Source organism: Bos indicus x Bos taurus, chromosome 10 (genome assembly GCF_003369695.1).
Source record: "Bos indicus x Bos taurus breed Angus x Brahman F1 hybrid chromosome 10, Bos_hybrid_MaternalHap_v2.0, whole genome shotgun sequence".
Lineage (NCBI taxonomy): Eukaryota > Metazoa > Chordata > Mammalia > Artiodactyla > Bovidae > Bos > Bos indicus x Bos taurus.
In genome coordinates this window covers 1,352,705-1,929,420 of record NC_040085.1, presented here as the reverse complement: position 1 = coordinate 1,929,420, position 576,716 = coordinate 1,352,705, and the positions used below count along the sequence as shown (strand labels likewise).

General features: G+C 43.2%; 6 protein-coding genes, 2 long non-coding RNA genes and 2 pseudogenes across 11 annotated transcripts; 2 read left to right on the top strand and 8 right to left on the bottom strand.

The window, feature by feature from the left end:
• Positions 1 to 43,348: 43,348 nt before the first annotated feature.
• On the bottom strand, positions 43,349 to 58,014 carry CRHBP (corticotropin releasing hormone binding protein). Its single transcript, XM_027552917.1, has 7 exons — positions 57,672 to 58,014; positions 57,204 to 57,303; positions 56,805 to 56,962; positions 55,241 to 55,451; positions 53,355 to 53,503; positions 49,558 to 49,675; positions 43,349 to 44,484 (listed from the first exon to the last, which is right to left on the bottom strand). Exons 1-7 carry the CDS (start codon positions 57,750 to 57,752, stop codon positions 44,327 to 44,329), a joined length of 975 nt encoding a protein of 324 aa, XP_027408718.1. The 5' UTR covers positions 57,753 to 58,014; the 3' UTR covers positions 43,349 to 44,326.
• Positions 58,015 to 83,466: 25,452 nt separating this feature from the next.
• Positions 83,467 to 86,679, top strand: LOC113899293 (annotated as a pseudogene).
• Positions 86,680 to 100,200: 13,521 nt separating this feature from the next.
• S100Z (S100 calcium binding protein Z) lies at positions 100,201 to 105,006 on the bottom strand. 2 transcript variants are annotated; one of them, XM_027552750.1, is made up of 3 exons: positions 104,483 to 105,006; positions 103,037 to 103,232; positions 100,201 to 100,643 (listed from the first exon to the last, which is right to left on the bottom strand). In XM_027552750.1, the coding sequence occupies exons 2-3, from the start codon at positions 103,175 to 103,177 to the stop codon at positions 100,485 to 100,487; spliced, it is 300 nt and encodes a 99-aa protein (XP_027408551.1). In that variant the 5' UTR covers positions 103,178 to 103,232; positions 104,483 to 105,006; the 3' UTR covers positions 100,201 to 100,484. The 2 variants fall into 2 exon arrangements, with proteins under 2 accessions (XP_027408551.1, XP_027408552.1); XM_027552751.1 differs by lacking the exon at positions 104,483 to 105,006 and having other exon boundaries at positions 103,037 to 104,475.
• Positions 105,007 to 129,987: 24,981 nt separating this feature from the next.
• On the bottom strand, positions 129,988 to 140,131 carry F2RL1 (F2R like trypsin receptor 1). The gene is made up of 2 exons (XM_027552916.1): positions 139,817 to 140,131; positions 129,988 to 132,293 (listed from the first exon to the last, which is right to left on the bottom strand). Exons 1-2 carry the CDS (start codon positions 139,896 to 139,898, stop codon positions 131,188 to 131,190), a joined length of 1,188 nt encoding a protein of 395 aa, XP_027408717.1. The 5' UTR covers positions 139,899 to 140,131; the 3' UTR covers positions 129,988 to 131,187.
• On the bottom strand, positions 140,065 to 187,612 carry LOC113899292 (annotated as a pseudogene).
• An 11,219-nt stretch (positions 187,613 to 198,831) lies between these two features.
• On the bottom strand, positions 198,832 to 216,562 carry F2R (coagulation factor II thrombin receptor). The gene is made up of 2 exons (XM_027552915.1): positions 216,267 to 216,562; positions 198,832 to 202,114 (listed from the first exon to the last, which is right to left on the bottom strand). The coding sequence occupies exons 1-2, from the start codon at positions 216,352 to 216,354 to the stop codon at positions 200,919 to 200,921; spliced, it is 1,284 nt and encodes a 427-aa protein (XP_027408716.1). The 5' UTR covers positions 216,355 to 216,562; the 3' UTR covers positions 198,832 to 200,918.
• Positions 216,563 to 227,954: 11,392 nt separating this feature from the next.
• On the bottom strand, positions 227,955 to 535,073 carry IQGAP2 (IQ motif containing GTPase activating protein 2). 3 transcript variants are annotated; one of them, XM_027552911.1, is made up of 36 exons: positions 534,753 to 535,073; positions 486,713 to 486,812; positions 373,438 to 373,594; positions 364,970 to 365,047; positions 361,315 to 361,391; positions 347,041 to 347,108; positions 346,585 to 346,698; positions 345,571 to 345,749; positions 343,404 to 343,491; positions 338,830 to 338,993; positions 336,042 to 336,202; positions 327,385 to 327,509; positions 319,247 to 319,410; positions 303,470 to 303,560; positions 298,735 to 298,902; positions 294,250 to 294,392; positions 292,257 to 292,427; positions 285,757 to 285,840; positions 283,092 to 283,163; positions 282,367 to 282,436; positions 277,835 to 278,043; positions 269,554 to 269,703; positions 265,500 to 265,663; positions 262,959 to 263,183; positions 261,461 to 261,601; positions 261,030 to 261,114; positions 260,237 to 260,469; positions 257,574 to 257,706; positions 250,650 to 250,752; positions 249,980 to 250,121; positions 240,789 to 240,876; positions 238,654 to 238,866; positions 236,146 to 236,306; positions 234,459 to 234,596; positions 232,626 to 232,734; positions 227,955 to 228,906 (listed from the first exon to the last, which is right to left on the bottom strand). In XM_027552911.1, the coding sequence occupies exons 1-36, from the start codon at positions 534,796 to 534,798 to the stop codon at positions 228,793 to 228,795; spliced, it is 4,728 nt and encodes a 1,575-aa protein (XP_027408712.1). In that variant the 5' UTR covers positions 534,799 to 535,073; the 3' UTR covers positions 227,955 to 228,792. The 3 variants fall into 3 exon arrangements, with proteins under 3 accessions (XP_027408712.1, XP_027408713.1, XP_027408714.1); XM_027552912.1 differs by lacking the exons at positions 486,713 to 486,812; positions 534,753 to 535,073 and adding an exon at positions 441,430 to 441,450; XM_027552913.1 differs by lacking the exons at positions 486,713 to 486,812; positions 534,753 to 535,073 and adding an exon at positions 373,687 to 373,708.
• F2RL2 (coagulation factor II thrombin receptor like 2) lies at positions 307,580 to 315,548 on the top strand. The gene is made up of 2 exons (XM_027552914.1): positions 307,580 to 307,995; positions 312,909 to 315,548. The coding sequence occupies exons 1-2, from the start codon at positions 307,932 to 307,934 to the stop codon at positions 313,976 to 313,978; spliced, it is 1,134 nt and encodes a 377-aa protein (XP_027408715.1). The 5' UTR covers positions 307,580 to 307,931; the 3' UTR covers positions 313,979 to 315,548.
• Positions 535,074 to 537,917: 2,844 nt separating the features above from the next.
• On the bottom strand, positions 537,918 to 541,851 carry LOC113899305. Its single transcript, XR_003512893.1, has 3 exons — positions 541,608 to 541,851; positions 538,900 to 538,981; positions 537,918 to 538,103 (listed from the first exon to the last, which is right to left on the bottom strand). It is a non-coding gene; the product is annotated as an uncharacterized LOC113899305 (long non-coding RNA).
• Positions 541,852 to 546,157: 4,306 nt separating this feature from the next.
• LOC113899691 lies at positions 546,158 to 557,934 on the bottom strand. Its single transcript, XR_003512960.1, has 5 exons — positions 556,773 to 557,934; positions 555,321 to 555,497; positions 547,723 to 547,872; positions 546,605 to 546,755; positions 546,158 to 546,441 (listed from the first exon to the last, which is right to left on the bottom strand). It is a non-coding gene; the product is annotated as an uncharacterized LOC113899691 (long non-coding RNA).
• Between the last annotated feature and the right edge of the window lie 18,782 nt (positions 557,935 to 576,716).

Genomic DNA, 576,716 nt, shown 5'->3' with positions numbered 1-576,716 from the left:
TCTGATAACTGTCCTCCCTTGAGATCCATGAGGACTTCATTTCTCTAGCATCCTCCCCTCCGACTGTCTAGGAAGACTGGCTGACAACCCCCTCTCCCCTATTTGCTGCCAATGCATACAAGAATCCCAAGACACCCTTGAACTCACGAACCCATAGAAAGAGGAGAGGACTGCTGGGGTCTAGACTGGACCCAACCTGTAGAATAGATATGAGAAACATCTCATGCTTGGGTGGGGGCTCTGAAGGAACCCATCTTGGTGCTGGAGGAGCTTTCACCTTCCCTCCCTGCCTTTTTTCTCTGAAATAGAGTAATAGTTTTTGACAATTCTCTTGTAATAATTAAAAATATATGAGTAAGGGAAGGAAATTAAAGTTAACCAAAGGAAACATTAGAATGCCAGAAATACATATGTGCCTTCTTGCTCAGCCATGATCCTATCGTTAATTGAAATATATCTACTTCTCACCTTGCTTTGTTCATGAGGATTTAATGTGAGACCACAAGGAATGAATATTTAATCACCAAAGTAATGGCTTTAATTTGTTGAAACAGTCTCCTGAACACAAAAGATAGAATGTTTGTGAGCCTAAAGATGTTGTTCTTATTATCAATGTTTATTAAGCATAGCCACGGTATTCTGTTTGACAGTAAATGTATCTAGATATAAAAGTTATAAACAAATTAAGGCTCATCTGAATATATGCCAAAAACTCGGAAGAGAAAGACAAAATTGGTTGTTTATGAGCTATAATTAGGGTTCCAGAAGACAAATAGTATAGAATTAATTAGATAAATCAGTGAAATGGTTTAAATGCAATGGGGACATATGTGGCATAGTTAAATAACAATGCTTAGATGGAGGTAGGTTAGCTGACTCTCAGCTCTGCCACATATTAGCCGTGTGACTTGGAGCAGGTTGCTTAAGCACATTGCGTTTTTTCAGTTTCCTCTTCTCTAAAATGGAGGCTAAAGAATAGGATCATTCACATAGGATGGTGGAAGGTGAAAAGCCAGAAGGGGTGGAAAGTGCCAAATTCAGAACCTTGCATATGATAAGTCTGGAGCGAAAAATAATCATTTCTATTACTGTTTTATTTAATGACTACTTACACAGTGTACCAGACACTATTCATCTATGTGCTAAGCACTCTTTTAAGCACTGTACGGATATTAAGCAGTTAAGTTCTCATCGCAATCTGTGGGGTAGGTACATTACCTACATTTGATGGATAAGGACACTGAAGGCCAGAAATTAAGCAACTTGCTTAAAGATAATAGCCAGTAAGAATCAGAGCCAGGATTCAAATTCAGACCATCTGCTTCCAGAGGCAGTGCTCTTAACCACGTGCCACCTGTTCTCCACGTGTTAGCATCATTATCAATTGAGGGTGATACATGAGACATCAATGTATATGTGTTTGGTAGCTGATTATTAAAGTTTTTTCTGTTTTGTATTTTTGTTTTGATAAAATTTTCATAAATGTTATGTTTTCATAGAATTTTCATAAATGTTATGTTTTCATAAAATTTTCATAAATGTTATGTTTTCATAAAATTTATATGTCACTTTAATAAATAGAATTATATTTTAAGTACCAAAGGAAGCTTGGTAATAAAAAAAATATACATGGAATCATTCTAGAAAGGTTAAAAAGATTTATAAGACAAACATTTGTAAGGAAATTTAAGGACTCATCAATAATTTCCTATCTTCTTATGGGATAAAAATAACTCCATTCCTACTTGCTTCTTAAGTTAATAGAATGACCAAATGTGAGAGCACCTGGGAAACTTAAAAAAAAAAAAACCACTATAATTATCTGCCTTTATATTTGTACATATACAGAAGAGTATTCATTTGTGTGCGTGATATAAATAAACATATAATATATATGGACATTCTTGAAAAGTTTCTCAAGAGTTACATGATATTCTGTCCATGTTGGTTGCCACTGGAAAAGTGAGCTGATTGGGACTTAACTTCTGTCAAACCCTTTCTGCTGAAACCTAACGACTTGCAGAAATAACATCGAGCACATTTTGACCAGAAGGTGGCAATACAGCATCAATCCTTTCAAAAGGTTCCTGGAGTAAGGACTACTGGCAGGTTTTGTATATCCTTGTACATCCAAGGAACCAGAATATTGTCTACAGCTTTTGATCATCCAGATTCTATGGGCTACTCCTCACCCTCACTCGTCCCTGCCCTGGAGGACCCCCAGGCTCAGATAAGACGTGGTGGGAGCACAGTGCTCTCAGTGTTGCCTTGGAAAAGTACAGGGCTCGGGGCAAGGTCATTTATCAAAAGGTATGACCCATCTTAGAATTCTCATTTAATTTTATTATATTAGTGAAATGATTATTGGGGTATTGTGGTCATTATTTTTAACTCTTTGATGAAGTTTTCCATGTACCAATTTTACTGCATCTAAGAATGTACTTTCTTTTCTTCTTCATTTAAGCAATGGCAATGATATACTGGGAGACATTGGATACCCTTTAATTTGGTCCCCTCATTGTTCAAACAATCATGAAGACACTGACAAGGCTCCCTTTATTCTGGGAAGTACACATTAGCATTGCCTAGAATAGTCTAGAGAGCCTGGGATTTGTTTTCTAATTATTCTGTCACTTGTAAGGAAGACTTTATTCAGGACCACTGCCACAGGTATAGCTGCCAAGACTATTGCAAACAGGGAAAGAGATTGGACTCAACTCCAAATACAAAAACAAGTGGGGATTTATAGCCAAGGAATAGGTGTGGGGGTGGGGTGGGGGTAGAGGGACTGGATGGAAAATTATTTGAGGAGTCTGATGAAAAGCGGCAGATGGGTGCATGGCTTGCATACCAAGAACAACCTCACAGGCAAGTTGTTTGTTATCTTTAGGAATTTCCTTACCCTGGGAAAACCAGCCCATTCCTAGGTCTGTGAGCTTTTAAAATACCATTTATGGCTTACTTCACTCTGTATAATAGGCTCCAGTTTCATCCACCAGAAGTAAGCCAGAAGGAAAAACACCAATACAGTATACTAACACATATATATGGAATTTAGAAAGATGATAACAATAACCCTGTGTACGAGACAGCAAAAGAGACACTGATGTATGGAACAGTCTTATGGACTCTCTGGGAGAGGGAGAGGGTGGGAAGATTTGGGAGAATGGCATTAAAACATGTAAAATATCATGTATGAAACGAGATGCCAGTCCAGGTTCAATGCACGATACTGGATGCTTGGGGCTAGTGCACTGGGACGACCCAGAGGGATGGTATGGGGAGGGAGGAGGGAGGAGGGTTCAGGATGGGGAGCACATGTATACCTGTGATGGATTCATTTTGATATTTGGCAAAACTAATACAATTATGTAAAGTTTAAAAATAAAAAAAGTAACCCACATTTAAAAAAATAAATAAATAAATAAAATACCATTTATGTCAACCAACCAATCACCTTATCAAATGAGAAAGCACTGAATTGACAAGATTATCTGATTTCCATTAACTAACAATTGCCATAAGATAATATTTAATTAGTTTCTTCTATATGCTACCCCTTGAGCTAAGTATTTTAAATGTGTAATTCTATCTAAGTCACATATTTGTCTCTTGATTATAGTGGTGATTATACACAGATCTGTACATGCGATAAAATACCATAGAATTATACACAAAGTCCTAACCAAATAATAATAATGCATGCAAAAGTTCGTGAAATTTGAATAAGAATGTCTAGTTAATTGTATTGCGGCAGTCAATTTCCTGGTTTTGATAATGCAGTATTTATCTAAGATGCCACCACTAGGGTAAAAGCTAAGTGATAGATATAAAGGACCTCACAGTACTATTCCTATAACTTCTTGTCAATATACAATTATTTCAATTAAAAAGTTAAAAGTCTTTGAGGCTAATACTGTTATTACTCCTATTTTATACATGAGGAAACTGAGGCTTGGAAAGGCTAAGTAACCTGCCTAAGGTCATTCAGTTAGTAAGTGACAGAGTGTGGAATTCTGACCCGGAGCTGATGCATTATCAACTCCCCTTCAATAGAGATAATCTTCATATAAAATAGTAATTCCTGCTACTCACAGAATGTTCTAGGTTCCAATAGGGTCTGAAAATATGTAAATAAATTCAATTACATTACAGTGCTTGAGAGTTCAACTTCACACATGTAAAAGTACAGGCGTTGGGATGGGTCCATGCCAAGAAACAATGAAGTGATGACATATTTTATGGGCTTCTTTCAGCAAGAAACTGTAAAATGTCAACACTCATTTTTCTTTTTTTTTAGTATTGTAAAACACCAGACACTAAACTAACAGCTATACAAAGATTTTCTTCATCTACCGAGAGAAATTTTAGACCTGAGTCACAAATAACAGATAATACATTTATTTTATACAGCTCAGTCCTCTCTAATGGCAAAGAAATTGTCAACATGTTTCCAGAATTCTAATTCCATCGTCGGTAGATGAATCATAGCATTTTCCATGACACACTTGTTAGACGCCTTTTCACTTCATTTAGTCTTAATTACAGAGGCAGCATAGAGCACAGGATCAATTGAGTGCTCATATCTGATCTCAATGTTTGGAAAATGTCAGAAATACAAGGTAATCATAGACCCAGTGCTTTTCTTTAATATATTATGTGCCTATAGAATTAAATTCATAAAGTATAAGTCAGTGACCTCCACAGTTTTACTAAATGCTTTGTGTCATTTCCTAAACGTTTTCAATTACGTTTTACCTTTGGCTATTTCTTGTATTTGGTTTAGTGTGACCTGGTCTTATGGGACTCAATAATTGGATATCAAAATCCAGAAGGCCCGGGGCCAGCCATGTTTCAGCGTGATGCGACGCTGTGAGCTGACTAGGTCAACACACAGGAGGAGAGGGTGACGTGCCCAGCTCAGTACAAGAATTGCCATAACCCTCAATTCCTGACCCTAAACAGTCTCTAGGGGGCAGATGGTCTGTAATAGGGAGGCGGGGGGCAGAGGGGGAGGTCTCACTGTGAGTGAGGGCTTGTTGATGATGACCATCGCCAGCTCCACCCTGGCCTGGCCACCTACCTGCAGCGAGGAAAACCAGAGTTCTATTTCATCAACCAATGGCTTCAAATAAGATTTTGAGAATTTTGCTGTATGGTTTTCTATGTAAAGTGCTACATGGGTTAACTGAATATCACTTTCAAAGTAGGGGGAAAAGGAAAGAAAAGCTAGTATGGAGCCACTAACATTCTTTGAGCATTCTACAGAACTCCCAGGTAACAGGATTATCTTCATTTTTTGTCTTATTCATTGGGACTGATTTCAGTTTCATCAGTGTTTCTTTACTGGTGTTCATCATTTAGTGTTTCTTTACAATTAACCTAGACTTTAATTCTACTCAAATACCAAATGTGCTTGTTCATTTTAAAGTTTCGAATATTTTCTCAGACACATTTCCATCTGTATGTCAAAAGAATGAAGCAGGTTGAATAAGTAGAGTTTTCTTTATTGTATCGCACACATTTTGTTAAGAATACAAAAAAGGTCCCGTGCAACCAGCCACCAGGCAATGCTCCCAGCTCACGATGGAGTTAAGGGTTGCTGCACACACACAAGACATTGTGGGTCCCTTTGATACGTGGACCCCAATCTAACAAGACAGTGAGCAGAAGCCAGGAAACACGATCTTAGCTGGCTTTGTGAAGACAAAAATCAGGAAGTAATACAGATGTAAAACTACAAAGTACATCTACACCATGAAATGCTCAGTTCAGTTCAGTTCAGTCGCTCAGTCGTGTCTGACTCTTTGCGACCCCATGAATCGCAACACGCCAGGCCTCCCTGTCTGTCACCAACTCCCGGAGTTCACCTAGACTCACGTCCATTGAGTCAGTGATGCCATCCAGCCATCTCATCCTCTGTCGTCTCCTTCTCCTCTTGCCCTCAATCCCTCCCAGCCTCAGAGTCTTTTCCAATGAGTCAACTCTTCACATGAGGTGGCCAAAGTACTGGAGTTTCAGCTTTAGCATCAGTCCTTCCAAAGAAATCCCAGGGCTGATCTCCTTCAGAATGGACTGATTGGATCTCCTTGCAGTCCAAGGGACTCTCAAGAGTCTTCTCCAACACTACAGTTCAAAAGCATCAATTCCTCGGCGCCCAGCTTTCTTCACAGTCCAACTCTCACATCCATACATGACCACTGGAAAAACCATAGCCTTGACTAGATGGACCTTTGTTGGCAAAGTAATGTCTCTGCTTTTCAATATGCTGTCTAGGTTGGTCATAACTTTTCTTCCAAGGAGTAAGCAGTTGTCAAATGGAAAAACAGGGGGTAGAGTGATTGTATTTAAATGCATATAGACTATATATTTTTAGTTTGAAATATAGTTTTTAGTTAAAAAAACTATGTAGTATGATCCCATTTCTATATCTGTTTACATATGTATAGAAAATAGCCTGGATAGATAAACAGCATCATTTATATAGGTGTTCTATATGGTTGAGAGATGATGGATAATTTTCCTTTTTATTTTCACTTGAGTATATTTCCTAGGTTTTTAAATTAGCTTATATTAGTTAATAAAACTTTCAGGAGATAAATGAGAAGAACAAGTAGCTGGTAGTATAGGAATCTGAAAACTAACATTTAATTCAGTTACCATTACTAACTCAAAAGACACTTAGCAGGTATTGATAATCTTTCTACTATATGCTCAAATCATTGCTATGTCCTGAGGGAAATTTAAATATGTACAACTGCTTCTCCACCACTGAAGACAATTTTAGTATTGGTAGAGGCGCACACACAAGCAACTAAAATTAACATAGAGGCAGAATGGAAGATACAGAAAAAGAAGAGACACAGTGCTGTGCGAAGAGAGGAGAGAGGAGTGAGCGCTGACGAGACACTCACAGCCACGACCCAGAGCACCAGAATGAGAGCCTTACTTGTTAGGAGATGCTTTGGAGCCGGGTTTCAGTACTGCTTGCAAGCCAGGCTGAGGATCTCCAATAACAGAGCTAAGTCCTGTCTTCTACTTAAATCTACCACTTTATGCTCCAACTTAACAGTTTTAGATGTAAATTTATCACTCAAGCAAGAGCTCTTGCATTGCAGATGTCTGGTATTATGCATTCACCAGGAAATATATGGATGTATTTTCATGTGAGGGATGAAATCTATTTCTCATCACTTCAACCAATATGCCCAACTTTTCACAAACAGAGGGACGATGGCTAGTAAACAAGCGACATAGATGCAGGGAAGACTAATTCAGGGACGAGATAGGGTGGAGGGGAGATAAATGTTTTCATTCTGGGGACTCCATCTGGGATGAAGTGCTTAGGTGCCCAGTAGACTGAGAGAAAGCGGCAGCGACAATAAAGGACCAGAGGCTGCGGGTGAGACGCGGATCCAGCCACCAAATCATACCCCAGACATCCCGTTAGTGGACTAGTTGTGACTGGGTGACATACACAGTGCCTGCTTTCCCCTGCTTATCCGAGTTTCATATGGAGATAAACCTTTTCTACTCAATTCCACACTCTGCTACAAACTTTCCTCTGTCCTGGAGCTCAACTATATGGTTAAAAAGAAGATGCAAATGGAATAGATAATTACCAAAATCATCAGAGTCCAAAGCATTGTGATAATATTCTCTTACAAATAAACAGCTATAGGGATTAGTAGACGAGTGTGTTAGAACAGCCACAGTGCTGTAAGAACATCCGGTAATGCAAGCTTGTCTCACCCCATGCTTGCTTCATTGCTCATCCTGCTCTCCTTGACTGAGGTTCAGTAACCCTCTTTTCCATTTGCCAGGGCTAAAGGTGTATGTATTTTGTGGCAAAACCTCAGGATTGGTATCATTTTCTGATACATGTAATCCTGAGTAGGATGGCAACTGTATTGACGGCAATTTATTAAAGGTTGAATTTTCCTTTTCAAAGGAATGAAACTCAATAGAATGAAGGTATGAACAAAAAAGCAGCTTAGCATTGTGAATGCAGCACACCTAGGGATTATTCCATGGTGTCGAGTCCTTTTCAGTCACTAACAATAAACCTGTCCATTCAACTTAGCAAGCAAGCTGATCTCTTTCCCAAGTTGGTGAGAAAGTGCTATATTGCTATCCACCTGTAGTTAATATAACTCTTAAAACTGGAGCTAGCTCATCCATTTCTGTTACAGCTTAACCTACCTAAGCTGTAAGATATGCACAGACATGGCTTCCTTTAGATAGGGTATTTTCTAGAGAAAAGTTATTTGACAATTGGATTGTTTCCTCACTGAACTGAATTATAATATTATCAATGAGTTTAATGACTATTTTTCAATTGAAAACAACTTGGTTTTTAGAATTTTAACTTTGAATTTTTTCTAACAACTATTTATTAAGGGCTAAATCACTGCAGATGGTGACTGCAGCCATGAAATTAAAAGACACTTACTCCTTGGAAGGAAAGTTATGACCAACATAGATAGCATATTCAAAAGCAGAGACATTACTTTGCCACCAAAGGTTCATCTAGTCAAGGCTATGGTTTTTCCAGTGGTCATGTACAGATGTGAGAGTTGGACTGTGAAGAAGGCTGGGCGCCGAAGAATTGATGCTTTTGAACTGTGGTATTGGAGAAGACTCTTGAGAGTCCCTTGGACTGCAAGGAGATCCAATCAGTCCATTCTGAAGGAGATCAGCCCTGGGATTTCTTTGGAAGGAATGATGCTAAAGCTGAAACTCCAGTACTTTGGCCACCTCATGTGAAGAGTTGACTCATTGGAAAAGACTCTGATGCTGGGAAGGATTGGGGGCAAGAGGAGAAGGGGACGAAAGAGGATGTGATGGCTGGATGGCATCACTGAGTCGATGGACGTGAGTCTGAGTGAACTCCGGGAGTTGGTGATGGACAGGGAGGCCTGTGTGCTGCAATTCATGGGGTCGCAAAGAGTTGGACACAACTGAGCAACTGATCTGATCTGATCTGATCTGATGTGTGTATATGGAGCTTTCCCATTACTGGGAAGGACACAGAAAATGTAAAGTATAGTCCCTGTCCTTCAATAGCCTAAAATATAATCATGGAAGGCATAGAGAATTCAAACAATTAATAGACAAGTTAATAAAGTAATGATTAAGGCAGACAGTACTTTAAAAAGAAGAGATTTGGGTGATCTGAAAGAAATAGGTCTCCAAGTGGACCTATTTAAATAAATGAAATGGACCAGGAAGGGCATTTTAGGCAGTGAGCTAGCCTGGGAAAATATCTGGTGTCACTACTGAACCTGACTTATACTGAGATGGTAGGAGTGTTTAACAAATAGAAATACCTTGTAATGTAACTATTATATACAGAATGGATAAACAACAAGATTATTCTGTATAGCACAGAAAACAATTAATATATTCAATATCCTATGATAAACCATAATGGAAAAGAATACAAAAAAGAATGTGTGTGTGTGTGTGTGTGTATGAAAGTGAAAGTGAAGTCGCTCAGTCGTGTCCGACTCTTAGTGACCCCATGGACTGCAGCCTACCAGGCTCCTCCATCCATGGGGTTTTCCAGGCAAGAGTATTGGAGTGGGGTGCCATTGCCTTCTCCGGATTATTTCACAGTATATACAAATATGGAATCATTATGTTATATACCTGAAATGAATATAATGTTGCATGTCAATTATACCTCAATTTAAAAAACATACAGTTGTACTGTCTTACAGTTCTGTAGAAGTCCAGTGCAGGTCTTATTAAAATCAAGGGGTCGACAGGGTAGTTCCTTTCCAGAGTACCACCCCTGCAGCCTGTTTCCTCGACATTTTCAGCTTCATTCTTTGGCTTGTAGCCCCCTTACTCCATCTTCAAAGCCTGTAAGATTGCAAGATTGCATCTCTCTGACCATTCAGCCATATTTGTGTCTTCCTCACTGTACAGCCAGGAAAGCATCTCTGTTTTTTAAGAACTTGTTAACTACATCGGGCCCACCAGGACAACCCAGGATATTCTCCCATCTCCAAGTCCTTAACCTTAATCACATCTGCAAAGTCTCTCTTGTCGCATAAAGCACCAGTTTATTTTCTGTAATCACTTTCTTTCCACCCCCATAGTGTTAGTCTACGTTCTTATCCTTGGACTTGGGTTTGCAGCATAACATGCTAACTGCTCTCCTTGCAGGAGTTTCTCCTTCACTTCAATCCATCCATGCTTCAATTTCATACAGATCCTCTTAACACACTGTTAAAAAGAAAAATTCAACTGAGGACATTTTAAAGATCTTACGGGCTTTATTCAATAATCCATGAATTGGGCAGCATCCAATTCAGCAGCTAGAAAGGAGCTCCCAGGAGCTGTAGAAAATGAAAGACTGACGGGCAGGAGCAGGAATAAGGAAGTGATACTAGGCAAAAAACAAGTCTTGTTGTTGCAAGGATAGTATCTTAGGGGATGGTAGAGGTCTATCAAGCTGATGGCCTAACTAGTATTGATTGGACAATTCCAGATTGACCGGATAACGTTCCATTTCTGGGAGAGCAGAACTTGTAATTTTTGCACCTATTAATATATATTCTGAATACATGTAAAACATTTCTGAAAGGATGCCCAAGAAACTGTCAAGGGATGAAAAGGAAATCTTAACTATTTACATTTTATGCTTTTCAATATTGAGCTCTAACCATATCAATGCATTCTTTTAAAATTAAAAAAACTAGCATAATAACTTTGATTTAAAAGGACTGGATGGGAGGGGATATTAGGGGAGAATGGATATGTGTTTATGTATGGCTGAGTCTCATCGCCGTTCACCTGAAGCTATCACAACATTGCTAGTCAGCTGGACTCTAATACAAAATAAAATGTTTTTACAAAATGAGAAAAAGTCACTGATGAACCAGTTACAGTACTTTTATTTTGTATAATCTCTATTTTCAAGTACAATGTGGTTGAAAACAACTAACAGTAAATGGTGCCAATGATAAAAATTCAAAAATAAAAGAAAACATATTTTTGAAGGAAATTTTAGATTTGCAGGGGAAAATCACTATTATTTTTCTCCATCCAAACACAACTACTATTCAGAGTGAGTAAAATGTTATTTAAAAAAAAAAAGTCACACCACCAGCCTTCCAAAAAATCTTGGGAAAGTGAAGATGGCTAGACGCCCCCACGACATTGTCCTCTAAAGTGCTCCAAGTGCTGGACAAACAGGTCCCACTGTGGGGCAGCAGGGAGATGAATACTTCTGGGTAATCAACAGGAAAGAGACCATGTCACCCTTGAAGTGCCTGTCCTGCCAGGTGCTGGCTGAGACGAAGCAGAAGCAAAGAGTAAGTCAATCCCCAACCCACGGAATTTACACACTGCTTATGTTTGAAATTAAGCAAATTTAATGATCGTGGGAAGAATGCTATATTTATAACCTAGCTAATATTTAGAAATTAGAGTCATAATGAATTAGCACTTGTTTTCTCCTGGAAAAACCAGTGGAGAAAAAGTACTGTAAGATCTTAACTAACATTTATTAAATCACAGGATCTTACTCTGGAGTCAGATAACTAGGATTTAAACTTGAATTCTTCTATCTTCCAGATGCATGGAGAAGTCTGGATGAGTTATTTGACTTCTCCTAGGCCTCAGTTTTCTCATCTGAAAAATGGAGAGATATGAAGTACCTACTGCCTAAGGTGGTTGCAGGGACAGAAGAAAATAAATGAATGAAGTATATTTGATGGGGTCTTTCAGGGACCCTGTTAATCTGGCTCCCCAGGAATACCCCGGACAGTGCCTGCCATGGGAAGACCTCATTCAGCAGCAAATGAACTGGACAACTGATACAACCTAAAACTATTATGAAACATGTTTCAAGAAGGAGCAGATAATTACGAAAGTCTGGGAACAACCCAAATGTTAACTGTTATGGCTAAACAAAGTATAGAATACCCATAAATACGGATGCTCTGCAACTGAAGTAATAATGGGGAAGTTTTCTAATCTTATATGAAAGGAGCCCTATGATGTATTATTAAAATATAAAATGGAGAAAAACAAAAACATATACATACTTGTACTGCCACTGAAAAATTCTACAATGATCTACTAGAAACTAATAAAAGTGGTTATCCATGAAGATGGAGAATATGAATTCAGTCCAAAGGGTAGTGGGAGGGACTTTTTTTTTTTTTTACTGTATTTGTTTTTATATTATTTTAAAAATGTTGAACCATGGGAATGGATTCCATATTCAAAAAATAAATGAAAAATTTAAAGAAAAACAAGGAGCTATGCTACTGTTGTTTATGCCCGTCAGGGCTCCGGTGCAATGTTGGAGGGAGGTTTTTGTTTCTGTTGTTTTTTGTGAGATGTTATTTTCTTAAGAGTTCACTCAAGGTCAGAATTCAAATGGTAAAAAAAGAGTATATCATGACAAATGTCCGCCTCGCCTTAGCTACAGAGTTCCCCTTCAATCAGCCAACCAATGTTTAAAAGATTCTCGAACACAATGGGAGGTTTTGGATATGTAGAATTTTAAAATGTATTTATTGATGTGATTTCAAGCAGGATGATGCAACTGTGGTTTTAGCAAGTCAGGACTCTCTTATGAAAAGCTAACTCTTTCATTAAACCATCTTTTCTTATTTTGCAAATGATACGCTGTTGCGAGCTCCTGACAACTGCTGCTGCTGCTGCTAAGTCACTTCAGTCGTGTCCGACTCTGTGCGACCCCATAGACAGCAGCCCACTAGGCTCCCCCGTCCCTGGGATTCTCCAGGCAAGAACACTGCAGTGGGTTACCATTTCCTTCTCCAATGCATAAAAGTGAAAGTGAAGTCGCTCAGTCATGTCCAACTCTTAATGACCCCATTGGGGACTGCAGCCTACCAGGCTCCTCCATCCATGGGATTTTCCAGGCAAGAGTACTGGAGCCTGACAACTGCAGGCAACACAAATGTAATGACGTTGGTAACAGGTGGCAAAGAGTGCCCCTCATGGATGTCAGTGGAGTAAAGAAAATACTCAGAAATAGTAAATGCTCAGCCCACTTGGCCTTGCTTGGTTCACGGTCTTCAGGGGAGGAGGCTGTGGCAAGGGGGCCATGAAGACCAGAAATTGTTGCCGAGTGCATCTTTGGACTACAACACAACTCCTGACCTCCTGGGCCACCAACCCCAACTCCAGCCTCTTCCCACCCCAATCTAAAAGGGTTTCCAATGCAAAGGATCTGCACAGAGAAAACAGGTTGTTTACAACAGTGCTTCCGAAGTGGGGTCCCTGGATCAGCAGCATCAACATTACCTGGGAACTCGTTGGAAGTACAGATTCTCAGGCCCCTCCAGACCTCCCAAATCAGAAACCTTGGGGGTTGGAGTGTTTTCTAACAAGCCCTTCGCGTCCTTCTGGTGCAGGCTACAGTTTGGGAACCACTCATTTAACTCACCATTTTCTCTTGGACCTAGAGATGATCATACTAAGCGAACTTAGTCAGAAAGAAAAAGACAGATGCCATATGATGTCACTTATATGTAGGATCTAAAATAAGACACAAATGAACTTGTCTACAAAACAGGAACAGACTCACAGACACAGAGAACAGACTTCATGATTGCCAACACAAAGGGAGATTGGGTTGGGAGTTGGGGACTACCAGATGCAAGCTATTACGTCCAGATGGATAAACAGCATGTCCTGTCCTACAGCACAGGGAACCATGTTCAATATCTTATGGTAAACTATAATGGAAAAGAATATGAAAAGAATATATACATGGATAACTGAATCACTTAGCTGTTCAGCAGAAATCAACACAATGTTGTAAGTCAACTCTACTTGAATAAACAAATATACAAAAAAAAAAAAGAACTTTTTCTCCACTTTTCTGGAGTCAGGGGGCAAGGAGGTGGGGAACTCATGAAAAATGCATACTCCCAGTGCCACTTCAGACTCACTGAATCCAAATATTCCATGGAGAAGCCTTGGAATCTACTTCCAGGGACAACTGAGATCCTGACTTAAAGGGAGGGCTTTAAGCTGCTTTACCAGCTGCATGATGTTAGCAAAACAAATCCGCCTTCCTCCCTGAATATATTAGATGTTTCTTTCTCTTAAGAGCAAACATCCAGGCTGACTCTACAGCTCAAACAAGATTCTTTCAAACTCTAATAAATAGCAACCTCTTCCGGAACATATTTGGCATTTCTGACCCCCAGCTGCACAGTGGTCTACATCTCCCAATTCTAATTCGCCAGTAATCAGGATAAGGAAGCACAGATCCTGTATTTTGCTCTTACCCACTCCCATAAATAAACTCAGAGGTGAACTCAGTGTGTTCCCCACTGTCGTCTCACAGAGAGGGGCCTAAGAAATGAGACCCGAGGCAATGAATTTACACAAAGGCAGGATTTAAGAACAAGGTGTTGCCTGTTGCCCTGGATAACTGCAGACAGCTCTGAGGAGAGAAGCATGTCAAGAGTCTCAATTTCCTGCATTGAGTCATATCCTGCAGGTGGTTGAGTGGTTGCATCACTCTTCAGCTGCTTTAAAAGGAAGAGAACTTTCTCATGCCCAGTCCTCCATCCCAAACTCCTCATCCCCTGCTCTATGATGGGGGACAGGCAAGGGGAGGTGCTGCTGGGTGCATATTTTCTACATCTTGCTGCTGCTAAGTCCCTTCGGTCGTGTCCGACTCTGTGCGACCCCATAGACGACAGCCCACCAGGCTCCCCTGTCCCTGGGATTCTCCAGGCAAGGACACTGGAGTGGGTTGCCATTTCCTTCTCCAATGCATGAAAGTGAAAAGTGAAAGTGAAGTCGCTCAGTCGTGTCCGACTCTTTGCGACCCCATGGACTCCAGCCTACCAGGCTCCTCCATCCATGGGATTTTCCAGGCAAGAGTACTGGAGTGGGGTGGCATCGCCTTCTCCATTTCTACATTTTAGAACTGGGTAAAGTGTTAGTCGCTCAGTCATGTCCAACTCTGCGACCCCATGGACTATAGCCTGCCAGACTCCTCTGTCCATTGGATTTCCCAGGCAAGAATACTGGAGTGCCATTTCCTTCTCCAGGGGTTCTTCCCAACCCAGGGATCTAACCCAGGTCTCCTGCAACGCAGGCAGATTCTTTACCATCTGAGCCACTGGGGAAGCCCTAGAACTGGGTAAGCACCATACATTGGAGTTCTTTCCCTGGCAAAGCTCTAAGGGCTGGCGCTTCCATAGGAAAGCAGCGGGGAGAGGATGACGAAGCCCCCAGGGAGTCAAACTCATCCAAGGGGTGGGTGCAGTGAGTGGGCTCAGCCACAAGCTCAGAGGTAGACCTCCCCAGTGGCTCACTGGGTAAAGAGTGTGCCTGCAGTGCAGGAGAAGGAGACACAGGAGATGGAGATTCAATCCTCTGGGTTGGGAAGATCCCTTGGAGGAGGCAATAGCAACCCACTCCAGTACTCTTGCCTGGAGAATCCCATGGACAGAGAAGCCTGGCGGGCTACAGTCCACGGGGTCACACAGAGTCATACACGACTGAGCACAAGCAGTGCTCAACCAGTACCAACCCAGTCCGAATGGTTAGAAAATAGCATATTCAGGAAAATGGAGACAGTAATCATTTACAGAATACTTTGATGCCTCCTATCCATTCTATAACAATCAAAGTCCGCAGCAGTTTTGTCCCAAGGTCAACTACACTGAAGAAATCAGACCACAGCTTGCTGGTCTGGAGTATGTGACGAGAGACTGTCCAAGAACAACAATATAGTCCTTGACAAACACAGGCACTTAGGAGCATCGCTGTAGCAGGAGAAAGATCCACAGTTGTTAAAATCAGCCAATGTTTCTGAACAGCAATTGTCACCAGCTTTTTTTTTTTTTGCACCGCTGACCACCACTCTGTAGCTGAAAGTCTGGAGGCCTATTTATTCTCTGCACATTCTAGTACAGTCAGCTCCATTTAAGAACAGAAAGGGAGAAAAAAGACATACTGTGGAAGGCAGGACAGGGCAAGAATGTAATGGCTCTGAGGATCCCTGGTGGGGAGGAGGCAGCTGATGTATGATCACTTCAGGAGGAGAAAAACCAAGGGGCATCTCAGCCTCCATCTGCTGCGATGAGCTGGTGTTTTGGACTTCAGATACCTTAGACTATCGTTTTGTTTTGTTTTGTTTTTAATTCATTATTTCTAGGCCAGTTTGCTGTAGGAGGAAAAAAGCTCCCCAGCTGAACATGGAGCCACACCATTGTGGAGGTTCACTTGTGAGATGCCTCAAGGCCTCAGCTCAGGCTCATTCCATCCCAGGTTTCTCCAGCGCTGTCAGATGGTCAGGGAATTGGGGCCATTTTTTTCTTTTTTTTGGTAATGCTTTTGTTGCCTCATTCCATGAGGCTTCCCACATTTTACCCGCAAGAGGATTGAGAATATGAAAAAGCATCTGAACAAAAAGAACCAAGGGTGGCTCTTTCTAAAATGAACATTAGCTCCTTGAGGACTAGGATCTTAGTTTTGTTTCTTACACTGCAGTGGACTGAATGTTTGTGCCCCACAAATTCATATATGGAAATCCTACCCACTAAGGTGATAGAAGGTGGGGCCTTTGGGAGGTAAGTAGGTTGAGAGGGCAGACTTCCTCATAATCAGAATTAGTGCCCTTAGACAGGAGAGCTAGCTCACCCTTTCTGCCATGTCAGGTTTTTCTGACAAATAAGGTTATCTGTGAACAAGGAAGGAGGATCTATCTCATCAGACACAGAATCTGCCAATGTTACATCTTGGACTTCCAGCTTCCACAACTGTGAGAAATAGACTGCTATTGTTTCTAAGCATATAAGCTTATGATATTTTTGTGCTAGGAGCCCAAATGAACTCACACCCACACCATCCTCAGTGCCTAGAACAGTTCCTGATACACAGTAGGTGCTCTATAGGCATTTATTATATAGAAAAGGAGGATACCCTGGTAAGGAGTAGAAGCCAGCACTCCTCAAGGTCATTGACACAGGGCTACAGTGGATTTGTCCTACCATATTTATACCCATTTCATTTTTCCCACCAAGGAGGACCAACACTCACATCGTTCACCCATATGCTTGAGTTTCATGAGATTTCTTTGCATTATTTTCGATTGTGTCATGCTTTTGTCACTACATATACCTGCTTTATTTACTAGCATGTTTACTCTTCATAGTCACTGCAAAAGCTGCTCAGAACTGCAGATGAGTGTCATGGAGTGCTGGAGAGTCAGGTGCCCCACTCACATGCCAGGAGACGGTGATACGCTGAGGTAGGTGGTATAGGTCTGAAGGAACGCTGACCAACACATAGTCCAAAATCCTTGTTATGCAAAAAGGGACGCTGAGATCCAGAAAAGAAAAATCATCTGCCTGGGCGCTAGGCAGCCACTCACTTGTTCAGAAACACCTTGGCCCACCAATATCATGGCGATTTAGCATTACCCTTTGGCCTTCCAGAGTCCCAGCTAAAACAAAAATGTGCTATTTGGGAAAACTAATTGCTACTGGAATCCCTTAAGCTCTTTGATTTTCATGATAACTTTATGGTGGGGTTTTCATGATAGGTTTTATGAATAACTTTACTCATAAACTTATTGGGATGCAGGACAAATCGGTTTGAAGTGGGGGGTGGAAAAGGTCTTAATTCACTGAATAAAAATAGGAAAGGTGAACCACCATTTCTCAGAGGCAGCGCAGCATAGAGAGTGATGACTTTGGAGCCGGCTAGCCTGAGCTCATGTCCCGGCCCTGCCGCTCCCTAGCTTCGGAGAGCTACTCAGTAGTTCCTTGTCAGTCTCCCCATCTGTCCTTATCTGTAAATGGGAGGCAGTAATAGTAGAGCTAGTTAAGTACAAAGAATTCAGGATAGCACCTTATGGCTACAAGTTCTCAGGATATAGAAACCATTGTTTTTTTCCTCTCCAGGTCTCTTCAGGTAAAACTTTGCTTACATTTGCTACTTATTTCTAGCATAAAACACATCCAGATCTGTGGTGCATGACCTACTCACCATGTACAAATATACTGTCTTTCTACTTGGGCCAAGAGGGGAAAAGATGAGGAAAACTCCAGAGAGGAAACGGGGCTGGGATGCTACATACGCTGTTTACTTCAAGGGCAGACTTTGCAGACATCAAATTTACTGTTCCATAATGCTCCCGTTTTAATCTATTTGAGGATCATTTAAAGAATCTGGGTTCAGTTTAGTGTTTAACGTGATTGCTTTGGGTTTTCTGGGGAAAGTCTTCATCGCGAGAATGTAAACGTGGGGTCTCACAATACACATGAGTAATTCAATTCAACAACTATTTTTGGAACCGATATCAAATGCAAAGCATCATGTACAGAGTTCTGAAGGATGTAAAGATAACTATGAAACAGTTCTCACTCCTGTTGAACAGAGTAGCTGAATGCATCTAATGACATTCCTGTCTAAAAACAGGTGAGGAAGGGATCATTTATAAGAGTTTATCGCACTGTCCTTAATTCCCTCCAAACGCCTCTTTTCAACTTCACCTCTAACGTCATAACATTATCCTAAACATCCATCTCTGAGGTTTGCTTTGCTGCAAATATCCTCCGGTGAACTGAGAAGTAAATTACATGATCAGAGATTATTCTGAATGCCACCTAAGAGAAATGAAGGTTTATTTTCTGATGCAAAAGAGTAAAGTGACAGCTCCATAAAATAGAATACTTTCTCCTTCCAAGATCACAAAGATATAGAACTGTAAAAGGAAGAGCATTTTCCCGTTAGCTCTCTGATGAATACCAAGTAAGATTTTATTTTCAATTTTATCTCAAGAAATCTTTAAAGGTCTGAATTGTCAATATTCACTTGGGAGTTTTACTGTATTAGTTAACTGAAAATTAGCTGAATTAGTTAACTGAAAACCAAAAGTAGCAATGTATAAAACTAGGGGAAATGCCTTTAAATGAAAAAGTTGTATTACCTAGCATTATAATTTTGTTCATTTTCATCCTGCAGTATTAGTATTACATGATACTGAATTGTAAATACAAGCCTTCAGTGGTTAGCCAGTAGTCTAGAAAGCTGGGGGTTTTGGGTATAAATTCTAGTTTGGTATTCACTCACTATCAGCACTTCTATAAACCTCTCAATATTGTGTTTGCTCATATACTAAGTGGAGATATCCATATTCCCCTGATTCATAGAGCCGAGTCCTCATACACTGCAGAGATTAAGTGAAATAAGATACACGAGAGCCCTTGATGAAGTGTTAGGAAAAATACAAATAGTAGTAATAAATTACTATATCTATTAGAGCACAGAATGCATGCCAAGCAACCTAAATCACACTAATACAACATGTGTAAATATCGTGCTACATTAAACAAAATATATCCAGAATATGATTCTACTTGTCATAATAGCACCCAAAGAAAGCCCTGCTGACCCATATTATATGACTCCTATAACATGTTTAACTTCCTTTAATAATCAAGTCCATAATTCAACATATATTACTACAAGTCTTTCTGGTGACAAAATAGACAAAGTCCTTCTCCTTCTGGAGCTTACACCCAAGTGGACAATTGCTCATCTTTCTCAGGCTTGAATGTACATACAAGTCATCTGAGAGTTTGATACAAATACAAATTCTAATTCACTGGGCCTGGGGGGAGGCCTGCTAGTCCTAGAAAGGAATTAGGAAGCCAACTTTCCAAGCCACATGACAATAAAAATGCTCTACTTCTTAAGAGAAGAGCCCTTTAGGACTTACAGTAATATTCAGAATTTAAGGCAGCTGATGGTGGCAGAGGAGGAGAAGACATGTATAAACAAATGGACCTTTTATAACCTTTCAATAAGAGGGTTGGCTCAGAAAAAACCCAGGAAGGGCAAGGCCCACATGCACTGCTCTGCTCCAATTTTTCTAGGAGGGAATCAGTACCCGCAGGAAGTCTCCCTTGATCAACAGGGTGGATCATATACATCAAAGGTTTCCAACCCTGGTTGCAGCATCTCCAAAGCAAACTTTCAAAGTGGGGGCAGGACCCAGATATCAGCACTTTTGAAAGCTCTCCCAGATGATTCTAATGCGCATCCAGGATTGAGAACCATCATCTCACAGGTAGGGGTTTTCAGACCAGTTCCTTCAGGAATTTTAATTATTTTCTTTAAAGACACATTATTATAAGTAATTGTAAGTTATTTTTCTAGATTTCAGTAAACCTTTTTATATACATACATTTGTAAATCGGGTGAACATCGTTTTACATAGCATCTATCCTAGTTTTTAGTTTGGAAAATATGACAACTATTTGGAGGAATAATATTTGCAATGTAGATGACAAACATTTAGTGTCACTGGAATATAAAGCTTCCTTTAAAACCTTAGAAAAATACCATCTCTGCATAGAAAATGGGCAAAAGAAATGAACAGGCTAAAAAGGAAAAAAAAATGCACGTGACCAACAAGCAGCTTTTAAAGGTTGACCTTATTAATAATGAAATAGAAGCAAATTAAAACAATGAGACTTATGAAAGAGAACAAACAAAAAATCTGAAGGAAAACAAACTATGGAAGGTGTGGGGAACTACAAGTAAACTCGGGACTTGAAGCTGCACCTTATTCTCTAGGCTCCTTGTTAAAGCCTTCAGCCACAATAGAATGGTCTCACCGCCCTGAGGACACCATGCTGTGAGGGGGCCACACAGACAGACCACGGCTAGAGGCCCTGGGACAAGTGGAGAGAGACATGCCCAGACAGCCCCCAGCCACTGCTTTCCTCTGCTGTTCTAGCACCAGCCATTATCTGCAACCACAGAAAGATAATGAGCTACAAGCTGGGAGTTGAGTCCTCCCCAAATCTCTTAGACACAGAAGCTGTGGGAAATAATAAAATGATTATTATTTTGATTATTATTATAATGTGTGTTAGTCACTCGGTCATGTCCAACTCTTTGCAACCCCGTGGATTGTAGCCTTCCTGGTTCCTCTCTCCAAGGAATTCTCCAGGCAAGAATGCTGGAGTGGGTAGCCATGGTAATAAATGATTATTAGTATTGCATGGGGTGATTTTTAAGCCTGTGATAGAGAATTCAGTGCCTGGAAATTGAGTGCTGCCATAACAAAACCCTAAAGCAAGTGTCACCGGCTTTGGGAGAGGGTGGTGTATGGAACCAGAAGGGCCTTGAGGAAACCATTAGCAGAGATCTGAAAGCGAGAACCAAACCAGAACCACTCCACTGAGTGCTTCCTAAATGTCCAACCCACAGCCAAGAGAGTTAACAATGAGATTATTATTACTATTTTAAGCTAGTAAACATTGGGGTGTTTTGTTACACAGAAATAGGTAACAAAGACACCCCATTTCTGGTACCAAATTCTAGACTGACTGCTGTTCAGTAGGAGAAGCAGAACCACCATAGGGATTAGACACAAGGCAATTGTGGCAGGTGGTTAGGCAGTCTACATAAGGCTGCAGCTTCCGCTTCTGGTGTTGGGCTTGAAACTGGCAGACCCAGCACCTGAGAAAGGAGGATAGACAAACTAGAACCTGTGAAAATAACCCCAGATTCAAAGATGACAAACTGAACCCCACATCTGTGTCTCAACCTTAAAGATGCAGAGAACCTACAGGGTAAGTTTCTGCCCTTCAACACAGCACTGCATGTACAACTGCCTCGGGATTCGGTCGATAATGGAGCCAAAGTTGCTAGAGACTGTGGTCGCTCCACCCTAACCAGAGACCCAGGTGACGGTGTGGGAAGCTGCAGCAGCACCTGGTCCCAGGTCCCAGTGAAACACAACGGCCACAGCTGCTTCTCCACCATCCATCCATCTCCACTCACATACATTTCTCCTGTGACCAACTCTAACCAGTGCCATATGGGGAAGGGAATTCTGGGAAATACAGTTTCAGCTCACTTGACTGAATTAATATGGAAGCACACTTATTGACAAGGAAGATATTTACAAAATACAGTTCAGGAGCAAAAGCAGATGAAAAAAACAAAAAATATGGTATGATCTCATCTTTAACATATTAATAATATTTTTAAATAGAGAAAAAGTCTGGGAGAATATTAGCAATATCAGCAAAAATATTCAGTTATTCCTGCATTGATGCTGTTATATGCTTTTTATTTTCCTTTATTTTGCTCACTGATTTTTCTTATCTCCATAATCAACTTGCATTATTTATGCTAATAAAGAAAAAGTTTTTTAAGTGGCTTAAGATTAGCACAGTGAAAAGACACACTCAAAATTGTTTTTCTGAATCACTTGAATCATCTGAAAACCCTGAAAGTCTATTTAAATGAATTTTGAGCTCAGACAACACACACAAAAAATCCTGATTATAAATTAGGAGAATCAGTCTTCCTCAAAACCAACAGTCGGTCTGTCTTCCAAAAACTGCTCTTGTCAGAAGCCATTCATTTTTTCTGGAAGCAAGGAAACCCAGCTACAGTGTCAGAGTTCCAAAGAGAGAGAGGAGAGAGAGTGAGCAAGTAGGCGTTCTTTATAGTTTAGATTCAATTTCTGCAGCTCACAGCTCAGATATCGACTTTTTCTTTCCTTTATATTCTTTTCTGTTCCATTCAATTCCTTTTTCTCTTATTTTATGATCAGCCAAAATTGGTGCTGGCTTCATTCTTGGTGCCAGAAATCTCTTCTGTTACTGTTGTCGCTTCAATTACAAGAAAATGTAAATGTTATGATTTTTTGAGACAGAGAATGGCCACAGGGATTTTTTTGTCTCTTTTTCAGTGTCAACAATGCCCAGTGAGATCATATTTTCATCCTCTGCCTGCTCCATTATCTCCATCTACACAGTAATGGTAATGGTTCCATCACATAAAGGTCTAAGCCCACTAGAGACAAGGGTGGTCTTGCTAAACAGGAAGCCCTTATAAATCTCTCTTCCATTGGATTGGATTGGATCTGAGAATAGGTGTTTGTCCCTGAGATGGGTGTGTTTGTGTGTGTGTGTGTGTGCGCGTGCGCGTGTGTGTTTGTGCCTGCACACATTTGCAATCCTAGAGTTACCCAATGAACACTCGAAAGAATGCAGGGGCAGGTCCACAGCTTCCATGAAGGAGCACTTGAATAAATTTAATGTACTGTGGCTCATTCTAGATGACCCTGCTAGAAGCCCTTCATCTGGAGGATACTTCTGGGCTGGATAATTCAGAGTTAGGAAAAAACATAGCTAGGGCTATTATCATAAACTGTGGGGGAAGGGAAATCAGTCCTAGAAGGAAACCAATCCCTAATGTAGTGAATGAGATTTCCCAAGATCTGGGTGGGGATCTGAATTTGAGTAAGGTGGGGAAGTGCTGGAGCCCCGTGAAGGGCTTACTTCTCAGAGAGTTTTCTTTAGAGTATAAGAGAAGTCATACTTTCCAAAGTTTTGAATTCTTTCCAGCACACTTTCAAATTCCTTTCATTTCCCTCACTCACTGTGCTAGTTGGCTAGGGCAGCCATAATGAAGGACAACAAACTGGACGGCTTCAAACAATAGACATTTATTTTCTCAGGGTTCTGGAGGCCAGAACTCTGAAATTGAGGTATTGGCAAGGCCATACTCTTTTGGAAGGCTCTAGGAGGGGAATGAAAATGTTGCCTTAAAAAGAAAGAGAAGAGTGAAAAAGTTGGCTTAAAGCTCAACATTCAGAAAACAAAGGTCATGGCATCCGGTCCCATCACTTCATGGCAAATAGATGGAAAAACAGTGGAAACAGTGACAGACTTTATTTTGGGGGCTCCAAAATCACTGCAGATGGTGACTGCAGCCATGAAATTAAAAGACACTTGCTCCTTGGAAGAAAAGCTATGACCAACCTAGACAGCATATTAGAAAGCAGAGACATTACTTTGCCAACAAAGGTCCATCTAGTCAAAGTTATGGTTTTTCCAGTAGTCAAGTACAGATGTGAGACTTGGACCATAAAGAAAGCTGAGTGATGAAGAATTGATGCTTTTGAACTGTGGTGTTGGAGAAGACTCTTGAGAGTCTCTTGTACTACCAGGAGATCCAACCAGTCCATCCTAAAGGAAATCAGTCCTGAACAGTCATTTGAAGGGCTAATGCTGAAGCTGAAACTCCAATATTTGGCCACCTGATGCAAAGAACTGACTCATTGGAAAAGACCCTGATTCTGGGAAGGATTGAAGGCGGGAGGAGAAGGGACTGACAGAGAATGAGATGGTTGGATGGCATCACCAATGGACATGAGTTTGAGTAGGCTCGGGGAGTTGGTGATGGACAGGGAAGCCTGGCGTGCTGCAGCCCATGGGGTTGCAAAGAGCTGGACAAGACTGAGCGACTAAACTCATTGAGGAGGGGAATCCTTCCTTATCTTTTCCCAGCTTCCGGTGATCGCCGGCCATCTTTGGAAATCTTTGGCTTGTGACGGCATCACTCCTGTCTCTGCCTCCTTTGTCATGTGGTCTTCTCCTATGTGTGCCTCCTCTTAGCATCTGTGTGTCCTTGGCTCTTATAAGGACACTGACGACTGGATTTAGGGTTCAGCCTAACCCAGTTCGACCTTGTCTTAACTAATTACATCTGCAAAGACTCTATTCCCAAGTAAGATCCCGTTCTGCAGTTCCTAGTAGACATGACCACGGGGGACACTATTCAACCCACACTACCCACTACACTACACTGAGGCTGAAGCTCCAATGCTTTGGCCACCTGATGCAGAGAGCCGACTCATTGGAAAAGACTTTGGTGCTGGGGAAGATTGAGGGCAGGAGGAGAAGGGAGCGGCAGAGGATGAGATGGTTGGATGGCGTCACTGACTCAATGTACATGAGTTTGGGCAAACTCCAGGAGTTGGTGATGGACAGGAAAGCCTGGCGTCCTGCAGGCCATGGGGTCACAAAGAGTCGGACATGACCGAGTGACTAACAACAACACTCAGGAAAATGTTTGGCTCAGTGTGGTGATGTTATGGAGGGAAGTAAAAGAGAGAACCAAGAGGGGAAGTGAGAGCTGCATGGCCCTCCTCACCCACAGTCCCTCAGGTGGCAGATGGGACAGCAGGCCATTAGTCCCCTGGGCTGCAGCCAAAAGTGAAGTGAGCAGGCATGCAACGAGGGGAGAGGCGGCAGCCAAGGTCAGGAAGATGCCTCAGAGAGGCCCTGAGACAACCCGCCTCCCTTCCCCCACAGCGGGGCTGTACCCACAAGCATAAGACAAGCTGCTGAAAGGGAAGTTATGGGCCCTTCTTATTTTTCCTTCAATAGTCAAAACTCACAGAAGCATAACGAATAATGAGGAGTTTCAAACAGTTGGGAAGAACTAAATGTAGACACCTTGGTGTACCATCTGGGTTGGGGCTGCTGATGACCTGAGATAACTGAGAAGGTGGTTCTCCCTTTCAGGGAAAGTATATCAGATGTTTGGTTATAAATGGTCAGAAAGCATCCTTAAACAAGACAGGGGTATTGATCAGAAAATAATTGTTTGCTGGAAGCAGGGTAGTCTTTTCCATGAGTAATTAAGATGGTGTCACTTGATACCGACTCCAGGGAGCATCACTTTTCCTGTGCAGTGTTATTAACCCGATGTCATGGCAACAAGCCAGCCAGGGATTCTCTCTCTGGGGTTTTCTTTTATTAATGTGTCTGCTCTTCACAAGTTACAGCTTGCCCTTTCTGTTGTGTTTCTCTAAACACAACTGACAAGCTGGAAGAAAAGGGAGGTAGACTTTATTATTTAGAACAAGCCTTCAAGAAAAGCAAAAACAATAAACCAACTGCTGGCTAGCTATATTGAAAGGTAATCTCCTTCCCCCATACAGGTCCCTATACGTTCATAAGTTATGGACCAGTAGCATCAGCATCTCTCAGTTCAATTCAGTCGCTCAGTCACATCCGACTCTCTGCGGCCCCACAGGCTGCAGCACACCAGGCTTCCCTGTCCATCACCAATTCCTGGAGCTTGCTCAAACTCAGGTCCGTTGAGTCAGTGATGCCACCCAACCATCTCATCCTCTGTTGTCCCATTCTCCTCCCACCTTCAATCTTTCCCAGCATCAGGGTCTTTTCCAATGAGTCAGCTCTTTGCATCAGGTGGCTGTGGGAAATGCAGATTCTCAGGTCCAACCTTGGAATCAGAATTTGATCTTTGATCCCCACAAGTTTCATATTATGGTTCGAGAAGCGCTGCCAAATTTAACTTCCTTTTAAATAGTAACACAGCCAGCAGCTGTGTGCAAGGCATTTCTCTTTTAAGGCAATATGTTTTTTTGTTTTTTGTTTTTTTCATTAGCCTTGCTGGTCTGATAAGATTTCACAAAAACAAGTGGAAAAGACTCACTGTTTTCTCAGTAAGAATAAGGCTTGGCAATTTAGGCTAAGTTGATCATAAGAAAATGATTGCAGGCTGAACCGTGTATTTTGTCGCTGGGCTTCTCTGGTGCCCTGTCTTAATTAGGAGACCTGCCCCACAGACTCTGAGCTCACCTAGTCAGATCAGAGACTGCAGTCTGTGAGTCAGGAGCCATGTTGCAGAAGCTGCAAATACAGGAGGCTTCTGGTCTAGAAACAGTGCCAAAGAAAAGCTCAAAAGCAAGTTTTGTCTCTTCTTACCAGGACACAAGACTGTGCTGTTGTTTCCTATTCATCACAGCAATGAATTCGTTGTCTAAACCTTGACCCAAGGATCATTACGAAAATGTTTGGATAGCTAGAACACCAGGTGTGAAGGGCTTTCCTTCATTCCTGAGATATGAAATACAAGTCAGATCTTATGCATAATGAAATGAAAATGAAGAAATGACCCAGTACTTCCATCAAAAAGCAAACAATAAATCCATTGAATTATCTATATATTGTCCCCTAGACTTTGGACGTTCCTATCTGGGAGGGGCGGAGGGGATAGAAGAGGAAGGGTAGTAATAGAAGAGTGAGATGAGACTGTAAAACAGATGGTACTCTTAAAAAATGATCAATAATTAAGAACGAGATGAGTCATTGTAACCAAGAATTAATCTTGACCAAGGAATGTGAAATGCTTTCCATTATGGATGAGTAGCTGTATGACCTTGGGTGAATGTCTTAACCTCTTGCCTCCTCAGTTCCTTAATTTGTGAAATAAAGATAATACTACCTACCTCTTTAGATTGTTGTAAGGTTAAATTAGGTAATAAGTGTAAACCATTTCACAATCGTTAGTAGCAGGTAATAAACACTGAATAAATGTTAGATTTACTATCGTAGAGAGATCAATTCTGGGACTAAATTCTGAGACTGAGAATTTAGTCTGAGGTAAATTCTGGGACTAAAAGAATGCATTATTACAAAAATTGGAGTATCAGTTAAATTAATATCTATATACACAAAGAAGTAAAATGAGGAATTGAGGTACTTCACCAGATTACTTAAGAAAAAAACAAAACAAAATGACTACAACGGGAGTTAGCAGATGAATCAGGACCTGGAGAGTGACTCAGTCTGTTTGGGTCACCATAACAGAAGTATCAGAGAGGATGTGGCTTAGAAACAGCGAGCATTTATCTCTCACTGTTCTGTAGTCTGGGAAGTCCAGTGGACTCGGTGCTTGTTGAGGTGCCACTTCCCAGATGGCCATCCTTTCTTTGTAACCTCAGATGGCAGAAAGGGCGGGGGGGGGGGGTTAGCTCTCTTCTATGAAGGCACTAATTCCAGTCATCACCCAAAGGCCTGGCCTCAAAGGACCATCACAGAGGGGATTCATATTTCAACATACAAATTTGGGGCAGCACAAGCATTCAATCCATAGCAGATGAGTTGCTGTAAATCACTAATTTTGTTCTTCTACATTCATTTATTCAGTTCAGTTCAGTTCAGTCACTCAGTCATGTCCGATTCTTTGTGACCCCATGAATCTCAGCATGCCAGGCCTCCCTGTCTATCACCAACTCCCGGAGTTCACTCAAACTCATGTCCATCAAGTCAGTGATGCCATCCAGCCATCTCATCCTCTGTTGTCCCCTTCTCCTCTTGCTCCCAATCCCACCCAGCATCACAGTCTTTTCCAATGAGGCAACTCTTCGCATGAGGTGGCCAAAGTATTGGAGTTTCAGCTTTAGCATCAGTCCTTCCAATGAACATTCATTTACTAGAAGTGATCAGTTATTCATAGCATCTTTATGAAACAGTAATATTTGAGAGAATTATTTTAAAAACCTGTGAAGTTGACATGATACTATATATAGAAACCCCTAAAGATTCCACACAAAAAACTACTAGAACTGATAAATGAATTTAGCAAGGTACAAGATTTATAGAAATTGGTTGCATTTCTTTACACTCTTAATGAATAGGAAGGGAGTGTGAAAAAAATCTCACCAAAAAAAAAAGAAAAGCTACTTAGAAATAAATCTGACCAAGGTGATCAAAGACTTATATGAAAGTGAAAGCTTTTGTGACTCAGTTGTGTCCTGCTCCTTGCAACCCCATGGACCACAGCCCATCAGGCTCCTCTGTCCATGCAGTTCTCCAGGCAAGAACACTGGAGTGGGTAGCCATTCCCTTCTCCAGGGGATCTTCCTGACCCAGGGATCAAACCTGGGTCTCCTGCATTGCAGACAGAACTATAAACATGAATAAAGGAAAGTAAAGATGATTCAAAGAAATGGAAACATATCCCACGCTCTTGGATTAGAAGAATTAATATTGTTAAAATGGCAATATACCCAAACCAATCTACAGATTTAACGCAATTCTTAAAGAGATGGGAATACCTGACCTGCCTCCTGAGAAATCTGTATGCAGGTCAAGAAGGAACAGTTAGAACTGGACATGCAACGATAGACTGTTTCTAAATTGGGAAATGGGTAGGTCAAAGCTATATATTGTCACCCTGCTTATTTAACTTATATGCAGAATACATCATGAGAAATGCTGGGCTGGATGAAGCACAAGCGGGAATCAAGATTACCAGGAGAATAACCTCAGATACACAGATGACACCACCCTTATGGCAGAAAGCAAAGAAGAACTAAAGAGCCTCTTGATAAAAGTGAAAGAGGAGAGTGAAAAAGTTGGCTTAAAGCTCAACATTCAGAAAACTAAGATCATGGCATCCGGTCATGGCAAATAGATGGGGAAACAATGGAAACTGACAAGACTTTATTTGGGGGGGGGGCTCCAAAATCACTGCAGATGGTGACTGCAGTCATGAAATTAAAAGACACCTGCTCCTTGGAAGAAAAGCTATGACCAACGTAGAGAGCATATTAAAAAGCCGAGCCATTACTTTGCCAACAAAGGTCCATCTAGTCAAAGCTATGGTTTTTCCAGTAGTCATGTATGGATGTGAGAGTTGGACTGTGAAGAAAGCTGAGTGCTGAAGAATTGATGCTGTTGAACTGTGGTGTTGGAGAAGACTCTTGAGAGTCCCCTGGACTGCAAGATCTAACCAGTCCATCCTAAAGGAAATCAGTCCTGAATATTCATTGGAAGGACTTATGCTGAAGCTGAAGCTCCAATACTTTGGCCACCTGATGCAAAGAACTGCCTCATTTGAAAGACCCTGATGCTGGGAAAGATTGAAGGCGGGAGGAGAAGGGGACGACAGAGGATGAGATGGTTGGATGGCATCATTGATGGACATGAATTTGAGTAGGCTCTGGGAGTTGGTGATGGACAGGGAGGCCTGGTGTGCTGCAGTCCATGGGGTCACAAAGAGTCAGACATGACTGAGTAACTGAACTGAACTGATCAAATTACCCACAGCATTTTTCACAGAAGCAGAACAAATAATCTTCAAATTTATATGAAACTATAAAAAACACCAGAATTGCCAAAGCAATCTTAAGGAAAAAGAACAAAGCAGGAGGCATAATCCTCCCAGACTTCAGACAATTCTAGAAAACTACGGTAATCAAAGGAGGATGCGGACTTCTCTGGGGTCCAGTTTTTAAGAATCTGCACCAGACCATGCGGGGACACTGAGATCCCACATGCTGCGAGATGATGACGCCCATGCACTGCAACCAGAGATGTCCACAGGCTGCAAGGAAGATCCCACAGGCCACAACCAACATCTGCCATGTGTTAGTCGCTCAGCTGTGTCTGACTCTCCGCAGTTCCACAGACTGCAGCCTGCTAGGTCCTCTGTCCATGGATTCTCCAGGCAAGAATACTGGAGTGGGTAGTCATTTCCTTCTCCAGAGGATCTTTCCAACCCCGGGATGGAATCCAGGTCTCCTACACTGTAGGCAGATTCTTTACCGTCTGAGCCACCAGGGAAGCCCTAACACCTGACACAGCCAAATAAATAAATAAATATATTTATAAAGGAGCAATCCTCCATTAAAAAAAAAAAAACAGCATGGTATCGGCACAAAAACAGACATATGAATCAATGAAACAGAGAGCCCAGAAATAAACCCACAAACCTATGGTCAATTAATCTTCAACACAGGAAGCAAAAATATACAATGGGGAAAAGATAGTCTTTTTAGCAAGTGGTTCTGGAAAAGTTGGACAGCTACATGTAAATCAATGAAGTCAGAACACATCTTCTCACCACACACAAAAATAAACTCAAAATGGCTTAAAGACTTAAATATAAGACAAGATACCATAAACTTCTTAGAAGAAATCATAGACAAAACATTCTCTGACATAAATTGTACCACTGTTTTCTTAAGTCAATATCCCAAGGAAATAGAAATAAAAGCAAAAATAAACAAATGGAAACAAACCAAACCTACAGGCTTTTTGCATAGCAGAGGAGATTAAGCCAAAAGAAAAGACAACCTGAGAAATGGGAGAAAATATTTGCAAACGATGTGACCAACGTGGCTTAACTTCCAAAATATACAAATAGCTCATACAACTCAACAGCAAAATAAACAAACGACTCAATCAAAAGTGGGCAAAAGACCTAGACAGACATCTCTCCAAAGAAGACACAGATTTAATAGGCACAAGAAAAGATGCTCGACATTGCTAATCATTAGAGAAATGCAAATCAAAACTACAATGAAGTACCATATCACACTGGTTAGAATGCCCATGATTAAAGTCTCCAAATAGCAAATGCTGCAGAAGGTGTGGAGAAAAGGGAACCCTCTTAAACTACTGGTGGGAAAGGAACTTGGAGCAGCCACTATGGGAAACACTGTGGAGGCTCCTCAGCAAAGTAAAGGTAGAATTACCGTAAAATCCAGCAATCCCACTTGCCAGCATATATCTGACAAAATTACAATTCAAAAAGATACATGCACCCCCTATCTTCATAGCAGCACTATTGACAATAGCCCAAACATGGAAATAACCTAAATGTCTATCTACAGATGAATGGATAAAAAAGATACATGTCTCTTCTTACATATACACAGAGGACTACTACTTAGCCATATAAAAGAATGAAATAATGCCATTTGCAACAACATGGATGGACCTAGAAATTATCATGCTAAGCAAGGTGAGTCAGGAAGAAAAAGATAAATATCATATGATATCACTTATATGTGGAATCTAAAACATGAACCTATCTATGAAGCAGAAACAGACTTACGGATACAGAGAACAGACTTGTGGTCCCCGAGGGGGATTGGGGGAGGGGCGGAGTGGGAGGGCGGGGTCAGCAGATGTAAGCTTTTGTATATAGAATGGATAAACAGCAAAGTCCTACTTTATAGTACAGAGAACTGTGTCCAATATCTTATGAGAAACCATGATGGAAGAAAATATAAAAAAGAATGTGTACACACGTATAACTGAATCACTTTGCTGTACAGCAGAAATTAACACAACATTGTAAATCAACTGTACGTCAATTAAAAGTGATTTTTAAAAACCCCCCAAAATCTGCAAAGTCTATGAGAAGCTGAATCATTTATAATGAGGAGAAGCAAAAGGCCTACGTATCATGCAGTGATCCCATCATGTGTTCATCAGTGCCTCTCATTCTGTCCTTCATGCTTCGTAACTTCTTTGAGAACTGATTTTCTCAGCTTGTCCCATCTTTTGAACCCATCCATTGCGCTTTATATTTCACTGACTTTTCTTCATTCCTTAAATTTATTATATTTTTAAAAAACGGAATCTTCTGAGGTTTTCCCCATAATGTTCTGCTCTCGTCACACGGTTGCATTCCAGATGTTTCTGCAGCCTTGGGTAGAGCACACGTTATCAGTGATCTGAGGAAACACATTATTCAGCCCTGCACAATGGAGCACTTTCCAATTAAAGATATCACTTTGAAAGAGTCTTCCAAATTGGTTTCATTGAGGAAAAAAAAAAAAAGGAGGCTAAAAGCCTTTCACTCGCAATTTGACAATATCTGGAAAACCTTTGCTAATCATGAAGGTTAGGTGATAACATTTAATTAGCACTGGTTATAAATAGAATATAGGGCTTCCCACAGGGCTCAGTGGTAAAGAATCTGCCTGCCAATGCAGGGGAGACAGATTCAGTCACTGCATCGGAAAGATCCCCTGCAGAAGGGAATGGCAACCCACTCCAGTTGTTCTTGCCTGGGAAATCCCATGGACAGGGGAGCCTGGAGGGCTAAAGCCCATGGGGTTGCAAAGAGTCAGACACAACTGAGCATACACACACATAAACAGAATATAGCTTGGAATTTACGTAGGCACAATCTTAAAGTTTCTGTTGACTGTTCTTTCTACAGTTCCTTCTAAAAATGGGACAGTGACATCTAGCAGCCTTTCTTATTTTGGACTTTCAGAGATAGTTTATTTGGGCGAGAGCTGGGTTTTATTTTGGCCCTTACCACCTTCAACACCTGGTTCTCAGGTAAATAGACCAGGGTGAAGTGGAGAAGGAGCTGATGAATCTGCGAGCATCCACTCCTCTGCCTTTGTGTTCCTGTATATGAAGTCAGTGTGTTTGCGATCACGAGGCCACAGAGGACTATGCAGAGAGAGAAAATACAGAAGCACCTCAGATCCTTCATTAGCAAATAGGGATTTAGCTACAGCTTTGTTTATAGTACATTAAGTTTGGATAGAAGGAAAAGATTTTCAGGGAAAAAAAAGTAGTATTTAGAGGAAAGCACAATTTGAAAACATACATGCACCCCAGGGTTCACTGCAGCACTGTACTCAATAGAGAAGACATGGAAGTGATCAAAGTGTCCATCCAGATAAAGAAGATACGTTCTATGGACTTCCAGTAGTGGTATGGTGGTCCAGTAGTTAAGAATCCGCCTGCCACTGCAGGGGACGTGGGTTCAGATCCCTGGTCTGGGAAGAGCCCACACAACGCAACTACTGAAGCCTGCAGGCCCCGGGGCCCTGCTCTGCAAACAGAGAAGCCACAGTGAGAAGCTCTCACACTTTCTCACACAGGAGAGCAGCTCCTGCTCATAGCAACGAGAGAAAGCCCGTGCACAGCAACAAAGACCCCGCACAGCCAAAAATAATTATATAAATAAACATTAAAAGAAAGAAGATATAGTATGTATATGTGTGTGTATGTACATATATGGGCTTCTCTGGTGGCTCAGTGGTAAAGAACCCGCCTGCCAATGCAGGAGACAAAGGTTCAATCCCTGGGTTGGGAATATTCCTGGAGAAGGAAGTGGCAACCCACTCCAGTATTCTTGCCTGGAAAATCCCATGAACAGAAGATCCTGGTGGGCTACAGTCCATGGGGTCACAAAGACTCAGACACAACTTGGCAACTCCGCACACATGCACGCATGTATACACACACACACTGGAATACTACTCAGCCATAAAAAAGAATGAAATAATGTTGTGTGCAGCAACATGGAACAACCTAGAGATTATCAAGCTAAGTAAAGTCGGCCAGAGAAAGACAAACATCATATGACATCACTTATGTGTGGAATCTAAATAAATAAATAAATAAATAAACTTATTTACAACACAGAAACAAGACTCACAGACTTAGAAGACAAACTTATGGTTACCAAACGGGAAAAGAAAGGGGAAGGGATAAATTAGGAGCTTGGGATTAACATATATACACTGTTACACATAAAATAATCACTGAAGAACTACTATATAGAACAGGGAGTTCTACTCAACATTCTGTAATGACCTAAATGGGAAAAGAATCTGAAAAAAAAGGCTAGGTATATGTATAACTGAATCACTTTTCTGTATACCTGAAACTAACAGAACATTGTAAATCAATATACTCAATAAAAATTTTTTTTTAATTTTTTTTAATTTAAATAAAATAAATGAAAAAAAAGAGTATTTAACTTGTTAGTCAGGGATCTCCAGAAAAATAGAACCAACAGGATGTTCCACCTCCCTCAGGGGTCCCCCATCTGTTTTCTCTTAAGAAATAGTGAAGTGAAAGTTGCTCAGTCATGTCCGACTCTTTGCAGCCCCATGGACTATAGCCTGCCAGGCTCCTCTGTCCATAGAATTCTCCAGGGCAGAATACTGGAGTGGGTAGCTGTTCTCTTCTCCAGGGGATCTTTTCAACCTAGGGATGAAACCCAGTTCTCCCGTACTGCAGGAGGATTCTTTAACATCTGAGCCACCAGGGAAGCAACTTCAGCTGATTGGATGAGGTCCATCTGTATTACAGAAGATAATCTACTTTCTTCACTGATTTAACAGTTAATCTCATCTAAAAAACACCTCCACCAGCTACATCCTGACATGCATTTAACCAAATATCATGCATTTAACCAAATGGCCTAGCCAAGTTGACACATGAAATTAGCCATCACATTTAGCTATTCTGAGACTTGGAATTGGGATTGATTTGTTACCATATCCTCAGACAAATGCCGTCAAATCACTTTGAATGATGTGTTTTGATAGAGGAATAAGGGCCAAGAAGCTTTCAATGTCACTGCTGTGCTGGCGGAAACTGTGAAAGCAGCACTTCATACTTTACTTCAGTACGGGCTCCCGCAGGGTGGAGCCATAATCAAGTGGGCAGGCTCTGGTGTCAGATCACTGGAGACTGCTTTCTGTGCGGTTTGACAGCACTCCCTTTTATTCCTCTCTCCTTCAGCTTCTCCCTTCATCAGTGAAACAGAGATGGGTTTGAACGTACTAAATCACAGGAAATGTGCAGAACAGTGCAAGGAACGTGTTAACTCTTCAATAAATCTTAGCTTTTATTACGACCTGTATTAAAAAGAAACTCAAACATTTTCTTAACATTTGCCCATCTTAGAGACAGGCTTTTTTTTTTTGGTTTTGGCTTACTTGTTTTGTTTTTCAACCTGGGGCCTTACAGAAAGTTACACCAGCTTCGCCCCTTCCTACCTTTACCTGGGGCTGGCATTTCAGTGTCCCACAAGGAGCACTCAATGTGAGCATGTTGTTTTTCACCAGGAAAGCCAGGGAAGAACTGTAGAGGCTCTTGTTAATAAGCCTGGACACGATGGGTAGAAGATTGGTTCTTCAGTGAGCAGATGGCAAGAAGGTGCTATGATTCTATGAAACTTGCAAGTGGACCACCTACTGCAATAAATTGATTAGTAAATACTACAGCAGTAAGACTAGCCTAAGGAAAAAATATGTAAGAATTTGATGTTACAAAAACAACCAGCAAATTCACATCACTTAAGAGAACCATCTCTTAGTTCCTTTAAATAGCTCTTCTTCACAGCATTTAAGATGGAATTTTATTACCAAAGCCTTGACTAATAAACAACTTGTCCAGGAAATGGATGCTCATATTTATAACATCTTCCATGTACCGATATTGCTACTTGGCATTTCATGGGCTATCACATTGAAGAGGTAGGTGCTCCTGTTTATGGTGCTTCCCAGGTGGCACAGAGGTAAAGAACCTGCCTGCCAATGCGGGGAGATGCAAGAGATGCAGTTTCTATCCCTAGATCAGGAAGATTCCTTGGAGTAGGAAATGGCAACCCACTCCAGTATTCTTGCCTGGAAAAATTCCGTAGACAGAGGAGGCCGGTGGGCTACAGTCCATGGTGTCGCAAAGAGTCAGACACAACTGAGCATGCGTGCTCCTGTTTACATTTTGCATGTGAAGAAGATAATTCTCAAAGAGGTGTGCTGACTTGCTCAAGGGTTCACAGAAGGTATTGGTTGATAAACAAATTCAACAAAGTAGCAGGATACAATATTAAGTGAAATTCACTCAGTTGTGTCTGACCCTCTGCCACCCCACGGACTATACAGTCCAGGGAATTCTCCAGGCCAGAATATTGGAGTGGGTAGTTTTTCCCTTTTCCAGTGGATCTTCCCAACCCAGGAATCGAACCGGGGCCTCCTGCATTGCAGGGGGATTCTTTACCATCTGAGCTATCAGAGATACAAGATTAACATACAGAAATTGATGGCATTTCTTTATACCAACAATGAAATAGCAGGAGGAAGGAGTTAAAAAAGTAACTTTTAAAATTGTATCCCCTAAAATAAAATACTTAGGAATAAACTTGACCAAGGAGGTGAAAGATTTATATGCTGAGAACTATGAGACATGAACAAAGGAAATTCAGTATGATTCAAAGAAATGGAAAGATATCCCATGCTCTTGGATTGGAAGAATTAATATCATTTAAATGGTCATTGCAGAGTACACCATGCAAAATGCTGGGCTGGATGAATCACAAACTGAAATCAAGATTGCCAGGAGAAATATCAACAACCTCAGTTATGCAGATGATACCACTCTAATGGCAGAAAGCAAAGAGGAACTAAAGAGCATCTTGATGAGGGTGAGAGAGGAGAGTGAAAAAAATGGTTTAAAACTCAACATTCAAAAAACTAAGATCATAGCATCCAGTCCCATCACTTCATGACAAATAGATGAGGACAAAGTAGAAACAGTGACAGATTTTATTTTCTTGGGCTCCAATATCACTGCAGTCAGTGACTGCAGCCATGAAATTAAAAGACGCTTGCTCCTTGGAAGGAAAACTGTGACAAACCTAAGAGTGTATTAAACTATGACATCGCTTTGCTGACAAAGATTGCATAGTTAAGGCTATGGTTTATCCAGGAGTCATGGACGAATGTGAGAGTTGGACCATACAGAAGACTGAGCACCGAAGAATAGATGCTTTTGAATTATGGTGCTGGAGAAGACTCTTGAGAGTCCCTTTGACAGCAATGAGATCAAACCAGTCAGTTCTAAAGGAAATCAATCCTGAATATTCACTGGAAGGACTGAAGCTGAAGCTGAAGCTCCAGTACTTTGGCCACCTGATGTGAAGAGTCAACTCGTTGGAAAAGACCCTGATGCTGGAAAAGATTGAGGGCAAGAGGAAAAGAGGATGACAGAGGATGAGATGGTTGGATGGCATCACCAACTCAATGGACATGAGTTTGAGCAAACTCCAGGAGAGAGTGAAGGACAGGGAAGCATGGTGTGCTGTAGTCCATGGAGTCTCAAAGAATCAGACATAAGTAAGTGACTGAACAACAACAACAAATGGTCATACTACCCAAAGCAGACTACAGATTTGCTGCCGAGTCACTTCAGTCGTGTCCGATTCTGTGCGACCCCATAGATGGCAGCCCACAGGCTTCCCCGTCCCTGGGATTCTCCAGGCAAGAACACTGGAGTGGGTTGCCATTTCCTTCTCCGAGACTACAGATTTAATCCCTATCAAATTATCCATGACATTTTTCACAGAACTAGAACAAATAATCCTAAAATTCATTTAGAACCATAAAAGACCCAGAATTGCCAAAGCAATCCTGGAGGAAAAGAACAAAGCAGGAGGCATAACCTTCACAGACTCCAGACAATACTGCAAAGCTACAGTAATCAAAACAGCATGGTATTGGCACAAAGACAGACACATGGATCAATGGAACTGAATAGAGAGCCCAGAAATAAATCCACACACCAACTGTCAAAAAGCTTCTCTGTCCATGAATTTTTCAAGCAACAATACTGGATCAGGTTGCCATTTCCTCTCCCAGGGGATCTTACCCACCCAGGGATTGAACCTGAGTCTCCTGTGTCTCCTGCATTATAGACAGATTCTTAACCATTGAGCCATAGGGGAAGCCCTAATAATGATTAGCAAAACCTTGAATGATGCTAAAGCTGAAACTTCGGTACTTTGGCCACCTCATGCAAAGAGTTGACTCATTGGAAAAGACTCTGATGCTGGGAGGGATTGGGGGCAAGAGGAGAAGGGGACGACAGAGGATGAGATGGCTGGATGGCATCACCGACTCGATGGACGTGAGTCTGAGTGAACTCTGGGAGTTGGTGATGGACAGGGAGGCCTGGTGTGTTGCGATTCATGGGGTTGCAAAGAGTCGGACATGACTAAGCAACTGAACTGAATACAGTTAAATTAATTACTGATGAGATCACTTCACTAACTAGTTACCTCTGTGTTTTGAGTGTTTTAATACAATTAAGTACTCACAAACTACTTGCATAATTATTATAAAAATACATCTTAAGGGGAAAAAAAGAACAAGGATTATGAAGGTGTGAATTTTGGTGATGTTTTCCATAAAGTAGGTCTTTCACTGTCCCTCAAATCACACCACATGGGTAGCCACCTACTTTGCTTAGCTTGACTGGGTTGATTCCCTCAGAATCACTAATAGAACAGGATCCATTTTTTATACTTCAGAAAACTGGAGAGAGGAGGGGAGTTGGGGAGCAGGGAGTCCTTCTTCTTACTGCTGCTGCTGCTGCTGCTAAGTCGCTTCAGTCGTGTCCAATTCTGTGCGACCCCGTAGACAGCAGCCCACCAGGCTCCCCTGTCCCTGGGATTCTCCAGGCAAGAACACTGGAGTGGGTTGCCATTTCCTTCTCCAATGCATGAAAGTGAAAAGTGAAAGTGTATTTGCTCAGTCGTGTCCGACTCCTAGCGACCCCATGGACTGCAGCCTACCAGGCTCCTCCGTCCATGGGATTTGCCAGGCAAGAGTACTGGAGTGAGGTGCCATTGCCTTCTCCGTTCTTCTTACTAGGAAACCCAAATGTCTGATAACTCATCTAGTTACAAAGATCATGGTTCTGTTCAACTCACACAGCTGTATGACCTAGTATTGATAATGTCTTCTCCATCAAGCACAAAACACTTCACATTTTCAATTTTTCAATACAGAGGGATTGAGTCAACTGTTGTAACCAAGAGCAAAACCTTGAGTCCAATTTGGAGACCTTGATTTTCATAATATTTTCAAATCCTCTAATCAAGCCTTCTTTCTCTTACCCATATGTTCCCCCTTGCTTCTCTGCTTCTTTCTCTACATAATTTGTCTTAACACATGAAGAAAGCACTTTTAAATACAAAGAGGAAAATGGACGGTGGTCATTACAAATGACTTATTAGAACTGAGGCCATTAAGTTCACTTATTTCAGAATACAAAAGTGTTTCTTCTGAAATACCCCCACGGCACTGAGATAAGTGTTTTCAGATATAATTTCATGTGATTACCCCATAATAAGAGCCCTTATCCACAACTCTCTATCAGGTCTGGTAAGCACATATGCAAACTACCTTCAAGTAAATCCTATGCACCAAATTTTTATTTTTGTTCCATGAAGATTCTACTTTGCCAGCCAACTTTCATAATATTGCTGTTGTTTAGTCACTAAATCATATCCAACTCTTCTGCAATCCCATGAACAGTAGCCCGTCAGGCTCCTCTGTCCATGAGATTTTCCAGGCAAGAATACTGGAATGGGTTGCCATTTCCTTCTCCAAGGATATTTCTGACCCAGGGATTGAACCCAAGTCCCCTGCATTGGCAGGCAGATTCTTTACCACTGAACCAAGAGGGAAGGCCCTGATAATGTTGTCACTCTATTAAAACAGCAAGAAAGGAAAGTTTGAAGTTGGGAGAGATCTGGAACAATCTTTGTCACAAAAATTTATCCCATGTAAAATATATTTCCACCCTGAGAAAAAAACTAGAAAGCAGGGCAGAAAAACCAATGGAGTAAAAGGCAAAGTTAAATATTTAAATATAAAACCAGAAACATGAAGTTGCTATCATGGACTTACTTTGCTGCCAAATGAAGCAAAGAATGTTTTAAACTAATATTTAAGAGATGGCAGTGCAGTTTCAGAAGACTGGTATAGAATTTATTTTTACCCATTATTTTCTCCTAGAGCAGGGATTTTTATTTTGAAACTTTTATGGGCTTCAGGGATTTGTGAATTCTTAGAAATTTGGAACTGTTCTTGTGTATACAGGCTTTCCTTTTTTTTTTTTTTCTGGGAGATGATCTGTAGTTACTGGCCAATTTTCAAAGGAGTCTAATCCAAGAATCACTGTTCTTAGAAGATTTTTTAAGACAGATGGGAAAGTTGAATGCAATGATATCAGCTCAAGTCCAGAGTTCATGAGATCAAAGACTTGCATTTGAGGTATGTTTCTTTGGAAGACAATCAGATCAGTACTGTCTGGACAGTTGCAGCAAAACCAGACAGAAATTAGAGAACAGCTGAGAACTCGATTTAGACAGGCCCACGGTAACATTCAATGCTATACCAAAGTCATCATTATCACCATTTCAGTAGCTGAACCAGAAAAATATTTTTTTACTTCTTGTTGTTGTTCAGTGGCTCAGTCATGTCAGACTCTTCAAGACCCCATGGACTGCAGAACACCAGGCTTCCCTGTCCATCGCCATCTCTGGGAGCTTGCTCAAACTCAGGTCCATTGAGTCAGTGATGCTATCCAACCATCTTATCCTCTGTCATCCCCTTCTCCTCCTCTCTTCAATCTTTCCCAGCATCAGGGTCTTTTCTAATGAGTCCGCTCTTCGCATCAGGTGATCAAACTATTGAAGCTTCAGCTTCAGCATCAGTCCTTTCAATGAATATTCAGGATTTATTTCCTTTAGGATTGACTGGTTTGATCTCCCTGCAGTCCAAGAGACTCTTAAGAGTCTTCTCCAACACCACAATTCAAAAGCATCAATTCTTTGGCACTCAGCCTTCTTTATGGTCCAACTCTCACATCCATACATGACTACTGGAAAAATCACAGCTTTGACTATACAGATTTTTGTTGCAAAGTGAAGTGAAGTGAAGTCGCTCAGTTGTGTCCGACTCTTTGTGACCCCATGGACTGTAGCCTACCAGGCTCCTCTGTCCATGGGATTTTCCAGGCAATAGTACTGGAGTGGATTGCCATTTCCTTCTCCAAGGGATCTTCCCAACCCAGGGACCAAACCCAGGTCTCCTGCCTTGTAGACAGACGCTTTACCATCTGAGCCACCAGGGAAGTCCAGGGAAGTTGCAAAGATCCACGTAAAATCCAATTCCTGGTCAACAGGCAGCCTTCCATGAGATCATTCAAGGATCCATGCTCCTTGCATCTTATGACTCTGTCTTCTTGTATGGCCTTGGAGTCCTCTCTTATAACTTAAATATCTTGCCAATAGATAAGGGAAGAGAAAGAAGGTATGGAGGATCACATGAGGGTTGGACATCATTTGACCCGTACGTCTTCAGTCAAAATTCAGTCACAGAACCAAACCTAACTATAAGGGAGGTTAGAAAATATAGTCTAGCTGCATACTCAGGAGGTAGAAATATAACTTGGTGAACAAAACACATTTCTGCCCTACTCTCGTAAGTGAAAATAGCAGTTCCAGGAAGAGTTTGGAGAAGAAGAAGACATAATCCTTCAGATACTGGGAACAAGTCCAGTGTCATAGCCAGACCAATGTATCCCACACGTAATAGCTGGAAGACAGAAGCAGAGGAGGCAGAGGAGGCAGAGAAGGGTCTAGAGGGTCGGGTGGGCACAGTGACACAAAACCTACGAGCAAACCATTCAGAATTTCAGACACAGAGGCAGCAGGAATTGGGAATTTCCTTAGTCAGTAGTAGAGCCAGAGTGACTCATTTAGTATTTAGATGTGCAGTTTGGAGTGGAGGATAAGATTAGAGTCAGACAAGAGCTAGGATGAAATAACTGAGGGCTAGGAAGATTATAGAGATGTGGCCCGGGCACAATGGTAGGGAGTCAAGGCAGACCACATGTGACTTGACTCCTTCTTAACCAGTGTGGTGGACAAGAGCTATGCAGAGTCCTTCTGTTTGAGGTCAGCATTGGTGCTACAGCCGTGCAGGGCCTACAGACAGGGTCAGCTGGGAGGGGAGGCACAGGGGAACTGATAAGACCTTCCATCATCTACCCTCAAATGGTATCAGTAACCTTACTCTGCTTCTTGGTCCCGGAAAACAGCCCTAACTCATCCTAACCTCCTGACAAGTGTCCTGGGATGAAACAAGACAACTGAATCAGTACATGCCCTTCAGAGCATAAAGCAAATGCCCCACTGAGAATATGGAGGACCTGGGACAGCATATTTGCTTACAAGTGAAAATTAATAATAAAAATGACAGTTAACATGTACAAGATACAGCGCTTACCCAATTTTACAGATTTAAAATTGAGCAATAGAGACTTACGAATGACTTGCTCAAGTAAGTGGCAGGGCTGGGATTCAAAGAGATCTGGCTCTCGAGTTGACAACCTTAGCCACTATGCATACGGCCTTTTTTATTTAGAAAGTCAGATTTGGCCAGAATCTCACGTAACATATGACTTTCTTAACGGCAATGCGGGTGAACATTTGCACGTTCCCCCTCCCCTGAGAGCTCATCTGCCATTTTGTTTCTAGAAAGCCATCCCGTCCTTTTGGAATGAAGACTAAATCATGGTTATCCAAAGAGTAAGTCACAGACAGTTCACTGAAGTGACTGCCCTCTCAAAGAGCGTACTGTAATATGCAGTGACAAGCTCTGAAGTCACATGTCACAACTAAATGACTGCAGAGTGTCAAGATTCGAAGAGACCTCAGGGACCACAGTTCCACCCACTAAAGTGCAGAGAGGCTAAGTAGTTTTCAAGATGTCCCTCAGGGACAAAAGCAACCTGTCCCACTTCCATGATAAAAACACTTGCCTCCTGACAGCGGACCATTCATTTTCCCTACTGAGTCTAAGGGCATCCTGAGTGTTAACAGCCAGAAACTTCTGATGGTGATATAAGTGACTGCATTAATTCTTTGGCCGCTAGAGGGACTGTGAAAAAGATAAACGGGTTCAACTTCATGGAATTTATTTTCTATAAAATAAGAAACCCAGCATCTTACATAACTAATCAGGAATTATATAGCCATCTGTTTAGACATTTATTCATTCATCCCAGCATTTATCCATCTATCCATTTAGGCATTTATTCATCCATTTGCTATTTCCAGAATATCTACTGAGATAAAATTTAGGCTCAAACCTGGGTATTTTTAGTATTTTCAGTCACTATTTTTCTTTCTGCCGGGTTGCCAGATTTCGTTAACAATCCCAGAATATGGGATTCCAGTACACTCTATTATAAAATTAACTTTATATTAAATATGTTTGGGGACCCAGAATCAAGCCATTAGTTATGACACAGTTTTCAATGTTCATTCATTAATCCAAAGAAGACTTGTTCACTCTGGAGTATTTCCTTTGTTTCTCAAGTCTTTATTTCTGACCTCAAGATGTCTTTTTACAGGCCCACACGCTTGATCTCAAGCTGATTATAGACAAGTTTCAGTCAACGATAAACCATCTTTGGTACCAAAAAAGTACTCAGATTTCTGCTTAAGGCCTCTGTTGACCTTGAAAAGTACACTCTTCACTGTGGCAAAGACATGTGCTCTCAGTTTTCTTGGAGAAGAGTGGGAAAGTGATCCCCACATCCTGCTTCCCTATCACGACCAATCACTTAGTGTTGTTTGTACAAACGCTGAAAGTTTACCTTTTGCACCTAATAATTCTACTTACCAACCCAGAGTTCTCTGAGCTCCAAGAAGTCTAAAATGATTTAGTTCAGCATTTGGTTCTCACCTGAGAACATTATTTTCTGATGGTAGTAAGGTAAGTAACTACTCAGGTAAACAAAGCAGGTTGCTGAGGTGCCAACATTCTGAATATGTTTATTCATGCTTGTATTTACGATTGCGAAATGTTTTCCATACTACAAATGTTTGTTACAAACAAGCTGTTACAAATCGATAAATAATACTAGCTACAACTACTCTCTACTATAAACAGAATAAGCAGAAACTAAACAAAAGCTACTACTTTGGTTACACAGACATGCATTTTCTGTTATAGAACTGACAACACCATCATTTTTATTTCTTTGTAGTATCTTCCCTTGTGATACAAGTTTTTATTGCACATTACTTTGCACTTGTCTTACCAGTTTAGGTTGAAAGCATATAAAAGAGAGAGGGGCTTATTTTCTGCCATGTGGTCATTTATATAACAAACGAAAAAGAAGCAAGTTACAAAAATTAGTGTGTGTGATATGTGTTCAACGTTGGGAATACTGACTGGTATGAAAGGTTCTTAACTAGCTGCTCATCAAAATCATATATAATAGCCATTAAAAACTCCCTTAGCTAGCAGCATGGAAATCATTGACTTGTTTATTCAAAGAGTAGACAGACAGAATTCCTGGATACTGTTTCCGTTCGGGTTTTCCAGCTCATATGGTTCCAGCTGACGATACTCAAAAGTCACGCGATTTATATGTTTTCCACTGGAGACCATGCGCAGCACCGTGTGGTCACAGCCAACTTTCATCTGGGCTATAATTCACGGAAAAAGTAAGTTTCCCAGCAGGTTAGAAACCACAGAGCCAAGCCATTTCTATCCACAAGATCATTCAAACAGGGCGAAAGCAAGATGTAGCTTCCTCTCACGAACTCAAACCAAGCCATCTACCATCAGGTGAAACGGCTTTGTTTTCATTTTCATTATAATATACAGCTGACCCATGAACAACCTGCACGCTAGGGCCAAGGACCCTCCCCACAGGTGAAAATCTGCATATAATTTATCATCTCTCCTCCACATCCACAGTTCCTCCAGATCGGAGGTTCCACATCCTCGGGTTCAATCAACCCAGGGTGGTGTGGCTCTGCAGTATCTACTACTGAAAACAACCCTTGTGTAAGGGACCTGAGAAGTTCGAACCCGTGCTGTTCAAGAGCCAACTGTGTCATTAGTTGTTGAGTAGTGAAACTGAACTCAGCCCTTCGCCTCGTGTGCAAGAACACTGTCAAATAAAACTAACTATAAAGAAGTAAGAAGATGTCTCCTCGTGCTTTTTATGTTCTCCTGCCTCCAAGGCTTGGTGGTGAAGGCGGACGAAGGCAAGCGTCTGTCCCTGCCACGCCTTTCCTCTCGCTGGATTCTCAGTGAGGGTAGTGCTGCCCCCTTGGGACAGGTTAGAAATTTGCAGGGCCTGTTTTTTTTTTCCCTTCTGTTTGGGGGCGCACGTGGCATGTAGTGGGTAGGGCTAAAGGATGGACTGTACTGCCAGACGGTTATGTAGACCAAAAAAATCACCTGTTTATTGTTTTCTAGCCTGGATAATGATTCTGTTTTACATATAAATAAAAATAGCATTTGCATGGTTTAGACATACACTGAATGTACTAATTTTCATTCTGTTGTTCACCTGTACTTTTTCTAATGTTTTCCTGTATTTCTTACATGGAATGACTTTTTGATCCTTGCCTGGCTCCTCTGTCCATGGGGTTTTCCAGGCAAGAATAATGGAGGGGGTTAAATTTCTTTTCAGCTTTGTTGAGGTATAGCTGACTGAAATTGTATGTGTTCGGGGTGTACAACATGATGCTTTTATATAAATACACATTGTGAAATGATCATTACAATCAAGCTAATTAACATTCATTACCTCACAGAATTACCTTTTTTTCTTTTCATTTCCCACTCCCTTCCCTTCTGGCAACCAACTATTTGTACCTACATGAGTTTCTGTTCTGTGAAACTCAGTAATTATTAAATAATTATTAAAAATTATTTTTAGTTTATTTCTTCAACCTCAAGCTGGTTCCTGAGGCAAGATTTATCTACCCTACAATAATCCTTCCTGCTATTTTAACTTTCTCAATCTTTTCCCCCCTCTTTGTCTCTATAAGGACTAAATTCTGAGAAACATTATTATCCTTGTATAACAGCTACTTCAAAAACATGCACCTGGGTTTCAATGAAGTGAAACAGCCAGATAGACTTATTTAGGTAAAAGTCAATTTGGAGAGATAATAAAATATAAATCCTGTAATTATTTTAATATAAGCGCCAGGGAGTCTAGGCTAAGCTTCTATGACGAGGTCCAAAGTTAATTTTATTTAAATGATTGGGAAGGTCATTCTTTTCTGATCTTACTCTGAACTTTAATCTACATAATGCACCTTATTTCCTTTAGTTAATGTGTATACCATTTATTTATTATTTGACATATTCCTAATTCGATCTAATCTAAAGGGCAGGATATCTAAGAGTTCATTGTATGAACAATTTAGGAGGGGCTCATGGAAACATGATGAATGAAAGAAAAAAGTGAAGTCTAAAATGAACCAATGGGTCAGATAAGTCAAGCCTTCAAATTATTGTAAGACTGGTTTCAATCATTTAGATAAAACAGGCAAAATATTTGGCCTTGATCATATCCTTTTGGAGAAGGAAATGGCAACCCACTCCAGTATTCTTGCCTGGAGAATTTCATGGACAGAGGAGCTTGGCAGGCTACAGTTCATGGGGTCGCACAGAGTTGGACTAACACACACACACACGTTTACCTAAACCAAGTTATATAATTCATGCACCAAAATTACTATAGCTTCAATTATCTAAATTTTAAGGGATGAGTGTTAGATCAGTTCTTAATCCAATCTTTTTATCCAGCTCAAACACATCTCCTCACGGGTGCCCTCCATCAGCATGGAAGGATCCAGTGCCTTTGAGAACGCAAATGGAGAGAAGCCACTGGTTTAAACCAGGGCTCAAGTGTAAATTAGCATAAACTAGCCCCAAATTTTTAGCAAAGTGGGTTTTTAGAAATATTGGCAAGAATACACAGAAGAACTGTACAAAAAAGATCTTCAAGACCAAGATAATTACGATGGTGTGATCACTCACCTAGAGCCGGACATCCTGGAATGTCAAGTCAAGTGGGCCTTAGAAAGCATCACTACGAACAAAGCTAGTAGAGGTGATGGAATCCCAGTTGAGCTATTTCAAATCCTGAAAGATGACTGTGAAAGTGCTGCACTCAATATGCCAGCAAATTTGGAAAACTCAGCAGTGGCCACAGGACTGGAAAAGGTCAGTTTTCATTCCAATCCCAAAGAAAAGCAATGCCAAAGAATGCTCAAACTACTGCACAATTGCACTCATCTCACACACTAGTAAAGTAATGCTCAAAATTCTCCAAGCCAGGCTTCAGCAATATGTGAACCATGAACTTCCTGATGTTCAAGCTGGTTTTAGAAAAGGCAGAGGAACCAGAGATCAAATTGCCAACATCTGCTGGATCACTGAAAAAGCAAGAGAGTTCCAGAAAAACATCTATTTCTGCTTTATTGACTATGCCAAAGCCTTTGACTGTGTGGATCACAATCAACTGTGGAAAATTCTGAAGGAGATGGGAATACCAGACCACCTGACCTGTCTCTTGAGAAACCTGTATGCAGGTCAGGAAGCAACAGTTAGAACTGGACATGGAACAACAGACTGGTTCCAAACAGGAAAAGGAGTACGTCAAGGCTGTATATTGTCACCCTGCTTATTTAACTTCTATGCAGAGTACATCATGAGAAACACTGGGCTGGAAGAAACACAAGCTGGAATCAAGATTGCCAGGAGAAATATCAATAACCTCAGATATGCAGATGACACCACCCTTATGGCAGAAAGTGAAGAGGAACTAAAAAGCGTCTTGATGAAAATGAAAGGGGAGAGTGAAAAAGTTGGCTTAAAGCTCAACATTCAGAAAATGAAGATCATGGCATCCGGTCCCATCACTTCATGGCAAATAGATGGGGAAACAGTGGAAACAGTGTCAGACTTCATTTTTTTGGGCTCCAAAATCACTGCAGATGGTGACTGCAGCCATGAAATGAAAAGATGCTTACTCTTTGTAAGGAAAGTTATGACCAACCTAGATAGCATATTCAAAAGCAGAGACATTACTTTGCCAACAAAGGTCCATCTAGTCAAGGCTATGGTTTTTCCTGTGGTCATGTATGGATGTGAGAGTTGGACTGTGAAGAAGGCTGAGTGCCGAAGAATTGATGCTTTTGAACTGTGGTGTTGGAGAAGACTCTTGAGAGTCCCTTGGACTGCAAGGAGATCCAATCAGTGCATTCTGAAGGAGATCAGCCCTGGGATTTCTTTGGAGGGAATGATGCTAAAGCTGAAACTCCAGTACTTTGGCCACCTCATGTGAAGAGTTGACTCATTAGAAAAGACTCTGATGCTGGGAGGGATTGGGGGCAGGAGGAGTAGGGGACAACAGAGGATGAGATGGCTGGATGGCATCACTGAGTTGATGGATGTGAGTCTGAGTGAACTCGAGAGTTGGTGATGGACAGGGAGGCCTGGCGTGTTGAGATTCATGGGGTCACAAAGAGTCGGACACGACTGAGTGACTGAACTGAACTGAACTTCCCTTTATCTATGTATATTAATTCTATTCCAGAGTTTTGGCTTAAGATCCCAGCATTAGCTCAGAGAGTGAAAGTACTGGTGGGCAGATCTGGGTTTAATTAAAACAGGTAACAGCTGATCAAAAGGAGGTCTGATTTGCAGTTTCATTATTTAGTTGGTGTGTGATGTGTGCTTATGAGAGAGGAAGGGGGCTATGATAAGGGATGAAAGATTGCTCTTCTGTTTGACTTTCGTCTCGTAATCAATAATCCCCGGTTCCTGCATCAGAAGGACAGAAATGGGAGACCTTTATAGAAAGGTTTCACATAACCCTCTCTCTCCCCACTTGGACTTCATTAATTAATGTGGTCATGAGTCAGCAATTCCACCTTTGCCCCACCCCACCTGAGCCTGACCAAATGGAAACTCCTCACTGATTCGTAATAAAGAAGACCTGATTCTATTTGGTGTTGCACCATGAGCTAACCTGGTCTTTTATTACCAGGGACCACTTTTAGATTTCAGAATTTACTTCTCTTTTGGCAGTAGTCTTTCAGAGGCTGGTTTTGCTGTTAGAATCTGGGGACATTCTAGCAGTTCTGGGAATTTCTAATAAAGTGAATCACCTTTTAATGTATTTACTACGAGTAATACACACACACATATACATATATATGGTAAAATGACTTAGATATTACTTTATCATTACATTATTACTAATTGATGATACATACACTATATGAACCATGGTTTTCAGTCGGCAAACTCTTTAGTCTCAAGAGGATGAAAGCAGGGACTTTCAAAAAGGTAGAACAAGCACAGTTCTATGCCATTTTCATAGTTTTACCTAGGGCCAACCTTAAACATGCAAGTTTGTTACTTCATAAGTTTCTCTCCCAATGTCAGATATTGTGGTCATGCATTCTTGATACTGTGTATAGGCTCAAATGCAAAATCCTCACATTAGTTCAACGTGCAAAATCAAACTTTTTTTGGTGGAACTTGCCCTTTCACGTATAAATAATTTGAAGTGTTTTATTTAAGGACAAAGTCTTATTGTTGTTCAGTCACTCAGTCGTGTCTGACTCTCTGCAACCCCACCAGACTGCAATACCCCAGGCTTCCCTGTGCTTCACTGTCTTTCCCAGCATCAGGGTAAAACAATCTTAATAGGCACATAAATAATAATCAAAGAACCATCTTACCTGGGCCACGTAAAGGGTAGCAGAGATCAGCTAAAAGCAGCATCTTGGAAGGGTCCAAACCAGTTCCTCCCAGCAGCTCCACAAAGTCCCCTATTCCCCCACAGCCTGCAGAGGACTTCTAAGAGAACAAAGCAGGAGAGGAAGACATATTTAAATCACCTAGCAAAGTCAAACCAATGGCAAATTGGTGAATTCACTCCTTTAGGCCCAGAAATCCTGGAAGTGCCCTTTAATTTAACATCCAAGACTCCAGAAATTAAGACTTTTTAAAGAAAAAAAAAAAGGAATTGCTTTTCTAAATTGGTTAAGTAATCATTTTTTAAAATGTGTGTGCATTTAAAAAACATTTTTTTACAAGTGCAAGGACTACAATGATGAAATCAGAATCTTTAAACTCCATATACGGTATATAAAAATTGCATCTAAAAGTGGTTTGATTTTTAAATCATTTGGACACACATATTGAATTATTTGAATTTCTTAATGCATGCAGTCAGTGTTTTTATAAATAGGACTTCCATATCAGTTTTTTCCTTTAACTTACCTCTTTTCCTCTTCTTTATAAGACTTTTTTTTTTTTGCTAGGGAGACAATTCTTACCCTTTCTATTGATAAGGATTTAGATTAGTTATAAGAATATTAAAGAAAAAACCAAAACCCTCATTTGGGCTCAAATTAGCTAGAGTTACCATCAACTTTCTCCATCCAATGAAAGTAAATTTATTTCAAACTATTCAAAATAATTATCTAGTCTAAAACTCTATGTGATCCACCGTAACCACTTTTTCTGCTTCCCTTCAATCCTTTCCACATGTCTCGTCTACAGAACTTCCTGGGCTTCAGTTTCCCAGGCAAAAAAAAAGCCGCCCCTCTCCGCCCTCTCCTGTGATCAGGGCTGGCCTCGTGATCCCATGGCCCACATCCACAGGGCTCACACTTATGAGGCCTAGAGCTTGGCTTAATGCTCTGTTGTCACTATCTTGAAATTCTTAATAATTTTAAAATAAAGTCCTCGTGTTTTCATTTTGTGCTGTCCCCCACAAATTATACCACCAGTTTTGCCTGTGATCCTCTTCTTCATTGAGGTACACTCAAGAGACCTAGCTGAGTGTGGCAAGATGCGTAGAAGTTAACCAGATAGACCATACGACATAGGAACCAAAGTCTAAAACAGAGAGTGCTGAATACACACGTACATAAACACACACAGTCCAACATTAGGAAGATACTGAAATGTAACTGGAACAAAGCAACAGATAGAAAATACTATTACAGCATCCATTTGTCCAGTGAAAGGAAGCAAGTGGTGGGGGTCGGTATGCATATTTAAAGCACCTATTATGTGCTCTGTTCTAAGCATTTTACACAGTTCATCAAACCATAAAATACAGGATTAGTCAGCCCCACTGTGTACAGGGCTCATGTTCTTGTACGAAGAGTTGAATAAGCCATTTAGAAGTAAAGGGGAAAAAAATGTAATTGCCTTTCCCTTGAGTAGAGGGTGTCCAGGGAGAACATGACTTAAGATTAAACATTCCAGCTGGTTCTATAGGTTCCAAATTTCACAGGAGGAGGTGAAGGGCAAAAGGCAGACTCAGGAGAGAGAAATGGGAAATAGGAAGTTGGGGAGAAATAGAAACTAAAATGAGGGCAATAGGGATTTCCCTGGTGACCCAGTGGTTAAGACTCCATGCTTCCAAAGCAAGGGGCGTGGATTCAATCCCTGGTCAGGGAGCTAGGACCCCAAATGCTGTGCAGGGAAGCCAACAACAATAACAAAAAACAAAAATGAGGGGAACAAAACCCAGAAACAAAGAGGTGGGGAGCACACACTCCTCGCATTCGGTGACTTCACTGTCCTCTTCCTGAACCTCTCAGCTATCCTCAGTAAACAACGGCAGGAGCTGGGTTGTGTAGGGACCTCTACATTTCTTTGTGGAGGTTCCACCTCCCTGGACTAAGTTACTCTCACCTCTTGCCTAGACTATGACGATGGCCTTTTAGGTGCACTCCTGCACCACTCGGGCCACTACAGCTCATTCATCATCATTCATGGAAGCCAGAACGGCATTTGGGCAATCCTCTCCTTCCCATCATGGACTCCGTTATTTAATTTGGTCACGAAGCCAGCAATCCCAGCCCCCTCACCCACCAGATCACGATCAGATGGATTATGCCCGAACCCCTCAGTGGTTTGCCACTGCACTCAGAGCAGGCTCTTAACTCTTAACCATGACCCGCTGGGCTCTCCACCCCGGCCCTGCCTGTCTCCCTGGTGCCGTACCATACCACAGGCCCCTACCTTCTTTGCTTCTTTCTGTTTCTGGAACTCAGGAAGCCCATCCTGCCTCCGAGCCTCTGCACTACTGTCGTCCTGTTCCCGGCTCTCCTGGGGCTGCCGGCTCCTTCTTACCTACCACTGAAATCTCACTTTAAATGTCTCCTTTTCAAAAGCTTTCTTTCCTGACCATCTTACCTCAAGTAGTTGCCTGCCTTCTCTCCCACGTTTTCCCCAGCCACCACTCTGCTTCATTTTCTGTAGGGTACTCATCACTATTTGAAACATATTATTCTTTTGCCTGTCTCATCCCCTAGCATGTAAGGTCCATGTGAGCAGGACCTGTTTTGTTCATTGCTAATTTCCAGCATTTAGAATAAGGCCTTGCACATAGTAAGCACCCTAAAAAAATTCTTTTTGTAAAGCAACAAGTACTTAGAACACTGCAGACTTCACACTGTTTTAAATGGTAAGCACCAAGATTACTCCTCACAGCCAAAAGTAGCTAAAATGCAGATCTCTCAATCTACCATACATGCTATCTTCTATATTAAACATCAAGAATGACATACAATCTCAGGACAGTAAGGTTATGCCAGAGACATCCACTTATCCCGGTCTTTATCAAAGGATTATTCTTCCACAAAGGTTCAATTTAAAAAAAATATAAGCACTGGCCTATGAGTTTAGGACTTAAAGGAAGTTGTACATACTGCTTTTCTCAGCCCGGAAACCAAATAAATCTGTCTGATTAGGAATTTTCTTTGATGACTTTCTTCGATGCCGATGAATATAGCAGTTATCTTAACCTATCAGTTATCTTAACCTTAACCTATATGAGAACATAAAAGGAGGTGAGGGTGACTCAGAGGAAACGAGCTGCCAGTGCAAGTAAATGTGGTCAAGGTCAGCACAACTGCAAAGTCCATACAGCAGTTCATGGGGGGAACAGTAGATGGGGAGTCTCAGCTAATGTTCTGTTGCAAAATGTATGGCATGAAATGTAATGCAAAAAAAAAAAAAAAAGCTTCAAAACTTTACTGTATTTTGCAATATAAAAATCCAATTTCATATTTTCTGCTACACTTAGCATTCCTTCATCACACAGTTCTGTCAATGAAGACACTTCCTTCATGTCAAAAGAAAATTCCAATAATCAGAAAAACAGCTGTGTAGATGACTCACACTAGGTTCTGCTAGGAGAGAATTTCTGTAAAAGAGGCAAGTACAAGAGAGTTCAATTGTAATTATATGCCACAACTTTGCCAGTTGGAAACATTTCTTACATCACGAAAAAAGTATTCAAGTAGGCAGAAGGGGCACCTGAGTATGCAGCTTGCAGCATAATGGAAATAGAAGAGGAGTGTGTTCAGGCAGCGACGGCAGGCTCGTGTGAGATGAAATGGTCAGATAGAAGGACCTGCCTCTCATTCATCCACATTCGCCCTGTATGATTACTTTTGCTCTCAAAAGTTTGCTGGGGCCTTAGGAAGTGACTGGGAAGCAATAAGCAACTCACCTTTAACTGCAGACCATTTAAGTGTCCCAGGGTGAGATCGGATATTTTGATCGCTACAGGATAAATGATGGAGAAGCTGCAGTTGCGATGCTGATGTGGCACAACCAGAGTAAACCTTCCATTTGGGGTCTGGGAGATGATATTGCAGGCTTTATAGAAAAGCAAAATCACATTTTCACTATCTTGTATGCTGGGCTTTTGTGGAAATTTATCTTATCCTATTCTAAGCTTCTGTTAATGGTCTAGGGGCTTGGGGCCTAGAAGAGAATACATATCACAAAGGTGATTTTGGAGATGGGAAGGACCTGGGGAAGAAAAACCACCAGGGATATATCCACATTGTTAGGAGGCCCTGGGCTGTAAGGGGCTTCTAATTGTAATCTCAGGGGGTCACCTTATTTATAACACTCACAAGACATAAATTAATAACCAACCAAACAATACTAGGTGGTGTAAGTTCTAGGAATACTTCATTAACTAGGGTCTTAGTTCAATCTGGAAGTCTGAAAGAATCAAGGCTTAAAGAGGAGATCAGAATTCAAACCCCGGTGGTCTGAAACCTTTATTAACTGAACTTGGAGATATATGTTACTTTTTAGATAATAAAGTAAAGAAATATTGAACCCGTTAGAAAATAGGCTGAGAAAATCAGAAACCAGGCTTATGTCTGATAAATACTGGGTGTTAAGTGGTAAGTTGACTAAAAGGTAAATCTTTAATGTTTATTTACTCCCAAAATTTTCTGAAAATTTTTTTTGTATCTCAGGTCTAGACTTACAATAAATTTATTCTCTTAGCTATGAAACTAGAAGCATCAGAGTTTGTGCTGTTTTCGGCCAATTCAGTTCAGTTCAGTTCAGTTCAGTCGCTCAGTCGTGTCCGACTCTTTGCAACACCAGACAAAAGTTTCTGACCAGACTATGTCAGAATTACCTTTTGCCTCCTTCTTATATTTTTAATCACACTTAATTTCAAAACGAACTGAAATTCCTTGATGATTCTAGAAGATTTCTGATTTCTAGCCAAACAAGATAGAGGAGAAACAGTTGTCCTCTAGTATTATTCTGTTCCAGTCCTCGGAAATAGCCCTTCTGGGTGCTTCTACCATAAAAAGTTACTTTGTTTTTTAAAAATAAAAATTGGGAGATCAGTCAGTACATTATTTTTTGGCAGATTAGGTAGGCGCCATTCTTCAATCACATGAAGTGTTAATATTAATACTATTGTATGCAACCAAAAATGATTATGTTTTCTTTACCTGATTTTTTACAAACATTTTCCTCTTAATGGGCAAAAATAATAAATAGATGAATGAACTCATTCTGATTAAGATAATGTGTTTTAGGCCTGGGCTATTTAGCTTTATAGCATCTTTTCGTGTATCCATCAGAAACGAACTAAATTAGAGCAATGGGTTCAGACTCAGAAGGCAACACTGAGGTCCTCTGGTCCAACCCTCTGCTCAGGCATGAAATCTGTCTACGCATCCCAGATACGCAGTCTTTCGGCATTTACCTAAGTATCTTAAAGACTTCATATCTGAATCCAGGTCAATGGAATGACTGCAGGGATTAAAGTTTGTCACTGAATACATTGTAGTAACTCAGGAGATCAGAAATAAGACCAGGGGAAAAATAGAATTCTAGCCACCATAAGTTAGTATCTTATCTAGACTGGTAAATAAATTAAAAACTGATTTGATTTTCATAATAATGAATCACAAATATCCTTCAGGTCATTTCTAATTACAAAAGAATTCCCATTCAAATCCTTCCTCACTTCAAATTTCTTAAGTCTGTGCAATAATACTACTTTTGAAAAGTAGAATGGATGCTCTCTCCCCCCAATTCCTGCCTTCTAACTGAGAAGACAGGAAGTCCACTTACGGAAGAGGTTAGGCTCTGTCTTCATGGTTACTGTGAATCCATTTCCTGGCTCATGGACCCGGAAGAAGATCATGGCCACGTTCTGGGAGGATCTGATGGTCCTTCTGCTCAGACCACTCTCACAGAAATCTATGTACCTCTCCGTCGTGGGGAGAGGGTGATCCTGGGAACTGGGGAATTTCTCCCCCTTGAGAATCCAACCATCAAATACCTTCCAACAAAAACACAAAGATGATCACTTCCATCAGCTCCTGAAATCATAAATGTGTTGAAAAGGGGGAAAAGCTTACCCAGCAATGGACCTCCAATTATAAGTAGGGAATAGACAGACTATACCCCCCTGTACACTTGCTTTCTATTTGTATATATTTTGACTGGATTGTTTGAAAGTCATATGATTAATTAATTAATTATTGCTTTTTCCCCCCTTTTATAAACTCCAGTGTATCTGAAGCAAATACTTTCTTATACTTCATCATTTCAGCTACCTTGGTAAATAAAACTACAGATGATGTACACTTTTGTATTGGTCATTATTTTTTCACACATCCTACCTTCAGAAGAATTCCACAGGAGCATAATCTGGGCTTCAGTTTTTCTCTTTCCTCATTAAAATATGAACAAAATATCTCAAAAATAGACAGCAAAGGGACAAATTGGAGCAAGAACTTTACCTACCTGCCGATGGTTATACATACCCATTTCCCCCATCTTTAAACTCATCACACATTAAAATATCAAGAACTACTTTAACACTTAGACAATAATGTCTGGAATGCAAGTTAGGAATTTTTTCCTTCACTTCTTGAAGTTTGTAGTTGGCTGGACAAAAGGTCAGAGTCTATTGACTTTATTCTTAAAATCACCACAGGTCTCCAATTTAATGAATTCAACCTAGTTCGAGTTAGTAACATTACCAGCTACAAATTCCTTCATCAGATCAGTTCTCTTCCACTGCATTTGACAGTTTCCACTTTAGGGTTTTAATCATGTTCACTTTAACTGGACTGGAGAAGTCCAGCAACCATCCCAAGCTGACCCCTAAGGCTCACAGGGAACTCGGAGTGGGGATGCTGTGAGACTGGAGGACTTGTCCACACCTCATCCCTGCCTCAAACTAGATTCCTTCTCAGGATTTCTCCCAGTGGCCCGTGCCTTTCTGCTCCAAAATCGGGTCACCCAGGCGTTGAAGACAGCCTTTGGGAGCCTGGAATGATTCCACAGAGAAAGGGACCTGCAGGAGCAAGGCGGGCTCAGATCTCAGAGGTGAGGTCGCCTTCTAACCAGGGCCACGGGCTCGCGGACCTGAGCGCTCCTGCTAAATGGGCTTGTACCACTTTTCATCTGCCCCAGGATGCAACAAGCGCTGGGGACCGAGAGCTCACAGAGGGGAACTTAAACCACTGCAGGAGGCACCAGCCCTTCAGGGCGTGAGAGGAGGTTCCTTTTGCATGGGGGTCCCACTCCGGCACCAGCTGAGCATCTAATTACCGGCTCTCCCTGCTGGGTAGCTGGGACCCGGTCATTGCCCGTCCCTTGCCCACCTGGTCCGGGGGTGCCTCACCTGCAGGATGTCCCCCCTCTGACAGTCGATGGAGACCAGATCGTAGCGGATGGTGATGAACTCCTCCGGCTCTGCGATGAAGAATGTGGCGCAGTGTAGCTGCGGCCGGTCGGCGGTGAAGGTGAACTGGCCCTGGAGGCTCAGCATGTCCACGCACCCTGGGGGAGGGCAGTGGGGTTGGCGGTCCAGGGCTGCAGCCCCCGCTGCGCCGCCCGGGGCAGCCCTCTCTCCGCCCCCAGCGAGTTCCAGCCTCAGCGCCTGGCTCCCGGAGCGTCACTCCATCTCGCCCAGGGGCACCTCCTCGGACCGACCCTTAGCGACGGGAATCTGGGCCTCGAGCTCCCTCCCAGGGGTCCGGCCAGCCCCCACCTCCCCACCTCCCCGGCAGCCCGCACTCACGCAGAGCGCGGCTGTACAGCGGCTCCCCCTCCAGCTCCCGCTTCGGGCTGGCGCCACCGGCGAGGTGTGGAAAAGGATCGTGGTCCACTGCTTCCCGCAGCTGGCCAGGAAAAGTTCAGGTCAGTCCGGAACAGTTCAGGGAGGGGGAGAGGGGATCAGAAGCGGGTACCCTCCCTGCCCACGACACAGAGAAGCAAGTGAGCAGATCAATGTCTCCAGGGGGATCCGGAGAAGACGGGAAGGTTTAGACCTTTTCCATCAGATCTGGGTATCCCGAGGGGCCAGAGGGAAAGGGGGAAGAAGTAGGCAGGAAGACCTATGGGATACCCGGGGAAAGAGGGAGCACAGTGAATGAGGAAGAAAGACCTAACCCCAACATAATCTGAGAGCAGAGGCAGCCTGCCCATCCCCAAGGCTGGACACTCAGGGCTGGAAGATGAGATGGGTCAGCCCCAGGGAATCGCTCACCTCCAGGTACCGGCTCTCTCCTCTTAGAGCCAGCAGGCAGATCAGAATGAAGTGACACTGAAGTTTGAAAGTGGGGGCCATGCCGGCCCTGGCTCTGCAGCTGGTGCTTCCTGCTCCGGAGGTCTCAGGCTTTGCTTCCCAGGCTCACCCAGGCTGAGAGCTAGAAGCTGGTAGGGTCCCTTTGCTGGGTCCCTTTTATAGAGCAGTGAGGAGCGGAGGCTCTCTGCCCCTTAACTGATCTGAGCTCAGTAACCATGGGTTACCTGTCTCGGCGACAAAGTGCGTGGCGATGACGAGGGTCCAGCCCTCAGCCACAAATTTTCAGAGTGGCCCAGCATTATTCACCAAGAATGATTTCAGACACTTACAACTTAGTGAACTAAAGTGTGGGAGAAAGAATGAGGCAGGAATAGAGAGTAAGGGATGGCATTTACTTGACCTGCCACATGCAGGGAATTTCTGACTTTGCAAAGCCAAGTGACAAGGTTACACACAGGCATAAAATGCCCAGCACCACACACAGCCTTATCATACAAGCCTTGTCCCATAACCTTAAATGGAATCGTGTTGGAAATTGTCAGAGAATATAGTATTCACGCAGTTGCCTCTCAGGATGAAACTTGAGGAATTTGCAGCTCCAAGGAGAAGCTGAACAGAAGCTGAAGTGTGATTTTGCAGAATATTGCAGTCATGTAATTCAAGCTTTCTTTCTTCCCTTGGTCTCTGCTGTATCCTGGTCCAGTTTCATGTAAGCATTTCCTTAAGAGAAAGCTAACTCTGGAGTCTGTGGACATCTGGATTTCAGCCAAACTATGTCATATGGCCTGAATGTATAGAGAGGATGGATGCACTCCTGGGCCAGTCAATCATGGCTAGGACCTTAACATCCATCTGAACCCCTGAGAGATGGAGTCCTTCCATTTCATGCCTTCAAATACCTGGATTACTTTCATACTCCAGTAGAAAGAACTGCTGAGAAGCTTTATTAAAACTGCTCATTAGCAAATTTTCAGGGCTAAACAAATGACTTAGAGATGCAGGAATAAGTTAAGCTTATCTTTACTGATTAGATGAGAAAATTGCTTCTCCTTATGTCCAAAATTGTGGGAAATATGAATGTCTCCACTTCTGGTCTTTCCACCCCTCTCCAATCTCTGTGATTCAGGGCAACTACAAATTCTAAAAAAACTTCACATTTTTACCTCTGCCTGACAGAAAACTTGGTTTCCACCCACAGCTTTCTTTGCTATTAAAATTATTACAGATAGACTGTCATCGTGTTTTAACTCAAGAAAATGGTTGCATATTTAGTGTATAAATACTCCGAAGCAGTAATCTGCCCAGTGGTTCAGAACTTGATATTTTCTTGTTTTTTTCTTTTTATATGTCCTTATTTAAGACAATTCTGAGCTCTGAAGGAGCCACCTCTTTGTTGTTTAACCTGGAGGCCTTCCTACCATTGTCCAATTCTGTAAACAGACCTCAGACCACAGAGAGCCTGGGAAGAAGGGGCACCCAAAGGTCATAAACACTGGCCATCATGTCCCTCTCCCCTTCCCGGGGTTGTTTAGATGTCTGAATTTTAGAGAGGGTATAAAGAAATCTGAGAGGAATTAAAAAAAATAAAAGTGAAAAACACACCGCTTAATCCCAACTTGCCTGGCCCAACATGCCAGGCTTGTCTCCCACCCTGGCTATGCCTGGAGGGAGGCTATGCCACTCACAGGCCCATCCTCCTTTCTAGTCAACCCAGCCATGGCCTTGAACCACTGAGAGATGGAGTCCTTCCATTTCTCACCTTCGAATACCTGGATTACTTTCATTCTCCAGTGTGCAGCCCAGCACTCAGCTTGGAGACCCCTGTGGGTCTGGTTTTATTAGCATTGTCACAGAGACATTCTTCTTCAAATCAGTCCTCCACACACACACATGCAAGCTGATGGACCTCCGTGATGGTCCTAGCATGCACTCGTGGGTGCTCCTCAGAAAGCACACCCAGGGGCAGCCGGGATGAATGAGGTGAAACTCGATGACAGACAGGCAACATCCTACCTTATAGAAGAATCTACGAAGTGCAGTATTATAGAAGATGGATTTCATTCCTGCCAAAGCCTGTGTGGAGAAGTTCAAGCGTAATTTTCACCAGTTTGCCAAATATCCGCTAAGTCAATGGAGATAGTGTTCTATTTTGTTTTTGTTTAAATAAGAGTAACTAAAGGATGAAGCTAGAACCTACAGGGGAATGTCAAGAAGATGGAGTTGGAGGACAAGGAGAAGCAGTTGGCCGTTCTCTATGAACAAAAGCATTAAAAATGGGTGAGAGTGACGGAGGGGGTCAGCTGGGTTAGACAGAAAAGTTTCTGGACAGTAACTAGGTCCGTGAAGAGGAATTGTTTTTGTGGACCGATTCAGTCATTCAACTAGCTTAATATTTGTTTAACCAAATTTGATTATTTTGTTGTATGTTCTAAGTAAACTCAGAGTCCCCACGCACCCTGGTTGGAAATTATGGACATGTTCACCTCCATTCTCTGCCCACATTTTAGTTTCTCTCCATGTTTTCCTAGACAACCTATCCCATGCTGATGTTAATACAATCCCTGGTCAGTGTTTTTTAGATCTTAAATTATTGTTAGGCAGGGTTAAGACATTCTTTTCATTAGATAAGAGATATTTTCTTTCACAAATCCCCAGAGCAGACTGTCACCATGTAAAGCCTGAAGGTCCAGGTGACCACATGATACAGAACCATAGTCAAATCTATGAACATGGCAGGGGTGAGGTTTTAAAATTGTGCTGAGGCTGAAGAGGCGCACATAGCCACCTTCTAAGCAGCGTAGAGAGGAACTCTGTTGTCACTCATGGGGCCTATGACATGATTGTGATAGTCAAATGCTTGCTGCTGGACACTGCCAAGGCTTATGCCCTGTGGTGTCAGAAGTAGCAAAGGGAACAACGTAACCCCAAGTCTCTCTGCTCTGGGATTGGTCCAAGATGCCCTTAAGTATTCCCTATACATAATAGTGTGCTTCCCCAGTGGCTCAGCAGTAAAGAATCCACCTGCAATGCAGGAGATGCAGGTTTGATCCCTGGGTCAGGAAGATACCCTGGAGAAGGGAATGGCAACCCATTCCAGTATTTTTTGCCTGGAGAATCTCATGGACAGAGGAGCCTAGCAGGGTACGGTTCATAGGGTTGCAAAGAGTCAGACACGACTGAAGTGACTTAGCATGCACACGTAACAGTACCCTTTTTCTTTTGTTGATCACTTGGACAACATCACGAACATCCACTCTAAAGATCTTCCTTTTCTCTTTCCTAAGTGGGACATGAAATATTGAGATTGGGAACTATGATTGACTTCTTTTTAAAAATAATTTTATTTATTTATTTATTTTGGCTGTGGTGGGCCTTTGTTGCTGCACGGGCTTTTCTCTAGTTGCCGTGAGTGGGGGCTATTCTTCACTGTGGTATGCGGGTTTCTCATTGCAGTGGCTTCTCCTATTGCAGAGCACGGGCTCTAGGGAACTCGGGCTTCAGTAGTTGCAGCTCCCAGGCTCTAAAGCACAGGCTCAGTAGGTGTGGTGCATGGGCTTAGTTGCTCCAAGGCACCCGGGATCTTCCTGGATCAGGGATCCAACCCATGTCTTTTACATTGGCAGGCAGATTCTTTACCACCGAGCCACCAGGGAAGCCCTATGATTGACTTCCTTAAGAAATAAAGATGACTGGATTAAGCTCATTGTAGTTATAGTATAGTGAAAGTCATTCAGTCGTGTCTGACTCCTTGTGACCCCACGGACTATACAGTCCATAGACTTCTCCAGGCCAGAATACTGGAGTCGGTAGCCATTCCCTTCTCCGGGGGATCTTCCAACACAGGGATCAAACCCAGGTCTCCCGCATTGCAGGAGGATTCTTTACCAGCAGAATCACCAGGGAAGCCCAGGAATACTGGAGTGGGTAGCCGTTCCCTTCTCAGGGGATCTTCCCAACCCAGGGATCAAGCACAGGTCTCCCACACTGCAGGCGGATTAACCACCACCAACGAAAACTAGCTTTCAGTTTCTTTCAAGATAATTTGCCGTTTGAATGAATTTGACTATTTTTTAATGGATATTTTTAATAGGTAAGGTTTCTTTTTCAGATGTGTTTGAAGTCAGGAAGGAAGAAACTAAACTAGTTCCTTGGGGGAACTAATGTAAATTGGCCTTTGAGTGAAACCATCATACATCAGTGATTTTCAACTCAGATCCTTGATCTCCCTTTGTTGCGGTTATGATGACCAGCTGTTAATAGAGGTTAGGGCTCTGGGAGGCTGCAAGTGACTGATAGCAAACTGGAACTGAAGGGGAAAGGGAAGTTATTATGCGAACACTGGCTTGCAGAATGGAAGGGCAGAAAACAGGAGTGGGGGGCAAATGCTGTTTCCAGTCTCTGTCTCAAACTGCCTGCGCCCAACATCTGTGGTAAGCCAGCCACCAACAGTTCCTAAGCTTTACATGTTACCATTGGACAAGTAAAATACTCTGAACCAGGGTACTCATAATTCTCAGCCCACAAACTTTGTGAGAAAAGGCTCAGAGGCCAAGGGATAGGATCTGGTCCAAACATGACTGGGCTCACAACAGCCGTATGGATGGAGAAGGGGAGGCAGTTTCCAGGGAAAATGGGGCGGGGGGGGGGGGGGGGGGGTGCAGCTATAGGACTCACAAACTAATAGATGTCTCCAAAAGAGAGAGACAAAACAAAAACAAAAACCCCGTTTCGGTGACTTCGTTCATCATAAGCTTTCTCCCCTATAAAATGGTGATCTACACTAGGCTCATTACAGGCATACCTCATTTTATTGCACTTCACAGATACTGCATCTTTTACAAAGCAAAGGTTTGTGAAAACCCCACATAGGCAGTGATTGGCCTTCTTTAGCAATAAAGGATTTTTAAACTAAGATCTGCACATTAAATTTTTAAGATACAGTACTATTGCATACTTAATAGACTACAGTATAGTATAAACATTTATATGAGTTTGAGTAGGCTCCGGGAGTTGGTGATAGACAGGGAGGCCTAGCATGCTGCAGTCCATGGGGTCCCAGTGCATATAACATTTATATGCACTGGGAAGCCAAAAAAATTTACTTGATTTACTGTAATATTCACTTTAATACAGTGGTCTGGAACCAAACCCACAACATCTTCGAGGTACGCCTGTATAGGAATTAAATTTTAATATAATATATACCCTTCAGAGAGAATGGCCTGAAATGATAGCTATTATTAAATTATACCAATAGGGATTTCCCTGGTGGTCCAGTGGTTAAGAATCCACCAGCAATGCAGGGGATGTGGGCTCAATCCCTGGTCAGGGAACTAAGATTACACATCCCCTGGAGCAACTAAGCCCATGCGACCAACTACTGAGACCAACTATAGCACTACTGAAGTCCGAGAGCTCAGGAGCGTGCTAGCTGAAACTACTGAGTCCACACACCACAGCTAGACCGTCCGTGTGCTGCAATGAAAGGTCCCGCATGACGCAACGGGGATACCTTGTGCCGCAACTAAGGCCTCAGTTCAGTTCAGTCGCTCAGTCGTGTCCAACGCTTTGCGACTCCATGGACTGCAGCATGCTAGGCCTCCCTGTCCATCACCAACTCCCAGAGCCTACTCAAACTCATGTCCATTGAGTCAGTGATGCCATCCAACCATCTCATCCTCTGTCATCCCCTTCCCCTCCTGCCTTCAATCTTTCCCAGCATCAGGGTCTTTTCCAATGAATCAGCTCTTCACATCAAGTGGCCAAAGTATTGGACTTTCAGGTTCAGCATCAGTCCTTCCAATGAATATTCAGGACTAGTTTCCTTTAGGATGGACTGGTTGGATCTCCTTGCAGTCCAAGGGACTCTCAAGAGTCTTCTCCAACACCACAGTTCAAAAGCATCAATTCTTTGGTGCTCAACTTTCTTTATAGTCCAACTCTCACATCCTTACATGACTACTGGAAAAACCATAGCTTTGACTAGATGGACCTTTGTTGGCAAAATAATGTCTCTGCTTTTTAATACGCTATCTAGGTTGGTCATAACTTTTCTTCCAAGGAATAAGCGTCTTTTAATTTTATGGCTGCAGTCACCATCTGCAGTGATTTTGGAGCCCAAAAAATAGTCTGTCACTGTTTTCACTGTTTTCCCATTGATTTTTCATGAAGTGATGGGACCAGATGCCATGATCTTAGTTTTCTGAATGTTGAATTTTAAGCCAGCTTTTTCACTCTCCTCTTTCACTTTCATCAAGAGGCTCTTTAGTTCCTCTTCACTTTCTACCATAAGGGTGGTGTCATCTGCATATCTGAGGTTATTGATATTTCTCCCGGCAATCTTGATTCCAGCTTGTGCTTCATCCAGCCCAGCGTTTCTCATGATGTACTCTGCACAGAAGTTGAATGAGCAGGGTGACAATATACAGCCTTGACGTACTCCTTTCCCTTTTTGATGCCAGTCTGTTGTTCCATGTCCAGTTCTAACTGTTGCTTCCTGACCTGCATATAGATTTCTCAAGAGGCAGGTCAGGTGGTCTGGTATTCCTAAGGTAGCCAAATAAATAAATAAAGTATACCAATAATATTATATATCTTTGTCAGTAGGTTTTTTCTTCTAAGGACAATTTTATAACAGTACATTGTAAGATATGTTTTTCATATTATTATTACATTAGAATGAATGACTGCATATCAAACCCAGGTCTCCCACATTGCAGGTGGATTCTTTACGAGTTGAGCCACCAGGGAAGCCCAAGAATACTGGAGTGGGTAGCCTATCCCTTCTCCAGGGGACCTTCTCGACCCAGGAACGGAACTGGGGTCTCCTGCACTGCAGGCAGATTCTTTACCAGCTGAGCTATCAGGGAAGCCCTATTAGAACATTAACAGTTATTAAAAGCCATAGTTAGAAAAAGAGAACTAAACTGAAACATATTACAGAACAGCATTTCAAAAGACTAGCTAAGGGGATATATGTAAAAATATAGCTGATTCACTTTGTTGTACAGTGGAAACTAACACAACCATTGTAAAACAACTATATTCCAATTAAAAAAAAATTTTTAATACTAGCTAGGAATGGGTCCCAGTAAAGATGATGCATTATAATGGATAGTGGCTTACCTGTATCAGAGAGAAAAACTGAAATGTGGGGAACAGAGAAATTAATAAGATTGAGGAAAGGGGAAAGCTAAGTTATAAAGCAGAAACAGAAAATAAGATAACTAGGAACTACCCAAACAGAATGATACTTTGATTCCATATCAGAGATTACCGAATGACATCATCTTTTAAGCCTTGGGGATAGTGGGAACAAGAAAGCAATGATTTGGCAACACGGCTCCAAACAAACAGTGATGATGTGAGGAAAGAAGAGAGATTAAATGATCTGCCCAGATTATCACAATGAGTCAGAAACAAAGTCTAGGCTAAGAAGATCTCTATCCAGCCAGGTAATCGATCCTGCTTCAAAGACAACAACCCTGGACATTCATCCCCCAAATTATATTTTAGGTTTTAAAATTACTAACAGCAAAAGAGAGATGGCACCGGCCAAAGCGAGACACCAGCAGATCGATAACTACAAAGGAGATGGGGGTGGTTTATGTTTGTGCAATAGCTTCCTTGACTTTGGTGTGACATTGTTATCTCAACTCCCTTCAGGCTTACTCTAAAATATGCCGTGACTAACATCTTGCCCATAGATCATAATGAGATGCCATTCAGTAATCCCTCACTGCCTACATCAAAGGGAAAAGTACAGCCGGGTCCAGAACTGGTGTGCTTGTCATTAGGTCGTGGTGACGTGCATGGGCACATAACATCAGCTTCTTCTCTGACGGCAGACAAATCAAGTGTACAGAGGCTCATTGCTTAGTGCCTTAGAATAGATCTAAAGGAGACAAGTCTGCCAGTTATGTGGAGCGACACCAGAGGTTCTAAATAAGGAAAGCAACGCAGAAAAATGCAAGCAAGCACAGCGGTGGTGAGCTGTCTGCGGTGCCTTCTTAGCTGACTTTCATCAGCGGGACCCCTGCCAGTGGCCAGCCTGCTCCTCTCTTCTGCCAACTCTTTCATCCCCCCTCCTCCCTCCCCTTCTCTCTTCTTTTCCTCCTTCCCCTGTGTCCTTCCTTCCACACACTCTGAGCAACAGACTTGGCTGCTCTAGACTCATAGCGTTTTAGATATATGCCTGAAAGCCTTTACCATATTTTGTCATGACTTTTAACATGTCTGTATTCAACCCTAAAGGTAGACCCGTAGAAGTCTGCCCCTGCATCTCGTTCATCACTACCCCCTCTGCATCTAGTACACACACACACACACACACACACACACACACACACACACGGCGCTCCTAGCACTCCTGCCTGGTACCTGAAAACAAATTATAAAAGGGCCTTCTGCTTTTTTCCACCTAGTTACAAATTAAAGACCTGTCACCACTCAAATATTAGCTGACAACATCCAAAGATGTGCCATCAGCCAGGTAATGAGAATCAAATGTGAAACATGGAGAAACCGGAAGGAGGAGCTGAAGTGGTTCTGGAGTCAACTCTGAAGACCACGGCCAGCTGCATGGGGTGGCAGTGAGAAGAGTTGGAGAGAATGGGGAGACGCGGCCAGGACTCGGGCAGGGCAATTAGGGCAAAGACTTATCGTGCTGAACAGTATAATGCAATATAACTCAAAGGCAAATTAGTGCAAAAAATCCAGGATGAACAAAATAGCAAAGTTTTAAATAAAGACACCAGTGCTCTCAGTGACTTCCTTTGGCCTCAGACTTAGCCCTGTGAAGCAGCTCTTTGAAGCAGCACCCTGTAGGAGCAATCAAGAATTTCCAGAGTTTTATTCTGGTTTCCATGTACACCAGCTATAGGGTGAAAACAAAAGGGCTCTGGATTAGGTGTCCCAAGCCCCAGATTACTGACCGGGAGCTTGGGCAAGCCATCACCTGATCTCTGAGAAGGAGATGGGTATAATAGCCAATGTCAGAGCAGGAAACAGATGGCGCTCTCAAGGGGGTAGCTGATGGAACATATAATACAAGGATGGTAAAAAGTGTGGGCAGTGTGCAGGGAAATCATGAGGGTGCAGAGTCCCAGGACTTATAGCAGAGAGGAGCTGTCACCCGCTTCCTGGGCCACAGGACTGAGAAGGAGGGTGAGGAGGAACAAGAGTGGTTAGTGGAAGCCATCCAGCCTTCAGGGGCTATCAGGTCTCTGAGGACCTGCGATGGCTTTAAAACTCATCTGCAATTCTTTGACACTCTTCCCCCAAAAAGAGGGAGCCCAAGTCCTTTCCCCTAGAATACTGCATGATATTAATGACAAGCTTCTAATTGACAACATGATCCTGTAATCTGAGGCTAAGTTAGAAAAAAGCAACATACCTTCAGCATGGTGTCTTCCCCCTCTCTTGGGACTCGTGCCTCTGGTGGCCTGAGCTACCATGTAAGAAGTCCAGCTCCCATGAAGCTGCCATGCTGGAGGGTTATGTGGAAAGACCACACAGAGTGGGAGAGAGCTGGGAGCCCCAGCAGTTTCAGTCCCCAGATGTTTTGATCATCCCAGCCCAGGTCCCAGACATGTGGCTGAAGAACTCCAGTTCTCAACCACCATCTGACTGCAAATCATGAGACACTCTAAGCTAGAACCATCCTCACTGAGTGTTTCCCAAATACCCAACCCATGAGAGATCATAAAGAACTGTTAAGTCACTAAGTTTGGGAGTGATGTATTATAAAGGAAACATAACCAATACTGGCCTGTCTTAGTTTGTTCTGACTGCTATAGTAGAATACCATAGATCAGGAAGCTTGTAAACAACAGGTTTACTCCTCATAGTTTGGAAGTCCAAGATGAAGGTGTTGGCAAGACTCCGTGTCTGGTGAGGACCCACTTTCTGGTTTGTAGACAGCTGTCTTCTTCCTCTGTCCTCACATAGCAGAAGAGGCAAGGGAGCTCTCTGCTGTCTCTTTTGTAAAGGCACTAATCCCACTTATAAGGGTTTCACTCCTATGACCTAATCACCTCCCAAAGGCCCCACCTCCAAATACCATCACACTGAGGATTAGGTTTCAACATACTGATTTTGTGGGGACCCTAACATTCAGTTTACAGCAAGGCCCTTTCCATATATAATGCACATTCTTTGATGTTTTAACTTAGGATCCCTAGATGCCCCAGATGACACAGCCTTTGTCTGTGGAGCCCTTGAGCTGAATCACCATCTTCAAGGCACGCCTTTGGGCCCAGACAGCTACATCAACATCTGTATAAACAAGCTGGCTGGTGCCAAGTTTAGTTTGTGGGGTACAGTTAGTGGCTGGACAGTAGATGTTAATCAGCCCTGGAGAAACTGAACCCTGTGCCTCAGCCCTGCAACCAGCTGGCTGAGGGAATGACGTGTGAAAGATCAATAAACACTGCTCCCTTTAAAATGCTGACCTTCTCCATTTTTAATCATTACAAATGTGCAAACAGAACAAGATTGCTCTAAGGCATTTAAAGGGAAGTGTTAGTCACTCAGTCATGTCCAACTCTTTGTGACCCCATACAGTGTAGCTTGCCAGGCTCCTCTGTCCATGGAATTTTCCAGGCAAGAATATTGGAGTGGGTAGCCATTATCTTCTCCAGGGGATCTTCCCCACCCAGTATTGAACTCGGGTCTCCTGCACTACAGGCAGATTCTTTATTGTTTGAGCCACCAGGGAAGCCCTAGGAGAGCATCTAATATTGAAGAAATTGGTTTTAGCCAATATATAATACTTACATTTTAGGTCTCGTTCCTGCTTTTAAATCTCATGGTATAAAAACGGAGCTGAATACTAAACAGCTTTAGGTTAGAAAGTAAACCTGCAGAGTTAACTGGAAGAGCTTTCAGTAGCCAGAACTAGAACAATCTCAGTGGCAAAACAAGGTATTATTGGATTATAACCCAGTGTATAAAGTTCCTTGAGTCCACAATGATATAAATAAATGATTGAATACATTAGTAAATGGGAAGAAGAGAAAAATCTTCCATGCAGAAGAATTCCAGATAGTTTATCTTAGTATCCAGGAGAGGAAACATAGCTCCCTACTCCACAGGTGTGGGCTGTTCACAGTAACTTCCTTCCAAAGAGCACAGTGTAGGAAGAAGATGAATGGAAAGTAACTTTAAAGCATAGACACCCAATAAACACCATCTCAGCCAGTTCAAGGTCAATATCAAGAGTCATTTCATAAATCACATTGCTAATACATACCCTTGATATGATGTGATGAAAATGGCACTTTACCTCTGTGACCTTCCTCTCATAAACCCATAACCAAGTCTAATCATGAGTAAAATATCAGACAAATTTCAATAGAAGAGCATCCTTTGATATACCTGATCAGCATTCTTCACAACTGTCAAAGTCATTATAAATAAGGAAAGTCTGAGAAACTGTCACAGCCAAGAGGAGCCTAAGGAGAAAAGACAGTTAAGTGTAATATGGTATCTTAGGTGGGATCCAGGAACAGAAAAAAGTTATTAGGCAAAAAACCAAGGAAATCTGAAAAAAATGATGGATTTCAGTTAATAACAATGTATCAAAATTGGCTCATTGATTTTAACAAAGGTATCATACCAGTATAATGTAAATATAAGAAACTATATGTGGGGTATATGGGAACTCTGTATTACCTGCTCAATTTTTCTGTAAATCCAAAAATGTTCTTAAAATATTGCACATTTATAATAAAATAGAATTTCTTTTTAGAAAGTAAGCATTCCTATATGGACTTTCTAGCATCAGAATATATTTGATATTTGCCAGGCAAGACCCAAAGAAATTTTGTCTCCACAATTTATTGGCTCTTCTCTTCTGTCTCTTAAAAAAGATAGTCTCTTAATTCTATTCATTCCTGTGAAGTCTTGTTTGTCCCTCAGCTTCCCTTGCTCCTCTTGCTTGCACCTCCAGCATCCTGCAGAACCTCCTCTCATTTTGTTGTTGTTCAGTCGCTGAGTCGTGTATGACTCTTTGTGACCCCATGGATTGCAGCACACCAGGCTTCCCGGTCCTTTACCATCTCCCAGAGCTTGCTCAAACTCATGTCCATTGAGTCGGTGATGCCATCCAGCCATCTCATCCTCTGTCGTCCCCTTCTCCCACCTTCAATCCTCTTATTTAGGTCACTCCTAATTTTTATATCTAAGGGTCACTTCCACTGATCTTTGACATCTCTGCATTATTTGACACTTTCTCCCTTTTTTCTTTTTGGAATTCTTATTCTTTTGCTTTTAGATAACCTTGATTTTTATGAGTCAGACATATACCAAATTTGAAGACATTAAAAAAATGAGTTAAGCCCCAATGTTGTTTCATAGTACTTCACCCTTTGTATGGGTTTCCCAGGTAACACTAGTGGTAAAGAGCCCACCTCCCAATAAGACTAAGAGACACAGGTTCCATCCCTGGGCCAGGAAGATCCCCTGGAGGAGGGCATGGCAACTCACTGGAGAATCCCACGGACAGAGGAGCCTGGCAGGCTATGGTCCATAGGGTCACAAAGAGTTGGACGTGACTGAAGCAACTGAGCCTACATACATGCACCCTTTATATGATAGATACAAATTTGCAGCACCAAACTCAACAGTTGATTTTCCTTGTATCTTAATCAGTAATGCAGAGTCAAAGAAAAGCTTAAAAGTTTTTTTCCTTAAAAAATCTTTTTTTCTCCCTAAACCTGAAATAGATGATCCTAAAGAAGCAAATAATTTGAAATTGTCTGGGGGACATAATATTTTGCACTTAAAGTTATTAGTTGCATGGCAGCAGGATGTAGGAGAAAAAGAAACTGTTCCTATATACCCCACATACAGTTTCTTTGTATGTAAAGAAGAAATATCACAAGATTTCAGGCTTGAATTAGAATGCTTTTTGTATGATGAACAAAGAAATGGATAAAGGCACATTCTATCAGTTTGAAGATGTGAGTTGCTGAAACAACTGGATTTTAAAAAGACCTAATTTGATTCCTACCTCATACCATACATACACAAAAATTCATTTGAGATGGATCCCAGACATAGACATGAAAGTTAAAACTCTAAAGCATATAGAAGAAAACATGAAACCTTGAGATAGACAAATAATTCTTAGGTTACAGAGAGAACTAACCATAAAAGAAAAACTGATAAAGTTGAACTTCATTAAAATTAAACATTTCTTCTCATCAAAAGATACCATGAAGAAAATGCAAAGACAAGCCACAGAATGTGATAAGTGTTATTAACTAAGATATCTGACAAACCAATAATACAAAGAAAATACAATTCTATTTTGAAACAGGTTCAAGATGATGGAGTAGAAGGAATGTACTCATCTCCTATGAGAGCACCAAACTCCCAACTAGCTGTTGACCAGTCATTGACAGGAGGAAGGATACTGGAGCCCACCAAAAAGAGACCCCACATCCAAAGACAAAGGAGAAACTGCAATGAGACAGTAGGAGGAGCCCAATCATGGTAAAATCAAATCCCATACATGCTGGATGGGCAACCCACAAAGTGGAGACCAATGATATCAAAGACGTTCTCCCACTGTTGTGAAGGTTCTGAGCCCCATATCAGGCTTCCCAGCCTAGAGATCCAACAAAGTGACTAGGAATCTCCAGGGAATCTGACCTTGAAGGCCAGTAAGCTTTGATTACAGGACTTCCACCGGCCTGGGGGAAATAGAGGCTGCACTCTTAGAGGGCACATACAAAATCTTGCATGCACCAGGACCCAGAGGAAAGAAGCAGTGACCTCACAGGAGACCGAAACAGACCTACCTGCTCGTGTTGGAGGTTCTCCTGTGGAGGGGGAGGTCTGCAGTGGCTAGCCGCGGGGCTGGGGGCACTGGCAGCAGCAGTCCCGGGAGGTGCCCCTTGGTGTGAGCCCTCTTGGAGGTCACCATTAGTCCTACCATGGAGCCTGAAAACTCCAGGGCTGGGTCTCTTCAGTCCAAAAAACTAACAGAGAGAGAGCACAGCCTCATCCATTAGTGGACAATCAGATTAAAGTTTTACTGGAGCATGGCTCTGCCCACCAGAGCAAGACCCAGTTCTACCCAGCATCAGTCCCTCCCAACAGGAAGCTTATACAAGTCTCTTAGCCTCCTCCACCAGAGGGCAGACAGAAGAAGCAAGAAGAACTACAATCCTGCAGCCACCAGAACGAAAATCACATCACAGAAAGTTAATCAAAATGAAAAGCCTATGTCCCCTAATGAAAGATTATGTCCCAGAGGAAGGGACAAGACAAAATCCCAGAAAAGCAACTAAATGAAGTGGAGATAGGCAACCTTCCAGAATTCAGAATAATGATAGTGACGATGATCCAGGATGAAGTTGCAAGAAATGTTTACCGAAGACCTAGAAGACCTAAAGAACAAATAAGCACAGATGAACCGTACACTAGAAGGAATCAATAGCAGAGTAACTGAGGCAGAAGAACAGATAAGTGACCTGGAAGACAGAATGGTGGAAATCACTGTCACAGAACAGAATATAGAAAAAAGGATGAAATACAAAAAAGAAGACAGCCTAAGATATTAACACTGTATCCTGCCATGTATTGATATAACCATGGACAGATATAACCAGGATTAACATATTGGTATTTATATTTTCAGATATATATATATAAAATTGTCCTTACAAAAATAAAATGACAAAATGATCCATTCACATCTTACATCACTAACATGTTTTTGTGTTATTAAATATACTTTTCCCACATCACTTGAATGGTTGTATACATTCTATTGGCATATTTTATTTAACCAATACTCTATTGATAAACTTTTCTATTGTTTCCAATAATTTACTATTGCAACCAAACCAATGAATCATTTTGATTCTCTAGACTTAAAGACTTAAATGTATCCTCAGCATGGATTCTCAAAGATGACATTTCTTTAAGTCTGGGACCAAGGATAAATCCACAGACCAGGGAGATGGTAGTACCATTTATGGTATTAGAGGGAAGATAAATCAATTTCTTTTCATAAAGTCATGAGCACTCACAGTCAGATGCCTCCTAAAACACTCACTCATTACCTTCTTTTCAACTTAGAAGAGACTCTGAAAAAAAGGAGCTGAAGCATGAGGCCAGACTGAGCCAAGTGGTTGCTTTATTTCTGAGGCTGGATAGTGGATTTCAGGTTACTACACATGGCAGCTCACAGCACATTATCCCTGTCTGTAAAGACCTCTGGGTATTCTGAGAGCAAGAAAGGTCAAATTAATCTCAATGATGTGTCAAATTAGTAATCATATTAATTCCATATTGTCACCTGCTCTTTGGCAGGTTTAATAAGCCACATGTTAAATTGATTATGCAAATTATCAGGTAAATTAAAACATCTGTTGCACACATCACCAGATTTCAAGGTGAAAGTCTTTCTGAAGGTGAGCTTTCAGGCCCACACTAAACATGATGTCTCTTCTGGCTACACTGTGCATTGGTTTGCCAGCCTCTCAGCTCGTCATCAGTATCTTTCCTTTCTTATGCCATTCACCAGGATGCTACATTTTCACTGCACTGATGATAAGCTGGCTGGTTTTTCATACATAATACATGTTGACATGATCCATAAAAATGGGAATGAAAAATATAGCATAAGTACAAGAGATTTATCTTTTTGCTTCATGAAAGGAGAAGTCATAAGGCCACAAAGGAGATAGGAGTGGACACTGGAAATCGTTCCAGGAGACCCCACAGAAAATATAGGCTTCAGAGCTCTAGCAGTCTTGCTCACTCATTTGTTCTTTCTAGTGAAATCACCTAGCGTTGAGTTCATTATTATGCCTTCTTTCTCTCCACCACCATCATTTCTAGGCTGTGTTTTCAATAAAAAGGAATGAAGGGATTCTCAAATTTTAGGTTTACATAAGAAGCAACTCAGGAGCTAGTTAAAAATACAAAGATTATCATTTAGTAGGACTGGGTTGCTGAAGGAGGGCATGGCACCCGCTTCAGGATTCTTGCCTGGAGAATCCCACTTACAGAAGAGCCTGGTGGGCTACAAAGAGACACAACTGAGCGACTAAGCACAGCACAGGACCGGGGGGCGCCCAGAAAGCTACACTTCTGAGGTGTGCAAGGTGACTCTGATGTAGCAGTCTATGGTCTGCATTTGGAAGAACACTTGTGTCAAGGATGGTTAAGAGCAGGAATCCCAGCATGCGACATCAGATTTGAATTCTTCCTCTGCAGCCATGAAATTAAAAGATGCTTGCTCCTTGGAAGAAAAGTTATGACCAACCTAGACAGCATACTAAAAAGCAGAGACATTACTTTGCCAATGTAATGTCTAGTCCGTCTAGTCAAAGCTATGGCTTTTCCAGTAGTCATGTATGGATGTGAGAGTTGGGCTATAAAGAAAGCTGAGGACTGAAGAATTGATGCTTTTGAACTGTGGTATTGAAGACTCTTGAGAGTCCCTTGGACTGCAAGGAGATCCAACCAGTCCATCCTAAAGGAAATCAGTCCTGAATATTCATTGGAAGGACTGATGCTGAAGCTGAAACTCCAATAACTTGATGCAAAGAGCTGACTCATTGGAAAAGATCCTGAAGCTGGGAAAGATTGAAGGCTGGAGGAAAAGGGGACAACAGAGGATGAGATGGTTGGATAGCATCACTGACTCAATGGACATGAGTTTGATTAGGCTTGGGGAGTTGGTGATGGACAGGGAAGCCTGCATGCTGCAGTCCATGGGGTCGCAAAGAGTTGGACATGACTAAGCGACTGAACTGAACTGAACTCTGCACTTATTCCCCTTATGGCCCTGGGCAAGTTATTCAATGTAAATATCAGATATCCAGTCTATAAAATGGGGATACTGTTTATCACATTGTACACTTTAGATTTATACAATGTTATATCAATGATATTGCAATAAAAAATAACAAAATTAAAAATAAAATAAGAATACCACAATATGGGTGAAACTTGAAAACATGATGCTAAGTGAAATAAGTCAGACACAAAAAGACAAGCATTGTATCATTCCACTTATATAAGAGTCCTAGAATATGGAGATGATAGAGATAGAAAGTTGAACAGTGGCTGCCAGGGGCTGGGGGGAGAGGGAGGGGAAGATTTTCTCTCATGGGTACCAGTTCAATTTGGGAGGATGGTGGTGGCATAACAATGTGAATGTATGTGATTTATTAAACTGTATACTTAAAAATGATTAAAAGTGAAAAACTTCATATGTATTTTTGCACAATGAAAAGAGAGGTACAGCCATCAGAGAATGAGATAAATAAATTGATGTTGTATTATTAAAAAATGGAGGGACTCATTTCTTCTCCTGAAGGTTGTTGTGAATCTTACATGAGAAAATGCACGAACACCTCTGACTTAATACAGGGCCTGACATGGACCAAACTGTCAGCAGAGGGTGGTTCTACCTGAGGGCTCCTTCCTGCACACAGCAGCAGGTCACAGGGCGTGCTGAGCCGGGGAGGCATTATATGCCAAGGCTCAGACTTGTGTGGCCCAGACTCAATCGTCTCAGTTCTCATGGAGTGCCTTCCAACTGTTCAGTGGCAACCCCACTTGCCCCAGTTCTTCTAGAACAGGTTGTCTCACACTCTAGGATTCTCCCTGCTCCCTGCTCTTGCCAGAGGAAACACAGCTCCACAACAGCATTGTCCCTGAGGGAGTTGAGAATGCTACCCAGCAACACAGCGGAGGACAGGAGAGAGGAACCTTGCCCTGGGGGCCCCTGCGGACATCTGGCTCCTCCCTGGCTTCTCAGTCATCCCACCCACCATGCAGGTCTTGAGCTGCTATTAAGACCTCACCTCACCTGCCTGTTCTTCCTTCCTTCCTTCTCTTCCTTTCTTCCCCTTTGAATCATCTACCTTCTATAGATAACTCAGCAAATTGTTGATATTTTACAAAATACATGCTCAGACATTCTTTTAAAAAAAAACCCCACAGCTGCAAACAGTAAGAACTAAGACCGTTACATCAAATTAAACTTAATGACAAAAGAGCCTCTTTGTTTTCCCTTGGATTTACTTTAATATTAATGAAGCAAATATAATTTTGATTTCTAATTACTTTTAGCTCCCACTAAGCCACTTTAAGCTTTAAATGTTACAAAGAGTAACTAAAGGCTTTCCTTTTCCTATTTGTTTATTTTAATCTTTGTTCCCAAACCGTATTGGCAAAAAAAAAGACTAGCTTCATTTAATGTTTATTTTTAAAATGTTCATGAATCAAAAATTGACTCTTCTTTGAAAAGGTAACAAAGTCATTCATCTGTGGGACGTGGACTGCTGGGCAGCCCAGTGGGCTCAGTTTTCCTAACTTCACCTTTTTCCATTTCATAAAAGGTCTTTAAACTGTCGTGCTGGATAAGACTCTTGAGAATCCCTTGGACAGCAAGGAGATCAAACCAGTTAATCTTAAAGGAAATCAATCCTGAATACTTATTGGAAGGACTGATGCTGAAGCTAAAGCTGCAATACTTAGGCCACCTGATGTGAAGAACTGACTCATTGGAAAAGATCCTGATGCTGGGAAAGATTGACAGCAGGAGGAGAAGGGGACAACAGAGGATGAGATGGTTGGATGGCATCACCAACTCAATGGACATGAGTTTGAGCAAGCTTCGGGAGTTGGTGAAGGACAGGGAAGCCTGGAGTGCTGTAGTCCAGGGAGTCATGAAGAGTCAGACACGACTCGGCAAATGAACAACAGCAAATGGTCTTCATTTCTGTCTCATAACTGTAAGGGCACAAAAATCTCATGCTGTTGAAAGCTTCAAGGAGAGCTCAGAAAAACACTTAATCACTTAGATTGCAGCTATAGGATATCAAAACAACTAGTCAGTCTTACACAAAAAGCAAACCACCACCACAGCAAATATATCAGTATGGTGGGAAGAAAAATAAGAATTAACACTAAATGCCTGAATTTACAACCTATTGTTTTGAAATACACAGACACAACACAAGTGACCTTTGAAAAAGAACTCAAATTGTGAAAAGATATATTGGGAGGATTCGGAATATCAATTTTATATATCAGATCAGATCAGATTAGCCGCTCAGTCGTGTCCAACTCTTTGCGACCCCATGAATCACAGCACGCCAGGCCTCCCTGTCCATCACCAACTCCCGGAGTTCACTCAGACTCACGTCCATCGACTCAGCAATGCCATCCAGCCATCTCATCCTCTGTCGTCCCCTTCTCCTCCTGCCTCCAATCCCTCCCAGCATCAGAGTCTTTTCCAATGAGTCAACTCTTCGCATGAGGTGGCCAAAGTACTGGAGTTTCAGCTTTAGCATCATTCCTTCCAAAGAAATCCCAGGGCTGATCTCCTTCAGAATGGACTAGTTGGATCTCCTTGCAGTCCAAGGGACTCTCAAGAGTCTTCTCCAGCACCACAGTTCAAAAGCATCAGTTCTTCAGCGCTCAGCCTTCTTCACAGTCCAACTGTCACATTCATACATGACCACAGGAAAAACCACAGCCTTGACTAGACGAACCTTTGTTGGCAAAGTAATGTCTCTGCTTTTGAATATGCTATCTAGGTTGGTCATAACTTTCCCTCCAAGGAGTAAGCGTCTTTTAATTTCATGGCTGCAGTCACCATCTGTAGTGATTTTGGAGCCCAGAAAAATAAAGTCTGACACTGTTTCCACTGTTTCCCCATCTATTTCCCATGAAGTGATGGTACCCAATGCCATGAGCTTCGTTTTCTGAATGTTGAGCTTTAAGCCAACTTTTTCACTCCCCACTTTCACTTTCATCAAGAGGCTTTTTAGTTCCTCTTCACTTTCTGCCATGAGGGTGGTGTCATCTGCATATCTGAGGTTATTGATATTTCTCCTGGCAATCTTGATTCCAGCTTGTGTTTCTTCCAGTCCAGCGTTTCTCATGATGTACTCTGCATATAAGTTAAATAAACAGGGTGACAATATACAGCCTTGACGAACTCCTTTTCCTATTTAGAACCAGTCTGTTGTTCCATGTCCAGTTCTAATTGTTGCTTCCTGACCTGCATACAAATTTCTCAAGAGGCAGATCAGGTGGTCTGGTATTCCCATCTCTTTCAGAATTTTCCACAGTTTATTGTGATCCACACAGTCAAAGGCTTTGGCATAGTCAATAAAGCAGAAATAGATGTTTTTCTGGAACTCCCTTGCTTTTTCTATGATCCAGTGGATATTGGCAATTTGATCTCTGGTTCCTCTGCCTTTTCTAAAACCAGCTTGAACATCAGGAAGTTCACGGTTCATGTATTGCTGAAGCCTGGCTTGGAGAATTTTGAGCATTACTTTACTAGTGTGTGAGATGAGTGCAATTGTGCAGTAGTTTGAGCATTCTTTGGAATTGCCTTTCTTTGGGATTGGAATGAAAACTGACCTTTTCCAGTCCTGTGGCTACTGCTGAGTTTTCCAAATTTGCTGGCATATTGAGTGCAGCACTTTCACAGCATCATCTTTCAGGATTTGGAATAGCTCAACTGGGATTCCATCACCTCCACTAGCTTTGTTCATAGTGATGCTTTCTAAGGCCCACTTGACTTCACATTCCAGGATGTCTGGCTCTAGGTCAGTGATCACACCATCGTGATTATCTGGGTCGTGAAGATCTTTTTTGTATAGTTCTTCTGTGTATTCTTGCCATCTCTTCTTGGTATCTTCTGCTTCTCTTAGGTCCATACCATTTCTGTCCTTTATCGAGCTCATCTTTGCATGAAATGTTCCTTTGGTATCTCTGATTTTCTTGAAGAGATCCCTAGTCTTTCCCATTCTGTTGTTTTCCTCGATTTCTTTGCATTGATCGCTGAAGAAGGCTTTCTTATCTCTTCTTGCTCTTCTTTGGAACTCTGCATTCAGATGTTTATATCTTTCCTTTTCTCCTTTGCTTTTCACTTCTCTTCTTTTCACAGCTATTTGTAAGGCCTCCCCAGACAGCCATTTTGCTTTTTTGCATTTCTTTTCCATGGGAATGGTCTTGATCCCTGTCTCCTGTACAATGTCATGAACCTCATTCCATAGTTCATCAGGCACTCTATCTATCAGATCTAGACCCTTAAATCTATTTCTCACTTCCACTGTATAATCATAAAGGATTTGATTTAGGTCATACCTGAATGGTCTAGTGGTTTTCCCTACTTTCTTTCAATTTCAGTCTGAATTTGGCAATAAGGAGTTCATGGTCTGAGCCACAGTCAGCTCCTGGTCTTGTTTTTGCTGACTATATAGAGCTTCTCCATCTTTGGCTGCAAAGAATATAATCAGTCTGATTTTGGTGTTGACCATCTGGTGATGTCCATGTGTAGAGTCTTCTCTTGTGTTGTTGAAAAAGGGTGTTTGTTATGACCAGTGCATTTTCTTGGCAAAACTCTATTAGTCTTTGCCCTGCTTCATTCTGTATTCCAAGGCCAAATTTGCCTGTTACTCCAGGTGTTTCTTGACTTCCTACTTTTGCATTCCAGTCCCCTATAATGAAAGGGACATCTTTTTTGGGTGTTAGTTCTAAAAGGTCTTGTAGGTCTTCATAGAACCGTTCAACTTCAGCTTCTTCAGTGTTACTGGTTGGGGCATAGACTTGGATTACTGTGATATTGAATGGTTTGCCTTGGAAACGAACAGAGATCATTCTGTCGTTTTTGAGATTGCATCCAAGTACTGCATTTCGGACTCTTTTGTTGACCATGATGTCCACTCCATTTCTTCTAAGGGATTCCTGCCACAGTAGTATATATAACGGTCATCTGAGTTAAATTCATCCATTCCAGTCCATTTCAGTTCGCTGATTCCTAGAATGTTGACATTCACTCTTGCCATCTCTTGTTTGACCACTTCCAATTTGCCTTGATTCATGGACCTGACATTCCAGGTTCCTATGCAATATTGCTCTTTACAGCATCGGACCTTGCTTCTAGTCACATCCACCAGTCACGTCCACAGCTGGGTATTGTTTTTGCTTTGGCTCCATCCCTTCATTCTTTCTGGAGTTATTTCTCCACTGATCTCCAGTAGCATATTGGGCACCTACTGACCTGGGGAGTTTCTCTTTCAGTATCCTATCATTTTGCCTTTTCATACTGTTCATGGGGTTCTCAAGGCAAGGATACTGAAGTGGTTTGCCATTCCCTTCTCCAGTGGACCACATTCTGTCAAATCTTTCCACCATGACCTGCCCGTCTTGGGTTGCCCCACAGGCATGGCTTAGTTTCATTGCGTTAGACAAGGCTGTGGTCCTACTGCAATTAGACTGACTAGTTTTCTGTGAGTATGGTTTCAGTGTGTTTGCCCTCTGGTGCCCTCTTGCAACACCTACCGTCTTACTTGGGTTTCTCTTACCTTGGGCATGGGGTATCTCTTCACAGCTGCTCCAGCAAGCTGCAGCCATTGCTCCTTACCTTGGATGAGGGGTGTCTCCTCACTGCTGCCCTTCCTGACCTTCAATGTGGGATAGTCCTCTAGGCCCTCCTGTGCCCGTGCAGCCACGGCTCCTTGGACGTGGGGTTGGTCCTCCCAGCCACCACCCCTGGCCTCAGTCGTGCGGTTGCTCCTCCCCGTCGCCGCCCTTGGCCTCGGGCTTAGGGGCGTGGGGTATCTCCTCCGGCCCGCCGCCCCTGGCCTCGGGCTTGGGGCATGGGCATCTCCTCCCGGCCACCACCCCTGACCTCAGACGTGGGGTAACTCCTCTAGTGGTCACCCCTGGCCTCAGGCGTGGGTTGCTCCTCCCGGCCGCCGCCCCGACCTCGGACGCGGGGTATCTCCTCTCGGCCGTTCCTGCGCCGTCGCAGCCTGGCACTCTCGGCCGCTGCCCCTGACCTCGGACGTGGGGTAACTCCTCTTGGCCGCCGCCCTTCGGGCATGGGGTCCTCCCAACTTCTGCCCCTGACCTCGCACGTGGGGTGGCTCCTCTGGGCCGCGCTATGGTGCCCGTCGCAGCCGCCTGCGCTTACACAAATAATAAACAGGTCATTTTAGAAAAGTAAACACTACAGATAAATGAAAAAAAAAGATCAAATAACTTAGAATTTCACCTCCCAGAATTAACTAATGTTATAGACTCTAATCCTATTCTACTCCTCTGTATCGCTCTCCGTAGATATATGGGTGTGAATGTATGTACTGTGAGTACGTACATACTGGCACCAAATTTATATGCTACAAGTTGGGGTTACAAAAGAAAAAGGAAAAACGAAATGCTCTTTCTTCCCTATAGATGACCTCTCATTCTCAAGGCTACATCTTGCCCCTGGGAACGTCCCCCAATATTAGTGGCCTCTTAATTGCAACACCAGTGTTCTCAGATCCCTACCCATCTGGTCCTTTTTACAGTGCTTCTTCAATCCCTGCCAAGGCTCAACAAGGGGGCAGTGAGTGAGGACATCTCCTACTGAGGACTGACTGTCTCCTTCTAAGTTTATATATTGAAGCTGTAATTCCCAATGGGTTGGCACTGGGAGGTGGGGCATTAGGGAGATAATTAAGTTTAATGAGGTAATGAGGAGGGGCCCCCATGATGGGATTAGTGTGCCTATAAGAAGAAGAGAGACCAGAACTCTCTCTCTCTCTTTCCCAAGCATGTAAGGACACAGTTGGAAGACAGATGTCTAGGAATCAGGAAGTAGGCCCACGTCAGGAACCCAAGGCCACCTTGATTTTGGGTTCCCAGACTCCAGGTCTGTGAGAAATAAATGTCTGTGGATTAAGCCACCCAGCTTGTCGTGTTTTGTTATACAACCTGGGCTAAGACAGCTCCAGATTCTACCTGTGCAACTCAGCAGTTTGTTCACGTCCCATGCCTGGGGTTAATCTGTGAAGCAGTGATAATCCTACCGAACTTTTGATTGATAGAGGATTAACTGAGATCATATGCCAGAGGCTTTATGTCTCTACCAGGAACAAAGTAGAACTGAACAAACACTACCTCCCTCCTCCACGTGTTCTCCACCTGGAGAAATAGACCCAATGTAGTTAAAATCTGTGTGTTCCCTCTCTCAGGAATTAACTGAACTGCCAAGGAGAGCCTCAGCACTTAACCATAAAGAGAACAGATCATTTTGTCTGAGTTTGAAGTGTCAGTGTGTGGGGGGCACTTTTTAAGGCCCACCCTTCCACCCCACCCAGCAAATCACTCTTTAAGAAATGCCGTTGTCCCTGTGAGAAGCTAAAGTACCGTGTAAACAGGAGGCTTGATCGGCTGTATTACTTTACTCTCTATCTACTACTAGCAGGTCCATAGGTTTCAAACCCACATGTTTTAAAACTTCGACTTCGGAACAGCCTCTTAACCCCACCTCAAAACAAATGGCATGTATCTATGTGCAAAAATACATTAATATCAGCCGAGTTTTGTAAGTTTGGAGATTTTTTTATGACTCTATTTAGGATAAATGCAAAAACCATAGGTTTAAACAACAACAACCAAAAGGAATGAGTGTCTTTACCTTAAATTAACATATGAGGCAGAAAAACATTAATAGAACTGAGTCTACAACTGTTTCTCCAACACAGCTTGCAAATAATCATTGAGTTGACCCAAAGGGGCCCCTTTAAGACGAGATCAGACTTTCTTCGCTTTTTCGCCAAGGTCAAACCCACTCATGCTGGCTCCACAACTTCAGGCAAGGGAGCTCTACATTCTAGCTCTTCCAGATTTCTCCTGAATTAAGTTAGGTGTCAATTTTCACAAAAAGTGTGATGCTGAGCTGTATTTTTAAAAATGTCTTCTCCAGTAGACTCCTAAACCATCTCCCAGATGGGTAATATGCCAGGAAATTGCAGGACCACAAACACCTTCTTCCCTCTGGATTCCCCATTTACCTGAAGTAATGGTCAATTGCTCAAAAACATCAGCAGTGAGTCAGACTCAGCGATCAATAGAACAGAGCCCCGAGGTGTTAAATAGAGATGTTAAATAGAGAGGTTAAATAGAGGTGTTAAATAGAGAGATAACCTAAAGGTAAAGTTTAAGCAGCCCCAGCTGACATGCTAATCAGGCATTTTCAGAGCTGGGTGGTGGTATTTTTCCAGGGTGTCAGGAGCTCAGTAAAGAGCTTCCTGGTACAGATCGAACAGGACAATTGATCCAAATTGCCTTCTGCTCCGAACAACCGAATCTTCAGATCTGTGGCCCTAAAGCCCACAATGCAAGATCTATGCCTACTGACAAAGGAAACGTAGCTTGATTGGGTTTTGATGTGCTTTGGAGCTGAGTTCAGTCCTGGTTCTGCTGTACCCAGAGGCTCTCGGGTCCCATCTGTGGACCTCAATTTCCTCTTCTGTAAAATGCAGATTTGCATTAGTCAGGGCCCCACATCTGCCCAAGTTCAAGACCCAGCAGAGAGACTGTTCAACAGAGAAATCCCAGCCAGTGAAGGCAGAGTCCAGATGGCTTTGCTCTGCCCAGAGTTTAGGAAACACTGGATTTGGTGCTTACTGCGTCTTCCCTAGTTCTCAGATTTCTGATTGAAAGATGTAAAACTACTCTGGGTAGGAGCAGTTTTTCTTTAACAATGTTAAGATGTCTTTACCATGTTATAGGAAGAGCAGGCCAGCAGTGGGTACCAGGAGCATCTTAGGATGCTGACGCCCAAGATGGTTTTATTACTGTTTGCCTCTTCACATGAAGGTGCACAAGTGTCTCCTTTCATCTGTCCTGATAGCTGTCATTAACACCATGCTCATCCTTCCTTCGGTGGGGAGGCATGGGGGTGGGGGTTGGCATCCTTCTCCCTGAATTAGTAATGAGGGTTCCAGGTGAGCTGGACTCACACACAGGAGAGGGTAACAGGCAGGAAGGCCAGGGGTCTCCAAACAGAAGAAACAGGCTGCAAGTGTCAGACATTTTTTTATCCCTCCCCTAAGTGGCTGCTGCTGCTGCTGCTAAGTCGCTTCAGTCGTGTCTGACTCTGTGCGACCCCATAGACGGCAGCCCACCAGGCTCCCCCATCCCTGGGATTCTCCAGGCAAGAACACTGGAGTGGGTTGCCATTTCCTTCTCCAAGGGGGTGAAAGTGAAAAGTGAAAGTGAAGTTACTCAATTGTGTCCAACTCCTAGTGACCCCATGGACTGCAGCCTACCAGGCTCCTCCGTCCATGAGATTTTCTAAGCAAGAGTACTGGAGTGGCAGGAAGAAACAAACTCTCCATGGAAATGGTTTTCTTAAGCTGTATTAATGAAACTGTATTTGCTTTGGAATCTGCCTTTCTTCAAAATGGTTCCACCTAAAACTAACTTTTTTTCTTTTCTCAAACCTTGGGCTGATAATAGCTCAAACCAGTATTCATGTCAATTGTTTTACGTCTAGGGGATGACACACTTCATGCCATCCTAGTTTTGGCAAGCTGCTTTATGTCTGTTAGAAGGCTATTGATCAGATAAGAGAGACACCTGAGGCTGAAGGAGTTTCACCAGGCCCCTCTCCCACAGTATGTGTTTTTGAGATAGGATGGCATGAAGTGTCCGCCTCCTTCTGACGTCTATGTCAGAAGTTTTCTCTGTCCCTTTTTCACTTTAATAAAACTCGGCTACACAAAAGCTCTTGACTGATCAAGCCTGGTCCCTGGTCCTGCTAAATCTTCTTCTTCGGAGATCACTGTTCACCATAAGCTCACACACACACACACACACCAAGCCTCACTTGTGAACTTTTTTCAGCAAAGAACGGTACAGTATGCACCTAAATTTTCTCTGCCACGTAAAAATCTAGGATGGATCTATCACTCAAAGACCAACTCTTTTCCTATGTGTTGGGAACATTGTTCAACCAGGAGCTTTCATTCCACAGCCAACCCCTTTTAATTTTCTCTCTGTAGCATCCATCAACAAGGTTAATGGTAAGTTCCTCCTGCTGCGGCTCGGACTCTAATAGTGAAGGAAACACAAGAGCCAGCCAAATAGTCAACCCAGTAAGTGATGTCTTACTTCCAACCCAGTAAGTAAGTCTGCAGAGGATTACAGAGCTGCATCTGGATATGAAAGGAGCCCTCTTTTGTGACGGAGCGCGGGCTGCTTTGGCCTTCAAGTCATCTTCTATCGTGTTGATGGAAGGGGAAGCTGTGTGTGGCTTTGATAGTTTACTACTCTGCAGTGCAATTTGGAAAGAAAGCAGCGGCTCTAAGTAGCTTCTCCCTCCTGGTTCATCCTTTCCCCACAGAGCTCTGTTATCACTGTGCAAAATGTGTCAGGAGGGATGATTCTCTCTCCCACCCTGAAGATGCATTATCTCATTTTTAAAATAGGCTGAGACAATGTAAGTGCAACAACACTTATATTTATTTCTGTCAAGTAAAAAGATTACTAGAGAAACAATCAAATTCTAAAATTTCAGGCATCTTTTTGCTGCATGTATGTCCACCTCGTCTACACGGGGGAGAGTCCTGATGGCCCATTGACAGTCTTTGGTTCCTTTGCAGTTGAAGGGCCAAAACACTATAATTTATAGAGGTCCCTATTGTGTAAAAATACCAGGGAAGGTGCCCTGGCGCCTCTGTCAAGCTTCCCTGAGGTGGCTTCCCGAGCCGGTGCCAGGTGGGGCCGGAGGGCAGTCACAGTGGCCAGAGCAGCCTCTGGTGCTCGGCCCCACGTGAAAATGATCAGAGATTGTTACAGACAGTTGCTGTTCTCAAGGTGCCGCGTGCACAAGCAGTTCAGGACCTTAAAAATTTGGGCAGACTTCAGAGAGAATCACTTAAAAATCCCATGGGATGTGCGGGAAAATGCCAGGGGAAGGCTGGTACAGGGCTTCCATGACCACAGAGAGTTATTCAGGTACCTCAGATTGTATGGAACCAATTAACCAATAGCCTTGGGAACTTTGAAAGAGAATTTTAAAATCATAAAAGACGTACGAGGAGACTTAAACTAGTTTTTTATAAAGTTGGTTTACCTCTAGACCAAAAAGTCCTTTAGATCCTAGGAAGGATGGGGAGTCCCTCTCATACTCTACATTGCCTTTGAGTGATGGTCCAGAAGGTTCAAACAGTCATCCTCGGATAATAAGAGGATACCTGTGTTTAACCAATTGTGGACTGATGAAGACCAGAAGAAGCTTGAATGGCTACTCCTGAAATACCCTCCTGAAGAAGTAGAGTCTCGACGCTAGCAGAAGAGATCAGATGAACTGGGTAACAGGGCAGCAAGACAGCTTGCCAGCTGAGTGCAGAAGGATTTCACAAAGCTAACTAAAGCTGGCCTTCCAGTCCCAGGCAGAACACCGAAGTACACACATTCTCCAAAGAGGCCTCCACAAGCCGACCACAGCACGCCTTGAAAAGCACCTCTTTGAGCCTTCCACCTCATGACTTCCCACGAGCCACCAGTGTATGTGGCAGAAGACGAGGACTGACCCCATCTCCACAGCCACATGAACACTGCTACTGAGGAGGCATCAGATGAAGACAACATTCCTACTATATATAGGAAGTGGGCGCTTCCAGGGTGGCTCAGCAGTAAAGAATCCACCTGCCAGTGCAGGAGACGTGGGTTTGATCCGTGGGTCAAGAAGATCCCCTGGAGGAGGAAACAGACTCACTCCAGTATTCTTCCCTGGGAAATCCCATGAACAGAGGAGCCTGGCGGGCTACAGTCCCTGGGGTCGCAAAGAGTCAGACATGACTTAACCACTAAACAACAACAACATGGAAATTTCCCTGAATATAAGGAATATTGGAGTTATTAAAGTTAAAAAACAACAACACAGAAAAACGTCAGCAAATGCAAGCTTAAACTGGATTTGTGCAACATGCGGGTTTCAAGTGTGACAACTGGAACAGAACCTATCCAGGGTGTTCGGTGGCACTGCCAGGATTGTCCTCCAGAAATGTCTTTGGATTTCTGTGATTCTTGCTCAGACTGCCTTCATGAAACAGATACTTACATGGAAGATCACCAACTAGAATCTGTTTACAGTCCAGAGACATTCTTAGAGACTACAGGGTGTCCCAGGGCACCTTGACCCAAAGTACTTTCTAGCAAACAGATAACATGGAAGAGAATATCATATAACAGTCCTCTTCAACACATAGCAATAGTACCACTGTGCCATTCACGTAACTGTGAATTATGTGCACACTTTGGAAAGATTCTCTGAAATGACACTCACGGCACAACAGCTTTCTGAGTGTTCTTGTCGAGTCCAGCTCTGCGCTGCTGAGGCTTTAGAGCACTGCTCAGCGGCTGAACATTCCCAACGAGCAAAGGGTTTCCCTGATGAAATTCTCACCACCACTTTAAAGCCTATTAGGTGGTAATCTTAAATGGGTGAGATCTAAAGAAGAGTACATGTTAAAACAGTAAATTTCAAAGGTTTCAGAGAACTTGGTCATAAATATGCTAATGAGAAGGAAAAGTACATTAAAACGCTTAGTAGCTTTCATTTTTGTGAAAATAGTTTTCAGCACAGAAACTGACTTTTTAGACAAAATTTTAACCAATGATGGTGTTTGCCTCTAGGATATATATACACTGCAAAAGAACTCACTGTCCCAGTGGTGGCCACCGACGGCCTTTAGTGAATTGGAACAACTTAACCATATTAATCTCTGATTTCTTTTAACCACAATGTACTGTCCTTATTACCAACAGCAAAGCACTACAGGAGGCAACTGCAGCATTGCCTCCTTAACCAGCTCATGGTGTGTGAATGTGATAAAATTGTCACTCAGATATATTTTTTAAATGTAATGGTATATAAGATGATCATGTGGTGTGCACAAACCATGATGAAAAGTGCCAGTGATAATACAGGGTAGTCTCTAACTCACAACATTAATTCCTTTAAAATACACAGCCTTCTGCTTCTATATTTGGAGTTGTCAGTGCAGTTCACTGAAGAAAACTGTCTAATAAAAAAATCACATATGGTAATAATTTCCCTCTTTTGTAGTCTGTACAAGACCCGTAAAAGATTGTATTTTTATTACTATTTAAATAAGTGATTGAATTTAGTCTGTGCAGTGAGCAAGAGCTCATGTGCACTCTTCTATACTGCTGGATTTTGTTGTGCGTCATTTAAAACATTTTGTTTCTTCTTATCCGTGTATACAGTGTGTTCTTAAATAATTTTCATTTATCAGGAGAATGGTGAGAAATAAACCATATGGATACTAAACCACATGTCTGTTTATATTATTTTAAAAATGACAGTGAATTAGACCCTTTGTTTCAAGACAGCAGAGCCTGTTCTGCCTCAGGTGCTTCTAAAGCATATTTGAAATCAGTATAGATGGTTAGAACACGGGAAGTGTTCTTCAATCCAGTTTTCATGGGTCTTTTAATATCTGTGTAATGTCAGCACCCACTTTGCTCCATCCCCACCCCCGCCCTTGTCTTCAGAGCAGAGATGGCAGAGGTGGGGGATAAGAAACACACACACACACACAAGCTGGAGTCAGCATGATCTTAGCTTGAACCCTGGCTTTGCCACGTATTAGCTATTTGATCCTGAAAATTTTGGTTTACCATTTTTAGCCTCAGTTTCCTCATATGTAAAACGGGAATACTAATTCTTACTTCATAAGCTTGTTGAGAAGCTTCAGGGTCACGACACGGGTTAAGACATGGGGACAAGGCCTGACCTGAATGAAGGCCAGTCCTCATCCCCCAAGCCCCCCTTTCTATGCCTGTCATTTCACATGTCGAAATTCAAATCCTTGTCTCACATCTGCAAAATGCTCTTTGGATTTTCTTTCAGTTTTCCAGCAGTTTTCTTCAAGAACCTAAGCCACCGTTGGGAGGGTCATTAACTTCCCAAGGCTTCGAGGTGAATGCTTGTGCAGGCAGCTGGCTGTGTCTGAGAGGAGTTGTGGGCGCCTAGTTTATCACCAGGAAGGACCAAAATGTAAAGGGGACAACGGGGCAGTCTGACCTTCTGAGACCTGGAACTTCTCTCCACTCACAATACATTCAGTAAGTCATGCCTGAGTATTTACTGCCTGCCAGGCATTGTTCTAGAGGCTGGAGAAATGGCAGTAAACAAGGCCTACTCGGGTCTGCTCTCCTGAATCTCATGAACTGGTGAGCACAGGCCCTTGTAGTCAGTTTGGGCTATAAGAAGTTCCATAGACTTGGGGGCCCACACAGCAAATATTTATTTCTCATAGCTCTGGAGGCTGGGAAATCTGAGGTCATGGTGCCAGTATGGTTGGGTTCTAGTGAGGGCCCTCCTTCTGGTTTATAGACAGCTGCCTTTTTGCTGTGTCCTCAGATAGCAGAGAGAAAGAGAGATGAGCTCACTCCTGTTTCTTCTAACAAGGGCACTAATCCCATTCATGAGGGCTCCACCCTCACGACCAGATTACCTCCCAAACAGCCCATCTCCAAATACCATCACATGGTATGACAGTTCAGTTCAGTTCAGTCGCTCAGTCGTGTCTGACTCTTTATGACCCCATGAATCACAGCACGCTAGGCCTCCCTGTCCATCACCAGCTCCCAGAGTTCACTTAAACTCACGTCCATTGAGTCAGTGATGCCATCCAGCCATCTCATCCTCTGTCGTCCCCTTCTCCTCCTGCCCCCAATCCCTCCCAGCATCAGAGTCTTTTCCAATGAGTCAACTCTTCGCATGAGGTGGCCAAAGTACTGCAGTTTCAGCTTTAGCATCATTCCTTCCAAAGAAATCCCAGGGCTGATCTCCTTCAGAATGGACTGGTTGGGTCTCCTTGCAGTCCAAGGGACTCTCAAGAGTCTTCTCCAACACCACAGTTCAAAAGCATCAATTCTTCAGTGCTCAGCTTTCTTCACAGTCCAACTCTCACATCCATACATAGACCTTCACAATATGAATTTTGAGAGGACACAAACATTTAATCCATAGAAGACACTTAATGATCAAACCCACAGATCAGATAACACTAGAAGTGCAATGAAGATAAAACAAGAAAAAAGAACCAAGAACGATTGGGGGAGGCGTCCTTTAGATAAAAGATCAGAGGAGCCATCCTGAGGACATGTGAACAGAGACAAGAAAGATGAGAAGGAGCCAACTCCATGAGGATCTGGGGCAGAGAGAGCGCAATGTGGTGCCTTGATTGCACACCTGAACCCCAGAAAGGGGCCAGTGGGATGGAGCTTGGGAGAACGCAGTGTGAGTTCAGGTTGGGGAGGGAGGTGGGATGCAAAAACCTGTGTTTTGCAGGCCAAGACAAGCAACTTGGGCTTTAGAATACATCTCACCCAGAACTTCAGAAAAGACCTGAAGGATTCAAACACCACTGAAAAAGGACACGTATTTGCACATTTCATTTCTTGTGGGTCAGAATCTTTACTTCGGGTCCTATTGCCTTGCATTTACTATCAGTGTAAGAAGGAAGTAGAAGTCTAAAAGCCATACACCCCTAAGAGAACGACAAATAGACTGAATGGGGCAGCTGCCTCAGCCACTAAGTGGTAAAGACACTGTCTTAACTCATACACAACAAAATCGATAATAAAACATTCAGAGGAGCCACAACAGGAAATTAAAGGCAGGAAGTGGGGAGAGACAAAACCTAACCTTCATACATACTATGAAAATTTATAAGGAAAAGCATAAACCAGATAAATGTGTAACTCTTCAGGGGGAATCTGTTCTATTTTGAAAAGATGACTCTACTGCTTTGATGCAACAAGAATGTAAATCTGGTTTCATCAGCCTCTTGTCTCTCCAGTCCCCTCATCCTATCTTTCTCTGCTTTCTCATCTTTCTCCTGTCCTAGGGCCTACTTTGTCCTTTCCCCATCTCAGACATTTAGCCTCTTCCTCAAATCCGTGCAGCAGGGACCTCCTTGGTGGGCCAGTGGTTAGGACTCTGCCTCCTAATGCAGGAGGTGCAGGTTTCGTCCCTGGTCAGGAAATGAGATCCCACACCGTGCGGCCAAAAAGAAAAAGCCATGCAGACAGTGTAGCCGGGGCTGAATTGCAGTCCTACTCACTCCCTCAGCCCTTCCTAGCTCCATCACTGAACTACTACTTTCATCTTTTCCCCCAAATCTATTACCTGAATGTCGGGGGAAGTTGAACTTCTTTTGTCTCTCCTTATTGTAAGCCTTTCCACAGTCCTACCTGAATTCCGCAGCATGGGCATAGCGGGAAAATGAGAGAGGGCTTGTTGAGGGTTAAAGGATATTCAAGAGACTTAACAATCAAATGTGATGTGTGGATCTTGTTTAGTTTCCAATTCAGACAAACCAAGGGCAAGAAGAGACTTTTGGAGACAACCACAGAACTAGATTGTGAACTTGGTATTGGATGATACCACTAAGTGATCACTGTTACTAGGTGTGTCATGGCATTTTTAAAAGAATATGTCCATATTTTCACCCAACAGTTAACGTTTGTTACTGTTATAATAAGAAGAGGTGACAGATTTTTCCCTTACTGTGGAAGTTGCAAGCTTTAGGGTAAAGCCACACCCTGGTGGCTGACGCTGCTGTGGACTCATCCTCAGTACTCTCTGCCCAAGTATCAAGTGAGTGCTTTGCCCTAAATGCTAGGTGCTGCTCAAGACAGTCAGCACTACTCCAGACAGACCCCTCCTGAGAGTAACACTTTTCAAGGACACTTTTCCACTTTCTTTAGCCCTAGACGAGCACTCAGGAACTTCCTGACATGTGCGTCCCCATGGTCGCTGGAAATCCAGCAGATGGTTGTGGAGTATATTTCTTGCTGATTATTATAATGTTGAAACCACGTGCATTTACTGTAAGTTTATGTATCACTCCGGGTAACTGTGCTCTATGTTGAAGAAGTAAATAGCATTACATTATGTTCAGAATTGATCCCTGGGTCAGGAAGATCCCCTGGAGAAGGAAATGGCAACCCACTCCAGTACTCTTTCCTAGAGAGTAACATGGACAGAGGGGCTTGGTGGACTACAGTCCATGGGGTTGCAAAAGGATCAGACATGACTTAGTGACTAAACAACAACAACATAACTTTCATGGGAGCTGGTGAGACATGTCCTTCCTAAGTTAGGCAAATTCCAATGAAAGAGAGCCCTGTGGGCATCATGACACCACGTGTGAACACCTGCATGGGAAGAAGTCTCAGCAGTGGACTCAGCTCCCAATGCCAACTGAAGTCAAATATGTGTTTCAGAAAAAGAACCACAAATGGCCAGCAAGCATACAGAAAGACACTCCAAAACATCCATAAGTCTTTAAATGCAAATTTAAAAGGCTATTATATTGGCAAAAAGTAAAGTTGGATAATATCAAGTGTTAGTGAGAATGGGGAAAAACAACTCACATAAAGATCTGGGACTATAATTGGTATAAGGCTTTTGGATGGAAATTCAACACCATAAAGTAACATTTAAAATGTGTTTACCTTTGACACAACAAGTCAATTCTAGTCTTAGGAGTTAATCCTACAGATCGACTCTACTGTGGACCTTGTGTCCCGTCAAAATCCATACGGAGAAGCCCTAGTCCCTTTGTGACCATCTTCAGAGATAGGGGCTTTAGGAGGTAACTAAGGTTCAGTGAGGTCTCAAGTAGGGCCTTAATCTTATGGGACTTCAGCCTTTTAAAAAAAGGAAGAAGGAAAAAAAGAAGAGGAAGAGAGAGAGGGGTAAGGACACAGGTAGCTGTGGACAAGACGGGGAGCGAGCCCTCACCGGAAATGGAACTGACTGGACCTTGATCCCGGGCTTCTCAGCCCTCAGGACTGTGAGAAGATAAGCTCCTACTGTTCAAGCCACCCAGTCTGTGGCATTTTGTTATGACAGCAAGAGCAGGCTGGTAGAGACTCCATAAGGTTAGCACAGATACATGCTTAAGAATGGTCACTGCAGCTCTGTTTGTAATAGCAAAAAAATGGGAAGCAACCTAAATGCCCACCAACAGGAAACTAGAATTTTATCACAACGGAAGTACTGGGTGCTGAGGTGCACTGAGTGTCGATTCTAGTCTTGCTATACAGTCAATTTCTGATTTTTTGGACCTAAAATTCCCCTTGACCTCTGGAAGACAGAATAGCCAAATGATTACTTATCTCATTCCTGACATTCCTGATTTTGTGTGATTGTGAGATTGTGCTGTCACCACCTCAAACCTAGACAGCCTGACAATGTCAATAATACCAAAGCCTGTCGGTCAGAATTATTGGGACTGTCTATGAAGAGCATATGGGACCATGCTGGATAAAAGTCAAGCTACGAATCTCAGGTGTCTTATGTTCTAAAACACTATTAGATGGGTGAAACAGGAGTTATTTTTTCTACGTAAATATAGGCATGCCTCAGATACCACAGGTTCAGTTCCAGGCCACTGCAATAAAGTGACTGTCCAATAAAGCAAGTCACACAAACGTTTCGGTTTCCCAATATACATAAAAGTGCATTATGTTTACACTATACTGTAGGCTACTGTGCAATAGCATTATGTCTTTAAAAAACCCATGTACCTAGGTTAATTTAAAAATACTTTGGGGACAAAAGCAGACATATGGATAAATGGAACAAAATAGCTCAGAAATAAATCCACACACCTACAGTCAATTAATCTTCAACAAAGGAGGCAAGAATATATAATGGAGAATAGACAGTCTCTTCAGCAAATGGTGCTGGGAAAGCATGTACATCAATGAAGTTAGAATACGTCTTCACATAATACACAAAAATAAACTCAAAATGGCTTAAAGACTTAAATGTAAGACCCGCTACCATAAAACTCTTACAAGAGAACAGGCAAAACACTCTCTGACATAAACTCTCTGACCAATGTTTTCTTAGGTCAGCCTCCCAAGGAAATAGACATAAAGACAAAAATAAATAAATGGGACCTAATCAAATTTACAAACTTTTGTACAGCAAAGGAAACCATAGGCAAAATGAAAACACAACCTACAGACTGGGAGAAAATACTTGCAAATGATGCAACCGACAAGAGCTTAATTACCAAAATATATGAACAGCTCGTACAACTCAGTAACAAAACAAATGAACAACCCAATTGAAAAGTGGACAGAAGACCTAAATAGACACTTCTCCAAAGATGACAGACAAATGGCCAATAGGCACATGAAAAGAAATTCAACGTTGCTGATATTAGAGAAATGCAAATCAAAATTATAATGAGGTACTAACTCATGACAGTCAGAATGGCCATGATTTAAAAGTCAACAAATAACAAACCCTGGCGAGGGTGTGGGGAAAAGGGAACCTCCTGCACTGTTTGTGGGAATGTAAGTTGGTGCAACCGCAATGGAGAACATTATGGAGGTTCCTCAAAAACCTAATCCCACTCCTGGAGAAAACTGTAATTTGAAACGACACATGCATCCTAATGTTCTTACAGCACTGTTTACAATAGCCAAGACATGGAAACGACCGAAATGTCCATCAACAGATGAATAAAGAAGACAGAGCATATAAACCCAATGGAATACTATTCAGCCACGAAAAGGAATGAAATCATGCCATTTGCAGCAACATGTATGGATCTAGAGGTTATCATAATAAGTGAAGCAAGTCAAAAAGACAAACACCCATATGAGACCATGTAATATGACTTATATGTGGAATCTATAACATGACACAAATGAATATGGTGAAAGGCAAGTGTGGTGACAAAGTGGTTTCAGACAAAAAGACATTTTAGTTGGTAAGAGGCGGGTAAGGAAGGAATAAAGACATGTAAAGCTAAAGTATGGGAATTCTCCAATAAAAATAAATAACATGATACTTTCTTCTGATTATTGTTCATTGCTGAAACATCAGAAGCATCAGAAATCAGATAAAAGTATAAAGTAAACATGAAAATCACCTACAAAGCTGCTATCCATGGTGAACATTTAGAGGGGTTCCCTTCCAGGCTGTTTTCTAAAATAGAATTTTGGCTGAAGCCTCAAGATAATAGACACTATATTCTAAAGGAAAGTTGGAGAAAACAACATCAAACTTGCAAAAGGCAATGGTAGAAACCCAGAGTATACCCTTAACTGATCACCAACCTCCACGTAGCAGGTGATCTACATCAAAGAAGATGGGGAGATGGGACTCGTAGAAGAGGATTCCAGGGAGAAGTCATTCAGACACTGAGGCCTGCACTCCTCTGGGGACCAGAAACCTCTCTCCTCCAAAGCTCTGGGGAAACCCTTTCTTCAGGAATAATTCCGTTTCTCTTGACACTCCTTGGACGCTTCTCACGTAATTACCTTAATGACTCTAGCTCTGGAGAACAAAAGCTAGGAAGACAAGTGGTTTTCAGGCAACTTGCACAGGCCTTCACTTTGTAAGGAAGCCTTACTTTTCTTGACTGGGATAAAGAAAGTGAAAACCTGCAAGTAGAAACAAGATAGTATCTTAAAAACTCATGTTATAGCACTTTTTAAAAACTAAATTGGGACCATATCAAACCTCCTTTGTTTAAGGTTAATATTATACAGTAGACACTTTTCACTGTAGTCGACAGTCTTTGAAAACACGTACATAATGACCTCATAGCATTCCCTTTCTTGATAAGAAACTGAGAAAGGTAGAGAAGTCAAGAGGAAAAATAGCCTCTCCAGGTGGCAGGCAGCTGGTGGCACCAACCTGAGAGAGTAGGTTGGATAAAACCCATGAGCTGTAGAATCCAGGCTGGATCAGAGGTGCTCAGGCTGTCACCATAACCACCATCTTCACCTGCACCCAGAACAATTGAATCAGTGGGAGGGGGCTCATATTCATCTCTATTTTTATGCAACACCTTGGGTGAAAGTAATGTGAAGTTGGAATTCAAAACCACTGCTTTAGGTGGTACAGAGGACAGGAATCTGCCTGCCAATGCAGAGGACTCGGGTTCGATCCCTGGTCCAGGAAAATTCCATGTTCTGTGGAGCAACTAAAGCTCGTGCACCACAACCACTGGGCCCTTGTGTGGAGCCACGGGAGCCCACGCACCTGGGGCCTGTGTCCACCTGAGCTGGGACCACAGGAGCCCATGCACCTGGGGCCTGCGTTCCACCTGAGCTGGGACCACGGGAGCCCACGCATCTGGGGCCTGTGTCCACCTGAGCTGGGACCACGGGAGCCCACGCACCTGGGGCCTGCATTCCACCTGAGCTGGGACCACGGGAGCCCATGCACCTGGGGCCTGCGTTCCACCTGAGCTGGGACCATGGGAGCCCATGCACCTGGGGCCTGCATTCCACTAGAGCTGGCACCACGGGAGCTCATGCACCTGGGGCCTGCGTTCCACCTGAGCTGGGACCACGGGAGCCCACGCACCTGGGGCCTGCGTTCCACCTGAGCTGGGACCACGGGAGCCCACACACCTGGGGCCTGTGTTCCACCTGAGCTGGGACCACGGGAGCCCACGCACCTGGGGCCTGCGTTCCACCTGAGCTGGGACCACGGGAGCCCACGCACCTGGGGCCTGCGTTCCACCTGAGCTGGGACCACGGGAGCCCACGCACCTGGGGCCTGCGTTCCACCTGAGCTGGGACCACGGGAGCCCACACACCTGGGGCCTGTGTTCCACCTGAGCTGGGACCACGGGAGCCCATGCACCTGGGGCCTGCGTTCCACCTGAGCTGGGACCACGGGAGCCCATGCACCTGGGGCCTGCATTCCACTAGAGCTGGCACCACGGGAGCTCATGCACCTAGGGCCTGTGTTCCACTAGAGAAGCCACTGTGAGGAGAAGCCCAAGTACCACAGGAAGAGTACCCCTGCTCACCACAACCAGAGGAGGCCTGCGCAGCGACGAAGACCCAGCACAGCCAAAAAGTAAAATTAATTTTTAAAACACACCAAACACTGCTTTAAAGATTCAAATATTTTAGGGGGACATTTAGAAACATAAAAACTGCTCTAAGTAATAAGAAAAAAATTGTTTCTCATTACATTCAGGATAAATTTCAAATTTCTCACATTAATACTCAAGGCCCTTTCTGATTCCGAGCCCTACCTCTCCAGCCCCATTCCCTGCTCTCCCACACTCCAGGAGACCCCAAATAACAGCATGTCCTGTGACTTCAGACCTGCACGATTTGGCCCATGTTCTAACATCCTTTCCCCATTTCTTTGCTTCCAGAAAGCTTTCTTTCAGCCCCTGATTCTTAAGCAAATACAAAATCTGTTTTTAAAATCAAAACTCAAGGTTTGGGGGCTTTGTTAATGCTTTCTAGCTGTCTGTATTATCAGTCACATATCCAGGCTAGGACCCCAAGCAAACATAGGCTGTTGCCTTCCATAAGCCTTGTCTTCCAGTAACCACATTGAGAAAATGTTGAACATCAGAATGTGCTAATTTAGAGATGACCCTTGAATGTTATTTAAAGTTGATTTAAGCTCCAGAAATGCAAGGTCAGTGCCTCTGAGCAGAAGAAATAATCAATTTTGCCTCCTGCAAACTTATTGTAAATACCTAACACACATATAAAACAAAGTCTCTACTAGAAAAGAGCTTTTGGTACATCATGTAATTCTTACTCATTTGAAATCTAATTTGACACATAAATTGCTTTTCCTCACTTTTGATCGATTTTTAGAAAACACCATGAAATGAACGTTGTTTTTCCATTTATTTCTCCCTGTTGCGAATGTCCTTCCTTGAATAAAATGTGGGAAATTTTTGGATTTACTTCTCATAAATTAGTGGCCCATTTAAGAATATGTAAACCTGGGGACCAAATTAAATGAAAAGTTTAAAGACCCCTGAGAAATAGTCAGACCTTCTCTTGCATAAGCAATATACCTTCTTGTAAGAAAAAAATCCTAAATATCCCTGAAATAAGTGTTCAATTTTTTTCTTCTCACTTTTTCTTCCAACCTTTTGAGGGATAGAAGAAATAAATACTTCTTTTCTAGAATGTTCTGACCTCTAAATTCTCTCTGTCCTATCTGTTCAGAATTGGCTTAAGGGAAATAAAAAATACTATCCTATTTAAAGAAAAAAATGACAGGCCATACTTAGCACTAGAAAATCAACAATTGGCAGATTCTTTTATTTGCTTATTAAATATTTATTAAGCACCTACTATCAGCCAGATAGGGAGATAAAAGTGTTAGTTGCTCAGTCATGTCCGACTCTTTGCATCTCCATGGACTATAGCCCACCAGGCTCTTCTGTCCATGGGATTTTCCAAGAAAGGATACTGGAGTGGGCTGCCATGCCCTCCAGGGGCTCTTTCCGACCCAGGGATTGAACCCAGGTCTCCTGCATTGCAGGCAGATCCTTTCTTGTCTGAGCCAACAGGGAAGCCTGAAATAGGGAGATAGGCGTCTCTGTAAAGAATCACTCTGGTCAGGGCCATTGTTTCACTGATGACCCCTATCTTGGCAAATGGAAAGGGCAAGTCTCTGTTCTCAACTTATTCCTCCTCTCAGTGGACTCCACCCTCTTTCCTTCTCCAGAAACTTTCTTCCCTAGGCTCCTGAAGCTCCACACTCACCTGGTTTTCCTTCTACTCCCTGACCATGACTTTGCTGTATCATTTGCTGGCTTCCCTTTTTCCTGAGAGCTAACCGTTGGACCTTTTTTCTTCTCTGTCCACATTCTCCTCCTAAATGATCTCCTCTAGTCTTGCAGCTAAACACCATCTAGATGCTACTGCTGCTGCTGCTAAGTCACTTCAGTTGTGTCTGACTGTGCGACCCCATAGATGGCAGCCCACCAGGCTCCCCTGTCCCTGGGATTCTCCAGGCAAGAACACTGGAGTGGGTTGCCATTTCCTTCTCCAATGCATGAAAGTGAAAAGTCAAAGTGAAGTCGCTCAGTCGTGCCGGACTCTTAGTGACCCCATTGACTGCAGCTTACCAGGCTTCTCTGTCCATGGGATTTTCCAGGCAAGAGTACTGGATGCTAATGACTCCCAAATCTGTATTCCCAGTCTCCTGTTTAATCTGAGATCTGGACTAGGTCCTATATCCAACCGCTCATGTGATATCCCCACTTGGATGTCCAACAGGGATTTCAAACAGAGCTATTTCCCACATGTCCCCACACAGAGCTGCTCCTACCCTAGTCTTTCCCATTCAGTAAAATGCATCATTTGCTTGAGCCAAAATCTAAATATTAGGGATCACGTTCATCTGTGTATAACGGAATCCAACTTAACCAAGGAGCAGTTTTTATTTGCTTTCACATAATGAGAGGACCAGAGGCAGACAGACCAGGGCTGTGCAGCTATTGGTTCCTCTCAGCCAACAATGTCCCGGCTCCTCCTTTTTTCTTCTCTGTCCTCATGGTCACAAAACGGCAGCCCCACCACCAGCCTCACAGCTACATGCCAATGGAAAGAAAAGGAAGGAATTAACAAGGTAAGACACAGAGCCTATATGGAAATAGCAAAAATTCCCAGAAATTCCTAGTAGATATCGGCTTATTTCTCATTGTCCAGAACGGTGTTACAAGCTCCACTTCAGATGCAAGAGAGGCTGGGGAATAAGACTTTTTAGCTCAGCATATTGCTATCCTGCACAAACCAGGGCTCTAGTATGTGGAAGAAAGGTGGAGTGGATGTCAGATAGGCAATGGCCGTGCCCACGCTATGGTCCTCGACTGGTCTCTTTTCTACACCTCATTACCAATCCCTCTGCAAACCCTATCACCCTTACCTCCAAAAGACAGCAAATTCAACTGCTTCTTTTCATCTTCCCTGCTCAGATTCCAGCCTGAGATGCCATTGTTTCTCCCTCAGAACACAGCCCACAGCCTCTTCCACACTTGCCCTCTCTCTAGCTCTTTCTTCACACCACAGCTGGGACAAGCACTTAAAAGTATAATCACACCATTCCCTTTCTTAAATTCTCCAAAGGAGCCATCACAGTTGGAGTCTCCTCCAAGTAGACCCTGAGTCAGTAGTTTATTTGAGAGGTGCAGGACAGATGGGAGGGGCTTTGCAGAGACCAGGAAGGGACGGGAGCCCAGAGCAGGTGCAGGAAGCCCTCCTCCCCACGGGCCATGGAAACCCAGGGAAATGACGCAAGATGCTTGCCTCAGAATTATGTGACCCCAGGGGCAAGTCAGTAATTCTCCACCAGCCCCCAAGGGTGGCTGAACACCTTGGCCCTGGACTTAGCCCTTCCCTGAGTTAACTCACTGCGAAAGCCAGCACTTCCTCCCACTTCTCAGTCTTTCTGCTTCCAGACCCACAGCTTCTTCCTCTTGAAGCAGAATCACAAGAGGATGCAAGAACCACCTTATTTCTTTAATAGGATAAATTCAAAGTACAACTGAAGGGTGATGAACATCTGTGAGAAATCTGCTAAGTTCTAGTCTCATTTGAAAGAGCTAATTTTTGTGATGCTCTCTCTTTAACAGACAAAAAAAAGCATATAACATTTTTAACTGAGATTAATAGATACATACTACTATATAAAAAATAGGTAAATAAAAAGGGCCTGCTGAATAGCACCAGGAACTATATTCAATATTTTGTAAAACCTTTATTGGAAAAAACTGAAAAAGATATATAAGTGTATATATATATATATCTATCTGAATATACACACACACACACACACACACACATATATATATATATATATAGAGCTGAATCACTTTGATATAGACCTCAAACTAACAACATTGAAAGCCAACTAGACTTCAATAAAAATAGGAAAATTCCATACACATAGGAAAATTCCAAGTAGGGCATACAAGATTTGGAATATTTATTCAAAATCAATTTATTAACGTATACATCACCTAATAATCCTAGCAACTGATTATAATACATGTATATTATACCTATAAATGGCATTACTGTGACTATGGCTCTGGAAGGAATAGACGAACAGTAAGTAACTGTGGATATATTTCTGCCTTTATATTAGCTTACTACTTGTCTTTACTTTCCTTTCTTCTTCAGTTGTTCTACAAAGTAGTCATTACAAGCGACCGTCAGAGCTGCCACCATGACTACGAATTCATTAAAATCCACTTCATTGTCCTTGTTGGCATCCAGGTCCTGCATAATCTTATCAACCAGCTCGGGATCCTTCTGGCACTAAAAGGAAAAAGAAAACTTCTAACTCCCAGGTTTTTAGGTTCATGACAACTGAAATCACCCCTTCCCTTTATCTACGTTAAAGTCTTCATTTCCATTTTTAGCATTGAAAGCAATTTCCAAGAGTCTATTTGCAGGTGTGTTTGAACCCGGGCACATATTCTAAGTGAGTCTGGGCCTCTGCCCCCAGTCCCTAGAGTCCTCAGACCTAAACACCAAGAGGAGCAAACAGCAACACGTCAAAGTGAGCTGCTGATGCTGAAAATGCATTTACCAGATAGCACAGGTGGAGGGCCAGAACCGGGGGAGGCACAGTTGTCGGGGGGTGTGGGGGGACATGAAAAGAAGGAAGCTTTGAAGCCAACCAGGGAGCGTGAGTGACTGCCATTTACCAACAATGAGACTTGGAGCAAATCACTTAACATGTTAATAGTTCCTTTTTCATCAAATGAGGAGAATAATATCTCCTACAAATTGAGGGGATATCTCAATACACTTTTATGAGCACTTAGCACCAGGTTAGATTTAGCAAATAAAAATTCAGGACACCCAATCAAATGTGGAATTCAGATGAACAATGAATACTTTTTTGGTACAAGTATTGTCCCCAATAAGTATGTCATATTATATATTATCCGACAGCCTGTTTTGTGTATCACAAAACAAAACAGCTGCTGCTGCTAAGTTGCTTCAGTCGTATCCGACTCTGTGGGACCCCAGAGATGGCAGCCCACCAGGCTCCCCCGTCCCTGGGATTCTCCAGGCAAGAACACTGGAGTGGGTTGCCATTTCCTTCTCCAATGCATGAAAGTGAAAAGTGAAAGTGAAGTCACTCAGTCGTGTCCGACTCTTAGCGACCCCATGGACTGCAGCCTACCAGGCTCCTCCGTTCATGGGATTTGCCAGGCAAGAGTACTGGAGCGGGGTGCCATTGCCTTCTCCAAAACAAAACAGAGGCACCCAATAAAGGGTAGATCTTATAAGAATGACTCCATTTTATTGGTGGAAAGGAAAGCAAGGAGCCCATTGAGGAAAGCAAGGTTCAGAAAGGATGGGGCTATGTGGCACCCACTTTTCCTATAATTAGAGGTTGATGAGAAATGTTTCCCAAAGTATAGTTCATTTCCTCCAAGAATTCCCCATTGTCCTCTTATTAGCTGCCAACCACTAAACGGCTGGACATTTAAATTGAACTGATCAATTCAATCAAAAACAATCACAAATTTCACTTGAATAAATCAATGTGCCAAGTTTCACTTACTGAGTCTTTTATTCTAAATATTACATGACAGTTGCCAAATTGAATTTGAAAAATAAAAATGTTCTTGGGGACTCCTAAAATTACTAAAAAGGTATTGTATGTTAAATTTTAAAAAATTTTTCCCATAGAGGGTGGGGATAAAAGATTGTCATAATTACTACTGTCTTAAAACAGCGTTTGGACAGAATAACATCATGCCAGGCTACAATGTAGAAGGCAATGGCACCCCGCTCCAGTACTCTTGCCTGGAAAACCCCATGGACGGAGGAGCCTGGTGGGCTGCAGTCCATGAGGTCGCTAAGAGTCAGACATGACTGAGCGACTTCACTTTCACTTTTCACTTTCATGCATTGGAGAAGGAAATGGCAACCGACTGCAGTGTTCTGGCCTGGAGAGTCCCAGGGACGGGGGAGCCTCGTGGGCTGCCATCTATGGGGTCGCACAGAGTCGGACACAACTGAATTGACTTAGCAGCAGCAGCAGCAGCAGGCTACAATGTGTACTAAAACTCCAAAGCTCCAAAAACACCAGAGTGAGCATTTTCCTCAGGGTAGGCGCCAGACACTCCATTGTAAGGTTTCACCTGTGGATTTAGTCCACTCCTGGCTGTTTTGAGATGTACATCTGTTTGCTGTTCAGCTGGTCACGGGCCAGACATCTCTTGCCTCAGTCCCAATCAACTTGCTCTTGGCTGACAAACTTGCTGGTCTTTATCATTCACTAGGAAATTCGCTACCGCAGCATGCAGTACCCCTGACTTCATTTCTGGCCCCAAACATCACATTTCCTCATTTACAGACAGCCGGATAGAGCCCCAGGTCATGTCACTGGTGTAACTACAGCTCCAAGTATAACTAGCTGTGCTTTTGCTGCACTAGGGCATTGAATAATTGACAAAAGCCTCAGATATAATTTCCAACACCTGGAAACCCTACACCCCGCCCCAGACACCATGGAAAGGGGTACGTGCCCACAGACACAGCAAAGGTCCTAGTGTTTGCTCCCCAGTATTTAGAATCTTGATAGGAATTACATGGTGTGGACCGAGCCCAGGAGACGGTATTCACAGAGGCTGTCCCTGGACGGGCACGGCTTCCACCCTCACCTGAACAGGGAGGACAGCCAGACTCACCGAGAGGAATTCTGTGAGCTCTCGCTGCAGGAGCATCTTCAGCTCCCCCTTGTTGAGCTTGAACCTGTCTCCTTCCCTGCAGGAGTAGCGGTGGAAGGTTCTAATCATGATGTTCATGGCAATCTCCAGCTGGGTGGGCATGCTGGCAGCAGAGGGGAGCACTCCAGGGCGGGCCACCAAAGCCGGGGAGAAAACGCTTGTGAAGGATAAGCCAGTGGAGAAACACCAACACCTTCATTAAAACGAAATATTGCCATCCCCTGCTCAGCTCACACCCCAAGGGATGGTTGTTAAAGCAGAATAATCCTCAATTAAGCAAGTGTTCTGACTCTCTAGGGAAAGCTCCAGAGATCTCTGCGGGTGAGTTTTTTCCTCCTCCCCTAATCCCCTCTCCTCCCTGATGGAGCTGGTTCAGAGTGTTTGGAAGTTAGCAATCAGACAACAAATTCAGAGCTGTGATAAAACACAGGCTAAAAAATAAACAAAAAGAGAAAGGAAACACGTAACTTCATACCTGTTCAGCCAACACAGGGCTCCATCAACAGGTGTTTATACAATTAAACTCTAACCATTTATACTCGGGGTTGGGGGGCATCCGCCTCAGCACATCTGCTTCCAAGAAGATGAAAATTGCCAGTGACAAGAGATTCAAGTGGAAATAACTCTGAGCCTGTTTTTAACCAGGAAAAGGAACAGGTGTGAGCTGCTACCCCAAGGGCCATCAAGGAAAGGCTGGCCTTCACCCTGAGCCCTGGAGGAGAAGGCGAAGAGGTAAAGAGCCTCCAGTTACCCCTCATTAAGGGGAATGTGGGTACAAACGCGGTCAGTTGCTAGGAAGTCGCTGATTGGAAAGAAATCTAAATATAGAGAAGCAGAGAAGAAACACTGGTTCAAACCTGGAGACTCCTCAGCAAGGCCAACAGCGAGGTCAAGGGAACACACTCAGAGAAGACCTGTTAAACTCATCCAATGGACAGGGACTTATTTAGCTTTAAAAAAAAAAGGGGGGGGGTGGATGAGAAAGCTCTGTGCATGCCAGTTTAGAAAGGGAAAAAACAGTGACTCTGGGTATGTAGGAAAGAAATAAAAATAAGGATATATATGTGTTCCCTGGTCAGGGAACAAAGATCTCCCACATGCGGAGAGGCACAGCCTCCCCCCAAAAAAGTGTATGTTTGTGCATATATACTTGAATATGCCTAAGCAATTACTTGAAAGTTTACAAAAGAAAGTAAACAAAAGTAGTAGCTACGAGGGTCGAGATGGAAACAGAGAGGTTGGGAGTAGGATTTCTCATTTACCCCTTTCAAACTGATTTTAACTTTTTCAGTTACAGTACTGTATTGCCTAATTAAAAAAGGAAAGAAAGAAATCCATGGAACGAAGCCCTTGAAGCCATGTATGCAGGAATCCACGGTGGGGGATTTCCAAGTGAGAGAAACTTACCAAAGAAAAAGTCACTGGAAAAACCAAAGCCAGAGACTGGCCACTGTGCTTTCAGCGCTGCTTGTGCTCAACCTGAATTATATGGAAAGCGAACCAGTTATCCCCTTTGTATCTCCTTTCACAAGCCAGTTGGGCTGTGTCCTCAGCCGGCCCACTCCCGTCCTTCTCGTCATCAGGCAGCCCACGGGACCTCCCGAGAGGTCTCCAGAGACGCTGTCACCTTGTACCTAAAGCTCAGTTCTCAAAAAAATAATTTTAAATTAGCTTTTTTTATTATGAAAGTAATAATGCATGTGGTAAAATAGTGTTCTGAATACTCAAGAGTATGAAATAAAAGTAAACTTCTCTCCACCATGTCCCACCGGAGTTCTTCCCGGTGTACACTTACCTGCGTGAGAAGCAGGATCGCGGTGGTGGAAAGCATGGATCGCCTGTCTCCAGCTCTCACCTCTGTCCCCGATTAGCTATGGGATCCTGGGCTAGTCATCTACACTCTGTCCCCACTTCCCAATCTGTTTAGACAGGATCACGGTAGTGCCTACCCAACAGAAAGGATTAAACAGGTGCCTGGAACGTACTGAGTGTTTTGTTTGTATCAGCTATTATTATCCTTATAGAAAAAAAAGATACATTTATCATTTATATAATTATATGTAATATTATGGGCTTCCCAGGTGGCACTAGTAGTAAAGAACCCACCTGCCAATGCAGGAGACATAAGAGACTCAGGTTTGATTCCTGAGCGGGGAAGATCCCCTGGAGGAGGGCATGGCAACTCACTCCTGGAGAATCCCATAGACAGAGGAACTTTGTGGGCTACAATCTGAAGAGTCACAGAGAGTCAGATACCACTGAAGCAACTTAGCAGGCACACATACAATAGCATTAACACATGTGCACTTCGTTTTTTTAATTAATATAAATCTTACTATATCAACACAGAGATCTACCCCATTCTTCACTGAGATTGTGTGTTATTCCACTGGATGCATATCCCTACATATAATCATGAAATATTTGTCAGGTACTGATGTTATGCTAGGCCCTGGGTCAATACAGGAGAAGAACCTTGCCCAGAAAATCTCATTGCTTTTTGTACTGGGGCTGTGTTAAGTAGACAGAATGCAGGAAACACTGTGCCTTTTTCATGTTGGGTCTACTAACCAAGAACTCCCCAATGGCTTTGTGACTATACTCTCCTGATCTGCTCATTTCTGAATGCAATTTCTTTGACTCCTAAACGTTGGCAATTTTAGCCACTCCTATCATTTCCCTGGTGGCTCAGATAGTAAAGAATCTGCCTGCAATGTAGGAGACCCGGGTTTGATCCCTGGGTTGGGAAGATGCCCTGGAGGAGTGAATAGTAACCCATTCCGGTATTTGTGCCTGGAGAATTCCATGGACAGCGGAGCCTGGCGGGCTGCAGTCCATGGGGTCAAAATGAGTCGGATGTGACTTAGTGACTAACACTTAAAATTTCAGTCACTCCCCAAATCGTATCTTTTGACCCAGAGTTCTCTACTAATCTCCAAAACCACTATCCAACCGCCTGCTGGACCCCATTCCTACGCATGTCACACAAGCTTCTCACACTCTGTGAGGACCAAAGCCAAACTCACACCCTCTCCCCACCCACCCGCTCCTCCTGCTCCTGTCACCCCACATCTGGCACTGTTTGTAAATATCAGTTGAATTCATCCATTTCTCCCCATCTTTCACCACCTCCAGGACTTGGTGATTTGGAGTCTCATTTCTGTGAGAGCTTCCTTACTGCTCTCTCTACTCACTATTCCCTTTCATCCTGCTGTCAAGAGTAGTTAATCTAAAACACAAATCAACAGCCACACTCCTGGGCATTCATCCATCTGAATGAATGCCTTCTCTGTCATCCATCTGACCTGCCTACAAACTGACCAAAATGCTGTGCTCTCTCCTTCCCTGCCTTAGCTGTTCTGGGCCAAGCACCTAGAAAGCTAATTCTGTCACTCCTCGAGGCTCCGTTCAAATATCTCCTCTTCGGAGAAGGCAATGGCACCCCACTCCAGTACTCTTGCCTGGAGAATCCCATGGATGGAGGAGCCTGGTGGGCTGCAGTCCATGGGGTCGCTAAAAGTCAGACACAACTGAGCGACTTCACTTTCACTTTTCACTGTCATGCATTGGAGAAGCAAATGGCAACCCACTCCAGTGTTCTTGCCTGGAGAATCCCAGGGACGGGGGAGCCTGGTGGGCTGCCCTCTATGGGGTCGCACAGAGTCGGACATGACTGAAATGACTTAGCAGCAGCAGCAGAAGTTTTCTTGCAAGCTTCCCAGTTGCTCACCTTTTCCTCTGACAGGTGCCCACCTCTGCTCTCACTTGTCCCCTAGAGCACCTCCTTTTCTTTTTTATCACTTTTTTTTTGGTCTGCCCACATACTGCTCACTCTCCAGCCTGAATGGGCAGAATTGATAGTTGGTTCATCCTTGCGTTCCACAGCGTTTAGCACAGCGTCAAGCATATGAAGGAAAAGCTTTGAAATCTGGCTGTTGACCACCAGACACCTGACTGCAAATATCTTTCCTTGTATTCCCATATTTCTAGACAGTGAATTTTGTAAGACAATAAATTTATTCATTATAGATAAAAAAAGAAATCTTTGCTGATGGATGGATTAATGAACAAATGCCTCAGAGAGGGAAACTAAGCTCCCCAAGGAGTTGAGCCTTGTCAGGTTTAATTGTCCAAAGAGTTTTTTGATTTGTATTTATTCCACATACAAAAGTTGTTTCATCGAAGAGACAGACAACAGTTATTTCCGAGAATATGAAGAGTTTGAATTTGGAACTATTTTCAGGTTAAGCTGCTGAAGTTTTCAATGTACTAAAATGGGCAAGTCTTACAGAATATGTGGGTCTCAGCAGTATTATATCTAAATCATATTCAACCAAAAATAATTTACTTGGAAAATTCAATTGACAGGGAAAATTTTTAATATTGAAAATTATAATGTTGTAATTATAATCTGATTCTAGAGATGCAAAATACATATGACCTTGGTGTGCTTTGCTCTTAGGGTTTAAAAGCAAGGTGATTTCTGCTTGGCTTTAGCAGAGCTAGATGTTTCCTTTGGTATATGGTGTCCTCTAGTGTCATACTGCAGCACTGCATCGAAGCTCTCTAATTCCCAGACGGCGTTGGCATTGCTTGTATGCTCAATCGGGTCCGGCTCTTTGTGACCCTATGGACTGTAGCCCACCAGGCTCTTCTGTTCATGAGATTTTCCCGGGAAGAACACTGGAGTGAGATGCTACTTCCTCCTCTTCCCAATTCAAGGATCTAACCCACATCTCTTGCATCTCCTGCATTGTCAAGCAAATTCGTTATCACTAGCGCCACATGGAAAGCCCCCTAATTCCCAGAGTGTGCTTGAGATTGTAAACCATGGCCCTTCTTCAGGGACCGATCTGTGGTGGTGGTGATGTTCAGTCCACTCAGTTGTGTCTGACTCTCCACGATCCCATGGACCGCAGCACGCCAAGCTTCCCTGACCTTCACCATCTCCTGGAGCTTGCTCAAACTCACGTCCATCGAATTGGTGATGCCATCCAACCATCTCATCCCCTGTTGTCCCCTTCTTCTCCTGCCTTCAATCTTTCCCAGCATCAGGGTCTTTTCAAATGAGTCAGCTCTTCACATCAGGTGGCCAAAGTATTGGAGTTTCAGCTTCAGCATCAGTTCTTTCAATGAATATTCAAGGTTGATTTCCTTTAGGATTGATTGGTTTGATCTCCTTGCAGTCCAAGGGATTCTCAAGAGTCTTCTCCAACACTACAGTTCAAAAGCATCAGTTCTTCAGCACTCAGCCTTCTTTATGGTCCATCCATACATGACTACTGGAAAAACCATAGCTTTGACTATTCGGACCTTTGTCAGTGAAATGTCTCTGCTTTTTAATATGCTTTTTAATATGCTGTCTAGATTGGTCATAGCTTTTCTTCCCAGGAGCAAGCGTCTTTTAATTTCATGGCTGCAGTCACTATCTGCAGTGAATTTGGAGCTCTTTTTTGGAGGGGCCTTTGGAGCACTTTATTTTCTTATACTTTATATTTTATATATTTATATTTATATATATATAAATATATAATATATATTTATATATACTTTATTTTCTTATACTTTATATTTTTATATATTTATATTTATATATATAATATATATATTATATATATATATTTTTATATATTTATAAAGTATATTTCTTATACTTTATATTTTCTTATACTCTGTCATTGTTTGCATTGTTTCCCCATCTATTTGCCACGAAGCAATGGCACCAGATGCCATTATCTTAGTTTTTTGAATGTTGAGTTTTAAGCCAGCTTTTTCACTCTCCTCTTTCACCTTCATCAAGAGGTTCTTTAGTTCCTCTGCAATTTCTGCCATAAGGGTGGTGTCATATGCATATCTGAGGTTATTGACATTTCTCCCAGCAATCTTGATTCCAGCTTGTGCTTCATCCAGCCACAGTCTCTGCCCTCCAGGAGACTTTTAGAAACAAAGATAATGTGAAAAGGCTCAACAAGACCCTGCCAATCTAGAGACACAAATTTACAGGTGATAGGAAACCCCAGAGTGGGCAGGGGAGACACACCTCGTTATAGCCCCGAGGAGCCCTCCAGTAGCACCTTACTTGCTCTACGAATCACTGATTATAGTTTTACTTTTCAGTTTCTGGTGTGCCTCAGTATGCTTAGGGCTAAAAATTACATCTTCACATCTAAGATAGCGTGTGAAGAGCGAGATGAGTGGAAATATCGGATTCGGGGGAATTTAGAAGCAAGGACAACTGTAGAGGAAAAAAGCTAATGCAAACCCTAAGGCAAAAAGAGCAGAGCTGTTGGGAAGTGGGGCAAGACAAGTGAAATAGTAAAATAAAATCATATATACGCTACAATGGGAAATGTGTGTACATACAGAAAAGGAACATGCAAATAGTTTCAATAGTTATTTAGTTGAAACTATATAATTTAGGACAAATATTCAAAATATTAATACATTATAGATTACTGTTAATTAGTGCAAGGAGATCTACCCAGTCCATCAGTCCTGAGTGTTCATTGGAAGGACTGGTGTTGAAGCTGAAACTCCAATACTTTGGCCACCTGATGCGAAGAACTGACTCATTGGAAAAGACCCTGATGCTGGGAGGGATTGGAGGCAAGAGGAGAAGGGGACAACAGAGGATGAGATGGTTGGATGGCATTACCAACTCAATGGACATGAGTTTGGGTAAACTCTGGGAGTTGGTGATGGACAGGGAGGCCTGGCGTGCTGCAGTCCATGGGGTCGCAAAGAGTCAGACATGACTGAGCAACTGAAATGAACTAAAACTAAATCTAAGGGACATGACCTAACTAGGTCTCCTTCTGCATTTGAAGGAAATGACAACTTTAGGCTAAATGCCTTTGAAGCTCCTTTTCCTTTTAAAACATGTTTTATTTCAAAATTTGTATGAGGATCAATGTGTACATTTGTATGTGAGGAGGCCAGTGGGAGATTTCCATCCTTCTGGAAACGTCACTATGAGGGCACAGGTCCCTAGAGACCCAGGAGGGCCCACTTCCTCTCCCTACTCTCAGTTCAGTTCAGTCGCTCAGTCGTGTCCACATCTTTGCAACCCCACGGACACACCAGGCTTCCCTGTCCATTACCAACTCCCAGAGCTCACTCAAACTCATGTCCATCGAGTTAGTGATGCTATCCAACCATCTCATCCTCTGTCGTGCCCTTCTCCTCTTGCCCCCAATCCCTCCCAGCATCAGGGTCTTTTCCAATGAGTCAGCTCTTCGCATGAGGTGGCCAAAGTTTTAGAGTTTCAGCTTCAGCATCAGTCCTTCCAATGAACACCCAGGACTGATCTCCTTTAGGATGGACTGGTTGGATCTCCTTGCAGTCCAAGGGATTCTCAAGAGTCTTCTCCAGCACCACAGTTCAAAAGCATCAATTCTTTGGTGCTCAGCTTTCTTTATAGTCCAACTCTCACATCCATACACGACTACTGGAAAAACCATAGCTTTGACTAGATGGACCTTTGTTGGCAAAGTAATGTCTCTGCTTTTTAATATGTCTAGGTTGGTCATAGCTTTTCTTCCAAGGAGCAAGTGTCTTTTAATTTCATGGCTGCAGTCACCATCTGCAGTGATTTTGGAGCCCAAAAAAATGAAGTCTGCCACTGTTTGCATTGTTTCCCCATCTATCTGCCATGCAATGATGGGACCGGAGGCCATGATCTTAGTTTTCTTGAATGTTGAATTTTAAGCCAACTTTTTCACTGTCCTCATTCCCCTTAATCAAGAGGTTCTTTAGTTCCTCTTCACTTTCTGCCATAAGGGTGGTGTCATCTGCATATCTGAGGTTATTGATATTTCTACCCTCACAGTCCAGAAAAACAGGTTTAGAGGCCCAGCCACACATTCCTGCCACACAAGTCATATGTTTCTGCCCCAGCAATTGCAGAAAGGGGATTTCACCTCTCTCTGCCTTCAGTCATGTCCCGAAGCCCCTGAGTTCCCTGCTGAATTAAAGGCATTTATCTTGCCTTTTACCCACAGATGGCTGAGAATCAAAAAGAAGAGGAATCCTAAAGGCAAGAATTTCTTTAACACAAGTCAAACATCTATTTTTCTTGGCCAAAATGAGAAGATTTCTGCTCTTTGCTTCAAAATAATCCAGTGGGGGAGAGGTAGGTGATATGGTGGGAAGTGGGTAGAAAAGATATTAAACCAGGTTGGCCATCAGTCAGAGAACTTGAAGGCGAGTACTGGGGACATGAGAGCTCTTCAGAGAATTCTACATTCCGAGTTTCTATACATTTGAAATCCTCCTTAAAGAAGTACACATTCACATACATACACACAGTCCCTATCCCAGTCAGCATGAGGCAAAGGTAAACCAAACTGGAATTATCTCTCAGAGGAAAAGAAGCAACTTAACGGCATTGTGTATATGGAGGGATTCTGACAGGAGAAGCGGCCACTTGCTTTCTGCCACTGATGCAATCAACCGAAGAAGAGCAACTCAACCAATATTAAAAGAATATTTTAAAAACCTAATCCTGAAGGCTGTTGAACACTGAGATAAATCACAGAAGATAGCTAAGGAAATTCTTTCACTGAAAATAGAACATGAAACTGAGTTATTCATATTGATAGTGAAGAAGGAAAACAGGAATGCTTGTTAGTTGCCCAAATTTATTCTGGGGCCAAATAAGGCAGTCTGAACTTAGACAGCCATGATGGCTAGACGGAAGGCAAGCAGGTAGAATGTGTTTGGACAGTGGCGTGTATCCATGCCACAGGCCTGGACCTCGTTCCTGTGTCTATTGTCAGGACTAGCTATTAACAAGTCCAGCAATTACACTTCCCTTGTCAGATAAAGAGTCGGACACGACTGAGCAACTGAACTGAACTGTCAGCTAAAACCACAGCCCCTCTCTGCAAAGTTTCAGTGGTGACCCGCCCTCAGAATGGCCCCCAAGGATCCTTACCCCTGGTACTCACACGTCTGTGTAGACGCTGCCCACAGTGAATGCAGCAGACCTGTGTTAGCAACAGGATATTGTGAGTGACTGACAAGGCGAGGGCATCAAAGACACTATGGCTTCAGCTTTGCTTCCTCTTGGATCACAGGCTCTGGGGAAAGTCAGCCGCCATGTTGGGAGGATACTCAAGAAGCCGTTTGGAGACCCATGTGGCAGAGAACTGACCAAGAGCCAGCACCAGCCTGTCAGACGTGTGATGGGCCCCCTTAGAAGCAGGCCCTCCAGCCGTGGCAAGCCTCCAGATGTCTGCAGCATGACTTCTTGGGAAACCCCAAGCCACACAACAGCTACACAGGTTCCGAATTACCGTCCATCGGAAAGTTATGAGAAACAACAAATGTTGTTTTAAGCTAAATTGGGGTTAACTTATGCAACAGCAGGTAACTAACATAGTTTGTGCCAAGCCTGGGACTAGATGGCGGAAGACTGAGAAGGAATGAGTGGTTGTCAGAAATCCCTCGAGTTTCACTTCTAGAACTCTGTTTTGACTGCCCCCAGAGAGGCTCCAAGCTAGGCTTCAACAGTACATGAACCAAGAACTTCCAGACTTACAAGGTGGATTTAGAAAAGGCAGAGGAACCAGAGATCAAATTGCCAATATCTGTTAGATCATAGAAAAATCTAGAGAATTCCAGAAAAACATCTACTTCTGCTTCATTGACTACACTAAAGCCTTTGACTGTGCAGATCACAATGAACTGTGGAAAATTCTTAAAGAGATGGGAATACCAGACCATCGTACCTGCCTCCTGAGAAACCCGTATGCAGGTCAAGAAGCAACAACTAGAACCAGACACGGAATAATAGGCTGGTTCCAAATTGGGAAAGGAGTAGGTCAAGGGTGTATATTGTCACCCTGCTTATTTAACTTGAATGCAGAGTGCATCATGCGAAATGCTGGGTTGGATGAAGCACAAGCTGGAATAAACGTTGCTGGAAGAAATATCAATAACCTCAGATATGCAGATGACACCACCCTTATGGCAGAAAGCAAAGAGAAACTAAAGAGCCGCTTGATGAAGGTGAAAGAGGAAAGTGAAAAAGCTGGCTTAAAATTCAACATTCAAAAATGAAGATCATGGCATTTGGTCCCTTCACTTCATGGCCAATAGATGGGGAAACAATGGAAACAGTGAAAATTTTATTTTCTTGGGCTCCAAAATCACTGGGGATGGTGACTGCAGCCATGAAATTAAAAGGTTTGCTTCTTGGAAGAAAAGCTATGACCAACCTAGACAGCATATTAAAAAGCAGAGACATTACTTTGTCAACAAAGGTCTGTCTAGTCAAAGCTATGTTTTTTTCAGTAGTCATGTATGGATGTGAGAGTTAGACCATAAAGAAGACTGAGAGCCAAAGAATTGATGCTTTTGAATTGTGGTGCTGGAGAAGACTCTTGAGAGTCCCTTGGACTGCAAGGAGATCAAACCAATCAATCCTAAGGGAAATCAAACCTGAATATTCATTGGAAGGACTGATGCTGAAGCTGAAGCTCTAGTACCTTGGCCACCTGATGCAAAGAGCCAAATCATTGGAAAAGACTCTGATGCTGGGAACCATAGAAGGCAGGAGGAGGAGGGGACGACAGAAAATGAGATGTTTGGATGGCATGACTGACTCAATGAACACGAGTTTGAGTAAGCTCGGGGAGATGGCAAAGGACAAGGAAGCCTGGTGTGCTGCAGTCCATGGGGTCGTAAGGAGTCAGACATGACTGAGGGACTGAACAGCAACAAGAGAGGCTCCATCCACTGGACCTATCAAAAGATAAATGACAAACTGGAGCTGGTCCCGACAGGTCCATCTTTTAGCAAGCAAAGATGTTATTGCCTCAATTTCTGGGTAGATAACAACTTCCAGAAAGCCATTCTTTAAAATTGGCTAGGGAAATCGCCCCCTGGAGAAGGAAACGGCAACCCACTCCAGTACTCTTGTCTAGAACATCCCATGCAAAGAGGGGCCTAGCGGGCTATAGTTCATGAAGTTGCAAGAGTCAGACATGACTGAGCGACTGAGCACAGGGAAATTAAACAAAGAACATAAGTTCCTAAGAGCTCATGGGGTTATTTTGTGTTACAGAATTTTTTTTATGATTCCCTCAAAATCTTAGACTAGAAAGTTTCTATGGAAGACTTTAGGAAAAACAAGAATGGGATAGACCAGGGCAATTTTTCCCTGCAGAATGACATCTCAGAAGGAGTGTGCAGAGGTCCAGATTTCTTAAGAGTTTCATCCACAAGTCCTTATATTAAACCCAGATTTCATATGCAAGTCCTTATATTACTGGGCTGTACTTGACATTGTTTCCAATTCCTACCTTGCTAAAGATTCTTTTCTCTTGGTTTCCATCACCTCTTGCCATGCTGACTTTCTTACAACCTCTCTCTTCTTCCTCTATGTTCTTTCCTCGCAGGAACCTTTAATGCCTGCCCTTTGAATGAGGGTGTTCTGCATCGCTTTATGTGGTCAACCAAGGCATTTCCATCTACTGTGATGGTTTTACCTACAAACTCTATGATTCAAATTTCCAAGTCTGTTTCCCCAGTTCCGACCTGACATCTGAAACCCTTGACGATCATGCGTGCATGCTCCGTCGCTTCAGTCGTGTGCAGCCCTGTGTGACCCTATGAACTGTAGCTTACCATAGGGAAAGCTATGTCCTCTGTCCATGGGATTCTCCAGGCAAGAGTACTGGAGTGGGTTGCCATTTCCTTCTCCAGGGGATCTTCCTGACCCAGGGATCGAACCCGAGTCTCCTGCATTGGCAGGTCGGTTTTTTACCACTAGCACCACCTGGGAAACCCTTGAGAATCATACCAGTATGGTTTTATTTCTACTCATCTAGAATACAGATCTACAACTTCTTGTGACTTATCAATGTTGTTCACAACTCACCTACTTGCCTCTTCAATACTTATACTCCCTGGAAGAAAAATTAGATTGTTTATGGATTTCATGGCTCTTTCTTTGGACTTGAATTGGTAATTGGTTTTACTAGATATGGTGTGTGTCAGCAAATTAAAGTAACCAAATAAAAGTAGTTTAATAAGGACATTTATTTCAAACAACAAGGGTTGGTTCTTTCAGTGTTTTAACAATGTCATTCAAAACCAGAAACCTTTTGTCTTTCCTCCTTATCATCTTCTGTACGCTGGCTCTCACCCCTCATGGTTACAAGGTGGCTGCTGCAAGTCCAGACATCACATCTTTGGATCATCTATGAAAGATTACTTGGAGTCCATCCATTTCTCCAGATTTTGTATATTTTCTAAAATTATCCCTATAATAGGTCAGTTTGGTAGAGAATTAAGTTCCTGAACGATATCAGAATGGCTTCCCCTAGAATTGCTAAGCAGTTGTGCCTGGGGAAATGCCACTTGACTAAGTTGAGGGAAGCTTCTAGAATGAGCCTTAGATTTGTATACATTCTGGAGATGGAACATATCATTCCTTCTCTATGAAGACTCTCAGGAGAAATTTCTGTGTGGTCTTGTGCTGAAAAGAGCCCTGATTTGCTTAAGCAATCATCTTATGGACAAGATGAATTGCCTGGCTGGTAAGATGTCCTCTTTTTCTTTGACTGCTTGAAAACCCAGGGCCAAGTCTGTGGGCCACCTAGGCCAAATACATGAATTTACCACCTGTCATAAACTCAAATTCCTACAGCAGGAGCCATGTCTAAACTATTCCACAGCAGGTACAACAAAGGCACCAATCAGAACGTGCAACCGTCGTAAACCATGAGCATCAGCCTTCATTGACAGCCAGGCAGCTATAGAGTGAAACAAGCAAACCAGAGTGAGAATTCAAAAAGAAGTCTCAACCTATTTTTGTTTATTTTCACATTTGATAGAGATAGTCCATGGTGATAAACGGGACTGACACTCTCCCTCAGTGTTGGGGAGACAATAGGGAGTGGTGGGGACTGTGGTAAATTGGAGAACCCACGCCCTTTTAACAACAATGACTGCTCCTCAGATCCCGATAATTGCTGCCAGATTAGAATATGGCTCAGGGCTCCCACAACTTCCAATATGTTTAAGACCAAGCCAGAAACCCTAATTTTTGAGGACTCCTGGATTTGAAGAAACAAAGCAACAAGCAAAAAGCCCAACTAGAAATAAACAAACATTAAAGAACAGCAAGTGCAAACCGCGCAGTTCAGATGACTCTAGTCGGCGTGACTTCCGCTTTCTGCTGCATATTTTGTATCAACTTCCTCAGTTTTACATTCCATTCTTATTTTTCTTTCTTTTGCTTCTACTCAATTAATATTTTCCTCTACTTTATGTATCCTTGCATATCACTTTAAATTCTACCTGGGACGGTTGTCCTGCCAGGCTCCTCTCTCCATGGGATTTCCCAGGTAAGAATACTGGAGTGGGTTGCCATTTCCTTCTCCAGGGGATTGTTCTGACCCAGGGACCAACCCACTGGGGCAGATTCTTTTCCACTGAGCCACCAGGGAAGCCCCCTATGTGGGACAGAGAAGAGGATAGATGCCCTGACTACAGGGGTCTCCCCATAGACAGCCTACTGGCTTATCAAATCCCTCAGTCACACCAGACTGAACTGGCCTCTTTTTCTTCCTGACTCCATCACTCATCCTCTGGAGGATCCAGACAGCGGGGCACCCCCCCACCCCCACCCCCGCCTTTGTGTGCTGTCTCAACCAGCAGCAATGCCCTGGCTCATCCGACTGCGTAAGCCAGGAGCCTGCTGCTGCTAAGTCGCTTCAGTCACGTCCGACCCTGTGCGACTCCATAGACGGCAGCCCACCAGGCTCCCCCGTCCCTGGGATTCTCCAGGCAAGAACACTGGAGTGGGTTGCCATTTCCTTCTCCAATGCACGAAAGTGAGAAGTGAAAGTGAAGTCGCTCAGTCGTGTCTGACTCTTTGCGACCCCATGGACTGCAGCCCACCAGGCTCCCCTGTCCATGGGATTTTCCAGGCAGGAGTACTGGAGTGGGGTGCCATTGCCTTCTCCTCCAGGAGCCTGAGTGTCACACTATTTTTGATTCCTCCTCCACTCATTCAATCATGGTCAGGCTTTACCTCCTGAAGCCCCATCCCCTCCTCTCTGACCCTAGCATGGTGATTCAGACCCTGGCCATTTCTAGCCTGAATTACTCTAAGAGACTAGACCAGTTTTATAGCTTATTAAGCTGAAGCACAGAGAAATTAGTAGCTTCCCTCAAGTCATTGCTGGTGAATGTGAACCCGGTTCATTTGGCTCCAGAGTACTTGCTCTTCACCACCAGGAGGCGCTGGTGGTCCCAGGGTCTGTCTCAACCTGTTTGTCCTGCCCATTCTGTTTACTCGGAGATTATGGCTCCAAGTCTTGAATTGCAGCTCTGTCTGCGTACTCCCCTGATAACAAACACCCTATCTGCCCTGCCCTGAGTCTGGATTCCATAGCCGCAAAGGCTTCCTCAGACCTAGGTGATTCCCAGCCAGGGCTCCAGAATTAGGTTTCTCCAGGAAGCTTGTCTTCTCCACCCACCTGAAATCAAGATGAGTGTTCTTCTTACCTCATCCCCCTGGAAGGCAGCTTTAACGGATAAAAAAACAAAAAGTAGATTATTCTGGTTTCTAACTCTAGTTAGCAACCAGACGGCTGAGGAAGGAGAGTCCTTGGGTGGGGGTTGGGGACGACAGCAAAGGTCACAGGTGGTTGCCATGGGGCTTCCTGTGTAAAAGGCATCCTCATTACCTTGATCACAAGGAGAAGAAAAAGAGCGGGGGAGAGAGAGGCAGGAGCTGACAGTGGGGCAGAGCCCTGGGCTTCCGACCGGCCCCCTGTCCTGCACAGCTGGTTTCCTTCGGGCTCTTGGGACCACCCTGGCCTCCTGCTTCATTCCCATCTCACCTGGAGAAACTCAGGTGTCGTATTCCTGTCCAAGCTGAAAGATCCAGAAGGACCTTCAAGGTGTGGCTTGGCCTCCCTAGATCTGCTCAGGAGATTTTACTCAGTTTTGCTCGCGTCTCTCCAGACGCCAGCGGAAGACCACTCTCAAGCAGACATAGGAGTCGTTCAGGCTCTGCCTCACAGCAGCCAGCCCAGGGCAACGTGGACCTGAGCTCGCTCCTGGCCTGGAGAATCGCCACTCAAAGCAAAGGGAGGGGCAGGCGGAGGGGCGGAAGGAGTCCAACACACAGGAGGATCCAGAAAGAAAAAACTCCAGGATAGGTTCTGAGGACGGAAATATTGCTCTCTCTAAAATAACTATTCCAGCCCACCTGAAAAAAGATGAAAGGCTCCAAACTGTAGATTTAAAGAATGTTGGACATTCTGGGGAGGCCGGAATGAGCGCGTGGGAGTGGAAGGTCCATGTGAAATGCCCACATAGTCGGTTAATGATGGTGCTGTCAGAGGGGAGTTCCCAGGCACAGCCAGCCAGAGGCGGCGGGGGCGGGGGCGTTCTCCCCGTCCTTAAAAGAGCACATTCAGACCCACACACAAAAGAGAGAGTGATAAGAGCAAAGTGATAAGGGTTTTCGAATTCCTGCTGCTTCCCATAAAGTGTAAAATGAACAGATGTATAATCAGAGTTCTTGGGTTAACAGAGCCTTTTCTCTGCTGCTGAAGGGTTTTTAAATTGCCAGTGGAAGGACTTCCCTGGCAGTGCAGTGGTTAAGAATACACCTTGCAATGCAGGGACACTGATTTGATCCCACATGCAGTGAGGCTACAAGCCTGCTGGCGCTAGAGCCTGTCCGCGACAGGAGAGGCCCGGGCAGTGAGGAATCCACGCATGGCAACTGGAGGGTAGCCCCTACCGCTGCAACAAGAGAACGCCCGCATGCAGCAAGGAAGACCCAGCACAGCCAAAAGCAAAATAAATGAATTTTTAAAATTTACAATTAGCTTAAAAAAAAAAATAGTCAGTGGACTAGAGTTAGCAAAATCCAGACTATGGGAAAATCTCCCAACAAATAACCTGTTTCTTCAACAAATTGCAAAAAGAAAACAAAAAAAGATAAGTTAAAAGGCTTAAAAGACATGACTCAATCGCAATGTGTGAGCTTTATTTGGAGTCTTTATTTTTTAACTAAAAACCCCAATATGACATTTGAGACGAATAAAAATTTGAACACCGACAGGATAGTTGATATTAAAAATTATTTATTTTTAAGGTATGACTTTGAAATTCCTTTTCAGGACTTTCCTGGTGGTCCAGTGGCTAAGACTCTATGCTCCCAGTGCAGGGGACCTGGGTTCGATCCCTCGTCAGGGAACTAGATCCCCCATGCTGCAAATAAAGATCTGCATGCTGCTACTAAGACCTGGTGTAGTCTTTCTTTTAGAGTCACTGAAATATTTACAAGTGAGATAATATGATTTCTGAGGTTTGCTTCAGAACGAATGGGATGGGGAAGTGAATGGGGTAGAATTGAAGGACTGATGGTTGTTGGGGCTGAGTGGACCTGGACCTGGAGCTTCCTTATACAATTCTTTCAACTTCTGGGTGGGTACACAATTCCCCATAATTATTAATTTTTTTAAAAGGAAAAAAAATCATTTTAATTAATTGAAATATATCATTGGAATACATATTATCATTTTCCTCCTTGCCCCACAATTCTTTTTAAACCATAAATTCTGATGAATCAGCTATACTTTCAACAAACTCCCTCATCTACAAAATCTCTTTAGTTGGAGGGAAAATTTGTCTGTCACCAATAAGAACTAGATACAGTCCCCTCCAAGTGCCTGAGCTCAGAATGCAAGACTTGGCTAAAACTGCTCTCTCAGGATTAGGTAATTAAGTCTAGGTAGCCCATGCTACAAAGAAGCTCTAATTAAACTCTAGTATCAGCTGAAGTCATCCACCCCAGGCTACGCCAAGAAGCTGGAGTAAGGCACTCGGACAAGAGCCAAAAGCAACAACAGAATTAATCTCTCATCTGCAGGTGAGCTGGCTGGGGCCCAGTGCTCAGACTCCAAGCTATGAGGTACCCGCTGGAGGGGCTGCAGCCACGCCCTCCTGTTCTCTACAGGGGACTTTCTAGAACACAGGAAGTTCCAAATGAAACACAAGATTTCTGCAACTCACCCAGAAGAATAACTGAGGTTTCCTTTCAGAGATAATACAGAGAGAAATGAGACCAAGTCTCCCCAAAGCCAGCACCTTTCAAGTGGCCCTGCTGGAGTGAAGAGTGGCAGAAGAATGTGCCCCAAGAATGAAGTAAATAAAGGAGGTAAGACACAGTTTCATTTCTCCCAACATTTCTCCCATAGCTCTGCATGATCAACACATTCAAAATGCATGACGTTTGGACTGGTAAATATTGAAGACTGTGAAAACTGTGTTTATAACAGTGTGGGTCATAGACACTGGTGCACCATCTCAAGAGGGCAATTAATCATGATCAAAATGACATATACCTTTTGACCCAGAAACTCTTCTTCTAGAAATATACTATCTCCCTGCTGTCTACTGGATCACACCCATTCAGATCAGATCAGTCGCTCAGTCGTGTCCGACTCTTTGTGACCCCATGAATCACAGCACGCCAGGCCTCCCTGTCCATCACCAACTCCCGGAGTTCAGAGACTCACGTCCATCGAGTCAGTGATGCCATCCAGCCATCTCATCCTCTGTCGTCCCCTTCTCCTCCTGCCCCCAATGCCTCCCAGCATCAGAGTCTTTTCCAATGAGTCAACTCTTAGCATGAGGTGGCCCAAGTACTGGAGTTTCAGCTTTAGCATCATTCCTTCCAAAGAAATCCCAGGGCTGATCTCCTTCAGAATGGACTGGTTGGATCTCCTTGCAGTCCAAGGGACTCTCAAGAGTCTTCTCCAACACCACAGTTCAAAAGCATCAATTCTTCGGCGCTTAGCCTTCTTCATAGTCCAACTCTCACATCCATACATGACCACAGGAAAAACCATAGCCTTGACTAGATGAACCTTTGTTGGCAAAGTAATGTCTTTGCTTTTGAATATGCTATCTAGGTTGGTCACAACTTTCCTTCCAAGGAGTAAGCATCTTTTAATTTCATGGCTGCAGTCACCACTGCAGTGATTTTGGAGCCCAGAAAAATAAAGTCTGACACTGTTTCCACTGTTTCCCCATCTATTTGCCATGAAGTGATGGGACCAGATGCCATGATCTTCGTTTTCTGAATGTTGAGCTTTAAGCCAACTTTTTCACTCTCCACTTTCACTTTCATCAAGAGGCTCTTTAGTTCCTCTTCACTTTCTGCCATAAGGGTGGTGTCATCTGCGTATCTGAGGTGATTGATATTTCTCCCGGCAATCTTGATTCCAGCTTGCGTTTCTTCCAGTCCAGCGTTTCTCATGATGTACTCTGCATATAAGTTAAATAAACAGGGTGACAATATACAGCCTTGACGAACTCCTTTTCCTATTTGGAACCAGTCTGTTGTTCCATGTCCAGTTCTAACTGTTGCTTCCTGACTTGCATACAGATTCCTCAAGAGGCAGATCAGGTGGTCTGGTATTCCCATATCTTTCAGAATTTTCCAGTTTATTGTGATCCACACAGTCAAAGGCTTTGGCATAGTCAATAAAGCAGAAATAGATGCTTTTCTGGAACTCTCTTGCTTTTTCCATGATCCAGTGGATGTTGGCAATTTGATCTCTGGTTCCTCTGCCTTTTCTAAAACCAGCTTGAACATCTGGAAGTTCATGGTTCACATATTGCTGAAGCCTGGCTTGGAGAATTTTGAGCATTACTTTACTAGTGTGTGAGATGAGTGCAATTGTGCGGTAGTTTGAGCATTCTTTGGCATTGCCTTTCTTTGGGATTGGAATGAAAACTGACGTTTTCCAGTCCTGTGGCCACTGCTGAGTTTTCCAAATTTGCTGGCATATTGAGTGCAGCACTTTCACAGCATCATCTTTCAGGATTTGGAATAGCTCAACTGGGATTTCATCACCTCCACTAGCTTTGTTCATAGTGATGCTTTCTAAGGCCCACTTGACTTCACATTCCAGGATGTCTGGCTCTAGGTCAGTGATCACACCATTGTGATTATCTGGGTCGTGAAGATCTTTTTTGTACAGTTCTTCTGTGTATTCTTGCCACCTCTTCTTAATATCTTCTGCTTCTCTTAGGTCCATACCATTTCTGTCCTTTATCAAGCCCATCTTTGCATGAAATGTTCCTTTGGCATCTCTGATTTTCTTGAAGAGATCCCTAGTCTTTCCCATTCTGTTGTTTTCCTCGATTACTTTGCATTGATCGCTGAAGAAGGCTTTCTTATCTCTTCTTGCTCTTCTTTGGAACTCTGCATTCAGATGTTTATATCTTTCCTTTTCTCCTTTGCTTTTCGCTTCTCTTCTTTTCACAGCTATTTGTAAGGCCTCCCCAGACAGCCATTTTGCTTTTTTGCATTTCTTTTTCATGGGAATGGTCTTGATCCCTGTCTCCTGTACAATGTCATGAACCTCATTCCATAGTTCATCAGGCACTCTATCTATCAGATCTAGACCCTTAAATCTATTTCTCACTTCCACTGTACAATCAGAAGGGATTTGATTTAGGTCATACCTGAATGGTCTAGTGGTTTTCCCTACTTTCTTTCAATTTCAGTCTGAATTTGGCAATAAGGAGTTCATGGTCTGAGCCACAGTCAGCTCCTGGTCTTGTTTTTGCTGACTGTATAGAGCTTCTCCATCTCTGGCTACAAAGAATATAATCAATCTGATTTTGGTGTTGACCATCTGGTGATGTCCATGTATAGAATCTTCTCTTGTGTTGTTGGAAGAGGGTGTTTGTTATGACCAGTGCATTTTCTTGGCAAAACTCTATTAGTCTTTGCCCTGCTTCATTCTGTATTCCAAGGCCAAATTTGCCTGTTACTCCAGGTGTTTCTTGACTTCCTACTTTTGCATTCCAGTCCCCTATAATGAAAAGGACATCTTTTTTGGGTGTTAGTTTTAAAAGGTCTTGTAGGTCTTTATAGAACCGTTCAACTTCAGCTTCTTCAGCGTTACTGGTTGGGGCATAGACTTGGATTACTGTGATATTGAATGGTTTGCCTTGGAAATGAACAGAGATCATTCTGTCGTTTTTGAGATTGCATCCAAGTACGGCATTTCAGACTCTTTTGTTGACCATGATGGCCACTCCATTTCTTCTGAGGGATTCCTGCCCGCAGTAGTAGATATAATGGTCATCTGAAAGGCAACGCCAAAGAATGCTCAAACTACTGCACAATTGCACTCATCTCACATGCTAGTAAAGTAATGCTCAAAATTCTCCAAGCCAGGCTTCAGCAATATGTGAACCACGAACTTCCTGATGTTCAAGCTGGTTTTAGAAAAGGCAGAGGAACCAGAGATCAAATTGCCAACATCCGCTGGATCATGGAAAAAGCAAGAGAGTTCCAGAAAAACATCTATTTCTGCTTTATTGACTATGCCAAAGCCTTTGACTGTGTGGATCACAATAAACTGTGGAAAATTCTGAAAGACATGGGAATACCAGACCACCTGATCTGCCTCTTGAGAAATCTGTATGCAAGTCAGGAAGCAACAGTTAGAACTGGACATGGAACAACAGACTGGTTCCAAATAGGAAAAGGAGTTCGTCAAGGCTGTATATTGTCACCCTGTTTATTTAACTTGTATGCAGAGTACATTATGAGAAACGCTGGACTGGAAGAAACACAAGCTGGAATCAAGATTGCCGGGAGAAATATCAATCACCTCAGATATGCAGATGACACCACCCTTATGGCAGAAAGTGAAGAGGAACTAAAGAGCCTCTTGATGAAAGTGAAAGTGGAGAGTGAAAAAGTTGGCTTAAAGCTCAACATTCAGAAAACGAAGATCATGGCATCCGGTGGGAAATAGATGGGGAAACAGTGGAAACAGTGTCAGACTTTATTTTTCTGGGCTCCAAAATCACTGCAGATGGTGACTGCAGCCATGAAATTAAAAGACGCTTACTCCTTGGAAGGAAAGTTATGACCAACCTAGATAGCATATTCCAAAGCAGAGACATTACTTTGCCAAAAAAGGTTCGTCTAGTCAAGGCTATGGTTTTCCTGTGGTCATGTATGGATGTGAGAGTTGGACTGTGAAGAAGGCTGAGTGCTGAAGAATTGATGCTTTTGAACTGTGGTGTTGGAGAAGACTCTTGAGAGTCCCTTGGACTGCAAGGAGATCCAACCAGTCCATTCTGAAGGAGATCAGCCCTGGGATTTCTTTGGAAGGAATGATGCTAAAGCTGAAACTCCAGTACTTTGGCCACCTCATGGGAAGAGTTGACTCATTGGAAAAGACTCTGATGCTGGGAGGCATTGGGGGCAGGAGGAGAAGGGGACGACAGAGGATGAGATGGCTGGATGGCATCACTGACTCAATGGACATGATTCTGAGTGAACTCCGGGAGTTGGTGATGGACAGGGAGGCCTGGCGTGCTGCAATTCATGGGGTCACAAAGACTCGGACACGACTGAGTGACTGATCTGATCTGAGTTAAATTCACCCACTCCAGTCCATTTCAGTTTGCTGATTCCTAGAATGTCGACATTCACTCTTGCCATCTCTTGTCACCCCCATTACCACATTCTAAAGATACCAGTCACTCTCAGCGCCTCTCTTTGCCCCACATTCCTCTGTTCCTTTTCACAATAAACCTGCTGGACAGGATTGTCTATCACCTCTGAATTCACTTCCTTATTCTCTCTTGAACACCTTCCCTTCTGAAAAGACTAGAGGTTTTGTCAAGGTCACCAATGTTCTCCATTGATAAGATCCAATAGTTAGTTCTCTATTCTTATCTCTTTTGACCTCTAGTAATATTTCCTATGATTGACCCCTCTCCTTTACGCCCTTGGCATGCCCAAAACAGATTCTCTGGACTTTCTTTCTGCTCTAGTGGCCAGTCCTTCTAAGTCTCTTTCACTGGCTCCTTTTCTGCTCAGAAAGTTTTAAGTGCCAAAGGCCTTTGTCCCAGGTGCCCCGCTCTTCATCTCTTCTCTTGTCTAGAATATCTAAGTCCTTTACTTTAAAAGTTTTAGTGATGTGGCCAATGACTCAAGTCTGGATCTCTGGCCCTAACCACTCTAAAACAATTCCAGACTCAGATATCCAAATGTTCTACTCAACAGTTCTCCATGGATGTCTGACAGGCATCGCAAAGATGTCATGGTCAAGATAGAACTCTTGGCTTTCAACCTCCAAACTTACTCACTCCTAATTATTTAACTATCATCCACTGAGAAAAAAAATCTAAGTATTATCTTCGATTCCTAGATTTCTCTATTCCTTACACCTGTTGACTTTACCTTGAAAACAGTCCAAATTAGTTCCCTTCTCTCCATCTCTATCATCCCAGTTCAAGACAGCATCATCTCTTGACTGCATTGCTGAAATTCCCTAATTGTTCTTGCTTCCCTCTTGCCCTTCTATAATCTATATCCTGTAGCAGCCAGTGACTACCAGTAAAACAGTCCTATGGCATCCCACTTAGAGTGAAAGTCAAGCTTCTTATTCCCTTACAAGTAAGTCCCTTCAGCTACCCAGCTCCTGCCCTATCTCACCCATCTATTTGCTCATACTTTTTCCCCCTCACCCACTCCCATGAAGCCCTTGCTTGGGATCCTCCCAGAGCTAGCTTTCTTGTCCTTATATATTGCAACTTAAATTTCACCTTCTTAGAAACCTACCCTGATACCATAGTACAAAAGACTCCTAGCATTTACCCTCTCTTAGAATTTACTACTATTAGATGTTTTTCTTATTTCCGGTCTCTGCCCCGTTAGAAAGTAAACTCAGTGAGAACAGGGAACTTGTCTATTTTGTCCTCCACAGTCTTCCTCAGTGTCTTGAGCATGACTTGGCACATAGTACCCGGTGGGAGAATACTGAGTGAACAAGTCTGTAAAGATGCAGAAAGATATTCACCCAAAGACTGCTTGAATAGCAATACTGGTATAGCCAAAAAAAAAAAAAAAATGGAAATGACTTAAAAGCTGGAGGATTCCTTTTAGTATATCCATACAGAGGGTACAGCCATTTGTAATAATGAATGAGGTCAATCTAGAAATGCTGATAAGGAAACAATGTCCGAGATGTGTTGGTACAGTGGTACCCAGCCTCCAATACGGCCCCCAGTGATTCTTGAGTCCTGGTGTTTGCACTTTTATGTAGTCTCCTCCCGGAGTGAACTGAAGCTATCCACATACATGACCCGTAGAGTAAGGTGGAGACGACGGTGGATGACGTCTGAGGCCAGGCTCGAAAGGCAGTGCAGCGCCTCCATTTTCTCCTGGATCACTCATTTCCGGGAAAAGCAACCTTCACGTTATGAGGTCACCTGAGCAGGACTGTGGACAAGCCCTTGCACAGAGGAACCAAGGATTCCCGCCAACAGCCAGCACCAACACGCCAGCCCTGTGAGGAAGCCACACGGGAAGTGGGTCCTCCAGTTCCAGTCAAGCCTTCAGAGGACTGCAACCTCCTGAGACCCCCGTGCCAGAACCACCTGCCTCAATGGCTCCCCAGTTCATGACTCACAGAAACTGTGCAAGTCAGTAAATGTTGACTGTTATTTTAAACCATTAAGTTTTGAGGAAATTGATTATGCATAAAAGACATAGGTAATATAACTCCTCTTTTACTGTTTAAAAAAAAAGCATATGGGCACTTACATTTATTCATGCATAGAAAATACCTCAAAGGAGGCACAAAGGGATGGATGGGTAGGGAGGGATTATGTCCACTTTTCAGTATCTGCTCCAATATTCTCAGATTTATTTACAACAACTACTTATTACTCTTATAATTTTTATTTTTTTAAAGGTTATTATCACAATATTAAGAGAGAAGCCACAGTAATGGCACTTCCTAAGCTTTCTTGTCCTTCTGTTTTCCTTGACTTTCTCCCACTCTCAGGACTTGGCTTTAGAACAGTCTCTTCTTTATCCAGTAACCCAAACACTGGAGGGATTTTTTTGTTTTTGTTTTAAGATTAATTTCACTGAGAACATTAATCCTACAATTAGAATGATGCTAAAATTGGGATCCTGATTTAATTATTTGCATTTAATAAGGCAACAAAGTTGCAGTAACTGTGGGATGCAAAGCTGGTGCTCTGTGACAACCTAGAGGGGCGGGAAGGAGAGGGAGGTGGGAGAGGGGTTCAAGAGGGAGGGGACCTAAGGATACCTGTGGCTGATTCATGTTGATGTATGGCAAAAGCTGTCACAGTAAAGTAATAATCCTCTAAATAAAAACAAATAAAGAAAAAGATGAAAATAACTGCAAGATGAATGTATGAGCCACTCACACTTTCGCTGTGCTGATGACTTAACTACAGTTCCTGGAGCCCACAGGCTAGGGCTGCGGTTTCTGCAGGAGGTGGTGAGCCATAGCTGGTCACGCCTAGTTTCACATCAGTAAAGATGGACACTGGGAATATTCCACAAGCTGACTAACAGGTAAAGGCAAAGGCAGCTCACACTCAAACCACAGAATTCGTCACGCTCTCCCTCAATAAAGACATTTTCCAGAGTGTGACCTGAGGGACTCCAATGATTTACATTTAAACAGAACAACCATCTCAGTGACTTTCCAAGGCTTGGGGGTAAAATGGAGGACCGAGCCCTGAGTTTGGTTTTCCCTCTTCAGAATTAGCAGTGGGGGTGGACTAAACATGTGCCTTTGACTAGTGTAACATCAGAAACTTCACTTTTTAAGACAACAACCAAACTCTGCAGCCCAGACCCACAGTTTTAATTGATGAGACCAGCGAACAGTGTAGCAAACTGTACCTTTGATTCAGTGATAAATTCCAGTCCTCGTGAGTGTCTCCAAAGGGGAAAAGATGCAGGAACAAAGTTGCAATCACTAAACTATGCATACTGATGAGATTATAGCCCCAGGATTGATGAAATCTTGCTAACAGGGAACTTAATTACCTCTGAAACTCCGGCTGCAAACAACCGAAATGGCACACAGAGTAATGCCCAAACAACTCGGTTTAGCACGTGTCTTGCACAAGGGGACACGAATCCACATTCGCTTTCAGACTGAGAGAGCCTCCTTCAGTCACCAGAGCCAGGGGAGTGCAACAGGCAAATTGTCAGGCAGTTTAGCAAAATCAGAGCCCAGCAAGCTGGGGAACACAGAGGGAAGACAGGCACACCCAGGGCACTCCCGAGCCTAGGGCCAGAGTTCCCCCGCCCGCCTGCCCCTCCCGCCCTGGCAGGGACCTGACCCAGGCAGGGCAGGGCCTTCGAGAGCCGCTCCTCAAAGGAAAGAGAAACAAACACGGTTAGAGGAGCATTTGATTCAGCAGACACTCTTATGATTCTATTTCCCACATCATTTCTTGTACACTTCTTCACGTAGATTCACAGATCTGGTGAAAATGAACCAAGAAAAACACTACTTCCATAGGGTAGGGATTAAATTATGATCACTCAGTATGATCAATCACTAGGCAGAAAACTACCTAGTCACTGAAAAAACTGAGGAAGATCCATGTGAATTGATTTAGAAGTTGGCATATACATATACATATATGTACTTACATACACAAACACATTCATTCTTATTTTAAGAGTATTACATACAATATATATATTTTTTCTATAAACAATTATAAAAATTGGTTACCTTTGTGAGATAAGAATGGACATGTGTGGCAAAGAAGTACATTTTTCATTTTATATATTTTTACTGATTTTTTTTTTTTTTTTACTAACCGCAGGTATTATAAAAATGACTAATAAAGAAATAGCAAAGACCAAAAAAATGCTTTCCACTGGATGAGCCTGTGAGCCCCTTGTTTCTGCTCGCTTTTACCCTGGGTAGACCATCTTTTGCTTTCCCACCTGTAAAATGGGAGCAAGCCCACCATGAGGAAGCCTGCTAGGAGACTGAAAGCTGAGCGGGCAAGGAAGGCAGGGTGTATCTGGCCACAAACGGCGGCAGACCAGAAATGAGATCACGTCAGTCGTCAGAGATGAACAGTAATAATGCGACATTAAACTTATGAGTACGTGCCAGACGTTTCATCCTAATCCACATTTTACAAACAAGAAACTGAGGCACAGAGAAGCATCTTCCTCAGGAAACCAAATCAGGAAACCAAAACAAAGAAATCATGGAGTCAGAATTCAGCCCTGCCAGGCGGGAGGCTGTGCTGCTTCAGCACGAACTCACGCAACGGACGTTTTCAACATTTCTGAAGACTGATGGATGAGCACTTCAGGAAATAAGTGCAAACACACTTTCTGGTAGAAGTATACGTTACTGAAGGCCATTTGGCAAGTGTCACCAAAATTTAAAATGAGCACCCAACTTTTGACCTGGCCATTCTACTTTCTGGAACTCATCCTACAATGAAAGTGAAAGTCACTCAGTCGTGTCTGACTCTTTGTGACCCCATGGACTATACAATCCATGGAATTCTCCAGGCCAGAATACTGGAGTGGGTAGCTGTTCCCTTCTCCAGGGGATCTTCCCAACCCAGGGATCAAACCCAAGTCTCCCACAATGCAGGCAGACTCTTTATCTGCTGACCCACAAGGGAAGCCCTCGTCCTACAGAAATACTCACAAAGATGTCTACATACAGATGTTCTGTGTGGCACTGTCTTAACAGAGGAAAAAAGAGAGGGAGAGAGAAACAACTCCAGGAGCCATAGGTATGCAAATGACCAGATGCCTAAAACCTCACAATACACCCCAAATAGTAAGTAGCTTGTATTCTTTAAAAATGGAGGTCAATCCATAGATGCAGACATGTGAATTCTAAAATGTAGTTAAAAGAAAAATAATTATTACAGGGCAATGTGTACAATATGATCCTCTTTACATAAAAATAAGGTGTGAGAATCACTTTCATTTCTTCTTAGAAGTGTGATACCTTTGTTTCCCTACTCTCCCTTCCTCGAAAACAAAAATGAAAGCAAAAACCACACAATTCAGAGATAAGTCATAAAAAATAAAAGTCATGTGTTATTTATAAATCAATCATACAGTAAAACAATTATTTTAAAAGGTCACAAATACAACAGTTGCATAAAGTCAGCTTGGAGTCAAGTACCTCTTAAAATACATTGCAAATCATCTCTATTTTAGTGTTCTTTTCCAAACAGATGTGGTTCAAACTCAAGAGACGGCTTTATCATTTCATGTTTGACAAAAAGTCAACAAAACTGGCAATAAATAGTCCAACAATAATTTTTAAAAATACTAAGTGGTAAACTCTTAATTGTGAAAAAAATCTACTATTCAGACAACCTGAAGATTTCACTGAAGTCAGTAAAGACACAAAATTAGCTTTTGCACATTTAACATGCTCGTATTTTCCTTGAAGTGATAATGATACATACAAAAGCTCAAAGCATTAATAAAGAAATGACTGGAAGTCCCAATAAGTCAATGAACAGACTTTGTTCTGAACTGGATGGGAAAGAGACACAAAATGTTCTGTTTTGCTTTATTTTTCAAAAATTGCCATGGCTCCTTGTCAAGTGGAAGCAGTACCCAGACCAAAGGTTCCCAAACACTGGAGTATAAGAAAGACTTGTTAAAATGCAGGTTCCTGGGCCCTGCCCCAGACTCTGAGCTCTGATTCCTGAGTACAATAAGTCTACATTTTCAAACAAGATACACAATGATTTTGACAAAGTGGTACAAGAACCCCACCATTCAAACTTGTTGCCGTTGGTTGGAAACCTGACTTGGGGCAGCTCCCCCACCTCTTTAGTTTCCTCATCTGTATAGCCAGTCAACTGTACTGATCTTCTCTGAGGGCCCTGAAGCCCTAATACAGCTGGACCCACCCCAGATGTAAAAGAGACATAGTTGCAGCTAAAAACTTAAGCCTTCACGCCAAGACTAGTCTCTGCATATCATGGGGTTTCTGTCTTTTCTGCACCATCTGAAAAGTCTGCTTCGATCAGTTCCATTTCTGGGAGCCCCTGAGTAGAGAAATTCTGAAACTGACATTCCTCGTGAATTTGGGGGACTTTCCTCATGCAAACAGGGAAGCTTCCAGCAACCCTGAGAGGTGCTGCATATACATGGTATGTGGTGAAACCTACTTGGTTAAGAAACAACAGAAGCATCTCCGGAATGGTAAGCAGGCTCCAAAACCTCCAGCAGAACTTCCACTGAGGAACCGGGCCACTCAGTAGGAGCCTTTGACACTGGTTGAACTTGAAGAGTAAGAGCTGGATTTCCCCGAGAATTTCTTTGACGAGAGGGATACCTGCATCCGCTTTACAGTACGGACGCTCCGGCAGAGAAGGGCGTTCTTGGCGTGATCCCTGAAGTCCTGTGAAATGAAGTAATAGACAAAGGGGTCGATGCAGCTGTTGAGGGTGGAGAGGCAGAGGGCCACGATGTACAGGGCGTAGACGTGACTCTGGCCCCGGGTCTTAATCAGGAAGTAGTGCACCACGAGCAGAAGGTTACTGGGAGTGAAGCAGATCAGGTACATGGCCAGGACGGTGACAATGAGCTTGATGGCCCTCCGCCTCTTCTTTCCTGAGCTCTCATCCATGGCAGAAGACTGGAGGGTCCGGATCATGAGCACATAGGCCGAGGCCGTGAGGAAGGCTGGGAATAGAAAGACTCCGATGGCCAGAGACAGGAAGTAATTGAACATGTCTCCCACCAGCACCTCCTCCGGCAAAACGTCGTGACAGGTCGTGATGTTAAGGGCCCGGATGTAGGAGGTCTGCTTCACGACGTACAAGGGGATGGTAAGCAGCAGAATGAGCAGCCATATTCCCAGAGAGACGCCGATGGCAATGTTTGCCTGCTTCTTGGGGTGCACCATGGGGTTCACGATGACCCAGTATCTCTGCACGCTAAGGCAGGTCATGAAGAGGATGGAGCAGTACATGTTGCCGTAGAAAAAGCCAATGAGCACCTTGCAAAGAGACTCCCCGTAAATCCAGTTGTTGCCATGGATGTGATAAGCGATCTTCAAAGGGAACCACGTAACCGACAGGAGGTCGGCCAAGGCCAGGTTGGCCATGTAAATCACAGCGGGGTGCTTCTTCTTTGTTCGGAAAAGAAAGACCCACAGGGCCATGCCATTGCTTGGCAAACCAACCACGAATACGATCGTGTAGACAACTGGAAGAAAGACAGTAGTTAGCTTTCCAGTGAGGACGGAGGTAGAAAACTCATCCACGGAAAAGCCTGGTTTCACTGTCACGCCTCTGCCAGCGACCACAGGTGAGTTATCCACGTTACCAATGAAGCTTCTTCCTTTAGACTTGTTTCCTGCACAAGAAAGGCAAGGCGGACAAGGGTCATTACAGAAATCAGTGTTTCCACAGAGATGCTGGCTTGTCCAAACACAAGCGCTTCAGAGAAAGAACGGCCGGTGGGAAGGTCACGGGCAAGATGGTGCCCAGCACTTCAGTTACCACCGGAAAGCTCGGGCAGAGTAGAAAAGGAGGACAGCAGCTGAGCAGAAAAAGCAGCAGAAGCGAAACGACTGAGCAAGAACGGGCGGAAGCCCGAGAGGACAGTGTTAGGCGGGCCTGCCTTTCTCCAGGGCAGTGTAGATGAAGAAAGTTTCCCGCACTGTGTGAAGGAAGAGAAAGAAGACAGGAGGAGGGACACCCAGAATGCTTCCGGGGGCTTTTGATGGGTGGTGGGATTATTGGGATTTCTATGGTCTGGATTTATGTGCCTGCTGTTGTTATTTTTTTAAATCCTAATTTTCTATTTTTTAAGTCTTTACTGAATTTGTTACAATATTGCTTCATTTTATGTTTCGGTTTCTTGGCCATGTGGCACATGGGATCTTCGCGCCCTGACCAGGGATCAAACCTGCACCACCTGCGTTCAAAGATGAAGTCTAAACTTTCGGACCACTAGGGAAGTCCCCCTGCTGTGTGTGTGTGTGTGTGTGTGTGTGTGTGTGTGTGTGTTTACACTGGGTGTTTTTTTTTTAATGGGAGGGTTATGAAGTATGTGTACAACATAACAATGATTTCTATGAATCCTGGAAAAAACTGACAGTATGTCATTTAGTTCTACAAACTGTCCACACTCATTAGTCTCCAACTGTTCTCATAATGGCCATCTGTCTCATTTGTGCTGCAAGACAACTCAGCCTGGCCCATCACTCCTTAGCCCAAAGTTCAACACAGCGAGGTTCCCAGGAGCTCAGACACACTGTCTCTCTAGATACAAGGACAGCCTCAGACAGGGCACGGGTCTCCCGCTTCTCTGAGGGCTTCCTGGAGACCTGCCCATGGGGAAGAGCGGGCAGCAAGCCTTCTGACCTCAAGGTCACTGGGCAGCTGGGTACATGATTTCTGTTCAGACAAATTTGTATTCTGACATTTAAGCAAGTAATATGCTAAGCTTTAACAACTTCCACTTTCATCCCCAAATTATGAATTAAACTTTAGAAATCACGAATGAATGGCATGGCCAGCCTACATCCTGCCCCAACCAAGTGTCCATCGACCTGCGGAACAAAGTGAGGGGCAATGTAAAGACACAGAAGGCCCCGACTTTATTTCTGGGGAAGAGCAGCCCTTCACCATGACACGTTTATACCAGGAAAGATGTTCAACCTACTCACAAGCTTATCTGATAACTTGTATGTGTTGTCATCATTTTTTCCTCTTCTACCTAAGACATGGCTGGTGGAAAGGTAAAGTGGGACAGTCACTGTGCAAAACCATCTGGCAGTTCCTCGAACGGTTCACTACAGAATTGCCCTATAACCCAGCAATTCCTACTCCTAAGTATACACCCAGGACACAGGAAAACACAGAAACCTGTACAGGAATGTTAAGAACAGAATGTTCATTGGAGAAGGAAATGGCAACCCACTCCAGTGTTCTTGCCTGGAGAATCCCAGGGACGGGGGAGCCTGGTGGGCTACCGTCTATGGGGTGCACAGAGTTGGACACAATTGAAGTGACTTAGAAGCAGCTCTAAAGAGCATACATAGATATGTAATCTCATATATAAAGCAAAGTTAAGCTTCACAAAGAATCTCTCTCTCCAACTTGATGCTAGTGCTTGCTCCATGTAATCAATTCAGGTGATGGTTTTCTTGACCATGAAGCACACCACGTAAATTAGCTACACAATCAAAGGCTTCCCTGGGGGCTCAGATGGTAAAGAATCTGCCTGCAATGCAGGAGACCCGGGTTCCATCTCAGAGTTGGGAAGATCCCCTAGAGAAGGAAAGGCAAAACTATGGAACCAGAATGAGATCAGCATTAGGAAAAAAGATGAACATTAAAAATCATATTTTAGAAAGAATACTCCTATATATAAAATAGAAAAGTAATAAGAACCTACTGTATAGCACAGGGAACTCTACTCAATACTCTATAATGGCCTGTTTGGGAAGAGAATCTAAAAAACGAGTAGATATATGCATATGTATAACCGATTCACTTTCCTGTTCAGCAGAAGCTAAGAAACATTGTAAATCAACTATACCCCAATAAAAATTTTAAAAGAATAAAGGAGTATTATCAGGAGCTTGGAAAAAAAAAAAAGAACAGAATGTTCATTAGAGCCCCAAAGGAGAAATAACCCAGATGTCCATCACCTGATGAATGGATAAACAAAATGTGGTCTATGCCTACAATGGAACATGATTTAGCAATAAAAGGAAACGAAGTACCGATACATGCTACAACACAGGTGAGGCTTGAAAAGATTATGCTTTTGAAAGAAGCCTCAGGAGTATGTGTTGTAGGAGTCCATTTATAATAAATGTTCTGAATAGGCAAATCCACAGACTTTAACAGATGAGTGGTTGCCAGGAGCTGGGGAATGGGGCAAACTGGGGGGATGATGGCTAAGGAATAGGGTGGAGTGTTCTTATAGGGTAAAAAAATATTCTAAAGTTGATTGTGACGATGGGTAGATTATCTGTGAATAGTCTAAAAGGCATTGAATTGTAGACTTTGAACAGGTGAACTGTATGGTTTGCAGGTTACATCTTAATAAACCTGTTAAAGAATGATGGAAGGCAGGAAATAGGCTGAGGTGTGATTACTAAAGCTGACTGAGGGGTACCAGGGATTCACTGCAACATTCTATCTTCATGTGTCTAGAATTTTCCATAAAAAAAAAACATACACCAGGTCACAAAAGTTCATGCAAAGAAATAAAAAACTATTTTATGTAAGGATACTAAAATAAAGGGGCGCGCAGCGGGGGGAGGGGGGGGAATTAACCAGAAATACTACAAAAAGGGAAGGATTCAAAGAGTGAGGAAGAAAGATTTCCTGAGAATATTCGCACATAGAACCCTGAATGACTGCACTCTAAAACGCCATTCATATTAGCTGTGTCCATCGACCCAGTGGCAGAGCACATAACCAGCATGCCAGTTGGTGTGACTGAGCAGCGCTAGAACTACTCAGCACTAACACTGGTAAATGTCGAGCTGCTGCTCAAAGTGCCCTGAAGCACAGGGCACAGGCTTCTACCTCACACAGGGTCCTCAACTCACAGAACTTGTCTAGAATGGTGCCATCCCAGCTTCTAACTCTATAACCCATCTGTAAACCAGACAACATCTTTTCTATTTTACAGGGTGAAGATGAGCTACTTAATAAACACTGAAATGCAATGACAGTCACAATATAGTGTCAACTGAAAAAGCACCTGGTGGAATAATATGCTTCCATCTATATAACAAAATTATAATTTGTCAACAAATCTGAAGTCTAGGAAAACACCCACTACACCATAGACTCTGGCCATCTCTAGAGTAAAATAGGTGGGGAGGGGAGAACTTTACTTTTTTTTACCTTTACACCCTTCTGTGTCATTTGGATTGCTTTTTCAGAGGCGTGTAAACTGGTGTAATCTATTCGAAGGGCAATTTGGCAAAATATCAAAAATTTTAAGTGTGCTTGCCCTATGACCCACTGACTTTCTGCTAGGAATTTGTTCTGCATGTATACTAGCTAAAGTACACAAAAATAGTCTATGTACAAGAATATTTACTAGAATGTTATTTACCATGGTAAGACAAAAATGATAGTTTCAATGTCCATCGAAAAACAAAAAAGGCGAGTTCAATAATTTATGGCATTTACACAATGAATAATGTGCCCCCTACAGAAGTATGGGCAGATTTTCCTATATTGACCATGACTAGATCATATAGGTTAAAAAAACCTGCAGAAAAACAAAAAAACAACCTGTAGGACAGCATGTAGAGTATGAGCCTTCCTTACTGCAGGGAACACATGCATTTCTGCATAAAGAAGTCTGTTGTGAGTGAAGAAGGGAGAGAACGGGGATGTTGCACTTTTAACCTTTTTGATTTGCACTTTTAACTTTAAAAAACGTTCCCTGCTCTTTGCTATATTAAGCTTCCTCCTGTGGCCCACCCCCCACCAACATAAGCAGGTATAGAGTAGCTACTTTATTTGTTTAAACTCTCCTCTTGTGTTCTTTCCCCTATTATCCTCCTCACCCTCAAATATCCTTTTGCTCTGAACTTTGGGAGCCTAGATCAAAAAAGAAAAGCTTCCATTACTTGGTACCCTCTCTAGGGACACTTTAGGCAAATTTCTTGTATTCTTTCAGGATGAACTGTTTTCCTCTCAACATTTGCCCAGCTAATAAAACCGTAAGAAAGTCAAACACGCACTTCACTAAAACATCACCTATCAAAATTAATTAGTAACTACAAGGTCAGGCAGGTGACCAAACACAAATTTAAGGTCCCATCTTCACGTTCATTGCAGTGTCCTCTCTTATTACAAAACATGGAAAATAGCCCCTGAGCCTATCAACAGAGGACCAGTTAAAAATTATTATACATCCACTGGTAACATTTTAGATTCATTAAAAATGTTTTATATTTACTAACATGCTACTAATGTTTGGTCATTGATGTTTACTCACTACTGATGTTTACTTTTACTCATTGGAAAAGACCCTGATGCTGGGAAAGACTGAGGGCAAAATGAGAAGGGGGCAGCAGAGGATGAGATGGTTAGGTAGCATCACCAACTCAGTGGACATGAATTTGGGCAAACTCCAAGAGATATTAGAGGACAGAGGAGCTGCAAAGAGTCGGACCTAGCCTAGTGACTGAGCAATGACAACTGACTGATGTTTATATAAACACATAGGTGTACAAAATTGTTTCTCTATTTATGAATACATATTTTGTGCGTGGATGTATGAAAGCATTAGAAAGGCTAGAAACCAAAATGTTAGCAATGCTTTGGGTAATGAGGGTGATTTAATTAATGCCGCCTCCTTTTTGGACTTATTTTTCCTTTACAGTAATCACATACGGCTTGTGTCATTAATGACCAATTACAAAGGGAACACAAGTTTCAATGTCCAAAAGAAAAATGGAATGACTGCTTTACAGGGGACTTCTTAGACTTGTGACACAGTGGAAAGAATTAAGTACCTGAAAAAAGCCAACTTAAATGCCAAACTGCCATCAACTGCCAGGTAACTCTGGGCCAGTCCCTTTACTTCATTTTTCATTCACTATTTACTGAGGTCCTTTAGGGAAAGAGATGTGTTGAACCGTGGTGATGGAGGTGCCATTAGGGGTCCCTGGCCTCCTGGAGTATGTGATCCAGTTGGGGGAGAGATAAAACTATTTACAGAAATAACTATCCATCACTCAGATGGTAAAGAATCCACCTGCAATGCAGGAGACCGGGGTTCTATCCCTGGGTCAGAAAGATCCTCCAGAAAAGGGAACAGCTACCCTCTCCAGTATTCTTGCCTGGAGAATTCCATGGACAGAGGAACCTGGAGGGCTACAGTCCTTGGGGTCACAAAGAGCCGAGCCACTAACATACACACTCTTGTGATAGAAAAGAAAGCAGGGGTATGATGGACAGTTTTCCTTGCCTCTCCCCCTCAATTCAGCGGCCCCCATCTGTGAAATGATAAGGTTACTCTCTAGGCTGAGTTCCCTTCCATAAGGCAGTGTTTGGGGGAAAAACCTTTGGGAAGAAAAGTCTAGGATGCGTCTTGCTGCAAACTGAGGGGGATACAAGAGGGCCAGACTGAAGGGGGTGAGCAAAGACAGGTGCTGAAGTTCAGAAACACTGGTGATGCCATGTTTCTTAATTAAAATCAGCTTAGTTTCAAGTTGTGAAGAAAGCTCCATCCACCTAAAGTCTCACTGTTACTGAACTGACCCTTTAGCAGTTACCCTGCAAAGGAATAAAAGTATGTGGAAGGGGAAAAAGTGCAATAGTGAATAGTTCTGTTTAACAAGTAACTTGCTATCTGTCGTGTTGTTAAATGAAGTCCGCCTTATACTTCAGAAATCCTCCCAGCTCCTGCCCCTCACTTTGTAAACAAGAGCAAGCCAAACACTCAGGCAAGCTTCCTATTGGAATTGTCTGGATCATAAAATAGAGGAATCCACATCCTCACATTTTACAGAAGATGTCTATACATACTAAACCTTGCTCCTAAATTTTAAGTTTGTAAGTTTAAAAACAGAACGGTAAAGGGACATGTATTCATCACAGTTTCGGTACTTCCAGGAAATAAATATCTTTATTCTAACGCTGACAATAAAATGTGTACCAGGGGTGTAGTTTTTGAAGTATCCACCATAATACTACCCTTTTCTGTAACTGCAGAAGGAAAAGAATCACATTCTTCTGATTCAAATTCACAGAGATTTGCTCTTTCACACTGTCTTCATGAAGAGGATAAAAGTGAGAACCTGTCTTAACAACAGGTCTACAAATTTCGCAGGGAAACAAAAACTTCCCTTTTAAGGCTCGCCATCTGTTAGCATCACAGTATGAGTTTGAGTAGGCCCCGGGAGTTGGTGGACAGGGAAGCCTGGCGTGCTGCAGTCCATGGAGTCGCAAAGAGTTGGACACGACTGAGCGACTGAACTGAACTGAAGGCAATACCCGGCCTAAGAGCGCCCACGCCCTGGGAGAGCAGCTCAGCCCTGGAGATTCCCCCTCCCTCCTGACAAGTCCGAGCACCCCCCCGGGCACCGGCTGCGGCGCACAAGCTGGTACCTGCGCGCCCCCAGGGACGGCTCCCGGGTACTTCCGTGCCCGGGGCGGGCAGCCTCGGGCCTTCGGACCTGTGGCAGCCAGCCAGTGTGGCGCGGAAGGGCCGGGAAACCCGGGGCCCAGAGGTCACCTGGTCGAATGAAAAGCAGGGTTCAAGAAGTTCCATTCGTTCACCTGTTCGACTGGCCTACAACCCGGGGCGAGCGCCTGGCACCCGAAGAACCAACGGGGCCCGGCCCTGGCTTCCCCACTCGGGCCACGAACCGTCCCAGAGGAGCTGGCGGCCCCGGAGAAGGGGAGGCGGGTTGAATGACGAGGCCCGACCCCAAAGAGGGGCCTCCAAAAGTTGCAGGAGGCTCAGAAAGCGACTCAGAAAGTTCCCAGGCCGCGGGCTCCATCCCGCTCTCAACCCGCTAACTCCGCAGGTCGCGCAGGACTAGACAGGAAAGAATCTGAAAAGTGTGCGAAAGCTCCTTAATGACTAGTGTTTGCAAAGAAACCTAAACGGGGGGGCCCGAGGGACTCAGCCCCCCGGGGCCTCTGTAGACGCGAGCACCCCGCTCTCTTCCGCTCGCCTCCCCAGGCTTCAGCCCCTGCTGGTGGTCCCAGCTGGGGCCCCGGAGACCCCCGCTCCGAAGCCGGGAGCTGAGCCGCCGAGTGCGGGGAGGAGGAGGCGACGGTCGCACTCACCCTTCGCGCATCCACCCGGCGTCCGCCTCCCGCCCACGGCGCCCGAGACCCCCGCTCCCGAGCAGCACGACCGCTCCGGTCCGAGCCTCTCACCTGGGACGGTGCGGTTGCAGGAGCCAGAGGCCGCCAGCAGGAGGACGCCCCCGAGCAGCCACGCCGTGCTCGGGCTTCGCATCCTTCCAGCAGCGCCGACGCCGGGCGGACGGGGAGCCCGGCGCCACCACAGCCCCGAAACTGAGTCCCCCTCGCCGCTCGGCAGGGGTAGGAAGCCACCCTCCCGCCTGCCCCTGATTGGAGCCTGCGCGCACGCCTCCCGAGAACCGGATAAGTTTCAGTGAAACTCAAGCCTCTCGCCGCACCTGCGCGGGGCCACGCCCAGGGGCCGGAACGCACTGCTCCGCCCGGCGGTTCCGAGACCTGGAGTCCGGGGCCCCGCCCCGGCCCGACGCCCGAGGTGCACCCGCCGCGTAGAAACTGTGCTGTAATCTTCGAAAGGTTGGGAACACTCTCGTCGTGGGATCGCCGCGCCTGCGCAAGGCCGAAAACCGCCTTTAACTTTGAATTACTCCTGCGGAACCGGCGTTGTCCACCCCCATCCCCCGCCCTTCCTAAAGGGCAAACAGCCAAGGCCCGGGCTCGCTGCAGTTATGTTGGGTACTTGGTAGAGGCCTCCCAGTGTCGTCAGCGCTGTGGGATGAGGTCTGCACTGGCAGGATGGACGTCTGCGGGCCCCCGCCAACACGATGGGGAGCAGGCAGGGGTCCGGGCCTGCCGGAGTCATCAGGGATCTGTGTTTAAGTTTCCGCTCTGCTGTTAACTAGCTGCGACCCCTCATAAACCTCACAAACCTCTCACCCCTTCTAGGCGCTCTTCCCCGTCTGTGAAGTGGGAGGGAGAAAACAGTTGTAACAGCTACTTAAAGTACCACGTGTAAATGATTCAGGAGCCCAGTCTAATCCCCCGAATGTAAAAAAAAAAAAAAAAAAAAACATGCAATAACTATTATTCCCATTTTACAGACGAGGAAACTGAATTAAGGTTGAACAAACTGCCCACAGTCACGCAGCGGTAGTCATGGATTGTAAATGTCCATCACATGGAAACATGAGTTTGTGCCTTCTGCTTTCTTCTATTAGGCACTGCTCCCGCCAGAGGCTTTTCTGTATTGAGAGCCCAGAGTCCAAAGAATTATATAAACATTTATATTTACAAGCAGGGCTTCCCAGTGGCGCTAGTGTTAAAGAACCTGCCTGCCAATGCAGGAGATGTAAGAGACGCGGAATTCGATCCCAGGGTTGGGAAGATCCCCTGGAGAAGGGCGTGGTAACCCATTCCAGTATTCTTGTCTGGAGAATCTCATGGACAGAGGAGCCTGACAGGCTGCCGTCCATGAGGTCACATAAAGTCAGACAGCGACTCAGCACATATTTATAGGTTTGTGTGCAGAATTCCTAACAGGACATGAGGCGGAGTAAGAGACTGGGATGGAGCACAGCACCTTCATTATATTGCTAATGTCTTACTTTTTACTTGCTTTAAAAAGGTAAAATAAGCTTACTATAATTCAGTTAAACTCGTGGGCAGTGGAGGAGCAGAGAAGAGAAACATGAGCGCTGTCTTGAAGAGTTAGCATGTAGGAGAGGATTAGACATGCTCTGAGTAGGTCCAGAGAGCAGAAACAGGAGCCACAGTGGGGAACTGACTTCAGCTCAGTGTAGAAAGAGGTTTTGTAACAGGTGTGATTCTCTGGCAGTCCATCGGTTAGACTCGGCTCTTTCACTGCTATGGCTGGGGTTCAGTCTCTGGTCGGGGAGCTAAGATCCCCACCAGCTGTCAGGTGAGGCCAAATCAAAACAAACAAACAAAAACAGCCCCAGTCCCTAGGGCTGCCTGGTGAGGTTAAGGCCACGTCACTGTAGGACTTGCAGCAAAGGACCAGGGCGTGTGTCCTGCAGGTTGGAGAGGCAATTCCCTACGAGGATCAGGGGCAGGCTGATGAGTCCAGGACGCCTCTTGAGCGTCTTGAGCCCTGGGAGTCCATGGTTCTTTCTGGAAGACCAGTTTGGTGAGTCAGCTGTCCGTGATGTCACCTGAACATAACTGAACAAATGTAAACTGAACTCACTCCATCGTGGGCCTGTGAGTTTCTAGGATGGAGCTTACGTCTAATAAAGGCCCTGTGTTCTGAGTATGGCCTCTTGCTGAACCTACCGTGGGACCAATTAATAGGGTTCCAAATGATTCAGGCAGACAAAATTGTATAAAATGTCATGTTAGGGGCTTCCCCGGTGGCTCAGTGGTAAGGAATCCGCCTGCCAATGTAGAAGACACGGGTTTGATCCCTGATCCAGGAAGATCCCACGTGTCTCGGAGCAACTAAGCCCGTGCACCACAACCATTGAGCCTGTGCTTTAGAGCCTGGGAGCCGCGACTACGGAGTCCACGAGCCGCAGCTACTGAAACCGGTGCGCCCTGGAGCCTGTGCTCTGCAACAAGAGAAGCCACCACGATGAGAAGCCTGCATGCTGCAACAAAGAATAACCACAAAAGCCAAACAGCAACGAAGACCTAGGACAACCATAAACTCATAAACAAAATTATTTTTTAAAATATCACGTTAGCCAGTTGTTTCAACCATATGGCCAAGAAGACATTTCCCCCACATTTCCCTAAGTAAAGGGTTAGCATTCTGCCTCTGCCCTCTGCCCTGACAGAGCTCCCAGGAGCAGGAAAATAAATGGTTGAAAAGGTGGAGAAGCAAATGGCCCTGAATGGACCACAGAATGGAGTAATTGCTCCCTGAATAACGGGAATGGACTGCTTCCCAGCACACACACAGACAAGAGGGGCTAGGAGAGGCTGTCCAGTGAGTGACACAGTTCTTTTTAATGGGTGCCTTTCAGTAGCCCCACATCTTAGGAACCTCTCATTGTTATTGTCTGGAGTTCTTTTGGGAATGTGGAAAGAGCTCAGCCTCTGAAACCATATAACCCTGAGGGCAAAATTTGGTCTTTCACCATCCAGGTATATGTGACTTGGGATAAATTTTACTACTTACCCTCTCTAAGTGGAGAGGGCATTCCACTTACCTATAAAGTGGAATCAAGGGAATTTTCTGGTGGTCCAGTGGTTAAGACTGTGCTCTCACTGCTGATGGCCCCAGTTCAATCCCTGGTCACAGAACTAAGAACCCACAAGCCATATGTTGTGGGGGGAAGAAAGAAAAAATGATAGGGTCAATTTTTTTTTTTTAGTTGAAAAGTACCTTAGGATAAAATAAATTGTGACCGTGTTTTGTTTCCTTCCTTTCTTTCAGGAGTCTTCTTTATACCCCCCACCTGTACCCCAGCTCTCAGGATGCTGCTTCCCAGGGCCACACCGCTGTGCCCTCTTTTCCTCCCAGGAAAAGCTGACTTCTAGAAGCAGCACCAGGGCCTTCCTCATCTGTCCAGGAGTAAGATCTCTTGATGGCGAACAGGTCACTCCCGAGGGTCCTTCACTGGCGAAGATACTCAGTCCCACGAGACCCCTTCAAGCCTCCATTGAATCATCTGTGATATATGACATCTATAATCTGAAGGTAATAATAGTACTATTCTTATAGGCTGTTCGTGAAGACTCGGGTTTGCTCTGTGTCCAGTTAGCACAGTTCCTGGTACACAGTAAATTCTCATGAAATGGGAGCCACTGCAGAATGACTGCCCTAGGGGGGAAATCTTCCTTTTTCCAATGCATCAAAGGCCAGCTGTCCTCAGCTTAAATTTTCATTAGGATTTTATGGAACTATGCCTTGAATTGTCAAAATTTCCAAGAAAATATTTTTACTGAACAGTACCACAGGTTAAGGATCTCAAGAATGTGGTTTTTCCCAGAGGCCTGACTACATGCCTTCAAGTCAGTCTGCAGATGTTTCCTTGTGACGTAGACTAGAGTGTTTGTCTTCTGATTTTTGTTGACTCTTCTGCCCAAATGACCTGGCTGTGTGCAATAGTACAGAGAAATGACCACAGGCAATTCCAGAGAGGCTGGCTTTCAGGGGCTGGGAACTCCATGCAGCTTCCCACCTCCTACAGTTCTAAGGAAATAAAGTGGGAACTGGGGTAGGCGAGACACTGAGGGAAAAGCCATTTCATTCCATCATTTCTACAGTCATTTATCAAGCTGATCAAACTCTTTCCGGAGAAAAAAGACTTAGTCCCTCTACTCTTGGGTCCTGGTCAAATATAGATGGAGGAAACATTAACATTCATTCACTCACTCGTTCATTGACGAAACATTGAGGACAAGATAAGGAATGACCTTCACATGGTAAATCCTTTGGTCAATTCTCAGTCTTAATATTACTCAACTGGACTAGGAGTTTGGCATAAATGATCTTTCTTTCCTTAAATGCTATGTTCCCTTGACTTCCTGCAACACTCCTTGATTCTCCTCCTGTCTCCCTGGCAACTCAGAAGGGGTTGACTCTTTTCTGGTTCTCACTTACCTTCCTCAATTCTGCATTCTGGAGTAGGACCCCTGAGTTTGTCCTTGGACTTCATTTCAATAAATTCACTTATTGCCTTGGGTGATCTAATCTAATCCTATGGTTTTAAATACCATCTTTATGCTGACAACTCCCAAATTTGTATCTCTACCCCAGGTTTCTCCTTTCTAGACACATATCCATTCAGCTACTGCTTATCTCCAGTTGGACGTGACCATAGGCATGTCAAACCTAAGTTCAAAACTAAATTCCTAACTCACCTCACTCTCTCATAGTCTTCCCATCTCCTTAAATTGCAGTGCCATCCCTCCAGTTGCTCAGATCAAAAATCTTGGAGTGCGCTTCCCTGGTGGCCTAATGGTTAACAATCCACTGGCCAATGCAGGGGACACCGGTTCAATCCCTGGTCCGGGAAGATCCCACATGCCATGGAGCAACTAAGCCTGTGCCCGAGCAACCGCTGAGTCCATGCACATAGAGCCTGTGCTCCACGCGAGAGAAGCCACCACGAGGAGAAGCCTGAATACTGCAAGAAGAGTAGCCCCCACGCTTGCTGTGTGTGAAACTCAGCACAGCTGTAAGTAAATAGATAGAGCAAGAAAGAAATCCTGGAATCATCTGTGACTTCTTATATCCCACATTGTATCAGCAAACCCTACCTTGAAAATATACCCCAAATACCACCCTGGTTAAGGTGACCTTTATCTTTTATCTGGATTATGGCAATGGCCTTGTGACTTATCTCTGGCCTTTTACCCATATGCCTCTGTACAGTCTTCTCTCAGCACAGCGGCCAGAGTGAACCTGTGAAGCTGTGTGTCAGCTCAGATCACTTCCTCACGTAAAAGACTGAAGTAGCTCCCCACTTCCCTCTGAGTACAAACCAAAGCCTGTCCAAGCCTTACACATCCGCCCTCCCCCGTCGCCCTCCAAACACAACCCCCTTGACTTCATCTTCTCTGTTCCCCCACTCATTCTGCTCCAGCCACACACACCCGCTTGCCGTATCAGTGCCTGGATTGCTTTTCCCTCAGACACCCACATAGCTCCAGTCCCCACTTCCTCCAGGTATTTGCTAACATGCCCTCTTCCCAGGGGCACCTTCTAAGAAGGCCCCATCCTATACTCCCCCTCCTTCCTCCGTGTTTTATTTTCCTCCATGGCATGGATCCCCGACATTGCTGTTCTGCGTGTATTTACTTATTACCTAGCTCCCCCACTGCAATGTAAACTCCATGAGTACAGAGTTGTTTTGTTTTCCTTTGTGGCATTTTAAAAAGTATTTATAGAGTAACATTATCCAGTGCTGGCAACTGCTTCTGATATACTTATCTCTATAACATCTCAAATGTTATTATTTGAGTCCCAGTTTAAATCACTTTTCTTAAAATGCAGAAAGGCAAATATCTAAAGCACTATGAAAGTCAACCTTTAAAATGCAGAGGACAGAGATTTTTAATCTGTTTTGTCCACTCCTGTGTTCTCAGTGCTGGAACAATAGAATGAGTTCAACAAATACTTGTGAATAGATGAGTTCTTATATATTGTTCACCTACTATCTTTCACTCGCTCCGCTAGAAGCTAGGATTGCCAAGATCCCTATCTCCACCTCCATTGTGTGGATGCTCAAATGTGAAGTGAGACTTGCAAGTCAAGGTCTGAGGGTGGGGGGTCTGGGAGAGGGATGCATTGTTGAAGGGCTTTGATACTGGAGAAAGAATGACTCTCTCCTGGGGTCATCAGAAAAAGCTTCCTGAAGGCGGGGTCATCTGAAAAGAGCTTTGAAGGATGAATAGTTCCCTAGGTAAATGATTTACAGAGAGGCTAACTCCTGTAACAGGTAAATCTCCAAATCTTAACATTTCACTGAAATAGACGTTCCTTTCTTACATACGGCCAAAGCCAAGTCTGCGTTTGGTGGAAGATTCTCCTTCAAGTGTGGGTAAGTGAGCCAGGCTTCTCCCAGCTTGGGGTTCTGCCATCTTCAACTCATGGCTTCCAAGGGCTCTGCAGAAGGAAAGAGCCGGAAGGATTCTTCATGTTCAGTTTCCACAGCTCTGGCCTGAAAGTGGCCCACAATCATTTCTATATTCCATTGGCCAGAGCTCAGGCACATGGTCACAGCTCGCTGCGAGGCAGGCTGTGTGCCCACAAGGAAGGGGAAAATGGAGTTGAGTGGACAGTTATCCAGTCTCTCTCTGTTACCCCAGGCATGACGGGGTAGAGACAGGCCCCCGAGGGAAAGCACAGTATCAAAGTGTGGTAAGTTTGAGGAACACTGTAGTAGAAACCAGCAGAATGTGAAGGAAAGGGGCCCGTGATAGAACTAGAAAAGTAGGCAAGATTCACCTATGAAAGGCATCTGTTTACCAAGAAAAGTGAATGTGAAAGTCGCTCAGTCGTGTCCGACTTTGTGACCCCATGGACTAAACAGTCCATGGAATTCTCCAGGCCAGAATACTGGAATGGGTTGCCTTTCCCTTCTCCAGGGGATCTTCCTGACCCAGGAATTGAACCGGGGTCTCCTGACTTACAGGCAGATTCTTTACCAACTGAACTATCAGGGAAACCATGAAAAAGACCTTGGATTTCATCCTAAGAGCATTGAAGGTCAAACCATCCTTTCTCGGCCTATCTTCACATCACTGAAATTGACGGGGTGGCCTCGCTGGCACCAAAATAAAAGACTAAATCGGGCAGGAGTTGTAGGAGGAGGGAAATGGGAGAAGGAGGAGTCACTCCTGCAAATGCTGCCCACAGAGGACCGTACCGCACCTCACAGCCCATCCCACTGTCTAATCACCAAGCGGTATGACCACGGCTCTCCCGCCTCAGCCCTGTCGTGTGCCTGTCTCCTTAGGGAATCACTGGCATGGATGCCTTCACCTGGCTCTTCAAGACATGTGGATGCCAGCTCTGCTCCAGCATAATCCCTTTTCAGAAAGGTAAGATAGGGCTGCATTTCTGTTAACATTCCTCCCAGTGATATGAGGTCCAACCACACCAAAGCCCTGCTTAAAAGCCTTGCAACATTTATCCTTAAAAAATATTTTATTGTTTGACAGAAACAAAAAAATCTGAAAAGTTAAAAAAAGAAGAAAAAAAAACCCCAAATCCCAAAGATCATAAGCCTAAACAGTAGTTGGTTGCTAATGCCTGAAAATACTATCATTTGGATTTACTTCTTTGGGTCTAGCAAGCATGTGGGAAGCTGAGAGACCTCCTTTAAGGCTCCAACCTTTGACTCCCATCCAGACCCCTCGGTTTCACTGATGATGAGCTGAGTGATTGGGTGAGGCAACCCTCAGGGTCTCCCTTCCTCATGCCAGAGGGCTTCTAAAGCACCCCCCCGCCTCACCCAGCTCTGGTGGATGAGTTGAAGAAGACTAATTCCTCAGAGATAAGCGGAAAGAGTAAAAAAAAAAAAAAAAAAAAAGGCGGAAAGAGTGGGGAGCAAGAGTCCAGAGCGGGGCAGCTCCAGGCTGTCTGTGGGACTAGAGGGCGGTGCCAAGGACAGACGACCACTCCAGAGAGGGCTTTAGTGTCTGCCTGGAGGAATCAGGTCTAATCACCAGGACTGAGAACCCAATTTTAAGAAGACTAACTGCTGACTTTCCTTGAATCTATTACAATATCCTCTTTAGATAAACTGGCAAAAAAAAAAAAAAAAGACATTCAGTCCCAGAATACAGTTGTTTCGCAATGCAATTTCGTAGACTAGTTGTTCCCTGTTCGCTTCCAGTCTACCACGAGCTCCACCCACCTCTTGTAGGGACTCATTCTTATAGTCTCATCTAAAGAAGAAATGCTTTGCTTTACTGATTACGCATGCTTACTAAGTTTACTGTAAAAAAAAAAAAAAAAAGACGGTATTGCCGTTTTGTATTAAACGAAGGGAGGGGAGAGAGAGAGAGGAAGGAAGGGGAAGAGGAAGAAAGAATCCAGATACCTGCTCTTAACAATTGGATCTACAGTCTTTCTAGTTAGAGCTATCTTTTCAAAAACCAGATTAGATTACACTGCCTAACTCTTTTTCTTCTTAGTTTTCCCCACTCATCAACATAGGAACATCTTCCCAAAGTCTAAATAGTCTTCCTTAGCACCATTTTTGGTTACTACAGATGGTTTCATCTTCTCAGTATACTCCTTTTTTAGCCTGTTATGGACTATCCATACTACTTTAAGTTTTTGTTACTGTGTTTTAAATAACAGATAAACATATTCTGATATGTACATTTTTTTTCTGCAGTCTCAGACTATTCCTTTAGGAAAAAATATTTTTAGAAATGGGTAGATCTGCTACATCAAAAAATTTTTGTTTATTTTAAAAGCTTTTAATGATTATCATGAAATTACCCTTCAGAAACAATGTATATAGTCCCATTAGCGGTGTATCTATGTCCATCCACATTTTCACCAGCAAAGGGTATAATTGTTTTTAAAAATCTCTACTAAATTTGATTATCCTGCCCTGATTTTAATATTTACTTACTCAAGGAGTAAAGTAGGGCTTTCCTGGCAGCTCAGTGGTAAAGAATCTGCCTGCCAGTACAGAAGACACGGGTTTGATCCGTGGTTCAGGAAGATGCCACATGCCTCAGAGCAACTAAGCCCGAGCACCACCACTACTGAGCCTGTGCCCTGGAGCCCAAGTACCACAACTACTGAAGCGCAAGCACCCGGCAGCCCGTGCTCCTGAGCAAGAGAAGCCGCTGCGATGAGAAGCCTGTGCACCGAGCTAGAAAGCAGCGCCCGCTCCCCGCAACTAGAGAAAAGCCCTTACCGCGGGAAGACCCAGCACAGCCAACAATAAGCCAACAAATAAAATTATAAAACAGAAAAAGGAGCAATGTAGGGGAAAAGATTTTCCATGGAGCTGAAAAGAATCTAAGAAATGGGGAACTGCGATTCTGAAGCATAATCTAAGCACAGGATCAGTAAATATTTGCATACATTCTATGTATTAATAGATCTTTTTTTAGCAGAGTTACTTTACCATAATGGGTATACTGGCTGGAGTAGGAGACTTGCCTCAAAGTCCTTTGTGCTTCCTGGCCACAGAGTAGAAAGTAAGCAGATAGTGAGGTCTCTGTCTCAGGTTTCTCTCTTTTTTTATATATATATATATATTTTTTTTAACTTTATTTTATTTTTAAACTTTACTCAGGTTTCTCTTATATGAAATAGCTGTTCAACGCACAGGGTGGTTGTGATAGTGAAATAAGAAAATGTGAGTAAAAGTCCTTTGGAAACCATGGCAGCACTAACCCTATGCCGGGGATTCTTACTGCTGCTATAGTTATTGCCACTGATCGTAAATAAATCATGTTGTTTTCAGACATCATCCCATAAGCCCTGGCCATCTAAAGGTTTTCTTGCTGCAACAAGGAAATGGCAACTCACTCCAGTAGTCTTGCCTGGGAAGTCCATGGATAGAGGAGCCTGGCAGGCTGCAGTCCGTGGGGTCTTTGCAACTACACCACCACTCTGCAAGCCAGCCGAGTGCAACCCATATCTTTGTCCTAGAGATGTGACAGACTATGTGGGTGAGCGGAAGAGACCTCAAAGCCACTTCCTAACAGCTCAGGGTCTCACAGCTTCCCAAAGTAACCAGGTGCCGAGACAGATGACCCTACAAAACCAGTCAGGGATGTCGGAGGAGGAACTGAGACTATCGTGCGTGCTCGATCAGGGAGGTGAAAGCTCACGGTAGCGCCACAGGCCAAGCTCCACCACCGGCTAAAGGTTAAGAAGCAGCTGTAGCCTTCAAGCAAGGCCAAGGCTGGAGGTCCCTATGCTTGGAAGAGGCTGCTACGAGGCTTCTCTTTGCCTGGAAGCCTTGGCAAAACTGCAGAAAGCCCAACTGGGAAGCTGGTAAGGGAGAGGAAAGGGGTTTGGAGAGCAGAGGGTGTTTGAACTTCCTATGGAAAACAACTGAGGGACACGAGCCTAAAGAGATGAGTTTATTTCCTGGCAGTTTAAACACAGCTGGTGGGAATGTTAGAGAAGGAGGGCCTGGGAAATCTGGGGAAGAGGATGGCCATATTTCTCAGCTGCTCTGGGCAGCAGAAACTAGTTTGGTCCTGCTGTTTAACATTTGTGAGCTTCTCATTAGCATTTGGAGGAAATGCCAGCAGAACACCCACAGAGCCTTTAAAGCTGTGCTCTGCCTGCTGGGCCGAATGGGGGCGGGGAGCCTCCCTGCTCTGACGTCAGCCTGACTTCGACAATCCGGTTATCTCTTGGACACTAAGAAGGGGCTGAATCATTTCTAGCCCAGCGAAAGCCCTACGTCTAAAACGCCCCAAATTCTTAGCTACTGTTGTCATTGGTCCAATACAGAAAGCATAGTAATTTCGGAAAGAAAAAAAAAATCATTGTAATAGGAAACATTGCATTATTACCTCACTTAATCCTCACTCTAGCTTATGAATTAGGAACTAGCACTGTCTTTTTGTTAGAAATAGCATGCTTCAGAAGCAGTTTCAGAAACAGATGCCAAACTCACATCACTAGAAACACACGTGTTACCAGAAGCTTTCCTGAGTTTTTGGCACTCTGATGAGAAATTAGGTGTTTATTTCTTAGGGGGAAGAAACAGGCCAATTTTTGGCTCTGGAGCCCAAAGGATGGCACATAGGTGTGTCCGTGGATTCAGGTTTTGGTTCTCAAAGAATCAAAGCCAGGCACTGCATGTGTAGCTGTCTTGTCCTGGTCCCCTGAGAGAGACGAAGTGGAGTGGACTAACATGGAGTTTAAAGCACAAAGAATCCCAGCTCTGTCCATCCAGACTGCTCTACCAACCCCAGTTATTTTGAAACGAAACTCACTTTACAAATGCAAATGACTCACCCTTTGGAGTTGGGGTTTTAGCATCTGACAAGCTAACTGTGGCTTTGAAGACCTTTGGGGAGCTGGGAAGACCTCCCAGGGTTGCTGTTGGAAGCCAAAGGAGACTGGGACTGTAGAAGGGTTTTTGGTAAAGTGTGAAGGAACATTCAGTTTTATAGTGAGAGTCCTGGGTCCTGAATACCTCGAAGCCCATTGAACTAGCCAATGTAAGAGATGAAGTTTTGCAAGGATTCTGTGTAAGGCCCAGGGCAGTATGCCAGTCTTGGCCTAGAGCTGCTGCTGTTCTTGAAATCGGATTTCCCATTTCTCCCTGTCCCCTCCTCCCCTACAGCACCACGCAGACTGGGGCCATTCTGGGCCAGACTGAGTTAGCCACCACGCTGCAGCTGTACTGGTAAAGAGAAAACACACCTGAGGCAACAGTAAAGCCATGTGAAGGCCCCTGAGGCGATGCGAGGGGAGGGATGGAGGAGCCCACCGGGGAGGAAGCTGGGAGAGGCGAGCAGAACCAAAGCCCAGTAGAAGCCCGATGCAAATTGCTGACTGCTTCATGCCCAGCAGGCTCCCCAGACAGCCCTCAAGGCTGGTTTATCAGATGCTAAAATCCCTCCTTCCAAGATAAGTCATTTGCATTTCCAGAAGCAGTTTTATTTCTGAATAACCGAGCTAGATAAAATAACTGAGAGGCAGCAGGTCCTCGCTGGTTAAGAGCTAGGACTTCTGGGCAAAACTGCCTGGGTTTGAACCTTGACTTCACCTCTTGTAAGCTGTGTGACCTTGAGCGGATAATTAACCTCTCTGTGCCTGTAAAGTAGGACTAACAGTAATAGCACTGGGTTTTGCACAAACCATGGGAGTTAATCTTTGTCACATACTTAGCACAGGTCCTGGCACATAGTGTCCTTAACGTTTTAAAAATAGATACATTTAAAATTTTTTTATTTTTTGGCCTCTCTGAGCTGCCTGCAGGATCTCAGTTTTCCGACCAGAGATCGAACCCCTGCCTGCTGCAGTGGGGTCCTAACCACTGGACCACCAAGGAATTCCCAAAATAGATAATATTTTATGAATGCATCTCCCTCACTAGATGAGAGTAAGGGCCCTGTCTTGATTTGTTTATTGTACATCAGTGTTTAGCATGTGTGTGCACTCAGTCATGTCCAACTCTTTGCAACCCCGTAGACTATAGCTCACCAGGCTCCTCTGTCCATGGGATTCTCCAGGCGAGTATACTGGAGCAGATTGCCATTTCCTCCTCCAGAGGACCTCCCCCACCCATGGATCGAACCTGCGTCTCCTGAATTGGCAGGTGGATTCTTTACCGCTGAGCCACCTGGCTTAGCACAGCCTATAATAAACTGTCAACTCTAGATAAAGTGGTTTAGTTGTTAAGTCACGTCCGACTCTTGCGGCCCCATGGACTGTAGCCCACCAGGCTCCCCGTCTATGGCATCCTCCAGGCAACAATACTGGAGTGGGTTTGTCATTTCCTTCTCCAGGGGATCTTTCCCACCCAGGAATCGAACCTGGGTCTCCTGCGTTGGAGGTAGATTCGTTACCAACTGAGCTACAAGGGAATCCCCTCTAGATAAAGGGACCCTCTCAAACCCTTCCTAGACTCCCCACTACAAAGAAGTAGGGCCGAAGCTCTGGCTCTGCCCACAGAAGTAATAAAAGGCACAGCTGCTAGCAGTTGAAGAAACCAAAGTGACCCCAGGAGCTATGCCGTGACACAGTTCCGTGTTCTCAGACCCCCGCACTTCTCCTTATCTTTACCGCACAGGATGTGGGGCCCAGAACCTCTTTACCTGGAGGAAGTGCTTGGTCTCTGAGTCAGGAGCGTCTGCCCAGGTTCAGGTGTGGGCCGAGTGTCCTTGGTCTGCCACACTCCCCCAAGGAAAAACAGGCCCAGACAGCTCTGCAGCCTGTGGGCAGAGGGCCAGCCTCCTTCCCCTGCTCTCCAGGGACCTGGTCCTTCTGCGGAGACGTGGGCTGCACGCACATGTAACAGAGAGCTGGCTCCAGTCTATTTTCTCCCTGAAATTGTCAACATTTCCCCCTCAGCTCACAAGGTAATCGATCTTTGCAGGACTCTCTAATGGAGACCTCTAGTTGGGGCCAAAGTAAAGTGATGTCCCACAGACTCCAAGTCACCTATGTCGTATGTAGCACCGAGAGAGAACAAATACCAACAGTGAAACACTCCATTGATTCTAAGACACAGTCCAAGCTCATAGAGGCTTCAGTGTGAAAAAGTTGCATCTTAGAATTGGTGAAAATAGGGCACTGTTGCTACGTACAAACAGCAAGAAAAGAAGAGAAGCACCGGAAGGGAACATTCTCATGGTCCACCAGCGAGTCTACCCGCCATGTCTCTGTGTTCCTCCTTTGGCAATGCGCTGCCCGTGCCCCCATCTACATCAACCCTGCACCCATGCCTGGGTGCCATCCCCTCTCAACAGCGTAAGGACCCAACACCCCCGCAACCCCTGCTCCTCTCCTCTGCATGGTTGGTTTTTCGTCTCTACTCGTGCGTTTCCACGCCCCAAAGCCATGAAATCGTGTCTTCCTTCTGGATCTCTCTCCAATTCCTTTCTTGGCTGCACTTTATACAAAATTCCTTAGAAGAGATGGGCACTCTTGTTACCTGTCCTCTCCTCCCACGTGTTTCTTTGAACCCTGATGGGAACACCAGGCTTCCATCCCCCTTGCTCCATCTGAAGTTTCTAGCCAGGTCCTCAGTGATCATCCATGGCCAAACCCAAGGGTTGACACCAGACCTTAGACCCCTCCCCTCTCAGCAGTAACTGGCTTCCAGGATACCATCCTTTCCCTGTTCTCCCCCCAGCTTCCTGTCCTCCTCCATACTCTGGCACTCCCTGGGGACCACGCCTCTTCTCTATCTGACCTCACTCCCCGGTGATCTCACCCAGTCCCGTGGCTTTAATTACCATCCTCACTTTACTAACTACGGTCTGCAGCTCTGGCCCCTCTCCTGAACTCAGGGATTCTATATCCTGATAGGTGTCTCAAACTAATAATGTCCAAAACCAAACTTCAGAATCCTAACCTCAAGAAGTCTTCCCCATCTTAATAAATAGTTCTTTCCAGTTACTCTGGCCTAACACCTTAGAATTTCAAATCATCCTTGGTTTACTCATCCAATCCATGGATAAGTTCTTTTGGATTTCAAAATCCCCAGAATAAGATCGCATCTCACCGTCTCCACTTGCTCTTACCCCAGCCCACATCCCCACGCTCTATCACTTGGACTGTCACAGGAGTGGCCTATTGGTTTCCCTCTGTCCACGCCTTCTCCTGCGTTCCATCCCCCACGCAAAAGCCAGAGTGATCCTTTAGAAGGACGCCAAACCTTGAACTGTCCTTGCTCGAATTCTCCTATCTCAGGCAGAGGAAAACTCCTCCGCAGACTCTGGCTCCTGGCCCCTCGGGGCTCCCCTCTCTCCACTCTTCCCTCTCTTAGTTGGTTCCAGCCGTACTGGCCTTCTTGCTATTTTGAGAATACACTAACCACTCTCACACTTCAGTTTCTTCCTCCCACACCATGACTGAGTTACATACTCACCGCCTCACCCCCGAGGTCTGGGCTCCACGGTCATGTTGTTAGTGTGGCCTCCTTGACTGTCCCCCACACAATGGCCCACCCCACACCACCCCCACCCCCCGCCCTTTCTTTTCCTTTCCGTGTCACAGCCTCACATATACATCTAGGTGTTGTTTTTGCCTCTGACTGTGGCCCCCACTTGAATGTAAGCTCCATGATGTCAGGGATTTTGTTCACCACTGTATCCTCAGCACCTCGGAGGCTGCCTGGCACATGGAGATGCTCCAAGACTTATGGGGTGACTCCTGAAGTGGAAGAACACTTTATGCAGAAATGTTAGGAGCATGACTATTTTTCCTACTTTTTTCTATAGCTTGGTTACTAGGAGTTAAGAGAAAAGTGAACACATAAGTGTTTCCTGGAAGTTGCCTGAAAACACGGAAAACAGCTGCCGCGTTAATCGTAACCAAAGGATCTTGTCTGAAAGTGTCTGTTCGAGGGCCTGAGTGTGTGCAACAGAGCAGTCTGGCCAGGCTTGGGCGGGGGTTGCGGGGGGCAGTCGCTGAAATGACCCAGAGGACCTCTGTGGCCACGGGTCTTCCCACCCTCCCTCCCCACCCTCACCTCCTTGCCCTCTGGGTCTCACTGCCTTCAGGGGCCTGACCATCCTTGCTCAGCTTCTCTCCCATTTCCCCACCAGGCCTCCCTCTGCGTACTGTACCCTTGGCTTTTTACCTGACCCTTCTTAGGCCATTTATCAGGTTTTGGTGCCCCATCTGTCTGTCTGTCCCCTCCCTAACAAAACCCCTACCGTAACCAAGACTGAAGTATTTGAAGGCTTAAGTTATGTGGGTGTGTTTGTGTGTTTGTTTTAATTTGACTGCACTGGGTCTTGGTTGCGGCATGTGGGAGCCAGGTCCCTGACCAGGGATTGAACCCGGGCCCCCTGCATTGGGAGCATGGCGTCTTAACCGCTGGACCACCAGGCAAGTCCCTTGGAGTTGTGTCTTACTTAGCTTTGTAGCCCTAACACCTATCACAGTGCCTGGCATATGGAAGGTGCTCCAGAAATGTTTACTGAGTGACTGACTGAACTCGCCATTGTTGACAGCCTGGCTTTTTCACAATTTCCTGGAGACAGGCTGGGCTTACTCAGGGCAAAGCTTTCCTCATGCCACTCTCTCCAACCAGCATTCCCTACCCCTCATTTCTACACACACACACAGAGCTATCCTTTGATAGCTCTTAGTGAAATAGAATATTTCAGCTCTGAAAGCATGTTTTGCTTATTTGCAACATTCTAATACAGACTTAACAGTTGATAAAGTTGGTAGTTGATTTATCAGTTTCATCAAATACCGTTTTCTTCACGAGGCCTTTCTCTACATTCCAAGCAATGCGCATCCGTCCCCTGCCAGCGATGTGCTGCGTGGAGGGTTGGTTTCAGGGAGAGGCTGTCAAGCACTGCATGTTGTCATGAGGTGGTGTGTAAGGGCTAGGGTCACGCTTTGTGGTTCAAATCCAGGTTTCCTGCTTTTGAGCTGCCTGGCCTTGGCCCAGTGACTTTCTGTCTGAGCATTTGTTCCCTTATCTATAAAACAGAGATAATAATAACCTCCTGTTGGGGGGTTGTTGGGGACAACAGAGGGCTGTTGGGGACATTCAATGAAAGCACATAGGTCATGATCAATGAATGATTGGGAAGATCCCCTGAAGAAGGGGAAGGTGACCCACTCCAGTATTGTGGCCTGGAGAATTCCATGGACTGTATAGTCCGTGGGGTCACTAAGAGTCAGACACGACTAAGCGTCTTCCATCATCATCACTATTATCTCACCATTTAAGCCTTTGAAATGACTGACTACTTTACATGATATTGTGTTTTGTGATACTGTGTTGTATCTTTTTTTGGCCACCCTGCAGGGCATGTGTTCCCTATCCAGAAACTGAACTTGCATCTCCTGCATTGGAAGGCGGTCTTAACCACTGGACCACCAGGGAAATCCCTGGGATATATTTCTAATTCTGTCATATATATAAATTCTCTCTTAAATGACAGTTCAAGTTCCTGGAAGGCATGGATCATGAACAAATAGGAGGCCTAAAATGACCAGAGAGGAATCTACTGGTTTTAATAGCATGAATCAGTTCCTGGCTCCCAGGACTATATCTTTTTAACTAGTTGCCATATCATTTTCTCAGACTTGGGTTAAGGAAGAGGGGCAGACATTTCACATATGGTCACATAAATAATTCTTTTAAAAAAGTATTTGTAAGTCACCATGGCGGGTGGGAGTGTGTTGTGTGGGGGAGTAGAGAGGAAACTTTTGGCTCAGAGCTGCAGCTCTTTTCCTAATCAGCAGGAATGATTAATTGGAAGCAATGCTACATAGGGCATGAAAGTTAAAGTCGCTCAGTCATGTCCAACTCTTTGTGACCCCACGGACTGTAGTCTGCCAGGCTCCTCTGTCCATGGAATTCTCCAGGCCAGAATACTGGAATGGGTAGCTGTTCCCTTCTTCAGGGGATCTTCCCGTCCTGGGGATCGAACCAGGTCTCCTGCGTTGCGGGCAGATTCTTTACCATCTGAGCCACCAGAGAAGCCCAAGAATACTGTAGTGGGTAGAAGATCCTCTAGCAGAGGATCTTCCTGACCCAGGAATTGAACCATTGCATTGCACTGCAGGAGAATTCTTTACCAGCTGAGCTACCAGGGAAGCCCCAGGCTTACATAAAGGCTGGGCCCTGATTCTCCATGTTGGTTCTGCCTTTGCTGACTGTGTTACTTCAGGTAAGTTATTTGCTCAGACAGTAAACAATCTGCCTGCAATGCAGGAGACTCAGGTTCGATCCCTGGGTTGGGAAGATCTCTTGGAGAAGGAAATGGCAACCCACTCCAATATTCTTGCCTGGAGAATTCCATGGACGGAGGAGCCCGGTGGGCTACAGCCCATGGGGTTGCGGAGTCAGACACAACTGAGCAACTAACCCTTTCACTTCCATTCCTTATTTGCAGAGTAAAGTTTGGTCACCAAAAATTGACCCAGAGGGTCTGTGTGGCCAAGGATACTCTCTCCTTCCCTCCTACCCCTACCTCCTTGCCCACATAGGGCTATGGTAAGAACTAAATGTTGAATGCCAGACACGCAGTTAAGGGCTCAATATGTGGTTATTATTTTTGTGACAACTTCTTTGTTCATTTGCTCCAGTTCTGGGGCAGGTCTTAGAGTCGGCCACCAGTGGGTGTGTTTTAAATACCTCCAGGACAAAGAAGGGCCCTGTTGAGTGTTGCAAAGGTGACAGAAGCTGCCTGGTGCCAGGAGCTTCCCCTGCCCCGAGCAAGTGCCCAGACATCCTGACTACTCCTCTGTTGCCGAGTAGCTGGGCCACCAGGAAAAGCCAAAGTTCTGATTCCTATTATTTTATTTGCCTTTCTCAAACTAATCTGGCATGAGAATCAGAATTTTAGAGCAGCAAGAGCTCTTGGGGCAGGATCTCTGAGAGGCGGTAAAGGCACAGGTGTTGGGGTCAGACTGTGCTAAGTTGAGGACACAACACTGACCCCTACCAGCAGGGTAACCTGAGGCAGTGACCCAAGCTATCTGGCTCCAGCTGCTCAGAGTGGGAGCTTGTCAGACACACACAAGCTCAGAGCTGCTGAATCGGGACCTGAATTCAAGATCCACAGGCAGTTCATAGAACTTTAAGGTTTGCAAAGCTAGGATCCAACCCCTTACTCTTCTCATCTGTAAGACTGGGTGAATGGTCAAATGAGAAATGAATACCTTAGCACAGTGCCTGTCTGAGGTACTAACTATCTTGCTTTTTTCCACAGCTCTCACCTTCCCTTTTATACCACGCATCTTGCTGGTTTATAATTGCCTGGCTAGCTGTCTCCTTCATCAAAATGGGGACTTTAAAGCAGGGACTATATTTATTATGTTCACTGCTGTATGCTCAATGCCTGTCATGGAGTAAGAGCCACCTTGTGACTGATTGACCGACCGAATGAATGAATGAGTAAAGTCCAGGACTGTCTCCTGCCAATTCTCTGAGACACACCCCAAGTCGGGCACATTGCTTTACGCAGTACACTCAATGACAACAAGTCAGTGACCCATTCCAACCTCCTCATTTTATAGATGGAGAAATTGAGCTTGTCAGATGCTGGTTAAGCAATTTGCCTAAGGCACCCACATCTGTATATTATTCATCTCTGGTCACTAGCAAGTACAGTCTTCTTTGGGACATCTTTATTTTAAACATCTCCCATATGTGACAGCGGTCAAGACGACTATCCTCATTTGGAGATGACTGCCTTCTTTTGTTCAGTTCAGTTCAGTTGCTCAGTCGTGTCCAGCTCTTTGCGACCCCATGGACTGCAGCACACCAGGCTTCCTTGTCCATCACCAACTCCCAGAGCCTACTCAAACTCATGTCTGTCAAGTCAGTGATGCCATCCAACCATCTCATCCTCTGTTGTCCCCTTCTCCTCCCGCCTTCAATCTTTCCCAGCATCAGGGTCTTTTCTAATGAGTCAGATATTCGCATCAGGTGGCCAAAGTATTGGAGTTCCAGCTTCAGCATCAGTCCTTCCAATGAATATTCAGGACTGATTTCCTTTAGGATGGACTGGTTGGATCTCCTTGCAGTCCAAGGGACTTTCAAGAGTCTTCTCCAACACCACAGTTCAAAAGCATCAATTCTTCGTTTGTTAGAACTAACATATTTAGAACTAGTCCACTTGCTAGACAGGTTGCTTTCCATGGCTAAGAGAGGGATTTTGTTAGTGCTGCCTACTTATTTATTTTATATGTATTTATTCTGGACATATATGTATATCTTCCTGTCTAGTGGAACAATATTTCTATCATTACTGTTTACTATTTCTTTCTCTTTTTTTGGTCAGGCTGCACCACTTCTGGGATCTTAGTTCCCTGACGAGGGGTTGAACCTGGGCCCCCAACAGTGGGAGCACACACACCCATGCACACACTGCTGCTGCTAAGTCACTTCAGTCGTGTCCGACTCTGTGCGACCCCATAGATGGCAGCCCACCAGGCTCCCCCGTCCCTGGGATTCTCCAGGCAAGAACACTGGAGTGGATTGCCATTTCCTTCTCCAATGCATGAAAGTGAAAAGTGAGAGTGAAGTCACTCAGTCATGTCCGACCCTCAGTGACCCCATGGACTGCAGCCTACCAGGCTCCTCCGTCCATGGGATTTTCCAGGCAAGAGTACTGGAGTGAGGTGCCACTGCCTTCTCCCATGCACACACTACCTTGGCCTAATACTGTAGAACAGTATTAATTCACCCACTAACCCACAAAGTAAGGAAAACTCTACAACCAATAGTGCTAATGGCAAGCCACTGCCCACCCCACCTTGAAGTGTGGCTCTTCTGCTCGCCTGTTATACACCGGGTATTTATGAGATCTCTATTTTGCCACTGTGTTATTGAATGCAGTTATTGATTTTCTTACATTGTCCTTCTAAATGAAAAATAAAGCAGTTCCTTGATTTTTTTCAGTTTTTTTTTTTTTTCCCCATTCACTAGGGCATCCAGGCAGAGGAGAATAAAATATGCTGGGGGGAGGGGGGCTAAGAAGGGAAATTTCAGGGCAAGGGAAGGAAGAGGCAGATGGGAAAGAGGAAGAAGACAGGTGGGAATGAAGAAGAAGAGGAAGTTGAGAACGCAGGGAAAAGGCAATGAATGTGAAATGTGTAAGATTATTTTTATACAATTATTTAACCACGTACAGTATACATAAAAAGGCCTGGAAGGAAACACACCAGTATGATAACTGTAGATCGCCACGCTTACCTGCTGTGTGACATGCAGTGCTGGAGGGTGGGCATGATGCCCCCGCCACGTCAGCTCATGGATGACTTGCTTTGGCCCATGGAGTGTGAGTGGCAGTTCCACTAGGAACTGAAGACCTCCAGAGGCATCAGGTTTTCCTGCTCACCCTCTTGAATTCTTGTGATCTTCCATGGGGAAAAAATTCCTCCTGGTAGGTGCTAGTCTGAGGACCATGAGGAAACATGCAGGTGATGAGACTTAAACCAACTCAGCCTGAACCCAAGCCCAACTCAGCCCAGCTGAACACTCAGAGCCTCCATGGACCCAGGAACGAGAACACTAATGTTGTCAGCTGTTGAGAGAGCGAAGTTGGTTTTGTGTGGCAAAGACAGATTCATTCTGGTCATCTCTAAATGATGGCATAGTTGATGGCTATTTTCTTCCTTATGCTTTTCCATGTTTTCCAAGTATATTTGAGTCAGCTTGCTTTACTTTTAGAGGAAAAGAATAAATACATAAAGAAACATGCATTTCCTACTACATCCTGCATCATTATAATACAAGATCAAACTTAACTGTACCCACAAAGAACATAATTAATGACTGTTAAGGCAACTTTAAAAGTGTTAGTATGCTAATTCACATGTGTTTTCTCTCACATTCCTCTGCACAGTTAACAACGAAGTTCCTATTTCCATTGCCTTGGCATATATTTTTGAAAAAGCAGTTATTTCTGAGGCTGTATTTTAGGATCTGATTATATCATACAAAGGGTTTCCCTGATGCCTCAGACAGTAAAGAATCCACCTGCAATGTGGGAGACCTGGGTTCAGTCCCTGGGTTGGGAAGATCCCCTGGAGAAGGGAATGGCTACCCACTCCAGTATTCTGGCCTGGAGAATTCCATGGACAGAGGAGTCTGGAGGGCTACAGTCTGTGGGGTCATAGAGTCAGACATGACTGAGTGACTTTCACTTTTTCATATCTCACACAAAGGCAAGCTCAGGAGCTTGCGAGATCTTATTCAGTTTAAGAGAGTTAACACAAAGCTAATTCTCTGTCAAGCGTTGACGCCTTAGAACCAACCCTTTCCTCTTCCATTGTTCTTGGGTCAGGATAACTCTTTGCTTTATTGATTTTTCTCATTCATTGTGGGGAGTAGGGAGGTGAGAATAAAAGGGGCAAGAAGACTTCCTTGGTGGCCCAGTGTTTAAGTCTCCGCGGTTTGACTGCAGGGGAAGCAGGTTCAATCCCTGGTCGGGCAACTAAGATTCTGCTTGCCAAGCGGTGTGGTCAAAAAATTTAAAAAATACATAAAAGCCACTGCTTTATAAGTGGCTTTTAAAGAAATAAATGAAGGGGCAGGAAAGGAACCTCAAAGAATGCACGGATGGGAAAAAGGAAGAAGATTGATGAGGAGGAAGAAAATGGACCAGGAAGAGGGAAGTGATGAAAGGGGAGAGGTGGGGAAATGAGGTAGCGGGTGAAACAGGAGAGGCCGGGGCCGCCGGACAAGGACTAGTCCAAGTGGCTTCAGAGACGTGCTGTCACTCGGCTCCTCACTGTTACACCTGTCATTACTACCTATGTTTGCTCTAAGTGCCACAAAGCCAAACTCCTCGCAACCTTCCAGTCCTCCCCAGCTCAACGCTCCCCTCTCTCCTCCACTAACTCACCTCTGCCTCCCCTATCCTGGCTCCCTCACTCTGTGTCTGCCTTCCTGTGTTCTCCGTCACTTTGTTCTCCTTCCAAAATTCTCTCCAGCTCCTCGTGGTCCCTCCAAATCCTGGCCATCCTTTGAGGACCCATGCAAGCCTCCTGCTCCCTAAAGCGTTCACAGCTCACCCCTCTCTGAACTGTGGCCCCGGTCTCTCCCTCAGCTCCAGCCTCATAAATCTCATCATGGTGTCTAGTAGTATCCCCAAATGTGTCTGACTCTTCCAAACCCTACCTTAGGATGTAAGCTCAGTGAGGCAGAGGTAGGGTTTGGTTTGTTCACTGCTGTGTCCCAGTGCCCAGAGGAGTGCTTGGCACCAAACAGGCACTCGATAGCTATTAGTTGAATGTATCCCAATGTTCACAGCAGCATTATTTACAACAGCCAAGATATGGAAGCATCCTAAGTGTCCCTCAACAGATGAATAGATAAGGAACAATGGAGTACTACTACTCAGCCATAAAAAAGAACAAAATTTTGCCATTTATAGCATGGATGGACTCAAAGGGCATTATACTAAGTGAAATAAGTCAGAGAAAGACAAATACTGTATGATTTCACTTATATGTGGAATCTCAAAAATACAACAAACCAATGAATTTAACAAAAAAGAAGCAGACTCAGATATAGAGAGCAAATCAGTGGTTACCAGTGCTGCGAGGGGAGGGGAGGGGGCTACATAGGGGCAGGGCAGTGGCAGATACAGACTACTGGGTATAAGATGGGCTCAAGGATGTACCATACAACACAGGGAAGATAGCCAATATTTTGCAATAACTGTAAATGGAAAGGAACCTATAAAAATTATATAAAAATGTTTAAGAGTAAAAATAACTGTTCATTTCAAACCAGTCAATACTAAAGGAATATTCATTGGAAGGACTGATGCTGAAGCTGAAGCTCTGATACTTTGGCCACCTGATGAGGAGAGCTGACTCATTGGAAAAGACCCTAATGCTGGGAAAGATTGAAGGCCAAAGGAGAAGCGGGTAGCAGAGGATGAGATGGTGAGATAGCATCACCGACTCAATGGATATGAATTTGAGCAAAGTCCGGAAAATAGTAAAGGACAAAGGAGCCTGGTGTGCTGCAGTCCATGGAGTCGCAAAGAGTCACGACTCAAAAAAAGGGTCTCACAAAGACACGACTTAGTGACTGAATAACAAAAACAATTAACTGAAAAAAAATGAATGAACTCCTATAGTAGCAACAGCCAGGAGGACACAATTCACTTGCATTGCATTGCCTACTGATGTTGCTTGGCTGTCTAATTTTCCCAGCTGGACTGCAAAAATCCTTTAGGATCAGGAGCCCCATGCATGTGTATTCCTCTGGGCTTTAGCACAAAGCTGTGCACATAGGTGATTTATTCACATTCCCACAACAGAACAAGCCCATGTCTAAAGCCACCTTTCTCAAAGCCTGGGAACCACATGCTAACTCACGCAAAGAATATATTTGCTCCTATCCACAGACTCTTAAGTACGTGTGCTTGAGCCCTGTATCAAATCAGTATAATACATTTTCCTGTGTTTCATTCTCATTATTCTTTAATGGGGCATGTTTTATCTACACATCTGATTAGAAGCAGGCTCAGAGTCCTTTCTGACTCTGTTCCCCCCTGCAGTGGTCTGCCAGCACCACCTGAGCACCCAGAAGAAGCTCAAGGCAGGCCAACCTTGATTAGAGACAAAGGCCTTGCAGGGCTTGAGACCTGTTGCCCTGCAAGTCCCTGCGAGGCTGACAGCAGGGCTTCTGATTGGCTGCCAGTGACGTCACACTCCTGGCACCCTTTCTCCCCAGATGTACATCTGCTTTATCTTAGTGCCCCTTTCACAATAGCAACAAGACACAACAGGAAGCAAACGTCTAGAGCCGGTCCATCCGCGCCAGGCTCAGGGTTTCTCACGGCATCGCTCTGACAAAAAGGTCGCTCCACGTCAGTTCTGTGGGCTTTCCCACCAGAGTAATCGCTGTGGGTGGGGTGGACTTTGTGTTCTATCTTATTTGCTGTCTATATGGAGCTGCTATTGAAATGACTAACAGTCACGTCATTGCTGCTTTAGGAAGCAATTATCTGAAAACAAATTCATTTCCTGAGTCATCCAGTTTATTTAGCCTGCATTCCTCGCTTTCTTTTCAAAAACTCAGGAGGAAAGACATTCAAACTTCTTATAGTACCTGCTGCTCCTTTGTCAGGAGATTATGTAGCTTATTTAGATGGATTCACAGAGGTATTATGTTTGCCCATATTACTCGGTCTGTTCCATTCTAATCCTGAATTTATCAATATTTTCAAAAGACAAATGCCTTTCAGGGTTAATTCCTTTGCCTTTCACACCTTTGTGTGATAGATGACTAATGCCGTATTCACTAGCTCATCAACTGCCTGGCTTGGTTTTTGCTTTCTTCTCCTTTTCTTTTCCTTTCTTTTATCTCTCCTTTCCTTCCATTTTTTTTTAAAGATATGAGTATGTGTTTCAGAGAAACAAATACTTTCATATCTTCTTGAAATTCTGTATGAGTTTCTTGTAGCTGCTGTAGCAAATTACTACAAACTCGGAGGCTGAAATCAACTGGAATACACTTTCTCCTTTCTGGAGGGCAGAAGTCTGAAATCAGTACCTTCTGCTGGAAATGGAGGTGTCCGCAGGTGATTCTTAGAGAGAATCTTGCCTCTTTCAGCCTCTGGTGGTCGGTGACGTGAAAATTGCTCTGTCGTGTCGTGTCCGACTCTTTGCTACCCCATGGACTTTAGTCCATGGAATTCTCCAGGCCAGAATACTGGAGTGGGTAGCCTTTCCCTTGGGGCTGATGGCCTTCCTTGAATTGTGCCCTTATCACTCCAGCCTCTGTCTCTGCAGTCACACCATCGCCCCCTTCGTCCCTCTTGTCTTCGTCTCTTCTGTGATGGCATTTAGGGCCCTCTTGGATATCCCAGGATAACTTCTCCATGGCAATAGCCTTTACTTAATCCCATCTGCAAAGACCTCTATTCCTTAGAAGGTAAAATTTACAGGTGTCAAGAGTTAGGATCTGCTATCTTAGGGATCATTATTCAGCCCACCACATTTTCCATTCTCTGCTCTCCACAACTCACAGAGTTTTTTCTATCTACTTGTAAAGGTTGATGGAAAGGAAAGAAAGAGCAACTCTAAAGGAGAGAGAAGATAGTTCAGCCTTTCCTTGCCTGTTAATTCCTTCCCGAATGGAGGTGGGTTCCTGCTTCCTAAGAAAACATGGGAGAGTGGGAGATATTTCACTCTGCAAGCTGTGGGGATGCTGGGGCGTGGCGTGGGGTGTGCGGCTTGTCCCCTCTCTTCTTCCGAGGCAGCCAGGGCACTGACACAGGCTCATCCAGTCAGATGTGCTCACTGAGGGGTTCTGACCTGGAGGGTGAGGGGCACGGACGTCTGCTTCCAGGTCAGAGTCGAAGGTCAGGAGTGGCCCCGCCCCGCAGCTTCGGGCAGCCTCCCGAAGACCTCCTGCCCTGCAGAGTCTGGCGGCGGCGCTCTCCGTCTGCTGTTCACCTCCCCCTCCCAGGGCTCCCGCTCTCCCCTCCTTCCCGGTTCTCCCACATTCCTGTCCATCTGTGAGCTTCTACTGAACGTCCTGCATTCCTTGCCTGTTGAAGTTAGCCCGACTTGGTCTCTGTTGTTTGTAATCACGCACCCTCCCAGACTTAGAAATGGCCAGGTCCAACGCTCTTTTTCTATAAAGCCTGGCCGTCCCTCCACTCAGGGCAAGATCCGCACAGAGGACAATGCAGGCGAGGCTGGAGCAGGGTCTGCAGTGCCCATGGCAGGACTGGTGGGAAACACCTAAATGTCTGTGTGATATATAAAAAGTGCCTTCAGGTTATGAACCCCTGTGCAGAATATGAAAAGAAGGAAAAGTGTATAGCTGTCAGCTGTGGGAGGCAGCCTTTAAAAAAAAAAAATTGTAATGCCCTTTTTACTATCTTGAAATAAAATTAATCAATAACCTATTTATATAATTTTAAAAGCTCACTACAACTAAAGGAAAAAATTATATGTAAATAATTATCTGTGTATAAAATATTATAAATTATTAAAGGAAATACTTCATATATATAAATGTAGACTTCAACATGTAAAAACGCTCACATCACTGCAAGCGTGCTTAGTCACTTCAGTCGTGTACGACTCTGTAGCCCACCGGGGTCCTCTGTCCATGGGATTCTCCAAGCAAGAACACTGGAGTGGGTTGCCATTCCCTCCTCCAGGGGATCTTCCTGACCCAGGGATGGAACCCGCATATCCTGTGACTCCTGCAGGCAGATTCTTTATCACTGAGCCACCCGGAAGCCCATGACTACATCAGAGGCCCCTGCAAGTTTATAACATGGAGAACTACATTCCACTGAATGAAAACCAGAGAGCAGAACCAGACACACAGAGCACAATTAAAGGCCTTCCGAAGAATAAAAGCTACAGATGCATATCTACCCGTATCACTCTAAGTACAGAGAGAAAACCAAGAATAAAGTGCTGGGGGAGTAGTGAGGAGGAGAGACTTTAGCATCTGGCCCTCTTTTTGTATTCTTCGTATCTTTAATTAAATTAATGTGTTACTTCTGTCATTAAGAAAAAATGAAACATGAAAAGGAAAGAAAGTGATCAGTGTGGCACTGTGTGCGCCAAGCAGTGTGGGAAAGATGCCAAATCACGTGGAGAAGAGAAGGGCTGGACTAGTTTGCGATGGAGACTCTGCAGCTCCAGGGAGGAGAACACTTTGTTTTCTGTCGTGGTCATCAGATTAAGGTTAGCGATTAGTGGCCACGTGATCTTGTGCAAGGTCACCTCCAGGTGTGCTATCCTGAGGTCACAGCACTTCCTTATTTATAGCATCGCAGTGTTGTTTGTGTTGCCATTACTGCACACCTGGGTCGAAACGCCTTGCCTGTGGAGCTGGGAACTGATGCCAAACAGCCAAGGGTCCAGGTGGTCCTGCCCCCCATCACCCAGGGTTCTCTGACTGTAACTCGCTTGCACTGTGGCAATTTCAAGCCAAATACTTGGAGGGCCTTTATTCTTTGGTTTCTTCAACTGACACTTAGCGCAAAGCTAAATATTAGGTTGGTACAAAAGTAATTGCAGTTTTTGTGTTGTTGAAATTAGTCTTTGATATTGGAATACATTCTTAAATAAATGTGGTTATGTTATACATCATTTTCATGCACATTTCTTGCTTTGAGTATTTTGCTAATGTTTAATTACTTGCTGTTTATATTTATTTTAGACTACGGAAATGAAGTTAGACAAAAAGCAAATTCGAGAGATTTTCTTATTCGAGTTCATGATGGGTCGTAAAGAAGCAGAGACAACTCGAAACACCAACAACGTGTTTGGCCCAGGAACTGCTAACCAACGAACAGGGCAGTAGTGGTTCAAGAAGTTTTGCAAAGCAGACGAGAACCTTGAAGATGAGAAATGTAGTGGCCGGCCATTGGAAGTTGTCAATGCCCAATTGAGAGCCATCATCGAAGCTGATCCTCTTACACAAGAAGTTGCCAAAAAATTCAATGTCAACCATTCTATGGTTGTCCTGCAAACTCAAAAGGTGAGAAAGTTTGATAAGTGGGTGTCTCATGACCTGAATGCAAGCAAAAAATTGTCATTTTGAAGCATAGTCCTCTCTTATTCTCTTCTCTTATTCTTGGAGAAGGAAATGGCAACTCACTCCAGTATTCTTGCCTAGAGAATCCCAGGGACAGAGGAGTCTGGTGGGCTGCCGTCTATGGGGTCGCACAGAGTCGGACCTGACTGAAGTGACTTAGCAGCTTCTCTTATTCTACGCAATAATAACAAAACATTTCTCGATGGGATAGTGACATACAATGAAAAATGGATTTTATATGACAACCGGCAACAACCAGCTCAGTGGTTGGACAGAAAAGAAACTCCAAAGCACTTCCCAAAGCCAAACTTGCACCAAAAAAGGTCATGGTCACTGTTTGGTGGCCTGCTGCTGGTCTGATCCACTACAGCTTTCTGAATCCCAGTGAAACCATTACCTCTGAGATGTATGCTCAGCAAATCAATGAGATGCACCCAAACTGCAATGCCTGCAGCTGGCATTGGTCAACAGAATGGGCCCAATTCTTCTCCATGACAACATCCGACAGCTTGTCGCACAACAATGCTTCAAAAGTTCAACAAATTGGGTTACAAAGTTTTGCCTCGTCTGCCATATTCACCTGACCTCTTGCCAACTAACTACCACTTCTTCGAGCATCTTGACAGCTTTTTGCAGGGAAAACACTTCCACAACCAGCAGGACACAGAAAATGTTTTCAAAGAGTTTGTCGAATCCCGAAGCACAGATTTTTATGGTACAGGAATAAACAGACTTATTTCTCATTGGCAAAAATGTGTTGATTGTAATGATTCCTATTTTGATGAATAAAGATGTGCTTGAGCCTAGTTATAATGATTTAAAATTCAGGGTCCGAAACCGCAATTACATTTGCACCATTCTAACAGAACACTTCTTTGTTTGCCAAAATCCAAAAGCTTTGGAAACAGCATTAGGCTTAAATTCCTGCTCTACAACTTAACAAATATTCTCTGAGCTTTCCTTTCCTTGTCTGTAAAATGAGGATGAATTAAAGTGAAGTAAAAGTTCTTTGCGACTCCATGGACTACACAGTCCATGGAAATGCTCCAGGCCAGAATACTGAAGTGGGTAGCCTTTCCCTTCTCCAGGGGATTTTCCCAACCCAGGGATCAAACCCAGGTCTCCCGCATTACAGGTGGATTCTTTGAGGATAATATATTCACTTCATAAGGTTTGTTAGGAGTAACAAAAAAGATAGTGTATGTCAAACACAGATTTTTAAAACCTGAAGAATTTCAGCTGCCAGCCATCATGAGGAAAGACAGAACCTGGAGCTTGCATTCAGCCAAGTTAACTGCCTGCTAAATCAAATGTTAGGAGTCTTCAGAGGGACATGACAGAGATCCAGAACCTTTACAGTTCACAGTTGTATAGATCTAGGTTCTCCAGAAAAATAAACCAATAGGATAGCCCATAAGGAAATGGCTCACACAGATATGGAGGCTGAGAGGTCCCAAGGTCTGCAGTTGACAAGCTAGAGACCCAAGAAAGCTGATTCCCTGGGAATTCCCTGCCAGTCCTGTAGTTAGGACTCAGCGCTTTCACTGCTTTGGCCCAGATTCAAGATCCCACAATGGGAAAAAAAAAAGCTGATGGTGTAGTTCCAGTCTAAGTCTGAAGGGCAGATGGCCAGGAGAGCTGATGATGTAAGTTCGAGTCTGAGGCTGAGAGTCCAAAGGAGGAGAAGGCTGATGTTTCAGCTCGAAGACAATCAGGGAGTGAATTCTACCTTTTTGCCGTATTTACACCTTCAGTGAATTGGATGAGGGCCACCTACATCGGGGAGGGCAATCTCCTGTACTCAGTCTACCAATTCAAATGTTAAACTCTTTCACAAACACCCTCGATAACGTTTAACCAAATATTATTTGGCACTCCATGTACATCCCCCCCCCCCCCCCCCCCCCCCCGCCCAAAGTGTGTGTTAGTCGCTCAGTCGTGCCCGACTCTTTGCAACCCCATGGACTGTAGCCCTCCAGGCTCCTCTGTCTATGGAATTATCCAGGCAAGAATACTGGAGTGGGTTGCCATGCCCTCCTCCAGGGATTCCTCCTGATTCGGGGATTGAACCCGCGTCGCAGGCAGATTGAAGATTGAAGCCCAACAGTGAAGGTTCTTGGGCTTCTGCCTGTGACTTATTGAATCAGAATCGTTGCTCAAAGAAATCTGTGTTTTTAAGGAGTTTCCCAAAGCTTCTGATTTACATTATAGTCACACTACCTCTGCTTTAGGTTCTGATAAGATTTGGCAGTACGGACCTAGCACCCAACCTAATCGTCACAAGTGGTATGTGGACCACTTTCAAGTGGGAAACGGGCAGTTTATGTGGGATATAAGTGTTGATTTACCTCAGGGCAGAAACCAGTGTGAGTGAGTAATGCTCCAGGGCACACCCTCCCACTCACCTGCGCGATAGAATAATTCACTGAATTTTGTTCAGAGTCCAAGTGAAAAGGACACTGCCCGATTGTCAGTGTTCTTGGGTGAGTCATTATTGCTTACTAATTCTTCTTCCTCCTCAAACCTGCTTCCTTCCACTTTCCACAGTGTATGGGATCCTTTTAATGGGAACTTTTTAATCTATTTATAACCACACTTTCTCTTTCCCCACCCACCTGAATGTGCCTCTGTGTGTTTCTGAACTTTGGAAAGCTTTCATAAGGTTCTTCGTGATATAATAATCTTTATTTCTCACATTGAGTCCCACCTTTATATTTACTTATTTTTTAATGTAAAAATTCAAAAATGTAAAAAAAATTATGTAAAAGTTGATGTGTTATTTACCTACAAAAATGCACGTATACAGCATCATGAATTTTTATGAAGTGAGAGTACATGTATAACCAGAATCCAAATCAAGAAAACACAAGGGAGCCTTGGAATACCTGCACCTTCCCCAGGCTCTCTTGCAGTCATTGGTCCCCACAAGGGTAAAACAACTACTCTAACTTCTAGGAAGAGAGATTCTGTCCGTTTTTAACTTCCAAATTTTGTCCAAGTGGAATCCTGCCTAGTCTCTGGCTTCTGCTCCTCGTTTTGTTGGGAGACGCCCCCATGTGGTCACTTGCGGTTACAGCGACTTCCCTCTCGCTGCCGTATACCATTCCATTTTCCGGATATACCATCAGTTATTTATCCATCCTATCTTAGTGGGTATTTGAGTTTCCAGTTTGGGGCTAATAGTGCAAATAGTGGGAAGCATAGCTTTTATACTGAGTTAGGGTTTTAAGAGAGAGTGTTAGATATTCAAGTTCAAAAGACTTGAATTCTGCTTGTGGCAAGTCATAGAAACAAAGGAACATTCCATAGATTCTTCTGTTCACCCTGAAAACGGCTCCCAGGATTGAAAGTCATGAAAGAAGAAAGAAAAAGTAAAGAAGTTTAGAGAGAATGATTTACAGTTCCACCTGCCTCCACTATTTGCTTCTCCATGGCAACTCTGTGCCCATCCTGCCCATTTAGCCTGAATCAATAGCATTTCAAAGCACCTGCTGGGCATCCAGATTGACCCATTTAGGGGCTCCCATTGTTATCTGGTCAACAGACCGAGGGAGTGGTGGGTCAGCGGCCAGTCCAGTTAAAACCCTAAAAGTGCTATTCAGTGTTCTGATCTTTTCTCCTTGGGTCAGAAAAAATCTGCTTCCTTAGGATCAGGGAAGGTCTGAACCAGAGGGACCTAAGGGTGCATTAGTTCAACTCCTCACTTTACAGATGAGAGACTGAGTTCCAAAGTCTCTTTTCCAAAGCACCTGCAGTGCGTGAGGCCATACACGGAGTTAGGAAGTGAACTGGATGGTGATTTGGAACATTTTCAGTTTCAGGGCTTTTATTTGTCTGGGTTTTGTTTTATTCGGCCACGTGGTGGATTTACATCATGCATAATAGTTTGTAATGTGTTGCTGGTTGCTTTACTTTTCTGAATTCCTGCATTTGGGGCAGTTTCTCTCTGGTTAAAATGTTACTATCCTCCTCTATGCTTTGTCATTTTGGTTTTGTTGTATTTTCTGTTTTACCCTCCAGCATACAATTAGTGTTAATATAGCATCGATAGTGGAGGTGTAATCCGTGTGCTGGGATCCCTTAGGAACAAGGAGTTTTCAGTATTCAAACAATTAAAGAATGAATATTCCTTAAAGATATGTGATTATGAATATGTAAATATACTCACAACATACTAAATGAAAATTATAGGGACTTCCCTGCTGGGCCAGTGGCTAAGACTCCATGTTCCCATTGCTGCTGCTGCTGCTGCTAAGTCGCTTCAGTCGTGCAATCCCTGGCTGGGGAACTAAGATCCAACGTGCTGCGAGATGTGGCCAAAAGTAAATCAATAAAATAAACGTAGATTACAGAACTGCCTCATATGCTCTGCTTTTGTAATATGTATTTCCCTGCATTGTTGTCGTTCAGTCACTCAGTCGTTTCCAACTCTTTGTGACCCCATGGACTGCAGCACACCAGGCTTCCCTGTCCTTCACTATCTCCCAGAGCTTGCTCAATCTCATGTCCATTGAGTCGGTGATGCCATCCAACCATCTCATCCTCTGTTGCCCCTTTTCTCCTCTTGCCCTCAATCTTCCCTAGCATCAGGGTTTCTCCCAATTTTAATGCATACATGAATAGGAAAGTTCTGGAAAGGTATAAATGTTAATATTTTTAATCAGGTTGATGGAATTATGGCTATTTTAATTTTCTTCTTTTAGAATTTCTCTAAATTTTTACAATCAGGGAAAAACTGATAAAGGTAACAAAAATAAAATAACACTTTTCAAATGACACTCTCCACATCAGAGCCTGGCACCAACCGACAGTGGCTCTGGGGTACAATTTCAATGGCTGCGTTGGAAAAACAAACCAGCCAACACTCACAGAAACTATGAAGTGGGGACTGTATGCCATTTAACTGCAAGGAGTCTGGGAAGCGTAGTCTTGGGCTGAGCAGCTATTTCTCAACCAGAAATCAATTATTATGAAAGGTGAGAATGGATTTCAAAGGGAAAATGGCCTTGTAGGACTTTGGCTTTAACTGTGGATGAGAGAAAAAGCCATTTGAGAATTTGTTGCAGGCATCGTATTTCACCACTAAATACTTCAGCAAGCATCTCATAAAATAAGGGCACTCTATATAACCACAGAATCATTATCAGAACATTAGCAATAATATCCAAATATCATTTAGCAAGTAGTCCACATTCAAATTTCTCCAAATCGTTATGTAAATAATTTGTGTGTGTGGGCTCAGTTGTGTCTGACTCTTTGTGACCCCATGGACTGTAGCCTGCCAGGCTCCTCTGTCCATGGGATTTTTCAGGCAAGAGCTGGACTGGGTTGCCTTTTCCTTCTCCAGGGGATCTTCACAACCCAGGGATCAAACCCAGGACTCCTGCACCTCTTGCACTGGCAGGCAGATTCTTTACCACTGTGCCGCCTGGGAAGCGACAAAAGGAATCTCAGCAGAGGATAGTTTAGGATACCATATTTATTGACGAAAACATGTAAACAAATGCAGTTGGGGATCCAGGTGGAGTCTCCTTTCTGCAGCCACTACCTTCACATGAAGCCTTTTTTTTCCACTTTGGAATGCTGCGCAGGCGGGTGCAGTCTTCCAGCGGGACAGTAGGGGGTCCACATGCCCTTCTGCTATTTGTCAACTTGGGTGATTTCCCCATGTGGGAGTGGATGCCCAGGAGTCAGGGCTGTGTCGCATGTGAATGAGAGACTTCAGGGCACACTCAGGACCCCACAAGATCACCAGTTTCCTTATGGGAAGTTATAAAGACTTTACAGCAAAATTAGTTTTTATTCCATTTAGGGAAACAGCACAAACTATGTATCACTTTTTCTGGGTGATTTTTATAACTGTACTGTGAAATCAAATAAGCAGAAAGCTATGATTTATTGAGCTAAATATTTAAAGGCAATAACCATAATAATTTCAAAGTTGGATTTACAAGTCAAATTGCCAATAGTTAGCCATCATTCTGGAGAAGGCAATGGCACCCCACTCTAGTACTCTTGCCTGGAAAATCCCAAGGACAGAGGAGCCTGGTGGGATGCAGTGCATGGGGTTGCTGAGAATCAGACATGACTGAGCGACTTCACTTTCCCTTTTCGCTTTCATGCATTGGAGAAGGAAATGGCAACCCACTCCAGTGTTCTTGCCTGGAGAATCCCAGGGACGGGGGAGCCTGGTGGGCTGCCATCTATGGGGTCGCACAGAGTCAGATGTGACTGAAGTGACTTAGCAGCAGCAGCCATCATTCAACCATTACATACAAATTTTTAAAATATCAAATTAGGGAGGGGTGGAGTAGGAAGAACCTGAGCGGACTTCCTCCCAGGAGCAACCAAAATTACAACTATTTTACTGAGAAACTATCTAAATTGCTTCAGTCATGTCCAACTCTTTGTGACCCCATGGACTGTAGCCTGCCAGACTCCTCTGTCCATAGGATTCTCCTGGCAAGAATACTGGAGTGGGTTGCCATGCCCTCCTCCAGGGGATCTTCCCAACCACAGGGATCAAACCCACGTCTCTTTCTTTACCACCAGCACCGCCTGGGAGCCGCCCTGAAGACCAACAGAAAAGATTTTCCACAACTAAAGATAAAATGCAGGCAGCACAGCATGAGTAGGAGAGGTAGAGATGTAGTATAGTAAAGACTCACACCTCCAGGTAGGCGACCAAGAAACAAGAGGAAAATTGAAATTGCAAACGTTCTCTCCGAGGAGTAAAGAGTCCAAGCCCCATGTTGGGCTCCGTCACTTGGAAGTCCTGCACCGAAAAGATGAGCCCCTAGGACATCTGGCTTTGAACACCAGCAGGACTTACGTAAAGGAGAACCGGAGGAGGGTAGTAAGCAGAAGCTTTGCTCTTAAAGGTCATGTGCCAACTCATACCCTCCAAGTCCCAGTGTAAAGGGAGTAATTCAAAAGAAGCCTGGGTTCGATATCCTGACTGATCTCAGAGAGCTTCCTAGAGAGGCAGGAAGTAACAGGACTTGCCCTAAGAACACAGATGCTGGTAGCATCAATTTGGGGGAGCTTATTCCACCACGAGGACACGGGTGCTGACCAGCACTGTTTTGGGGTCTTTCCTCGACCCTATCAGAGCCAGGAGATTACCTACCCACTAGAGGGCTAATATCAGTCTCACGACTCCCTGGGCCACACGGTCAGCCATCCTGGGGCCCAGCCCCACCTACTAGAGAGCCAGAAGCCCCCTCATGAGGCAGGACTACATATGCAACTGGCTGAGGGCCAGCCCCGCTACCAGCATCCCCACTGCAGCCAGGCCCACCGAACAGAAGGGCCCACACAGCCCATAGCGGGCGCTTTTGGAGCATTTAACTCTGGTGATCAGACGAAGTGAGTTGCTAGGCCCAAGAGGATGTCTCTATAAGATCACTTCCCCAAGTGGTTACATCTCCAAGAGAGGTAACCAACTTACCTAATACATAAAAATAAACACAGAGACCTGGCAAAATGAGGAGATAGAGGCATATGGTCCAAAGAAGGACCAAGACAAAATCCCAGAAGAAGATCTAAGTGAAGTGGCAACAAGGTATCTAACTGACAAAGAGCTCAGGGTAATGGCCAGAATCTAACTGACAAAAGAGCTCAGGGTAATGGTCATAAAGATGCTCAATGAGTTCAAGAGAAGAATGGATGGAGCACAGTGAGAATTTTAACCATGAGTTAGAAAATATAAATAACAAGAAGAACCAAAAAGGGCTGAAGAATACAATAGCTGAAATAAAAATACACTAGAAGGAATCAATAGTAGATCAGATGGTACAGAGAAATGGATCATAAAAAAAGAGTAGTGGAAACCACTGAAGCTGAGCAGAAAAAAGACAAAAAGATTAAAATACAATGAGGATAGTTTAAGATAGTATCAAGCATACTAACATTCACATTATAGGTGTTGCAGAAGGAGAATAGAGAATTTCTCCATTCCAAATAAAGGAATGGAGAAATTACTTGTAGGTACAATAGCTGAAAATTTCCCTAATCTGAGGAAGGAAACAGACATCAGGAATCACAGACAGTCCCAAACCAGAAAAATACAAAGAGACATACATAAAGATGCATTATAATTAAAATGGTGAAAATTAAAGATAAAGAGAGAATATTAAAAGCAACAAGAGAAAAGCAATAAGTTACATACAATGGAGCTCCCATAAAGCTATTAGTTGGCTTTTTAGTGAATGGTATCATATACTCAGAGCGATGAAAAGAAAAAACCTACAACCAAGAATATTCTACCTGGCAAAGCTGGCCTTCAGACTGGAAGGAGAAAGAAAGAAGTTTCAGTTCAGTTCAGTTGCTCAGTCGTGTCCAACGCTTTGCGACTCCATGAATCACAGCACACCAGACCTCCCTGTCCATCACCAACTCATGGAGTTTACCCAAATTCATGTCCATACTGAGTCAGTGATGCCATCTAGCCATCTCATCCTCTGTCGTCCACTTCTCCTCCTGCCCTCAATCCTTCCCAGCATCAAGATCTTTTCCAGTGAGTCAACTCTCCGCATGAGGTGGCCAAAGTATTGGAGTTTCAGCCTCAGCATCAGTCCTTCCAATGAACACCCAGGACTAGTCTCCTTTAGGATGGACTGGTTGGATCTCCTTGCAGTCCAAGAGACTCTCAAGAGTCTTCTCTAACACCACAGTTCAAAAGCATCAATTCTTCTGTGCTCAGCCTTCTTCACAGTCCAACTCTCACATTCATACGTGACCACAGGAAAAACCATAGCCTTGACTAGACGGACCTTTGTTGGCAAAGTAATATCTCTGTTTTTGAATATGCTATCTAGGTTGGTCATAACTTTCCTTCCAAGGAGTAAGCATTTTTTGATTTCATGGCTGCAGTCACCATCTGCAGTGATTTTGGAACCCAGAAAAATAAAGTCTGCCACTGTTTCCACTGTTTCCCCATCTATTTCCCATGAAGTGATGGGACCAGATGCCATGATCTTCATTTTCTGAATGTTGAGCTTTAAGCCAACTTTTTCACTCTCCTCTTTCACTTTCATCATGAGGCTTTTTACAGATAAGCAAAAGCTAAAAAAGAGTGCAGCACCACTGAAACATCTTTACAAGAAATGTTAAAGGCAGTTTTCCAAGTGGAAAAGAAAAGACTCAAGCTAAAAATATAAAAATTATGAAAGGAAAAGTCTCATTAGGAAAGGCAAACACACAGTAAAGGTCGAAAGCTCTTGATTGACTGCTTATAAAGCGAGTACGAAGATTAACATACAAAAGCAATAAAATCATCTATATCCATAGTAAGGAGCTAGGGGATACATAAAACAAACAGCGGTGAAATATCATGTAAAAATATTAAATATTGAGGGGGAAATAAAAATGCAGGCCTGGCAGAATCCGTCCATGGGATTTTCTAGGCAAGAGTACTGGAGTAGGGTGCCATTGCCTTCTCCGATGTATATACATAGATTGCTTTAAACAAGCAAGCACGTGAAAGTGAATTCGCTCAGTCGTGTCCAACGCTTTGCAACCCCATGGATTGTAGCCCACCGGGCTCCTCCTTCCATGGGATTCTCCAGGCAAGAATACTGGAATGGGTTGCGACTTCCTTCTCCAGGGGATCTTCCTGACCCAGGGATCGAACCTGGGTCTCCCTCATTGCTTGCAGACGCTTTACCGTCTGAGCCACCAGGGAAGACCAGAAGGCTAACAATATGCTGCTAAACAACCAATGGGTCACTGAGGAAGTCAGAGAAGAAATTTAAAAATACCTGGAGACAAGTGAAAATGGAAACACAATGATCCAAAACAGATGGGACACAGAAAAAGCAGTTTTAAGAGGGAAGTTTCTAGCACTCTGAGTCTACTTCACGAAAGAACAAAAATCTCAAATAAACAATCTAATCTTACAACTAAGGGAACCAGAAAAACAACAACAACAACAAAAGGTTAGGAGAAGAAAAGAAATAATAAAGATCAGAGCAGAAATAAGTGAAATAGAAACTATAAAAATAAAAATTCATCTAAGAGTAAGTACTTTGAAAAAATAAACAAAATTGATAAACCTTTAGCCAGGCTCATCAAGAATAAAAAAGAGAGGATCCAAAGTAACAACATCAGAAATGCAAGAAAAGTGACAACTGATACCACAGAAATACAAAGGATCACAAGCGATCACTATGAACAGTTGTATAGTGATACAATGGACAACTTACTAGGAATGAATAAATTCCTAGAAACATAAACTTCCAAGTCTGAATCGGAAAGAAATAGAACATATGAAATAAAAAATTACCAGTAATGAAATTATATCAATAACAGAAAAATTTCCCAACAAAAGTCCAGGACGAGATGGCTTCAAGATAAATTCTACCAAATGTTTAGAGAGGAGTTAACACCTATCCTTTTCAAACTATTTTAAAAAGTGCAGAGGAAGGAACACTTCTAAATTAATGCTAGGGACCTCCCTGGTGGTTCAGTGGCTAAGACTCCATGTTCCCAATGCAGGGGGCCTGGGTTCAATCCTTGATCAGGGAACTAGATCCCACATGCTGCAAATAAAAAAATAAAAATAAATATTTTTAAAATTAACTTAAAAACCTCATTCTATGATGCTGGCATCACCCTGGTACCAAAATCAGACAAAGATAGCACGTAAACACACAAAATTATAGGCCAATATCACTGATAAACATAGACACAAAAACCCTCAACAGAACATTAGCAAACCAAATTCAAAAATACATTAAGAGAATCATATGCCAACATCAAGTGGAATTTATACCAGGGATGCAAGAATGGTTCAATATCTGTAAATAAATCAATGTGACACATCATATTAACAAACTGAAGAATAAAAGTCATTTGATCATTTCACCTACACCTACTTCTTGATTCTTAATTTTAGAAAGTTTCTATCGATTTCCAACAATGAGAGATTAGAATTTTATTTACTTAGACTAAATTTAACTTTCTTCTCCCTTGCCTCATAATCTTGATAGCTATATTACAGTTTTGAATTATTTAACTGATTATTTTCATAATTGTAAATATTTATACTTCAACTTCTATTTCTTCTTCATTTTAGACACAAACTACAGACTCTCTACAATCTAGCTTGGGAATATCAGCACCTCCATTCTTTCTTTCATCTGCTCTCCATCCTTCCACTCTCAACCTCTGCCAGATTACCTTCATCTTAACACGATCAAAGCTGAAAACATTTTCATTGTTCTATAATCACCAAATTCTCCCTGTTGGGTAGCCTCTAAAAACTGAGAATCAGTAAACTGATTATTTTATTGAAGTGTTGAAGTGTTAGTCACAGTCGTGTCTGACTCTTTGCAATCCCAGGCTCCTCTGTCCATGGAATTCTCCAGGCAAGAATGCTGGAGTGGGTAGCCATTCCCTTCTCCAAGGGATCTTCCTGACCCAGGCATAGCACCCAGGTCTCCTGCATTGTAGGCAGATTCTTTACCATCTGGGGCAACAGGAAAGTCCTGGTGCTCTTTATTTTTAGCAAAAGAGGAAAGCCAGGAAGCCAGGGCTCATTATTTTATTAAAACTTTGTAAATACTGTTCACTGAAAAGCTCAGGGTTTTTTTTTGCTTTGAGCCATGATTTTGCTTCCTTCTCCCTCCATGGAATGTCATATTCCCTAAGCCGCTATGAGAGAATGTACCTAGCATAAAGATTCTTTTGTCATACTCCATTAACTGCTCAAGATCATGCTATAATTCAGTTTGCTTCATATTAGGATTGTTAATTCCTTACAGATTTTTTTCTTGGGGTTTCTAACTACATCTCTAAGTGAAAGAAAAAACATGACTTTGCCACCAGCTTTTCCTGCCCTCCTCCCTACAGCTTCTGACTTTATATGTTGCCTGGAATCCAGTCTTTTCTTCTTGATGATACACTTCTTGCAGCCCAAGGACTTTAACAATTTATGCAATGCTCATCCTGGTTTAGTTCCTCCACTGCTTGAATTGCCTTTCTGCTTTCCCCTTGGGTTTCTCCCCTTTTTACTGGAGTACATCCTTAAGTAACTTCTTAAGAAAGGGTATGTAGCTGGAACTCTGGTCAATGTTATGTGCCAGCCTGGATGGCTGGGGGACTTGGGGGAGAATGGATACGTGTAATATGTATTGGAGTCCCTTCAATGTTCACTTGAAACGATCACAACATTATTAATCAGCTACACCCCAATACAAAATGTTTTTGGTGTTTAAAAAAAAAAAGGAGGCGTTAAGGCTGGGAAAAAAAAAAAAAAGAAAGGATATGTAGCAAGTAAACTTTATCTGACTTCTGAAAATGTCTTTATTTGCCTTAATTTTGGCATATGTTTTGGATTAATAGAATTCTAGATCCTAAATAGTTTTCCGACAGCATTTTGCAAATCTGTTCTCAGCCTTTTTCTCAGTTTGCCCTTTCTAACATGCGGACTCCAGTTCAATCCCCTCTGGGCATCTGTCAGGCAGAAAAGATCCACCCTCCATGTCCTCTCCCGCCACCCCCCCCCCCCCCCCCACACACACATAACCCTGTGCACTTCAATCTCTGTTTCCATGTTCATGTCCTCTTCCCAGCTCCCAGAAATTTGTGAAAATGTCTCAACTGCTGATGCCCAATAGATCTCTCATTATCCTTGCAATTATGGGCTTATACTCTTAAGTTCTTTATCACTTAAATAGGATCTTAGGAAAGAAGGATAACCAACATATATGCTCGGTCACCTTCTTGAATCAGAATTGCATATAAATTTCATTTTTTCTTGCCCTTTTCATTAAAAAAATAAAGATGAGAGCTGTATTTAACTCTCTTTTGCTAAATGCACAGACTTTAATGACACCATGTTTATACAGTAAAATTTTGCAAAGTTGTTTTTTGCAATTCTGGATATTTCAGAATTACTGAAGCATTAATTGATGATTAAGGGTGAAAGAGTATAGAAGGAGGGAGTGCCTCCCACAAGTCAGAGGATACAGCCTTGTTTATTTCTCAGAACAAGTACGCATTAATCCGCAAACTTCCTGGAACAGTACCCTTTATAGAAAAACCATTGTTCCCAATTCTGATAAGTTCATAATTTCCAAGAGGAAAAGAGATACAAGCGTTTATATTTACCACCAACTAAAGTGCAAAGCAACTGAGGAATAAAGCCAATTAGCAGTCTTTATAAATCATAGTACCCCTTTATTTTCAATTCTGATGATTTGTTTATTTGAACAAGGGCATGCGTGCTTAGCTGCTCAGTTGTGCCCAACTCTAGCCCGCCAGGATCCTCTGTCCATGGGACTTTTTTCAGGCAAGAATGCTGGAGTGGGTATTTTCCCATTCTGTTTCCTCCTTCATGGGATTTTCCTGACCCAGGGATCAAACCCTCGTCTCCTGCCTTGCAGGCAGATTCTTTACTGCTGAGCTATTGGGGAAGGCTGTTTTCACAAAAATCTGTCTTAATAAGGTAATCATGACTGTAAAAGAATGGCCGTATTTAGTCTCTACAGAGACTATGTTTTTTGTAAGGACCGAAGATCAAATTTTCATATTATTTAGGCATGGAATCTTATTTGAGATCAACGATATTTGACTATCTTGTAACAGCTACAAATAATAGTATATAAGCTACATATAGAAGGAACATAGTAATAGTACTCTGATCTCTTTAATATTAAGCAGGGCCCACAGATGAATTAGTTTTCTGTACGAATATCTGAATGTCATGTTTTCATATTGATAATACTCTTTTTAAGATAATATAATGTATGCATATTGTAGATGGTGAGAATGACTGCAATATAATTGAGTTCTGCCCAGAGGCTGCTGGACCCACATTTCCCTCTTTTGATTTGAGGCTGTAAATTGTTTTTGGAGTAAATGAGAGAAGAATTGAGGGTTTGATTCCTGGGTCGGGAAAGATCCCCTGGAGAAGGAGATGGCAACCCACTCCAGTGTTCTTACCTGGAGAATCTCGGACAGAGGAGCCTGGTGGGCTACAGTACATGTGGTCCCAGAGAGTCGGACACAGCTGAGCACACACACACATGCACACACAGAGAACAGTCTATGGAACTTAATGTGTAGATCCAACCAGTCCATCCTAGAGGAAATCAGTCCTGAATACTCATTGGAAGGACTCCTGCTGAAGCTGAAACACCAATACTTTGGCCACATGATGCGAAGAACTGACTCATTGGAAAAGATCCCGATGCTGGGAAAGATTGAAGGTGGGAGGAGAAGGGGATGACAGAGGATGAGATGGTTGGATGGCATCACCGACTCAATGGACATGAGTTTGAGTAAACTCTGGGAGTTGGTGATGGACAGGGAGGCCTGGTGTGCTGTAGTCCATGGGGTCGCAAAGAGCTGAACACGACTGAGCGACTGAACTGAACTGAATGTGTGGATGATGAGATTATGTCAGTGATGCCAGGGCAGGCTGCATGAATGAAGGTTCCAACATGGTTCCAACAGAGGGAAAGAGTTAGAGAACAGACTCACTACATGGCCAATGCGGTACAGATGGGCTGAGCTCAAACAAGAAAAGGAAATGACAACCACTCCAGTATTCTTGCCTGGAGAAGTCCAAGGACAGAGGAGCCCTGCAGGCTACAGCCTGGGGGTGGGGGACGGACTGAGCAACTAATACCCGACTTGACTTTAAAACTACACTTTCAACATAAAAACCAGTAAGACAAAACTTTGAGCAAGTAGAATAACGCTGGGCTTACATGTTTTCATGTTTTCAGATAATGATGAGTGACTTGAGTTAAGACCCCATTAATTAGATGACTGCCTTCTGCCTATAGAACCAGAGGACCACGTATGTACAGGCTGCGCATGTGTGTACATGCTGAATTAAAGTGCTGTCTAGCTGCCTGAGGACCTCTGTACAGGCCCATGATTGAGGCCATGAGATGACCGGGGGCAGAATGACCTAGAAGTCTGCTGCATCTCACTCCAGGTCAGAGGCAAAGGGTTTAGGGTCAGATCAAGAACCACCCACCTGAGGATGTGACTTATTTCATCCTTCTTCCTGCTTCCACTGAGACTTAGTAAAAGCACCTAGAAGGAATGGACGGATGAAAGGAAGGGAGAGAGGGAGACAGTAAGAGAGCAACCTCTGTGAGACGAGACTAAGCTCCTGACAGTGGAGATCTGGGTCTGGTGGTTTCATTTTATATAACACTTCACACACTTTTTCACTTAGTAAACCCTCAAGGTGTCTGTTCCCCTGGGAAACAAATGACAAAGCCTCAAAGAACCCAAGATCAGATCTTCTCTGTGACACCCCCGAAGAGCTCTACATCCCACTCGTGTTGGGATGTAGCTTTTGTTGGATTAGCCTTTGTTGAAACGGATCGCCTGGGCTCTTAGCCACTCTCCACCTGATTTGTGACAGGATAAGGACAACATTTCAAATTGCACATCTGATGGTCTCAGGCCAAGGGGAGAGAGAGCTAACACAGAAAGCTCCGCCAAGATTCATTTTTAAAGCAACAAGCTTCTATCCCATGAGCTGCCATTTATTCGAAAGGTCATCTGTTCAAGTCCTTGGCCACTTGGCTTCCTCTAAACCATTTTGCAGATAACCTAACTTGGGAAAGAATCTCATGCCTGGGGTCAGTTTCTTTTAGGGAACATTTACTCAGAATTTGAATGAGCTGGCTTCCCTGGAGGGCCAGTGGTTTGACCTTGGCCTCTGGTCTGGCAGGGACTCATGGGTACATAGAGTCCTGGGTATCTGTCTGTCTCCCTACATATCTTGCTGTTGAAAGCTACCAGCATGTAAGTACCTTGCACCCCTCCCGACCTCCACCTGCAGTTGAAATGATCAGAGACAAAATTCTTGGCAAAAGATTCCCAGCTGTGGAATTTGCAGTTGTTGGCATGTGGCCAGAGCCTGGGTCTATCCGTTTTGTGGATCTAGGGTGAGGCAGAGGTTGAGATTCACCTGCTTGGTTTTTTCCCCTCATACAAAGGACCTTTCTAGAGTTGGTCTGGAACCACACTCAATACGTATGGAGGGCTGATTCTTAATTGAGGACAGCCATGGTGCAAATGAGTTTTAAACATTGCCACTCACTCCACACACAGATCCCAGAGGTATTACAACCTGGGCACCGAAGCCCATTTTCAGTTTTCCAGGTTTTCATACCGAGCCCAGAGCTGATTATTAATTACTCGTCTTCCTTGACTTGTATCTGACAGGGCTTTTACCTTCTTCCACTAATACAGAGGAGTCTTTCCCCCAGACAATGCGAATAATTTCTTCATCACTCAGCACAGTTTTCCCCTTTCTTGACAATGCAGTGTTCACATTTCTAAAGAAGCAGCTTGCTTTTCCATTTTACCTGAACCCTCCGTGGGCATAGATCCTAATGTCTTGACAGATGCCAGTCCCAATTAATTTATGGTGAGATTGCAAAGGGTAACAAGGGGCTGACTAACAGATAACAGGGCAGGATTCCCTGCTGGGTCAGGGCAGGACTGAGGCTGCGTTGCTGCCTTTGAACTCGCGGATGGGACAAGTGTTGGCTCCATCACCGAGAGGCAGCATTAGGTGCAGAAGGGGTCCTCATTGTTGCCGAGATTTCGCAGCTAAGCCTCCCAGACAACTGCACTTTCTTTCCCCAACGCAACTTCCTGAAGATGAAAAGTCACCAACAGAAGTCAGAGAGGATGCATATATTATGTCCAACTTCATTGTATTTAAATTAATGTGACTTGGTGGCCCCATCCTACTTGGAGCAAGGAATCTGTCTTTCCTCTCCAGATCCCTCTCTTGGATAGAACCAGGAATCCCAGGAGGCCCCTTGGGATGCAGTGGGCACCCCTGGGATTCCTGGACCTACTCAGGAGAGGAATCTGGGGATTCCTCTGTCATGATCAGTGCAAAGGGCCCCATCCCCCATGGCTCTCCTTGCTCCCACTGTATGTACCCAGGGACAGGGTAAGAGAACCTTCAAGCATCAGCTGCCCACCCCACCATGCCCAGAAGCCCCTCCGCTTTCCAATCCTCTAAGCAGGCTCACACCCACTCCAGTGTTCTTGCCTGGAGAATCCCAGAGACAGGGGAGTGTGGTGGGCTCCGGTCTACAGGGTTGCACAGAGTCGGACGACTGAAGCGACTTAGCAGCACCAGCAGCAGCAGCAGGCTCACAGTCCTCTCCCTTGAATAACAACCCAGTGATGGTTAATTCCTTGCTAAAAACACTCTAAAGAAAAAGAGTAACGAGGGCTCTTCTACAAAATGTATTATAGACATAGACCAGAGTTTTTAGAAAATCTTGAGGAAGGCATGCGCCTCAAATGTTGGCTGAAGTTATTTTTACTATAATGGTATGTTTTCCAAAGAAAGTATAAATATCTTGTGTTTATCCAACTATAAAAAGCACAAATTCAACACAAACAAAACTAAAATAAACAGCCAAATTCAATTTAACAATACTGATAGAACATGTCAGATAATAAGATTTTAACTGAAATGGAACTGCCACTTTTAGAAGTAATTAAAATAATTGTTGACATTTTCTGAGCAAGTTCCTGGCCACAGTATGAACTGACTTCTTTATCTAACTCCACAATAGCTCCAGCACTCAGTACAGGGTCTGTATGTGCTGTGCTCAGTTGCTTCCGTCGTGTCTGACTCTTTGCAACCCTTTGGACTGTAGCTCACCAGGCTCCTCTTTCCATGGGATTTTTTAGGCAAGAATACTGGAGTGGGTTGCCATTTCCTCCTCCAGGGATCTTCCTGACCCAAAGATTGAACCTGAGTCTCCCTCAGCTCCTGCATTGCAGGCAGATTCTTTCCCGGTTGAGCCATCTGGGTACTACTGTTAATTCCCATATTACTGAGAAAGACAATGGGCCCAGAGAGGTTAGATTATTCTTCAGATGAGGAGATTCATCTGAAAGGGTGCAGAGTCCAAGCTTTGAACCCAAGATATCTGACCCAGGGCCTCTACCTCTTCTCCACTCATGCAGAAGAACAGATACCAATTTGATATCTTTATATTGATTCTGAGAACATTCTCCAAAAAAGTCAAATTCACAGAGAATCAGTCTTGCTCTCCTGTTCCATGTAGTGATGTAGTGATTATTTGTAACGATTACCAACTTGTGTTGGGATGCATGATATGAATAAGGGAGTCTTGTGCTACTCTGACGTCAGAAATTTTTGCCATGGCCTCTTTGAGGAATCATTGATCTCTAAATAAAGGTCAGTAATAGGTTGTCTTACTCGATAATTTGCTGCCCTGGCAAAGATGTTATAAATGATGTCTCTGCTTTCCCAAATAGTCTAAAGACAACTGTAAGACTTATTTACCAAATTAGTGTATTCTAACTGGCATGGCCCTTTCCTTCTACATGAATAGAGGTAATAGAAACCTATGACTCTGCTAAATTTCTTTTATGTAAATAAGGAGTACGAGCGTCTAGGTCTCTAAATGAATTCTGGTGGCTCCCTGTGGAGTCTGCTCCCAGAAGCCCACAGCCCCACACTTGCTTTAGAGTTAACTCTAAAAACATACACACTACTACATATAGAGTAGGTAAACAGCAAGCACCTACTGTGGAGCACAGGGAACCCTACTATTTATCTTGGAATAATCTATAATGGAAAAGAATCTTGGACTTCTCTGGTGGTTCAGTGGTTAGGAGTCAGTGTTATAACTGCTGGGGCCTGGACTCAATCCCTGGTGGGAGATCTAAGCCGTGAAACACAGCCAAAAAAAAAAAGGAAAGAAAGAAAGAAAGAAATCCGAGAAAGAATATGTATATTTTTAATTGAAGTATTTGCAATGTACATGTATAGATGTATAACTGAATCACTTGGCTATACACTTGAAACTAACACAACATTGCAAATATGTCAATAAAAAAAAAAAATCTCAGGAGAGCTAGTGAGTTTGGGGATTAATATGACGCAGCCGATGCTGTCAGGGCCCTGCTTGCATTCCTTGAAGCTCACTGATTCATCGTCCTTCTCTGGCTGACTTTCAGCTGTCTACACCTGCACTGAGGATTTTTTTTCTGAAACCATTCACTTTCCTGAATGTGGTCCTGCTCAGAAGTCGAAAAGTGATGGGGAATTAACACCCCCAGCCTTGACTCCAGTAGCAGTACCTGGGCTTCCCTGGTGGCTCAGATGGTTAAGAATCTGCCTACAATGCAGGAGACCTGGGTTCAGTCCCTGGGTTGGGAAGATCCCCTGGAGTAGGAAATGGCAACCTACTCCAGTATTCTTGCCTGGAGAATTCCATGGACAGGGGAGCTTGGCAGGCTATAGTCCATTGGGTCGCAAAAAGTGGGACTGAGCAACCAACACTTTCACTTCACTTCCTCCCCTGACTCCAGAGGCAACACTCAACCTGTAACTCTCGGGTGCCGGTGTAGGAAAGGTATGTTTTAATTCATTCTTTGCAGGCTTGAAGTGAATTTGGCAGTGTTCATTAACACCTCCCGGCTCCTGTCATTGACCACTTTTTCAACATTCAGTTCTGACTGCATCCATTTCAACTCTGTCTGTTCTTTTCTAACTTCCTTTAATAATGTTAAATCATCCAAATTCTTTTCTGTCTCGTCTCAGAGCTGTTTTACTACTGATGAGGTCTGAGCTATACTGTTTTAAATGACTCTGTCCCAACTGACATAGGCCACCATCAATGACTCAAAGTTGCTTACAGATTTGGCTGGCATTAATTTTCCCAGGGAAGGACCCTGTTGGAACCGTTGTGTTTAATTCATGCGCTATTCTGCCATCAATCGTCCTCACCTTGAGTAATTTCTGGAACTCGGCGAACTCCTCTCAGCTCACACAGCCACTGGGCACCTCCATAAACAGCTAAAGCCCGTTTTTTAAAAAAGGAGCTTATGGAAGAATTAATCAGATTTTTCAAATACTAGATAATATATGGGTTACATACATACATTCATTTTTAAGAATAAGAGGACTGACATAATTATGCAACAAAATCAGTCAGAATAAAGGTTTCTGTTTTGTTATGAGTAAATAATGTTTGCTCCTTGAGAAGGAAGGAGAAATTCCAGAGGAAAATAAATGACCAGCCCTTTTGATACAAGTATAAAGTCTATCAGAGGAAAAAGTACAGCTCTGGTTATGTGTGTTAACAAAATGCTGTACTGAACGTTCTGGTAGCTGTTGAGGACAAATAAAGACACTCTTGGCTTCAGAGTCTGGCTAAAGACATTTTCAAGTTTTGTAGAATTCTAGGGTTCCACAAGATGATTATGCAAGAAGTGTGAACCTGTCAAATGTAGGTATAGACTCATAGAATTTTCTAACATTTTCATCTCCTGCTTGAATAACATACCAAGCACGAAATACTAATCGGTGGCTAGGAAATGCTCCAGAGTGTCTGCTTCAAAATTACTGTAGATTAAAACAAAGAAAAAAACTAGTAGAGGAAGTTCTGAATACCTTTGTACCTTGGGGAGAAAATAAAGAATGTAGTATCAGGGTGTGTTTTTCTGTTTGTATATTTGGTTTTTGTTTTGTTTTAATGTGCACTGTGTTTTTGTTAGAGAGGTAGTACATACTTGGGCTTCCCAGGCGGCGCTAGTGGTAAAGAACCCGCCTGCCAATGCAGGAGGCATAAGAGACATGGTTGGATCCCTGGGTCAGGAAGATCCCCAGGAGGGGGGCATGGCAACCCACTCCAGTATTCTTGCCTGGAGAATCCCGTGGACAGAGGAGCCTGGCGGGCTATAGTGCATGGGGATGCAAAGAGTCGGACGTGACTGAAGCGACTTAGCATGCAGCAAGCACATACTCAAAAAGGGTAAATTCATGAAAGGAAAAAAGTAACCCAACTCTCCAAACACAAATTTAAATGTGTTGGTATATTCCCTATCAGCCTTTGCTAATAGATCCCACATGAATTTGTTTTTTCTTCCCATATTTCTGGTTTCATATTGCATGTACATACTGCATCTTGCTTTTTTAAAAATTAAGTATTATAAGCACTTAATACCATTACATACACTTAATATATATCATTTGGAATGGGTATAATAGTTTTGGAAAAGCAGTCCTCCAGGGTTTGGCATTTAGCAGGTTTCCAGTCTTTTAACTAATAAGCAAATACAAATGCTCTTAAAAACTAGAAGTCTATTTTTTTGTTACTTATAATTATTTCTCGGAGAAGGCAATGGCACCCCACTCCAGTACTCTTGCCTGGAAAACGGACATGAACATGGACAGAGGAGCCTGGTAGGCTGCAGTCCATGGTGTTGCAAAGAGTCAGACATGACTGAGCGACTTCACTTTCACTTTTCACTTTCATGCATTGGAGAAGGAAATGGCAACCCACTCCAGTGTTCTTGCCTGGAGAATCCCAGGGACGGGGAAGCCTGGTGGGCTGCCGTCTATGGTGTCGCACAGAATCGGACACGACTGAAGTGACTTAGCAGCAGCAGCAGCATAATTATTTCTTGAGGCTAGCTTCCCAAAAGTCATGCAACTGGGTCCAAGGTTGTGTACATCATAAGGATGATGACAATTTGTCTAATTGCTCTCCTAAAGCATGCCCATCAGAATTCTCTTACTCTTGCTGGTATTTATATTTTCCTTCTTTCCATCCTTCCTTTGGTGGCTGTTTACAGCTATCACAGGAAAAAAACCACTGCTAATTAGATAGGTGTCAGTGCTGTGTCCCTGGTGGCTCAGATGATAAAGAATTCGCCTGCAACGCAGGAGACCTGGGTTTGATCCCTGGGTCAGGAAGATCCCCTGGAGGAGGGCATGGCAACCCACTCCAGTACTCTTGCCTGGAGAATTCTGTGGACAGAGGAGCCTGGCAGCCTGCAGTCCATGGGGTCATAGAGTCAGACATAACTGAGCAACTAACACTTACACTTTTTCAGAGTTGTCTTCTTTTAAACTGTAGCTATTTGATTATTACTGAGATGCAATATTTTTCCCATAAAATTTATAGTTCCTCTTTCACTATCTAGTATTTTTTTATTTTTTATTTTCCTATCCACTTGTAACAGGGCTTCTATAATGGAGAATTAGAGCTTCCCGGGTGGCACTAGTGTTAAAGAACCCACCTGCTAATGCAGCAGATGTGGGTTCAACTCCTGGGTCAGGAAGATCCCCTGGGGTAGGAAATGGCAACCATTCCAGTTAGTATTCTTGCCTGGAAAATCCCATGGACAGAGGAGCCGGAGGGCTAAATCCACGGGGTCACATGGAGTCAGACACGACTGAGCACGCATACATACACAATGGAGGATTTACCCCAGGTCAACTTCCTAGATCTTTGTTTTCTCCCAGACACAGACAGAATCGTGACTCCTGTCAGGATGATCCTTGGGCTGACTCATTTGCCTGAGGATTTCCAAAGCTGCTCATTCCAGCACCATCAAGATGGAAGCTCCTGAGGCTGACTAGGATCCCAGCATGTCTGTGAGGTCACCATTTCCAGCCAGACCCAGAGACAAGCAGCATATACACATCTTCTTTCTGGTAGCCAGGAGCTGCTGCTATCTGCAGGGCACTATCTTTACAAAAGGGAGTCGGGAGTTGCCGCTCTAAACCCCCAGCCTCTTGTGGGATGGTTTTATGTATGAGATTAGAACTTTTAAGCTATCTTTCCCCTTGTCGGGGGGGGGGGGGCCCACAAGGGGAGAAATAATTCAGCAAGAAAGATATCACCTAAAACAAATTTTGATTAAGCACTCATGAGACTGCTGCATTAAAAACTGCCCCAGAAAGTGATTACAAGGATATGAGAATTGAATTTTCTGAGTGTCTGGACCTCTGAGCTGGCCCAGTTTTGCCTCAGGGTCATATCTCAGGGCCCTGCTACTCAAAGTATGGTCCAAGGACCCGCGATGTCAATGTGGCCTGGGAACTTGTTAGACTCACAGCCCCGTCCCCTCCCAGACCTAGTGCATCAGCCTGGAGTCTACTGATAATCCAAACACATGTTAAATTTGAGAGGCACTGGTAAAGCAGTGGTGTCAATTCTGGCATAACACATTTAGAATCCCACAAGGCGCTTGAGTGCAATATGAATGTCCAGGCCTCGCCCCCAGAGAGCAGGGATTGGCCTTTAGAATTGTTTAGAAGCTCTCTAGCCATGCCCTGTGCATCCAGAGATGAGAACTGACCTAGAGTTTCTAAAAATTCCTTCTAACAAGGCAACATTGATTAAAAAAACAAAAACAAAACACTCTCTCTGAAATGTGAGGTCTTCAAATTCCATGCTTCTTAACTGTTACACTTTATGATTAAACCCCCAAATCAGCTCCTGGAGGAGAGGGAAACACTGAAAAAGACATTTTTTTTTTTTTAACTTTGTTTTGGCCAGTTTCAAGAGCACTAGGTATCTCAGATAAGAAATGAAATATCACAAACACACAAAACTGGAGAAGGAAACGGCAACCCACTCCAATATTCTTGCCTGGAAAATCCCACGGACAGAGGACGCTGGTGGGCTACACTTCACAGGGTCACACGACTGAACATGCACGCATGAGGGGGTAGAAGGAGATGGGTTGGTAGCAAAAAACAGGTAGAACTAAAAAAAAAGCACACACCCACAAAACAACTGAAATCTTGCTGCTAAATGCTTCTTAGTAATGACAATCCCTGCCTCGGTCATGTTCTTACTCCCTGGCATGGGTGACACAGCACACTAAAATGACCCACTTTTGTGGTAATTAAGATGGGTGAGGCTTCCCTGGTGGCTCAGGAATAAAGAATCCGCCTGCCAGCATAGCAGATGTGGGTTTGATCCCTGGCTAGGAGGATCCCACGTGCCTTGGAGCAACTAAACCCGTGCGCCACAACTACTGAGCCTGCGCTCTAGGGCGCGGGAGCCAGAACTACTGAGCCTGCGCTCTAGGGCGCGGGAGCCGGAACTACTGAGCCTGCGCTCTAGGGCGCGGGAGCCGGAACTACTGAGCCTGCGCTCTAGGGCGCGGGAGCCGGAACTACTGAGCCTGCGCTCTAGGGCGCGGGAGCCACAACTACTGAGCCTGCGCTCTAGGGCGCGGGAGCCAGAACTACTGAGCCTGCGCTCTAGGGCGCGGGAGCCACAACTACTGAGCCCACGTGCTGCAACCGCCGAAGCCCAGGTGCCCTAGGGCCCACACTCTGTAACAAGCCACAGCCACAGGAAGCCCCCATATAGCACTGGAAAGTAGCCCCCACTCGCCACAACTAGAGAAGAGCCTGTGTAGCAATGAAGACCTGGCACAGCCAAATAAAGAATTAAAACATTAAAAAAAAAAGGGTAAAATAGTCCGGCTGGCCCTGCCACCACCCCATGTCTTCAGGCTACCATAAAAGCAATTTCAAAGCTAACTCTCCAGTGTTCACGAGTCACTTCCCGAAGTGATGACCGGCCCACGGGGTAGAAACCTCCTGTGCTATCTGAATTCATGATGCTGCTGAATATGGCATCTGCTTTTTAATTCTGGCTTCTTCTGTCCAGAAGACCAGTGTGCAGTGCCCAAGAGTGCATGTCTCTTCTCTTAACAGAGGTGCCACAGTGGGTGGGTCAGGGCGGCTGATGGAAACAAGGCCTCATAAAGCTTTTCATTCACTAGCCACACGGGCCCTGCTGCCTGAAGTCAGTTCCTACTGTTCCAAGACACTGATCTCCCAGCTGAGAGGCTGCCAGATACCCAATGGGGTGGCCTGTAGCTATACACCAACTGTTCACCTCTTTGTGCTTTGTAATAGGACCGGTTTCCATGTCTTCTTGAAGGTAACAAAGTTGGTAACTCTTGCATAATAGCAGTGTTTTCAAATTTTCTTGAGACTTTAATATGCCTAAAAATTATGAGGCCCCTAAAGAGGTTTTTGCTTTTTTTTTTTTTCATGTAGGTTATATCCAGTAGTGTACTGGAGTCAGCTGGTACCAGTTCATGAGAATACAACATTCAGGAACTTTTCAAGCCAAATGTTAAAACATTAGAAACTTAAGATTGGCCACAAAGGGAATATTTATACCATGGAAATTGGCAAATGCTATTAATAACTATCAGAATCTTTTTTCTTTTTTGGGAGATTGGGTTTAGTAGCAAACCACAGATTCTGTTTACATTTTAGACATTAAAATGGAGAATTTTTGAAAATGCTTCCGTTAAAAATAACAACAAACCCATTGCTCAGCCATAAAAAGGAATGAAATAATGCCATTTGCAGCAACAGGATAGACCTAGAGGTCATACTAAGTCAACTAAAGACAAATACATCACTTTAATGTGAAATCTAAAAAGAATTATACAAATGAACTTATTTATGAACAGAAACAGGCTTACATAGAAAACAAAAATTTATGGTTACCAAAGTGGAAAGAAGTTGTGGGGTGGTAAATTAGGAGTTTGGGATTAACAAATACAAACTATCAAATATAAAACAAATAACAAGGTCTTAATGTATAGCATAGGGAACTATATTCAACATCTTGTAACAATCCACAATGGAAGGAATCTGAAAAATAATATGTATTACATGTATAACTGAATCATTTTGCTGTACACCAGAAACTAACATTATAAATCAACTATACGTCAATAAAAAATAATTTTAAATATAATGACAAATCCATTACATGTTAACATCAATACCATATTTTTTACAAAGGAAAAATTTCCCCCAATGATTTAATGAGGAGTTACCTTGGTTTTTATTTTGGCATATCTCTTTAACAGCTGGATTGATAGAAGAGTCAGATTTTTCATATCTTGCTTCTGCATTCAATCTGGCATGTAATCACACGTCACCTGGCCTCTGGAGAGGAGCAACCCCACGTCCAAGGAGCAGTGGGTACACAGGTGCAGGAGGGCCGAGAGGAGCTACTCCACGTTCAAGGTCAGGAGGGGTGACCTTGTCCAAGGTAAGGAGCAGTGGCTGTGCTTTGCTGGAGCAGCCGTGGAGAGATACCCCAGGTCCAAAGTAAGAGAAACCCAAGTGAGACAGTAGGTGTTGCAAGAGGGCATCAGAGGACAGACACTGAAACCATACTCACAGAAAACTAGCCAATCTGATCACATGGACCACAGCCTTGTCTAACTCAATAAAACTAAGGCCTGTGGGGCTACCCAAGACGGGCAGGTCATGGTGGAGAGGTCTGACAGAATGTGGTCCACTGGAGAAGGGAATGGCAAACCACTTCAGTATTCTTGCCTTGAGAACCCCATAAACAGTATGAAAAGGCAAAATGATAGGATACTGAAAGAGGAACTCCCCAGGTCAGTAGGTGCCCAATATGCTACTGGAGATCAGTGGAGAAATAACTCCAGAAAGAATGAAGGGATGGAGCCAAAGCAAAAACAATACCCAGCTGTGGACGTGACTGGTGGATGTGACTAGAAGCAAGGTCCGATGCTGTAAAGAGCAATATTGCATAGGAACCTGGAATGTCAGGTCCATGAATCAAGGCAAATTGGAAGTGGTCAAACAGGAGATGGCAAGAGTGAATGTCGACATTCTAGGAATCAGCGAACTAAAATGGACTGGAATGGGTGAATTTAACTCAGATGACCATTATATCTACTACTGCGGGCAGGAATCCCTTAGAAGAAATGGAATAGCCATCATGGTCAACAAGAGAGTCTGAAATGTAGTACTTGATGCAATCTCAAAAACGACAGAATGATCTCTGTTCATTTCCAAGGCAAAGCCTTCATTATCATGGTAATCTAAGTCTATGCCCCAACCAGTAATGCTGAAGAAGATGAAGTTGAATGGTTCTATGAAGACCTACAAAACCTTTTAGAACTAACACCCAAAAAAGATGTCCTTTTCATTATAGGGGACTGGAATGCAAAAGTAGGAAGTCAAGAAACACCTGGAGTCACAGGCAAATTTGGCCTTAGAGTACGGAATGAAGCAGGGCAAAGGCTAATAGAGTTTTGCCAAGAGAACACACTGGTCATAGCAAACACCCTCTTCCAACAACACAAAAGAAGACTCTACACATGGACATCACCTGATGGTCACATGCCGAAATCAGATTGATTATATTCTTTGCAGCCAAAGATGGAGAAGCTCTATACAGTCAGCAAAAACAAGACCGGGAGCTGACTGTGGCTCAGATCATGAACTCCTTATTGCCAAATTCAGACTTAAATTGAAGAAAGTAGGGAAAACCACTAGACCAGTCAGGTATGACCTAAATCAAATCCCTCATGATTATACAGTGGACGTGAAAAATGGATTTAAGGGACTAGATTTGATAAAGTACTTGATGGAGGTTCGTGACATTGTACAGGAGACAGGGATCAAGACCATTCCCATGGAAAAGAAATGCAAAAAAGCAAAATGGCTGTCTGAGGAGGCCTTACAAATAGCTGTGAAAAGAAGAGAAGCGAAAAGCAAAGGAGAAAAGGAAAGATATAAGCATCTGAATGCAGAGTTCCAAAGAATAGCAAGGAGAGATAAGAAAGCCTTCTTTGCAATCAATGCAAAGAAATAGAGGAAAACAACAGAATGGGAAAGACTAGAGATCTCTTCAAGAAAATTAGAGATACCAAGGGGACATTTCATGCAAAGATGGGCTCGATAAAGGACAGAAATGGTATGGACCTAACAGAAGCAGAAGATATTAAGAAGAGGTGGCAAGAATACACAAAGGAAAGAAAAAAAAAGAATACACAAAAGAACTGTACAAAAAAGAGCTTCACGACCCAGATAATCACGATGGTGTGATCATTCACCTAGAGCCAGACGTCCTGGAACGTGAAGTCAAGTGGGCCTTAGGAAGCATCACTACGATCAAAGCTAGTGGAGGTGATGGAATCCCAGTTGAGCTATTCCAAATCCTGAAAGATGATGCTGTGAAAGTGCTGCACTCAATATGCCAGCAAATTTGGAAAACTCAGCAGTGGTCACAGGACTGGAAAAGGTCAGTTTTCATTCCAATCCCAAAGAGAGGAAATGCCAAAGAATGCTCAAACTACCACACAATTGCACTCATCTCACACGCTAGTAATGTTCAAAATTCTCCAAGCCAGGCTTCAGCAATATGTGAACTGTGAACTTCCAGATGTTCAAGCTGGTTTTAGAAAAGGCAGAGGAACCAGAGATCAAATTGCCAACATCCGTTGGATCATCAAAAAAGCAAGAGAGTTCCAGAAAAACATCTATTTCTGCTTTCTTGACTATGCCAAAGCCTTTGACTGTGTGGATCACAATAAACTGTGGAAAATTCTGAAAGAGATGGGAATACCAGACCACCTGACCTGCCTCTTGAGAAACCTGTATGCAGGTTCAGGAAGCAACAGTTAGAACTGGACATGGAACAACAGACTGGTTCCAAATAGGAAAAGGTGTATGTCAAGGCTGTATATTGTCACCCTGCTTATTTAACTTATATGCAGAGTTCATCATGAGGAACGCTGGGCTGGAAGAAGCACAAGCTGGAATCAAGATTGCTGGGAGAAATATCAATAATCTCAGATATGCAGATGACACCACCCTTATGGCAGAAAGTGAAGAGGAACTAAATAGCCTCTTGATGAAGGTGAAAGAGGAGAGTGAAAAAGTTGGCTTAAAGCTCAACATTCAGAAAACTAAGATTATGGCATCTGGTCCCATCACTTCATGAGAAATAGATGGGGAAACAGTGGAAACAGTGTCAGACTTGATTTTGGGGGGCTCCAAAATCACTGCAGATGGTGGTTGCAGCCATGAAACTAAAAGACGCTTACTCCTTGGAAGGAAAGTTATGACCAACCTAGATAGCATATTCAAAAGTAGAGATATTACTTTGCCAACAAAGGTCCGTCTAGTCAAGGCTATGGTTTTTCCTGTGGTCATGTATGGCTGTGAGAGTTGGACTGTGAAGAAAACTGAGTGCCGAAGAATTGATGCCTTTGAACTGTGGTTCTGGAGAAGACTCTTGCAGGTCCCTTGGACTGCAGAGAGATCCAACCAGTCCATTCTGAAGGAGACTAGTCCTGGGTGTTCTTGGATGGACTGATATTGAGTCTGAAACTCAAATACTTCGGCCACCTCATGTGAAGAGTTGACTCATTGGAAAAGATCCTGATGCTGGGAAGGATTGGGGGCAGGAGGAGAAGGGGACGACAGAGGATGAGATGGCTGGATGGCATCACTGACTCGATGCACATGAGTTTGGGTGAACTCCGGGAGTTGGTGATGGACAGGAAGGCCTGGTGTGCTGCGATTCATGGGGTCGCAAAGAGTTGGACATGACTAAGCGACTTAACTGAACTGAACTGATACTCGTGAGAGAATCAGATCAAAACGTTATCTTAGTGTTTCAAGACAGTTCTGACTGGGTGCACATTCTGAAAGGGTCTCAGGGACTGAGAATCACAGAATTAGAGCATTTCTCCCCTCTGCTCAGGTTACAGCTTCCTGAACTGCAACTCCTTCATAAATCACACTCAGCGCATCCTGTGGTTAATTATTCTCCATGCACATCTATTCTAGCAGTTTTGACACACAGCTATGCCAGTTCTGCCAGGAAATTATTATTCGTGACTATTTTCCCAGTTAAGTTCATGATGGCACCTAAGTGAGAAGCTACCAGTGCAAAGGCCCAGGCCTCAGGGAAAAAACTTCCTCAAAAACATTGCTTCAGTTTTTCCATTTTGCTCCCATAGCTTAAGACTTCCTGAGGGACATACTGACATTTCTCTTCATTTCTTAAATTAAGAACTGTAACCTCAAATTTTCCTTGTGTATATTTAACAGTCAAGTATTCCACTTCCTTTAAAATCCTATTTTGACTTTGTGGAAAAAACATACTTTTTTGGGTTAAGAAAATTCAAATGTTTTTGGTTTCAAGCATATTTTTAAAAACGACAATGGAAGAGCTTAAAGGTCATTCTCTGGTTTGAGGATGGATCCCATTTTCTGGCGACCGTGACCTGAGCTGACTCATTCAATAGATCCATTCCTGAAATATTATGCAGACTCCAGGCCTCAGGAACTTAAGTTCATGTGTTAACTTACAAGTGCTGTGTGCGGAATAATTCTTCTTAGTTGAAATAACTTTTCTGTTGACTATGCATCTAGAAATACATTATCAGAATTTGTACCTATCCAGCTCTCATAGGTACTTATAATTTTGCTTTTAATTCCTCCTCCTCCCTCTGCCCCAGGAAGTGTTGGACGGCAAAGGAGTGTCACTCAAGAGCAACTCTTCCTTAAGTTTCAACCTCTGACATTGGTTTCTTTCTTCACTAGGAAAGAACTGCAGACTATCCACAATGCTCATAACCCAGGAATCCGAACATACTCTCAATGATATAACCTTAAATTTTCCTAAGAAGGGCTTAAAAAAAAAAAAAAAAAAAAGACACAGAAAGTTTTGTAATTAACTACCAAAGCTTTTGGTAGAAATTGTACTTTTCTTTTTCCCTTCCAGTTCCATTCTCTGTGCCCCAAAAAACTCACCTTTATGGGCTATATCACCCAGGTTCCCTTGACCTTGGGGTGCAGGTTAAAATCAGGAGCAATGGGAGGCACCAACAGACATCAAGGTATGAGGAGAGAATGTCTGTTTATCTGTCCTGCCAACCTGCTTTGGGCCTGGGGTGTAACAGCTTTCCTTAACCGCTAGTCCCTGGGGCTCTTCACCAGCTCTTGGTTCCCTTAACCCTGGCTGTGCGTGCGTGCTAAGTCGCTTCAGTGGTGTTTGCCTCTGTGTGACCCTATGGACTGTAGCCCCCCAGGCTCTTCTGTCCATGGACTTCTCCAGGGGATTTTTCCAACCCAGGGGTTGAGCCCACGTCCCTTACGTCTCCTGCACTGGCAGGCAGGTTCTTTATCACTGCTGTCACCTGGGAAGCCCCTTAACCCTGGCCCACACCTCTGCAAATTGTCTCTTCATTAATGGCTTCCCTGGTGGCTGAGTGGTAAGGAATCTGCCTGCCAATGCACGAGACGTGGGTTTGATGGACAGTGGAGTCTGGTGGGCCACAGTCCTCGGGGTCACAAAGAGTCTGAGGTGACTTCCTGACTAAACAACAAACAACAGCTAAATCCTTAGACTGGCCTTCCTGCCAGGCTCTAAAGACACAATAAAATTTTATTCCAAACAGATATCAAGCAAACCTTCAGGTTTATTAATAGAGGTTATATACATTTAAAAAAAAGAACATAAAAACAGTGATGTAATATTTTATAAGTACATACTGATAATACAGTAATGGGTCTTATTAAGTCAGATTTTAAGTCAGTATTTCAATATAAACAATGAATAAACAGTGACAGCATATCTTCACTAAATTAGATAAAATGAATATAGTAACCAAATTAATAAAAACAATGTTAACTTTTACTTACAATACATACTTTTATGTAAATTATTCAATGGCATTTGGAAACAGTTTGCTCTTTTAAATTGTAAGCACTTGTCTTACAGCTTTCTGTTTGTTTAAAATGCCAATGTTTTTTCATAAGGAAAAAAGATATATATCAACATTATTTTTAATTATTTTGCTAAATACATGAGGATATTCTGTACTTGATACTCATCATAGGGTTAAAAATGCTTTTAAAGTCATTTCATTAACTCTTAATAAAAGTGAATGGAAAAAATGGAGAATATTTTCCTAGATTTCAAAGTCAATTCCATTTCTTCTGCCATTTCTAATCTGACATAATTAATGCTTTTTAAAAAATCTGATTTGAGTATGTACTGAACAAAACATTGGTAAATAGTGTCCAATTAAGTCAGACTGAAGGACTTACTTTTTCTCCTTAGTTGATGTTTTATTTTTTCAATCTTTTATGTATAACTTTGCTTTCATGTTGATATATAGACTGATGATTATATTATATACAGAATTTATAATTATCTTGTTTGAATAACACTGTAATAAAACATTTCATATTCTGTTACTGAAGGACTTATTTTTAAAAACATGCTTCCTGTAATATATGATGTTTTCATCTCAAGTTATAACCACAGGAAGCAGTAACCCAAATGTTCAAAGTTCTTCACCCGCCAGGCTCGATTATGTGGCACTTCCTGGTGGCATCTGGCTAAACCACTTCTTTACATATTGATGCATTTCTTGTCCACACCATATGTTGGTCCACTTTGTTATTCTCCAGAGTAGGTTTCAGACTGACTCAACTCTGTCTGCCCAGCACCCATGCATGCCTAGAGCACACGATGACTGTCCATGCTTGTCTGTGGCTGGTTCCAGCTGACAGTGACCCTTGCAGCCTAACTGCTGCAAGCAGACATGCCTTCTTTCTCCACTCTTAAAATAGGCAGAGAAGTCTTCTATGTTCATTATCTCTTGGGATGGCACATCCTACTCCAATTTCTAATAAACATGATAAGCTCATGGCCAATCCTTGGGGGAATCCCAGCAGAGGATAGCAAACACGTGGCTCTGTCTTGTATCTACTGCCTGGAGTCTTTCATCTGGGGGAGGGGGGCAAGTCGCTTTGAAAGCCAGCCTCAGGTCACTGGTGGGACTTCTGCTCATTCTCAGTTTACACACGTGGCATGTAAAGCAGCAAAAATGCTACCCACATCATCTGTTTTCATCCGCTTTAATAATTTTAAGAATTCAAACATTGATATATTTAACAAGAAAAACAAAAGAACTTTCTGTACACACAGCTAGTACTAAGTCTCATCCCCCAACAATTTAAACATTGCTGTTGAACAATTTAAAAATACATTTATTTGCAAAAGCTGTGCGAGTCCAAAGTGTAGAATCCCTCACTCCTCATGGGCTTCTTCAGATGTTCCGAGTTAAACTCCAACCTAAACTTTGCATGTTAAATCAGAAAATCAGAGTTTATTTCCATAGTCTCTGGTGAAAAAAGAGAGGGTTTCCAAGTGCCTATTCTGTACTGTACTGCAAATGATATAAGTCCATGCGTATAAATTCACACACACACACATATATCTATAATCAGCATGTAAATATATAAAAACAGAGATGCTTAGTTCTTGTGGTAACTCTGGCAATACTCTCCTGGAATGTTTTCTATTCCTGTTACTTTTGTCTGTAACTAACAAATATACAAGCTCTCCTAGGGAGCCACATAAATCACAAGTTTGTTGTTTTGGATGGTAAAGGAAACACTTCTGTCAGGGATGAAGTTGACTCCTCAGGTGATTTGCTTTTTTAACATTTTCTTTTTAACTCACTGTCAGTCCCTTTTCCTAAGTTAAGAGCTTTTTGTATAGACTGCTACTCAGGTTACTAGAGCAGGTGTCCATTTTACTTGGCATCAGCTGACCGCTGCTGTTACAGCTGCCGGGATCTGAACTTTCTTTGCAGTGTAAGATAGCAAAGAGGTGCCTCTGGCACTCCGAGGAAGCATAGTAGTATATCAAGGGGTCGATGCAACAGCTTATGCTGCTGACGCAGACACACAGGAGGTAGGCAAAGTAGGCGGCCTCTGTCATGGGATCAGAGGAAAGGAACGCGTAGTGGAGAAGCAGAAGGATGTTTGTGGGTCCAAAGCAAAGGATGAAGATGCAGAAGACAGCCGCGGACAGGAGCAAAGCCCGGGACTTCTTGTTCTGGTTGGCAACCGTGGAAGAGCTGAGGCATCGGATGATGGACACGTAACAGACGGTGGAAAGGGTAAGCGGCACGAAGAAGAAGACGGCGGAGAAGGCGGAGAAGTAGTACGAGTAGTAGCCTTCCAGCAGCGTCTGGTTGAGCACGTCGTGGCAGGCGGTGATGTTGAGCCCCGGCACCTGGGTGGCCTGCTCCTGCAGGAGCAGGGGCGCCACCCCCGCGATGGCCATGGCCCAGATGGCCAGGCAGATGAAGGAAGCGCGCCCCAGGGTCCGCCAGGAGAGGGACTGGATGGGGTACACCACGGCCAGGAAGCGGTCGACGCTGATGGCCGTCATGAGCATGATGGAGGCGTACATGTTCCCGTAGAAGGCCGCCGTGACGAAGCGGCACATGGCAGACCCGAACCTCCAGTCGCTTCCGGAGAAGTAGTAGCTGATCTTGAACGGAAGCACACACACGAAGAGTACGTCTGCCGCGGCCAGGTGCAGCATGTACACCACGGCCGGCTTCTTGACCTTCATCTTCAAGACGAACACCACGACGGCCATGATGTTCAGAGGAAGGCTGACGAGGAACACGCCCGTGTAGACTGAGGGGATAAAGACAGTCAGCCAGGCGCTGGTCAGATATCCTGAGGCGGATTTGGAGATAAACCCAGGGGGTGACTTTTGAGGAGGGCTGCTTCTGTTGCCTGAGCTTAATCTGTCTTCTGTGAATTCACCTTCACTCGAGTCCTCGTCCTCTGGCAGTGGGAATTGTTCATATCCGTCATTGGAATTCCTGAGAAAGAAAGACCGAGGACCCAGAGTACCGTTTGTTGGGTCTGTCCCTGAAAAGTAAAAAAATTTTTAAAGGAATTAAGAAGGCAAAAGAGACAAGGAGAGAGTACACTTGACTTTGGCTTTTTGTTTTCTTCCTGGGAGAGTTGGTGGTAAAGAGCATGTGACACTCAATGGATGACAGACTTTATCTGTGTGTGTGTCTCTGTGTGTGCGCTCCATTGCATCTGACTCTGTGCGACCCCACGGGCTGTAGCCCGCCAGGCTCCTCTGTCCCTGGGGATTTCCCAGGCAAGTATAATGGAGTGGGTTGCCATTTCCTTCTCTAGGGGATCTTCAGGACCCAGGGATCGAACCTGAGTCTCCTGCACTGGCAGGTGGGTTCATTACCACTGAGCCACCAGGGAGCCCAGACTTCATCAGGGAATTAGCTAACTCAAGATAGTGTACCACATTTTGTTCTGGCACAAGCAAACGCTTTTCAAGCTCTGCTCCTCAGAGAGATGAGGTGAACCACAGACTTTCAGAGATCTCTGCTGCAGATATCAGGACAGGCTGAGTACAGGCTGATGTAAAAGAAAAAAGCCATGACTTCTTTTCTATGTGAGCCACTGTCTATATAAACAAATTACCCCAGGCTACATGACTTCTCTTTCCTCCATAGGCCTGCAGGTATATTTTTCCCCCCATTTGGTTTGTGGCTACCCCTTGAAATCCATTCTCCCTCATGGAAAAATCAACACAGAAAGTTGAGGGAACATCTTAAAGCTTATGGAGCTAGAGGTGACTTTGAACAAGACTGCTGCTGCTGCTGCTGCTAAGTCGCTTCAGTCGTGTCCAACTCTGGGCGACCCCATAGACGGCAGCCCACCAGGATCTCTCATCCCTGGGATTCTCCAGGCAAGAACATTGGAGTGGGTTGCCAGTTCCTTCTCCAGTGCATGAAAGTGAAAAGTGAAAGTGAAGTCGCTTAGTCGTGTCCGCCTCTTAGCCACCTCATGGACTGCAGCCCACCAGGCTCCTCCGTCCATGGCATTTTCCAGGCAAGAGTACTGGAGTGGGTTGCCATTGCCTTCTCCTTGAGCAAGACTGAGGGGACCCAGTTTCCATGACAATTATCCGGGTGATAGAAGCTCTCCTTTACTAGCTTCGGCTTGTTTACACAGTAGAATGTCCCTAATCTCTCATCATCTTTGGGTCCAAGCTGTAGTCCCTCAGGTTACTGTCTAATGAAACCGCAAGGCACCTACCACTTGAGCCATCTTCCCTGTCTCCCTCCTCAGTGGGTCAGTGGAGCAGCACCAGTTCTAGGTCAGTGCCTCCCTCAGCTCGGTTCCAAAATGCCACATGCATCCAGGCAGATGCCAGGCCAGCCAGGCTCTTTTGAGTGTCAACTAGAAATTACCATAAAGGCTCTGCTGCAAACATCCTTCCTTTATCACCCTCCTCCACCAAAAACCTCCAGTGGAAATGTTCATCACAGAAATGCAGCATTCAGCTGCTGAACTCCACCAGCGCTGGCTTCCCGGGAGCCGCACTGTCATTCTGTCACTGAGGGGACTTGGACAGAGAGCTTCTGTTGGGCTTTGAGGAGCTGAAGAGTGGGGACAGAAACCCCAGGGGAAAAGGATGAGGCTTCCATCCCTGGGGGCGATTACCACAAAGGCTGGACATATGTCACTCAGAACTGAGGTCAGGGGATTGAGAACTGGCTGGAAATGAGATAAGTACAGTGAAATTTCCAGCTTTCAGTTTTATTTTTCAGTACTGGAACGTTCCTGCAAACAAAAACTTACACAGAAAAGCATGATGCAGTAAAAGAGAATGCTGCTCTGGAAGGTCCTTACCAGACCCAACTATCCCCTAAACAAAAATTACAGACTCTGGATTCCTTTCCTCCTCCGAATCAGTGATCTGAAGTTATGTAGGTTCACAGTCGTGTTGGGGAGGGGAGGGATGGGTCTTGAAAGAAGATGGCAACCAGTGGGTTTCTGGCTTTCAGTGGCTTTTAGCTTGAGAGGAGGCCAAAGTCAGTGCCACGAAAGATGGCTGAAACTCAGATAGAAACCTCATAGTCTCTGTGGCCCGAAGAACTGGAAGACAGTGTTCAGGGCAACCACAGTCACTGGAAACTGAGGAAAGAATCCCAGAAAAGAGCAAGTCAGAGAGGCATGGAGAGCCGCAGAGTCCAGTGTAAATTCTGCCCCAGGTTTGGGGCACACTCAGGGGAGAAATGAAGCTGCTCTGCTAGACTTAAAAGAATGGAAGTGCTGTTTGAGCTTTTTTGCTCAAGAGGAAACATTTGCAGTTTGAGTTCAACCAAATTAACTGCCTGCTAAAGCAAAAACAGCAACACTCTTTAGAGAAATAAGACAAAATCTTGAGTGTTTACAGTAGGATAATATTCAGCATACAGTTAAAAATCATTCGCTATAAAGAGAATCAGCAAAGTGTGACCCAGTCTCAAGAGAAAGGGATAGTCAATGGAAACCAATCCCAAGATGACTCAGATGCTACAACTTGCAGATAAGGATTTTAAAGAGTGTGCTGCAACGATGCTTTAATGAGGAAAGAGAAAGATTTCATTGAAATGAATGAAGAAATAGAAAATAGCAATGAAACCAACCAACGGGACTTCTAGAACTACAAAATAAAACACAATAAATTGGCATCTATTTCCAAAATGAAGAGCAAACCTAGAGTGGCACCAACTGATCCACAGTAGAGCAGGGCCTGGTACCGAAAGCTTGAGGTCAGATGACCGTAGCAAGAGCACGAACGGGTCCCCTGAGGATAAAGTCTCGATCTGTCCCACGGGAAGAACAAAAATCTGCAGTGATGAGCCTGAGTGTACATAGATATCGAGGTTGTTCCCCAAGGGTGGGAAATAGTTCCTATTTAATCTCCAAGTCTCTCTAGTACCCTGGCCCACAGGTAGGAGGTGTGGTCCTTAAATTGGCTTTTAATTATAGATTTACATTCTAATGCTGGCTCTACCCGATGGCTCAGCGGTAAAGAATTCACCTGCAATACAGAAGACGCAGGTTCGATACCGGAGTCAGAAAGATCCCCTGGAGTAGGAAACAAGAACCAACTCCAGTATTCTTGCCTGGGAAATCCTATGGACAGAGGAGCCTGGAGGGCTACAGTCCGTGGGGCTGCAAAAGAGTCCGAACAACAAACAACAGCTGCCTCTACCAGGAGTCACTTAACTCCTCTGAACTCAGTCTCAGGATCACTGAAATGGGAAGATTCAATACCTGCTGGCAGCTTGGAGCATCACACATGAAATGAGGATATATGTTCACTTTGTAAACTTCAAAAATTAACCAGTGTGAGAAATTATTATCCTTCCCCATCACTTCAATGTAGTTTGTTTCTTGCTCTCAATTGTTTTGAGAGCAAAAAATTAAAAAAGCAAAGAAATTAAGATGGAATCTGTGTTCCTCTTCCCTCCCTCAACATATAACTGTGTTTAGTTTTTCTGTGTGACGAGGGACATGGAGAGGCTATAAGGTACAGAGCCCCAGCATTCAGAGCCGTAAATCAAATTTCAAATTCACAACCTTTCCCTCAAGGATCACTTCCCTCCTCTTGTGATGCATCTAATTCACTCTGTGTGTATTGATTGGGTCACGTGGGATCCAGACCCTGGTTCAACGGGCCCCGTGGGAGGGAAGTGAGGCTACCCTCGAAGTCATGAATGTGTGGGAGGTGGAAGAAAAGAAATGAATGAGTTCTGGCACTTCGGGACCACAAAGATATGTGTCTTTAAAAATGCTGACCCACAGGAACCTTAAAATAACATAACTTTCTGCTGCAGAAAGTCCGCGGGGGGCTTGGCCGGCTTGAGGACTCGTCATGTCACGTATAGAGGGGAGACAAGCACATGCATGCCTGTGTGCAAGCTACGTGAGCGTCAGGCCGTGACCCAGAGGAGTGACACCCTGGGAATCTACGAACACTCACAACTCAACTCTTAGACGCTGTCACTTGGCCTGAACATAAAACTGTCATTAGGCTTTGCGCTGTAGCTAGTCTTGGTTGGCCAAAAATTTCGTTCGGCTTTTTCTCTCGTAGCTTACGGAAAAACCCGAATGAACTTTATGGCCAACCCAACACTTTGGGAATCAGTATTTGTTTTCAAAAATTTCTTCTCTGGCTTGGCCTTCTTGGGCAGTATGTCGAACATGACATTTTTATAGGCTGGAGCCCAGGAAGAATGCATAATCCCGTGAATAGATATCATTGCCTAAGGTGTCACCTTTTCTTGCCACCACAGGTTTTGATACTTTGGCCTTTATGGGATTACAGGATGTCAGTAAATTTTGTTTATTTAACTGTATACCAGCATCAAAGAAAGAATAAAACCAATTCCAGGTGACTAGATAAATCCAACTAGCTTGTGCCTTGGGCTGAAATTTGAGTTTGGGAATCTTGCTTTTACTTTAGTCCTAGGTCAAGGAGAAAGTGCCTGTCAGTGGATCAAAAACTCCTGTAACATCTGTGTTTTTATTGGTAAGTTATGGCTTAAAAAAAAAAAAAACTAGGTCAGGTCCTAAAATTGATCCTCATATTTGTTGCAAAAGTTTCACTTAATTCAGGTTTCCTGAAATGGCTCTAGAGTAATTTTGATTGTTGAACATAGACTATTGCTAATGAGTTTGAATGTGGACTCTCTAACTCTGGAGACTTAGAAATTATAAGTCAGGCATGGCACTTTTTCTGACTTTGACGAGATCTGGCCTAGAAGCAGAGTGATGCCCAGATGTTCTCTCAAGGTCCCTCATGATCCTGGGATTTATACCATGTCAGCCTCCCAGAATATGCCAGCTTCAGTTCTGACTCAGAGCTTTGGCCCAGAGGGCTCACCCTTGGTGGGTTAAGAAACCAGAAATCCCAGGACCTTGCCTACATTCAGAGAGAAGGACAGCTGTCCCCTGCACTTCCCCACCAGTGACTCAACACTACAGGCTAAAGGGCAATCAAGAAGGGGGTGATGGAAGAATGATGGAAACATACTAACTCCAAGCAGAAAACAACATGAGTGGGATACTCGACGGTCTAAGATGGAATCATGCATCATAAAAAGAAGTGCTCCTTAAAGAAACTGCTGGTGCCAGATCTGGGGGAGGAAGTGCACAAGACGACCCCTGAATGTCTTCAAAGAACATTAGGGTCAGGTCAGAAAGACTCTGAAGTCAGTCCAAGGGCCCTTCCCAGTGGCCAAAGATCATTAAGAGAATAATGACAGAAATGCATGGAAATGTGGGAGAACGTCATATTTGTTAAGATCTATTAGAAAAGGCAGAGGAACCAGAGATCAAATTGCCAACATCTGTTGGATGATCGAAAAAGCAAAACAGTTCCAGAAAAACGTCTACTTCTGTTTTATTGACTATGCCAAAGCCTTTGATTGTGTAGATCACAAAAAAATGTGGAAAATTCTGAAAGAGATGGGAATACCAGACCACCTGACTTGCCTCTTAAGAAACCTATCTGCAGGTCAGGAAGCAACAGTTAGAACTGGACATGGAACAACAGACTGGTTCCAAATAGGAAAAGGTGTATGTCAAGGCTGTATATTGTCACCCTGCTTATTTAACTTATATGCAGAGTACATCATGAGAAATGCTGGACTCAATGAAGCAGAAACTGGAATCAAGATTGCCGGGAGAAATAGCAATAATCTCAGATATGCAGATGACACCACCCTTATGGCAGAAAGAGAAGAACTAAAGAGCCTCTTGAAAGTGAAAGAGGAGAGTCAAAAAGTTGGCTTAAAGCTCAACATTCAGAAAACTAAGATCATGGCAACTGGTCCCATCACTTCATGGCAAATAGATGGAGAAACAATGGAAAGACCCTGATGCTGGGAAAGATTGAGGGCGGGAGGATAAGGGGACAACAGAAAATGAGATGGTTGGATGGCATCACCGACTCAATGGACATGGGTTTGAGTAAGCTCTGGGAGTTGGTGATGGACGGGGAGGCCTGGTGTGCTGCAGACCACGGGGTCGCAAAGAGTCAGGCATGACTGAGTGACTGAACTGATGAGTTCATAATTATACTTCAAGGAAAATAAAACCTTTTTGGGTCACTTTTGGAGGAAACGAGGGGACCCAGTATGAAAACTGGTAAATAAAGGCCAGATTCAGCATTTATCTTGCCTTTTCTATATTGAAAATATTTTGGGGAAGCCAAATAGTCAATGAAGGAAACTTCTAGTTTATAAAATAATCCCAGCTTATAAACACAGAAACAATGACAGATTTAGAAATGCATCTTGAAGTGCTTAATGAAATAAGATTTAGTCCAATGATCATTAGTCTCTTAAAAAAAAAAGGTTGAGGTGTAAGGATAGGTGATAGGAACTCTGATAACTGGGTCACTTGAGCACACCCGAGTCCACTGTGCAACCTTAAGTTCTCAAAAAAGAGAGACAGGACTTCCCTGGCGGCCCAGGGGCTAGGATCTGCGCTCTCAGCACAGGGACGTGGGTTCAATCTCTGGACAAGGCACTAGATCCCATATGCTACAACTAAGACTGGTGTTGCCAAACAAATTAAAAACAAACAGGTGATGTAACAGGTGTGTACACACCACCACTAGGTCAGGCAGTCTTGGAGAAAAACCAAATAAATCAGGCTAAATCTCCAAATGGACCACATTACAGAAAATGCACAGGAGAGAAGGGCATGTCGAACAGCCCTGCTGGATAGACCCAGTATGTAACAGGAAAGTCTAGAAGAGAGATGACCCAGTTTCTCTGACACAGAGCCTTGAAAAAAGAGGAGAGGGAAAACCATTACAGATTAAGAGAGACTTAAGGGTACGTCAACCTAATGCAACAGCGGACCTCATTTGATCCCAATTCAAATAAACCAACCGAAAAAGCATTTATGAGACAATCAGCGAAATGTGAACACTGACCATTCGAATAGTTCACAATATTAAGAAACTGTTGTTCAGTCTTCTTAGGTGTTATAACGTCACTGTGGTTACATGAAGTATATATAGTGATATATTTACACATGAAAAGATACCGTGTGTCTGGGATTTGCTTTAAAATTGTCCATTTGGAGAGGAGGAAAGTGAGGATACAAATAAAGCATATAGGGGGTAATTGTACTGCCCACATTAGGTATCTTTGAAAGTTTCCATAATGAAAAGTGAGAAATAAAAGAAGAAAAACATTTTATGCACATTACTAGCCACCAAAAACTAAAGACAACAGTTTTTGCTTTCATTTCTGTTTTGTCTTAGTTTTGAAGGGGAAAAGGTGCTTGAATGTTTGTGTGAACACAGCTTTACACTGAGAGAATTCATGCTACACCAGCCCTTCCAAGGCGTTTCTGGAATATGGAGGGTGTGGGTATGAAGAAGACATTTGTTGAGCAGTTACTTTGTGCTCGATATTTCACTTCCCTACCTCATGTAACCCCAGTATTTTTATGAGATAAGCGTGACAGAGCCTATTTTACAGACAACAAGGATGTGCAGAGGCTAAGTGACTGATCCAACGCCCCACAGATAGAAAGTGGGGCAGCTGGGGACTGAGCCACATCTGCCTGGTTCTGAAGCTCCTGCTCTTTGAACACCACTTACCCGGTCTCTTCAAGGAAGCTGTGAATTCAGGACCTGCTCCTGAAAGAGTGCGCTTTTCTTCTCTAGCATTTCACCAAACAATCTGCCCACCCTTTGGAACTATATACAGCAAGTGGGACACAGCCATGTGAGTGTGTGAGTTCGGCTGATGATGGGCACAGCTGCTGCTTGGGAATCACAAGTCCTGCTGACCTTGGCGACACACCAACCACATGCCAACAACCCAGCCTTCACAGACAGGACAGATGTAGTAAGAGTCGGTCAAGGACAAAACAGAGAAAGAGATGTTTAGAATACTGTTTCAGATAAGGCAGAAGCAAGTGAGCAAGTAAATGAACAAAAATCTCTGCTGAGGACAAGAATCAGAGAATAAGATAAGCCCTGACTGCAGAATGAAGATGAGACGGCCCCTGCCTGCGGTGGCCCCTGCCCCTCCCACCCTCTGGAGCAGGCTGGGAGCATCCCAAAGCAAACCTGGGGGAAGCCAGGGGCGTAGGGGTTACAGGAAGCAAGGCCAACCAGAAAATGTAAACACCAGAGTACCCAACACCACTGCAGGCACTAAAATGTGTGTGGGGGCCCCTCCCGAAGGCCAGGGCCCAACTCAACTCGTGGGGTCAGAAGACTAGCAGGGTCTCTGGGAAGGACTCTGATCCTGGCTCTCCCCATTCCTCCAGGCCCGTTCTCCACCCAGAGGGACAGGCGTGGGGATACCACTGTCTACAAGACGCCGAGCTGACAGGAAAACTAATTTACAGTAAAGGATGTTTACCATCGCCGATTTCCCCAGAACCAAATGTTTCCACACCCCCACCCCCAACCCCACCCAAGTCCTACTGCAGCTTGTAAACCTGAACTCAAAGAAGCTACGTTCTAGAGATGATAGAAACGGTCATAAACAGCACTTCCTGGAAAGCAGAACTCTTCTTGTAAGGCCACATAAGCCTCAGTTCTGCTGACAGAACTGGCCTGCTGTGCCAGTGTTGAGATGATGGTAGGGACCTGACGCTGCTTATGAAATCAATGCACAGAACTATAACAAGCTTTTAAAATCACGTAGAAAATGAATGCATAGCACGTGGTAAAGGTGAGTACTGGTTGGGAAAACTTTTGTTAACTGTACACCATGACTGTCCCCGGGCATTTACTGAACATACAGGCAGCAACCCTGTCACCATGTAAAGCATATTCCTTAGAGTCCTTACTGCTGGTTAGCAAAAAAGAAAATACCAGAAAACACTCCTTTATAATACATAATACCTGACACTTTTAATCCACTACAGACTTGAAGTGTAAATAGATGAGATTAGATTAGGTCCTTTCCTGAAGTTCAATATTTGTTTTGAAGTGCAAATTTCAGATTATTCCTGTTATTTCCAAAAGCAGGCTCTTTTGAAAGCAAATAAAGGCCTGTAATGGCCTGGTAAGTGGCAAAACATCATTGGATGCCTTGGGATGGAGAAAAAGGAGGCATCACTTCATGGGTTTTTCCAAGCACCATCCCAAGGTAAGGGCTTCCCTGGTGGCTCAGCCAGTAAAGAATCTGCCTGCAATGAGAAAGACCTGGGTTCGATCCCTGGATTGGGAAGTTCTCCTGGAGAAGGAAATGGCAACCCACTCCAGTTTTCTTGCCTGGAGAATCCTCATGGACAGCAGAGCTGGCGGGCCACGGTCCGTGGGATCACAAAGAGTTGGACACAACTGAGCGACTAAGTACGCACACATCCCAAGGTCAATGTGGGAGAGGCTGTCTGGGGGAAGCTCAGTCTAGACAGAGAACTGTGTATTCTGACAGTTTTGGGCATAAGCATGAGGAGGTGAATGGCAGAATGAAATAAACCACAAAGTAGGGAAACAAACAGAAAATTCTCAATGTCGAAAGTGTGAGTCCTGGATACTGTCGTCCTAGTCAAAAATAAACCCAGGCTGGGGTTCCTGATGATCCTTCTGGGGTTCTGTGAGTATCCCACAGTAAAGGGGATGCAGTCCCCCAGACACAAAAGGCTGCATGATATGATTCCATTCATGTGCGGAAATACGCAGAAGTGGTGAACCCAGAGCAAATCAGCCCTGCCAAGAGCTGGAGGTAGGGGATGGGGCCGAGCGCGTGATGGTGACCTGATTTCCTTTCGAACTAGATAGAGGTGGTAGGTGGAGAAGGCGATGGCACCCCACTCCAGTACTCTTGCCTGGAAAATCCCATGGACGGAGAAGCCTGGTAGGCTGCAGTCCATGGGGTCGCTAAGAGTCGGGCACGACTGAGCGACTTCACTTTCACTTTTCACTTTCATGCATTGGAGGAGGAAATGGCAACCCACTCCAATGTTCTTGCCTGGAGAATCCCAGGGACAGAGGAGCCTAGTGGGCTGCCGTCTATGGAGTCACACAGAGTCGGACATGACTGGAGCGCCTTAGCAGCAGCAGCAGCAGCAGAGGCGGTAGGTGTACCACACTGTAAATGAGCTAAATGCCACTAACTGTAAACTTAAAAATGGTTAATTTTATGCTATGTAGATTCTACCTCAATTGTGTTTAATTATTTTTATATCCATAGAGTTAATTTTGATATTAATGTTATCCCCCAGTTTGGTCCTCTTCATTTCTTCCAGTGGGTTCCAACGGCCTTGCAGCGTCAGTCCCTAACTCTAATATATCTTCATTCCGTGCCCCTCCTCTGCACTGTGTGTGTCAAAGAAAGGCTGCATTTCTGCGTCATATGCTCAATCGCACAATCTTATATTGTTTAATGCAATTATTTAAAAATTCTTTTCACTCATTTCAAGGTAATCTTTTTATACAGTTTTGAAAGGTTACTTTCCATTTAAAATTATTACAAAATATTGGCTACATTCCCTGTGTTGAACAATATTGACCTCAACTTTGGAAGCAGAGGAAGACAAGAAGGAAGGGAGGAGGGAGAAGGGGAAGGAGGAAGAGAAGGAAAGAAGGGAGGAAGGGTGAGTTTCAAGGGAAAAGAAGGATGTGTGTCCAGAGAGAGTGAGACGAGAGAAGCGCAGGGTCCTGGGGACTCCAGGGTCTCAGCGGAACTCCAACTCAGGCTCAGCTGAGTCCGTCTGCTGCAGTGACAGGACAGGAGTGAGCTGCCCGAGAGAGGAGAGAAGGGGCAGCAAGGGCACAGGGAAACGATGGCCGGAAGCAGGCTGGCAAAGGAGCAAACTCAGAGCTGATGAGGAGCTTCGAGTCAGGGCTGACAGCATGCTCGTCTGTTTAGACATAAAAGGTAGAGAAATGCTGAGCTGGAAAGAAGGGAGGGCAGAGACACGCTGAACTGAAAAGAAGGAGGCAGGGCTGGAAGGGCAACCATTAGAGATGACGTGAGAGGATTCCTGAGGAGGGGCCAGAACGCCCCAGTACCTGTCCTCACTCGAAGGAAGCGTGGGCCAACCGCAGGACGTGTCCTATGAACACAGTGCCCCGGTCACTAAGGAGCGAATGAACGGGAAAAAGGACGGGAAGGAGGAAGTTTTAAGTGATTGAGATGCTGGGGTAGAAAACGACTTGCTGATTCATAAGAAATTTGACTTTCAGAGGTTTCTGCTTGACTACAAGCAGCTTCACTGTCTCGTTTCGTGTCATTTGTTGGGCGGAAGATGACAGCCTCTCAGTAACGGCCAATTAACCTGCACATTCATGACGGAGGTCTAGTCACAGACTGCCTTATCATCCGCTTGAGAGAGTAAAGGCAGGGTACCACAATCGATGCATCTACGCTTACTAAGCACCTCTGTGTGCTAGACCTGGGCTCCCCAGCCAGAGGGGCACAGACTCTGCCTTCCGGGATCCTGGGAAGCACTGCAGGATTATTTCTCTGCTGTCAGAGGGGCTGGGGGCTCTGGATGGCTTCCTCTTCATAGTGGACAGTAGAGAAAGCCTGCACTTGGCGGAAAAGGCCTGTGGTCAAATGTGTTTCACTTGTAACTGCACTTGTGACTTAAGCATTTGGGAGTCTCAGTTTTTACCGGTAGAATGGGGATGCCATCTGCTCAAACGGTGGATACAGAATAAGTGAAATAGTGTCTATAATGCGTCCAGGCAGGGTGCTGGCTGTAGTAGGTTCTTGACATAAAGTAGCTGTTTTTCATTAAATGTGAACAAGTAGGGTGTGGGAAGGGCATTCTGGCCAGAGGAATGGCCTGGGGACAGAGCCAGAGAAAGCACAGCTCCGGGAGGTGGAACTACAGGGCGGGGGCTGGGCGAAGTACAGTTAACGTAATAGATTATGTAATAGGGGAGGCTCAGTAATAAGGGAGGCTGGGGACCCATCCTGCACGGGAACAGGCACCTTCTCTATACTAAGGAACTGAGCTTGACTTTGTGGGCAGGAAGCCAGTACATGGAATCTCCCATCCGACCCCCTCTGCCACGGTCACCATCAGCGCTTCTGGCACCTTTTACTCTCCAGACCTTTATAGAATCGACGGACCTCACCTCTAGGACACTGACACGCTTTGATGAGAGAGTCTCACTTATACTGCTTGGACAAAGGAAGGTAAACTGGTTAATGAACTCAGGAATTTCTCAAGTATCTGCTGAGTGAACATCTGTTCTAGATGCCGAAGGGATAAACGGAAGTTTATAATCTTTGCTGGGGGATGACGGACCCACAAAGTGGAAAAGCCACTTTGCAGGCAAAGCCAAAACGAGTAGGGACAAGTCTGACAGTGCTTTGAGAAAGCTCAAACTGGTGGGCAAGGCTTGTCCTGGAAGGGTTTCCTATGACTGGGGTCTCTTGACTCCTTCCATCGGATACAGGTGGTTAAGACAGGCATTGTTTAGAATTGCAGGCGCACAGTGATCATAAAAAGCAGACCTATTTTTGGTTGATTTTATGGGGCTTAAAACTCTCCAAAGACAAGGTCCCACCTACTTCTTGCATCCAGGACCCCCTCCTCCTTTTGGAATTTAGGTACACTGTCTCTGAGACTTAGTTTCAGAATTGGCAAAAGGGGATAAACATGAGAGGGGGTGAAATGAGACAACGTGTAGTGAAACGCCTCTGGGCCCAGGGTTAAACACAATACAACACTTAACAAGAGTGCCTTTTCGTTCTCATCCTCGTTTCTTCTCTCCCTCATAAAGTGGTCCCAGAATCCGGGGTAGATGAATTGGCCAATGTTCTTCAGCTCTATCTATAGTAGTGTCTTAGCATGCACCATTCAGGTCGATGTGTGTAACACGCGTGGGGAACAGCAGTCTGAACTTCACTCCCCTAACCAGAGGCCAAAACCTTCCTAGGGAACCCACTGCGAAGAAAGGTGACACCATGGACACGGTATCTGTATGAACACCTCACCACCCAAACCTCAAACACAAATTTGTGTTAAGAGCACATCCCAGAATAAATCTGTAAAGTGATATCTGACATCAGTGTCACCATACACAATTTTTCAGGAGTTCTCTGCTTTCCCAAACACTGCAAGAGATAATGTGCGAAGCTGCTGCAAACCTTTTGGGCTCCTGTGTGGGCTTCTCAGTGTTCTCAAAAGCATCACCTCCAAACTCACCCTGAGCAAAGATGGAGAGCAGAGAAACCAGTTTCTGTGAGCTTCTGTCACCTCTCCATCTCCAACTGCCTGTATTCCTTCCAAGTTGCGAAAACAATACAGACTACACAGTGTTTCACAGATAAGGAAAACAGCTAGCATTTGTTACTACTCGGAATAAAAGAAGCGGTCAGAAAGCTTACAAAGTTGTATCGCTATAAAGAAATAACAGCATTTCCCCCATCCCTTTCTATCTAGGCTCTTTCCAGGCAACAACTTTTCTGCCCTGTTTTTTTTTTTTTTTTTTTTTTAAGGGGGAGAAGTTGGAAAATGCATTCATTTGCTCAGGCAGCCAGATCCTTTAAAATACACGCAGCGCACAGTAATACATGTATTCTAGGTGAGAAACCTCCGTCTCCCAGCAGATCAGAAACTGAAATGGTTTCATCCCACAGGGGCTGAGGGAGCCGTTTGTGAGGAGCTGGATTGTTGCCTCAACTCGCTTGGAAGACTGGGTCCTAGGAAACAAGCAAACAAAGCCCGCCGACCACCGCCTCGTGGCGATCTAGCTATCACTCGGTATCCCGCACCAAGACCACCACACAAGGCCTGTCTGTGCCCGGCGGGGCGGCAGGTCCTGATTCTCCACTGAACGGGCCACGGGACCAAGCTTTTCTCTACACCCCTTTCCTCGCCTTCAAAATGTGCAAGAAAAGCCGTTTGAACAAAACAAAACTTCAGCGGGAGCGGTTCTCCACCACCTCTTGAGGGAAAACAAACAAACAAACAAAAACCCGGACCGGCTATTGGTGGAGCAACGTGAAACCCCTTTCTTTTCGGGGTGGTCCTGGGAGAAACAGGCCCCGCAGTGGCAACAAATGCAACGAGGTCCCTCGGCTTCCCCAAGACAGCCCGAGCCCTCCTCATCCACCTCCCACACCCTGCATGCTCCAGAAGTCGGTGCAGAGAGGTCCGGGCCGAGCCCGCAGCGGGCTCCCAGAGAAGGGGCGGTCAGGGGGCAGCCCCGGGGTCCCGCGGAGGCCCGGGGCTGCAGGACCGGACGGGAGGGGAGTTCGGGGCCCACGCTCACCTGGTCTGGGGCCTCGGGTGCGGGCCGACACCAGGGGGCTGCACAGACCGAGCCCCGCGGCCCAGAGCAGCAGCCACCGCGGCCCCATTGTCCCGGGGCTCCGCGCGCTCGGCGGGGCCGGGGCGGCGCGGCTCGGGGAGGCTGGCCCGCCGCCCGGACGCTCGGGCAGCACGCGGGGAGTCTAGAGGGCGGCCGCACGGGCAGACAGACCGCTCGCCTCTGGGCAGGATGAGGCGGTTCGGCGCGTCTGGCGGCGCCGGCTGGGGAATAGGTCCCCGGGGGCGCGGGCGCGGGCGGGGGCGGGGCTCGCGAGCGCCGGGCCTGGAAGGGCGCCCCCCGGCGGCCAGTGTGCGCCTCGGCGCGGCCGCCGCCCCCTCCGCTGTCGCCGGGCCAGCCGGGGCTCGGCCATCTAGCCGCCCCTCCTCGCGCTTTGGGCCGCCCGCCCCGCGGGGGAACCCGAGTAAGAAGTCGTTTCCTCGGCCCGTCGATGTGGGCCCGCGAGCTATCAGCCGCTCACCCGGGGAGCACAGACTTGAGCGGAGAACCTCAGGTCGCGGCCCCCCACCAGCCCGTCCCTCCCCGGGCCCGACTCAGGCCGTGCGCTGCGCCGCATTGGGAAACATGGGAGCTTGGCCACAAGTGTTAAAGCGACTTGTGCTTTCGTAACTCCGGGTTAGTGGATTTGAAAGTTTATACTGTAGACCCAGGGTGGCCCGCGGGTGAGAAGAAGCTCTTCGCTTTGAACAGAATTTTTGACGCTTACTCGCTTGCCTTGATTTCGCTCCTTAGATATTTCATAGGTCGGGCACTTAGTTCTCTGACACACGGGCTGCGAGTGGGTATAGAATCATCCGGTCCCAGGAGCCGCTTCTTCGCCCTCGCGCCCGGCGCGGCTGCAGCTCTTGGCTCTAGCCCGAGCTCAGCGGAGGCGCGCGCCGGCTCCACCTGCGCCGCGGTGCCCGGAGGCGGGCGGGCTGGGCTTTCCCCGCGCCTCGGGAGGAAGGGCCGCCCGGGAGCCGAAGCTCACACTTTCCCGGGTTTGATAGAGTTTGGCCAAATTCAAGGCGCAGGACGGAGACCCTCGAGCCTCTGGCCGGGGCCCCCTGGAGGACGAAGCCCCGCGGGCAGGAGCGGGCCGACGATTTCGTTTGGAGAGCGTATCTGCTGAGAGCGTCTTTCGGACCGCAAAGGGAAACGGGTCCCCTCAAAGGGCCCTTTCTTGGAAAGGTTGCTCGCAGCCCCTTCTCCTCCCAGATGTGGGGGTGTGTTCTGCACCCTGGGGCTGATAAACTGCTGTTGAGACTCACTTGTTGGGTTTCTAAGCTTTTTAAAAAGCGATTCCTCGAGGAGAGCCCTGAAGCCCAAACCCGCCAAGACCACCTGGTTCTTCCTTGTTTGCCGTCATCGTTCTCAGCGCACAGCGCCCTGTTGTACACAGACGTTGCTCAGTAAATTACTGAATAACCTAACTAAATAATGCTATTAAAAATGCTTATTCAGTTCTCCGAGGAAAATATATCCAAGAGTAGATGTAAACCATAAAAATTACATACTTCTCCACTCTATCGGGAGAAGGCAATGGCACCCCACTCCAGTGCTCTTGCCTGGAAAATCCCATGGACGGAGAAGCCTGGTAGGCTGCAGTCCATGGGGTCGCTAAGAGTCAGACATGACTGAGCGACTTCACTTTCACTTTTCACTTTCATGCATTGGAGAAGGAAATGGCAACCCACTCCAGTATTCTTGCCTGGAGAATCCCAGGGACAGAGGAGCCTAGTGGGCTGCCGTCTATGGAGTCGCACAGAGTTGGACACGACTGAAGCAACTTAGCAGCAGCCCCTCTATCGACATACTATTTTTCAGCATCCTTCCCTAAGATGCCATTGGTTTTAAAAAGTCATTTTAAGTACCACAAGCAAGAAAAAATAAATGCTGCCAGTTAAACTGTCACATTCCTTTGCTTGTAAGAAACACCTCAATTTCAAGACTGTTTAAACACGAAGAAAGAACATCTCAGAATCAATGGTGGTGGTTTAGTCACTAAGCCCAACCCTTGCAATCCCATGGACGGTAACCCATCAGGCTCCTGTGTCTGTGGGATTAACCAGGCAAGCATGCTGGTGTGGGTTGTCATTTCCGTCTTCAGGAGATCTTCCTGACCCAGGGATCGCACCTGAGTCTCCTGCATTGCGGGAGGATTCTTTACTGACGGAGCTACCAGGGAAGCCCCCAGAATCAATGAAATACAGTGTTAAATATAATATTAATATGTGCAGCCAAATATAACAGTTCAAGGATATAAAATGAAAAGTAAAAGTATCTTCAGCCTTCCCTTCTAAGAACCACATCTGCATTGATGACCACTGTTCAAAGTTTCTGTCCATTATTCAAGAAATTATAATCACATACAAGTATATATGTATGTGAAAGTGAAAGTCTGTTCAGTCCTGTCCGACTCTTTGTGACCACATGGACTATACAGTCCATGGAATTCTCCAGGCCAGAATACTGGAGTGGGTAGCCTTTCCCTTCTCCAGGGGATCTTCCCAACCCAGGGATCGAACCCAGGTCTCCCACACTGCAGGCGGATTCTTCAGCAGCTGAGCCACCAGGGAAGCCCATGTATGTATGTATAGCTTTGAAAATGAAAGAACACTCTAAGTACACTTTTAAATTTTATCTGTTTCATTGGTGGAAAATGTTTTTAACCATTTTCTAAAACTGAAGTTTAAAATAACTTTTTCTCTCTTTTTTTTTTTTTTTGCCTTAGTTATTAGAACAGAGCCTGGTAGGCTATAGTCCGTAGGGTCACATAGTCAGACATGGCTGAAATGACTTAGCACATTAGAGCAGAATGTACCTCTAGTGACAAAAAAAAGAGCTTCGGAAATAATGAAACGCTTAAGTTCTTTAGGGTGGGACTGAAATACACCGAGCAAAGGAGAATGCAACAGAATGAGGTGTTTCCTCCTCATCTGAGTATTTTCTAAAGATTGTGGATTGCTAATTGAGCAGCCACCAAAACTTGAACTTGCCTTCAAAAACTTGCCTTCAGAAATGGTGGTTTTGACTTATAGCACACACAAGTGCAGGCTCCTGGACCCCATCCAAGGCCTATGAAATCATATTCTACGTTTTTACAAGGACCCTCAGGTGATGGGTAGTATCTGAGGGGTTTCAGACCAAAGCTTTCAGTAACAGCATTCTAAGACAGGAAGATCCCCTGAAGGAGGGCATGGCAATCCACTCTAGTATTCTTAACATGGAGAATCCCATGGACAGAGGAGCCTGGTGGGCTACAGTCCATGGGGTTGCAAAGAGTCAGACACAGCTGAAGCAGCTAAGCATGCCTGCAGGCACATTCTAAAACAGGGATCTCAATCACCTGGACCAGAATCACCTGGGAGGCTTGTTAACCCCCCCTCCGCCCATGGTTAAGTTCCATTTCTAGATTCAGCGGGTCTGGGAAATGGACTGAAAATTTACATTTTTTAACCAGATCCCAGGTGATGCTGAGGCTGCTGGGGACATACCTGAAAACAACTGCTTTGAGGGAGAAAAAGAATTGAACAGGATTCGGAATAGCTTTTGTATTACTTTCTTAAATGATACGATGTTTCAAGCATAGAAAACTACAGAACCTAATACCCATGGCATTTACATATACAGTATTGTTTAAGATTTTTTGTCTACACTTTTCTGATTCCATTCTTCTTCTCTGCTCAGAAGAGTAACTTTCTCATCCATGTTATTGCACTTTTAGTATAGTTGTGTTTCCCCTCAATTTTTTTTTCAGTATAGCTCTGTATGTTTTAAATATTTACACAGAGTAACATACTTTAAGAATATTTTTGCAGTTTGCATTTTTTGAAATTTACCTATATGATACATATATATTTAATTTTTTAAACCTATAGCATTTTCTTATGTTATATACCACATTTTATTCTTCTAAAGCCATCTATTTTATCTATAGTTTTGACCTCACTTTCATTCCTTATATAATGTATTTTTGCCTTTTTTTCCCTTTAATGGAAATAACCAGCTTTTTTTTAAATGCCCATCTTCTTTTGTTGCTGTTATTGTTTATTTTTTGTGTCCTTAATTTTCACACAGGTTTTAAAAATTTCCCTCTTTCGACTTCCTTTGGATTTACTCTTAATTCTCCTAACTTTTTGAACTGTTTAGCTTAATTTTCACTTCTCCCTGCATTTTGTAAGTTTTGATATGCATCTCAGGTATAAATATGTATAAACATATGCATCTCAGGTACAAATATTTTGTCAACTTCATTTTATCTTCTTCAATCTGTAAGTGATTAGAAGTTTTGATTAATTTCCAATTTTGTATTATGCTCTGTTGGTGATATGCTGTTTTCTCTACAAAAATTCATGTATTTGGGTGCTCTTTAGAGCTTCTTGCAAAACATATCAATCTCTCTACTTCATCTGTTCCCTGTTACCCATACCAAAATGTTTTTGTTGCCAGTTTTAGAGCAAATACATGCAGCTTCCCCGGAGCATCAAATTAACCTAACCAGAGGTGGCTCCCCAACATGTTAATATTCCCCAGAAATGAAATCTCCTCATTGCAGCATTACATGCGTCACTCACAACCACTTTATAGTGGTTCCCAGTTTCATTTTCTTTGAACTTGTCTGGCACTAAAATGAGTCACTAGCTATCCTCTCATAGTGTTTTTGGTATTTAATAGTGTGTTTAAAGGAGAAGGCAATGGCACCCCACTCCAGTGCTCTTGCCTGAAGAATCCCGTGGATGGAGGAGCCTGGAAGGCTGCAGTCCATGGGGTCGCTGAGGGTCGGACATGACTGAGCGACTTCACTTTCACTTTCATGCATTGGAGAAGGAAATGGCAACCCTCTCCAGTGTTCTTGCCTGGAGAATCCCAGGGACGGGGGAGCCTGGTGGGCTGCCGTCTCTGGGGTCGCACAGAGTCAGACACAACTGAAGCGACTTAGCAGTGTGTTTAAAACAAACATGTTATACAAATGGTGAAAGTTTTAAGCCCAAGATCCCATGAAAGCAGTTTTATTTAAACCCATTAGATGACCTACCTGCTTCAGCTATTCCACTTACCCCTCCTCTGTCTGAAGCCCTCTAAGGACAGCACTATATCCCGAGAACTTGCCTTAGTTATTTCCTTTTGGAAGCTAATGGTAATGATATCCAGGCTTCTATGGTGTAAGATCAAACTGTCTTCAAATTAGATATTCGATTCTCCAAGTGTTGTGCAGATATCTCTACATTTGTTTTTTAAGCAAACAGTCGATCTGTAATCAAGGAATCCTATTTCCGCCTTTTGTTTGCACAAACCTCCATTGGTGTTTTGGGTTTAGAAGTAAAGTTAATCATTTCTAGCGGGTCAACAAGGCATTTCCACTAATTACACCATGGACAGAATGGTAGCCTATCCTAGTGGTTGGGGGTGCCAGGAAAAGGTCAAATTCAGTATCTATTCAAAAGAAACAACAGAAACTTGTTCCAAATATAAGGTGACCTCAGTATCTTTCACTTCTCATATCTGTTCATTTCCCTTCTGAATTAGTGAGGATTCTCTGGAGAAACAGAGTCAATAGGATATATAGAGATAAATATGTAACAGGAGATTTCTTATTGGAACTGGTTCATATGGTTATGGAAACCAAGAAGTCCCACCGTGATCTGAAGTCTGTAAGCTGGTAACCAGGAAAGCAGTGGTATAATTCAATGAGTCCAAAGGCCTGAGAACCAGGGGCAGTGATGGAGTAGTTCCCAGCCTGAGAACTGGGGGGCTGCTGGGGTTAAGTCTCAGAGTCTGAAGGCTCGAGAACCAGGAGCTCTGGTGTTCAGGGCAGAAGACAGATGTTTCAGCTCAAGAAGACAAAGAGGAAAAAAAAAAAACAACAAGAATTTCCACTTCCTGCACCTTTTTGTTCCTTTTGGGCTCTTTACAGATTGGATGATGCTTGTCCACACTTGTGAGGGTGATCTTTATTTATCTGGCTTTGCTGAGTCTTAGTTGTGGCATGTGGGATCTAGTGCCCCAACCAGGAATCAAACTTGGGTTCTCTGCATTCATTGGGAATGCGGAGTCTTAACCACTGGACCACCAAGGAAGTCCCACAGAAAGTATGATCTTTACTCAGTCTGCAGATGCAAGTGCTTATCTACTTTGGAAATACCCTTACAGATAATAGTCAGAAATAATATCCTACTAGCTATCTGGGCATCCTTTTGCCAGGACAAGTTGATACAAAATTAACCATCACACCCTTGAATGTATTTTAGCTAAGAGATTTTACACTCTTAGGAAACGACAGTGAGGCAACCTAGGGAATCTGTATGAGCTATTTTATTTGGAGAGTGCATATTCACTGTTAAACTGAGATAACCAGTGATCATTCATACTGTTGGGGCCACTGGGAGGAGGGAAGAGGGATTCTACCTTGAAGACTGTCGGCCATGGTAAGGCAGGATGGGAACTGGGCTTGAACCCTGTTAACCATCCTTAAAGCAAAACCAGGAAACCCCCTCCTTACAGGTGGCAAACAAAGATTGGGGGTAAAGGTCAGGTTGTCTTAGACTAAGGGTAGTGCCTGCACCTGCATGCTGTAAGTGTTAATTGTTCCGCACCTGCATGTTGTAAAACTACTTACTAACGTGTAACCCGTCATGTAGCTGAGGATATAAAACCGAGTCCTCTGAAATCACTTGTTAGGACCTGTTAGCGTAATAAACCGTACTCCGCTGTCTCGAGTGTCCTCCGAGGAGTGTTTGCGACACCGGATTCTACAGTACAAGTGCCGAGAGCATACCGGGGCACCTGAGAGGTGGTGGGGATCTGTCTTCTTCTCAGCCCCATGGCAGGATTCAGTGCTGGGTGTCCCTGCCACTTAGAAGGCACTGCCAAGGCTCTGAGAAGCGGGGCCTGGAACAGTCTCTGTCCTCTGGAGCTTAGAGAGTTGACTTAGAAGGCTCTATCTTAACCTGTTACTAAATCCTGGTTTCAGTAACAGAGGAAATGGGGTTTTTACAAAGTTGATCGCACTTAGACCACCCGATACACACCAGAATCTCTCAAAATAGAGACAATTTTCATCATTCAGAGTTTTGTGGTTTGCCTCTTGGAATGTTGAGGAGTACCACAAACTCCTACTTGACCACAGCCTGAGGTGTAAAAACTACATCATGAATAACACCTCCAGTTGGTGCCTGACCACACACAGACACACCAACATGTATCTCGTGACATAAGGGAGATGTGTGTTAAAAATCAAAATTGAGTAAATTTGAAGATCTGATGGGCTTTATTCAGAGATTCAAGAATCAGACAGTAGCTCCTGTAGCAACTAGAGGGGAACTCCAGAGGGTTCTTATAGGCTGGAGGAGGGTGGGACAAGGAGGTATTAGCAAAAGAAAAGAGGATTTCAAGCCAGGCTGTGTTCTTCTGGGGGAAGGGAACTGCAGGGGTCTTAACCATGCAGATTAGCTCCAGAGTCTTGATCCAAAAATTAAGGTTGATTGTTTTATGGGTCACATTTATGGGCAGGGTTAAAACTGCAGTCAAGGCTTGCTTTGCTGTGATGGGAGTAGGGAGAAAAAAATCAATTCATTTGGGGTTTGTCATTTTTTTTTTAAACATATGTCATGTCAGACAATGTTTTCACTGACTTGGTCTCTTTCTTCATCACAAACCTCCAGAATATTAAAGTATGCAAAGGCTTTCCCTCTTGTGGAGTTCACTAGAGCACATTCTTTGAGAGTAGCTAGAATCCTGTGATGTTCTTTCTAAGTTCTAGGTGCTGAAGAGTGGAGTTCAGGGCTTCTCTGGTGGCTCAGCGGTAAAGAATCTGCCCGCCAATGCAGGAGATGGGTTCAATCCCTGATCCACGAAGACCCCACATGCCTCAGAGCATAAGCCCAAAGGCCACAACTATTGAGCCTGTGCTCTGTAGCCCAGGGAACTGCAACTTCTGAATCCTGAGCACCCTAGAGGTGATGCTCTGCAACAAGAGAAGCCTGCGCACTGCGCTGCAACTAGAGGAAAACAAAAACAAAAACAAAGCCCTGCAGCAACGAAGACCCAACATAGCCAAAAATAAATTAAAAAAATTTTTTTCTTTAAAAGAGGAGTTCGGGGGATGCATGGTCCCTCTCAGCGTTTCAGACCAAAAATGATTTGTTAACAGTGGAACAACTGTGATCAAACATACATCAAGATACAGGAGTCAGCTATGTAAAAATGAAGTTAAGTGTTTCAATTGCTATGTGTCTCTAAAGGAAAACCGGTGTTTTCTTTCTTCTTCCTATGAGTAAGGAAAGCTTTGCTCCCTGGGGAGGAAGCTGGGGAAGGGTAGCAGAACAGGCCACCCTAAACAGGCCTCTTTGACATAATCTTATATTGAGAAACCGCAGACACAGGAGAGGCTCTGAGAGCAGAGTGGAAGCTCTGTGTAAAGGAAATTGTAAGGGAAATTCACAGTAGAAAGGGGGCTTGCCAGGAAGACTGCTATTTCCAGAGATAACTTTTCCCAGTCTTATCTGCAGCGCCTATGTTTCCTCTTCTCACCTGCCAGAGAATTGCCCCCACTCCCAGCTTCCTCACATCTTTATCTTAGTTGAAGATAGTGTCTAAGGTGGTGTGTGTGTGTGTGTTAGTTGCTCAGTCATGTCTGACTCTTTGTGACTTCATGGACTGTAGCCTGCCAGGCTCCTCTCTCCATGGAATTCTCCAGGCAAGAATACTGGAGTGGGTTGCCATTCTCTTCTCCAGGGCATATTCCGGACCCAGGGATCGAAACTGGTCTCCTAAATTGCAGGCAGATTCTTTACCATTTGAGCTACCAGGGAAGCCCATCTAAGGTGGTAGCTTGAGCCATTTGGGGGGTTTTTCCTGAGTATCTCCCATGTTAATCAACTATTTGATTTTCTCTTGTTAATCATTTAGCACAGGGAGTCTCAGTAAAGAACTTAAAGGGTATAGGGAAAATTATTTTCTCTTCCCTACACTGCCCAAGAATCTTAGTGGCTCAGGGTTGTAGGGAGCAACTGTGCTCTGATGTCGCGGTGGTTCAGTCCTCCTGAGAAAGATGCAGGCCTTGGCTCCAGGAGTCTTTGCACCCATGCCTCCACTGGCTCCTTGTCCTCCTTACCTGCTTCCTTCTCTGGGTCACTCATTCATTCATGTCCCTTCAAGATCTCAAACAAGTAGCAATTGGTAACATCTTTAACAATTACCTCATCTTGTGGGCCAAGAGAAAACATTCACAGCTTTCCTTGAGGGTGCTGCCATGATACAAAGATCTCATCCATACAAATAATACTCAGGCATGTCACTCAAAAGTTAAGACGAGCCCCTTTTTGAGACCCTGCTAAAGGTTGGCTTTTATCTCTAAACATCTTCCCCTAATTTTGGCTCCTCTTGTACATTTCCACTTAAAGTCTTTCCTAGAGGATGAAGAAGGAAGTTTAACTTACCACCGACTTCCTACAGGTTCCTGTTCCTCACCTAATGTTAGTTGGAGGAGACAGGGTTTAGTCTCAAGGTGAAGTTAACTGTATGTTTAATGACTGCTCTGATAGAAGTCTGTAGCAAAGGTCATGCATTAAAAAACCCACACCTACAAACTGTTGAGACAACATTGTTTCAAGGTATTTACCTCTGTCAAAAATCTGTATAACCTGAAACCATTATTAAAGTAGCAGATTTGACTTTTTTAAATCTGAGTTTTCCAAATTCTATCTTACCTTCAAGTTCATTTGTGCCAAACGTGTGCACGTGCGCTCGGTCGTGTCTAACTCTTCCTCTGTCCGTGGGATTTTCCAGGCAGGAATACTGGAGTGGGTTGCCATTTCCTACTCTAGGGGCTCTTCCCCATCCAGGGATCAAAACTGTCTCTTGTGTCTCCTGCAGCAGCGGGTGGATTCTTTACCACTGGTGCCATCTGGGAAGCTTATGCCAAATGAGCATAGGCTAACCCAGTTTCTCAGTATTTGGTAATCCCTATGGAACATAAGGCCTGTTGAATGAACGAACAGAATACAAAGTGTCGGGGGTACTCTGGTCAGGGTTAGCCTGAGAGTCTGCATTACTGTTGTGGTAGAGACAGCTGGTTCGTCGCCAGGTATCTCTGCTCCGTTTCTTTACAACTAGAACCGCGGGTTTTCACTGGGCACATGGCTGCTGAGTTACAGTTACAGTTACAGACCTTACTGCCCAGCCTCTCCTGAAGCTAGTTGTGGCCATGTGTCCAAGTCTTGGCCAGTGGAAGTAAGCAGAAACAACACGTGGCACTTGGAAAAAAAGGACCCGCCCTGGACTTCTTTCCCTGAATCAGTGACAAGGGCAGAGCCCAGTGCCAGACTGTGGCCCTGGAACTTGGAGCACTGCTCGCTTACCACCGAGAAAACACTTCCACCTCGTCTCAGTCACAGGGTTTAGAATTTTGGGTCACAGCAGCCACTCTTGAAAGGGAGCAGAATATGTATTTCTGGTAGAAGGAGTACTTCAAACTGGCTAGTTTTGAAAAGCAGCAGATATAGGAGAAGCTGTGGAAGCCAAGGAATTACCCTTTTGTGAAAGACTTTTACATTTTTAAGGGAAATCTCCCGATTGCCTCCCGTAACTGCTTCCCTCCCCCATTGTCTTTGTCTTTAGCTGGAAATTTAAGGGGGTGGCTTGGGCTATTTGGGGGAGTTACTCAGTTTTTCCTGTGTGTCTCGCATGTATGTAGGATGTATAGGAGTTATTAAACTCTTTTTCTCCTGTTAATCTTTTATTATGGGGGTGTGGTCCTCAGCCAAGACCCTGAAGGATAGAGGGAAAATTATTTTTTTCTCCCTGTAAACTGTTCTACATAGTACAGGTATAGGTATATTACAGTTGACCCTTTAACCAATGTGGGGGTTAAAAGCCTCAATCATCCACCCTTCACGCAGTCAAAAATCTGAGTATAACTTGTGACTCCCCTAAAACTCAACTACTAATAGCCTACTGTTGACCTAAAGTCTAACCAATAACATGTGTGTGCGCTCAGTCGTGTCTGACTCTTTATGACCCCATGGACTGTAGCCCCCCAGGCTCCTCATTTCATGGGATTTTCCAGGCAAGAATACTGGAATCATTTGCCATTTCCTTCTCCAGGGGATCTTCCTGACCCAGGTATTGAACCTGTGTCTCTTGGGTCTCCTGCATTGGCAGATGGATTCTTTACCACTGTGCCACCTGGGAAGCCCCTTACCAAGAACATAAACACTTGATTAACACATATTGTTTATGTTATATGTATTATACACTGTATTCTTACAATAAAGTAGCTAGAGAAAAGGTTATTAAAATCTTAAGGAAAAGACATTTACAGTACTGCACTGCATTTATCAATACTGAAAGTCTGTCATCTGTTATAAAATAAAGAATTCCTCAGTACCTATATTAATATTGTCCTATATGTTATAAAACACTGTAGATGTTACACATCTTATTAACACTAGGTATCAAAACTAAAAAGATGTCAAAGAGAAATTCACGTTTCGTTTAAATTGTCAACTGAAAAAGTTCACATATAAGTGGCCCCCACAGATCAAACCTCATGTCGTCTGAGGGTCACTGGTACTTCTTTTCCCCAAAGGCCCCACCAAGAAGCTTCCCCTACCCACTAAATGACCTGGATTTATGCAGTCAAAAGGCAAATTAATGTAATTCAGTAACATTTATTTTACATAAAACAATTTTTCAAAGAATACATTTAAAAACCATCCAGATACTGATCGTATTGCATTACAAAAGCTTGAGAGGCACAGTGGAAATATTCAAATAGATTGTGAGGGCTGGAAATGGGGGCCTTCGATCGCTGTTCACGGTATTCCTTAGTCACTTAAAGGCTCTGGGTCCGAGGGTTTTTACCCTGAGGCAGTAGTGCACTTCACTGAGTAGGAATAAATCACATAAAATATATACCTTTGTACAGAAAGTGTTATTGTACTGTCACTTTCAATTAGTTATAAAACTCATTTTGAATTGCACAAAAGTTCTCTTTAAAATCGATAACTCCCAGGAGGCAGGGCTTAGAACCAAGTTATCTGTCTAAATAATTCATTACAAATAATTCAGTTTCCATTTCTCCACAGAGCAAAACAACAACAAAAACCTATGAAGAGGTACATTATTCAAATGGGACATTTAACATTTTTTTCATAGGAAAATAGGTTTACACATTTGTCCCTAGTCAGCTAAAATTATCTCCCTACTTTAAAACAAATCCCAGAATGTCCAAAGATTTAAATCAGAGTACGCGCACCACAGTACAGCGTGGCAGCGTTTACAGGAATTCGTTCCGTGTCTCATTCTACTGCAGTATCAGATTACCAGAAAGGCACGTGGGTACATTCTTCAGAACAGTTTTGGTCTTGAAAAAAAAAAATCACACGTTTATAAGCAGTGATCTCAATCATGTTTAGAAACAAAAATACTAAACAGATTCATTTCCTAATCCAGGTCATACAGAATCCAAGAGATTTCTGCAGGCACTTCACTTCCCGTAGAACTTCTTGTTCAGCAGGTATATGAGAAGGTTTACATTCACTTTGACTTTATCAAACATTTTCATCACAGCTACGCCTTCATACTGCATCTGAAGTAAATCCTGCAATTGCAAGGAACACCAATCACAGCTTCAACTTGACGTTTCCCACATTTAAAACACATTCTAGAAGAATTTGTTGACAAAAATAAGATTCAGTTGACCTAAGGACCTCGGTGGGGACTCTTATACTTCAGTGTGCATCGGAATCAGCTGCTTTCTTAATGAAACACAGGCCAGTTAACACAGATTGCTGGGGTCCACCCCCAGGAACCTCTGATTCTGGAGCTCTGCGGGAGGGCCCAAGAATTGGCATTTTAACAAGTTCCCAAGGGGTGATGATACTGTTAGTTTGGGTGCCATAGTCTGAGAATCACTCATCTCAATGAAAGAAAACAGATTTTTAGAATTGATAAGGACTGTATGAGAGAAAACCAATACCATTAACATTAGATATATAATTAAAAGTTTAATTTTAATTGAAAAACAAGACACAGAGGTGACAGCAAGATGAGGTATATCCTGTAGAAGAGCCAGTGTTTTCTAAAGTGAGAGTCAGACAATTCATTAAGGAGCAAAAAGAATATTAGAAACTCCTCTTTATTTTTTTTCCCTCATTCCTTAAGCATTCACATTTTCTGTGTATTTTTTAAAATTAATTTTGAGTAAAGTGCCAAGTGCATGTATACTTTATAAACAAATATGTAGAAATGGGGAGAAATGATCTATTTATTGATGAAAATTGTGCGACTGACATTTGGAGACCAATAGACAAAGCAACTCCTCCTGATCTAGACAGACTACTTGTGTTCCTGTATTCTGTTCCTCAACCTCAAGTAAGTTTATCACTCTGTGTTTCATCACTGCTGTATAAACAAAGAAAAATTAATAAAATTTCCTTCATTTATAAATTAATAACTGGGTCACACCAGTCACACACATGAGACTAAGCAGTAACATTTTATAATAACCAGGACAGGGGCCCTTCCCAAACAGAAGGTATCATTCCTGAACTGCCCTAGGCTCATACCCAGGTCTTGTTTTCCTGCTTCTAGTTCTGAAAACTTCTTGCTTCTTAATGATAATACCTTGTGTCTGCAACGAGCATGGCCACCTGCGGAAGTTGGAATCATCTTTGAGAGAATGTGGGCTCTTGCCAGCTTCCTGCTCCACTTTCTCAATTAGCTCCAACTGCACTCAACTAAAACCCCTCCATTATTTAGAAATGCTTCTGAGATGGAAATGCCACAGGGAAGTGAAGTTCTTTGATCAAGAATGCTTTTGACTATTAAACAGGGGTGGAGGTTCACTTTTCCTTTGGGACAGGCAACATCTGTTAAAGTCTCGTGGAAAAGAACGAAACCAACATGGTTCGGTTGAGAAGGAATCATGTACAGAGGGAAATTAGCTGGGCCCCCCATGTGGGGAACGGAGGAATTCTGATGGAACTCATGGTTGAAGACCAGATTTTAGCCTCAGCTCCACTATTTGCTATAAGATTGCAACAACATATAACCTCGCTGAAGTTGTGTTTTCTTGTGCGTAAATCGGGGCTTGACACTGCCAACTCCACAGGTATGTTACTGGGTAGATGAGATCAAGGAGTCTGCAAACCCTTTATAAGCCACTCTTGTCTGGTCAGGATCAACTGGAATCCTGTGAGACAGGCAGCGGAGCAGAGCGATGCAGGGTTTGGACTCCAGGGGCCCCTTCCATAGCATGCTTTCTGAACCTCAGTTCTTCATCTGGGAAAAGAAGAACGCCAAGGCTGTAGCCCTCCATAAACACCAGCCATTATCTGTATAAGCAGAACCCCTTCACGTACGTCACGCTTCCTGTTATGTACATGGCTACAGGATATAATCTTTATGAACCGAGGAAACAGTGGGTTGAAGAAAATCTAGACACATAGAGTTAGAAGGAATCTCCCTTTGTCCTTATAGAAACAAAGTCCTTGACTCAAACTAAAGACCTGGCCATCATATTTCTCTTTCTTAAAATTCACTTCATACTAGAACTGTCTAAAAGCCATATGTGACAAGATGTCTGACTTTATGTCTGACAATCATTTTATACAGGGCGGGCTCTGTGGGCATTCGATCTGCACACAGTCCCCTGATTAGACAAAGGGCCTTGCACTTAATGTTCTGTTGTTACCATCTTGAAATTCTCACCAATTTTGAGTAAGGAGCTCTGCATTTTCATTTTGCACTGAGCCCTGAAAATTATATAACTGGTCCTGACGATATACATGAATGACTGAAAAAATCTTGAGCATATTAGCCATCTGCAGACAGCTAAGGAGTAACATTTGACAACTGTATGTCTAAGTGAAGGGCGTGAACAGCTAATCCCTACTATGGAACTTTAACAAAGGAGCAAGTGAAGCTGGATGTCTGCACCCACGTTAAAAGGAAGTCCTGTAGAATTCCCAAGGCCTCTCTAAACAGGTGTCTCCTGGTCACTGGTGATTCATCTGTTCAGTAGATGTTGATTGGCCTTGGGGCATTTCCTTCTTGGCAATCCATGATATATCTTTGCTTTAGAGAAGAATCACTAACCAAAGCGCATCACTGCATTCTTTTCTCTTCTTCAATTTAAGTGTTCCATGGAGTGAGTCAAGACGTTCAGTTTAATTTTTAAACAGATACATTTAGTGACATTTAAAATACATTAGAAAACTATTTACTTAAGTATACTTTTCAAAATTACATAATATCTTCAATTTTCTCCAATTTACTCCATTATCTCAGTGTCTTTATCAAACCAGTTAGCTTTTTTTTTTTTCTTTCTTTCTTTTGTTCTTTGAGCTTACAAGGAATGCCAGACAGAAAAGAAGGGCCCTGGTATTTTACCCCATGGCTTAGGGGCGGGGGTATAACTTCCTTGGCCTCAGCCACAGGTCACGCAGGCAGTGAGCCTAGAACTTACACCACTCCCCATGGTTTGTCACGATGACTCATGTAGACGCATGCAGAATACCTGGGAACCATTTTACAAGTAGTCTAAGGGCCCAAGTACATAAGGGTTATTTCCATTTAAAACCTCATACAAAAAAGAAAACTCAGTCACATTGATTGATCAGTTTAAGGATGATCTCTAAGGATCTAAATTGATCCTGTTCTAAGCATTAAGAAGTTGGAGTAGGCAAATGTTTGCTGCAAACACCCTCCACTTTCTTTTTCTTCTTCTTTTGGTGGCACAAACTATTTTCTCAGTTTCAATTCAAGCATATTTGGCTTAATGTGATTCTTATTTTAAAAAACAGCAATAATTAGGACCCAAACCTCACTTTTCTATTTATAGCCATCTGTTTTGCACAATGTTTTCCTTGCTTGTGATCCCAAAGAATTAACAAAGAAATTTAAGAACCTGATATAAAAATAATTCTAGGAAGGAGAAAGAAAAGGAGAAATGAGATCCAGAAAGTTTCAATCCTGGGTATATGTTATCTTAGAAATGCAATTGCCTAAGAAAAAGTTTCCAGCCTTTAATCAAGAGCTCTGAATACTGTTGTGTATATTATTCTTTTCTTTAAGTTTCAAAATGAAAACATGGCTTAGAAAAACTCAATGCTATGGTTTACCATTTAAAAGCAGTTTAAGTTCCAATAATTTGAAGAACCATAGCTTTTAAAAAATCAATACTTAGACAGGCAAATAATGGTGGTATTGGTCTACAGCTAAATGCCATTGTTTGTCACGAAGAATGCAAGCAAGGGAAGCCAAGAATGACCCCCTCCTTTAAAAAACTCCCCCCAATATGCAGGAATTCCAGCTTACCTGAATATTGAGCTGAACCTTCTCCATCTCAACACCCAGGAATTTTGATCTGACATCGAAGATACCCACATCTTCAGTAGATGAGATATCAAATGTAACATTTTTAAACCTAGTGAAGAAAGGACCATTCACACATGTGGAACTGCAAATATATGGTTAAAGCTGAAATGAATGGAATCCTCGGTCAACCCCCTCAGTGAACAGCCTGCTGGGAAAACCCCAGGTAAGTTACCCCAAGTCCCCCATCATCTTTTCCTGATTTGGCTCACGGGAACTAGGTTTGATGGCTCCTGAGGAAATCTGTAGCCCGTAGAGCACTGGAGTAGGTGCTTTGTTACCAAAGAAAGGCAAAAGATGACCCTAGGTCTTAAAGAGCATAAGATACAGTGGAAATTGTATGAGATTCACAGAACTGTAAGTGTTGACTGTATGGCTGACAGGAGGTTAGTTGTTTAGATGGTTACTTTTATGGCAACTTCAAAGAAGAAGAAGCATTTTCTCTGAGTTGGTCTGAGTCAAAGAGAAGGCAGGATGGAATAAATGGAAGGGAAGCCAGGCCTTGGAGGCAGCAGGAGTTACAGAGGACTGTACGCAGTGAGTGTGGCCTCCCACAAGGGGAAAGGGAGTGATGGAGCATAAGAATCTGGTTCTTGAAACCAAGGGTGCCTGATGTGGCGCCTGGGAGGAGAGTTTCTCCTCCACTTCTAATACACTTCTAATACACTGCTGCTGGAGTGGCTCTGACCCAGGCAAGGCACCCTCTGTGGCTTTCAAATGAGAAAAGTCCTGTGTGTGTGTGTGTTTTTTTTAATATTTATTTTTATTTCTTTGGTTGCATAGGGTCTTAGTTGTGGCATGTGGGATCTAGTTCCCTGATCAGGGATTGAACCCAGGCCCCCTGTAACGGGAGTGCAGAGTCTTAGCCACTGGATCCCCAGGGAATTCTCAGAAAGGTCCTGTTTTGCAACTGTAAATAACTCTCACTGAGCAAGACCAAAGGTCAGACTGGTTTTTTTTTTTTTTTTTAATTCAACATACTTGTTTATGCCCAGCTACTCGTCTTCTCCCAATTATGGAAGGGGGGATGCTGGACAATGTGGCAGGAGACATATCCTTGCCTTTTACAAAAGGAACTCATAGAAACAAAAGCTGAATTCTGTGGTCGTTCCTAGGCTTGAAACCCTCTGAGGCTGGGGATGGGGGTGTTTGGCTCTAAGCCTGGGTCCCTACAGGTCCCAGCACAGTGCAAAGTGTCCCAGAGCACTCAGATCGTTACTGCTGAATGAATGAGGGCCCTGGCTCATTCAAAGCCACATCACTCCAGCTCCCTGTTTGCCTTTAACAAAATTAATCTATTTTTTTTTCGGAGCTAGGCAGCAACGGTTTCTATCTTGTCTTCAAACCTAAGGAAATACAAATTGATAGAAATAGTAAACCATTTGCTTTGAAAGCAGCAGAAAATAGCACACTGAGTAAAATGTCAATTTTTTAAATCCCACTTTCTTAAAAAGACGAAGCAAATAATCTACTTTTGAAAGGCCTTTGGAAAGGCAGCCTTGCATTCTCATCGCTATGACTCAGTACTTTTGGAGGGAAAGGCGAGGCTGGCAAAGCCATGGGAAACTCAACCTCTCAATCAGTGCCAGGCCTGGTGGGAAGCCCAGAGATTACAATATGTGTGTTTTCTCCTGTCATCTGAAATCAAGGGGAAGCCCTGATAGACCCAGTGAAGCTTTCTTCAAAGGCCACAGGAAGCTGAATTAATGTGAGTCAGATCTGATGTGCATGATGAGAGGGGGCATGTGTTCTGTGCAGATTCTGGGTGCCACTCACTGGTTTGCCTGAAGATCGTCTATGTCCAGGAGGACACCCTTCTCCTGCAGCTTTGCAGCTGTGTACCGCACTGGCTTTGCCCGCTTCATCCCTCTGGGTTCTCCTTTTCCATCAAGTTTAATTGATCTCCGAGTATTTCTGGCAACAGAAGAACAGACCATCTGCCATGAAGGTGGCAAACTCAGATGTTCCTGGCAGTACAGCGGCCAGGAGAGCACACCCCCGTCCACCCCTGGCCTCCAGGTATGGAACCTGGGCAACTTTATATTATGTGATTGTCAGTGACAACCCCATCCCTGCACAGTGAAATCTCCTACTGAACTGGATAAGGGAAAGCTATTTTCAATGTGACTCAAGTTTGAATTACAGATGAATATGCTTCATAACGCTTGCATTCTGTTGTCTCAGGAGTATTGGACCACATGGCTCCCTTAAGTCACTTTGCAAGTGAGGTGCTGTGAAATGAACTGTGTACACACTCCTAAGGGAAGGGGTCATTAAAAGTGTCTAGTTTAACAAATTTATACAAACACTAGATGGCCATCCCTGTTCCAAGTGCTTTCTAAATACTGCCTCACATTTACAGAATTAACCTTTCCATGTGTTCCAAAATAAATTCCTCTGTTCCACAGTATTCCATTTAGCTCTCATTACAACACGTGTGAGGCTGGTACTCCCAAATTCCACTTAAAGATGAGAAAATTGAGACTTCAGAGAACACTGGATTGGTTCAAGATCACTCAATGTAAGAGAGAATCCCAATCTATCTCACTTGACTGCAGAGCTTGTAAAATGCCTTGCAGTAGATGCAGTAAATACGTAAAGAAAATCTCTCACAACTTTATTACTACTATATATTAGCTTGATCAACTTTCTTCCTCGCAGGAATAGCATAAAAGTAATTTAAAGGCTGCAAATGAATCAGAACTAGTGGGGTCCAGGTAAATGAGGTTTAAATTTGGTTATATTCCTCCATCAAATCTTCTATGATTAATGAAATTTACTTTTTTGTACAGCACCATTTTTTAATGTCAATTTGACTACAAATATTACATAAAAATAATGAATTACATATTTAAATGGGTAATTAAAATTTAAGATTGACCTTATCTAGTGATAAGAATAATTATGAGCAAAGAATACTCATTAAAATTGGCTATATTGTGGAAAAAAAAACTATGATATGTGTGCTAATGGGTAATAGAGAACTGACAAATTTTGTCTTTTGTGTCAATATGACGTTTAAAAACCAGTAAGCAATTAAAATCACTAAGTTGCACTGTGCGACAGCAAGTATCTGGCTTTAAACATTATCAAGCATATAAATACTGTTTACTGTAAATATCCCCAAGGGTAGCTTTCTTTTTTTTTTTTTAAGTAATAGTGTTTAAAAGACTAAAAAAGAAGGAATAATCAAAGTGCTTCCCCAAGTGTTTAAAGTTACTTTGAAACACAACAGGGTAAAACTAACTTTAATGCCCATGTTTATAGAGAATTAACATGTTTCTAAATTCATTCCTGACTTCTTAGCTCACAATGGCGAATCATAAAATTGAGATTCTAGTTTCTGGTTATGTAATAAATCAAAGTTTGCTACCAGACCCAACCGGAACAGCCCAGGATTGTATATGAATTGATACCTCGTGTAAATCATGACATTACAGAAGAGTATTTGATTTCAACTTACTTTCTTTTTAAGTTGTCTAAACAAGTCTTGATGTAAGTGTCATAATAATTGATTTGCTCTTCAAAAAATGCCGCCTTCTTGTTAAGTGCATTGAGCGTCTGCTGAAGTTTTTCCAGCTCAGCTTTTCGAAGCTTACGATGGATTCTTTGATTTCGAATATCCTAAGGGAAAAAGGAAAGGCCATGGTATGAGATTTAAGCAGGAGTTTGCTTTATAATATTGCCCCTTTGGAACAAGAAGCATATCTAGTACTAAAATCACTCTCTGGGACCGTTACAATAGTTTGGGCTGCCCTGGTGTCACAACAGTAAAGAATCTGCCTGCCAATGCAAGAGAGTCAGGTTAACACCCCTAGAGAAGGAAATGGCAACCAGTCCAATGGGTAGAGGGGTCTGGCGGGCTACAGTCCATGGGATTGCAAAGAGTCGGATCTGACTTAGTGACCAAACAACAATAACAGTTTATTTTAGTCACCTCATTTTAAACTCTCAGCACCCAGATGTTCCCTTTTTACTTTAGAACTGGGAGTGTCCATGTTTTACTTTGAGATGTAAGGTTGATGGAAAAGCGAAGAAGCAATTTTAGAGTAAGTATGCAATTAATCTAAGGAGAACTAGTGTTTTAAAAAGTGTACAAGCAAGACTTTAGCAGGAGACAATTTCTTCAGAATGTTTTGAATTATATATACTTTGGAGAGTGCTTTATCCTGAAAAGTGTTATATTTCATCATTACATTCATTTTCTTTTCTTTCCTTTCTTAGCTATCCTGCCAGGATTGTGGGATCTTAGTTTCCCGACCAGGGATTGAACCCTGGCCCCCAGCAGTGAAAGCTCAGAGTCCTCACCACTGGACCACCAGGGACGCCCCCATTTGTGAAATAAATTTTTTAAAAATATACTTTTTAATCTGAAAAATAGTTTCCAACATTTGCACAAACAACAACTGGGGTCTCAAGACTGACTGAACAAATTCAACATGGATAACTATTAGTTGGATTTAAATAGAGTTCCTAGAACATGAAGTTGATCAAGCTGCTTATGGCTTGAGAGAGACATAGTATGGTTAAACTTACAAACATATAATTCTTTTTTTTTTTTTTTTAAATTCTAATTGGTAAATTAAGGAAATGTTTAAGAAAACAGTTTATTATTATTTTTCCTTTGTGGACAAATTAAAAACCATTTCTTTTAACTAAAAATTCATTAAGTAGAATCTTTGAGGGGATGCCTTCATGATAGTTTTTTTCTTTCTTTAAGACAAAAGCCTCAATTTCTCTAATGTACATTCCCTAAGAGAAGTATTTTCCAACCCAGAATTACAGAAAAGGCACCACTTCCCTTGAATCACTCAGGCTGGAAGGAATAACCCTATTGCCAGTAATGGCCATAACTTTCCATGGAAGAATAAAGCTGAGTGCACTTCCCTTTCAGAAGTTAATTCTTTTTTTTCTGATCATGTAACTGTCCTTAACCTCCAGATCCATTTTAGTTTGCATATTTGGACAAAAGAAAACAATGAAAAAAGTTTTTTTTAACCCAAAATATATACTTCCTTATCCTTGGCAAACAGATCTAGCCTTTTCCTGTGATGTTTCCTTGCACTAATTTGATATCCTTTTCTCAGGAAGTTTCTCAACTGTAAAAATATGGGATGAGAAAACAGAAACTAACTTTGAAGTCTGAACTGCATTCAGGCTAAACTAACTAGAGACAAATTCTCAGGGACATGGAGGTATCATCTCAGTGGCAGGTCCTATGGGCAAGAGGATTATATGACAACTTGAGTTATTACTCAAGAGAGAACTCTCCTAGAAGTGTCACTTTTAAACTTAGTAGGTATTGTTTAAAGCAACAGATGAAACTCATCTATTATGCTTCCTAAGCATTGATGTCTGGTATGTTTCAGCTCTTCTGACAATTTAGGGGAGTTGCGCCTGAATGCTCAGCTCAGTGTCCTCAGAATGTCCAACTCTTTGCAGCTGTACAGACTGTAGCCTGCCAAGCTGCTCTGTCCACAGGGGTTTCAAAGTAAGAATACTGGAGAGGGTTGCCATGTCCTCCTCCAGGGGATTTTCCCAACCCAGGGAGTGAATCTGCATCTCCTGCGTTTCCTGCATTGGCAGGCAGATTCTTTACCACTGGGCCACCTGGGAAGCCCCTTAATTGGGGGAGTTGTGGTTATTCTCTGTTAAACGTCATCAGCTGCTTTGAAACCTTAAAAAATCTGTAATATTGAGGAGGACAGGAACCATATGTATATAACTATGAATCTTTCATGTCACCTACTGAGTCCCAGCGTATGAGCAATGATTAGCACAGACAGAGGATAAGATGGTTGGATGGCATCACCGACTCAATGGACATGGGTTTGGGCAGACTCCAGGAGTTGGTGATGGACAGGGAGGCTGGTGTGCTGCGGTTCATGGGGTCGCAAAGAGTCGGACACGACTGAGTGACTGAACTGAATTGAACTTAACGCAAAGCAGAAAGAATACTCTTCCCCACAACCTTGGCGATCTTATTGAGAATGTCTTGGTATTTGTTTTTGGATGACACGTGTCCAGTCTGTTCCAATGTCCGAAGATTCCTCTGGATTTTCCTCTTTTTCTGCTCTAGGGGCAGCTGTGCATCTTCAACCATAGACCGGCTCTGCTTCATGTCTTCGGGAGTTCTGGAATCTAAAACCGCGCGGTTCACCATGTCTGAGGCATGATCTGTCTCCTGGAAAGGGAACATCAAGATGTTGATTTATCTCTGATGTCCTGACCTCACAGGTTCAGAAGCTGCACAAGGTAAACCAGTATCAAAATGAACGAGGTCCTCAAGCCAAGGTCCGGAGACCAGAATCACATGTTCCCCAGGGGTTTTGTGGCAGGGTCTTTGGGAAGGAATTACTTTGTTTTCCCGAAAAACAGAGCAGTGGTGGCAGGCCTACCCTGAGCAAAATTCTAAATCATTATTTTATGGTTAATGTGATAAGTTATCTTAGTAACAGATGTATTACAAGGGATAACCAGCATTTTATAATTCCCTGGATGGAAGGATTTCAGTATTGGATAGGATAGTCCAGTTGAGAAAATTAAAACTAGATTATCCATTAAAACGTGGCCACGAGAACCCTGAACATCCAGAACCCAGTTGAACGCTCACACACGAGCCATATTTATGGACATTTACAAGCCGTGAAGGCAGTCAGAGAGACCTTTGTCCTGGTAAAGCAATCATTCTCAAACCATGAACTCTGAAAAATGTGCACGGTTTCTTTGAACCAAAGAAATTAAGAGTACGCTAGCACAAAATATGTTTCCAAATAAATGATGAGTAAATGAATGAATCAAAACAGTTTGGATAGTTTGTTTAAAAAAACTATACAAGAGACTAGTGATCTTCACATGTCACTGTACTAGAAAATTGACTGACACAGTAGACAGAGTCTAAGACTATAAGTGTTATTACACACAGGAAAGACAGATCAACCTTAAGGACACAGTAATAGTAAGCCAGGTCAGTAGTTAACAACAACAGTAGCAACCAATGTTGTTGAGCACTTAGTATGTAACAGATATTTTTCTACTCATTTAACATGTTTTAACTGAGTTACTCCTGAATTGGGTACTATTATTATCATTCCCATTTTACAGGTGAGGAAACTGAAGCATAGAAATATTTCTAGGTGCCTATCCTAACACAGCTGGGAGGTATAGAGCTACCTTTGATTTTGGAAGTCGGCACTCTTGGTGACTATGCTACATTTGGGGGGAAAGAAAATATTCTTAATAAAATATTAAGAGTTAAAATTCTCATACTCAGTACTATATTTTACCCACTTTGGTTATATATACTTTTATTAAAACCCATGACATAATTTCTTCACAACCAATTAAGAACGATTCAGGAAAATCATGTGTAACCCAGCTAAAGTTCCAAAAAGTACAAAAGTACAAAGAGGTAATTTAATTGATAATCTTGTTAGTGTTTGTTTAGGGAGTGGCAATTATTGAAACGAAAGCAATAAAACTGAAATTAATTCAGAACAAACTAAATAATGATACATTTTGAAGGATGCTGATAAAAGTTTAATGCAAGATTGTTATGAAACTTATTTACACCAGGATAATGGTGCTCTGATCTAATGGACTCAAGATGTTGGCTTCTGAAGCATTTGAAAAACAGTTTTAATGGGTAAGGCACTTGTTCATTTCTTCAAGTCGGCAAAAACACAAAATATGAAAGGTATTTTTCTATATCCTGTTGACCAGAACAATTCCTTAAGTGACTTATCTGCCTATCCACTGCAATGAGTAGTCTTCATTTTTAAGCAGTCCATTTTTTTCCCCTTTGTTCCCTACACTCACTGTTCAAAATTTACCATGAACATTCAGAGGCTCTGAAATACCCAGAACTAATCTTCTAGTCTAGGATAAGATTATTTAGTATACATTCAGTGCCGTATTTTCCTATTTCATTTCCGTTGATATTCCATGGATTTTCTATATAATTGAAGTCAGTTCACTGAAATTTTTACTTCCAAACTGTGTCAGATAGTTTCTCTGAGATAACAGCAAACATTTGGCACAAAGATTTGTTACTAAAATCAACACGTACCTAAGGTACTTATTATTTACACTCTAAAGGCCAATTACCTGTTTTGCACTTGCTGGTGTCTCTAAGATTTCTGTCAGTGTGCTTCCTGGTTGGTTCCGGATCACATCAATGATCAGTTTTTTGGTCCTTACAAAATAGAGAAAGGAGAGACAGGCTTTCAGACAGCAGTCCTGATGCACAAAAATCTGTTTCTCCTGAGGCAGTGCAAAGATGAAGCTTCAAAGAGAATCCTTAAAAATGGAAGCGTCTCGCAGAACTTCAGGATGTCTGCTTTAAGGCTCCCCAAAGTTCATGAATGCTTGATAATCAAAGTCTGGGTTTTACACGCTTGAGGCCGTCGGATTATAGGGGCTTCCCAGGTGGTGCTAGTGGTATGGAACCTGTCTGACAATGCAGGAGACATTAAGAGACCCAGGTTCGATCCCTGGGTGGGGAAGATCCTCTGGAGGAGGGCATGGCAACCCACTACAGTATTTTTGCCCGGAAGTCCCATGGAGAGAGGAGCCTGGTGGGCTGTGGCCCACAGGCTCACTCAGAGTTGGACACGTCAGATTACAATGTCAGCATCCTGGGCACAAGGGTGTCATAACTACTCTCTCGTTTTCAATTTCATCTGCGCTTTTGGGCCATGCTGTGGCAGCCGGTGGGATCTTAACTCCCCAACCAGGGATGGAGCCCGCGGCCCCAGCAGAGTAAGCTCGGAGTCTCAACCACCCGAACCATCAGGGAAGTGCCCCCTTTCTTCTTTTCAGACTGAGACTACTTTCTGATGACCAGGAGGAACAACTGGGCTCATCACTCTGGAAGGAGCAAGAATAATATCTAATGTCCTGACTTTAATAACATTTAAACTTCTGAGCCTGTTGAAAACATGATAAGCTACTGGGAGCTAGACCAGCTGTTACTGTTGATGCTCTAAGAATGTTACGAAACACTGTGAAGGCCAGTGGGAGTGCAAGTCCCGTGTGGGCTGTGAAGGTTCTGGCTGCCAGATGACACAGCAGCCTGGAGGAGGGGTGGTTGGGAACTCGGATCTGGTGGTGGGACTAACCCATTGGTGAGGGTCCCTGGCCTCAGGTGGGAGAGAACAAGAGAGATGCTCCGTAACAAGAGCTGGAAAACCACTCTGTCAGTGCCAAAACTATGTATTTTTTCATATGTGTTCTTTAGGACAATCAGCCATCCTTTCCTAATTAAAGATCAGGTTATGTAACTATGTACTAAGGCTTTAATGTAAAAGATAAATGGTCAAGTATGCTCCCTTTTACATAAGTAGGAACATTATTGGACAGTGTCCCTTCAAAAAAAAAAAAAAAACGGAACATAAACAGAAGTCGCCTTAAATTACAAACAGGTCTAACCAACATCTGAAGTTTCATTCTTGTTGCATTGAACCTCAGTTCCTCTCTCAAGGCATACATGGTATCACAGGATGATGAATTTCTTCCTCAACTACAGCAGGAAACATTCATACGGCATGAAAATTGGAAAAGGAAAAGAAAACATCATTCATGTTTTGAGTTCCCAAGGCGGGGGACTGCTCCCAAAGGATAAGAGGAAACTCTCAAAGGAAACTGCAGATATATTATTCTTGCAAATAGGATAAAATCCAACAAGCCATCTGTAACCATTATTCTTCTCCTTTCTTATTTAAGTCTGTATGAGAAGAATGATCACAACCATTTCCTCTGGCCCATGAGCTTTCACCGCCGGGGATTTTCAAGCTGTCTGGGAATGCACAGAGAAATGTTGCCCTAGAGTCAGAGGTGGACATACAGCTCATTCCAGCCATGTGCGAGACAACTCTGCTCCTGAGAGCCAAGAATCTGTCATCTCCCTCCCCACTCAACTCCCACCTCCAGTCATCATTATAAATATCTTAAGTGGAAACATCCGGTTAGAAATAAAAGCTCTGGGTGATTTTAAAAAATGTTAACACTTATTTGAAATAATATTCTAGGAACGACTGATGATATATGATTCCAGGAAACTCTTTGGAGAAGCTATCTGAGGACCAGCACGACCAGGGTCACTCAAGTGTGCCCTCGTCGGGACAGAGAATGTTTATCTGCTTGGGAGTGCCCGGAGGACAAACTGCACACAGCCTTTCTCTTGAAACTCTATTTTACATCAGGCTTCCACTGGAATCTATTCCCAAAGTTTCACCCCAGACTTCTTACATGTAAATAACTGTCCAGTTTCATGACAGGGAAATCACTACCTTGCCTTGCATAATGGTTAAAGACACTGGAGTCAGACAGATCTAAGGTCGAACCAAGTGTGTGGATTTGTGCAAATGATAAAGTCCTTGGAGGTGTTTTTCTTTTTTTTCCTTCCTATTCACATAATGGAAATCTCTCAGGACTGAAAGAAAGATGCATGTACATCCCCTCCTTAGAGTCTGACGTGTAGTCAGCATTTGCGTGGTCACTAAAGCACCACCTGCTGCCCACGATGACAGCCACTGGTCATAGGTGGCCAGTGGGCACTTGAGACATGGTTGGTCCAAACTGAGATATGCAGTAAGTGCAAAACACACACCAGATGTGGAAGGCTCAGGATGAAAATGGCATGTGTCATGTTGCTGTCGTTCAGTCGCTCAGTCTGGTGGCATACCAGGCTTCCCTGTCCTTCACTATCTCCCAGAATTTGCTAAAACTCATGTCCATGTTTGGAAGGCTCATTATGAAAAAAAGGAATGTGTCATATACCACTAATAACTTTTTATACTGATTCCATATTGAAATAACAATATTTTGGATATATTGGGGTAAATTAGCATATTAGAATTAACTTCACCTATTCCTTTTTAAAATATGGCTTCCAGAAAATGTAAAAGTACCCGTGTGGCTCACATTAAACCTCTCTGAGATGCAAAGCACTGGAGCAGCCCATTCCTGGACACGAAGCCCACTCAGAGAGGTCTGCCTTCCAGTGCGGTCCACTCATTGGACCCAGTGAGTCACAGGATGTCAGCGCTGAGGGGGACCTTTGGGCAACAGTCCAATCCCTGGTTTTACAAATGAGTCAGCTAAGCCCTAAGCAGCTCCATTGTTATAGAAGCTCACATTCTATTTCCTAGAGTTGCAGGGAACAAGCTGAACTCCCTTTCCTCCTCATCAGCCCCGCACCAACCTGCAGAGGCTGCCAGGACTGTCTTCTTCCCCTCTGCTACCACTTCTCTTTTTCCCAAGCGAAACCCCTCAGTTCCTTAAGCCTCTTCACAACAGGAGTTAGAGAGTTTCTAGTCCTGCTCACATTTCAGTCAGACAATGAATTTATGCCACATTCCCCCACCACCACCTTAATGCAAACACAATATGCTAGATATGGTCTGACCAGCATGAATCAACTGGTTAACGTTTTGGCCCCATGGATGTTCAAACAATAGGTGAGACAAGCCGATCAAATCAAGGACTCTGCCATCTTCCCTGAATGAGTAAAGTTAAGAAAAAATGCAATACACCAGGGAGTTTATTTGTCATAGCTCCACTCAAATCCCACGGTCAATAAACGGGAGTGCACGGTGCTTGTAAATGGGTGTGGTCCCTTAGGTTGGACCACTGCCTTCGAAGGGCGTCTGTCATTACCCCTGGTCAGGACCATTCCTGAGCCTCCCCGTCTGCCGCCTGCCTTACAATGTGCCCAGGGCTGAGAAGGAATTGGTGTTGATGGAAGGTAAAAATCATGTGATTACACATTTTTATCACCAGGCCTCGAATATCCCCTTAGCCACTTAACTGCTCGTGCCAGTTTGGACCAAAACCAGGGAAACCTTTCAGCTGGATGACAGATGCCTAAAGTGAATTATGTGATAGGAAAAAAATTCTCAAGCGATAACAAGCACTCAGGCAGTTAAGTATGAGTAAAAGCCACAAATAATGCTTTCTACTTATACACGTGTACTTCCAGAGCAACACGAGCTTAATAAAGGCCAAAAGGATCACATGCTTTAAGTTAAACCAAAAGTTATAATAAGAGGGATTTACAACTGTATAGTTCTATATAATTTATAAGGTGTCGTTGTGTGACCTCACTCACTCATCAGAGCTCTCCAGTCCCCATCTCCCCTCTTCCCCATTTAATGGATAAAGGAAACAAATACTTAGGTGATTTGATCAGAGTCCAACTGCTAATGTGTGAGATTGGGGCTGTAACCCCGGGTCTTCCTAGGCCTCCCCAACCAGGCTTTTTCGTTTGTTCTTTTAATACCACCATGCTTGGTAGTGAGGTGGTGCAGTGGTGAAGAATCTGCCTGCCAGTTCAGGAGACTCAAGAGACTCGGGTTCCATCCCTGGGTCGGGATGATTCCCTGGAGGAGGAAACGGCAACTCACTTCAATATTTTTGCCCAATAAAATCCCATGGACAGAGGAGCCCGGTTGCAAAGAGTTGGACAAAACTGAGTGACTGAGCACATGCTTGGTAATATCTTCAAAATGGCAATATCCCAGACTGACACTGCAGGCAGATTCTTTATGAGCTACCAGAGAAGCCTATCTTAAAGTGTACATTAACGGAATATCAATGGCCTGTGATATAAAGCATGTCAGTGACTAGATACTTGCTTCCCATTATTTTAGAATTTAATTTCCTCACCTCAAAGATAAAGACTGAGATACACAGTCTCCAAGCCCCCATCAATGACACCTTTTATAATTATCTGTTAGTAACAGGATTTTGAAATATATACTTAAGGCATAATGTATTTGGAAGTAAGGCTTGCTTCACATCATGGAGTGAACTCTACCGACTGTTTTGAGCAACACCCAAATTCCACTTCTGAAGAAGGCTACTTGGTCAGTCTTGAAGTTGTTATCCACAACGAGCACTGGCTGTTTAGTGAAGGGCTCCGCCAAGACTAGGATCTCAAAGTATGCCCGGAGGAAGGCTTTCAAGACCCTAGAGGCCAGTGAATGCAGTAAATTATTCAATCTATTAAAAACACTGGCCCAATGGCCTTTTTTATATAAATGGAAAAGTTGATCTGACAGTTCCAAGGAATCCCAGGCAGCCAAAAGAATCTTGAAAAAGAACAAGTTGCAGGATTCATACTTTACAATTTCAAAACTTACTACAAAGCTACAGTGTGATAAATGTTGTGTGGTACTAGCATAAGGACAGACATATAGATCAATGGAATAGAATTCAGAGTCTAGAAAAACCGTACATGCATGGTGGATCGGCTGTTGACAAGGGTCTAGACCATTTAATGGAGAAAGACTAGTCTTTTTAAGGAATAATGGTGGAAAACTGGACATCCACATGCAAAAGAATATTTGGGATCCTACCTTCCACCATACACAAAAATTCACTCAAAAGGGATCATAGCTGTAAAAGCTGAAACCATGGAACACTTAGAAAAAAAACATAGAAGTAAATCTTCATGATCTTGGATTGGGCAATGAATTCTCATATATGACACCAAAAGCCCAATAAACAGCAAAAAATAGATAAACTGCACTTCATTAAGTTAAACAACTTCTTCTACAGAAAAGGATCGTACTAAGAGAATAAAAAAGACAACTCCCAGAAGGGGGGAAATGTTTTCAAATCATATATATGATAGGGATTTACTATCCAGAACATTTAAGAACTCTCACAACTCTGCAACACAAAGGTAAAAATTCAGCTTAAAAATGGGCAAAAGACTTTAACGGACATTCCTACAAAGAAGACATAGAAATGACTGATAAGCACATGGCAAGATGCTAAACATTACTAATCATTAGGGAAATGCAAGTCAAAACCACAATGAGATACTACTTCATGCCCACTAGGATGGCTATAACAACAAAACAAAACAGAAAATACATTTTGGTGAATTATGGAAAAACTGAAACCTTCATACCTTGTTGGTGAGAAAAAAGTCTGGCAGTTCCTCAAAACAGAGTTACCATATGACCTAGCAATTCCACTGCTAAGTATACACCCCAAAGAACTGAAAATAAGTTTGAATACAAAGTTGTATATAAATGTTTGCGGTAGTACTATTCACTATAGCCAAAATGTAACACCCACCCAAATGTCCGTGATAACAATGGCATATCCATACAATGGAATAGTATTCAGCCAAAACCACGTTCAATGAAGGAAGCCAGACGCAAAAGGCCGCATCTTGTATAATTCCAATTATACGAAATTTCCAGAATAGGCAAGTTTGTGGAGACAGAAAACAGATTAGTGATTTCCAGGACTGGGGAGCAGGGTCTGAAAAGGTGCCCCGGAGATGACTATTTAAAGTAGGGGGTTACTTTGGGGGTGATGACAATATTCTGGAGCTAGATAGTAGCGAAGCTTGCACAACATTCTGGATGTATTAAGCGCCACCAAATTGTACATTTAAAAGGTTAGAATGGGGACTTCCCTGGTTGTCCAGTGGCTAAGAGTCCACGCTCCCAAGGCACGGGGCACAGGTTCATCCCTGGCCAGGGAGCTAGGTCCCACAACCAAAGACCTCGCACGCCACCATGAAGACAGAGGATGCCACGCGCCGCAACGAAGAGCTGGGGCAGCCACATAAAAACTAATACTTTTGGAAAGAAATGTTAGAACGGGTAAAGCAACCTCACTCCAATAAAAATTAATTTTAAAAAAGGTTAGGATGGTAACTTTTACGTTGTATTTTACCACGAAATGCAAAAGTAAATACATGAAACCGCTGGCTGGGGACTAAAGAGTAGACAGTACTTGTGTCCGTCCACCGTGGGGGAGACGGGCCAGGGGGACCCACACAGGGGCTGAGAAGGCTGAAGAACGCACCAGGCCTTCCTGGCCAGGATGTACTGCTCCCAACAGGGCTGACTTCCATGGTTTCGCTTTCAAAATGTGAATTCCCCAAATTCGCAGAGATGTGGAGACTCGTAAATATACCTGATGTTCAGGCTGTCTGATATTTGAGACCATCCCAGTCATGATCTTCCGTTCATTAATGCCGGCATTTGAGCTGACTGCATTTAGAAAATGGAGTTCTAATACCAGACAAAACTAATTATGAAAAAATTTCTTCCTCTTACTTCTAAAAGACAAAGCTTATGAGATCATAGGATAACGGGCCCGATTGAATTTACATGGTGGAACCACAGCAGCTGTGTCTCCAGTTACCTCTGCAATTGGCACATGCTCTGAGGGGCCCAGGGAGCAGCCTCCACAGTTTTCTCCCTTTTTGCTCTGCTGCCCTGTCGTAAGTTGCCTCCCTGCAAGTGCAATCTGACTTGGTCGCCGGTAGTTGAAAGCAACTGCCTTCAACTCTAATGAGGCCAAGGTTGTGCAAGAGTCCTGCATCTGTCCTGGGTCCTGCAGAAGAGCAGTGCTATCCATCGCACTGCAGACCCCTGAAGGCAGGTACTCTTAAAGGACCTGCTTACCCCTGGGTCCTCAACTTCAAGCCCAGTGCCAGTGACACAGGCTGAAACTCAAGTATTTGGCTATCTAAACGACCAGAGCCTTAGAGATAACTGGAGCACAAAATAAGCAAGCCTAGTAGAAGCAGCACATATGCAGGTACTTAGCACACTGGGTTAAGCATTTGGTGTTTTGTTTTGTTTTGTTTTTTTTTTGCCATTTTCATGGGATTGAATATCTGGAAAAAATCAACTAGAAATGAGTGCTGTCTGAGGCATGTCAGTGGCAGAAGAGAAAGCTCCTGCTGCCAATGAAAACAACCTCAGAACTCAGGACATGTAACTCGGGAGTCACGTGTAAAGTATTATTTAAATGTTTATTTCCTTTTGCCCCCATTTCCCACTTCCATTTTCTACCTCACCCCAATGTACAACTGTTCTAATGTGCAAATACGAATCCATTTGATTCTGTTAGTTCTTAAAAACTGTACGTTGGGTGAGCCCCTGGTTTTGGCTTATGACATTTCAGTTCATGGTGATGGACCATTCTCTCTTACTCTGAATATAAAGGACTGATGTACAATGTCTTCGAGGCCTTGACAGAGAAAGTACAGTATTGAGGGTATGAAAACTTCATGTGAAATCTTCAAGGACAGGGAGTTGACTATAAAGTCAAAGTTGGTCAAGTTACCTAGGCTTAGTTTAATAGAAAAGATGTCTAATAAGTCAGAGAACAGCCTTATGTCTTACTGTGTGTGACTTTTATGTTACTGTTTTCTACCAGAAAATAAATTAGGTAGAAGGTATTTCCCTGAACTTCCTTGTTCTTTTGACCACTGGAACAGTCATTTCCTTTCAGCTACCTGAGGACTTTCATAGGCTTAATTATTCATTTCTTAAAGGGAAGGAATCAAATTACTACCAGGAAAACTAAAAAACAAGATAAGCTTTAGAAAGTAGTATAATATTTAGGTCTCTCAAATTATAAAGAATCTATTATTCCTGGTTAGATTTTTGATGGATAAACACACTGTTTTTCAATATTTGGGCTTCCTTGGTGGCTCAGTGGCAAAGAATCCGCCTCCAGTGAAGAGATGTGGAGATTCCCTGGAGAACGAAATGGCTCTCCACTCCAGGATTTTTGCCTGGAAAATCCCATGGATGGAGAAGCCTGGTGGGCTACAGTTCCTGGGGTTGCAAAAGAATTGGATACAACTCAGCGACTAAAACAACAAACAACAACATTTCAATGTTAAAAAATGACTTGAAAATTTAGTCTAATTTGAATTTGCAGGTTTAAGATGCGTAATTGGGACTTCCTTGGTGGCCCAGTGGTTTAGAAAAAGTGAAAGTGTTAGTCGCTCAGTCGCGTCTGACTCTTTGTGACTCCATGGACTGTAGCGTGCCGGGCTTCTCTGTCCATGGGATTCTCCAGGCCAGAATACTGAAGTGGGGAGCCACTCCCTTCTCTAGGGGATCTTCCCGACCCAGGAATTGAACCCTGGTCTCCTGCATTGTAAGCAGATTCTTTACTATCTGAGCCACCATAGAAGCCCAGTGGTTAAGAATCTGCCTGCCAATGCAGGGGACACTGGTTTGATCCCTGGTCCAGAAGATCTCACAGGCCGTAGGGCAACTCAGTCCAAGCGCCACAGCTACTGATCCCAGACTCCAGAGCCCACGATCTGCAGCTACTGAAGCCTGCGTGCCTAGAGCCTGTGCTCTGCGACAAGAGAAGCCACCGCAGTGAGAAGCCTGCGCACTGCAACCAGAGAACACCTCTGTATAACAGTGAAGACCCAGTGCAGCCAGAGATATGTAAATAAGTGAAATTTTTTTAAAAAGATGAGAAAATGGAAACGTGTGCTCTTTAAGCCCCAAACTTACTTGATCATGAGGCTTTGGCCATCTATAGCTTCACCATCTCCTATGTCGTACTTGCTGGTCAGGTAAAGGGAAATCTCAGTCTTGGAGAGTTGATTTAGTGTGTTTACCTTGTCAGGGTCATTAGGGTCAACAGCTCCTTCCCCTGCAGAAGAAAGCACTGTTATTTTCCAATTCATGATTGTCACAGTGGCATCAACAATGTAAGACAAAGGTTCTGTAGGAAACATGGGGCTGGGTGGTAGAGCAGGCGGTGGTCCTCAGAGAAAACCACATTCCACTATCCTTACAGTGGCTTTTAAAAATCTTTGAATTAAACATTAAAATAGCACGGGACATTGATATTCAAAATTTGAAAAAATTACTGAAAGAGAACTGTCAATAAAAGATATCATTGGGAAAAATAACAAGGAACTTTTAGTAAATTTGCTCTTTTTCTTTATGATTGACAAATCCTTTTTGACATATATACAGCTTCAAGAATACTAAATTGTTTTATAATTGAGCATACTAAGAAGTACAGAATCCTTCATGTAGAATGGGGCTAGTGTAGCGATAATCCTTTAAACAAACCTGCATATTAAATAAATAAGATTTTTTGATCTAGGATAGGAAAACCAACCAACCTTCGAACCAACCAACCAAATGCAAACCAGAGGGAAGACGCCCTTACCAAGAAAAGATTCCACATTAGGCACCTCCTCCAGCAGCTCCAGCAGTTCATTCAGTAAGTCGTTTTTTTCAGGTGCAATCGCATCTTGGTGCTCCAGCAAGAGCTTTACATAGAAAGCAACACACATACAAAGATACAAGTAAATTCCCAATGGCTACCGTATTTACATGGTTCTCTTCCTGATTTTTCATGGTAACTTTCTTCTGATATTGCCTGAATCTTAAATGCAAGTCTGACATTTATTAAAATTAGAGACCACTGAGAAACACAGTTTGTATTTTATCTTAGAGGCAAGTGCATACTCTTTATCAAGAAACTGCAGTTTTTATGAAAGGTGTTCATAAACACTCTTTCAGCAAAATCTTGCAAAATCTGTCAAGAGGCAGTCTCCTTCCATCTAAACCCTGTGCTTCTTCCACATTTATATAAAAGGTCAAAGTTGAGGGATAAATTTTAGGAGTCTGGGATTAACATACACACACTACTATATATAAAATAGATAACCAACAAGGACCTACTGTATTAGCATAAGGAACTATACTCAATATTTTGTAATAACCTATAAGGGAAAAGAATCTGAAAGAGTGTATATATGTGTGCATACATATTAGTTAGTTCAGTCGCTCAGTTGTGTCCAACTCTTTGCAACCCCATGAATCGCAGCATGCCAGGCCTCCCTGTCCATCACCAACTCCTGGAGTTCACTCAAACTCATGTCCATTGAGTCGGTGATGCCATCCAACCATCTCATCCTCTGTCGTCCCCTTCTCCTCCTGCCCCCATTCCCTCCCAGCAACAGAGTCTTTTCCAATGAGTCAACTCTTTGCATGAGGTGGCCAAAGTACTTGGAGTTTCAACTTCAGCATCATTCCTTCCAATGAACACTCAGGACTGATCTCCTTTAGGATGGACTGGTTGGATCTTCTTGCAGTCCAAGGGACTCTCAAGAGTCTTCTCCAACACCACAGTTCAAAAGCATCAATTCTTCGGCGCTCAGCTTTCTTCACAGTCCAACTCTCACATCCATACATGACCACTGGAACAACCATAGCCTTGACTAGATGGACCTTTGTTGGCAAAGTAATGTCTCTGCTTTTGAATATGCTATTTAGGTTGGTCATAACTTTCCTTCCAAGGAGTAAACGTCTTTTAATTTCATGGCTGCAACCACCATCTGCAGTGATTTTGGAGCCCCAAAAATAAAGTCAGCCACTGTTTCCCCATCCTAATTTGCCATGAAATGATGGGACCAGATGCCATGATCTTAGTTTTCTGAATGTTGAGCTTTAAATCAACTTTTTCACTCTCCTCTTTCACTTTGATCAAGAGGCTTTTTAGTTCCTCTTCACTTTGTGCCATAAGGGTGGTGTCATCTGCATATCTGAGGTTATTGATATTTCTCCCGACAATCTTGATTCCAGCTTGTGCTTCTTCCAGCCCAGCGTTTCTCATGATGTACTCTGCATATAAGTTAAATAAGCAGGGTGACAATATACAGCCTTGGCGTACTCCTTTTCCTATTTACACACACACACATACATACATAATATATATACATATATATTCTGAATCACCTTTGCTGTATACCTGAAACTAACATAACATTGTAAATCAACTACACTCCAATAAAAAAGAGAAAAAAAAGTCAAATCTGGGGGGAAAGAATGTAAAATAATGCAGAAGTCTCTTGACTAACATGGTAGCAAACTGCAAGGGCATTTCCTTATCTCTTCAGAGAAAAATTACACAGTAATCAAACACTATAGTTATATTTTTTTTAATCAGCACTATTAGCTATTTTATTTTTTTGAGATGTTTAGTAATAAACTTATTAAGATATAATTCACATATCATACAATCCACCCATTTAAACTGTATAATTCAACATTTATTGTATATTTCATAGAGTTGTGCAACCATTATCACACCAACTTTAGAGCATTTATAGCATTTACCCCGCGTCCAAAGAAACTCTGTATCTCTCAACAGTCATCTGAAAACAACCTTGTTTCCATAGATTCTTCTCTTCTGGACCTTTTATATGTATACATTATATATATATAGATATATATATATAATCATATAATATGTGGGCTTTTGTGACTAGTTTCTGCACTATTAGCTATTTTAATCTGTCTGGCATTAATGGTCTTTCATGGGTGGGGATGGCAGAGATGCCCATACACCTGAGACTCAGATGTACCAGCTGGTTCTTCCTTTCAGAATTCAAAAAAAAAAAAAAGGGGTCAATGGTAACACTGCTGGGTGTTCGCCAGGTCTTAGAGGAAATAATAACTCTGGAGGAACAGCAGCATCCAGGACAACACACCTGCTTTTGTTTTCATTCAGAATTAAATTAAAACAATGTTTCCAAAATATGAGACTGGTACCCCTGGTGATAGGAAATATTTCAGTTGTTTTGAGTAATTATCTTACAAAACAAAAATCTGAATCATATGATAAAATTAGTCTTTGCCATTTTTAATCTCTCTTTTTCCACAGCTTTACTGAGATATGATTAACACATGCCTGGGCTCCCAGGTGGCTCAAGTGGTAAAGGATCTGCTTGCCAGTGCAGGAGATGCAGGAGACAAGAGTTCGATCCCTGGGTCAGGAAGATCCCCTGGAGTAAAAAAAGGCAACCCTGTCCAGTATTCTTGCCCGGAAAATCCCATGGATAGAGGAGCCTGGCGGGCTGCAGTCCATGGGGTCACAAAGAGTGGACACGACTGAGCGACTAAGTATGCAAGCATGATGTTGAGCATCTTTTCATGTGTTTATGACGACTGTATATCTTCCTTGAAGAAATCTCTATTCAGATGATTTGCCTGTTTAAAAAATTATTTTTATCTTTTTTTAATTATAGTAAAATACAGACCAAAAAATCTACCATCTTAACCATTTTTAAGTGTACAGTTCAGTAGTGTTAAGTACATTACTGTGCCTCCAATCTATACAACTCTTTAATGTTGCAAAACTGAAACTATATCCATTCAACAACTTCCCAGACCACCATTCCAGTTTTCTGTCTCTGAATGACTACTCTAGGTATCTTGTATAAGAGGAATGATACAGTATTTGCCGTTTTCCATCTGGTTTACTTCACTTGGTGTAACATCCTCAAGGTTTATCCAGAATTTCCTTCCTACTCAAGGCTGGATAATATTCCACTGTATGTCTGCATCACAGTTTTTCTACACCACATGCTTATAAATGGACACTTGGTTGGTTCCACCTTTCGGCTACTGTACCATGCTGCAGTGAACGGGAGGGTAAAGTGTCTTTGACTTTGCTTTTTGAGTATATACCCAGAACTGATATGTTCTTAACTTTTTTGAGAAACGATCACGTTGTTTTCTATAGAAGCTGTACCGTTTAACATTCCCACTGATAGTATAACAGGGTTCTAATTTTTCTCTATCTTTGCTAACATATTTTCCAGTTTTTATTTTTATATTAATAGTAGCCACCATAACGGGTGTAAGGTGGTATCTTGGGTGTTGCTGGTTTTTTCCCCCAAATCAAATGACAGACTCATTGGCTGTCTCTGTTATACAATGAGGCAAAATCACTGCAGTCTTGATTTGTGTTTCCCAGGACATGAGTGATGCTGAACATCTTCATGTGCTTGTCAGTCTTCTGTCTTCGGAAAAACATTGATTCAAGTCTCTAGTTCACTTTAGAATTGGGTTGCTTTCTGTTGCTGTTCGATTGTGGGAATGGTTTACATATTCTGGATATTAACTTTAAGTCAGACATGTGATTTGCAAGTTTTTCTCCCATTCTGTAGGTTGCCTTTTGACCATGTTCATTGAGTCATTTGTGACACAGCTGTCCATTTTTATTTTCAGTTGTCCATTTTTAAATCGGATTATTTATCTCATTGAGCTGTAGGTTTTCTTTGTACATTCTGGATACAAGTTCTTTGACAGATATACTATCTGCAATTTTCTCTCATCTTCTTGGTTGTCTTCTCAATTTCCTGACGGCAATGTTTACAGCATAAAAGTTTCTGACTTTGAGGAGGTCCAATTTATGTCTTTTTTGTCTGTGTGTCTTTTTTCTTTTTGTGGCTTATACATTTGGTGTCATATCTAAGAAATCACTGCTTATCCAAGGCTGCAAAGATTTACTCCTATGTTTTCTTCTAAGAGTTTTATATGTATGTATTTTGAGAGATTTATTTATTGATGGCTGTGCTCGGTCTTCTTTGCTGTACACAGGCTTTCTCTAGCTGTGGTGCGAACTTCCCATTGCAGCGGCTTCTCTGTTGCGGAGTCCAGGCTCCAGGGCGCACGGGCTTCAGTAGGGGTGCTGTACGGGCCTAGCTGCCCTGAAGCACGTAGAATCCTCCTGGACCAGAGATCGAACCCGTGTCCCCTGCACTGGCAGGCAGAGTCTCAGCCACTGGACCACGTGGGAAGTTCCCCTTTCTACTCTCTCTCTTTTAAAGAATTATATATATACTTTGCTTTTGGTTATGTGGGATCTTAGTTCCCCAACCAGGGATCAAACCTGTGCTCCCTGCAGTGGAAGCTTGTATTCTTAACCACTGGGCCACCAGGGAAGTCCGTTCACTCTGTTTCAATCGTGAAGATAAGCAAAGGAGAGAGTTATCTGTTCATTGTCGCATTTCCCCTAACATTCCCTGATACTTACAAGTTGGGTTTTTAAGAAAGGGAGAGGAAGCCTCAGGTGCATAGCTTCCAGGAAGCAACCATGTTCAACTATTGTGTTTTCATTACATTTATTTACTTTTAAAGTTTCTGTCCACTGCAAGGCATGCTAGTTTTTCTACTATGGTTGGATTTAAAGAAAGATGCTATATGAATAATAGAGATGATAGAAAGACATGGCGAAATCTGGAAGGGTGGTACAGTGGATGTTTGGGGGGGAAGTAAGTCAAAGACAAGAATAAACTAAGCAAGGTGGATCAAATCAATTTATATTCTTGTTCTCTCAAGAGAGGGGACAGCTGATTTGGCTGCGTCTCTGGAAGGGACGATTTAGCAGCCACCTTCTACTCTCTGTTCTGATAATTACAGAACATAAAAAAATCTAGAAATGTCTCCTTCAAGAGCTAATTTTGAGGTTCTATATGTTCCTTAGGGCACGAGGGGCAAGCACATGGCCAAAGGTCTGGCCAGTTGTGTGGCTGCCATGCCCGAGTCCACATGTGGACTCCTCTTCCCTTGGAGACACAATAGACAGGGGCAGTCTTCCCCTGCAGTTACATTTTTCCCACATTATTACATCTGCTTCCAACCACACACAGACGGGAATTCCAAATTGGTTACAAGCCATGTTTCCTGGGATTGGGTTCTGTTTTTAATTCTTGTTAACAAAAGGAACAGATTATTTCTCTTGAAAGAGTAACAGTCTAAATGAATTACAGTAACGTTCTCTCTGTGCTATCTCTGGGAAAGAATCTCCCTTTCCTTCCACATGGCTATTGTCCTTAGCACACGTGTAGTTAACATGTGGACTTTTTTTTTTTTTTTTGAGATGAATAATTTACCACAGAAATAGACAAATGGGTCGAGGTCCAAATATGAATGAGTTGATCTATTTGTTAGGAAATTATTTTCGCAAATGGGGTATTACCGGACATGTCTGCTGGCTGACTTGGGGTGTTTATATATAGGGTAAACAAGTATAGCCTCTTTATTTAATCAACCCACTCAGTCCCTCAGCTGGTCTTTCAGAACTGTTTTTGTTTAGGGTCACTCAAAATGCTGATGGAGAGCTTGTTGCAGAATTCAAGGAAGGTTCCCTGTCCCAGCCCTGAAAGGGGGAGATCAAAAGTAGATCCAATCTTTTTTTCCAACCTATATTTAAACTTTGGTTACTTAGAAGAGTTTTATAATAAAGAGTGAAATTTGGGGCAGCCAATTTTTGCCGCTCGTTAGTATATTTGGTTTGGCGGGGGCAGGGGCGAGACCTTTGAGAGGCGTGTCTTTGTTTTCCCCAGTTGTGTGTATAATAGGAAGCTGGGTGTATGCTTAACCACCTTCTGGGGCTTCCTGACCTTTAGTCTGGGTCTGAATCACCTGGGGTCTGGTTAGAACACAGGTTCTGATTTTGTAGGTCTTGCAAGGATTTCTAGTATTAGCTTAGCGTAGCCACGTCCAGAACTGTTCTTGGAAAGATTATGTTTTGAGAACCTAGCTGTTTCAGAATAAGTTCTGCTTGGTCTTAAACAAAGAATCTCACAATGCTGAGAAAACTGCCCTGCCCCTAAAACGCACCTAATACAGGCTAATGGTTGACGGTGATGTCTGCGTGTGAACAACAGGGAGGCACTATGACACAGCACTGACTGAAATTGCTTGCTTCTAAGAAATGGGGTTTTCTAGAACAACACAAGAGATTCTTTGTAGATGGTTGTTGTTGGAGGCGGGGGATGGGAGTCTTCTTTTCCCCAACCTAGAGCAGCCTGTTTATTCCCTCTCTCTTTATGTCCAAACCTTAGAAGAGAGGGAACATTCTTATTTTCCCAGAAAACTGCTGGAATAGCAAAGAGAATTCCCGAAATGGGGAGAGACTGACCATGGGGTTCAGGCAGTATGGCCTTGGTGGGTGGAGAAAATACCAGGACTGCCCCTGCTCGGGGCTTAAACCCTTCACCATCTGACTGTAGATGGATCATGGAAGAAGTAAACGCTCCTTTTTGGGAGAAGGAGTCTTCCTAACACTTAAGAATCAGAGAATAAACATATCATGTCAAAAGTGAACTTTTCTTTTTCAGGAAAAGGAGGTTCATCAGTGTATAAGGGGCCGGGAATAAACAGTGTGTTTTTTTTAGGATTAAGAACATGAGCAGGAGCACAAGCTCACAGTAACTCTCTGAAGAAACTAAACATTCTCAAGACTGATGTCTGAACCCTGGGTCCACTGCTAAGACCCTCCTCCAGCCTCACTTACTGAATGTGTGTTGATGATTTCTTCAATTGAAATATAAATGACTGGCTTGCTGACTGTCACCACATCTGTGTATTTATCCATATTAAACTTTTCTTCTGGTTCAGGGACATTACATGCTTCTTTGAAATATTTCCTAAAAAAAGGAAAAAAAAAATTTAGAGTCAAATTTGTAAGTTTTATCAAAATGGTGAGATCTTCAGTGATGGGGAGGGCTTTGTGTTTTCCCGCACTTATTGGAGGACCCAATCTAGCACCTTCAGGGTTGACTAGACGGCAAAGCCGAGTCCATGTTTCTGGGTATCGCACCCAGCTCCTCAAACAGGGACAGATAGAGCAGTTAGGCCTCAGGCCTTGTGATGGAGCCAGTGTAATTAAATTATGGGCATATTGTTTAAAAAATATGATTTAAAAAATGCCCCCTGAAATCTAAACAAAAGTGTCAAGACTGACGTTCTCTAAGAATCAAGTCTTTTCAGAGAAAATAACCCCAAAAGCAGTTAAGCAATTAATTAAAAGACAAAAAGGAAGTCAAAAGAGGTTCTAAGAGAAGATAAGGAATTACAAGAAATGTATGCCACTTTTTTTAGTAACATCAAATTTGCTACTTTAATTGGCACAAACTTCTGCCTTCTGCGCCTTCAACAGCCTTTCAGAGTTTCTGTTACCAGTCTGACGAAAATGCAAGGTAAGCCCACTCTGCTCTAATTGATCTAGACCACAGTTGCTGCTGGAAAGGCTGTTAAGACCAGACACACAGTTACATGCAACGGCTCCACCCTCCAGTGCTCAGACTCTTCAAAAGGCTGCCATTTTAAGCTACCGTAAATTTCAACCAAGAGATGCAGAAAAGCCAGGTGTGCTGCGATAATGACTTAGGAGGGATTCTTAGCACAGGTAGAACAGGTATTTTAGTCTGTAAGTGTGTTAAGTGTTTCCTATGCCTGAAGTATCCTTGGTGTATCTCGTAAGGGCACCCAAGACTTGTCCACCAGAAAGAGCCCTGCCTTCCCACCCCAAGGCCGGGGGAGGGGAACCGGCGGGCAGCCATGCTCCCACGGACAGCTGGCCTCCCTGTGCTCCCTTGCCGATCGTCTTTCATGGTTGCTGAGGGACGCAAAGGATGAATGTAAGTGGAAGAGAAAAAAAAAAACCAGATGAATTTAGGAGATGAAGGGAGACTTTTGGTTTTTTCTTTAAAATGAAGAAGAATTGGAAACATTGGTGTTTAGTAGGAATAATCTGACAAAAAAGCAAGTACAAAAGAACAGCTAAATTCGCAAGAAATGGATGTTACTTTTTTAGTCAGGGAGCATATCTAAAATTAGCAGTGTGAGAAAAATCAAGGTTTCTCATAATAAGAGGATTTGGGGTAATTTCTTCATGAGAGGCCAAAAATTCCAAACAGAGATGAATGCTCATAAACTATCTCTGTCAGCAGATAAATCACTAATCTAGAGGAAAACTGAGGAATAGAAAATTATCATTTTCCAAGTTGGGGCTCCATGGATGTCCCACTTGTATGACTGACTGACAGAAAAGAGAAAACGAAGGCCAAGAGGAGTGTGCTTCCTTAGAGAGCTTCTGAGCGAGCAGACAAGCCTCCGAGACTCGTGCCTCCTCCCACGTCCCATGGAATCATCAGTGATAGAACTTGGAGAGCAAACGATCAATAGAATTGTCTCACATGTGTATTTAAGAGATGTTCGAGCACAGGACACATTCACACACAATCCTCTAAGTGTAACAGCTGGATTTTCCCCACCTGTCAAAACCAAATGCGCTGTTTCCTACCATTGTTTGGTACAGATAAGGCAAGTTTTCCTGAATAGACAAAACATAATCCTTTTTCCAAGTTCAAAAAAGTAGAAGTTAGCTATTTTGATTCTTTTTTTAAGTACTACAAGCCTAGGGGTTTCCCCAGTGGCTCAGCAGTTAAAAAAAAAAATCCTCCTGCAATGCAGAAGCCAGGGGTTCGATCCCTGGGTTGGGAAGATTCCCTGGAGGAGGAAATGGCAACTCACTCTGGTATTCTTGCCTGGAAAAATCCCATGGACAGAGGAGCCTGGCGGGCTATAGTCCAAAGGGTCACAAAGAATTGGACAAGACTGAGTGAGCACACACAAGCCTAAACATACCAAGATGATTCAATATTTCTTTTTGTCAAAAGCACAAATCATTCATATGGGGATGACTCAATGTAACAGGGGCACTGGGTATAGGGGCAGGATCGGGAACACCAGACGGAGGGAACTCGGCCTGATCATCCCTGCCTCCTCTTTCTCACGGTGGCAACCAGCACGAGAAATGCCAGCAGGGACTTTGCTGGTGGTCCACTGGGTAAGACTCTGCCCTTCCAGCGCAGGGGTACGGGTTCAACCCCTGGTTGGGGAACTAAGATCCTGTATGCTGCGCAGTGTGGTCAAAAGCATAAATGACTAAATAAAATTAAAATTAAAAAGGCTTTATAAAAAAAAAGGGGGGGGGAAGAGGTTTATGCTAAGGTGATAATTTAACACAATTTATAATTAAAAAAGAAAAAAAAGAAATGCAAGCAGCCCCCTGGGGTTCCTGCCCTCACCCCCAGCTTCAGCTCTGGGCACAGAATACACTTTACTCTCGTCTACCACCTTGCAAGCTTCTCCAAAGGTAATGACCCCTTTCACCTGAACTCCTGATACGTCTCTGATAAATAACTGTTCATAGAGGAGAGGTGCTCGTTTTCTCCTTCGAAGAGCTTGTTGGAGGCTGCATGCTGCAGGACCTTGGCCACTGATCCTAAGTTTCTCCTCTGGTCCGAATTGATCTGACCTCCGGCTGTCATGTCGATGATATCAAAGCCGTCAGGGGCGACGATGGCTGGGTTCATGTACCGGTAGTACAGGAGGTTTCCAACAATCTGGAGGGAGGCAGAAGAAGAGACTATTTTTGGGAGAGAAAACTCGAGTTTGGAGTGTTTTTGTTTTGTTTTTTGGTCTCATGGCTGCGGGATATTGTAGTTCCCTGACCAGGGATTGAACCCAGACCCTTGGCAGTGAGATCATGGAGTCCTAACCACTGGACCACCAGGGAAGTCCCTGGAGGGTTTTTTTTTTTTTTAAAGTTAATATTAATTGACATTTCCCAAGATAGTAAATCATTTTCTGATCTGAATCCTAACAAGGAGTTAAGTAAAGGTAGTGACTATAATCACACATTACAAATGAAGTTAACAAACTTATTTTTGGTGAAAATATACTATCGCCACCCAAATTTTCTAATATAAAGAATCTTGATAATGTTTGAGAGCTCCCAATTAACCTCATAATAGTTAATAATCTTGAGAGTCATTAGAAATAGAAGACTTGCAGCTTGTTATAAACAGCCATACAAGGGGAAAACCTTTACAAAATGGTGTGTTAGTAATTTTGGCTCCTACCCCCAAGAGAAGCTATGGTGAGATCACCCTTGAAAATCTACCTTTAATAGCTCATCTTCTGTTGCGTCAGGAAATTTCTCATGGATCGAATTCTTCAGTACTTTCGCTATATACCTCAATCCATAACTACATGGAAAACAGATGACAAAAGAAAATAATGGAAAAAGGCTAAGTGAGGAAGAAATGCACTGCAATTGTTCCCGTCAACTAAAGCCGAGCAGCTTTTGTAAAAATTAAACACAAAATGAGATGGTGACGGAATCACAGGACTGCCACAGACGATGGTAACGAGGACCGTTTTCTATCGTTCCCTCTTCCCGGAAGTTATGAACTGAAAACGCGCGTGTAGGCAAACTTCCAAAGTCGTGAAGATGGTAAGAGGGAAACGCGTATTTGCTACTGGGGTCTATTTTATATGGCATTTCAAGAACTTCCAGCAATGAAAGATAAAGCTGCCACGTATACGACTTACGGCAGCAGATCGAGGGAGGAGATGATGGAATTCAGGACTTGGTCGGTGACCCTTCTCAGGTGCTCGATGGAGGCCTCCAGTTTGGTTCTCACTTCCGGGTACGTCAGCGCTTGCTCTGTGGTCACATCGTAGGGCAGGTTGCTGAAACCACAACAAGGGCTTCTCATTAATTGGGGGCCTAGGCAGAAGCATTTGTATCCTTGCCCTGTTGGCTCTCCAGTCAAGCTTCGCATGGTGAATTGGGGTTTGCCCACCGGCTCCAATGACAAAATGCTCGCTCGTGGAGAGGGGTGGGGGAGACCCCACATGCCTGCAGGGAACCCTCAGATGCTAGTGCATGGGGGTGACTCCAGGAGCTCCATCTGCACTTTTCCAAAACAACAGGCAGGCCCAGGAGAGGTAGACCCAGCTAACTCTCTCTCTCTCTTTTTAATCATAATGAGCAGTATGCTCCTTTCTAACTTTTTAAGTGGTGGAAAATTGCTTGACAATGTTGCCTTGGTTTCTGCTGCACAGCAATATGAATCAGTCATAATTATATATATCCCCTCCCTCATGAGCTGTCCTCCCCTCCCGTTATCCCATCCCAACCAAGAACAGTATGTTCTTTACAGAAAAAGTTGCCTATAAGCCAACAAGGAAATAGTATTGACCCAGAGACAGCTACTTTCCCTCTTTTAACTTTCTAGGTTTTCTGCACACGTGTGTATGTGGGTATAATGCAGTTCATGTTTATACACATCCCATATAGATTCTTTGTGTGTGTGTGTCTATAAATGCATGTGTTTTCTTTACACAGAAAATGAGTTACTGTATCAAGCTACAGCCAAAACCTATATCGTGAACATTTTCCCCAGGCCAACAAATATATTTCTATACCACCATTCCCAATGGTTAGTTACTACATTATGTGTTATACATTTATTTAACAGATTCCCCAAAGCTAAATATTTTGACTCTCCCTAACTTTGGCAATTACAAACAATGCTGTGACAACCACCTATATAATTCTCTGTGCACATCCTAATGAAATTTTACAAGGTGCCCTTTTGCAGGAAATAAAAGCCTGGGATTGCTTAGATCTACCATACTACCTAAAATAAGCCAACCCCACCCGGCTAATTAATGCTTACATGTTCAAGTTACTTATTTGGTAACTGTAGAAAAGTAGGTATTATCAAGTGAAAAGAAATAGTATACCATTTCAAGGTCCAGGTTTAGGAATATACAAGGAAAAACCAAGAGAAAGAACTACAGAAATTGTGGCTTTGGGCATCAACTGGTACTGAAATCTGAAAATAAAATGTACCACTAAGATGAGCAGGAGTCCAGGAATGTTGCCTGCCTGGAGATATTAAAGAGAGGTAATAAATCTTGGATTGAAAAGTAATTTTGTACAGCAAATTTTGTTTTTTAACCGTGTTTAAGAGTATGTATAAATATATACATAGAAGTAATAAAACATCACTGAAAACCAGCATTGCCCTGGCTTTGCTACCTGGCTTCTCCAGTCTGCGTTTCGAGTTGGTTCACCCAGGCCTTGTACACCTCGACGGGGCTCGTGTTGATGATCAGGGACTTGTCATCAATGATCTCTTTTACCACTGGAGCCAGGAGCTGGCGCAGCATGTTCTGCCCACGGGCACCTCTGTTGAAGCTGACGACCATCTTGATGACCGTAGGGTTCCCAGTAACTATGTCCTGGACCTGGTCCACCTTGGATCTAAAAAAAGCCCAAACCAAACAAAAATGGCTTGCTTCTACGGACTGAGTTTTAAGCAGTGTATATTCTGACAGACAAGGGCTTTGGACAGGGGATGGGGGTGGGGAAGAAGGGGGCTGTATTTTAGCCCGTTGACGATCAAAGGCAGTGTGATTTAAAAGGAAGCTATCTCCCGTCTCTATTCGGTGAGGACTCCTGAGTCTAAGGAGACTTTTGGGTGACAAGCCCCACGTGCTGTCTTGGGTATTACAACCTAAGTCTGAAATCTGCAGAAAGTTAGGGCAAAGCTTTCACTCTAAGTATGACCACTCTATCTGCCTTCATCACTAGACCACGTGCCTGATCCATCCGGCCAAAGTCTGCAGGGTAAACAGGACCTGCAGAGTAGGGTCTACAATGCAAATCCTAATTCTACTTTGTCAGGAGTAATTGGAAGCCTGAGTGTCCATTAAATAAACTGGTTCCCAGAATCTACCACTCCCACAATTAAAGAAATAAGAGAAAGCTATCATTTGTAAGATGAGTGTTTGTTTTTAAAATTTTTGTTGGGGTAGAGTTGATTTACAATGTTAAGTTTCAGGTATACGATGAGTTTCTTATTCAAGAAATTTAAGAATCTAAAAGTAATTTCTCAGCTTGAATTCCAATCTAGAAGGCAGGGGTGAACTAAAAGCAGACCTAGACTAATAATAATAATTAATAATACTGGGTGATGGTGTACGGGTGTGATGCTCCCTATCTCTTTCCTGGGAGCTAGTCTTGAATTTCTAATATTCTGCTGGATAGTTTCGTCCACATGTTCTATACCTAAAACTTAGACTCAGTGTGCTGAAAATCTAAGCTGTGCCTTTTTCCTTCTCACTCCCCCATTTCCCTGAACTGTGTAGCTCCAATTCATCCCGTTCGTATGCAGGTGGGAGATCAATCTAAAAATTCCATGTGGTCATGTCAAAAACCTTGCACAAAAGTAAAAAGAGCTTCCGCACTTGAGCCTCTGCTCAACTATCTCCTATGATCTGGCCCAACCCTCACGTCCTGGTGGTCACTGATTAAGTTACCTCTTGGCGAAACTAATCTACTTCCTTTATTTTTTATTTTTGGCCTTGCTGTGCGGCTTTCGGGATCTTAGTTCCCTCACCAGGAATCGAACTGAGCCCTAGGCAGTGAAAACGCAGAGTCTTAACCATTGGACCCCCAGGGATGTCCCTCATCTACTTTCTCTCTTGCCCCTCGGCCCATGCTGTTTCTCTCACCATGATGCCTTACTTCTCTCTTCCATTTCTTTTTATAAAAACTATATTCTTCAAGGTTTTGGGTCAACTCCTTTCTCATTCATAAAATCTCTATCAATTGACCTAATTGGAACTTTTCTTTCCGTCCCTCTGACACTGTTCATGTCATTCATTTAGTCCTTACCTTGTTCTACTGCATAGCATTGCTATTTCTCATGATGCCATATAGACACCCTGAGGGCAGAGGGGCCTGGCTACGAGCTTTGGAGACCCATGAGATTAGCACTGCTTAAGGTATCCAGAAGGAAGGAAGGCTAAAGGTATTTCTTATGGGGTGTTTTTTCCCCCCATTCCTTACAGTTAACTACACATTTTAAACATAAACTAAGTCAGAAAATAAATGAGTAAAAAGCAGCTTAAGCTCCATAAGAAGGAAAGACTATTTAGCAGAGATCATTATCCTCCTCTGATTATGGTTTTATTACTCACATGATTTTAATGAAGTTCATTTTTCCTCACGGACTTTTTTCTCTTTTTCTATTTTTTTTGGCCACACAGCATGGCCTGTGGGATTTTAGTTCCTTGACCAGGGATTGAACCCAGGCCCTTAGCAGTGGGAGCACAAAGTCCTAATCACTGGAGCACCAGGGAATTCCCTCTCACTGACTTTAATAAGCTTTGTATGCTTGCAAAATCAAAAGTTAATTCAGCACTAGAAAAGGAGAAAGTTGTACTTGAATATATCTATGATGTAGAAGTTTCTTAAGAAATTTGATACATTTTAATACGTATAAATAACTTCTAACTGTTGTTCAGTCACCAAATTGTGTCCGACTTTTTGTGACCCCACAGACTGCAGACTCCAGGCTTCCCTGTCCTTCAGTACCTCCGGGAGTTTGCTCAAATTCATGTCTATTGAGTTGGTGATACCATCCAACCATCTCATCCTCTGCCACCCTCTTCTCCTTTTGCCTTCAATCTTTCCCAGCATCAGGGTGTTTTCCAATGAGTGAGCTCTCATGTTAGTAAATCAGAGAAATCCACCACTAACAAAACGTGTTGGTATTTTTACATATATACGTACGCTATTTCTTCCTCCAGAGCAGTTTTAAAAAGCTTGAGGAGTAGATATTCTTCTCGCTGATTGGAAGCATAATTGTACAGGGTGAAAATAACTGTATCCATAAATTTAGTTGACTTGTTCTGTGGCATCTGGAAAATCAGCTTAGCCAGGTATGAAGGATTGGTCTAAAGAGAGAAGACGAAACGCCCCCCACAAGACTGTATGTTAATATACTATTAAAGCAGAGAGGACCCCCAGTTCTTTATTCTTTAATGAATTCTTATGTATGAGGCACACAGAAGAGTATCTGGCTCATATTAAGACAGGTAGCAGCTAACAACACTACTATGCTATAGGAAGTTATAATAGAAAGTTATGGTAGGATTTAAATTTTATATACTCTATCATGTCATATTTTATGGACTATAATTACATTATGAATATTTTATACTGTTCACCATTTGAAGGCACATATTAATATTTATCGTAGAGACAAAGAAGAGAGGGGGGTGGCTGAGCTATCTGAAGAGACTGGCAAGAATGGATCAAGGGTTGAGCTATAGAGATTGTCTTAGAAGGACTGATGAATGAATCAACACAGTCTATATTCTGAGACTAGAAAGCAAAAGCAAAGGGTATGAGACAGACAATGGGATGGCCGTAATGGTTTAAAAAATATTTTATGTTTTCTAAATGACTTTTCTTTATCTTAAGGATCATTCTATTTGTGGCTGTGTGTGGGCCTTCTCCAGTTGCAGTAAGCAGCGGGGGCGACTGTTAGATCCAGGGCACGGGCTTCTGAGTGTGGTGGCTTCTCTCCTTGCAGAGCACGGGCTCCAGAGTGACGGCTCAGTAGTTGTGGCATATGGGCTTAGTTGCTCCGTGGCTTGTAGGATCTTCATGGACTAGGGATGTGTCTCCTGCATTAGCAGGCAAATTCTTTACCACTGAGCCACCGGGGAAGCCCGGCCATGATGTTTTACAAAGCATGAGAAAGGAAGAGCAAGACAAGGAGGCTGAACGGTAAAGTTCAGGGTAGGTCATGGGGAAAATGCCAGAAGAAACTGATAAGAAAAAAAAAGATTGACAAGTTTTAAAGATTGACAAGAATTAAAAAAAAAAAATTGACAAGGAGCTCAGGTGAGGATGGAGTTCAAGAGATATAGCCCCAGACTTTGTGCTGGTGTGGTTTTTCTGAAGGAATTACACTAATCAGAGGTTAGAAGAAAAAAAAAAAAAAATTAAAGTGACAGAGAAATGCAAAAGTCTTACTCTTCATCTTCCTTGCAGTGAGAAAAGAAAACTGTCCTTTTCTTTTGTATTTTACATAAAAGAAACACATGGGAAACCAGTATTTAATATTCTCAAGAAGTTCAGCTTTAAAATTTTTAAGAAAACCCGAATTCTAGTTCAGTTTACTACTTAGATTTATTCTCAAGCTTGTAATGACTGGCTGAAATGTTATGAATAAGGAGCTCAGGAGAACTTTCTGAGAGTTCTGGGGTGATTCTTTTCCCATATAAGATATGGGCTTTTATGAAAGGAAAATTACAGATGAAGAAGACCACTCCTGACTCCTCTCAGATGAGCTAAAAACTTTAAATTTAAGCTCACATTAAGGAGACTGCTACTGCTAAGGCTAAGTCACTTCAGTCGTGTCCGACTCTGTGCGACCCCATAGGCGGCAGCCCACTAGGCTCCCCCAAGCCCACAGCAAAACCTGTACTAGTTGACAGGCTGCTTTGCCTAAGAATTTCCAGAGATGAAAGGTCCATACCATTTGCTTCTCTCTAGTTTCCTCGTTGCTGCTGCTGCTAAGTTGCCTCAGTCGTGTCCGACTCTGTGCAACCCCATAGATGGCAGCCCACCAGGCTCCACCATCCCTGGGATTCTCCAGGCAAGAACACTGGAGTGGGTTGCCATTTCCTTCTCCAATGCATGAAAGTGAAAAGGGAAAGTGAAGTCGCTCAGTCGTGTCCGACTCTTCGAGACCTCATGGACTGTAGCCCACCAGGCTCTTCGGTCCATGGGATTTTCCAGGCAAGAGTACTGGAGTGGGGTGCCATTGCCTTCTCCGAGTTTCCTTGTTAGTATTGGGTTAATGTCTCCAGAGAGAAGAAAAGGTGAAGAAAAATCACGGTGTTTTGACACTTCAGTCGATACAACTGAATGGTCATGCTATGGTTCTATCCGTTTTGGATAGTTTAGGGAATAAAACTTGTGGAATTATTCCAGACATGTTCCAGTGCTTTTTCTCATTTCCATTAGTGAGCCTCCATTTACACAGCAGCATAAATTATACAAATCTTAGTGTGCGTGTGTGCCAAGTCGCTCAGTCGTGTCTGACTCTTTGCAACCCCATGGACTGTAGCCCGCCAGGCTCCTCTGCCCATGGGGATTCTCCAGGCAAGAATACTGGAGTGGGTTGCCATCCCCTCCTCCAGGGGATCTTTAGGCGAATGACTAAATTTTCACCTTCTTAAATGTCACAAATTCTGTCAAAATTCAACATCGGAAAACTAATTCCTTAAGAAGCTTCACACACTTGGAAGTTCAGTTCAGTTCATTTCAGTCGCTCAGTCGTGTCCGACTCTTTGCGACCCCATGAATCACAGCACGCGAGGCCTCCCTGTCCATCATCAACTCCCAGAGTTCACTTAGACTCACGTCCATCGAGTCAGTGATGCCATCCAGCCATCTCATCCTCTGTCGTCCCCTTCTCCTCCTGCCCCCAATCCCTCCCAGCATCAGAGTCTTTTCCAATGAGTCAACTCTTCGCATGAGGTGGCCAAAGTACTGGAGTTTCAGCTTCAGCATCATTCCTTCCAAAGAAATCCCAGGGCTGATCTCCTCCTTGCAGTCCAAGGGACTCTCAAGAGTCTTCTCCAACACCACAGTAAGTTAACAGATGTCAAAAATGGTAAATTCCTGAGATTAAATTTCTAGCTGGTGGATGAACATTAACCTAATTTCAGCAGACAAAAAATCTTCCCCACCCAGTGTGAGACCCTCTTCTTTCTGGAAAGCAAGCTGTCATTCAGCAGTGGATTCCAAGGACAATTTTGTTTTAACATTTTTCCTTCAATGCCGCCACCTCGTGGACATCTGGGGTACTGTACCTGTGCTCCAGTCTATTCTAAGCAGAGCACGCTCAACTCTACCAAAATCAGTCTCTTCTCTCAGCTGGGCAGCTACCCCTCACTTAGGGTTTGGGCAACGTGTTCTCGGTGTACATGATGCCAGTGAGATCCTCAAGCAAAGATTTCAAGCATCTCCAAGCCTTGACGGGATCAGGGCCACCAGCAGTGGCCCCAGGGACACCGGACTTTCAAGGAAGAACTGCCGATCCACCGTTTTGGGGAAAGTTTTCATCTTAGGGGAGGCCCTGTTTCTATCTCTAACTGTTCCCTTAGGGACTCACTGTATGTGCCGGAGGGTGGATGAGGTTAATCAATGGTCAAGCAAACAAACAAACAAAACTGGTCCACCAGAGTCCAGCTGTAACCAGTTCAGCTGAGTTCTCACCCACACTCAGGAAGCAATGGAAAATTACTGTTCATTTAGAGAAGAGTGATGTCATGGAAATAATGAAAAAAAAGGAATCCTATTTCCCTAATCCAAACTCCCCAGCTCCTTCCTCAAAAGAAGGGCAGGCCAGTTCTGGCACTGATCCGGTTTTCACATAGTTAGTTTTCCCATGTTTGACAGCATCTGCTTATGTTATTGGTAGATTTATACTGTCTATGCTGATAACTGGAGTGTAACGTAGTCATGGAAAGCAGGACAAGCTTTAAGTCAACAGCCAGGGTCCCCATACCCTTTCATCACCATTTATTGGGTCTCAGTTTTCTCACATGTAATGAGAATAACAATCAGTCATTTTCTGAAGGTGCCCAGGGCTGTAGTAGGAATTAAAATGAGAAAACGTATGTGGAGCACCTAGAATAATACTTGGTCCTTAGGAGCGCTCAGAATGTGTAAACTATTATGGCCTTAGCATGGGAGAAGATCTGCTGTAAAACATCAACAGGGAGCATAGCATTTACCCACTCACAGTGAAAGAAATTATTCTCACCTGTAAAAGATAAAAAAGCTGCTGATATGTTTCCAGTGTTTTTCTCCTCTCCTTACTCAAACTTTTGATCCCTTGGTTGTCAATGTTATTCAGTATTTCCATCTCTCCACCTTTTTTCTTATTCAGTTTGGTTCTGTGTGAAATTACATCCTGGAAAAAATTTTTTTATGGAATTACTACGTTTTACTCTGGTATTCTCTCCCCCCCTTCCCTTCACCGACACTCTAAGACACACATAGCTGGAAAGATCAATTTTTCACATTCCCTCATGAAGAAACAAAGGAACAGAGAGTGTTAAACAGATTAAGAAAAATCCAAATCGTAGGTAAATTTGGCTTTTGTAATATTTGTTCTCCTAAGCTGTATGCATTTGTTCGAACATGTAATGTAAGCTCCAAGATACTTAAATAGGGAGAGAACAGTCTTTTCAAAAAATGATGCTGGGACAACTAAATATCCAGGTTCAAAAATTAAGAAATCAGACCCCTACCTCACTCCATAAACAAAAATTAACTCAGAAGAGATCATAAAGAACTAAATGGAGGAGCTAAGACTATAAATCTCTTATAAGAAAACCCAGACAAAAGCTTTTGCTACCCTGGATTAAGCAATGGTTTCTTTTAGGGGTGTGTGTGTCATAATTTATTTAATCGTATTCCTTTCAATGAACAGTTTCTTTACATTTTATTAGTATTTCAGAGAGTGCAGTGAACCTTCTCATACATGCATCTTTGTACATGTAGGTAACGGTTTCCTAGCTACAGCACCAAAGGCACTAGAAACAACAACAAAAAATAAAGTGGACTTCATAAAAATTAAAGCCTGTGTGCTTCAAAGTACGCTATCAAAGAAAACAACCCATAGAATGGGAGAAAACGTTTGCAAATTGGGTAAGAGACTTATATTCACCATACACTATAAAGAGCTCCTACATCTAAAAATAAAATGACAACTCAATTAAAAAATGGGCAAAGGATTTTCCCAAAGATCATCTATAAATGGCTCATAAGCACACGAAGAGAAGTTCAACATTAATAGCTATTTGGCCGTTCCTCAGAAGTTAAACACAAGTTACTATGCATACGCGCTCAGTCGTGTCTGACTCTTTGCGACCCCATGGACTGTAGCCTGCCAGGCTCCTCTGTCCATGGGATTTCCCGGGGAAGAGTACTGGAGTGGGTTGCCATTTCCTTCTCCAGGGATCTTCCTGACCCAGGGACTGAATCTGTGTCTCTTGGGTCTCCTGCACTGGCAGGCAGGCTCTTCACCACTACGCCACCTGGGAAGCCCCCACAAGTTACTATATGACCCAGCAATTCCACCGTTAGATATATGCCAAAGGGAACTGCAAACTTATGTCCACAGAAAAATGTGTACGTGAATGCTCATAGCAGCTGAAAAGAAGAAACATTTCAGGTGTCCATCAATCGATTAATGGGCAAAAAAATGTGGCATATCCACACAATGGAATGCTATTTTCAATAAAGAGGAATGAGTACTGATTGATGCTACATCATAAATACTATGCTAAGTGAAAGAAGCTGGTCACAGCAGACCATAAATGTGTGATGATCCTGAACAGGCAAATCTATCATGACGGAAAGCAGATTAAAGGTTGCTATGGCTGGGGGTTGGAGTGATAGGTGATGATGTTAATGAGCATGGATGTTTTTCCTTTTCTTAAAAAAAAAATTGAAATATTATTCACATATTATGAAATTTGTCCTTTTAGAGTACAATTCAGTGTGTTCCATGAAGACACGAGGTTGTGCAACCATCACCACAATTTTTAATTCCAGAACATTTTGGGGGGGCTTCTCTTTGGGGTAATGAAATGTTCTAGAATCAAATAGAAGTAAGGGTTGCACAATTTTGGGACTATACTAAACACTGCTAAACTGTAACCTTTAAAAGAATGAATTCTATCATTTCGATCTATAAAAGCTCTTGCAGAAATATGCAATGTAGAAATTAGAGATGGAAGAGAAAGGAAGCCTCAAGTATTTAACAAAATTAAGGTTCTCAGATACTCAGTCCGGCTTCTTTAACTATTTATAGGGATGGCTGGAAAGTGTGTGGCTGAAAACACTGTCAAGTGGTCATCTCAGGCTATTGTGTCCCCTTAAGGGGCTTAAAGAGTCATGAACCAGCGTAGGTCCTTTAGATAAGGATCCACCAAACATTTTTATGGAGATTCCCAGTAAGAAATACATTTTACATCTTTTATCAGTAAACACACCCCCACATACCATACAAAGTGATACTCATCTTACTATTGGGCCACACTCTGATACTTCAATTTGCTTTTATTCTATTCCATTTTCAAAGACTGAAGTGACACACTAAATTGATTTCATGACCTGCTGATGGCACATGTCTTACATGAAAGCCACAGCTCTAGGATGCTGCCTCTGCCACTCCACATTGGGTCACTGTCCCAGAGAGTAGGTGGTGAGAAAGTTGTTCTTCCCAAAACTTTGTCTGTCTGCCTCCTTGAGCTCTTAGCCCCAAAGGACTCTTGCAGCACCCTCTCCGGGAGATGGTGAAGGACAGGGAAGCCTGGTGTGCTGCAGTCCCTGGGATCGCAAAGAGTCGGACATGACTGAGTGACTGAAAGAGGACAACTTCGCCCATAGCTGGGGTCAGTTCATAGGTAGGGAGGAAAACCCTTGGAGCTTTGAGATTAATAGTTCTATGTAGTTACATCCACTGCCTTCTACATCTATGTTTTTATTCTTTCTCATTCTCAGCTTGACGGGAGGTGGGGGCAACCTTGACGTAATCCTTTACTTATATTCTTCTAAAGGTTTATATGGGGAAAGAGGGGATTGCATTTCTATAAAAATTTTCAAAAGGCAACATTTCCCCCCTTATTTCACAAATGTGTAAAAATACATTCCAGATGAAGAAAGGAAGCATAATTATCTCCAGGTGGGTGCTCAGGAACAGTCTAGGCAGGCAGTGGCCTGATATCCTTATCTATGTATGACAGTGAAAGGGAAGGTCACTTAGTCGCGTCTGATTCTTTGCAACCCCAATATACAGTCCATGGAATTGTCCAGGCCAGAATACTGGAGTGGGCAGCCTTTCCCTTCTCCAGGGGATCTTCCCAACCCAGGGATCGAACCGAGGTCTCCTGCATTGCAGGCGGATTCCTTACCAGCTGAGCCACAAGGGAAGCCTAAGAATACTGGAGTGGGTAGTCTGTCCCTTCTCTAGCTGATCTTCACAACCCAGGAATTGAACCAGGGTCTCCTGCATTGCAGGCAGATTCTTTACCAACCTGAGCTATCAGGGAAGCCCAAGACATCCTAAGACAGCACTAGACTAACTGGCTTACAGCTAACTCAGGCTTCTCCTCTTCAAATAACTGATGATGTGTAGATCACACAGTCTCCCAAATACATGGGATAATTGATTATCTTGATTTTAAATACACAGTAGAAAACAATCTTGGTACTTGCAACCTCTCCATCACTGTCCCCCCTGCCCGTGGTCTCCCAACTAGTTTCAATGGGGTTAGTGCTGGAAACGGGAGACTTTTCCTTTGTTTTGTTGCAGACTTCATCTTTAGGGTCATATTTTTGGACATATACAGAAGAGGAGAGAGCAGGGGGTGGTAGGCAAGCTCCAGGGCAGAACTAAATTCCTCTGTATTACCAATATCAATAGATTTGGTCAAGACAGGAACTGGAAGATTCTTGAGAGTCCCTGGGACTGCAAGGAGATCCAACCAGTCCATCCTAAAGGAAATCAGTCCTGAATGTTCGTTCATTGGAAGGACTGATGTTGAAGGTGAAACTCCAATACTTTGGCCACCTGATGCGAAGAGCTGACTCATTGGAAAAGACCCTAATGCTGAGAAAGATTGAGGGCAGGAGGAGAAGGGGATGACAGAGGATGAGATGGTTGGATGGCATCACCAACTCAATGGACATGAGTCTGAGCACGCTCCAGGAGATGGTGAAGGACAGGAAAGCCTGGTGTGCTGCAGTCCATGGGGTTGCAAAAGAGTCGGACATGACTGAGTGACTGAACAATTCTTATCAATAAATATTGTACATCTCGGGCAATGCTGGTTTGAAGAAGCAATGGCACTCAATGTACTTCTCAATGTTGCCCTAATTGCCACCATCTTTCCCCTCCCCCTGGTAACATACTATCTGCATGCAGGTAATATGATAGTGTACACACACTTTTGTAGAAGGCGTGAACTAGGACAAAGGGCTTGGGCTTTGGAGTCATAAAAGTATGGGTATCCACAAAGCTTTGTGACCTTGCTCAGGTTAACCTCTCTAAGGCCCAGTTTCCTTAAATCTATAAAATGGGCTTAATAATAGCAATCTTACTGAGTTGATGTGAAGGTTAAAAACAATCCATGTAAGGCATTTAGCACATTTTCCAGTAAAGAAAAGGCCTAGAGAGGTTATGGAAACATGTTCATATAAGCAATGAAGGAGCTTTATTAAGCAGTAAATGTCAATCCTGGGTCTCAGGTAGCCCTGGCCTGCAAGTCTGCACTCACATGATACAGTACAGCCACCAATGGGAGTTTCAGTGATTCAAGGTTCCCTTCCATTTCTACTTCAGTCTTCCTTCAAGCTAATTAAGAGTCTAGACATTTCTTCCTCCCTATACCTCCCAGGAACTTCACATCAGGTGGCCAAAGTATTGGAGCTTCAGCTTCAGCATCAGTCCTTCTAATGAATATTCAGGACTGATTTCCTTTAGGATGGACTGTTTTGACCTCCTTGCAGTCCAAGTGACCCTCAAGAGTCTTCTCCAACACCACAGTTCAAAAGCATCAATTCTTTGGCACTCAGCCTTCTTTATAGTCCAACTCTCACATCCATACATGACTACAGGAAAAACTATAGCTTTGACTAGATGGACGTTTGTCAGCAAGGTTATGTCTCTGCTTTTTAATTGCTTAGTTTTTTTCTTTTAGCTTCAGATCAGTTCAGTTGCTCAGTCGTGTCCAACTCTTTGCGATCCCATGGACTGCAGCACGCCAGGCTTGCCTGTTCATCACCAACTCCCAGAACTTGTTCAAACTCATGTCCAGTGAGTCAGTGATGCCATCCAACCATCTCATCCTCTGTCGTCCCCTTCTCCTCCTGCCTTCAATCTTTCCCAGCATCAGGGCCTTTCCCAATGGGCATTCCTGCTAGAAACCTCACAAAGTCAGTGGGCAAGTGAAATAGCTAATAGTGGTTGTAAGCAAAAGGAAAAGTTAGGAAAAAGAAACAGGTAACTGAAGTAGAAGTTGTTAATACACGGTCTAGGTTTGTCATAGCTTTTCTTCCAAGCATCTTTTAATTTCATGGCTGTAGTCACCATCTGCAGTGATTCTGGAGCCCAAGAAAATAAAGTCTGTCACTGTTTCCATTGTTTCCCCATCTATTTGCCATGAAGTGATGGGACCAGCTTCCATGATCTTAGTTTTTTGAATGTTGAGTTTTAAGCCAGCTTTCTCACTCTCCTCTTTCACTTTCATCAAGAGGCTCTTTAGTTCCTCTTCGTTTTTAGCTTAATTGTATACATATATTTTACAATAAATGAAATTTCACTGTTTTATTTTCTTCTCCATTATATTCCAACCCTTTCTATCTGCCCTGAAATATTCTTCAGAAGTGATTTTTTCCCCCGGTGGCTCTGTAACATACCTGTTGGACTGATTCTATTACTTGCTGTTTCAGGGTGTGGGTTGTTTCCCACTATTTTATCACTGCAAATCAAGTTTCAACTGTACTATTCTTATTATCACATGAAAAATCCTACTATCAATGATAAGATGAAAGAGTATGTACTTATCACTAGTTTAATCAGTGCTTGATAAATATTTGGTGTTGAAGAATATAAGTTGAAGAACTAAGTTTGTTTCACAATGCTATCAAGTAGTAATGCTTTATTGATTCTGGTATTTGTGAATTCTTTTCCTCTCTAAGCTAATCATGGTCAGCTTTTTTTATTTGCAAATAAAAATCTTGACTTCCAAGGAAAAAAAGTTAGTAATGCTTTAAAAACATCTTAAACACTCATAAAGATCTGAAAATCTGCCACGCTTGCATTTCCACAAGCTACATATTTCAACTATTTATTCTTTTGCAAGTAAGCCTTTATTTTAAAAGGCAAGACATTTCCTGTTTACGACTTTATGGGAATAGGATAAAATAGCAGTTTAAGGCTATAAAAGGCATTCTCTGAGGGACCTTCTGGAATATATTATACTTAAAAGTTTTCATGTGTGTTGAACAATACAAACATATACTGTTTCTAAAGACCAAAGTACTATTGTTTTTCTGGATAAAATAATGAAAATAGAGTTAAATGCAGAAAATTTAAATGTGTAGTTTTATTCCTTAATATTTAGGAAAGATGGTCATTTCTTGCCTTTTGAATTGTTCTCGTTTCCTTACTTTCTCTGCGGTGTTTTGCTGGGATCACTGTGAGGTGGGTAGACAGGAGCGAGGCACTCCCACGGCCACGGAGCTGGCAGCCTCCTGTGACCGCTCATCTCCCAGTTTCCCAGAGCCGCACGGGAAGCTGACTCTGCACCTCTGACCTCTGTAGGCTTCTCAGGGCATCCAGGGGGTCGGCTTCCCTGCCTTACCTTACAGGCTTTCTGAAAACTGACATGGCAGGGGAATAGGCGACATGGAGAGAGGTCTTGTCCTGGAAGTATCCTTCCCTTGGGTAAAAACACTTTTCACATGTTATTTGGAGCTCTGACACCAGCAGGTTTCTCACAGATACAAGACGACAGTGTTATTTATTTAGAGGCCATTATTAGGGAGCAACTGAGCACAGACCCCCTGGGCACGTCAGGGAAGTGCCGCTCTGCAGGGGTCATCTGGGAATGGCGTGGGTGGGGTCCACATCTGACGGGCTGGAGGACACTGCTGGCTTCCAGCGCGTGGGCGCTGGGAGGACAGATGCTCTGAGGCCCAGCTGTTGGTAGGCTGGGCCTGTGTCATATCTCACATGGTTGGATTTTCTCATGTCCTGCTGGTCGTTCATGTAGGTCAAAATTCAGTGTATAACTGCTTGAGCCTAGAATCTAATCATTTTACATATAAGTACAACATAGATCCTTCAGAATTTTAATATAAACTTAGTTTTCTAGGACAGCAATTCCCCGACGTGTGGTCGGGGCGGAGGGAAGACCACACTTTGCTCATTCAAGGAGTTATTACCCATGAGTTATTACCCTGTTCTCCATTTTGGAAAATGAATTCATGGACAGTCCTACCACTCTCCTGACCAGTCTCATCTGTAGCTCTCTCCATCTGTAGCTCTCTCCATCTGTGGTTATTCTGTGAAGGGGGCCAAGTCTCTGGTAACTTTATCACATCTAATGGCATCAGGCCCATGTATTTTCATATTGAAATATTTGTTTTTAACTATAAATTGTGACAGATTTTATTTTCTTGGGCTCCAAAATCACTGCAGATGGTGACTGCAGCCATGAAATTAAAAGATGTTTGCTCCTTGGAAGAAAACCTATAACCAACCTAGACATCATATTAAAAAGCAGAGACGTTACTTTGCCGACAAAGGTCAGTCTAGTCAAAGCTATGGTTTTACTAGTAGTCAGGTATGGATGTGAGAGTTGGACTATAAAGAAAGCTGAGTGACGAAGAATTGATGCTTTTGAACTATGGTGTTGGAGAAGACTCTTGAGAGTCCCTTGGACTGCAAGGAGATCCAACCAGTCCACCTTAAAGGAAATCAGTCCTGAATATTCACTGGAAAAGACTATGATGTTGGGAAAGATGGAAGGCAGGAAGAGAAGGGGACGACAGAGGATAAGATGGTTGGATGGCATCACCTACTCAATGGACATGAGTTTGAGCAAGCTCTGGGAGTTGGTGATGGACAGGGAAGCCTGGCATGCTGCAGTCCATGGGGTCGCAAAGAGTCGGAAACGAGTGAGTGACCAAAATGAACTATAAATTGGTATCTTTCAATTTCTCTTTTATAGTTATAGAAAGGCCTTAGTCTTGCTATGAAGGGACATATGTAAGTAGGTTTTATTTCATATAAACTTTCTTTGAGAATGATAAAGAAGCCTTACTAAATGTTATCAAAGAGGGGAAGGCAAAGAATTTTCCAGGTCAGTTCTGTCTGGGCATCATTAAATGGTAATAAAAATGGTAAACAAACTTTGGGTCACTCGTTCTGGACTCCAAAGGAGCTTAGCTGGACCAAGAGTGATCTGGGCACATATACGAGCATCTTCTGTCTGCTGGGAGCCAAGAGTCCCAGAGACCCCACTGACCTCCAGTGTGATCCTGTTCTTCACCAGGAGCCCGATCTTAATGTCCATCAGGTTCAAGTCTTTCTCCAGCTGCTGATTGCCTCTGATCTTGGTCACCACTTCCTCCCTCAGTCGGGCTACCTCCAGCTCTTCCTGGAAATCCAAGTCGCTTTGGTCCAACAAGTATACAAATTTGCGGATTACTCTCAATGGGGGGTTTTCAGAGCCAACTGAAAGGAAAGGAAAGGAGTGCTTCAACTGGGCATGCTTGAAATGATCAGTAGGAAAGCAACTAGGTCTTTAAAGAAAGCATTATCAGAAAAGACAGCAATGGTGGTGCTGGGCCCCACAGTGAATCATCCCGCCTCACATCAAATATGACGTGTCAAAGGAAACTGATCATATAAACACATGCAGGCCACTGAGAACGTCTGCCTCACAGTTTCCTTGTTATCCAGCATTTGTTTATCAGCCGTCTCTCACACTGTGTCCAGGACTCCCACACTGAGGAGATAGCTCTAGCTATTGGTGTCTTATTGATGAGGAATCTGGGAAAGAATGCTAACACTGAGCTGTCCCGGCTCTGAGAGCTTGTGGCTGAGCCAGATAAGAGATTTCTGTTCTTGCTGCAGGAAGCAGAAAGTGTTTGCTTTTTCAGTCCAAAAGACTTTGGGGGAAGGAGCAGGAATTAGGTGAAAGGGGAATTAGGAAAGGTCAGTCAAGGGAGACCTGTAAGGTCCCATAGGAGCCAAGAGGACAACTGGAACGCATGTTCTGCTTGGCAGAAACAAAATAATTTTAGAAATGGAAATTGGGTCCCTGTCGTTTCAGCATGAACCAGGGAGGGCCCTCAGCACCTAGGAGACCAGGCTTAGTCATGGTGAGGGTATCTGTGTAAATTCTACCAAGGGCTTTCCCTTAGTGCCTTGAACCTTACTGATGCTTTGATTCCTCGGCACTGTGACTTTGCAAAAAAGCCAACTTTTTAAAGGTGTTTAGTGAGAGTGACTCTGGGTAAATTATAAGAGGAAACAACTGGACCTTCAGTGCTGATGACAGGACACATCAACGCAAAGAGGACTGGAGAGAGCCCAGTGCGGTTTTGGCAGCCTCAGCCAACATCCTGTCCTCTACATCAGGGCTCTATTCAAGCTTCCTTATGTTAACAGTGCTGTTAGGATGTGTGGTGTTCTGTCACTTAAGAAATACAGAGTTCAATCAACAACGCAAACAATTAGCAGCATGAGCCCAGCACAAACAGCCAACTCTAGAGTCATCTGTATTACTACTGTGCCTCTTCTCATGTATTTATCGCTAGCTATCAAGGAAAAGCATCAGAGGTCCACATCTGTCTCCAGGCTCGGAATCTACTGGATAATAATACCTCATATTCCACTAGATGGCAAGTTACTGTGGATCATGGACCCTTCACTTCCTGATCACCAAAGCATATGTGAATTTATTTTTCTACTATTTTACCAAAGATGCTGTTGGTGACATGACCATTTCAGGAACAGCCTGAACCACACACCAGAGCTCAGTTACATAGCTGAGAGAACGTAAGCCATCTCATGTGTGTCTAAAGTTCTCTCTGCGTGCTCCAGAGAATTGTGTATCATTCTGTGTGCCAACCGGGCAGGTAGAAACAAATTAATAATTTAGCTTTACAAATTATTATGGTTCAAATGTAACAGCTCCTCTGTCAACAGTTGGCTTCCTGGCATCTTCATATCTTCACATCACTTTGTGGTAACTTTCGTTTCAGGAAACCACTCAACTTCACAGTCAGCCCTTACAAGGGGCCAGTTAAAGTTCTAGCAAGTTCCAAACCTGAATGCATTCAGTGCCTTTCTGGAGGAAATGGGTGAAAATGAATAATGCCAGACTAATAAAAGTGATGTTTTTCAGCTTAAGAAAATGCCTTAGTTTGATGAAGGTGCTGAATTGAGAAAGAAATGAAAATTTACAGTTCAGTTACCACAAAGCTACCTTATTTGCCAAAGCAGCTTTTATCTGATTTATTCACTAACACAGTTTCTGTCTTCTACGCTTTAATAAGAAATCACTTAGATTTTTAGCTGGAATTCCTTCTATCTTTTTAACTTAAAAAAAAAAAGTAAGCAAGTGACAAAAACTACCACAAAGTTATATATGTTCTACTTATTTACAAGGTATCGGTGGGGGGTGGTCTTGAGGGAAATGGACAGACGCTAAATTATGTGAAATTGGTTTGTAATCTCACAGCTGAGTCTTCCTTTCCAGATCTAGCACTGTTTCTACAATTGTCTACTTTACTGAATATACAATTTAGGGATGGATTTTTGTCAATAAAGTATTCTAAATGCTAGCATAATTTACATTAAAAAAAAAAAAAACACACAAAACTACCCACAAAAACCTGTTCCCTAGAAGGAGAGGAAAAGCAGCTTGTGTGTGTTTGGAAAAACTATCCTTAATTTACCTATTTTAGTGTGTCAGGGCTCAGAAAACAAAACCCCTCTTCAGCTTTCTTATAAAAAATTAAAGATATCTACCAATGGAGACATGAATCTCATCAATTGCAAAGTGGAGCAGTGTGACATTAGAGAGACACGTTCTTCCCTCAGTCTGCACGCTGGATTCTGGAACCTAGCAAGCAAGGCAGTATCCGGAAGATTCCACAGCTCGAGGCAGAACCTGGCCTTTGAGGCTGCTAGAGACTTTTCCCTTAACAAGTACCGGGGAGGGTCTTTTTGGGTCATACAGTTTGCTCCATAAGTCAGACAGACTTTTAACAATAAAAGGTGTTGGCGAAACTACTTACTACTACTGTGCTAGGAACATTACTGAGCAATATTTTTATTTCTTTCAAAAAAATTAATAAGACACAAGATAGTTACAGACAGCATAATGGCCACTACTAAAATACACAATGATGTGTTTTGCCCTCTCAAAACTAATCCTGAATGACCTAAATATTTGAAGAATCTGGGCAGTACTAATAAACTTATCAGCAAGCTCTTCTAGACTTAATCTAGGACATGCTATTTATCACATGTTCTTATGATAATTAGAATGTTAAAAATTCAGCATATAAAGAATGCTTGACTGTGTAAAAGAAATGAACAATAGAATAACAATCAGGAGCAGAGCTGAAACCGAAAAAGATGGCACAAAATGTGAATGCTCTTTCTGGGTGATTTTAATTTTATTTTTCTGTTTTCCAACTTTCTGCAAGTGACATTCTAGTTATAAGGAAGACAGTTTAAAAACCACAGGGACTGTGAAAAGTCTAAAATGAAACTACATGAAGATGTTTGTAATTTTCTTTGGGAAGTGAAACTATGTGCTTTTCCCCTTCTTATTCATATTTCCAAATTTCTTATATGACTATGTTTTGTTCTTAAAATGAGAAGGAAAAAAAAAAATCACAGGCCAGGTAATAAATTAAATGGTATTCAGATGTAAGTTTATCTTCTGGCTAACTCTTTTGCATTAAATTCCTGTCTCTAGCTTATTATTTTTTTTTTTTTGAATACCTGTAAGAGGTCCTTTCATGACTGTTTTTCACGATTTTCTTTTGAAATACATAGTGAGACAGGCGTACAGTTTTTATCTTGACCTCCTGCCAGTGACCCCATGACTGACAGGCTGCAGGAAACACCAAAACAGCTCTGCCAAGAAGCCCCCACTGAGCCCACTCCTGCGAGGTCCTTCCCACAGCCCTTGACGAAATGATCATGGGGACCGCGTCCTGAGGCTGGTGCTGTGGGTATGAGCCTGCCAGCGCTGGGGGGCCTCTTGTGGAGGTGCGGGTCGGCATCGGCTTGTCACAGGGACGGAGCCCGGGCAGTGGTCCTGGAAGATGCCCCTTGGCGTGAGCCCTCTTTTTTATTTTTTATTATTATTTTTTTAAAATTTTATTTTATTTTTAAACTTTACATAATTGTATTAGTTTTGCCAAATATCAAAATGAGGTTGCCATTAACCCTACCATAGAGCCCATAGCTAGCTCACATTTAATAAAAAATATCAGCATTAATGCCAACTCCTTTTTTTAAAAATTGAAGTATAACTGAAGTCTATCATTAATATATATACATATCACTATATATTCTTCACAAAACACCTGAAACTAACACAGCACTGTAAATATATATATATTTTGGCCAAAATTGGGTTTTTCCATAAGTTGTAGCAGAAAAACATATATATATAGATATATAAATTTTCAGATTCTTTTCTATTATAGGTTATTATAAGATATTGAATACAGGTCCCTGGGCTATATATAGTAGGTCCTGCTGATTATCAATTTTATATATATTAGTGTGTATCCTAATTTATCCCCTCCCCTCAACATTGTCCTTTTTTTTTTCTTTTAAGAAATCCCATCTACTGCCCTTAACCATTCCACTTTGATTGAAAGGCCCGTTTCCTGTCAATGACATGCTCGGGTCTGAGATGGTCAAAATCTACTGGCGATAACGTGTATCCACTGACGTGAGCAGATGGAAATAACTTGTGCTTGCTTGGTCTATAAGGAATGCTTTGTTTTGGAATGCTCTACTTACCCAGTGTTTTGTAGTCATCTCTAGCTTTGCTCGCTCTCAATAGAGACTGGATTTTCACAATTTCATTGTTCTGCAAAAGAAGATGACCAGTCACAACCTCCCAGAGTTCCATCGACTCCACTGTTTTAGAATTCAGCACTCTTCAAAAACTGACGGCATTTGAAGAATGGACACTATTTAGAACTGACAGTATTTAGATGTGGTGTAGTCAATGTTTATTTTTGCATTCTCTTTGAAGAAAGGGTCAGATAAGTTAGCTAATAGTATATAAACAAGATTGCAAAGGGATTGTCTAAATAAAGATATCTAAAGAGGGAAAAGGATTTTACATTAAACTTAGATGGTCCAATCTATGTTCACATATCTATTCTTCAAAAATCCTGAAAAAATTCCTCCTGTGGGCTTATATTTAACTGGTCAGCAATAATTAAAAACGTTGCAAGCAAAGTTGGAAAGTCCTTCATTAGTATCTTTTCTCTCTGGCATAACTAGCCCACATAAATTTTTCCTCACCCATTTCCTTTCCAGTTCTGAATGAAGTCTTATTCTGAACAAAAAAATGTAAGAAGCCTCTAAATAGTACCACAGTGAGTTCTAAAATCCATTTTTTTCCTCCAAGCATTTGTTTATACCATTTGATAAGAATCATTCAATGCTAACATTCACAAACTATTCATTTAAGTTCATTCTCAGGGAGGACAAATTTCCACATGTGTGTCTCTTACATGAGCTCTGAAAAACTGCAATCGTGAGAGGTAATTCCTTCGTGCTGTTACCATCCGGTACCAGGACTGAATCTAAAAAAATAAGTGAAAAAGAGAAATCCAGGCAATTACCAAACCACCTTTCATATGTCTCTATGCAGTCTTTTAAAAATAATATCGATAATTTGATAAAAAAGCAAAAATCAGCCATCCACCAACTAATAGACATCTACAGCCTCATTTTTTTTATGAAGAAATCATTTTATTTATTTTTATTTTATTTTTTAACTTTACAATATTGTATTGGTTTTGCCATATATCAACATGAATCTGCCTCATTTTTATCTCCTACTTCTTTCGTTGCTTTTCCTCCGAGGTGTTCAGAACATGTTACACATTATGGTGGAGAAGGTAATGCAGCTCTTTGTACTATTTTGCTTTAATCTCAGTAAATAAAAGCCAAGCAAGCAAGGCATTTTGCTTCGAGTTGCAATGGGTCAGGGGATCAAATAAAACTAAGTTCAGAGTTGCTTCCAACACCCCTTAAATGCAGCCAATACTTTTTGGGTCTTTACAGGAAAACATTTCAAAAGGTTTCATGAGGGACGCCCTGTGACCCATGGTTTTCTGGGTGAATAAGCATGTGTTCCATGGTGAGCACAGGGTATTTCCAAGTGTAACATGTTCAGGAACTCATAATGCAAAAGGTCTAGACCATGTCATTCTCTATCCTCATATTAAAAAGTCTTAACAAATCTCCTCTGACTTCACCTCTCTCCAGCCCTACTCTTCTGAGTCTTACCTGGATTTCCAAGTTTCTACAAGCTCACTGCCAGATAGTTCTTTAGTTTTCAGCTCTGACAGTGGGCACCCCAATGGCTGCTCTTCCTCTAAGCTTGGAGCAACCAGCCTGGATTGGAAGCTGGGTTAGATTGGCTTATCTACTCAATACAGGCTCTAACTCAGTTGTACTTCTTCTTGTCATTGGTTTTGCATTTGCCTTACAATAAAGCAAATAAGTTTATACTGTTAAACCTGAACATTCTAATTATTATTAGAGAAGATCATACAAAGAACATGAAATAAAGCTGGATTTCTTCCAAATCAATTTGGACTTTTTAGAGGAGAAGCAGGTGCAAAAGTAACTGCGGTTTTGCATTGTTGAACTTTGCCATTTGGTACTGGAATACGTTCTTAAATAAATGTGGCTATGCTATACATAATTTTCATGGCCATTTCTTTATTTTTAAAAATTTATTTTTAATTGAAGGATAATTGCTTTACAGTATTGTGTTTGTTTTTGCCAAACATTAACATGAACCATCCATAGCCATCATATTCTTTTTTTTTTTTGCTGATGACTTATTACTTGCTGTGTATTTTATGTTTATTTTAGACTATGGAGATGATGTTAGACAAAAGCACATTCGAGCGATTTTCTTATCTGGTTTCAAGATGGATTGCAAAGCGGTAGAGACAACTCGCAACATCAACAAATGCACTTGGCCCAGGAACTGCTGATGAATGTGCAGTGCAGTGGTGGCTCAAGTTTTGCAAAGGAGACAAGAGCCTTGAAGGGGAGGAGCATAGTGGCTGGCCATCGGAAGTTGACAATGACCAACTGAAAGGAATCACTGAAGCTGTCCTCTTACAATGATACAAGAAGTTGACAAAGAACTCAGTGTTGACCTTTCTATGGTTGTTTGGCATTTGAAGCAAACTGGAAAGGTCAAAAAGCTCGATATATCGGTGCCTCGTGATCTGACTGAAAATTTAAAAAACTGTCATTTTGAAGTGTAGTGTCCTCTTATTCTATACACAACAATGAACCATTTCTCAATTGGATTGTGACGTACATGTGAAGAAAACTGGATTTTATACAACTGGCAATGACCAGCTCAATGTTGGTCCTAGAAGAAGCTCCAAAGCACTTTCCAAAGCCAAACTTGCACCCAAAAAAGGTCATGGTCACTGCTTGATGGTCTGCTGCTGGTCTGATACACTCCAACTTTCTGAATCCCAGTGAAACCATTACATCTGAGAAGTATGCTCAGCAACTCAGTGAGATGCACCGAAAACTGAAATGCCAGCAGCTGGCGTCAGTCAACAAAAAGGGCTCAGTTCTTCTCTAAGACAACGCCCGACTGCACGTCACACAACCAATGCTTCAAAAGTTGAACGAACTGGGCTACAGTTTTGCCTCATCTGCCATATTCACCTGACCTCTTCCCAACCAACTACCACTTCTTCAAGCATCTCGACAACTTTTTAGCAGATACAATGCTTCCACAACCGGCAGGAGGCAGAAAATGCTTTCCAAGAGTTTGTTGAATCCTGAAGCACAGATTTTCATGCTACAGAAATAAAGTTATTTCTCATTGGCAGAAATGTGTTGATTGTAATGGTTCCTATTTTGATTAGTAAAGATGTGTTTGAACCTAGTTATATTGATTTAAAACTCACGATGTGAAACCGCAATTACATTTGCACCAACCTCATATTATAGAGACAACATAGTGTTTTGATGGGCCCTCTTGAAGATGATCAGCTAAGTGAGGGGGGAGGCAGGACTCAAACTCAGGACTTGCTTCTGATGTCAAGTCTCAGACACAGTCTGTCTTCCAGAAGCAAAAGGAGAATGAAGGAAAAAGTTTACATGCTTCCTAAGGTAGGAAAGAGTGTTTACCTTCACAATAAAGCGAATATTATCAATGAACATTTGTCGCCTGCGTTTATATGCTTCCCGTTGCTTATATGCCTTCCAAAAAGCCTGTAGAAAATAATGAGTTACAGAATTACTTACATGTCACAGTTTATTTTAGAAAGTGCAAGGACAGAGTACATCACAAGAGACACTGAGTTGGGACAAAGTCAGGAATCCTCCCTTCCAGATCTCATCTGGACACCGTCTCATCTGACACCAGGTGGACACTGAACTGGGCAGAGCACACCTGCTCACAGCTGGGGCTTGTCCCAAGTTGGTGAAAGGAATTACCAGGTGGAAGCCCAGGTTCTGCTTTGAAAGCATAATTTTAACAAGGCCCTGAGTGATAAGAAGTAATAATAAAATGGAATTGTCCTGAAATATACAAACAGATCAACTTGGTGCTCGTATTATTTGGTAGCATTATAAGATGCCTCAGGGCTTCTCAGGTGGCGCTAGTGGTAAAGAACCCACCTGTCAAAGCAGGAGACATAAGAGACGTGGGTTCAATCCTGGGGTTGGGAAGATCCCTTGGGGGAGGGCATGGCAACTCACTCCAGTATTCTTCCTGAGATAATCCCATGGACAGAGGAGCCTGGTGGGCTATAGTCCACAGGGTCGCAAAGAGTTAGACACAACTGAAGGGACTGAGCATGCATGAGATACCTCAAAATAATGACTAGTAAGTATCTTTACTCCAGCAAGCAAGCCACTGTGATCCAGATCGAAAAGGAAGATGACCCTGGATTCCTGAGAGCAGGAGTGCTGTGATGATCTTTCATTATTTCATCTCTTTTTACATAAGGTTTAATGAGGCTTCATCAATATACCTTTACTACGTTATCAGCTTAACGAGAGCTTTTATAGGAAACATTTACAAAAAGTGGACACAAACTGCTATCTTAATTTGTTTTTTGTTCTTTTCTGGGCTGCTCTGTGCAGCATGCGGGATCTTGGTTCCCTGACCAGGGATCAAACCTGTGACCCCTGCAATGGAAATGCAGACTCCTAACTGCTGGACTGCCAGGGAACTACAAACTGGTGTCTTTAGAATGATCACATCCATAGTTGTTATAAGTTTAGTCCAACTCATTTTTGAGAATCTGTTTATTGAGACATATCTTTGTAACTCACTGCACTGCTCTGATTTTCTTTTCCAAGTTAGAACTGAAATAAACACAAATTCTGTGTTTAGTTCAGTTCAGTTGTGTCTGACTCTTTGCGACCCCATGAACTGCAGCACGCCAGGCCTCCCTGGGGTCCATCACCAACTCCTGGAGTTTATTCAAACTGATGTCTATTGAGTCAGCGATGCCATCCAACCATCTCAAAGGGACAAATACAAAAATCAAGTTATTTTTTATAATTTTTTCACATTTTCATGTCAACCCACCCCATTCCTTCTTTTTTAAAAAGGTGTATGGGATTTTTATTGCCATTTAAAAAAGAAAATACTTTCTGGTAATGATTCAAAACAAAACAGTCGTGATGAAATATACACGCAATGGAGTACTTGCTCCGGACGTCCCCTCTTAGTATTTTTATTTTTTGTTTTGCAATTGTTACAATGTTGTGTTGGTTTCTGCTGTACAACAATATGAATCAGCCATAATAATACATGTATCACCTCCCTCTTGAGCCTGCCTCCCTTCCCCCCCAACCCCTGCTGTACAGCAACCTCTCATCAGCTATCCTGTTTACACATAATATCCCCTCTCTCAATTTAAACCCCTAGAAATGACAAATGTGCTTTTAAAAACACCTTAATTTTGAAATAATTAGCAACTCATAGGATGCTGCAAAGATAATTCATTGAGTTCCACGTACCCTTCACCCAGCTTCCTCCAATGGAAACATTCTACAGATACGCTTATAAAGCAATCCATCATAGAGCCAGAAAACAAGAAGGCTTAAGTGCCAAAAACTATGAGGGACGCTGGGAGAGAGAGGACAGTTTGAACTGGCTGAAAAAGGGAACCTCAGAACACAATTCTACAAACATTGGGAACCTCTACAAAAAAATGTGAGCTGGCTTTAAGCTTGAGGAGCCTTGGGTAGCAGTCAGAGAAATTCTGGGGAAGTCTTCACATCATCCACTTGCCAAGCAGTGGGGCAAAAACATGGATGGGGAGTATGGGCTGGAAAATTACGAGAGTATAGTCTTTTTGGCGGGAATTTAGCAGCATCAAGTTTAAAGCTATTTAGTATTTCACCTTGTGTTTCTAATTTTCCATACACCTAGCCTAAGAAAAATACAAGCACCTGTGTAGGAAGATGACATTTAAGGATTTCTATTGTATTATTGCTTGTAATACTGAAAAAGTATAGAGGTCAGAATGCTGACATCGGAAAACAGTGATAAATTATGATTGCATTCATCGGGATGACAATCTAACTAGTAACTCATTTGTCATGATGGTCTCAGTGTGACTCAGGTGCTTTTGATCCTAGCACTGTTTTTAAAGTGCAGAGGTGCAAATATACAAATAATATTATACATGCCATTTCTTGATCCAAACTGAAAGGCAACCAAGACACTGGAATTAGCTCAATTGCTCATTCTGCTTTTTAAAGAATTATTTCAACTCCAGAAACACTATTAATCTCTATTAGCTCAGAGTCTCGAAGCTTTTGGATATGGAATCTGTTGTAGCAACAGATCTGATATTAAAGCATGTTTGCATTGGTAGAATGAACCCACTTGTAGGTTTTGTATGATGTTTTAAATGTCTTAAGGAGTTAATGGTCACCAACAGTACTTTCCTAAAGATTTCATTTCATATTTCATCTATTTAATGATTATGTAGATTTTTCTGGGATCTACATTGATATATCAACATTACCTTTCCAAACCAAGGCAACTTGGCTAGGTTTAGAGGTTCTGGTCTATAGAAGCAGAATAACACATGCTTCCTATTTCATTTGTCAAGATTTAACATTCTTTTTTATTTGTAAGTTTTCATCAGGATTGGCTTCTCTTATTCCATGCTAACAGCAGAATTGTGCAAGGCCCAGAGCCTGCAGGCTCTTCTAATTAGAGGCTCTTTATTGAAAACAATTATAGGTATAAAGTTGGGAGGAAGGAGCTATTGGTATAATGATACAAACGGAGACAAAACTCTAAACCCTAAGGTCATTTAGAAGCAGCCTTTTATGGACAGAGACAGAAGGCATTTACAAAACCATCACTCTCTCCCTTGAAAGGTGGGAGAACTTACGTAAAAATTTATAATAGCCATCTTCTGGTTTTGGTTTTTGTTACCATAAATAAAATTTCTGTGCAACACAGCTGTAACAGAGGAGTGTCCCATGATACCTAGACCTCAGAAGTTACTGCTGTTTTATAGATTCTAATTGTCAATCTCCAGAAAACCTGGCTTGCCAAATTGGTTGCCTTGCTTCATAATTGGACACACAGGATAGTAATATTCAAATTACCAACTTCTGAAGCAGATATTCTTCTGTGACCTCCCTGGTAGCCATTTATCTTTTTTCCCTCTCTGCTTGAAGGTACAATCCCACAACCTAAGGGTAGTCAACTTCACTCAAACGACGCGACGGAGGACTGCCCCACCGTGTCACCTCACCCTCCAGCCCCACACGCCTCCCGACAACCTGCTCTCGCTCCAGAGAAGCTTGTTTCTTTTTCTCTGCTGGGATGTTCATGGCACTCTCTGACCTGAGGTTCAGTAAGTTAGTAATTCTCAGGGCTAAGTTTGGGGTTTGTCATTCTTAATGGTTTTTCCTACAAGGTGGTATTTCAAATTTCTTCAGTTCAAGGGGAAAAAAAAATTGTAGCTAACTCTTTTTTCCCCAGACTCAGTTTTTCTGAACTCTTCCTGGGCCATCCGACCTACCGGATGTTGGTACCCCATTCCCTGCCCTCTGAGTCACCATCTTGATCGCTTCGTCATTTCAAATACTTGTTGAGCCCTTAATAGCGGCATACTGGTCACAGTCTGTCATGAATTATCCCATTTTAATTCCCATTAATGGGAATCCCATTTAATGCCCACAACCCTGAGATAAAATGGAAATTTCAGATGAGACAACATATTTTAAGCTATCTATTCCTTCCCTCAGCTTTTTGTGTCTTTTTTCCTCAAGTTCTCCACATGTTTCATTTACTTTCCAGTGGCTGTCTTGCATTCTGCAGTCATAAATTCATGCATGTTCTGGGATGTCATTATTTTTCTTCCTCTCTGTAGCCATTGGCTACCTTTTCATTTTATCATGCTGTCTGGTTTCATTAAATCCATGTGTCATATTAAGTTTCTTAAAAGCAAAAGGAATTTCAGTATAATTTTTTGTGTGTCTCCTGGGATAAGAATTCCCTTAAATGTTTACTTCATTTATATTTTACCTTATATTTCTTTTTCTTTTTTTTGATATAGCATTTTGTTTCAGATTTTTTTTTTTTTCTGGCTCACTTCTTAAATGTAGGCCACTTTACCGGAGCCTTCTGTTTACTCACCATTCAGAAATAACCTGGCTATGTAGAGTCTCATTGACCTTGCTCCCTGTCTACTTGAGCACCATCTGAATTGCCCCCTAAGCACCCAAGGCAGAGGACTGGCTACTGATTCTCTGTCCAAACCCAGTTCTTGAGGAGGAGACTGAGGGTAGCAGTCAGTGGAGCTACCGAGTTAGTTGAGACTGCTGTGTCTGGGGCTGACTCAGTCAACAAAGTTCAGACGGTTCTACAGAGGGGAACCCTTCAGATTTCACAGCGTTCTCCTAATCCAGGGTGAATCAGTTACTTTGGCAAAAAAACGAGACGAGTGTGATCCCTTTTGGTTCATGGTCTTTTGGTTTTCTAGGTCAGCCCATTTTCCTCTCTAGGTTACAGTCTGCCTTTAAACCTCACGCCCTCCTTTGTTAGAAAACTGTCAGAAGAGGCAGGGACAAGTCATCATGGAGTGACTTCACAGGGCAATGGCTTCTTCTTCTTCAATACTGCTGCTCCCACTGAGGTGAGGGGGAAAGCCTCCAAGTTAGTGTTTCTGCTCTTCTCCAGCTCTCTCGTGACTTCAGCCCTGGGGCCTGGTATCAGCCAGATTTTACGCTAGCGGGCTCTTCAGACTGTCTTCTAACTGTAACACAGCTGTGGGCAGACTGGAGAGCTTGAGGTTGGTCCAAATCATGCCACACCAGTTAACACTCTTCAAATTTTGGGCAGAAGTAGAGTCTTACCATCAGTGTGGATGATGCTATATTTAAGATTTTGTTCACTTCCTGTGTGTTTTATCTATCATTTATTAAAAGAAGAATAAACTGAAAACAAGTTCACCTAGAAAAATCCTTTGAATTTTAACTTTACAAAAGAAATTTCTTAAAACATTCATCTTTCCTGCCCTCTAACATCTTAAGCTCTTGCAAACTCAGACACTTGAGCATCTACTGATTGCAAGCCATAAGAATACAAAAGTTGTAAAAACTCATCTTCTTCCCTGCACAATATTATAATTAGGTGGGGAAGCAGATAAGCATGCCAATGATCACAAAAGAGAAGCTCTTTTAAAAACTTTCAATTTAGGAAATGTAAGTTAGTGGCCAAAGCAAAAACCCACCAAACCCCACCCATCAAAAACAGTATCACTTCGGACACACAAAAAAGGACAAATGCACAATCTTTTAGAAACCAGTGTGGCGGTTGAAAGAGGATGTTAGCGGAACACAGAACAGAAACATCTAAATCTGGCAAGCTCCCCTCCTGCCAACCAGAATGTTCGGATAAGTCACGCAAGCTTAAGAAGAGCTCACAACACAGGGCTTCGGAAAGAGGATGCTTCTTGCAGAATGAAGAATGAGAGATTAGATGAGACAGAAGACACTCTCAGAGATGCTACATCTGTTTCATGAGCTCTTCTATTCTTTGGGCTTCTCTGGTGGCTCAGACAGTGAAGAATCTGCCTGAAATGCAGGAGACCCAGGTTCAATCCCTGGGTCACGAAGACCCCCTGGAGAAGGCTACCCACTCCAGTATTCTTGCTTGGAGAATTCCATGGACAGAGAGCCTAGTGGGCCCCAATCCACGGGGTTGCAAAGAGTTGGATACGACTGAGCGAGTAACACTTTCACTTCACTTTTCTGTTTTTTAGAGCATAGAAACTCAGACACCACTCAATATCCACTAACCACTAAAAAACCAATTTGAAAGCACATGAGGTTAGATAGTAGGTGACAGAAGGGTATCTAGTTTCTTTAGAGAAACAGGATTTCAACTCAGGTCTCAGGTATTCCCCTGATTGACTATTCACAGCATCCTGAATATGTTCCAGAAGACAACAGGTGAAAAGTCATTCAACATCCTTCCCATCTTGGAGCATTCAACAGTGTAGACCCAGGGGCGCTGATTAAGGACACGATCTTCAGTCAGATTTGTTTATTAGAATGCTGGTAGTTGATGGTCCTATGATTAAATAAAACATTTTCATGGGATATGACAGCTGTCTGTTACAAGTGGGAGATGACTCACATACCTGTATTTTGACCACATGCTTTTCCTGTTCATACAAAAATGCTTTCCTAGCTTCATACTCTTTCCTAATGAGGGGTCCTGAGGTTGTGGCTTGGAAGCGCTGGAGCATGTCTTTGCTAGCAGACCATATCTTCTCACGGATGTAATCTGCAGTGATATCCTCAACAATGTCCTGGTAAGAGATATTTCTTATGGTTACACTTCACACATCAAGTGAGAAGAACACAGAGAACAGATTCTGGAAATTCTATCTTTCAGAAAGGGATCTGGATAGCTCTTTCTGGCTCAGTGTAAAAACAAATTTGACCAGAGTCAAGGGGTGGGCTGGCTCAGCTTCTTTCTAGAGACATGGTTTTAGAATCCTCTGAAATCTGGGTAGAGATGAGAATGTGGTTGAATGGTCTCAGGATTTGGAGGTGGAGATGTTGGCAGGGATGTTGGCAGGGACCAGGCCTAAGGCCTGGGCTCCCCAGAGCATAATAGACAAGAATGATTACATAAGTGTTGGCATCACCTCCTCCCTCTCCTGGGGGAAAGACAGCAATGCCCATGAAGTCCTCTGGCTTTTCTTGCCCAGGCCAGAGGAGGCAGATACCTGCAAGGAGTAGGGGAAAACTCAAAATAAATTTGGGAGAAAATAAAGGACTTGGAGCAGAAGAAAAGGGGCTGGGAGAGGAAAGATAAGCACTCTTTTGGGCAGACAGGGAAACCTAAATGAATGAGAAAGCAAGGAAGAAGGGGGACTGGGAGAAGTCTTCATGAGGATGATGAACTGGGTTACTTTCACGTTCTTTGAGAAATGCGCGCAAAGACTGGACTCATTTCTATGGCAGATGCCTCTTAACCATCCATGTGAATGGACTTCACGGATGGTGAATTTAAACAACTACGACTGAAATCATATAAAAGATGCATAAATACTTTCACAAGGAGACATATGTACAGCCTAGAGTAAATTCAGTAATTTCAGACTGACTAGAATATTTTTTTTTTTAACAGCACAGATCCTCCACTTTTCATTAATCTTGATGCTGGAATCAGGGATAACTTCACAAAGTTATACTTAGGGCATCTTTGGATGCCATACGAGCAATTTTTGTCTCTTGAGTTTTAACCTTTCAATGTTGCTTCTTCACAGTTTGACATATCCTTTCAATGATAGCACATGGTTTTTAAATATTGGCCATAATGTCATTTTTCAACAAAGGAGCACTAATAGTTCACTGCCACATGCCATTTTCCTGTAAAAAGTGGGACATTACACATTTGAAATGAGTAAATGAATACATTTTTCACTATCTTCTTGTCATTCAGGATTTCTGTGGCATTGTCAACCCCAAGTTACAGCTTTTTCTCTGAGTTTTAGTTAAGTTACTCTACTGGAGATTCTGTCCACAATATCGTTATCTTGCAGTATCTTTCTTGCTGGAGAATTTGAACAGTTCTATGAGATCTATATGTGTGAGTTCTAATTTTTTCAAGACGGAATTCAATTATTAGAAGTATTTTCTTTTAAACACACTACAAATGCCTGGATCACAGAGCAAGTTTCACATCTTCTGGGGCCAACTTTTGGTCTCAAGTCCAAAGCAATCTTGGTGAACATTCCTTCAAGAATATTGCTTCCTGTTATAGGCTGAGGTAAGGGGAAAGAAATAAGACATCTTGAATATTGACAACCAAGGAATTACCACTAATTGAGCTCTGGTGTCAAGGAAAACCTGAAGATTGATTTCTTAGGGTAATCTGCCATCCTATATAATCTGCAAGAGCTTTATCTGCCCGCTGCTCTGTGGTGCTGCTCTGACATACGGAAGACATTCTAGAAATCAGTAACCATACAGCCACACCTAGCTGCAGTTCATGAAGACTTTACTCCATATCCAGCCTTCAAATAAATCAGTTCTTCCCATCAATCCCTTGATTCTAAAATAGAAAGGCAATCACACTTATCTTTATATAGTACAGTTTTCCATCAAACAGCAGACTCCTACCTCAATTTCCTTTCCCATGAGCCATGATTCTTTAAGCAAGCAGGGTTCAGGTGTGACCCAGGAACTCTCTTTTGAATCAATATTGTAGTAGTAATCATATTTCTCCTGCAGGGTGAGTTTAAGCCATGAACCTTCAGTAGACACTAAAGAAAAAGGTTTGTTAAATTCTAGAGAGGAACGTGGAAACTTTTAAGATTAACGTAGTTTCTTCAGTAAGTAAAATAATTGAACAAGGGTGTTTTCCACCAGGCATTCAGATAATCTAAGTTAAAATCATTAGCAATGAGTCATTAAAATGGAATGAATTCTGTATATTCAGTGGCAGCTCCCTACTAAGCCAAAGTAAAAGGAGAGTGACGTCTAATGTTAGCTCTGCATGTCAAATTTCTCATGAGGATTAAAGGAGTCACACATGGCCAGCAAGAAGGAAAAGTAAACAAGGAGAGAAACACCAGGTAGATGTGACTAGCACCACAAGTAGACGGGGAGACCAATGAGGAAGAATCCTCTTTGTTTAGAATGTCTTCCAGCAACTTCTTTGAAAAGGGGTGGCCTACGAGGGCTGTGACCCACTATTTAAGGAGGACCCATTATTTAATGATTTGCCTTAAACCAAAGCAGAAGTGACTCGTCTTTGCAGACAACTTTATTCAAAGCACAAAACGGCATACATAACCACTGAGGTCACTAAGAAGGGAAAAGGAAAATTCCTGATTGCTCTGACTCATCTTGTTCTACAAAACCACACAAAACCAGGAGGCAAAAAATGTTAAATGGACTTAATTTTCTCAGGGAGAGAATACTAGGGGAAAAAAAACATCTATGGCAGTCATGGCTTAAACTGGTCAAGAATAATGCAATCTATTTGCAATCAACAAAATAGATTTAGCCATCTATTAATTTTGTTGAATGGTTACGATTCTTGTCTCAGAACAGAGAGCTAAAAACAATAAAAATAAAAATTTCAGAGCAAGCTAAGCCAACTGCTGTCAAGTGAGCACTAGACTAATTGCCTTTATAGGTAAATCATAGTCCTAGTGAATTTCCTCAAAGAATATTTAAATGGATTCAAATAACTAAGCAAAGATAACTTTAAGGCCCTTTAAAGTGTGTTGATTCTTCAATTGGTTTTTTAATGCCTGTCAACTGTTCTGTGGATGCCCAGATCCACAGAGAGATACATAGCTCTTCAAATGGCCAATCAGACAACCATTATCTGTTTAGAAATGCTGGTTTACTAGAAAATATATTGTACAGTCAAATATGGATGATCACAGGTAATCATTATATATTTTCAATCACCAACAGGTACCAGATTCACAAATGTTTTCAGAAGATTGGACACTTTTTAAGGCAACTCTCTCAGTGGGAAGGAAGGAAATCAAATAAAAATGGGGGAAATAGATATCTTTTATTTTCATAAGAACTGAGAAGTAAAAAGTTCTTAGTTGGTTAAAAGTGAATCACACTGGCACTGTAAAGCTTTATTTGGGTTGGGATGTCAGTGAATAATAGAAAAGGAGAATTCTATCATTTTCACATCAAGTACGAGTTTAGAGTCAGGTCAAAGGCTGAGGAGGACATCACCAGAACAGGGTTCAAGGATTTTCCCTAAGAAGTAGAGCTGGTTTGCTGGGGCTTCCCAGGTGGCACGAGTGGTCAAGAACCTGCCCGCCAGTGCAGGAGATGTAAGAGAAGTGGGTTTGACCCCTGGGTTGGGAAGATCCCCTGAAGGAGGGCATGGAAACGCACTCCAGTGTTCTTGCCTGGAGAATCCCATGGACAGAGAAGCCTGGTGGGCTATAGTCCACAGGGTCGCAATGAGTCAGACATGACTGAAGCGACTTAGCATACATGCACATAGTTGGTTTGTTAACTGAGGGAAAAGACTAATTACCGGCCTTTAAGGAAGCACAACAGAGAAAGATTACAGTGAGTTAAGAGGTGATGTGCATTCTATACGGAAACATGTTTTCTAGATGCCTTCCAGACAAAATCATACCTATATAAGACCTAAACTGAGCTCTAAGGCTAAGTGATCTATGCAAGAGTGAACACTTTAGTCTGGGGAAAAACAGACAGCCTAGAACCAGAGGTGAAAGAGTTAAGAATAAATCATCCTGTTCACACACTCAAACAATGTTCACAGCTCTACTGAAAATGAAAGTTAGTCTTTAATTCCCTAGAAAGCTTGTCCTCTTCCTCTGAGAACAGAGGTTGGTAATCTTTTTCTATAAAGGGCCAGAGAGTAATTTCCATCTTGTGTGTTACAGGTCTCTCATACAACTCCTTGACTCTTACTGTATCATGAAGGCAGCCAGAGACAATAGCATACAAATTGATGACTGTGACTGGATTGCAATAAAACTTTATTTATAAAAATAGGTGGCAGCCTGAGGAATCTTAAAAGCTATTAGAATAAAGGTTTCAGGATACAAAATCAACATCAAAAATAAATTTTATGAAAATATGTCCACATAAAAGCTTGCATACAAATGTTCACATAAGTATTACTTAGGATAGCCAAAACTGGAGGAAAAAATCCCAATTCTATCCACTGATGAATGAATAAACAAATGTGGCATATTCATACAACAGAATATTATCAGCCATAAAAGAAATGAGGAGCTGATACATGCTACAACATGAATGCACTTTGAAGACATTATGCTACATGAAGTCAGACACAGTATGATTTTCGTTTATATGAAATGTCCAGAATAGGAAAAATTAGAGAGACAGAAAGTATATTAGTGATTGTCTGGGGCTGAAAGTTGGGGGTGGGGAGCAATGGCTAATGGGTAATGGGCTCCATTTATTATAAGAAAAATATTCTGGAATTAACTAGTGGTGTTAGCTATACAAGTCTGGGAGTATAATAAAAACTTCTGAATTGCACACTTTAAAAGAGTAAATTTTATGGTATGTGAATTATATCTCAATAAAAAAATTAATTGTATTTCTATATGTTAGCAACAAACAACCCCAAAATGAAATTAATATTTACAATGACATCAAAAATAATAAAATATGGTAGGAATAAATTCAAATAAAGTGATGCAAGCCCTATACACTGAATACTACAAAACATTGTTGAAAGAATTAAAGACCTAATTAAAAGCAAAGACATACCATGGTACATGGATCAGAAGACTTAGTGTTAGGATGGCATATGCCTCAAATCCATCTATGGCTTCAGTATAATCTCTAAAAAGTCCCAACTCCTTTTTTTCTAGAAAAAATGAATCTAAGGTATTTCCTAGGTTTCTAAATTGGCTATCTGGGGACCATTTTTTTTTCTCTGCTGATCAGAACATGGCAGTTGGGAAAAGGAGTAGGCAAGCTTAGGGAAGAGAAGATAAAGCTAAGTTTGGGCCAAGGATTTGAAATTATGATGAGTCATCTCTAAGAAAATCACCCCTTGCATAAATACAGTTGTGCAAGTCTTTCCTCATAAACGATGAGGTAGGGGCACTATAGAAACTGATGAAGAGATGTGAAGAGAGCAGAGAGAGGCTCAAGGGTGATCAGACAGCAAGTAAGAGTGGATGGCCAGTAGCCCTATTCTCATTTCATTATCAGAAAATGTTCAGAATCAGAGGGTAGAATTCCCAAGTTAGAAATACATCAGGCTAATTATAAGTCCATAGGGTAGTTCTGGACAGACTTCTAGTGAATTAAAAAAAGTTTTGTTTTTTTTCCCCTCGAGTTCCATTTATAAGGCTATATATTGTCAAAGCAATTTTCTAAAGATGAGAAGTACTATGTACATGTGGTACAAATAAACATCAGCCTGAGTCAGGAGACACCTTAATCCTCGACAGTGGGACACAGCAAGTGCTCAGCAAAAATCTATCACGCTGAAGAGACGATGGGCTCTCTCTGCCAAAAACTAGTCTCACTGGGCTTGTCATTTTCTCCCTCTGTCCAAAATGCCATCAACGTGATTTTCTGAACCTGAAAAATGAGTCCTAAACTCATGATCTAAAACAGTTTCCAGAGCTAACATTTCATGGATTGAATAGGCATAAGTATATGCCAAGGTTAATAGAGACCAATTTGCTGCATTTCATTTTATACTTTCAAGATTACTCTTTACTTCTACTTAATAATGTATTAATGTACATTAGTAAATGTACAATATCATTTGTTTCAAAAAGGATGGAGAGATATATTAGTGTAAAAATCAGTTTGTACCACTAGAAGGATGGCTCAATGGCAAAACTGATAGGAAGCAAAATCTCCTTTTAATACTGTATTTTCTCAAGTATATGGCACCCACCACAGCCACCAAGTTAATCACAGATTTCCAAAAGACAAAAAAGGAAAAGAAACACTAAAAAATTTCCTTGCAAGAGATGACAAACATTCAGAAATATTCATTTGAAAGTGATTATTTGTCTCAAAACTAAGATAACACAATACCACAGAAGTCATCATATTCAAAGTGCTATTTAATTTGTGCTAAACAATGAAGAAGCTTACCACTTCTAGATTTTTGCTCTTTTGCTTTTGCCAGGGCATCATGGTACCTGTCAGCACATTCAGGGATTACGTCATTTGCATTACCAACGGCGGGCTTCAAAACAGACAAAATATCACTTTGCTTCTCCTTCTCCAAAAACTGATTAACATCAACGACCAGTGTAACCCCTGGGTAATGAAAAAGAAATGTTTCTGTTAATAATTATCTTCTACTCACCCTAGAGGCATGCAAAGATATAAGTCAACATTTTAGGAATGCATTGGTATTAAACCTGTTTACCCTTTGAGAGAATATACTGCACACACTCAAGATAGTCATCAACTGTTCAGGTTGTAAGAGGAATAAAATCCACAGGAGCAGTATTTCCTCATTACTCCTGCATGATCTCAAGGCACTAGGTTCTGCCCACTGTGGTGATCTGTGAAACAGGGTGGACATATGTTGACAGATATGCAGCCCTTATGTGGGTCATTAATCAGTATTTGAGAACAAGCTTTACGAAAACATGTATTATTCACTAGAATAAGTGAAACGGTATCTAAGCCACAGAAATCCTGACATTCTCTTGTACAGCACAAGTATACTTTCAAGATTGTCCTTAGCAACCTGAATGACTGTTTTAGAAAGGCAACGGGCACAGCTGGTAGATATGTGCAGTGGAGCCCAGAAACTTAATTCTGGAGCCAATTTAGACCTAGAAAGCACGTGATCCCATTTCAAATGTCTGCCTCTCTCCACAAACAAAACCACATTCGACTCTTGGTTGAAAGATAAAGAAAGATAACGTGGTGAATTCTTTACCATCTAGTTTAGGCAAGAATATTCTGGCCCCACCAATGGACCTACTGTCTTCACAACCTGTAAATGTACTGGATTAGAAAGGCAGAACAAAAAAATGGAAGAAACCAGGTTAAAATACTTTATAGATGAAACAACATCGTGATGAAGAGAGAGGAGAAAGATTTTTTTTCCTTTCTTTTTAAACAGACATGTCAAACTCTGCCATACAAATGCTAAATGGTATATATACTACTGTCATCAAATTTCATTCAGATGCGCACAGAACTGTGAAGGCTGATGTGCTAGGAAAAACAGTCTGACTTTTGACACCTACGAGTCCAATCGTGCCATCTGGAGCAGCACTCAAAGGGTAAAGACTTCCGGTGGCCAACTCCAGTTGTTGCTGAACAAAAGCTACAGTGGTGGGTCCTTTCAGATACAGAAGTTCAGGGGAATGGGGAAGCTGCTTAGTAGGAGCAAAAGGCAGTCCTGGTGTTTGAGAAGTCTGTGGTCTCAGAGAAGAGGAAAGAACAAGGAAATGACAAAGGATCCTCACATGAATTACATCAAAAAGTTTTATCAAACCCAGTGAAACGCTATTCGCCTTAAAAGATGGGTGTTACGAAGGCATACATTTCTTTCATATTCTTTCACATTTCAAGTACATGTGCTGATGTACAAGCAGTGGGTCCATGGGTTAATCTTCTAGATGACTGAAGCTGACTCCTTCAGGTACCAAGCTTCATCTTAACAGAATCCTGCTCCATGAAAACTAAAGCCCTGGGGAAAAATCTAATAAAACAGTCCTGCTCAGACTTGCTCATCATTTTACCCACAGTTCCTTCTACATTTTTGGTGCTTAATGTTTGCTGAGAGCTGCCAGAAGAATTCTTTATGGCATCAAAATTATATTGTGTGATAATGTGATATTTTCAAAGACTATGGAGGTGTTGGGCTACTTTGCTCCTGCAATAAATGCTCCCAAACTCCTCCTCTTCTTAATTTTCCTCTAACACCACTGTCAATTATCACTTCTTGTTCCTGTCTGAATGCCTCCATAGCGCAGCCAAAGCACCTAACTTCTTGGTAAATCATAGCTTCTGAGTTGGGTAGAGACATAACCAACAGGTAAGCCTTACGCCTAAGATAAGAAGAAACAGACTCAGAGAAGCTGTCCACGAGGTCTCCACTGAGTTGACAAAAATTAGTTCTGTGCTCAGGCTTTGAGACAGCTATTTTGACCGCTTTTTTTCTTAAGCTACAGGTTGCAATTAAGTTCCAGAGAGCTGAGAATGACACATAAACGATATCCAGAAAGTCAGGTATGTTTCTGCTATGGAACAAATGAAGAAACCTCCTCCAGACCTCCTAAGATCCAAAAATATATTTATGTCTTAATCCATATGCCAGAAGGGCTTCTCTAAGGCATGCATTCTCAAAACAGGTGATATAACCCCCAGGAGGGTAAAAATTGGTTCTTAGGAAGAGAAAGTAAAACATAAAAACCACAAAAGTTTGTATATAAAAGCACATATCTACATGTGGCACATAAGCAGGTATATATTAGTGGTACTGAAATTTCATGGTAAGGAGCACCATGGGGGAAGAAAGTCTAGAAAGACTCCTTAGGGTACAATCATGGATAACGGCTGAACGACATTGCTTTAAGGAGTCAAAAGTAGAGACAAATCTACTCGAAGAAAGCAAGATGCTCCGGTGAAAATGGACATCGGGCCAAAAGCGAGGAGTCTTGAGTTACCGTGCCCTTTCAAATCTGCCTGTGGTCAAACATACGGGCCAACAAATGATCTGGGAGTGGGTTTGATAATTGCAACATGTGACCTGAATTTGTTTTCAAGTCTTCATACAAAGGATGAAAAATGCTTTTAAAAGTAAGATTAAATTCCTTGTTGAAAACACTGGAAAATTCTCATCTCAGTGTAAGAATATAGGCAGTTTTATCTTTAGAACATCTTTTTGTTGTTATAAATCATAGAAGACACTATATCAACTCTTAAGGAACAGGATGGAAGTAGAAGAAAGGATTTTAAATGTGCAAGTGTGGAGCACACAAATCTCACACATTTGAGAAAATCTCTTACATTCATAGTAAACAGAACTGTGAGTCTCAAGAGGATCAACTTAACATTTGTAAGCCAAGTTTAAGAACAACATAAAAAACAGGAACAAAATAACTTTTAAACTGGTTTGATCTCTAGGAGAAAAACTATAAGCTTTTTAGTCTATTTGAGTGCCTTGATGACAATATAATTTCTTAAAAGTGTATTTTTCAAACTACGGATGCCTTCAGTTTAATACATAAATTTAAATCTCTTGTGTACACAGCTTAATTTTATTTTTTTCTTAAGGATTAGAATGTTTGAACGGAGAGACTTCAAAGATCCTAAGGATGTAAGAGTTCAGGTTGGAGAAATACACATATTTTTCAGGCTAAGGAAATAAAATCCAGATGTTCCTCACAAATGCCTGCGACGTTTCAAAGCGTATCTTCTGGAGCAAGACTAGGCATCTCAAAAGCCTTCTACGACCTGATACAACAGGATAGATTCTAATTATGTCATGAATGGACAGGTTAATGAACTACAATTTTAGGAATCTTATTTTAATTTACATAGGTTATTTATACATGGAGAGTGTTAGCTTATCACCCCGATCGCCATGTGAGTTTTCTTATTATCCTTTAAGAAAATAGATGCTTAAAAAAAACACAAACAATTATTTGAGAGCCAAAGTGGGGGTCTGGTAATTGCTAAGTATGTCTATTCCAATTATGCATTTTGGACTTGGGGAAATAACCCTAGCGGGTGGGTTTCAGCACCCACTAAACCCACTGTGAGATGAACCCAAGCAACACTCCACTGATCATCTGACCTCCATAAGCCCATCCCGATTGGCGGACCACAGTGAAGTCTCAGGTCTCCTGAATTTGGGTCAGTTCAGAGCCAGTGTCCGGTAATCTCTGCAAAGTCTGACTGTGTCCTTCCTTGCAGCACAGTCACCACAGCAGGGTGTAACATGTTGGTAACGTAGCAGGTTCCTTTCCCAAGGGAACCCAGTCCCTCCTTCTTTCAAGGGCTTCTGGGTCTATAAATGGCTCAAGTCCGGGAATTGATGGAGGGACCATGACTTTCTGTTTATGATTCAAGTTATACTTCCACTGACCTGACCTAGAACTCTTCTTCCACTTGTACAAATCGAGTAAGAATTCAATAGACTGTCTATTTCACTTCTAGGAATACCACAATCAATTAGCAAATTCCATAGGTCTCTGTGTCAGATTTTCCTAATTATTGCTTTGATTCTGCTATCTATTAACATTCTACTAACCACAGCCACTTGTCTTTGGTGATTAAGTGCTGTCCCTTGGCCTCTGCCAGACAGCCTGACAAATTTTGGACTTTCCAGCCTTTCCACAATTACATGAGCCTATTTCTAAAATGAAATCTCTCTTTATTTTTCCATATAAATGCATGTAGAGATAGACAGTACTAGATACTTGCTTTCCAGAGAAAACTGCATGGCTACATATGTAATTTTTTTTTCCGTAGGAAAAAAAAATACATAGTTCTGTTTCTTTGAAAAATGCTATTACAATGCAAAGCAGGATGGTCTAGCTTCCTAAGGATTAAGATAAAAAAGGACTTGATTATACTATAAGTTTAAGAGTTGAGAAATTATTTTCTGCTTTCTGGACTTGGTTCAGCTACAACTTCAGATTTTGCTGGAAATAGTACTTAATTGCAAAAACCAGTGCAACTGACCAACCTTATTTTTGTATAAATATGAATTCAAGAATTAAAATAGGTGAGAGTTCATATCTTTTCAGAAATTAAAAATGGCACACTTAAAAAAAATTAGGAATTAAAACAGAAGTTCGGGGGATAGCCAGACGCAAGCACGAAGCTGCGGCAGCAGGAGGCGGCGAGGGCTTACATTGCTTTGCTTTGTTTATGTCCTTGTTGGCCTCGTTGACGGCATGCTGTATCTCATCCAGCCAAAGAATTTTGGAAGCACTTTGAGGGTCCTGAGAATGTGGTCACAGAATAAAAGAAAAAAACAGTGAATGATGATGAAACAGAATCAACAATGCTTTTTCAGGAGCCACTTTCTTAAAATTTCCACAAACTCTTATTTAGCAACAACCCAGCATGGCCACACACCGTACACGCTACGGATGACACAGACTCCAAATGGGGCCACTTTTCCCCTCTGCACAACCACCCCGTTAGTCCAGTCCACCCCGCTCCATCATCGCTCCCTTGACAGCTGCATCCATCTCCTATTTGCTTGTTTCCATGTCAGCTTCAACCCCAGTGGCCCCCTACAGAGAACCCGATGACCCCTCCCCAAAAGGACATCTCATCACATCATTCCCCTGCGAAACTCCTTCAGAGGTTCTCTCCAGCAGTTTGAAGGAAACAACACTCCCTTCCCACAGACTGTGGGCATCTAAGGGTCTGGCCCTGCTCATCCCTCTGTTTTTATCTCCCCCTTGTCTACTCACTGTTCCTGACCTTCACACCAGCCTCCTTCAGAGCCCATCGCTCTACCCCAGGTGTGTGGCTGTTGGTTTTTTCCTATCATTCAGGCCTTAATTTAAATGCCACCTCTTCCAAAAAAGCCTTCTCTGACTACCCTGGTCAATCAAATATTCTCTCCCCCAATCACTCAGCAACTACGGCTCCCAAGGTGGCTCAGGGGGCCACAGAACACTTTCAATTTGTGGGAAACAATGATGTGTGGATTTTATCAGACACAGTGGCAAAAATAAGAACAAACGTATTCAAATAGAAACATGGTGATGGCCCTCAAGGCGCTAATGGTTTAGCAGAAGAGCCAGGTGCATCAAAAATTATAATTATGGGATCAACAGCAAGGCCCTACTGTATAGCACAGGAAACTGCATTTAATATCCTGTAATCAGCCATAATGAAAAATAAAAAACTATGATACAATGTGATCAGAGCAATATTAACGATAGATAAGTTTAGAAATAGCCAAGAAGAGATGAATTTGTATTAGGAGTGTTGAGATGCAGGGGGAGAAAAGACCAAGTCGTTAAGGACAGCTTCAGAAAGGAAGTGGAAGCAGCAGTAGAAAGGTATCGAGTTACCTTTACTCATTTTTACTTTAAGGGATGATTCTGATTTTACTCCAAAGGCAGTGCCAGCATACAGTGTAATTAAAGAAGGCTTCCAGATAGCAACTGCATTTCATATAAACTTGTCTAAGATTACAATTTTGTTATTGGTAGAAATTAAGTATTTTAGAGAAGATGAGACACTTCATTTTAAAAACCTGGGAATATCTGCCTACTTGTTTGATAGCCTAAAGACTGTGATGAACAGAGGGCGGTTCATTGGAGCCAGGCAGACGCAGCTCCATCATTTAGGACTCAAGAAGGATGGGGGGCAGGAAAGAGAAATAACATGCACCAGCATCTTTGGTCTATCTCCCTCAGAGCCTAATAAGAGATGGTACGTGGGGAAAGGGCTCTGAAAATGAGACAAAATATCTGTTATTTCATCCTGTAACCACCAGATTAAAGAAGACCATGGATGAAGGCTTGGTTCCTGCTTCTACAATCACCTCTAGTTGGATCTGCCATGTGGGAATCACCAGCTAATAAGATTTTCCATCTTTTGGGAGAAAGGATGTGGAAGGTTCAAACAGGAAGCAAGACGGGAAGTTGAGACCTAGAAGAGGGTGAAGGGACAGGGGAACAGAAAGTATTTTTCCTCTGCTTCTAAGCCAAAGAGAACCCAACCACTCCCCCAGGTACAGCCTAAAAACTAAGCTCCACACAAGTTCATTTCTGTCTTTTTCAGATTTTTTTTTTCTCTGAAGGGTATTTACCAAATTTCTTCATAACTTAACCTCTGTAGAAGATGCACCATACAAACTGTTATTCAGATGAGAAGAAAGTTACAATCCATTTCGAAGCTGAAGGTATTAGTTTTATAAGCTAAACCTGAGAGACTTTGCAAATCAAAATAATTTAAGTCAACAGTTTAAATCATGACCCACTGCAGCAAAGGTTGCTAGAGTTAAAGGCAAAGCCAAGAGTAAAAACATGAAGCCTACCAGTGTAAGGTCTTCCTTTCAATTGATCACTGGAAGACTGGAAACAGGGCATTTATAGGATGGCCAAGTCTCTGTGCTGTGCTTAGTCGCTCAGTCGTGTCCGACTCTTTGTGACCCCATGGACTGTAGCCTGCCAGGCTCCTCTGTCCATGGGGATTCTCCAGTCAAGAATACTAGAGTGGGTTACCATGCCTCCTCCAGGGGATCTTCCCAACCCAGGGATCGAACCCAGGTCTCCCACATTGCAGGCGGATTCTTTACCATCTGAGCCACCAGGGAAACCAAGAAAACTGAGCGGGTAGCCTATCCCTTCTCCAGGGGATCTTCCTGACTCGGGAATTGAACTGGGGTCTCCTGCATTGCAGGTGGATTCTTTACCAAATGAGCTAACAGGGAAGCCTGTTCAAGTCTCTACTTCCAGCTAAAAAGCCAGGTTCAATATACGAGTTACAGATGGATTAAGTCAAGAGAAAGTAGGCCATCTGAAAATCAAGTAATAAATTCCTGAATTTAGAGGATTCCTAGAAAATTGTAAATAATTTAAAATCTACCTCAGTTTGTACTGTGTTACCAGGTAATTGTATATTATTTGGCTGAAGTATTAAGAACTGACTTTAAAAAAAAATTAATTTATTTATTTTAACTGGAGGCTAATTACTTTACAATATTGTAGTGGTTTTTGCCATACACTGACATGAATCAGCCGTGGGTGTACATGTGTCACCCATCCTGAACGCCCCTCCCACAGCCCTCCCCATACCATCCCTCAGGGTCATCCCAGTGCACCAGCCCTGAGCACCCTGCCTCATGCGTTGAACCTGGTGTGGCGATCTATTTCACACATGGTATGCTATGCTATGCCATGCTAAGTCGCTTCAGTCATGTCCGACTCTGTGTGACCCCATAGACGGCAGCCCACCAGGCTCCCCTGTCCCTGGGATTCTCCAGACAAGAATACTGGAATGGGTTGCCATTTCCTTCTCCAATGCATGAAAGAGAAAAGTGAAAGTGAAGTCGCTCAGTCGTGTCCGACTCTTAGCGACCCCAGGGACTGCAGCCTACCAGGCTCCTCCGTCCATGGGATTTTCCAGGCAAGAGTACTGTTAAACACTGACTTTTGATTGTAAAGCTCTTGGTGCGATAAGATGTGAAAAGTTCACACATATCAGTTTCCTCCCACCTTATTCTTTATCCTTAAGTCTCATGAAATTTGCATTTTCTGATTCTTGCTGCAGTTTTATAGGCAACAAGCTATTGGGCTGTCTGTAGTGTTTAAGTGCTGTTAACTGTACGAAACTTTGTTATAATGCAGTTTCTTTAACTACATATTAAATTATATCCTCCAGAATATAACTACACATAAAAGCTTATATGTGAAACAATAATATGAATGTGCTTAACATTACTGAGTTGTTCACTTAACAGTGGTTAAGATGGCAAATTTTATGCTATGTATATTTTACAACAGTTGAGAAAAAAAAGCTTATTGTAAACCTGCTCACCAATACTCGTTGGATAAAGGTAGCCCTCTGCATCTTAATGTGCTATGATTTTAGTTTAAACAAATAGTGTTCTTTTGGGGGGATCCCTACTTATCTGACCCTATAGAATTATTGAATGGCTCAGAATATGATGACCTATGGCAAAACAAAACACAATGAAACCAAGCTTTGGCCAAGCACTGATGACGAATTCAGACCGATGTGACACTGAAGGAGAATTTTCAAAGTAATCAAGCGCTTAGAACAACTTTAATGTCTTAAAAAAAAAAATCACCTTGCTTTCCGTGATTCATTTAGTTTACAATCACATAATGAATCTAACAAGATTTGAAATAGCTGAAAGGAAAAGGAAAAGGATAACTTCTGACAGCTCAGTTACTAGGTAGAAATGGCACCCTGGAATCTTATTTTTAAAGTGGGTAAAAATGAGATAAGGAACAGATTTAAATTTAACTGCTGCTAAGCATCTGTTTCCAGCTCACCTCTGTTAAGGACTGCCCTTATCTGCGTTCATTCCATGCACATAAACACTCGGAGTAGGAACTACAGCTTCTGCCCAGAAGGGCCTGTGAGCAGTGGGAGGAGTTACACAACTTTCTCCACGGATAAGGAGCACACTCAGAGGCTCAGCCTGAGTCATGCACGAATGCTGTCACACCCTTTCCCTGCAGAGGACCCGGGCGGGCTTCCTGTCCACAGAGCACAGCAGAACCCCGTTCTACAGAGAGAACCAGGGTGCCGGCACATGGAGCCGAGGTGAAACCCACGCCTCCACAATCTTGCACATTTGAGAGGCGGCTCTGATCAAGATGAGAGCCGTCATCTTTGCAGCCGTTGGAGCACTGCTTCTGTCGCCTGCTTCCTGTCAAAGCGGTAAGCTCTTTTCTTATGGTGTCGGGTGGGATTGCTACTTTGTGTCCCAAGAGTCAACCGAATCTAATCTCTTTTACATTTCACACAAACTGCACCCCCAAAGGCAGAGTGGAATCTCAGTTATTAAAAGGGGGAATCATGGACGTGAAGAGATGTAATTTGTTCACTGTTCCCATCTTGTCCAAGACTGTTCTCTGCTCGTATTTAAAAATTTGTGGCACAGTCAAGACAGGAGAGCTCTACAATTAAATCAAGAAACAATTTTCTTTAAAACTTCTTTGTTTTTCTAAGCAGTTCCTCGGATATGGCAAAGATTAACATTTTTAAAAAGAGATTAAAAAAATCCCACGTTAATAGCTCCTGGTATGAGGAAATACCAGGAAATGAGGAAAATAAGAATACTCCCTGAAAGACAGAGTGGTTGGTCTGCTTTCAATACTCACTGATGCTAATCAATTAGTATTTCCCAAAAGAAGTATGTGTTTTCTGTTTCACTCAGTACAATGTTAGCCTGTAACTTCCTGCTTGCTCTAGATCAATCTGGGACAGGGGTATCCACAACCTCCTTACTGTCGGGGTTCCATTCTCCAGGGAACATTTTAGGAGCCAGAGAGCTGATGGGAGTAAATGACAGTGAACAGGGAAAATAAAAATTATACAAAAAAACTCCAAGGCTCTATAAAGGAATGCGACCTACACTGACAGCTGGAATCGCTGAGGTGGTCTTAGGACAGTGTTGAGAGAATCAGTGGAGAGCAGTTGCTCGTGTGGGAATTACAGTGAGTGAGTGCTCTTTCTGGGAGCGGATGAACCAAAATCAAGCAGAAGAGCAAAAGAAAAGAAGCTTGCAGAGGTGGTTCCTTCAAGGTGCTGGTGGGGTTTGCTGGACGTGAAAAGGGGGGAATTTAAAGGGTGACAAGGTAAGGAGATCATGAGGTAGGGGAGATAAAGTAGGATTTGAGATCGACATATATACGTTATATATAAAACAGGTAAACAACAAGCAACAAGGACCTACTGTATAGCACAAGCAACTATACTCAGTATCTTGTAATAACCTTAAGGGAAAAGAATCGGAAAGAGAATATATATATATTACATACTGATATGCATAAAATGGAATCACTTTACTATACACTTGAAACTGACACAACACTGTATATTAACTATACTTCAGTTAAAAAGTTTTATAAAAAAAAAATAAAAGGCGGCAAAGTGAAAGGCGGTGAATTTGCTTTCGTCAATAGGGGTTGGGAAGAAATGGAGAGGAAGAGCCCCCCCCCACCGCCCGTTTAGTGGCTGAAGTCTCTTCCCTGTGGGTCAGTCCCTCTCCAAAGCCTTTTCTCAGGTTGAAACACATTTCAGGGACATCACGTCAGATGAACCTGTATAAAACACTCAAGTAAATGAAAAAAAAATACACGCATAATTTAACAAGCATTCGTTCTTAAGGAAAACCAGGCTCTAAGGAGTAAAAGACTGCTTTGAGCTGGATCAGAGCCAGAATTCTCATGGAAATGGAATCAAGGCTTGTTGACAGCGTCACTGTTGAGCAGGTTTTCAGGCATGATGTCTTGCTCAATCACAGGAATTCTCAAAACCAAACACACACTGGGTTTCAACGGCTTTCTTACTATATCTTGAAGGGATGTAACTCGTACAGCATGTTTTCAGCCTCCATTTTCCAGCTCTGTGCCTGCCTGAAAAGGCCCTTCTCTTCGGGTGATGTCAGATGCGAGAATTTTCCAAAATGCTCAAGTGAGCAGAAGGATTTGAGTGGCTGTACTCAAGTGGCACACCTCTACACACAGGCATCGAAGAGAGCCACTTCCCCAATTTTTCTTTCCTTTAATCTTTCTTCCAAGGACACCCTCTGCTTACGCCCCAAATTCAGTTTTTGTGATCTCAAGGTTATGAGGGAGACTTCAACTTCACCCGAGGGTGAACTGGTAGAGATTAAAGCCGGAATAGAAACTGGCTTTGAAGGAGAGCCAGGTTGCTAAACACCAACCAACCTCCAGGATTCAACATGTAGGAATTCGGACCTCATGTGAAAAGAGGTAACTGGCAGAGTAAGGCATTTTAAATCGATATAAGTATTAGGTTTATACTCAGCATAAAAGCCCGTTTTAAGGTAACGTTAAAAATGTGAGAGAATCTACTGTCTCTACACGTCAAGGATTAATTTACGGAAAATTACATAACGAAAAGCAGGTTTGAGTGTTAAGGTTTATTTTGTTTTTAAAATTGCTCTCTCAAGAATTAAGATTATTAGTATCAATATGCCACCTAGGTGACAAATATCTGTAGTACGTAATTTGTTTTAATACTCTTTTTCATTTCTTCATTTCCAACTTCTTGAATCATCAATTTCTTCTTCTGATTTTTCTTCCTTTGTCTCCTCCCCTCTTGAAATCTGGCATTCCCCCTCAATTCTGCCTTTGGATTATTTCTTCTCAACACAAAATCAAAGTACTGTCTCTATCCAGACTAAAAGGCCCATACGTCTCATGTGGGCTCCTGAAATTCTGGATTCCACATTTAAGTCTAACCTGTCACGGCACATTCTCATTCTAATATTGCACCAGCAATTTGAACTCAGGAATATTCAAAACTGAGATCTTAGCTTCTCCCCGTGTTGCACCCTCAGCCCCCCTGCCTTGTGCCATGCTCCATCTGCCTCTTCTCCAATGTTGTCCAGAAGACAAACTTCCCAGTCATTTTTGCTTCCTGCTTCCCTTGCACCATCTCCAGATGCTAAGGGCCTTTGAGCCTCCATCACCGAGTCTCATGTGTTCATCTTCACCTCTCCACTGCCATTACTCCAGCTCTGTAACCCACCAACTTGAGTTGAAATGATTACAGTAGCCTCCAAATCTAGACAGCATATTAAAAAGCAAAGACATCACTTTGTCAACAAAGGTCCACATAGTCAAGGCTATGGTTTTTCTAGCAGTCATGTACAGATGTAAGAGTTGGACCATGAAGAAGGCTTAGCGCTGAAAAACTGATGCTTTTGAACTCTGGTGCTGGAGGAGACTCTTGGGGCTTCCCAGGCGGTGCTAGTGGTAAAGAACCCACCTGCTATACAGTAGACATAACAGACGTGGGTTCGATCCCTGGGTTGGGAAGATCCCTGGAGGAGGGCATGCCAACCCACTCAAGTATTCTTGCCTAGAGAATCCCAGGGACAGAGAAGCCTGGTGGGCTACAGTCCATAGCGTCGCAGAGAGTCAGACACAACTGAAGCAACTGAGTATCCATGTGTGCAGAAGACTCTCGAGAGTCTCTTGGATTGCAAGGAGATCAAACCATTCAATCTTAAAAGAAATCAACCCTGGATATTCATTGGAGGAATTGATGCTGAAGCTGAAGCGCCAATACTCTGCTCACCTGACACGAAGAGCTGACTCACTGGAAAAGATCCGGAAGCTGGATTAGACTGAGGGCAGGAGGAGAAGAGGGCGGCAGAGGATTGAGAGGTGGTTAGATAGAATCACTCACTCAATGGACATGAACCAGAGCAAACTTGGGGAGACAGTGAAGGACCAAAGAGCCTGGTGTGCTGCAGACCATGGTGTCGCAGAGAGTCGGACACGATTTAGCGACTGAACAACAACAAAGCCTCCAAATCAGATCCCTTTGCCTCTCACTTCTTATCCTCTTAGCCTTTTCTCTACACTGTCATCAAAGTGACCTTAAACACAAGTCAAATCATGGTTATATTAGTTTTCTATTACTACTGTAATGAATTGCCACAAAATTAAAACACAGGATTTATTATATTTCTGAAGGGTCACAAGGTGTCAGCAGGGAGGCTCCAACAGAGAGCCTGTCTTCTTGCTGTAGTCGCTCTCTTGAAACACATGCATTCCTTGGCTCATGGCTCTTTCTCCGACCTTCAAAGCTGGCAGCAGAGCCTTTTCCCGGATCTCCAACTTTGGCCCTCTTGCCTCTCCCTTTTATAAGGAGTCTTATGATTACACCTGGCCCATTGGCCAATGCAGGGTACTCATTCCATCTCAAAATCCTGAAGCACATCCACAAAAGTCCCTTTTGCCACAGAAGGTAACATATTTGCAGGTTCCAGGCATTCCAGGAATCTTTGGGGAGCCATCATGCTGTCTATCTCAGTGGCCATCCCTCTGTCCACATCCCTCTGTCTGCATACAACCTCAGCATCTGTGAATGGGCACGTGATTTCTTAGGACAGTTTAGGGGCCCTTCAGAGATTTGGCTGTAACCTACTCTTTCAACTTCACCTGCCAGATGTACCTTGTTTGCATAAGAATGTGCTTTTGTGCATCTTCTCCATTAGTGTGAGAATTGAAGACAGGAATGGTATTGATTTAAAACTGTGCTTCACTGGCATATAAACATGCAATAAACATTTGCTAAATCAACTTATCCGATATTCCCAGATGCCATGTCAGCCTACACAATGCCTGTGGCCATTCATCACCTACCAGATTCTTATTCTATTAAATTCCACCTCTTTATGTACCTTGCTTCATCTTTGTTCATGTTCATCTTTTCCTTGACATTTTGCCCCAACACCTAAATCTATTAAATACTGTCTGAATGCCTATACAGTTTATAATCAATATGACATTAGCCTATAATGGTTTCAAGTGCTATTTTTTTTCCTCTTATAGTATTATATTTCCTTACATACAAAGAGTTGTCATCTAGTTTGGGTTCCTGCATGGGTTAGCATGCTGCTGGGGCATATGATATACATTAAATGCTTTCCTGTTGATTACCTGATCTATAATGACTGTTTAAAATAAAAAGGATCCTAAATTCTACCATTACAGAAATTATGTAGCATAAGAAATCTAGTTTTATTGTCTCCTGAACAATAGCTATCCCTCAGTGATGAATCATATGTTAATACTTCTTTTCAATTACAGGCATGGAATATGATGCAGACAACTCGGCAAAGCCAACCTTGTCTATTAAGACCTTCCGTGGAGCTCCCCAAAATTCTTTTGAAGAGTTCCCCCTTTCTGCCATAGAAGGCTGGACAGGAACCACCAAAACTGTAAAAATCAAATGCCCTGAAGAACTTGATTCAAATCTCCATGTGAATAATGCTACCATGGGGTACCTGAGCAGCCCTTTAAGTACCAAATTGATACCCGCCATCTACATCCTGGTGTTTGCAGTAGGTATGCCGGCCAATGCGGTGACCCTGTGGATGCTCTTCAGGACCAGAACCATCCGTATGACCATCTTCTACACCAACTTGGCCATTGCAGACTTTCTGTTTTGTGTTACACTGCCCTTTAGAATAGCTTACCATCTCAATGGGAACAACTGGGTATTTGGCGAGGTCATGTGCCGGGCCACCACGGTCATCTTCTATGGCAACATGTATTGCTCCATTCTGCTCCTCGCCTGCATCAGTATCAACCGCTACTTAGCCATTGTTCATCCTTTCACTTACCGGGGACTGCCCAAGCGCACCTACGCCTTGCTCACATGTGGACTGGTGTGGACAACGGTTTTCTTATACATGCTGCCGTTTTTCATTCTGAAGCAGGAGTACTATCTTGTCCAGCAAGACATTACCACCTGCCACGATGTCCACAACACATGCGAGTCCTCGTCGCCCTTCCAGCTCTACTACTTCATCTCCTTGGCATTCTTTGGATTCTTAATCCCATTTCTGGTCATTATCTACTGCTACACAGCCATCATTTGGACGCTTAATGCAAAAGATCGTAGGTGGTTGTGGTACATTAAGGCGAGTCTCCTCACTTTTGTGATTTTTACCATTTGCTTTGCTCCAAGCAATATTATCCTTATAATTCACCATGCAAACTACTATTACAGCAACACCGATGCCTTATACTTTGTCTATCTCATAGCTTTGTGCCTCGGTAGCTTGAATAGTTGCCTAGATCCATTCCTTTATTTTCTCATGTCAAAAATCACAGATCACTCTACTGCTTACCTTACAATGGTGAAATTATCTTAGAGAACAAGGAAAGCTATTTGTGAAAAGATACATTCTTGAGGTAACATATGCATAGAGCTCTATTCTCCAGCTCCATTTTTGAGCTTCTAAAAAACAATGCTTCAAAATAAAGCATTACATACACTCTAGCTTTTTTAGAAAAAAGTGTCATTGCAGGAGAAAAGATTACTCTCTTCATGGTAACTGATACATCTGCCCGACTGGTACTTCAAGCTCTTGAAATATCCGTCTTCCCTACTTTTAAGAGGTTTCTACTCTAGATGACTTGAAGGTTGAGGATGGAACAGGGGGCAAGGGTGCAGCAGGGGCGGGGGCAGCTAAGATCTGTTTTTAGTATCTGGTGTCATTTTTAATTCTTCTGCCTCCTTCAGCTCTCAGGCTGATGGCTGCCTCATCAGCTGACTCTGTGTGCATAGTATCTCTCAGTACATCTGTTATCCAGGCCCACCTCTGCCTTCTAACCAATCTCATCACTGCCAGCCTGTCCTCCACTTCTCAGGCCACTGCTAGATTTGTTGTTGTTTAGTCACTAAGTCACGTCTGACTCTTTTGTGATCTCAGGAACTGTAGCCTGCCACACTCCTCTGTCCACGGGATTTCCCAGGCAAGAATACTGGAGTGGGTTGCCATGATTAATCTTCCCCAAATGCCAGTTTGAATACATCACTCAAATCTCCCAGTTCAGAAACCTCCATTGACCATTCACTGCTTTGGAATAAATTATAAAGATTTCGATTAGCATCCAGGACTGACACTAACTTTATCTACCAGAAAACATGCATGGGATGTAAGCACAGGCTGAGCCTTTCCCCGTGCTATAATTTACACTTCTCCTCATTCTGCCCCTGCCCCTCACTGGAAAGCTATTTCTAACATGTTTGCCTTAATTCTTTCCATCTCTCGAAGTCCTCAAAGGGCCACTCTTCCCGGACTCTCTATCCAGAAGTTCATTTTCCTCATCTGAACCTTCAAAAATCTTTTTTTGTATTTTTATTATGGCACTTTAGAGAGCTCACTTGTATACAAATGTTAATTCCATAAGCACTTACTAAGTACCATATGCAGTAGAGAAGGGGCTTGTCCTCTCCCTTCTCTAAGTTTCTAGTAATAATGCCAGGCCCAAGTCTTCCCAGGGTCTGTGGGGCAAGGCTCCATGCTTTGCACATCCTGTGGTTGAATGAATGAAATAATAAAATCTCAAGGCATCTAAGCAGCATGAAAGTCAATTAAATTCATACTGAGAAGGCAAGATATTCCATATGACAGGGCATATTATTTCTGGTTGGCCACATCAAAACAGAAAAAAAGAAAGAAGGCTAAGAATATATTCAAGAGGTCATTTATAAGTTTAAAATAATGGCTCCATTATTTTTGTCCTTAAACATAGTTTTTATGGGAAAATTATATTTTGTGATAATCTTTCCCTCAGTTTAGCGATCAGACAGAAGATGATAGTTAGTGGTTAAGGGCATAAAGGATTGTGAGACGAATTTTCAAATTTGTAGGAACATGCATTGACTGTACACTTTGTAGTGCCCATCAAAACAATAAAAGACATTTTAAATGCCAATTTGTGAGTGTGCAGAGTTTCCTATTTCATTGGACTTAAGACTACAAAAATGCACACAAACAACATTTACAGTATCTGTGTGGTTACATGAAGAGTAAAAATAAGGTGAACACTAAAGCAAGCAAAAAAAAAAAAAAAAACTAAAATAAGTTTCTAGATGACAAAAACCCCAATGGAAGGAACTGCTTTCTGCAAATTGTTTTCTGCAAACTGCAAAATAATGAACTGTAATACAGTTTTACCTACAGAAAAAAAAATTCAACACTATTCACTTGTTAAAAGCATACTTAACTTTTATGCAGTAAACGAGAACTTTTGGGGTGTATAATTCATATGCTTCCCAAAATTCTCAAGAAAAGGCTTCAACTTAAAAATAGCTGACAATTCACTGCCTCCAGTGACTAGACCTAAAAGTGTGCTCTCTGCAAACATATGCCAGGCCTACTTCCAGCCTTTCCCTCAAGAAATGGAAGGACTCTGGTGCGTATGCAAGGTTATACCTGAAATACCATTATCGAGGACCAAGAATTCTCATCAACTTACATCACTGTCCTCAGTCTTTGATAAAACTGAGCATTCTACTAAGATGTCATCCATTTGGACTCTTAGTGAGCATATACTTTGACACAAGCTGTACTTCACACTGACAATACCAGTAATGTAATTTTCCTCTATTATTTTCCGAGGCTAGACTTTTGGCAAGTAAGGCACAGAAACAGCCCCATAAGCACAACTGAAAATTTACAGGTATCAAAACAGCAGAGGTTCAAAGACAAAGAGAGACCCCCACTACATAACAGAATCAGGTCTTTTTTTTTCCACAGGGAAAGAGAAAGTGCTGAGAAAACAAAGTGTCAAAATGAAGGAGCAGAGAAAGAGAAATGCGTTTAAAGATAGCAACTTGACCAAATCAGATTCATCATGTGGGGCTGTAGTGTTTCATCATCTCTTGTGCTCAGTCACTTCAGTCTGACTCTTTGTGACCCTGTGGACTGTAGCCCATGAGGCTCCATTGTCCATGGGATTCTCTAGGCAAGAATACTGAAGTGGGTTGCCATTTCCTCCTCGAGGGATCTTCCCACGTGTCTGCATTGCAGACAGATTCTTTACTGTCTGAGCCACCAGCGAAGCCCTTTAATCTCTCAGTTAATGGCAATATATTGTAGTTCAAGCTTCTAATTTTATAGGTCAGTAGTGCTTTAATGCCTGGGCTCTAGCTCAGATTCCTAGGCTCATATTCAGGGCTCTAATTACACTATTAGAGCGCGGCTTTCACACTACCAGGAGGGCTTCCCTGGTAGCCCAGCTGGTAAAGAATCCGCCTGCAATGCAGGAGTCCCCAGTTCGATTCCTGGGTCAGGAAGGTCCCCTGGAGAAGGGATAGGCTACTGACTCCAGTATTCTTGGGCTTCCCTTGAGGCTCAGCTGGTAAAGAATCTGTCTACGATGCGGGAGACCTGGGTTCGGTCCCTGGGTTGGGTAGATCCCCTGGAGAAGGGAAAGGCTACCCACTTCAGTATTCTGGCCTGGAGAATTCCATGGACTGTATAGTCCATGGGGTCGCAGAGAGTCAGACACAGCTGAGCGACTCTCACTCCACACTTAGGGGGAGGCCCCACAGAGGGGCGGTGGCGCGCAGACACCGGGGGGCTTCTGAGTGCTCTGAAGAGGTGCTGTGGAATTGCACCTTGACCTAAAGTCCTGAGCTTGGGGTGCTCAGGAGCGGACATCCACTGCTTGCCTATAAAGGTTCATGGAGTCAGTCTCACCTCAAAGACAATCCCCCCATGTGGTTGTCAGCAGAGAAACCCAGGGCTACCTCTGTTTTGCATGCAGAAGACCCCAATTTGTGGCCGGAGCAGGCCTTGTGTCTCGTGAAGACCCTGCAACAAAGACATCAGCGCACCACCCGCTGACCTGCATGGCAGCTAGAGGTGCCACAATAACACCAGCTACATTTGATAAACCCTTTTTTGGGGGTGCATGCTCCATGTCAAAGGCTATACACTTATACATACATACATTATAGTCAATGTAACTATGTATTAATAGGGAATTATGTGTTAGTGTATATTATTCATTTACTACATTATGTAATCATTTAAGCCTCACCATAATCCTATAAGGTAGGTACTATAATTTTAATTTTACATATGTGAAAACCAAAGCATAAAGAATTTTAGTGACTTGAGTAAAATCCCTAGCCAATCGGTGGCAAAGCCAAGATCTAAATGGTTCCTGTCTGTATCCAAAACTAAGAACTTTAGTGTCCAATGCTGTGTCATGTGCTACGGCCGCAGCTACATTGGGAGGGACAGCAGCGGGCAGCCTGGTCCTCCCTGCTGACAGGGTCTGCTCCCTCTGCTGGGATGAGGGCACACAAGGCCTGGCTTGAGTCTCCCTCTCCCTATTTTTTTTTTTTTGCATAGGTAAGCTTTTTGGATGACATGCTCCATGTCAAATGTTATACACTTATACATACACATGCTATAAAAAAATAGAAATTCAATAAAAGTGAAAAAATAAAACAATGTAAATCCTATTCACTTCATGCTACTAAACTGCCTCATTAGAGCTGAAGAAAAATATTCCTCAAGGTAGGGCCTTCTGTCCTCCGAGCCTTCCCCGGGATGGCCTAGCCTTACCCTCTGTGCTTTATGGATGGCTCATGTAACTCACCTTCATCTGATACTCACAGCAACTGTTAGGCGTGGTGATAATGACACTTAATTCATAGGGCTGCTATGACTTATTCAGAGGACTGTATTAGGTAACATACATAAAGTATCCACTATCATGGCCGGCAAACAGCAGGTGATCAATAAATGTTTGCCATAGCCAAAAATGTTCTTCCTGTTCCAGATGAGGCCGTTCCTGGGTTGTAAAGACCAATACAAACAAGATGCCCCTCCTCTGGGGCTGGATTTGCACCTGGGGCCATGGCAGCCACAGTGGCCAAGTCCCAGGGAGCACCAGGAGACGGTTCTTCCCATCCATCCGGGTCGTCCAGGCTGGCCGGCATCTATGGGACATCTCACAACCACAGTGTGAGCTCTGCAGTCAGCTGAAACCCTCTGCTCTGCAGTGGGACCTGGCCAGGTCAGTTTCCTCCTGCGCCTAGAACACACCAAGCTGGTGCCCACGTAGCCCTGCCATTACCTGCTTGCATCATCCTGCTCCCACCCATCAAACCAACTCATCCTTACCCTTTGCGAGCTGCTCCTGATCTACCTCCACACCAGCCTATCTTAGGATTTCAGCCCACAGCTACCCCAGCCATCTCCGAGTCACTCTGAGCATTCCTCTTTTTGACACTTGGCCACCATACTCACCTCCACTGCTGTGGATTTTATGTGGGAATGCCCTCTGTCTCAGGAAGTTTCTAAGCCTCTTGAGGACAAGTACAGATCATTTGAACAGTATCGTCTGTCCCTTGGATTCCCCCCTTCCCCTCTGTCCCCAAACTGGTCTGTAAATTTAAAAGAAACACACCTATTATCTAAACAGAGTTGAAATTATATATATATATATATATATTCTTTTTTGCATTATTTTCCATTATAGGTTATTACAAGACATTGAGCACAGTTCCCCATGCTATATAGTAGGTCCTTTGGGATTAAAATATGTGCACACTACTATATAAAAAATAGACAACTAATAATAAATAAATAAAAAACACACCTACTAAGACTTACCATGTATTTCTGTGTTTTAGCCTGGTATAAAACATCCTGGTAGTGCCGGGCAAAGTCAGGATCCACATCTTTAATCTTAGCAGTGGGTAACAGCAGGCTATCTAAAGTTCTCAGAGGATCCCCTTCATCAATGGCTTCATTGATGTATCCCACAGCTACAACTCCTAGAAAATGAAGACAAAGAATTCCTTTTAAGTCACAGTACATCATAAGTTTTCTTGAATCACCTATAGCAAAGATCGAGTTAGAAAGGGGGGCTGGGGAGACCGCACATACATACAAACTGCAAGAGCTAATAAACAGCTACAGCTGAGGCTTACATGGGCTTTCCTGGTAGCTCAGCAGGTAAAGAATCTGTCTGCAATGCAGGAGACCCCAGTTTGATTCCTAGGTTGGGAAGATTCCCCTAGAGAAGGGATGGGCTACCCACTCCAGTGTTCTTGGGCTTCCCTGGTGGCTCAGATGGAAAAGAATCCGCCTGTAATGTGGGAGACCTGGGTTTGATCCCTGGGTTGAGAAGATCCCCTGGAGCACAGCATGCAACCCACTACAGTCTTCTGGCCTAGAGAATCCCAAGGACAGAGGAGCCTGACAGGCTCCATAGGGTCACAAAGAGTCGGATATGACTGAGCAACTAAGCACAGCACACAAGGTTACATAGTAGGTCAGCGTACAGAAGTCAATTATATCTTTCTACAATTGCAGTGTGCAATCTGAAAATGAAATTAAGGGAAAATTCCACAATAGATTCCAACTACAAATAGATGACAAATAGAATAAACACTTAGGAATAAATTTAGCAGAACAAGGATAAGACATATGTACTGAAAATTATGAAAGACCATTGGAAAAAAAGATGACCAAAATAAAGGGGAAGATTATCCCATGTTCACGGATCAAAAGACTTAATACTACTAAGATGGCAGAGATCTCCAAATTGATCTACAGATTCAATGCAACCCCTATCAAAATTCCTGTTACATGTAATGCGTACGTCAACAATAAATATCTGTAACTAATATACTTTGTACATCAACTATAATTCAATAAAAAATAATTAAACCTGTTATGCTTCCAAGGACACCACCAAAGAAAGTGAATAATCTACAGAATTGGAGTAAATACAAGTTCTGTATCTGTTAAGAAACCTTAGGTACCTGATACACAAGAATATCAAATATATAAAGAATTTTTATAACGCGACAATAAAAAAGAAAACCCAATTTAAAACAGGGAAAGGACTTGATCAGATATTTCTTTAAATATACAAATGGCAAATAAGCACACGAAAGGATGCTCAGTATCACTAGTGATTAGGAAAATGCAAATGCAAATCACAACAAAATACCACTTTATAACCACTAGGATGGCTATACTGACAAAGGCAAACAATAACAAGCGTTCTGAGGACGGGATGCGACTGGTGGTGGAAATGGAGAATGGCAGTCACCTCGGTAAACAGGCAGCTCTTTCACATATTAAACATACAGCTTCCATACGATCCAGCAGTTCTACTGCTGGGTGCACACTCAAGGGAACTGAAACCTCATGGCCACACAAAAGCTGACACATGAATGTTTACAGAAGCAGCATTTACAAGAGCTAAAAAGTAGAAACAACCCAGATACCCATCAACTGGTACCTGGATCAACAAAATGCGTACCCATAGAATAGAATATTACTTGACCTAGAAAGTAATATGAAGTATAATGATACAACACAGATGGACCTTGAAACCTTATGCTAAAAGAAAGCAGCCAGACACAAAAGGCCCCATATTCCATGATTCTCTTTTTATGAAATACCTAGAATAGGAAAATCCATAGAAACAAAGTAATTGGCCGTTGCCAGGGAGTGACTGCGAATGGGTACAAAGTTTCTTTCTGGGGTGATGAAAATGTTTTGAATTTAGATACTAGTGATGGTTGCACAATTTTTTAAATATATAAAACCACCATAAAAACACAATAAAATGGGGGAATCTTATGGTATATGAATTATATCCCAATAAAGATGTTGTAAAAACAGGAGACAATGTTGGCCCATGGAATTTGTTAGTTCAGTATCAACACAGTTTCTCTAAATTTGAATAAAAAGAGAAAGGAAGTACTATGAAAAATAAAACAGGAGATAACTTGACATACACGTAGCAGCTCATTTCTAGCGTAAGCCTCACTTAGATAATAATGCCAAGTACTGCTGCTTGACGGAATCAGAGAATACCAGGGCTAGAAGAATTTACTGTAAACATGTACAGAAAAGAAAACAGAATTGCAAAGAGATTTGGATATGAATTCTATTATTTGGTTTACTCTACTCCACCACTTTGTAAAGAACACTGAAGAGACAGTTCAAAACCAAACAATTCCCTATAGTGTTAGCAGGGTGACTTTCAAGGTTAATATAGTCCAGTTCTGTCCAATGAATGTTCTGTGATGATGAAAATGTTCTGGGCCATCCAGTATGGTAGCCATTAGCCACATGTAGCTAATGAGCACTTAAAGTGTGGCTAGTATAACTGAAGAAATAAATTTAAAATTTTATTTACTGTTAATTAGTTAAAATAACCACATGTAGCCGGCAAGTGTAGGTAGGTTCCATAGAAATTACCAAAGCCATGCATGTTTGGGGAAATTTTTAAGGTTCAAGTATGGCTAATTAACATCACAAATTCTCTAATACTATCTGGGAAAATAACATCTGGAACCCTTTGGATGTACCAAAGGATGAATAAGCATACCTACCAATTTAAACTTCTACTATCTCTACTATACACAGGATCTTAGGACAGAGACTGTAATGTCCAGGAATGAAAAGCACAGAAGCCACGTCATGCAGTTGGAAAAGTATTTGAAAGTTTAGCAGAAAGGACCTATTTGGAGGCCGCTTCTCAACACTACATTATTCTTAAAAATAAACTATAAATCAGTCATTATAGTGTATGTATGCATAGGTATATTATTCATGAATATACATACACACAAGTACACATGGACATGTACATACCTTCACATACTAACAGGGGGCTCCTGCTTCCCAGGTGAGTGCTCATGGACAAGAATTACTAAAGAAACTAAACATTAACAAGCAGTAAGCTTAGAAAATAAACATACTTAAAGTCAAACATTATCTCATTCTGTCAGTTATTTTTCATCAAAAACAGTCAGAAGCCACTCTATTAAGTATGATATGCTATGAAACAGAATATATCCTTTTAATTTTTAAGAAGCATCTTCATCTTGAGATTCAAATTAAGGTAAATTGTTTAGCTAAGTATCTCCTGAATAAAAGACCCCATAAAGACCATTGTTAAGAATGAAAAAAATCTATAGGAGGAAAGGGACTTTCTAAAATACCTAGAAATTATTCTAGATTATGATACTCCAGTATGTTGGAAGAAGCAGCAAAAATACTTCTCTAATGTGCAAGTTAGGTTATCTCAAAACACTGGAAGAACTTGGGAAAGTCCAAGTACTAGCCACATACAAGGTATTATAACTTCACCCTTATTTATAAACTGGAGAGCATGGAACACTTATGTCATTCTCTCAACATCCTCTTGGGTCTACTGTTCTAAATATTTTTAAACATCCCACTCAAGAATGATCTTTACAGAGCTACATCTCAGAAAGAGAATGATGTATGTACCTAACGGCCAATCACCTGGGAATGAGTGGCGTCCAGCTGACTTGATTGAAATCACCTGCTCAAGCTTTTGCTGTGTTTATAGGAACACAAGCTGCTGATGTCATAGTCAGTGACCTCACAGGGGCTGAAAAACCTTCCCAGAAGTCCCCTGGGCACATCTGCATCACGTCCTCTATTCATACATAAAGAGAAAATCCCATTTGGGCAAAGATCATTGAGCCTCAACTCATGGCCCACTTATTTGAATCATCATATGATACTATAACATTCTAGTCCAACAAGAGGGTGGGCATTTCCTTAAAGATGTCAGTATCTGAGACACTACTGTCTCAGTGAGATAACTGACAAAGAAGGGTACCTACCAAATTTAAAAAGCAAAAATTTACAGGAAGAAAACCTTGTCTAAACTCTCTGGTCAAACTAATGCTCCACTAAGGTTCAACTGGGAAAAGTAAACTTTCCATTAAGACATCAGCAGAGCATCCAAATCGGAGGAAATGCATTTACCAGCTTCTCCACTCAGTTCAGCTTTCACATTTCCCATCAGCAGCACACCTCATCCACACCATAATTTAGACATGGGATTAGACCCTGGAGTGTGTGGCAGGAGTGAGGTGGGAGAGCAATGCACTTTCAAGATGTCCATGAGAAGTTCTCAGCTCTTTCAGATGATTTAATTTCTATATTATGCAATTCAGGCTTGGCAACGGTATATTTAATTTAGTTTTTAAAGCAATCACCTAAACAGATGATGTCCAACTCAATACTTCAAAGCGTGCTAAGTCATGTCTAACTCTTTGCAACCCCATGGACCTCATAGCCCATCAGGCTCCCATGTCCATGGGACTCTCCAGGCAAGAACACTGGAGGGGGTTGCCATTTCCTTCTCCCAATACTTCAAGAACTTTAAGTAAAAATACTCCATTTTGACAAAACGACAAACCAAAATAGAGAGAAGTTAAATCTTTTATATTAAGTCCCCTAGAAAGGAAATATTAGTTTCTAGATGGTTAAACTAAGATCATGGCATCCGGTGCCATCACTTCATGGCAAATAGATGGGGAAACACTGGCTAACTTTATTTTTCTGGGCTCTAAAATCACTGTGGATGGTGACTGCACCCATGAAATTAAAAGACGCTTACTCCTTGGAAGGAAAGTTATGACCAATCTAGACAGCATATTAAAAAGCAAAGACATTACTTTGCCAACAAAGGTCCATCTAGTCAAGGCTATGGTTTTTCCAGTGGTCATGTATGGATGTGAAAGTTGGACTGTGAAGAAGGCTGAGCGCCAGAGAATTGATGCTTTTGAACTGTGGTGTTGGAGAAGACTCGAGAGTCCCTTGGACTGCAAGGAGATCCAACCAGTCCATCCTAAAGGAGATCAGTCCTGGGTGTTCATTGGAGGGACTGATGTTGAAGCTGAAACTCCAATACTTTGACCACCTGATGCGAAGAACTGACTTGTTTGAAAAGACCCTGATGCTGGGAAAGATTGAGGGCAGGAGGAGAAGGGGACGATGAGGATGAGATGGTTGGATGGCATCACCGACTCAATGGACATGGGTTTGGGTGGACTCTGGGAGTTGGTGATGGACAGGGAGGCCTGGCATGCTGCCGGTTCACGGGGTCGCAAAGAGTCGGACACAACTGAGCGACTGAACTGAACTGAGATGGCTAAAAGAAATGTGATAATTGCTGTATGATACGTCTCATGGAGAATAACTTAATAGTACAGCTACTTAGATAAATGCCACACAAATCTAAAGAAATTTTGCTTAAAAGTATTCATCTAGGACTTCCCTGCTAGTGCAGTGGATAAGAATCCACCTGAAAATGCAGGGGACACAGGTTTGATCCCTGGTCCAGGAAGATTCTACATGTGGCGAGCAAGTAAACTGAATGCCCCAGCTACCAAGCCCAGGCACCTAGAATCTGTGCTCCGCAACAAGAGAAGCTTTCGCAATGAGAAACCCGGGCACCACAAGGAAGAGAGCCCCCGCTCGCCGCAACTAGAGAAAGCCTGCATGCAGCAACAAAGACCCAGTGCAACCAAAAAATATAAATAAACCAAAAAAGTATCCACCTACAAGGAAATCACTGGCGGTCCAGAGTCAGGACTCCAAGCTTTCATTGCTGAGGGCACGGATTAAATCCTAGATTGAAGAACTAAGATCCCCCAAGCTGTGTGGTATGCCCCGCCCCGCCACCCGCCCAATTTACCTACAAAAGACCACTTTCTTTCAAAGTTATATACATGTTACGGTTTTTCTTTTCCTGGTAAAAGCAAAGGCTCTATCTGACAATCTGGGACAAAAAGTGGCAGGTCCCTCCTCCCCCTTGTCAGTGTCAAGAATGAGAATAAAACTATCTTCATTCAGCACTGAGAATTGATACATCTTCACCTGTATTAGCAGGACATACAGAAATCACCGAAGCAAACTTGGATTGCGCATATGGTCACAAAGAATAGGGAAAATGTTAGAAAACAACGATGCAACATAATTTTGTGCTTTGCCAACATTTGAGTGGCCTTAGCCAAAGCACCCAAACCATGGCTGCACTCTGCAAGTGTGGAGCCAGGGGGCCAAGGAGGAAGGCAGGAGGCTGGGCGCCTGAGCTTTGCAACAGGACACACACCAGTGTCCTGCCCCACACCCCGAGCCCCCACTGATGATGCTGAGCATCTGCTTAAATTACTGCTTTCCTCACAACTAACATCTGGCAAGAACCACTAGCTCCCCAGCCAACAGGCCAGAAAAGATCCAAGTGGGTAGAGAGTCAGCTATCTGATGGCAGGGATCCCCAAATGCAGAGAGGCAGCAGAAAGTCCTGCAGTCACAAAAGGGGAAACAGATCTGTAGACAACTCTTGAAAAGGACAAAATGAAAAAAAGTTCAGCAACCAGTCTAACAGTGGCATCTACGGTACGCCACGTCCAGGCAACACCCTCGGACCCTGCTTTCTACGAGAGGTCTAGAGTGAGAAGTTGTTTAGCCAAAAAGTAAACCTGGCCTTGATACTGGGCACAGGGCTCACAGAAAGTCATAAAGAAAGTGAAGAAGACTCTGCGAATGCAATGAACAAAGTCAAATGTTTTATCTCCAGTGACTGTAGTATAACAAAATGAGATACTGTATTAGAAGGCCAGATCTAAGAGCTTAACCAAAACAAACTAGAACAAAACATTGTAAACTTTGGTTATGTTTATAAAGAGTAAGCATAGAGCTTAAGCATTTTTATACAAATATTGGCTTTATTTCCCATGTTGTAAGTACATCCGTAAGCCTATCTTATACCCAATAGTTTGTACTCTCACTTGCCGCTCCCACCTTCCCTCTCCCCACTGGTAACCACCAGTTTGTTCCACGAGAGATCTGTGACTCTGCTTCTTTTTTGTCACATTCACTAGTTGTATTATTTAGATTCCGCATATTAGTGATCTCATACAGTATTTGCCTTTCTCTGTATGACATTTCAGTTAGCATAATGCTCTTCTAGTCCATCCATATTGTTGCAAATGGCAAAATTTTATTCTTTTTTATGGCTGAATAGTATTCCATCACACAGACACAGACACACACACGCACACACACTACATCTTCATACATTCATCTGTTGACGGAGACATTCAGGTTGTAAAACCTTATGAAAATAAACTAGGACAAAGCATTCTGAGAGCTCCTAAGTTCTAGAAACACAGCAAATCACCATGATTTGAGATCATAAACAATAGTTAGACTGTGTTGTAATTTCTTCTTAGAGCAGGAATATGTGTCATGCTGCTGCTGCTTCTAAGTCGCTTCAGTCGTGTCCAACTGTGCGACTCCATAGACGGCAGCCCACCAGGCTCCCCCGTCCCTGGGATTCTCCAGGCAAGAACACTGGAGTGGGTTGCCATTGCCTTCTCCAAATATGTATCATATTTCAGAATAATACACAAATGAAAGGTCAAAATAAAGTTGAGTGCTTAGAAAAACTGAGTTCTTTAGTCATTTTTCAAGTGTGCATGTGCTTAGTCACTCAGTCATGTCCAACTCTTTGGGACCCTTTGGACTGTAGCCCACCAGGTTCCTCTTTCCTTGTGGTTTTCCAGGCAAGAATACTGGAGTGGGCTGCCATTTCCTTCCTCAGGGGATCTTCCTGAGCCAGGGATCAAACCTGTGGCTTTTCTGCGTTGCAGGCAGATTCTTTACCTGCTGAGCCATCAGGGAAGCTCAAGTACCAGGAAATTTTAAAAAGTTAGGACTTGTATTCATGTATTTTATTCTATTCTTTTATGTCTATGTTTGCTTTGTAATGTTTATAACACATTGGGATAGTAGCACAGAAATAACATTTATATATAAATACATACATACCTGTAAGAAGAATGTTTACTCATAGGGCTCCATGAGCAAAAGATTGGCAGCCCTGATCTAGAGATCTGTGCTGTCCAGCTACCTCATTCTCCCACCATAACTAGGGAAGGAAACTCTTCCATACTTACGGTCATTCTCTTCTTGAATTTCGATATTAACCATATCGATACAATTCTGAATTTCATTCCAGCTTAAGGTATCTTGCTCTTGGGATAAGGCTTCCAGTTTAATGGCAAGAAGAGCATTTGCATAACTGTAGGAGAGAAAACAAGCATAGCGCCTATCAGAGACATTCATTCTTCGCTCATGTTACGCGTCTTAAATTTGGCAGACATCTTAAGTTTGACACACGTGGCCCAATGTGATGTTATGAAGTTAGACAAAGAGTAGAAAGGCAAGTAAAAGTGTCTTGCGCAGCTCTGTCAACATACACCAAGCTCACTTAGACTAATAATGTTGTTTTTGTCCTTCAAATACTTCTAGGCACAAATGTTTTTTAATAAAAAGTCCCTCAAATTCCAATCTTGCATTTATCTCAAGCAAAGAAACCTCAACCTCCTTAACTTTGTGAAGTTACTAGTTTTTTTTAGTAACTATTTTTCCTTTCCTTTGTATGTCTTGGTTCTGCTCAGACTCCAGATGACTATTATGATGTAAAATTCAGAATTACCATGGCTTCTAATCTTTCCATCAAAGGTCCTTTTCTTTTCTCTTTCCTTCACCAAATCCAAGCCTTGAGAGCGCCCCCACCTTTCTTTTTTTTTTTTTTACTGTAACCCTAACATAGCTGGGTTACCTTGTAGCCTAATACATACACCCAACGACAAATCAAATAAAATGCAACTGCAGTTCCAGAAACCTTGGTGAAGATTATGCGACTTCACTGCCTGTTTTCTTGACGAGGTGGTGCGTGAGTTGAACTAGAATGTCCTGGAATTCCTCTTCACCTGTCCATTCCTCAGGCTTCACACAGCTACTACCTCGCTCCTGTGTCTGCTCCCTGTCACCCCACTCTTACACCTCAATCGGACCCCTGACCCTCCTCCTCACCTTCTGGAGAACAGAACTTGGCCGATGCGCTGATTATTTTTCTTGTCTTGAGAAATTTTGAGGAAAAAGATAATCTGATACTTCATCTTGACATATTTCTAAGAGACTTTGGTTTCTTAGTAATCAATTTTCCCATTTGAAATTATAGAAACAAAGTTACAACCATAAGCTAACATGAGTAAGTTATTCCAGGCCAAAGTTTAGGAACCCAATAGTTTAATTTGCTTGTGCATCTTTATACCAGAGAAGTGAAGATCAATCCTCTACATATATACTGATTCACTTTGCAATTTGACTTCTGAATAGAACCAACAGATTTACAGCAGAGGTTCAAAGAAGTAACACTGCATTGAATCTATAACTGTTTTCTCATTGTGACAGGTTTTCTCAAAGTTCTGCACACTCCAGGGTGACACTGAGATGTCTTCCATTGGGTGTAGCTTGAAAGAGAAAAATATCATTCAGAATAGGAAGTGGGGGGGAGGACTCATTTTCTGTGTCTGAACAAGGCATTACCAAACACAGGCTTGGAAGTGTCTCAAGGTCCTGTGTGAGATTCTCACCTTATCAAGAGTTATAAACCTAAGAAAATACTTTTCTACATTTGCGTGCATGCTAAGTCACTTCAGTCATGTTTGACTCTTTGCGACCCTATGGACTGTAGCCCACCAGGCTCCTCTGTCCCATTTCCTTTTCCAGGGGATCTTTTCAATCCAGGGATTGATCTGGATCTCTTTCATTGCTAATGCTGCTGCTGCTAAGTTGCTTCAGTCGTGTCCGACTCTGTGCGACCCCATAGATGGCAGCCCGCCAGGCTCCCCCATCCCTGGGATTCTCCAGGCAAGAACACTGGAGTGGGTTTCCATTTCCTTCTCCAATGCATGAAAGAGAAAAGTGAAAGTGAAGTCGCTCAGTCGTGTCCAACTCCTAACGACCCCACGGACTGCAGCCTACCAGGCTCCTCTGTGCATGGGATTCTCCAGGCAAGAGTACTGCAATGGGTTGCCATTTCCTTTTCCAGGGGATCTTTCCAATTCAGGGATTGATCTGGGTCTCTTTCATTGCAGGCAGATTATCATCTGAGCCACCAGGGAACCACTTATGAGTAGCAACGTATAATAAATAACACTGACCACGATGACAATGGATAAACGGCAACTTGCACTCACTAGTATCCATTATAGATGGGAGCCATTCTATAAGAAAGTGCAAAATCCTTTCAGGCATTTCATATATCTGACATCTAAATGATGACCCAGTGGGAACAAAATGGAAAAGCTTAAGGATGAACAGAAGGAAAAAAATAAAATCCACACTCACCCACCATTTCCTTGTAAATGAACAAATACTGGTAAAAGGGAAAAATACGATGAATAACACAGCAGAGCTCCACAGGCGTTCCATATGAGTATTAGTCTCCAGCACGAAAGATATCAACTTGCTGTAGTTGATATAGACCCAACAGGCCTATGTCTTTTCCTTCCCCACCTTTCTGAGAGTTCCCTTTGGGGTCTGCTATGGTTAGGCTAGTAAGATTACCTTTCTAACACACTTGGGGAGCTTTGAAGAAGACTAAAATGTCAGCTTCATTCAGCAGATGCTTATGAAGTACAAACTGTGTACAAAACCTGTGGCAGGCACTATCGGGAGACCGGAAGGGACAAGATGCAGCCGCTATGTCGGGGAGCTTTCAGCCCATTGCGCTAAGTCGCTTCATTTGTGTCTGACTCTATGCGATCCCATGGACTGTAGCCCACCAGGCTCCTCGGTCCATGGAGTTTTCCAGGCAAGAAGACTTGCGCCACCTGGGAAGCCTTTCAGCTCATATTAAGATGAAAAAGAAGCTCAAATAGGGTATAACAGCAGAGCATGGGAAAAGTCATAAAATTAGAGGTTGTACATAAGAGTGGAAGTAACAGAGTTCCAAGGAAGGAGAAGCAGACAGAAACCCTCAGCGATGGAGCAGCTGGCCTGGGACAGGCTCACAGAGGCTCTGCAAATGCAGAGCAGGTGCTTCTGTTGGGTGTGTGTTTCTGTGCTTTACAGATGAAGAGAAAGGGGCTTGGCTAGGAAGAGTCACATAGATTATGTTTGGCTCCAAGGCTATGTTCCTTTAACCACATCATGTTAGTTCTCAGAAGAGGTGATGTTAGCTGGGGTGGGAGAAGCATGGGACTAGTTCACAGAAGCATCATCTCTGGCACGGATAGCTTGGGAGCTCCAGAGCTGTGCTAGGTGGAGATGGGTGACAGGCATTGTGTTCCTAGTGGTGAGACAAGTATGCTTATGAGCAGATAAGCCAGAAAGAACAGTGTGTGTCTGGATCCAGCTTGGCTGAAGCACAAAATAGAAGGACTAGGGCTAGAGCTAAGAGCAGAACACCACGTTGAGGGTAATTCAGATGAGAACAGAGGACAGTCGTAGGGAGGCGCATGATAAACGTAAGTACATTTTAGAATAATTAATCTGGGAACACTGTATGCCCAGAGCCAATGCCAACCCTGTATCACTCTTGTGAGAATTGGGCAAAAGAATCTTTCTGGGAAACAGAGTCCCAAGGGCAGAAGTCATGGTAAATGGGTAGTGACCTTGTAAGAATTCACAGCCAGGTGGCCCTGCCCAGCACCCGTGTACTATGAAGAAGCTCTAAGACCATAAGGGAGAGCTATCAGATCAGATCAGATCAGTTGCTTAGTCGTGTCCGACTCTGCGACCCCATGAATCACAGCACACCAGGCCTCTCTGTCCATCACCAACTCCCGGAGTTCACTCAGACTCACGTCCATCGAGTCAGTGATGTCATCCAGCCATCTCATCCTCTGTCGTCCCCTTCTTCTCCTGTCCCCAATCCCTCCCAGCATCAGAGTCTTTTCCAATGAGTCAACTCTTTGCATGAGGTGGCCAAAGTATTGGAGTTTCAGCTTCAGCATCATTCCCTCCAAAGAAATCCCAGGGCTGATCTCCTTCAGAATGGACTGGTTGGATCTCCTTGCAGTCCAAGGGACTCTCAAGAGTCTTCTCCAACACCACAGTTCAAAAGCATCAATTCTTCGGCGCTCAGCCTTCTTCACAGTCCAACTCTCACATCCATACATGACCACAGGAAAAACCACAGCCTTGACTAGACGAACCTTTGTTGGCAAAGTAATGTCTCTGCTTTTGAATATGCTATCTAGGTTGGTCATAACTTTCATTCCAAGGAGTAAGCGTCTTTTAATTTCATGGCTGCAGTCACCATCTGTAGTGATTTTGGAGCCCAGAAAAATAAAGTCTGACACTGTTTCCACTGTTTCCCCATCTATTTCCCATGAAGTGATGGTACCCAATGCCATGATCTTCGTTTTCTGAATGTTGAGCTTTAAGCCAACTTTTTCACTCTCCACTTTCACTTTCATCAAGAGGCTTTTGAGCTTCTCTTCACTTTCTGCCATAAGGGTGGTGTCATCTGCATACCTGAGGTTATTGATATTTCTCCCGGCAATCTTGATTCTAGCTTGTGTTTCTTCCAGTCCAGCGTTTCTCATGATGTACTCTGCATATAAGTTAAATAAACAGGGTGACAATATACAGACTTGATGAACTCCTTTTCCTATTTGGAACTAGTCTGTTGTTCCATGACTAGTTCTAATTGTTGCTTCCTGACCTGCATACAAATTTCTCAAGAGGCAGATCAGGTGGTCTGGTATTCCCATCTCTTTCAGAATTTTCCACAGTTTATTGTGATCCACACAGTCAAAGGCTTTGGCATAGTCAATAAAGCAGAAATAGATGCTCTTCTGGAACTCTCTTGCTTTCTTGATGATCCAGCAGATGTTGGCAATTTGATCTCTGGTTCCTCTGCCTTTTCTAAAACCAGCTTGAACATCTGGAAGTTCACGGTTCATGTATTGCTGAAGCCTGGCTTGGAGAATTTTGAGCGTTACTTTACTAGCATGTGAGATGAGTGCAATTGTGCGGTAGTTTGAGCATTCTTTGGCATTGTCCTTCTTTGGGATTGGAATGAAAACTGACCTTTTCCAGTCCTGTGGCCACTGCTGAGTTTTCCAAATTTGCTGGCATCTTGAGTGCAGCACTTTCACAGCATCATCTTTCAGGATTTGGAATAGCTCAACTGGAATTCCATCACCTCCACTAGCTTTGTTTGTAGTGATGCTTTCTAAGGCCCACTTGACTTCACATTCCAGGATGTCTGGCTCTAGGTCAGTGATCACACCACTGTGATTAACTGGGTCGTGAAGATCTTTTTTGTACAGTTCTTCTGTGTATTCTTGCCATCTCTTCTTAATATCTTCTGCTTCTGTTAGGTCCATACCATTTCTGTCCTTTATTGAGCCCATCTTTGCATGAAATGTTCCTTTGGTATCTCTGATTTTCTTGAAGAGATCCCTAGTCTTTCCCATTCTGTTGTTTTCCTCTATTTCTTTGCATTGATTGTTGAGGAAGGCTTTCTTATCTCTTCTTGCTATTCTTTGGAACTCTGCATTCAGATGTTTATATCTTTCCTTTTCTCCTTTGCTTTTTGCTTCTCTTCTTTTCACAGCTATTTGTAAGGCCTCCCCAGACAGCCATTTTGCTTTTTTGCATTTCTTTTCCATGGGGATGGTCTTGATCCCTGTCTCCTGTACAATGTCACGAACCTCATTCCATAGTTCATCAGGCACTCTATCTATCAGATCTAGGCCCTTAAATCTATTTCTCACTTCCACTGTATAATCAGAAGGGATTTGATTTAGGTCATACCTGAATGGTCTAGTGGTTTTCCCTACTTTCTTCAATTTCAGTCTGAATTTGGCAATAAGGAGTTCATGGTCTGAGCCACAGTCAGCTCCTGGTCTTGTTTTTGCTGACTCTATAGAGCTTCTCCATCTTTGGCTGCAAAGAATATAATCAGTCTGATTTTGGTGTTGACCATCTGGTGATGTCCATGTGTAGAGTCTTCTCTTGTGCTGTTGGAAGAGGGTGTTTGTTATGACCAGTGCATTTTCTTGGCAAAACTCTATCAGTCTTTGCCCTGCTTCATTCCGTATTCCAAGGCCAAATTTGCCTGTTACCCCAGGTGTTTCTTAAAGTTGAAAACCTGCCCTCTTGGGCTTCAAAGAACCTGGTTAAAAGCTAGCATGTAAACTGAGATGTTGAGGCTGCAGGAGACCACTTGGGACCAAAGCAACAATCCGTGTAAGAACCAAAGGGGCTCAGGAAACTTCTGTTGGTACTGGGTCATCCAGGTGACCTGGAAAGTGCTAAAATATGTTATTTTATTTTAAAATAAAATTTTAGAAGTCTTTCATACAGAATATTTGCACTCTAAAGCTTATTCATGTCCCCAGTTGAAAATCACAGGTTCTCAAATGGGGTGTGGGTCCATTTCCTTAATGGGTTATTTGTAAATTGAGATAGAGGAAGAGAGGATTTTTAATCCTCAAAGTGGGTGATTTGGAGGGAGGGGGTACTGTCATTTAGAGGGAGGTCGCAGGGATGCTCTGTGTCTTGAAAATGATCTCATCAACAAGTCCCGTTAGACCTTTAGGCTTCATAACGAAGAGACCAACTCTGCCTTCTCTAACTGAGAAAGCAGAAAAGCCTAGTTAGAAAAGAATGAATGAGGATGGCAGAGACAGAGCAAGACCAATTTGGAGGTCATTTCAAAAGCAAAAGTGAAATGTCTAAATGAAGTGCTCGCTGGGAAATGGAAACGTTATGCAGAGGTGCGGTGCACACATACTGGCTACTGTCTGGGAAAAAGTGAGCAGGCTATGCATAGCTCAAGGGTGTCTCACAAACGCAGAGAAAAACTCACGTTAACGGGAGGTGTCTAAGCTTGGAGGAGAGGATGGCGCCATTAACATAAACCGCAGAGGTCGAAATAAATTACCTTGGAAATAGACTCTAAGAAGTTATAGAAACCAAGTCATCAAATTAAGTTGCATAAGAACATCAGTTTTTCCAAGATGACCAAAAACAAGCAAAGGCCACTGTCCTACTAGGGCTTCCCTGGTGGCTGTTCTACTACTTTGGGGCCATTCTCTACATAGACAAGTGGTCAAATACCATTTAAAAGAAATCTAGCAAGTCTTTATGTCTCCTGTACGACTGGACTGTACGTCACTCAAGAGAATTACCTACTTCAGCAATTCCAGAACCAGTAAGTGCTTTTGTCAAGATCTATGCAGACATCTCCCCCTGGTGGTCACAAGAATCCAAGATGGAAATTCACTCGTTTTAACTTGGGCTTTTGTCTTAACCTGGAGAAGGAAATGGCAATCCACTCCAGTACTATTGCCTGGAAAATCCCATGGACAGAAGAGCCTGGTAGGCTACAGTCTATGGGGTCACAAAGAGTCGGACACAACTGAGTGACTTCACTTTGTCTTAACCTCTAATTGGCCTCACATCCAGAATGGCAGGGTTCACTCTGGTGACATCTACCTCTGTATGAGAGTGTTCCTTTCCCTTTGTCCCTTTTGCTTAAGCAAAGGAAGCTGCTCGAAGAGAGTCTGAGCCCTTGATCACCCATAACTGCTCACTTATAAGTAAAATGAGGGTTTTCCTGGTAGCTCAGCTGGTAAAGAATCCGCCTCCAGTGTGGGAGACCTGGGTTCGATCCCTGGGTCAGAATGATCCACCGGAGAAGGAAATGGCAACCGACTCCAGTATTCTTGCCCAAAGAATCCCACGGATGAAGGAGCCTGGCAGGCTACAGTCCATGGGGTTGCAAAGAGTTGGACACAACTGAGCGACTTCTCTTTCTTTCTAACTGGGCTCCTTATCCTGGCCCTTGGACTATAGGGAGGTCAGTCGTAAAGGAAATCTGTTCTGGATATTCACTGGAAGGACTGATGCTGAAGCTGAAGCTCCAATCCTCTGGCGACCCAATGCAAAGAACTGACTCATTGGAAAAGACCCCGATGCTGGGAAAGACTGAAGGTGGGAGGAGAAGGGGATGACAGAGGATGAGATGGTTGGATGGCATCACCGACTCGATGGACATGAGTTTGAGTAAGCTCTGGGAGTTGGTGATGGACAGGGAAGCCTGGCGTGCTGCAGTCCATGGGGTCGCAAAGAGTCAGAGACGACTGAGCAACTGACCTGACTGATGATTCTGGCCCTTAGTTTTCTCTCTATATCTGCTATAGTGTTTTTGATTCTATCAACTATACTATCGAGTAGCTTATTTCAGGAACAAGAAATAAAAGACACTAAGTTGAGATCGTTACCCACTGTCACGAGCCACTGGGGTCTCTGGAGTCCTTTGGTTTAACCATCAGAAGAATGAGGTTTGAAGCTCAACTGCCCAACTTTGGGTCCACAAATCCAGATTCAGTTTCCTCGCCAGTAAACTAAGAAACCGGTCTGGACGATTATTAAGGCTGCTTCCAACTGTTCCACATTCTGTTATTTTCTAAAGAAGCCCAAGGGAAGGTATGCATTCAACATTTATTTTATTTAAGCCTATCAATTTTTGCTAATAATATATACAGTAAGAAACTGCCATAGGATGCTCCGTCTTAGACTCTGTTCCTCTAAAAGGAAAACTGGGAAGAAGGATTCAAATATTTGAAGGACTCTTAGAACAAAGTAGACTAGCTTTTAAGAAAATGAGCATGGCAAAAAAAAAAAAAAAAAAAAGCACGCATGGTTATACGGATTTCTTCAGGAAGGAATAAATCGTTCATCTGTGAGGTCTGCCAAACACACATCTCTGCACTGAAAAGAAGTTTGGAAAACGTTCCCTTACCGTTCCACATACGTCTCGTCCAGATTGTTAAAGCCTATTGTCGGACTTCTAAGTTGATTCTGCACAGACACAAGATCGCTGCTCTCCAAGGCCTGGTTGAGTAAAGCTACAGCAGATAGCATTTCCACCGCAATCAAGAGCTCCTCGTGGGCCAAGTAGTTCTGTTAGGAAACATACGGTAATATAAGCTGCCCAAATTTACACACCCCATGTATGTGATGGGGGTTCAGAAGGTTCACTTCAAACAGTACAGAAAAGTCAGAGATTGTGAGAACCCAGGACAAAGAGGGCTGCCTGGTCATCTATTTTTCATTGGCTTTCAAGAACAGGTCAGTAGCTTCTGGATTTTCCTTAGATGCTCGTCTGGGGAATTGAGTTAATTACAATCCTTAGTTATGACTCCATAAGCATCTGCATGGCCACAGCCGCTTCCTATCTGCAGCTATACTGGCTGCCAACAGGCTTAGTCTTACCAAACAATTAAGCCACCGGTTGGATAACATCGTTACTGTCTCTAAGTGCAGAGTAAGACATTAGTATAAATAATGCCTTTCAGTTTGAATTAAGGGTAAGGAAAAGAGGGGAGAATTTTACCTAAAGATGATAACCCTGGAAAAGTAAATCAAAGTCATTAAGCAATATAGATTTTAATTTTTAAAAAGTTAGTCTAAGTCACATTTTTATAAATGGGTAGAAATTTTAAACGTACTCTAGGGTCTAGATATTTGAAGAAATGTGAGGCAAATCTTAATGAAAAGCAGGTAAGGATTAGGCTTATTTAAAAAATGAGTCTCAGGTTACAGAAAGCCCCTTTCACCATTCTTTTCCTTTTAACCATTTTATACTGACTTGGCCCAGCTTCAAAAGGGTTATTTCTTCCATCCTATTGAAGGAACATAGAGTAAGCATGAAAATAAATTTTTTAAAACCCTGATATCTATCTTTACATTTAGGATATTGTATATTCCGTATGTATAATATTTATACCAAAATGCACTATAGCTTTCTGGTTCTCCATGGAAATTTCACAGGGAATTGATTTTAGATTAACAAAGCACAATTTTATGTTCCAAAGCAAATGGGAAAAAGGGTTTTTATAGGGAACATGTAAGTTTTATCCAAAGACCTTCCATTAACTGTGGGTTTAACATAGAAGGAAGGTATCAAATTACAAGTAAAGAGCAGAATGGAATCATTTGAGATTCACCACAAATACCTAAAGCGGTATACAGCCAAAAAGATGAGGACAAATAAAGAAAAAACGGATGAATGTGTCAGAGTGTACGTAGCTTTAGGCCTCAGAGTTAGAGAAACGGGGACAATATGAACAAGAGAACCCATAGGCAGTTTAAAGAAATAACTTATTTTTCTTTTATTACAAAATAGAGTTGACCACTGAGCAACACCAGAGTTAGGAGCGCTGAACCTCCACGCAGTCCAAAATCTCCACAGAGCTGTTGTTGTTCAGTCACTAAGTCATGTCCGGCTCTTTGTGACCCTGTGGACCGTAGCCCACCGGGCTCCTCTGCCCCCATGTAAGTTGGTCTTCCATATGCTCATCCTTCCGTATCCTCCGTATTGTCATCCTTCTGTATCCTAGTTTCTGCATGCTCGGATCCAACCAACTGTGTATCCTATCATACTATAGTATTTACTATTGAAAAAAATTCACATACAAGTGGTGTGCACAGTTCATACTGCAATAGCTATTTATAAAGCACTGTAAGTCTTAATAAGCAAGGATAAGAAAACAAACCCTACTACCCAAGGCCTTTCGTGACACACACTTTTCGTTATTTTTTAATTCATGCAAACATTTACAGAGACTTTGGTTTTTTAAACTATTTTCCTTTTCTAATTGTAAAAAACAAGATAATGCTATATATTTCAATCTCATTTTTTCCATTTAATAGTAGGGTGTGCAGTCTGTTCCTGGTTAAACATACGGTTTGTTTCCTTTTTTCAGTACTATAGATAAAAATGTCCCTGTATATTTGTGAGTTGCCTGTTTATGCTTTATGCTTTCCTCCTCTTGTTTTTTGGTAGAGCACTACTGTTGTTGATTTTAAGATCCAATGTCCTTCCATGTTTTTTCAGAACTTTAATTTTTAAATGATTTTTTACACATAACCTTTCATACTGGAAATTTATTCTATTGTGTGTAGTGAGGTAATGTTTTCTTTCCCAAATGGTTAAATGCTTCTAAGGATTTCATTTCTTTTCCCAGGTCTTTGAAATATTATCTCTTTCATACATTAAGTTCTTGGCACTGCCTTTAGGATTTTTCACTCTGTTGCACTGTTTAGGTTAATCCTGTACTAATAAATATGCTCTTATTTACTGTAACCTTATATGATTTTACTGCTTAATCCCATTAACATAGTAAGAACAGACACTAACAAAAATCAAAGTCATGGTGCTAATGCTCTTGGTTGCAGATTTCTGGAAATCTAAATCAAGAGAGTTAGATATTAAAAAAAACTTTCAGTCTGTTATTAAATTATACCAAGTTTTTAAAAAATCACAGAGAAAATAAGAACAACTAGTTTGAAGTGCGTATTTGTGTAGAGCCCTGACTGCATTTCCTAACTATGCTCTCAGATTCTTTAAGGAGATGAAAGGCAGGAGTTGAAGCGGAAGGTGGTGTGGAATTGGTACAGGGAAGCCAACGAGACCAGTGACTGGCACAAGCTGGAGACACTCCGCTCCACTCAGCTGTCTTCAGCAGCACTCCTGGTTGCTAGGACTCAGAATGAACATCTCTGTAACCAAGTCTCTTCTGACTTACCATGGCGTTCTGCTTCTGGAGGTTGAAAAGTTCATTCTGATACATCGCAGCAGCAAAAGGATAGACAACGGGCAGCTGGGCCTCTGGTCTCTGCAGTGCAAGCAGGGTGTTCTCAGGGTCACCCTCCCGAATAACAGCATTGATGTGGTCCACTGCAGCCAGCCCTGGGGTCGGAGTAACGTTTCATCAGAACCTGTGCCTTTCCCACTGCGGCCTGACCCCACCAGCCCACACTTCCAAGGATTAGAGCCTAAGCAGTCATCTTCCATGAACTCTGAAAAGTTGCATTTGGATGGTAAGCAAAGTGTTGGAACTGGTAGCTTGTAATTGGAAAATAGTCTAATCCTTGGACCTAGTCCCTACAAGAACCTCGGCATTGATAAAGCTGGAGTTACAAGGGCATTCCTGACTAGCATGACTTCCCTGCAAAATTCTTCCTTTCAGGACCAGCACTGGAACCATTTCTCCCATCAAGTCCTCACAGGGCTTCAGTTCCTGAGAATTTCACACCCTGGGCATTGTTTTGGTGTTTAGGACTGGGCCATGTGTATCCCACAGGCACTGCTCTTTAATACTCTTTGTGTGTTAGCTCTGCCTCCCCAAGGAGATTAAAGATGTGTGAAGACCAGAAGCAAGGCTTGCCCTACCACTGTTTCATCTTCCCTCTGAATGAGCACCACGGGACCCCACAGGAGGCGCTCGGGCACACTGCTGTTTGATCTAGAATGGTGTTTAAGTCTCCAAATAGTCTCCCTCATCTCTTGTGTTTTGTAAAGTGTGGTTTTTTAGGGGAATATAATTTCAGATATGTTTTTAAAACTATTACAACCAAAGTCATATGAGTATATAATTCTACGTTGGAATGGTGGTCCCCATGTGTTAGTATGGTTCCAAGAACTCCAGTGGATGCCTGAAATCACGACAGACCCGAACCCTGCAGGTACTGTTCCCCCCCCGCCCCCGCCCCATATATACACATCTGTGATAAAGTTTAATTTATAAGTTAGGCATAGTAAGAGATAAACAACAATAACTAATAACATTCTTAGGACTTCCTTATTTTATACTGGTAGAGTGTCCCTCTTAACAGCTTAACTATTTCTCCCATCCCATCCATCTCCCCTTCTGGCAAAAATTAGCTTGTTCTCTGTGCCTATGACTCTGTTTCAGTTTTATTTATTGTTATTTTACAATTTTTCTTGTTTCTTGAAGTAGTTGAGTATTGCTATATACTTCTCTCTTGGAGCTGCTTTTGCTATGACCCATAAGTTTTGGCAAGTTGGGTTTCCATTTTCATTCATCTCAAGCTATTTTTTTGATTTCTTCATTGACCCATTGGCTTTCCACTTAAAGAAGGCATGTAATAGCTTCTCTTTGGCATCTCTGAATTGCTAGCATCCCTACTCTCGGGCTCTGGGGCCATTATTAAGCAAAGGAAGGACGGCGTGGACACGAGGACTATGACACCAGACAGTCTGGTGACTGAGACGGCTACCAAGTGACTGAAGGGTGGGGCCTCCCGGACAAAGTGACGATCCACGTGCCAAGGGGGTGGCGTGAGAGTTCACCATGCTACTTGGAACAGCAGGTAACTGAAAAGACAGGCGTTATTCCTGGAAATTTCCATCTAACATTTTCAGACTGCAATTGACAGTAGGGAATTGACATTTCCGTCAAGAAAACTGTGGATAAGTGGGGAGTGGGGGTGGGGGAGAGCTACTGTATCATTTAACCTAAAAAATAAAAAAACGCCCTCATCACAGAGATGCCTTGGTTTACATTACCGGATCCAGTCAGAAGCTCTGTGATGTCTCTACGAGTTATAACATTCAGATTATAAAGACCTGAATTTTAGTGACCACATGGAGGGTACTCGGAACAGTAAGTTCAGTATAGTTTCAAGAAAACAGAAATGGAATTGTGACTAAATGGAAGAATGAGTGATGGACTCTGCTACCAGGCAACAGAAACTGGGCGGAACCAATGGGGTTTTGCCTTACAGAGAAGGTTTCAGGTTAGTAGAGACAACACAGACCCAGACATTTCTAGAGTTTTCAAGGATTAGTCTGTCTCCCTAACACATGACAAGACTATAGCTAAGATTATTCTAACCCTTTTTAACAGATGGGAATTTATCTTCTCTACCTATATTCACACGGAGCCAAGCTCAATAGCTTTTCTACTGAGATACCTCATTTAAGAACAGGAAACACTTAGAACTAATGCAGTCTTTCATGCCACACCCCAGAAAACTTACACTTTTAGAATAAGTTAGAATAATACCCTAAGAACCCAAACACTTTTTTCTATTTTTAGAACTAGTATGATAAATGAAAGAATTCCAGAAAAGAAGGTCAGTGTTTGGTTGTCGTGTTTGATGCTCTGTTAAGGTTATCCAAGGCCTTTGGATTGTGTCTCTAATTATCCTGAATAGAACTGTACTTCACCTTTGAAAACTCTATTATATAAGTTTGGAAAACTGGATGGTAAAATATTACAAGAAAAAATATACCCTTTAGAACACTCTTAATGAACCACTTCTTCTAAAAAAAAAGAAATATAAAATAAGCTTAACCACTCTTTTACACTCTGCATTTAACAAAGTCTCAAGCCCTAATCTTAACAGAATATATGTAATGAATGGAAAGCAGGTACCAAACTCTAAGTTAAATGACTGCAGTCCAAACAAACCCGAAGCCTCTGAAACAGAGCTGGTACTGCTATGATCAAAGCTGTCACCTTCTGCCATTACCATGGCTGCTACAAATGTAGACACCTCAACATTTTAATACAACAAGCTCAATGACTGGGGGAAAGCTTGTCAAGTAGTTACACTGACATATTTTAAAGCATACCATTGTCTCATTGTCATGTCACTGGCTAAAATACGCTTTGGAGAATTTTTTCAAGACTAATACTAGATATTTCTAGTATTACTATAAATTTTCCAATAGGGAGAGATCAAAACCTTCAGAACAATCATGTTCTATGCATTTAAAGCCATTAAACACTGCAATGTCTTTCATAATTTTAGCTGGTTATGCATTAGTGCAAACCATCTCATGCTTTTTACTTAAAAGTGGAAAAAAAACATAGTCAATCTGGCATCAAATTTGTGGTAAGGAAATTCTGTCATTCAATCAAGTGATGAAACATTTATATAAGGTATTATATTTAACATGAAAAAGAAATCTATGCTAGTGGTTATAAACATTTCAAAAATAAAGGATGGCATACAGCTAGGGAACCATTTCCCCACTAAGCTTATGAACCTCAGATGTCTCGCTGGCAATATTAGTTTCTTCCTAAAATCCATTTCTGTCAAGCATAATGAAATTCTCAGCTTTCAAATAGAGCAGAAAGAGAAACTTGAAATTGTACTTCATGTATCATCACCAACATGTTCAAAATTTAATAAGAATAAAAATAGGAGCACACATCTCAAAATGTCAAGGTGTTCCTTAAAGAAAGTAATCCCGGTGCTCGCAGTACTTGTAAATGGAGGTAAATTCTCAAACCCACTTGGGTTAACTCCTAGACATATCTATCAATTTTCTCTGGGCCTCCTTGTTTGAAGCCTTTAGTATATGTCTCTACCAGCAACTTAGAGGAACACTCTTGAGTAATACCTATGGATGCGCATTTCCTTGAAGGCGCTAAGAGCCATAAAGAACATTCAAGGCTCATCTAGCAGGTTACACCGAGGGTTTAGGACTACTGGAATTAGTGGACACTCCAAGTTTAAACTTGGCAGAAGTTCACGTGCCTTATTAAATGGACTAACTGGCCTTTGATGTATTCATTTTCAGGGTATATGTGGGTTATTTAGGTTGACCTTGGGGACATAAATGTCAAAGAGAATTCCTTACTGCCTCAAGTAAAAATAAATTTTATTAGAGAACCAAAAAAGACTAATAAAGAGACTAGTGTATCTAAAGTTGCACATGCTTATTTTAATCACCCCAGTTTTTTGTTCTTTATAGTCACATAACTGAACTAGGTACCAAGGAGAATTGTCCTGTAGGACTCCATGGAGTCTCAGGGCCATGGGATTCAAACCTGCCACGATGTGATTTATAGGTCTGCCACATATTCACTTGCACCAAAGCTACACAAGCAGTAAGAGAACAATTCTTACACACTGCAGACTAATAATTCAGAAGTAAGAAAAAGCAGAGGTGTCAATAACAGCTTTACAATTCCAATAAAATGTTATCATATAATCCTGGGCAAGGAATGACAATCGTTAACTCATAATCTTTACTCAAAGAACTTTAAGGATAGCCCAATAAGGGATAGGTTCAAAAAATGACATACACTGTATCTGTATGAAACAGGAAGGTACAGTCAACCTAGCTTCAAGATGTTTTGAGATACTTTGCATGGACTGGGGACAAGATGGCCAGAAAAGCTCCACAGAAAACCAGCAGATGATGCACCAGAATTAAGAGCAACACTTTTAGTGCATCTGTCATCATATAAGGCACTTTTATAAGGATATATGTTAAGAGTTTTGCTGAGATTCAGATAAGAAAAATTTGCATCTTATAGAAGTATCCATTTCCATTACTCACTGTTGACTTTATTGATATTGCCTTGGATTTCTGCTTGTGTCAGCAATTCTTCATATGCATCTCTTTCTTCTTCTGAGATACAGTTACTCTGCAAAACAAAGGCTTCATTGATTCTTGAGGTTAAGTGGTTCCAAAGCTTGATATTCAAAAGCAAAATCTTAAAGAGTGCTAAAAACCATTTGTTAATATTCATGTGAACTCGATACAAGCATTTAAGAGTGCCTGCTCTGTGAAGAGCCAGGGTTAGCTATGCCAGCAAGGGTTACAAAAATGAACAACAGACCCAGTGACTCTCTGTAAAGCCCTAATTGTCTAATGTGGAAAACATTAGGTTGGACCACTTGATACTGCCATTTTTTTGTAGATCAAAACCAGCTGAATATTGGCCATTTGATTCAGTCTAACAGAAAAATCAAGAACATAAATAACAAATATAGCAGAACAAAATATATTCTAGGGAAGTACACGGGTGGAAAGAAAGATTTTAAAAAGAGACAACAACTGAGGAGGGCCTGGGAGAGAGGGCTTCCCTGGTGGCTCAGATGGTAAAGAATCTGCCTGCAGTGCAAGAGACCTGGGCTTGATGCCTGGGTCAGGAAGATCCTCTGGAGAAGAGAATGGCTACCCACTCTGGTATTATTGCCTGGAGAATCCCATGGACAGAGGAGCCTGGTGGGCTACAGTCCATGGGGTCAGATATGACTGAGTGACTTTCATCACCATTATGGAAGAAGAGAGTAATGTTCAAGGGAGAGAAGAGAGAGAAGGATGTAGGCAACAGGATTTGATCACAACGGTGAGAAAGCTTGGTGTGTCAGGGCTACAGTCAGAGTGCGTGTCCTGGGTTAGCCAGAAAGATGGGGAGGTAGGTTGGGTATGCTGGAATCTTTTGAGGCCAACAGAAGGACCTGTGCTTGACTCAGTAGGCAGCAGGGAATCAGGGGAGGTTTCTGGTGGGATGACATCAGATCTGTAGCTAAAGATCAATTTTGCAACCTGGAACTTGGGAGAGGGCTTGGTTTGGAAAATAATAGGAAGCCAGGGAACCCAAGGGGAAGAGCCCTGAGACAAGGTCAGGAGGGGCAGGGCTGAGGCAGGAGTGGTGACACGAGAAGGGGGGCGGATGGAGGTCAGCCCAGCAAGAAAAGGCGGCACAGGGTAGTGACGCCCAGGACACAGAGGGCATAAAGAGAGTTCTGAAACAGTGTGGGGGTCATTCCAAAGGGAAGTCAGTATAAGGCACTTTTCTGAGAAGGGTAGGGTAGGGATGAGCATCTTCCTGATGGGGCGGGGCAAAGGGATGAGGGCATCAAGCTGACAGCTTGAGTTCTTCAACAAGTAGATGAGCTCAATGGAGGAAGTGCAGAGAAAACAGTGATTTAATGTCAGATGTTGAAGGCTCTCCACATTTAGGGGGAGGAACAAGCAGAGATGTGAAGAGATGGAGAGGACGTCCAGAGCAGCAGAGAGGCCCAGAAAACATGGGTGGGGGGTGGCGAAGCAGGCAGTTTAAGGCCAGGGGCAGTGTGGGGCAAGTGTGCCCAATGCCATCCCCTGAGAAAAAGCGAAGATAAAGGGGCTACTTTTGTAACGGAGCTGAAGCTGACATGGCAAGATTTTAAGGAGGGGAAAGCTGGTGAGGAAGTGGAATCTGAGTGCAAAGTTTTCTGTAAGACAGGAGGCAGGAAATATAAAGTGAGGGTCAGGAGCTGACTTTCCAAGGAGGGAACTCACTTCTTCAAATACGAGGGGAAACTATGGAGAAAATACAAGGAAAGCGAATTCAAAAGCGTCTTCTCTAACCTCACCACACTCAATGATTAGCCTCTAGTAATAAATCTGAAGGTGAGCTACCTAATACGAGGTCTGCTGGTGCTATTCAACTAGGGAAAATCTTTAACTGCTCCTTCTACACCTTCTTGATAAGTTTTCAACATGATCTTTCATCCTTGCTACCTGTAATACTCATCAAAAAAGAAAACCTAATTTCCTTACAGAGGACATGGTCTTCTTTTTCCTTTATACTTCACCAAACCAATAGCCTGTGGCTAGAGAGACCACAGCCAGTGGCTTTAAAAATATCCCTCATAACATTAAAGCTGTTTCAAACTAGCAATGTATAACCATGCTTATTACTGTATTGAGCACTCAGAATCTAACTGAATACCTTCAGCCTTGCATTTTCCTCTTTTCTTTTCTTGGCTTCCCAGAGTTCCTTCTGATATTCCTGTGCGAGATCGTCATCCACTAAAGTCAAAACTGCGTTTGGGTTTCTTAGCGTTACAATGGTCTGCTCAGCGATTCCTTTTTCAATAGCTTCATTAATGGCTATGACTGCAGCATGCACTGCAAAGTAAAAAGAAAAAAAGAACTTTATCAGCAAAAGCCAACACGGACAGGTGTACTGACTGGGCACAACTTAAGCAGTTTTACTTTCTTCCATGGGGTCCAGTCAAGAATTCAGACAATAGAACCTCAGACACATCACAGCACATCCCTGCGACAACCTCCCGCCCTGCGCATTTATCTCAGGTCCTCAGCATCTGTTACATGATTCCTATTCATTTATTCGGACACGACTGAGAGACTTCACTTTCTCTTTTCACTTTCATGCATTGGAGAAGGAAATGGCAACCCACTCCAGTGTTCTTGCCTGGAGAATCCCAGGGACGGTGGAGCCTGGTGGGCTGCCGTCTATGGGGTCACACAGAGTCGGACACGACTGAAGTGACTTAGCATAGCATTAGCATAGCATTCATTTATTCAACTTGCATTGAATGTGAATCAAACACTATGGCAACCACTGGGAGTTTGCAGGGTGACACTTTGAAAGTATCATGTTGTCTTCAAGAGACGACTGCAATTTAACTCGAAGCATGGAAAGATTCCCAGCGGTGAGTACCCTGCTGCTGAAATCTAAGGACAAAGAACGCAGAGAAACGTTTGGGAGAGTAAAGATATTTCTGGAACTTCTTAAATTGCATTGTACAAGCAGATGTCTAGAGTCCAAGGTCAATTATTTGGTTATATTCTGATGTGCTCAAGTCAATTACCTATAATACATATTATAAAAAAATTTAGAGTGCTTATAATATCTTCTAAATATCCTATTTCTTATAACCAAAATCAAGAATAGGTCAGTCTCATGCCATTGGCAAGTCTGAATCTTAAGTAAACTCACGTGCAGCTTCATCCACAGACAGTTCATTAGCCAGAATACCACCTATTTTGCTGAAAGATGGCATTTGTATTCCATATTTCTCAAGCTCCTTTCTCATATTACTGATTTCTTCCTCTGAAAAAGAACAACAGCCAAAAAAATCAATGAAAGCCATAGAGATGGAGGCAGGACTGAGGGTATTTGTGTCAAGAAATGTGTTCATCAAGAACATGGGGTCAATTCTAAAGAAGAGCCTTAGAAAGAAGGCAGCCTCCCTTTCTCATTTCACAAAGGTGAGGAAACAGACACTTGGCAGAGCCTAAAGACAATAAGCAAGTTTTCTCCTCTGATCAATAGAAAGGACAAAAAGGGAATCAATATCAAAATGAAAAAAAAATATCGCTGCATTTTTTTTTTAATTTTATACATGTTCTTAATAACCACACTGTAAAAGATTATCAAGATAAAGAATAGTACCTGTGAAGTCTACTTTGCCCAGCAAATCCTGGATCTGGGGTGCAATTCCTAGTTTGAACAGATATAGACTGAAAGAGAAACCATAAAACTATCAGAAACTTCATCATCATAAATCTTAGAGCTAGAAATTACATACATCTTAAGGGTCTTTTTATTTGAGAAACACCTAAGAGACCATCTCAGCTAATCCATGCATCTTACAGATGAGGAAACTGAGTCCCAGGGTGACACAGCCCCTACTGGGACTAGGACTAGAATCCCAGTCACTGTCTGGGAAACTGGTCTTCTGAACTACACAGCACGTCCACAGGCGAACTAACCTAATCATCCAGTTATAAGGAGGCTAAGGGACACAACACAAAACAGCAAGTAACAAATGCAATAAACATTTCTTTGGATATTACATGACTTCACTTTGCTTAAAGTAGAGCTGAAATTATATGTTCCTTTCCATACCTATATATGCCTCCAAGTACCATATACCCCCTTGGAGAACTATCTGTTTTATACATTCTGAACCAATAAACAGAGCAGCAAGACTACTGGTAGACGGAAAGATGTTAAAGACAAACCACGATGTGGATATATTACTATGACTGGATATATTACTATGACGTGGATATATTTAAAAAAGCGGAAAATGCAAAGAAATGTGTACATATTTTTAAAAAGTTCAATAGGAAGCAATGATGGTCACAACTAACCTGCCTGTAATCTGACAAAAGAAGCTAGAGTCTGACATCTAAATTCTACCAAAGAGGATGAAAATATTTAGTTATGTGACTTTTCACCTCAAAAGCATTGAGCCATAGTTTCTGAACTACATGTGTTTTAACCTTCCCAGCCCCCCAAGATCAACTCTACAACCCGACTAAAAATTCTGTATTCACTTAATATCAGTTCTGATAGACTTATAACTTAGGAAATTTTAATTAGACGTTAGAATTACAAATACAGTATACAGGAAAATGAACTGAGAATGATTTTGACAGTTTGGAGTATTTCAAGACTTATTTCAAATGTTGATATGAGACAGATCTGAGTAGTTTATAAACACAAAATTTCATTAAAAGAGTTCAAGATCAAGCCTTCTTAATGGAATGAAAACTCTTAAAATGCATGATTCATCAGTGTAAGCAGTATCCATTGAAATTAAATTTTTCGATCTTTGTAAGAAATAATCACTTAGAAAAGTAATATGTGATCAAAGCTAAAAATTACTGATCCATGGTTTCAAAAGAATATATAGAAAACCATCATTCAGAGTTAAACAGTAAATACTTTGATATAAATCATTTTAATATTGTTTCTGGAAATATCTATTTCATAAATTTACATGAAAAAAGTGAAAGCGTTAATCACTTAGTCTCGTCCGGCTCTTTGTGACCCCATAGACTGTGGCCCACCAGGTTCCTCTGTCCATGGGATTCTCCAGGCGAGAAGACTGGAGTGGGGAGCCATTCCCTTCTCCAGAGGATCTCTCCCACCCAGGAATCAAGCCGGGGTCTCCCACACTGCAGGCAGATTCTTTACCATCGGAGCCACCAAACAGTATTCTATAATATGAATGTACCATATTTTGCTTAACCAATTGCTGAGCATTTAGATGATCATTAATTATCCACTATGATAAATAATGTTGCAGTGAACCTATTTATACAGGCACATCAGTCTACGGGGTCGCAAAGGGTCAGACACTACGGAGCAACTGAACTGAACTTATGCGTATATCTTATTCATCACATAAATTCCTGCAAAGAAAATTATCAAATTGAAAGGATATATACACAAAACTTTTAATATATATTATCAAATTGTCTACTTAAAAAGAGATTATACATTTATTCTCTGTGAGCAAAGAGTTAATGAAACTCCTCTCCCTTCTACAACAGAATATGCCCTCCTTCAGTTCAGTTTCAAGCTCTGTTCCCCCAGGCGCCCAATAAATGTATACTGACAACCATGTTACTAAGCATCATTGCTTAGGAGAAAAATAACCCTTGATTGGCAAACTGCATCTTGACTAGAAGGAATCATAAATACCTAGTAGGCTATACACAGCTTAGGTGTTCCTGAGTTCAGTGACTCTTGTAACTGGCACACTTGTAGGAAACTGGGAAGCCATGCTATGCTGCTGCTAAGTCGCTTCAGTCGTGTCCAACTCTGTACGACCCCATGGACTGCAGCCTATCAGGCTTCTCCGTCCCTGGGATTCTCCAGGCAAGAACACTGGAGTGGGTTGCCATTTCCTTCTCCAGTGCATGAAAGTGGAAAGTGAAAGTGAAGTCGCTCAGTCGTGCCCGACTCTCGGCGACCCCATGGGCTGCAGCCCTCCAGGCTCCTCCGTCCATGGGATTTTCCGGGTAACAGTACTGGAGTGGGTGCCATCGCCTTCTCCAATGCATGAAAGTGGAAAGTGAAAGTGAAGTCGCTCAGTCGTGTCTGACTCTCAGCGACCCCATGGGCTGCAGCCCTCCAGGCTCCTCCGTCCATGGGATTTTCCGGGTAACAGTGCTGGAGTGGGTGCCATCGCCTTCTCCAAGCCATGCTCTGGAGCTGCTATAACACATACTGGCTCCTGGGGACTGAGGTGCTCAGCCAGGGAGCCTTCAGTAACCACCACTGTTAGTCTCATTCATAACTTCACACCCACGTTATCACCCAGGGCACCAAAGAGAACAGGTTCTAAATGGCTGTGTGGACAACTACGTGGAGTGTTGAGAAGCCCCCCACTGCAGAGCAAACGCTTGATGCTGTCCTGCTGGCAGGCTGTATTTCCTTCTGAGCATCTGCTAATTGACATGGTTACGGCACACAGTCCTGAGTCTGAGTGTTTAACTGAACTAACACCCAGGTGATGGGCATGGCCCCACTCCACCATCAATCCGTGAAAATGCCATTTTCTGTGTCCCTTTAAGAGCAGAGGATTCTATCCATGAAAACCTCACCAATCTGATAGCCAAAAATGTCATTAAAGTTCACATTTCCTTTTGTTCATTGTGAGGGTAAGCATTTTTCATACACATATTGGCCATTTCAATTTCTTCCAGGAAATGCGTATTAATGAACTTCTGAATTTTAAAGGTTGTGTTCTGGGGGGATTTATCTTTCTCTGTTTTTTTTTTTCCCCCTCTTTTCCCTCAAAACAACAACCAAAGGACAAATGACACTTTAAACATACGGTAATTTTACTACTAAATTCCAATATATTTGTATCTTATTCACAAGGGAAAAACATATTAGACTCTGAACATCGTTCAATGTAAAATAGACATTATGTATTCATAATTTAAAGCTAGAAAGACAGGATGCATTTCTTAGTTTAAATTCTAGGTCTTTAGAGATTATCAGGGATATAACAAGTCCATGGCGTCACTACGAGTCAGACTCAAATGAACAACTTCACTTTCACTTTTCACTTTCACACAATGGAGAAGGCAATGGCAACCCACTCCAGTGTTCTTGCCTGGAGAACCCCAGGGACGGCAGAGCCTGGTGGGCTGCCGTCTATGGGGTCGCACAGAGTTGGACACGACTGAAGCGACTTAGCAGCAGCAGCAGTAAGTCATTATAATTAAAACTAGGATGCTGACATTTCCCAAACCATAATATTTTATGAACCAATTCTCAATTTATTACACAAGAAAAAATATGCCAGGTAAAAGGGACCTCATGTCACTTGGACCAAATAAAATATCAACCTAGTCACACACTTCTGGCTGTAACAGAAACAACAAAATTCAACAGAATTAAACAGACAGGGGTGTAGTTACAAAAGAATTCTAGGAAAGTAAAATCAAGCCATACTTGAAAAAATAAAAATAGATCCATAAATGATCAAAAAAAATACCACTGTATGCATTCTTTCATGGTTCCTGATTTGTAGTTTTATCCCCTTTTACAACTAAATTAAAAAATACACCTGAACAAGTTGACCAAAAAAAAAAAAAAGTATAAAAGTAATTGAATGGGAAAAACATTGAAAATGTGACAGTAAAATTTAACTAGGAGTCTCCCATCAAATCTCTTCTAATAAATTTTATACATAAAGTAATTTCATATTTAATGTGTATATTTATGTATATTATAATAATATTGTTAGTTTTAACATACTTGAAATTTATATTCTTGCATCAAAGGCTAAGCTAACGAATATCAGTTATCCTTAATATATTTCCACTTCTATCTCCCCTCCTATGTAATGTTGAGATAATCTGGAATTTTAGATGCATTTTTAAATTTTCAGATTATGCAATAAAAGTTTAGGTAAATACATTTTATTAGTTTACTTTCTAATTTAATCTGTATCCAGTTTTCTTCTTTCTTAGTTTTATCTTTGGTTTTGCTATTTATCAGCATATTTACTAAGTAGACGAAATGAATTACTCACTACGTGCACGTATTTGACTATTTTCATTTGTTCCCTGGGTGTTGGTTCTGTTTGTTGAATGTAATTCCTCTTTCAGAGCTGTCGTTTCCTTCAAATGTCTGGCATTTCCTGATTTGGGGCTCATCTTGAGGTCTGAGACTTGCAACTGTTTGTCACTGTTGGCTGCAGGTCCCCGTGACAGAGGCTTCCCTGGTAGCCCTGTTGGTAAAGAAACTGCCTGCAATGCAGGAGACCTGAGTTCGATTCTTGGGTTGGGAAGATCCCCTGCAGGAAGAAATGACAACCCACTCCAGTATTCTTGCCTGGAGAATCCCATGGTCAGAGGAGCCTGGTGGGCTACAGTCCATGGGGCCACAAGAGTCGGACAGGACTTAGCAACTAAACCACAAGCATCCCGTGACAGAAGCCAGCCTTAGGGAGATGGGAGAGGAACAAGGAGGCTGATGCCCAGAGGGTGCTCACTGTCTTATCCTCTTAGACTGGGGTTCCCTGTGTCTTCTTGGGCACTGGTGTGCTACCCTGCCATCAGCATCTACACTTGTCTTGGGGAAGGATGAGTAGGTTCAGCAGGTCTAACTAATCCAAATTATGCTGGCTTAGGGCTCGCCTCTTCCCATCAAAACCCCCAAACCCCACAGCAGGTCCAAGCTTTGCTGCACAACTCAACGGTTTCTGGGCTGTGGCCCTCTGTTTTGTTTCTCAGTCAATCCAGTCCTATCTGTTTGCTTTCTGTCATGCTGCTGCTGCTGCTGCTGCTAAGTTGCTTCAGTCATGTCCAACTCTGTGCGACCCCATAGAGAGCAGCCTACCAGGCTCTCCTGTCCCTGGGATTCTCCAGGCAAGAACACTGGAGTGGGTTGCCATTTCCTTCTGAGTTACCTCAATTTTCTGGTCAATGGATAGCACTCTTTCTTACTACAGATGATTAAAACAAACAAATAAGCAACAGGATCCCCTGGTGGTATCCCCTGGTGGTAAAGAATCAGCCTGCCAGTGCAGGAGACTCAGGTTCGATTCCTGAGCCATTAAGGTCCCATGTGCTGTAGAGGAACTGAGCCCACGCACCACACCTACTGAGCCTGTGCTCTAGAGCCCAGGAGGCACAACTACCGAGCCCACGTGCTGCAGCTCCTGGAGCCCCCCGGCTCTAGAATCTGTGCTCTGCAACAAGAGAAGCCACTGCAGTGAGAAGCCTGTGCACCACAACCAGAGAGGAGCTCACCGCAGCTAAAGAAAAAGCTATGCAGCAACAAAGACCCAGCACAGCCCAAAATAAATAATAACATTATATATCAAAGAAACTCCTACTACTTTAGTCACGTCATGTCAGTTTTGTAAGGAGACTAAGACACCCATGGCCGATGAGCCTGACATGACTGTTTTCACTGTATCTCCTTTCTGGAGATATCTGGTCTTTAATTTAATTACTCTCAACTGTCTGTCCCTATAAGGTACTCAGGCTTCCACAAAACAGAGGTTTGTTGGTAATATGAGCTAAATTAGTTACACTAAACAAAAGTGTTCATGTTTCCCTACGGTATTAAAGAGACTGGAAGACTTTCTGATTATACTTTTTACTTCTCCATTTGTGCTGTATAACATAAATCTCACAAGCAAACATCCCAGTTTAAAAGTTACCACAAGATGGTGCTGAGAAGTCAGGTACCTTTTGGATACAAAAATCTTTGAGTCAGATTTATCTCAAACCAGATTTTCGTGTGCTAGTCAGGATCAGGTAGAAATCTCATTTTCATTTACATACTTTCACCAAAAGTATGTATTTTTTAATGTTAAGGTATATTTTTATTTGGTTTCAATTTTCAGCGTTTATTTTATCTTTGAGGTTGAAGTTTAAACTATTACTTTTGAAGAGAGAACTTTTCACAGTGCGGGAGTTTATATACTAAATCTCTATGTGGGAGGTATGTCCTAGCAGATTAGTCAAAGGGGCAAATGTTTACTAGGAAAAGTACTTATTCTGGATTCCCATGCTGAAAAGAATCAGCAACAGTGGCCCACTCCTTTCTAAGCATTTTGATTCAAACGAGGGCATGACCTGAAGTATATAGGAAACCCAGTCTTAATGTTTAAAAAACAAAAGTCTGTCTAATCACCAATTTCTGAGAGCTCTTCAAGGCTGAATTTATTAAGCACCTTAGTGCCTAACAACCAACACAAAGAGCCAAGAGCATTCCCAAGGCAGCTGAGGGACTGATGTCACTTTCCACGTATAATAAAGCACTTGGCACGAAACGGCTAGCATTTCATCACATCAAAAGCTACAGTGCATGTATGTTGCTAAGAAAAGGCCAGTAATCGAGGAGCTGTCCTTCGGTAGCAAAAGCCTCATTGGCCCATGTGCTCCTATTTTGCACTAATAATATCAGTTCAAGTAAAGGAAGCAATAAAGAAAGCAAAAAAGCAAAAAAAAAAAAAAAAAAACAACTATCAGTTTTTTTCCTACTACTTTGAATATATGCGTTAAGAGGTGCTACAGTAATAAAATGCAAACTTAAAAGGCAAAGGCTGAGTTTATTTCAACTTTTCTGGATCACATCATGCACAGTTCATTTTATGTTGTAAAAAGGGAGATGAATGTCTGTAAATCAAAGCCTCATGGCTGATTAGGAAGAAGAGGGAACTGGAGTCAGAAGCTCTGGATCTTGGCCCCAGCCTGGCCACATTGCAGTGTGTGACTCTGACTCATATAAACCAATCTTTCAATTTCCTCATCGGTGAAATAAACCGGACTCAACATCTCAAGGTCCTTCCCGTTCTGAAGTTTGGGGAAGCTTCCTTTTAAACTACCCTAAATGTAACAGCTTAGAGACCTGTGCTGAAGTTCAAGTCTAATGCCACTGTTCTTTTAATTTTCCTAGTTGGATGGAAATATCCTCCCTTCTGAGGACAATGACTGGCTGCCTAAGTAACTGTAGGTTCTGGTGCCATCCCGCCTGGTTCTGAATCCCAACTCTGCCCCTCACTAGCTGTATGATCTTGGCCAGCCATAGTTTAAAATGAGACGAATAACTGTACAGAAAACGTATGTCATGAGGATTAAGTGAGATTATACCTGTAACAGGATACCTGGACCAGCACCAGGCATGTAATGGAAGGCTCAGTAGGTGTCGGTCTGTTTTCAGCATCACTACTGTGTGTGTGTGTTGCGTGCTTGTGTGCTCAGTGGCCTCCAGCTCCTTTCAACCCTATTGATGCAGCCCACCAGGCCCCTCTGTCCATGGGATTTTCCAGGCAAGAACAGTAGAGTGAGTATACTACTTCATGGGATCCTCCCAACTCAGGGATTGAACCCGAATCTCCTGCATTGCAGGAAGATTCTGGACCGCTTGAGCTGCTTTGCTAACGAGCCTGCCTTTGAACCAGTTCCTCAAGTTCACCTACTAGAGGAGCCCTTCTTCACAAACTGCGCAGGGTACTTGGAACGGCTGGTCAACCAGAAGTGGGGCTGCCGCAGCCATTTTCATAAATCCAAGCCCTGAATGGGTGCTATTTTGGCGTCTTCACTGCATTTGAAGACATGACTGCTGGACAGCAACCACAGACTCTGCAGTGGGAACAGCCATCCTTACACAGAGGAGAGGCAGACATGTGTTTACCTTGTGCTCAGTGTAGTAGAATCTTAACCAGCAAATAAACTTTATTTAGTAAGAAAATCTGAATCCAGAAGCCTCATGTGTTAAGCAAGGAAAATTGTTACAAACACGTGACAACTTTAAAGGGGATTCCTGGGTGGTGCAGTGGTAAAGAACCCACCTGCAGGAGATGTAGGAGACCCAAGTTTGATCCATGGGTTGGGAGGATCCCCTGAAGGAGGGCATGGCAACCCACTCTGGCATTCTTGCCTGGAGAATCCCATGGACAGAGGAGTCTGCCGGGCTACAGTCTGTGGGGTCGCAAAGAGTCAGACTCGACGGAGCACACAATCAGGGAAAGACTGGAAAATCTGCTTGTGGCCACACAGCAAGGATATCTCAAAGAAATGTCAGGGACAGTGCTACAAGGACAAAGCAGTTGGCCAGAAAGAGCTCCCAGGACCAAACTGAAGCAATTTGGTCCATCAAAAAAGACACGTCTTGGTTAGTTAAAAGATGCTTGTTCCTTGGAAGAAAAGCTATGATGAACCTAGACAGCATACTAAAAAGCAGAGACATCACTTTGCCAACAAAGGTTCATACAGTCAAAGCTATGGTTTTTCCAGTAGTCATGTAGCAATGAAAGAGGTGGACCATAAAGAAGGCTGAGCACTGAAGAACTGATGCTTTGGAACTGTGGTGCTGGAGAAGACTGGAGTTTGAGCAAACTACGGGAGTTAGTGAAGGAGAGGAAAGCCTGGCGTGCTGCAGTTCGTGGCGTCGCAGAGAGTCAGACATGACTGAGCAAATGAACAGCAACAAAAAATCTTGTTTACTCAGAGAAAGGCCTGGAGTTCAAAATGATGTTCAAAGGACTGTAGCCTTCAGGGCTCCTCAGTCCATGGGATTTCCTAGGCAAGAATACTGGAGTTGGTAGCCATTTCCTTCTCCAGGGGATCTTCCTGCCCCAGGGATCGAACCCAGGCCTCCTGCATTGCAGGCAGATTCTTTACTGCCTGAGCCAGCAGGCAAGCCTGGTATAAAGTGTACCAAAAGGAATTTGTAACGCAGAGATAAAATAAGACACGCATAATATTTATATGGATTTTAACAAGCTAGGAAGTGTTGTTAAAATACAGGTGCTTTGTTTTTTCTTATGTCCGTCTGTAGTGTATAAATATGTGCTTGTTTTTGTACCTCTTACACAACAGGAAAAAGTAAAGACCAGGAACTCTGAGTAAGACAAACAGTCGAGAAAACCAAGGGAATATCCCAAGATAAGAACAGACGGAGGGGCACAGGACGTGACAAAAACAGCCAGGCGAAAAGAGGGCACGGTACTGATGGTTGCACTCAATGGCCAAGCAGAGAGAGGGTCCAGAAACAGGATCCGAGATGCTATCAGCCAAAGGGTCCCAAAGAGCATCAGGCAGAGTCTATCCCTCATCTCCTGGGGGAGAAACCTCTAGAATGCCCAACTGATTTCAAGAAAATATTCAAAGGGCGTACATTAACCTTTAATAATGTTAACAGACCAGGCCAATACATCATGAAGACAGGACAATGGGCTATGGAGCACTGGCCAAGCGAGACATGAAAGCAAACCATTTTCGAGTGACAGAGGGTGGGGACTGAGTGGGAAATAAAAACCTACCTGAAAGCCAAATACTACAAGGTCTGGTTGATTTTGCAAATCAAGTTCAGCCTGATTCCTGCTGGCCAAGGTTGGACTCACATTAGGAGAAGAACCCAAACCGATACCGTGTTCTGACCGGCAATGATTGGTCAGAAACCAGATCTGTAACCTGGTCACTGAAGAGGTACTCTGTTTCTAGTGACTATGTGAACTCTGGGTAGGTTTCAAAGTTTTATAGCCTTGCTGGGGCTGCTGCTGCTGCTAAGTCACTTCGGTCGTGTCTGACTGTGTGCAACCCCGTAGACGGCAGCCCATCAGGCTCCCCCATCCCTGGGATATTCCAGGCAAGAACACTGGAGTGAGTTGCCATTTCCTTCTCTAATGCATGAAAGTGAAAAGTGAAAGTGAAGTCACTCAGTCGTGTCTGACTCTTAGCGACCCCATGGACTGCAGCCCACCAGGCTCCTCGGTCCATGGGATTTGCCAGGCAAGAGTACTGGAGTGGGGTGCCATTGCTATAGCCTTAGAATGCATCGAAATCAGTGGCTAAATAACGAAACTATAAGTGAAACATGCAGTGTGGATCTTTTAGAATAAGTTTAAGTGTACTAAGTTTGTAATAATGTATCTGGGCATTTTACTTGTGTTTTAAGGTATTTGAGATATTCAAAAAAGCAGTCTACTAAATTTATTTACTTAAAGGAATTCAACTGTATAGCTAATGTTTAAGCATTTAACAGTTGCTCAATACATTGAGCAATAAATAACAGGTAAAAAATGTTCTTCTCCATGGTTAGAAGGCCTCCAGACCAGAGGGGGGTGGGGGTGGGGGGGACTATCAGCTCTTGTTAGCAAGGTTCTCATTCCGTGAGGTGGCTCCTTTTATTGAATAGGTTTAAAATATTCTAAATAAAGCCACATGCCACATATACTTTTTAAGTCCAAAACACCAAAATAGTTACAGTCTTTGTCATCTGGTACTGAAACGTCAGCGCCTGGAGCAGAGAAGCCTGTTGCAGGGCCTAGCAAGGAAAACCGGCAGCTTGTGCTCAAAAGACCCAAACTTGGCAGTGGCTTTCAGGCAAGAGCTGTAAAGACAATATTAGGGGAGAGGGACCTAGGATGCAGGGTCACCACTGACTGGTTGGTGGTGAGGTAACAGGGTGATGTTCTGGGAAGCTCAGCCTTCTAGTTCCAGTCGGTCTGAGGTCTACACACAACGCATGTGCTCAGCATGTAGTCAAATCCTCCATCTGGTGAGGGTCTTGGTTTCTACAGAACGACCCAGAGATGATCTATGTTCCTTCAGGAGGAAGAGTCCTGGGACCATTACCCTAATCACTTACTACTTGAGTCTGCTCTTTGAAACTGGGGGAAGGCCTAGGAAACTAACCACCCCCGCCCTTTTTTTTCCAACAAGAAACAGGGGACACGGAGGGGCTTTTGTGTCTAGGAAGGCCCCTCAGGGCTTTAATCCCTGCTCAGCTTTAATGCCCCCTCCCCTTTCTTTGAGACTCCTTAATCTTAAGGGGGAACATGTATAGGAAAAGAAAGTTTTATACAGAGAGGTGAACCATCAACCTGCCAGAGGAACTTGGTTTAGGGGGACTCAGTTTCAAATTTTCCAATGTTTTCCACAGTGAACACTTTTTTATTTCAAATAAGGAAAAGATAATAGACATTTCTTTGAAAAGAACATGAGGACATGCATCACTTAGGTAGGTCTGCATGACCCAGAGGTTCAGGACTCCCTGTGGGGCTGCCTAGCTAACACCTCCTGGAGTCTGGGCTTGAGAACACCCAGCTGAACTGAGAGAGTGAGGCCTGGGGACCGGGGTCAGAAATTCAGTGAAAGGCGAGGCAGGCAGGAAAAGGGAAAAGTAGACACAAGCAGGAAGCAAGGGCAGGAACCCAGGGCATTTTAATGAGGCTGTTAAACCCAAATCAAGAAGACAGAGATGAGAAAACAAGTTGGCAGGGCCAGGGATGAACTCTGCAGATCAGTCAGGCCTCCAGGCCTGGGGAATCTTTCTGCCTGGCTCCCGACCTATAACAGAACTTCTGACCTGCCTAATTCCCTGGCAGGTAATGACAACCTTTACACCAGCAACCTGCTGTACCTGCAGCTAGGATATAACTGCTGAGGACATCTTGGTTCTTTTTCAGCATCACTTCTAATCACGCAGTGAGGGCAAACCCACTGTCCTTATGAAAATGCGCTGCTGCCCAGCTTCCAAAAGAGGCTGGCCCAACACGACAGAATATCAGCCTCATTTGAGGAACTGACCGCATTCTAAACCACGGCAGGAAGGGGTTTTGATAGAAAACTACTAGATACACCTGAGACTTCTCCATGCCCGATTAAGGAGCACCCTGGTAGCTCAGAGGGTAAAGAATCTGCCTGCAATGTAGGAGACCTGGGTTTGATCCCTGGATCGGGAAGATCCCCTGGAGAAGGAAATGGCAACCCACTCCAATATTCTTGCCTGGAGAACTCTATGTACAGAGGAGCCTGGTGGGTTACAGTCTATGAGGTTGCAGACTTGGGCACGACTGGGACTAACACTTTAACTTTCTACAAGAAGTTTATAACAGAGAAAAGTGAAGGAGAGTCTCCCAGGGAATGCTGTTTATTAACTGAATATTGCTTTTCAAGATCCTGCTTTAAAAATTCCTACTTAAGGTCAGATCTGGTGAGGAACATCCATTAATGGAGTCTTCCATGATGAGTAACTGAACACCTGAGAAAGACAGTCTAAATACTTGAGAAAAACATTTGCATGCAATTGGCAACGTAGCAAGAAGTTGCCTTTTCTTTGTTTACCAAGCTGCTCAAGCCATTGTTCAAACTATGGCAGGCACACTTTGTAAGCCTCTGTGCCGTTCTCTGTAACTTCCGTACAACAGTGACGTCACCAGAAAAGAACCAAGCACACCGTTTCTTTATAAGCTGCTTACTTAACACCTCAGGTGTGTATTTCAGGAAATCAGTGTTACCTTACAGACAGCAGGCTACAGATGGGGAGGTTAGCACCCTGACGCATGGGCTTCCGTGGTGGCTCAGACAGCAAAGAATCCGCCTGCAATGCAGGAGATTTGGGTTTCATCCCTGGGTTGGGAAGATCCCCGGAGAAGGGAATGGCAACCTGCTCCAGTATCCTTCCCTGGAGAATCTATGGACAGAGGAGCCTGGCGGGCTACCTTCTATGGGGTCACAAAGAGTTGGAAACGACTGGGCAACTAACACTTTTCCCTCAGATGCATGGATATGATAATGATTAACTAATGGCTGGCTTAGCAGGTCACAAAGTGTTAAGTAATGATTCTAGGCTCTGAAAAGCATCTGACCAAGAATGTTGGGCAACGCATTTGATAATATTCATCAAAACGAGCACGTGGGCACCAAGAGCTTTTAGAAAACCTGGAACAATGATATCCTAGCCACATAAGAGAGGGGGAAGGCACAGAAACATTCTTTCCTGCAGTTGTTCTAAATCACTGGAGTCAAAAGAAATCATAGGATAGGCACCTACATTTGGTCTGTATTTCAAGCAACTGTCATCTTCCAAAGAAATCTCATAAGTGATGGGGTGGGGGAGGCAAATTATTTGACATAATCAAAAATCTTTAGTAATCCAATATTGCAATGAATTATTATAAAAATCTTCTCCTTCGGAGAGGAAGGAAGCCAGAAAGAAGTTAATATAAACCTCAAGGCTGAATACTCTGCCAGGAAAATGACTTTCAGTGATACAAACACAAGGCAGATGTTCTAAAAGAAATTTAAAATTTAATTAGACACGAAGTCTTTCAGTCATTACCTGTGTGCACTCAAGACAACAGCCACAAATTGGATTTTTAGAATCATTTTTGCAACCATCTAAAAATCACATTTCTTCCAGTAAGGTAAGAAATACTCTGTGACTGGTAGAAGCTTAACATGAAAAAAAAATTCCCAACCTAGGGATCAAACCTGGGTCTCCTATATCGCAGGTAGATTCTTTACCATCTGAGCCACCAGGGAAGCCCTCAAAAATGTTAAGATAGCAAACAAATGCTTTAAAAAATGAATGTATCATGATTTGACTAATTTTAGTTTCTTCTTTACCTTTATGGTACAAGTTCTACTGAACCAAAGTTCAAAAGATTTTTTTTTATAGTTCATTTTATTAATCTATGGTAAGAATTGAGCCAAACTAATGATTTTAAGAGTATCACAATCAAATGTATAACCATTAAAGCTGCTCATTTGATGTGTTTGTAAAGTAGTAGTAAGTAGTTTGTAAAGTAGCTATATTTGTAAAGTAGTATAACTCAAGACTATGAAAGCACATTATTATTAGGTTCCTAGAAATTTCTGTTAAATTTTTCTCCTTATTATACTCACAGGTCTTTCATTCATTTTTCTGGTTTTCTATTTTGAAATGGGATTTTAAAAAAGAGGAAAAATGTTTTTCAAGTTCAAGTATTGTTATACGACAATTATCTTAATTTTTTACCAGCAAATTTAGAACTCAGTCTTAAAAATAAAAGTTCAGATTATTATTTTTTTAAAGAGCGCTCTCTAAAAAGAGGAAAAAGAGCTCTTTTAAAATTGAAACTGTGGTTTTATTTAAATTTACTTTCTAGATTTTTAATTGTATTTTTTTCCCCACCTCAGTGCATGAATGCAATATATCATTCTTGGTATGTTTTTCCGGTCATAGACATCTGTTGTTTCCGGGTAGAATATCTGGAAAACAAAAGGGAAAAATGTATTTATTAGGTGCCGCTTTTTACAATTATTTTAACTCCCCAAATGACCCTCTTTTGATTGTTCTTGCTGCTCTGTATTTATTTAAATGAAGGGGAATCTCAGTTGTGCCTCATGTTTTCTATGTGGACCAATCACTGCATCAGGTCCCTGCCTGACAGCGCCTCCTAGTGGCTCAACGGAGATTCACAGTCAGCCACTTCAGGAAGGCTTTGTCCACAGGGCTGGGTGGCAGCTTCACTCCACAAGGCATGAGCCCGTGCAGGCTTTGCTTTCTGTACCAGAGTCACTCCTGTGACTGCCCAGGGGTCCCCTGGCCTGAGAAGGGTGTCCTTTTGAAATCATTTTATTACACGGTTAAGAACTTGGCTACACAGTTCTGTAAACATTTATGTATATACATACAACACACACACATATCCATGTTACTACTTTAAGGAGAAAAAAACATCCATTTTTACCGATTAAAATCTGGACAGTAGATAAAGTATGAAAGAAAAACACTTATAAACCTACCTCCAGACTGTCACTATTAGCATTTTGGTATATTTTCTTCAAGTCTTTTATCTGTATGTCTCTGGGTTTTTTTTTGTTTTTGTTTTTTTTACATTTATGTATGTGGGTATTTGGAGAAGGCAATAGCATCCCACTCCAGTACTCTTGCCTGGAAAATCCCATGGACGGAGGAGCCTGGTGGGCTGAAGTCCATGGGGTCGCTAAGAGTCGGACACGACTAAGAGACTTCACTTTCACTTTTCACTTTCATGCATTGGAGAAGGAAATGGCACCCCACTCCAGTGTTCTTGCCTGGAGAATCCCAGGGATGGGGGAGCCCGGTGGGCTGCCGTCTATGGGGTCGCACAGAGTCAGACATGACTGAAGCGACTTAGCAGCATGTGGGTATTTGAAAACCAAATTGCAAGTATTATAAGCCTGTTTAAAACACTTGACAGAGCATGATTGTTTTCCATTCCCTTCATTAGTCTATAAGAACATTACTTCTAAGGATCCATAGGATTCCTTCATATTTTTGAACCATAATTTAACCAGTTCTCCATGGTTGAACGTTTTTTCCCCCAAATTTGTCCCTATTATAGTCACTACAAAAAACATCCCTGCTTTTTCTGCGCACCTGATTACTTCTTTTGGATAACCATCTATGAATGGAGGTAGTAGATTGAAAAATCTGAACACTAAAACTTTTAATGCACCTTGATATGCTTTTTGAGCTTGAAACTAAAAACCTAATAAGAAACAGATTTCAGAATATGGCACCAAAAATGAATAATTAGGATTGAAGCTCCTAAGAGAAGCATATTGGCATTACTTGCTTTTGGTAAATATTTTATAAAATTTGACATAAAAACTAAAATTGCATACCATATGGTAGAACTTGACACTCAAGCACACTTTCTATTGGACACTGAAAGAAGCCAAGAGAAAAGCAAAGTTTCTTGAACTATAAAATGTATAGTCACTGAGTGCTTCAAGAAATATCTATAGTCTATGAAATTTCAAAGGTCTTTCTAAGTTTCCTTTAATACATTTGCTGTTAAAGTATCAATGGGAAGAGGATTCCCCATTTAGAATATGACCAGGTTTAAAAGTTCTACCAGGTAAGCAGATGACAACTGTAACTTCCCCTCTTCTTTAAACAAGAAACTTTTATACTGGTATCTCTCTTGGAAAACCATTATGAATATGTCTTCCTTTATCAAGGAGATGGGATCAACTTATAGTTCACCATTTTCTTCAGCATTGAAACCCCAGTGTGTAACATGAAGCTGAGCACAGAGTGGGCAGCTCATATTGATGCATGAAGGAATTTATTAATACATCTAAGTCAATTCAGTATACTGTTGGCTTCTCATTACTGCAATGTAATATATCACTGATTTCATAATAAACATCAGGATTAAAATAGAATCTGTTGCATGGATCACTTGTTTGGCTTAAAATCAAAATAAATGTGGCCAAAACACACACAACTTGAGAAGGTTTAAATCAAATCTTTCAAACATAATAAAATTATCCTAACTAACATATACAGCCTCATACAGAAAAACGGCATTTGAATTTCTTTCTTTTTTAATCTGGTTACCACTCAACACTCTGCTAATACTTACTAAATCACAATTTAGAAATATGAATTCTGTATGATAACCACTTCCCAGAAAGGTATAGCATTCAATGTTCTCAACATTTTAGGAGAGGGGAAAGTAGTTTAATTAAAAATGGCAAAATAAAATAGATCAACATTGACCATTGCAAGATAAAATGAACTGAGTTAAAACAGGTATTGGCACAAATGTATTAAAAATAGGCATTCATAAGGAATTCTTTGTTTTTATTGTGGGGGTGTTTTTAATTGCAAACCTGGATTAATACTAAAAACAACACAGGCCTAAATAAGTCAGTAGTCTATCCCCTTGCTGGACCATTTTTAAATAATTTCTTTAAAATAGCTGGACTTACTAAGTAAGCAGTTCAAAAAGGGGAGCTACTGATACACATGGAAACCTTACGGATGGCAAGGGCATTATGCTTAGTGAAAAAGTCAGTCTCAAAAGGTTACCTACCGTATGATTCCATTTCTATAACATTCTCAAAATGACAAAACTATAGAGATGAGAACAGATTAGGGGCCTGCCAGGGGACAGCGCTGGAGAAGGGAAGTGAGGTAGAGGCCAGCCTCTCTGCAGCATCTGTATCTTGATTCTGGTAGAGGTCACAGAAGTCTGTTCATGGATTGAACTACACCCACACGCGCGCGCGCGCGCACACACACACACACACACACACACACACACACACACACATGAATGCTCACTGGTGAACACTGAACAAAGTCTGAGTCTAGTTAACATTCATACGCCAACGCCAATTTAATTCTGTACTACAGTTATGAGATGTCACCATGAGGGGAACCTGAATGAAGTTTACACAAAGATGTACTATTTTTGCAACTTCCTGTGATGGTAAAATTATTTCAAAATCAGAAGTTTAAGAAATAGCTCTACAATTTCTATCGCATGTAATTATTTTCTCATCTCCTCTACTTGTCTAATCTGTCTCACAGGTATAAGGGCATCTGCTCTTTGAATTTAACAAGTTCTGAATATTTGCAGAATGAGTTTTATTTGGGAGATCTATTTTAGGAGTAAGAGCTCTGACTCGCTAGCCATTAAACTTTAAAGTGATACTATAATTTATAATAATATTTACTTAAATTTATAATGATACAATATATAACAATGCAAAGAGACTTGGAATCTTAGGTATAAATAGCAATACAAAAGAGGGAGATGGTGCTTCTAAATTAATTATCTACCAGGTAAAGCTGTTCTGACCTTGCTGAACTTTACCTAGCTGCTCCCAACCTGAACTCTTGCCATATGTTACTTTACGCGTGCTTTTCCATGTATTTGTTTAGTTCTCACATTTCTCGCTCCCGAGGCAATGAGGGCATCTGCAGCGTTAAGATACCCCATTCTGCGAGCCCCCTCCCACAGTGAGGTGTCCGTGCCAGCCCTGCTGTCTTCCCAGTCCAAGCTTACCTTGGGTAGACCGATGGACTCCATGGCTCTTAACCACTGCACGGTGTTATCTGTGTGCCGAAAGTGAAGGCCCGACTTCTGATGGGGCGGAGAAGAGGGGAGCACACAAAAAGGAGGTAAGAAAGTGGCCACTGCTTCCATTAGCAGGACGCTTTCAATTCTGTTTCTCCTAGAACAGTGCCATGAACGCTCACATAAAGCAACCCGTAAAGGAGATGAGACTTTCTCAGCAACACTCCAACCATTTGGGACGGACCAGTCCAGTCTCCAGAATTCACACGTTTGAGGTAATTCTGAACTAGACTCCCAAAGACCATTTACTGTCTAGCACGCCTAAGGATGTTTTATGAGACGTGTGCACATGCATGAGCACATGTGTGTGCCCACACACACACACACTCAGTGTCAAGACTGTGGCAACCAAGGTTGAGGGCAATAGTAACTTCTGGAAAAAAAGGATTTTTACAAGACTAGATGTCTTTTTTTGTGTGTGGTTTCTGGTTCTGCCAGATCACAACTGTAATATGATTTCTGTTTAAAAAAAAAAAAACTGGAAAATATAGAAAAATACAAAGATGAAAACAAAAAAACACTCCATGATTCAGAGCTAATTTTAGTATTTATTCCTTCTATAATTTAATGCTAACCTTGGCCTTGTACAATAAGCAAACTTTCAGTGGAAATATTTTACAAGACCTTTTTCTACCCATATAATAAAAGGCTCCATTTTCCATTCCTACAGTTCTAATTAGCCAGCCATTATTGTCTACACAGTCTATAAATAAAATATTCTTGCTGCTATCTTATGAAGTTTTATCAGGTATATACTGCTGACAGCTTTAAAATAATCATATATTTCATTAGTTAAATGTATACCATAATGTTATATATCGTATTTTTCACTTTGAATAAAAGGAAAAGTAAGTACAGCAAGTTTCATCATAATTAACTCCCAATGGTGTATTATCACATTCACAAAGTCTAGCTCTTCCCATATTCTGTGAGCTTCTACAATCTAATGGTTGATTTAACAAAAACTATTTTTCTTGCTGTTAGAAATTATAAAGCATAAGAAAATTAAAATTTTGCAAATATTTATACGTTTTTGATAGTGGCCATTATTTACTGAGATTGGACTGTGTGTGTCAAGCACTTTACATAAATTATCTCTAATTTTCCAAATACTCTGCAGAGTAGTTATTATTCCCACCTTTTTGAGAGATGAGGAACCCTAGGCAACAAAGATGAAGTGATTTGCCTAAAGTCAAACATCTGTTGAGGGGCTGAGCTGGGATTCAAGATGAAATCTCTGTGGATCTGAACACCTTCCCCATGCCATAACCCGCCAAGGGCAGAGCACAGGACCTGATGACCAGGGGATTACTCTTCAGAGGAAAGAAATTAGCTAACCACTGTGAAATAACTAGAGGGAGGCGAGTGGATCTGAAGGGCATGCAGAGAAGAAAGGAAAAGGCGGGGAGGGGAAGAGAGGGAGGGGGAAGGGCATGCGAAGAGAGGAAAAGCATAGGGAGAGAATTCACAGCCATGAGGTAGTGTCTGAGGCTAACTCAGCATCAGCAACGTTTGTGGAACACAAACGGTTCTCAGACACGGCCACTCTGTGAACATGGAGGCCAAAATGGAGACAATCCTCAATCATGTCAGGGCTGAGGACCCTCAACACCATAAAGTGACTAACATAGTCCTCTTCCAAATAAGACGGGTGACTTATTTCTTGACTATGGCAATCTGGCCCCCAGTGAATATTCTCACCTCCTAAAAATTAAGACACCAAATTGATCCTACTTGCTGATAACACCATTAGTATTGGGCTTCCCTGGTGGCTCAGTTGGTAAAGAATCCACCTGCAATGCAGGAGATACCAGTTCGATTCCTATGTCGGGAAGATCTGCTGGAGAAGGTATGAACTACCCACTCTAGTATTCTTGGGCTTCCCTGGTGGCTCAGCTGGTAAAGAATTCGCCTGCAATGTGGGAGACCCTGGTTCGATTCCTGGGTTGGGAAGATCCGCTGGAGAAGGGATGGGCTACCCACTCCAGTATTCTTGGGCTTCCCTGGTGGCTCAGCTGGTAAAGAATCCGCTTGCAATGCGGGCGACCTGGGTTCAATCCCTGGATTGGGAAGATCTCTTGCAGAAGGGAAAGGCTACCCACTCCAGTATTCTGGCCTGGAGAATTTCATGGACTGTATAGTCCATGGGGTCACAAAGAGTCAGACACGACTGAGTGACTTTCACATTTTAGACTTCCCTGGTGGCTCAGATGGTAAAGAGTCTGCTTGCAATGTGGGAGACTGGAGTTTGATCCCTGGGTCGGGAAGATCCCCTGGAGAAGGAGATGGCAACCCACTCCAGTATTCTTGCCTGGAGAATCCCACGGACAGAGGAGTCTAGCAGGCTACAGTCCATGGGGTCGCAAAGAGTCAGACAAGACTGAGTGACTTCACTTTCACTTTCCTGGTAACACCCCAAAGATAACTGGTTCTTGCTTCCTAAATCCTTATTAGAATCGCTCAGTACAAGTTCAAATCTCTACTAAACTCCTATTTCCTCTTTCTTACAGCTCCACGGGTATGCCTTTTTTCTTGGCCTTTTTTCTGAGTTTAAATAAATATAGTTTTGTTTGACCCTAGGTTGGTTTCTGAGAATCTTTGGTTGATAGCCTTGAACAATCCAAATTATGCAATAAAAACATCCCATCCATTTAGTGGTGTCATTAGTTAGGTAACCTCAGGAAAGTTCCAAGTGTCTTTGAACCTTGGTTCCTCAGCCACAAAATGGGAATGGTATGTTTCTTTGGGTTGAGGAATTTCATGAGATTATACATGGAACACTCGGTTGCAAAGTACACCTAAGAATGCAATAAATGTTGGTTATGGTAATTATTACGCTGTGAGACTGGGCTTTAAACTTTATTCACCTTTAAGGTCAAAAAAAGTTCAGTGCTTCATGTAAGAGGCACTGAAGGAAAGGGTGGTTATCTTGGTCATATTTCTATAGAAAATGACATGACAGGTTTCAAATCCTTCACCTACTTTAAACACCTGAGGAATGCTGACTTCAGAACCCTATGCTCCCTATCTGCAAATTTTAGAAGTAAGCTTCAGTGAGTGAACTATATTAACATCTTCAATCTATAGATTTACTTCAGTTAGAACCAAAAAAGGTCTTCTAAAGAGGCTCCAAATAAACTTAGTCCATTATAAACATTTATAGTTTGTCTTTTCAGCAATCCCACACTAACATTAATATGTTAGACTAGGTGCTACATCTATAGTCATACTTAGTCAAGGGTTGTTATGGTTGGTCTACCTAATTTCTTTCAGGTATTAGACTAGAAAGGACATGCTGATTTTCTATTGCTGAGCTACTATAGCACCAGCAAACAAGATTACTGCAGTTTAAATTGAATAGATGAGGTATTATGTAAGCCTTCTGTGGATGGTAACTTCTTATATATTAGGATCAAGGCAATTCAGAACTATGAAGTAGTTTGAAACCAGTAATTATTCTAATTTGCTCATTTTATACAGGAAGAAACTGAGGGCCCAAGTATTTAAGACATTCGAGTTGACCTAACTTGTCGAGCTCAGGGTCAAGATCAGGTTGCAGAATTCCCTGACTCCTAGTCCAAATATTCTGGTCAATTTACTGCTCACGGAGCCTCAGAGCAAACAAACACCGTCTGTAGCAGTTACAGGGTGCTCACCTCTATCAGGCGGGCACTGGGCTGAGCGCCTGGCATAGATGATCACATTTGTTCCTCCCAATTTCTCTACAAGGTTGATGCTGTTAGTATTTTCCCACTTTCATCTCAGGAAGCTGAAGCTCGCCGAGTCAAAGTCAGTGGTGAAGCCAGATTCTGAAGTGTTTTGGTTCTGCAGCTCATACTCCTGACCACTGTGTATGCTTTCCCTGTCTAAGGCTCACCTAAACGTTCAATGAGCATTTGTTACAAATCTGGACAGCTGTCAATGCACTGTCCAGAATGATACTGCTGTGTGGCTTATCAGACTGAATTCTCTCCAAGGAACGCCCCCTTCTTCTTCCACTCCTTTCTCTTGGTCATCCTAGGTGGCTGCCCCACCACGGAAACCTTTCTGGCATCCGTGTCAGTCCAACCCCCTTTAGAACTGACCACACTCTACTCAGTTACCGCCCACCATCCACCTAGCTGTCTTCTCTTCAGTCGCTCCGCCCATTTCCAGTCCTTCTCCAGGATTCACCCTTCATTTCCCGTCTCGAATCCTCTTACTTCCTGTCTCTGCAGGCAACGGTCATCGGTCACCTGGGCTGAGGGATCCTCTCATCGCACCCTGCGCTTGAGTGCCTCTTCCCTCCACACAGCAGCAGAGCAGTCTTTGTGAAGCACAGACTGTCCCCCGGTGCCCCTGTCAACACTGAAACAGCTCCCCTGTACTTAGGATGGAGGCGCCCCATGCGAGGTCCTCCAGGAGGGACTGAGCGATTTCTCTGCTTCTCTCCTGGCCCCATTTCTCGCCTCTGTCCCTCACCTAGCCTTCCAGCCACTCAACCTGGCCAGGCGCTTTTCGTCCTTGAGCCCCTCGTCTGGACCACCCTCCCCACTCCCTACCCTTAGCTTTCATGGATGAGTTTCCCCTCCTCCTTCCAGACTCCATGTAAGAACATTTCCTCAGCAAAGTGCATGGCTGTCTGTCAACAACTCTGGCTTTAATCTCTTCCTTAATACACTAATCACAATTAACGACTGTCTCTTTTCCTCACAGACTGTCTCTCCAACTGTGAGCAGCATGAAAATCATGTCTTCTTGGTTCTGCATTGTCTTTGGTGCCCAGATCAGTGGCTGGTACCTGGTAGGTATGGATGAGGATTGCATGGATAAATGAGTTCTACCCTTTATGTATTTCTATCTTAGTACAGCTTTATCTTCTTTCCCTATAACTTTATTAAATCTTATTATATTAATGTATCCGCCTGTTAGAGCAGTGATTCTCAAACCTTAGTAGTACATAAGAAAAGAATCACCTGAGGTGATAATTAAGAATGGAGCTTCCTGGGGCCCTGGCTAAGATTCTGGGGGAGGGCCCAAAAGTTCACATTTTTACACACACCCATCATGGGGGACCACAGGAAGTCTGAGCGTCACACTTGGAGGAGGAGTTTCAGCAAGTATTGAATAAAGGATTGAATAAAGCACAGAAGACAAGAAATGGAGCCCTTTGGCTTACTAGAAAGTACTAGTTGGGACTTCCCCAGCACTCCAGTGGTTAAGACTTGGCTTTCCAATGCAGGGGGTGAGGTTTCAACCCCTGGCTGGGGAGGTAAGATCCCACATACCTCATGGCCAAAAAACCAAAACATAAAACAGAAGCAATATTTTAACAAATTCAATAAAAGACTTTTAAAATGGCCCACGTTAAAAAAAAAATCTCTAAAAAATAAAAAATTCTCATTCATTCCTTTACCCAACAGCTATTTGGGCCGGAACCTGAACTATTCACTGAGGACACAGTGAGACACACACCGCTCCTGCCTTCAGGACAAAATAGTTACTACAGCACGGCATGGTGTGTCCACATGTGCATGGCAGGACCGTGCAACTCAGCCTGGAGGGGCAGGAGGAGATGTTCAGGGAAAGGACACTCTTCCCTGGAAGGTTCAACTCAATACCCAGAATGACTTCCAAACCCTAAATTAAGAAGGGGTAGAGGTGTAGACAACGAGCTGGCGACAAAGAGGACAGGGCTGCATGGAAGAGCCCACTGCTTTGCTCAAAGCCAAGAGCACCCCGGCCAAAGGCCCTGAGATTCGGGGCAGAGCTTTTGCTCAGGGACACCCGGCCCAACAGGTGGGCCATATTTTACGGCCACAGCCCAGCAGACCCTGCAGAGCATTCAGGCTCGCTGAACTCATGGTTTCCAGATGGCCCATCAAGAGACAGGCCGAGGTTAGTGAGTGTTCCCCTGCGTTTCAGCATCTTTGCCGCCGTCCCGTGATTTAAGGCTCCTTGAAGAGGACCATGTGACAAGCTTTAGATCCGAAAAACACATGAACAGGAAGCTGTCTCCTGCCCACTAATATCTGTCTCCTTTCATTTTTGCAGAAGAAACAAAATAGCCTTAAAATAAAAATTTACGATGACACAGCAAATCACTAACAATTCCCATTCAAGGTCATATTCAGGGATTTAATACAAGGGAAAAAAAAGAAAAGCCTCTTTTCTCCAGTGAATTAACAGAGGGGTAGTTTCCCTTTGTCCCATGATTCTCCCACGTCACAGCTGGCATCAACTCCCCTCCATCTGCCACCGCCCATCTTTCCACACCTCTCCTAACATCTTTTCTTCTGTGCATCCCACTTGGGGCCTGATGGCATGGGGGACAGTAACACAGACCACTTCCTTCTGTCACGATGGTTTGCTCAGGGACATCAGCACGTGTCCAGGTGCCCCAGGAATTTTATTTTGTAACAAGAGATTGGAAATATTTCCCCCATCCCCATCCCAAAGAGAAGTTGCTATGGATTCAAATAATAGGACCTCTGATGTCAGGAGGCAATGGTACCTGTTTAAGTTGCCATGAGGGGTCCAGAGCTGAACTGGAAAGAGACACCTATATTCAAGGCATAAAATGTGCCAGGAGGGGAATTAGCCCACCTGCAGCTCTGAGGCTCACTTTCACTAAAGGTCTGTCTGTGCGGCCTGATTCTCCCAATCAAAACAAAACAAAACAAAACACCCACAGTCCCTTTCCAGGGGAGGTTGGAGCCCATGACACTTTATCATCAAATCTGTATCATCAAATCTACATGGCCATTATAATAGGTCTAGGTCTTGATAACAACCATCACAGAAGCAATGAAAATAAAAGAAAGATCATATTCTAAAATGTGGACAAATGTTAATTTATTTTGTGACACAGTGGATACAAATAATTTTTTTCTGAACTTTGAAAATATTCCTTAAAATTAAAAAAAGAAACTTTAATTTTGGCTGGCTAAATCATTTGTTTTGCTTAAGTCTTCTAAAAGGCTGGAAACTCACTCTAGGGAGAAACATCTAGAGTTAATAAACACATGACTTAATAAACTTATTTTAACATATGCAAACATATTTTTTCATAGCATTATTCAAGGCAGAGACTTTTGCTCCATTCCCTTTTAGATTAGATGATGAAGAGAGACTTGTCAAAAAAGATGTCAATTCATCTTGTCTGTTAGCCTAAATCATTACTCAGACATTTGCTCTGAATTCAATATACATATTTTAAAGATAAATTTTGTCTCAATTACAACTGAAGGGTAGTGTGACTCATACATTAAACGGAAAATTATTCTGTTTTCAATTGTACTTAATGTTATCCTTGAAATTTTAAGAGAAATAACTTTTAAAAACACTTGAAGATCTGCAGATAAAAAATACTGATATAACAAAACCAAACACAAAATATTGAGGGAAAAAAAAAAAATCAAGTTTCAAAGAAGCTTTAGAAACCCTGACCCAAAATGGAGAAGAGATCTCACATTCTAGAAGAGAACAGCACACATTTAAAAATTGCTTTTTGAAGACACATATAATCAAGGTGTCTTTTAGGTTGGTGCTTACTTTTTCCTTCTTTACTTTTTAATGGAAATTTTCAAACATAAAAAAGTAGACAGAATAGTATAAAGAACTCATTTGTACCCATCATCTAATCTCAACAATTACAAACTCATGGCTGGTCTTGAATCATCTGTTAACCCTCTTCCCAGTTATTTTGAAGCAAATCATAGATGTATCACCTTACCTGAAAATACTTAAACATTATATCCATAAAACACACACATTTTTTGAATACAGTGTTTATATTGATTGGTTGTTTATTTTGATTAAGATTGGTGTTTATATTGGTTTGATTTTCCTCCCTATATTCCTTCTCAAATTACCTATGAAATAATTCATAAAACTAGCTGCATACAAAAAGGTTAGTCTCTTTTGTTTTAAACATCAAATGGAAAGGAGTTTCTGACTCATCAATATTAGTACTTTTTTTCTTTTTTAATCACCTTGGCTCTAACTCTTTAGGGCTACAAGTTCAAGTCTCTGCTGGGTACTTTACTTCTTGATGAGAATAAGGGGAGTAATAAACCGTGTTGGTGGTGAAGAGAGGAGGGGTAGAGAGCCCCCACTTTTATATTTACTGGTACTAATGACATGACCTCCATGAAGGAATAATGGGGATTGGGAGTTGGAAGCCCCACAGATCAGAGGTCTCTTGGCCTCATCCTAGAAACAGAAAAGGGCTTTGCTTTCAAAACTGCTGCCACCTCAAGAATGATTATTAACAGGCTTCAAAGACCAAGGACATTCCCCTTCCCCATACCCCTACCTCCCACAAAATCCTGATAGAAACACTAAAGAAAGGGAAGGAAGGCAAAGACTCAACTTTCACTTTGAGCCAGAGGCCCAAACCAATTAGATTTCAGTTACCTTATAGCGTGTTTGTTCCACATCATAGATCTTTTTCTCCGATACCATTTTGGGGGCAAAGAATTTGGCTAACTTTGCAAGGTAAACTCCGTTCCGGAGTCCTTCTTCCAGTTCAGTGGTTGGTGGCAATTCTTCAACTAAGCAGACTTCCATCCACCTAGAGAGATTAAGAGAGAGCAAAAAAAAAAAAAACCTTAAAGTGAATCCAGTTTGGTATCTTTCTATAAATGAAGAGATGTGGTGTCTTACTATCAGTGGCAGGGGCATTAACAAAGGGGGTGGGATCTGAAACATCTTTATCGTCATGGACAGGAAGAGAGAAGCTTCTGGATGGAACAAGGATTCAGAACAGGAGAGGAACAAGGGGTTGATAAGCCCAGAGGCACTGAACTCACTCCGGCGCCAGAGTTTGTTGACTTCACCTTTATCTGAGTCTCTGCCAAGTTTCTTAAAGAGGAAAAAGGCCAATCTGTGCTTGTATGGGTGGAATGAGTCTTGCTGACATTACAGAAAAAGCAGTTCCCAGTTTACGAGCCTTAGTGGAGGACATTTTTGTAGGGGTTATGCCGTGGGGAGAGTGTAGTCTAAGGTGCGGTAAAATCTGCAGTTGCTTAGTCTGGAAATGACTACCAGGAGAGGCAGGAAGGCCCAGAAAAGGGAGATCGAAATCCAGAAAGCAGACACAGTCTTCCTTAAATAAGACACATTCGTTTTTCCAATGCCAGGAGCTTACTACAACACACTTACCTTTTGGGGAAGCTATTTTCTGGGTACTGAGGAAGTTGTTCAGGAAAAGATCAGATTCAATCTTAGGACACTCTGCCAGTATCGTAGAAAAGAGAGCACCAAGGTCATTACTGGCTCAAAGACACACAGTTGGAGGAAGGCCAGGCCAGTTCACATTTTACACCGGGGTGCAGAGAGTCTGCCAGAGCTCACAGGATATTGTGCTTCCTCCCCGTGCTTGAGGAACTCTTCCCTACTGTAAGACCCAAGAACCAGGGGTGCAAGCCCTCACCTCTCTGCCACAAACCCACCACCACATCAGCAACTTGAGTGTGAGCCCCACACCTATACAGTGAGGCCCCTCAGAAGACCAGTAACACAGCAGCACTGACTCCATCACACTTGGCAGGGAGGAGAGGGCTGCTCTGCACTAATAACAACAGATCTGGATCCAGGCAGTGAACACTGTAAAATGTCTCAAGTGCCTGTAGCTCTGGCCAACACTTTTTAGAAGCTCAAAGAGTCCCTAATAAGCAAGGAGTATTTATTGACCACTTGTTTAGGCAATGTGAAATATGGAGTTAGAGAAGGAAATGGCAACCCGTTCTAATATCCTTGCCTGGGAAATCCCACGGACAGAGGAGCGTGGTGGGCTATAGTCCATGGGGTCGCAAAGAGTCGGACACGACTAAGAGACTGAACAGAACTGAGAAAAGCTATGACAAACATGGACAGCATATTAAAAACCAAAGACATTACTTTGCCAACAAAGTCCATCTAGTCAAAGCTATGGTTTTTCCAGTAGTCATGTGTGGATGTGAGAGTTGGACTATAAAGAAAGCTGAGTGCCAAAGAATTGATACTTTTGAACTGTAGTGTTGGAGAAAACTCTTGAGAGTCCCTTGGACTGCAAGGAGGTCCAACCAGTCAATCTTAAAGGAAATCAGTCCTGAATATTCATTGTAAGGACTTCAGCTTCAGCTCCAATACTTTGGCCACCTGATGTGAAGAACTGCCTCATTGGAAAAGACCCTGATGCTGGGAAAGATTGAAGTCAGGAAGGAGAAGGGGGTGACAGAGGATGAGATGGTTGGATGGCATCACTGACTCGATGGACATGAGTTTGAGTAGGCTCCGGGAATTGGTGATGGACAGGGAAGCCTGGGGTGCTGCAGTCCATGGGGTCACAAAGAGTCAGACACAACTGAGAGACTGAACCGAACTGATGAGAAAAAACATAAATATAAGCCCTGCCTTCAAAGAGCATTTAACAAAACTGGGAAGGCAACACAAGTGTAAGAAAAAATCAGAGAGCCATGTAAGACAGGCTATGATGCCCAATACAACTATTAGTACCTAACAAGAAAAAATTGGGGAATAGTGTGGGGGCAGGGGGCACTGGGCTCAGTGGAGAAGCAGGGAAAAATGACAAGGTGGTGGGATCTGGATTCAGCTGGAAAGGGAGGATTTGGAAAGGCAAGGCAGGGGCACACTGGGAGCTGGGGGGCAGGACATACTAGAATCACGAAGGAAACATGGCTGAGGCATGGAACAAACCCAGAGAAGACCCAGGGTCCCTAGGGTGCATGGGGAGAAAGGAAGCAAGCTGAGCATACACAGGGAAAGCAGGAGCTGCTGTAAGAGAAGCGGTGACATTTGCTGCAGGAAGCAGGAAGCTCTTGGCAGACCCACAGCAGAGGAGGGACAGGCTGACAGTGGTATTTAGAGAAAATTCAATCTTGTATAATGGAGGCCCCAAAGACAAAGCACTCACCTTTCCCAATGCAAGGAGGTGAGGGACTGGATGAGACAGGAAGAAACGGGAAGGGTGGAAAGCAAGAGGCATTTCAAAGGAATGTAACAAGATGTGGTGACAGCTTAGAAAGTGGGGAGGGGGGTCAAAGGAAAGGGGATATTCCCAGCCAGGGAGAGGGGCTTCATGTGGAGGGACCTCTCTGTACCAGGAGGCAGCCCCACATCCACTGCGGCCCCAGGCATGTCCCCTGACCTCCCTGGGCCTCCGTGTTCTCCTCTGTTGAAGGGGCAGATGAGAAGGACAGGATGTTAAGCCTCCTGCAGCTCTAACATCCTAGGGGGACTGGGAAAACGTGGAAGAACAAGGAACTTTCCATAGTAACATGAGATGCGAAATTTACTTTCACATAACACACACAAGGTGAATAAGGATGATTTGGTTATACGGGTCTTGCTTCAAATGAATGTAAGAGTACCACAGGCTTGATGAATTTTTAAAACTGTGAGAAATCAATAACAATGTTGTCTTTTTGATTAAAAAAAAAAGTGGGCAAATTAAAAGCCACTGCCCTAGACCAAGTTTCTAATCTAAGTAAACTACAAACTACAGCATCATGCTCTTTCACAGGAAAACAAACCTGTTTTCAAATAATTATCTTGAAAAAATTTACAAAATTGGTTTTTTGCACAGCAATATATAACTGCTGTATAATAATTTCATCACTGAGGGGTAGATTGTGAAGGGTCGGGGAGAGGTAAACTGACAATTTATAGCAGGAGAGGGAGGTGATAAACCAACATTTGAGACCAAGAAGTAGAAAGCTAAAATAAAAGCAACTTTGACCTATTTTACATTGGGTTTACTTTTTCAAAAAGATAATCACATTAATATTTGTCTGTGTTAGAATATATGTGCAGATGGCTGAAAACACAAATTATTCCAAAAACTTAGGTTAACTATTTCCTATTTAAAGTGGAGCCATTGCTAATGCTTACCACAACATGAAGTGCTCAAAGGCAAAAGCCATCTTTTCTTTTTGTGATCCCACTATACTGAAAATGTGTTTAGCAGTTCAGTTCAGTTCAGTCACTCAGTTGTGTCCGACTCTTTGCGACCTCATGAACCATAGCACGCCAGGCCTCCCTGTCCATTACCAACTCCCGGAGTCCACCCAAACCCATGTCCATCAAGTTGATGATGCCATCCAACCATCTCATCCTCTGTCGTCCCCTTCTCCTCCTGCCCTCAATCTTTCCGAGCATCAGGGTCTTTTCCAATGAGTCAGCTCTTTGCATCAGGTGGCCGGTGTATTGGAATTTCAGCTTCAACATCAGTCCTTCCAATGAACACTCAGGACTGATCTCCTTTAGGATGGACTGGTTGGATCTCCTTGCCGTCCAAGGGACTCTCAAGTCTTCTCCAACACCACAGTTCAAAAGCATCAATTCTTCGGTGCTCAGCTTTCTTTATAGTCCAACTCTCACATCCATACATGACCACAGGAAAAACCATAGCCTTGATTAGACAGACCTTTGTTGACAAAGTAATGTCTCTGCTTTTTAATATGCTGTCTAGGTTGGTCATAACTTTCCTTCCAAGGAGTAAGCGTCTTTTAATTTCATGGCTGCAATCACCATCTGCAGTGATTTTGGAGCCCCCAAAAATAAAGTCTGACACTGTTTCCCCATCTATTTGCCATGAAGTGATGGGACCAGATGCCATGATCTTAGTTTTCTGAATGTTGAGTTTTAAGCCAACTTTTTCACTCTCCTCTTTCACTTTCATCAAGAGGCTCTTTAGTTCTTCTTCACCTTCTGCCATAAGGGTGGTGTCATCTGCATATATGAGGTTATTGATATTTCTCCCAACAATCTTGATTCTAGCTTGTGCTTCTTCCAGCCCAGCGTTTCTCATGATGTACTCTGCATATAAGTTAAATAAACAGGGTGACAATATACAGCCTTGACGTACTCCTTTTCCTATTTGGAACCAGTCTGTTGTTCCATGTCCAGTTTTAAGTGTTGCTTCCTGACCTACATACAGGTTTCTCAAGAGGCAGGTCAGGTGGTCTGGTATTCCCATCTCTTTCAGAATTTTCCACAGTTTATTGTGATCCATGCAGTCAAATGAGTTTATAGATAGTGTGTATTCAACAGATTGTTATTAAGTGAAAGATTCTGACTGCTTAAGAGTTTTCCAAGCATCACAGCATAAAATCTTTTAGGATATTGCCAGTGACTTGTAAATGTAGCATTTTTTGTAACATTAGGCATTAATATTTCACTGCCTTGAAAGTCTGAAGAAGATGCTGTTACCATCAATGGTAACTAGTGTTTATTAAGCACTACTTCATTCTAGAGGGCTTCCCAGGTGGTGCTAGTGGTAAAGAACCTGCCTGCGAATGCAGGTTAGATGTAAGAAATGCCAGTTTGCTTCCTGGGTCAGCAAGATCACCTGGAGAAGGGCATGGCAATCCACTCCAGTATTCTTGCCTAGAGAACCCCATAGACAGAGGAGCCCGGTGGGCTACAGTCCATAGCGTCATACAGAGTCAGACATGACTGAAGCAACTTAACACATTTTATTCTAGAATCTGGATTTAATACTATATGTGGATTATCATTTAATCCTTGTGCCTATCTCATAAGGAAAGGTGCTATGGATAACCATTTGCAGATGTTAATCTAAAGCAAAATTAAAAGAATGCTTGCTCCTTGGAAGAAAAGCTGTGACAAACCTAGACAGCATATTGAAAAGCAGAGACATCACTTTGCTGACAAAGGTTTGTATAGCCAAAGCTATGGTTTTTCTAGTAGTCATGTATGGCTGTGAGAGCTGGACCATAAAGTAGGTTGAGTGCCTAAGAACTGATGCCTTCAAACTGTGTTGTTGGAGAAGACTCTTGAGAGTCTCTTGGACAGCAAGGAGATCAAATCAGTCAATGCTAAAGGAAATCAATTCTAAATATTCATTGGAAGGACTGATGCTGAAGCTGAAGCTCCCCTATTTTGGCTACCTGATGAAGAGCTGACACACTGGAAAAGACCCTGATGCTGGGAAAGATTGAGGGCAGGAGAAGGGGGTGGCAGAGGATGAGATGTTTGGATGACGTCATCAACTCAATGGACATGAGTCTGAGCAAACTCTGGGAGATAGCGAAGGACAGGGAAGCCTGGTATGCTGCAATGGGGTCACAAAGATTTGGACATGACTTAGCAACTGAACACCAACAAAGGGAAGAGAACTTGGAGCGTAGATACCAAATGGTTCACCGCAGGGCTAGGAGACAGCTGGGGTGGCTGCTGGCCAGGGTGGTCATTTCCCAGCCCCGTACTATCTGTGTGGGGCCAAGTAGCCAGGTCATGAGCACAGAATGAGACAGGAAATGGCATGCATCACATGGAGAGCGGCCTCAGGAAAGCCCCGCAGGGAGCTTCCCCTCCCCCATCTGCTGAAAGTGAAGTGGCTCGGTGGTGTCCGACTGTTTGCAACCCCATGGTCTGTAGTCTACCAGGCTCCTCTGTCCATGGGATTTTCCATGCAAGAGTACCGGAGTGGGTTGCCATTTCCTTCTCCAGGGAATCTTCCCAACCCAGGGATCCAACTCTGGTCTCCTGCATTGCAGGCAGATGCTTTACCATCTGAGCCACCAGGGAAGCCCAAGACATACTGATGTGACATAGTGAAAATTGCGTCCGACTCTTTGTGACCCTGCATTCTCTAGGCCAGAACACTGGAGGGGGTAGCCTTTCCCTTCTCCAGGGAATCTTCCCAACCCAGGAAATGAACCAGGGTTTCCTGTATTGTAGGCAGATTCTTTACCAGTTGAGCCACCAGGGAAACACCACCCTACCCCCAGCCCCCTAACCCCATCTGCAAGCAGGATGCTAAAGCCCATGGCCACCTTGAAAGAAAAGATGTAAGAACACCCTGGGTCCCTGAGTAACCTCTGTAGGTTACAGAAGGAACCTTCTGCATCCACTCATCCTCGCCTTATGCTACTGAATCTTACATGAAAAGGAATTAAACTTCTACTGTCAACCTCAACCTCAGTGACTTACCAGTTACATAAGCTAGTGTTACCCAGCCAAACCAATAAAATTCAGTAAGTGTGATTTTTATGGTCTGTTGGGGTTAAACTTCCTGTCATAATCACAGTACAGAAAATGACGGGCCTGATGTTCAGGAAGTCTGGCTTTCCAATCACTAGCTGGTGTCCTGGAGCAGGTTACTTAAAACTCTAAGCTGAGTTTTAGTCCGGGAGTCTAAAATTATAAATGGAATTCTGTACGACACTAATTATGCAATACGCTTTTTTTTTTAATAGCAGCTTTATACTGAGAGAATTCACACATCATACACTCTTTGAAGCTGTACCATGCAGTGATTTTCAGCAAACATTTTCATCACTCCAAAAAGAAGCCATATAACTAGTTAACAGTACTCCCCATTTACTCCCAAATTTCCAACCTATTAATCTACTCTTTGCTTAGAGATCTGTTTATTTCATTTAAATGGAACCCTACAACACACGGCCATCTGTGACTAGCTTCTTTTGCATGCTTTCAAGGTTCATCTATTATGTAGGATATAATTAGCGCTGCATTCATTTCCAATGCTGAATAATATTCTACTGTATAGATATATATCATATGTATCAGTTTATGAACATCTGGGTTTTTTCCCACTTTTTGGCTCCTATGAATAATGATGCTGTAAACATTAGTGTTTAGGTTTTTGCACGGACATATTTTCTCCTTTCTCTGGGTATATATGTAGGAGAAGAATTGCTGGGTCTATGTTTGATCTTCTTTGGAACTTCCAGACGGTTTCCCAAAGCAGCACTGAGGATTCTAACTTCCCCTCCTCCTTGCCACCACTCAGCTGTCTTTTTGAGTATAGCCATCCTAGGTAGATTCAAAGTGGCATCTCAATATGGTTTTGATTTTCATCTCTGTGATGGCTAATGATATTGAGTGGGCTTCCCAGGTGGCACTAGTGGTAAAGAATCCACCTACCAATGCAGGTGATATAAGAGACACGGGTTTGATTCCTGGGTTGGGAAGATGCCCTGGAGGAGGAAATGGCACCTCACTCCAGTATTCTTGCCTGGAGAGTCCCATGGACAGAGGAGCCTGGTGGTCTACAGTCCATGGGGTCACAAAGAGTCAGACACGACTGAGCATCTGAGCATGATGATGTTGAGCATCTTTTTGTTTTTTTCTTTTTGATACAGTTGTGAATAGGATAGTTTTACTTATTTCTCTTTCTAATGGTTAATTATTGGTGTGTAGAAATGTAACAGATTTCTGTGATTAATTTTCTATCCTTCAACTTTAATGAATTCATTTTTAAGTTCCAATAGTTTTTTGGTCTTAAGGGTTTTCTGTGCATAATATCACGTCATCTGCAAATAGTGACAGTTTTAGTTCCTTTCCAACTTAGTTTCTTTTCCTTCTTTGACTGCTGTGGCTAGGACTTCCAATATTATGTTGGAAAAAAGTGGGAAGAGTAGTCATCCTTGTCTTGTTCTGAGCATCTTTTTATTATTGCCTATTTACACATCTTCTTTAGAGACATGTCTTTTCAAGTCTGTTGCCCATGTTTTAGCCTTTTTTTTTTTTTTAAAGAAATTGGGTTATAAGAGCTCTCTATATATTTGTTATACCAATTCCTTATCAGGCACACAAGATGAAAATATTTCTTCATTCTATGGGTTGTCTTTTTGCTTTCTTACAGTGTCTTTTGAAGCAAGTTGCTTGTACTTTTATGTCATATTTAAGAAACCATTGTTTAACTGAGTGTCATAAATATTCACCTATGTTTTCTTCTAAGACGTTCATGGTTTTAACTCTTACGTTTAAATCTTTTATCCATCTTGAGTTATTTTTTGTATGTGGTGAGTGGTAAGAGTCCAAATTCATTCTTTTGAATGTGGATATCCAGTTATCTCAGCACCATGTGCTGAAAAGACTCTGTGCCTGCATGCTAAGCTGCTTCAGTTATGTTCAACTCTCTGTGACTCTTTGGGCTGTAGCCCACCAGGCCCCTCTGTGCACGGGATTCTCCAGGAAAGTATACTAGAGTGGGTTGCCATGCCCTCCTCCAGGGGATCTTCCCAGCCCAGGGATCGAACCCAATTAACTTCCCTTGGTACCCATGTTGAAAGTCAACGTGACTGTAACTGTGAAAAATTACATCTAAACTCTCAATTATACTCAATGATTTATACATCTAAGATTTAATGAAGTGAAGTGAAAGTCACTCAGACATGTCCAACTCTTTGCAACCCCATGGACTGTAGCCTGTCAGTCTCCTCTCTCCATGGAATTCTCCAGGTCAGAATACTGGAGTGGGTAGCCGTTCCTTTCTCCAGGGGATCTTCCCAACCCAGGAATTGAACTGGGGTCTCCTGCATTGCAGGTGTGTTCTTTACCAGCTGAGTTACCAGGGAAGCCCAAGGTTTACATATGAAATGAAGTGAAGTGAAGTGAAATTTGCTCAGTCGGGTCCGACTCTTTGTGATCCCATGGCCTATACAGTCCATGGAATTCTCCAGGCCAGCATACCGGAGTGGGTAGCCGCTCCCTTCTCCAGGGGATCTTCCCAACCCAGGGATCGAACCCAGGTCTCCCGCATGGCAGGTGGATTCTTTACCAGTTGAGCCACAAGGGAAACCCAAGAACACTGGAGTGGGTAGCCTATCCCTTCTGCAGCTGATCTTCCCGACCCAGGAATCAAACCAGGGTTTCCTCCATTGCAGGCGGATTCTTTACGAACTGATTTACAAGATTTATTTACAGACAATATATCAAGTATGTACACATGAAATAAACCTAGAAAGACCTCATATGTTATCAAAAGACTGCCTTCAAATTTGACCTAAAAATCCACAGAAATGAAAACTGGAACGAGCCAGCATCTCCTGCTGCCCTTGCAGTTGCTCCTCCCCTGTTCCTTCTATGGGTTACTCCTTCCGAACCTCATGAAGACCATACCGAAGGCTGAGCACTGAAGAACTGATGCTTTCGAACTGTGGTGCTGGAGGAGACACTTGAGAGCCCCTTGGACTGCGAGGAGATCCAGCCAGTCCATCCTAAAGGAGATCAACCCTGAATATTCACTGGAAGGACTGATGCTGAAGCTGAAACTCCAGTACTTTGACCACATGATGTGAAGAGTTGACTCACTGGAAAAGACCCTGATGCTGGGAAAGATCGAAGGCAGGAGAAGAGGGTATCAGAGGATGAGATGGTTGGATGGCATCACCAACTCAGTGGACATGAACTTGGGCAAACTCTGGGAGATGGTGAGGGAGAGAGAAGCTTGGCGTGCTGCAGTCCATGGGGTTGTGAAGAGTCAGACATGACTTGGTGACTGAACAACAATAATCGAATCTCCACACCAATATGTGAATGTCTCGTCCTCAACCAAAGGTGAAGCAATTTCTGATGAGCATCTTCAAGGTGGTTGGAGAACCACAATTTCATTTCCAGTGGGGAGGACTCTCTCTTATTAGTATTGCTTGCTTTCTCTTTACTATGCAGGGAAAATCTGAATCTCTTATCAAAAACAAAATACAGGTAAGAGGAATTTTTATTCTATCACTCAAACATATTCTCCTCAATTTTTTTTTTTTTGAGTTGAGTTGAGATAGCTTCCATAAGCAGCTCTTTGTATAAAAGTACAAGATCTGATTCAAGTGACATAGTGAGAAGAAGAGGGTGGTAGGAGAGGATGTTGGGAGAAGGATGAAGGGGATGAACAGTGAAATTTTTCCAATTTTAGGTTAAATCCAGAAAGAAAAACAATTAATATCATTTCGTCTTGCAAGAGATCAAAAAATACACACACACACACACACACAACTCCCCAAAATGCCACCTCATAAAAACCCGGACACACACCATCCACTCCACTGTGCTACTTTGCGCCTTGCAGAACATATGAAAGTTGTTTCGCTGAGGCATTTGCTATTTGCCTTGTTATTCAGGAAATCACCAGCTATAAATCTTGGTCTCTATCATACAGCACTGTATGGAATAAATGTCCCAAAAGTAGAACTGCTGGCCAAAAAACAGAAAGTGTGTTTTTTCCTTACAAACCCTGCTTTAATGGAGTGCCCCGGTCCATGAACTTTCAAGCATTATAAGTCAATTTCTCTTCCTGAATGTTTTGAACATCAGCCTATGAAATATTTTACAAAAGAATAAAGGCAAAGACCAGATATTTTTTATGTGTACAGTGCAACTGGTCACCTTTTGTGCCGATAGGAGGTAAAACGTTAGAAGTCAGTGCTAGATTAAGTTCTCACAGTAAACCTTTCTGTTCACTGGAGGCTGAGGTCAAACTGTCACCACGAGGAGCGGAGGGAATAAATTAGGAATTTGGAATTAACAAAGACACGCCACTGTACACTAAATAAACAACAAGGATTTACTGTTGGGAACTGTATTTGGTATCTTGCTGTTATATACCTATGATGGGCTGGAAAAAAGATGCAGACGTACGGAACGGACTTGTGGACACAGGTGGGGCAGGACAGCGGGGGACAAATTAAGCGTGCAGCATGGATATATATACACGACCATGTGTAAAGCATCTAGTAGGAAGCTGCTGTGCAGCACAGGGAGCTCAGCTCGCTGCCCTGCGATGACTTAGGGGGCATGGGAGTGTGGGAGGCAGGCTCCAAAGAAGCAGCAGATATGTGTAACACATAGCTGATTCCTGACGTTGTACAGCAGAAACTAACACAACATTGTAAAGCAGTTATATTCCAATAAAAAAGAAGTTAAAATGTATAGGAAAAAAGGAATATATATACACACATATATATCAGAAAAAAACTGAATCGCTTTGATATACACCTGAAACACTGTAAATCAGCTATATTTCAATTAAGAAATAAAAACAAAAATAATTGTCACCATAATTCTATCAGCATCATTAGCTCAAGGGAACAGGGATACAGAGAAATATATATTGCACAAACTGAGGCACGTATCCATCCTTCTTTCATATAAAACTTAGTTGGTTCATTATAAGAAAAAGAGGTGAGATGTTAAAATAATGCTAATTATTTTCTTTAAAATACGGACTTACAATACCATGAAAAGAAGCAGTATAGAACACCAAGGCCTAATGGGAATGGAGCAGGCTTTTGAGGCCCTCTTTCTCATTCTGCTCTTTAGGAAGGAGAGGAAACAGCAGCCCTCCACTGAGTTTGGCAAGCGTTGTGTGAACTGTGTTGCACAGAATACTGGCTCAGTGAGATGCTAATACTGTCCTGGGGCCAGGGGCGGTGGGGGGGGGGAGGGGGAGGGCCACGTGACCTTAGCCGATGTCGCATTCTACGTCCTCTCTCGAGGATTCATAAACTGCATTAGCATCCTGAAAGCTCAGAGAATTCCTGAAGCCAAGAACCAAGTTAACTTTTTAACTCAATGTTTCCCACATTTTTTGGCCATAGAACTCCTTTTTCCCAAATCACTTCGCAATATTTCATATGATGCATAGACAGGTAACTGGTAAAAGCAGTACAATTAGGTGACTAAAACCATGGCATTTGGGCTGACACTTTGTCAGTTCAAATCCTAGTTCCAGAATAATACCAGTGATTTCTCTGTAAAGTAAAGATATTTAAACTATCTGCCCTTGGAGGGCCTTTGTAAGGAGTAAATGAGAATCTGTGTAAAATATTTAGCACCGTGCCTGGCTCATAATAAGAGTCAGCAAACATTAACCCCAAGTATTGTGAGCATGTCCCCTAAATGTGGATCTGGCTATTCCTTTACCAGACTTCATGAACTGTGCTGCACAGAACACTGGCTTAGTGAGATGCTAATATTGTCCTGGGGCCAGGGGTGTTGGTGGGGGAGGGGGAGGGACAAGTGAACTTAGAAAATGTTGCATTCTACGTACTCTCTGGAGGATTCATAACTTGCATTAGCGTCCTGAAAGCTCAGAGATGGACTTCTGGACTTCCCTGGTGGCTCAGAAGGTAAAGTGTCTGCCTATAATGCGGGAGACCAGGGTTCAATCCCTGGGTTGGGAATATTTCCTGGAGAAGGAAATGGCAACTCACTCCAGTATTCTTGCCTCGAAAATGCCATGGACGGAGGAACCTGGTAGGCTACAGTCCATGGGGTCGCAAAGACTCGGACACGACTGAGCGACTTCACTTTCTTTTCTTTCTATTCCTTTACTGGATGTGTAACCTTAACAGATTTTTTGTTGTTCAGTCGCTCAGTCATGTCCAACTCTTTGTGACCCCATGGACTGCAGCACACCAGGCTTCCCTGTCCATCACCATCTCCCAGAGTTTGCTCAAACTCATGTCCATTCAGTTGGTGATGCCATCCAACCATCTCCTCCTCTGTTGCCCCCTTCTCCTCCTGCCCTCAACTTTTTCCAGCATAAGGGTCTTTTCCAATGAGTCGGCTCTTCACATCAGGTGGTCAAAGTATTGGAGCTTCAGCATTAGTCCTTCCAAGGAATATTCAGGGTTGATTTCTTTTAGGGTTGACTGGTTTTATCTTCTTGCAGTCCAAGGGACTCTCAAGAGTCTTCTTCAGCCACAGTTCAAAAGCATCAATTCTTTGGCACCCAGCCTTCTTTATGGTCCAACTCTCACATCAATCCAATTAATATTTTTGAGCATCAAGTACTTTCCAGACCTGGTTCCATGTGATGAATCAGGTAAAGTCCCTCAGTTTCTTGGGCAGTAAGTCTCGGACTCTCATCACTGTTAGGAAACCACTAGTTCAAAGAGGTTTTGAGGATTAAATGAAACATCACTAGTACAGAACCTAGCAGATAGTTGGCACCCAGACGTCACTCACATGGTTCCCTTCTCTTTAAACAAAATATTCAAAGAATCTCTGGTGAGTAACTTCTTAGAAAAAGATATTTAATCTTTGGTGAGCTACTTCTTAGAAAAAGATATTTAATGCATTATTTTAATCTTTCTTCCTTTATGTTCCTTAGACATGAGAAAAGGAAAATATAAATAAGTAGAATGGTGTGAAGCACTGATGGATATAAGAAAGCCTTCAAATTTTGTAGCCCCATCTGCAGTAAGTCTGATTAACTTTGCAAATTATTTTGAAATACATTATTTCATAGACTACACTGTTGCTCAAAATATATGCTCAATTCATAATTCTTCCTAACTCCAGGCACAAATCAGATATTTACTGTATTATTTAGGTTTGGCCCAATTAGTCATCTACCTGTGATGTGCCATCTTGATATTAGAACATGCCTGGATAGACATGTTCATGTATACAGATACACAAATACAGACAAAAAATGTGTACATGTGCTAAAATTTCTAGACAGACACTGCATAATGCCTATAAAATAAAAAATGGAAAAAACCCAGAACATGTGCTTATTTTTAACATTACTGTGCACATTAGGCAAAAGACTAGTCATAAACTTCATTGGTTGGGTGGGGAGAGAGAGAGATAAACAACTAATGTTCAGTATTATGGGTTTTGGCTGATACCTTAATTCAAGTGGTTCAAGTGTTAAATATTTATTAGTACTTTAACAATACTTCAACTTAAACTTTTTTAAGAATAATATTCATATACTGGGGGGAAAAAGGAGTATACTCAGGAAAGCCAATACCTATTACAGAAATATATATGCTTTAAAAGAAATGTTTAAGCAGGAAAATGTAGAGACTTGAAGCCTTTGGTATCCAGGGACCCAGGGTGAGCATGAGAGAAGCTGTAAGTCACACACCTCTGGAATATTCTAATCTTTTATGCCCTCTCCTGGTGTCCAGTATCCAACCTGTAGGTTCTCTGCAGTCTTCTCCCCAATTGGATCATATAGTAGTCAGTAATTACTGTACATCTATTAAGTGTAGGACATGAGTTTAAAAAAAATTTTTTATTTATTCTTCCCATAGCCCAGTGACTTATCATCTTTAAAAAACTGAGTCAGATATCAAGAAAGATGAAATATCTTGCCCAAGATCGTATATAAATGGGAAAAGCAAAATTTGACCTCTCCGAAATTTGAACCCAAATATCACTCTGGAATCTGCACATTAACCAACTCATTATACTGCTTCATGAAAGAGTATATCAGGAAATTTAGTATACAACCTAGACATTTTACATTGTGAGTATAACTTACTAAACACAGCTATGGTCCAAGACTTTCGTGCTCAATGCAAGCATCTAAAAAGAATGTTTATTCATTGCACAGACTATTTATTATACAGCCGCTTGAGATATTTTCATAGAATATTTAAGAAAATGGAAAAATAGCAGGGGTAAGTTAAGAGAAAATGAGAGGATACAAAATTTTATAGTAAGCTAATTTTATTTCTAAAATTATATATATTTAAATGGTTTTTCCTGTAGTCATGTATGGATGTGAGAGTTAGACCACAAAGAAGGCTGAGGGCAGAAAAATTGATGCTTTCGAACTGCAGTGCTGGAGAAGACTCTTGAGAGTCCCTTGGACTGCAAGGAGATCAAATCAGTCAACCCTAAAGGGAATCAACCCTAAATATTTATTGGAAGGATTGATGCTGAAGCTGAAGCTCCAATACTCTGGCCACCTGATATGAAGAGCTGACTCACTGGACAAGACCCTGATGTTGGGAAAGATTAAAGGAAGGAAGAGAAGGGGATGACAGAGGATGAGATGATTGGATGGCATCATTAACTCAATGGACATAAGTCTGAGCAAATTCTGGGAGATAGTGAAGGACAGGGAAGCCTGGTGTGCTGCAGTCCTTGGGGTCACAAAGAGTCAGATACAACTTAGTGAGTGAACTGCTGCTGCTGCTAAGTCACTTCAGTCGTGTCTGACTCTGTGCGACCCCACAGACAGCAGCCCTCCAGGCTCCTCCATTTCTGGGATTCTCTAGGCAAGAACACTGGAGTGGGTTGCCATTTCCTTCTCCAATGCATGAAAGTGAAAAGTGAAGTCGCTCAGTCATGTCCAACTCTTCACTGGAGTGGGTTGCATTTCCTTCTCCAAAGTGACTGAACAACAATATTTACATAAATATACACATACTGGAAACATATAGCAAAGTATTAACAGTAGTTTTTCCCTGTGGGTTGGTGAGGTTCTTCATCTTTTCTTGTATCTTAATTTGTTATCATGAACATGTATTTTCAATAATAGAAAATGATGAAACTCAGTGTATTCTAAAATTCTTGTCTCTTTCCAGTGTACAGAAAGCAAGAACTTGTTTGCTGATTACACCAAGCACTTGAGTCAAAATAGAGTCTTATGGTAGCAAACAAAATAGAGTCTTATGGTAGCAAACAAAATAGAGTCTTACGGTAGCAAACATTAAAAGGATACTGATAAAGACATGGGTATGGGTGTAGATGGAGAAATGGTAGTTTATCACGAGGTGTAGAAGCTGGAGAAGACAAAAAGGCACTCTAAACTTTTTCTTTTAAGGTTATGGGTTGAGACATGCAACCAATAAAATGTTAAGGAAAATGTTAAGCATGTTAGGAAAAGAAAATGTTAAGGAAAGGAAGGAAAATGTTAAGTATGTTTATCTTTTTCACATACCTCTAACCATGGTAACAGCCTGGCTTTAAGGCTTAGAAAGTAAAGGTGGACTCCTCATTAATGAATACACAAAATAAATGAAACATTAATAAATCAGACATAGAGAACAAATATATGGATACCAAGGTGGGGGTGGAATGAAATTGGGAGACTGGGATTAGCATTTACATACTACCACGTATTAGCATAGATAACTAATAAGAACCTGTTGTATAGCACAGGGAACTCGACTCAATGCTCTGTGGTGACCTAAAAGGAAAGAAAATCCAAAAGAGAGGGGATATATATGTATATATAGAGCTGATTCACTGCTGTGCAGTAGAAACTAATACAACATTGTAAGGCAACTAGACTCTAAAAAATTTTTTTAAAAAAAAATCAAGAGTGCAGCCTGGATCATCCATGCTGCTGATAGTAAAATATAAAAGTAGAGAGAGAAAACTGAGAAAAAATTAAGCCAAAAAAAAAAAAAAAGTCAAAAAGTAGAACCTGAAGATTTGGAAACTTTGCAAGCTTATCAATATTGCAAAAAATTTTCAAAAGGCTGATTCATGTTGAGGTTTGACAGAAAACAGCAAAATTCTGTAAAGTAATTATCCTTCAGTAAAAAATAAATTTTAAAAAAATATTGCAAAAAATGAGAAAAGGTGTTCTGAAGCGAACACAGAGGGTGTGGCTGGACAATTACTGCATAAAGAATGCAACTCATTGATTTAATCAGCCATCTCTGCAAAAGTCAGGACTAGGGATGGGGTTATACCATTTAGACTAAAGGGGACAGAGACAGGGTGACAAGGAGGGGAGGCTCTCAGACCTTTGAGATCTAGAAGATGGAACTGGCTTTCTGGCCGTGTTACCCGTCACAAGAAGGAAGAAGGATCCTGATGGTGATTCAGAGATCCACAGAGCTGGCTCCCCAACGACAGGCCCAGCGCCGTCTCTTCCTTGGTTGCAAAGGGAAAGACTATCTCTTCCTGGGTTTTGGTGAGCCAGGCTGCTGCCTCTGAGGGTCTGGAAGGCAGGGCTACCAGCCTAGTGAGCCCAAAGGACAGGCCACCAGGCAGATTATTCAAGAGCCTTAAAGTCAGATAGAATGAGTCCTGGTACACTTTAGAATTGCTGGGGATCCATCACTCCCTTTCTTCTTTCTAATTTCTTGACTTTAGAATGGGAATGTCTATTGTATATTGCATGGCTGTCCCTCCATCGTCTTTTGGAAGCACAAAACTTCCCTGGCTTCCTAGGATCACAGGAGAGGAATTTTTGCCCCAGGATGAATCATATCTCAAGTTTCAGGCATACCTGATTTGGATACTCTGATGAGATTTGGGACTTAGAGTTGATGCTAGAATGGGTTAAGATCTGGGGGCTTCTGGGATGTGGATGAATGTATTTTGACTGTGAGAAGGACAGACATTTGGAGAAGAATGTTGTGGTCAGAACTGTGTTTCCTCCAAGTTCATATACTGAAGCCCTAACCCCCAGTACACAAGGATGTGACTGTATCCAGAGAAGGGCCTTTAAGAGGTGATTAAGTTTAAATGAGACCATTTGGAGAGGCTTTAATCCAATGACTGGAATACTTATAGGAAGGGGAGATTAGGACAGGGACACCAGGGCTCTGCACGCACAGAGGGAAACGCAACGAGGACACGGTGAGCAGGCAGCCATTGGCACGTCCAGGAAAGAGGCCTCAGAAGAAGCCAATTCCACAGGCCTCCAGAGCCATGAGAAAATGACCTGCTGTTTATGTTACCCAGCCTGTGGTATTGTGTTACAGCAGTCCAAGCAAATAACACACTAGCCAAGCCATCAAGCCCCATCATCTTCTGAAACTCCTTACCCGACTTTATTTCTCTTCATTGCATTTCTTACTACCTGGCACATTATATCGTATTTATTGGTTTGACAGATTCACCTGCTTAGACCGTAAATGCTGTAAAAGCAAGGACCTTGCCTGCGTATAGTCCTGTGGTTCCAAGTACCAGCTCTGGAGACCAGTGCCTGAGAAAGAGCCCAAGCTCGGCCACTTACCAGCTGTATCCCTTGAGGAACTGATTAAACTTGACTGCATCTCAAGTTGCCTAATCTATATGTTGGAGACTGGGGTGCTAGAGAAGATACGTGAGAGTCCCTTGGACAACAAGAAGATCAAACCAGTCCATCCTAAAGGAAATCAACCCTGAATATTCATTGGAAGGATTGATGCTGAAGCTGAAGCTCCAATCCTTTGGCCACCTGATGCAAAGAACTGACTCACTGGAAAAGACCCTGATGCTGGGAAAGATTGAAGGCAGGAGGAGAAGGGGATGACAGAGGATGAGATGGTTGGAGGGCATCACTGACTCAATGGACATGAGTTTGAGCAAACTCTGGGAGATGGTGAAGGACAAAGAAGCCTGGCATGCTGCAGTCCATGGGGTTGCAGAGTTGGACACGACTTAGTGACTGAACGACAATGTTGGGAATAGTAGTAGTACTGTTTCAGAGGGCTGTTGTCAGTTGTTGGAAGAAAGCCTGAGAACAGTGCTTGGCACAAAATAAACACCCTGAGAAGTAGCTAGTACAGCTTTTATTACTCAGTGCTATATCCCAGACTATTCTGCCCAACTGCCAACACAAGTCATTGTTCGCATCTGTCCTTCAGCACTATTTGACTACCAAGCACACTTCAGCGGGGCTGCAGCTAAGCAAGCACTTTGCCATGTCAAACGCGCCTTCTCCTCTTGTGACAGTCTATAGCATTCCCGTGACGAATCCAAGCCATCCACCTCCCAGGCCAGCCCGTCAACACACATACTCTGTTATTGCCTTACACAAGTTAGGGCTTCCATGGTATTTAAGGAGGGCTCTACACATATTGCTGAGAAGGCAATGGCACCCCACTCCAGTACTCTTGCCTGGAAAATCCCATGGGCAGAGGAGCCTGGTAGGCTGCAGACCATGGGGTCGCGAAGAGTTGGACACGACTGAGCAACTTCACTTTCACTTTTCACTTTCATGCATTGGAGAAGGAAATGGCAACCCACTCCAGTGTTCTTGCCTGGAGAATCCCAGGGACTGGGGAGCCTGGTGGGCTGCCGTCTATGGGGCCGCACAGAGTCAAACATGACTGAGGTGACTTAGCAGCAGCAGCTACAAATATTGATACGTGTTCCCAAGCCAGGTTTCCACTCTAATAGGGCTTCAGGCATACCAATAATGCCAATCACAAACAACAGCAGATCCCATGGGATTAGCACAATGTTCAGCCTTTACATGAATGTATTCACACACTAGCCTGATTTGATCAGGATGATTCCCCTCTATCAGGGAAGGAAAGAGGCTCAGAGAGTTAAGGAACGTGCTCACAGCTACACAGCTGAGATTCTCATCCAGATTGTGACCTCCATCACATGTGTCCACCACAACCCTATCTGCTCTGACAAACTGTCTGAGATGAACACGGTGAACAAGGCCTACATTCACTGTCCAGGAAGGTTCATTCTAAAATATTTCTTATTCATTTTTTATTTATTTGGCCGCACTGGATCTCAGTGGTAGCGCACAGGATCTTCCATCTTCATTGGCATGCTGGATCTACAGTTGTAGCATATGAACTCTCAGTTGCAGCATGGAGGATCTAGTTCTCTGGCCAGGGATCAAACCCAGGCACCCTGCATTGGGAAGTGTGGAGTCTTAGCCACTGGACCACCAGGGAAGTCCCAGAAGGTTCATTTCTTAAGGGGAAACTCACAGTGAAGCCTTTTCTAAAACAAGCCAGTTCAGATCTTCATAGACTCTGCTGCTATCATACAAGATGAAGGTGAACACCTTCTTTGGGGCTGGCTGAAGAGGCTGCTCGCCCTTTCAGACGTGTCTATGGGGTGCAGCTGTGCCCTGGACTGTGGGCTCCCAAAAATCTGGCTTCAGACCTGGTTCTACAATTCGTTGTGATCACCTTTGTGTGCAACCATCTCCCTGGGCCGCAGTTTCTTCTTTTCAAAAACTGGGTACAACTCCAGCTGCCCCACAGAGATCTCATGAGAATGAAAACAGATACCATCTGTGAAGTGAGTGGTGGTGGTGGTTAGTCCTTCAGCCGTGTCCGACTCTTTGCGACTCCATGGACTGTAGCCCACCTGGCTCCTCTGTCCATGGAATTCTCCAGGCACGAATACTGGAGTAGATTACCATTTCCTCCTCCAGGGAATCTTCCCGACCCAGGGATTGAACCCAAGTCTCTGATGCCTCCTGCATCCAGCAGGTGGGTTCTTTACCATCCGAGCCACCAGGAGAGCCAGATCTGTGGCATCACCTGGTAGAAAATAGGTGTTCAAGAAACAAATGTTGGCCAAAAGGAAGAAAAAGGAGGTAGGCAGGTGAGCATCTGTTTAGTGTAATGTTCCAAAGGATCCCAGATACCACATGTTCTCCAAGCTGCATCCTGAACACCTAAGCAGCCTGGCTACACCTACCTGAACATGTAAGACACAGAGTCCTCTGGATGGAGGCATCTGGGGCCCTCAACCAGCCTGCAGCAAAACCAGAGATCAAAGTGCCGTGGAGAACCGAACTCAAAAACTGGACTTTGTCACCTGGCTTCATCAGAACTTGCTACAGGTGAGACGAAGCTGGCGTGGTCATTTGCTCCCAACGCCACCCAAAGATCAAAAGCGAACACCCTGGCTTATCCATTGGGGATACTGCAAATAAATCAGATGAAATGTGGTCTGAGCAGTCAGCCAAAGATAAACAGCTGCATGAACAGAAAAGCGGCTAAGCTAAAGAAATAAGGAAAAGGATATTGCTGCGTACTGCGCCAAGGGCAAGAGCAATCTGGGAGAGAAGAGCCCTGGCAGGCCAGTGGGCTCCAAGAAAAAGAATGAACTGCAAGAGGAAGATGAATGTGAGGAGGAAGATGAGAAATAAATGGCTATCCTGTAATGATGTGTGTGTGGAGTCTGCCTGTGTGCTCAGACAATTGTTTTGCTAAGAACGCGGATTCAAGTGCAGCTCAGTATGAGCTTCAGTATAAAAACTGTACAGATTTTTGTATAGCTGGTATGATCCTTTTAGAGAAAATACTTTTTTAAAATTCAGGTTGTAGCTTTTTGAGGGGTTACTACATACAGTTAGATTTTAAAGCTTCTGATGTTGAATGTTTCAAAATATGTCATGGTTTCTTTAATTTCTTGACTTGTCTATGGCAGCAAAGCAAACTCTTAGAAATTAGTATTGATAGCAAATTTTGGGTTTTCTAGAATGAGAATGTTACAATTTTGCTTTTTTTTTTTTTAATCTTGTAATAAAATTATGTATATTAAAAAAAAAATACCTTCCATTCTGCAAGATAACCATGAGCTGGGAACAGAGGAAAAGTAAAGAAGAAAGTACCAGAAGGACGCAGCAGCAGTTTCTTGGCAAGTCTACCCTCATCGGAGGCTTCCGCACAAATTTTGGCCAAAGTAACAGACTAAAGACTTGATGAAGCAGATTCTCCTTCCTGGGCTTGGCTGCATTGCGCACATGATCTAACCACAAAATAATCACTGTTCTTGCACTTTTAAACATTTTTTTGTCCCAACGTAGGCAGGAAAATGAAAGCAACAAGCTTAATAAGATCATTGTAAACTTAGCTAATTTACCACGCTTTTTACAGCCTTTTTCTACTTCCTAGCTAAATATTCAATATTCAGTTCTCACCAAGAGAATTGCATAGCTAAAGCCAAGCCCAATTTCAAAATATAAGACACAGAATTGGCCAAAATGGTATCCAGTATGGATTTCCTTCATTCTCTGATTCCCTTTAAACTATAAGTATCTTGTGATCAAAGTGAACCCTTTTCTGGCAATGGGGAATAAGATACAGGTATGAAGGCTGGTTCTTGTAGAGTCTAAAAGAGTGGCTCTTAGTATCCCAGTACAGCATGAGAAGACACTCATGGTAAGTTTAACTGTAAGAAACCACATTTCATGACCACATCAAGAGCCTCTTCCTTCCCTGGCCCAGCCCTTATTGATTTCCTCCTCCCCCCACTACCAGCTGAACCAAGGAAGCGACGAATGGGGACTCACTAGATGCCATCAATCATTGTCACCAGAGGAAAATGAAAAGAATCCAACATATGTTTTCACAAATGCTCCCTCTCTCTACTCCCACTGCTCCTCCTCCTCACCGAGACACAATCTTAATGAGCAGCCAGTCACTTGTTCACAGGCCTCCAGTGGAAATGGATAAGAAGCAGTTGGTAGAAGCTTCCGAGGCATCCCTGTTTCTCCTGTGTGTGTCTGTATTCATGCACTCCCAGGGAGATGGAAGCAGGGCTTCATACCAACTGGCTACAGACAACCCCGACCACAGAGAGGTGAACAACCGATGACGGTCGCAGCAAGACTGCACCCCGTGCCAGGAGGGATGGTGGGATAGAAAGAATGTGCAATACAGGTAGCAGATGGCACTCTCCTCAACGCATTCTCAAGTCAGGGAACCCAGAGTTCCTTATTTCTCTGCTGACCACGATGGTACTTAAGAAATCAATTCCTATGGCAACAGCTCTAAGTAAGATACTCTGAAAATAAAAGGATGTTTTAAATGAAGGACAGACACTTGCATTCATTCCTGGGCATAGAGAGGCAGAGCGTGGTAACTTGTGTCCTAAGTCGCAGGACAATCACGTTGCCAATTTTTCTCTTTGATGCCATAACCCCCTATAGCACATCTATCGTGGCTAAATAATATAAGAGAACAGAAGCAACAATAAAAGACCAGCTGTATACATGAAGATTTGCAATGATAATAAAAAATACACAACTAAAAAACATTTCATAGAAAAGATCATGAAGTTCTGGTATATAATACAGATGAAATACATAGCAAGTAAAATTTATTATGACAACCTAGCAAGAGGGAGAGATGTTGTTGCAGTAAACTGAACCACGCAATGATACAAACATAATGTATTTTTTGTTATAATGATGTCAGGAGTGTCTACATAGGAAAACTTTAGAAAATCAATACACTAGGTCGGTGGAATTTTAAGGTTCCTTAATTTTTCTTGAAATTCTTATAATAAAAATTAAGACAAAAGAAAAATCAGGGTAAAAGTCACCACAAACTTTTCCAAACCTCAGTTATGCTGCAACAAACTGGAAGGACATTTACCGGACAAGGATGGAACTTTCAGAGCCCAGGGGGAAAAAACTACAAGGGAAGTACACAGACACAGCATCTGCATTTACTAAAACTAGGTATGCATTTACTAAAACTAGGTATGTACCAGATGCGATACATTGTAAGACTACAAACAGGCCTAAAGGATGCACTTGATACATATTTGAATGGTTGCCTATGGCAGGGAGGGGACAGGGTAAAAAAGGAAGTAACTCTGAGGTCCAGCACAAGCCAGGGGCCACCCTGTGACCAATCACCCTGCAGAAGGTGACTGGCTCAACCTGCGCACCCGAGGTCCTCAGGCAGAGCCAGTCATAGTTTGGGACAAAATGCTATGATTTCAGGCCACTAGACATGTCCTCTCCAGGACGAGTCCCGTGCTCTGAAACGGCAGTTGCTTTATATGGAAGTCCTGCTTTTCCACTCCAGGTTCTACTTTTCCTTCCACTTAAAACAAGATGAAAAGACTGTAGGAGAACATCATTACTGAAGACGATTTAATCATGTTGCCAATTGTGCACGTAATTTTGTTGCCAAATTGGATAACAATTGTGTAGTGACATATGTGTGTATCATTATAAATGTAGTAATATAACCATTTATAACTACTCGAAATGACCCGGTGTAGACTACAAAAGAAACCAGCAAAAGCGGCTACATCTGAAAAGGAGAACCAAGTAGAAAAAGGATATAATTTTCACTGCATACGCTCTTTTTGGATCTTTAAAATTTTGCATTGTTCATGTCTTTTCTTCATTTATGTATTAGGTGGTTCCTTCTGACCGTCAGATTTTAGGATTACATTAGATTTTAGGAGTATATTAGAGATGCTAGTCCTCTGTGATATAAATTTTCTAGTATTTTTGTCTTTTATATTTGCACTATAAATATTGCAAAATATTTATATTTTGTCTTTAATTTGACCAAATAAAAAATTCAAAGCACCTACTTAAGCACGCACTTATTCTGTACATCTAATATTACAAAATCAGCTGGCGGAGACAATGCCACAATTATACCAGAACCAGTAAGAAGCCAGCCCAGCTCTCTAAGCTTGATCCCAGCTTCCCACCCCAGGTTCCCACCGCCGGATACCTTGCCTCCCAAATCCTGGTGACCCAGCTAAACCAGAAGCAGCTCGGCAGAGGGCAGCCTTGCCTGCGGTGCTCACTGTACTTCCTTGATTTTATATGTATGTTAATAATTGATTCGAGTCCGGCCACCTAGAATATCTTCCCAGGACTGAAGGCAGCTGGGGACCGCCGTCTCTCACATTGTCCCCACCCTTAAGTCTTTACAGTTCTTGGCTCGGACCAGTACTGATGCTTCTGTGATCCAAAGGCGTGGCTGGGGGCTCCAGAATCCCCACACCTCAACAAACAAGGCATGTTATAAAGTTGTTTCAACTAAGGTTCTTTTCTTAGAAGCCAGTGTCTTTCCAGCCGGCTAGCTAGCTCCTGGGTCAGAACAGTATCTACCGGGGGTGCAGTGGCCTGTGAAGCAGGAAGTGTGTGTGGGGGGTGTCTGCCAGGCCAGCCCCACTGTGGACCTGCTAGAAAGCAGAGCCTGCAGGAACCATCTCTACAGCATGTTCTGGAGCTGAGTACCCTAAGCGCCGTCCTCAGTGAACTCTCTGCTAAGAAAACCCCTGAGATGTGTAAGAGTTTCCAGACACGTAATTAAGTGCCGTTTCGCTCAACTAACAATTTCATCATTGTTCTCTATTGAAATTGACATCCGAAATAGAGACAACTTTTTTTTTCTATGGCAAAGTTCCCCTTTGCGGGGGTTCGGGGAATGCAAGTCCACAGGAATAATAGGCAGTCTTGTCCCACTCACCTTGGGGAAAAAGAAACAGACAAGTGGAGCTTTTAGGGGGAAAGGGCAAGAAGGAGCCAGAAAATGAACTTCTATGTAGTAAGAAAATCAGAATGCAAACTCTATAGCTGAGTATTACGTCCAGGTAGGAAAAAGTAGACAGACAGGGGAGGAGTGATGGACACAAAAAGAAACTGGCAGAAAAGCAGGAGAGGCACACACCATGGTCTCCCCTCTATGGGAAGCACAAACCATCGGGACCAACGACGTTTCCAGCTCAGTCGGCTGGACAGGCGGCCAAGAGAGTTTCAGAGGAGGAACTCAAGAGAGTGGAGGCTGGGAGGCAAGTCAGCCTGAGGCCCCCAGACACATTCTTCTTCTACCACCACGACGTTCACTGAGATGTTTCACCTTCAGTGAAGTCATTAGGGACCACACAGAGAGACAGGCTGAAAACCACAGGGTGAGTCACGTGAAGGGCTGGGAACGGGAGCTGGTTATAAGAGAACACTATTACACCCTGGCGTTCTTAGGTTTCAGGAAACGTGGCTTGACCGACAGGAGAGAGAGTCAGCTCTGTGCAGTCACAAGCCGTGCAGCGAGGGTGTTCTGGGGCTGGCTCGGGTTTCACGAGGCCTCCACCTCAGGGCCGCACCTTCCAGCCCTGATTATCTGGGAGACACAGGCCCTGAAGCTGGCTGTTAGCATCTTCACCATTTAATGTCTGCGGACAATGCTGTGTTTCCAGACCACGGGCAGGAACTACGCTTATGTCTTCAGCCATAATTCTAGCACATCACAGAATACTGGCACACACTCGTAGAAATCGAGCCCCTGCACAGGTGAAAAGTGGATTTCCAAGTATGATCACCAAGAACAACAGGCGGGAACTCCGAATGAGGGGTCAACACACGGAAGAAGAGTGCGTACGTGCCTTCTGCCCACACAGGAACACAATCTCGGAGGGCTGCAGCTAAGAGGAAGCACTCAAATGGAAAGTGACAGTGAACCAATAGGGACCGATCTGTTGGCAGGACCTATCCCCGCGGGGCTTGAGGCATGCAAGGCTAGATGACAAGGAGATTGCTGAACTTCCCCGGAGAGAAAGCATCCGTGGAGGTATTAAGTAGCCAGGCAGAGCAGAAGTGTTAGTCACTTCTAATCACCTAAATTATTAACATAAACTGGAAGAAATCCAGACTAGCTTTAGCCCCAGAAAATCCACTCTAGCAGGGCTGGCAAACAGATGCCTGCAGGCACGAGGCAGGTCCTGCCAAGGGGGAGCGGTGGGCTGCGGGGAGCTGGGGCTGGTCCAGCTCTTTGTGGGAACTTGGACCGCAGGCGCCCCACCTGCAGGATTTCCTTAGAAGTGGGAAATTCAGGTTTTTATGAGCTCCTGATTTTTAAATGCTCAAAACTAATTAAAAAAGAAATCCTGCATGTCTAATGAAACACATCTTAAACTTTTATAACATCTCGAAGGGAAGTGAAAATATGCCCTGTGAGTATGTTTTCAGATGGGTGAAGGTTGGGCATGAATTTGTAGGGTTAATAACTGCTCTTTCTCTGCATGGTCTTGCAAAGTAGAACTTAAAAAAAAAAAAGAAGTAAAGAAAAAGGCAAGGCACTATATTTATATAATGATTAAATTTATGGTAAAAATACACTAGAAGTCGGGACATTAGGGAAATGCAAATTGAAACCACAATGCTATACCACCACACCCTTTAGGGTAGCCACTGAAAAAAAAAAAAAAACACACAGAAAATAACGAATATTGGTGAAGACGTAGATAAACTGAAACCCTCAATTATTACTGGTGGGAATATAAAATGGTGCAGCCACTGTGGAAACCAGTTCTGGGGGTTCTCAAAAAGTTAAAAAGAATTACACATGATCCAACAATTCCACTTTTGGATGTATACCCCTGAGGAATGGAAAACAGGGACTCAAACAGATAGATACTTGTCTACCAATGTTCACAGCAGCAGCCTCACAACAGCTGAAAGATAGAAACAACTCAAGTGTCCATCAACAAATGTGTAAATAAAATGTGGTTTATCCATACAATGGATTACTATGCACCCTTAAAAATACAATTCTGATATAAGCCACAACTTGGATGAACCTTGAAGACATTCTCCTAAAGTGAAATAAACCAGACCGAACAAAAGGGCAAATACTGTGTCCTTCCACTGACAGGAGGTACCTGGAATCCTCACAACACACACAGAAAGAGGATTGGTGGCTTCCGGGGTGGGGCAGAGCAGGACTGGGGAGTTCACGTTCAAGGGGGAGGGTTCAGGACTGCGAGATTAAACAGTGCTGGAGGCGGGAGGCAGCGAAGTGGTCCAACACTGTAAGCGGACTAATGCCCCTGAACTGTCCATTTAAGCTTGGTTAAAATGGTCACTTTTCTGTCATATATATTACCACATTAAAATTTAAAACATTAGAAAATTTAAAAAGTTGGAAATTAAAATTTAAAAAAATTAAACATTAAAAAAAAAAAGAAAGAATAATAGGAATATCCATAGAGAAGACGGTCCAAAGGAGGGGCTTTTGTTACTTGCTGGTTTTCTAAGCAACCGGTACAGAAACAAGCATCTCCCCACCTCCCTCGACCACCAACCCCTGGGCTCTCACAGCCCGGCCGTGGCCCCACGGAAGCGCCGTGACTATCAGAGTCTCGTTGCTCCTTGGAAACCTTCGACAGAGCCATTGCATCCGGCTGTACAGGTGGCACGCCAAGGAAAGGATCCTGGCCTCGGGGGCCAGCCTGGCCAGGCCTCTGTCTGGGGGAGGGCACGCCTTTCCCTCTGCACAGAGGCACTGCAGGCTAGAGGAGGCCCTGCTCTTCCCCACCCTAGAATCGCCCTTCTCTTCTAACTCCCTGTTTCTGGGCCTGACACCCCCTCCTCTCATGGACCCCAGATGGAGCCTGCAGCGTCACTTCCTGTTCTCGTTCTGATAAGCTATGGGCTTCACCAGCTCTGGGCTCTGTCTTTCCATCTCTCCACTCCCACTTAGCCTAGTCAGGCCCTTGACCTCTGACCTCCATACCTCCAGCCCCCGCCCCCCACCCAGCTGGACAACCCAGTGTCCTACACTGCCAGGCTGATTTTCCCCAGATAGGGCTCACCGCTCACTCGCACATCTCTCTTTCTCCTGTGTGCTGAATAATCAGGGAAGGAGCTTACTAGCCCCTACTGTCAGTTCTACTATTTAAAGGGAGACGGTCAGTTGATGGTGACTGTCTCTTAGTTAAATGAGTGTGAAGTAACAGCAGCAACGGTTCAAATCATCTCTCCAGCAGAATACACCTTTACATATCCCAGTTGCTATCAAGCAGTCAGGAGACTGAAGCGGAAGCAAATTTGAAGAACCTTGAACTTCCTATCCCTGCTAAGTCCCTTCAGTCATGTCCCTAGAGCTAATTAAAATGATGTGTTGCTTGGTTCTGGATGCTCGAAAGTCCAAAACCAGGGCGCCAGCATGGCCGGTGCGGATCTTCTTCCCGTGTCTCTTTGTAACAACACTCATCCCCTGTTCAAGAGGGCTCTGCTCTCAAAAATCAGTATTCTCCCAAATCCATCTCCTAATACCATCACTTCAGCCTTTGGACATCAACATGTGAATTGTGGCAACATTCACACCATAGCCATGTCCATGGAGACCCTGGCCACACCCTTCTCTACATCTCAGAGCCTCCACCAGGCACGAGAGAGCATTAACCTGCTTCTGCAGAAACTTGCACGGGAAAAACATCCCAGCACTCAATGGCAGGCGTTTACAGAGAGGGAACATTCCAGTATAAAGATATAGTTGAGTGGGATTTCCCCTTTATTCTTAGAATTACAGGCAAGGCCTACAGCTGAGGACAAGGGTGAAGTAGCCTACTTTTTGTTGTTGTTCAGTCGCTAAGTCATGCTTGACTCTTTGCTACCCCACAGACTGCAGCACACCAGGCTCCCCTGTCCTTCAATAACTCCTGGAGTTTGCTCAGATTCACATCCATTGAGTTGGTGATGCTATCGAACATCTCATCCTCTGCCACCCTCTTCTCCTTTTGTTGTTCACTGATTCCTAAGATGTTGGTGTTCATGCTTGCCATCTGCTTGACCACATCCAATTTACCTTGATTCATGGACCCAGCATTCTGGGTTCCTATGCAATACTGTTCTTTACAGAATTGGACCTTACTTTCACCACCAAACATGATCACAACTGAGCACCATTTCCTCTTTGGCCCTGAAGGAAAGAATGGCTGCTTCATTCTTTCTGGAGCTATTAGGAATTGCCTCTGCTTTCCCCCAGTAGCATATTGGATGCCTTCTGATCTAGGGGCTTATCTCCCAGTGTTGTGTCTTTTTGCCTTTTCATACTGTTCACGGGGCTCTCGCAGCAAGAATGCTAGAGTGGTTTGCCATTTCTTCTTCCACTGGCCCACCTCTTGTCAGAACTCTCTACTATGACCCGTCCGTCTTAGTGGCCCTGCATGGTACATCGCTTCACTGAGTTATGCAAGCTTTCGTCATGACAAAGCTGTGATCCATGAAAGGGGTACCCTACGTAGAAAGCCATGATCACGTATATACAGACACTGTCCCCTACTGCTTAGCAAGAGGTCACAAGGCCAGTCCTACTGGCTGACCACAGCCCTTCCCTCCACCCAGCCCCCAAGGAAAGGGAGAGTAATTGAAGGGGAGTGCATGTTCCTAGTGCAAGTTCCTACTGGCTTCCTCAACAAGTTAAGAGGATGGGAGGGTTCGAAGAGAATCTCCAGGAGAGACCGAGGTCCCTGCGAGAAGGGGAACCGGGCAGCCTGCTCCTCATCTGGCTGAGCTGCAGAAGAGCCCACAGACTCACCCGGGACTGGAGCTGCAGCAGAATGCAGTATGTTAGGGAGTTGGGAGAACTTGGCATCCATAATCTGGATTGAGGAGATACCTAGAAACACAGACTGGCACAGAGATTTTGGAAGACAGGAGGCCCGCTGCAGGAGCCCCGTGCAAAGAGAGATTAAAGGGATCCAGGTGCAGTACACCAGGAAAGAAGGTGGGAATATGCCCTTTCCATTCCAGTTCTTTAGTCCTTAGTGGGTGAGGACCCTCATGGTGTGCACAGTCCCTTCTGCAGGAGTGCTGAGGTTAGCAGGGTGGCAGCCCTAGGGAGCAGAACACTTGACCCCAAGCAGCTAGTTTCTGATGGGGGGCGGGGGGGGGGGGCACCTGGCAATGACAACAGGAGAGCCTGCACCCTCCGGACAGGCCTGTGCAGAGGAGGCAGGGGCAAGCTAAGCCCAGCGGCGAGAGAGCCCCACTCAATCCACGCAGTGGCTCCCCGCAGCAGAATGAGCCAGAGGGACACACCGTCTTCACAGCTAGCAGACCCCTGCTCCCTGCGTCCTGTCACATGGGGAGAAGCTGGAGATCGGAAGAGAGCAGACAGGAGGTGAGGCGGTTTCCCAGGACTAAGGAATGCCGGCAGGAGCCCAGTATATCAGCCGGGGACGGGCATGGGGGATTTGACCGAGCGGGGTGCAAGCACAGTGAGGCTCCCGAAGAGTCCAGCCACACTCACGGAGGGTAAAATACACACAAACGAGGAGTTCCCCCTAAACACACTGTGTGCAGTTGAAAACCTGTATAGCTGGACGGTACACCTACTGTGGGAGCCAGCGTGGGCTCCTCGCCATCACTGCCTGAGCAATGGGCTTCAGCTAAAGGCCTCTGCCCATCCCCAGAGCCCAAGGGAAAGAAGGGCACGGCACTCGGCCTTACCCCTTCTAGGTGTTGTCCCGGGTGACTGAACGTGTATGCTCCCATCACTGTGTGGCAGCAACATGCCAGGGGCTTTACCCAAGAGCTCTGCCAGGCGCGGGGTGACCCCTGCATTACACAGGTTGCTCCATCAGTGGTCCAAGCGATGGGACCAGGATTCTAACTAAGCCTGACGCTAAACACTCATGCTGGCTCTCCCCAAGGCACCAAAGCACTAAAAGGCATGAAATGAACCACCAAACGGAGAGCTATGAATGTCCCGTTGGCAGCAGCTCCTTGGCAGTTTAAAAGGCAAACATTTTAATTTACATTTTTGAATCTATAAAACCTGATGTTGTGATAGGTTATTATAAACATAAAAACTAAGTCAATATGTCCACCCCCTCCCTACTAGTGCTCACAAAGGAACGCCAGGACTCGACAAGTGCAGTCTGACCTTTAGCGGAAAGACAAAAGCACTATTGAAAAAAGAGAAAAAAATTCTAGTTCTGAACAGAATGCACCAGAATTCAAACTTGCCAAGCTGTCTGCACTTTGGAATTCTGCAGTGTTCAATGTCAACTGTTCAGAACTAGCCTTGCGGGGCTGAGAGAATGTATTAATATTACCCTTAAGACCCACCGCTACAGGTAGCATTTTAGATCGCCCTGAAGCCCCTGGAAACCACTACTATACATTACTTAGAAAAGGCCTTTATTAACCTTTTAACAGCATTAACCTGAGGACTTACGGGAACCAAATTATCTCAGCAGCCAATCTCCTTGCTGGTTGAATCACTAAGCAAATATCAGGGCTGTGAGTCATTGAAAACTGCTGAAGGAGACTCAGCTTAAGTGTAGTCAGTATAAGCTCTTTTTCCTAGAAACTACTTTGCCCTCAAGTTATCTCCAGTACAGACTCAGCACATCAATGTAATACAAATGAAAATGACAGGATCCGATTTCAGAATATCTCAAATTATCACGTTCCACAGCCACTATTCTTCCTGCTGTGACATCAGCAAGTTAAAATATATATTAAATATATTATACATATATAAATATATATACACACACAAATATATGCATTATGCTTTCAGTTTTCATAGTCCAAGAACTTTGAAAATTTGATACCTCTAATGAAAAGCTTAGCTAGTTTTTCAAACCATTTTCTAAAGGTACATAATAAATGAAGAAGGATCATAATATTTAAAATGGATGTTAGAAACGGTATCCCACAAATTCCTAATGAGAAAAAATGAAAACAATCCCACGATTTGACAGAAAAATTTTTTGCCCAAGCCAGTGGTCCCTAAAACTATTCAAAAGAAAGCCAGTTAAATGCGTACATACTGGTAAGGAATAGTTCTAAGGGACAGATTTAAAGTTAGCATTTTTCACTCTTCTTATTCTTAGCTATGTCTTTATCAACCACAGTGAATAAAAATAATATCACCATCTTTCCTACTGATCTCATCTAGTCATAATACTTACCCGTTTGTCTTCCAACACTCTCTGCAATTGACCAGTCACCACAGCTTAGGATAACAAGGACTTTGAGCTGCACAAGCTGCCTCTCTGCTTGTACTACAGGAATCACCAGCCTGTAACTGGAACAGGCCAAGAGAAGCTTCTTGGGCACTGACTGAAGCCTTACTGTCTTATAGACCCAGGGCAGTCAGAAGACAAGGCCCCACATTCGGTTTAACACTCTGCTGTCACCATTTTGAAATTCTTACTTTTTGAAGGAGGGGTCCATACAGCCATTCTGCAGGGGATTCTGCCAACCAAGGAACTCATCCTGCACAGATCTGATTTCTTTCTTTTTTTTTTTTTTTTTTAATGGCACTGAGCTTTGAAGAAAAAAAAAAAATTTTTTTTTTTTTTGCCTTTTTTCAAATAGTGTACTTGTAGCTTATAGGCTTTTATTCTACTTTCAAAAACAAAGATGTCAATATTTTTCTACTCCCAAATCCAATTAAGGTAAAGTATTCAAGTATCCTTGCCCTGGATCGCTGCAAAAGGTTCCTAAACTGCTTTTTTTTTTCCTTCCTGGATCCATTCTTGCCTACCACCACAATGTCTCCGTGCAGTCAAAGTTCTTGTCTAATACGAGCCTGATCTTGTCACTCTGCCACAAACCCTTCAGTGACATCCATTGCCTTGAGTTCCAGGCCCAAAGCCTGCATGTGGCCACAAGGCCCTGAGCCCCAGCCTCTGACTACTGCTTGGCCTCACCCTACTCCTTGCCTCTGGGGCCTTTTTTCAACTTCTAGCATGTTCCATCCTCCATTCCCTCTCCTAACCTTTGCACCTGCCATCCATCCTCTCTACTCTCAGGTCAAATATTTCAATCTCTCTATGTCCAAGGATTTAGATAAAACCAGGGAAAAATTCTGGATTCTAACCAACGACCGTTACTGTCTTTGATACTGGGAAAGAAACACAAAACACAAAACCTAAGTAAATACGCTTTTTACTCACACTGTACCTTGGACCACTTTCTCAGTGCTGAGGATAATGAGCCTCAATCTAACTATGAAACCTGGAACAATGATGGGGAGATCTAGGGAAGGTCAGTTCTTTTTTTCTTTTTTAAAATAATTAATTTTTAAATTGGAGTATGATTGTTTTACAATGTTGTGTTAGTTTTTGTTGTACAACAAAGTGAATCGGCTATATGCTGATATAATATACGCGTACATTAGAATGGCCAAGATTCAGAATGCTGACAGTAACAAATGGTAGCAAAAGTGTCTCTCATTCTTTCCTGGGAATGCACAATGGTACCGCCTCTTTGGTAGACAATTTGGTCATTTCTTACAAAGCTAAACATACTTTTACCATACAATCAGCAATTGCCCCCCTCTGGTATGTACCAGAGGAGTTGAAAACTTATGGCCACATGAAAACCTACATACAGATATTTATAGCAGCTTTATTCATCATTGCCAAAACTCTGAAGCAACCAAGGTGTCCTCCAGGAGGCCAATGGATAAACAGTCTGTGGTACATCCAGACAATGGAATATTCAGGTCAGTTGAGTTCAGTCGCTCAGTCATGTCCGACTCTTTGCGACCCCATGGACTGCAGCATGCCAGGCCTCCCTGCCATCATCAACTCCCAGAGTCCACCCAAACTCATGTCCATCAAGTCGGTGATACCATCCAACCATCTCATCCTCTGTCGTCCCCTTCTCCTCCTGCCCTCAATCCCTCCCAGTATCAGGGTCTTTTCCAATGAGTCAGCTCTTCCCATCAGGTGACCAAAGAATTGGAGTTTCAGCTTCAGCATCAGTCCTTCCAATGAATATTCAGGACTGATTTCCCTTAGGATGGACTGGTTGGATCTCCTTGCAGCCCAAGTGACTCTCAAGAGTCTTCTCCAACACCACAGTTCAAAAGCATCAGTTCTTCAACACTCAGCTTTCTTTACAGTCCATCTCTCACATGCATACATGACTACTGGAAAAACCATAGCTTTGTCTATGTGGACCTTTGTTGACAAATGTCTCTGCTTTTTGATATGCTAAGTTGGAGAAGGAAATGGCAACCCACTCCAGTATTCTTGCCTGGAAAATCCCATGGACTGAGGAGTCTGGTAGGCTACAATCCATGGAGTCACAAAGAGTTGGACACAACTGAGCGATTTCACTTCATTTTAGGTTGGTCGTAACTTTTCTTCCAAGAAGCAAGCGTCTTTTAATTTCATGGCTGCAGTCACCATCTGCAGTGATTTTGGAGCCCAAAAAAATAAAGTTTGACACTGTTTCCCCATCTATTTCCCATGAAGTGATGGGACCAGATGCCATGATCTTCGTTTTCTGAATGTTGAGCTTTAAGCCAACTTTTTCACTCTCCACATTCACTTTCATCAAGAGGCTTTTTAGTTCCTCTTCACTTTCTGCCATAAGGGTGGTGTCATCTGCATATCTGAGGTTATTGATATTTCTCCCGGCAATCTTGATTCCAGCTTGTGCTTCTTCCAGCCCAGCGTTTCTCATGATGTACTCTGCATAGAAGTTAAATAAGCAGGGTGACAATATACAGCCTTGGCGTTCTCCTTTTCCTATTTGGAACCAGTCTATTGTTCCATGTCCAGTTCTAACTGTTGCTTCCAGACCTGCATACAGGTTTCTCAAGAGGCAGGTCAGGTGGTCTGGTATTCCCATCTCTCGAAGAATCCTCCACAGTTTATTGTGATCCACACAGTCAAAGGCTTTGGCATAGTTAATAAAGCAGAAATAGATGTTTTTCTGGAACTCTCTTGCTTTCTCGATGATCCAGCGGATGTTGGCAATTTGATCTCTGGTTCCTCTGCCTTTTCTAAAACCAGCTTAAACATCTGGAAGTTCATGGTTCACATATTATTGAAGTCTGGCTTGGAGAATTTTGAGCATTGCTTTGCTAGTGTGTGAGATGAGCGCAATTGTGTGGTGGTTTGAGCATTCTTTGGCATTGCATTTCTCTGGGATTGGAATGAAAACTGACCTTTTCCAGTCCCGTGGCCACTGCTGAGTTTTCCAAATTTACTGGCATATTGAGTGAAATGGCATATTATTCAGTGCTAAAAAGACGTAAGTCTCAAGCCATGAGAAGGCCTGCTGTTGCTGTTTGATTGCTCAGTTGTGTCCGACTCTTTGCGACCCCATGGACTGTAGCCCACCAGGCTCCTCTGTCCATAGGATTCTCCAGGCAGGACCACTGGAGTGGCTTGCCATTTCCTTTTCCATGAGAAGGCATAGACAAACCTTCAATTCATAGGACAAAGTGAAAAGAAACTAACCTGAAAAGGCTACATATTGCATGTTTCTAACCATATGATATTCTGGGAAAGGCAAAACTACGGAGACAGTAAAATGACTGGTGGTTGCCAGAGGCTGGGGGTAGGAGTGAAGGGAGGCACGAATGGGTCGAGCACAGAGGATTGTTAAAGGCAGTGACAGCACTCTGTATGAGGCTCTGATAGGAGCATCCTGTGCTTAAATAATGGATACAGGTCATCATATGCTTGGCCAAGTCTATACAAGGTGCAACACCAAGAACGGAGTGGAGCTAAACTGCAGACTTTGGGTGGTTATGATGGAGTCAGTACAGGTTCACAAACCGTAACAAGTGTTCCATGCTGGGGGGTAGCTGTTGATAACAAAGGAAGCTGCGCGTCTGTGGGAGCAGGGAGAACACGGGAAATCTCTGCCTTTCGCTCAATTTTGCCATGAACGCGACACTGTTCCAAAAAAATAAAGTCATAGTTTTTTAGAAAAGGTATTAATGGAGATGAATGAGAGGCTCACTTAGAAGAAAATATCTAATATACCTTCTTCAAAGCAACTTAACTATTTAGACTTGATAAAAGATTCACACAGAATATGTTTAAGTAAAAAATTGCCCTTGCTTAGAAAGAAATGGACAACGGTGAACAAGGTCCCTGCAATGGTTTTCTCACGAATCCAGAGACGGTGAAATTTCAGTCTATCTCTAGTTAAATGCCCTGACGGGACACTAGTCACGGGATCTTGGGTGTGCACTGCTACAAGGAACTTTTCCAGAACAGCAGTATCTTCTGGACAGAGAAGCCACCTAATCGTGCTCTGCAGGATGTTTAGCAAGAATCTGTCATTCTCGCTCAGGCCCAACATCCTTAACGAGTTTTTTGAATGCTCTTAACCCAATGGCCATGGAACATGCTGCGGGCTTTTCACAAAAAGAGTACTGAGGGAACTGGCTCTCCATTTGGGGAAAAAAATTGTTACAGTCCTACTGTTCACAAAAATATTCCAGATGGATTAAGGCTCTAACATTAAAAAATTTCAACTATGAAAGCATTAGAAGGATATATAGGGGACTATGTTTATAACCTTGAAGAAGGAAGGCCTTCTTAAGCCAGACACAACAACACCAGCAAAGGTCTTAGGGAGGAAAATTATTTATGGTGCCTTTAATGTACTCCAATTTCCCAAACTTAAAAGACAAGGCCAGGCTTAGAGAAAATGTCTGCCACATAACAAAGGATTAGTATTCCAAAAATACAAAGAATAACCAACCAATTTTTTTTTAAAAAAGATATGCTTTTTAATTGAGCAAAGGATATTAAGAAGCAACTCATGGACAGAAAAGAATAACAAAAAGGCCCAAGAGCTGCTTAGTAAAGACAAAGATTAAAATAGTGAGCTAAGTTTTTTTCTTTATGAGATCGTCAAAAACATAGAAAGCAAACTTACAGCTACCAAAGTGAAAAGTGGGGGAATGAATTAGGAGTTTGGGAATAGAGACACATTACTAAATATAAAATAAATAACAAAGACCTACTGTATAGCACCAGAAACTACATTCAGTATCTTGTAATAATCTATAATGAAAAGAATCTGAAAAATATATGTACATACATGTGTGTGTGTGTGTGTATATATCTGAATTACTTTTCTGTATACCTGAAACTAACAAAAGTGTAAATCAACTATACTTCAATTTTTTAAAAAGTTAAAAAAATATTGTCAAAAAATTTAAAGGTCAACTTAATAAAGTGTTGCCAAGTGTGTGACGTGTACCCGAGACCCCACTGGTGAGCAATTTGACGGTGTCCCATCACACAACCAGTTCGATCCAATGACTACCCTTGTCTCTAGGGAAGAGCCGAATCCGTGTGACTAGGACACTGCACCGGAAGTTTTGACTCTAACACCAGACACCAGCAGTATCGGACATCACAGTGCGGCATCCACCAGTCCCCCCTGGAAAATGCGCCACAGCGAGATATCAGAAAAACCGACGTGAGTGTCTCTCCCATAACGAGGGCCTGGAGAAAGTCTGAGAGGATTTCTTTGGAAAGAGCTGCTCTGAGACCCGCCCCCGCCAACCCCAGTCTCTCTCTCTCTCTCACACACACACACACACACACACACACACACAGCCCCCTCTGTGCACTGGCGCAAGGATGGGACTTTCACCTTCTGGCCTCACAGAGGGGTTTTCAACAAGACCAGCTGGCGAGTTTCATAGAAGTCATCTGTCCACAGTGAGGGGGCACGTGAGCTGCTGTCTGCCTCCTTCCCTGGGCACCTGGGCCACGAGAGGAGTGGGGCTGACGGTCCTTGTGGCCAGTGAGGGAAAGAAAGTTCTGCCAGCATTAGGATGGCTCATCCTCTCAGTCTGCCAGAGCAGAAGGGTAGGCGTTCTCATGGGCCAAAGTAGAGGCAAGAATGAGCCCATTGGGAGCTTGTCTTCAGTTCAGACCTCTAGGTCTGTCTAGAGTGGCAAGCTGACCTCAGGAGGCAGAACTGGCTCCCAGGGGCCAGGAGGAAGTAAGGGATGGCCCCGATGGGCACCCCCCAAGAGTCGGCTTTAACTCTCCACTGGGCCTAGACAATGGTGGCCCTCGCATTACACAGAGACACTCCTGTCCCCTTGGCCATCTTCCCACCCCCATTCCCAGGAGATGTGGCAAAAGAAGTTACTCATCAGTGTTCTCCAAGACCTTTAAAGGAAAAAAAAGCAACTTTCATTATGATCTACATGGATTTAGTGCATAAAGAAACGCTTTATGAACAATTACGTATGTAAATACATACAAAATAGTTTAGAAAACAAACAAAAAAAATTAATAACATTGAGACTTCCCTGGGGGTCAGTGGTTAAGAGTCCATGCTGCCAATCCAGAGGCCTGGGTTTGATCCCGGGTTGGGGAACTAGATCCCGCATGCCACCAGTAAAGATCCTGCGTGCCAGAACTAAGAACTGGCACAGCCAAACAAATAAATAAAATAAATAAGTATTTGAAAAAACAGCAGTGCTGGGCAGGGGGCAAATGGAAAGTTTGATTTATTCCTATTATTTTAAAAGATAAGAACATGTTCATATATTTCTTGAATAATTAAATGCATTTTAAAAAAAGACACTGTTCCCAGTAATGAAGTCCATCTGTGAGTCTTAACCTACTAACCTTGGGTTAGTTCTAGTCATCAGGACACAAGTGCACTTCTGGGCTCTTTGTAAATGTCCAAGTGCCACTTGGCTTTCTCTGCCACAGGCTCCCACTCGAGTGAATTCTGCACCTGGGGTTTGTACGTAAAACTGTGGACCTCAAACTCTGATTCTTCTCAAAGCGGACAAGGGCCACAGCTTGTTACTTTGTTTTCTTAATTTTATTTTAAGAAATCCTTTTTGTGGTTTCCTCTGGCAGTGAGAATAGGAAGAAACAGGACTTCATCAGAGAAACTAAGAAAACTAAGATGTACATTCAGAAATAAACCAACACTGGAGAATGAAGAACCCCAAAGTGGTGAATGAAAAAGAAAACCAGGAGAACTTGAAGTTGTTAAGATAAAGGGTGCTCCAATGTGGGGAGTGTGTGTGTGTGCGTATGCGTGCAAATACACATACTTGTGTACATACACAATTTGTTTTGAAATAGGAGAAACTAAGTACTAAGCCACAGCCTGTGAAATCTGACAAAAACAGTATTTTGGTTATAGACCAAATATCTTAGCAAAGTTGATAATCACTTTGAAGAACCCAGCTGAGAAACTCACCAGCTTTGACAACAACTTTTGAAAATGAATGAATGATCAGTCGCCAAGAAAACAGTGAATGAAGTAACCATTCACTCTACTGCAAACCTATAGCAACCTTTATTCTGCACCGTTTCTCTCCTAAACCTACACTATATGTTATACGCTGGAAATGGGTGTATCGCAGCCGGTGGGGCAAGGATATTTTTTATATTTTCAAATGGGTGGAAAACTTCGAACAAAGAGCAATATTTCATGATATTTAGTTTATATGAAAATCAAACGTGTGTCCATAAATAAAGTTTGGTTGGAACCCTGCTGCATGCACTGGTTTTCGTATTGTCTGTAAGTGCTTTCATGCTACCAGGCGGAGTTGAGTCATTTCAACAGAGACCCAGTGGCCTCAAAATCCTCCGACCCTTCACTGAAAAGGTGTGCAGCCTCTGCCCCGGACCAAGTGAGCTCTCCATCCTCCCATGTACCCTAGGCAAACGTCACGGCTGACAGTTGCAAAGGACTACCATCCAGCTCCTTTCATGTCTGAGTGAATATCAGTTGCTCAGACATGGCAAACTCTTCTATACTAGCCCATTAATTAGTGTGCATTCAACCAGATTTCCCCAAGCTCACGCCACTTCAAAACACCCCTTGACATCGTCCGTGGGACAAAGACGCTCCTAATAAATACACAGCTCTCAGCTCATAAAAATACTCATCAATGTGAAAAGGACAATCAGCAGTTACCTTAGGAATTAATCCCCCACAGCATCTACTGGTTTAGAGTATTATGAATTTCATATTAAATGATACTTTAAAAATAAGCATTTTATACCTATACATATTACTCTGTATTATTATTCTGTATACTGTACAGTCCCATGTAAAAATTATTCAGTTAATTTAGTTTGAAAACTAGTTATCTGCAGCAACCCTTATTCACGTGTAAACTGTCAGCCAAATTAGCTTCGGGAACAACAAAATAAAGAAACTAATCAGACATCGGTCATACTTAGCTTTTAAGATTCTGATTTCCCCTTAGTATCACTCAATACTCCCACCTGCCATCTTGAAATTGTCCTCTTCCTGCTCTGAGAAGCCCGCTTTCTTTCAGCTCAGTGATACCATTCATCTGGTCCTTGCATATCACTGAGTCACATCCCCAGTTACATCTTGGGCAATTCTGTTCCCTAGACTCTTGAAGGTTCTTCTACTTGTGTCTAAATTACCTTCCCTTTGCTTCTCCAGCAAATCAAATCTGACCTTGAGAATGTCACTGTCCAGTTTTCACTCCCAAGTCTGCAGATCAGGCCTTCAATTTTTAAAAGCAAAGAATCTTCTATAGAAGACAGGAAAATGAAGAGCAAAACCACGGCACAGTATCCCTTGAGTCTAGAGAGTGTAAGCCAGTGTCTCGGAGTTGCTTCAGACACGTTATCCTGGCCATCCACAGCCCTACAACAACCTTCTGGAAACCTTGCCCCAAGGAGAAGAATGTGCCGAGCAGCTGACAGACACTCCAGTTGCCCAGAAGATAGGAGTCTCACTGTGAATGAATGGGCGATCATTAACTTGGGCTTGATTTTTATGAATCAGCTCCCTGAGCCTGGATCAATGCGAAATACAGTAGGGAAAAACTGAGTTTCTGGTTCTGCAAAACAGATACACCTAATGCTGGTGACTACATCAAGGCTCCGTCGCCTCCTACAGAATGTCTAACTTGCGGCATCTTTTGTCTGTTTCTAAATACTTTGTGAACACTTACTGCGTGCTGGTGAGTTGCTAGGAATTGTTATACATAAAGTAAGTAAAGCAGAGTCCACTCTGTTGAGGAGTGTTAACTTGCAGGGAAAACAAACCGTAAGTGAAAAAACTCAAGACCAACGTAACACCAAATTTACCAAATAATCCCAACGTGTGGGAGAAGCAGTGAGAGAAGGATACAAGGATGCTGGTGAAGGATGTGGGCCAAGTTCTCATGGCTCCAGGCAGGAAGAAGAAAAACAGAACCAAGTCTGGGAGAATGGACAGAATTTGGCTGAGAGAGAATCCCCCAAGTGAAAGCATAGGAAGGAATAAGGGATACCTGATAATTAAAAAAAAAAAAACAAAAAACCACATTTTGAGGCCAGTGATCCACACTGGTGATCAGAGAATAAGGTGACTTAAGATGAAAGGGCTTCTCCTGAGGCCAGTGAACCTGAGACTTGATAGGGAAGCAAAGGGAAGGTTTTTAAACAAGAGAATGATATTATGGAAGCAGCCTTTAGGAATACACTATCTTCCTTCTGATGAGGAGGAAAAACCATGAGACGAGGAGGTGAGTTAGCAAGCTGCTACATGATAAAGCACGAGCTTAGGTACCCTGAAGTTTAGCTTAGGTACCCTGAACACGAGACAAGAGTAAAACACTGCAAGCACCCAAGATATGACCTGTGGTGAATACAGATAAACTACTTCATTCCACCCCTTGCCCATAATGCTAACTACCCATAGGCAGCCAGAAAACCGGTCAATAACAATAAATGACCACCACAATGGCCAATGCACAGAAGCCTCCTGGGGTTCTATTTATACCTTCAGAGGCTAACATGAAAATTAGGGTGTTTGGCTTGGTGACTTAATAAATTACTCTATGCTGAAAATTAGTATCCTATGGACAATGCATCTGCCAATTGCCCATAAACTGCACACCCTGTGTTTCTCATCACCCCAGGTAAAGCTGACAACGTTTGCTGTTTCTACCCCACTCCTGCTTCTGCATCAGAAAGGTCACAGACGAGCCAGAGAGGTGGACTGTGGGTGCCCAGGGTGAGCAGGGTCCGCGGCGGGGTGGGGAGGGCTTCAGGTCCCCTGGCTCTCCTGATCCCAGCCGCCCCCAGGAGGCAGGATGCGCCCGTGAGACAAGCAAGAGCCCACCTTCTCAGAGCTGTTGAGACACTGTCTCTGTCTGTTCCCAGGAACAGCTTCCTTCTGCTGGGGCGAAGCTCTCCCCTCTTATCTGGCTTGAGTTACTGCCAGTTTGTTTTCATAAAGATCACTATCTTGGCCAGACACTGGGAAATAAGGGAGACGACGAATCTGGTTTTGATGAAAAGGAGAATTTAAATGGGGTGTTAGTATTACCCAAGGGACAGGAAAACTCAAACGGCCTTGCCCCACAGACCTCACGCCTCACTCGAAGGGAGGGATCAAACGCTACAGTCTCCTGCCTTCAAAGCCATCAGAGAAAATGGACACTTACGTGGTGTGGTGCACACGCCAGCTTGCGGCTGCCAGCGAAGGAACTCACCTGTGTGCCCTGGAAGCACATTTGCTTAAGAAAACAGTCATTCAGAACCGGCTTCCCACCATTCTGAGCTCCCCCTCAAGCCAAGTAATAAAGCTAGACCATATCTTATGAATGAAAAGTTTAAGTCACTCAGTCGTGTCCAACTCTTTGCGACCCCATGGACTATGTAGTCCATGGAATTCTCCAGGCCAGAATACCAGAGTGGGTAGCTGCTCCCTTCTCCAGATCTTCCCAACCCAGGGATCGAACCCAGGTCTCCCGCATTGCAGATGGATTCTTTACTAGCTGAGCCACAAGGGAAGCCCAAGAATACTGGGGTGGGTAGACTATCCCTTCTCCAGCGGATCTTCCCAACCCAAGAATCAAACCGGAGTCTCCTGCATTGCAGGTGGATTCTTTACCAACTGAGCTATCAGAGAAGCCCTTATGCATAAAACAAGAATATAATAGTGTGACCAGATTGCGGGGCTCTGTAGGTGTAGAGTGTGTGACCCAAGAATGTGATAGACACTCCCCTTTCTAGAAGCAGCCAAGACATGCTCATATCCTCAGGAGATTAATCATGAGGGGACCTACTGGTGCCCAAATGGGCTGGGAGGCAAGGGTGTGTGTGTGTGTGTGGGTGTGTGTGTGTGCGTGCTTGGTTGCTCTTTGTCTGACTCTGCGACCCCATGAACTGTAGCCTGCCAGGCTCTTCTGTCCATGGGATTTCCCAGGCAAGAATACCAGAGTGAGTTGCTATTCCCTCCTCCCAGGGATCTTCTAAATCCAGGGATAGAATCCAAGTCTCCTGTATCTCCTGCAATGCAGGCAGATTCTTTTACTGCTGAGCCACCGGAAGGGAAGCCCTGGGAGGCAAGACTACTTCTAGATGAAATCTTTACAACCAGCCCAAAGCCATCTCTTTGCAAGGAAAGGCTTCAGATTACAAAGCAAGGAGGATCTTTCCTATTCAGATCCTTCTCACATATTTTATATTTTATAATGCTTTCTCTCCCTTACATTATACCATAACCCACCCCTTAAGGTTCAAGAACCCTTAAGGAAAACTAAAGGTAAAAGGAGTCTTTTGTTCTCTATAAAATCTGGTCTCTAGCGTTCTTCCCTAGTGGAAAGTCTGTCTTAGTCTGTCAGCAGATGCAGTAAGTTCATAATACAACTGCTAAAAGAAAGCCAGTTAGAGGAAGCAACATGCTTCAAGTCACCGTTTCCACAAGGAACTGGGCTAGTCAGGCTCTTCTGAAACCTTCCAGTAACTCAAAGTAGGTACATCCACCCTTTATAGATGAGGAAACAGACTGTATAAGGTGAACTTGGTCAAGGTCACATGGCCAGTAAATGGCCAAATTAATATCTGAGCCAAGTCCCTCTCACCAGGAGGACCTTAACCTAAGATCTACAGGCTTCTCTCTAGAGACTGGGACAGGAACATAATTACATTTCACTTTGTGTCCACTTCCACTTGAAATTTAATATTTTCCTTCAGTTATGAATTATGGGCTACTCTGTTGGCTCAGATGGTGAAGAATCTGCCTGCAATGCAGGAGACCTGGGTTCAATCCCTGGTTGGTAAGATCCCCCTGGAAAAGGGAATGGCTACCCACTCCAGTATTCTTGCCTGGAAAATTCCACAGACAGAGAAGCCTGGCGGGCCCCAGTCCATGGGGTTGCAAAGAGTTGGACACCACTGAGTGACTAAAACTTTTCAATTATGAATAAAAGCAACCCACCACAATAGTTGCTGGCAGAACCTGACTTTGTCACCAATAAATATATTTTCCATACAGTTGCTATCAATTAAAAAATATTATTTATGCTCATCATAACTTAAAAATTACAGTGGTCATTAGACCCTAGAGTTTTTTTATACATTAGTAAAGAAGCACATACTACCCTATCACACATTTCTTTTCTCAGATATTTTCATAACTGCTTTTCAATACAGTTGGCTTCCTTTGCAGTCCTATGTGTCTTATGTAAAACAATTATGATAGGAGTTCCATAGACTTTGATAGACTTCTCTGACTGCTAAAGGAGCTCCTGGCAGACAGAAACCCCAAGAACCCCTTCTCTTACCCCAGAGCCTATATCTCTCTTAATTTTCCTACCCAGCCTGCCTCACATGCTTTTCTTCTCTGATTCTCTCCTTTCCCCGAGTATCTTAAAATGCTCACCACCACCCCGTATCACACATAGAATTCTTTTAAAAAATCTTTCATTGAAGATTCCACCACTAAATCAACTAAGACACTGTCTGCTATTAAGGAGTACGTATACTTATAAATTTTCATGGCTCCAAAGTTTTAGTCTCAAATCAACTTTAAGTATGATGGGCCAAAAACCAACGTATCATTCGTCTGCCATGAAGAATGACACGTGTATCAGAAATCCTAGAACTGCCTAACAATTGCCTGCTAGCACGAAACCATTTCCATTAGCAAACAATGAAACAATTGGTTAAAACAAAGAAAAAAAAAGGCAGTCTTATAAAACAACAGTAAACGAATCCAGAGATGGCTGTTAGACTGCCGCCAAGATTCTCTGAGGATCAGGTAACATCTCTCTCATTACTGAAAATGCAAAGAAAGACACAGTTTTCCCCCAAATCCAGACTTCGGGGCAGTCTCACGGGAATACACTCAAGATGCCAGACTCACACGCATAACGGACAGGCATGGGTTTCCTCGATGAAAATAAGGCACAGGAAGTGAGCGCTTCCTCACTGAGTATGCTGGCACGGGGCATGCATTTGTGATGGGCTGGTGTGCAATCACAGGACGGCATCGTCCTGATGTTACCACAAGACCTGAGAAGATGAGGCGGAAAGAATAACTAATGTATCTCACACTTTTAATAGTGAGTTTTATACTGTAAAACTGTCCCTACCTCTTGAACGAGGCCATTTCTGTTAACTGTCTTTTCAAGTGAATTTTCCATTCAATACCCACAAGAATGTGAGCGCTACGGCTATAAGGGTAAAGAATCTTTTTAATAAAAAGTATTTCATAGCTGATTCAACTGGGCCATGATATCATATCTTCCTCTAGCTAGTTGAACTGCATTTTCTGATTGTTAACAAAGAGATTCTTTGTGGTTCTGCATTACAAGCAGAGTGAGAAATTGTGGCCTCTTTTCTGCCCAGACACGTGGGCTTGACTGGTCGACACTGCCTTCATTTCTGCTTTTCCATAATCACAGAGCTGTACTTTGTACGTCATCGGATTGGTATTAATCAATTCCCCCAAACAGGGTGCCATTGGAGAACAGAAGCCTCGCAGGAGCCCTGGATTATTATGAAAAGACTTACGAATTAGCCCAACTTCTGTGAATTTTTTAAAAAACGTTTAGGACGCATAGTGTAAAGTCCCAGGAAGTCAGGTACAGACTGGGAGGCAGGCTTTTAGCTAAGGTGCTTTTATTTCATCCAATTCCAAAGACTGATTCCCTACATTATCAAGGCCAGAATTCTGCTGGACACCCAGGTGAATCTGAGAGTGGGCTGTCCTGTGCCTTACCCTCCAGCCCAGTAAGTGACCCAACAAGGCCCACACCTACCTCAGAGCTGTGCCCCCTGATTTATAGATTCCTAAAACGATAGTATGGTGTGCAGGGTCCTGCTTGAGTTAAAGATTTCTTAAAACTATACATAAAAAAATCATTAAGCAAAGGGCAGTCAGATCTATCTAATCTTGTCTGCCTCAAAAAGCAGGTAGATATGCGCACTGGAGGTATAATCACCTGAATCAGGATGTATGTAACAAGTCTCTAAAACTCTGAATCTTTGCCCCAACTTTGTTTGCTCCTAATTATCCCAATTTAAGCCAATTAAAAGAAATGCAGTTACTGAGCAGGAGCTCTTCACTATTTACTAGATGAACTTTTTTTGTCTTCAAAGCACTTTAGAAAAAGTAGGTTCTGGACTAGACTGCTCGTGACTCTCCCACTCTATTCAGGGCTTGGTGATGAAAGCTGAGCTATTATTGCAGAGCTGATTGGACAGTAAGTGATTAGAAACTCCTTCCATGTATTATACTTGCAACCAGCTACAGTTTCATCCCCTTTTCAGCTGTGTCTAGTCTATTTGACAGACAAAAGTGTATGCTTTTTAGAAAGACGTGCAAATTCTCTATTTCAAGACAGGTTGCAAACATTTGATATAAGATCTCAAATGAGCAGAGCATAGAGTATGGTTCAAATATCCCTTCCTTTGAAAATTAATACTGAAAGGAAATTCATGAGTTTGCTAATTACATTTCTTCTCCTTTTGATATCAGGGTATTACACAGTTCTCAGAAAGGTATGCAGTTTATAATGGGGATGGACAGTAGTAAGAAAAAAATGCCACCATTTATGTAAGTTGGATGTAAATAGGAACCAAAAAACATAAAACCTCAAGGTCAGAAAGGAACTTAAAAGGTCACTTATCCCCCAAACTCCTGTTTCCTGACTAAACACTCAGAAACGTTAAACGCCTTATTCAAGGCCAGTTTACTGATACCCAAGGCACTAGGAATGCAGATTTCCTTGGTTAATGACTGATCTTTCCATTCTACCCTACTATCAATGCTCTATCAAGGGATACAGGAGTCAATCTTTCAGTCAATGATAAACATTTTAGAATGAACCACAGGTTTACCTTGCAAATTCCTTCTGAATACTGATGAATTCTTTCCCCTACATCCAAACTTTCAACCTACAAAATTTAGCATAACATTCTTTGACTAAGTCAAATGAACAAATTCAAACATCCTCCTACTGGCAAAAGCACCTGAGACTGACTCTTAAAGTATTGTTGTTCAGTCACTAAGTCATGTCTGACTCTTTGCAACCCCATGAACTGCAGCCAGGCTTCCCTGTCCTTCACTATCTCCCTGAGTTTGCTCAAACTCATATCCATTGAGTCATCCAACCATCTGTTAAATTTCAAAGGTTCTATCCCATCCTGTGTTGACCAAAGGAGAGAGTAGAACACGACAGGCCACAGCCTTCTCCCTTCCCTCTGTGTGTGCAACAGAGGAAGCTCCTAAGTGGAGAAGTTTCCGTTCCCATTAATAGCCCAACAAACCCATGCCATCACATGGGAGAATGATGTCACTGTAAACATGTAACATCTCAGGGAGATTCAGTCAGCTGTGTTTTTAAAAATCATCAATTCTTTTGAGTGACTCAGACAAGATAATCCAGAAGAATGGTTTTCAGAGTGCTCCCCAAACCAACAGCTTTCGTAATTCCTGGAACTTGTTAGAAATGTAAATTCTCCAGCCCATCCCAGACTTACTGAAACATAAACTCTGGGGGTGGGACACAACAATCTGTATTTCAATAAGCTCTCCAGGTGATTCTGAAGCAACATTCGAGAAAACCGAATCAGAACATTCCAAGCGCTCCAGTGATTTGTGCTGACGGCCTGATGACCCTGGCGCACAGGCATGCATATGATGGTCTCTAGTTCTCAGTGCTCTCTCTACAGGGGCCCTGAAACTTGTGCAAAGCATCAAGCTTATCCAAGTTAGATCATTTTCTGGCAACTATCTATGGCAGACGCTGCCTAAAAATGAGTCATTTTCCAAAAGTATGGAGGAGTCTTATGAAGACAGAATTTATGACTCAGTTTTCTATTGTTTAAGTGGACAACTAGTCCTAACCATTACAAATTAGATTTCGCTTGCTTTTCCCCAAAGATAGAAACTGCAACATTAAATGAAGAGGAGTGAAATACGATATAGTGCCATGAGCTCACTGTCTGCTGTGTTGTGACTTAGGAGAAGTGGGTTTGATTGATACAATTGGTTACACACGGGCTCTGCGCTATTGAAGAGGACATTCTATCATTAAGGGCTCAGGTCCAGCACTAAGTAAGATGGAAATCTGGACTAATGATTGAATCTCCTGGTGTTACTACTGTAGCAAAGGAAAATTGGATTACAAAATTTATTAGTAAGAAAGATTTAAAAATGCCTGAAAAAGGGGCATCAGAATCAATGAATGCTTCTACTTTAAAAATAGGTAAGAACTGCAAAACACTGAGGAAAGAACCCAAAGATGACCTAGATAAATGGATAGAGACCTTTCACGTTCAGAGACCGGAAGACTTAATATAGTCAAGATGTCAATTATCAAACTGATCTATTGATCTAACATAAGCCCCATCAAAATTTCAGGATTTTTTAGAAGTATAGACAAGTCAATAATAAACTTTATATGGAAAGGAAAGGGGGTTCAAGTAGTAAAACAATTTTGAAAAAAAAAAAAAAAAAAAGAAAGCTAGGGGACTCAGATTACCCAGTGTCAAGACTTTCTGTAATATTAGCACAAGGACAGACACACAGATCAATGGAACTGAGTATAATTCAGAAGCAAAGGCATGACAATAGGATCAACTGAGTTTTGACAGAAGCACAAAGGCAATTCAATGGGAAAAGGGTAGCCTTTCCAACAAATGGTGGTAGAACAACTGGAAATCCACAACCAAACAAACGAACCTCAACATGAACTTTAATTTTATACAAAGATTAACTCAAAATGTTTCACAGACTTAAAACATCAAAGTATAAAACTATTAGGAAAAAAAAACCACAAAGAGCATCTCTGTGACCTTGGGTTAGGCAAAGGGTTTTTAGGTAGGACGCTGAAACACAAACATAACACGAGAAAAATTAATAAACTGGACCTCATCAAAATTAAAAACCTTATGACTCTGTTAAACAGGGTGGAAAGATAAGCTACTGACTCAAAAAAATTTGTTGATCATATGTGCAAAAAAGGACTGTATCAAAATGTATAAAGAAGTCACAAAACTCAACAAGAAGAAGCCTAATGGTTAACATGGGCAAAAGATACTGAACCAAAGAGCATGGAATAAGATTAGCCGTCAGGAAAACACAAAATAATAAACCACATCAACTTACTGCCACTCAGCCATTTGAATGGCTAAAACAAAAGCACAACAAAACAACAAGAAAATGACAATATCAAGTGCTAAGGAAGAGGCAGAAGAACTAATATTGTCATACATTGCTGGTAGGGATGCAAAATGGTACACCCTGGAAAATTCTGTAGCAGCTGCTTCCCATATGACCCAGCAATCTCACTCTTACATGCTATTATAATAATAGAGAAATAAAAAGCTTACATTCACACAAAACTCTGTACATGAGTGTTTATAACAGCGCTATTCATAATGCCAACAACCAAAGGTATCTCACGTGTTCCCCAGACTGTGGTACCTCCCTACGGTGGAGTACTTCTCAGCAACAAAAGGCATGAGCCATCATTACACACAACAACATCAGTGAATCTCAAAGTAAAAGCCAGTCTCTGAAAGTTACTACTTTATGATTCCATTCACATGGTGTCCTGGAAAAAGCAAAAGTATGGGTCAGTGCTTGTCAACAGTTACGAGTAGGGAGAAGGCTTGATTACAAAGGAGCAGTACAAGGGAGACTTTTGGGGGGTGATATAACCGTTCTGTATCCTTATCGTGGTGGTGATTACACAAATATACACAACTGCTAAAACTTATAGAACTTTACACTAAAAAAGTGAATTTTAATGTATATAAATTAGAGATAATAAACAGGTTTATTGGGCTAATAGACAATATCTTATGTCCTCTGGTATGTGAGTAGATCCTAAGTAAAATAATAAATTCCTAATAGGAATTTCCTGCTTTACAAAGGTTTAGACATGTGTAAATCAAAAACTTGAAACTCAATTATTTTAATTTACTAAATTCACATTGGATCCAAGTGTCATTCTGGTTAACTATATTCAAGTGCAAAATTTTAAAACTCTCCCAAAGAACTTTTATTTTTCTCCTAAAAACTGAGAATCAGATGGAGATATTCTAAGTGAATTTCTTCTGGGGTTCCATCAACTCCACTAATATTTTTTGGTAGGTAGCTAACAAATTCAAGATGAGTTTGGGCAAATCACCTCTGCCCAAAGAATACTAAGAATCAGCAGGTGAATGGATGTCTAAGTCAAAATGCAAAACTCTCCTTAGTTATGTCCTTTCTCCCACGTGTGCAGCACTAACATTTTAGTGATTAATGTCTACAATAAACTAGAAGCTTTCAATTTAACCCTTACAACAGTCTGTTTTCCAGTTGAGGAACAATTGTGTAATCACACAATTCAGTAAGCGATAGGTATAACTTCTGATTATCGCTACCCAACTCTCTTCCCCAATCCTGAACATCTCCAGTGATGTAAAAAGAAATGAAACCTTTCCTTCCATGGAGCAAGCATCTAATCTCCTTATAACAGATTAGACTGTCAGTTCAGTTGCTCAGTCACTCCAACTCTTTGCGACCCCATGGACTACAAGCACACCAGGCTTGCATGTCCATCACCAATTCCCAGAGCTTACTCAAATTCATGTCCATTGAGTCAGTTATGCCATCCAATCATCTCATCCTCTGTTGTCCCTGTATCCTCCTGCCTTCAATCATGCCCAGCATCAGGGTCTTTTCCAATGAGTCAGTTCTTCGCATCATGTGGCCAAAGTATTGGAGTTTCAGCTTCAGCATCAGTCCTTCCAATGAATATTCAGGACTGATTTCCTTTAGGATGGACTGTTTGGATCTCCCTGAAGTCCAAGAGACTCTCAAGAGTCTTCTCCAACACCACAGTTCAAAAGCATCAATTCTTCGGCATTCAGCTTTCTTTACAGTCCATCTCTCACATTCATACATGACTACTGGAAAACCATAGCTTTGACTAGATGGACTTTTGTTGACAAAGTAATGTCTCTGCTTTTTAATATGCTGTTTAGGTTGTTCAAAACTTTTCTTCCAAGTAGGAAGCATCTTTTAATTACATGGCTGCAGTCACCATCTGCAGTGACTTTGGAGCCCAAAATGATAAAGTCTGTCAGTTTCCATTGTTTCCCCATCCATTTGCCATGAAGTGATGGGACCGGATGCCACGATCTTAGTTTTCAGACTTGTTGAGTTTTAAGCCAACTTTTTCACTCTCCTCTTTCACTTTCATCAAGAGGTTCTTTAGTTCTTCTTCACCATAAGGGTGGCATCATCTGCATAAGGGTGGCATCATCTGCATTATCTGAGGTTACTAATATTTCTCCTGGCAATCTTGATTCCAGCTTGTGCTTCATCCAGCCCAGCATTTCTCATGATGTACTCTGTATATAAGTTAAATAAGCAGGGTGACAATAAAGAGCCTTGATGTACTCCTTTCCCAATCTGGAACCAATCTGTTGTTCCATGTCCAGAAGATCTAACTGTTGCTTCTTGAACTGCATACAGATTTCTCAGGAGGCAGGTCAGGTGGTCTGGTATTCCCATCTCTTTCAGAATTTTTCACAGTTTGTTGTGATCCACACAGTCAAAGGGTTCAGCGTAGTCAATAAAGCAGAAGTAGATGCTTTTCTGGAACTCTTGCTTTTTTGATGATCCAATGGGTGTTGGTTCCTCTGCCTTTTCTAAAACCAGCTTGAACATCTGGAAGTTCATGGTTCATGTATGTTAAAGCCTGGCTTGGAGGATTTTGAGCATTACTTTTGCTAGCATGTGAGATGAGTACAATTGTACGATAGTTTGAACATTCTTTGGCATTGCCTTTCTTTGGGATTGGAATGAAAACTGACCTTTTCCAGTCCTGCAGCCACTGCTGAGTTTTCCAAATTTGCTGGCATATTGAGTGCAGCACTTTCACGGCATCATCTTTTAGGATTTGAAATAGCTCAACTGGAATTCCATCACCTCCACTAGCTTTGTTTGTAGTGACACTTCCAAAGGCCCACTTGACCTCGCATTCTAGGATGTCTGGTTCTAGGTGAGTGATCACAACATCGTGATTATCTGAGTCATTAAGATCTTTTTTGTACAGTTCTTCTGTGTATTCTTGCCACCTCTTTTGCTTCTGTTAGGTCCATACCATTTCTGTCCTTTATTGTGCCCATCTTTGCAATGAAATGTTCCCATGGTATCTCCAATTTTTTTTGAAGAGATCGCCAGTCTTTCCCATTCTATTTTTTCCTCTATTTCTTTGCATTGATCACTGAGAGAGTTATTAGAGTGTAAAACCAAGTAAGTCCATTACTGCCGTTTACAAGTTTAACCTTGTAATTATGAAATGAAAAGATGACTCCAGTTAGAAGGAACTATATTTGGGGTAGCAGTAAGCAAATTCAGAAGGAATATGTAAGTGTGTGTACTCACCTCCCTGAAATCACATCTCATGACTGCAGCATATCTGTGCATGCATTCAGTGATATGTGAAATAAAGAAATATTCTGGAATAAAGGCATATGATATCTCTAACGTATTTCCTATATCCTTCAAGCATTAACCTGCCTCAGGGGAAAAACTTATTGTATTGTCCTTGATTAAACAGACCACTGAAATCATGACTGACAACCATTAGTTAGTTTTCTCTGGTGGCTCAGATGGTAAAGAATCTGTCTGCCATGCGGGAGACCCAGGTTGGATTCCTGGGTTGGGAAGATCTCCTGGAGAAGGGGATGGCAACCCACTCCAGTACTCTTGCCTGGAGAATCCCATGGACAGAGGAGCCGGGTGGGCTACAGTCCATGGGGTCACAAAGAGCCAGACACGACTGACAAAACCACCATCTTTCCTTGGCCTTTGGCTGCCATTTTCTCTCCTTAAAATTTACTATTTTTAACCGAAGGATAAGTGCTTTACCACGTTGGTTTGGTTTCTACCACACATCAGCACAAATCAGCCATGGGCAAATTCATGTCACTCTGTCGTGAACCTCCCTCCCATCTCTCACCCTGGCTGCCATTTTCTTGACCAGCTGTCTGACCAACTGTTCCCTCTTCGCTCAGGAATCCCACATTCACAGAGAAAGGAGCCATTATCTCACCTGTCTCTCTATGGGAAAGGGCATAGCCATGCCAAGTGGCCTGTGTGGGACCTGACCAGGGACGGAACCCGCCTCCTGCAGTCAAAGGGCAGAATCTTAAGCACTGGACCACCAGAGAAGTCCTTGTATTTTTTCTAGGATTTACAAATGGAAGCATTCTTGTCTATTTTTAAAATATAGTATTTTCTGGCACTGAAAACAATATTTTCAAGGTAAGAGAGCAATTCTTCTCGGGAAGGCAACGTGTACAAACAGAAGTGATCACATAATTTTCTTCTCTATAGAGAAACGTCACTTGTGAAGGAAGCCCAATTGTAAATGTTCTAAGATCTAGTTTACAGATGTCAAACACTCAACATCTTCCATGGCTACTTTCTGTGCTATTTCAAAGCACTGAGAATGTTATGGACAACTTCCCATCTCACTCATGTCCTCCCTTCCCCAATACTGTTTCTGCAATTTGTATTTCTATCATCCTAGAGAATTACAAAATAACTTTTAATTAACTAGAATCCAACATAGACCTTAAATTTAATGAGAGACAAACATCTTAAGCTACTTTTTTTGTTAAAGTTATGATTTTGGAGAGTCAAACAAACACAGTAGCCTAAAAAATATGTAGCACCCGAAACCCTAACAACCTAACCCTTTATTTCCTCAAGACAATAAAACATATAATAAGACAACCTAATATTTTGGTAACTTTTTGGCAGCCAAATTTCATTATTGATTTACACTGAGTTTACAGTCAACTAAAATCTTAAGTCCATTTCCTACATACTATTAAACTGTATCTCCTTTTGAAAAGATTATCCCTTCTTGTTCCTCAATGGGAACATTTCTATCTCTAAATCCACTTCTTGTCTGACTTTCCTGCTGATATCTCTCTTGACCTTTATTTTTAAACAAAACAAAACAAAACAAAATAAGACCATTTTTCTAAAAGCACAGCACATTCATTCTTTGGAGTCCTGCCATCTAACATCTGGACAACTCTCAAGTTGAAATTTAACTTGCTGAAATGTGCTTTGCTTAAACAATCTGGAAAGCAAATAAGACACAAATCTGGTCCTATAAATGCCTACTTCTTTATCTCCCTCTCACCTCTGCCCTCAAGCCAAGATTCTTCAAGCTGAACTCAAATGTTGAGGCAATAACTGAGCTACTAATAAGCTCTTCTAGCTCACTCTTCCTTGGTGGCTCAGTGGTAAAGAATCTGCCAGCAATGAAAGAGACACAGGTTCAATCCCTGGATCAGGAAGATCCCCTGGGGAAGGAAATGGCAACCCCCTCCAGTATTGTTGCCTGGGAAATCCCATGGACATTGGAGCCTGGCAGGCTATAGTCCATTGGGTTGCAAGAATCGGACATGACTTAGGGGCAAAACAACAACCTTTTACTTGTGATAAAGAAAAAGACCTAAGAGGTATAGACTATTGATTTTCACTCAGTTGAACATCTTTTACTGGAATTAAGCCACAAGAGGTTAAAAAAAAATGAAGTTTTATCGACAGAAGAATTACTTGGCAAACCCACAAGATTCCTTAGTTCTCAAAGAATGCAAATAGTTATTACAGCATTGTTTACATACCATTTTTAATATTCTAATAGGAAAGATAGCAAAGGTATTCATTTATTGTGCAACAAGGGTTTCTTTTGGAAAAGCATGTGGGCTTTTGGTTCAAAATGTACTGATTAAAAATTGCTAATGCCAATCAAAACTCTTTATTCAAGACATAGTAGGGCAGCCAAGAAAGTGAGTATAAACCCCAAATAAATCTGTCACTGATCCAATACCAGTACAACACTCTCATGTCAGAAACAGCTGTTTTCCTGTGATTCACATGCCTATCGCATGGGCAATGGGCTTCTCTTTCATTATACTTAACAGTGGGGCTTTGGATAAAGAGACTGGAAACAGATACACCGAGTTCAGCCGAATGCATTCTTCCAGGGCCTATTGTATTCAAAGCTCGACAGTGACTTGCAAACTGGTGGAGGGAACACATTGTCTTTGCCATCACATCACGTGGTCCGATTGTGCGGGGAGAAAGGCAAGTACAACGCAGTGTGGAATACGGGACTGTGAGAACAAGTGTCAACAAAACGTTACAGCGTGCTGACAGAGCTCCCTGTTGACTTCAAGAAACAACGGCTTCTAACAAGACTTCACGGTCTACAGGCTCCTCATGCAGATGATGGAGAAAGTGAGATGGAGCAGGTGCACAGAAAAAGGTGTGGGGCCCGGGGAGGGATACGATCAGGGCAGTGTTTCTGGAAGATTCATCTCATGGCAGCAGGCAGCAGGTGGGACAGGCTGAGAGTGGGGGCACCAAGTGTAAGCAGCTAGCATAGCAGCAGTTGGACGAAGACAGAGAAAGTATACATGGAAAAGCTCATCCACAGAGCTAGTCAAAGACCAGGTGTGGGGTGAAAGACACTGGAATGTGAAGTATGACTGATGTTTTAGCACTTGGGTCAGTAATTTTAAAAATGGAGAAAATCCTGAAATTGGAAGGAAAGTCTTGAGGATTACCTTTAAAAGAAAAAAAAAGACAATTTTTAAGAGCAGTTTCAGGTTCACAGGAAAATTAAGGGAACAGTACAGAGATTTCCCACCCCACCTCCTAGTTCCCCCTATTATTAACATTTTGAGTTACAGTGGCACGTTGACTACATTTGATGAGCCAACATTGAGACATCATTATTAACTCAAGTCCACAGTTTACATTAGGGGTCACTCTTGGTGTTGCACATTTTATGAGTTTTGATAAATGTATAACGCAAAGAGATTAAACCAGTCAACCTAAAGGAAATCAACCCTGAATATTCATCAGAAGGACTGATGCTGAAGCTGAAGCTCCAATACTTTGGCCACCTGATGCGAAGAGCCGACTCATTGGAGAAGACTCTGATGCTGAGAAAGATTGAGGGCAGGAGGAGAAGGGAGCAACAGAGGATGAGATGGTTGGATAGCATCACCTACTCTATGGACACGGATCTGAGAAAACTCTGGGAGATAGTGAAGGACAGAGGAGAGTGGAGTGTTACGGTCCATGAGCTCACAAAGAGTCGGATGCGACTTAGTGACTGAACACCAACCACAGAATGTATAATTTTTCTCCATATATTCTCTACTAACAACACCATACAGAATAGTTTCACTGCCCTAAAAATCCGCCCTCCCTCCCCTGAGCCCTTGGCAACACTGAGCTCACTGTCTCCATAGTTTTGCTTTTTCCAAAATGCCATCTAGCTAGAATATGTAACCTTTGCAGGCTTAACTATTTTCAAGGCCAACTTGCCCAACAGCTTTCACTAACTTTCACTATGCAGTTAATAACTCTGTGGCTTCTTTGAAAGATGGAAAGTTAATGAACTTGAGTATCACAAATCTACTGTGTAAGTAACTCCTAGAATCTCCACATTACATATGCTCACTAATGCAAGTGCTTTAATCAGATCAGATCAATCGCTCAGTCGTGTCCGACTCTTTGCAACCCCATGAATCGCACCACGCCAGGCCTCCCTGTCCATCATCAACTCCCGAGTTCACTCAGACTCACGTCCATCGAGTCAGTGATGTCATCCAGCCATCTCATCCTCTGTTGTCCCCTTCTCCTCCTGCCCCCAATCCCTCCCAGCATCAGGGTCTTTTTCAATGAGTCAACTCTTCGCATGAGGTGGGCCAAAGTACTGGAGTTAGAGTTTTCTTCTATTCCAGACCATCACCTTATTAAGAGTGATGCTTCGATGGCAGACAGACCTGAGCAGCAGAGCCTTCCCTGTCTGCTCTGATCTTGAGCAAGCTAATCTCTGGAAACTCCGGGATTCTTAAACCCTGGTGTTTGGGGAACAATACCATGCTCCTCAAAGGACTGCTATAAGGACTGAGATAATATATCTAAATATGTTTAAACAGTGCCTAATACAGAGGAAGCACTCAATAAGCAGTAACTTTAAATATTTCATGATCTCTGCATAAATTTTCTACCAATGAAGGAGCATTAAAACTAGCCAAGGCTATGAACTAACTAAGGCTATGAGATGGCTGGATGGCATCACTGATGCAAAGTAAATGAACTTGGGCAAACTCCAGGAAATGGTGAAGGACGCCAGGGAAGCCTGGCATGCTGCAGTCCACAGGGTCGCAAAGAGCTGGACACGACTGGGCATGACTGAACAGCAACAAGGCTATAACAGTTCAAAGGTAATATTTTATAAACACAGTAAATAGCTATTAAAGGCAAAACAGTACAGTCATTACAAAAAACACTTTTCACTGAAAATTATGATTTATAGACTCTTGGTGAGTCTAAAAATCTGTGAATCACCACACTCTCAGTTCATGTTATAATAGGAGAGAAGCATCCCAGACTCATTGTAGCTTTAATGAACCTTTTCCCTAATTTAATAGATGATATCACACACCTTAGAGTTTGGTTTCTTTAGAGACTGATACCAAGAAGCCCAAGTTATCTCTTAAAGGTCACCAGTCAAGAGTAATTAAAAGTGTTTGATGTCATAGAATGGAAAGTTAGATTCTAGAAAAGAAAGGTTAGCATGTGCTTGCTCAGCAGGGAGAAGGGATGGGAACAGGAAGCTCCAGGGGTGCCTAGATATTTGTAAGTTTTCCTTTGATGATACAAAAGCCTTGCACAAAGAGTGAGTTCTATTCTTTGAACCTCTTACATTCTCTGTGTTGTGGATATCATAGTAAGTATCTCAGGGTAGGATTCAAGACTGTATGCATTAACAGCAAATTTTTTGACCAATGGCCATGTTCCACTAAAGTTTCTGTCTTTAAATAGTTTGTCTTTCTAACTTGGACAGACAATGGGAATGAGAATCAGAAGAATGCATCTCCAAAGCACCCTAGGGAGGGTCTGAAATGTATTATGCTTTTGCCCCAAGCATTTCTATAAAAGAAAAACAAACCAATCATCTCTATACATTCATTCAAGGTGGGCACTTAATCGCAGTTACCTACACTACATTGGGAAAAAAAATTTTTTTTAATTTTTTAAAATTTCATTTCTCATTCAATCAGGGACTTCCCTGCTGGTCCAGTGGCTAAGATCTGCACTCCCAATGCAGCAGACCCGAATTCAATCCCTGGTCAGGGAACTAGATCCCATATGGTGCTATCAAGACCCAGTGTAGCCAAATAAATAAAAATAAAGATTAAAAAAATTCAATCAGGTAGAGCTACATAATTAATAATGTAAATCTCTTCAATGTAAAAAACAGAGCTCTCCAAATACCATTTCCCATAATTTTAAGATACAAAAGATTGTTAGCAGCTCTTAGTGGGGAGAAAGTTTATTTATTCTCCTCTGCATATCTACCATGGGCAAAGCACTAGGATACAATTCTCATGTACTGTCGTATGAATCAGCCCATCTCCGCCCTTGGCATTCTGAAGTCTAAACAGAAAGACGGCCAAGTAAGGACAAGGAATTTCAACACCAGGTGACAAGAGAGGTAGTTGATAAAGTGCAATCATATTCTGTTTTTCCCTGGTGGCTCAGCGGTTAAAGCGTCTGCCTGGAATGCGGGAGACCCGAGTTCGATCCCTGGGTCGGGAAGATCCCCTGGAGAAGGCAGTGGCACCCCACTCCAGTATTCTTGCCTGGAGAACCCCATGGACGGAGGAGCCTGGTAGGCTACAGTCCATGGGGTCGCAAAGAGTCGGACACGACTGAGCGACTTCACTTCACTTTTCTCATTCAACATTATAATCCTATACATTTTCTGGTGTTAATATATAGTCATTGGTGATGTCCGCCCGGCTAGATTAAATATGGTCAATATTATGCTAAGACAAGCATGTGGCATTTATTGAATCTGAGATTCTTTCTGTAAAAGAATGTAAAGAGAATTTAAAAAGATACATTAAGGCATTATACATATAATATAAATATTTTAAAATACATATGAGAAGGAAATGGCAACCCACGGCAGTATTCTTGCCTGGAGAATCCCATGGACAAAGGAGCCTGGTGAGCTACAGCCCATGGGGTTGCAAAGAGTCAGACACAACTGAGCGACTAACACACACATACACGTGTGTATATACATCTATACACACACACACAAACTGTTTACCAAGAGTTTCCCACAACCGCAGGGGGATCAGCGGGGCAGGTGGAGGCTTTCTGCTTCTGTGTTTACAGTTCATTTTAATAAATTAATAGTACAAAAGGCATCTTGCTGGTTTGATGTCATTTTGTAGGTCTAAGCATGTTGGAAGCTTATTAATTTTCAGTGAACTGGCCCATTTTCTGGCCTGTTCTTTGTCCATATAACTACTAAGTTTTTAGTTTTTCTCCTATGAATTGTATGCATCCCACTTGGTCTTTTTCAGTTCCAGGACTCGGTCTGTAAATTGCTGGAGGAACTCGGAAGTCACCCCTGTATCAGTGCACTGTGCAGGTTTCCCTTTCTTCAATTCCCAACCTGTTTCCATCTTAACACAAACTGGTGCCAAGGCTGCCCCTGCCCTTGTATGCTGTGCCGTTCTTCCTTCATCCCCTCTCTGGGTTGGTTTGGACCTGTGTGCGGTTTCTCAAAAACCAGACACATGCAAGGTTTATTTTGATAATATCTTACATGTATAATAGAACCTGTTTTTTCCTTCCATTCTCCTCCCCACTTCTCTATATAATAATCCGATAAAGGTTAAGACCCTTCTTCTACAAAAGAAGAAGCTATCTCCTCCCCAAATCCTGTTCACAGGCAAATTCCATTGTTTACCAATGCTTATCAGCAGCAATGAAGAAAGGTGACTATTTATTCTGCATCTGATCTCTTCAAACAATGGTCTCTAAATTTTCTGGATCACATACTAATACTAGTAAAAGTATCCTTAGTACATTAATTTACAAATTATATATGTACAATACAGCTTATCAGGGTGATTTATAGCACAGCTCTGGCCCCAGAATCCCTGGGTTTGACAGCCTACCGCTCAACAGTTACATCAGCAAGTTATCAAACATCTCTCCTCCTGTTTCCTTACCTGTGAAATGGAGATCATTAGGTTTTTATTAGAATTAACTAATATATATATAAAGAGCTCAGAACAGTGCCTGATAGAAAGAGCAACTTAAGTGCTGTTACTGCATACTCATATTGTCTACATTTTAAAGAACAGACTATTTATTTTGGAGCAGTATTAGCTTCACAGAAGGCACAGATTTCCTATCGGTCTCCTGTCCCAACACATGCAGTCTCCCCCATTACCAACATTCCCCCACCAGAGCGGTACACTTGTTACGATCAATAACCCTGTGTTGAGAACTTGTGTTTGCATGTACACACTGCTATATTTAAAATGGATAATCAGCAAGGATCTTCTGTATAGCACAGAGAACTCGGCTCAGTGTTATATGGCAGTCTGGATGGGAGGGGAATTTGGGGGCGATGGATGCACTTTATATATACATACATGGCTGAGTCCCTTTGCTGTTCACCTGAAACCATCACAACATTGTTAACTGGCTATACCACAACACAAATAAGTTTTTTAAGAAAAATAATCCTATGTTGACACATCATTATCATCAAAAATCCACAGTTGAACTTTAGGGTTCACTCTTTGTATTGCACATTCTATGGGTTTGGATAAATGTATAATGACATATATCCACCATTATAGTATCATAGGACATATTTTCACTGCCCTAAAAATCCTCTGTGCTCCATCTCTCTGCCCCTGCCCCACTCCCTGGCAACCACTGATCTTTTTACTGCCTCCAGAGTTTTGATTTCACCAGAATGTCATCTAGTTGGAATTACACAGCATCTAGACTTTCCAGATTGGTTTCTTTCACTTAGTAATATGTACTTAAGTTTCTTCCATGTCTTCTCATGACTTGATAGCTAATTTCTTTTTAGCTGGAAATACCACACTTTCTACATTCACCTACTACAGGACATCTCGGTGGCTTCCAAGTTTTGGTTATTATAAAAAAAGCTCTGTAAATATCACTGTGCAGATTTTTGTGTAGACATAAGTTGTTAACTCCTTTAGGGAATACCAAGGAGTGGAACTGCTGGGTTGTATGGTAAAAGTATGCTTAGTTTTGTAAGAAACTGTCAATCTGTCTTTCGAAGTGGCTGAACCATTTTAACTCCCAAGAGCAATGAATGGAGTTTCCGAAGCTTCACTTTCTTGCCAGCATTTGCGGTGTCAGTGTTCCACATTCTGGCCTTTCTTATAGGTATGCAGCGGTATCTCCTTGTTGTAATTTGTAATTCCCTAATAACACATAATGTGGGATATCTGTCTATATGTTGATTTGCTATCTACATATTTTCTTTGATGAGGTGTCTATTAAGCTCCTTGGCCTTTAAATTTTTTTTTTTCTTATCGTTGGGTTTTAAAAGTTCTTTGCATATTTTGGATGACAGTCTGTTATCAGACATGTCTTTTGCACACAGTTTCTCCAGGTCTATGGCTTGTTTTCTCACTCTTGCCACTGTCTGTTGCAAAGTAGAAGCTTTTAATGTTAATTCCATGCTCAGTCACTCAGTCGTCTCCGACTCTTTGTGACAAGTCCAGTTTATTATTATTTTTTTTTTTATTGGATCATGCCTAGGGCTTCCCTAGTGGCTCAGATGGTAAAGAATCTGCCTGCAGTGCAGGAGACTTGGGTTCAATTCCTGAGTTGGGAAGACCCCCTGGAGAAGAGAATGGCTACCCACGTATTCTTGCCTGGAGATTTCCATGGATAGAGGAGCCTGGCAGGCTACAGTCCCTGGGGTCACAAAGAGTCGGATACAACTGGACGACTGAGCACAAGTGCTAAATGCTTTCACGTGTTGGGAACAAGGAACTTACTGACAGTGAACTAGATGTACTTAGACAAGGGGTGAAGATGAGGGTGAAAGAGAGATTGAGAAAGAGGAAATAAACTAATCCTTCCTCCTCCCCGAACACGACGTCTCTTAGTTTATTTTCTTAGGGCTAAGAATGAATGAAGACCTCAGAGGTGTCTAGGAACTTGAAAACCTACAGCGTTTTGGTGGATCACAGAAAACTTTGGACACTTTCTGACTTCACACTAGTTATCTGCCCGCTTATGCCTGGTTGCTGGCAGGATAAACAGACTGCAAGACACTGAGTGTGTCTATTCTTAAACTTGTCAGCCTAGCACAGCGCCTGGGCTTCCGCTTACTTCACGTTTAACAAATACTAAGGATCTGCACATGTGCGTCTCAGAACCTCACTACATAACTAATAGCAGGTTCTGGTCAAAGCGTGGAGTTGCTGGACAGAGGAGCAAGGGTAAGGACGTGCTTACAAGGGATGGGAACAAAGTTGGGTCCAGTACAGTGCTCGGAATATAATGCTGGTCTGTGAACATTTCCTGAGTGCCCAAATAGACTCTAAAAAACTAAAACAGCACAGAGGAAAGGAATTCAAAGCAGTTTGATCAAAAGTTACAAGCTCAGAGGTCAGGAATAAACCTGTTTGACTCTGGAGGACAGACCACTGAGGAAGTGAAGAAGATGAATCTAGAATGCCAGTTAGAGGCTTGACAACAAAATATGCTGATATAATTCTACAGTTTCCCAAGTTTATTATTTAATAGGATATGTTTTTTTTTTTTTTTTAAACGAAATTACCCTAAGGAAATCAGCACCTATAAAATGCAAACTCTTCAAACCTCTCCCTCCCTATTCAGTTTCTTTTATGAGAAAAAGCCCTGCTCCTTTCACCTTTTATCATCACAAATGTATTATTAATGAAATATAACAGCAGCACCTACAGGTTCCTCCTTAAGAAAGCCAACGATGGGAGCACAAAGAGCTTGTACTTGGGTGACCCCTCCAACCCTGGGGTGACTCCCCACTGTGCCTTGTGTCCAGAGTGGCCTTGGTAAACTCCTTAAGCTGTTTGAGCACTGTTTTGAGGACTAAATGAGGTGACATATGTAAACTGATTGACACCGTACCATGCATTCATTCATTCACAAACCAAACACTTGTCAAGTGATTCCGTTGAGCTGGGTCTTGCTCTAGCCACTGAGCATGTACTTTGAGCAATGACACAGTCCTTATTTTGATGAAGTACAGCTCTTCTGAGAGAGCCATGCAGACCCTAAGAATTCACACGACGGAGAAGGACCTCATATGAGCATCAAGGGAAGGCTGCTCTAAGGACATGGCCCTTAACATGAAAGGATGGTGGGCAGTAGACAGAAAGAGGGCACTTTAGCAACTAGGGGTTTATGTGAGGGCTCTAAGGTGGGATGGGTCCACCCAAGGGACAGAAAAGACCACTATGGCTGGGGGAAAGGGGAGGTGCTGGAGATGAGGGAGGGAGGCAAGAGTCAGATCACGATGCGTTTTCAGAACCATCTTAAGGACAGAGATTTAACAGTCAGAACTGATGAAACGTGGATGCTACTGAAGAGAGAGCGGGAGGGAGGCAGAGCGGTGGGAGCTCCTGCGCTGTGTGTTGAGTGGATGATCGCACGATTCATGTGCCAGAATCCCGGGGTGGGCTGCCATTTCCTACTCCAGGGGACCTCCCCAACCCGGGGATTGAACACAAGTCTCCTATGTCCTGCACTGGCGTAGGTTCTTTACCTCTAATGCCACTGGGAAGTCGAAGATAACACAGAGGAGACCAAACCTGTGATTTTGCTGTTGGAGTAAAGGTATTAGTTGGGAGTTGTTACAAAGTCATGTGTTTAGATCTGAACATTTGAAATAGTACACAGAAATCCAGAATGCTGACCAGTGACAGATCCAGGACCGAGAAGTAGCCTGGGCCAGAGATTTTACATTTGAAGTGTCGTCAGGAAATCGCACCCACATCCATTCATACCACAGTGAGAAAGTACAGACTGAGGAGAGAAGAAAGCTTCGCACTGAGTCTTGATAATTTCAGCCTTTAAATGTTGATGACCCAGAGTAGCACACAAATGGTGGGAGAGTGGTGGCAGAACAGTAGTGGTAACAAAGATTAGGATGGCAAAGGACTTCAGGGGCAGGCAACCCAAGCAGCCGGGACAGACAGTAATAGCTCCCCGGCCCTCGCTCACTTCAAAGTCACTCAGCCGAGCCTGCCCTCCATTATGAGAATAAGGCTTGTCAAAGGAAAGACAGCAGCAGAAGGCTGGGGGGATGCAAGGGTGGGCAGGACGGAGTGGGCCTGATGCCTGAACATCATCCTGATGTGATTTTGGCGAGGCCCACTCCTCTGCCAGCACTCCATGCTCTAAAAGTCAAGTTCAGTTCAGTTCAGTTCGGTCGCTCAGTCATGTCTTACTCTTTGCGATCCCATGAATCGCAGCACGCCAGGCCTCCCTGTCCATCACCAACTCCCGGAGTTCACCCAGACTCACGTCCATCGAGTCAGGGATGCCATCCAGCCATCTCATCCTCTGTCGTCCCCTTCTCCTCCTGCCCCCAATCCCTCCCAGCATCACAGTCTTTTCCAATGAGTCAACTCTTCGCATGAGGTGGCCAAAGTACTGGAGTTTCAGCTTTAGCATCATTCCTTCCAAAGAACACCCAGGGTTGATCTCCTTCAGAATGGACTGGTTGGATCTCCTTGCAGTCCAAGGGACTCTCAAGAGTCTTCTCCAACACCACAGTTCAAAACCATCAATTCTTCGGCGCTCAGCCTTCTTCACAGTCCAACTCTCACATCCATACATGACCACAGGAAAAACCATAGCCTTGACTAGATGGACCTTTGTTGGCAAAGTAATGTCTCTGCTTTTCAATATGCTATCTAGGTTTGTCATAACTTTCCTTCCAAGGAGTAAATGTCTTTTAATTTCATGGCTGTAATCACCATCTGCAGTGATTTTGGAGCCCCAAAAAATCAAGTCTGACACTGTTTCCCCATCTATTTCCCATGAAGTGATGGGACCAGATGCCATGATCTTCGTTTTCTGAATGTTGAGCTTTAAGCCAACTTTTTCACTCTCCACTTTCACTTTCATCAAGAGGCTTTTTAGTTCCTCTTCACTTTCTGCCATAAGGGTGGCATCATCTGCATATCTGAGGTTATTGATATTTCTCCCGGAAATCTTGATTCCAGCTTGTGCTTCTTCCAGCCCAGCGTTTCTCATGATGTACTCTGCATATAAATTAAATATGCAGGGTGACAATATACAGCCTTGACGTACTCCTTTTCCTATTTGGAACCAGTCTGTTGTTCCATGTCCAGTTCTAACTGTTGCTTCCTGACCTGCATACAAATTTCTCAAGAGGCAGATCAGGTGTTCTGGTATTCCCATCTCTTTCAGAATTTTCCACAGTTTATTGTGATCCACACAGTCAAAGGCTTTGGCATAGTCAATAAAACAGAAATAGATGTTTTTCTGGAACTCTCTTGCTTTTTCCATGATCCAGCAGATGTTGGCAATTTGATCTCTGGTTCCTCTGCCTTTTCTAAAACCAGCTTGAACATCAGGAAGTTCATGGTTCACATATTGCTGAAGCCTGGCTTAGAGAATTTTGAGCATTACTTTACTAGCATGTGAGATGAGTGCAATTGTGAGGTAGTTTGAGCATTCTTTGGCATTGCCTTTCTTTGGGACTGGAATGAAAACTGACCTTTTCCAGTCCTGTGGCCACTGCTGAGTTTTCCAAATTTGCTGGCATCTTGAGTGCAGCACTTTCACGGCATCATCTTTCAGGATTTGAAATAGCTCAACTGGGATTCCATCACCTCCACTAGCTTTGTTCATAGTGATGCTTTCTAAGGCCCACTTGACTTCACATTCCAGGATGCCTGGCTCTAGGTCAGTGATCACACCACTGTGATTATCTGGGTTGTGAAGATCTTTTTTGTACAGTTCTTCTGTGTATTCTTGCCACCTCTTCTTAATATCTTCTGCTTCTGTTAGGTCCATACCATTTCTGTCCTTTATCGAGCCCATCTTTGCATGAAAAGTTCCCTTGGTATCTCTGATTTTCTTGAAGAGATCCCTAGTCTTTCCCGTTCTGTTGTTTTCCTCTATTTCTTTGCATTGATCGCTGAAAAAGGCTTTCTTATCTCTTCTTGCTATTCTTTGGAACTCTGCATTCAGATGTTTATGTTTCCTTTTCTCCTTTGCTTTTCACTTCTCGTCTTTTCACAGCTATTTGTAAGGCCTCCCCAGACAGCCATTTTGCTTTTTTGCATTTCTTTTCCATGGGGATGGTCTTGATCCCTGTCTCCTGTACAATGTTATGAACCTCCATCCATAGTTCATCAGGCACTCTATCTATCAGATCTAGGCCCTTAAATCTATTTCTCACTTCCACTGTATAATCAGAAGGGATTTGATGTAGGTCATACCTGAATGGTCTAATGGTTTTCCCCACTTTCTTCAATTTAAGTCTGAATTTGGCAATAAGGAGTTCATGGTCTGAGCCACAGTCAGCTCCTGGTCTTGTTTTTGCTGACTGTATAGAGCTTCTCCATCTTTGGCTGCAAAGAATATAATCAATCTCGTTTCGGTGTTGACCATCTGGTGATGTCCGTGTGTAGAGTCTTCTCTTGTGTTGTTGAAAGATGGTGTTTGTTATGACCAGTGCACTTTCTTGGCAAAACTCTATTAGTCTTTGCCCTGCTTCAAGGCCACAGCCAAAGTCAGGGCCAGCTCTAATGGTTCAGGGGTTCAGCAGTGCCGGGAAGGCATTCGGAAACAATCTGGCAATCGAAATGCATCTTACGGGATGCAAGAATCTTAGGCAGTCATTTCCAGAGAGCTTCAATCAACAGAAGAATGCCTGTCCCACTGTGAAAGAATACCAGTCCAAGTGGAAAGAAAAGCAACCCTTGAGAATTCCTGGCTTTCTAAGACTCTGTGCCAACAAAGGAAGGTCTGGTATCAAAAGTCAATCTGTACCACACTGAAATTAAGGGGAAAAAAAAATCTAAATTAGAAAATAAAAAATTTAACAACAAGAAATGGAAGCCAATCTGAACTTCACATTAGGTATATCCTATTTGAGTAACCTTTCCCAAGAAAGAGAATAAGCAAATTCTCCAACTTTCTAAAATAAGACAAATTATTTCCTACTTCAGATATGAAGTCAACATTATTTTTATGTTGCACTGGTCTCACAAACAAAGTTTTGAAAAAAACCTATTAATATTTTAATTCAAGCATGGTTTACTAAACCGAAACTGGTTACAGCATCATTTAGGTTGGACACCCACAGTGTGAGAATTCAAAGATATATACAAGTGGTGAACGCATCCCTCCACTTCTTTTATTGTCCCCAGCAAGTGGTGGTGGCTGATGGCATTGAACGGCCACTTAGGGACATCCTAATCATGTTTTGCAATTCACTCGTCCCAGGCAGTGGATTTCCACACCTCAAAAAGACACTGTGGCAAACCTGAAGGTTATGTTTATATAGATGAGCAATTTATCAAGCTGAATCACAGCTGCTTCACTAAATGGAACAAGAGCAAGACCCCCACACATAAGAACTAAGTTATTTACAGGAAAAATGCCTTTTTACCTACACACACAACCCTTTATGCACATTCTACTGCTCTATACCTCTTAAGAGTTCACAGCATGTAACCAAGATGCCACGGCGACTGTACCTGCAGAACATAAGGAGCAACCGGATCTCTGCCGAATTGAGCCTCTGCTCTTTCTACTCAGGAGCAGCCCGACTTTCGAGTCAACTTGGAGCTCCACGTTGTCGCTGCCACAGCAACCATAGCAACCATTTCATTCTTTGGGACTCAACCAGGCAAGGTCTCCCAGGTTGCGCCATAATTAGAGATACACAATTGGAGAAAACACAGCGGGAGGGCTACTCCAAACACAAGAGCTCTGACTTGACCACCGCAGTGTGGCGGTGGTGGGGAAGGAGCGGGAATGACCAGACAACCCAACACCACAGGCGCCTCCAGAGAAAGGCAGACCTCTCATAGGCACTACCGTTCAGATCATCAAATTCTCCTCTTTTATTCACAATTCTTGTTGAAGTTTGCGCTGGTTTGGATTTTTCTGGCACCAGCACTCCTAAAATCTAGAGCCAGTCACCTGTGTTCTTCTTGCTTAGAATTAGGCAGAAATACTACATTTACTGCTTCCCTGGTGGCTCAGTGGTAAAGAACCCACCTGCCACTACTGGAGATGTGGTTTCAGTCCCTGGGTCAGGAAGATCCCCTGGAGGAGGAAATGGCAACCCACTCCAGTATCCTTGCCTGGAAAATCCCATGGACGGAGGAGCCTGACAGACTACAGCCCATGGGCTCACACAGAGTTGGACGTGACTTAGCAACTGAGCACGCATGCAGGCGTTACACTTAATGACCAATTCCTTAAATGTGCATTGCACTTCCAATACACAGCCAGAAGGCAGCCTAGCAGGGGTGGACACGGCAAGGAACTTGGAAACAGACTTGGGCTCAGTTCTGGTGAGTCTACTCCCTTGGGACTTACTTAAAACATTCTGAAACTCAATTTCTTCCATGAATAAAATGAGGAAATACTGCAGCTCATAGGGTGCTATGAAATTAAATAAGATGGATATTTAAGGCAGGGTGCCTGTCATATATTAGCCAGTAGCAATTAGGGTAAGGCTAGCCCATGATCTCTGATTACTTTAAGCTCCAAAGAGAAGAAAGCAACCTAAAACGACAACAACATAGGAAAATGCTCATGATACAGTAGGAACTAGAACACAAAGAAATAAATCAAGATTCAGGCACACAGGGGTTCAAAGATACTGGTAATGTCCTAGCTCTTCACTGGGTGATGGGCACCCACATATTTACTATTCCTTAAACTGTGCATGTATGTTCTATGTATTTTGGGGGGCAAGACATGTTTACACAAAAACAGCTAGTTAAAAAAGAGAGGAAGAAGACATAAAAATGTATTATTTCTATAAAGTAAGGTTGTAAATGAAATTTATTTTCCTTTGCAAGCATTTCTACATTTTCTATAACAGGAAAAAAATGTTTTGTTATGACAACGCTACACCGACAAGTCCTTAGCTCGAGACACAGTCTAGCTATGGGAAGAAGACACACTCCCATTTCTCAAGCCACTGCCTCCACCAGTGAGCCAATGCAGCCACTCTAACCAGCATCTAGTCACCTCCAATTAATCAGGAGCTGTCCACAGTTAGGAAGCGGGGCGTGCAACCGAGGAAAGTAAAGCAAGGGCTCCCATTTTTTTTTTTAAAGGAAATTAATATTTGAGTTGCTGTGAGTTTAATGTCTCAGCAACAATTCTGCGAGGCAGCTCTTCTTATTCTTATTTTACAGGTAACTTAGAAAGTGCAAGCAACTTGTCCGTGAGTTCAGTTAGGTGAGAAAGCAGACTGCTTTGTATATCTTGATACAGTCTTATCTTGAAATTATAGCCTTTCATTAAATGTTGGTGGGCATGTGTGTACATGTGTGATGCCATGCCTTTAATATAAACTGCACACATAACATACCAGTATTAAAATTTAGAAGAGCACAGAGAATTTTATTTTATGCAACATGTCTCAGATCTCAGGCAAAAAAGGGAGAGGGTTCTTTCCCCTTAAAGGGGTTGTTTTGTTTTTAAATGAGGAAAAGAAGATCCAGATACAGGGCAACTATGCTTTTCATGTGGTTTAAGAATACATCTGCTTCAAAGTCACGGGCTAAAGCTTCTTTCTGACTCACAGAGAACCAGGATGAGCACCCAGATGTTTAATTTCCAAAAGAAATGTTCCTTTACATACATAGAAAAGGCTTCGACCCTCATCACAGCAGGCTATCTGCCGGCATCATGAGATCGATTCTGAGAGTGGCTAAGAAGAGATGGCTTCTTGTGTTAGCACAATAATGACTATGATCCATTCTAATGGCAAATTAGAATCTAAGTTCCCTCCCATGTGGTCAGAACTCACATCTCTTTCTGATGCCACACTAAAACCTATCCCTACTCCATTTTTCTTTAAACAATTTGCTAATATATCTAAGCAGCAAATTCAAGCATTTGCCCCAAACCCACTCCACTAGATATGTATAAGTATTATGTATAAAAGATAAGCAATAAGGATATACTGTACGGCACAGGGAATATAGCTATTATTTTGCAGTAACTTTAAATGGAGTATAATCTATAAAATACTAAACCACTACATTGTATACCTGTAATAATAATTATTATTATATAAACTATATTTCAATGTAATAAAAACATAGCCACCCTCCTCTTTTTCTTCTCTTCTCTGCTCATCATCTTGCCTTCAGAGCTTCTCATTGATATCACAGCAACTCTCCGATGTGAGGGTATGACCTAGGAGCCCAGAGATCAAGTACTAACCAGTACTAACCTTCAGAATTCACTAACATTCTCTCTTTCACTGATTTCAAACAACCAGATCCAGTGCTTGAAGAAGGTACACCAGGTGAGCCCAACAAGCATCAGAGATGTGAGAAGAAGAGCAATGTATCAAATCCAGCATAAACTATATCAATAACTACCAAGTGCTGAGAGCTTACCAGGTTTAGGGACTATGTGTAAATTGTCATTTAACCCTAAACAAATCTATGAGAAGATAGGTTTCTACCTTCATGAGAAAACTTAGGATTTGAATTTTGGCAATAGCCCAAGGTTACAAAGTCAAAATGTGGAAGATCTGGGATTCAAACTGACTCCCTGCTACTCATCACAGTTGGTTAATAAAAGGTGCCTGATGTTTGGAATAAGGACTTGCTTTTGTCTGTGCATAACACCATCCTGGCAAGTCAAGTCCTTGAGCCTTGGTTTCCTTCTCTGTCAAATGGACATGGTACTACTTACTTCGTCTTCACAACTTGGATGCATTCATTCAATTAAGAAAAGATATGGGGCTTCTCTGGTGGCTCCGTGGTAAAGAATCCTCCTGCCAATGCAGGAGACCTGGGTTCTCTCCCTGGTCCAGGAAGATCCCATATGCCATGGAGCAACGAAGCCCGTGCGCCACGACTCCCGAGCCTGTGCTCTGCAGCCCGGGAACCGCAACTACCAAGGCTCGTGCACCCTAAAGCGCGTGCTCCACCGCAAGAGAAGCCACCACAATGAGAGAGCAGCCCCCACTCACCACGACTAGAGAAAAGCCCGCACAGCAGCGAAGACGCATCACAGCCAAAAGTAAATAAATTTTTTAAAATTAAAAAAAAAAAGAGATATAAAAACACTCCGAAAAGTTATTACGTGCTACACAAATGTGTGGCATTAAGAGGGATGGGAATGTGTAGATACTTATTTACCCAATCCAGGGTTCTGGCAAACAGCTGGTCTAGGAGAATATTGAGGCATCTCTCCGGTCTCTGTTTGAATTTGTACACCATGCACAATCAGAATGTGTATCATGAGGACTACACAGTCTCTTTATTAAGAGTTGGGAGGTTTGGTTTTTCTTCATACAAGAGTTCCACACTGTGCGACAGCCCTTGACTTAACAATGCCTTGCTAAGTTTGGTCAGTCAGCCACTCAGGATATGCTAAATAAGTGGAAGAGATAGAACATTCCAGAATCTCCAACTGCAGCCGCTAGAAGTACTGTAAAGTGGGAGCCGGTATGTCAGCTCACAGCATGAAAACAGTTCCGATGTTCATCAGAGCTTTCTATCCCTGATCAAGGGCGTAATCAATCACTTCTCCCCATCTTCTGGATTACAAGCGTACCTCCAAAACATCACAGCATTGCATTTGACTATAATCATCTCAAAGAGCAATCACATTAGCCTTACGGCTTTTATGATACCCAGAGAATTCTTAGCAATATTTATCATCATGTTTCTATTCAGAGGAGAGCTGACTAGTCACAATAACTCTGGGTGAGTGTAAGGCGGGGGGCTTGGCAGAGGACACGGAGTGCCACACTTCTCATATGAAATAGTTGAGAAGTTAAAACAAATGGCGTTTTTCAGTCTAGAGAACAAATGAAAATTTAAAGCTCAGCAGTGAATCTGGGCAAGACAAAGAACTATTTATTTTCACTGAAATGAGTACTTCTCATGAAGACAGCACAAATAATAAAAGAAAGCAGTACTACATTTTAGAAGAGATGGAGGGAAAAATCACCATTGAAGGGATATTTCCATAACCCATTACTTACAGAAAAGTGAGTCGTGAGTCCCTGAAAAGCTCCCCAAGTTGGATGATCTCAGATTAACCAGGAAGAGAGCTATGTCCTCAAGCTCCAAAGTGCCAAAGACAGCCTGTGGGCCTTTCCCAGTTAACACTAAAGAAGCACGGTGTCACCTCATCTTGCTTTCCAATCTGTGCTGTTAAGCTATAAACCAGCACTTTTATCAACCAAATCACCTCCTAAAATATTAACAGTAATTGGCCTCTGAGTTTGAAACACAACACACATGAATGTGAACACCATTGTGGCCAACAGACCCCCTCCAAGCGATCCCCACTCACGGGGTTCATACTTTAGATGCTTAATCTCCCCAAGAGCACAGGTAGGACCTGGGATTGGCTTCTAACCCCTGGAATATGCCAAAGGGGACAGACTGTCATCTTCGAGATCACACTGTGTTATGGAAGATTACACTGCATCTCGCGAGCAGGTTTGTGCTCTCTTCTTTCCTCTCCCCACCTGTTGGCGTTAAAGCACCAAACTGCCATGAACCCCGTGGACACTGACCACTGACAACCACCACGCGAGGAGGGAAGCACATGCTTCCCGAGCCAGGCTCCAGCTGAGAACCAGCCCCAGTCACCACCGTGATGGCAACTTCCAGAATCCCTAAGTACACAGGTAAACCACGCCTGGACTTCAGACCCACGGAAAGTGTTAGATGATCTGTTGTTGTTCCGTCGCTCAGTCATGGCTGACTCTTTGCAACCGCATGGACTGCAGCAGGCCAGGCTTCCCTGTCCATCACCATCTCCCGGAGTTTACTCAGACTCACGTCCATTGAGGCAGTGATATTATCTAACCACCTCATCCTATTCTTCCCTTGCCTTCAATCTTTCCCAGCATCCAGGTCTTTTCCAATGAGTAGGCTCTTCGCATCAGGTGGCCAAAGTACTGGAGCTTCAGCTTTAGCATCAGTCCCTCCAATGAATATTCAGGACTGATCCTTTAGGGTGGACTGGTTGGATCTCCTTGCAGTCCAAGGGGGTCTCAAGAGTCTTCTCCAACACCACAGTTCAAAAGCATCAATTCTCTGGCACTCAGCCTTCTTTATGGTCCAACTCTCACATCCATACATGACTACTGGAAAATCATAGCTTAAACAAGTGTTATTTTAAGCTGCTAAGTTTAGGTAATAAAAACGAATATACCACCACAACAGTCATTCTTTCTACAGTGAGCAGCAACTTCTAATTAATGGTCTTCAAGTTTGGTTCTCTTGAAGGAAACGCTACGCCCCTCCTGAGAGGTTTCTCCTCCTAAGAAGAGCCATCTGTGCGCTTAGTCACAGGTGGTGCTAAGTGCTATGTACACACGACCCTCAGTGTTCCCCACAGCGGGCCTGTGAGGACAGGGACTGTGAATATACTCATTTCACAGGTGAGGAGACTGCGGGTTCAACACCCAAGGTTCCACAACAGCAGCCATGAACCCAACCCAGGACCATCTAACTGAAATGTTCTTGCTCCGACCGCTCCATGCTGCCTCTGTTTGTTTCTGTTTTAATAACCTGTAAAATAGTATATGTTAACATTAAAGCATTTAATCGAACTGCTTTCCCTTGTTCAATCACTGGGAAGGACCTTCAAAAGAAAATTATCAGCAAGGCATTACAGTGATGGGTATTCTATTAAGTAACTAAGACTTCCTCTCACTTCCATATACTACGCTTTGTACCAAATATTTTTTCCAATTATGGAAATGCTATTAGCTTATTATAAAAATTCAAGAAATTTTGGAAAGTATCAAGAAGAACTGTAACTTCTGATCCAGCAATACATATAATTAAGAAAATTCATAGACATTTTTCTGAATACAATACATATACTGAAGATATTATTTGATATGATTCTATTTCAGTTACACAATATCATCAAACTCCACAAATTTTTAATGATCCAAAACACCAAGATTCATCATTTCTGTTTACAACACTTAACAGTCACTTATTCCAAGTCATGCAGGTTGCTTAAACTTTCTCACTTTTGCAAACACTGTGGCAATAAACATTCTTGTGAAGGAATTTGCTAACTCATAAAAATACCTGTTGTTAAATCATCCTCCCAACATTAAATACTATTTATACTCCCACATAAAAGATATGAATGCCTGTTTCCCTTAAGCCTAGAAGTGGTGATGAATGTTTTCATTTTTGTCAATCTGATAAGGTAAATTATATAATCTGCCTTTCTTTGATTAATGAGTTTAAAAATGTTTGCTGCTCATGTTTTCTTAGAATGTGAAATATCTATTAAAGTAGGCCAAAAAGAATGTTACAAGTGAAGGTTCTTTCCTTATTTACTTCTTTGAAAAAGGCTCTTTATGTATTAAGGAGCTTAATACTTGACTTACATGTTGCAATTTTCTCTCCACTCTATCTTTTCTTTCAAAATTGATGCTCAGATTAAAAAAAAAAACAACTCATAAATATCAAGGTACAGGACTGAGGCTTAAGATAACAACTCTCCTGACTTGAGATAAAACAGAAGTTCATGGCATTTGCCTTTTGATGATGTTTGAATTTTCAGATTTACCAATCATCTCTTCCATGTGAATGACCATCTGTCAAGTCACAAAATTGACTAGAAAATTCCCATGTGTCAGACGCACTAAGTCCTAAGTGCTGAGAAAACAGAGATGAAGACAATTGCTTCCTCTTACAAGGTTTGCACAACAATCAGTCTCATGAGAGAGACCATCTCTGAGACTGAAAGTCTGGGCAAACTTTACCTTTCCCGATGCTACGCCATTAGACAAGCTATCAGAAGACAAGTTTTAAAATTCTTTATCCAAGTATGATGAAAGAAGCCCCAGTGGAAAACCTTCAGTGATGATCAACTAGGTCAAACACACCAGTTATGTAAGCCTCGTACTTTCAGGCAGGTGAAACTTCAGGACGCCAACCTCACCCTCAAGAAGCCATCTTCTGAGCGAATTCTGACCACAGCCCTCAGAGAAGTGACCCTGGGAAATTCCTCAGGCACAGGCAGCTGTGTCCAAATCATGTGTGACACCCTCTAGTCCCTAACGAGGTCTGACCCAGCTGACCCAGGGCTGCTTGTCTATGAGGCCAGAGGCCTTCTGGCCATTGCCTTCAGCTCTGCTTAAATGAGGATGCAGGACTTGAGTCTTTCCCAGGACTTTGAAATGGAAATGGGGAGAACACTGGTGAGTTCGAAGAAGGAACTAAAGCAGGAAGAATCCTAAGAGATCAACGGAGGCTGAATTAATGGCAGAGGTCTAGAATAAAAAACGAAAAACACACACTGCCTTAGGGAAGGTAACTTAAGCTGGACATTTCCAATACCTTTCACATCCCCAAACTCTGCTCCTGCCTACTGTCCTTAAAAGTGAAAGTGTTAGTCACTCAGTCGTGTCTGACTCTTCGTGACCCCATGGACCGTAGCCCTCTGGGCTCCTCTGTCAATGGAATGCTCCAGAGAAGAATACTGGAGTGGGTAGTCACTCCCTTCTCCTGGGAATCTTCCCAATCCAGGGATCGAACCTGGGTCTCCTGCATTGCAGGCAGATTAGTTACCTTCTGAACCACCAGACCCCAAGAAATTCTCTACTTAACCCTCCAGGATCCAAGGTACCCTGAGCAATTCTGTCCCTTCAATAAAGAACCTGACAAACGGATCAGATGGTGTGTGCTCCACCTAACGGATTCATGCCCTTGGAGCTCCTTATTACACAGCTCACTAGGACTCGACAAGCAAAACAACTTTTATTCTCTCTGCGTGAAAGCACAAAGTTCAGAACACCATTCATGCCCTAGGCTGGTGCCGCTGAAGATAGGTTAGACAACCAAAATTTCATTACTGCAGCCGCCTCTAGGAGTTTTCTTAGATGTTTCCTCCTCAATGCCCTTCCATGAAATTTTAAAAGTATAGCTCTTCTGCCTATTTATTTATGTACTATGCGTATATCTGTCCTTTGGGCATTAAAAGATATTGTTGACCTCCCAAGAACCAATGTTTATCCCCTGGATATATAAAATCCCATTGAGAAATGAGTTCTATGATAAAAACGTCTAAAAATCGCACTTAGAAAAAAAGGAACATTCCCTGGGGAGAGAAAGCAAACCACTTCCATCATCTTCATGGAACCCTTCCAGTTGGGAATCTAAAAGAGGTCCCAATTCCCCTCTGGACGTTAACTGTTAGACTTTCTAATATTTCCTTCAACAGCTTTTTTTTTTGGATGGAGTAGGAGGGTGTGTATTAGCATGTTAATATGTATATGCATAGGAGAAAAACAGGTTAAGTGACAAAACAAAAACAAAAAAACCCCTAAAACTCTCGTGATCCTTTTATGCAATTATTGTTTCCTCATCTTGTATTCTAGCATGTATTTATTTTTCAAAAAAGGAAGTAATGAAATGAATGGTAAGGGGCATATATAATTGGAGGGGAAACTGAAATATTCCCTAAGACATGATGGAGAATTCATCACTGTTGTCAGGAATAACTGAACTGAACCAGGGAACTAAGCCAGAGGAATGGAGGTGCTCACTTGTTAGCACTGTTAGATTTCAAGTGAAGTTGATTTCAGCCTTGCCAATCACAAATCCTCCATGGTGGGGCTTCCCTGGTGGCTCAGTGGTAAAGAGTCTGCCTGCCAATGCAGGAAACACGTGTTCAATCCCTGGTCCGGGAAGATCCCACATATCACAGAACAACTAAGCCCAAGTGCCAAGACTACTGAAGCCCGCACGGCCTAGAGCCTGTGCTCCTCAAGAGAAGCCACTGCGATGAGAAGCCTGAGCATCGCAACAAAGAGTAGCCCCCACTCCTCACAACTATAGAAAAGCCCACACAGCATGGAGACCCAGAAGAGCCAAAAATAAATAAATAAAATAAAGTAAAATAAAATCAATCCTCTATGGTACAACATGCTTAGACCCAATTGCTGAGTAAATTTCTTTTATTTGAAAAGATGCCTTCATGTTTTTTCCTAATTATCGTACATATTTCATCAAACGTTGCACCAAAAATCTCAGAGAAAATGGGTCATTTGAAGAAAAACAAAAACTGGGTAAAACATGTAGAGAATTTAGGCTGTGACAGCATCAACTCGTCCTCCCATGGCCAAAACCCATTTAATAGGAAAAAGAAATCTAGGCCTTATGAGTCCTAGCAGATATATCAGAATGCACTGGAAAAATACTTACTACCTTCTACTTTGTACTCGGCACTGTTCTAAGCAGTTGTGACGTGTCAGTTAACAAAACATGAAGATTCCTGCTTTTAATTGGAGGTAGAGGGAGAACAGTGTGTAAGGGTCTGACAAGAAATAATGTGACGTATCCAGTTTTTTTAATACTTATTTTGGGTTGCACTGAGTTTAGCTGTGGTGCAGGCTTAGCTACCCCGAGGTGTGTGGAATCGTAGTTCCTTGAGCAGGGATCAAATCCAGGTCCCCTGTATTAGAAGGTGGATTCTCAACCACTGGACCACCAGGGAAGTCCCTGATGTATCCTGTTGGAAGGCAATTAGCGTTCACAGATAGAAAAAGGTACAGTAGGGTCAGGGGGATGGAAAGAGTCAAGGGTAGGGTTTGGGGACAGGCTGTGATGTTCAAAGGATGGTCAGGTGACCTCTGAGCAGACTTCAAGGAGGTGAGAAGTTAGCCTAGAAGTCATAGGGCCAGGGTCAGGGCATCAAGGAGAGCATCTCGGCTGTTCTGAGGAACGGCCAGCAGGCCAGTGTGGTCAGAGGGGAACGGACAGTGCAGGAGGAGATCAGACCAGAGAGGTGGGATGCCTTTGGACAACTCTAAGGACTTTTTTATCTGAGATGGGAGCCACTGTGGGTTTTGGTGAAGAGAATAACATGATCTGACTCGTAATTTGGGCTTCCCAGCACTACTGGTAAAGAACCCACCTGCCAATGCAGGAGACATAAGAAATGCAAGTTTGATCCCTGGGTTGGGAAGATCCTCTGGAGGACGGCATGGCAACCCACGCCAGTATTCTTGCCTGGAGAATCCCATGGACAGAGGAGCCTGGCAGGCTACAGTCCATAAGAGTCGCAAAGAGTCGGACATGACTTAGCATGCAGCACAACTTGTAATTGAACAGGATCACCCTGGCTGCCAGGTTGAGGATGGAATATGGTGGGGACAAGAGATGAAGCAGAGAGGCCAGCTAAAAGAGAGATCAGCTGAAAGGGCTTGCAGCTGATAGCATCAGAAAGGCTTCTGGCCGAAGCTACTGTGGCAGCACACAGAGGGCGTTGTTCATTTCATAGTGAACAGAGACCAACCCTACCGCTGTGATCTGAGCACCCTGCAGCCTGGCTACAGCTCCTACCAGCCGGGAATACCTACTGCCACTGGTGCGTCTTCCTTTAGGCTGCCATGTCTCACCACCATGTGACAGCTCAGACCCTCTGCCTGTGAAGGGACCCTACTTTCCTTACCTTTGAATCCCCACTGCCTGTCACACAGGACTTGCTTTTGTGAACTGAGTGGACAGTGTTGGGTTTTCTGGGGCTGCGAAGACTATTTCAAATGAACAGTCTCCTTTCCTGCCCCAAGTCTCCCTCCCCTCTCATCACTAAAGCTGCTTCTTTCATCTTGCAGCTTCAAAACCTTCACACTGAAACACATACATTACCATATGTAAAACAGATAGCTAGTGGGAAGGTGCTGTATAACATGGGGAGTTCAACCCAGTGAGCTCAAGCTGGTGTTCCATGACAACCTGGGGGGCGGTGGGGGTAGAATGGGGTGTGGGCGGGAGGGAGATTCAAGAAGGAGGGAATCATGTACACTTATGGCTGATTCACGATGTTGTACAGCAGAAAACAACACAACATTGCAAATCAATTAACAATTAAAAATTTTTAAGGTAAAAATTAAAATTAAATTTTGAGAAAAAAAGGTGAAAGTGAAGTCACTCAGTCGTGTCTGACTCTTTGAGACCCCATGGACCCCACCGGCCTCCTCCATCCATAGGATTCTCCAGGCAAGGATACTGGAGTGGGTTGCCATTTCCTTCTCCAGGGGATCTTCCTGACCCAGGGATTGAATCCAGGTCTCCTGTATTGCAGACAGACTCTACCATCTGAGCCACCAGGGAATCCCAAAATTAAATCTCAAATTTCTCCAATACAAAAAAAAAAAAAAAACAAGAAAACCTTCACACACACCTCTATGCACAGGATAACACGGAAACATCTCAGCCTAGCAGTCAAGGCTCTCCAGGATGGGCTTCTTGCAGACCTTGTCCCTTCCCTCCACTACTAATTCTAGAACAGGAAATCTCTGCTCCAACCTTTTGCCCATATTACCTTGCCCTTTCTCAACACTGATCTCTTCCTTGTGCACCTTCCTCTCCTCCCCTCCGGTGTAAAAATATCCCATTCACCAAGGCAGGACCCCAGTACCACCCTTTCATGCTCAGACCTCTGCTACCGAGGTGACCTCTGCTACTGAAGTGACCGCTCCTACCTTGCCCTCCGGGGATAGGACAGGAGGCAGGAGCCACTCCCAGGGCACACACACAAGAGAGAGCAAGCCTGCACGCAGTCCCCAGGGTCAGGCCGCCCTGACTCACTTCACAGCACGGCAGCCTTCCCCCAGGAAAGGCTTGATTCCCAAATGCCATTTCATACTTCCCTGAATCCCTCATCACAGCTCAACCGATTCCCATGGTGAGTATATCTCCACGACCTGCTCTTGTGAGGTTCTTACTCTGGTGATGGATGGGGCTGGGTTTGACTGCAGACTTCACCCTGCGTTGAGTTGCAGGGCCCACGGGAATGGGGAAGGATGGCCGGGAACAAGCCCACAGGGACAGCCCAGGGCAGGAAGGGTGAGAAAAGGGCAGCAGGTGTTCCAGGAGTCACAGAGGAGGCAGGAAAGGCAAACAAGGGTAAAGGCGGGGACCCAACTCAAAAGTCCTAAGGGAGGTAGCAGCATTCGTGTTGCAAGAAGGATGGGGAGGGACACTCCAGGCAGAGGGAACAGTGCGTTTAGAGACGGACAACATACGCGGAGGACACCAGGAGCTCCCATTGCCTGGAGGTAGGAGGCATGGGGCAGAGTAGGAAAGGGGTGAACCATCCAAGGGAATGGTATTTACTGACGGGAGTTGAAGGCTCGAGGGCCTTTCAGGAGACAGAGCCAAGGTAAGGAAAGAGGAGCAACACTCTTACAGTCTTGGGATCACGCATAACCTCTCAAAGAGAGGAAAGGCTCTAGGAAACTGTGACACTGTGACCAATTCTACTTCATCTACTTCTCCTTCATGGGTATTCATTGGGAGGACTGATGTTGAAGCTGAAACTCCAGGATTTTGGCCACCTGATGCAAAAAGCTGACTCATTTGAAAAGACCCTGATGGTGGGAAAGATTGAGGGCAGGAGGGGAAGGGGACGACAGAGGATGAGATGGTGGGAGGGCATCACTGACTCGATGGACATGAGCTTGGGTAAACTCTGGGAGTTGGTGATGGACAGGGAGGCCTGGCGTGATGCAGTTCACGGGGTCGCAAAGAGTCGGATATGACTGGGCGACTGAACTAACTGACTGACTGACTGACTGACTACTTCATCCAACTCACAGAAACTGTGTTATATCAAATTGTTTCACAAAGGAAATATGAGGGAAAAAAATTCATTTCCCCAGTCTCTCCCATTATATTCCATCTAACAAGACTTTGAGGTTTGGCCAACAAAAACACACAGATTCAGCGCTGACCTCTCGGGGAAGCAGGAAAACAACATGGGTGGTTTTCTCATGTCTGTGCAAACATGACATACAACACACAAGAGATAAAGCAAACTCTGAGCAAGCACAGAAATGAGATCATTGTTAAAGTACATACTAGTCACACCATACTCACTACCGTATAAATACATGATAATGCCGCCAAAAGTTTCCAACTGAAAAACCCAAGGTCTTGAAAAGAGAAAAATCTCGGGTGCTATGTTTCCTAAATGTCATATTCCTTTCGCTGGGCTTTTTCCTTTCAGGGGTGGTAAGGAATATACTTAATTTCTCTTTATTTTTTTGGCCGCATCAAGCAGAATTGGGGATCTTAGTTCCCCAACTAGGAATTGAACCCCCGCTCCCTGCAGTGGAAGTGTGGAGTCTTACCCACTGGGCAACCAGAGAAGTCCCTGAATCTACTTTTAAGCTTATTCCTGTAAAGAAAAATGCTCAGGGCTGTTGTAACACTGTTTGGTCCCAGAGCCTTCTTAATGTGATCCATGCATCTTAAATATTTTCTGCCACAAAGATTCAATACTATTTTTCAAACAGAATGGCCTGCTTGAAAGTCAGAAGAGGAATAAAGTAGTATTCAGTAGCAAAGTTTTAAAAGGACCTAAAATATATACAGTACCTTTTGGCTATTATAACAATAACAACAAAACAGCTTTTATTGTACAGCCTCTTTCATGCCTGAGGCCAGATTTTGGGTCACTTGAGTGGTACGCTGAAGTCTTATGTGGCCATTACTGAATCTTTCATTCCCTTCATGTCCACCTCATTGCTTACAAATCCTAATGCTCCCTAAAAGCACTCCAAAGGCAGGACATTAAGTTCCACAGCACTAATTTTTAGATTTAAATCACTACTTGATAAGTGTTTTAATGTATTCCTCGGTGACAGCAGCTTATTAACCGAGGAATTAAAGGCAGCAAAATCATCTTTTCTCCCTCAAATTACCAACAATCCTACAATGGTAAAATTTCTGACAATATTTTATCTAGTTAGAGATACAAAACTCTATAGTGGACCAGAGCTGCCTAAATCAATCATCTTCAATCGTACTGTGTATTTTTAAAAAAGAGATGTGGGGAGAAAGTTTTCCTCTTCAATGTTTGCAACATAAAACTTGTTTTCTTTCTGGGAATTCTAGAAGAAACAGAATGAGTATAAGGGAATTTACATTTCAATGAAGAATGCAGCTTAGAGTGAACTGTTACTTTTCAAGCAGTCCGCTAAAGTTTAAGGCACAGAGCAGAAAGACTAAGGCAGACTGCCAAAAAAGCTGCCTCCTAAAGGGATGTGAAGAGCTAAGAAGTGTCCTTGCAACCTCCTTTCACAGCGACTCATCTTGAAGGTGGGTGGGACAGAGTGTTGGGTGTGTATGTGGCATGTCCGTGGTGCATGCCTGTGGATGGGAGCAGGGGCGATAAGAGCTGTGAGATGGAGGGCTCAGAAATAATTCTCCTGGAAACAATAGCTTGATTTAACCTCTAACAGCTCAACCAAACTTTTTCAAGGTAGGGTATTATTTTCAGAAATTATATGTGGAAGAGGCTGGAGAAAAATGTGAAAGGACATTTCCACTGGCAAAAGATGCTTTCCTACTAAAAGTTACTTCTTGAGCTGGAAGCAGGAGAAAATAACACGGAAGGCTGATGGACAAACTGTATAGTTTAAATCAGCAGAGAAGCAGGCGTCACTCCCAGAGAGGACCGTATGATGTTGGATCGAACGGGTCTTTCTTTTCCAGAACAGCTTATCCAGAGTTAAACTGTTCAGACGTGGGTTTCTTGAAGTCTGCTACTAAGAGGCAAAGACAGGGGCAGATGAAGCTGTAAGGATGAGGCCCAAGCTGAAAAGGAGCTTCGGACACCATGGAAGAGCTAGGAGACGAAGCCCAGCCTCACGTTTCGGGGTCACTCTTGTCCAGTCATGTGACCTTGAATGACAGCAGAACCTCTCAGCATCAGTTCCTAACTGAAGTGAGGAATGACACCCACGTCACAGGATTGCCAGGACTGGACGTCACAGTGGCTGTAGAAGCCCAGCCGGGTGCCTGGCATTTCAAGGTCTGTGCTATTTATTAGTTCCTGGCTGTTCTTCCCAAGCCCACACACCACTGGAAACAAAGACTGCCTCTGGTTTTGAGGCTAACAGATGGCTAATCTTACTAATATAGGCTGATGGATTAGTCTGGCATTGCAGGGCAGGGCAAACCTGCAACCTCTTCCTCTGAAGCAATCTGTCCCTCATCCCTTCACACCTCCCTTGCGGAGGCAAAAACCTCATCAAACTGTTCCCCTAAATGACTTCTATACAAATAAGATGGATTCCAGAAAGATGAATTACTGAATCTCAGTTTCTCTTTCCTTGCCCTAAATTGGAATGTTTTCAGACCAGCTTCTTTCAGGAAGTTGACCCTTTATTGTGATTCAGAACCTGAGACTCCTTTGTAGCCCGATTATCAAGTTAAAGCCTACCCTACCTCCTTAGGCCAGTCTTAAGACATAGGTGATCCTTTTGATTTCTTCTGAGATTCTCAGTCATTGATTCCTAAAAAGAATACTCAGGCTGGACTTCCCTGGTGGTTCAGTGGTTGGGACTCTGTGCCCCCAGTGCAGGCTGTGAAGTTCGATCTCTGGTCAGGGAGCTAAGATCCTCATGGCACAACCAAAAAAAAAGTTGTTTTTTTTTAAATTAATTAATTAAAAAAAAAAAGAATGCTCAGTTTATAAGAGTTAAGGCTTGACTTTAGCTGTGATTAACAGACAAGCAACCAGTGTCATGGATAGTTTGATACTGAAGAGTAAACACATTACTCACTACCAAGAATTTCTCCTTCCTTTCACCTCACATTTATAGTAATTTAAATGGGGTGAGGAACTGACAAGCATTGGACACAAAGTCTCTGGGGAAACTGTGTACAAACTGCCAGAGCTGTTTTATATCTGCTGTCACTTCCGGTCCTCACAGCAGTTCTGTGACATAGCTCTTAATCCCCACTTCAGTGGCTCAGACGGTAAAGAATCCGCCTTCAATGCAGGAGATCCCAGTATTCTGGCCTGGAGAATTCCATGGACAGAGGAGCCTATCGGGCTACATTCCATGGGGTCACAAAGAGTCAGACATGACTGAGCAACTTTCACTTCCAGTGAGGAAACTGTTAAGAGGGTTGGTCATCCCTCAAGGTGGCATGGCCAGAGAAGGGTGACTCCCAGAAGTGAGGCCGGGCTCCTGTCTCCTTGCAGCTTCACCTCCTTGCTCCTTCAGCCTGCCCTTAGTTCCTGATACAGCTTCCTCCCTTCTAGACTCAGGACCCCAGTATGGCGCCATCATTCTGAATTTTGAAAGCACTGGACACATTCCATGTGCTTGAATGTTTGAATGTGTTTTCTAAATCACTGCTTCAGTTCAGCTTCGGGTTTTCTGTTCCCGAGGAAGTCACATTATGACGTCTCCTCACCAGGACTGAGGGGAAAACAGACGGATCCAGCAAATGGCCGCTCCCGCCTCCCCCCGCTCCCAGCGACCCCAGCCCAGTTTCCCCATTCCCAGCCCTCGTACACAAGGGACAATCCTGAACTTTCTGAGAGCTGCAAGTCCATACACTTAATTCCTGAAAAGGAGGGAATTACGAACAACCAAGATTCTTGTGACCACATCACTTGAGTCCCTTTCTCTGTGCATAGCTGCCATCTGCTTACGGGATACTTGTGATTGCATTTATGGCTGACCCAAACGAGCCAGGAAAACCTCTCAACATCCTTAATTTAATCACATTTAGTTCACAACCAAGACCCTTTTCTGAATAGCATGACATGTATAGGTTCCAGGAACCTATAGGACCTGTTATCCGTGAGAGCCGTTAATGGACTGTAGCCTTCCAGGTACCTCTGTTCATAGGACTCTCCAGGGACAGAAGTGCCTGGCAAACTACAGCCCATGGGGTTGCAAAGAGTCAGATACCGCTGAGCAACTAACGCTTTCACTTTCACAAGACCCTTTTTCTGAATAACATGACATGTATAGATTCCAGGAATTAGGACCTGATATCTTTGAGAGCCATTATTCAGTCCACTGTACACCCATACTAACCAATGATTTAAAATATTATTCAAAGAAAAAAATGTTTTTAACAGTTAAAAGTAAAATTCACCTAAAGATAACACAGTACCAGTTAAGAAATGCTTGCAAACTATTCTCATCTCTGCTGCTGCTGAGTCACTTCAGTCGTGTCTGACTCTGTGTGACCCCATAGACAGCAGCCCACCAGGATGCCCCGTCCCTGGGATTCTCCAGACAAGAACACTGGAGTGGGTTGCCATTTCCTTCTCCAATGCATGAAAGTGAAAAAGTGAAAGTGAAGTCGCTCAGTCCTGTCCGACCCTCAGCGACCCCATGGACGGCAGCCTACCAGGCTCCTCAGGCCATGGGATTTTCCAGGCAAGAGTACTGGAGTGGGGTGCCATTGCCTTCTCCAGCTCACAGCTTCTCCAAATTCTCTATCTTCCCAACATCTCAATGAGGGCAAATTTCATCCTTATTTCACACATCAGCAGCCAAGTGAATCCTGAAGACTCAGGGATCCGCATAGCACACTCTTATGTCTGTACATCCAGCTGAAAAGTGTTCCAACTGACATATTTGACTGAAATACGAGAAGGCTGGATTGGTAATACTTTAAGAGAAAACAAAGTCATGCATATAAACTAATTCAGGGCAGCTAAATGAGCTCTCTTTTGTTTTAAGAACATAAGCTAACTGAAGAATCGCTTGTTTTAGCTCACAGCGTTCTCTGAGGACTAAATGAACCATAAAGCTCTTTACAAACTGCAGTTATTACATCCAAGTGACCCGGGCCTGCTCTGTTTTTGCACTATAGAAGCCAGCTGTGGGTGTGACTGTAACATGCGAGGTAGTGGCTTAACGAGCATCTCAGGGGCTCATCTCTCGAACCTACCCCTACCAGCCATCAATTTTTAAACGTCCAAGTACGAGTCAGAGTTGAAAAACATGCTTTTTGATCGAAGCACACTGATCTTGCGAGTCTTCAGACTAATTTTCATAATAACTTAGCCCCTTCAATCGTCCCTTCGTTTGAATCATCTGGTCAACTGTTCACAGCGAGGTCTGAGAGGGCGGGCCATGCATGCTGTGCACCGAACACCCGGCCTCAGCCCTGGCACCTGGAGGCGCAGAGCGCGACCAGGCAGAGCTAACTGCCTACCTAATACCTATCTGCTCCCTTGCTCAATAAACACACTCTACACTTAAGTCCCCCACATACGAGCCTTAAAACCGCGAACCTCCACAGACACGCATGCGCCTTCCACGCACAGAAGCGCAAGCAGAGCTGCCCCTGGCCTTCAGTCTCCTACCGCTGCGCATACGTCAGCTCCGCCAGCCTCTCTCCGCTCCAATCAGCAACTCTTCTTGCCCGTTCACTTGATGCCAGCCCCTGTGTGCCAGCTGTTGTACTGTCCTACTGTGATTTTCAAGATTCAGTACTGTAAAATTTAAAAAGTCTTACTTTGTTGTGTTTTTAATGTATTATTTATGTGAAAAGTATTATAAACCCATTACAGTACAGTACTATACAGTCGATTACGTTAATTGGGTACCTCGGCCAACTTTGTTGGACTTATGAATATGCTCTCAGAATGGTACTGGTCCACGTATAGGGACTTACTGTAGTTTTTAAATGAGCACAATGCTACTGTTGGAGACGACTCTTGAGAGTCCCTTGGACTGCAAGGAGATCCAACCAGTCCATTCTGAAGGAGATCAGTCCTGGGATTCCTTTGGAAGGAATGATGCTAAAGCTGAATCTCCAGTACTTTGGCCACCTCAAGCAAAGAGCCGACTCATTGGAAAAGACTCTGATGCAGGGAGGATTGGGGGCAGGAGGAGAAGGGGACGACAGAGGATGAGATGGCTGGATGGCATCCCTGACTCGATGGATGTGAGTCTGAGTGAACTCTGGGAGTTGGTGATGGACAGGGAGGCCTGGTGTGCTGCGATTCATGGGGTCGCAAAGAGTCGGACACGACTGAGCAACTGGACTGAACTGAATGCTACTGAGAACCAAGGATACATTTTCCAGTCAAGATCACTGTTAGGTTTCCAGCCACCACAGATATATACTACATATAAACACATAATGTTCATTACTGTAAAAATATATTCACTGCCCTACCTCTATTCTAAGTTGCTTCCTTATCTCTTGGCTTACCTCAACCAAACTCAGAAAGAAGAGGAAATCAGGATTTTCACCTAATTTCCCTTCAATTAGCTTGCAGTCTTTACACAGAGTTCAGTTTAAGAATGTGAGATTCCTTCAGAGAAGGTGCACCGCCTTGCCTGAGTGCCACACACAAAGCTGGGTGGAGGGCTGGAGTTGGGCATGGAGAAGTGGGAGGTGGGAGACTGTCATGCGCTGGAGGCTAGCAATTCTAACCCTACAACAGCCCACGCACAATACCCTCCCTTTCAGATCTACATATGGTACATAAATAAAAGACAGCCCTAATTAATACATGATATCAATATTAAAAAGTTAAACCTTTGTCTTAGAGCGAAGCTAACTGCCCTGTCTTCCAACTGACAATACTAAATATAAACACACACACACACACACACACACACACCAGTCATGGTGAATAAAAACAGCACCACTGTATTTATGGTGCGTAGAACAGCGTTTGGTATGGAGTAAGCACTCAATAAGATAAAACCTTGTGACTAATTAAAAAATTAAACATCTTGTATTCCAGAGAGCTTTCAGGTTAAATGATTACTAGCCTGATAGTGAGAAAATGTGCTTGAGACCTGTACAAGAAGGAAAAACAAGGAACAGAAGGGAACAGCTCACTTATCACTTATAACTGAACTTGTAAATGGTTACAGTGGCAAAATAGCATATTACTTTGGAGGAAGTTTAAGTTCAGTCATCTTTTATATGATATTCATATATATCATCAGCTTCTTTTAAATGGGTGTTTGTCACTTCTAAGGCTGTGATAATATTCATTTTAGTAAGGGAATGCCTGTTAAAAACAAACAAACTGACTTATAATACTCTTCTGTACTATCAAGATCAGTAATACATCAAAATTTCAGATAACTGGCAAATATTCATTTAGAAAATTTTCACTTAATCATTTGATAGGTGTTCAGCAATACTTAGCCAAAGATAAACAGAAGCATCTAATATTCTGAAAACTGAGCCACAGGGGGAAAATATGAGTTTATCTCAATGTAAAACAGTACACGGATATAAGCGTGAAATATAAGGTAAGCTGATCTTTTATGGGTAAAATCCTATGGATGGGGGGAGATAAATTGGGCTGAGATGTAAATCTACATTTCGTAGACCTGAGCAGAATCTACACTGAACTACTCCTGTACAGGACAGACATGTTGTAATCATATGAGACTTATTTTATTTAAAAGATAGCTTAAAACTCCCATGATAAACTATTCAAACTATAGACTTTTTGTATTTCTAGTCCTTATCAACTTTTCCCATGAAGATTCAGCAGAATGTCTTTATTCCAAAGCTAATTCTTCCTCCGTGTTTAAAAGCAATTTGCCCTTCAAGTACATTGGTCTTTGCAATAGTACACATTCTCAATTGCTCCAAAGTTACCATAGCAACCACTGCTACTTTGGCCTTGTCTAGATTTTTGAGAGGAGAAAATGATGAGCCTAAATATTAGGGACCAGACTTCCCTGGCCATCCAGTGGTTAACACTCCATGTTCCCAGCGCAGGCGGCACAAGTTTGATCCTTGGTCTGGGAATTAAGATCCTGTATGCCTCGAGGTGTGGCCAAAATAATAATGATAAATATTAAGGGCCAAATTTTCATACAAATATCATACCACCAAAGATTAAAAGCAGAAAAAGTGTATATTCTGGAAGAATCATTGATAAATCTTCCCGTTTAGGCTTGAGAAACTCAGTGCTTTAATCACTCAGTCGTGTCCAACTCTTTGCAACCCCATGGATTGTAGCCTGCCAGGCTCCTCTGTCCATGGGATTTTCCAGGCAAGAATACTGGAATGGGTTGCCATATCCTTCTGCAGGGGATCTTCCCCAGCCAGGGATTGAACCTGAGTCTCCTGCAATATAGGCAGTCTCCTGCATTGCAGGAGGATTCTTTACCTACTGAGCCACCTGGGAAGCCAGATGATATTTAACATACTCAAAGTACACTTTACAGATTCAATGTTAAAATGTACTTTAAGTGTGCTAGTTATCTAAAACGCAAATGGAAACGATCGGCCTCCCGCATGGCCCAGTTCAGAAGGTACAGCGAACAGAAGGTGGTTGATAGTGTACATCGCTGTCTCACTGGAGTCAAGACCAGGGTTGAGCAGAAGCCGGAGAGGACAGGGAGGTGCTCAGGGCAAGGGGTCCGCCCAGGGCTGCTCTGACACCCAACTCTGCCCCTTTCTCCTCTGACCACAAAGGCAGAGGAAGCATTCAACCCCCAGTGGGCGCTTGTATTACACCAAGAACTGATTTCTGTAAAAACTCCAAACACTAGGACACCACTCAGGGCTTTAAGAACTAACCAAATGCAACTAATGCTAGGCAGTCTTTACTACATGGAAACTCTAAGATTTGTTTACTCCTTAATGCAACTAAACTGTAGCAGAAGTATTCTTTCCTTACCACCCAAGGGGAATCAGAACCTACCACTAATGCAAAAGCATTTCAAAGCTACTCCAGATAGGGTTTTGTTGTAGACAGGGTTTTGTTGCACATGTCTCTGTGTGTATTTATTTAATAAATCTTTATACGTCAAGAGGGCTCAAAATACTCCACAAAAAGATGTTTACACAGGAAACACCATCATCTGGAGAACTGGTTCTGAACTGGGCTCTGAAAATTAGTTTTCTTGCCCCTTTCACCAGCAGCATTCTACCTTACAGTGCTAAAGGAAAGGCAGGATCCAAACAATTTTTAAAAATTTAAGCGCATAGGACTTCCCTTGTGGTCCAATGGCTGAGACTCCATGCTCCCAATGTAGGGGGCCCAGGTTCGACCCCATGGTCAGGGAATTAGATTCCACATGCTATCACTTAAAGATTCCATGTGCTGCAACTAAGACTCAGTGCAGCTAAACAGATATTAAAACAAAAATTAAGAACACTATACGCCTGATACCTGGATCCAATGCTTCACAGAGTGGAGCAGAAGAGATGCCTACCAGGGGAGACGGAGAATACTCTGGAAAGGAACAAATGTGCAGAGCTCAGAATTGGGAAGGAAAGCATCAAGCAGAGGGAGGGAGACCAGTTAGTGCTGGAGCCACCCCTCCCCACCCGAGGGGCTTTCCAGAGCCAGGCTGACACCAGCCACTCCCACATCTGTAAAGACAGCTGGGCTAGATTATTCCTATCAACCAAGGACATGTTGGCACCTGGCTGAAGCAACGCCCTGAAGCCTTCATAGCACATGAAATTACATGCTCCGCTCTGGGGTTTCTTTCTTTTAAACTAAGCTTACATTTACATTTTAAAGCAAGAAACCAACCAATGGAATATCTGGAATTGGAGCTGGAAGTCCTCTTAACCACCACACCTTTGATAAGAATCTGCTGGAAACCAGGTGTCCAATGGAATGATGAAATAAGTAACCATGACCAAAGAGATGGCCTCTGCCCTCAAAGAACTTGCACTCTGACATCCCAGTGTCAGGCAGGCGTCTCCCCTCTCCTCACACTGCAGCTCCCAGGTACTTTAATTAAGTAACCACAACACCAAAGCGTTTATTATTATTATTCCCTTGATCCTTGCCTATCCTGTGGCTCCTTCTGGCAGGCTTCTGAGGGGCTAAGGAGTTACCTATCTGGAGTCTTCTGCCTAACCTCTCAATTCCGCTTGGCAGGTAGGGGGTGGGGATTGAGGAGAAGGAGAGGCATTGGGACAAGCATAGGAGGATATTACGACAGGGGCCTGAGAAGAGAGGGGCACACCTATCATCATCTACAGGCCTGAAGCTGAAGCTCCAATACTTGGACCACCTGATGCAAAGAACTGACTCACTGAAAAAGCCCCCGATGCTGGGAAAAATTGAAGGTGGGAGGAGAAGGGGACGACAGAGGATGAGATGGTTGGATGGCATCACTGACTCAATGGACCTGAGTTTGAGTAAGCTCTGGGAGTCAGTGATGGACAGGGAAGCCTGGCATGCTGCAGTCCATGGGGTTGCAAAGAGTCAGACATGACTGAGCTACTGCACTGATACCGATTCAGGGCAGTAGGGGAGCTGAGCCTAAATAAGCTTGATTTCAGAAAAGGTACCGCCCTGCTGCACTGCTCCAGGTGGCCAGGAGGAAACATGCAGCCTTTTATACGCACCTGACCTGAAGAAGTCTGGTTTCCCTGCTGCCCAAGTTACCTACAGAAAGTGAAAGTGTTACTCGCTCAGTCCTGTCTGAGTCTTTCGACCCCACGGACTGTGGCCTCCCAGGCTCCTCTGTCCATGGGATTCTCCAGGCAAGAATCCTGGAGTGGGTTGTCATGTCCCGTAAGAATGATATTTAAAAACTGGATTTGCTCTGCCAACATCAGTATTTCCTCAATGGATGCTTTACTATGAAAAGGTATAATTCACCAGATGTATATTTCCAGGTTTAAAAAGCACTTTCCTAGTCTCTCGCTGCTATCAAAGAGGGGCCTGTATGTGGTACTGAAAATATTGTTTACAGAAGGTAGATTCCACTGTGAGGCTGTCCAGACATACTCATCCATCCCCACACAAACCTATCCCACCTCTATTTATGCTAGATAGGAAGTAAATCTGCAAACAGCATCAATAAAAAGCAACTGAAGGCACACATTCTTTGGCTAATTAAGTTGGGATGCATGACTCACAGCTGCTCCTACTCTCGAAAATGTTTTGTAATAAAGAATGGCATTTAAGAGGTACTTTGTTCTGTGTTTCAACACTTTATAACTTACACCAATACAGTGCTTGACTTTCAGCCTGCGTTTCCCATCGTAATCCTATGATGTAGGTGTGACTGGGGGCCGGGACCCATTTCACAAATAAGGAGCCTGAGACATTGAGAGTGTGCTTTGCTCAAGGTCACTCAGGTGCTAAGAGAACCAGGACTAATGAAAAGCCATCAACTCTCATTCATACACTAAGAAGAACAAAGTCAGCATGTCACCTCCACAACTGACTTTCAGTTGAGGCCGAATTAAACATTGAGTCTGCTCATTTTATTTAGCTGCTCTGATAACTAAGAGACTATTTTCTGTTGCTTCTGCAGCTATACACAATGACTTGTCCTGTTAAACAAAAAAAAAATTTTAGAAAACGTTGGCCTGGATAGAAAGACAGCATCCTTCCTGGCCTTTTTAACAGTACAGACTTTGTTTCTATCTCCAGGTATTAAAATGTCAATATTGGGCCTATTCTCCTCCATGCTTCTTTTAACCTCTACCTCCTCCCTCCATCACCATCCTTGTAATATTATCCATTGTGGACAGGTCTTAATTTAACCCTAAAAATAAGGTGGCCAATTTTGTTACAGTCCATCATTAAGTTCTTCATTAAGTAAGAGACAAGGGCAAAAGTACCATGGATTTGCTGCCAACAGAGAGGCCTGTTGACTAACAGGTGACTTTGCAATCACCACCTTATCAGTGTCGATCTTGGTTACTTAACATCATGGGCAAAGCCAGGGACTGGAAGAAGCAGAGGCTGAAGTCAAGGGGCTGGTACATCACGCTTCTTCCTCCACCAGCTCTGCCCCTCACAGCTGTTGTGATATTATCCACTCACTCTGGGAAACGGTGAGGCAGCTGCACCGGGGCGAAAAGCACCAGAAAAGGAGAATTCGTCGCATGCCACTACGTATTCTTATAAGTATCCTGACAACTGCATTGCTGCTCTAAATGTGAATGTGGGTTTGCAACAAAATGGAGGGATGTGGAGGGGAAATAAGCCAGACAGAGAAAGACCAAGACTGCATAATATCACTTATATGTGGAATCTTAAAAAAAAATATTACAACAAAATAGTGAACCTAACAAAAAAAAGAAGACTTGCAGATAAAGAGGACAAACTAGTGATTAAGGCGAGAGAGGCAAGATAGGGGAAGGCAATTAAGAAGCACCAACTATCGTGTATAAAACAAGTTACAAGGATAATTGTACACCACAGGGAATACAGGCAATATTTTATAAGCATAGAGTATATAACCTTTTACAAGTGTGAATCACTATATGGTACACCTGTAACTTAGATAATATTGTACACCAACTACACTTCAATTTTAAAAATGTGAAGGCAGAAAGGAAACCAAGGGAGAAAATGTCAAGGTCACTTCATTGGTGAATTCTCCATCCCTACTCTCTTAAAGCTTTCCTTTGCTTCCATTGCACACACAGCACACCTTTGCACCCTTTCCTGTCTTCACTTGTCATGGTCAGAAGTTCCTTCAGGATCCCCCCTTGCACACTGACCTCCCTCCGAGGACTGAAGCAGCAAGCGTACAGAGCCTGTCCTGTCTAATGTGGTGGCCCCTGGGCCACGTATCTAAGGAACATATCCCATGCAGCTAGTCTGAACTGAGATGTTGGGGAGAAGAAAGATAGTGATATATGTTATTAATACTATGTACACTGATTGTATATTGAAATGATATTTTAGATATAGTTGGGTTAAATAAAATATGTTAAAGCTACTTTCACCTGTTTCCATTGATTTTTTAATGTGGGAACTAGAAACCCTGCCATTCCCCAACCCACCCTGCCCCCGCCAGCCTCTGAGCCCATGTCCCCTTTGTTCTGTCTGTATCCAGCCTGGGAGGCACATCACGAACAAGAAAATAACACTCCATCGACCCCTTATTTATCATCTATCTGAGTCTCAAAACCAACACACAGCTCCACACGACACGAATGAATTTATTTTGTCTGATGTAGCCGCTGGACTTCCAAGCGGGCCCATTTATCATTCATGTTTGCTGAACCTTTGCTAATTCATCCTCAAGTCTGCCTTGCTGGTGTCTTTCAGACTGTAGGCAGTGCTGATCCACAAAAGGTCTATTTCAATGTCGGTGCAGACTGCATCATCAGGGCTGGGGAGCTCTATCTGCACAGAGGCCCTTTAAAACTCCCATCCCATCACCTCATGAACACAGCAGCCGCTAGACAAACCACCTCAGGAGACAGAGAGGTGAGCGGCACCCCATCCCAGAGAATGCAGAACTGTGAGAGGTGTGGCACATGCCCCACTAAACATCTGGGGGTAACAGATCAAACATGAGTATCATCACTGGGGGACCACCATTTTCACAAAAAAATACCCAGGCACAGTCAACTGATTGGTGTTTCCCAAGGGGACCCATACAATTCAGAAGTGCAAATCAATTATTACCAAGAGCTATTTAACACAGAGAACTGATGCCCCTCACAAGGCTCCTCTAGGCCAAATCACACTGGAGAAGAAACCCAAGGTGGGACTCCCGAAATTATTGCATCATTCATGCAGGTAAACCAACCTCACCTCACCCTGTGCCTGGGGGGCTACTGAGAGCAAGAACATCTTCCTCGAGGAGTTTCCGGCTAGTTGGCAAAGGACAATAGGCGTTAAAAGTCACCATCAACTATCAATCTAATGAGTGCAACTGGAGCTGGACCAGGACCCAAGGCAAACCCCAGGAGGGAAGGACTCCCCCCACGAAAGGCTCCAGGTGAGTCATTTGTCTGAGTTCTACTAAGCAGTCCTCTTTATGCACAGGCCCAATCTATTTTAATCTAATTTATACATATTCCTTTACACGTGTCTCTGGAACTCTCAACCTGTTATAAAAACGTTAATTCTCCTATAGCCTCAACTTTCTGTTTACACTTTCCCCACTACTTGTCTTAGTGACGATGTGGCTTTTCCCTCACTGTGCCACTTCTCATAACCGGGGATGTTGCTGCTGTTCAGTCACTAAGTCATGTCCAACTCTTTGCGACCTCATGGACAGCAGATGGCGGTTCCCCAAATTTCCTTAACTCGCAGGACTGAGAAAGGGAGGGTCGTTCATCACCATTCCTGCTGAACCTTCTTCCAGGCCATGTCCATCATCTCTGTTTATAAGACCTCTCCCCCACCTCATTCCTCAACTCCTCTCCCTCCTAATCCAGGACTTTCCTTTCTTGATATCATCACTGTGTACCTCCCACACCCTCCTCTGCTTGGAGGCTTTAAGAAGCTGGATGATCTTGGGAACACCCAAAGCCACAGTTCAGAGACTTCCTCCTCTACCTAAGGACTTCACCTCCATTCTACTTACGCTGCACACAAGCCCCACCACACCTTGGAGCTTATCACTACCCAGAAACACTCCACCTTTCAGAGTTGGACTTCCAAACCCCTGGTTGTGGCTTTCTATTTACCTACTTCTCCACTTCCTGATTCTTTTAGGTTCTGCCCTTCATTCCCCAGGGGGTGCTCAGTTCAGTTCAGTAGCTCAGTCATGTCCAACTCTTTGCGACCCCATGGACTGCAGCACGCCAAGTTTTCCTGTCCATCACCAACTCCTGGAGCTTGCGCAAACTCATGTCCATCAAGTCAGTGATGCCCTCAAACCATCTCATCCTCTGTTGTCCCCTTCTCCTCCCGCCTTCAGTCTTTCCCAGCATCAGGGTCTCTTCTAATGAGTCAGTTCCTTGCATCAGGTGGCCAAAGTATTGGAGTTTCAGCTTCAGTCCTTCCAATGAATATTTCACGACTGATTTTCTTTAGGATTAACTGGTTTGATCTCCTTGCAGTTCAAGAGACACTCAAGTCTTCTCCAACACCACAGTTCAAAAGCATCAATTCTAAGGTGCTCAGCTTTCTTTATGATCCAACTCTCACATCCATACATGACTACTGGAAAAACCATAGCTTTGACTAGATGGACCTTTGTTGGCAGAGTAATGTCTCTGCTTTTTAATATGCTGTCTAGATTGGTCATAGCTTTTCTTCCAAGGGTGGCGCTAGTAGTAAAAAAAAAAAAAAAAAAAAACCTGCCAATACAGGAGATGCAAGACACGTGGGTTCGATCCCTGGGTTGGGAAGATCCCCTGGAGAAGGAAATGGCTGCCCACTCCAGTATTCCTGCCTGGAGAATCCTATGGACAGAGGAGCCTGGTGGGCTACAGTCCTCAGGGTTGCAAAGAGTTGGACAGAACGGAGGGACTGACACTTTCACTTTCTTTATTCTCATCAGAGATGGTTCTGTGACTCTTGCTAACTGCCCTCCGTTTTACGCATGCTGCCTTCGTGAGCCTCCCTGATGAGTTGGGACCTCAAGGCCACAATGTCAGTGATGCTCACGTGGACCCTGAGGTCCCTCTTTCTATGCCTTGCTCAGAAGCAACATGCCAGTCCCTGAGCCTAGTTACCCCATCCATTTTCTCTCATCTTGGAAAACTTCCCAGTAACACGCTGATTGGTTCTCTGGGGAAAATGGAGGACTTCTGTTGGCTCCTCAAAACTGCCCAGGCTTTCCAACCCTGGCTGATGCACAATCACTTTCTCTACAGCAGCTGTTTTTATTCCACTATTCTCCCAACTTTCTCACATAAGCAGATGACGACCCCCAATACACTTCCTCGTCCCATCTGATTAGAGGAAAGGATGTCCATGTTCTTTACATCTGGCAGGGCTGGGAAAGCTGGAGCTGCTTCGGCCAGAGATGAGAGCGTAATCCTGGAACCTCAATGCACATCGACCTTTACTTGAGTGATTTGGTTTTCTTAATCTGTTGTGTAAATTATTTATTTAGTGAAGAATAGTTGATTTACAGTGCTTCGGGTGTACAGCAAAATGATTCCATCATATATACATACACATACATATATATATATTCTTTTTCAGAGTCTTTTCCATTATAGGTTACCTGAGTGCTTTGTTAAAATGTAGACTCCACGGCCCTAGAGATGGATTTACAGGGTCTGGAGCAAACCTCGGAAGCCTGAATTTACACGCATACCTCTGTGAACCCAATGTAAGTGGTAACTGAATTTAGAATCACTGTCCAAACTCATTCTCTCACTCAGATGATGGAGCTGCCTCTTCTTTTGCCCTGTGAAATGCTGGAAGAAGGAACAGCTAGATATTACAAATTATTTGAAAGAAAAAAAAAAACAAACCAATCAATCAACACTTAAGCCAAGCAAGACTGAAAGAGGAGAGTATGGAAATGACAAGAACTGTGAATTCTTGAATTCATATTCTAGCACCTAAACAGGTTCAAGTTTCTTAGCAAAAATGAAAGATATATGACAAAAATGTACACACAGCTAATTCCTCCATACTAAGAATTCAATGTTTCACTAAAAACAAACTGAATTTACCAAACAACAAGCTTAATATTCAACTTTATTTCCATGTATTTTACCACTGAACTTGCAATGAATACTTTTTCTGATCAATATGACTTAGAATCATGGGAGAAAAGAGTTGTCAACAGCCAGGACATCTTTATACTAATCTCAAATCTGCCACTAATTCTACCATAGAATAATGAGTTGACAAACTTCTCTGCACCTCAGGGTCCCTGAATACAAAATCAGGATTTGCACTCTTAGAAGAAAACAAGTGTTCAGACCCAAAAGGCAATGGAAGACTGTCTTAAAAATGCAAGAAAAAAATCATTCTATAACAAGGGTGTGCAGTTATTTGGCCCCCACTGGCCTTGCTTGGAGTCCCTCTATCTCTTGAATGATGACACTGTTCTCTGACTTTTGAACATCACAGCTTGAGGCAGCCTCGGGTGGGGAGGTTCATACAGGAAGGAAGAGACCTCAGTGGTGTTGGCTCTTCATACCTTTTGATGTCTCAAAAAAAAGCAAAGCATTCTCTCAAACCAGTCAAAACAGTAGCAGAACCAAGAAGACGAATGATAAGTTGAATGTAGAATCCAGACATAACCAAGAGGAAAGATGCATCAAACTGTCTTGAGTGAGAATAAAATCTACACCACTGAAAAGTGTAAATTCCTACTAAAACGTTAAGAAGATGGATAGAAGAGAGACAGAGAAAAGACAAGGACGAACGGGTGGAGACCACAAGGTAAATTCTCCCCAGAACAAACTACTGGCAGTAGTCACAGTTAAAACAAAAGCAAGCAAGCAGCCAACAGAAAAGGGAAGAGAAAGAAAAAGGAAAACATAAAGACAATGGCTATATTTTGATAATTCTACCTAAACTCAGATAGTGAGAAGTGATCAAGAGTGAGAACAAAGTTAGTCCACATAGAACCTAGAAACCAAGATCACACAAACCAAAGTTTTGAACTTACAGTGAGGACATGATCAAAACACATTAAGAAATAAAGACATGAGACAGTGTTTGTTTTTTTAAGCACACAGGTTTTGAAGTCAGACAGATCTGAATTGGAATATAGTTTATGTCGCCAGCTGATCATGACCTTAGAAAAATTACTTAAGTTCTTCCAGGGCTCAGTTTTTCCATCTATAAAATGGGGATAACCCCATGTAAACTGAGTGCTCCAGGCACCACGCCTGGTGACTGGACACTCTGTGTGATGATAACCCCTGCAGGAAGGAATGTTTGAGACCATGGAGAATTCCAAATACCTCCCAGCTTTCCAACTTCAAAAGCCTGAGAACCAAATGTGAACTCTGGGATCAGATGTCAGTTGCTAAACTTCTCCTTGGCTGGAGAAGATTCATATTGATTATTTGTATTTAAAAAATACCTGTGCTCTGAGAAAGTATCCTTTCACTTGTCAGATCACACCTGTCTGGCACCTTTCCAAGATATACCCAAGGCTAGAGCACAAAATATGTGAAATTAAAAGCAAAAAAGTCTCCCAGCTCTGGGTCCCAACCCTGGGCTTGGCTGATAGCAACCACACAATGCTTCATGCTGAGTCAGATAAGCAACGCCTACGTCTGCCCCAAGGCATTTGACCTCTGAGCAACTCTGATCCCTAAATCCAGTCACACGTCAAAGCCTTCGGCTTCTCCCTTTACAACCTTAAAGTCTGTGCCTCCAACTCCAGCTCCACATTCCCTAGACACCGCCCAGCTGAACCTCAGTCCCCAAGGCTCCAGCGCAAGCTCCACACCCTGGTAGGCAGGGCTGCCTTTACCCTGACTCCTCTGGTTCCGTTCCAGTGTTGGTTGCTCTGTTGTGGCCGACTCTTTGTGACCCCATGGACTGTAGTCCACCAGGATCCTCTGTCCATGGACTTCTCCAGACAAGAACACTGGAGTGGGTTGCCATTTCCTTCTTCAGAGGACCCTCCCCACCCAGGGATAGAACCCATGTCTCCTGCATTGCAAGCAGATTCTTTACCATCTGAGGCACCAGGGAGCTTCCACGTGTGTGTATTAGTCGCTCAGTCATGCCCGACTCTCCGTGACTCTATGGTCGCAAAGACCATGGCTACTTGGTCCGTGGGATTTTCCAGGCAAGGATACTGGAGTGGTTGGCCATTTCCTTCTCTAGGGAGGGCGCTTCCAAGGAGACACCCTACTGAGTCTCAGTGTCTCCCAGGCTACCCCTGACGACCCCCTTCTTCTCACAGGTTACTCCCTCTCCCTACCTCTAGGATGTGCCTTGGTGGGACCAGTCCTGGCCTACCAGAAAGGTCTTGAGTCTCTCCAGCCTGACTTCTGAGGTCAGCTGGTTAGAAAGCAGCCCCAGACAGATCAGTCCTCAGAGGCAGGCCCTCCCCTCCTAGAAGACAGACCCTGAAAAGGGCCCCTACTCTCAACTCAGCTGTGCCTGCCCCTAGCCCCCAGCCCCCAGCCCCCTAGCCTGCCAACCACTGCACGGAGCAACTTCATCTTGACCCCCTGGACAGTGGAGGTGAGGGTAGAGCCAGGGAGAGGATAAGGAGGATGAAGGAGGAATGAATTACCACAGAAACATGAAAGCTATTTATGGTTTGAAAATACAATTAAGAATTCCTTAAAATTTCATTAATGTTCTGTATAGAGCAACAACATGTCTCTTAATAAACTGATTACCAAGAAAGATCCTGCCCTCCCAATTCCAAGTTCCTATTAGCTTTGCTTATGAACACAGTCATGGGCAGCACACTTAGGAATAAAGAAAGTAAGGTCCAAAAGAGCGGAGAAAGTCCAGGGGATTCTCTAAAGCATCTCTAGTCCAAAGATTCTTTTTCTTAAAGTCAGTTCAGTTCAGTCACTCTGTCGTGTCTGACTCTTTGTGACCCCAGGGGCTGCAGCACGCCAGGCTCTCCTGCCCATCACCAACCCTCGGAGCTTGCTTTCTTAAAGTTCAGTTCAGTTCAGTCGCTCAGTCGTGTCTGACTCTTTGCGACCCCATGAATCACAGCACGCCAGGCCTCCCTGTCCATCACCAACTCCCGGAGTTCACTCAGACTCACGTCCATCGAGTCGGTGATGCCATCCAGCCATCTCATCCTCTGTCGTCCCCTTTTCCTCCTGCCCCCAGTCCCTCCCAGCATCAGAGTTTTTTCCAGTGAGTCAACTCTTCGCATGAGGTAGCCAAAGTACTGGAGTTTCAACTTTAGCATCAGTCCTTCCAAAGAACACCCAGGGCTGATATCCTTTAGAATGGACTGGTTGGATCTCCTTGCAGTCCAAGGGACTCTCAAGAGTCTTCTCCAACACCACAGTTCAAAAGCATCAATTCTTCAGCATTCAGCTTTTTTCACAGTCCAAATCTCACATCCATACATGACCACTGGAAAAACCATAGCCTTGACTAGACAGACCTTTGTTGGCAAAGTAATGTCTCTGCTTTTGAATATGCTATCTAGGTTAGTCATAACTTTCCTTCCAAGGAGCAAGCGTCTTTTAATTTCATGGCTGCAGTCACCATCTGCAGTGATTTTGGAGCCCCCCAAAATAAAGTCTGACACTGTTTCCCCATCTATTTCCCATATGTAATCATATATACTCAGAGTGAAACAATCCCCAACTCAAGGCTCTCTCTTGCTTCAACATTTGCAACATTTCTCCTTTCAGAGCTGATTCTCCAGCTCAGGACTAGGTAAGGCCAGCACTAGAGGCTTGATCTAATCAATGAGGTGTCCTCTTGGTATCTGAGTTGTAAGCACTGACACAAAAGGAATCACACCCGTGTTTTGTTTCCTTTCCAGGGCACACACAAAACTGTCCCAGACTCGCTAATACAAAGAACAGCTTAGCTCACAGAAAGAGCTCTTTGAAGATAATATTTCTAAACAAGCCCATCACAGAGGCAAGGCTTTTTTGCTTTGTTTATTTTCAGAGGTAAGACAGAAAAAGTAAGCACGGCAAAAGATTTGTATGCATTTTTCTCTTTTCCCTAAAAAAGGAATATTATATTTCAGGAACTTTTCTTGGGAAACAGAATAGCAGCCCCATTCATAATTACTTGCTCAACTGCAATTTGCAAACTCCCTTTCCATTTCTTGCCAAGATTCCCTCTCTGTTTCCTGACCTTCATAACAGCTCCAGCTGAATTTCCTTCCTCAATCCCCAAAGAGAATCCACCATCTTAAATTTTTGCACAGTTGTCCTAAAAAACTGAAGAACTGAAGTTTGTAAAATAGACTTATTTTCAAAAATATTCAAATGTATTTTGCAGAGATTAATATGAAATCTACTCAGCAGTATTCTTTTGGAAAAGCAACTCCTTTAAACAGTGAGATGTTCCAGCACCAGAGAGAATTTTTCAAAGCCTGTGCATGTCTGCACAACCCCATGCCAGCAAAATTCACATAGCAAAGAAGCTATCAAGTTAGCTTTTAGGGCTTACCTAAAAATCCATATAGTATTATTTAATATGGTAGAGGAATGTACAATTTAGTTTAAGATGGCTCACAATTCCCAAAAATCAAAGCATAAATCACCTTGGTACCGTAATCATTTAGACCAAATCATCATCTAAGTCCCGACTGGGTTTCTGACAGTAACAAAATCTATCCTCCCCCTCCAAAGTACCCTTTCCAGGGTCAGTTTCAAAAGGCTATGTACATACCCTGGAGAAGGCAGTGTCTAAGGGGGCCCCCAGTGATCTTCACCCTCTTGAATTCATCCCTTTGTGTAATCCTTCCCCCGCTGAACACAAGATGGATTTAGTAACTTGATTCTAATGAATAAAATACAGCAAACTCCAGGCCATCATTTTTGAGAACAGGTTACAAGACTGGTTTTCACTGTACGTGCCCTTTCTGGCTCGTTCACTCTGATGGAAGCTAGTGCCAGGCTGTGAGCTGCCCTAGGGAGGGCCCGGAGGGCAAGCGAAGCCTCTGGCAAAGCACAGGAGGACTAGGTGAATGCCGTCGAAACACCCTGTGCGCTTGGAAGAGGGTCTGCCCTGCTTGAATCCCAAGAGGACCACAGGGACACAGAGCCAGGGGACCCAGGAAGCTCTGCAGATTCCTAACTCCCAAAAGTTGTGAGATAAGGCTGTTCCTGGCAGTCCAGTGGTAAAAAGTCGGTGCTTGCACTACAGGGGGCACAGGTTCCATCCCCTGGTGAGGGAACTGACATCCCACATGCTACCAAATGCAGCCACATACACACAAAATGCAGATAACTATTTGCTGTTCTAAGTCACCGGGTTTGAGAGTAAGCTGTTACACAGTCATGGATAACTAATGCATATGCCAGACATCCTCTGCCTCCTGACACAGTTAGGGTTAGCTCTCCAAGACATCATCTAAATCCTTTAGCCTGTACAGAAACATAGCTCCTGGAGGGAAGAGCCACTTCATAAAGGAATCATCTCTCTTTTTTGAGATATGCTCTAAAAATATCTTTCATTTTCCCTTCACTGCCATTAATATTAGTCATTTAAACTTAAGTCTCAAAATACTAATAAATTCTTAAACTTTTAACTTCTTAAACTTAAGAAGTCTATATGTACAGACTTCAGAATTTTATAAACTATGAGCAAAAATTTTAGCCACACACAATCATTTTAATACACAAGCTACTCTTCGTCTCTTCATTCATTCATTCATTGAAAAATACCCTCTACTCTTTTCTGGATACCTTCTAGTTTACTGTGGTGGCATTAAATTAACTAGAATTGCTAGTCTTTTAACTCAGTAGGAGCTTCCCAGGTGGTGCTAATGGTAAAGGACTTGTCTGCCAATGCAGGAGGTCTAAGAGACTTGGGTTTGATCCCTGTTTTAGGAAGATCCTCTGGATGAGGGCATGGCAACCCACTCCAGTATTCTCGCCTGGGGAATCCCATGGACAGAGAAGCCTGGCGGGCTACAGTCCATGGGGTCACACAGAGTCAGACATGACTGAGCAACTTGGCACTCAGGCACACGTAATTCAGCAGGTCACGTATAGGGCAGGAAGAATTTGTACCATCTGATTGTAACAGAGAATTTTCCACTGAGACAAATACCAAATTTGACCTCCAGGTTGGCAGTCTAGCCAATCATCTATAATCCTATCTACCATGAATCTAATTCATACCTTACTTGTTACCTCTAGGAGAACTAAAACATACAGGAAATAGAATACAATCAACCCTCATCAGTAACAAAAATTCAGTGCTGGGCACTAAGTAATTCATTCAAATATGGAGGAGATACAATGTCACTGAGAGCTTGTAACTGGGTTATTTGATTCAGATGTCAGAGATGGGGATGTCAGAGAAGGATTTCCTGAAAAAAGTGAGCTGCCATGGTGACTCAGTCAGTAAAGAACCAGGCTGCAATGCAGGAGACCCAGGTTCAATCCCTGGGTTGGGAAGATCCCCTGGAGAAAGAAATGGCAACACACTCCAGTAGTCTTGCCTGGGAAATCCCATGGACAGAGGAGCCTAGCGGGCCACAGTCCATGGCGTCGCAAGAATCGGACATGACTTAGCGACTAAACCAACAATCACCACCATCTGAAGACAGAGCAGAGTCTCACTCGATACAGAAGAGGAAACAGGATTAACACAGTGCAAACATCCTGTGTAGGAGAGAACACTGAAATGAAGGGGGGTGAATGTAGCTGGAAGATACAGCAATAGGGAATGGGCTCACGATCAAACAGGAGACGCTGTAAGGACTGGACTATGCAGAGCCTGTGAGTCCCCACAGGAGTTTGGGTTTCATCCTCAGAGTATTAAGAAACCACTAGAAGGTTTTAAACTAATCAGAATTTTGAAAAGATTCATCTGATAAAGGACTGAAGCAACCAGAGGAGTGGGGAAACCAGTCAGAGACCATCATAGTAATCTAGCAAGTGATTCTGGAAGCCGGCAGTGGACTGATGGTGGAACAGAGACGTGAATACGTGAGGGGAATTTAGGAAGACAGTGGGCTAAATATCGGGAGACACCTATGCACACACAAAGAGAGATGAATACAGTGAACATAAGTGAAGGACAGAATTTCAAACCCATGAGTAAAAGCTTTAACCTCACAGCAGTGAGCTTTTTTCGAGTAAGTGTTATTAGCTTGTGTGAGCTCCCATCTCTCGAAGTGACCCTATTCTGCCTGTTTGTACACAATGGATGCTCAAAAAAAAAACCTGAAAAATGAATAGCGTTTAGACATCTCATGTGTGTTTGGAGTACCTTCTGTGTGCATTTTATCTGCTAAATATTGTATTTCACAGTTTTCTAAGGACCTCTCCAAGCCAGGCAGAGCAAGGGAACTTTTCTTTAACAAGAGCTTTAATGAGATATAATTTACATACATTTGACTCTTTCAATTGACTGAAAACAATCCAGTGGTTTTTAGTACACTCACAGCATTGTGCAACTATCGCCGCAATCAACCTTAGAAGATTTTAGTCCTGGCCAAAAACACTCACACCATGAGCATCACTCCCCAAACCCCTCAATCCTGCCAGCCCTAGGCAACCACAAGTCTACGTTCTGTCTCTAAGGATGTGCCGATTCTAGACATTTCATATAAGTGGAATCATAACAATGGATGTGGCCCTTTGTGTCTGGCTTCTTTCATTCAGCATAGTCTTGAGGTCCACCCATGCTCTAAATATGTAGCAATACTTCCTTCTTTGTTTTTTAAGACTACTGTTTTAGGTTCACAGCAAAACTGAGGGGAAGGTACTCAGATTTCCCACATATCCCCTGCCCCCAGACACGCCCCAGGCCCCTCACAGTATCACCATCCTCCACCTGCGTGGAACATTCACTTGAATTGACGAACCTATATTGACAATCAGGCTTCTCTGATAGCTCAGTTGGTAAAGAATCCACCTGCAATGCAGGAGACCCCGCTTCAATTCCTGGGTCGGGAAGATCCACCACAGAAGGGATAGGCTACCCACTCCAGTATTCTTGGGCTTCCCTGGCGCCTCAGCTGGTAAAGAAACTGCCCGCAATGTGGGAGACCTGGGTTCAATCTCTGGGTTGGGAAGATCCTCTGGAGAAGGGAAAGGCTACCCACTCCAGTACTCTGGCCTGGAGAATTCCATGGACTGTATATCCATGGGGTCGCAAAGAGTTGGACACGACTGAGCGACTTTCACTTTCATAATGACAATCACCCAAGTTCATATCCACAAAATAACCTGTACTGACAACCACCCAAAGTTCACAGTAACATTAAAGTTCACTCTTGTTTCTATACATTCTGTGGCTTTGGACAAATCATGACACTTATCTACCATTGTGGTATCTCACAGAATATTCATACTGTCCTAAAAAGTCCTCTGTGCTCCCATACTCATTTTCCTGATATTTTTACTGTCTCCACAGTTCTGCCTTCTCCAGAATATCATATACGTGGAGTCATATAGTATGCAGATTTTTTAGATAAGCACTTTTCACATCATAATATGCATGTAAAGTTCCTCTGAGACTTTTCATGGCTTGATAGTTTCTTTAAGTGCTGAATAATATTCTGTTGTTTGGATGTACCAAAGTTCATTTATCCATTCACCAACTGAAGGACATCGTGGCTGCTTCCAAGTTGTGGCTATTAAGAAAAAAGCTTCTATACACATCCCTGTGTAGCGTTCTGTGTGAACAGAGCCTTCATTCCACTGGGCAAACACAGAAGGAGCACAATTTCTGGATGATATGGTAAGAATTAATTTTATTTTATTGGGCTCAAAAATCACTGCAGATGGTAACGGCAGCCATGAAATTAAAAGATGCTTGCTCCTTGGAAGAAAAGCTATGACAAACCTAGACAGCATATTAAAAAGCAGAGACATCACTTTGCCAACACAGGTCTGTAATAGTCAAAGCTAGACATACATTTCCAGGAGTCATGTATGGATGTGAGAGTTGGACCATAAAGAAGGCTGAGAGCCAAAGAATTGATGCTTTTGAACTGTGGTGCTGGAGAAGACTCTTGAGGGTCCCTTGGACTGCAAGGAGATCAAACCAGTCATCCTATAGGAAATCCTGAATATTTATTGGAAGGACTGATGCTGAAGCTGAAACTCCAATACTTTGGCTACCTGATGAGAAGAAGCGACTCATTGGGAAAGACCCTGATGCTGGGAAAGATTGAGGGCAGGAGGAGAAGGGGACAACAGAGGATGAGATGGTTTCTATGGCATCACCAACTCAACGGACATGAGTTTGAGCAAACTCCAGAAGATGGTGAAGGACAGGGAAGCTGGCGTGCTGCAGTCCATGGGGTCACACTTGGACATGACTTAGCAACTGAACAACAACAAATGGTGAGAATGTTTAGTTTTGCAAGAAACTGTCTTCCAAAGTGGCTGCACCATTTTGCGTTTCCACAAACAAGAGTTCTTGGTGTTCCACGTCCTTGACAGCATTTGGTGTTGTCGTTGTTCAGATTCTGGTCATTCTGGTAGGTGTGTAGGGGTGTTCTGTCGTTTTATTTTCCATTTCCCTGATGACATATGCTGTGGAGCACCTTTTCCTATGTGTATTTGCCATCTGTGTATCTTCTCTGGTGAGGTGTCATCTAAGGTCTTTTGCCATTTGTTAATCAGGTTGTTTTCTGATTGTTGGGCTTGAAGAGTTCTTTATGCATCTTTGATAACATTCCTTTATCAGGTATGTCTTTTGCAAATACTTTCTCCCAGTCTGTGACTTATCTTCTTATTCTATTGACATTGTCTGTTGTTGAGCAGAAACTTTTAAATTCAATGAATTTAAAATTAAATTCATTTTTACCAGCTTACCAATGCTTTCTTTCATGGATCATGACATTAGTGCTATGTCTTAAAAGCCTTTGCCATACTCAAGTTCATCTAGGTTTTCTCCTTCATCATCCTCTCAGAGTTTTACAGTTGCGCATTTTACATGCACATCTGATCCACCTGAGCCCATTTCGGTGAAGCATGCAAGGTCTGTGTCTGGACGCACTGCCTGTATGTGGATGTCCAGTTGTCCCAGCACCATGTGTTGAAAAGACCATCTTTGCTCCACTGTACTGCTTTGCTCCTTTGTCAAAGTTCAAGTGACTGCATCTACAGGCATTTCTGTGCTCGCAGTTCTAGCCCACTGATCTATTTGCCCATTTTTTCCACCAGTGCCACACTGTCTTGATTACTGCAGCTTTACATTAAGTTTGAAGTCACAGAGCATCATTCCTCCAACTTTGTTCTCCTTCAATAGTGTTGGCTATTCTAGATCTTTTGCTTCTCCCTGTAAACTTTAGAACCTGGTTGTTGATATCCACAAAATAACTTTCAGGGATTTTGAGTAGGACTGCATTGTATCTATAGATCAAGTTGGGAAGAACTACCTTGACAATATTGAGTCTTCCTATCCATGAATATGGACTATCAGTTTATTTGGTTCTTTGATTTCATTCATCAGAGTTTTGTGCTTTTCCTAATATAGATCTTGTCTATATTTTGCTAAATTTATACCTAAACATAAAGCTATGACCAACCTATACATCATATTCAAAAGCAGAGACATTACTTTGCTGACAAAGGTCTGTCTAGTCAAAGCTATGGTTTTTCCAGTAGTCATGTATGGATGTGAGAGTTGGACTATAAAGAAAGCTGAGCACCAAAGAATTGATGCTTTTGAACTGTGGTGTTGGAGAAGACTCTTGAGAGTCCCTTGGACTGCAAGGAGATCCAACCAGTCCATCCTAAAAGAAATCAGTCCTAAATATTCATTGGAAGAACTGATGCTGAAGCTGAAACTCCAATATTTTGGCCATGTGATGTGAAGAACTGAGTCACTGGAAAAGACTCTGATGCTGGGAAAGATTGAAGGCAGTAGGAGAAGGGGACAACAGAGGATGAGATGGTTGGATGGCATCACCGACTCTATGGACATGAGTTTGAGCAAGCTCCAGAAGCTGGTGATGGACAGGAAAACCTGGGCTGCTGCAGTCCATGGGGTCACAGAGTCAAGACACGACTAAGCAACTGAACTGATACCTAAACATTTCATTTTGGGGGATGCTAATGTAAATGGTGTTTAGTTGTTAATTGCTGGTACATAGGAAAGCAGCTGACTTATATGTTAACTTTGTATCCTGCAAGCTTTCTCTAACTGCTTATTAGTTCCAGGATTCTTTTATTATTCTTTCAGATTTTCTATACTGTCAATCTTGTCATCTGCAAACAAAGATAGTTTTTAACCTTCCTTTTCAAACCCTATACCTTTTATTCCTTTTCTTGTTTTATTGCATTAGCTAAAACTTCCACTATAAAGCTGAAAAGGAGTGGTTAGAGGGAATATCTTTGCCTTGCCCCTAATCTTAGTAGGAAAGTTGTAAGCTTCTCACCAAGCAGTCTGATGTTAGCTATAGGGTTTTTTATTAATAGTCTTTCTCAAGTTGAGGATGTTTCCCTATATTCCAACTTTCCTAAGAATTTTTATCATAAATAGGTGCTGGATTTTGTCAAATGCTTTTTCTGCATCTATTGATATAATCACATGATTTTTCTTATTTAGACTGTTAATGTGATAGAGCACATTTAATTGATTTTCAAATGCTGAACCAGCCTTGCAAACCTTGGATAAACCCCACTTGGTTGTGATTCCTATAGTTCTTTTTATACATTCTTAAATCTGATTTGCTCATATTTATTTTATAGCTGAAGAATGCTTCATTCTATGGATAACTGTTTATTCATTCATCAGTAGATAGACATTTGAGTTGTTTCTACTTTCTGCTCTAATGAATAACACTTCAGTGAACATTTATGTGAAGGTTTTCATATGGACATGGGTCTTCAATTTTCTTGGGGATATGCCTAGTGGTAGAATCGCTGGACCAAATGGTAACTCTGTATTTAATTTTTTGAGGAGCTGCCAGACTATTTTACGAAGTAGCTCCACCATTTTACAATCCAACCAGAAATGTATAAGGGTTCCAATCTCTCTACATCCTTGCAAACAATTCTTTTTGATTATGGCTATCCTAGCATGAAATGGTATCTCATTGTGGTTTTAAATTGCATTTCCCTAAAGACTGATGTTAAGCATCTTGTCCTGTTCTTATGGTTCATTTGTGTATCTGATTTGGAAAAAATGTCTATTCAGAAACTTGGGCCATTTTTAAACTAGGCTATTTACTTTTTATGCTGAGTTATGAGTTCTTTATATATTCTGAATATAAGTCACTTAGTAAGTATATGATTTGCAAATATTTTTTCCCATTCCATGGGTAGTCTTTTTAGTTTCTTGGTGGTATCCCTTTGAATCAAGAAAGGTTTAATTTTCATGATGTCTAATTAATCTTTTTTGTTTTTTGGCTTGGGCTTTCGGTGTTGTCTCAAAAACCACTGACTCAAAAACTCAAGGTTGCAAAGATTTACTTCTGTTTTCTTCTAAGAGATTTACAGCTGTGGTAAATTTTAATTATCATACCAAACCATTATAATTATCATAATAAACCATTTTAAGATAATTTTTGTATGGTGTGAGGTAGGGATCTACATTGATTTTTATGCAGGTGTACATCCAGCTGTCTCAGCATCGTTTGTTGAAAGACTGCTTTTTTTCCCCCACTGAATTGTCTTGATCAAATGGTTATTAGGTTGAACTAGGCTTGCATTCCTAGGATAAATCCCACTTGGTGGTATATAAGCCTTTTCATATGTTGCTGAACTCAGTTTGAGTTTGTTGAGAATTTTTGTATTTGTATTCATAAAGGATATTGGTCTAAGGTTTTATTGAGGTATCTTTGTCTGGTTTTGGTGTCAGAATAATACTGGTCTCAACAGAAAGAGTTAGGAAGTGTTCCCTCCTCTCACATTTTTTGAAAGAGTGGGAAGTTTTTTTTGAGTACTAACTCAATTTTTTTTTACTTGTTTTACATCTAAGATTTAGTTTTTAAAATTTCTTCTTGAGTCCGTTTTAGTAGTTTGTGTCTTTCTAGGAGACAGTACATTTCATCTAGGTTAACCAATCCATTGGCATATAATCATTTATAACATTCTGTCAACATCCTTTTTATTTCTATAAGACTGGCAGTGATATCCCCTCTGAATGAAGCACTTTTAAATGGTCTGAGATTAACAATTATAGAATCTTGAAATTATTAAAACTAAAATCGAAGATATATCTATTGGACTCTAACAATTCTGAAATTTAAAAAATTTTGAGTTATAGGACATATAAGCTAAATATCCTACCAGTTCTCACCTCTGGAAAGAAAAAATAGAGGCAAAAATACAGAACCCAACACATTTCTAGTTAAAATACACCAAAGTCAGTTCAACTGAAATAAACAAGGAACAGTTCCTGGCTAAATTTTCACATTCTAAGTACACCATTCAATGGAAATTCAATATTCTAAAGCAACTACACTCACAGGAACACACACATGCATGCGCTATAATACATCCAATATAATAAATGCCTAATGCATTAACAGTGTAAGAGAATCAGGCAATAAACTCTCTCAAAGAAATAACTTTTTGAACAGAGACTAACTCACTCCATTTATGTTTTGAGTTTAGGGCCATCAGAATTCTGTATACTCTGCTTTCTGAAATCACAGCACATGTATTACTAGGCACATAATTTTTACATACTCCATAACCAAAAACCAACTTCCCAGAAAGTCACAAGAAATGTTCAGATATTAATAAAAGATTCATGAATACATATTACATCTAAACCTCTACTTGCAAGGTAAGTTTAGGAAAACCATCTTAAAGGAAAAACTGTGTATTTTACCATCTATTCTTTCAGTTTCAAAGAACTTAGGCTAATTGTTACGCTGACTTTTTGAAACTAAAATTTAAGTACACAATTCTGAAAACAGTAAAGAAGATGACAAGCTTCCAAGCTATCCTGATACCACTTTGATACATTCAGGAGAAAACTATGCTTGTTATCACCATACACCTGACTGGCACTACAGGTTAAAGAACACTTACAACCTTCTTAGTCGATTTTTAGGGGAAAAAAAAATCCATTAAGTAAGTAGGGCAGGTAGTGGTAACATCTTTATCATCCCATTAGAGAGGAGACACAGAGAAGGCAATGGCACCCCCACTCCAGTACTCTTGCCTGGAAAATCCCATGGACAGGGGAGCCTGGAAGTCTGCAGTCCATGGGGTCGTTGAGGGTCGACCATGACTGAGCGACTTCACTTTCACTTTTCACTTTTCATGCACTGGAGAAGGAAATGGCAACCCACTCCAGTGTTCTTGCCTGGAGAATCCCAGGGACAGCAGAGCCTGGTGGGCTGCCGTCTACGAGGTCGCACAGAGTCGGACACTTAGACACAACTGAAGTGACTTAGCCGCAGCAGCAGCACAGAGGAGACAAAACTGAACTTCCCACAGGGTTGACCTGTCCAAGGTCACAGAGTTCAGAAATGGTGAAGCTGAGACCAGAAAATCCAGTCTACTGACTCCCAGTCAGACAGCTTTTCCTCTGTGTGACACTGCTCCCCACTTCTAGAAGCCTGGAGGCAAAAACCTAGAATGGACAGTGTGTATCAGGAAGAAGTTTCCACTAACTCTCCTGAAACTTTTTCATTGAAAGTATGCTTATTTTGAATGTCTGTGAATCCCTATCCTTATCTAACTGGAGCCACAATTTGGCTAAAAGCATGTTTTTAATAACCTTAGACATACAGTGAGTCTTCAGTGACTTGCAACCTGTCAACTTCCAGACATGTTAAATAACCTTTAAAACTTAGTCTTTAGAGCTTAGAGCTAAAAGGCACTGTGAAAACATTAAACAATCCTGGAAAACCCCCTTTTAAGCAAGTTTGAGGCCAAATTAGTGCATGTGTCACTGGATGTTCTTCTACAAAGTACTGATGAAAATCCTCATTCTTTGAGCTCTGTAGGTAGTTATGTATAAGTGATCAGAGATAATTAACACCAACGACCATTAACTCCAGGTTTATTTTCTACAGAGATAAGAGAGCTGAAACATATCAGTCCATGGAACAATACTGTTGCTTGATCACAGTGCAAAGCATTAAGTCAGAATCTACCTCAAGGCATCCGGGCATTGCAGTATGCACCCAGCAAAGGACAAAGTTCTGATTCCCCTGATACAGAGGCCTAAGTGTAAATACTTTCTTTATCTTCACTTTCTCCTTGGAGAAGCCAACATTTCCTTGTAACATAAAAAGTCTAAAAGAGTCAGTGCAATTTTCAGAGACAACATACCTTCAGTGATCACACACCCATGAGTTAAAAAGGAGACTGCTGTCATAAACCTGCCATCTAGCTTAGTGAGCAATGGACTTCAGTCCAACATGCTGTGGGCATGTAGGAATATATAATTACACATTAATTAATAATAATAGTGATAATTATAATCACTGGGGTAGGGTTGGGAAAAAGATCTAAGGATACTCTGAGGAAAAGGAAGTTGGTTTAAGTCTCTGCAGCTCCCCCAACATCCATGCCAGAGAGACGAGAAATTTTAAAATAATCTGTAATTTTCCAAGAGATTTCCTGGGAGGCTCTGAGGAAGAAAAAGGAACAGCTGCCTCCCTAGTGCCTTGATACTGGCTGTGGGAGCAACTTTTTCTCAATTCTTCCACTGACAACACACAGGTTGATTCTTCTCCCATTACCTTAGTCCTAACAAGGCTGCAAATGAGTTATTAAAAATATAGTACCCAAAGCTCATCTCTAAGAGAAGGGGCACAAATAGACCAAGTCTGACTCTTACCTTTTGGCTTCCTCCAGGTGACACAAATATTCATAAGCGATATTCTGCCGCCTCCTCTCATCCATCTCCTCTGCAGAGAGTCTTTCATCATCTACAATAGCTGGAAAGAGAGGATAACATCACATCACTTGGAAGAACAGTGTTCAAATCATGAGACGACCAACTAGAAAAAACTCACATGCAGCTCAACACTGAACACTGAGAGATGGGAGTATTGAAACATCAACCACAGAAAGAGAATTGCCTTTGGATTTTACAATGTTATATTATTTCTAGCAAAAACTGCAATACTGAAGTATCAGTCTGTTCAGCTGCTCAGTCATGTCTGACTCGTTGCAACCCCATGGACTGCAGCACGCCAGGCTTCCCTGTCCATCACCAACTCCCGGAGCTTACTCAAACTCATGTGCATGGTCGGTGATGCCATCCAACCATCTCATCCTCTGTCACCCCTTCTTCTCCTGCCCTCTGAAGTATACATGGACATTACACAACAGAAAGAGAATAGCGATCAGACCTCACAGATGTGATGCCACAGGATTTAGACAGCCTCAAACCAACTAGAGGATGGTCTACTAGCAACTGTCCTCAGCAGGCTTCTAGAACTGGTCCAGTGGCTCCGAGAATCAGATTGTCCTGGAAATTCTGGGGTGGAACAAAGAATCTGCAAGGACTTGTGTTTCCCCACTCCTAGAGGGGATTGAGGCATCTCATTCAATCCCAATCCTATTTTACAGATGACAAAGTCACTAAAATCCCTCCCTTGCTTATGTCTCGGCCTTTACGAGGCTTTCATGGTCAACAGGTACCCAAAAGAAAAATGCAATGGAGACAGCCAGGGAGCAGAGTCTTCAGGCCCACACCCTTTATTCCAACATGAGCCTAGTTTATAAACTGCCACACTTCAGCCCTGCTTTTCTGTAGAGGACTCAGCCTCCCCGCTTCCTGACTGCACTTCCTCTGCTTGTGGCCTCAACAGTACCCGGCAGCCGCCAACAGTCACATCAGCCAAGTTTTGGCTGCCTATTTACAGGACAACACTTCTCTCTCGTAAAAAGAATCCCTTCCCCCTCTTCGGTCCTGAGCGTCCATTCTGATGGCTGTAAAATGAATTTGGTTTCTTGCTGGTTAGATTTCTCATCTAATGAAGACAATGTGTGTAAGCAGCACAAGGGGCAGGACCGTCGGGGTTTGCTCTTTTGTTCCCCAGTCGCCAGCTCCAATCAGCCGTTTAAACGGGACCCCTGGGCTTCCCTTGTGGTTTAGACGGTAAAGAATCCTCCTGCAATGCGGGAGACCTGGGTTCGATCCCTGGATTGGGAAGATCCTCTGGAGAAGGGAAAGGCTACCCACTCCAGTATTCTGGCCTGGAGAAGTCCATGGACTGTATACTCCATGGGGGCGCAAAGAGTTGGACAACTGAGCGACTTTTACTTCACTTCACTCCAAAGCAGAAGAGAGGATATGAAGGTCACTCATCCATTCCCCAAGAAAGGCCAAGCACACATCCGACTAATGAGGCACCTGAAACATCAATCTGGAGGCAAAAGGAGTTAGGAGCAAGATCTGAACTCTTATTGGGCAAGTACAATGCTCAACACTTAAGATCTAAAAATAATAACCAAATCCTCAAAGACTTCAAAAGAAAGGGGAGATTATGTTTTCATCAATATGTAGATATAGATACAGCGACCCCGTGGACTGTCACCCACCAGGCTCCTCCGTCCATGGGATTCTCCAGGCAAGAATACTGGAGTGGGTTGCCATTTCCTTCTCCAGGGGATCTTCCTGACTCAGCAATCGAACTTAGGTCTCCTGCATTGCAGGCAGACGCTTTAACCTCTGAGCCACCAGGGAAGCCCAGATATAGATATAGATATGTATAAACATATATATATATAATATACATATATAAAATACACACACAAATATATAAAAGACAGAATATCATAAGCATGGGAATATGTACTAGATGCTTACTTATTGAGCACTTAATTTCCTTCAAGGCTTAGGCAGAATTTAGTATGCAGTGTCTCATTTAAGTCTCAGGACTCTCTCTGAGGCAGGTATGTAATCTATCACACTTTACCTCTGAGCAAACAGCCTGAGAAGGCATTTGCCCAAATGAAGAGCAGAGATATTAGAGCTAGAAATATTAGTCTGGGAGGGAAAAAAGCGAGTAGAGAACTTCAGGAAATGTCTTTGTTTATGGGTGAGGAAGAAAAGGAAACAGCAGAAGAGGCAACTAAAGAGCCTCTTGATGAGGGTAAAAGAATAGAGTGAAAAAGCTGGCTTAAAACTCAACATTCCCCAAACTAAGAGCTTGGCATCCAGTCCCAACACTTCATGGCAAATAGAAAAGGAAAAAGTGGAAGCAGTGACAGGTTTCATTTTCTTGGGCTCCAAAATCACTGGTCATGGCAACTGCAGGCATGAAATTAAAAGACACTTGCTCCTTGGAATGAAAGCTATGATGAACCAAAGGTTTGTATAGTCAAAGCTATAGTTTTTCCAGTAGTCAGGTATAAATGTGAGAGTTGGACCATAAGGAAGGCTGAGCACCTAAGAATTGATGCTTTTGAATTGTAGTGCTAGAGAAGACTCTTGGGAGTCCTTTGAACATCAAGGAACTCAAACCAGTCAATCTTAAAGGAAATCATTCCTGAATATTCCCTGGAAGGACTGATGCTGAAGTTAAAGCTCCAATACTCTGGCCACCTGACGTGAAGAGACGACTCACTGGAAAAGACCCTGATGCTGGGAACGATTGAAGGCAAAGGAGAAGAGCATAGCAGAGGATAAGATGGTTGGATGGCATCACCCACTCGATGGACATGAATCTGAACAAACTCCAGGAGACAGTGAAGGACAGGGGAGCCCGGCATCCTGCGGTCCATGGGGTTGCAAAGAGTCAGACATGACTTAGCGACTGAACAACAACAACGTCCCTCCCCCGCCCATTCTCCTCACTGTTACCAAAAGCCCCTTTGTAACACACAGTCCTACTGATGTTATTCTCTGTCTCCAAACCTTCGATGGATCTTCATTTCCTACAGAACACAGCTCTGGAAGAGAACATGTTTCCTCTCCTCCCCTACGTGAACAACCACTTTGCAGTGAACCTTCACAAAGTGGGCTAACCATCATCCCGAAAAGAATATACTTCAAAATTATGGTTTCCTCATTAGGGGTCACCTTAGAGGATACCTCGCACGCCCACACAGCATCACCTAGTCCTCTCTCTTCACTATTCCTAACAGTTCATTCCCAGGACACCCCATGACTACTAGTTTCGTATTTTAATTTCCGTCTAAAGAATGCCTCCCACTTCTCACAGGATATTTTCATGTTTTGGTACCTTCATACATGTTAAAAGCTTGAAAGCAATAGCAAACTCCTAGTCAGAGTCCACCTGCTCATTTTACCCTCCTCAGGGGGTAAGGGAGGGGTCGCCTTCAAAAGGAGGCACTCTGCCTGCCACCTTCCTTCCGCCTCAACCAGCCCACCCAGGAGGAGGCGAGAAGCACCAGCAGGACTGTGCTCAGACCTCTGCCCCCCAACTGCCTCCATAAGCCATGCAAGATCCCACCAGCCCAGGGCTACGGGGGGCTCTCAAACACTGAGGTCACCACCCAAAGAGAAGATGTGACTTCATATTTGAATTAAAACACACACTCGCCACAAAGCTTTACCTTGCTACTACAATGTACTGGCTATAGCTGATGGAATTCTACCCATCCTTAAGGTTTAACTCCAGGACCACTTCCTTCCCAAAGTCTCCCCTGATGGATTCTATTCACAATGTCCTCTCTTCTGGTACCGAAACTGAGCAGGACCCAGTGGGGGCCTCCTGGGGACAAATTCTTTACATGTCTTTCGTTTCTTGTTTGCAGGGAAAAGGTTTCAGCCTCCTAGACCTTTCTTCCCTGAGTACCAAAGGACAGATTCCAACAGTCACTAATCAGGGAATGGAGGAGAAGCAGGAAAAAAAGGAGCAGTCAAGAACCAATAATGCATCTATAGGGCAGGATCCTGGTTTCTCTTCAAGGAATATGTTTAACAATATATTTGAGTTCTTCTGCAGAACCAAGGCCCTCGCTCAAGAGGATAACTTCAGGCAGAGAACAAGATTCCCGAAGCACCGCCCTAGTAGCGCATCAACAACCAATCAGAAGAAAGCCACATGCCCCTCAGCCCTCACCCCATGTTCTGCCCATAAAAACTGCTCCCTGAAAACCATGAGAGAATGTCAGGGTGCCGAGCATGAGCCACCCAATCTCCGCGCGTGGCCCTTTCGCTGCTCCAGACCCTCAGGTTTGGGTTTGTCTGGGCTCGCTGTGTGTCTTCCTGTGCGCATGAACCTGCATTCTGCGCCGGTGCCGCCTCCACGGCTTTAACAGTAAATCCTACGAGACAGGCATGTGTCCTCCAGGTGTCAGCACACCTCCCTGCAGACGCTGCACACTCCATGAAAGTACTGACGGGCTTTAAAATATCTACCTGGGGTACTCTTATTTGCCCATTTACGTTGAATAAAAGATGTGGTCACTGATGAAGGAAATACAGCACTGTTCTGTAGACTTCACTCGACTAACATTCAATTCACAGATTCTATGAGCCAAGCAAGAGTCAGAGCACCAGACACGGGGCAGTGAACAAAGCAAAAACTGCATGTCCTCATGGCACATTGTACACATTCCTTCCTTCCCTCCTAACCTGGCCCACATCCCTGGCCACTCCTCTTCCAACCACACACACTTCAACTTCACGTTCCTTCCTTCATGACCTATTGTGTCAAAGTGAACACCAAGGTTACGAGTGTGAGAACGTCTTAATTACAACAAAAGCAGATCTCTCTGGGCCACAGAGGTTGCCTGCAAATATTTCTGCATTACTCAACATTTGCTAAGTAGCAACTTCTGATAAGGGACACAGGCGTGGATACTAACCCTGCCATTTAAAGAGCCTTCACAGAGCTGATAAAATACACTTCAGCATGGCACTCCCACCTATAAAGCACTTTTCCATATTATTGTGTGGTTTTCATCATCTCCCTAAAAGACAGGCGTTATCTCTTTCTTACAATTGAGAACAGGGTCAAGCCAGGGGAAGGGACTGCCATGGTTACTGCTGGGTCAGTGGCGGAGCCGGGGCTGCAGCTGAGGGCCCCCAGGACCCTGGCCCTGCTCTTTGCCCAGCGCCACGCTGCTGCTGCCGAAGTTGAAAGGGTCTTGTCACTGTCAAGCCCAAGGGAAGATCACTAAAGTGCCTTCAAAACTGCTTTTTAAATTGATTAACTGAGACTTCCTCTAAAGTCCATCTTTACTTGCTGCCTTGAACACTAAGAAACACAGGATATCGTGAAAAACTACTTCCTGAAGTATTAGCAACTCACAAAACACTTGCTGTAATGTTAGCCAACATTGGCTAAAGATGGTAAAGCAAGCACATTTTATGGAAATCACAGTTCAGTTCAGTTACTCAGTTGCGTCCGACTCTTTGCAACCCCATGAACCACAGCACGCCAGGCCTCCCTGTCCATCACCAGCTCCAGAATTTACCCAAACTCATGTCCATCGAATCAGTGATGCCATCCAACCATCTCATCCTCTGTCGTCCCCTTCTCCTACTGCCTTCAATCTTTCCCAGCATCAGGGTCTTTTCCAATGAGTCAGCTCTTTGCATCAGGTGGCCAAAGTACTGGAGTTTCAGCTTCAACATCAGTTCTTCCAATGAACATCCAGGACTGATCTCCTTTAGGATGGACTGGTTGAATCTCCCTGCAGTCCAAGGGACTCTCAAGAGTCTTCTCCAACACTACACTTCAAAAGCATCAATTCTTCGGTGCTCAGCTTTCTTTATACTCCAACTCTCACATCCATACATGACTACTGGAAAAACCATAGTCTTGACTAGACAGACCTTTGTTGACAAAGTAATATCTCTGCTTTTTAATATCCTGTCTAGGTTGGTCATAACCTTCCTTCCAAGGAGTAAGCGTCTTTTAATTTCATGGCTGCAGTCACCATCTGCAGTGATTTTGGAGGCCCCAAAAATAAAGTCTCTCAGTGTTTCCATTGTTTCCCCATCTATTTCCCATGAAGTGATGGGACCGGACACCATGATCTTCGTTTTCTCAATGTTGAGCTTTAAATCAACTTTTTCACTCTCCTCTTTCACTTTCATCAAGAGGCTTTTTAGTTCCTCTTCACTTTCTGCCATAAGGGTGGTGTCATCTGCATATGTGGGGTTATTGATATTTCTCCCGGCAATCTTGATTCCAGCATGTCTGAGGTTATTGATATTTCCCCGGCAATCTTGATTCCAGCTTGTGCTTCCTCCAGCCCAGCGTTTCTCATGATGTACTCTGCATATAAGTTAAATAAGCAGGGTGACAATATACAGCCTTGACATAGTCCTTTTCCAATTTGGAAACAGTCTGTTGTTCCATGTCCAGTTCTAACTGTTGCTTCCTGATCTGCATACAGGTTTCTCAAGAAGCAGGTCGGGTGGTCTGGTATTCCCATCTCTTTCAGAATTTTCCACTTTGTGCTGATCCACACAGTCAAAGGCTTTGGCATAGTCAATAAAGCAGAAATAGATGTTTTTCTGGAACTCTCTTGCTTTTTCGATGATCCAGTGGATGTTGGCAATTCGCTCTCTGGTTCCTCTGCCTTTTCTAAACATTATAGGGTTTATTCAGAGGTTAAAGGAACAGAATGAGTTGGTAGAAAAGCTTTCAAAATAGAACTATGAAGTCAGAAACAGAAGGAACCCTAAAGAGTTTATTTTCCTAAGAACACCCACAAAATCCACTGTGAAAAGAGACCAAGACCGTCTTGACTCATGAAGGAGTTGGCACGGTCACTTGTTCACTTCAGCTACTCTACTTGCCCCTTCACACAGGAGACCAAGGCCACCACCTCCTTTGCGTTAAAATGTATTCATTTGTTCAACAACTATTAGAGGGGTTGCTCTGTGCCAGTCTGTTCTAGGGAACAACACACCAAGTCCCTCATGAAGTTTTTATTAAACAACTGAAAGTCAAAGTGTTAGTGCTCAGTCCAATCTTTTTTGACTCCATGGACTGTAGCCCACCAGGCTCCCCAGTCCATGGAATTCTCCAGGCCAGAATAATACTGGAGTGGGTAGCCATTCCCTTCTCCAGGGGATCTTCCCAACCCAGGGATCAAAGCCGGGTCTCCTGCATTGCAGGCAGATTCTTTCCCGACTGCTGGCATAACTACAGGATGCTTAGAGAAGTGGGGATATACTGGAAGGAGCATTAGCAAGAGTCACAAAACCAGGGATGGGAACCCCCACTTTACAAAATGGTATTAAGGAAAAATAGGTTGAGAATATGATATGAATCATCAGTTCATAGAAACATGCCACAATTTAGTGTTTGATGGACACACTGTTATTTTGCGTGACTCAATATTTCTGTAAGGAACTCTGAATATCCTCAGGTATATCATTCAACTCAAATGTGTACTGAACCATCTTGTAAGAGTTAAGACTGCGCTCACCTGGGTGATAGACCCAAAGCCTTGACATGGGAGATTCACCTAAATGGGTAAATCCTCACTCTCAGAACTTAGAGAATGGCTACCAGAAATGTATACCCCAAGGAAGAGAACTGATTCTGAAAGCCTAAAACTGGGAAAAGGGGTGAGATACCAAAAATGAGAGAACCCCAAGTCTGAGATTTCTAGTAAGCTGATACTCAGTAAACTGACCCGTGATATATTCTGGCTTCCTACCAGCTTCCTGAAGCATTTCACAGCTACTTAATCTGAAGTTTTACAGGACCACATGATCAAACTTCCCTAAACTGAAGTTTCTTTTGAAAAACAGGCAAACCTGGGGTTGAAGTTGTTAGCAACCTGAAACACATTCCCAGGCACTCTAAAGAAATTGAAACGACAATAGAGACTGCCATCCTACCTGTTACAGACATTGAGTTTCACCAAGCCATGAAAATTATGAGACCCTGAGTACACAGGCTGACAGTTCATCCATCTCCACATCTCCACCAAGTGCCAGGTAAATAGTAGGTGCTCAGTAAAGTCTGCTGATTGGTGTGCACTCAGCTTTGTGCTAACCCACTCCAGTATTCTTGCCTGGAGAATCCCATGGACAGAGCAGCCTGGCAGGCTACAGTCCACAGGGTTGCAAAGAGCTGGACACAACTGAAGCGACTCAGCACACATGTATGCAGTTTTGTGCTTGACAGACAGAGATGCTACATCCTTCACAAGCTTAGTCCTACTAAGTCCAAGCCCTGATGTTAATACAGCCATACTGTTCAGATCCCAAGGGAGGAGGAACGAATTTGAAGCCTACCTTGGAACTTCTCATGCATCAGCCATTTCTAAGGACTCTCCAGAGTTATAAATCCACACACAACTTCAGAGGATATTCAAGGTACACGTGGCAGTAAGGGGCTGTGGCCACTTCCCAGAAAGCCCTAAATCTTCAAGTTCAGCATTCCAAGGAGAATTTCCTAGTGGAAAGAAGGGTAACCAACAAACTACAGTTTCCTTACAAGTGTTAAGGTCTCTGATGAGCTACCCATGTGCTTTTTCCAGTAAGGTTTGTTGTGGAGTCACTGAGCCATGTTCGACTGTTTTGTGACCCCATGGACTATAGCCCACCAAGCTCCTCTGTCCATGGGATTCTCCAGGCAAGAATGGAGTGGGTTGCCATTTCCTTCTCCAGGGGATCTTCCCAACCCAGGGACTGAACCCAGGTCTCCTGCATTGGCACTGATCCACCAGGGAAGCCCTCTAGTGAGGTTACTGAGGCTCAGAAGAGATAGATTTTTCATCATAATTTCTTAGAAAAATGAGAAACACTTCAGGCTTTGTGAAACGTTTATCCCTTTCTGCAAACACAGTTTAAGTATATATAGCTTTAAGATCAACATATGAAAAAGAGTTATTTGATCCCACTTTGATGCAAAAGGTGCCAAACTTTTCCCAAGAACGTGATCATACTTGAGTACCTAAGATGCCAATCTGTTTCTAACAAGCCCGAGATCTCAAAACCCAGGACAGCTTTTCAGAACAGGACCTCATTCTACATCTCACACATGGGAAGAAAATTAATTTTGGTCCACTGTGCAAATTTGACCAAGAATGTCTTTTTTCTATTTTAAATAACATGGAAACTCAAAGCAGACCATGAAGATGTTAAGATCCATACACAGAAGTGGCCAACCTGAAGTCTGGGAGCGGGGGTGGGAGCAGGTCTGTCTGGGACTTTGCTCAATTTGGGAAAAAAATTAAAAGCAATTATTATTAGATTTGGTATTTTGTAGTCAATTATAATGGCAAAAAAACCATTTGGGGACAAAACCACCTCTTTAGCTACCAAATAGGCACAGGGAAAGTTCCATTTGCTCTCTACCTGCTCCTACACAGATTTCAGTAAGGAAGAATGGAGTATCAAGTTTCCAAAGCCAATATAAGACTTTTTAACCCTGATTGTTAAAATTACAGAAGGAATTATAAAAATCTTAAGCCTAGATGAGCTTCTAGTATTTTTAAAGGAGGGGAAAGGAATTCAACTTATCTCACTTGGATATGAATTTTTTATCCTTAAGATGGTCAGTGCAAAAACACTCCAATTTACAACTAGTCCTAAAATGATTCTCCCTGCTTTCCATAGAAAATGAACATTTTAAGGACACAGACATTTACTTACACTTTGATACTTGATGGAATGATATTTTACAACTGTTAAACAGACTTAGCAGGTTATGTAATGATGGCTCGTGGGCTGTTCTCAACGAGAAGTCAGTCCCTGGTAACCCTCTGTCCTTGCCCTCTCAAACTATTCCAAATGACCTAGAATATCAGAGAATACGGCCACAAAGCTAGGAGTCTTAGAAGACAATAGAATAGGGAAGCGTGGCCTCATTTCTCCTTGACTACTAGCAGAAAAGAAAAAATAAATCACAAACAGTTCAAAGGTAAGTGCAGGAAAACAAAAGAGCTTCTTGGTTGAGTTTTTCTGTTTCAGGCGCATATGCTATATTTCTCTCATTCACGTGAGCGCTTCGTGATACACACATGAAAGTAGCATACGGAAGGGATTAACACCTAATGATCACTTACCGCATGCCAGATACTTTACATATATTATCGCTTATCCCCCTTTAAGACAGGAATTTGAACCTCCACTTTTCTGATGGGAAAGAAATGCAGAGAGGTTGGGTCATTCTGGCTTAGGCAATTCTAAGATCACAAGGACAGTTCAGTGGCAGAGCTGGGATCTGAAACAACCCTGACTCCAAAGTTCTGGAATCTCTGGATTCCAGTTCTACCTTACCTAAGTGCCACTGCCTCCCTGTATGTAAATGTTTGATAACTGGCCCAGCGGCCATTAGACTGTTCTGAGGGTGCTATTAATGGTTATTACTGATATCTCATTAATCAGCAGATAGATTTACATGACTTTTATTTTATGCAGAGTACATCATGCAAAATGCTGGGCTGGAAGACTCACAAGCTGGAACCATGATTGCTGGGAGAAATATCAACAAATTCAAATATGCAGATGATACTACTCTAATGGCAGAAAGCTAAGAGGAACTAAAGAGCTTCTTGATGAGGGTGAAAGAGGAGAGTGAAAAAGCCAGTTTAAAACTAAACATTCAAAAAACTAAGATCAAGGCATCTGTCCCCATCATTTCATGCTAAATAGATGGGGAAAAAGTGGAAACAGTGATAGATTCTATTTTCTTGGTCTCCAAAATCACTGCAGATGGTGACTAAAGCCACGAAAGTAAAAGACACTTGCTCCTTGGAAGGAAAGCTATGACAAACCTAGACAGTGTATTAAAAAGAAACAACACTTTGTTGGAAAAGGTCTGTATAGTCAAAGCTATGGTTTTTCCAGTAGTCATGTACAGATGTGAGAGCTGGACCAGAAAGAAGGCTGAGCACCAAAGAATTGATGCTTAGGAATTGTGGTGTTGGAGAAGACTCCTGAGAGTCCCTTGGACAGCAAGGAGATCAACCCTGAATATCCATTGGAAGGACTGATGCTAAAGCTGAAGCTCCAGTATCTTTGACTACCTGATGTGAAGAGCCAACTAATTGGAAAAGATCCTGATTCTGGGAAAGACTGAGGGCAAGAGAAGAAGGGGGTTGCAGAGGATGAGATCATTGGATGGCATCACTGATTTAATGGACTTGAGTTTGAGCAAACTGAGGGAGATAGTGAAGGACAGGGAGGCCTGGTGTGCTGCAGTTCATGGGATTGCAAAGAGTCAGACACAACTTAGGGACTGAACAACAAAAAACACAATTTTCCCTGCTGGAAACCATATAAATTAATGCTATTATCTTGAAAAAGTACAGACAGTAAAATTACAGGCTTATTTCTCAGAGATGTAGAAACCTCAAATGTAGTCCAGCAAAGGAAAAAATATTAAGATAGTATTCAGTATTGCCAAGTTAGACTACATTAGGAATGCAAGAGTTGTAACAAGACCAAAATGAAAACCAACAAAAAATTAAATGACACCACTATGTCACGTCATAAGCAAAATGATATGGTCAATAAATGCTGAGAACACATTTGAGAAAATTTACCATGTTTTCTCTGAGGCACCCATCTGCATTTTACTCCTCTTTCCTCACAAAAGGTTAATTTCTATCTAACTTGTCAATCATGCCTGATTTTTATGAGATTTTTATTTTTATTTTATTAACTTTTTATTTTACTGAAGTACAGCCAATTTACAGGGCTTCCCTGGTGGCTCAGCAGTAAAGAATCCACCTGCCCATGCAGGAGATACAGGTTGGGTCCCTGGGTTGGGAAGATCCCCTGGAGTAGAAAATGGCAATCCACTCCAGTATTCTTGCCTGGAAAATTCCATGCACAGAGGAGGAGATGGTGGGCTACAGTCCATACGACTTAGTGACTAAACAGGAACAAGAAGACAAACATTAATTTACAATATTGTGTTAGTTTCAGGTGTTACAGCACAGTGATTCACTTATACAGATATAAATTCTCTTTCATATTCTTTCCCCTTATCAGTTCAGTTCAGTCACTCAGTCATGTCCGACTCTTCGCAACCCCATGGACCACAGCATGCCAGGCCTCCCTGTCCATCACCAACTCCCGGAGTTTACCCAAACTCATCTCCATTGAGTTGGTGATGCCATCCAACCATCTCATCCTCTGTTGTCCCCTTCTCCACCTGCCTTCAATCTTTCCCAGCATCAGGGTCTTTTCAAATGAGTCAGCTCTTTCTCCTTATAGGTTATTATAAAATATTGACTATAATTCCCTGTGCTATCCAGTAGCAATGGTATATGTTAATCCCAACCTCCTAATTTATCCGTCCGCAAAGACTTGATTGTTTAAAAGGGGTGTGGCTGAGAGGGAAGAGCAGTGCTCTGGGAGCCTGTAACAATGTCATACTCCGTGTCCTCATATGTCAAATGGGAATAATGCCACTTAACCCCACGAAGCTGTTGTATGAGTGTTTTTTAGAAACATTTTATCATAATGTATATTTCAAACTATTTAATAGCTAAATTCTTGTGTAATCAATTACTAAATGAGTCTGTTGTCGTTCAGTTGCTAAGTTGTGTCTGACTCTTTGAGACCCCATGGACTGCAGCATGCCAGGCTCCTCCGTCCTTCACTCTCTTCTGGAGATTGTTCAAATTCATGTCCATTGAGCTGGTGATGTTATATAAGACAGAAAACTTATAAACATAAGTATAGTAAGGACAACAGATAATAGGATAGTTTTCCCTAGGATAATTGATTATATTCAATTTTCCCCTCACTTAGTCTCCCATGTAACTTGCAAACTGAATGTATTTGAAGCTATATAAATTTTTAAAAGCACCATTTTAATTTCACACACACATATACACATACTGTATACATATATACATGTGTGTATATACTGCTACAATAATTATATAACATTTTGTTATTATATAAACTATAATAGGGGAAAAAAATCCTAAAAGGAAACATCAAAATGCTAAAGCATGTTTCCAAAAGGAGAGCTCTGAGTTTCTTCCTTCACTTTTTGATTCTTACGTATTCCAGATACTCTACCCCACTGATGTGTATTACTTTAATTATATCAAAAATAAGAAAGGATTCTATTTGTTTCAATGTTCAGTTACACAAAGATTTTTAAAATATGATGAGAACTATGCCTTCATGCCAGTTCCATTGAGAAAGATAACTTTCATGCACCTAGCTGACCCATTTGAGCTTCAAGAAAGGGATCACAGGGATTAAAATTTGTGATGAATACTTAGTCAGCTTTAAGGTGTGAAGCACATACACACACACACACACACACACACACACACAGAAGTTCAAAGACAGCAGAGAGGAAGATGATGCACCTCACCACTCTGGTGGAAGGTATGCTGAGCTAAGGAGAGAGAAGGCGGGGAAAGAGGTAAGTGAGAGGAATGAACAGGAGGGGACTGAAGCTGGAGAACAGTGAAGGCAGTGCTGAACCTCTGGGACTCGAAACCCTGTAAGTCTGAATAGAAGAGAACCTCGGCCACGCTTTACAAGAGCACAGCGTGGCAACAGAACGAACAGGATGAAGAAGAGCCTGGTACGGGGGAAGGACAAGGAAGCCAACAAAGAGCAGCCAACTCACTCAGTGACTTCAGACGGTGGAGGTGGAAACTGCACGTGGCCCAGCACCAGAAAGGCACCCCTTCCTGCGCCAACTTCCATAAAGTCAAGTTTGTGTAACGAACAAGGAAAACATCATGGAGGCGTCCCACTGTTGTGGGATATACGAGGAGTGAACGTTAAATCTACACATGTATTTGGCAGAGGAGTTTAATAAAACAGACTCAATCAGAAGGCTAGGATGGAGAACAGAAGGGTACTATTAATGCAAGCATATGCTGTTTGTTAGTGAGTGTGAATTAACACATGATTCAGGATAGTCGATTTTTAAAGCATGCCAAAAATTCAGCTCTCTAGTGGATCATACTATGCAAATGGAGGTATGTTGCCAACACAGTCATGGCTGCAGAATACATTTCAACTTGACTTTGGGCTAAAGCAGTTTAGGCTAGTTTTAATGAACAAGAGGGTCTTAATGGCATTTAAATGGGGTATGAAAGTCAGCATCAGCTCACACATTAAGGGCTTGGGGAATACTGGATTTGTGAGACGTCATCAAGCGTTGCAGATGACGCCACCATCAAAGAGCAGGACTTCAGTCAGGCACTTTGGTTTCATAGACATCACGGAAGGGGAAAAAGTGGAAATGGTGACAGATTTTATTTTCTTGGGCTCCAAAATCACTGCGGACGCTTGCTCCTTGGAAGGAAAGCTACGACAAACCTAGACAGCATATTAAAAAGCAGAGACATCACTTTGCTGACAAAGCTAGTCTAGTCTAGACTGACTAGTCAGTCTAGTCAAAGCTATGGTTTTTCAGTAGTCATTTACAGATGTGAGAGTTGGACCATAATGAAGGCTGAGCGTCAAAGAATTGATGCTTTCAAATTGTGGCACTTGAGAAGACTCTTGAGAATCCTCTGGACTGCAAAGAGATCAAACCAGTCCATCCTAAAGGAAATCAACCCTGAATGTTCACTGGAAGGATTGATGCTGAAGCGCCAATACTTTAGCCATCTGATGGGCCAACTCATTGGAAAAGACCCTGATACTCGGAAAGATTGATGGCAGAAGGAGAAGCGAGAGGCAAAGGATGAGAGAGTTAGATAACAGCACCAACTCAAAGAACATGAATTTCAACAAACTCGGGGAGATAGTGGAGAACAGAGGAGCACGGCATGCCGCAGTCCATGGGGTCTCAAAGAGTCTGACACGACTGAGCGACTGCAAACAATCAGCACATCACTTAGCTCAAATGACTGACCCAGCCCTATCCGATAGATGGACAAGTATTATCTCCTCCACTTGACTAAGTGTTAAATGGGCTAAGCTATTTGCTCAAGACCCCAGAGCTAGTAGGTTACAGAGCTGGTTTGTATTTAAAACAAACTCTTGGCTTCTATTTAGTTTTTACTGAACTTTTGGAGGTACCCTATTATATTAGAGCAAACATATTTTTATTCTTTGAGGTCAACAATACAGGGAGCAGTAGGAGGAAATGGAATGGCCAATGTGGGAAGGGAGTTGAGTTGGCAAGAGGGGGTGAAGCCAATATCAAACTTGCAGGCTGAAGAGAATGTATACAAACCGTGATTTTGTAAACCACTTGGAAAGTGGATGAAATACCCTGGGAACGTCTCTCTTGTGGGAAAGAATTTACCCCACTAGGGCAACAAAGCTGAAAACATTTTGGTTTTGGCTTGTTGTGTGCTTTTTGTTCCAACACACAGAACTACTGCTCACAGAAAAGTACAAGGACCAAGATTAGAAAAGTGGATGTACTTATAAACATCATGAAAGACACCACGGCTTTTAGAAATTACAATTCTTTAGCCCAAAACTCCAAAAACTTTATACAGCAGCCAGGACAGTAACCACCTTAAACATAATTCATGTTCTTCTGCTTTAGATTTAAAAGAATAACTGAGCTTCCCTGGCATTTCCTTTCTGCCTGGGGACTGGATCGCTGTTCTACATGTGAATGCCCTTGCACCACAGGTCTAACATGGATCAGAGGAGATAGCCGAATTGTGTACCAGCACTAGATCCTTAGAGGACCTGAATACAATTTCAGAATTAAGTCATTGTTTCCACTCCAGAGAGGAAAACCCTGCTAGCATTTGGGCAGCAGACACATCCACATTTATGAAGCCAAGTGAGGATGGAAATTTACTCTTGCAATTGATCCACTAGGTACAAAGTGCTGGCAGATAATTAGAGAGATGCAGTCTTCAAATGCCTTCCAAGCGGCTTATAATTAAAACCAATAAATACAACAAGAACAGAATGTGTTTCTTTTGGTAAGTGGCAAAGTCTCTAACGTGGTTCAACAGTCGCAGAGCACGTCAGGAGTGCAGGGAAGGCACTGGATGACGTGTTAGAAAGAATTCTGTGCCCCAGATGGCTGGTCATCTAACAGAGAACACGTAACATCGGAGAGAAGTTGGGAAAACCTTTGGAAAAAGGACCAACCAATGACGGGACAAAGAAAAGAAAAGCCAAGGGGAGGAGAGTATTCAATGTTAGGACCGCTCAGAGCCAGTTTCCCAGATCAAGTCTGAAGTCAGGTGATGAAGGAGGGAAGAGAAAGCTGGACCAGAAACACAACGAGAGAAGACAAGAAGGCTAACAAGTTGCACTTTCAAGAGGCACCATCGTGCTTTGTCTCTGCTCCCATTCCTCAGCCCTCCGAGTCTCCACTCCTGCCCAGTCCCTCATCCTTCTCAATCCGAACTTTTTAAGGAGAGGAACAGGGAGACGGTCCAGGATGTTGTACAGCTATCAGTGGTAAGACCAGATGATAGCTCATCATCCAGGAGCTGGGCAGACTTTCGTTCTATTGATAAAAGCTCTTTCAACAAGGTCCACGCGGCACATACACATAACTGTATATGTGATTCCACATATAGCTCATTGGACATCAGTTGTCAAATCTGTGACTTCAATCACTGTAATGACTGTTCATTTAAATACATAAGGGACTTGGTCCAATGGTTAAGCATCCACCTGCCAATACAGGGGACACAGGATCAGTTTCTGGTCCAGGAACTAAGATCCCACATGCTGAGGGGCAACTAAGCCTGGGCCCCATAACTACTGAGCCCACGCACCCTAGAGTCTGTGCTGTGCAACAAAGACCCAGCACAGCCACAAAAAATAAATAAATACATAAAATTAAAAAAAAAAACAACCCTCAAACCAAGGTCCTCATTTTACCAGTTCACCAGTATTCTGAGCCAACAACAGGGCATTTTCTTGGAACATGCAGAGTTGCATCCATGGGAAGCAGGGACGGAGTTTCAAGTGACAGCCCTAGATCTGCTCTTCAGCGTCCTTGCTTCGCCATTCCCTCCCCCAGGGCTCCATCCATCCACTACCGTTCTGAACGCTCCACACGTCAGAGCCTTGAGCAGCTCACATGGCTGCTTGCCCGCTGAGGTGGGCTCCGTTGGAATGGCCCTGGGCAGCTCCAAACTCTTCTCTACGCCAGTCTTCCCTCTCTCATGATTTCACAAGGGTGGCATGCCAGAAGGAAAGGCAGAGAGAAGAGGTCCAGAAAGAAAAGAAAGAAGCCCGAGAGTCTTGTGTAGTTGAAGCTCTGCTACACAAATGACTTAGAAGAGGGATAAGCAGAGGGGCTGGAGAGGCAGCTGGGGAGGCTTTGGCTTCTAAACATCCATACTTCCACGGCCCCAGAGAAATTTCCATGATACAGTTTTCCCCAGTACCAACCCATAACAATCCTGTGATATTAGTGTGATTCCCACTTTACAGATGCAGACAGGGAGACCTGGGGCAGCTGAGTCATCTGTCCCGGATCACAGCTGATGGGTGGAGAGCACAGTCTTGCGTCGTGCGCTCCTTGCCGCACACTGCTCTCAGGAGAGGCAGACCTGCCTGTCTGAACCCTCCTCTCTTGACCTGCACACAAACCTAGGCTTCTCCACTGCATATTAATGAGCTATTCTGCAGAGAAATAACCCTAGATGCAGAAGGGAAAAAAACACACAGAAAGAACTGGGGATAAAGACAGGTATAGAGGGGCATGGCTCGAAGCCCAAAAAGCATGAATAGTCTCATTTCAGACTCGCTCTTAAAGATAACCATCTATTTTGCATTCTACTCCCCAACTGATCTGTGGTTCAGGATTTAAAATATAAGAGTCCCCACCTCTAAACTTAGTGAAACTGGTATTCCAGGCAGATGTGTACCCTGCAGGCACCGGGTGTCACAGCGAGGGCAGCGTGGGCAGCAGGGCAGGCTCCCTGGCACCCACACTGATGCCAGCTTGGCTCACGCTTGGCTGCCTGTTGAAGAGGAGGTGTCAGGCCTGGGAAGCATCTCGACCTCTGAGGCCCTCCACCCACTATTCCTGCAGCACTGGAGTCTGCCTCTGCCCCATATCACCACCCCTTGCCGTGACCCACAACAACCTGACCCCTTTAACCCATCAGCGCCTGCAGACCCACTGCCACTGTGCTCCTGAAGCAGGGGAGCATGTCAGGAGGAAAAAAATGCAGAGCAAAGAGAAACCAGAACTTTCTCATTCCATCTGGTTTCCCACATCTTTTTTTCAGGGGTGGGCTGGTTTTCAGCTGGATGCTCCAACTCTGTTTGACATTCAAGTTGTCCAGTGCCCTTAGAAGGTAATTTATACCAATTTGCTAGATAACACTGAGCAAACCTGTTATGTACACACTCTGGCATGTAAACCCCCAGAGTTCTTTGATTCTAAATAAGTACTTGGCATGAGCCAAGGTATTTAGTCAAGAATCATAGAGACCGGAAGCAGTGGTTTTCAGGGGCTGCAGAGAGGGGAGAAGGCAAAGCTAGTGTTGAATGGGCACAGGGTGGGTTTGGGAAGCTGAAAAAGGTCTGCAGATGGACAGTGGCAATGGGTGCACAACAATATGAATGCACGTAATAAAATAACTGTATATTTAAAAAGGGTTTGTACATAAGGTACATTTGTGTATATTTTATGACGATTGAAAACAAATGCTTACATGGCACTTTCTATATGCCAGGTACTGCTCTCATTTCTTTGCAAATGGTAACACATTTAATATTCACAGTCTTCTGAGGATTATAATTGTTATCGTCATTATCCTGGCCCAGCATACACAGTTGGCAAGAGGCAGAGCTGAGACTTAAGCTGGCGTTCCAGCTCCATCACCTCACCCTTAAACTGCTGCTCAGTTGCTTCTCAGCAAGACAGAGAGCTGGGTTTGGGGAACTCACCCATCAACTCACACAGGTACAGAAGAGCAGACCCTATGGTCACAGATCATTGGGAGAGTCCTAAAGACAGCAGACCCCTACTGATTAACAGGAACAGATCTTAAATTGAATTTGGCCTAAAGAGGTAATTTCACAGAACCACAAAATTTCAAAGTAGCAAAGGCATCTCTCTGGTCTAATTTTCTTTTCAAAACAAAAACTACTGCTAAACTACAACAGAGACATTTTCTTTCTTCTATTTCTTATATTTATACTTTCTTTTATTCCTAGAAAGTACACAGAATTATGGTCTACAAAAGAAGCCAACTGTAGGAGGTCAAACAGATGAAAGTTCAAAGTCTGGGAGAAACCACCTGGGGCAAGTCACTTAATCTCTGGGTTTTACTTCCTGTCTGCCCAATGGGAGTGCTTTTAAATCTATCGTCTCTTTAATAGTATTAATGGCTTAATATTAGTTTAATTTATATAAAAACACTTCCAAATATTTAAAATACTCTTATCCTAATCCCATCCACTTGGAGGTTGCTCAAAAGAAAAACAATATTGAAATAAAGTACTTAATAGGTCAATAAAGATCACATCCAGGTCTCAAACACTGTTCCTAGAGTTCCCACCAGTTCTTCACACAATGTGATTCATCCATCTAAAGGTATGACATTCAGTGTATTTCACCTCTTTTCAAGGGAAATGCGTTTCCCTTACTGTCAGCATTCTGCACACCTCTCCCAATATCACAGTGGGCAAGAGTAAAGCCAACTAAAGAGCTGAGCACATCATGACCAACGTGAACCCCTCTAGCCCAGGGCTACGGTTTCTCTACCTTCCCTCTCATTATAGTTCATTATGTGTATATTTCTTAAGAACAAGGGCATTCTGTTACATGAACTTGGCATAATTATCTGAATCACGAAACTCAATAATTGATATGACACGACCATCCAATCCACAGTCTATATTCAAGTCTCACCCCTGTCCCAGTAATGTCCTTTACAGATTTCTCTTTGTCCCATGCGTTTCACTGCCCTGTCTCTCTAGCCTTCTTGCATCTGGAACTGTTATCAGTCCTTGTCTCTGTTGATCTTATATTTGAGGGGATTACAGACAATTAATTCGGTAGAACGTCCACCAGATTCGTCTGATGTTTCCTCCTGATTCAGGTTGTGAACCTCTGGCACTTAGACAACAAAACTCAAACTGTACGCTTTTAAGAGACTCAGATCAGGAGGCATGTGACGTTGGATTGTCTCAATATGTGTGCCTGCGAGCATGCCAAGTTGCTCGGTTGCGTTTGACTCTTTGCACGAGTGGCGCTGCCTTTAATCACCTGGTGAAGACGATGTATGCCAGGTTTCTCCACTGAATACTCACTCTTTTTCCCTTTGTGTTAAGTAATTGACTTGAGGGGAGATACTTTGTGACTATGTAAATATCCTTTCCTCATAAAAACTTTGTCCACCAAGGTCAGCATCTGCTGAGGATTTTCTAACTCCATTATTCCTTCTATCTTGAAGCCATCTACAGTAAGAAAGAGCTTCCTTTCTTATTTGTTTATATCTGTTTTGAATTTTATATTCAATTTGGTATCTATATTTAAAAATTTGACATATAAGGAAAAAATACCAAAGGAACTTTGAAAAAATTTCTTAAGTGTCAAGAAGAGATTAAAATTTTATACAAGTATCTCATAAATTATATCTCATAAAATTAGAGTCTGTCCAATCAATGTGTTAAAACTTCAGCCATCAAGCCTACAGCTGATCACCTGCTCTACGACAAAGCCCTACGTGCACTTCAGATATGGAATACTGGGTTGTGTAGCGGCTGGCATTTATATGTTAACTGACTAGGTTTTGTGCTAGTGGTCTGACACGGAGTTACTAAACTTCACCAACAACTGTGCTAGACAGACGACCTAATTTACCTAGGAGTAAAATAAGGTTCTACTTTGTCAACAAAGGTCCGTCTAGTCAAGGCTATGGTTTTTCCAGTGGTCATATATGGATGTGACAGTTGGACCATAAAGAAAGCTGAGCACCAAAGAATTGATGCTTTAGAACTGTGGTGTTGGAGAAGACTCTTGAGAGTCCCTTGGACTACAAGGAGATCCAACCACTCCATCCTAAAGGAGATCAGTCCTGGGTGTTCATTGGAAGGACTGATGCTGAAGCTGAAACTCCAATACTTGGCCACCTGATGCAAAGAGCTGACTCATTTGAAAAGACCCTGATGCTGGGAAAAATTGAGGGCAGGAGGAGAAGGGGACGACAGAGGATGAGATGGTTAGATAGCATCACCAACTCAATGGACATGAGTTTGGAGAGTTGGTGATGGACAGGGAGGCCTGGCATGCTGTGGCTCATGGGCTCGCAGAGTTGGAGACAACTGAGCGACTGAACTGCACCGAAAACAAGGTTCAGAGAGCTAGGGACTTGCCCAAAGCTCTAGGGCCAGGCAGCTCAGATTCAGCTGTGGTTCTAAACCACATGCTCTTCATGAACAGTTCAGTCCCCTTATATATATACAAGAGGACAAAGTTGAACCACAGTTGATCTTTAAAGTTCATGTATCACAGAAACCTTTGCTTCCAGTCATATAACTATTATACTGAAATGAAGTTCTACACGGAGCAGATGATTTAAAACTCCAGAAATTATTAACTTGTGTATGTCTTCTCACTCTAAATAGTGACATTCTCCCTGAACAGTCCCTGCAGAAAAGACTGACACGGTTTACTTAAGCTTCCACTGCATGTGTCTTTAGATTCAGGTAGCATGAATTCAGTCTTTATTCCTGTAATCATATTGCTAGACAATTGTAAGAGAAACAAGAAAGAGGGGCTATAGCTGAGTAGTGACTTGGGTGAGGAAATGTGAGAAGGTGTTTGCACACAGGGTGCAAACTCTTCACCCCAAGTGACGGTAGCACGAGTGGCCAGGTGTGTTCTCAGACCTGCCCTGTGACTCAAAAATGACACCATGCAGTCCGTTTACTTCGTGTGAGAAAGGATTCACACTCCTCCCCCCCTACACCCCCCCACAGCTTGCTTCCTCTCCCTTAGAGCTAGTCAGAGGGTTAAGTCAGTCCATAGGTCTATATTATGGCAAAGACTATAAATGTCACAACAGTTTTACTGTTATACTATTTTCATTCAAGAGAATCAGACTGTTGGAAGTTAAGAAAGACTTCTTCTAGTAAGTCATACCATAGGATTTTCTTTTCACTGGAAGGGTGGGAAGAAGAAAATTAACAACAGCCCCTACAGGGACTTCCCTGGTGATCCAGTGGTTAAGAATCCACCTGCCAACACAGGGGGCCCGGGCTCAATCCCTGGTCCGGGAAGATCCCACATGCTGCGGGGCAGCTGGGCCGGTGGGCCACAACTGCTGAGGCTGAGCTCGAGAGCCCCTGCTCCGCAACAAGAGAAGTCACAGCAGTGAGAAGTCCACGCACCGCAAGAAGAGTAGCTCCCACCTGCTGCCACTAGAGAAAGCCCGCAAGCAGCAACAAAGACACAGCCAACCCACAAAGAAAAAAAACAGAAACAAATGAAATGATCAAAAACAAAAAAATGATAGCCTCTACAGAAAATTTGACAAATAGAGTAATACATCATCAAGGAAGGCCTTACAGTCCAATCCCTTACTACAGCTCCCTTCATCTTCTCCACTGGCTTTAGACAACTTGGTGTCCATGGCTCGGATCATACCTAAGAATTCAACAACCTCATCTATGAGGAATGCAGGTTTTGGAACCCCATTTTTCACCAGTTCTTTCCCTTCCCCCACTGGCCATTCTGTAGCCAATGCGTAGGGTTTTGCCACTCCCTGTTTTCTGGGTGGAACAGCTCTGCTCGATTCCTGGAATTAATACAGGGAGAGCTGGGTGCAGTTCCCTACCCTTCCTAGGCCTGAGCTTCACTCCACACACACACTGTTCTAAGGCAACTCCTACTCAACACACAGGCTTTGAATACCCTCCATCTTTGTGGCGCACACAGGACTGTCTGTCTGAAATAGTTTGGTCCACCAAGTGAACCAGAAACTAGACAGGCAACAAGCATTAACAACACTTTGCAAGTGAAGACACAGAGGTACAAAAGGTAGTGGCTGAAGGACAAAGGGTACCTGGCTAGTTAACACCTGACCCACAGAAACCAGCCAAAACATGCATCTGAGCCTCACTGGTACTGGCTTTTTTAAGAAGCAGCATTATTGGAGTGGTACCTTCTTTTCCCAGCATGCTCCCTTTCACACCAAGCTTTTAATTCCTTCTTCCTCCTTTGGGTTGTTTCCTATTAGTCCACGACTTAGACACAACCTTGTCAAAAGTAGGCACTTCAGGGAATTAATCTCTGTATTCTTCCCAGTAAAAAACAAGTTTACTGAAATGTGCTGGATAAATGTAATCACAGAGAGGAAGAACTCAATGTGAGTCCCAAACTGTGAAGATGATGCAATGATAATCACAGTAATAAAAAACACACTCACCAAGACAGAGCTCATATAAATTGTGCTAGACATTCTTCTAAGCCCTTCACAGAATTTAATCCTCACAAGAGCTATGAGAGGTAGGCACTACCATTCCCACTTATGATGAGAAAACTAAACCACAGAGTGGTCATCTGTGGAGCTTGAATTGGCACCAACGTGCCTGGCTCGAGGACTTAGCTCTTAACTATTAGGCTGTGTTGCCGCAAAGACAGCCAAGTTAAGGCAATAAGGGGTGGGGTGGGGGGGATGCCCTCAAGCCTGGTCATTCTAGTCAGCCTTGAGGTCCTCTGCAGGTCAAGGAAATTAATACAGAGTCAGGATGCTCTGGGATGAGGCTTGGGTAACATGATTACGTTCTGGTATTTGTAAGTCAAGAGATCACACACAGAATCAATCCTCTGTCTTTCAAAATAGCCCCCTGAGAATCTCTATGTTCATTCCAATTTGGCTGTCATTACTGAGCACATTTTTAGTTGCCTCTTTAGGAATGTTCTTCAACTCAATCAGGTATTTCTTTGAAATACCCAGAAATTTGGTCCGCAAAGATGTTCACAAAAACTAGCAACCAACTTGAGTCAAACCAGGAATATAAGGTGGCGAATTGAATGTTTTGTTGCTTCCATTAATTATTTCTCCTTCCTGAGTGATAAAATGATCCTGGTGGAAATTCCAAAGGAAAGAAATGGAAGACTGTGAACTAAAGATGCCATTTATTTAAATGTGTAAGAGCTAGATTGTTAACTTCACAACCCCACAGTTTTATCAAACAGACTTTTTTTCTCGCTCGGGTTTCTCCTTAATTTGAGGAGAATGATGAGAATCTCCTAATCACTACAGGCAAACAGTAAAACACCAAGAATCAGGCTGTAACATAAAACAGCAGGGATTCTAATCCCAGTTCTTTACGGATCTCTAACCCTCCAACCCTCATTTGTAAGATGGGGTGTCATCTGATGAGTCAGGGTACAGGAAGGAAGACATGGGACTCAAACAGGTAGCTGAGAAGACTTTAACAGAAGTATTATCTGCTAAGGGTTGTGGGGCACCTGGAATCTAGCAACATCAGAGAGCCATCACTTCCCTGGGTCTGAAGGGTCAAGAGGAGGGAGTAGTTGTAGCAAGAATTGGGCTGCAACAGCAGCAGCAGGAGAGGTATCCCCAACGGGAACTACGGCTTTCAGCAAAGGAACCCAGCACCGCCTCCACCCAGAGCCTGCGGAAGGAGAGAGCACAAGGCAAATAAACGCCCTAACTTATCTCCCCAAAGCCAGAGTGCAAGGGAGCCCACATGACTGCCATAATGGTCTACCTCCCAGGGCACTGAGCGTGATGGATCAGAGGGGTAAACACCAAGTTACTGTGGGCCAGTCCTCTGCCAATCACTTCTTGGATGTCTCCGTCAGTGGTAACTGCCACATAAGGGCAGGAAGGATCCACTGAATTTACTGCCAGGCCAGGGCACAGCTCAGTCACCAACACACAGTAAGTCACTCTTACTAGCTCTCATTATGATACTAGTTGAAATAATATCATTGTTGACGTAGCACTCAGTTACTGTTTAACACAGAAAATAAGTAGAGGGCTCATCCCTTTAAAATACAGACATGGATCTCCATCCTTGTTCTATGAGCCTGAGAGGTATGTGATGCTCCAAAAATACCCACCTCAGAATATCAGCTCAGATTTAGATCAGTTTAAATCTCATTAAAGCCATAAATCTTTCCCAATGCTAATGAATTTCCCCAATTTGATTATATGAACATAGTTGATTCCATTTGGGAAATAATAGAAGCTTAAATATTTCAACCCAACATGAATATGTCTACTCTTCATTTCTACTAAAGCCATTATACAAAGGTCACTTGGAATTACCACGCATTTCAGGAATTGTACTGTCACCAAGGAGACTTCTCAGTCAAGAGAAGAGAAACAAAACAAAACAAATCAACAACAAAAAGACTGCCTTTCTCAAACCTCTCCAGTAACGACAGTGCACGCTAAGCAGACTAATGCCCACTTGTGCAAATACCATACCTGCTGTAGATGTTCATATAATAAAATACAAGGAAGGTACGAGGCAATAACAGGCCCAGGAAGAAAGCAATTCCCTCTGCTCACTTATAGATGTTTACCGAATTAACTTTCACATAGTTCAAAAGTTAAAATCTCAACATAGCAACTCCTAAGAGCAATATAGGAATATTAACTCATTAAAAAATTTAAACAGCATAGAACTAGAGAGAGTAACAAGTAAGTTCTCCTTCATACTAACAATCAACCAAGTCCTATTCTCATCCCCATGAGAAACCTCCATTAACAGTTTGGTGCAATTTATAAGACTGCTTCCTATATTTTAGCATATATATGTTACATTAAAATACTAATGGGTCACTGAATACATGGCTTTCTGTAAATAATTTTCACTTAATAAATGGACATACTCCCATGTTAGTCCATACAGAGCTACCTTATTTATTTTAAAAGCTGCACAGTATTCCTAGTATAAATAGGTTTTTAGTTTATTTAAGCCACTCCCCAGTTGCTAGGTACTTAGGTTAATTTCAATTTTTCTACTGACTTCACTTATTTTCATTAGTTATTCACAATATACACAGCTCATCTCCCCCCACCCCATTTACAATGAGCTCATTGTTTTATAGTTTTGCTGACTTCTACTCAAGTTAATTTTCTGTTGAATTGGTGCCATGATGTAGTATGGGCTAAATTAGTTTATGTGTTTTTTGTTTTTTTTTTTAAATTGGCCATACATTCTGATTCCTTCTATTAAGAGGTGGGGTCTGTGTCCTATTCTCTTGAATCTGGGCAGGCTCACAGTGGCTCTGACCAATAGAAGCGGGCAGAAGGGATGCTGTCCAACTTCTGAAGCTGGGTGGTACAAGTCCATGCAGTTTCCTCCCTGTCTCATGGAATCCTCTCTAGTGGAAGCTAACCATCATTCTCGGAGCAGCTCAAGCCACATGGAGAGTCTACACATAGGTGCTGAGTCCAGTCCTGGAGTCATCCCAACCCAGTTACCATAGATGTGAAGGAAGAAGCTTCCAGACAGTTGTGGCCCCCAAAAGGCTGAGGCTTTCACTGAGGCTTATTGATTGGTCTAGCAAATGGAGCTGGGACAAGACATCCCCACGGTTCCCTGCCCCGATTCCCAACTCGGAGAGTCTATAACCAAGATAAGACGGTGGTAGCTTTATTCTATAAAGTTTTGGGGTGATTTGTTATTGAGAACTATATAAATAAGTCAGTGTAACATAGGTCTGCCTGCCTAACTCAGGTAGGGTGACCATTCTCGCAACCCAAATCTTGTTATTCTATTACTGCTTGCTGTAAAGACAAGTCTAAAGACACTGAGATCTGAACTAAGACCTCTAATTATTCTTTAAATCATTGTAACTCTCCTGTCCCCATATATAAACTAGAGAAAGTTACTCTCTATTCCTGGAGAAATGCTAGAAAGAACTAAAAAAATGTGTTAAAACCCTATACAATCAAAATAGTGTGTGTATGTGTGTGAGAGAGACAGAGAGAAAGAGCATTCATTCAGCTGGAGCAAAGATATTCAGATGCAAATCCTCAATAAACTTGGGGTTTAAGATTTACTCAGGATCTCTGGACTTCCAGGGACCGAAAGAACTCAATTCAGTTCTCCCACAAAGAGTTTAACAGACTGTCATTCTAGTTTTGAAAAATTATAAATAGCACAAATTTACTTTAACATTCTTCATCAGAAATATTAACTGGTTTTAACGTCACATCAAATAACGTTTTTTATTTAAAAAATAAAAACATACAGAAGGGAATAAAAACTAGAAACACAAACTAGAAAACGAGAAACACAAATTGTAAATGCTGTCACAATGGTTATATTTGAGAAATGAGATTAAAAGTTGTTTTGCCTTTATGTTTGTTTCGGGTTTTTTTGCTAGGATAATTACTTCTATAATTCTTTGAGTAAGTTGGTTTAATAAGCAATGTAAAGACAATGCTGTATACCTGCTGACTGATAGCGAAATTCCACTCCTGACACAGAACAGTGAGTGCAAACAGTCCTTTGCATCCATCACCACTTTGAAATGCTTTACTCACTTCCTACAGGACTCAATACCACCTCCCACTCCCACACCTGCAGAAACAATGGTTTCAAGGTAACCAGAGCAGCACCAACTGCTTGTCACATCACCCCCTACCCTGGGAGAGCCTCCCATGCCAGAAGAGCGTGTGCCTGGCTGCCCATCCTCCCTGCAGAGCTGAGCACCTGGAAAGTGGTGTCCAAGCCCTTCTTAGGGGCTGCTCTCTTGTGCCACTCTCTCTGCTCAGTCCAGACCCACCCAGGGAGCCAGCCAACAGCGGAGAGTCTACCCTGGTCCCACCTGCTGCCTTTCTGGAGCTGGCTTGCCCCTCCAGTGCCGATTCAGGGGGTGCAGCCATCTGTCTTGGGCTGTCCTGTTAAATCGCTTCTCACAGCATCAGGTAAGAGGCTGGGAGCATGGGGCCTCCTGCTGCCTGACAGCCTGAAAAGCTGCAGACTGGCTCCGCCAATCCCATCCCTCAACAGAAAGGTCTGTGGGCAGCAGATTGCCAAAATCTTAGGCTGCCCCCGCTCAGAGTGTTCTGGCATCCTCCTGGATCTATCTGCCGGTTTTGCTTTAACTGTCAAGAGCCGGTGCTCATTAGAGTCTCACTACTCCATGTGTGGGCTACAAACCAGTCACTCTGGCGTCACCTGGGAGCTTGTCAGACGTCCGGAATCTCAGGCCCCGCCCAGCCCACCTGAATCCCAGCCTGACTCCATCCTCAGACGACGAACTGGAAAGTGAGAGAAGGGCTGAGGCAGAGAGCCCTCGTGAAAAACGTACTTGTCAGTAATGAAAACCTGTCACACTAGATGGTAGAAATTTAGGGGGGAAAATTGTTTTAAATGGTGGGGGGAAAAAGCATAATCTCATTTCCAGCAAAAAGACCTCATTATTCACAGAGTCTTGAAAGGGGAGGTAAGAGAGCTCAGCTCACTTTATTTCAGAGCCAAATCCTGGAGCATGAAAGTGAGGCTATTTCATTTTAAATCACCACCCACCGCCACAAATGCTAATTGGGCCAGTAAATGGTATTATAAGAGCTTAAGATGGGATTTCAGCCAGAACAAAACACAGCAATGCAAAAAAGAAACATCTAGAAAACAGTCCTGCTGTTTTACCTATGGTAATGATTCTCAACAGGGGACATCTGGCAATGCCTGGAGATCCGTGGGACTGTCACCAGGGACGGGGGACAATCCTGGCAGCTGGTGGGTCAGAGATGCCACTGAACATCCTACAATGCACCTGGACCATCCAAGACTGGTCCAGGTCAGAAGTACTGAGGTGAGAAACGCTGACCTATGGGATTGTCCACAGCAGGGGTCCCCCACCTCCGGGATCTAACGCCTGCTGACCTGAGGTGGAGGCGATGTCACAATAATAAAGGGCACAGGACAGGTAAAGCACTTGAATCATCCCGAAACCCTCCCCTCCCACCCTGTGCCCACCCCCACCACCATCCGTGGAAAAGCTGTCTTCCAGGAAACACGTCCCTGGTGGCAAAAAGGTTGGGGGATGCTGATCTGGAGTGCTGCTTCCTCTCCCCTCTCGCTACCCCATCATCTACTCCTCGCTTCATCAAGAAACCCACTCTCCAGTCAAGGCCTGCACTCCCCTCGCTCAGAGGTTTTCCACCCTGGGCTCTGAGAGGAGCCTGCCATTGAGTGTGTGACAGCTGGGGACAGGGAGCCGGGCCCCAGGCTTTCAGCAGGAAGGGCCCGGCTTGTCCCCTGCTCATTAGCCATGCAGCCCCAGCCTGAGATCATCTATTATAAAATCACAGGCTGTGAGAGCGAGCAGGGGCTTAGTGAGCCTCTGGTCCAGCTCCTCCGTGTATTAAAGGGGCTGCGTCCCAGACGAGTCGGCCCACAGACGGATTCTTTTATAACACAGAGGAAAAAGGAGCCGGGACTCACAAGGAATGCAAAGAAAAGAAACAATGGCACGGACCCCAGCGTTTGAAGTGCCCCGAGCCACTGCTGAATGGCAGTGCTCTATTTTTAGCTCAACTTTCCTGAAAAGGCTCCCTGCTTCCCCTTTTCTTGAATGCCCGGCATCCTCTCCAACAGTTTTGGCTTCCCGTCTCCTCCAAGGGTTGCTGTGAAGACTCTGTCTAGGAAAGAGAAGTTCATTTCACAGAACAGATCAAGAGCCATCCTACTAGCCAGGGGACCATCCATCCTGGTTTGCCCAGACATGGCCCAGCAGCTGACATGGGAGGCTTTGGTGTAATGACTAGAACCCTCCCTCCACACCCCCCTCCCCAGCCACACCCCCCACCCCCCCACCCCCCCCACCCCCCCCACCCCCCCCACCCCACCCCCACCCCACCCCCACCCCCCCCCACCCCCCCGCCGCCAATAAAGGTGTCTAGGTTGGGGTGATGAATTACACTGTAACCTTTCTTCTGGGGCATGCTATTCCCAGGGAGAACAAAGCTCCGGGCCTGGCATGCTTCTGCAGAGCACAGTAAGCCACAGACCTGAAAGTGAAGCTCAGGAGCAATTATGTCTAATTTGGCCCTCGCTGGTGACGCGCCAGCTGACCAAAACTCTGCCCACTGGACACGACTGGACGCCAATGAAGGGAAACCCAGAACTGGGCATCCACGCTCTCATCTTGTGACTCAGGGGTCTTAAGAGCAAGGTTATTGGCACAGGCCATGGGAAAACCTGCTCTCAATCTGACCAGCAAAGGGAGTTACACAACAGTTTCCAATTCAGACTCAGTCCACCCTCCAGCTCCCGACACCAGCACACGCGAAGATGTCCTACTTCCGTGTGGGACACGGGCACCGACCCCACGAGGCCTAGATGCTTGGCTGGAGCCCCACAGGATCGGGGGAAAGGGGCAGAAAAGCCAGGCCAGCAAGGTGCTTTCACCGGCAATTCATTCTCTGACACCAACAGCTCCCACCCCAGAGGGTATTATCCCAAGTCAGTGAAGTCCAGACGGAGAACTACTACTTATCTCGCAGTCAACAGGGGTCATATGAAAACTATAATGCTGGGGTTCCCCCCCCTCATTTTTAATGATTACAGCATCTCTCTAGGAAAAAATGAAGACCACAGAGTGGGAACCAGTGCCAGCTAAAACAACTGTTAACAACGTGATGTGTTTCCTTCCCATGTTATCCCCCACAGGCATTAAGTTCTAACTTCCCTATCGTGTATCCTGCCTACTCACTTGATTTTATAAGCATTCCTCCACATCACTCAAAATCGGTTTATTTTAGGTTGTCTGTGGTTCTCCAATGACAACATTAATAGCTGTCTGCTATTCAGACTTCAAAAGTTTATGTGTAACAGAAGGTAGTAAATAAAGGGGATGGGGAAGAAAAAGGAAACTGAAGCGGTAAAATTCTAATGAAGAATCCATCTTCCAAAATTGTCTTGGTCACCAGGGTTATGAGTTTCAAGCCTTTCCTGGAATTCTGCTGGAATCAGTCAACAAGCTTGCTCTGTATAAACTTCAGACAGATCAAATACAGGGGATGAAACAGCAAGGCAGGCATAGGCTTGGAGTCACCGGAGATGAGAAGGAATGCTGAGGAGGAAGCAGCAGAAACGGTCCAACTGTTGGTACCTCTTCAGCATCTAAGAATCCTTGACTTCCTCGCTGTCAAGACACTCCATCGCTCTGGTCTCCTCCCTCTAATCAGTCCCACATGCGATGAGGCATATTACTCCGGTGGGTAGGGGAAGGCTCAGTTCACACTACCCCCTCTTCTGGAATGCTCCTTTTCCCACCCACTGAGCTCTCTTTACACACCAGCTACTATGCTAAGTACTTTATATTTGCCATCCCATTCTGTTCTCATGATGCCATCAGATAGGTACCACTGCTTCACTACCCCATTCTACAGAGCTAACTGGCGGTGAGCGATAGCGCCAGGGCTCTGAGACCCTGCGCCATGTCCCCCATCAGAAGGTCACCTCTCTGAGGGCAGAGCCCAGCCCAAGGGGCTCACTTATCAAATGAACATTTCACTTGCATCTTGCTTTCTTCCTAAAAGGATTTGAGCAGGTTAACAAAAAGTTATGTTGGGGTGGGGGTGGGGAATCTATAAATACCAAGAAATGAAGTCAGGTAAGGGAAAAATAAAAGCAGACAAGAATGATGAAGGCAGAAGGGTATAAATATACCAAAAGCAATGTACATGCCCTTCACAAAGTCTACAGATAAGCTCCAAAGTTGACCTTTTATCGGTCAAAGCAGAGAGGAAGTGGATATCCGTAAACTTATTATGGATTTATGTCAGAAAGTCTCATTGCCACAGAAATTATGTTGGAAGCGATGTATGTTTCAGCCATCCAGCCTGATCAACGGATTTCTAAATGAGCCTATTTTCTGCTTACCTGTTGGCTAAACCTGCAGGCATGGCAAAGTAAACGCAACAGAAACATCTCTAAGAAGAGCCACACGCTTCCCAGTTCTCTTATTCAGAACGCACTGAATAGATTTTAAGTCACTGAGAGAGGGTTTAAATTGCCATTATGAGGTGCTTGTTCCTAAACCACATGGTGATAAACTGCTGTCTTTCACTAGAGAGGGCCCATCCCAGCACCACTGCCTTCTGATGCTTCAAGTCCTTTCCTAGATCTCTGCTTCTTCTTCACTTTTCCTTCTTTCATCTGTTTTCGTGATGACATCTCAGTTTTGGTGATGACCAAGCATGGACTTAATAACAGGCGCCAGCCAACCCCACTAACCCACTGCCTCTCTTAGCTGTATAAGTCACTGTTTTTCGTTCTGGGTTTTTTTGGCCATGACTTATGGCTTGTGGGATTTTAGTTCCCTGACCAGGGATTGAATTCAGGACCACGGCAGTGAAAGCTCCAAATCCTAACCACCTGAATCCCAGGGAATTTCCTACCCATCACGGTTCACAACTAGCCTAAGTAGCTGTGCTAAAAAATTCGTATGTGTGAAATTCTTCCTTTGCCCAAATGTAATGGCTATATCGGGTTGAGCAGTTGAACAGTATCCCCCCAAAATTCATTTCTGCCCAGAATCTCACAATGTGAACTTCTTTGGAAATGCGGTCTTTGCAGATGCAATAAATTAAAATGAGGTCACAGTAGATTAGAGTGGCTCCTAATCCAATGACTGAAAAGAAAAGATGCCCCGGGATAACACCATATGACAATGGAAGCAGAGACAGGGCTGATACACCTATAAGCCGAGGAACTCTAAGGACTGTTGGCAGCAAGCAGCAGCTAGGAAGAGGTAAGGAAGGACCCTCCAGCAGAGCCTTTTGAGAGAGTGTAGCCCAGCTACCACCTTGATTTTAGACTTCTAGCCTAGAGAATTATAACAATAAATGTCTGTTGTACTAAGCCGCACAGTTGGTGTTAATTTGTCACAAAAGGACACTAGTACAATGATGAATATGCTTCACCCAGAAGATATAGTACCAACTGTGCAAGACTGACCTTTTAACTTCTACCCACAGGTACAGGAGGCACACCGCCTAGTTTCAAGCCCTGATTCTGCCACTTACTATCTGGGGGTGCTTGGGCAAGTTACTTAACCTCTCTGAACCTCAGTTTTCCCACCTGTAATATGGGGATAACATTAGCAACTTCAGAGAGTTGTCATGAGGATTAAATTGGGTGATTCACAGAAAGTGCTCAAAAGTCATGACTGACACATACAAGCACCCCATGTATTTGTTATTCTCAGCATCATTAGAGGTTAAACTGACAAAAAAAGGTAGAAATTGGTCACTTAGAGCTGTACACAACACGCACCTCTCATGGTCCTGTATCCTTATCGCAGGCACAAAAAACCATGGGAGATATCTCTCTCAGGGTTATGCACAGCAACCAGAGACCAGGGTTAAAATTAGGACCTTCCGCTGAAATAAGACTGTCCGCTGAAATAAGACTGTCCAAGTTTCAATCTTTCCACACTAATCTGCAAAGCCAACATTTTCTCTTGTTAAATAATCCTAGGAACTCCATAAACGATACTCAGCACACATTCCAAACTAATCACTGAAACACAGCAACCTGGTTACACAGAGGTAGACTACTTGTAATGCTCAGCTCATCTCCAACCAGAGAGCAGAGAGGACCAGTCTCCCAAAACAGCAGGCTGTCTAGTCCTGGCTCCACCTAAGCCAGATCCTCCAGGAAGACTTTCTTACTCTGGATTCCATGGCCCTAGCAGTGTATAAAAATGACTGACACTAGCCCTTAGGGAATGGCTTCCCTTACTTTCAGCCCATACTTGTTCTAGAACCCTCATACTCCCAGGTTCCTGCCGCTCTGGGTAAAAATCACCAAGTTAGAAGCTGCTGTCTGCTAGCCACAAGACAGCCAAATGGAGACGCCAAGTCTAGTACAATAGTCATAATGCATTTAAAAAATGTCAGCATTCCAGATAATACTTGCAAGGATGATTGCAATTATCTAAATAGCATCATTGAAATTGATAAGAAATGTTACATTAAATGCTTGCACTGAATGAGCCCCTTCGCAGTACCAGACACAGAATTTTTATGTAGATTAATTCATTCAAGTCTGACTATTATTATTATCTCCATTTTACAGTTGAACACCATGAATCAGGGAAGTTATGACTTTGCCCCAGGTCACACAGCTAATACAGTTGATCCTTGAACAACACGGGTATCAGGGCATCAACCCTCTGCACCTGAAAAATCATATGTAACTCACAGTCAGCCCTTCTGTATCCATGGATTCAACTAACCAAGGACAATGTACTGCTGCAATATTTACTATTTGAAAACATCCAGGGACAAGGGGGCCAGACAGTTCAAACTGTGTTGTTCAAGGGTAAACGGTATTTGGAGGAGCCAGGTTAACAAAATAAAATAATATTCTATTTTAAAAATCCTACACATCCCAGAGAGGCAACCAGTTATACACTACTTAAGAGCTCAAAGACAGCCTCTTGTCTATGGACTGCTGCTGCTGCTGCTAAGTCGCTTCAGTCATGTCCGACTCTGTGCGACCCCAGATACGGCAGCCCATCAGGCTCCCCCGTCCCTGGGATTCTCCAGGCAAGACCACTGGAGTGGGTTGCCATTTCCTTCTCCAATGCATGAAAGTGAAAAGTGAAAGTGAAGTCGCTCGGTCGTGTCCAATTCTTAGTGACCCCATGGACTGCAGCCCACCAGGCTCCTCCATCCATGGGATTTTCCAGGCAAGAGTACTGGAGTGGGGTGCCATTGCCTTCTCCGTGTCTATGGACTAATACTATTTAAATTATCAATCAAAAACTATACTCTCTTAAAAGTTAGACATAATGTAAATGAAATACTACATGTGAACCGTTGTCCTGCATTCCACTTGCGCTTGCAAAGAAATAAATCTTGCCCCAGCCAGACCTGGTCTTTATCCCCTATGAAGAATACAAGGACCCAATCATGCCCTTGTGGTGGTGATCTGAACAGGAGCCTAGAGGCCTGAATTCTCACCGAGCTCTCCCTTGAACTTGAAGATACGTGACCCTGCTGAGGCTTCCTCAATTCACTTAACTGAAAAGTGAGAGATGTGGGGCAGTTCCCAAAAAATTTAAACATAGAAGTACCACATGTTCCAGCAATCCCATTTCTGGGTATACACACAAAAGACATGAAAGCCGGACTCAAACAGATACTTGTACACCTATGTTCATGGCAGCATCATTCACAATAGCCAAAAGGTGGAAACCACTCAGTTGCCCATGTACAATGGAATATTGTTCAGCCTTAAAAAGGAAGGAAATTCTAATACATGGTACAACTTGGATGAATCTTGAGGACACCGAGCAAAGTGAAACAAGCCAGCTGCAAAAGGAAACAGACTGTATGATTCCACTTATATGGAGTATCCAGGGTAGTCAAAACCAGAGAGAGAGAGAGAGGAGCTCCAGGCAGCGGGAGGAGGCGGGATGAGGGAGTTACTGTTTAATGGGGACAGAGTGTCGGCTTGAGAAGATGACAAAGTTTTGGTGATGGTTACTCAAAAATGTGAATACACTTAATACCACTGAATTTACACTTAAAAATAGTAAACTTTAACTAGTGTATTTTATGGCAAATGCACAGACACAGAAAGGGGTATTAATTAAATGAATTTCAAATCTTGGTTGCACCCTGAAACCTCCTGTGGAGATCTTTCAAAATATCTGTTCATCACCAGGAGTAAGAGGGTGGACACAGTGGGCCTCTGATGTACTGGGGGGCAACACTGATACTCAGGAGGCATTCATGCCAGGAAATGCGCCTGTGCTTCTTAGGGGATTCAACGTCACTGAAGTGATAGGGAACGGAAGCACAGTGCCAGCATGGGCAAGGCTGGGGGACAGACAGGGTGCGGGGATCACAGCCAAAGGAAACAAACATGAGAAACTTGACCAGACCCTGGATCCTCCCCACCCCACCCACCCCCCCAAAAAAGGCTATTAAGTTCAGTTGAGGAAAATCTTCATGTAGAATTTAAAAGTGGATGGTGGACTTGAAGGCATGGTACTGGTGGTACTGAGGAGGGGGCTGTGGAAGAGAATATTCTTGTTGTTGGCCTGTGATGGGGTGAGGTATTTAGGGCTATGCTGTCAGACTGCAGATGCAATAGTGCGGCAAGACGTGGATAGCTGGTGAAGCCACGGGAAAGAGATGGACTTTCAAAACATTGTTCTTTGTGGTTTTGAGGGTTCAAAGATTTTTTAAATAAAAATATCTATGCCACTGCTCTACCCCAAAACAAACAGAATATCTAGGGCACAGGATTCAGAGAAAGAGTGTTTTCTTTGTGAAGCTCCCCTAGAGATTATAATGGGCAGTGAGGTTGACAACTAGGAATTAGATGAGCTCTCAACTGAGATGTGATACAGCATGTACAACAATCAAAAGATGTGCAATTAACCTAAGAGGGTGCCCCACTGTTGATACTGAGCGGCCCTGGGAGATTTCTTCCGTCCCAAATGATCCCAGCGGCCCTGCCTTCCACTCTTCCCATAGTGTAGTGTTAGCTGCTCGGTTGTGTCTGACTCTTTGCGACCCCATGGACTGTAGCCCACCAGGCTCCTCTGTCCATATGGAATTCTCCAGGCAAGAGTACTGGAGTGGGTTGCCATTCTCATTTTCACCCTTGCCCTCAGTTTCTCTCCCCAAAGGCAACCTCTAAAAACATGTTTGCATAACCTTCCAGAGGTATTCACGAGTACACAGGTTAAGTCCGTCTTCCTGTTTGGTTGCTGGGTCTTGTTTGTCCTACTCAACAGATCAAAGGTGCACATTTGCAGAGATTTCAAAACTACTACAGAGAAGCACACTATAAGCTCCATTTCTTTCTCAAAGGTCACTAGTCAAATGTGAAGAGTCACAATCGGAGCCTACTTTGAAGGATAACACATAAGCACAATCCTCCCAACTGCAGGCTGATTCAGACTGACAACACCATATATTCTATTGCAGAACGGAGGAGAACTCTGAAACTGTCCCCAGAAGCAATGCCAAAGCAAGGAAAGGGTTCTTATGTCCCTGGTTCTTGTGAACAGGTGACTGTCTCTTTATACATTCTCTTTAAATATTTTCTCCTTTGGAAAATAAAACTCATTAGTAGATACAGAACAAAACCAAGAGCCTACTGGTATCGGCTGTGTAATGATCATTTCTCAGAAAAACTTTCTAAGAGTTCAGTATGAGCAAGGCTTTGGATTTGATATGGGGAGGGGAGCAGAGTTTAGGGAGTGGGTGAAAGGAGAATTCATATTCCATGACACTGATGATGTGACTGACTTATTACCCCAACCTTGTGAAGCCTGCCTGGCCAGCCCCGGGCCGAGGCAAAGAATGTGGAAGTGATGGACATACCAAGGACCCAGGGAGGAAGCAGTCAAGTCTGGCTAATTCTAATACAGAAGGGTCAATAGGAAACATTGGTATGGGGGAAAAAACACAAAAACTGGTAGAAGAAAGCAGGGAAGGCAGAATGAACGAGTAATCTGACTGTGGGGCCACACAAGAAGCAGCCAAGATTTTCTACATCCAAGGCCTCCAGCATCCCAGTTATGCCCATAGGCTGAGCTTCACCTCAACTTTAGGCCCATGAATCTAAAGCTTCATTACCCTTCTAGAGGCAGTAAGGCCTAAGGGATGTCTAATGAACCAGCATACTTCCTCCTCCTCTTCCTCAACCCCTCTTCTAAATCCCCACAGCACTAGGTAGACCAGAAGGTTGGAGGACCCTCTCATTGAAGTCAGATTCCACAATGTGAATTAGGCATAAAGATTAACACTATTTCAAGCAGTTCCTTCCCATCTCAATACTGTCACGAACGTTTGGGCTCTCCAACCCACAGCAACGATCAACATAACCCTGAAGGGGATAGCAGGATGCCGAGTAACTGCAGAGCGACAATCCCTCACTCCGGTATGCTAGTGACAATTCCACAACCACTTTTAAGATGACAAAAAAATGCAGTGCAAAAATCCAACCCAGCATCCAACCTTATTTGGTAACATTCAACAATAGAGCATGTTAGGTTTGCTTTTGCTTGTTTTTAGTATACACGAAGAAGAATTTGGTCTCCAAATTGACAGACCAACTCCGCCTCCACAGAGATAATTATTTCCCGTGAGTTTATACATTCAAGAAAGCACAGGACGTTTATAGCATTAATTATATGTAAATTTTTAAAAATGTGTGTGGAGCCAAGATTTTAAATCCATTTTCTGTTAACTTGAGATGAGGGCAATGAGGTGGGAAGGCAGGCAAGAGGCAGCAGAGATGAGGGCGATACCCCTCCCCTGACATTCAAGTGCTGATGCCATGGAGACACATTCTGAAAGAGCATTAAATCATTTAACCCTCTGAGCACACACTTTCCCATCGGCACTTTACAGGACAGGAAACGGAGGCACAGAGAAATTAAAGTAGCTTGCCTAGGTTCCACAGAGGGTGAAGGCAAGTCTAAACTCAACATTAAATACTTGCCTGGCAGTCAAATTCTTGAGATTACCTTTAATTGAACTAAAGATAATAGAAACAAGTTCCTCATTCAGACCAGCAATGCAATGCTGACACTTTAAAGCAAAACCTGTAATAACAGCAAATATAGTCTGAGTGTCTTCCTAGGTACCAGGATTCCAGGTTACCAGTTAGGTACTAAACCTAAGCATTACTTAAGTATTTCAAAGATCTGCTGCTTCAATAACATGCAAATCAAGTCCATTTATAAGAAGACGACTAAGGAATTGCCTTAACATTACGTAAGACTGAGTTCACAATCAGGCAATAAAATAAGAGAAGTGAAATGAAATTATTGGGAACTATTCTACCTTAAAAAGGTTGAAGGCAAAAGGGGCAGGGGGCAGCAGAGGATGAGATGGTGGGACAGCACCACCGACTCAATGGGCATGAAATTGAACAACCTTGGGGAGATAGCAGAGGGCAGAGGAGCCTGACATGCTGCAGCCCATGAGGTCACAGAGAGTCAGACACGACTTAGTGACTGAGCAACAACAAATATACCTTAATTTGCAAAAAAAAAAAAAGACATAAAAACGTCTTTCTTTAGAGATTCAGGAGGAACAGGAAAAGACGAACAATTAAAAGTCGTCCTCTTTGGGGATCCTAAGCAAAAAATCAGAGGACTGTCCTATGTTTAATCAAGAGCAAAAAAAACCCAGACCAATAGTTTCCTGTAATGGGGGCATGGTCTGAATGAACTAATTCCTATCAAACAGTATCTCTGCTAACATACTCAACTGATCTCAAAGTTGGGAATGAATGAAAAACACTTTTAAGTTGTCCTGGAGGGGGGGAAAAAAAACAGAACAAGAAGACATCTTCCAACCCTTACTGTCCAGCCCCACCCACACCTACAAGGACTGCAGTCCAGAATGGCCAGGGCTGAGACCTTCCTTATTACACAAACAGGTTATCCAGCTCACTCAGCCTTCCCCACGGCTCCAGAGAGCACCACCTACCCTTAGGCATCTCTGGGGAGTTGACGTCACTTAATCCCTAGTCAGTGGAGATTTGGGACTTTATCATCTAAATCACATTTGTTTCCCAGAAGGGAGAAAAGCAACCTTAAAGCCACACTGAAACAGATCCTATACAGTAAACACAAACCTGGACAGAAATCAATGCCAGGGTTTGTATGCGGTGCTTGTGTGTGCTCAAAATCAAACACTCAAGGAATACTGTAAACAAAGCATTCAGTAACGTGCTCATGTGTTTTTACTTACTTGACAAAAACCTGCCAGCCCTGTGGAAAGGGTAATCTGTGTATTAGGAATGCTTTTTCACCCTTGCACTGGAGCACCAGTGCGTCAGGAGTTACATCAGGAGTGCCTGGAGGGCTTCTGGAAAACGACTTAGAAGGTCTGGGTGGGGAAGGGACTTCACCTTTCCCTCAGGTTCTCAGGGGATGCTCTGCAGCCACGGCAGGAAAACCACTGCACTGACCGCAGAAATAGCTGTCAGTGCCTTTGGGCACCTTGGAAAGAAGGGCCACACACAACCCATGACTGTAAAACTAAGCGAGAGTCCAGGGAGAGCGGTGTCAAACGGGAGGGCCTGCTCATGAACTGGAAACACGGTATTTGCCACTTTCAAACTGAGATGTTCATCTTGTGGATGCCCTAAATCTCCAGTGAAATTTGATAAGAAAAATTATCGTTAAGTCATGGGAGGATGAGTTGTATAAATTGGGGAGAGGTGGAAGAAGCCCTACCCCCTAGATAGTCTGGTTGTCAAGGTCCTTGCCTGGCTATAACTACATTCTCTTTAAAAAACAACACCTGTTTTCAGAGAATTCAGAGAATCTGCCTTCTGAAATGGCTTAGAGTTAGCTGTCTACCTGGCTGGAATCTCCTGGGCACCAGCGAGGCTCCAGATCTACCTCTCTTTGGGTTCGCTGGATGCCACCCGTTCCAGAGCCGTCATCAGGATTTACGTCCATCGTATCCTAAGTGAAACTATAAGACAAACCTGACCGGTATAAACAGGAGCGCGATAAAGGGGCCTCTGAGCAACGAGAGATAGGGCACCCCCCCAACACATACGCAAACACACACACACCCAAACTTCACCCACCCTCTTGCTGCTCCAGGCCCTGTGCGTTCCAACCACACCCACATTCACACCATCCCCCACTTCACCAGGTCACCTGCCCATAAAACCTAATGGAAACTCTCAAAGAACAAAAAGATTCTTCAGGGAGAGACTAGATTAAGCTGCTCTCCTCAAGACAGCACTAACTGTCTTTTGTTGCCTACAAATAAAGGCTTCCATGATAAGTTCCCCTCTGGCTACCCCTCCCTCCACAGGACCTACCCACACCACCTAAACATCAACCCCACCAAACAGCCACGCAACAGGCCCACTGGAATGCCTTTCCATTTTCCTTCCTGACCTCCCTCAAGGCTGTGGTCACAACCTTCATGAGGCACCCCATTTCCCCATCCAAATCCGTCACTTGTGTCTTCGCTTCCACGGAACTTGGAAGCACACCAATAAAAGTAGAGGCATTACTCTTGAACTTCCAGACTGTCTTATAAAGTGTAAGGCTGTAACCATTTTCCTTCATCCCCAGGGTGTTGTGCGTGTCAGATACTCGATTATTGAAATCACCACTGTGTGTTTAGCACTATGTGCCAGACTGCACACTCTTGCGAGTCCCTTGGACTGCAAGGAGATCCAACCAGTCCATCCTAAAGGAGATCAGTCCTGAATATTCACTGGAAGGACTGATGCTGAAACTCCAGTACTTTGGCCACCTGATGCGAAGAGCGGACTCACTGGAAAAGACCCTGATGCTGGGAAAGACTGAAGGCGGGAGGAGAAGGGGACGACAGGGGATGAGATGGTTGGATGGCATCACCGACTCAATGGACATGAGTTTGAGCAAGCTTTGGGAGTTGGTGATGGGCAAGGAAGCCTGACATGCTGCAGTCCATGGGGTTGCAAAGAGTCAGACACGACTGAGCGACTGAACTGAACTGTACTGCCAGGAACATTGGCCACTGTCACAGGAATGCAAAACATCATCCTTCAAGGTATAGGAGAAAACCCCAAGGCTATTCAGGCAGTTAAGGGCCAAGTCAGGATTTAAACTCACATCTACTCAATACCAAACCTTGTGCCACTTCACTGACATTGTTCTGCCTTTTAAGGGAGAAAAACAGAATGGAATGGTAAAGTGAAACAGCACTAGCTCACTGGTTAGTCAACCCACTACAAACCTCTGTCTGATTTCTCATCAACCCTAGACTTTAACGCCTGGCCAGTAGCCTGGCAGGCCACAGTCCATGGGGTTGCAAAGAGTCGGACACGACTGAGCGACTAACACAGAACATGTAATAAAGTGTTTTACAAATTATCCTATTTGGAATCACTGGAGCATACCATTATATTACGGAAAAGCCTTTCTTTCATTTCAGTGCCTCACGATGAGATGGCATGTCTCTACATATACATAAATTGGTTGGATGAAGCCAGGATATACTCTATAAAAAGCCCATGTATTCTTTGATGCTTTTCCTTGGGGGGGTGGGGGGAGGGCAGTTAAAGAGTAAAATAAACTTGAGAGAATCCTGCCCACCTTTTAAAAGAGTACTTTTAAAAGAGCACACTATCCAAATGGTCACAGGTTTCTGCAGTTTGATAAAATCAGGACAAACACCTGAAACAGACAGAAAGAAGGAAGGACACGTCCTTGGACGAGTCAGAGAAGGCAAATTGGCAGCAGCTGGTGAGAAAGACGGACGGGTCTGGAAGCATCAGCTTCCAACCCCCGCACCCCTACCCCCTGTCACGGGTAGCTGTGCGGTTTTGAGACAGTGTCATGGGCTTCGGCTTAGGGAAAACCACTGGTCCTCTCGGAGGTAATAACAAGGAATGCTAACAATGGCACACGAAGCACACAAGCACTTGGTAACTCCACCAACTTCAACTCCACACCAGGTGCTGGCGTGCCTACCCTGTAGGGCTTACCCAACTCAGATCAGAAGTCGAATAGCCTTTGTTTGTCTTTGGTTGCCATGTAGACTTGGTAGGCACCAGATTTGCTTGTACACTAGCCTTGTAAAGAAAATGAGCTGTTGAAAAGCTTATACCGTGGGAAAGTGAGGGGCAAAAGCAAACTAATGGTTCCTTTGAGAAAAAAGGGGTTCGCTAACGCCTGAAACAATGCTAAGTTCTCCAACAAACTGGGTATTACGAGCTTAAATGCTCCCAAACAAGTCACTGGGGCTGAGGACATATGTGATTAAAGTTAAAAGCATACTAAAAGAACACTTTAGCTGGTGACCTGAAAGCACCTTCTGAAAAGCTTAACCACATTAGTGCATGTAGGAGGAACTTCATTTTTTTGTCTATTACAGACTGCATCTCAGGGCAACAGTGCATACACCCCTCCTCCATCTTCGAAGAAAAACACAGACAGACTGTTAGAACCAAGCTGCCCAAAAGTGAAAGTGAAGTCGCTCCATCCTGTCCGACTCTTTGAGACCCCATGGACTATAGCCTACCAGGCCCCTCTGTCCATGGGATTTTCCAGGCAATGGTACTGGAGTGGATTGCCATTTCCTTCTCCAGGGGATCTTCCCGACCCAGGGATCAAAGCTGGGTCTCCCGCATTATAGACAGACGCTTTACCATGTGAGCCACCAGGGAACTTCTTAAACACAGGTGTATTCAATCCTGTTTTATACACCTGAGATTAATAGTTCAGAACTTAACTTTCTAGTACTGGGAAAGCAATAAGAAGCTTAGTAGTGCCGACCACCGAAACACACCAGTCACCAGGTGATTTGGAAATCTCATCATGCGGACAAGAGCATCAGACACTAAAAGTACCAGCCAGAACCTTCTCCTGCAACACACACACAAACACACCCATGCTGGGCTTATGTTACACTTCTTTAAGAGAAGCAAAGAGTGAAACACTGATCATTTACAACATTTCTCATGATTTTGCAGAGGGTAGAAAACCACAGTTCCTGGCACAGATACATTGATTACTGACCCACACGAGGCACTTAAACTTTGACTGGATCATCAGTGATGAGCAAAATCATCTTAGTCACAAGACCCCTCTCTGCTATGGCTGGTCTTTTAAACTGTCAAATAACTGGAAGAAAACTTTTGACAGATCATGGTGGCAGCGTGTCCAGCAAATACATCATAGTTTGTTACAAGAGCATGAAAGTTATCTGCAAATCATTATCTAAGCATAAGTTCCACTTAAATTTAGTTTTGACTGTAGAAAGACTCTCTGGTTGTAATGTTCTACTCACGTCTGAATTAGTATAGCGGCTTCGCCCTTCTCGTTTCCACATCACCTCTACAGAATTGTGTTAGGGAGCTAATACTCCAGTTTAGTTCTGTAGTAACGTCTTAAAGGGCTTCCCTGGTAGTTCAGTGGTAAAGAATCCTCCTGCCAATGTAGGAGACTCAGCTTCTATCCCTGAGTCAAGAAGATTCCCTGGAGAAGGAAATGGCAGCCCACTTCAGTATTCCTGCCTGGGAAATCCCATGGACAGAGGAGCCTGGTGGGCTACATCCAAGGGGCTGCAAAAGAGCTGGACATGACTTAGCAACTAAACAACATCTCAAAAAATAACTTCATAGGTTGCCAAAGGAAGTGGCCAATGTGGAAGAAGCAAGGATCAAATAGAAGCCTATTTAGTTTTAATTCAGTGCGCCAATGTGCAAATCAGGAACACTTTAGCAATCTCTCATGTCAGAAATCTGAGAAGGGAACCTTGAAGAAGAACTCATTGAGAAATCCCTCAAGAACAACACACGATGTGGTATTTCACAGACCCTCAGCCTGGTAGAGAAGAGAGACATCATAACAGCCCTGAACTGAGTTAATTTACTTTGTACAAGAATTACTGAAATAAATGTCAATTCAAGGGGAGGAGAAATGGCAGAACATCAGCCCAGATCTAAAACAAATATAACAGCTTAATTCAAACTACCAAAGAGCTGTTTTTAAAGACCAGTCTCAAATATGTTTTACTAGGAATATGCAGCACTGGAATTTAAATTACTACAATATATATAGGATGTATATATTGAGAATATATATATCCCAATAGGGAGTCTGCTTATCTTTAAATGTTGGGGATGAACCCGGCTTGGTATAGTTCGAGGTTTCATTGAACCCATAACTCACCAAACCCACAAACAAGAAAAAGCACTGCCGTATAACACAACACAGCAAATACAATCCTGTATTCTCCTCTGTTCTTTCTGTGAAAAGCCCAAAGCACTATTTTCAGTCCTGTGTTGACAGAAGGCCCAGAAAGCCAGAAACCGTATATTCTAATACATTATGCCGTCCCCTTTTGCATGGATAGTTGATTAGGTAGTATCTATTAACACTAAGGTGTATTCCACTAGACATCATTTTTAAAATAAACTATGAACATCCTCACACATATAAGAATTTAGATCTTGCATCATTTTATATAAATGATGCTATGACTAAAAATATTTGTGAGGACAGACAGAACAGACTTGTGGTTGCCAAGGGGAAGGGAGGGTGGGGGAGGGATGGAGTGAGAGTTTAGGATTAGCAGATGCAAATTATTATATATATATGGATAAACAAGGCTGTAAAGCACAGGGAACTATATTCAATATCCTGTGATAAGCCATGATGAAAAGGAACACAAAAAAGAATGTATGCCGCTGCTAAGTCGCTTCAGTCGTGTCCGACTCTGTGCGACCCCATAGACAGCAGCCCACCAGGCTTCCCCGTCTCTGGGATTCTCCAGGCAAGAACACTGGAGTGGGTAAAAGAATGTATATATATAACTAAATCACTTTGCTGTACAGCAGAAATTAACGTATTATAAATTAACTGTATTTAATAAAAATATATACATACATATATTTGTGAAGTCGTTTTTCCATCTGTCCACTAGGAAAACTATTTCACTGCTTTGTGATCGCCCATCCCCCAGTTTGAACAATTACTTCCTTCAGTCTGCATCTGATGAGGGGAAAACCCAAAAGTATAGCCCCAAATAGTATCTGACCAGCACTAGTATCGTTGGAGTAAGTACACGGACTATCCTGAATGAAGGAACATAGCAACACAGTAAGCTCCCTGTGAGTTACACCTTGCGTGTCAAAAGCATTCAGGCTGTGGTCTCTAAGTGGTATTTGTCCTCACACAAAATAGAAAAGCCTGTTTGCTTTTCTAACTTCTCCATGAAAGAGAACGTCTGAAATATACGATGTGTATGATACAAATCTTCCCCAGTGGCACCGTGGTAAAGAATCTGCCTGCCAATGCTGGAGACACAAAAGACTCGGCTTTGATCCCTGGGTCAGGAAGATCCCCTGGAGGAGGAAATGGCAACCCCCTCCAGTATTCTTGCCTGGAGAATCCCATGGATAGAGGAGCCTGGCAGGTTACAGCCCACGGGGTCGCAAAGAGTAGGGCACGACTGAGCAGGCAGACACATTATACACATACCACCTTCAGCTCTAGACCTACTTGCAGGAAAATGGTGGTAACAGCAAGTGACCTCCTCTAACAAGACACTCAACTCAAACAGTGCCGTTTAGTTCAGGAGATCTCTAAGTGTAGCTGTTGATCTGAGGTTTCATTCAGCTGATGTTGTACCTTTTAAACAAAATAATGATATTTAATGCAATAAAAAGAATCCATGAACATACACCATTTATGAATCTGGTATCAAACTCATAGAAGTGTTCATTTTAAGGACATAATAGGCTATTGTGTTAAAGCCTTAAGAGTTCAGGGCGGTCATAAAGTCTGGAAATTGGCAACTACTTTCCATTTTTTACTATGTCATGTGACCAAAGAATGCCTTCCGGGGGGGATTCCAAATAGATGGTACACCACTCATTACATCAAGCTCCTAAGTAAAGTTAGACGAGGATTTCCAAAGCAAGTGGCTACACAGAATGCTCTTCACACTTACAGGATCTCAACCTACTTGACAGCCAAGTCTAGGAGCACTCTAAAACCGCAGGTGCGTTGAATGAAAACCAAGTGTCATCACAGATGCTCATGTAGGGAAATGGGTGGAAATGCAGCATTAACGCACTGCGTTCTTGTACGTTTGCCCAGCACACTCAACTAGCAAGGCACAACACCGAACAGATCATGGTTTAAGATATGACATCAAAACCCCTTTTTCAATGCATACTCGCCTAGTTTCCACACATTGTGATCATCTTATAATTTGACACAATGAAGCTGCCAGACACTCTGGGAGCTTGATGTATCCAGGACTTTCACCAATCTGATGAATGGCTGACATCCTCTGGATGAACACATCCCAGCTCAAGGAACTCTGCCCTCTGAGTGGTTTAGCAAAGTGCAAACTCAGGCTGCAGAGGGCAGGCCTGGGGTTAAGTGTTAAATGCATCTCCCTAGAGGCCAGAGGCCGCAGCTGACTCCTCACTGGCTGACACAGGAAAGGTCACCTGGGAAAACTCATCTCTGATGTTCCCTTCCAAGGCCCCAGAGGAGAGAAGCCAGGGTAAGCAGGCCGACTACTCCCTTTTTATGAGGCAAGCCTGTGGCCCTCACGACAAGTCAGAACCACAAAAGGTAACCTTGCAGCAGGAATCACCACCTTAACCCAAACCTGCTACCCCTGCCACCAAGGCCAGCCCGGGCAAAAGATTAACCTGTGATCCGCGACCATGGGTTCACCAACCTTGTTGAGAAAGAGGGAACGCGCCAACTTTCTGTTTGTTTTAAAGGAAATACTTCCTGGCACATGTTTGGTAAAGACTCTGAACTCTGCACATGAAGCCACGTGGTTGGATCTAATCTGGCTCTATCCACTGAACGATCAGCCAAAGCAACGTCCTTCTGACGGTAGCCCCTGGCGGGGTAATCGACAGGGTCTCATTCAAGTCACGCGGCTCCAACCGGATCCCAGGGAGCCCAGCGCCGCGTCCTGTCGGCGCTGCAATCCTCCCGCGCGCCGCACAGTCCCCGCAGGGCCCAGGGGAGGCGGGGGACGGAAGGCGGGGTGGGAGGAATGGACCGGAGGTGCAGCTTTAAGCTGCAGCAGGAAAGGACTCCCAGCTCCGGCGGCCCAGGTGAAGCTCTAGGGAGCCGCCGTAGAAGGAGATGCCAGGCCTTCCAGGAACGCTGACGCTGCCACTAGCAGGATGCGCGGGCACACTACTAACGGAGCCCACCTGTAGCCACAACAAGCAAACTTTCCTCCCCTTCTGAGTTGGAAGAATCGGGTCCCTAACGCCACCCCCTGGCCCGAGCCAGCAATGGCTGGGAGCTCCGCGGGATCCTCACCTGATACCCCTAAACCCCCAACTCGGTGTGTTTCAGGGCGCAGACCCAGTTCTGCCTCGCGCCACGGTGGAGTGTGCAGGGGGGAGGGACTGGGGTGCCAGCTGGGTATTATGACTGTGGGGAGAGCCGGAGGACGCCGCTCACCAGCCTTTGCAACTCCAACTCCCAACTTTGCCAGCCACCCAGCCGCTGCCCCCCTGTTCCTCTGCGGCGCGCACTCGGCTCCCCCGGCTTCTAAGCCTTCCTTCGGGGAGAAAGCCCCCCAAAGTCAGCGGATCCCCGCGCGCCCAGAGGACTTACAGCCATAGCGAGGTCTCTGCAGGGACGGCTGGTCCTCGTGGGGCATCCTGCGAGGCTCTGGGGGCCCGCCCGGGGCGCGCCCCCCGCGGCTCCCCTCGCTGGCCAGGCTCGCCGCTCCGCGCCCCGCCGGCGCGCTCGTATCCGGCTTCTCGCTGTGCCCGCCTGGCCGCCCGAGATAGGCGCCCGGCTGGCTCGGTGCGCCCTCGTCAGCGCCCGCAGCCGCCGCCGCGCGCTGACACCCGGGCAAAAGTGAACTCTCTTCCCTCGCTCGCTCTGGGCCGCCGCCGCCGCCTCCCGGGCAGGTTTCCTTTCTCCCTCCAGCCCGACCCCGTTATCCACCGCGCTGAGAGCGCGCGCCGCCGCGCAGCGACCTCTACCGCCCGCGGGGCGCAGCGCCCGGGCGCCTGGACCCGCCCCCGTCCGGCCCCCGGGCTTGGAGGAGGGGGCTGCGCTGCTCCTGGGCCGGGATCCCCTGCAGCTGGGGCCCGCGGCCGCCCCGCCTGCTTTTTCACTTGTGGAGCGTTAAGAGGGTGGAAGTGAACCTCCGCGGAAAAGAGCAAGAAAAACCGCAGAAGATACAGCCAGCCCCAGCCGTCCGGGGTGTTGCTCAGTTACAGAGGGACAAACAGCGTGGTTCCTTTTCCTCTGGGGAGATTGCGCCTTGACTTTTTTTTTTTTTTCGCTGCAAACGTTGTTTCTGTGACTCCTTTTCTATAAAATACAGGGTTCCCCTTTCATGACCAGAAACTGAGAGTGTGTGTCTGTTGGAGGGAAAAGATAAACACTCCCCGAGCAACCACTCAAAACCACAAAAAAAGCCCATCCTGGGCTCACCTTCGGCCCGCTCCCCTCCCCCAAGAACTATGGCCCAGCCCAGCTGGGGTCGACGCCACAAAAACCTTTTCCGGCTAAGCTTTTAAGGAAATTAAACTGCATGTGGCAGTTTTTAAAGTTTGGTTTTTAGTGTTTTTTTTTTTTTTTTTTAAATGCAGTCACCTGGAGCTGTTTTTCTGTGTGTCTCGGAGTGAAAAGATTTGGAGGCAAGTGGAACTCTTCTATACTGGTGACCTCATGTGCTTGTCAAACGTGGAATGTATGGGTTGACCAGATGGCTGGTCAAATAAAACAACCTAAGTGGAGATACAAGAGATGATTTTGTTGGAGAAAAGGTGGCATAGTGACACTAAGCGTTTTTAAGTCTGCGAAGATCAGGGTGGCCAGCTGGTTCCTTCTCAAACGTGTGGAAACTCAGATTCCAGGGCCCCATCCTCAGAGCTTCCAGTTCAGTTGGGTCTGGAACAGGGCTCATGAATCTGCATTTCTAACAAGCTGCCCTGTGATGGTAGAAAAAAAGCAGGAGGGATCTCAGTTGGCTTCAGGGGAATGTGTTCTGATGGAAGAGCAAGGGGATTCTATCCCACTCTTCTCTCTTTTTTTTCCCCTGGAGTCATGAGATTCTCAGCGGGTTAGAATGGGTTGAGTGGGAGCTTTCTCCCTAAAAAGCAGAGGCCCCTTCTTATAAGAGCAGTTCACAGGTGAAATAATCACATTTTGAGGCACAGCACTCCGTCAGCGTTCAGCCAGACAGGGGCATATTCAAGGGGAATTTCCTGTGTTTCTGGACATGCTGAATTGGATATTTCAAGTTCATTTCATCTCAATGATTCCATGTATTAAGTACTAACAATTAAGCCCTTACTCACACATTATCAATTTTCAGGATGAGTGTATGATTTAGGACCCAAATAAGTGGGTAGTCTATGTATTTAAGGGTTTCCCTGGTGGCTCCGTCTATGGGGTCGCACAGGATCGGACACAACTGAAACGACTTAGCAGCAGCAGCAGCAGCTGGTGGCTCAGCACCTGCAGTGCAGGAGACCTGGGTTTGATCCCTAGATCAGGAAGATCCCCTGGAGGAGAGCATGGCAACCCACTCCAGTATTCTCACCTGGAGAATCAACATGGATAGACAAACCTGGCAGGCTACAAAGAGTCAGGCATGACTGAGGGACTTTTTTTTTTCTTTTTTTAATGTATTTAGAGGTGGGAGGAAAATCACTGTAAACCAGAATGGTCAAGGAAGATGATAGCATTTGAACATATGGTTTGAGGTGGACCTTGAAAAAATGGGTAAGAGTTGGATGCAGAATGTCTATTTCTGAAGGACAGGCAAGAACAAGGGAAATGGGGGTGGTACATGAGGCTGAGTGAGGGTGGGAACTTTGAAGCTGGTTTCAGATCATAGAGGTCACTGAAGGTGGGCATAAGAGGACTGGATATTATCAGAGAAGTAATTGAGAGCTCAAAGTTTTAGGGCGTGGGAGCAGCATGATGCAACAGAATTTAGGGAAGAGGAATCTTGCAGCAGATAATAGGATGGATTGGAGTGGGGCAGCTGGAGGTACTGACACCAGGTGGAAGGGGCTGTGGCAGAGCTGGAAGAAGGAAGCGAGGAGTTTCAGTGAGGTTGATCTGAGGCCAGCAAGACTGAAAAAGAGAGTTTTAATACAAAGCAGTTGGTGCCATCAATATATAAATATCACCAAATGTAATAAGTAAATATCTGTTAATGGTAGAAGGTGAAGATTAAAACAAAAATATGTGGTGTGCAGGAGAGTGGTTCTGAGTTCACATTCCAGCTGTCAGCTCTTCTCTGAAGGCTCTGGGGAGGTTTCAAAGCTCTGTCATGGCTAACGTTTCTATGGAAAACTTAATGCTAAGAAGAAATTGTAAAAGCAAATGCTCTTGATTTTTTTTGCAAGTGCTGAAATTAGTCTTTTGGATTTCAGTCTGCGTTCACTGGGTAACAGTACTATCTCACAGATCGCTTCTCTGCAGTATCTCAGGAAAGAAACCTTGTCTGCAGAATTCTGGGCTATTTTCTCTTAGGGTTTGACCCTGGAGGAGAGTGATTCAAATAAACACAAGGCAAAGTGCCGGCTTACTTTGCCATCTGACTATGCTTACGCAAATATTAAAACAAAACTGAGGCCATCTAATGAAAAATGTTTTTTTAATAAACCAAGAAGAGTTTTTTCTTTCATGTAAAACAAAAGATGACACTGGAAAACTACTAGACCTGGTAAAACAATTTTTTAAGCCTATTATTTTATTTTTCGAAATATTTTTTATTTACTCATTTGGCAGTGCTGGGTCTTAGTTGCAGCACATGGGATCTTCAGTCTTTGTTGAGGCATGCAGGATCTAGTTCCCTGTCCAGGGATCGAACCCAGGCCCTTTGTATTGGGAGCCAGCGTCTTAGTCACTGGACAACCAGGGAAGTCTCAACATTATTTTAAAAATGATTGTTTTCAGAGGCCATCTGTCTCAGGAGTAGTTGAAATGAGTTATCTGGAAAAAAAAATGCAGCTTTGTTTTTATAACAAAACAGACTATTCACATCAAGAGCATCAAACAGGATTTTAAAAGTATTTTTGAATAAAGATCATGGCATTTAACATTCCAGCCACCTTTGAAATGATCTGGTCATTTTCCAATAATATCATGTTATGGATCATTTTAACATTTTTACCGAATAGTGACCAATGTGTTTTCAAAAGCATCACCCAAAGAAGTAAGTCATGAAGAAATGACAGGAAAGAAATCATTCCAGCCTTTCTCAAAGTCCTAGAAGACTTTGGGTTGTTAAAATTTTCTAACTTATTCCCTGTCCCAGAAAAAGATGCTTAGCAGGAGCAGGATCTGCGTTTTATTGCAAAAGAGACCTCTGTACCTAAAAAGGGAATGTTACAGTCCAAATTAGATTTCAAAAAAGAAGAAGAAGAATATGAACAGAAATAAGTGTAACAGCCAGTGTTTCAGTTCTCAAAAACAAAAGCCTGGTAGTAGTATCAGGGTAGGGGATAACTGTAGAACAGGTGGCCTCTACGCATCATTTTATGGCCAAGGAAACAGAGAGGCATAGAAAAGTTGCATGGTTTCCACAGAAGAAAAGAAGCTTAGTGACAAGTCAAGTCTTCTGACAGTCTCTGTCCATTGCCTGACTCTTACATCCCTTTGTGGAACACAGTCTTAATTGGCAGATGAGAGGCAGGTAAACTTCTAGCTGACCTAGGAGAGCTTGGCCATTTTGAAAGAAGCTTGACTATCAGAGAATGAACATGAAGATACCCATTGTGTTACTAACCTGGACTCTTGGATTCTTGAATCAATAGAGACCGATAAGAGGCCATATGAGAAATTCAGGCAAGGCTTTGTTGGGACTCATGCTGCAGCAAGAGAGAACGAAAACCAAAAACAGGTGCCCTTGTTCATAGCGCTACCTGAGGAGGGTGGGGTGGTTCCTTAAAATGCGATGAGGGCAGGGGCGGATTGGTAGATCAGGCGGAAAAGGGTGGTTTGGGTGGTCTGCCTACTGCCTTGGTGGAGCTGTGTGCAGGGATCATGCACGGTACCCTGCTTTTGCTCATGGCGCCTCGGAAATGGCACTTGGCCTTTTTGCCTCTTATTGTTCATAACTGTCCCGGCCATGCGTGCATGCAGGTTTTTCCAGCCCCTCATTATTTCTTTGCATTCTGTTGCTCTAGGAGATGTTTGTCCAGGACATTTGACCCTCCAGTAAAGGGTCCCAGGTCGCATCCTGTCTCAATTAGGTGACAAAATGATAAAGTATAACAAATGTGGAGAGTTAGGAGTTCTCATATGATGTTGGGAGAAGTGTCCTTTGGGTAATTATTTCTAGGTATAAGCTGGTCCTCTCTGGTTAAAGAGGTACATTTTGTGAAATCCAGCAATTCCATGTCTACTAAGATCCTTTAGAGAAACTCCCACATACAGGGAAACATATACAAAATGGTCATTCCAGGGAAAAACAGCCTAAAGGTCATCTAGTGGCAGAATAAATACATTGTGACACATAAAAATAGCAAATGATAAACATGTGATGCCAATTATATGCAGTTAACAAACATACAAAATAACATTACATAATAGACATAGAGACATATGCCTTTGGTAAAAGTATAACAAATGTACACACAAAATATGCCAATTTTAGAATAGCAATAACTTCTGAGAAATTAGGGAAAGGGATGGAAGCTGAAAAGGTAGACAAGGAACATCAAATATATATATTACATTTAATTTCCTTTTAAAACACTGAAGCAAAAATGGCATTTGTTGTATCCAGGTGGTATGTATGCACCTTCTTAATGTATTAAATTAAAACATTAAAATCTCTCTCTGTGTTTGGAATGCTTTTCAAGATATTTTTTTAAAAAGAAACAAGCATTTTGTTAGTAGAGTCAAATAGAATTAATGTCTTTGTCGGTTTACTGCTTTTTGAAATTCAGCTTAATTTTCTTGAGTAAGGCAAATCTATACTACTTCAAAATAAAGCCTCATTGAGATAAACCTTTTGATGATGGCAATCTGAATAAACAAACACACATATCCTTCAAGAAAGGTACTTATTATCTGGGTAAGGGATTGTGGCTCCCACCCCAAAACTCAGCTGCCCCCTAAGGCGCTGCTGGGACCCACTTCCTGGTGACCAGCTTCTCCATTTGAGGACTGGTTAATGACTCCTGGTCTTCCGGTTCAAACAGAACAAGGGACAGCTCTTGCCTTCATGAATGGGGGGAGGGTTGACCCTAGGTCTGGTCTGTTGTGTAAGCAGAAATTGCCACACTTTGACAAAGCACTGCTTAAATATTTTGGTGGGGCGGCCTCCACTTTAAAGTTTTTGAGGAGGGTTGGGGGGGGATTAGTCAACCAGCTGCTAAAGCTCAGTTACTCAGCTTGTTAAGAGTTAACTTCACATCTGGATCTAGTCAGTGTGAGGCTGAGTGCAAAAGCCAACAGAGAACCAAGGAATACCATAGCAAGGGAGGCAGACATGACCAGCGCATGCCTTTTGTCATAAATATAACTGTCACCTCAAGCTCAGCAGGTAAAAAATCAGAATCACCCAATTCCGTGTCTCCCCCCATCTACCAATGGGTCTTTTCTCTTTCTACCTTCCTCTGTTAATACAAACATTTCCAGTCACTTAGATTTTTGAAGTTTTGATCTCCATCATTTTGGATTCCTCCAGGATCACAGCTCAGTATCCAGTTAGGCACTAAGGTGTGATGTTTTGTGTGTGTGAATATCTCTCTTGCTTATTAATGCATCTTCATTTTTTTTTTATTCACATAGTCACCACTACCACTCCACTTTGGTGCAATCTCTCAGCTGGGCTGTATCGATGGCTAGTCCTGCATCAGTTTTTTTCCTTCTTGCAATTTAACTTCATTTTTTCCCCTTCCTCTAAATTCCTATATCAAATATTTTTATTTGTACTCTCCTTTGAGCCTTTAGCAAATGCTACTCTAGTCACTATTTATGTTTTTATTGTTGTCTTGATTAAAAAAAAAAAAAGTTAGCACTTGGGAAACCCAGATTTCAACTTTAGTTCCCAAATAGTAAATGAAAGAAGTAACCCCGGAGGGCTGAAGATAGCAGTGTGGAAAGTTATAGCTGTTGAAAGTCTGCTGATTTTCCAGGTGTTTAATTCCAAGCTGGGATTTTTTTTTTTTTCCTAGAGACTTTGACAGTCTAAAAATTGAGAGCTTTCATGGAGGTGGAATTTGACCTTTGTCTAACATGAAGCTTTTGACCTTTTGAACACAGTAGGTGTTCACAGTAGACAATCACAGTAGAAATCTATTTGGTTCTGGGCAAGTGCTGACATCAACAAATAGGGTCTGCCTACTACACATAAAGATTATCATATGATCTCTACAGTTTCTAAGCCGTGTCAGTAAAACCAGCTAGCTGGGGAAGGCTTCTGAAATCAGTTGGCTCTGGCTGCTATAACAAAATACCATAGACCAGGAGGTTTAAACAACAAACCTTGTTTCTCACGCTTCTAGAGGCTGGGAAATTCAAGATCAAGGTGCCAGCTGATTTGGTTCCTGACGAGAGGCTTCTTCCTGGTTGACAGACGGCCATCTTCCCATTAGGTCCTCACGTGGCCCTTTGGAACATGAGTGCAGGGAGGGGGCGGGGGAGAGGGAGAGACAGGAGGGAGAGATTTCCTGCAGCTTCCTTTTCAGCAGGGCATTAATCCCATCATGAGTTGTTATTGTTCAGTCACTCAGTCATGTTGACTCTTTGCTACCCCGTGGACTGCAACACACCAGGCTTCCCTGTCCTTCACCAACTCCCGAAGCTTGCTTAAACTCATGTCCATTGAGTCGGTGATGCCATCCAACCATCTCAACATCTGTTGTCTCCTTCTCCTCCTGCCTTCAATCTTTCCCAGCATCAAGGTCTTTTCCAGTGAGTTGGCTCTTCACATTAGGTGGCCAAAGTAGTGGAATTCAGCCTCAGCATCAGTCCCTCCAATGAATATTCAGGACTGATTTCCTTTAGGATTGATGGTTGGATCTCCTTGTAGTCCAAGGGACTCTCAAGAGTCTTCTCCAACACCACAGTTCAAAAGCATCAATTCTTTGGTGCTCAACCTTCTTTATGGTCCAACTCTCACATCCATACATGACCACTGGAAAAACCATAGCTTTGACTAGACGGACCTTTGTCAGCAAAGTAATGTCTCTGTCTCTTAATACGCTGTCTCAGTTGGTCATAGCTTTTCTTCCAAGGAGCAAGTGTCTTTTAATTTCATGGCTGCAGTCATCATCTGCAGTGATTTTGGAGCCCAAGAAAATAAAGTCTGTCACTGTTCCCATCATGAGAGCCCACCTAATTTAACTCTAATTTCCTCCTTGCTTCCAGGTTGCTCAGTGGTAAAGAATCTGTCCGCCAATGCAGGAGACCCAAGAAAAGCAGGTTGGATCCCTGTGTTGGGAAGATCCCATGGAGTAGGAAATGGCAACTCACTCCAGGATTCTTGGCTGGAAAATCCCATGGACAGTGGAGTCTGGCGGGCTCACTGAGTCAGACAGGACTGAGCATGGGCACGAATTTCCTCCTTAAAGGTCCCACCTCCAAATATCACCACTCCATCACATTGGGCTCCAACTAACGAATTTGGGGTATTGGACGGGAAGGACACATTCAGTTCATGGTACCTTTTTTCATTTTTCTAAAGTGTCTATAAGTATGTTGGAGTGTCACAGTTATTTTACCAGATCTCATCTTCTATAGTTTTGGGAGAATTTACTATGAAGGAAGACCACGTAGGCAGAGTTGAAGCTTAAGGCAGGAACCTCCCGCTGGTCAGCCACAAGGTCCAGTGGGGGAGGGGAGGGAAGGCAGGACAGTCACGACAAAAAACACTGCCTAATGTTCTGTCATTTTAAGCTCTGACTGTTCAGCATGAGGTTTCACAAAGCCCTCAGCCCTTCTCCCCAAGTGTTACACACACTCCAGTGGTGTTTATTTAAATTATCTTAAGGTGAATTTAAATTGTTTTTACTTTGAGAGTGAATTCTACAGACACTTGAAAGAATTAAGGACATTCTTAGCAGCAAAATTAAACAAAATAGACAGAGTTAGGAATTTATCTTCTGCAAACTATAACGTTAACTTCAAGTGTCTTTTTTAAATGTGGTGAATTAAGCTCTTCTGAACGTCTGGAGTTTATATCTTCTCAGAATATCTGTTAATTAGTATAAACTTGAGTTCTAAAATAATGTTTCCTTGAAATTACGTGAGGTGCTTTGCAAAGAAGAAAGAAAGCAGTTAGCTGCCTCTAGCTAGAAATGCTTTGGAGAGAAGGATCTGTCCAGTAGGTGAAGAGCCCTTTTCAAATAACCAACAAAACCTTTGATGACAAAATTTTTCAAAATTTAGCCCCAATTCTCATGCAAATCCATTCCAACATTACCAAACATGTACCTAGGATGGTAAACTTCTCATGGACCAGAAGATCTGAGCTCATTTTAATTTTGTAACTTTTACATTAATTAGTTTGTAAACAAATTTACAAATACCTGTTTTCAATCTAAATGACTTTTTCAGTTTTCATTCTATTTTAACATTAGTAGGAATTTTTTCTAGTTCTTCTTTTTAGTGCTTCTCTATGATAATACAGATTTAATTCAGCTAAGCCTGGGTATCCACTCTGTGGCAGGGTCTTAAGCAGTTTTATAGTATTTGGCCTCAAAAATTGGGTTTTGGAATTTGACTCTTGTTAACTTCCCTTGATTGAGTTGTTCAGTCCCTTAAAAAAATCCCCAGGATATGGTGGCCAAGAGCCCACAAAGGGAAGAGGTCACACTTCCCCTCTCCTCCTCCTCTGTAACCTCACACCAGGAGGGCGCTGGCACCAATTCTTCTCCTATGATGCCTCTAGCAGGCTTCATTGGTGCCTCTGATGACGGTTCTATTTTAGAACATTTTTTAAAAAAAGAAAGAGAAGAGCTGATATATAAAGGTACTATTTCCAGGTAATTTTCATTTATTCTTCAAAGAGATTTTGGGTCTCTATGACTTGTGGCTCCTAAAAAAAATCATCTGTTGTTCTAGTTTAACAGCTCTTCAATTTTTTCCACTGCTTGTACACACGGTACTTGCATATAGGAGATGGCTAGATAGATGAGCTGTGATCAGTCGTGTCTGACTCTTGTGACTATAGCCCACCAGGCTTCTCTGTCCATGGAATTTTCCAGATAAGAATACTGAAGTGGGTTGCCATTTCCTTCTCCAGGGGATCTACCCAACCCAGGGATCTACCCAACCCAGGGATCGAACCTATGTTTCTTGAGTCTCCTACATTGGCAGGTGGATACTTTACCACAGCACCACCTGGGCAGTCCTGATAAATATGTGTCATATCCATGGATGATTAACTTCAAAAGTTAATCCAAAATTAATGTCTTAGTGCATCCTCATCACTTGCCTCTCTCAAACTGGGGTCCTGAAATCAATTTCTTGCCAGTCCCTGAGTCTTTGATGCCAACAAACCCTATAGTGAAGGGAAACTCAAGGAAAACCCCATATCTGACAAATGATCACACTTGTAAACAGCACCTGGCTTTGGTAGAGAGTGAAACCTTGGTAGTAGACCTCTATGTAAAGTAGTAAGTGCATGCATTGCAAAATCTCTCCCCTAAGAGCAGCAGCATCACAAAAGTATACGTAATACTAGCACAGATTCAGAGGGCAGGTGGGCAACTGTGATGTCTCTGAGAAGGAAAAACGCAATGGCTTTCAATGCAAGGCCATTCATTCCAACCAGCCAACCAGTTCAACTGCCAGCAATAGTCTCATGAAACAAAATGAAAGTATGCATTTGTCCTTCCTGAGAGCCGCCCATCAGGGACAGGACCCTGGAAAAAGCCCTGTGGTAACAGCAGGTCATTATGCAGCGGCTCCAGGAATGGCAGTAGGGCTCAAACGTTACCGTTCTAATCGCTCTGCTGTCTAGGTACCAGGGCGAAAGAGAGGAGGGGTCAGGAAAAACCCAAGCCGCAGAAATAAAGGTAGAAGAATGACAGGTTACACCTCATAACAGAAAAAGAGAAAACACTCCCAAGCCCATAGGGATCATGGCAGGTGTTGAGATGAGTGTAGCATCAAGAAAATACTCTCTCGGGGCAGAGTGTGATACTGGTTTCCACTTGGTGGCTTGGAAGAAGAGAGCTTTGATGGAATTCACTGTCCTGTGTCCTTCTCTGTTCAGTTCAGTTCAGTTCAGTTCAGTCGCTCAGTCGTGTGCGACTCTTTGCGACCTTCTCTGTTAGCAGCTTCTAAATGACAGCAGGCAAAGCTGTAAGTATCGGAGGAGAAGCCAAAGAGAAATGATCAACATGGTTAGCTGCTTGGGGGAAAAGAGGCCAGGATGGGACCTTTAGGAGAATCATCCAGCTTCTTAGGATGCGACTGGGAGAGCCCCGCTTTCACTTGGGGAGGGGAAAATGAGTTGGGAACCATGACAAAACCATGCCCTGAAAAGAGTGTCTGTGAAAGAAGCTCCATCTCAACAAGTGAAACTTGGGTCAGAGGCAGGACGACGTGCCCAGAGCTGGACCAGTGGGGGTTCAGCTTGTGGACAACCTGTCAGCTACCTGTTGTTTGATTAAACATAAAGCAGTTGCTGGACTTCTTAGTCAATTCCCAAGCATAATTTCTCTTTTGTGGTGGAAACCATGCTAAACGTTGAGGAAAGAGAGAAAGAAAGGAATAGAAACCATGATCTGTGCCTGCCAGTCAGCAAAGGACAGTTCCATTTTGCTTTTGCCTGATTTTATGCAAATCTTTCATTCCAAAAGGCCAGCTAGATCTAATACACCAAGGCAAAGAACTAAGAGTGGGTTGGGTAGAGTTTATTCTATTCACCTAGGTGATATGGTGATATTCATGAAAATGTTGTTTACATGTTCCGTTTCACAAAAGAATGGTTCAAAAATGAAACAGTTGAATGGAGAAGACAACAGACGGAATTTTAGGCAAAAAAAAAACAAAACAAAACAGGCTCATTTTTGTCATCTAAATTATTACCTGTATTAGCCAAAACTAAGTCATTTTTATTGTTGAGCTCCTACATAGATAGAATTTAGTTAAGATAGCAAAAAATATTCAGAACAGAGAAATATGTCTTATTGTCCTAAAAGTTGTCTGCCCAGTCTTGCTGCTTTTAAAAGTTGCAGAGAATCACACTCTGTGAGTTCAAATACTTCCTTTTATGCTGAATAAATAAACTTGCTTCCAAGTCAGGATGAGCAGGCAGTTCCAAACACTGAACACTTACTGACATTCAGCATGAAGTCCTGGATGTGATCTGTAAAATCAGGGGTTAGTACATTCTTAACCTTTACAAACAGACAAAAGGGCAAAAATGTCTCATATAGTTTTTGGTATAAGTGTTGTTCATATGTCCATAATATTCTCCAGCTTTATATATGTATACATACACACACACACACACACACACACATGCATACCTTGCTATATCAGTTAGTAAAACACCAGGATTCTTTCTCAAGTGTCCTGGGGCATCCAGAGTTCAGCTCCAGGGCAACAGGTAAAGGGAGGTGGGATGAAGCTTGAAGAAGTCAAATGTTACCCATTTCACATTGTTGCCAGAGGGTCTGCCTGTGTTCCGCAGAGGAGAGTGGTGTCAGGGACCCTTCGCACCCAGTGCCTGCAGCCTGACCCCCTGACATCACGGAGGAGCAAACGGAGGCGCATGGCATCTGGAAGATGAGTGATCTGGCCCTCTTGGTTTTGTGCTCTGCCCCCTCCCCCATCCAGTATAATAGTTTTTCTTAACTAGGAAAAGAAGGAAATCAGATAGGCTAGATACTTTGCCCACGGTCATTCAGGGCTTTTGTCCAAGTTCAAAACATTGCTGGCTCGGGAACCCATCTGGAACCTTCTTGACTAATGACATGGAGGCAAAGGTCTTCTCTAGAATTAAGTGCTGCCTCTGCAGAGAGAGTTTCCTAGGAAGACTTGTGATTTAGTTTTGTTTGAGCTGGAAGAAGAGGGAAAAGAGAAAAGAATGGATTGAACTTTAAACTGTTTTCAAGGTCAAGCTAGGGAACTGAGCTGCAAAGAGGCTATTACTATTGTGGGTGGAACTCAAAGGGTTTGATTAAGCCCTCTCGCTGTTTAAATACTCTGTGTTGAGCTGGCAATCCAGGGTTTTAGCTGCCCCGGAAGCAAATATGGCCTTGGCAGTCTCTTCCTTCATTTTTCTTGGTGGCTGAAGGGGGCCCATAGATATTTCATTTAGCTTGTACTGTGCAGGCCCACGAGTGTTTAAAAATTATTAAATTTGTTGCTGACATACAAAAAAGCTGGTTGGTTTATCCAAAAATAAAAAATAAAAAAGTCTGGCCAGTGAGGCCCATATTCCCCTGTAGCCGCCAAGGGCTGGGGGTAGTGCGAGGCCGCTGCCTCTTCCCTTGGGGCGCACACCCCTGGCTGAGCCAGAGATGTTGCTCTGCCTGTTCTGGCCTCACCTCCTTTTCCCTCCTTGGCTTCCTTCTTCCTGCCCCTTTGTCACAAGCAGCTGGTGCCAAGGGACCTCCTGACCCACCTCTGCTTTCAGACTCACCCCGCTGATCCTGCTCTGTGTCTCAAAGCCTCTTCTCCCAGGTGGCGTCAGCTAACAAGTCGGTCTTACAGGCCCATTACGGCAGTGCTTACACTTTTCACTCTCCAACAGCACTCTTTCGTTTTCCCATGGTCTTTTTTCCTGGACCTACTGGAGAGAGTAGTACGAATTTTAGGCCAGAGGATAGGCGAAGTGGAGGGATTTGGGTACAGGTGAGCTCCTGGTCATGCCAGCCTAGGGGTTTGCTGTCTTTTCTTGAGAGTGGGACCACAAGATTGGAACACTGTAATTAGATGGTAGGGTGATGGAGCAGTTTACATCCTTCCCAAGAAAAGAGAGAAGGCCTCCCACCCCCACATCCATCTCCAGAGGTTCCCTCTAAGGAACCTCCCTCCAGCCCAGCCTCAACTAGGAACAGGACGCTCAAGCCCATCTGAGCCACCTGTGACACCTGTGGGGCCCCGGGCCTCCTGGCAAAATGTCAGGCACTGCTTAGGGAAGCAAACGCCTCCGCCTTCTCCTGCAGGTACAGCGCCAAGGTCGCACCTGGCTGGAGGGTGGCCGAGGTGAGGAAGGGCAGGGCTCCCGCAGCCCGGGGAGAAGGAGGGCTCCTGAACTTACAGTTTTGCCCCAGCCTTTCTCCTGTCCCCACAGCTGGCCCTGGATCGATTCTGTACTATGGTCATCAGACTGGCAGCTGGTTTAGTTCTGACAGCTTTTCCTTCTCCTTCTCCAAACTCCTAGCTTTAGGAAGTACTTAACAGGTCTTGTGTTTAAACGAGAACATGGCAGGGGCCTGAGAACTCTCAGGAACAATAGGCAGGGGGCAATGACCTCCCTCAGACTCCCCTAGCCTTTGTTCACAGCCCAGAAGGCACGGCATGAACTTGGAAAAATCATATTGTCATGTGGGAGACTGCAAGGGAAGGGGGAGAGAGAACAAAAAAGTTTGGAAGTGAGTTCTTAAAGCAAATGTATCCCTGGCAATTTCTCCAGATTCATAGGAACAGGAGACTTAAAGAGCTTAATTTCAAATTATATAATGTATTATCACTCTACACGCATGGATTCACAGTCCAGATTTAGATCCAAGGGGGAAAAAAGTGATAGGTTAAACTGAGAGTGTGCAACTCAATACTTAAAAATAAAATTGATAATTTGCTTAAGTATGAACATTTTGATTCTATAGCAAAATTATTAGGTGTCAGAAATGATTTGCATGACATCAGAGCACATATTCCGAGAGGCTGATAAGTGTCATACCTCTGCTCTCAAAGAGTTTGCAGTCTAACTGGGTTAAGAAGGCATGAATTTTGGAAAGGTGTGATAAAAATGTTTGCTAAACAGAGTCAGAAGGTTTAGGAATGGCATTTCTTAGCAAATATCAGTGCTACGAGTTTTTAGGACAAAGGGAAAATGAAATCCATCAAGAAAGGTTTTGCTAAGTTTGTCATTTGCAATGTTTTACCTTCTACACAATGTCAATTTAGTGCTTGGCTGGACAGGGGCTATATCTTATTTCTAACACCTGGAACATGCTGACACAGAATAAGCCCTGAATTCATGCTTGCTGAATGAACAAGTGAATGAATGAATTCAGGTAAAGAAAGCAGACAGTTTCCACTGTTTTTAGGCATTCCTTGTGGGCATACTTCCCAGGAGAAGCAGATGCTTGTCAGAGTCACAAGCCTTCCCCATATTTGCCAAGACAGCACAAGCCTGGAATAGCAATTATGTGACTTACAGCCTTGGACCCTGGGCAAGTCCCTGCACCATCATCTGTCAAGGAAAATCCACTTCATAGGAGACAGTGCAGACCAACTTCTTACCCAGGTGCTATGATGACACATACACAAATGAACCTGCTTTTGTACAACGCATCCTAATTTGCACATAAGAAAATTACACATTTACCTGCCCTAAGAGACTTTTCTAATTACTTTTATTTCTTTTTATATGCAGCCCACATTTTTAAGCAGGAGACTAGAGTCTAGCCCCTGGGTTGGGAAGATCCCCTGGAGGAAGAAATGGCAGCACACTCCAGTATTCTTGCCCAGAAAATTCCATGGACAGAGGATCCTGGTAGGCTATAGTTCATTCGGTGGCAAAAAGAGTTGCGTGTGACTGAGCACACACAAACATTTTACAAAAAATAAACTAAATAAAATAAATGTCATCCTTAGTAATGAAATAATCTCTTTTTAAACTGAAATAGAGTTGATTTACAATGTTTCAGATGCATGCCAAAGTGATTCAATTGTACATAGATATATCTATTCTTTTTCAGATTCTTTTCCATTATAGATTATTACAAGATGTTGAATATATCTACTTTTTCAAAACTTTATTCGGTTTTTCTCTTTCCAACTTTAAAAGAAGTGTGTTCAGGGATAAAGGGAATTTTCTGGAGCAACATCCACTGGCATGGCAAGTCAGGAGAACCATCCTGAGGACTCTGGCTCTGGCTGGGGGGCCCTTGCTCCCCAGAGCAGGCCCGGTGGCTCCCAGCACACCCAGCATCAGGGCAGAGTGGGTTAAGCCTCGAGGTCAACGCCGGGCAGCCTTCTGCTGGCAGCTGCCCCACTGTCTTGGTGCCCTGTGGCCCGACTCTCCCCACCTTCTGCTTCGCTGGAAGCAGGCCATTGAAGTAAGTGAAGTAAAAGGCACGAGCTTATCAGTAAAGAGAGATTTAAGTGGACAGGTTCAAAATGGAGCAGTACAAAGTCCAGGTAATTGGTCACGTCCCCATCTCTTCTCCTGCATGAGCTCCACTGTTAAGCTAGTTTGCTTCTCTTATGAAGTGTGTGTGTGTGGGGCGGGGTGGGTGTTAAGAAATTCTGCAGCCACGAAAGATGACGTTGCTCACTCAACCCAGAAGGCTTGATTTCCAGGGATATTCTCTCAGTCTGGGGAGCAGGGCTGTCTCTGGCCCTGTAGATGGAGGCCGGAAGGTGAAGGGGCTTTGCTGGGCAGGCAGACTTGGGTAGGGGGTAGTCTGTGTGGGGTGGTCTGGAGAATGCAGTGAGACCCTCCTGCCCCACTCCTTCCCCTGAAAGCTCCTGGGAATCAGATGATGCAAAAAAGCAAACCATCCCCACTCCCTAACCAAAATACTTCTGTTTAAAAATCAAATGTATGGAAGGAGGCACATGGTTTAGTTATTTTGGGGTAGGGGCAAGATGGAACACGTGCTGGGCAAGGGGAAGATCCGTCAGGCACTCGGTTGGGAGGTAGCAAGGGTGGTGGTTAAAATGCAAACTGTGGTTCCACCCTGTACTAACTGTGAGTAATTTCAGCCTAAGTATCTGTTTTCTCACTGTTCACAGGGGATAATAACAGTATCAGCTCACGAGGTCCTAGAAAGGATTAAACGCGATAATGTATGGTAAACCCTAGCAAGGTGGGTGGTGCACCATGAGTGCTCAACAAACAGGAGCCATTATTAGTAATAATAACACTACTACTAATGTATGGTAGAAAAATAATGATACATGTTTAGAACATTCTTGTTCGACTTCCCTGGTGGTCCAGTGGTTCAGAATCTGCCCACCAATGCAAGGGATGTGAGTTTGATCCCTGGTCTGGGATGATTCCACATGCCTCGGGGCAACTAAACCAGTGAGCTGCAGCTACTGAAGCCCACACACCCTAGCGTGTGCTCTACAAGAGAAGCCACCACAGTGAAAAGCCCATACACCACAAGAAACAGTAGTCCCTGCTCACCACAGTGAGAGAAAGCCTGTGCACGGCCGAGAAGACTCAGTGCAGCCAAAAAGAAATACATTTAAAAACAAATAACATTATTGTTCATCAAGTCTAGCTGTTATGATGGCAGAGTTAGGAAACCCATCTCCCTGGGGGCTTCTGAGGACTCAGTCGTCAGATTGTATCTGGGCTGGCCGCTCCACGTTCAGACACGGAGACCATCCTACATGCCCACACAGCACTGGACTGCTCTCCGAGGGCACTGCCCGATGTGAGCTTATTTGCTCTTTACGGTAACTCTGTGAAGAGGTTTTATAGAAGAAATGAAAACTCAGAGAGGTGCCCCAAGTCTGCCCGCTTAAATACAGAGCCAGGACTAAGGTCTCCCGTGTTTCAGGCAGATTCTTTACCAGCTGAGCCACCAGGGAAGCCCAAGAATACTGGAGTGGGTAGCCTATCCCTTCTCCAGGGGATCTTTCTGATCCAGGAATTGCACTGGGGTCTCCTGCATTGCAGGCAGATTCTCCACCAGCTGAGCTACAAGGGAAGCCCCAAATTTAGTTTCACTCACTACAGATTCTGTGCTCTTCTCATCAGACCAGTGTTCAAAATAAAAATTCCATGGCCCTAAATCCCTAAATTCCACAGATTCTGATTATTGGCCAGGAATTTTTTTCTAAGTGCTAGGCAGCTTGGAGAATTTCCAAGTCACAGCTTCTTTGTTATCTTTGATTTTTCAAGTGAACTAAAAATTGGAAACAGGAATTTAACGGAGAGAGGAGAGGGGTGGAAAGAGGAGGCCAGTCTGAGCAGGAGGCCTGAAGCAGCCCAGGTAAGCCTCGGGGCCGTCAGCACGCATCCAGAGCCTGGGAGTACCGGCTTCTATCGTGAGGAGTATCCCTGGGCCGGGCACTACTCCGAGACCCCGAGCACATTCACACAGTTTCCTGCCATGCTCACGACCACCCTCTGATGTCATCCAGCTCCATTTTACAGGCGAGGAACCGGACGCGCACTCACTTAGGCAAGCCCACCTCTGTGCTCAAAGCGGTTGGTTAAGTACTGTTGGTTCTACTCATAGAACTAATTCAGCGCCTGGCTGAGGCAGGCAGCGAGGGTCAACTGAACGGGTCAGAGACCTCTGGGCAAGGAGAAGGGCAGGGCTCCCCGGGACCCGGAGCACACCTGTGCCTGCCTCCCTCCTGCCATCCCAAGAGCTGGGGTGGGCTACACTCCTGCCTAAGATTCATCCTCCCACCGTGCTTGAGGCTGCATGCTTTCTGGTCTCTTCTAGAGCTTTCTGGAAGCAATGCTTAGTGTCTTCTTTTCTTCACCATCTTCAACTTTTTCATCTATCAGTTCCTTCTCAGTGATCTGTGAATAGGGTTGCTGCTGCTACTGCTGCTAAGTCGCTTCAGTCGTGTCCGACTCTGTGTGACCCCATAGACGGCAGCCCACCAGGCTCCCCAGTCCCTGGGATTCTCCAGGCAAGAACACTGGAGTGAATAGGGTTAGGTGGGCCTATCTAACAATTCTCTAGCTTCACATGCCCTAAATCTGCTAAAACTGATTTCATCCCTCACCCTACCCCCAAATCTTCTCCCCTGTGTTCACCATCTCAGTACTGACAGCATTCATTTGGATGGCCAGGGCAGAAATTTCGGCATCGTTTTTGGCCCCTCCCTCTCAGTCACTTTGTCATGCAATTCATTGCCTCGTTGTAGCTGGCACCCTGTAAATGCCTCTCAAACGTCACATCTCTCCTCTGCCACCACCTTCAGCCATCCTCACGCTGGATCAGCGCTGTTGGGGTGGTTTTCTCCTTTTCTAGTTTTGTCAACCTCCCCCAGGTTCTCTGCACGACAGCAAGAGAGACCTTTATAAACAGAAAGCCGATCCTGCCATTCCCTTGCTTAAACCCTGCAGTGCCTCTGCTAAATCCGAAATCGAAGACTAATGTCTACATGGACGGACACAGACTTTGGTGATACGGTCCTGCTCACTTCTCCGGACTACTGTCCCTCTCCCCCCAGAATCCTCATCCCTCCCACCAGCCAACTGGGCCAGTTCTCCTTACCCTTCAGCGCAGTGTCACCTGGCCCAGGAATTCTCCTCTGAACTCTCCTATGTGCTTGGACCCTGATAGCATTTACTCACCACATGATAACTATCGACTTTTTTTTAATATCCTGAACTACAGAAAGTACCTTGTCTTTGAGGATAGAGACAGTGTCTTAGCTATCAGTATCTATTCTTCATCCCATACCTGGCATTTGGATAAAACTTGGGCTCCAAAATCACTGCAGATGGCGACTGCAGCCATGAAATTAAAAGACTTGCTCCTTGGAAGAAAAGCTATGACCAACTGAGACAGCATATTAAGAAGCAGAGACATTACTTTGCTGACAAAGGTCCGTCCAGTCAAGGCTATGGTTTTACCAGTGGTCATGTATGGATGTGAGAGTTGGACCATAAAGAAGGCTGAGCACCAAAGAATTGATGCTTTTGAACTGTGGTGTTGGAGAAGACTTTTGAGAGTCCCTTGGACAGCAAGGAGATCAAACCAGTTAATCCTAAAGGAAATCAGTCCCGAATATTGGAAGGACTGATGTTGAAGCTGAAACTCCAATACTTTGGCCACCTGATGCGAAGAACTGACTCTTTGGAAAAGACCCTGATGCTGGGAAAGACTGAAGTCAGGAAGGAGAAGGGGATGAGAGGATGAGATGGTTGGATGGCATCACTGACTCAATGGACGTGAATCTGAGCAAGTTCTGGGAGTTGGTGAAGGACCGGGAAGCCTAGTGTGCTGCAGTCCATGGGGTGGCAAAGAGTCGGACACGCCCAAGTGACTGAACAACAACAACAATAACCATAGATATGGGTTGGATGAATAAGTGACCCAGCAAGGCCGTGAGGGGTAACCAGAAGCTCATCAGAAGGACTTTGGAGCTCAGAGTACACAATGTTTTCCTCATTTAGGGGCCAAGTTGGCAGCAGAGATGGACTGAAATGGTCCAGAGGAAGCCCCTGAAAGCTAATACCTGCTGAACTAGCCTCTTTGTAAGCCTTGCTGTTAATTATTTTCTCTTAATTTCTGTAGTGATCCTATAAGGTAGAGACTATTCTTGCTCTCATTTTACAGATGAGGAAACCAAGGCTCAGAGAAGTTAAAGAATTGGCTGAAAGTCACACGGTAGTGATGCTAAGATTCAAACTCTAGTCTATGTGCCTTTCTCTATGTTACAATTTAGTTCCACAGCTTGCTCCTGCAGCTGCCTCACTCTATAACACATGTGGAATATTTAGGGAGTTCTTATGACTCCACATGCAGAGATAAAACTAGGCAACAGCTTGTAAGAAGGACAAATTTCCCACCAGACTTGGCACAGTCATGCTAAGAATCTGGATATCTTTGTTTAGCATCTAACTGGACTCAAGATTCTGTAATCCCGGAATTTGAGAGCTGGAAAGGACCTGAGAAATCCTTTATCCAGGTCCATCCTTTGACACATGAAGGGGCCAGTGCTCTGCCCAAGGTCACTCTTTGAGGCTCCTGATCCTCCGGCCAAGCCGTGCATGCTTTGCCATTCTGATCCTTGACTGTGTGTATTTGAGTCTTAATAAAACAGCTCTCTAAAAATTTCAAACCGCACTTGTCAGATAAAGAATTTCAACTTCCCTAGTAGCCAGATGTCATTACATCAGTGGGCCTGGACTGGCTGGAACCAGGAAGTTCAGGGGAAAGTAGGACTTCGGGTGAAATGGGGTTTCGATGGTGAGGGCGGCCCAGGGGTGGGGCGAGTTGGAATTCTTTCCCCAGACGACCTTCCTTTTCACAAACATCACGGAAAAACAAGACGGGACTTCAGAAAGCTTTGTTGAACACATACCTGCAAGTAGGAACTGGAGAAGTTGTCCTCAGGGGCTTGTAATCCAAAAGGCAGATAGATGTGAGTGCAGCAATTAGACATGATAAAAATCTAAGGGGCTAATACTCGGAGGAGGGCACCAAGGGCCTTGCCTTGGAAGTCAGGGAAGGCGTCCTCCAGGAAGTGGCCCCAGCTGGGCTTTGAAGGAGAAACAGAAGAGGAGGCAGATCATTTCAGAGGGAAGAGCAAAGCTGGAGGGGCTGAGAGTTAGTCATGAGAGGGCAAATGCAAGCAGCGCTGCTCAGAGTGTGGAAGGTGTACAAGGATCACGTGAGGGGAGTGTTGGAAACGCCATGATCCGGCCCCACACCTGAACCTACTGGATCGGAACCACTGGGGATGGGCCCTGCGACCTGCACGACTTAACAAGCAGCGTAGGCGATTCTGACGTTCCCTAGACGTTAAGGCCCATTGAATTGGAGCGTTCCTAACTGGAAGTCGGGGCATCCTTGCTCCCGAGGTGGGGCTTTGGGGCAGAGACAGAGTGTGGGTGCCGGCCCTCAGGCTCCCTTCTGAAACACCCCTTGTGCTCCGGCCCTTCTCAGACTCAAGCAAGCACCATAGAGCGCACTGTGTACTTTCTGGAGGTTTTGCCCTGTCATCTGTGAGGCCCCAGACGGCCCGGCCTCCCTGTGATTCTAGGTGCTGACCGTGTCTCTATAAGCGTCACAGCCATGTCTCCAGGGACTTGTCATGTCTGCCAGGGCCCTGTGAGTGCTCCTTCTCAGAAGTCTCACTTTCTTTGTGTCCTTAATGACTCAGACGCCGTTCTCCCACATGGACCTTCCCAAACACCTCATCTGAAAGTGGCACATGCCCCTGTTTCCCTCACTCCCTGTACCCCAGTCTTGCTTTGTTTTCTCCACCAGCTGAATCAATATCTATCCTATGTTTTCCTTTTCGTTTCTTGCCAGTCCTCCCAGCCTCCAGTAAAACATGAGGTTCATGAAGACAGAGGCTTGTGTGGTTTTTATCTCGTTGCTGTAGTCTCCATAGAAGATGTGCTCCACGTGTCCAGTGAATGAACGGTTGACCCGTTCTGCACGTGTGGCTCCAGTTATAATTGATTGAGCCAGGAATGAGTCCCTAGTTCCGGGGCAGCTTCCCACTGCTGGGCCAATGGCCTTGGAGGGGGTCTGGCATGAGAGTCATGCTGACAGGCTGACCCCATCAGACTCCGCTGTGAGACACGGGGAGGGACACTACAGTAGGGTGAGACCGAAGCAAAGAGCCACAGAGACAAGGCCGCAGACGCTCAAGGCAGGGGAGTAACAGGAGTGGAGACAGGGAAGAGCTGCGTCACCGTCACGATGGAGAAACCTCGATTATCGGGTCTGATAATCCCAGAGAAGGACTCGGGAAACGCCGGGTGAGATGGGGTGGGGACGGGGTTGGGGAGAGCTACTCTTCTACCCTGGGTGATGTCCTAGGTGGCTTCCCTTCGTTCTCTGCACATCCTCCAAACAGCTTTCCATCAGCTAAGATAACCGGCAGGTCCCAGGCTCCTTCACAAAGGCAGCTGCTGCCCAGCCCAGCCCAGCCCCTGTCCGGGGAGGGATTCCTAGTGACCCAGAGGGCCTGGCCTTCCCTCCCGGGAAAGGCGCCTGCCCTGGGGTAAAGTGCCGAGGGCTGAGCTCTGGGGAGTGTCCTTGCCCCTCCCTGGAGGCGAGGCCCAGCTGAGCTGCTCCCTCAGGGTGGCAATATGGAGGGGGACCTCAGGCAATTGCACTTTAAACAGGCTCTTTCCCTTTATGACTATGCAGGGAGAAGGTCAGGGAGAGGCCTTGTTGCTCAGCCAAGTCTGCAAACAAAATCCCATGTTTGCTGTTCCAGGGTGTCCTTGGAGCGGCTCCTCTGAGGCAGGCTGGGGGATGAGGCGCGGGGTGCCAGCAGTGGATGGTGTGGGGCAAGGAGCGTCACCCCTGCCCCCATCCCCACTCGGTTGTTACCTGATCTGTCACAGGGCCCAGGCCCTCCCCTCTGCCTGCCGGTTACCTTCCTGCGTCATTTCCCAAGAACATCTGTGGAAATCTGCCCGTCCACCCCAACGGAAGCCCAATTTTTCTAGAGTTGCTAGCACAACTCTGAAAACATTTTATTTTGGCTCTGCTTAACACTGAGATTGTTGGGGCTCTTATCTTTTTCTTAAATGGAAAACATTCTGAACAGATGGCATGATAACAAAAGCTCATTTGTTCTGTGAATATTTATGAAGTTCCACTAAGTGTCAGGCGCTGGACCAGAAGTGGAGGAAACAGCAGTGACGAGACAGGAACGCCTGCGCTCCCTGAGCCTCTGTCAACAGGAGAGGCAGGTAGTGAACAGGTAGTGATAAACAGGGGGATATTATGAAAGGAGAAGTACAAGAGTCTACCGGAGCTTATCACAGTGGAGACTGGACTAGGCTGGAGTCTGAAGAAACTTTATGGAAGAATGAGCAGGTATTTTAGCCTACTAAAGAGGGTGTAGAAAGAGGGTGTGGAAACACAGAGGAACGTATTTGTAGGTCAGGAAAGACAGAAAGAGAGAAAGAGGAGATAGGTGTAAAGAAATATAGAAGTCCAATGGCACCCCACTCCAGTACTCTTGCCTGGAGAATCCCATGGACGGAGGAGCTTGGTAGGCTGCAGTCCATGGGGTTGCTGAGAGTCAGACATGACTGAGCGACTTCACTTTCACTTTTCACTTTCATGCATTGGAGGAGGAAATGGCAACCCACTCCAGTGTTCTTGCCTGGAGAATCCCAGGGACAGGGGAGCCTGGTGGGCTGCCGTCTATGGGCTCACAGAGTCGGACACGACTGACGCGACTGAGCAGCAGCATGGCTAAACTGAAGACAGGAAGATGGAAGCGGTGAGAGACATTAAATACATTTTGAGGAAAAACAGAACAAGCTTTGCTCTTCACACCCCCCCAGAATGTGGCATTCAACAATCAGATGAGCTTCCCTTTCCCCAACTCTGCATGACAAATGGTTTTACCAGTTCAGAGCAAATAGACAGATAGCTGACCATACTCTGAGTGTCTGTCCCTGTCCACAGTTCATCTAGAAAAGTTGGCCATGTCGTCTGTCCTGAAGGCCAGTTCCCCTGTCCAAGGAGGGGTGCCTGACCCCAGAGAGGCCAGTGTTTAGTCTTGTCAGGGGGCTATGCAATGGCCTGTTTCAAAAGCTCTGTGAAACAGAGGCAGCCTGTGCTACATGGTGATGCATGAACCAGTAAGAATCTGAATTCTTGTTTAAAGGGGCTATTGAACAAGACGCATCACACAAAATTGGCCAATAGCAGCAGAAGTGGGAGAAACAGAGGCAGGGAGTTGCCAAGACAACGCAAAGCTGAAACCCTTGCGTGTGAAGCCCAAAGCTTGCTGCAGTGTCCTCTGGGCCCCAAAGACAGTTCCACCTCCGTGAGGCTTGGCTGTGCTGTCGAGGGTCCTGTCTTCCTGTCTCTCCACAGATCCCTTAAAACGAACCTCACTCACCTCCTGGGTCCTGCTTCTTACCGCTGGAGAGCTAGACTCCACAAAGTGGGCTTTGACATCTGACATCTGGCTAAATTTTCACTTTTACACCAATTGCTTGGGTTACAGCCTTAGATTCAAAGTTTTGGGGGCTTTCTCCATTTTCTACCAGTTTTCTTTTACTCGTGTTTTGAGTATTAGATTAACTCACTGTTTAAGCAAATACAATTAATTTTCTCAATACGGAGAAGAGAGAAAGCTGTGTGTGAAGGATGTTAGCCCTTACTTTCCAAAAGTGGCAACCCACTCCAGCATTCTTGCCTGGAGAATCCCGTGGACAGAGGAGCCTGGTGGGCTACAGTCCAGGGGGTCGCCAAGAGCTGGACACAAAAGAAGTGACTTAGCACACATGCATGCATGCAGGAGACAGACTAAGCACCCGAACCCAGTCTCTTCCCTTTTTCCTTCAGCATTTTTGCTACACTGTGCTGCCTCTTTATTCATTAAATATATATCAGACAGTGTCTACTATGGGGAGGTATATAATTTAAGTCGAAATTGTTCTCAAGAGGTTTGTGGTCAAGGTGAGGAATCAGACAGGAGCATTAATGATGATAAACTGAGTGGCAAGTGATAGTCTAGAGGTGTGCCCTGGTGTCTTGAGAGCTCAGAGGAGGGGCCACTACGTCAGACTTCAAGGGCTGCCCAGTGATAGTCAAGGACAATGTCTTAGCAAAGGTTACCTTTGACCAGAGTTCAAAGGATAAGCTGCAATTCAGCAGATAAAGGAGCAGGGAAAGGCTTTTTAGGTCAAGGGAATGACATAGGGCTGACAAGGCATGACCGGTTTGGGGAATCACAAGCATGCGTTTTTCATTATGACTAAAGTAACTTTGAATGTTGTGTAGGGTTGCCACATAAAAAATACAGCTCACCCAGTTAATCTGAATTTCAGAGAAACAATAAATCCTTTTTGAGCATAAGTATGTGCCATGCAGATTTAACTGATATCTATGTTTTTATTTGCTAACTCTGGCAGCCCTAATGTTAGGGAATAGCAGAAAATAAGGCCAAGCTTGTAGGCACAAGGCAGCCATGGAATTTGTGCTTTCAGCCAAGGACTCACTCGAACTTTTTCCTGAAGGCCATCCGGTGCTCTCCAGGAACATGATAAATGGGAGTGCTTTGACCGGACTCGCATTTTATAAAAGTTCGGAGACTAGATTGGAAAGGGCTGGGTAGGAAGCAGAAAACCAATCAGAATGTGTGGAAGCTTGCTACTTTTGCCCTTAAACACATTTCCCCTTTCCTAGTAAGACCCTGGCTGCTGCTACTGTTAAGTCACTTCAGTTGTGTCCGACTCTGTGCGACCCCATAGACGGCAGCCCACCAGGCCCGCAGTCCCTGGGATTCTCCAGGCAAGAACACTGGAGTGGGTTGCCATTTCCTCCTCCAATGCATGAAAGTGAAAAGTGAAAGTGAAGTCACTCAGTCGTGTCCGACTCCTAGCGACCCCATGGATTGCAGCCTACCAGGCTCCTCCGTCCATGGGATTTTCTAGGCAAGAGTACTGGAGTGGGGTGCCATTGCCTTCTCCCAGTAAGACCCTGGTGTCCCAGTTAAAGACCGCTTTCACAGTCTCCTTTCATGCCACATGTGTTCAGTAGTCCTGAAGGGAAGGGCCATGTGCTACTTCTGAATTTTGCCACTGAAATGATTGGGCATCTGCGATCGGATCCCCTCCCTTAAACTAGAACCCGGATGTCTGGGAAGTCAGTTTTACCGAGTGGATAGGGTCCATGGCCTAGGGTCTAGGGATGATGAAGCAAGAAGACAGAAGTAACCTGAGTCCTGTAGTGACCCTTCAAAGCCCACCTGGACCCTCCCTCCTCAGCACTGTCATCTGAGAGAATACACTCTATCCTATTTGAATCTCTGCAGTTTTGCATCTCTTTGTTTTGGCAGTTTTATTTGTATCCTAACTCTTACAAAAAGCATGTGTGAAGACTCAAGAAAGAAAACATTTTCATTGAGATTTCATAAATTCTCAAAGTTCTAAGTCTGCTAACATTTTAGTTTTGCGTCACCACATTTTAATTATTGACATTTTTAAATCATATTGTGAGGTTCTATTAGCTTTAAAGCTTCATGAATTTAACTGAAACTGGTAAGGTGGTGCTACTGGTAAAGAACCTGCCTGCCACTGCAGGAGATGTAAGAGATGCGGTTCAATCCCTGGGACAGGCAGATCCCCTGGAGGAGGAAATGGCAACCCACTCCAGTATTCTTGCCTGGGAAATCCCATGGACAGAGAGCCTGGCAGGCTACAGTCCAAAGGGTTGCACAGAGTCAGACATGACCGAGCGACTTAGCACCAGAAACAGTGCAGGAGAGATGGAATTTACTTCAAAACTTTTCACTAGGGAGGCTTCCCTGGTAGCTCAGTAGTAAGGAACCCACCTGCCAATACAGGAGACAGGGGTGCAAGAGACATGGGTTTGGTCCCTGATCCGGGAAGATCCCATATACCATGGAGCAACTGAGCCCGTGCCCCACAGCTACTGAGCCTGTGCTCTAGAGCCCAGAGCCGCAACTACTGAGCCCATGGGCTGCGGCTACGGAAGCCAGTGCACCCCAGAGCCCGTGCTCCGCAACCAGAGAAGCCACTGGAATAAGAAGTCTGCTACCGCGATTAGAGAGTAGCCCCGCTCACCACAACTAGAGAAAAGTCCTCACAGCAACAAAGACCCAGCACAGCCAGAAATAAATAAATAAAATTATTAAAGAAAAAAAACTTTTCAGGTTGGAAGGAAGAGCAATGTATTTAGCTGAACTATTTCATAACTATTTTGTATTAGCATTACCCAGCCATGACCGCTGTGATAAAGAATGGTCTCCCTTGCCCTTTTGGAATTAGTGAAAAATTTCAAGATCAGAGCTTAGCACATGAGAGTGAGCACAAGAGACGGTGAGTCTATGGCAGCTTGAAGCTTACAGGTGTAGAAATAGTGGTTCTCTATCACTCCTCAAACATGTTAAAATCAGAAAATAACAAGTCAACAAAGGCCTTCTGGGCCATGGTTTAGCTCCCAATCATTTAAGTAGGGCAGGGTTCTTTTTTTTTTAATTTAAAGAGTATGAAAAATGTGTATTTTAACCATGTATTAAAAATTGCTATATATACCCAAAGCAATCTCTAGCTTCAGTGCAATCCCAAATCCCAAAGGCATTTTTCACAGAAATAGAACAACAATCCCCAAATTTGTATAGAACTACAAAAGATCCCAAATAGTGAAAGCAATTTTGAGAAGAAAGGTCAAAGCTGGAGGTAACACGTTCCTTGGTTTCAAAGTGTATTACAAATATATACTCATCAAAACAGTAGGTAAAAACAGACACCTAGGTCAATGGAATACAATATAGAGCCCAGAAATAAATCCACACACATATGACACATTATTTTATACCAAATGAGCCACAAATATACAGTGGGAGAAAGTGGGGCTGGGAAACCAGCTATGTAACCATAGCCACATGTAAAAGAATAAAACTGGACCGCAACCTTATACCATGCATTACACACATATGTCTATGTGTGTGTGGGTGTGTCTTCAGTTCAGCCACTCAGTCGTGTCCGACTCTTTGCGACCCCATGTGTATGTATAATGGAATATTATTCAGCCATAAAAAGAAGAAAATCTTGCCATTTGCAACAACATTCTTGGACCTAGAGGGCATTATGCTTTAGGTGAAATAAGCCAGACAGAGAAAGAGAAATACCATATGATGTCACTTACATCTGTAATCTAAAACAGAACCCCCAAACAAACAATAAACAGCTAAACTCGTAAATACAGAGAAGAGAGTAGTAGTTGTCAGAGTTTGGGGTTGGTGAAATGGACAAAGAGGGTCAAAAGTACAGCCTTCCAGTTATGAACTAACTAACTCAGGAGGACATAATGTACAGCGTGGTGACAACTGTTAACAATATCATATTGCATATTTGAAAGTTGCTAAGGGTACAAATCTTAAAATTTCTCATCACAACACAAAATACTTTTTAACTACGTATGGTGATAGATGTTAATTAAACCTGTTGTGTGATCTTTTGCAATAATAAAAATATTGAATCATTACATTGTATACCCCAAACCAATATAATGTTATATGTCAATTAAACTTCCATTAAATAAAAATTGCTTCAAAAGTTTTTAACCATTTGTCTGTTTACATATAAATGGAAAGATATTTTTTCACATATCCAAAACACAGAAGTGACAGTATCACATTGGAAATGATGAAAAATGGTTTTATGCTCCAATTTTTTAAATTATACATAATTAACTGCCTACTCACCAAAAATGGCTTTCCATCTCTTTGACCAACTTTTAGTCACTTTCATTAGCTTTATACTCAGCTGAAAATGACAGGAAACTTTATCACCATTAGGGAGTGAAGTACCTTCTGGTCAGTCTCCTGCTTTGCCATCCTCTATCGGGCCTCAACCCCATGGTCTGAAATGACTGCTGAGATCCAGTCATCAAGTCAATGTTCCAGGCAGCCTGACCTTTTTGGATATTATACACATTTCCACTTTCATCCCCTTGGCTAGAACTTAGACATATGGCTACTTTTGTCTACAAGGGAAGTTGGTGTTTATTCTGTGACTATGTATCTACCTAAGAGCAGGCCATCTATTGCTAAAAAAAGAAGAAAACAGATATAGGGGCCATTAGGATTGGCAGTTAGGGACCTCAAAGGCTAGATGATATAAATATTCAGGAGGAAGTGCATTTTAAAATTATACCATAATAATGATTCTGACTCCCCTAAAAAGGTCAAGTGACTTTCATTTACTACTACAGGGCATAACATTGCCACTAGCCTTAATGGAGAATAACTGTCCAAAGAGAGGCAATGCTAGCTGGAGGCAGGGAGAATGAACTTTCAGAACAGAATCAGGGCCGCTGTCTGGCCTGGTTAGCGTCAGTGGGCAGACAGAGGAGACACAGCCTGCTCTACGGCAGTTCCCAGCTCCAGCTGCTCAGGTCGCCTGATTCTTATCTCTTGGAATCAGGACAAATCATGGTTTGATGAGTTGAAAATTGGGCTATGGAAAATTTAAAGGAGCCTGCAGTTTAAAATCAGATGAGCACATTGGGGTAATAAAACAGTGTCCTCCAGAGACTGAGCGTCTAATCCTTCCTCATCTTGCTGGGCTCCCACCTCACATGGTGGGTCAGAGCTGTTATTTCATACCATAGAATTTATTCCATTGACAATAAAGATGAGTGGTCGGAAAAAAAACGAAGCCTTCGGTTGCTAGTGGAAAGTGGCTTTTAAATGAAGCTTACGTTTCCCCAATTAAACTGTAATTTGAAAATGATTCATTCATTTGCTTGTTGATTCACTAGGTCAAGCATTGCTTGGATGACTCTGCACACTGGCAGGTCTACAGTGATGACCTTGAAAAGCCTGGTCAATTCTGATAGATTTGCATGTGTCCATGGATCCTATGGACTCTACAGATTTCTTGGTTTTTCATTTAGCTGAAAAAGAGCATTGAGTTTGGAAGCTGGAGTTCAAGTCAGCCCCCATGTACTCTTGGGCAACTCTCTCAGTCATTCTGGAGCCCAGCTTCCTCAACTGCATGCTTTATGGTAGGTCTTAGGTCAAATTCCTGCAGTGGTTAGGCACATAACACAAGTAGGTGAAGTGGACCTTGGCTTAAGAAAATCAGAAGCAGAGGTCTGCTTTGCTTTTCTCTGAACTCAGGTTTAAGGAAAACAAGAATGTAAGCCTAATGATCAACGGTCACCATCACTCAGCTTCAAAACCAGAGGAGCTCCAGGGAGCAGCGGGAACTGGGGGTGCCTGCAGACGCCAGGCCTCTCCCAGGTGGGGCTGCCACTGCTCATCTTCAGGGAGGAATGTGCGCCAAGTGCCACTAGGCCTTCTGCATTTTCAACACAGTTGAGAAATATGGATGTTTTCCTTTTGTGAAATTTTCTATTTTCAGATTTGGAAGCAACTGGTAGGCTACAGCCCATGGGGTCGCTAAGAGTCGGACACGACTGAGCAACTTCACTTTGACTCCTCACTTTCATGCATTGGAGAAGGAAATGGCAACCCACTCCAGTGTTCTTGCCTGGAGAATCCCAGGGACTAGGGAGCCTGGTGGGCTGCCGTCTGTGGGGTTGCACAGAGTCGGACATGACTGAAGCGACTTAGCAGCAGCAGCAGCAGCATTCAAATCTTTCCCAAAAACCTGATGCCAGTGAATCCTGAACAGGCTGAACCCCGCAAGCTTGGTTTGTAGGGCGGCCCACTTACTGTTTCTGGGTCCCTGGAGCAGCAATTCTAAAGTCAGGATTTCTGACCCACCAAGAGCTTCAGCAGGTCAAATTCCCCGTTAATTACACACCAAGTTTTGTGAGTATACATTTTACGGGAAGAGGACTTACAGGTTTCGGCAAAGTTAAGAACCCATGACTCGCAAACTTTTAAGACCTACCATGTTACCAGCACTTATTTTCAGAATGCCAAGCAGTTTGTGATAATGTAATCAGACCCTTGGTCCCCTCATTCATTCAGCAAGAGTTACTGAACATTTATGATGCACAAGGCACCTTTAAGGCACTGGGAATATAGAAACAAATAAAAGAGACAAAGTCTTTGTTCCCATGAAATGTACATACTAGTTGAAAGACACAGATAATATCTATAAAAAAGAAGATATCTATTATGTCAGATGGTGCTGAGGGCCACGCAAGTTAAGAGGAGAGAGAGTGACAAGGTGGGGCGGAGGGGCATTTTAGGGGGAGTAAAGTGGCAAGTCCTCTCGGTTAAGATTTTACCTGAGCAGAGACCTGGCTGACGCAAAGAAGCAAGCCGTGCACATTTCAGGAAAGAGCATTTCGTAGGAAGGTGAGGTAAGAATGAAGTCCCGAGGCGGGTGTGAACAGCAGTCCGTTACTACAGCAGCAGGGTTAACTATACCTACTAAAGGGGGTTAAACATGGCTTTGAGAATTTTTTAAAATAAAACAAGAATTCCTTCAAATTGTTTGCAGCAATTTTATCTCTTTATATTGCTGAAGCCCAGTTTAAAAACCAGATCTAAGAAAAGAGGCCCACACCCACTAGCTGGCCGGGGCCATATACTGGCTGCATTTTTCCTGAGAGCTGTCTAGTAAATTTAACAGGCATTATAAAACTGTTCACACCCATGACGTGGTCACTTCACTCTGTGGAATATTTCTACAAGGCGAAAGAGGGGGAGAAAGGTCTGAATCTACCAAAATGTTTTTAGCAGGGCCTGGTACAAGTCAAAAATTTCAACCAACCTTAACCCTCAAAAATGGGAGGAAAAGAAGCAAAAATAAACAAATAATGAATTTCACCATGCTTGGACTTTATAAAGCTGTTAAACGACAGGCAAGAACAACATTAATGAGTGGAAATGTACATGAAAACTGTAAAGTGGGAAAAACAAGCTACAGACCTATGGATTTATGTTCGTCCAAAGTAACAGAGACCAAGAGAGAATCTGGAGGGACACAAAGACATCTACGGTTCGGCCAGCTCTCTTTGGGTGGAGTTGCTAAAGCTCATGCTGAATCTTCCATTTTTTTCTGGTGTTGGGTTACGTGTCAGATTTTTTTTTAAGCTGAGGTTTACCACCTGTGAAGTACCTTCCCTTTCTAGTGATGCTGAAAGGCACGGGGCTCTCGTGCAAGCACCAGACTCATCATGTGATGGCGAGAACACTGCAAGTGGGGTCCACAGGGCACGGTCTGGCTGACACTGACTGGAGCGATGGGACGACACGGCGTGCTTTACTACAGTTTTAGTATCTGCTCTACAGAGAGAGTCACCAGGCAGGACGGAAGACCGACGGCAGCTCCTGGGGAGGCAGCGAGAACTGTCAGTCCCGCTGTGGCAAGGGTGCGGGAGGGCAGAAAGGCCTCCTGGCTGTGACGGTCCCACACCCTTCCTGATTCAGCCCAGCATCTAATTTTGCACTTGTCTCCTCGTGGGGTGAGGGGGTGCCTGGTCGATAGGGTTCCAAGGAAAGCGTTGTCTGGTTGACATTGAGCTTTGAGACACGTTCTTGTCATTCAGGTCAATGGTCATTTCTTCAGAGAGGGCTTCCCAAGTCATCTGACCTACAGTAAGTCTTGCCCGGTGATGGTGGACACACCCCCTGAGTTGGGCTCTGTGTGTAGTTCTGTACACAGTCTTACAGAATCTTGTTAATTTAGTTGTGCATTCCTTTCTTATTGGTCTTTCCTCATTACAATGTGGGCTTCTTGGGACTTTCCTGGTTGTCCAGTGGCTAAGACTCCGTGCTCCCGAGGGAGGGGGCTTGGGTTCAATCCCCGGTCAGGGAACTAGATCCTACAGGCCACAGCTAAGAGTCTGCTTGTCACAACTAAAGATCCCACATGCCTCAATGAAGACTGCAGATCCTGCATGCTTCCCGGGCAGTCACATAAATAAATAAATATTAAAAACAAAACAAAATAATGTGGGCTTCTCGAGGACAGGGAGGACTATGTCTGTCACTTCCTACTCATGCCTACAATGATTTCCAGTGCACAGTAGTTCCTCAATATGTATTTATTTATTTTTTTAGGGAATTAACAAACAGACTTGAAACAATCAGCAATTTGAGGTCTCTGGGCCCCTCAGCTCAGCTCATCCGGATGTCGTTCCTTAAGCCAGCCTGGATGAAGGGGCTTACACTGGAAAATGAGAGGAAACTTGGCTGCTGTCTTCAGTAGCATCTTAGCAGGAGCTGTACCTTATCTGGGGCCCCAGGAAAAGGTTTGCTCTGGGGAGGGAGGGAGCCTGTCTCACTTCCCCTCATTGAGAAGCCCCCTGTGTCTCATATCCTCTCTTCCTTCTTCCGTTCCTTTCCTTTGCCCCTGGAGAAGGAAGGCCAGCAATCAGGTAAGCAGTGGTGGACAAGTGGGAACCCAATCTCTGTACCTGTACCTCCAGCAGATGGAGGGCCTCAGGAAGGAGAAGGGCATGCATGGAGGTTGGGGTGGGGAAGTGGTCACTCAGGACATGCAGATTTGTGGTTACTTAATTCTTGCATCATTTTAAACAGCTCACAAAATGACTCAAGGGAATAATGTCTCCTCGATTCCACAAAATGGGAACCTAGCATGGGAATGTCAGTTCAGTTTAGTTCAGTTCAGTTGCTCAGTTGTGTCTGACTCTCTGTGACCCAATGGACAGCAGCACGCCAGGCCTCCCTGTCCGTCACCAACTCCCAGAGCTTACTCAAACTCACATCCATCGAGTCGGTGATGCCATCCAACCATCTCAGCCTCTGTCATCCCCTTCGCTTTCTGCCTTCAATCTTTCCCAGCGTCAGGGTCTTTTTCCAATGAGTCAGTTCTTCGCATGAGGTGGCCAAAGTATTGGAGTTCCAGCTTCAGCATCAGTCCTTCCAATGAATATTCAGGACTGGTTTCCTTTAGGATTGACTGGTTTGATCTCCTTGCAGTCCAAGGAACTCTCAAGAGTCTTCTCCAGCACCACAGTTCAAAAGCATCAATTCTTTAATATACAGCCTTCTCTATGGTCCAACTTTTATATCCATACATCACTACTGGAAAAACCATAGATTTGACTATACAGACCTTTGTCAGCAAAGTAATGTCTCTGCTTTTTAATATGCTGTCTAGGTTGGTCATAACTTTTCTTTCAAGGAGCAAGAATTTTTTAATTTCATGGCTGCAGTCACCATCTACAGTGATTTAGAGTCCAAGAAAATAAAGTCTGTCACTATTTCCATTATTTCCCCATCTATTTGCCATGAACTGATGTGACTGGATGCCATGATCTTAGCTTTATGAATTTGAGTTTTAAGCCAGCTTTTTCACTCTCCTCTTTCACTTTCATCAAGAGGCTCTTTAGTTTCCCTTCACATTCTGCCATGAGGGTGGTGTCATCTGCATATCTGAGGTTATTGATATTTCTCCTGGCAATCTTGATTCCAGCTTGTGCTTCATCCAGCCCGGCATTTCGCATGATGTACTCTGCAAATAAGTTAAATAAGCAAAGTGACAATATACAGCCTTGATGTACTACTTTCCCCATTTGGAACCAGTCCATTGTTCCATGTCTCGTTCTAACTGTAGCTTCTTGACCTGCATACAGATTTCTCAGGAGGCAGGAAAGGTGGTCTGGTATTCTCATCTCTTGAAGAATTTTCCACAGTTTGTTGTGATCCACACAGTCAAAGGCTTTAGTGTAGTCAATGAGGCAGAAGTAGATTTTTTTTAGAATTCTCTTGTTTTTTCTGTGATCCAATGGGTGTTGGCAATTTGACCTCTGGTTCCTCTGACTTTTCTAAATCCAGCTTGAATATCTTCCAGATGTTCACATACTGTTGAAGCCTGGCTTGGAGAATTTTTAGTATTACTTTGCTAACATGTGAGATGAGCACAATTGTCCGGTAATTTGAACATTCTTTAGTATTGCCTTTCTTTGGGATTGGAATGAAAACTGACCTTTTCCAGTCCTATGGACATTGCTGAGTTTTCCAAATTTGCTGGCATATTGAGTGCAGCATTTTCACAGCATCATCTTTTAAGATTGGAAATAACTTTGCTGGAATTCCATCACCTCCACTAGATTTGTTCATAGTGATGCTTTCTAAGGCCCATTTGACTTTACATTCCAGGATGTCTGGCTCTAGGTGAGTGATTACACCATTGTGATTATCTGGGTCATTAAGATCTTTTTTGTATAGTTCTTCTGTGTATTCTTGCCACCTCTTCTTACTATCTTATGCTTCTGTCAGGTCCATACCATTTCTGTCCTTTATTGTGCCCATCTTTGCATGAAATATTCTCTTGGTATATCTAGTTTTCTTGAAGAGATCTCTAGTCTTTCCCATTCTATTGTTTTCCTTTATTTGTTTGCACTGATCACTGAGGAAGGCTATTCTCCAAAACTCTGCATTCAAATGAATATATATTTCCTTTTCTCCTTTGCCTTTAGCTTCTTTTCTTTTCTCAGCTATTGTAATACCTCCTCAGAAAACCATTTTGCCTTGTTGCCTTTCTTCTTCTTGGGGATGGTTTTGATCCCTGCCTCCTGTACAATGTCATGAACCTCTGCCCATAGTTCTTCAGGCAGTCTATCTATCAGATCTAATCCCTTGAATCTATTTGTCACTTCCACTGTATAATCATAAGGGATATGATTTAGGTCATATCTGAATGGTTTAGTGGTTTTCCCTACTTTCTTCAATTTAAGTCTGAATTTTGCAACAAGGAGTTCATAATATAAGCCACAGTCAGCTCCTAGTCTTGTTTTTGTTGACTGTATAAACTGTCTGGCAATAGTAAACATCAACATTTGAGGAATCAGTGAACTAAAATGGACAGGAATGGGTGAATTTAATTCAGATGACCATTATATCTACTATTGTGGGCAAGAATCCCTTAGAAAAAATGGAGTAGCCTTCATAGTCAACTAGAGAGTCTGAAATGCAGTACTTGGATGCAATCTCAAAAATGAAAGAACGATCTCTGTTCGTTTCCAACGCAAACCATACAATATCACAGTAATCCAAGTCTAGGCCCCAACCACTAAGGCTGAAGAAGCTGAAGTTGAATGGTTCTATGATGACCTACAAGACCTTCTAGAACTAACACCTAAAAAAGATGTCCTTTTCACTATAGGGGACTGGAATGCAAAAGTAGGAAGTCAAGAAATTCCAGAGTAATAGGCACGTTTGGCCTTGGAGTACAAAATAAAGCAGGGCAAAGGCTAACAGAGTTTTGCCAAGAGAACGCACTGGTCATAGCAAACACCCTTTTTCAACAACACAATAGACGACTCTACACATGGACGTCACCAGATGGTCAACACGAAAATAAGCATATCTTTGGTGATCACTACTTACGTTTATTGAAAGCTTGCCATGTGTCTGGCATTGTGTTAAGCACTTTACATGAACTCACAGTCCTAAGAGGTAGTTACTATCTTTTTTTATTATGCTGATGAAACAACTGAGGCACAGAGCAGTTAAGCAACTTGTCTGGGCTCATTCAGCTAGACAGGATGGAGCCAGGAAGGAGATACAGAACATTTGACTTCAGCATCTCTGCTTTTAACCTTTAGAGAGAGGGTTTTACAGGGAGAATCCAATTTTCAATTATGTTGGCTTTTTATAAGGCTTAAATTATGTAAGATTTCAATAAAAGAGTGCTACCAGGAAAAAAATTAATAAAAATAGTGTATGTAAAGCACCAGCTACCATAGGTGGAGCCCCACCAATGGTGGCCATTATATTTTAAGGAAGTCTTAGAAAAAAGAAAAGAGAATGCCTCTTTTCCACAGAGATTAATTTTCTCTGTAACCAATTAAAAGCAAGTTGCCTTTTCTGAATTGTCTTTAGTGACTTTGCCATTTAAAGTCATACTTGTTTAGGAAACAGGTGAAATCGAATTTAGATCATAAATATGCTGGCAAAAAGGGAAAAGTCAGAAAAATAGGTAAGGAGTGCAGGAGGATGCGTGAATGTCAGAAAGAAGATTGGGAGGGGGAATAATCATTGTGACAATTAGTGGTTGAGTTACATTCTTTTGAACTGACTTGTAGGAGTTCTACATCTATTCTTGATAAAAGTCCTTTGTTGGTTATTCAAATTGCCAATATCTTCTCTATGGCTTGCCTTTTCACTCCTTCAGTGATGTCTTTTGATCTTCTGATAAATACTAAATATACACAAAAATGAATTCCAGCTGAATATAGATCTAAATGTGAGATGAAAAATAGTAGAGAATCTAGGTGAGGAAAAAGTCTTCATGATTTTAGGATAGACAAAGATTTCTTTGATTCTCAAAAACAACCAACCTAAAATGGAAAGGTGGATAAGTCAGATAATATTAAAACTAGTAACTTCTGTTCACCAAATGACAGGATTAGTAGAGTGTACTTGGCTCGTGCATTATCTTGCCTTATATTCTTTACTCTTTTCAAATATCCCTGCATTACAGACAAGGAATTGAGGAACTAAGACCCAGAGAGGTTAATGAACTTGCCCTGGACCACAAAGCTTACTAGTGGAGGAGCTGAGGTTTGAACTCGGGTCTGATAGAGTCTAGAGACCAAGTTCCTAATTCTTGGTGGTGCACCTCTTCCTTCACTCCCTCCAAAACGTTCCCTGTGGGGCTGGCGCAGTGTCGGGCTCCGGACCTGTGCTGCCATTGGCTTCCCTCGGTGTCTTCCTGTGTGCATTCCTCCCTGTAAATTATTCGCTCCTCCACCACCATTTTGTGAGCGTGGTCTGCACTTGTTGGTCTTTTTTCTCAGTTCCAAGGAAGCAAGATTCCTGTGGGTGCGGTTCACTGCAGCTGCACCTGGGAGAGACGTGAGCAGCCATTCCGTGTCTGGAGCATCTCTGATCTGGTGGGATGAATGGCAGAGCCCTGGCGAAGAGGTGAAGAGGCGGCTCTTGTGGGTAGTGCCAGCACCGCCCAGCCCTGCTCTGTGTCCTCAGGGGCTGCGGGAGTCTGTGCAGCCCCAGCATCCTGGTGCATGTTTCACCGCTTCTGCCGCCTTCCCTTACTGGGGGCCAGAAGCCCTGGGCATCCGGGTGTTCAGGCAGGGCCGGGCGCAGCCTGCATCTGTGGGAAGTGGAAGCAGAGCTGGGTTTGGGGGTCGTGGGTGAGTCACTTGGAGTTGCGCCCAGGGTCACTGCAGACCCAGGCCCCTGCCATGCAGGCCGATGACAATAGAAGGTAGATGCTGCCTTGTCCTGTGAGAAGTGTGAGAATCGGGCAACGCCAGGGCTCCACCCTATCCTAGCATGCCCAGGGCATCTGCCTCGCAGGGTCACTGCCTCTCAGCAGCCTCCTGCAAAGGGAAGTGCAGGGCTGCCTCCAGCTGCAGACTTGAGCCAGTCATGCTAAGCACTGTGGTACCGTTTACTGAGGATTTAGGTGCCGGGCACTTTGCCTCAGCAAAAATGTATATAAATGTAAACTTTTTACGTACATTTTCTCAGTACATACAACACTCTGTGAAATACAAATGATCATTATTTCGAGTGTACAGCCGTGGCATAAACACTCCTCAGAGCTGCTAAGTGGCAGAGTCAGGATTCAAACCCACACCTGTGTGATGTCAAAACTCACAGGAGTGTTTAACACAACTTACCACAAGCTAATGAAGACCCAGCTTCAGAAATCCCACCTTCGTGGGTCCCTTCGAAGGCACTGGGAAGGTTCTAGCAATGTGTTCCCATGGGCATATGTTTTTTAAAAATTTGCCCAACAGAAAAATAAATTGCAAAACTAATAGATTATTTCCCTAGTTACCATTTCCTTCCACTTTGTCTTCCCTTCCTCAAACTTGCCCTGGTTTGGTATAGAGTTGGGCAGTGTGGGGATCTGACTGAGAGGAATTGGAGTTGGGATGTACTCAGTTAGGGTTTGGTGGGTTATTCGTTTTTTCTGTTTATTGTAATTGAGTTAATGGACAGGCAGGCCTGGCATGCTGCAGTCCATGGGGTCGCAAAGAGTTGGATACGACTGAGCAACTGAACTGAACTGACTCTTTTTCAGATTCTTTCCCCATACAGGCATAGGTTATGGGTTGTTCTGACGTGTCTGGACATCACTCCTGTGGCTGTTAAGTCCTCCCCAGCTGTTCCGATGAACGACTGGCTTCCAGAAATGCTCCTGCCCTCTGTGCCCACTCACCTGGCCTTGTGGCACAAACACACTGGCAGAGACTGGATTGCAACTATGAATGTGGCCTGTGTCTTCGGCACAGAAAGTATGCGGAAATGCAGAAGAAACAGGAAACTTTCAAGAAAGACTATTAGTAATCAAAGCTGCTTTTTATCTTTCTATTCCCTTTATAATGATATTGCAAAACTGTTGTCATATAGAAAGGCAATCCAAGAGTGCGCAGCCAAAAACTACAGACAAAAATGAGACAGGTGTGTCAGGCAGTGAATTAATACAAATGATTATATTATTTTTCTGGATTTTGTTATGGTTTGTGATATTTGTCAGTTTCTAAAAATGTAAAAGTTTTGGGGATTTCTTTTCTCATTCTAAATAGTTACTTTTGTAGCTAATTTTTTGTTTGAAATTTGGTACCATTTTTCTTAAAGAGGAGCCCCCCCCCCCCCAACCCGTTTCCACCTGCCACAACCCAGGAACTGACTCTGCCTAAACTCACCCTGCTCTTAGCATTGGGAGGTCCCCTAGTCCTCAGTGTGGACGGAGAAAGGGGGGGTCTGAGTTCTGGAAAAACCTGAGCTCCCAGCACTTTAGAAAGTGCTACAGGCATCCTGTGATGTAGGTGGGAGGCTGCAGGTATCCTCAAGGGCAGGCAGGAGACTGAAGAGGCTGTAACAGCACAGTCAAAAGCACCTGAGAGGAGGCGGGCACCGGCCTGCAGCGGGATCCGTCCAATATTTGCATAACACTAAAGAGGGCTGGGGGCAACTTACAAGTCACCTAGCCTTTTGCAATGGGCAGCAGCTTTCCACACAGCCCCATCCAAAACTGAATCTCCAGCTGAGATGTTCTTGGACCTCCTGATCCAAAGGGAGCTTTGGTGCCCCCCGAGGAGCAAGGGTGCCGAGGTGAGCAGGTGTGAGAGTGAGACTGAGGCACACCTGGCCCGTTCTGCCACCCCACGGGCCCTCAGGCCCTGCAAGCGGAAGTAGGGCTGAAGACAGGTGGCAGCTGGTGCACCTGAGGTCGGGGTTGGAGCGTGCTGCGTGCTCCACGATCCCAGGTCACACCCATTCATCCACAGGGCTGGAGCGAAGCAGGGCCGGAGCGGGCCGCCTCTCCAGGAACTGTCTGCTTCACGATGTTCACTTCTCCACCTGGTGTCCGGACTGCAGATTACAGGCGATGAAGCTGCATCTCTTTCTCCACTGAACAAAGGGACTGTGGGGATAGCAGGCCGCCTGGGCTACCCCAGCTCCTGGAATGCTCCTCCTTCTCGCCTCCTGGCAGCCAAACAGGGCACAAGCTGGAGGAGGGTTCAGGGGGACAGCCCCACAGAGCGGGGCTTTGCTCGGAGGCTGCTGTGCTGGGCAGGAGCAATGAGCCCATGGACTCCAGGATCAGAGAAAATTGTACAGAGGCAACAAGACCTCATTTGGAATTCTAATGAGCAGAGAGGCTGCAGATGGCGGTCAGGGGTCTAAGAGCAGTGTGACACAGCCTGTCCTGGGGTGGCCCTCAGCTGGCTGTTTCTGGCCTAAGAGTTCCAGAATTGAGGGTTATTCCTCAACTTCTGTCTTTATGTTCCCTACTCTGAAGGGACAGCACACAAAAGAGTGAACACATCCACAGGGCCTGTGCTACCCTCCCCTGTGACCACAGGCGCATTCAATCCTTTCTGTACCCGTGTAGACACACAACACAATTCTACACACAATACACACACACTAAAATACGCAGCACCAGGAATAATGTTATGGGCTGAATTGCGTCCCCCCGAAATTCATGTTGAAATCCTAAGCCCTGTTTCCTCAAAATGCAACTGCATTAGGGTTAGGGTCTTTAAAGAGGTGTGAAAGTTGCATCCGACTCCTTGTGACCCCATGGACTATACAGTCCATGGAATTCTCCAGGCCAGAATACTGGAGTGGGTAGCCTTTCCCTTCTCCAGGGGATCTTCCCAACCCAGGGGTCGAACCCAGGTCTTCTGCATTGCAGGCTGACTCTTTACCAGCTGAGCCACATGAGAAGCCCAAGAATACTGGAGTCAGTAGCCTATCCCTTCTCCAGCGGCTCTTCCTGACCCAGGAATTGAACCAGTGTCTCAGTTAAAATGAGTTACTAGGGTGAGTCCTAATCCAACATGACTGGTGCCCTTATTAGAAGAAGAGAGTAAGACGCAAGAGAAGATTATGGGACCACACAGAAACATAGCCATCTAAATCCAAGGAGGAGGCCTCAGAAGAAACCAACCCTGTCCACACCTTAGACTTCCAGCCTTAAACACTGTGAGAAAATCAATTCATGCTGTGTGAGCCTGAGCCAACCTGTGGTGTTTTGTTAAGGCAACTCTAGCAAATTGATATAGATAACGATGGTGACTTCACTGCAATGGACTTCAGTAAGCAGGAAAAGATACTCCTTCAAGACACATGTTGCCTTGTTTTAACACACTGCCTGCTAGGAATTTCACGTATAGGACTTTGCAGCCATGGTCCAGGCCAGCTCTGTGGATACAAGATGCTCCTTGCCAAGCTCATCTGCACCCTAGCATCCTCTGGTGGGTTCCTGGGCTAGTCATCATCCCTGATAGCACTGGGAGTTTTTAAGCCTCTGGAGTCTTCTTTTCCGCCTCCTATAAGATCCTCATCATGAAATAGGAAGGAAAGAGGAGCAGAGGGCAACTTTTCTGCAATACTGACTAGGTTCCAGATCTGGTGGGCTGGGGGCCTGGAGAAGGGATGAAGACCTGTGAGGGGTGATGGGCTGGAGGTTTCCAGTCTGCTGGGGGGAGGACAAGGGGGGGACACAGTTGCTGCAGCAAAAGAGAGAGTCTGGCCTCGGGGAGAGAAACTGGGAGAGGCGCACAGGGCCCAGGAGAAGGAACAGCCTGCAGAGGCGAGTGAGCGCGACCCTGATGAAGGGTTCTGTATTCCGCTGTCCAACACAGCGGCCACTACTTCTGTGGTCACTGAGCTCCTGACATGTGACTAAGTGGAACTGACTGAGAAACTTAATTCTTAATTTAATTTTTGCCATTTTAAGTATAAATATTTATATGTGGTGGCAGTGTTGGACAGCACAGTTCTAGAGCTCATGGGCTTACTGCTTGCACTCAACGTTACCCTCTTTCTCCCTTGCTTCCTGAGCCCCAGGTTTAATCAGGCAGTTGGAAG

What these genes read in the sequence shown, in the direction of transcription:
- CRHBP (XM_027552917.1), bottom strand. Translation starts at nt 57,752, where the DNA reads ATGGCCCCCACTTTCAAACTTCAGTGTCACTTCATTCTGATCTGCCTG. An exon ending in GACAGAGCCTAACCTCTTCC is followed by an intron (nt 53,504 to 55,240) that starts GTAAGTGGACTT and finishes TTTTCTATAAAG; the next exon opens with CCTGCAATATCATCTCCCAG. An exon ending in CTACCCTTTACGTGGCCCAG is followed by an intron (nt 44,485 to 49,557) that starts GTAAGATGGTTC and finishes CGTGAATTATAG; the next exon opens with CCCAGATGAAAGTTGGCTGT.
- S100Z (XM_027552750.1), bottom strand. Translation starts at nt 103,177, where the DNA reads ATGCCCACCCAGCTGGAGATTGCCATGAACATCATGATTAGAACCTTC. An exon ending in AGCTCACAGAATTCCTCTCG is followed by an intron (nt 100,644 to 103,036) that starts GTGAGTCTGGCT and finishes TTTTCCTTTTAG; the next exon opens with TGCCAGAAGGATCCCGAGCT.
- F2RL1 (XM_027552916.1), bottom strand. Translation starts at nt 139,898, where the DNA reads ATGCGAAGCCCGAGCACGGCGTGGCTGCTCGGGGGCGTCCTCCTGCTG. An exon ending in CTGCAACCGCACCGTCCCAG is followed by an intron (nt 132,294 to 139,816) that starts GTGAGAGGCTCG and finishes TTTCTTGTGCAG; the next exon opens with GAAACAAGTCTAAAGGAAGA.
- F2R (XM_027552915.1), bottom strand. Translation starts at nt 216,354, where the DNA reads ATGGGGCCGCGGTGGCTGCTGCTCTGGGCCGCGGGGCTCGGTCTGTGC. An exon ending in CACCCGAGGCCCCAGACCAG is followed by an intron (nt 202,115 to 216,266) that starts GTGAGCGTGGGC and finishes TTTACTTTTCAG; the next exon opens with GGACAGACCCAACAAACGGT.
- F2RL2 (XM_027552914.1), top strand. Translation starts at nt 307,932, where the DNA reads ATGAGAGCCGTCATCTTTGCAGCCGTTGGAGCACTGCTTCTGTCGCCT. An exon ending in GCCTGCTTCCTGTCAAAGCG is followed by an intron (nt 307,996 to 312,908) that starts GTAAGCTCTTTT and finishes TTTCAATTACAG; the next exon opens with GCATGGAATATGATGCAGAC.
- IQGAP2 (XM_027552911.1), bottom strand. Translation starts at nt 534,798, where the DNA reads ATGCCCCACGAGGACCAGCCGTCCCTGCAGAGACCTCGCTATGGCT. An exon ending in AGATGACTACAAAACACTGG is followed by an intron (nt 278,044 to 282,366) that starts GTAAGTAGAGCA and finishes CTTTCCTTTCAG; the next exon opens with TTGGCTCTGAAAACCCCCCA. An exon ending in CACCAGCAAGTGCAAAACAG is followed by an intron (nt 238,867 to 240,788) that starts GTAATTGGCCTT and finishes TTCCCTTTCCAG; the next exon opens with GAGACAGATCATGCCTCAGA.